Raw genomic sequence first — 576,716 nt, 5'->3', positions numbered from 1 at the left:
CATGGTCCCCATATGATTTAATTGAATTAAAATATGCACACTTTATACTTTGAAGCAATTATCCAAATTTCATTACATATGCTATGTGATAATGTTCTCAAACTATCATATCATAGTAGGTCTTCCCTGTAGGAAAGTTAGGACTCTACAACACATACTTACTACCAAAATAGAGTTCTCCTGGAATTCCAGATGGATTTTGTTGGTAATCCATGGCTAGTTTTGCCTCAGATGGCCTAACTTTCTTCCCCTCAGCCTATCTCGAACTTCAAGTAAAGATTGATCGTTGCTTAATTATCTAAATCTTCTGAAAGGAGTTGGTGACACTAGCCTTTCATTGGCTGCCACCTTGGGATCCAAGGTTCCTAGGCATCTTTGAATTTTCTCACTAGATTAGTTGGGCATGTGGAAGTAGCACAAACATAAAGCAAAATTGTGATACTATGGAATATATTTCAAATTTTATAATATTTGAATTAATAATTCACTTTCAGACATTCAAATTTCAAACAGATATGCTCTATATTAATAACAATACCCTTCTTCCCCTCTATCCAAAGGCTTCAGAAGAAAGCAAAATATAATGCACAGTACACATATATTTGTGATAAATGTGATCATGAACCTTGTTTCTCCTGCTTTTTTGAACTTGCAGATGCCTTGAAAATTAAGTATCTTCAACGAGTCTGTAAAAGTTCCTATTCTAAGTTCTTAGCATTATTCTTCCCTATCCTCTAAAAGGGGCTTCCCAGGTGATGCAGTTGGTAAAGAATCTGCCTGTCAATGAAGGAGATGCAAGAGATGTGGGTTCTATCCCTGGGTTGAGAAGATCCCCTGGATAGGAAATGGCAACCCACTCCAGGATTCTTGCCTGGGAACAGAGAAGCCTGGTAGGGCCTACAGTTCATGGGGTCACAGAGAGTGAGATACGACTGAGCATGCAGTGGCTGGATCCTCTAGAAAGTCCTACTCAAGTAGCTCAGGCAGAATAGAAGAGACACATATTGTTCAAAGGACAAATTTTAATGAAAATTTCAATTGTTAAATGTATTTACAGCTCATTATATTGCAAATAGCATATATTTAAGGAATGATATATATTTCTATTCCAATACGAACAGGAAAAAAAGAAAATTAAACTTTTTTATCATTGAAATTTTGTTTTAATTTTAAAATATCAACTGTGTATTATTTAACAGCTAGGAAGTATACAGTAAACTCAATCTCTGAGTAGACATTATCTAAAATAGAAATATTAACAGTGTCAGACTTTATTTTTTTGGGCTCCAAAATCACTGTGGATGCTGATGGCAGCCATGAGATTAAAAGACGCTTACGCATTGGAAGGACAGTTATGACCAACCTAGATAGTATATTAAAAAGCAGAGACATTACTTTGCCAACAAAGGTCCCTCTAGTCAAGGCTATGGTTTTTCCAGTGGTCATGTATGGATGTGAGAGTTGGACTGTAAAGAAAGCTGATCGCCGAAGAATTGATGCTTTTGAACTGTGGTGCTGGAGAAGACTCTTGAGAGTCCCTTGGACTGCAAGGAAATCCAGCCAGTCCATTCTAAAGGAGATCATTCCTGGGTGTTCATTGGAAGGACTGATGCTAAAGCTGAAATTGCAATACTTTGGCCCCCTCATGAGATGAGTTGACTCACTGGAAAAGACTCTGATGCTGGGAAGGATTGAAGGCGGGAGGAGAAGGGGACGACAGAGAGTGAGATGGCTGGATGGCATCACCAACTCGATGGACATGAGTTTGAGTGAACTCCGGGAGTTGGTGACAGACAGGGAGGCCTGGCGCGCTGTGATTTATGGGGTCGCAAAGAGTTGGACACGACTGAGCAAATGAACTGAACTGAACTGAAACTCATCTCTAAAATAGAGACCAGCAGACAGAGGGAGCCATACTTTTTAGGGACTGTAATGAATTCAGGAATAGTCATTAATTTTATAGCAGCTCTTTCAGTTTCACAGTGAAACATAAAAAGGTCTATCTTATTGGAAAGAATATCAAGTAGCTATCTTGATACTTGATGAGAATAAATTTGTTCTACTGTTTTAAATGCATGGGTGATAAAGCAAGACTTAGAAATATTTTTGCTATATAGTTTCATTCTACTGGTATCTTCTATAACAGAAATGACCGATAATAAAATAATTCAAAACACTCTCTCTTCTGAAGATGATTTCCGCATAAAATTTGAACACAGTTTTAACAGCACATTACTATGATATAAATTTGAATGATTTTTGAAGGAAAAATATTTTCTACTGATGTTAAAGATTCACTGATAGAGTATATTTTGTTAGAGTAGTATGGTCACTGTTCCTGTATGATCATCCTCAAACCATCATAAAATAATTCTATATATTTTAGTCAAATTTGACTTAATAATGAATACTACATTAATCATACTAAGTTAGTAGGACAACCAAGGTTATCTTTGTAGGAGGGTGATATAATGCTGTTAATAACATCTGATTACAATACCCAACATGTCTTATACAAATTCAAAGTGTGCCTTTTGAAAAATATGAAATAATTTTCTTTTCATAGAAAGCCCTTAAATTAATTTAGAGCTATCTTCTAGTATAATTTAAACTGCTCAATAAATGGCCATTTGATAATTGGTTAATTATTTGGAAAATTATTTAAAAACTCAGATTCCTATCAATATCTTATAGGTAACCCAGTTATAACTAAAATCTAAAATAAAACTTAAAAACAGAAGACATAACTGTGAATATTCAAATGATGGCACAATGAAATAGCTTTTTATACAAACCATGAAAGGCAAAAGTAGTGGGAAATATCAATAGATTTGTCTTAATAATTTATGTTGTGTATGTTTCATTGTTATTTAATCACTAAGTTGTGTCCTACTTTTTTGTGACACCAAGGACTGTAGCCCACCAGGCTGCTCTGTACATGGGATTTTCCAGGCAAGAATACTGGAGTGAGTTGCAATTTCCTTGTCCAGGGAATCTTTCTGACCCATGGATGGAACCCACATCTCCTGCATTGGCAAAAGGATTCTTTACCACTGAGCCACCAGGGAAGCTCCTTGACATAATAATTTAAAAAACAAATACAATACCTGGTATGTATTAGTTGCTTTCTTTTCTTTATGATTATTCTGTTTATTTTGCTAACTTCTTAACCTGGCTTATACTTGTATATTCATTGCTTTTCCTTTTTATGTAAAGTGTACTATATTTAAGGCCTCAGTGGATAATGTTTTCCATATCCCATAGGTTTTAAGACTTTGTATTTTTGTTATCTTTCTGTAATGATATTGTTTTTAAATGCCATGTACTCAGTGTGATATAAACACATTGTAAATTTCAGTTTTCTAATAAAAAATTTGAAAAAAAATAATAAAAATAAAAAACAAATACATACATTCAAATGAACCTATCTACAAAATAGAAGTTGAGCCACAGATGTAGAAAACAAACTAGTGAGGAAAAGGGCGGAGGAAGGATAAATTAGGAGAGCGGGATTGACACAAACACACTACTATTTAGAGAGCTGGTGACTAACAAGAACCTCCTGAATTGCACAGAAAACTCTATTCAATACTCTGTAATAACTTAAATGGGAATACACTCTTAAAGAAAAGAGCGGATATATGTATGTGTGAGATACGTGTATCACTCACTCTGTTTTACAGCAAAAACGAATACAATGTTGTAAATCAACTATACTCCAATTAAAAATTTTAATTGACAAAAATGAACTTGACAAAAAAATTACAGGCAACTAAATTTAATAGTTATATCTGTCAATAGTAGGACTGATGACATATATTTTTTTTCTTTTTGTATTTTTCAAGTTTTCTTTATTAGGAAGTATTATTCTGAAATTGGGACTTCCCAGGTGGTGCTAATGGTAAAGAACCCCCCCTGCCAATGCAAGATACATAAGAGATGTAGGTTCAGTCCCTGGGTTGGGAAGATTCCCTGGAGGAGGAAATAGCAACTCATTCCAGTATTCTTGCCCAGAGAATCCATGGACAGGGGAACCTGGTGGGCTACGGTCTATAGGGTCACAAAGAGTTGGACACAACTGAAGTGATTTAGCATTCTGAAATTAGAAAAAAAGTAACATTCAGAGTGATATATAAATGGGTACTGAGAAGTAAAGTGTGTTGTAGTAAAATCAAATATTGGAGTCAGCTCGTAGGCAGCAAGGCACTTATGAATCTGGAAAGATGGTGACCCCTGATATGTGGCATTGAAAGAGTGATAACATTGTAAACTGAGGTAACTTGGGAAGTAGAGCTGTACCTAATGAAGTCCTAGTGTTAGTAAGCATAGGTAAGAATAGAGAATACAGAATATTAGAAGTCCTAGTGTTAGTAAGCATAGGTAAGATAGGTTATAACTGCATTAGGAAGATATTATTAGAAAGAGATGACCTTGGAAATACATGGCCAGGTTACAAGCAGGAATGAGATGGAACATATTCTGCAATGTATCTCCCATTCCGTTTCACTCTGAATAGGGGTGTTTGCAATAGTAATCCTGTACCTGTTTCATATTATACATTGAAGGTGAGGTAGAGAAGGTAGATTTTATCTATAAGTTCTGGATCAAGAGGAGACTCCCATGGAGAGACGCAACATTATGGAACACTCATATTAGTAATATTTTTCTTATAAAATGTATAATCATTAAAAATACTGCAAGGAAGGAAAGACTCTAAAGTGTGTGTTCGATTCAGTTCAGTTCAGTTCAGTCACTCAGTCGTGTCCGACTCTCTGTGACCCCATGAACCACAGCACGCCAGGCCTCCCTGTCCATCACCAACTCCCGGAGTACACTCAAACTCATGTCCACAGAGTCGGTGATGCCATCCAGCCATCTCATTCTCCGTCGTCCCCTTCTCCTCCCGCCCCCAACCTTTCCCAGCATCAGAGTCTTTTCCAGTGAGTCAACTCGTCGCATGAGGTGGCCAAAGTATTGCAGCTTCAGCTTTAGCATCAGTCCCTCCAATGAACATCCAGGATTGATCTCCTTTAGAATGGACTGGTTGGATCTCCTTGCAGTATAAGGGACTCTCAAGAGTCTTCTCCAACACCACAGTTCAAAAGCATCGATTCTTCGGCAATCAGCCTTCTTCACAGTCCAACTCTCACATCCATACATGACCACGGGAAAAACCATTGCCTTGACTAGATGGACCTTGGTTGGCAAAGTAATGTCTCTGCTTTTTAATATACTATCAAGGCTGGTCATAACTTTCCTTCCAAGGAGCAAGCGTCTTTTAATTTCATGACTGCAATCAGCATCTGCAGTGATTTTGGAGCCCAAAAAAACAAAGTCTGACACTGTTTCCACTGTTTTTCCATCTATTTCCCATGAAGTGATGGGACCAGATGCCATGATCTTAGTTTTCTGAATGTTGAGCTTCAAACCAACCTTTTCACTCTCCTCTTTCACTTTCATCAAGAGGCTTTTGAGTTCCTCTTCACTTTCTGCCATAAGGGTAGTGTCATCTGCATATCTGAGGTTATTGATATTTCTCCCGGCAATCTTGATTCCAGGTTGTGCTTCTTCCAGCCCAGCGTTCCTCATGATGTACTCTGCATATAAGTTAAATAAGCAAGGTGACAATATACAACCTTGACGTACACCTTTTCCTATTTGGAACCAGTCTGTTGTTCCATGTCCAGTTCTAACTGTTGCTTCCTGACCTGCATACAGGTTTCTCAAGAGGCAGGTCAGGTGGTCTGGGATTCCCATCTCTTTCAGAATGTTCCACAGTTTATTGTGATCGACACAGTCAAAGGCTTTGGCATAGTCAATGAAGCAGAAAGTGTGTGTTCATGAAAGCCTAATTATGTGCTCATATTTTTGCTGATAAGAAACTACAAAACAGACAAAGACTAGTCCAGTAGATCAATGAGTATCAGCAAAATTATATCATCAAACGTTTCAGTGTGACATAATCAGATAGTCCTGTGGCAGGATAATCCTGGCATTTATATTTACTTTCCCTTTCTAAAAATTAGTGCACACACATTTAGAGAAATAGTATTGATTCCATATCGTTTTAGATTGAAATTGGCTAATAACTCCTCTGTTGATCTCTTTTAATTCTTATCCTCCTAATTATCTGTCTGATAATGACCATTTAAATGAGAAAGTTCTGATTACAGTACATCCTTCAGTTCAGAATGGCAACAGGTAAGACACTTTGGCTGCAGGCAGGTCTTAGGCTGGAGACTCAATTTGACAGACAAATCTCACTTTCATAGTAGCCAGCTTTAAGAATTAAACATAGTTCCATGATTATTTTCCATCTAAACTTTTATGTTAATTTTACTCTAAAATTTAATTGATGCTACTGAATAGTAAAGGAGCTGAAGGCCACTGTTTTGTTTTGAAAAACAAATGAAGAAAGAAAGATATGCAATTTCTATAAATACAATTCTAATAAAATTAGAATAGAGTATATTGTCCTTATTAAAAAATATAATTATTTCTCACTGTGCTTTCATTTCAGATAATTTTCAACAAGTATAGTGATGGAGAATAAACACAATTCCAGAAAAAGTCAGCTTTTTTTTTTAACAGCACTATTTATTTATTTTCTTAAATTGTAGCTACTCAGTGTCAAAGATGTTGAACACCAGAAAACCTACTGTCACTCTGCTCATGTGCTTTGTTTTTTTATTTTTTAACTGTACTAGTCATTCACTAAGAAAGTTCCCTTAGGCAAAATTTTTCAGATAAACTCTCATAGGATAAAAGGGCTTCCCTGGTGGTTCCCTGGAAAAGGTCATTTTTCATTCCAATCCCAAAGAAACGCAATGCCAAAGAATGCTCAAACTACCACACAATAGCACTCAACTCACACTCATAGTAAAGTAATGCTCAAAATTCTCCAAGCAAGGCTTCAACAGTATATGAACCGAGAACTTCCAGATGTTCAAGCTGAATTTAGAAAAGGCAGAGTAACCAGAGATCAAATTGCCAACATCTGTTGGATCATCAAAAAAGCAAGAAAGTTCCAGAAAAACATCCACTTTCTTGCTTTATTAACTATGCCAAAGGTTTTGACAACAAACTGTGGAAATTTTCTTTAAATTCTTAAAGAAATGGGAATACCAGACCACGTGACCTGCCTCCTGAGAAATCTGTATGCTGGTCAGGAAGCAACAGTTAGAACTGGACATGGAACAACAGACTGGTTCCAAATGGGAAAGGAGTCCATCAGAACTGTTTATCATCACCCTGCTTATCTAACTGCTATGAAGAGTACATCATGAGAAATGCTGGGCTGGATGAAGCACAAGCTGGAATCAAGATCGCTGGGAGAAATATCAACAAGCTCAGATATGCAGATGACACCACCCTTAAGCAGAAAGCAAAGAAGAACTAAAGAGCCTCTTGATGAAAGTTAAAGAGGAGAGTGGAAAAACTTGCTTAAAACTCAGCATTCAAAAAATGAAGATCATGGTATCTGATCCCATCACTTAATGGCAAATAGATGGAGAAACAGTTCCTGACTATTTTTTTGGTCTCCAAAATCACTGCAGATGGTGACTGCAGCCATGAATTTAAAAGACACTTACACTTTGGAAGGAAAGTTATGACCAACCTATATAGCATATTAAAAATCAGAGATATTATTTTGTCAACAAAGATCTGTTTAGTCAAAGCTATGGTTTTTCCAGTAGACATGTATGGATGTTAGAGTTGGACTATAAAGAAAGCTGAGCACTATCGTGTTGAAAAAGACACTTGAGAGTCCCTTGGACTGCAAGGAGATCTAACCAGTCCATCCCAAAGAAAATCAGTCCTGAATATTCATTTGGAAGTCTGATGATGAAGCTGAGACTCCAATACTTTGGCCACCTGATGTGAAGAACTGACTCATTTGAAAAGACCCTGATGCTGGGAAAGATTGAAAGTGGGAGGAGAAGGGGACCACAGAGTATGAGATGGTTGGATGGCATCACCGACTCAATGAACATGAGTTTGAGTAAACTCTGTGAGTTGGTGATGGACAGGGAGGCTTGACATGCTGTAGTCCATGGGGTCACAAAGAGTCAGACACAACTGAGCAACTGCACTGAACTGACTGAACTGTTGGTTCACACAGTAAAAGAATCTGCTGCAATGCAAGAGACCTGGATTCAACCCTGGGTTGGGAAGATCCCCTGGAGGAGGGCATGGCAACCTACTCCACTATTCCTCACAGAAGAATCTCCATGGACAGAGGAGCCTGACAGGCTCCAGCCCATCGGGTTGCAAAGAGTCGGACAAAAGTGAGCAATTAAGCACAGCACAGCTTTTGCAGGAGAAGTAAGAGAGGCAGGTTTGATCCCTGGGTCAGGAAGATACTGGAGAAGAGCATGGCAACCCATTCCAGTATTCCTGCCTGAAGAATCCCATGGACAGGAGAGCCTGGCAGACAGCATGCACTCATAGGATTAAAGCAAATGTTATTTGTTGTAGTTTTTTGTCGGTGGATCTATTTTCCCAATTCAGGAAAGGTTAATATTCCTAAGAGCATCCTAATAGCAAAAACAAATTAAAAATTTCAATTTCATTTTTATTTAAATATATAAAAATATGCATGCTCCCTTTTAGGATCATGACCAACACTTTAATTCTATGAGAAGGTTTTTGTATACATATGAAACTATCACATGCTCATATCTGACACTGTCTTTTCCACTGCTCTCCTCTCAAATACTTGCTCAAAACATTTACCTTTAAGGAGTCTGAACCATGTGTCAGGCACTGTCATAAACATGCTACTTGAATTATCTCATCAAAATCTTGTAATACTCATGAGGTACCAGAAGTGAGGAAACTGAAGCAAAGAAACTTTAAGGAAAAATGTCCAGCTTCACAGCAGCTGAATATTGGAGTTCAACTACTGACCTAATACCATTAGCCACTATTTTTACTGTCTTACAAAGGTCTAGAGGGAAATCAATGCATTAGAAGTCATGATCTAAAGAACATGATTTGCCATCCAGTATCCCAATCTGGATGAATACACATAAAGAGAACATGTCTAACAAGGTGACAAAATATTCAGGAAGAAGAACTTGTAATGTACTTTATAAGAGAAAGGAGCTCAATAGAGTTTGGAAATAAGTAAAAAGATTGCCGGGAGAAATATCAATAACCTCAGATATGCAGATGACAACACCCTTATGAGAGTGAAGAGGAACTAAAAAGCCTCTTGCTGAAAGTGAAAGAGGAGAGTGAGAAGGTTGGCTTGAAGCTCAACATTCAGAAAACAAAGATCATGGCATCTGGTCCCATCATTTCATGGGAAATAGATGGGGAAACAGTGGAAACAGTGTCAGACTCTATTTTGGGGGCTCCAAAATCACTGCAGATGCTGATGGCAGCCATGAAATTAAAAGACGCTTACGCATTGGAAGGAAATTTATGAGCAACCTAGATAGTATATTAAAAAGCAGAGACATTACTTTGCCAACAAAGGTCCATCTAGTCAAGGCTATGATTTTTCCAGTGGTCATGTATGGATGTGAGAGTTGGACTGTGAAGAAAGCTGATCACCGAAGAATTGATGCTTTTGAACTGTGGTGTTGGAGAAGACTCTTGAGAGTCCTTTGGACTGCAAGGAGATCCAACCAGTCCATTCTAAAGGAGATCAATCCTGGGTATTCATCGGAGGGACTGATGCTAAAGCTGAAACTCCAATACTTTGGCCACCTCATGCAAAGAGTTGACTCACTGGAAAAGACTCTGATGCTGGGAAAGTTTGGGGGCAGGAGGAGAAGGGGACGACAGAGAGTGAGATGGCTGGATGGCATCACCGACTCGATGGACGTGAGTTTGAGTGAACTCCGGGAGTGGGTGATGGACAGGGAGGCCTGGCGTGCTGTGATTTATGGGGTCGCAAAGAGTTGGATACGACTGAGTGACTGAACTGAACTGAAATATGTGCAAATAATAAAAGCGCAATTATACATTTATTATTTTAACACTGTGCAGGTAAAATTCTCTTTTCACAAAGTTATCCATATCTTACAAAAAAGGTAACAACATACGTTGATATATGAAATTCAATAATCTCTGTAGCTTAAAGGCTAAAATAAAAACTTTTTTGTTTTAGTGAAGAAAAACATCAAGCAGTCACAAAATTAACTTCTAAGACTACAAACTGTACACTTGAAAGTAAGGGAAATGTATAACAAATGTGAAACTACATCAGAATAAAAAAGTCCTCAAAGTATATAAAATTGGTGCTGGCAATAAACAGTCATATACTGCTAGATGTAAAGTCAATGATATCAATCAAATGTCTTAAATTTATGGTTGAGAGAAATTTTTTCAATGTTGTCAAATGCCCTTAAAGTGTAAGAATGAAGAGCATAGTGTCTGGGGCTTTGATTTGAACCCAGATTCCATCTCTTCATACTGAATAACTGAAAACACTTTTTCTTATACCTGGGAAAATAATAATATGTACTTTATGAAGTTATAAGGATTAAATGAGTTTATAAATGAAAAGTACTTAAAGTAATAATGCATAAAATAACCACTACATTATCAATCATTATTTTGGTAATCAGCAATTTTTAGTCTACACATATATTTAATGAAGATAAATGTATCACATGTATTTTTCAAATTTCTAAAATGCTTTTGATGACCTATCACATAGGTTTCCAGAAGAATCATATTTAATATAGAAATCATATATAATATTTATATTACAAATACTGAAATTCCATAATTACTCATCAGTTTAACACTCCTTAGAGTAAGTCTTCTGGAGAAGGAAATGGCAACCCACTCCGGTGTTCTTGCCTGGAGAATCCCAGGGACGGGGGAGCCTGGTGGGCTTCCGTCTATGGTGTCACACAGAGTCGGACACGACTGAAGTGACTCAGCAGCAGCAGCAGAGTAAGTCTTCACCAGCTAACTATTTAGTAAATTTTTGCCCAGAGCAATTAGTCTCCTTTCCTAAGATTGTATTCCTAAGCACACAATCTTTTCCCATTAGAAAGATGAGTAAGGGTATGACTGCTTACTCCTACCCCATTATTGTTAATCAATGTAATCCTACTTTATTATAGGTATACAATTAATAACATAAACTTACTATGCTTTTCACCAAGTTTAATCTGCTAATTTGGGGAACAGAATGTTTACAAGTGGGTCTTAAATTACTTAATACATTCCAAATTATCTGTATATCATGGCTCAGATGAATTTGAAATAGCAATAAAAAATCATTCTCAGAGTTAAACACACACCATATGTATTAGAGAGTGAATAGTGGTAGGGAATTTGAGAACTATGGGTATTCTTGTGTGTTTATGTTGTATGCATCTGCATAGGGTTACAATTTTTATACTTCTGATTACAAAAATATAGAATCAAATTATACTCTCCCATATTTCCTAATGTGGTGAGCAAGAACATAAATGTGTGTATATACAGATATATACATATATATCCTAAAAATTTACCACAATATTTTTAATAAGTCAATAAAATCTTTCTTAGAGAAAACAGTATAACATCTGAAAACTTGGAGTATTATATTTCAGGTTGACAGTAAAGTCAAAGCAAATATATAATTTAGCAATGGTATAGTAACTAATGTGCTTCCCTGCTGGCTCAGGCAGTAAAGAATCTGCCTGCAGTTCAGGAGACAGGAGTTCAATTCCTGGGTTCAGAAGATCCCCTAGAGAAGGAAATGGTAACACATTTCAGTATTCTTGCCTGGAGAATCCCATGGACAGAGGATCCTGGCAGGCTACAATCCATAGGATTGCAAAGAGTTGGACATGACTAAGTGCATACATAGCATTTAATATATTATTTTTTAGTTATTTCGCGGACTTAATACTTATAACAATAAACTGCATATAAAATGATGCAAATAATGATACCAGCTCAATTTAGATGTTCATCTTTGCAACTAAAGACCCTTTAAATAATCTAAAATAATGTTTAACATTTATGAGCCCATTTAAGAGAACATAAAATGTTATGCAGATGCTAGCTTAATACATAATACACTACCTAAAATTTGTTCTGAATAACATAAATTGTGTTAATTATGTCAAATTATTTTTAGACAGTAATTAGATTTATTGATTGATCAAATGATTAAATCATAAAATAGGTGAATATAATTTTTACACTTTAATTACTCTAAACAATTAAATCTTAAGAATGTACAGTATAAATAATGATTTGAATAGCATTTGAATTATGTATTTCAGCAAATCAAATAAAACCTGGGACAATATGTATTTTTAACTTATACCACTTTGATTCTTAAGTATCTTTTTAAAAATGCTCTTACAGAGGTTTTGAAATAAAAATATTAATTAATAACTAATTGATTATTTAATTTCTCTGAAAAATGTGTCCTTGATAGCAATGTCAAAATGACTTCAGATTGAAAAGGGATAAACCTAGTAATTAGAATAAAAAAGTTTGACAAATCCAAGAAAATTCTAACATATATATATATGAATATGCACATATGCATAAATATATATAATTTATTATTTGAAGTATGTAAGAAAAAAAGCAATATGAGAAAATAACTTTGAGAGCCTTTTTTAAAAACATTATTCATAGTTAGCTACCTTAAGTTTCAAATGACAGTTTTATGTTCTTTCTCTTCCTTGTTTTATAGCTGAAAGGAATTCAGCACTAAAAAAGAGGTGGAAATTTAAGTAAGCAATTCACAAATGAAAATTGTAGGAAAGTTACAAAATACCTAATGTCACATACATCATTTCTAATGTTTTATTCATCTTTAAAGCAGAAGCTAGTATTTCTATTTTACCCTATTTTATGCACCTGTAGGATAAAATCTAGAAACAACTCAATGTAAGAGTATTTTTACATAAATTGTAAATTATTTTATTTAAATTATATGGTTGACCAACCATGGTCATTTTGCTGTATAAGTACCCAAGGAGATATAATTCTTAGAAGAAAATTATGTCATAGTTTTAATAATTAAAAAATAAGTAAGAAAGAATCACTTTTCACTTGGAATCAAACTTTTAGTTGTCATCCCATAAAACAAAATCTCAAAGTGTCTGGTGAAAGAACTGCAAGAAATAGGAAGACAAACATCCTCTCTCCATTCCCAGAGACAACATGAACTGGACCTAAGCACTATGATCTCTCCTGCCTCTTGGATTTATTCTCTGCATAATAACTCTGTCTTCCTGTCTGATTCCATTGGCAAACCCTGCCAAAGGAAAACCAAGAAGAGAATCTAACACCATGCTCCACTTTCTGATACGTCTCTGTTCCCCGGATCCCATTTTCTGCTCCCTAGATTTATTAACGATACTGTCATGTTCTCCTTGTACAAATCTTATTTACATATTCAAGCTCCTATTCTTTGTTTGTACCTGAAGTCCTTTGGTACACTCTGGCACTCCAGATATGAGTTATTAAATAGTAGAGACCAGCAGATCTCAAACAGGTTGCAGTCCAGGCCAATCTGCATGCGACTATGGTTTGTAAGACTTTAACTTGCAGAGGGTTTTGTGTGAGGACTTTAAAACTTTCACTGAAATATATGTTAGGATTTGTCTTCCTCTAGTGGTCCATTATTAAAATGCAAAGCAGGCTGTTAAGGAATCCGTTAAATAATTGACTTAGTGTGAATGAAATTTCTCAGGTAGCATGGAGGAATTTAATACCAACACAAATAGTGTTTGTGAGAGAAGAGCCATTCTGATTTTAAGAATATAGAACAGAGACAAGAATGTAATTGATGATAACAATATATTTATCTGGTATTTGTGAAATCACTTTAAGAGATAATATCTAAAGTTATGATGTGATTTGTATCAGAGCACAGAGGAGGAAGAGAGTGGAGAAAAGATGAGTCTTAACTTTTATCTTTTTATGGACAGAACTTGGGACATCATTTTTTTTTTTAATTAGCAATAATGAACATTAGACTTTCAAACAGTTTGAAAAAGACTGTCAGAAAATATATCATTAGAGGAAATTTCAATGCTTCCTTTGTTATAGATGGTAATTAAAGATGGTTCAGGGCTTCCTTGGTGGTTCAGGGCTTCCTTGGTGGTTCAGTGGCAAAAAACCTTCCTGCTAATGCAGGAGACATAGGTTCAATCCCTTGGTTGGAAGATCCCCTGGAGAAGGAAATGGTAACCCACTCCAATTTTTGCCTGGGAAATCCTATGAACAGAGGAACCTGGCAGGCTGTAGTCTATGAGGTCTCAAAGACTTAGCAACTAAACAACAACAAAAGATGGTTCAAGACTTAGTGACTAAACCGCAACAACAAAAGCTGGTTCAGAGGTATAATTATGCAAAATATCATTGATCACAATGGCTCCACCATGTGGGATTCTCTCTTTTTCACCCCATGGGGAGAGAGGCTATATAACAGAAAAAGAAGTACCCAGAACTTCCAAGAAAAAGCTATTTTAATACAAAGAAATGGATTGTATTTTCTATCAGTGATATCATTGCTTTACAAAAACCTAATATGTGGCAGGAATCCTGGACCATGCGGCATCATGTTTCAATCTCTATATGTCAATCATAACATTGTTATTTGGGATTAATATAAAGCAAAACCATTCCTTTCATCTAGGTTAAGATTACCTTGCTAGGATAAAACTAGCTTTGTGATTTCCTTCTCAATTTTCCCACTTCTTAGGGGTGTTATCAACCAAATATCTAAAGAGGTTGTTGGAGATTCAAGGAAAACAAAATAAAAACTCCACCTAAAAATTAGCACATAATTCATATCAATCTGTGTCTTGCCTTACTTGAGAGGCCATATTTTCTTAAAGCATGCATTTTTTAAAATTTCAACAAGCACATATTTTAAGACAGTAGTTATCAATATATATGCAGTTGAATAAAGTGTCTCTTTTTTAAAACAAAATAAGAAATGCAGTATAATCTTCCTGTATATTTGATGCTGTGCTATTTTGTACAAACCTTGTGAACAGTAAAAAGCTGTAAATGTTTACTATTGTGAAAATGTTATGTACAAGCAGCACTGTATAAGAAAATACTATGAAAAAGAAAAAAAAAAGAAAAATCAGAATACTGATAACAGAATGTCAATGAATGCCACACGTTGATGACCTCAACAATGACACCAACAATAACCAGCTTCCTTTCTTGGAAAGAATGGGGGAAATTAAGAATTTCATGAAAATGTCAGCTACAAAGGAAAAGACCCAAAAGAAATGACCAAATTTGCCACTGGTTTCAGGATGTCATCAATCAGTCCCTTTACTTTCATGGTCCACTTGTGAAGTTTTATTAATGAAAACAAAGATAAATAATTGAAAAAATCTGACTATAGGGATTTTTAAGTTTACTTTCTCTTTTTATAATTTCACATAAATTACTTGAATTACTTTGCACTATTAGGAAATCACATAAATATATGAAATAAAAAGGTTAGCATGTTAAACTCTTTTAAAGATTTTAAATCTTTTCAAAATTGTCCTCCATTCAGTGAAGAAGAGATAATCATAATGTTTACTTAGAGTTATTCTTTAATCAAACCATCAGCACATTGACTTTTTAAAATTTATTAATGCACAATAATTGTGAAGCATTTCCATCACCTTAGTTTTAGTGACTCCTGGTTTAGTCTCAAATGGCCACCATCCAGCACTTCAAATACACAAATGATAGAAGCTTGGTATTTGAGAATAGTCATCATCTCACAGGACAGACATGACAATAAAAATGACATTGATAATGGAAAGCAAGGAAGACTGAAAAGATAAGGAATAATTCAGACTAATATGAGTTTACAACACTCTCCCTAACAAAAGAAGATCATTAGCACTAAGCTTATATTTTTCACCAGATAATTTTTGAACTAGGAGAATTGGAATCACCCATGGTGTTAAACATGCAGTTAATTGGATCCTCTTGAACCAATTTCTCCTGTGTTAGGGGTCATAAATCTCAATTGTTATGCATTCTTAGGCAGTAAAATTTCAGAAAAACGGTTTTAGACCCTAGCACTGAAGAGTTTATTTGAAAGTCAATAACTACAAATGAAAGCTGTTTATTTTCACAGGATTCTCAATTCTCTACAAAGCTTTTATCAGGCAAGGAGTCTGACCTTTCAGGTAAACTTATCCATGCAGATCTAAGAGAAGGTTGATTCCTGCTGAGGATAATCCATCCCTCTACACAAACACACACCCTCAGGTTTTAGCATTATTCCTTCTTTTCCACGCAGCTCCAATTTTCTTTAAGTTACTATCCACGTTCCTAGCCACGTTCTCACCACTTCAGTTGTACCCTAGCTTCCCCCAGACACCTTGTCACCCCACTTCTGGATACACTCAGAATCTATCCAACAACTATGTAACAACTACATGTACTTTATTATTGGGATATTGACTTATTTCAATTCAGGGAAACCCCAACTCAAAGCTGCCCTGTGATGATGAATACATGAGTAATAGGGCTTACTGCGGGGAGATTTAGGTCCAAATTGGAAGCTACAAGTGTATAGAGTAAGAGAAGAAGAAGGAAAGGAAGATTCCACTAGTTGCAGCTTATGTGAAGAATACCGAGTAGCAAAGAGATGGCAAGATGTAAGGAGGCCAGATCTCAGACCTTGTCTCTCTCTGCTTTACAGAATATCCTGGGATCTACAGCACACACGTGTAAGGAAGTTAATAAACCCATCCAACGTTACTTTATTTTCACAAGTGAGATTGGAAATAAAATGTAACAGCAGTTTTTCTACAGAGCCAAGTATTTCAAGCTCGGAATACTAACTGGTTCATTTATTTCACTGATTACCATATGTAAATGTGACACATCAGGCACTGATTTTCAATAAACCACCCTTTTAAGTTAACTTGCCTTCTGTTTTCATCAATATATTCATATTCTTGCCACAAATTTTAACTTCAAATTTTTTAAGATTTCCCCCAGTCCAAGAGTCTCATTTGCCAAAAAATCAAGTGCTGTTTCTATCATCTCAAGCAATTTCTGTCATCAATTAACGTGCAACTATAGGGATCAATTACATATGCTTCATGCAAAATCTTTGCATGCTGAATTGCACTGACAATATTAGTCCAGTCTTATTTCAAATTACTTCTCTTAACTAAAAAAGATCTGGTATTTAAATAAAAACCTCAAGCAAGGCTGGGAATAGCAAAGTCTTTCCTCATTCTTGCAGATTTTAAAAGTATTCCATTCTCTCTGCACTCACAATGCTTTGTTATATGGGCAGCGTAGGGGAAAATAGAAAGAAATACAAGATAATGACAATGTCCTTGATATCCTGCACTTTAAAAATAGGAAAGCCCCCTTCCCAGTACACATATAATAAAGCAAACCAAGTCTCCATGCACGGCTTCTGGGCAATAAGAAAACTTGCATGGGGAAAACTTTTGGGAAGGAAATGAAGGTGATGTTTAAGCTGCTATTTCAGTTGTATATGACACTGACATTTATTTCCCATAATTCTTGCCCACAGGAAACACATCCTTTAAGAAACTGAATAAAATCAAGTTGAACCTTTTCACAATCTGCAAGCTATCAACTTCCTGGAAAAGCTTAAACACCCCCAACGCAATCAAATCAATTTAAAGAGCACTGGCATTCAGGCGATGAGGCGGAAGGCAGTCCACCTTGAGAGTGCTCCTTATCTGGTTGTTCTTGAGCCTGAATCCTTAAAGGAGAGAGTGCGATGGGAAATGAGGAGAAGAAAGCCTCCTCTCCCTGAAACCAGACACCCTTTTGGAATCTGGGCTGAGCGCTAGAATCTGGATCCCACCCCCTTGCCTACCTCCAGGCTCCAGTAAGCAGCGGTTGGCTTCCTCCCCTCCGCTCCTTCCGCAGCAGCGGACACACGGATCCCGAGCAGCCTGAAGCTTGGGTCCCGCAGAGCGCTCGTGCCAAGCGCTTCTCTCCACTAGTTACCAAATTAGAAAAGGGACAGAGACGCGCAACCAGGATGGTGGTAAAAATCCATGTTTTAGGCACCAGTGTCCCAGAAGGTTCCGACGCTTCTTCTGTACTCTTACCCAGCTCTTTCGCCTGGCAAACGGTTACCCAGGGACCTGGGAGCCCCTGACAGCAGCTCCTTCTCTTCTGCTCTGCCTGATCCCTCCAATCTCCGCCGCCGCTGCCACACTGCACGCCCCGCTATCCACTCACCGCACAGAGAGGAGGCCTGGCAGAGACAGCGCGGAGGGAGGAGAATGGATTAAAAGGATAGATTTTTTTCGGGTAGGGGAAGAAAAACTTTGATGTTGGAACCGCACACACAGGACTGAGAAGAAACCCTAACAAGTTGCAGGTGCCGGGGCGGGGAGGACGCTTTCGCCAGCTCTGAGATAAATCACCCCCGACCAAAACAGGGAGAGGAAGCTCTGTGCTCCTTGAGCGATCCCCGAGAGCACTTCGTAATATCTGGTCTTCGAGTTTACTGGAAAAGCACAGGGTATGAGAAGCCCTGTTGTTTCTTTCCTGGGATGCAAAACCAAATGCGCCTCCCGCTGGAGAGGCTGGCGAGGGAGTCAGTGAAAAGAGGTCAGACAGAAACGCAGATCCAGGAAGAGCGAGGGGCAACCAGAACTGCCGCCTGCTAGAGCAGAGGCGCGATTCCCTTCGGGCAAAGCGACTGCTACAAACTCCGTTCCCTCCTACTCAGGGACGGGCACATTTAAGGGCTTGAACAGACGTCAGCACCAGCTGAGCTCCAGGGGTGAGCGCCAAGGCTCCCGCCCCGCAGGCTGTAGCGCGCAGAGGGCTTGCGCCGCTGAGTGACCTAGAGTAGAACACAGCGCTGGTGGCTATTTGTCAACCCCCAGAGCCCATCGTGAAGCCCGTCGTAAATGATGTACCGGTGGTATTTTACTGCGGTAGGTGCACTTGCCGAGTTGAAGAGAGCCAGAGCTGCGTGAGTGGGATCTGACCACTCTGCGCGCACCCACCATTAGGTCATCAAGGCGCTCTACACTTCATTTCAAGGGAACTCACCTACCTCTTTCGCGATGGCTTGAGTCATAGCTCTGATTCACTTTGCAAAGTTAGTTGAAATAGACACCTTTTAAAATATAAAGGGAATTAAAATTTTCAATCTTGAAATTCCAATCAAGACAATACTCAAATCTTTGCTTTATCCCCACATGCGTATTTCCTAATTCAGAGTTACAACGGATGAAATTATTCGACGTGTAAAAAAACCAACCAAACAAACAAAAAGCCCTGCACTCTTTTTTTTTTTTTAAGTGATTTTCATGCTTAGATACTCACTAGGAACTTAGGAGCCTTTGCACAAGGACATGGTATTTCTACTTAAAGTGGCATTTTCTAACGGTATTGTGGCCATTTCCAGGTGTGCAGCAAGGAATTAAATTCAAAGTCAGAAGTGTGATGAAAAGGAATTTTGTTTCTTTATTCTTTATAAAACGACCAAGTATGTTTCCAACTGTTTTACATTTTGCCTGAACAATGATGTAACATGTATCTGTTATATTTCTGAAGTAATAGAGTAAGATTAAACAAGGGTGGAAAAATAATTCAGAAAACAGGATTCACAGCCCTTTCCTAAATTTCCTTCAGGAAGAACGCAATTAAAGGAGTAGGTGTCCAGGCTCTGTTCTGGGCACCTTGTGACTTTCAGCGTCCCGCCTAGGGATAATAGAACGGGAAGTCCCAAGATCAAAGGAACCTGCGATTGTAAAGAAAAGATAGCACTTACATTTTCTCCCTTTGTGCATGTCCAACCTAGCCAAGGTAGATTCCCCTTGATCACAATCAGTCCAAGCCTTTTAAACGTTGCAAATACAAACTCAGAGCAGGCTCCATATTTGCGCCATCACGCAGGACTGCCCAATCAATGGTCCTCCCTCTAGTGGCCGTCTACAGGAAACACTCGTGTGTGTGTGTCTACACACGATAGTGTGTGCGTGCTGGTTTGTATGCTGATTGATAACTGAGAGAACCCACCAGTCACCTGCACACTGCAGTTTAAACAGTTTCATTTTCTTCCTCAGACCTTGGCCCTGAGCTGGGTCTAACCAAACTTTATTTTAGAGTGGCATTGCTGTAAATGTGTTGGAAACTGGCAACAGCGACAGTGTTCTTGCTCTTTGTAGTGAATATATCCCAAAAGATAGAAGTTGGGTTTGGGGAGGGGAGCCGAATGTACAAGGACTTTGGAAAAACATCAACAGCATAAACCAACTAGTTTTTCTTCAAATAAATGAAACTTCCTAAGAAGTCGGGGACAGAGTTAATTTGTTTCGTTGTTGCCTATACCTTGCATTCCGTTTGGTTCAAAGTCTCCCAAGTTCAGCACTCCCTCAAAAAGCTTTTGGATTGGGGGAGGGCTTCATCACAGTAAAAAGAACTGAAGGCCTGCGCCTGCCTCCCTCGAACCAAGAGGGTCCCTTCCCACCCCACGGTTTTGTGGCTTTCTGGGAGGCCAGTGACTTCAGGGATCCTCACTTGTGGCCAGCGGAGGCAAGCCTATCTGGAGAATCCCCGGGTTTTCCATGTGACTCAGAGTTAGGGTACCGGGTGAGGGGCAGCCTGGATGGAGGGGGAAACACGTAAGCGTCCATGTCTCAGGTCGGATGGGAGCAAACCCATGAAAGCACTTAGCGGGAACTCCCTTCTGAGCAGGAGCCTCAGGGTGTCCTGGCCTCAGCTGCTGGGCTGATGCTGGTTCATTGGGAGGAAAGAGATACCCCAACCATTTACGGATCAGATCGTCACGCGCCGCAAGACTGGACACCAGCGGTGCCCTCAGCCAAGTAGGTACGAAATCCCAGTCTAGTCCCCGTTTAGGGGATGAGTCGCTTTCCCAGAAGAGGAACGACCCAGCGAAGGCGGCAATGCTCACGGGAGATTTTCTAGCGTGCAATGATGCTCCCTTCACTCACCTCACTCCCACCTCTACCCTCCCCCCCCCATCCCGCCACACACACACACACACGATTAGATGGCTCTGATTCGAAAGGACACAGCAAAGGCCTCATTCTCTTTTGTCCCCTCCAACGCTCGCGCCCAGGAGAATGCCCAGAGCTGCCCGGAAGCCGAGCCCCTGCGCAACAACCTCTGCGCGCTGTGCCAGCGGCGGGCCTGGTCACGGTCTCCAGAACAGACACAAGCACACAGCCTCAGCCAGCCACCTGGGCGATCCCGGCTGTAGTCCAGGCGTCCGGAAGCAAATGCCTGACAGCTTCTCCCACGAACTGGGTGAGCGGGCGCTAGACCTCTTCCCCAAGAGCTTCCGATCTGCGAGCGGGAGGGGCGGCCAACTGCAGGACAAGGGCGCCCCCAGCGCTGCAGGACGCGTCGGGAACTGCAGTCGGCGCGCTCCCGCCCGCTGAGCGCGCTGTCCTCCAGGACTGAGCGGTAGGCGCTGGGGCGGAGCGCCTAGATGAAGGGAGGGCTGCAACTTTGTGTGAGGTCCTTCCTCCTCTGTTTCCCTCTGGGACACTGACTCTTCATCTTAACCAGACCACTCGGTCCTGGTTGTTCCTTTGACTCTGACCGGATTCACCTGCTTCCCTGCCCCAGGTAACAGGCAACCTAAGTGAGGGAGTGAAAGTCCCTCAGTCGTGTCGGACTCTTACATGGTAAGAGGGTGACTGCTTCATTCAGTTCGGTTCAGTTCAGCTCAGTCGCTCAGTCGTGTCCGACTCTTTGCGACCCCATGAATCACAGCACGCCAGGCCTCCCTGTCCATCACCAACTCCCGGAGTTCACTCAAACTCATGTCCATTGAGTCGGTGATGCCATCTAGCCATCTCATTCTCGGTCGTCCCCTTCTCCTCCCGCCCCCAACCTTTCCCAACATCAGAGTTTTTTCCAAGAGACAACAATTCATCTGATGTATTCAGAATATAATGTTTTTGGCAAAGTGTTTTTGTTATATCCATAAGTGAGAACTAAAATATACTGAAAAATAAGTGCTAGGAGTCTTTGGAACTGAGTACAAGTGTTGTGTTACCAAATGAAAGTCACTCAGTCGTGTCCAACTCTTAGTGACCCCATGGACTATACAGTCCATGGAATTCTACAGGACAGAATACTGGAGTGAATAGCCTTTCCCTTCAGGGGATCCTCCCAACCCAGGGATCGAACCCAGCTCTCCTGCATTGCTGTCGGATTCTTTACCAGCTGAGCCAGGTGACAAAACAGAATGTTCACTAACTAGCATGAAGTGAGAATCCGCTCTTTGGATCATAGGATCAAGTTTCCAAAAACTCTAGGAAATAACCTCCTCTTGAATGTGTCTGAAAGAATCAACCTTCTCTGATGCGATTTTAGACCAGTCGGAGCAATGCTTCCTTCTGCTAATCCAAGCATACCCTCCCTGCCTTTTCTTCTTTTCCTCTCCTTTTTTGATAAATCAAAGAAATAGAATCTGTAATATTGGAAAGACTAACAATTGTTTTTACTTCTGTAAGCGAAATGATACATTTTATTTATTTTCTGTCCTAAGTGAAAGTATTTTGCTGCAGTACCTACAGTAGAAGAGCTACACATATCAACAGTAATTAATTAGATTAAATTTGCATCATAATAGACAGTATTGATTTTCTTATATTATGACCTCATTTAGTTATTAAAAAAATCTTATGACAAATCATTTCCTTAGATCTAGAGATAATTCAGACAGAAATACTACCTTTAAAATATTGTTCATTTATGAATACGTTTTATATAATATTAATATTCTTATAGATTAAGTCATGATACTTGGAGATCCTGGTCAAAAATGCTAAAAATGAATCTTAAAAAGATATTGGAGAAATGATGGGACTTTGGAGGAAAATATTTAGGGAAATAGTCTGTAACTGAATATTTGCTTTGTTATATCTTTATTTTGAAACAGTTCATAGTTAAAATATTAACTTTATTTTTATTATTGTTTTAAAGTTTATATTCAATTTATAATTATTATAAAATATTTACTATATTCTGCATGTTGTACAATATATCAAAGTAACTTATACCAAATAGTTTGTACCTCTTAATACCTTACCCCTATGTTGACTCCCCACACTTCCCCCTCCCCAATGGTAACCACTAGTTTGTTCTTTATATACATGAGTCTGCTTCTTCTTTAGTATATTCTCCAGTTTGTTTTATTATTTAGATTTCACATATAAATGATAGCATACAGTATTTGTCTTTCTCTGTCTGACTTATTCATTTATCATAATGCCCTCCAGGTACACCCATGTTCCTGCTAATGGCAAAATTTTCATTCTTTTTTATGGCTGAGTAGTATGCCATTGGGTGTATGTGTGTGTGTGTATGTGTATACAACATCTATTTATCCATTCATCTTTTGATGGACCGTTAGGTTGCTTTCTTTCTTGGCAGTAGTAAATAATGCTGATGCAAACATCAGGTGAATGTATCTTTTAGTATTATTTTTTTGTTTTTTGGTATATACCAAGAAGTAGAATTGCTGGTTCATATAGAAGTTCTATTTTTAATTTTTTTTTTTTTAAGAAACCTCCATACTGTTTTCCAGGTGCACCAATCTACATTCCCTTCAACAGTGTCTGGGGGTTTCATGTTATCCACATTCTCACTGATATCATTATTTGTTTTCTTTTTATTGATAGACATTTTGACAGGTGTGAGGTACTATCTCATTGTGGTTTTAATTTGTATTTCTTTAATAATTAGCAATATTGAGCATCTTTTCATGGACATGTCGGCCATCTGCACTTCCCCTTTGAAGAAATGTCTATTCCATTTTTCTGCTCATTATTTTCAGTGATGAGGTTCTATTTTTTAATTTTTTTAACCTTTATTGAACAATAGTTGTTCTTATAAATTACAGGTGTACAATAGAGTGATTCACAATTTTTAAAGGCTGCTGCTGCTGCTGCTGAGGCACTTCAGTCGTGTCCAACTCTGTGTGACCCCATAGATGGAAGCCCACCAGGCTCCCCCGTCCCTGGGATTCTCCAGGCAAGAACACTGGAGTGGGTTGCCATTTCCTTCTCCAATGTGTGAAAGTGAAAAGTGAAAGTGAAGTCACTCAGTCGTGTCCGACCCTTAATGACCCCATGGACTGGAGCCTACCAGGCTGCTCCATCCATGGGGTTTTCTAGGCAAGAGTACTGGAGTGGCTTGCCATTGCCTTCTCCGTTTTAAAGGCTATAATCCATTTATAGTCATTATAAAATATTGGCTATATTCCCTTAAAAATATTTCCTTGTAGCTTACTTTATTTTTTAAAATTTAATTTAAATATAGCAGTGTATACATGTTAATAAATTGGGTTGCTTATTTCTTTGATGTTGAGTTGTATGAACTGTTTATATACATTGGCTGTTAATTGTTTATGGGTCATATCATTTACAATTAATTTCTCCCATTTCATAGATTGTCTTTTTATTTTGTTGATGACTTCCTTTCCTCTGCAAAGGAGAAGAAGAAAGATGAATGTAATCCAAATTGGAAAGGAAGAAGTTAAACTTTCACTGTTTGCTGATGACATGATATTATACATAGACACCACCAGAAGACTATAGAGCTGATCGGTGAATTTGGTAAAGTTGCAAGATACAGAACGCAGGATACAAAATGCAAAAATGAAGGATACAAAAATCTGTTGCATTTCTATACACTAACAAAAAGCTATCAGAAGAAGAAATTAAGGAAACAATCCCAGTTACAACTTCATCAAAACAGTAGAAACCTAGGAATAAGCCTACCAAAGGAGGTAAAAGACTTGTACTCAGAAAACTGTAAGACACTGATGAAAGAAACTGAAGACCATAGATGGAATGGTATACTGTGTTCATGGACTGGAAGAACTAATATTTTTAAATGACCACATTACCCAAGGCAATCTACAGATCCAATGAAATCTCTAACAAAATTCCAAGGGCACTTTTACAGAACTAGAACAAAACATTTTAAAATGTGTATGGAAACATAAAAGATCCTGAAGAGCCAAAATAATATTGAGAAAGAAGAACAGAACTAGAGGTATCATGTTCTCTGACTTCAGAATATACTGGTATATGGTGGTGCATACATATGTGCTAAGTTGCTTCAGTCATATCTGAGTCTTTGCAACCCTATGGACTGTAGCCTGCCAGGCTCCTCTGTCCATGGGATTCTCCAGGCAAGAACACTGGAGTAGGTTGCCATGTCCTCCTCCAGGGAATCTTCCTGACCTAGGGATTGAACCTGAGTCTCTTTCATCTTCTGCATTGGCAGGCAGATTCTTTACCACTTGAGCCACCTGGGAAGCCAGTATATGGTCAGGCCACCCCAAATGACTGCTCTCTTGCTCTGGGTCCATCCCCTGCTTGATCAGTGATTGCTTCACCTACATCTTACTAATCTGACTGACCTTCCTACCTACTTATCTCACCCCAGCTAGTGACTGTTCTAACTCTTAGAACATCTCCACCATTGATAGCTCATCAAAGGGGTGGTGAGGGGCATGCTCCTCTGCCAGGTAACCAATGAAGTAACCTGACTCAATTCTCCCTGTAACTGGTAAACTTCTCTTCTTCCCAGGAGCAAAGTCTGCCTGCATGTCCTGTCCACCATCTGCCACACATGGCACAGTGTCCCTCCAGGACTGTGCTTCAGACATGTAAGAGCTCACAGCCAATAAACTACTGATGTGTCTGTAACTAACTCTGGGCTCTTTCTTTGGTTTTGAATCTTGGCAATCACAGGCCTTATAGGCCTGCAGGATACATCCCAACAAATTCAAAGCTACAGTAATCAAACTGGTATGGTATTGGCATAAAAACAGACACACAGATCAGTGGAACAGAATAGAAATCCTAGGAATAAATCCACACACTGACAGTCAATTAATCTACAATAAAGGAGGCAAGAAAATACAATGGAGAAAGTTTCTTCAGCAAGTGGTACTCAGAAAACTGGACAGTTACTTGTAATATAATGATATTTCACTAACATCATATACAAACATAAGCTCAATGTGGATAAAAGACCTAAAAGTAAGATCAGATACTGTAAATTTCCTAGAGGAAAACATAGGCAGAACATACGTTGACATAACTTATAAAAATGATTTCTTGGACCTGTCTCTTAAAATATAGGAAATAAAAGCAAATATAAAAAAATGGGACCTAATTGAACATTTTTATTTTAATTGTGGTAAAAAACACATTACATGAAATTTATCATTTTAACCATTTTCAAGCATACGGTTGAGGAGTGTTAAAGAAGAGAAGTGAAAAGCAAAGGAGAAAAGGAAAGATATAAGCATCTGAATGCAGAGTTCCAAAGAATAGCAAGGAGAGATAAGAAAGCCTTCCTCAGCCATCAATGCAAAGAAAGAGAGGAAAAAAATACAATGGAAAGACTAGAGATCTCTTCAAGAAAATTAGAGATATCAAGGGAATATTTCATGCAAAGATGGGCTCAATGAAGGACAGAAATGGTATGGACCTAAGAGAAGCAGAAGATATTAAGAAGAGGTGGCAAGAATACACAGAAGAACTGTACAAAAAAGATCTTCACGACCAAGAAAATCATGATGGTGTGATCACTCACCTGGAGCCAGACATCTTGGAATGTGAAATCAAGTGGGCCTTAGAGAGCATCACTACAAACAGAGCTAGTGGACGTGATAGAATTCCAATTGAGCTATTTCAAATCCTGAACGATGATGCTGTGAAAGTGCTGCACTCAATATGCCAGCAAATTTGGAAAACTCAGCAATGGCCACAGGACTGGAAAAGGTCAGTCTTCATTCCAATCCCAAAGAAAGGGAATGTCAAAGAATGCTCAAACTACCGGACAATTGCACTCATCTCACACGCTAGTAAAGTCATGCTCAAAATTCTCTAAGCCAGGCTTCAGCAATATGTGAACCATGAACTTCCAGATGTTCAAGCAGGTTTTAGAAAAGGCAGAGGCACCAGAGATCAAATTGCCAACATCCGCTGGATCATGGAGAAAGCAAGAGAGTTCCAGAAAACATCTATTTCTGCTTCATTGACTATGCCAAAGCTTTTGACTGTGTAGATCACAATAAACTATGGAACATTCTGAAAGAGATGGGAATCCCAGACCACCTGATCTGCCTCTTGAGAAACCTGTATGCAGGTCAGGAAGCAACAGTTAGAACTGTACGTGGAACAACAGACTGGTTCCAAATAGGAAAAGGAGTGCGTCGAGGTTGTATATTGTAACCTTGCTTATTTAACTATATAAGTTAAATGCAGAGTACATCATGAGGAACGCTGGGCTGGAAGAAGCACAAGCTGGAATCAAGATTGCTGGGAGAAATGTCAATAACCGCAGATATGCAGATTATACCACTCTTATGGCAGAAAGTGAAGAGGAACTCAAAAGCCTCTTGTTGAAAGTGAAAGAGGAGAGTGAAAAGGTTGGATTGAAGCTCAACATTCAGAAAACAAAGATCATGGCATCTGGTCCCATCACTTCATGGGAAATAGATGGAAAAACAGTGGAAAGAGTGTCAGACTTTATTTTTTTGGGATCCAAAATCACTGCGGATGCTGATTGCAGCCATGAAATTAAAAGACGCTTACTCCTTGGAAGGAAAGTTATGACCAGCCTAGATAGTATATTAAAAAGCAGAGATATTACTTTGCCAACAGAGGTCTGTCTAGTCAAGGCAATGGTTTTTCCAGTGGTCATGTATGGATGTGAGAGTTGGACTGTGAAGAAAGCTGATCCCCGAAGAATAGATGCTTTTGAACTGTGGTGCTGGAGAAGACTCTTGAGAGTCCCTTGTACTTCAAGGAGATCCAACCAGTCCATTTTTGAGGAGATCAATCCTGGGTGTTCATTGGAAGGACTGATGCTAAAGCTGAAACTCCAATACTTTGACCACCTCATGCGACGAGCTGACTCACTGGAAAAGACTCTGATTCTGGGAGGGATTGCGGGCGGGAGGAGATGAGGACGACAGAGAGTGAGATGACTGGATGGCATCACCAGCTCGATGGACATGAGTTTGAGTGAACTCCGGGAGTTGGTGATAGACAGGGAGGCCTGGCATGCTGTGATTCATGGGGTCGCAAAGAGTCGGACACAACTGAGCTACTGAAGTAAACTGAACTGAAGTTTAAGTACATTATTGTGCGGCAGAGCTCCAGAACCATTTCATCTTACAAAACTGAAACTCTACACCCTCAAAAAACTTTCCCTCTCCCTAGCCCCTGTCTTTCTTTGCCTCTCTCTCTCTTTTTCTGAATGTAGGTAACCATCTGCAAGCCAGGAAGGGTTCCTACCATAAACCAAATCCTCTGGTATATTGATCTTGAATTTCTCAACTTCCAGATTTGTGAGAAATAGACTTTTGTTATTTAAGGCCACCCAGTCCATGATATTTTGCTATGGCAGCCTGAGCAGACCAATACATGTGTTAATTCTATTTTGATTTCTTGGTGAGTCACCATATTGCTTTCCATAGCAGCTGCACCATTTTACATTCCCCTCTATAAGGTAAAATGTTCTTACTTCTCTACATCCTTGCTCACACTTGTTTTTTTCTGTTTTATTGATAATAATCTTTCTAGAAAGTGGGAAGTTGTTAGGGGATACATTGACTGAAACAACCCACCTGGCCAGGCACCACAGTATTCATTTGCGTGAGTTATTTTATGACAGGAGTTCCTGATAAGGAACATGAAACCAGTAAGCCACCACTAACCAAAAGAGTTTGGGAAAGGTCAATAGGAGATGCCATGTGTCTTACTACCTCTCAGAATCATTCTTGCTGGTATCCATACTGGCTGAACAATATGTGTACCACCAGGAAGGACTCTGAGTCAGAATGATTGGCCAAAGATAGCCTGGAAACTAATCCCATTATTATAAAACCCAAGGCTGTGAGCCAGGTGGCAGAGCAGTCCTCTTGGTTTTCCTTACCCTCCTGCTTTCCACCCAGGCGCCCCTTGCAATAATGTCTCTTGTTTTGTCAGGATGTGTGTCTCCTCAGATAATTAATTTCTGAGTGTTAGATAAGAACTCTCTTTCAGGCCCTGGAAGGGGTTCCCCTTCCTGTGACAAGGTGATATCTCATTGTTTTGATATGAATTTCTCTAGTGATTAATGATATTGTGCATCTTTTCATATGCTTGTTGGTCATTTCTGAAAAAACATTCAAGTCTTTTTCCCATTTTTAAATCTGATTGTTGTTGAGTTGTAGGGGTTCTCTGTATTTTCTGTAATCCACTACCAAAAATTTGATTTGTAAGTATTATCTCTCAGTCTGTAGGTTTCCTTTTCATTCTGTTGATAGTGTCATTTTATGCCCAATAGTTTTTAAGTTTGGAGTGTATTTGTGTGTGAGTGTCTGTATCTTTATGTTAAACTATTATCTTGTCTCAATGATAGCATTCATATTTTGGAAATACACAGAACAATTGAAACTTTCCATAATAAATGAATTTGCTGATAAGTCATGATTTTTCCTACTTCATATTAATATGAAAACTATCCTTCTGATTAACTTGTTCTATATTTTAAAGTATTATTTGCTTGTGGCTTACTTTACTTAATGTTGATGATTAATAGTCTCACGTTTTAGTTTTTGAAATATATTGCATATATTAGGGAAAAGTATTATACTTGTAAAGTGAGCATCTGAAGCTTCTTTTTTAAAGTTATTTTGAAAAAGTATAGTTACTATAAAATATTCTACATATAAACAGAAAATCTTATATGTATTTAACTATAATGTAAACGTTAACCAATCCAACTTTAGGGAAAAAGGAGTGATTCATTTGTTAAAGAAAAACAATTAAAATACATGTGTGTTGAATTATAGGTCTAATTATACTTTCAGTAGGGTTTACTTTTGCATTGTTATTTGTGCTCCATTCATATATGATGTTCCTATCTTGACACAAAGCAGAATTAAGATATTCTTTACAATACAAAATTGCTTTATTTCTAAAGTAATTATTTTAATCTCATATTTTATATTTTGTTTCCAAAATAGAAGATAATATAAATAAGTAAATGAGAAAATAAGACTTTAGGACCCCATATAATTATGCATCTTTTATAATAAAGTTCAGTTGTGTCACATATATGTATACAATTCCAAGAGAGGTAAGAAGAGGAAGACTATATTTATAAAGCATATCATTATTTTTTAAAATTTATTTATTTTAATTGGAGGCTAATTACTTTACATTATTGTATTGGTTTTGCCATACATTGACATGAATATGCCCCGGGTTTACATGTGTTCCCCATCTTGAACCCGCCTCCCATCTCCCTCCCCATCCCATCTCTCTGGTTCATCCCAGTACACCAGCCCCAAGCATCCTGTATCATGTATTGAACCAAGAGATTCAGATAAGTTTTGATTGAGGTGAATGGACAAGAGTTTGAGCAAACTTCAGGAGATAGTGAAGGACAGAGAAGTTTGGCATGCTGCAGTCTGTGGGGTTGCAAGGAGTGGAACACGGCTTAGCAACTGAAAAACATCTATGGGTTTATATGTTTACAATAATAAAGTTTGGATTCTATTTTGCTTGAGAATACCTTTGTATCCCCAATTTTAAAAAGTGCAGAGAGGTTGGCCATGGTGGGGGCCAAGGAGGAAGGTTGGGGAAGATGGTGGAACTTGATAAGAAGTACTGTGTGTACTGCCTGGTGGAGGTAAGTCCACAGCACTTCTGCTGCATAAACTGCCAGGGCATTGAGCTGTGTGCTCTGAGTGCTTCTCAGCTTGTACAGAGATCAGCCACCACTGCCGCTATCATGGCTACTGTTACAATGAAAAGCCAATTCTAATTCCATGTTGGAAGTGTTTCTTTGACATGCCTTTTTGTTGCTTTGGTTATTATAATCATACATAATGGCCTGCATCAGAGAATTCTGCCTCTCTGCCCAACTGTTAAACTAAAGTGCCTTTGTTCATGATCCTGCCCACCTGTGAATGGCAAGAAGGAACAAATTAACACATCTCCTGCTTGAGACTTGTCATTCTAGGAGATATTTGCAAGATTAATGGCTTTTGTACTTTGTTTCCCCTTCTCCTCCCATCTCTGATCCATAAAACAACCTGGTATCCAGGAGAAGATAGTTATTTTGAGACATTAGTCTGCCATCTTCTTGGTCACCCAAATCACCAAATAACACCTTGCCTCAATACCTTGTCTCCAATTCATTGGCCTGTCATGCAGCCAGCAAAACAAGCTTGGATGAGGTAACACTACCAGCTGGTGGCCACAAGGACAGCTGCTGCTGGATGCCACTGAGCAGTTTGTCTTTGGAAACTGGGAGGATATGGCTGCTCACATTGAAGCTTTCCAGCCTCCCCAGGAAGTGTTGACTGAGCAGCAACAGCTGGACTACCTGCCCCTGTGGGACAACTACAAGATAGAGAAGTATGACCAGGACACTGAGATGTTCATCAGCTGGCTCTCAGTTAAGACTACCATGATGTGGAGATAGAACTGAAGCTTGCACATATGCCTGCAGAAGCTCAAGGAGTGGCAGCAGTTCAAGAAAATCACAGGTGATTACAACTTGGTGCCTGCCTGCCTAGGCAAGGACAAAAAGAAGGAGGCTAAGCACAAGGTCACCAGGGAGGAAAAGAAGTTGCAATTGAAGCTGCAGCCACTCACACAGTTTATTTCCTGTGAGAGGTCTGATGATCTGTTCCATAACTTGCACAAAAAGAAGATGCTGTGCACCAAGATTCGGCAGCTGCAGTGGAACCAGCACAAAGGCATCACCAAGATGGAGGAGTTGGCTAAGCATGAGGTGGCCCAGCACGAGTGCAAGAAGAGGAAGAAGAACAAGATTGAGGCAGGCACCAAGTGAGATAAGGAGGATGGCTAGGATGGCAAGGTCACTGCCATCCAGAACCTGCCCAGGTCAAGCTCCTATTGAATGATGAGAAGGTGCTCTCCAGCTCACTGAACTTGATCCCCATGTGCTACGTGACCATGAAGACCATCATCTTCAAGAACCACCTCCATAAGTGGCAGATATCCCCTCTAACAGCCAGCTTCTGGGCTATCTGGACAAAGTCGTCAAGAAAAGGATTTTAAACTTCTTCATGGAAAGTATATCCAGGGATCCTTCCTAAAGCTGTAGTGTGAAAGCTGGAACAATGCTGTAAATCTTGTGAGCCAAAATGGCAAGGGGTGTAGGAGGAAGGGTGGAGAGGAAACACTTTTTTCCCCCGTTATTGCTCATTTTTATTTATTTATTTTTTGTGTCATTTTTCTTTTTCTTTTCTTTCTTTTTTATTTTCTAAATTATGAAAGTAAGATAGCACATTATAGGAGACTTGGAAAATACAGAACAAAGTTACAAATAGTTCCACTATATATTACAATTATATTTAAGTAGATAAATTAACGTTTTTAGTTGGAGTTTCAATATAAAACTCACAAAAATTAATAGAATGAATATACAGAAAAGTAGAAGTATATAGTAGATGTGAAAATCACCATGAACCACTTCATCAAAACCTTTAAACTTATAAAATTGTATACAAGACTTTAAAAAAAGTAGCAAAGCTAATGTTTATTTAGCACATTAACATATTAGAAGGACTGAGAATCAAAGTGTTTCATTTGTTTTTAAAAAATACTTCCCTTCTATTTATATAGTTTATTTTTTATTTAATTTATTTATTTTAATTGGAGGCTAATTACTTTACATTATTGTATTGGTTTTGCCATACATTGACATGAATCTGCCCCGTGTGTACATGTGTTCCCCATCTTGAACTCCCCTCCCACCTCCCTCCCCATCCCATCCCTCTGGTTCATCCTAGTACACCAGCCCGGAGCATCTTGTATCATGCATTGAACTTGGACTGGCGATTCATTTCACATATGATAATATACATGTTTCAATGCCATTCTCCCAAATCATCCCACCCTCGCCCTCTCCCACAGAGTCCAAAAGACTCTTCTATACATCTGTGTCTCTTTTGTTGTCTCGTATACAGTGTTATCGTTACCATCTTTCTAAATTCCATGTATGTGTGTTAATATACTGTATTGGTGTTTTTCTTTCTGACTTACTTCACTCTGTGTAATAAGCTCCAGTTTCAACCACCTCATTAGAACTGATTCAAATGTATTCTTTTTAATTGCTGAGTAGTACTCCATTGTGTAAATGTACCACAGCTTTCTTATCCATTCATCTGCAGATGGACATCTAGGTTGCTTCCATGTCCTGGCTATTATAAACAGTGCTGCGATGAACATTAGAGTACATGTGTCTCTTTCAATTCTGGTTTCCTTGGTGTGTATGCCCAGGAGTGTGATTGGTGGGTCATATGGCAGTTCTATTTCCAGTTTTTGAAGGCATCTCCACACTGTTCTCCATAGTGGCTGTACTAATTTGCTTTCCCACCAACAGTATAAGAGGGTTCCATTTTCCCCACACCCTCTCCAGTATTTATTGCTTGTAGACATTTGGATAGCAGCCATTCTGACTGACATGAAATGGTTCCTTCTTGTGGTTTTGATTTGCATTTCTCTGATTATGAGTGATGTTGAGCATCTTTTCATGTGTTTGTTAGCCATCTGTATGTCTTCTTTGGAGAAATGTCTGTTTAGTTCTTTGACCCATTTTTTTATTGGGTTGTTTATTTTTCTGGAATTGAGCTGCAGGTGTTGAATGTATATTTTTGAGATTAATCCTTTGTCAGTTGCTTCATTTGCTATTATTTTCTCCCATTCTGAAGGCTGTCTTTTCACCTTGATTATAGTTTCTTTTGCTGTGCAGAAGCTTTTAATTTTAATTAGGTCCCATTTGTTTGTTTTTGCTTTTATTTCCAATCTTCTGGGAGGTGGGTCTTGGAGGATCCTGCTGTGATTTATGTCAAAGAGTGTTTTGCCTATGTTCTCCTCTAGGAGTTTTATAGTTTCTGGTCTTACATTTAGATCTTTAATCCATTTTGAGTTTATTTTTATGTATGGTGTTAGGGAGTGTTCTAGTTTCATTCTTTTACAAGTGGTTGACCAGTTTTCCCAGCACCACTTGTTAAAGAGATTGTCTTTTCTCCATTTAATATTCTTGCCTCCCTTGTCAAAGATAAGGTGTCCAAAGGTGCATGGATTTATCTCTGGGCTTTCTATTTTGTTCCATTGATCTATATTTCTGTCTTTATGCCAGTACCATGCTGTTGATGACTGTGGCTTTGTAGTAGAGCCTGAAGACCGGCAGGTTGATTCCCCTAGTTCCATTATTCTTTCTCAAGATTGCTTTGGCTATTCGAGGTTTTGTGTATTTCCATACAAATTGTGAAATTATCTGTTCTAGCTCTGTGAAACCCACTCCAGTACTCTTGCCTGGAGAATCCATGGATGGAGGAGCCTGGTAGGCTGCAGTCCATGGGGTCGCGAAGAGTCAGATGCAACTGAGCGACTTCACTTTCACTTTTACACATTGGAGAAGGAAATGGCAACCCACTCCAGTGTTCTTGCCTGGAGAATCCCAGGGACGGCGGAGCCTGGTGGGTTGCCGTCTATGGGGCCGCACAGAGTCAGACACGATTGAAGCGACTTAGCAACAGCAACAGCAACTCTGTGAAAAACACCATTGGTAGCTTGACAGGGATTGCATTGAACTTATAAATTACTTTGGGTAATATATTCAGGATTCTTTAATATCCGCAAATCAATCAATATAATATACCACATTAACAAATTGAAAAATAAAAAACATATGATTATCTCAATAGATGCAGAGAAAGCCTTTGACAAAATTCAACATCCATTTATGATCAAAAATGGTGAAAAAAATTGAAAGCATTCCCCTAAAGTCAGGAACAAGACAAGGGTGCCCACTATCACCACTACTATTCAACAAAGTTTTGGAAGTTTTAGCCACAGTAATCAGAGCAGAAAAAGATATAAAAGGAATCCAAATTGGAAAAGAAGAAGTAAAACTCTCACTCTTTGCAGATGACATGACCCTCTACACAGAAAACCCTAAAGACTCTACCAGAAAATTACTAGAGCTAATCAATGAATATAGTAAAGTTGCAGGATATAAAATCAACACACAGAAATCCCTTGCATTCCTATACACTAATAATGAGAAAATAGAGAAATTAAGGAAACAATTCCATTCACCGTTGCAAGGAAAAGAATAAAATACTTAGGAATATATCTACCTAAATAAACAAAAGACTTATATTTAGAAAACTATAAAACACTGGTGAAAGAAATCAGAGAGGACACTAATAGATGGAGAAATATACCGTGTTCATGGATTGGAAGAATAAATATTGTGAAAATGAATATATTGCTCATTTTTAAACAAATTGAGTTTATTTGTTTATTTTTTATGATATAGATTCTTTATATGGTTCTCTGAAGAAGTAACAGTAACAATCTTATATCGATCAAGGAGGAGACAAATACATGTGTAATTTAACTTAGTCCTAAACCTAGTACTTTAGGATGACAATTGCCTTTAAGTGTTCAATTTGGAGAATATTATGATTAAATTTGGAAATTTATGCTTATTTGTGACTTTCTTTCCATTGGTTCATGACTGTTGTGCTGTGGGTGGAGGCAAGTCTTTCCCTGCAGGGCTATCAGCTTCACCCTGTGATCTGAGCTCTGCCAGCTGCCCCACAGCCACCACAATGCTTGGCACAGCCTGGCATGTGGCACTTTAGGTGGGGGCTGGGCAGGGTAGGTGAAAGAGAGACCAGGGAAGGACAGGGTGAGCATGCACAGGGATTTGCAAGGAGGAATCTGGTGTTGCACAATTTGGCTAAGCTGAGCTTCCCAGTAACCACTGGCAGTGGCAGAGTTTGAGCTTGTAACTCCCAAACCGACTGCTAGGGAGCTCACCATGGGAGGAGCATCAGCCCTCAGCAGACTCCCCTGGGTCTCTGGGGATGCAGGGACCAACGCAGACTGCCAGAACATTAAGCCTCTTCTACTAGTGGTGCTTTTGCTGCTCTTAGAGCTTGTGTGCATTGTATTTGGAAGAACTCATTTTAGGAAACTCATGGCTGAGAGTTTTGAGTCCTGGTACGGTGTACATCAAGGTTGTATATTGTCACCCTGCTTATTTAACTTATATGCAGAGTACATCATGAGGAACGCTGGGCTTGAAGAAGCACAAGCTGGAATCAAGATTGCTGGGAGAAATATCAATAACCTCAGATATGCAGATGACACTACCCTTATGGCAGAAAGTGAAGAGGAACTCAAGGGCCTCTTGATGAAAGTGAAAGAGGAGAGTGAAAAGGTTGGCTTGAAGCTCAACATTCAGAAAACAAAGATCATGGCATCTGGTCCCATCACTTCATGGGAAATAGATGGGAAAACAGTGGAAACAGTGTCAGACTTTATTTTTTGGGGCTCCAAAATCACTGCAGATGCTGATTGCAGCCATGAAATTAAAAGACGCTTGCTCCTTGGAGGGAAAGTTATGACCAACCTTGATAGTATATTAAAAAGCAGAGACATTACTTTGCCAACCAAGGTCCGTCTAGTCAAGGCAATGGTTTTTCCCGTGGTCATGTATGGATGTGAGAGTTGGACTGTGAAGAAAGCTGATCGCCAAAGAATCGATGCTTTTGAACTGTGGTGTTGGAGAAGACTCTTGAGAGTCCCTTATACTGCAAGGAGATCCAACCAGTCCATTCTAGAGGAGATCAATCCTGGGTGTTCATTGGAGGGACTGATGCTAAAGCTGAAACTGCAATACTTTGGCCACCTCAGGTGGCGAGTTGACTCACTGGAAAAGACTCTGATGCTAGGAAAGGTTGGGGGCAGGAGGAGAAGGGGACGACGGAGAATGAGATGGCTGGATGGCATCACCGACTCGATGGACATGAGTTTGAGTGTACTCCGGGAGTTGGTGATGGACAGGGAGGCCTGGCGTGCTGTGATTCATGAGGTCGCGGAGAGTCGGACACGACTGAGCGACTGAACTGAACTGAACTGAACTGAACTAGCTTCCTCCAGAGTTTTCACTCCAGTAGCAAGTATCTCTTTCACTGAAACTGGCTATGTGTCTTACTTGGGTGGCATCAGGCACTTGGCTAGGCCACGATGGGAGGGGCCCCTAGAGGCCTCTAAGCATGGGCACTGCTTCACTGGGTCACTATCTTGAACCAGACTCATGGTTGGCTCTGCCCAACTCTGCTTAAAGATGGTTTCAGTGGCACTTTTTCGTGGACATGCACTGTACCTTCCTACTGGAACTTGAGGAATCCTTTGTTTCCCAGCATCTTGGGGCTCTTGTGTCCAAGACCCTGCAGTAGAGTCAGTAGAATGCCCAGACCCCAGAATTCTCTCCTCCCTTGTAGCTATCAAGACTGTTTACCTCCCAGAATGTTTGGGCTTGAAGTTACATTACAGTGAAGTTATTTGAAAGAAAAAAAAAAACAACTCATCATTTCTAAAGATGACTTAATAAGGTGCCTTTTTCTATTTCCATTCTTCTGTCCCCTAGGGTAAATTTTCAGCAATGAATAAACACTTCAAATATATTGTATATGGCTTTAGTTGTAAACCTCATCACATGCTGGCAGAGCAGTGCTCCATGTGACCTGAGAACAAGCCCAGAGCTTCTCCCTGACCATGAAGTAGCAGGCAGTGGTGTCCCTCCTGAGCGCCCCCTGCATGCTGTCTCCTGCAGGATAACCATGGCTGACTGTGTAGACACTCTGTGCTGAGCAGAGATAGAGACAGTGCTATATTTTTACAGGTGTTCTGGCCAGTGTTTCTCACTTGGGGTTCCTGGACCAGCAGTACCAGCATACTCTGGGAACCTGTTAGAATTTCAGGGACTCAGGCCCTGTTCAGTCCTCTAGGGGTGGGGCTGTGGAGCTGTATTTCTATGAGCCTTCCAGGTGACTAGTCTAAAATTTGAGAATTACTAGCTTTAGCTACTCTGGTATCATCGATTTTCTACATTGGATTCCTAATTTGGTGAGATTTTAAATTTAGTCTTATTTTTTTATAAAATGATTCCCAGGCTTTCATTAAGCTTGAGAAGCAAAAACTTCTTGTAAATGTTCATGGCCCTGGATGAAAATTTTGTGTTTAAGCAGGTTTTCAGTATGTGTATCTTTTTGACAGTATGAATATATTTAGGCTTGACTGTTTTTAAACACCACAATGAATGTATATAATTTATGTTAAACTATGAATATTCATAGTTTAACATAAATTATATACATTCATTGTTAAACTATGAATACTTGGAGAAGGCAATGGCAAGCCACTCCAGTACTCTTGCCTGGAGAATCCCATGGATGGAGCAGCCTGGTAGGCTGCAGTCCTTGGGGTCGCTAAGGGTCGGACACGACTGAGCGACTTCACTTTCACTTTTCACTTTCATACATTGGAAAAGGAAATGGCAACCCACTCCAGTGTTCTTGCCTGGAGAATCCCAGGGATGGGGGAGCCTGGTGGGTTTCCGTCTATGGGGTCACACAGAGTCGGACACGACTGAAGTGACTTAGCAGCAGCAGAAGCAGTATGAATACTTAGTTACAAAGGAAAAGTGATTTTATGATCAGTTGCTTCTTGTCCCATCAACACTAGCTATTACTGTTACACTAGTTCTTCCCCTGCTGTTAGCTTGGAGCCTTTAAATTTCTGTATTTAATTCTCATGATAAATTAGTCACCATAATCCCATGGAATTAGGTTTTTTCAAACTGAAACTCTCTGGGTCACAGAAGGTAATCAAGCTATTCAGAATAATGCTCTAGATAGCCAACATTCCGAGAATGTATTCAAACCAAAACTCTGCCTACTACTCATATTTCTCTTTTACACATTAAATGAGTTGAGAACCAAAAAAAAAAAAAAAGAGAGAGAGAGAACTTTACTTATATGTTAATCTACATGTTTAGTTTCCTAATTAATGTCCATTTTCTCAGGGACATCCTTGCACTCTGCAGTGTAATCCCACACTTTGGGTAAAAAGTTAAATAGGAAGATTTGTGAGCAACCAGTTTGTTGTAAATGATACTTTTAAAAATTTTCCATAGGAACTTGTATGCTCTCTCTCTTTTTTCTCTGTCTAGAGATCTAACTATTTTCTATTTGGACAGCAATGATAGCTTTACCATGTCCATAAAAGCCCAGAATATCCTTAGACTAAAATGCCCATGCAAACTGATTCTATGTCTATACAAACTGACATACATCTGGATATCATTTCTAGAGCTACACATAATCACAAGGAATCATTATTGTAAATCATATTGACAACAATAACCATTTTAGACAGTGATGATTAAAAGGATATTGAATAAAACACCAGATGCCAAGACTGTTTTCCGTAAGCATAATATACAAATAGAACGTCACAAGAAAGTTATATCCTGACACATCTTGTAGACTTGGGATATCTTGTAGGAACGTACTCTTTCGAATTAAAGGGAGAATAATTTCTTATTTACCAAGAAATGTCATATGACAAACTCTACTATATCCTCTTTATAACCATTGTATAAAATTATGTTTAAATCAACTTTAAAATTCTTGCTGTGCATGTACAGTTATGCTCCTAATTATTAGTGTTATAATACCCCAACATTAAGATTCCTTCCAGCTATGTTTGCATATAGACTATCTGGACTGTGTGAACACTTAAAAATTCCTATTGCTGATTTGCTTCTGCGGTTTAGGACTGATAAAATCGTTTCCAAGACCCCTTGGAAAATTAGACTGTCAGGATTTTCTCAGTCTGCTTGAGAAGCAATCATATTGTTGAGTTTACTTAAATTCCAATGGGATTGGAGCTAAGTTAGCAAGGTTGTTAGAGGTAAAAAAGAAATAGATGAAACTATATTAATCTATATATCTTATGAAACTAAATTTCAAGTACACAATATATAGTAAATCTGGTCAATAATACTAGAATAAGTTTTAAAATGAAAGAACAATTATTTTCTTTCCCTATTCCTTTTGCTTAAAAATATTGCCCTTCACAATTTAGTGACAGCAATTGATTAGAAATCATACACAATATATTTATTCACAGGTAAATTCTGGAAAATATATTTCTTGGTAGCTTACAATTTGTATTTCCTATAAATCTCATCTCTTACAGTATTTTTTAACAGTGCCTTGACAAGCCAAACATGTTCTTGAATATTTGAGCAGCTTGTGTTAAAAATTTAGGTTTCTTTTTTTTTTTTGCCACTTTCAGTGACTGTCATAGGAAACAGCTGCAAATAGCATCTGCTTCCATGGCTGATGCCAGGGCAGTATTGGATCCTTGAAATGTCCAAAGGGTCTGTCTGGACAGTGATGAGCTTTCTGTGGGCCTGTTTATTGCTGTTTAGGTTGCAGTAATAGAAATATTGTTAAACAATCTAATGTTTTTTGATTATCAATTTTGTCTGCAGTGCTAAACTAAATGATGTTAATGACATAGTTTTCTAAATTATATGTAAGCATTCTCCAAGTACCTTTACACTATTTATAGCGAATCAGCAAATTGCAGGAGAAATACATAAAAATATGTATATTTTTAAGGATAGATTCCTTGTGTCTTTATTCTTTAGCTGTACTCATTATCAATGTATAACTAACATTTATTTACTATTTCTTATTTGTTGTACCCTAAACACTTTACATATATCACTGCATTATTTCCTAACAACCAATAAGCACAGCTAGAAACATTATTACTACTTTGCAAATAAGGAAATTGAAGCTTTTAAAGGTATGATACTATGGACAAATTCTAAGAGCTGGAGCCAGAATGTGACTGTGGTCCAGGTCTGGAAGCAGGATGTGACTGAAGGGGAAAATGTATAGTTCTCCACTGAAAGTTGATGCTCCATCCCCCTGCTCTCATTCCTGACTTTAGAAAAGGTTTACATTTACAAAGATTCAGATGCAATTTTCAACTATTCTAAAAACAGCAGGACACACCTGACTTTAATAGTTTTCTTAGCTGAAATTTTAGATGTTTTTCCTTCAGATCAATTTATGAGAAAAGGTTATTTTGATGTATTTTGTGTTCAACTTCCCCTTTAGTGATTCATTTTTGTCTTTTTCTTCCTGTCTGTCTACTAATAAAATGTGAAATTTTAAAAAGAAGGTAGATTGTAGGAGGTAGAATGATTGGCCCTCAAAGATATCTACATCCTAACCCTTGGAATCTATGAACAGGTAAAGATTCATGGCAAAGGAAGTAGAATTAAGGTTGCCAAAAAGCTGACCTTAAAATAAAAAGATTATCCTAGATCATCGGGATGGTCGTGAAAAATGGGAGAGAAGCAGATGAGAGTTTAGAGTGATGTCATGTGAGAAAAACTTAACCTACATTTGCTGACTTTGAAGATGGAGGATGAGAGCATGGGCCAAGAAATGGTATGGTCTCTAAAAGCTGGAAAAGACAAGGGAACAGAGTCTCCCTAAGAACCTCTAGAAACGAACACCAAACTTAATTCAGTCCAATAAGATCTATGTCAGACTGATTTATGAAATATATGATTATATTCTGCAGTTAAGACACTAAATCATTGCTAATTGTTCTCAACAGCAATACAAAAGCAATATATTAATATTGTTTCAGGTCATTCTGAATCAGAACACTCACTCTAACACCTGCACTGTTTGGGGGTGAGAAGAGGGTTATCTTCAATGAACAAATAACTCTTTGGAAATAAAACTAAATAATCCAGGGGAGTTTTTGACACTGATTCTATTTCTTCTACACTAATAAATATACATACCTCTTGCAGAAGATGTAAGCCAGAAGTACATGTATATATGCCCTTTGTGATCAATATGCAAAAAAAAATCATTTTATAAAAAATCAAATGGGTTATTCAATTATTTATTTCATTATTTAGTTAGTTATCTTGTTCTAAAAATGACATAATTATGCATGCAACTTAGGACACAAAAATATATTTCAAAATAAGGGAGAGAACAAGGGAGGATAAGAATTCAAAATTAAGGAGTCTGAAGTGAAATTAGTATTTAGGCATAAATCATTAAAAAGAAAAATCATCACAGATTTAAAAAGAGGGTACTCCTTATGTTTCTTACTAAAATCAAACCTAACAAATAAGAACACTCAAATGTTGATAACAAATTGAATTATACTTCTGGTGAGGAAGTAGAAAGTCTCAAGAGACCAGGGAAAAATCCAAATAGGCTGCAAATTCATAGTATTAGGGACCCTCCAGAAATCTGATGATGCAATAAATCTGGAAAAGCTATATTTCAAAAATAGATGAGCACTTACATAATCTCTATGCTTGGTGATATGAGATAAGGAAAGGTAAATACACCATACAGAAGGATGAGAAGAAACGCCTTAAGTTTCAGCAGATTTTTAATGTGACACATGAGTGAACCTGTTGGATTCAAAACCAGTGTCACCTCACAGATATTATTTGAATCCACTTGCTAATTCCTTCTTATGTGCTAATTACTAAGGGCACAAAAGCCTGGGCAAAGGGAAAAAAGACCTGAGAAAATATACCCACAGGATATTGGGTTATCTTAGTCCTTTAGGGCTGATATAACAAAATGCCTTAAATGACAGACAGTTATTTCTCAGAGTTCTGGAGGCTGGAAGTCCAAGATCAAGGTGCCAGCATGGTTAAAAGAGGGCCTTACTCCAAGTTGTAGAGTTTTCATTGTATCTTAACGTGCCAAAGGGCAAAGGGATGCAAGCAGACAATTGAAAGTGAAAGTCACAGTTGTGTCCAACTCTTTGAAACCAACCCCATGGACTATATAGTCCATGGAATATTCAGGGTAGAATACTGGAATGGGTAGCCTTTCCCTTCTCCAGGAGATCTTCCCAACCCAGGGATAGAACCCAGAATCTGCATTGCAGGCAGATTCTTTACCAACTGAGCTATCAGGGAAGCCCTTACAAGTTTCTTAAAGAGCTTAGTATAGTGGGGTCCTGTTAAGGCAGGACAGTGGGAGAAAGGAGAAAACCAGATAATAATTCAAGGCTTTCAGTAGTGGCAAAGAAATTCCCGAAAAGCTAGGGACCTTCAGCAGATTACAGCCGAAGCATACAAAAGTCTAGGGGTAAATCGTCAAATTGAAGAGAAAATTTTTTCTAGGTACAGAAAGAAGGGAGCTACACTAGAGAAAAAAGGAACTCCTCCCACCTGCCCAAAATTAGAGCTGAAAAGTAGAACTCTGACATCTCACTGAGGATCACATCCCAAACACTGCTGGGACTGGAGGTCTGTATCCTAATCACCTGATTCACAGAAGGGCTGAACTCCTCCCAGGCCCCTTGGCATACAGTGCTGGTGACAGAACCACAGCTGATGGGACTGTAGCTGAGTTCTCAGGTTACAGAACTGTTTCCAGGTCCATAATTGAGACCATGGTCATTGGGTGTCAGCTTGACTTTGAAAATGGCTCTTTGGCCATGGACTGCAGTGCCTCCCATCCAGGCACTTTTGTTCATGGATATTTGTTATTGTTGTGCAGTCCCTAAGTCCCATCCAACTCTGCAACCCTGCAGACTGCAGCATGTCAGGCTTCCCTGTCCTTCACTATCTCCCAGAGTTTGTTCAGATTGATGTCCACAATTGGTCATACTATGTAACCATCTCATCCTCTGTTGCCCCCTTCTCCTTCTGCCCTCAATCTTTCCCAGCATCAGGGTCTTTTCCAATGAGTTGGCCCTTCACATCAAGTGGCCAAATTCTTGGAGCTTCAGTTTCAGCAACAGTCCTTCCAATGAATATTCAGGGAAGATTTCCTTTAGGATTGACTGGTTTCATTTCCTTGCAGTCCAAGGGACTCTCCAGTATCTTCTACAGCACCACAGTTTGAAAGCATCAATTCTTTGGCACTCAGCCTTCTTTATGGTACTATTCTCACATCTGTACTTGACTCCTGGAAAAACCATAGCTTTGATTATGCGAATGTTTATCAGCAAAGTGATGTCTCTGCTTTTAAATGTTGTCTAGGTTTGTCATAGCTTTTCTTCTAAAGAGCAAGCATCTTTGAATTTCACAGTTTCAGTCACTGTCCACAGTGATTTTGGAGCCCAGGGAAATAAATTTTGTCACCATTTCCATTTTTTCTCCTCCTATATACCATGAAGTGATGGGCCCAGATGCCATGAACTTAGCTTTTTGGATGTTGAGTTTTAAGCCAGATTTTCATTCTCATTTTTCACTGTCATCAAGAGGCTCTTTAGTTCCTCTTCACTTTCTGCCATTAGAGGGGTATCATCTGCATATCTGAGGTTGTTGATATTTCTCCTGGCAATATTGATTTCACATTGTGATTCATACAGCCCTGCTTTTTTCATGATGTATTCTGCATATAAGTTAAATAAGCAGGGTGACAATATGTAGTCTTAATGTACTCCTTTCCTAATTTTGAGCCAGTCTGTTGTTCCATATAAGGTTCTAACTGTTGTTTCTTGACCTGCATACAGGTTTCTCAAGAAACTGGTAAGATCGTCTGATATTCCCATATCTCTAAGAATTTCCACAGTTTGTTGTGGTCCACAGTGGATGGATGCCAAATTACTGCAGTTGTGAGGGGGATAGGAGTTAGGGACATCTTGTTCAGCCATCTTGCTGATGTCACTCTTCTCTGTGTTCACTTTAAAGAATGTATCAGCCACTCATAATTTGACAAAAACCCACATCCATGTCTTCCAAGTGGAAGGTCAGTTACTGATATGTGGTAAAGTTATTAAAGTGAATGGCTACCCACTCCAGTATTTTTGCCTGGAGAGTTTCATGGACAGAAGAGTCTGGCGGACTGCAGTCTGTGGGGTCGCAAAGGGTCAGACATGACTGAGTGATTAACACTTTTATAGGTATGTGGTCTTATTTTGGTGACTCTTGTTTATATCATTCTGAATATCAGTGTTCAATGTAACTGACAGCTATGCTCCTTAAACAATACTAATTTATTTATCCAGTCATTGATTTACTCTTTTAAAATGCTTTGATGTCTTCTGTATCTTTTCACTGAAGGGATGCTTAACAACTTGTGGCACAAAGGCTTTGAACAAGAAGAGACAAGGAATGTAAATTTCCTAGTGCAGTGAGTTATTCTGCCATATTTTATTCGATATTTAAAAGTCTGAAACTCAAAATGAGGAAGATAAATTGAAATGCTGTGATTTAACTGCAAATTAAGCTCTCAGGAATGTTAAAATAAAGGTCTTGCACATAATTAATGAAGCAAAGAGAGTGTAAATATTATACAGTAATTGGATTGGTCAATGGTAACACTGAGGTAACTGGTGATTTATTTATCTATGGAAGGAACAAATTTTAAAACAAACATAATAAAGAGCAATTACTGTTCTATGATTATAAATAAAGTCATATATTTAAGAATTGAAGCCTCAACATTCTTAAAAGCTACTTCATACCTTGACTATCTCAGGAGTATGTTAGTTTAAATTACCGGAAAATTTCGGTTTAAGGGTATTTTCCATTTATGCAGGGTTTAAGTTATATAGTACCATGTTTTCAGGAGCAACTGCTTTTTATTTTTGTATAAAATTCAAATATATTTATTATTGACAAATGTAAAGGATAGAATTTTGATAAAACAAGTCATATTATGATCATGTGCCAAGAAAAATATTATATAAATAATTAAGTTTAAAAAATCAATCAAATACCATAATATAAACTACTGTGTATTTTTTTCAGCTCATTGACCTGTTTCTAGTTAAAAGAAATATGAGGAGTCTTATTTCAATTGGAAGCTAGAAATTTTCAAATTTTATTGTTTTTTTAGAAACCTAAAATAAACAAATTTGAACTAACAAACAGACAAACCCTTCATAATGTTTTGTCTGTCAATTCTGTGTCATTTTAAATTTCTTCCACCATGCATTCTGTGCCCCCATCAGACTAAGTCTTTGAGTTCTGAGGTTTTAACTTATTCTCTATCATCTTTGCATTTGACATGTCCTGTACTAAAACAATCCACCTTTCTTCTTCCACTCTATGGTCTGCATTCTCATCTTCTGGGGATCATCTAAGGATTGGCTTTCTTGTGGAAGCTTGCTTTAGTTGCCCTTCCCAGGTGTGCCCTTTTTGCCTTGAATTCTTCTTACAACACTTCTCATATTTACTATATTCTATACTAATATAAAACACTTGGGATGATAACATGTCTAACCTATGTTAGACTAAGATCTGTAAAGGAAGAATTAGGATAAAAAGAGTAAGCACAATAAATAGAATTAGGGTTCGTTTTCGGAGAAGGCAATGGCAAGCCACTCCAGTACTCTTGCCTAGAAAATCCCATGGGTGAAGGAGCCTGGTAGGCTGTAGTCCATGGGGTCGCTAAGGGTTGGACACGACTGAGCGACTTCACTTTTCACTTTCACACATTGGAAAAGGAAATGGCAACCCACTCCAGTGTTCTTGCCTGGAGAATCCCAGGGACAGGGGAGCCTGGTGGGCTTCTGTCTATGGGGTCACACAGAGTCGGACACGACTGAAGTGACTTAGCAGCAGCAGCAGCAGCAGCAGCAGCAGCAGCAGGGTTCGTTTTAGAATACTAAGTATCTCAGTTATCTAGCATGGCACACACACTAGGCACCCTATGTACATTTTTGAACATATGAATAACTAAATCTATAATAATATTCAAAATATGGGCCTTTAGTTTGTATGTTATAAATAATCTCCCCTATATTGTGCTATGGCATAAACTTCTCATAAACTTTGTGAAATACTCCTTGCTCTGATGCCTTAGTTTTCTTAGTCTTTCTTAGAAACTTCATATTTGAGAGAACCTGAAGGGATCCATTAAGGTTATTTTTAGAAGACACATATACCCAATATTTGCATACAGTTTTGCAAAATGCATGAAAACCATAAGGTTTTGACTTTGATCATTATTTGTGGACAACAGCTGAAAGTATTAATACTTGTATTTCCATTCATTCTTCTTGAAAGAGTCACTTGATTACACAAGATAAATATAATTACAAACTTAAAATGAGGAAATTATGGCAAAAAAAAACAGTGAACACTGAAAGACATATATGCATTTGGTGATGTAATTAATGAATAACCTGAATTGAAGTTAAAGTTTTAATATTCAAAAGGTAACCTATTAGTCAGTTACAGAAAAGGTCCTGATTATGTTAGTAACATTGGAGCCATCTGTGATTCAGTTCAGTTCAGTTCAGTCGCTCAGGCGTGTCCGACTCTCTGCGACCCCATGAATCACAACAGGCCAGGCCTCCCTGTCTATCACCAACTCCTGGAGTTCACTTAAACTCATGTCCACAGAGTCGGTGATGCCATCCAGCCATCTCATTCTCTGTCATCTCCTTCTCCTCCCGCCCCTACCCCAACCTTTCCCAGCATCAGAGTCTTTTCCAGTGAGTCAACTCATCGCATGAGGTGGCCAAAGTATTGCAGTTTCAGCTTTAGCATCAGTCCTTCCAATGAACACCCAGGATTGATCTCCTTTAGAATGGACTGGTTGGATCTCCTTGCAGTACAAGGGACTCTCAAGAGTCTTCTCCAGCACCACAGTTCAAAAGCATCAATTCTTTGGCGCTCAGCTTTCTTCACAGTCCAACTCTCAAATCCATACATGACCACGGGAAAAACCATAGCCTTGAATAGACAGACCTTTGTTGGCAAAGTAATGTCTCTGCTTTTTAATATACTATCAAGGTTGGTCATACATCCCTAAATTTTCTGTTAAATATTTGAAATGTTAAATTTATCTCTTTCTCTCTCTCTTTTTTTTTTTTTCCCCACACTGCCCAGCTTATGGTATCTTAGTTCCCTGACCAGGCATCAAGACCATGATCCTTGCAGTGGAATCACAGAGCCTAACTGTCCTGGGCTGGACAGTTTAAGGGTATTTTAAATGGCTGGACAGCCAGGGAATTTCCATGAAATATTAAGTTTTAAAAGCATTTGTATTGGTTGTCTGTTGCTGTACAACATACTACACCCCAAATTTAAAAACAATCACTATAATTAAGTCGTGTTTTCTAAGGATCAGGAATTATTCTCAGGAATCACAGAAGCTGCAGTCAAAAAGTTGGCTGAGTTGCTAGTCATCTCAAAGCTTGACTGAGCAAAGATGTGCTTCCACGCTTACTCAAATTTTATTGGTAGATTCAGATTCTTGGGTGCCATAGTCAAGGCTTTTCTGAATTCCTTATTATGTGGGCTTCTGCAATATAGCAGCTTGTTTCATTAAAATGTATAAGCCAAAAAGGGGATAGAAATAGTTCAGCAAGATGGAAGTCATATTCTTTTGTATCTTAATCACAGAAGTGATATTTCATCAGAGAAGTGACAACTCATATATTTAATTCTGTTCTATTTAATAGAAGCACATCACTAGGTCCACCCACTGTCAGGGGGATTACACAAAGGCTGGAATCTCAGGAGAAGATCATCGGGAGCTATGTTGATCTATCACCAGTATCAGTATCAGTTGAGTTCAGTTCAGTCACTCAGTCGTGTCCAACTCTTTGCGACCCCATGTATGCCAGGCTTCCCTTTCCATCATCAATTCCCAGAGTTTACTTAAATTCATGTCCATCGAGTCGGTGATGCCATCCAATCATCTCATCCTCTGTTGTCCCCTTCTCCTCCTGCCTTCAATCTTTCCCAGCATCAGGGTTTTTTCAAATGAATCAGTTTTTCACATCATGTGGCCAAAGTATTGGAGTTTCAGCTTCAGCATCAGTCATTCCAATGAATATTCAAGACTGATTTCCTTTAAGATGGACTGGTTGGATCTCCCAAGATGGACAGATCATTGTGGAGAGTTCTGACAGAACGTGGTCCACTGGAGAAGGGAATGGCAAACCACTTCCCTATTCTTGCCTTGTGAACCCCATGAACAGTACGAAAAGGCAAAAAGATATGACACTGAAAAATGAACTCCCCAGGTCAGAAGGTGCCCAGTATTTAACTGGAGAAGAGTGGAGAAATAACTCCAGAAAGAATGAAGAGATGGACTCAAAGGTAAAACATGCCCAGTTGTGGATGTAACTGGAGATGGAGGTAAAGTCCAATTCTGTAAATATCAATATTGCATAGGAACCTGGATTTTAAATCCATGAATTGGAAGTGGGTCAAACAGGAGATGGCAAGAGTGAGCATCAACATTTTAGGAATCAGTGAACTAAAATGGACTACAATGAGCGCAATTAATTCAGGTGACCATTATATCTACTACTGTGGGCAAGAATCCCTTAGAAGAAATGGAGTAGCCATCATAGTCAGCAGAGGAGTCCAAAATGCAGTACTTGGATGCAATCTCAAAAACAACAGAATGATCCCTGTTCGTTTCCAAGGCAAATTGAATTTCCAAGGCAAAACCATTCAGTATCACAGCAATCCAAGTCTATCCCCCAAACATTAATGCCAAAGAAGCTGAAGTTGAATGGTTCTATGAAGACCTACAAGACCTTCTAGAACTAACACCAAAAAAAAAAAAAAAAGTCCTTTTCATCACTGGGGACTAGAATGCAAATGCAAGAAGTCAAGAGATATCCGGAGTAACAGGCAAGTTTGACCTTGGAATAAAAAATGAGGCAGGGCAAAGGCTGACAGAGTTTTGTCAAGAGAATGTACTGGTCATAGAAAACACCCTCTTCCAAAAACATAAGAAACTACTCTATACATGTACATCATCAGACGGTCAATAACAAAATGAGATTAATTATATTCTTTGTAGCTGAAGATGGAGAAGCTCTATACAGTCAGCAAAAACAAGACTGAAAGCTGACTTATGGCTCAGATCATGAACCCCTTATTGCAAAATTCAGACTTAAAGAAAGTAGGGAAAACCAATATACCATTCAGGTATGACCTAAATCCAATCACTTATGATTATACAGTGGAAATCAACTATACTTCAGTACAATTTTCAAAAGCATATATAGTTCCCATCACTTTATTATTAAAAGACTCATATAACAATACACATTTAATACACATTTTTTAAATATATAAATGTGTTAAATACTTTTGATCTAATCTAACTTTCAGTTCAGTTCAGTTCAGTCGCTCAGTTGTGTCCGACTCTTTGCGACCCCATGAATCACAGCACGCCAGGCCTCCCGGTCCATCACCAACTCCCGGAGTTCACTCAAGCTCATGTCCATCGAGTCAGTGATGCCATCCAGCCATCTTATTCTCTGTCGTCCCCATCTCCTCCAACTCCCAATCCCTCCTAGCATCAGACTCTTTTCCAGTGAGTCAACTCGTCGCATGAGGTGGCCAAAGTATTGCAGTTTCAGCTTTAGCATCAGTCCCTCCAATGAACACCCAGGATTGATCTCCTTTAGAATGGATTGGTTGGATCTCCTCGCAGTCCAAGGGACTCTCAAGAGTCTTCTACAGCACAACAGTTCAAAAGCATCAATTCTTTGGTGATCAGCTTTCTTCACAGTCCAACTCTCACATCCATACATGACCATTGGAAAAACCATAGCCTTGACTAGACGGACCCTGGTTGGCAAAGTAATGTCTCTGCTTTTTAATATGCTATCTAGGTTGGTCATAACTTTCCCTCCAAGGAGTAAGCATCTTTTAATTTCCTGGCTGCAATCAGCATTTGCAGTGATTTTGGAGCCCCCCAAAATAAAGTCTGACACTGTTTCCACTGTTTCCCCATCTATTTCCCATGAAGTGATGGGACCAGATGCCATGATCTTCGTTTTCTGAATGTTGAGCTTCAAGCCAAACTTTTCATTCTCCTCTTTCACCCTCATCAAGAGGCCTTTGAGTTCCTCTTCACTTTCTGCCATAAGGGTGGTGTCATCTGCGTATCTGAGATTATTGATATTTATCCCGGCAATCTTGATTCCAGCTTGTGCTTCTTCCAGCCCAGCGTTCCTCATGATGTATTCTGCATATAAGTTAAATAAGCAGGGTGACTATATACAACCTTGACGTCCTCCTTTTCCTATTTGGAACCAGTCTGTTCCATGTCCAGTTCCAACTGTTGCTTCCTGATTGCATACAGGTTTCTCAAGAGGCAGGTCAGGTGGTCTGGTATTCCCATCTCTTTCAGAATGTTCCACAGTTTATTGTGATCCACACAGTCTTTAGTTTTGCACAAAAAATAATGATTATGAAAGCTTTATATTCCAAAGGAGTTTATAATTTCATAGATGGGATATTGGGATAAAATCATTTACTTATTGTGTTTGTTAATGTGGTTGGCAAATAAATAGATAAATATTTTTCTCTGATGATTTCCAAAACTCTTGTTAGATGAATAAAATTTTATCAAATAATTTAAAAATTGTATCAGAAATAATTATATTCTATATTTTTATGGGAGTTTGGAAGCAGAAAATCAATGACAAATGTGTTTTCCTTATGAACTATAAATCTTGAGCCTAAAGCAAATTTTTCAATGTTATAAGTATATAGCTATAACCATGTATATCTGTGGTAATCTGCATTTTTACTTTAAGCCAATTATAATAGCTTTTGTGTTTTCATGGTACCTATAGTAACTACAACTGCAATTCATGCTATTATTTACTGTTATTCTTAGTTTAATATATTTTTTCAAGTCTAAAGACTTTATTGAATCTACATCTAATGTTGTAAGGTAAAATGTTCTGCCCTAAGACCTCTAGGAATATATAAAATTCTACATGTAATATAAAAATAAATGTCTAAAATCTCTAAAACTTCTATATAAGCTTATGCACTGCCATGAGGGAAAATACTGTATGATTACTTAAGATATTTACATTTCATAATTCTGTAATGTTTTTTAACATATGTTAATGCAAAACAAATAGGGAAAAAGTAATGATTACAATATATTTCTTATAAAATCACATATAGAATTTTGATTAAAATGAAAATAATCAATGTTGCGAACTTAAAGATCAAACAGTTTTGTTTGTTATTTTTCCCCAAAGATTTTAAACAATTTCTTTTGCCTCTGTGAAACATCAATAAGGTAAGGGATCAAAGAAAGGAAAATTCAATGAAAGTAATATCTGGCTCATGAATTTTAAAGTTCAAGTGCATCTTGCAAGATTAGATAACTGATTCTGATGAAGACTCAAGAAAGACTGTTTTCAAACACAGGAAGACTCATAATCTGCTCGCTGTTATTTATGTGCCACAGATAATTCAAAGCAAACAAACATACAAACAAAACTTGAGGTGAGCAAAACTGGTATCCCTTGATCAAAGGTCATTTATGTATGTAGTTCAGTTCAATTCAGTTCAGTCTCTCAGTCATGTCTGACTCTTTGCAACCCCATGAACCGCAGCACGCCAGGCCTTTCTGTCCAATGAGTCCTTAACTGCTTTCTCAAAGATTCCTGTGAATCAATTAAAAGGAACAAAACAAAACTGAAAATCATTAATTTCAACACCTTTCTTGGTCTGATTTAATGAAACATAAGAAGGTTTGGGCTCTAAAATCACTGTGGATGCTGATTGCAGCCATGAAATTAAAAGATGCTTACTCCTTGGAAGGAAAGTTATGAACAATCTAGATAGCATATTAAAAAGCAAAGACATTAGTTTGCCAACAAAGCTCCATCTAGTCAAGGCTATGATTTTTCCAGTGGTCATGTATGGATGTGAGAGTTGGACTGTGAAGAAAGCTGATCGCCGAAGAATTGATGCCTTTGAACTGTAGTGTTGGAGAAGACTCTTGAGAGTCCCTTGGACTGCAAGGAGATCCAACCAGTCCATTCTAAAGGAGATCAGTCCTGGGTGTTCATTGGAAGGACTGATGCTAAAGCTGAAACTGCAATACTTTGGCCACCTCATGTGAAGAGCTGACTCACTGGAAAAGACTGTGATCCTGGGAGGGATTGGGGGCAGGAGGAGAAGGGGATGACAGAGAATGAGATGGTTGGATGGCATCACCGACTCGATGGACATGAGTTTGAGTGAACTCCGGGAGTTGGTGATGGACAGGGGGGCCTGGTGTGCTGTGATTCATGGGGTCGCAAAGAGTCGGACACTACTGAGCGGCTGACTGAACTGAAGAAGGTTGGAATAAGCTTGAAATTTTTAATGTTGTGTAGAATCATTTTATAGCATTAAGTATAATTTTATGATATTTTGTTACTTTTTTAAACAGAGATATATAAAAATACACACACATGCAAAGTTTTCAAAGCAAATTATTGAATGATTATTAAATGTGTATTTTGTGTAACTTTTATTTAAAAAGAACAAGAAATAAAAGCAAAAAATTGATATATTTACATATTTGCAAATATGCCTAAAATGAAAAAGAAGAAAAATACTAGGATTAAATGATGATGACCACCTGAAATAACCAGAACTCTCATATACTAATGTGAGACTGTTAACTGATTTGGCTATTATTGAAAAAAAATTTTTTTTGGTTGATTGAGCCCAACCAACTATAACTGAATGTACATGTTCTACAAACCAGACATTTCTTTCATCTTTAGATATATACTCAACAAATATGCACATATGTATTCAACAACAACAATAAAAAACTGTAATATTTAAAACAAACTTGTATGTAATATCCTATAATGAGATACTATATAAAGACCCATTAAGAGGATAAACTGTATTATATTCATACCAAAGAATACTATCCTTGAATACAATATACTAGTCATAATTGGATACAAAATATTAAAAAGTCAGGAACATAATATTGGGCAAAATAATTCTTATGACATGAAACTTGTATAAGCTTCAAAAAGAGACATTTATTCAGTGTTTATAGAAGTCATGTTGTTATATGGATGCAGCTAGACTGGAAGGGAAACATGAAGGCAGCACTTTAGGTATATGGCATTATCTGTATTTTATTCTGGATTCACACTTAGTTTTTGAAAAATTCATCAAGCTACACATTGATTGTGCACATTTCTATTCTAATGTATTTTTTCTACAAAAATCTGAACATTAAGAATCAGAATTCTATTATATGTGTTAGAGGAATATCAGATTTAAAATGTGTCATTTCAAATAAAATACTTTTTTAATAATTAAATGTGAGCAGTTATCTAAATCTGTGTGTGTGTGCTCAGTTGCTCGGTTGTGTCTGAATTTTTACCCATGGACTATAGCCCACCATTGTCCTCTGTCCATGGAATTTTCCGTGAAAGATACTGGAGTGGTTGCTATTTCCTTCTCCAGAGGATCTTCCCATCTTGTGTCTTCTAAGTCAGCAGGCAGATTCTCTACTACTGCACAACTTACACTAATTGTAGATGCTATATTCAACTTCCATTTCTGGATCTGATAAATCAGACCTACAGAGATTGCCCTGATATTGTGATATCCGTAATAATACTATGGAATGTTTTCATCACTTTTCTAAAAAGACAAGTCTAGGAAGAGAAACCCAATTATAGTGAGATTTTTCAGTTCAGTTCAGTTCAGTCCAGTTGCTCAGTCGTGTGCGACTCTTTGAGACCCCATGAATCACAGCACGCCAGGCCTCCCTATCACCAGCTCCCAGAGTTCACTCAAACTCATGTCCATCGAGTCGGTGATGCCATCCAGCCATCTCATTCTCTGTCATCCCCATCTCCTCCTGCCCCCAATCCCTCCCAGCATCAGTCTTTTCCAGTGAGTCAACTTGTCGCATGAGGTGGCGAAAGTATTGCAGTTTCAGCTTTAGCATTAGTCTTTCCAATGAACACCCAGGATTGATCTCCTTTAGAATGGACTGGTTGGATCTCCTTGCAGTCCAAGGGACTCTCAAGAGTCTTCTGCAGCACCACTCTAGTGTTAACCTTCACCTCTGGGTTCTGTCAACATACCAATCAAGAACAGATTTGCATAGGAAAAAATGCACAAGGAGAAACCTCACATCACATGCTGGCATTTATATACCAGCTTTTCACGAACAATGCTTCAGCCTTATATTAGTGCTTTTGGTTTCTGAGCAAAAAAAAAAAATGCTGTTTAATAAAAATAATGTTTCATCCTTAATTGGCTATTTCTTGTCTTTAGCTCTTTACACCTATTTGAACAGAAAAACAAATGTAATAGAAATTTATTTTTTAAAACACTGAAAAATATGCAGCTGTGTTTCTTTCATAAATTAAATCTGCTAATTTGTTAAGAATACTGCAGTTTTGTGCTCATTGTTACAACTATTATATATTACATAATTTTTTTATATATGTGTTTAACTTTACTGGACTAGCACCACAGATTTCAGAATAGAAATCAAATAACATTCTTTAGTACAAAATGTAAAACAGCTACAAAAAGAATTCTTTAAGGTATTTGCTTTTGTTGACTAATGAAAATTTTTATTACCAGGAAATAGTTCTACTAGGATTTGTATGTTGAAAGTAATTTTGAGAGCATGCCTCTTAAGCCAACTTGCAGGGTCTTACCATATTGTCAGGGCAATGAAGTGGGACAATGGAAGTATCCTTGCTCTCAGAGTTCCTAAAGAATTTACTCCCTCCAATCTAGTAAAATCTTACCCCCATTGATTTCTTTGCTTTCATAACCATTTTGCTGTCTCACTCCTCCTTTCAAGACATTCAAGACACCTAGAATTAAATGCACCACCAAAAAACTACTAGAGTTTATCAGTGAATCCAGTAAAGTTTCAGAATACAAATTAATACATAGGAATCTGGTGCATTTCTATATATTAACAAAAAACTATCATAAAGAGAAATTAAGGAAACACTCCCATTTACAACCGCATCAAAAAGAATAATATACCTAGGAGTAAACACACCAAAAGAGATAAAAGATCTGTACTCAGAAAACTAGAAGACATTGATGAAATAAACTGTGAATGACACAAAGACATGGAAAGAAATACCATGCTCATAGATTGGAAGATTAATATTGTAAAAATGACTACTACCCAAGGCAATCTACAGGTTCAACAAAATCCCTAACAAAATACCAAGGGCATTTATCACAGAACTAGAAGGAGTAATTTTAAAGTTTATATAGGAAACACAAAAAATCCAAATAGCAAAAAATAGTCTTGAGAAAGAAAAGAGATCAATGTTTTCCACTCTCTGACTTAAGACTATAATACAAGACTACAGAAGTCACTAGTATAGCTACTGGTACGAAAAACAGATACATAGATAGAGGGAACAGGAAAGAAATCCCATAAAAAAAACCTACACATTTATGGTCAATTAACGCGGAGAGTCGGACACGACCGAGTGACTGAACTGAACTGAACTTGTGACAAATAAGGTGAAAATATACAGTTGAGAAAAGACAGTCTCTTCATTAAGTTGTGCTGGGAAAACAGGACACATTTTTGTAAAAGAATGAAATTAGAACATTCTCTATCATCATGGACAAAAACCCAAAATGAATTAAAAACCTAAATGTGAGACCAGAAACTGTAAAGTTCCTAGAAAAGAACATAGGCAGAACACTCTGCCATAAATCATGGCAATATTTTTTATACCTATCTCTTAAAGTAAAGGAAACAAAGAACTCTAAACAAGTGAAGTTTTCTTAAATTCCTCTTGGGGTATTTCATTGTTAGTGTACAGAAATGCCACTGATTTTTTGCATGTTGGCTTTGTATGCTGTAAAATTACTGAATTTGTTAAAATAAAATTAACTATTTAAGAAGTGTGAAAACAACATTATTGTTGTTATGTGGGTTTCATAGTAGAACCAGTTAAAATAATCTGTAAAATAAAAATTGCATTGGAAAAGTAAGTTACAGAAAAAGGAAAGACTCATGACCAAAATACAATAGTCAATAATAAGTATATAATGTATCTGCGGCTGCTGCTGCTAAGTCTCTTCAGTTGTGTCCAACTCTGTGAGACTCCATAGGCGGCAGCCCACTAGGCTCCTCTGTCCCTGGGATTCTCCAGGCAAGAATACTGGAGTGGGTTGCCATTTCCTTCTCCAATGCATGTAAGTGAAAAGTGAAAGTGAAGTCGCTCAGTCGAGTCCAACTCTTCGTGACCCCTGGACTGTAGCCTACCAGGCCCCTCCATCCATGGGATTTTTCCAGGCAAGAGTACTGGAGTGGGTTGCTATGTCCTTCTCCAATAATGTATCTCAGTTTAGTTCAGTCGCTCAGTCGTGTCCGACTCTTTGCGATCCCATGAATCACAGCACGCCAGGCCTCCCTATCACCAACTCCCGGAGTTCACTCAAACTCGTGTCCATCGAGCTGGTGATGCCATCCAGCCATCTCATTCTCTGTCATCCCCATCTCCTCCCACCCCCAATCCCTCCCAGCATCAGACTCTTTTCCAGTGAGTCAACTCTTGGCATGAGGTGGCCAAAGTATTGGAGTTTCAGCTTTAGCATCAGTCCTTCCAATGAACACCCAGGATTGATCTCCTTTAGAATGGACTGGTTTGATCTCCTTGCAGTCCAAGGGACTCTCAAGAGCCTTAATAATGTATCTAGATGAATACAATTTTTTTTTAATGTAGTGGAATGATATTACATTTTCAAATGTAAAGATACTGAGTTAATGATTATCATTGATATAATGTTGTAAATAAATATCTTCTAAAAATGGAGAATGATCTCAAGCATGCTCTTACACAATTGGATTTGACAGTCTTTGTGCATTATGTATGTGTTATGATTTAACTTTGGATCATTTGAGACTGTCAGCTTCAAATATGCATTAACATTGAAGAGTACAGTTCAATTTGTATACATTAACTGAATGTGTTTGTTACATAAATGGCATTTTTGTTAAAAGTGTAAATAATTGCTGGAATATTAATCTCAATGCTACAGGAATACAGAAATTCTCTATTCTAAATCTCAGTTTTAAATTGCCATGCCTGTAATTATAAAAATAACTTGATTAGAAAATCATTTATGTGGCCATTATTAAACTTAATAGAGGGTTATAATTACAGCTTTCTTTAAAAATGGTTTATGATGCAATATTTCACAATGCTAAAGAGTATAGAGAATATTGAATACTCATACTTAACATACATTTCTATTAAATTCTTATATTTTTCTATATTGATTTTGATCATATATGAATAATTTATCTAATACTATATAACAAACTACCTTAGTAATTTTTTATTACATATGAATTGACTAAGGAAAGTGGTGTTCTATATGATGTAGCTGAAGTCACTCACGTGGCTACATTCACTTGAGAGTACAGAGAGATGATTTACAAAAGATTACTTGTCTGGTTGAGTGACTGCTCTAAAACAATTCACTTATCCTTCGTAGATGACCTTTTTATCTAAATGAGAGAGTTTATGAAGCACCATTTTAAATCATCTTGAAATCTTAGCAAAAGGTTCAAAAGTCTCACCCATAATTTGATCTAAGCCCTAAGGCTATATTTTACTAAAAGCATGCTTTTAGTAAGAGCTCCATCAAAACTTGTGCACACCAGGACCCAGAGACCACACAGAGACTGAGACAGAACTGTGTCTTAGTGTCTCCTGTGGCGGTAGAGGTCAGCAGAGGGCTGCTGCAGAGGGAGGGGCTCTGGGTTCAGCAGACTTCGGTATGCAGTAGGCCCTCTTGGAGGAGGTTGCCATTAACCCCACCATAGAGGTGCCAGAATTTACACAGGACTTGTGAAATAGACCCTTGGAGGGCACAAAGAAACCTGTGTGTACTAGGACCTAGGAGAAAGGAGCAGTGACCCCACAAGAGACTGACCCAGACTTGCCCATGAGTATCCAGGAGTCTCTTGCGGAGGCATGGGTCGGCAGTGGCCTGCTTCAGGGTCAGGAATAATGAGTGTAACAGAGCGTGTGTGGGAAAATTTGAAGGAGGTCACCGTTATCTTCATTACCTCCACCATAGTTTGGCCCCAGGTAAATAACAGGGAATAGTAAGGAGAATAGCAAGAAGAGATAAGAAAGCCTGCCTCAGTGATCAGTGCAAAGACATAGAGGAAAACAATAGAATGGAAAAGACTAGAGATCTCTTCAAGAAAATTAGAGATACAAAAGGAACATGTCAAGCGAAGATGGGCTTAATAAAGGTCAGAAATGGTATGGACCTAACAGAAGATATTAAGAAGACGTGGCAAAAGTACACAAAAGAACTATACAAGAAAGATCTTCATGACTCAGATAATCACAATAGTGTGATCACTCACCTAGAGACAGATAACCTGGAATGTGAAGTCAAGTGGGACTTAGGAAGCATCACTACAAACAAAGTTAGCGGAGGTGATGGAATTCCAGTTTAGCCATTTCAAACCCTAAAATATGATACTGTGAAAGTGCTGCACTCAATACACCAGCAAATTTGGAAAATTTATCAGTGGCCACAGAACTGGAAAAGGTCAGTTTTCATTTCAATCCCTAAGAAAGGCAACGCCAAAGAATGCTCAAACTACTGGACAATTGCACTTATCTCACACGCTAGCAAAATAATGCTCAGAATTCTCCAAGCCAGGCTTCAGCAATATGTGAACCATGAAATTCCAGATGTTCAAGCTGCTTTTACTAAAGGCAGAGGAACCAGAGATCAAATTGCCAAATTCTGCTGGATCATTGAAAAAGCAAGAGAGTTCCAGAAAAGCATCTCTTTCTGTGTTTTTGCCTTTGCCAAATCATTTGACTGTGTGGAACACAACAAACTGTGGAAAATTCTGAAAGAGATGGGAATACCAGACCACCTGACTTACCTCTTGAGAAATCTAATTGCAGGTCAGGAAGCAACAGCTCGAAGTGGACTTGGAACAGACTGGTTCCAAATAGGAAAAGGAGTATGTCAAGACTGTATATTGCCACCGTGCTTATTTAACTTATATGCAGAGTACATCATGAGAAATGCTGGGCTAGATGAAACACAAGCTGGAATCAAGATTGCCAGGAGAAATATCAATAACCTCAGAAATGCAGATGACACCACCCTTATGGCAGAAATTAAAGAACTAAAGAGCCTCCTGATGAAAGTGAAAGAGGAGAGTGAAAAAGTTGGTTTAAAGCGCAACATTCAGAAAACAAAGATCATGACATCCAGTTCCCTCACTTCATGGCAAATAGATAGAGTCACAGTGGAAACAGTGGCAGACTTTATTTTTGGGGGCTCCAAAATCACTGAATATGGTGACTGTAGTCATGATATTAAAAGACACTTACTCCTTGGAAGGAAAGTTATGACCAATCTAGATAGCATATTAAAAAGCAGAGGCATTACTTTGCCAACAAAGGTCCATCTATTCAAGGCTGTGATTTTCCCAGTGGTCATGTATGGATGTTAGAGTTGGACTATAAAGAAAGCTGAGCACCAAAGAATTGATGCTTTTGCACTGTGGTGTTGGAGAAAACTCTTGAAAGTCCCTTCGACTGCAAGGAGATCCAACCAATCTATTCTAAAAGAGATCAGTCCTGGGTGTTCATTGGAAGGACTGATGTTGAAGCTGAAACTCCAATACTTTGGCTACCTGATGTGATGAGCTGACTCATTTCAAAAATCCCTGATTCTGGGAAAGGTTGAAGGCAAGAGGATAAGGGGACAACAGAGGATGAGATGGTTGGATGGCATCACCAACACAATAGACATGAGTTTGAATAAACTTCATGAGTTGGTGATGGACAGGGAGGCCTGGCATGCTGCAGTCCATGGGGTCAGAAAGGGTCAAACATGGCTGAGTGACTGAACTGAACTGAAATAACAAGGAGGGAACACAGCCCCAACCATCAACAGAAAATTGGATTAAAGTTTTCTGATCATGGCCTTGCCCATTAGAACAATACCCAGTTTCCTGCTCATTCAGTCTCTCCCATCAGGAAGTTGCCATAAGCCTGTTTTATTCTCCATCAGAGGGCAGACAGACAGAAAACCACAATCACAGAAACTAACCAATCAGATCATATGGACCACAGACTTGTCTAACTCATTGAAACTATGAGCCATGCCTTTAGAGCCACCCAAGCCAGACGGGTCATGGTGGAGAGGTCTGAAAAAATGTGGTGCACTGGAGAAGGGAATGGCAAACCACTTCAGTATTCTTGCCTTGAGAACCCCATGAACAGTATGAAAAGGTGAAAAGATAAGACACTGAAAGATGAACTTCCCGGGTCAGAAGGTGCCTAGTATTTTACAGAAGAGTGGAGAAATAACTCCAGAAAGAATGAAGAGATGGAAAGGAAAAACATGCTCAGTTGTGGATGTGACTGGTGATGGAAGTAAAGTCCAATGCTGTAAAGAACAATACTGCATAGGAACCTGGAATGTTAGGTCCATGAATCAAGGCAAAATCGAAGTGGTCAAACAGGAGATGGCAAGAGTGAACATCAACATTTTAGGAATCAGTGAAGTAAAATGGACTGGAATGGGTGAATTTAACTCAGATGACCACTATATCTACTATTGTGGGCAAGAATCCCTTAGAAGAAATGGAGTAGCCTGATATTCAAGAAAAGAGTCCAAAATATTTGAGTTTGTTTGCAATCTCCCAAACAACAGAATTATCTCTGTTCATTTCTGAGGCAACCCATTCAATATCACGGTAATCCAGGCCTATGCCCCAACCAGTAATGCTGAAGAAGATGAAGTTGAACAGTTCTATGAAAACGTACGAGACCTTCTAGAACCAACACACATTAAAGATGTCCTTTTCATTTTAGGGGACTGGAATGCAAAAGTAGGAAGTCAAGAAACACCTTGAGTAACTGGCAAATTTGGTCTTGGAGTACAGAATGAAGCAGGGCAAAGGCTAATAGAGTTTTGCCAAAAGAACACACTGGTCATAGCAAACACCTTTTTTCAATAACACAAGAGAAGACTCTACACAATGACATCACCAGATGGTCAATACTGAAATCAGACTGATTACATTCTTTGCAGCCAAAGATGGAGAAACTCTATACAATCAGCAAAAACAAGACTGGGAGCTGACTGTGGCTCAGATCATGAACAAGTTATTGACAAATTCAGACTTAAAATGAAGAAAGTAGGGAAAACCACTAGTCCATGCAGGTATGACCTTAATCAAATCCCTCATGATTATACGGTGGAAGTGAGAAATAAATTCAAGGGATTAGAACTGATAGACAGAGTGCCTGAAGAACTATGAACAGAGGTTCATGACATTATACAGGAGATGGGAATCAAGAACATCTCCAAGAAAAGAAATGCAAAAATACAAAATGGCTATCTGAGGAGGCCTTCCAAATAGCTGTGAAAAGAAGAGAAGTAAAAAGCAAAGGAGATAAGGAGAGATATAACCATTTGAAAGCAGAGTTCCAAAGAATAGCAAGGAGGGATAAGAAAGCCTTTTTCAATGTCAGTGCAAAGAAATAGAGGAAAATGGGAAAGACAAGAGATCTCTTCAGGAAAATTAGAGATACCAAGGGAACATTTCATCCAAAGATAGGCTCGATAAAGGACAGAAATGGTATGGACCTAACAGAAGCAGTAGATATTAAGAAGAGGTGGCAAGAATACACAGAACTATACAAAAAATATCTTCATGACCCAGAAAATCACAATGGTATGATCACTCACCTAGAGCCAGACATCCTGGAATGCAAAGTCATGTGGGCCTTAGGAAGCATCATGGTGAACAAAGCTAGTGGAGGTGATGGAACTCCAGTTGAGCTATTTCAAATCCTAAGAAATGATGCTGTGAAAGTGCTGCATTCAAATTTGGAAACTCAACAGTTGCCACAGGACTGGAAAAGGTCAGTTTTCATTCCAATGCCTAAGAAAGGCAAAGCCAAAGAATTTTCCAACTACTGTATAATTGCACCCATCTCACACACTAGTAAAGAAATGCTCAAAATTCTCCAAGCCAGGCTTCAATAGTACATGAACCACGAACTACCAGATGTTCAAATTGGATTTATAAAAGGCAGAGGAACCAGAGATCAAACTGCCAATATCCACTGCATCATTGAAAAATAAAGAGAGTTCCAGAAAAACATCTACTTCTACTTTATTGACTATTTCAAAGCTTTTGACTATGTGGATCACAATAAACTGTGGAAAATTCTGAAAGAGATGGAAATAGCAGACAACCTGACATGCCTCTTGAGAAATCTGTATGCAGGTCAGGAAGCAACAGTTATCACTGAACAAGGAACAATAAAGGAGTATGTCCAGGCTGTATGTTGTCACCCTTTTTATTTACCTTATATGCAGTGTACTTCATGAGAAACTGTGCTGGAAGAAGCACAAGCTAATATCAAGATTGCTGGGAGAAATATCAATAACCTCAGATATGCAGAAGACACCACCCTTAGGGCAGAAAGCAAAGAACTAAAGAGCCTCTTGATGAAAGTGAAAGAGGAGACTGAAAACATTGGCTCAAAACTGAACCTCAGAAAACTAAGATCATGGCATCTGGTTCCATCACTTCATGGCAAATGGATGAGGAAACAGTGGCAACAGTTTGACTTTATTCTAGGGGGCTCCAAAATAACTGCAGATTGTAACTGCAGCCTTGAAATTAAAATATACTTGCTCCTTGGAAGAAAAGCTCTCACAAATCTAGACAGCATATTAAAAGCAGAGACATTACTTTGTCAACAAAGGTCCATCAGTCAAAGCTATGGTTTTTCCAGTGGTCATGTATGAATGTGAGAGTTGGACTAAAAAGAAAGCTGAGCATCAAAGAATTGATGCTTTTGAATTGTGGTGTTGGAGAAGACTCTTGAAAGTCCCTTGGACTGCAAGGAGATCCAACCAGTCCTTCCTAAAGGAAATCAGTCCTCAATATTCATTGGAAGGATGGGTGCTGAGGCTGGAACTCCAATACTTTGGCCATCTGATGTGAAGAACTGACTCAGCTGAAAAGACCTTGATGCTGGGGAAAATGAAAGGTGGGGGGAAAAGCGGACAACAGAGGATGAGATGGTTAGATGGCATCACCGACTCAGCGGACATGTATTTGAGTAAACGCTGGGAGTTGGTGATGTACAGGGAGGCCTGATGTATTGGAGTCTGGCAGAAAGTCAGACATGACTGAGTAACTGAATTGAACTGAACTGAACTGAAAAGCATCCTGGATTTAATCTTTTCCCTGAGGCTATTTCTTGCTCTGAGAATGTGTTGCCATCTGTAGAGACTGACAATAGAAATAGTTTTGTCTTTCAACCCTGAAATTTTAGGGTAGACATATATATACAATTCCTGCTTAAGAAATGCACTCTTGTAATCCCGTCATTCGTGTGCCTCCTTCATGAGGTTTCAGTACAGCTGTGGTGCTGTTATCCCTCTGTTAGGAACTCTAACTCGGTGTAAAGCCCCAAAGTTCTGTTATTTATTTTTATTTTATATTGTACTATATTTTATTTACAGTGTTGTGTTTGTTTCAGGTGTATAGCAAAGTGATGCAGTCATATATATATTAACAAAATCATTTCATCTTTTGATGAGGTGCTCATGGTTTATAACATAAATGGCATCATTTTGAGAGAGGGATAACTTAAGTATGGCATTGGGTTTTTTTTCTTTTTGCAGTTTGAGGCAGTTGCAAAATAACTTAATGTAGCCTTTTACAACTGTGTATTCTAGAGCATTTTTTCATTTGGTGAAATTTTAACTGTTAATGTTTTTGGCATTGTGCTTTGTACCATTTATTAAATAAAAATTAAAAGCAACAACAAAAAAGAAATGAATAATTCTTTAATAAATCACCTTTCTTGAAACAGCATATAAAAAGTAGCAAAAGAAAACCAACTGGCACTATTGACATTCTACAGGAAAATTTCTTTAACCATGTGCTGTGCTGTGCTTAGTCTCTCAGTCCTGTCTGACTTTTAGTGACCCTGTGGGCTCTAGACCACCAGGTTCCTCTGTCCATGGGGATTCTCCAGGCAAGAACGCTGGAGAGGGTTGCTATGCAGTCCTCCAGGGATTGTTCCCAACCCAGGGATTGAACCCAGGTCTCCCGTGCTGTGGGTGGATTCTTTACCATCTGAGCCACAGGGAAGCCCACCACAATTTTATTTCTCCTGGAGAAGAAAATGGCAACCCACTCCAGTATTTTTGCTTGTGAAATCCCATGGTAGAGGAGCCCAGGAGACTACAGTCCGTGGGGTCCCAAAGAGGTGGACACCACTCAGTGACTAAGCAGGCATGCATACAATTTTACTTGGCTCATGTTATATTTTTCAGGTTACCTCTGGACACAGTCTCACTAATGGTTCCATCCAAGTTCTTCTTTCTCCAATTTTTTTCATTGATATTTAAACTTACTTTATTGTACAGAAAAACACTGTTTTCCTTTTCCTCTTCTCTAACACTCAAAATACTTCTAATATCAGATGTGTGATTTTTTTTCTCCACAACAACCAGTTATCCAACACCAGCTGGCTGTCCTTGAGCAGTTCACTTCAGACACTATTGGAGTTAACACAGACTTCAGAGGTTAAGGGTTCAGTCCCACAAGACTGCATCACTCTTCAGATGCCAACCAAAGATCCAGTTTTCTAGTCCAGGCTGTCACTCTGACTAATCAGCTAAAAATCAGCATTTCCATAACCCTGTTCTTGGATTCAAAAATTTGCTAGGGTGACTCACAGAACTTAGGAAAAAAGTTTTCTTACTAATGCTGATTAATTACAAAAGATATTTTAAAGGATACAAATAAACATACAGATAAAGAGATGCATGGGATGGGGTCCTGAAGCGTACTTAGTGCAGGAGCTTCCATTCCCTTGGACTTGGAGTACACCCCAGCAACTGGATGTGTCCCATACCTTAGGAATATTTATGTACTTATGATTGATTATCAACTCATTTACAGCCCCACTACTCTCTTGGTGGGGGCATAGGGCTGAAAATCTTCTAATCATGTCTTGGTCTTTCTAACCCAGCCCACTGAACTACATTTCATTAGAACAAATGGTACTTTATTATCACCCAGGAAATTCCAAGGGAGTTAGGATCTCAGTGTCAAATGCTCCTATCTCTTAGGAAACTACAAGAGTTTTAGGTATTCTGTGTCAAGAAGTTAAGTCAAAGACAAACTATTAACAGGAAATGGGGAGCACAGGTGAAATATTTTTTTTTTATCTTTTCTTAAACTCTTTTTAAAATATATATATTTTTTCTTATTTCACAATCCATCCCCTGGTCTCTATCCACAGACCCCTTACAGCAAATTGATCCCATCTGGTTTTTTTTGTATTCACTAGTCTTGGGTAAATAAAACTCTATCGTAAGATTCAAATGTCCAACTGAGCTTGGGATATGAATCAAAGAATTGCCTGCATATTCCTGGCGGTAGTGGGGGAAGAGAAACAATGAGTTTCTGCCTGCCATGTGAAGTTGTGTAGCAAGACTGGAAAAGACTCTCAGGGTATACTTAATATTTAGTTTTCAAGAATAACTATTTATGGTAACTATTATTAGGCCTATCCTATTCTTTAGGAATAACAGTAAAAGTTACAGTGGATGGTCAGTTACTGACACTAGGAACAGAATTGTGACTCTCTAACAAGAAGACAGATAAAACATGATGGAAATTGACTAAGAATGCAGCAGATGCACTACTAGGGAGAAATAAGATATACCTCTGATGGGGCTTTGGGCACACAGAATGGGTACATGGAACATGAAGGTGTTCTCCAGCAATTTTTAAAGACCTCAGGAATGAAAAATCTGGTTCAAGTTCTGACACTGGGCAATTATACATGAATGGCAACTTTTATTACAGATATTAAAAAAAAGAAAAATCATATTCTAAATATTCAGGTTGATAAAACATAAGCCATGTAGCTTACATTTGATTATTTTCTATGATCGAAATGTCAATTTTTATCTATATATGTTATCTATGTATGTTAGTAAGATAGAGTCATTCATTTAGTTTCTTGATTTCAAAATGTATTAGAATTGAAATCTTTTAAAAATATAAGATATCTAATTTTTTTGAAGCTACAATTCGTAAGGGCAGATATAAAAATTACCCTTACTCAATAATTATTGACTAACTTCTATTTTTTTTCCTTCAATTTCCACTTTCATTCAAATTTTCATTTTTGTTCCAAACACATATTTAGAAGGAAGAAACTGAGATAATCAGATATACCAGTCTTGTATAATTTTAAAAGAAACAACCCCATGAATTAATTTGGGGGGCAATAGTCCTTAGATTTCAAAAGAAATTAAAAGTTATCTATCATAAAAGTTGGTACAGAACAGAAATACAAAGTAACAATATTAACAAGGTAAAGTATTCGAACAATATATTTCATTGCAATGGATTTAATTTATAGGGAAACGATCTTATCTCAGATTTCTGTTATAATTAGATAGTTGAACAAACATCTATACAACATATACTAAACTTGCTAAATTTGTTTTCTCAGTAATAGATTCTACCTGAAAATCTAAAAAAAATGGTCTTCTGAGTGACATGAGTAACTCACTGTGACTTTAAAGGAAAAAATGGCTTCAATATTGCACAATGTCTCTGATTTCCTAAATTCATTCTTTCTTAAATCCTGATGAATTAGTCCTAAATGAATCAGGATACAATTTCTTAAAATGAATTTTACCATAAAGCTCTACAGAGCATGGTTGACACTGTGTGCAGAAAGAAAACTTAATCTTTCTTATAGTTATTATTACCTTGACAAGTAGAGAAATAATAGGGAAGCATATGATTGGAATGGCTTGAAGGGGGTATAGAAGGTAAGAATGAATAAAATATGCTATCCTGCTTAAAAAGTTAAAATTCTAAATTTAAATATAAAAGGAATAGTTCTATATTATGCATATAAACATAATAAAAATATTTTTGTTAATCATGGAATGCAAGCAAGGGGTTTGTTAAATTATGTAAGCCTTAATAAGGAATTGTCACAGATCCTGAATAATATTGTGTGCCACAGCTAACATATACATTATATTTAAGAATCTTATACTCATTTAGTCAAACCATGTATTTTAGCATTTATTGTAATGCAATGTCTATTAATAATGGAGTTGTTGGTAAAAGCCTAGGATATCTTTCCATTTATTACCTCCAAGAATGAATGAAGAATTCATTAATTAAATCAGAACACAATTTTTAAGTATATAGCATGCTTGAGCAAATGTCCACACTGTAGTCAGTAAGATGATAAATAAGACACTGTTGCTTCTATTTAGTAAAAGTGTAGACTGGAAAATAATTACAACAACATGCTAAATACTAAGATAAGCTGTAATCTATATGCAGTTAGAAGGGAAGAGAATCATTTTTAGTTAATGAGAAAAGTATTCAAAGAAACAGTGATTTTTAAACTTGGTCTTGTGATGAAGGCTCAATAGTAGATGGGAAATAAACTGTGAAGGTCTTTTCGATAATTTATCAAATATTGAGGGTCAACTAAATTTTTAAACAATGATTTATGTATGTAGATTTTCATTCCATAATAATTGCTCTGGTCACAGTTATGAGTGATAGATTTACACAGGGAGAAACTGGAAATGAAGACAACATTTATAAGGCTGTTGCATAAGTTCAGACATAGAAGACTGGGTATGAACAAAGTGGTGGAAATTAAAATGCACAAGGAAAAAGATTCAACATAGTAAGTAATGTTAGAGATAATACCTAGATAATTCAGTGTAAAGTAAATTATGAGTGTTTCAGAAAATATATATAAAAATATCAAATTAAATATATATACATATATAAACTACAAAAATCAGTTTTATATGTTACATTTTTTAGGACTCTCATAAATTATCACACATTATTGTTACTTTTGTTCAGTCACTAAGTTGTGTCCAACTCTTTGTGACCCTATGGATTGCAGTAGGCCAGGCTTCCCTGTACATCACTATCTCCCTGAGTTTGCTCAAACTCAAGTCCATTAACTAGGTGATACCACTCAACCATCTCATCTTCTGACACCCTTTTCTCCTCTTGCCCTCAATCTTGTCCAGTTTCAGGGTATTTTCCAGTGAGTTGGCTCTTCACATCAGGCGGCCAAAGTATTGGAGCTTGAACTTCAGCCTCAGTCCTTCCAGTGAATATTCAGGACTACTTTCCTTTACGATTGACTGGTTTGATCTCCTTGCTGTCCTAGGGACTCTCAAGAGTCTTTTCCACCACCACAGTTGGAAAGTATCAATTCTTTGGTGCTCAGCCTTCTTCATGGTCTAACTTTCATATCTGTACACTACTGGAAAACTGGAAAAACCGTAACTTTGACTATAAGGATATTTCTCGGCAAAGTGACGCCTCTGCTTTGTAATATGCTGTCTAGGTTTGTCATAGTTTTTATTTCAAAGAGCAAGTGTCTTTTAATTTTGTGGCCGCAGTCACCATCTGTGGTAATTTTAGAACCTGCCACTGTTTCCATTTCCCCCCCATCTATTTACCATGAAGTGAGTTTGAGTGTACTCTGGGGGTTGGTGATGGACAGGGAGGCCTGGCGTTCTGTGATTCATGGGGTCGCGGAGAGTCGGACACGACTGAGCGACTGAACTGAACTGAACTGATTTGACCAGAGGCCATGATCTTAGTTTTTTGAATGTTTAGTTTTAAGCCAGTTTTTTCACTCTCCTCTTTCCCCTTCATTGATAGGCTTTTTAGTTCCTTTTCTTTTTCTGCCATTAGGGTGGTATCATCTGCATATCTGAGATTGTTGTTTCTCCTGGAAATCTTGATTCCAGTTTGTGAGTCATCCAGCCCAAAATTTCTGCCTGTGGGCTTCCCTGGTGGTTCAGTTGGTAGAGAGTTCACCTGCAATGCAGAAGACCTATGTTCAATCCCTGGGTCAGGAAGATGCCTTGGAACAGGGCATGACCACTCACTCTTGTAATCTTGCCTACAGAATCCAGTGGACAGAGGAGCCTGACAGGCTATAGTCCATGGGTTCACACAGAGTCAGACATGACTGAAGTTACTTAGTGCACACACACACACTCTGCATATAATTTAAATAAGCAGAGTGACAATATACAGCCTTGGAGTATTCCTTTCCCAATTTTGAACCAGTCTGTTATTCCCTGACAGGTTCTAACTGTTTCTTCTTGTCCTGCATACAGGTTTCTCATGAGGCAGGTCAGGTGATCTGGTAGTCCCATTTCTTTAAGAATTTCCCACAGTTTTTTTGTGATCCATACAGTCAAAGGTTTAGTGTAGTCAGTGAAGCAGAAGTAGATTTTTTTTTTTAATTCCTTGTTTTTTTTTTAATGATCCAGGATATGTTGGCAATTTGATCTCTGTTTCCTCTGCCTTTTCTAAAACTAGTTTGTGCATCTGGAAGTTCTTGGTACACGTACTAATGCAACCTAACTTGACGGATTTGGGGCATAACTTTACAGACATGTGAAATGAGTGCAATTCTAAGGTAATTTGAGCATTCTTTGGGATTGCCTTTCTTCGGGATTGGAATGAAAACTGACTTTTTCCAGTCCTGTGACCACTGCTGTGTTTTTCAAATTTGCTGACATATTGAGTACAGCACTTTAACAACATCATCTTTTTGGATTTGAAATAGTTCAGCTAGAATTCCATAATCTCTACTAGCTCTGTTTGTAGGTGACTTACAATACAGTTAATTACTTTTTTCACAGGTTTGGAGATTAGAAGTTCAAGAGTAAGCTTTCAACCAGGACTGGTTTGGTTTCTCCTTTCTTGAAATATGAGTGGCTCCTAGTTGTGCTAAAGCTTAGTCTGTGTCTTGACTGTGCTTTAGAATGTGTGTGTATATGTATGCATATATGATATCTATCAATATTTATATATGATGCTTTGCAAATGGCTGCATTCTTGCTTTATTTCACATGACTTTTGCTCTATGCCTATGTGTCCCTGGTGTCTCTTAACTTACTTTAAAGGCACTAGTAATTTGCCATTATTTTCTCTCATTCTGAAGGTTGTCTTTTCACCTTGTTTATAGTTTCCTTTGCTGTGCAGAAGCTTTTAATTTTAATTAGGTCCAATTTGTTTATTTTTGCTTTTATTTCCAATATTCTTGGAGGTGGGTCATGGAGGATCCTGCTGTGATTTATGTCGGAGAGTATTTTGCCTATATTCTCCTCTAGGAGCTTTATAGTTTCCGGTCTTACATTTAGATCTTTAATCCATTTTGAGTTTGTTTTTGTGTATGGTGTTAGGGAGTGTTCTAGCTTCATTCTTTTACAAGTGGTTGACCAGTTTCCCCAGCACCACTTGAATCAACTGAAAAAGAGTTAATCTCAAAAATACACAAGCAACTCCTGCAGCTCAATTCCAGAAAAATAAATGACCCAATCGAAAAATGGGCCAAAGAACTAAACAGACATTTCTCCAAAGAAGACATACAGATGGCTAGCAAACACATGAAAAGATGCTCAACATCACTCATAATCAGAGTAATGCAAATCAAAACCACAATGAGGTACCATTTCATGCCAGTCAGAATGGTTGCTATCCAAATGTCTACAAGCAATAAATACTGGAGAGGGTGTGGAGAAAAGGGAACCCTCTTACACTGTTGGTGGGAATGCAAACTAGTACAACCACTACGGAGAACAGTGTGGAGACTCATTTAAAAACTGGAAACAGAGCTTCCATATGACTGAGCAATCCCACTCCTGGGCATACACACTGAGGAAACCAGAATCAAAAGAGACACATGTACTCCAATGTTCATCACAGCACTGTTTCTAATGGCCAGGACAGGAAACAACCTAGATGTCCATCTGCAGACGAATGGATAAGAAAGCTTTGGTACATATACACAATGGAGTATTACTCAGCCATTAAAAAGAATACGTTTGAATCCGTTCTAATGAGGTAGATGAAACTGGAGCCTATTCTACAGAGTGAAGTAAGCCAGAAAGAAAATCACCAATACAGTATATTAATGCACATATATGGAACTTAGAAAGATGGTAACGATAACCCTGTATACAAGGCAGCAAAAGAGACACAGATGTATAGAACGGTCTTTTGGACTCTGTGGGAGAGGGCAAGGGTGGGATGACTTGGGTGAATGGCATTGAAACATGTATATTATCATATGTGAAATGAATCGCCAGTCCAGGTTCGATGCATGATACAGGATGCTCTGGGCTGGTGTACTAGGATGACCCAGAGGGATGGGATGGGGAGGGAGGTGGGAGTGGGTGTTCAAGATGGGGAACACATGTACACCTGGGGCAGATTCATGTTGATGTATGGCAAGATCAATAAAATAATGTAAAGTAATTAGACTCCAATTAAAATAAATAATTTTTTTAAAAGATATTTAAAAAAGATAAAGGCACTAGTCATTTTGGATTAAGTTTCCATCCTTATGAACATTTAACCTAAGTTATTCTTTTAAAGACCTGTTTCCAAATACGGTAACATTGGGGGTTAGGGCTTCAATATATGTATTTCGGTGGGGGCCACAATTCAGCCGATAAGAGATGTGTTACATTTGGAGATTTCCATCCACAAGTGTGTGGGGAAATTTTTTTAAATGTACTGGATGTTGAAAGAAGGCCACTGAGCTGATGGGTTAATTTGTTAAAGCATGCAATTTAGTAATGTGTGAAGTAGGAAGAAAATGTTCTTATTAGCCTATTTCAAAGGTATATTAATCAGTCCCTTAGCATAATAAATATTTATTTCTCACTCACCGAAACTTTAATGTAAGTTAATGTGGCCTTCATCTATCTTTTAGCTTCTCTAGTTAAAACATAGGGCCTCAAGTTTATTATTGGAGGTCTGATTCTGAAATTTTTATGGGACCAGTAGTGGAAGTGTTTTATATCATTCATAACCCATGACCCCTTTTCAGAAAATACTGAGCTACATTGTGACTGAAAGTGTGGCTGAGAAATGTGGTGTTCCTGTCAATCCACAAAGAAAAGTGATAATCTAAGTGTATACCATCACCTCTGTCACATCAGACATATTGCTAATAATCTGCTGTATTCAATTCTAGTTACCTTTATTTTACTATGATCTCTATAAAATTACATATAACATGATTTATTTTTCCTGCTTAAACTACTTAAAACTCTTATCAAAGTATTTTTTGTGTATAATCTTAGAGATATACTTCATTATTTTAGTACTTCCCAAGTGGCTTAGCAGTAAAGAATCTGCCTACGAATGCAGCAAATGAAAAGGCCTTGGGTTCTACCTCTGGTTTGGCAAGATCCCTGGAGAAGGATATGGCTACCTACTCCAGTATTCTTGCAGGGAGAACCCCATGGAGAGAGGAATCTGGTGTGATACAGTCCATGCATTTGCAAAGAGTTGAACATGGCTTAGCTACCAAGCTTCAATATTTTAATGGTAGCGTTCACATCAGTTCAGTTCAGTTTCGCTCAGTCATGTCCAACTCTTTGTGACTCCATGGACTGCAGCACGCCAGGCTACCATGTACATCACCAACTTCCGGAACTTACTCAAACTCATGTCCATTGAGTTGGTGATGCCATTCGACTATCTCATCCTCTGTTGTCCCCTTCTCTCCCTCTCCAACCCCCTACACTGGCTTCAATCTTTCCCAGCATCAGGGTCTTTTCAAATGAGTCAGTTCTTCTCATCAGGTGGCCAAAGTATTGGAGTTTCAGCTTTATCATCAGTCCTTCCAATGAACACCCAGGACTGATCTCCTTTAGAATGGACTGGTTGGATCTCCTTGCAGTCCAAGGGACTTTCAAGAGTCTTCTTCAACACCACAGTCAAAAGCATCAATTCTTTGGCACTCAGCTTTCTTTAGAGTCCAACTCTCACATCCACACATGATTATTGGAAAAATCATAGCTTTGACTAGACAGAACTTTTTTGGCAAAGCAATGTCTCTGCTTTTAAAAATGCTGTCTAGGTTGGTCATAGCTTTTCTTCCAAGGAACAAGCATCTTTTAATTTCATGCCTGTAGTCACCATCTGCAGTGATTTTGGAGCCCCAAAAAATAAAGTCTGTCACAGTTTTCCCATCTATTTGCCATGAAGTGATGGGACCAGATGCCATGATCTTTGTTTTCTTTTTTTTTGCATCTGTGTTCCCTTTATTCTCCTTCATATTTGTTTGTTTTCTACCTTTTCCAAGTATCAGATTTTCTTTTATTAATGATATCTACATTTTTCTTTTTTTTTTCTCAAAATTTATTTATTTTTTTTATAATTTTTTTTTCTTTACAGTTAAAAGTATTTTTATTAAAAAAGCACAAATGCAAAGAAATGAACAGAGGAAAATTTATGCGTCGAACCTGGACTGGTCACTTATGATAATATACATGCTACAATTCCATTCTCCCCAATCATTCCACCTTCACCCTCTCCCACAGAGTCCCAAAGACTGTTCTAAATGCCTATGTCTCTTTTGCAGTCTCTTATACAGGGTTCAGGTTACCATTTTTCTAAATTCCATATATATGCGTTAATATACAGTATTGATGTTCTTCTTTCTGGCTTACTTCACTCTGTATAATTGGCTCCAATTTCATCCACCTCATTAAAACTGATTCAAATGCATTCTTTTTGATGGCTGAGAAATACTCCATTGTGTATATGTACCAAAGCTTTCTTATCCATTCATCTGCAGATGGACATCTAGGTTGCTTCCATGTCCTGGCTATTATAAACAGTGCTGCAATGAACATTGGAGTACATGTGTCTCTTTCAATTCTGGTTTCCTCGGTGTGTATGCCCAGGAGTGCGATCGCTGGATCATATGGCAGTTCTATTTCCAGTTTTCTGAGGAATCTCCACACTGTTCTCCATAGTGGCTGTACTAGTTTGCATTCCCACCAACAGTGTAAGAGGGTTCCCTTCTCTCCACACCCTCTCCAGCATTTATTGCATGTAGACTTTTGGATAGCAGTCATTCTGACTGGTGTGAAATGGTATCTCATTGTGGTTTTGATTTGCATTTCTCTGATGATGAGGGATGTTGAGCATTTTTTCATGTGTTTGTTAGCCATCTTTATGTCTTCTTTGGAGAAATGTCTGTTTAGTTCTTTGGCCCATTTTTTGATTGGGACACTTAGTTTTCTGGAATTAAGCTGCAGGAGCTGCTTGTATAATTTGGAGATTAATCCTTTATCAGTTGCTTCATTTGCTATTATTTTCTCCCATTCTGAAGGCTGTCTTTTCACCTTGCTTAGAGTTTCCTTTGCTGTGCAGAAGCTTTTGATTTTAATTAGGTCCCATTTGTTTATTTTTGCTTTTATTTCCAATATTCTGAATGTTGAGTTTTAAGCCAATTTTTTCACTCTCCTCTTTCACCTTCATAAAGAGTCTCTTCAGTTCTTCTTTGTTTTCTGCCATAAGTGTGGTGTCATTTGCATATCTGAGGTTATTGATATTTATGCCAGCAATCTTGTTTCCAGCTTATGCTTTGCCAGTCCATCATTTATCATGATGTACTCTTAATACAAGTTAAATAAGCAGGGTGACTCTATACAGCCTTGACATACTTCTTTCCTGTTTTGGAACCAGTCTGTTGTTCCATATCCAGTTCTAACTGTTGCTTCTTGACCTGCATACAGATTTCTCAAGCGGCAGGTCAGGTGGTCTGGTATTCCCATCTCTTTCAGAAAGTTCCACAGTTTGTTATGACCCACACAGTCAAAAGCTTTGACATGGTCAATAAAGCAGAAGTAGATGGTTTTCTGGGCTCTCTGCTTCTTTGATGATCCAATTGCTGTTGGCAATTTGATTTTTGGTTCCTCTGCCTTTTCTAAATCCAGCTTGAATACCTGAAAGTTCATAATTCACATATTGTTGAAGCCTGGCTTGAAGAATTTTGAACACTACTTTGCTAGTATGTGAGATGAGTGCAACTGTGTGGTAGTCTGAGCATTCTTTGGCATTGCCTTTCTTTGGGATTGGAATGAAAACTGACCTTTACCAGTCCTGTGGCCACTGCTGAGTTTTCCAAATTTGTTGGCATATTGAGTGCAGCAGTTTCATAGCATCATCTTTTAGGATTTGAAATAGCTTAACCAGAATCCCATCACCTCCAGTAGCTTTGTTCATAGTGATGTTTCCTAAGGCCCACTTGACTTTGCATTCCAGGATTCTGGTTCTCATAGCATAGTTTACTTTTTTATGGCAATTACTTTAGTTTTAAGGTTAAAGAGAGGGAAGAATAAATGAAGATTGTAAGATTTTCCTCTTAAGTGAAGAGTTTTGCCATTGTTGAAATGGGGAGAAACAAGGTCTCTACTTTGGACCTGTGAGGCAGATATGCCTATTATCAATAGAGTGGAAATATAAAATGGATGATCAAGGGGGCCAATCTGGAACTCAGTCAGCAATTTTCTATCCAAATTGACTAGTTAACTGTCCACAATTTGAAATTTTGCCTTATCAGATATAATCATCTATATATAGGATTTTTCTTCTATTTTGTTCCATTAAGTGGTTTTTATTTCCAGTCCTGGCCTATTTTCTAATAGTTTTAGTTTTGTTTTAAGATATTCTTTATCATCTATAGAATCTAGTCATTTTTTTTTCTTCTTTACTGTAATGTATTTAACCATTGAATGATTCTCAGAATCATTTGCCTTGTTTCTCTTCCAAATAATATATGCTTTAATCTAAAATTTGTGAGATTGAGGACTAATGAAAATCTTTTTCAAAAAGCTCATAAAAACCTTATATAATCTCTTTTTAATTAATCTAACTGGAGTGGGCTTCTGCTGTTTGAGAAGAAATGTACCCTGTCATTGATTATTTTTTTACTCTATTCATGTAAAAATTATAAGTAAACTTTTTGATAAAAGTTTTACATGAATAAACAAGGAAAATTCTCAATAAAACAAAATCACTAATAAAAGTACAGCTGATAAAAACATTTATAAATTTCCAAATAATATATTGGGTAACATCTTAAATATTTCTGATATTCTTTGCTTACAAATTGTATATGAAATTATAATGCCACATCTCTCCCTGAATCAACATGATCCCTTAAAGAAGTGTCAGATGTGATTTTTAGTGAACATTATTTATTGCCAACTAAGTATCACTTTGCCTTCCTATTTCTTTATAGAAATTTAAATTCATTCAGTTTTGCATTCTCTCACTCAGTTGTGTGTTCTATAGAAGCAGCACTCAACTACTTGTATGTTTCTATTCTCTTTCCCTGTAGCTGTTTTGGCATATATATTTGGTTTTATTCTAGGAAATAAAACATTAGAGGAAGTCTGCTGAGCAATTAAGATGAGTCTATGTGAATATACATCCAGGGCTTCCCTGGGATTTCAGCTGGTAGAGAACCTGCCTGCAATGCAGGAGATCCTGGTTTGATCCCTGTGTGGGGAAGAACCCCTGGAGAAGGAAATGGCTACACTGACTCCTGTATTCTTGCCTGGAGAATGCCATAGACAGAAGAGACTGGTGGGATACTGTCCACAGGGTTGCAAAGAGTCAGACACGACTGAGTGACTAGCACATACACACATACACATAAGAGGGAAAAGTTTCTTTGAAACTTTTTAATACTTTATGCATGCCTTGATGTGTATTAATCTCTTATAACCATGAGAATAACTGCCTTGAGGACAATGCTGTCACATAGAAAAATGGCATTATACAAATTATAAACCCTTGAGACTTTGAGGATGTTTTTGAACTCTGAATTATCTTATTCTGAAAAAGACATACCTCCCAACATCTAGATAGTAAGAGAAAATACATTATCTTATTGCAAAAAAAAAAAAAATCTAGCTTAATTTTTTCTTATTTTCAGCTGAAATATTCCTGATGATAAAGAAGTACTAATCAAAATGCCATATATGATTTAAAATGTTGTCTCAAATTATTAGATTTTCATTTTACCTAGTGAGCAGTGATGAGGTGAAGAAAAATGGTACAGTATACTGTAGTTCAGTTTGTCCCACACACTCTTTCAAATGGTTTGAATTACAATCATAAATTGCTTATAATTTACAACTGCAAGGAAAATCAATATTCATATATTCACAATATAATATTTTTCAGTTCAGTTCAGTTCATTTCAGTCGCTCAGTTGTGTCCGACTCTCTGCGACCCCATGAATCACAGCACACCAGGCCTCCCTGTCCATCACCAACTCCCGGAGTTCACTCAAACTCATGTCCACAGAGTCGGTGATGCCATCCAGCCATCTCATTCTCAGTCGTCCCCGTCTCCTCCCACCCCCAACCTTTCCCAGCATCAGTCTTTTCCAGTGAGTCAACTCGTTGCATGAGGTGGCCAAAGTATTGCAGTTTCAGTTTTAGCATCAGTCCTTCCAATGAATACCCAGGATATTTTTAGTAATCCTCTAATAACAATTTCATATATCTTCAAATATCATTCATTAAGTATTATAAAAATTTCAAATTTACAATTTGTTAATATTTTCTACACCTAATATTGGCTTTCAATTTTTAACAACTGCTTAAAAAACTAAACATAGCAAATACTCATTCATGAGTTCCATATTTGTGAATTTATTACTATGATAAAATTCACCTGTAACACCAAAATCAATATCAAGGAGACTTTGCCATTTTTAATGAACATGTATACAGCAATACAGAAACAAAATGTTTAGTTGTCCAATGCACACCAGATGAGGTTAAAGATGGCGATGCTATATCTTCTTGTTTCATCTCTCAGTTTAACCAAGTATGGACTATTTAATTTAATGTATTCTAAAATTTTTTGCTTCTTGTTGGTGACTTTGCTTTTTTACGGCTTCCCAAGTAGCTCAGTGGTAAAGAATGCATCTGCCAATGTAGGAGACACAGGAGATGCTCATTAGATCCCTGGGTCAGGAAGATCCCCTGGAATAGGAAATGGAAACCCACTCTAGTATTCTTTTTTAATATATTTATTTGTTTAATTGGAGGCTAATTACTTTACAATATTGTAGAGGGTTTTGCCATACATTGACATGAATCAGCCATGGGTGTTCATGCGTTCCCCATTCTTAACCCCCTCCCACCACCCTCCCCATCCCACCCCTCAGGGTCATCCCAGTGCACCAACCCTGAGCACCTTGTCTCATGCATCAAACCTGGACTGGTGATCTGTTTCACATATAACAATATACATATTTCAATGCTATTCTCTCAAATCATCGCACCCTCACCTTTTCCCACAGAGTCCAAAATACTGTTCTACACATCTGTGTCTCTTTTGCTGTCTCTCATATAGGGTCATTGTTACCATCTTTCTAAATATCATATATATGCGTTAGTATACTGTATTGGGGGCTTCCCTGGTGGCTCAGAGGTTAAAGCGTCTGCCTCCAATGCGGGAGACCCGGGTTCGATCCCTGGGTTGGGAAGATCCCCTGGAGAAGGAAACGGTAACCCACTCCAGTATTCTTGCCTGGAGAATCCCATGGACGGAGAAGCCTGGTAGGCTACAGTCCACGGGGTCGCAAAGAGTCGGACACGACTGAGCGACGGAACGGAACGGAACGGATACTGTATTGGTGTTTTTCTTTCTGGCTTACTTCACTCTGTAGAATAGGCTCCAGTTTCATCCACCTCATTAGAATTGATTCAAATGTATTCTTTTTAATGGTTGAGTAATATTCCATTGTGTATATGCACCACAGCTTTCTTATCCATTTGTCTGCCGATGGACATCTAGGTTGCTTCCATGTCCTGGCTATTATAAATGGTGCTGTGATGAACACTGGGGTACACATGTCTTTTTCAATTCTAGTTTCCTTGGTCTGTATGCCAAGCAGTGGGATTTCTGGGTCATATTGCAGTTCTATTTCCAGTTTTTCAAGGAGTCTCTACACTGTTCTCCACAGTGGCTGTATTACTTTGCATTCCCACCAACAGTGTAAGAGGGTTCCTTTTCTCCACGCCATCTCCAGCATTTACTGCTTATAGACATTTGGATAGCAGCTATTCTTAACAGCGTGAGACAGTACTTCATTGTGGTTTTGATTTGCATTTCTCTGATAATGAGTGATGTTGAGCATCTTTTCATGTGTTTGTTAGCCATCTGTATGTCTTCTTTGGAGAAATGTCTAGTTCTTTGGCCCATTTTTTGTTTGGATCATTTATTGCTCTGGAATTGAGCTTCAGGAGTTGATTGTATATTTTGGGGATTAATTATTTGTCAGCTGCTTTGTTTGCTATTGTTTTCTCCCATTCTGAAGGCTGTCTTTTCACCTTGTTTATAGTTTCCTTCATTGTGCAAAAGCTTTTAAGTTTAATTAGGTCCCATTTGTTTATTTTTGCTTTGTTTCCATTACTCTGGGAGGTGAGTCATAGAGGATCCTGCTGTGATTTATGTCGGAGAGTGTTTTGCCTATGTTTTCCTCTAGGAGTTTTGCAGTTTCTGGTCTTAGTTTAGATCTTTAATCCATTTTAAGTTTACTTTTGTGTATGGATTGGGGTTGGGGGGAGACGGGGATGACAGAGAATGAGATGGCTGGATGGCCTCACTGACTCGATGGACATGAGTTTGAGTGAACTCCGGGAGTTGGTGATGGACAGGGAGGCCTGGCGTGCTCTGATTCATAGGGTCACAAAGAGTCGGACATGACTAAGTGACTGAACTGAACTGACTGAACTGAACTGATGATTTTAGAATGTGTTCTAGTTTCATTCTTTTACAAGTGATGGACCAGTTTTCCCAGCACCACTTGTTAAAGAGAGTGCCTTTTCTCCATTGAATATTCTTGCCTCTTTTGTCAAAGATAAGGTGTCCATAGGTGTGTGGATTTATCTCTGGGGTTTCTATTTTGTTCCATTGATCTATATTTCTGTCTTTGTGCCAGTACCATACTCTCTTGATGATGGTAGCTTTGTAGTATTTCCTGAAGTCAGGCAGGTTGATTCCTCCAGGTCCATTCTTCTTTCTCTAGATTGCTTTGGCTCTTAGAGGTTTTTTGTATCTCCATACAAATTGTGAAATTATTTGTTCTAGTTCTGTGAAAAAATACCATTGGTAGCTTAATAGGAATTGCATTGAATCTGTAGATTGTTTTAGGTAGTATATTCATTTTCACTATATTGATTCTTCCAATCCATGAACATGGTATATTTCTCCATCTATTTGTGTCATCTTTGATTTCTTTCACCTGTGTTTTATAGTTTTCTATATGTTGGTCTTTTGTTTCTTTAGGTAGATTTATTCCTAGGTATTTTATTCTTTTCATTGCAATGGTGAATAGGATGGTTTCCTTAATTTCTCTTTATTTTCTCATTGTTAGTGTATACAATGAGGAATGCAAGGAATTTCTGTGTGTTAATTTCATATCCTGCAACTTTACTATATTCATTGATTAGCTCTAGTAATTTTCTGGTGTTATCTTTAGAGTTTTCTATGTAGAGGATCATGTCCTCTACAAACCGTGAGAGTTTTACTTCCCCTTTTCCAATCTGGATTCCTTTTATTTCTTTTTCTTATCCATTGCTGCTAAAACTTCCAAAACTATGTTGAATAGTAGTGGTGAAAGTGGGCACCCTTGTCTTTTTCCTGATTTTAGGGGAAATGCTTTTAATTTTTCACCATTGAGGGTAATGTTTGCTGTGGGTTTGTCATATATAGCTTTTATTATGTTGAGGTATATCCCTTCTATTCCCACTTTCTGGAGGGTTTTTATCATAAATGGATGTTGAATTTTGTCTAAGGCTTTCTCTGCATCTATTGAGATAATCATATGATTTTTATCTTTCAATTTGTTAATGTGGTGTATTACATTGATTGACTTGCGGATATTAAAGAATCCTTGTATTCCTGGGATAAAACCCACTTGGTTATGATGTATGATCTTTTTAATATGTTGCTGGATTCTGTTCGCTAGAATTTTGTTAAGGATTTTTGCATTTATGTCCATCAGTGATATTGACCTGTAGTTCTCTTTTTTTGTGTCATCGTTGTCAGGCTTTGGTATTAGGGTGATGGTGGCCTCTGGAATGAGTTTGGAAATTTACCTTCCTCTGCAAGTTTCTGGAAGAGTTTGAGTAGGCTAAGTGTTAGCTTTCCACTAAATACTTGGTAGAATTCAGCTGTGAAGCCGGCTGGTCCTGAGCTTTTGTTTGCTCGAAGATTTCTGATTACACTTTCTATTTCCATGCTTGTGATGTGTCTCTTAAGATTTTCTATTTCTTCCTGGTTCAGTTTTGGAAAGTCATACTTTTCTAAGAATTTGTCCATTTCTTCCAAGTTGTCCATTTTATTGGCATATAGTTGCTGATTGTAGTCTCTTATTATCCTTTGTATTTCTGTGTTGTCTGTTGTGATTTTTCCATTTTCATTTCTAAATTTGTTGATTTGATTCTTTTCCCTTTGTTTCTTGATGAGTTTGGCTAATGGTTTGTCAATTTTATTTAACTTCACAAACAACCAGCTTTTAGCTCTGTTGGTTTTTGCTATGGTCTCTTTTGTTTCTTTTGCATTTATTTCTGCCCTAATTTTTATAATTTATTTCCTTCTACTAGCTCTGAGGTTCTTCATTTCTCTGGCATCTCTCGCGTCTGCGCCGCCAGGGCCGGCGTCTCGCCCACCAAGGTAAGAGAAACCCAAATAAGATGGTAGGTATTGCGAGGGGGCATCAGAGGGCAGACAAACTGAAATCATAATCACAGGAAACTAGCAGATCTGATCACATGGACCACAGCTGAATGTGGTCCACTGGAGAAGGGAATGGCAAACCACTTCAGTATACTTGCCTTGAGAACCCCATGAACAGTAACAAAGGGCAAAATGATAGGATACTGAATGAGGAATTCCCCAGGTCGGTAGGTGCCCAGTATGCTACTGGAGCTCAGTGGAGAACTAACTCTAGAAGGAATAAAGGGATGGAGCAAAAGCAAAACCAATCCCCAGTTGTGGATGTGACCAGTGATAGAAGCAAGGTCCGGTGCTATAAAGAGCAATATTGCATAGGAACCTGGAATGTTAGGTCCATGAATCAAGGCAAATTGGAAGTGGTCAAACAGGAGATGGCAAGAGTGAACATAGACATTCTAGGAATCAGTGAATTAAAATGTACTGGAATGGGTGAATTTAACTCGGATGACCATTATATCTACTACTTTGGGAAGGAATCCCTTAGAAGAAATGGAGTAGCCATCATGGTCAACAAAAGAGTCCGAAATGCAGTACTTGGATGCAATCTTAAAAACGACAGAATGATTTCTGTTCGTTTCCAAGGCAAACCATTCAATATTACAGTAATCCAGGCCTATGCCCCAACCAGTAATGCTGAAGAAGCCGAAGTTAATCGGTTCTATGAAGACCTACAAGACCTTTTAGAACTAACACCCAAAAAAGATGTCCTTTTCATTATAGGGGACTGGAATGCAAAAGTAGGACGTCAAGAAACACCTGGAGTAACAGGCAAATTTGGCCTTGGAGCACGGAATGAATCAGGGCAAAGGCTAACAGAGTTTTGTCAAGAGAATGCACTGGTCATAGCAAACACCCTCTTCCAACAACACAAGAGAAGACTCTACACATGGACATCACCAGATGGCCAACGCCGAAATCAGATTGATTATATTCTTTGCAACCAGAGATGGAGAAGCTGTATACAGTTAGCGAAAACAAGACCAGGAGCTGACTGTGGCTCAGATCATGAACTCCTTATTGCCAAATTCAGACTTAAATTGAAGAAAGTAGGGAAAACCACTAGACCATTCAGATGTGACCTCAATCAAATCCCTTATGATTATACAGTGGAAGTGAGAAATAGATTTAAGGGACTAGATCTGATTGATAGACTGTCTGATGAACTCTGGACGGAGGTTTGTGACATTGTAGAGGAGACAGGGACCAAGACCATCCCCATGGAAAAGAAATGCAAAAGAGCGAAATGGCTGTCTGAGGAGGCCTTACAAATAGCTGTGAAAAGAAGAGAAGCAAAAAGCAAAGGAGAAAAGGAAAGATATAAGCATCTGAATGCAGAGTTCCAAAGAATAGCAAGGAGAGATAAGAAAGCCTTCCTCAGTGATCAATGCAAAGAAATAGAGGAAAACAACAGAATAGGAAAAACAAGAGAGCTCTTCAAGAAAATTAGAGATACATTTCATGCAAAGATGGGCTCAATAAAGGACAGAAATGGTATGGACCTAACAGAAGCAGAAGATGTTAAGAAGAAGTGGCAGGAATACACAGAAGAACTGTACAAAAAAGATCTTCACGACCAAGATAGTCACGATAACGTGATCACTGACCTAGAGCCAGACATCTTGGAATGTGAAGTAAAGTGGGCCTTAGAAAGCATCACTACAAACAAAGGTAGTGGAGGTGATGGAATTCCAGTTGAGATATTTCAAGCCTTGAAAGATGATGCTGTGAAAGTGCTGCACTCAATATGCCAGCAGATTTGGAAAACTCAGCATTGGCCACAGGACTGGAAGAGGTCAGTCTTCATTCCAATCCCAAAGAAAGGCAATGTCAAAGAATGTTCAAACTACCACACAATTGCACTCATCTCACGCACTAGTAAAGTCATGCTCAAAATTCTCCAAGCCAGGCTTCAGCAGTATGTAAACCATGAACTCCCAGATGTTCAAGAAGGTTTTAGAAAAGGCAGAGGCACAAGAGATCAAATTGCCAACATTCTCTGGATCATGGAGAAAGCAAGAGAGTTCCAGAAAAAAACATCTATTTCTGCGTCATTGACTATGCCAAAGCCTTTGACTGTGTGGATCACAATAAACTGTGGAAAATTCTGAAAGAGATGGGCATATCAGACCACCTGACCTGCCACTTGAGAAACCTGTATGCAGGTCAGGAAGCAACAGTCAGAACTGTACATGGAACAACAGACTGGTTCCAAATAGGAAAATGTGTACGTCAAGGTTGTATATTGTCACCTTGCTTATTTAACATATGCAGAGTACATCATGAGGAACGCTGGGCTGGTAGAAGCACAAGCTGGAATCAAGTTTGCCGGGAGAAATATCAATAACCACAGATATGCAGATGACACTACCCTTATGGCAGAAAGTGAAGAGGAACTCAAAAGCCTCTTGATGAAAGTGAAAGAGGAGAGTGAAAAGGTTGGCTTGAAGCTCAACATTCAGAAAACAAAGATCATGGCATCTGGTCCCATCACTTCATGGGAAGTAGATGGAAAAACAGTGGAAACAGTGTCAGACTTTATTTTTTTGGGCTCCAAAATCACTGCGGATGCTGATTGCAGCCATGAAATTAAAAGACGCTTGCTCCTTGGAAGGAAAATTATGACCAACCTTGATAGTATATTAAAAAGCAGAGACAATACTTTGCCAACCAAGGTCCATCTAGTCAAGGCAATGGTTTTTCCTGTGGTCATGTATGGATGTGAGCGTTGGACTGTGAAGAAAGCTGATCGCCGAAGAATCGATGCTTTTGAACTGTGGTGTTGGAGAAGACTCTTGAGAGTCCATTATACTGCAAGGAGATCCAACCCGTCCATTCTAAAGGAGATCGATCCTGGGTGTTCATTGGAGGGACTGATGCTAAAGCTGAAACTGCAATATTTTGGCCACCTCATGCGACGAGTTGACTCACTGGAAAAGACTCTGATGGTGGGAAAGGTTGGGGGTGGGAGGAGAAGGGGACGACGGAGAATGAGATGGCTGGATGGCATCACCGACTCTGTGGACATGAGTTTGAGTGAACTCCGGGAGTTAGTGATGGACGGGGAGGCCTGGCATGCTGTGATTTATGGGGTCGCGGAGAGTCGGACACGACTGAGCGACTGAACTGAACTGAACTGAGGTGTAAGTTAGGTTATTTATTTGACTTTTTTCTTGTTTCTTGAGGTTAGCCTGTATTGCTATGAACCTTCCCCTTAGCATTGCTTTTACAGTTTCCCATAGGTTTTGGATTGTTGTGTTTTCATTCTCATTCATTTCTATGCATATTTTGATTTCTTCTGTGATTTGTTGGTTACTCAGAAGCGTGTTGTTTAGCCTCCATATGTTGGAATTTTTAATAGTTTTTTTTCCTGTATTTAACATGTAATCTTACTGCATTGTGATCAGAAAAGATGCTCCGAATAATTTCAGTTTTTTTGAATTTATCAAGGCTAGACTTGGAAATGGCAACCCACTCCAGTGTTCTTGCCTGGAGAATCCCAGGGATGGGGGATCCTGGTGGGCTGCCATCTATGGGGTCGCACAGAGTTGGACACAACTGAAGCGACTTAGCAGCAGCAGCAGCAGACTTGTGGCCCGGAATGAGATCTATCCTGGAGAAGGTTCTATGTGTATTTGAGATAAAGGTGAAATTCATTGTTTTGGGGTGAAATGTCCTATAGATATCAATTAGGTCTAACTGGCCCATTGTATCTTTTAAAGTTTGTGTTTCTTGCTAATTTTCTGTTTAGTTGATCTATCTATAGGTGTGAGTGGGGTATTAAAGTCTCCCATTGTTATTGTTTTGTTGTTAATTTCCCCTTTCATACTTGTTAGCATTTGTCTTACATGTTGCGGTGCTCCTATGTTGGGTGCATATATATTTATAATTGCTATATCTTCTTTTTGGATTGATCCTTTGATCATTATGTAGTGTCCTTCTTTGTCTGTTTACACAGACTTTACTTCAAAGTCTATTTTATCTGATATGAGTACTATTACTCCTGCTTTCTTTTGGTCTCCATTTGAGTGAAATATCTTTCCAGCCCTTCAGTTTCAGTCAGTATGTGTTCCTTGTTTTGAGGTGGATCTCTTGTAGACAGCATATATAGGGGTCTTGTTTTTGTATCCATTCAGCCAGTCTTTGTCTTTTGGTTGGGGCATTCAACCCATATACATTTAAGGTAATTATTGATAAGTATGATCCCGTTGCTATTTACTTTGTAGCTTTGGGTTCGAGTTTATAAACCTTTTCTGTGTTTCCTGTCTAGAGAAGATCCTTTAGCATTTGTTGAAGAGCTGGTTTGGTGGTGTTGAATTCTCTCAGCTTTTGCTTGTCGGTAAAGCTTTTGATTTCTCCTTCATATTTGAATGAGATCCTTGCTGGGTACAGTAATCTGGTTTGTACGATTTTTCTCTTTCATCACTTTAAATATGTCCTGCCAATCCCTTCTGGCCTGAAGAGTTTCTAGTGAAAGATCAGCTGTTATCCTTATGGGAATCCCCTTGTGTGTTATCTGTTGTTTTTCCCTTGTTGCTTTTAATATTTGTTCTTTGTGTTTGATCTTCGTTAATTTGATTAATATGTGTCTTGGGGTGTTTCACCTTGGATTTATCCTGTTTGGGACTCTCTGGGTTTCTTGGACTTGGGTGACTATTTCTTTCCCTATTTTAGGGACGTTTTCTACTATTATCTTCTCAAGTATTTTCTCATGGCCTTTCTGTCTTCTTCTTCTGGGACTCCTATGAATCGAATGTTGGCATGTTTAACATTGTCCAAGAAGTCTCTGAAGTTTTGCTCATTTCTTTTAATTCTTTTTTTCTTTTTTCCTTTCTGCTTCACTTATTTCCACCATCCTATTTTCTACCTCACTTATCCTATCTTTTACCTCAGTTTTCCTACTGTTCATTCCCTCCAGAGTGTTGTTGGTCTCATTTATTGCATTATTCATTATTGATTGACTATTTTTTATTTCCTCCAGGTCCTTGTTAAACATTTCCTGCATCTCCCAATCCTTGTCTCCAGGCTACTTATCTGTAACTCCATTGTGTTTTCAAGTTTTTTGATCATTTTTGCTATCATTATTCTGAATTCTTTTTCAGGTAGACTCCCTGTCTCCTCTTTTGTTTGGTTTGGTGGGCATTTATCATATTTATTCTTGCCTGGAGAATCCCCATGACAGAGGAGTCTGGTGTACAACTGTTCATGGGGTCACAAAGAGTCAGACACGATTGAGTAACTGAGCACTATGCACTTGCCGTCTCCCCACTCCCTGGAGAAGTACTGAAGTCCTCTCTACTGTTTCTAAGTGCGAGAAGGTTGTGATGTACCACATGGAGAAAATATGCTTGTTAGATAAGGTCAAAGGTAAGTTACAGTGCTGTTGATTGTGAGTTTAATGGTAATACATCAGCAATATACACTAACACACTAAACAAGGTTATGGAAATGAGACCTAATTAAACTAAAACAATTTTTTGCACAACGAAGTGAAAGAAATTGACAAAATGAGAAGACAACCTAATAAGTATGAAAAAACATACTTTAAAATTATATGACCATTAAGAGGTTAATATCCAAAACATATAAATAGCCCATAAATTAAATTTGAAAAAAAGTTAATTAAAATAATGGGCAGAATGCCTGACTAGACACCTTTCCAAAGTAGAGATACAGATGACCAACAGGTAAACGTGACAAGATGTTTAACATTGCTAATCATCAGGGAAATGCAAATCAAAACCATAATTATATATCACCTCACACCTGTCAGAATGGACAACATCAAAAAGTCTACAAATAACAAACATTAGAGAGGATATGGAGAAAAGTGAAGCCTTGTATATCACTGATGGGAGCATATATTGCTGCAATCACCATAAAAATAGTATGGAGGCTCCTCAGAAATTAAGAACGGAACTACCATATGATCCAACAATTTAATTTCTAGGTGTATGTATATTTATACATGGAAAAAATGAAAACATTAATTTAAAAGATAATGCACCTTAACATTCATGGTGGTGGTGGTGCTCAGCCATGTCAAACTCTTTGTGATCCCATGGACGGCTCTTCTATCCATGGACCTTTCTAGGCAAGAATATTGGGATGGGTTGCCATATTCTACTCCATGAGATCTTGACCCAGGAAATGAAACTGTGTTACTTATGTCTCTCATTTGGCAGGTGGATTCTCTACCACTGCACCATCATAGCAGCATTATTTATAATAGTCAAGATATGGAAGAAACCCAAGTCTTCACCAACAAATGAATCAATAAGGAAGATATGAGATTTAAATATATATATATATATATATATATATATATACACGTACATATTCACATATATACTCAGTGGAATATCACTCATCCTTTAAAAGAATGAAATTCTGCTATTTACAACAAGGATGATGAGCCTGTAATATTACACTTTGTAAAATAAATCAGACAGAGAAAAGCAAATATAGCATGTTTATTACTTATATCTGGAAAGTAAAAAATTAAACGAATGAACATAACAAAACAGAAAAATATCTCAGTGATATAGAGAACAAACTTTTGTTTACTAGTGAGAAGAGGCAAAGGGATAGCAAGGTAGGGGTATAGGATTAAGAGATACAAACTACTATGTTAAAATAGATAAGCAACAGTGAGATATTGTACAACACAGAAAATTATAACCATCATTGAGTAATAACTTTAAATAGAGTATTATGTTTGAAAATATTGACTCACTATTTTGTACACTGGAATCTAACATAATATTGTAAACCAATTTACTTCAATTAAAACCAAGGTTATGTGCTGCTTGGTTGATGAAGTGTGTGACCAGAGTCCTACAGAGTGTGAATTCTATATTTTGCCTAGGAACAGACTTCAGTGTTCCCTATTTAGTACGTACAAATACATACACACACATTGAGGGATGGACCTTCTCATGCTTCTAGGCTACAGGCAGCCAAGTTTGTTTACTTCCCTTCCCCAGGGACACATGCCCACTTCTTGCCTAGGGAGCCCGGGAAACTGTGACCCCTGCAACAGTCTGTGGCATTAGCTTGGCCTTCAGATAGAATTTGGGTGCCTGTTGCTCAGTTCTGCCCATAATGACAGCTTGATCCCTCCTTCTAATTAACTCAGATTTAGCTGTTTCTATTTGTTGTTTTCTTCTAGAAATTAAAGTTTCTGGTGCTTCCCAGCACCTATAAAGTGTTGACCTGGACTGGGCTTAACTATAAAGAGGGATCCCAAGGATTGCTCAGGTCCCAAATCCCTGCTGCTGCTGCTGCTGCGTCACTTCAGTTGTGTCCGACTCTGTGTGACCCCATAGATGGCAGCCCACCAGGCTCCCCTGTCCCTGGGATTCTCCAGGCAAGAACACTTGAGTGGGTTGCCATTTCCTTCTCCAATGTGTGAAAGTGAAAAGTGAAAGTGAAGTCGCTCAGTCATGTCTGACTCGTAGAGACCCCATGGACTGCAGCCTACCAGGCTCCTCCATCCATGGGATTTTCTAGGCAAGAGTACTGGAGTGGCTTGCCATTGCCTTCTCGCCCAAATCCCTAGTAAGCCAGAAATAGTTGAAGTGATATATAGTTTTATGGTTTTCATGAAATGAGTTATATTTTAGATGCTGATGTCATTTAAATGGGCTTCCTAGGTGGCTCGGTGGTAAAGCATTCACCCACCAGTGCAGGAGTTGCAGGAGATGTGAGTTAGATCACTGGGATGGGAAGATCCCTTGGAGTAGGAAAAGGCAACCCACTCCAGTATTCTTGCCTAGAAAATTCCATGGACAGGAGCTTGGGGGCTATAGTATATGGAGTCACAAATAGTTGGACATGAATGAGCAAGCATGCATGTCATTTTAATGCAAAATGTTTCTATCAGTGTATTATGAATGTAGCTTCTTTCTATTTATTTTTCACTTAGAGTTTTAATAAGACTTCTATAATTACACAATGCTTCTTTTAAAGTAAACTTTTGTTGGAAACATACAAAACACCTTTTTAACAAAATTATTTTTCAAAACATGAATAACAAGCAAAAATATAGATCATTACTGTGAAATTTGATTAGTTTATCACAAATTTTAAATAACTCACACAATCAATGCTCAGATGAAGCAAAGAAATACTAGTAGGACAAAAAAGGTCCCCTCTCTTATGGCCCTTCCCAGATACCATCCGAGGTAACTATGACCCTGGTTTCCAGGACCATGGTTTAATACTGCCTGTATTGAAATTTATATAAATAAAATCATAGAGTTTAGATATCTTAATGTTTTTCTTCTTTTTCAGAATTATTGTATATTTCTGAGGTTCATCCATGTATTTACACATAGTATCAGTTCAGTCACTCAGTCATGTCCGACTCTTTGCAACCCCATGAATCACAGCATGCCAGGCCTCCCTGTCTATCACCAACTCCGGAGATCACTCAAACTCATGTCCACAGAGTCGGTGATGCCATCCAGCCATCTCATTCTCTGTCGTTCCCATCTCCTCCCGCCCCCAACCTTTCCCAGCATCAGAGTCTTTTCCAGTGAGTCAACTCTTCGCATGAGGTAGCCAAAGTATTGGAGTTTCAGCTTCAATATCAGTCTTTCCAATGAACACCCAGGACTGATCTCCCTTAGAATGGACTGGTTGGATCTCCTTGCAGTCCAAGAGACTCTCAAGAGTCATCTCCAACACAGCTAGTGTTAAGATATAGAGAATATGTTACTGTTTAATGTTACTGTTCTTGCACAACTGAGTCTATGAGCTAAGATTTACTATCACTGAATTAATTTTTAATGTGACATGGGAGAATGAAAAATAAAAATTGGCCAACTTGCCCTTGTGAGTCTCACACATAAATATGGGAAAGTTGACCAATTTTTATTTTTCATCCTCCCATGTCACATTAAAAATTAATTCAGTGATAGTAAATCTTAGCTCATGGACTCAGTTGTGCAAGAACAGTAACATTAAACTGTAACATATTCTCTATATCTTAACTCTAGTTCTGAATTCAATCTCCTTTCTTCCTTGACCTGTTTTGCTTCATTATCCTAGGATAATTCAGAAAACTCAGTAAGGAGAGCCTACATCTGAGTCTTAGTTATAGCTTAATAATAGTTGTAATTCAAATGTCTATTATCCCTGCACTCACAGTTTCTTGTAGTCTAGAAATAACCTGCTACTTCTGTGCCATGACTGAGTTACAGGAGTCTTCTGTGACATTACCCGTGATTTCCCCATATTCAGCTGTGCTATGCAGGAATTTCTGTCTGATGCTTGCATAAATTCTTCATAGTTATCCTAAGCACTAGGACTTAGTGTCACTTCTGTATTAAAGACCTTTACAGCTCTCCTTATTTTCATCCTCTTACCTAACTAGGGATAATATCCCTCTTAGTTTTATGACTAGTTTTTCCCCTTCAAGATATTATACTCTGATTTCCCTTCATTCATTTTCTCCACCACTTTAAAAAAGTTTTTTTTTTTTTTTTTGAGCTTAGACTTTTTGCTTGGAAAAGCATGCCAGACACAAAGTCAACTTCTGATTTTTGTCTTCCCACTTGCCTCTTCTCGAGTAATGAACTAGAGGCCAGTTTACAAATTTAAGGTGGAAACGATAGGGAATTAAAAATTTCTAATAAATTCACATATTTTTAAATATTGAATTTTTTATATATCATCAGTCCCTTAAGACTTGCATGTTGTCAGCTACAAATAGACAACAATATGATACAGAAATAGACTGAGGATAAAACTATTTGGTGAGGGAAAAAGAATAAAACAGCCTTCTAATTCTTTATATCCACCTGTTCAGATGTGAAGATGCTTTCTAATTCTAGATTTTTATTACTCTACATATTGAAAATCTTTGCATCTTCTGAGTTATTAAAACTCTCCATATCTAAAATATTCTGGTAAACTCAATTATTTTACTCCCTCTTGAGAGTATACATACTGGGTTTATAAAATGTCAACAGCAAAGGATTACTTAAGCTAATCTTCTCATTTTACGGAAGAAAACACTGAGATCTAGAGGAAAGAAATGGCATAAATAATCTTAAGGTATTTGCCTCAATAGTATACCTTTTGATGCACTGCCTCATCTTGAATCAAAGTGTGGTAATTACATTAATTACATGTAACTTTATAAGAATTAATGCTGAATCCTGGATACAGTTTTCAAATCAAATTTTATTTGAAAATTTTATTCTTAAATATTATTATTTAAGAAAAATATTATTCTTAAATACTTTAATCTTACTTCTCAGAGTAGAAGTTGTTTTTCATTAGATTAAGTAATAAAAAGTTTTTTAAAAAGTAGACAATTAAATACTATAAATTACCTGTTTAATATTATATCCCTGAATATTAGTTTTTAAAATTTTAACAAGAGTTTGAAGAAACAAAAGAGTGTCATATATTCATACTTTTATGTCTAAGTTACCAGATATCTTAGGCAACCACATATACATATGTAATTTTATAACTAGCTTTCCTTAAGATACATATGCAAATGCTATGGCTGATAGTCAAATAAGACTTCATCCTTTATTTCTCGCTGTATCATAACTTAAACTAAATCATAATTTTATTTTATATAACAACAAAATTGTCATTCTGGGAAATAGCTTTCATAATATATACTAAGACCATATAAAATGAATTATTATTGTAACTAAGTGTGCACTTTGAAATGGCTTAGTAAAACACTGGCTTGCATGCCATATTCTTGTCTTGCTTAGCAATTGCAATAAAATAGGAATGATAGGACTTTAAAGAACAGCGTACAATTAAAAATAGAAATTACTGTACATTACAAAACCATTTGATATGATGCACTGTAGCTTACCAACAGTAATCTTAATGAGGATTAAGTAGAGATATAAAAAATATATGTTGTCATCTATTAACAATTAAATACTCAAAGGTATTTATCCTGTGTCTACATTTGCTTGCTACTTTTTAAAAGACTCTTACTTAAATTAACAGAACATTGAAATCCAATTTGAAAAGAAATGTGAATGATAAATTAAACCATCAGTAAAATTCAACAAAGACAATATACTGAGTAAATACAGAAAACCTGAATGGCTTTGAAATTTTGATTGTCAAGGACAAATTAAATTCAACAGGGAAAATATGCTATCTGGTACTGACATTCAGAAAACTATGCAAGAGTTTCCCACTGGCTCACCAGGTACCCAACACATCTTTGTGTTCTATTTAAATTCTCAAGCAATAATATAATTAGTGGTCCATATTTTCTGCATTACCATTGAAGAATCCAAATTTGTCTTTAATTATGTAGGATTCTTTAGTCTAAGCTCATCAGGGACCGTGATGTAAGTATACAGGGCTAAGGATAGGGGCCAAGTTTATTGGTTAAATAGATGCAAATCATTGAACAAACTAAAAAAACAAAGAAACAACAACAACAAAAAAAACAGGTAGACCAAGACTATATTAGGATGTTAAACACTGCCTGGGTCACCTTGTACGTTTTTCTTCATTTGTGTTGGTTTTATAATTATTGTTATATATTTCTTACTACATGATGGAAACTTGGCAAATACCAGCTTCAAAGTTTCTGTTTTACATGTTAAACCTTTCTTATTTCAAATTTTATAATCTAAGATAAAGTTTCTATTTATCTCAGTTTGGATTTGGTTCCTACAGATGGCCAGGATTTATCTGAAAAATGGAAAGATGAAAAAAGTTATGTTGTGGACAAAACTTTCTGGAGTAGGGCAAGTTTTATAGAAGGGACTGTTGTTCTCAGTAGACAAAAACAGACCAAATAATTATTGCTTTGCAATCATGTTGTAATTTTATATGTCAGTCAGTTAGTCAGTTCAGTTACTCAGTCATGTCCAAATCGTTGTGACCCCATGGACTGCAGCACCCCAAGCCTCCCTGTACATCACCAACTCCGGGAGCTTAGCTCATGTCCATTGAGTTGGAGATGCCATCCAACCATCTCATCCTCTGCCATCCATCCTCACATCCCTTCTCCTCCCGCCTTCAATCTTTCCAGCATAAGGGTCTTTTCCAATAAATCAGTTATTCTCATCAGGCAGCCAAAGTATTGAAGTTTCAACCTCAGCATCAGTCTTTCCAATGAATATTCAGGACTATCTTTAGGATGGTCTGGTTGGATTTCCTTGCAGTCCAAGGGACTCTCAAGAGTCTTCTCCAACACCACTGTTCAAAAGCATCATTCTTCAGCACTCAGTTTTCTTTATAGTCCAACTGTTACATCCATACATGACTACTGGAAAAAAACATAGTTTTGACTAGACCAAATAAAAGGTCTAAATAATTGGACCTTTGTTGGTAAAGTAATGTCTCTGCTTTTTAATATTCTGTCTAGTTTGGTCAAACTTTTTCTTCCAAGGAGCAAATGTCTTAATTTCATGGCTGCAGTCACCATCTGCAGTGATTTTGGAACCCCCCAAAATAAAGTCTCTTACTGTCTCCATTATTTCCCCATCTATTTGCCATGAAGTGATGGGACCAGATGTCATAATCTTAGTTTTATGAGTGTTAAGTTTTAAGCCAATATCTTCACTCTCCTCTTTCACTTTCATCAAGAGACTCTTTAGTTCTTCTTCATTTTCTACCATAAGGGTGATGTCATCTGCATATCTGAGGTTATTGATATTTCTCTTGCCAAACTTGATTTCAGCTTGTGTTTCATCCAGCGCAATGTTTCTTATAATGTACTCTGCATAAAAGTTAAATAAACAGGGTGACAATATACAGCCTTGACATACTCCTTTCCCAATTTGGAACCAGTCTGCTGTTATATGTCCAATTCTAACTGTAGCTTCTTGACCTGCATACAGATTACTCAAGAGGCAGGTCAGGTGGTCTGGTATGCCTATCTCTTTAAGAATTTTCCACAATTTGTTGTAATCCACTCAGTCAAAGGCTTTGGTGTAGTCAGTAAAGCAAAAGTAGATATTTTTTCTGAAACTCTCTTGCTTTTTTGATGATCCAACACTGTTGGCAATTTGATCCCTGGTTCCTTTGCTTTTTCTAAATCCAGCTTGAACATCAGCAAGTTCACAGTTCACATACTGTTGAAGCCAGGCTTGGAGAATTTTGGGCATTACTCTGTTAACATGTGAGATGAGTGCAATAGTGTGAAAGTTTGAACATTCTTTGATATTGCCTTTCTTCGGGAGGAATGAAAACTGACATTTTCCAGTCCTGTGGCCACTACTGAGTTTTCCAGAGTTGTTGACATATTGAGTTCAGCAGTTTCACAGCATCATCTTTTAGGATTTGAAATAGCTCAGCTGGAATTCCATCACTCCACTAGTTTGGTTTGTAGTGATGCTTACTAATGCCCACTTGACTTTGCATTCCAGGATGTCTGGCTCTGGTGCGTGATCCCACCATCGTGGTTATCTGGGTCATAAAGATCTTTTTTGTATAGTTGTTCTGTGTATCCTTGCCACTTCTTAATATCTTCTACATCTGTTATGACTGTACCATTTCTGTCCTTTATCGTGCCCATCTTTGCATGAAATATGTCCTTGGTATCTCTAATTTTCTTGAAGAGATCTCTAGTCTTTCCCATTCTATTGTTTTCCTCTATTTCTTTGTCTTGATCACTGAGGAAGGCTCTCTTATCTCTTCTTGCTATTCTTTGGAACTCTGCATTCAAAAAAGTATATCTTTCCTTTTTTCCTTTGCCTTTAGCTTCTCTTCTTTTCTCAGCTATTTGTAAGGGCTTGTCAGACAATGATTTTGCCTTTTTGCATTTCTTTTTCTTGAGGATGTTCTTGGTCACTGCCTCCTGGACAATGTCATGAACCTCCATCCATAGTTCTCCAGGCACTATATCAGATCTAATTCCATAAATCTTTTTGTTACTTTCACTGTATAATCATAAAGGATTTGATTTAGGTCATATCTGCATGGTCTAGTGGTTTTTCCTACTTTCTTCAATTTAAGTCTGAATTTGGCAATAAGGGGTTCATGATCTGAGCCACAGTCAGCTGTCAGTCTTATTTTTAGTTTAATTAATTCATCCAAAATTAGTCACTGAGTCTACCTAGTATTTGCCTAGCACATAGCTGTGCTAAGCACCTTAGATTCCACAGTGAAGAAAACTGATAACTTCTCCGCCCTCAGATAATGCACATTTTAATGTCTATATAGCTAGACTACAGGTCACACAGAAATATTAAAAACATACAAGTGATTGAGATGAAGAAAGGTGTAGGGCAGTTATTGTAAATAATATGACCAGTGAAGAACTTTTTGAGAAATTATTTTAGTCAGTGGAAAAAAAAAGGAAAAATACATTTGCAATCTCTGAGTTGCAAAAGACTGTGATGTGTTCAAACAAGCAATGTTTGATAAATAGTGAAATGCAAAGCAGTCTTACTTAAGTTTGTGTAAATATTAAATTATATAGAAACTCAAAAGTCTGGAGTATCAATTCTATTCTAAATGCAATGTGAAGCTTTTGAAGAATTTCAAGCTATGGAAAAATATAATTTTATTTATATTTTTAAATGTTTCACTCTTGCCACTATTTGGAGAATGATTTGGGGTGATGGATAAAAGAACTTATTTGATGATTTATTGGATAGGGAATTGTGAAGGATTAAGAAACTCAGATAAGTTCTTATTTTTAGAATTGAGTAATTAGATGGTACTACCAAGTGATAAAATCGAGAATAATTATGTATGCAATTACAAATAACTGTGGTAGAAAGCAATGGAGATTTCACTGCAGTGCATGACTATGTTGAAATAAGAGATATACAAATGAAAACAAAAATCAGGTAGATGCATGAATCTAAAATTTAAGTGAGGACAGGAACCACTTAGAATGGTGTGTTGTCTCTAATGCAGACTCCATGACTTTGATTCAGATCCCTAAGGGTTTACATTATGACAGTCTTTTCCATTATGGACAGCCATAAGTTCCACACAGATTATTTTCCTATCAATGATATCTTTATAACATTAGAGACTGCTAAGTCACTTCAGTCGTGTCCGACTCTGTGCGACCCCATAGACGGAAGCCCACCAGGCTTCCCCCGTCCCTGGGATTCTCCAGGCAAGAACACTGGAGTGGGTTGCCATTTCCTTCTCCAAACATTAGAGACTAGAGGGTCCAAAAGGCAAAAGTCTGAAGAGCTCCTACAGACCTTTGTTTTTTCTATTCTACAACTATTTAATAACTTAAAACAACTAAATTACTTACTAAATTATCACAGGTCTTTTGTGAGAGAATATTTATCCACAAGGCTTTCCAGATGTGCAACTGGTAAAACACCCACCTGCCATAGTAGGAGATGTAAGAAATGCATGTTTGATCTCTAGATCAGGAACATCCCCTGGAGGAGGGCATGGCAACCTACTCTAGTATTCTTGCCTGGAGAATCCCATGGATAGAAGAGCCTGGCAGGCTACCATCCATATAGTCACAAAGAGTCAGACACAACTGAAGGGACTTAGCACATATACCTACCAAAGATAGTTGCCATGATTTTCCATTACCCTTCAAAAAAGAATGTGAACTCTTTTTTCATGGTCTAAGAAATGCCTCAGGTTTGGTAACTGACCATGAACAGTGACTATCTTAGGGCCACTTCTCTTGTTCTCCTCATTATCACTTGATAATGTGATTTTTTATAAAGGTTAAACAATATTTTTGTTACTTCTCATATTTCTTCCTTCTGGAAACAATTGTAATATATCAGTCATCTCCATAACTCTGAAAAAAAACCCCTTCAATTGCCACTATCATGTTGTTGATCACTGAAAGTACTGTGCCCATGTGGCTTTTGACATTTCAGTGTCACCATGTGACCTCTCAGGAGACCAATTCCTTTATAGCATCAGCGATGGTTGGCCCTGACCTACAGTAAGGAGACACCACTCAAAGATGGTGGTGCACTATTCATCAACATACATTTTTTTAATCACTTTGGTAAATGGAGTATTCTCTAGGCTCATCAGTGGAAATATTGTTGGCCAGTGGAATTTCTAACCTTTTGTTATACACTTACTTTACAATTTGCAATTCTCTAAGGCTATGATTTTCCTTTACTTTCACAAAATTTTGGCCTTTCATTTAACATGAGTCATCACTGAATCCAGGCTTAAAAGAGAAATCCTAATAACATGGTGGCACCATCTACCAGAATTCTTGTCAGGCTGTTAAATTTTGTATCAAAAGAGGGTACTCCCATATCAACAACTTTCCCTTTTATCAATTTTATGTTCTCCCTTCTATATCAAACAGCTTCAAGATATAGTCACATCTCCTGAAAATACTTATTAACCAGATCCTGAAGCTTTTTCTTTTTTATGACCTCTCCTCCCTTTGAAATCTGTTTCAATTCAGTCAGGCTACGTTAGATTTGAGTTCTGTTATTGATCTAGCTGCCCAGAACAGGCATGAAGGTGAATGCTGAACCAGGAAAACTTTGTTTTATAGGATACCCTTATGATTTTCAAACAAGGGAAAAGAGAAACATCTTCTAGTGGAGGTGACCTGCCACTTTCGTGGGCTCAGTTCAGAGGAATCTGTAAGGGGAAAGTTTTTGATTATCCCTAAACTATTATTCTTATATCATAATTCCCCATTTGATCCCTTTTATTTTTGGTCAAGTCATAATCTTTAGTGAAAGAGAAAGACTTGTACACATAATGTGTAAACTGATGTGAAAATATAAAGATGATTAATTAGCTAAATGCATTTCAAAAGAAAAGGAAGGAAAAAAAATTACCCTTCTAAAGAGCACTTTTCTCTGAATGACAATAATATTTTTACCATGAGCAGATTCTTATAACTCAGAGAACAATGACTTGCACATAATATGTTTAAACACTAAAATGAAATCACATACAAAATGATCTTCAGTTCAGTTCAGTTGCTCAGTCATTTCCGACTCTTTGCAATCCCATGAATCACAGCACACTGGCTATATATACTGGAACTAGATATAATAAATGTTTGTCCAATGTAACTTTGCTACTTATGTGAAAATTGCAATAAAAAAGAATACACTGCATAGTGATTTGCTATGAGTACTGGAAATAATAAATATAAGGTGCAGCATATGGTACATAGTAAGAACTTAATAGATATTTGTTGAATAAATTAATTTAAATTATTCATTACAAAATAAGTTACCTTTATATTAGTTATGAACAGTACATGTCCATGTGGAAAAGAATTCTTTGAAAAAATATATTACCTTCGTTCTATTGGGGGAAACAACTACAACAATAAATCAAACCCAAAATTCAACCCTTTTATAAGATCATTTAAATTTCTATTTCTTGCAGGTCTAAAGTTGCCAAGATTTGTAATATATTCTGAGTAAAAATTTGGTGGTTCAGTAGCTTAAGGCATTGAAAATTCACCTGACATTTTGTTGAAGTTCATTATAAGAATAGCTTTAAAAAGAAATATATAGGTTTAAATGTAAGTTTTAAATGTTTTATTGTGTAGGACAAAAAGTCTGTGTTCTCCATCATATCTGGGAAAACCCCAAACAAACTTTGTGGCCACCCCAATACTTATTTAACACATTTATCAAATCCTATGCATATAAATTACTACTTTATTTGCAATAGTCTAGGTGCTGCAGGGGAGAAGGCAATGGCAAGCCACTCCAGTACTCTTGCCTGGAGAATATCATGGATGGAGGAGCCTTGTGGGCTGCAGTCTGTGGGGTCGCTAAGGGTCGGACACGACTGAGCGACTTCACTTTCACTTTTCACTTTCACACATTGGAGAAGGAAATGGCAACCCACTCCAGTGTTCTTGCCTGGAAAACCCAGGAACGGGGGAGCCTGATGGGCTTCCGTCTATGGGGTCACACAGAGTTGGACATGACTGAAGTGACTTAGCAGCAGCAGGTGCTGCATGTTGTATTGATGATGCTTGTATTGTCCTAGAGCATTTTAGAATCTCTGGCTATAACTTGAAAACTAATATATGAGAATACACGATACATAAACACATATACACTTGTTATATCATTTTATAATCAACATTTACATCTTAATAAAGTGACTGTGGCTCAGATCATGAACTCCTTATTGACAAATTCAGACTTAAATTGAAGAAAGTAGGGAAAACCACTAGACCATTCAGATATGACCTAAATCAAATCCCTTATGATTATACAATGGAAGTGAGAAATAGATTTAAGGGACTAGATCTGATAGATAGAGTGCCTGATGAACTCTGGACGGAGGTTCGTGACACCGTACAGGAGACAGGGACCAAGACCATCCCCATGGAAAAGAAATGCAAAAAGCAAAATGTCTGTCTGAAGAGGCCTTACAAATAGCTGTGAAAAGAAGAGAAGCAAAAAGCAAAGGAGAAAAGGGAAGATATAAGCATCTGAATGCAAAGTTCCAAAGAATATCAAGAAGAGATAAGAAAGCCTTCCTCAGTGATCAATGCAAAGAAATAGAGGAAAATAACAGAATAGGAAAAACAAGAGATCTCTTCAAGAAAATTAGAGATACATTTCATGCAAAGATGGGCTCGATAAAGGACAGAAATGGTATGGACCTAAAAGAAGCAGAAGATATTAAGAAGAGGTGGCAAGAATACACAGAAGACTGTACAAAAAAGATCTTCACGACCAAGATAGTCACGATAACGTGATCACTGACCTAGAGCCAGACATCTTGGAATGTGAAGTAAAGTGGGCCTTAGAAAGCATCACTATGAACAAAGATAGTGGAGGTGATGAAATTCCAGTTGAGCTATTTCAAATCTTGAAAGATGATGCTGTGAAAATGCTGCACTCAATATGCCAGCAGATTTGGAAAACTCAGCAGTGGCCACAGGACTGGAAAAGGTCAGCCCTCATTCCAATCCCAAAGAAAGGGAATGCCAAAGAATGCTAAGTACCACACAGTTGCAAAGTACCGCACAGTTGCACTCATCTCACATGCTAGTAAAGCATGCTCAAAATTCTCCAAGCCAGGCTTCAGCAATATATGAACCGTGAACTCCCAGATGTTCAAGCAGGTTTTAGAAAAGGCAGAGGCACCAGAGATCAAATTGCCAACATCCTCTGGATCATGGAGAAAGCAAGAGAGTTCCAGAAAAACATCTATTTCTGCGTCATTGACTATGCCAAAGCCTTTGACTGTGTGGATCACAATAAACTGTGGAAAATTCTGAAAGAGATGGGCATATCAGACCACCTGACCTGCCTCTTGAGAAACCTGTATGCAGATCAGGAAGCAACAGTCAGAACTGTACATGGAACAACAGACTGGTTCCAAATAGGAAAAGGAGTACGTCAAGGCTGTATGTTGTCACCTTGCTTATTTAACTTCTATGCAGAGTACATCATGAGGAATGCTGGGCTGGAAGAAGCACAAGCTGGAATCAAGATTGCCGGGAGAAATATCAGTAACCTCAGACATGCAGATGACACCACCCTTATAGCAGAAAGTGAAGAGGAACTCAAAAGCCTCTTGATGAAAGTGAAAGAGGAAAGTGAAAAGGTTGGCTTGAAGCTCAACATTCAGAAAACAAAGATCATGGCATCTGGTCCCATCACTTCATGGGAAATAGATGGAAAAACAGTGGAAACAGTGTCAGACTTTTTTGGGGGGGGCTCCAAAATCACTGCAGATGCTGATTGCAGCCATGAAATTAAAAGACGCTTACTCCTTGGAAGGAAAGTTATGCCCAACCTAGATAGTATATTAAAAAGCAGAGACAATACTTTGCCAACAAAGGTCCATCTAGTCAAGGCTATGGTTTTTCCCGTGGTCATGTATGGATGTGAGAGTTGGACTGTGAAGAAAGCTGATCACCGAAGAATTGATGCTTTTGAACTGTGGTGCTGGAGAAGACTCTTGAGAGTCCCTTGTGCTCTCAAGGAGATCCAACCAGTCCATTCTAAAGGAGATTAGTCCTGGGTGTTCATTGGAACGACTGATGCTAAAGCTGAAACTGCAATACTTTGGCCACCTCATGAGACAAGTTGACTCACTGGAAAAGACTCTGATGATGGGAAAGTTTGGGGGCGGGAGGAAAAGGGGACGACAGAGAATGAGATGGCTGGATGGCATCACCGACTCTGTGGACATGAGTTTGGGTGAACTCCGGGAGTTGGTGTTGGACATGGGGGCCTGGCGTGCTGTCATTCATGGGGTCGCAGAGAGTCGGAGATGACTGAGCGACTGAACTGAACTGAGGACTTTATTATCCCATTTAGTCATCCTACCCATTATGGTTACAAACACCAGGCACATATTTGATAAAATTAAGAATGCTCAGAAAAATGTGTTATAAAATGTGAAGACCAATGTGTTAGAGAGCTGGAACACTTGCTTTGGCAAAGGCAATGCCACCAGTACAGATGTATGACTAACCAAGGCAGCGCCTTGAAAGATGTAATGACTATTTTAAAACATAAAATCAGTAATTTTAGGTTGATGTATTTAAATATGCTATATCCTCTTCAGATATCTGTGTGTGTTAGTCGCTCAGTCTTGCCGACTTTTTGCAACCCCATAGACTGTAGCCCATCAGGCTCCTCTGTCCATGGAATTCTCCAGGCAAGAAAACTGGAGTGGGCTACCCTTTCCTTCTCCAGGAATCTTCCCTATCAAGAGGTGCAATTCTGGTTTACTGCAGGCAGATTGTTAACCATCTGAGCCACCAGGGAAGCCCTCTTCAAATATCTAATATCTAATTAATGTCTATCTTAGAATAAGGAACCTTTATGATATATAGTATATTAATGTTGTATTTTGGCACTCATTAGTTTATTGATGGATGTTAATATATTTCTGCATACATATGATTTTTATTAACAAATTAAATTAATATGATAGATATGTTTTATTGATCCATAGGACATGCATCCATGCTAAAGAGAAAATCATATGTAATTATTTCAATGTAGAGAAGAGACATTTTCAAGTTAAAAAAAAAACAACTGAGAATATAAAATTGCATTCAGTTCAGTTCAGTTCAGTCGCTCAGTCATGTCCAACTATTTGTGACCCCATGAACCGCAGCATGCCAGTCCTCCCTGTCCATCACCAACTCCCAGAGTTCACTCAAACCCATGTCCATAGAGTCAGTGATGCCATCCAACCATCTTATCCTCTGTCATCCCCTTCTCCTTCTGCCCTCAATCTTTCCCAGCATCAGGGTCTTTTCAAATGAGTCAGCTCTTCGCATCAGGTGGCCAAAGTACTGGAGTTTCAGCTTCAGCATCAGTCCTTCCAATGAATATTCAAGATTGATTGCCTTTAGGATGGACTGGTTGGATCTCCTTGCAGTCCAAGGGAGAGTCCAAGACTCTCAAAAGTCTTCTCCAACACCACAGTTCAAAAGCATCAATTCTTCAGCATTCAGCATTCTTTATAGTCCAACTCTCACATCCATACATGACCACGGGAAAAACCATAACCTTGACTAGATGGGCCTTTGTTGACAAAGTAATGTCTGTGTTTTTTAATATGCTGTCTAGGTTGGTCATAACTTTCCTTCCAAGGAGTAAGCATATTTTAATTTCATGGCTGCAATCACCATCTGCAGTGATTTTGGAACCCCAAAAATAAAATCTGACACTGTTTTCACTGTTTCCCCATCTATTTGCCATGAAGAGATGAGACCGGATGCCATGACCTTAGTTTTCTGAATGTTGAGATTTAAGCCAACTTTTTCACTCTCCTTTTTCACTTTCATCAAGAAGCTCTTTAGTTCTTCTTCTCTTTCTGCCATAAGGGTGGTGTCATCTGCATATCTGAGGTTATTGATATTTCTCCCGTCAATCTTGATTCCAGCTTGTGCTTCCTCCAGCCCAGTGTTTCTCATGATGTACTCTGCATACAAGTTAAATAAGCAGGGTGACAATATACAGCCTTGACGTACTCCTTTTCCTATTTGGAACCAGTCTGTTTTCCATGTCCAGTTCTAACTGTTGCTTCCTGACCTGCTTACAGATTTCTCAAGAGGCAGGTCAGGTGGTATGGTATTTCCATCTCTTTCAGAATTTTCCACAGTTTATTGTGATCCACACAGTCAAAGGCTTTAGCATAGTCAATAAAGCAGATACAGATGTTTTTCTTGAACTCTCTTGCTTTTTTGATGATCCAGCGGATGTTGGCAATTTAATCTCTGGTTCCTCTGCCTTTTCTAAAACCAGTTTGAACATCTTGAAGTACACAGTTCACGTATTGCTGAAGCATGGCTTGGAGAATTTTAAGCATTACTTTACTAGCATGTGAGATGAGTGCAATTGTGCAATAGTTTGAGCATTCTTTGCATTATACACATTCAAATTCACTTGAGGAATTCCAATTCCTCACTATTCATGAGGAAAACATAACATGTAACAAATAAAAATGCTTCCTTCTATCACTTAAGAAAGCAGCTAGGATTTCTTAAAGGATAAGACTGGAGAAGATCAATTGAAGTGATATTGATAAACAACTCAAGAAAACTACAAGCTAATTTTAAGATATTATTTTTAATTTTTCACACATGATTTCTTTAGATATGGAATGCTTAAAGATAAATGCCTATTTATGCACAATCTACCTAAAAGTAGTACATAAAAATGGTTTGATATGCCTAATGCCTCTTCTAATTTTATTGCTATCTCTTCACCTCAGTTCAGTTCAGTCTCTCAGTTGTGTCTGACACATTGCGACCCCATGGACTATAGCATGCAGGCTTCCCTTTACATCCCCAACTCCCGGAGCTTACTCAAACTCATGTCCATTGAGTTGGTGATACCATCGAACACCTCTCCTCTGTCGTCTCCTTCTTTTCTCGCTTTCAATCTTCCCCAGCAACAGGAAGAAACTCGTCTCTTTTCTGACGAGTCAGTTGTTTGCATCAGGTGGCCATAATATTGGAATTTCAGCTTCAGCATCAGTCCTTCCAATGAATATTCAAGATTGATTTCTTTTAGGATGGACTGGTTGGATCTCCTTGCAGTCCAAGGGACTCCCAAGAGTCTTCTCCAATAACACAGTCAAAAGCATCAGTTCTTCAGTGCTCAGCTGTCTTTATAGTCGAACTCCTATATCCATACATGATTTCTGGAAAAACCACAGTTTTGACTAGATGGACATTTGTTGGCAAAGTAATACCTCTGTCTAGGTTGGTCATAAATTTTCTTCCAAGAAGCAAGTGTTTTTTAATTTCATGGCTGCAGTCACCATCTGAAGTGATTTTGGAAACCAAAAAAAAAAGTCTCTCATTGTTTCCATTGTTTCCCCGTGATTTTGCCAAAAAGTGATGGGACCTCAAGAATAATATAAATTTAAAATAATAAAAAGACCTCTTCATCTCAAGAATAATATATATATTTTGTTTATATTTGCTGTGAGTTTTAAAATTAACAGACTTTATTTTTAGAACAGTTTTAGGTTTATAGAATAATTGAGCAGCAAGTGCAGAGCTCCCATATAGCCCCACCAAATTTTCTAGTATTGTCTGGCATTAATGTGACACAGTTGTTGTAATTGATGAACAAGTATTGATAAACTGTTCTCAGCTATCCCCAAGAAAATTATATGCAAAAAAGGCAAAATGGTTGTGGGAGGAAGCCTTACAAATAGCTGAGAAAAGAGACACAAAGACAAAGGAGAAAAGGAAAGATATATACATTGGAATGCAGAGTTCCAAAGAGTAACAAGGAAAGGTAAGAAAACTTTCTTATGGGAAAAATGCAAAGAAAGAGAAAAACAATAGAATGGGAAAGACAAGAGATCTCTTCAAGAAAATTAGAGTACCAAGGGAATATTTCATGCAAAGATGGGCACAATAAAGGACAGAATACCTATGGGCCTAACAGAAGTAGAAGATATTAAGAAGAGATGGCAAGAATACACAGAAGAACTATACAAATAGGTCTGAATGATCCAGATAACCACGATGGTGGGATTGCTCACCTAGAGCTAGACATCCTGGAGTGTGAAGTCAAGTGGACCTTAAGAAGCATCACTATAAACAAAGCTAGTGGAGGTGATGGAATTCCAGCTGAGCTATTTCAAATCCTAAAAGATGATGCTGTGAAAACACTGCACTATTTATGCCAACAAATTTGGAAAACTCAGCAGTTGCCACAGCACTGGAAAATGTCATTTTTCGTTCCAATCCAAAAGAAAGGCAATGCCAAAGATGGTTCCAACTACCACTCGGTTTTGTTCATTTCACATGCTAGCAAGGTCATCTTCAAAATCCTCCAAGCTAGACTTCAACAATACGTGAACCAAGAATGCCCAGATGTTCAAGGTGGATTTAGAAAAGAAAGAGGAACCAGAGATCAAATTGTCCAGCATCCAAGGAATCATAGACAAAGCAAGAAAACTCAAGGGAAAAAAAAAAAAAAACAAAACAAGAAACATCTATTTTTGCTTTGTTGACTATGCTAAAGTCTTTGACTATGTGGATCACAACAAACTGGAAAATTCTTCAGGAGATAGGAATACCAGACCACCTTACCTGCCTCCTGAGAAACCTTTATGGTGGTGAAGAAACAATAGTTAGAACAAAACATGGGACAACAGACTGGTTCAAAATTGAGAAAGGAGTATGTCAAGACTGTATATTGTCACTCTGTTTATTTACCATATATGCAGACCACATTATGCAAAATGCTGGGCTGGATGAAGCACAAGCTGGAATCAAGGTTACTGGGAGAAATATCAATAATCTCAGATATGCAGATGACACCACTCTTATGGCAGAAATTGAAGAGGAACTGAAGAGCCTCTTGATGAAGCTGAAAGAGAGTGAAAAAGCTGGCTTAAATCTCAACATTCATAAAACAAAGATAATGGCACCCAATCCCATCACCTCATGAGATATAGATGGGGAAATAATGGTAACAGTGGCAAGCTTTACTTTCTTGGGCTCCAAAATCCCTGAAGATGGTGATTGCAGCCATGAAATTAAAAGATGTTTGCTCCTTGGAAGTAAAACTGTGACAAACCTAGATAGCATTCAGAGACATCACTTTGCTGATAAAGGTCTGCATAGTCAAAGCTACGGTTTTTCCAGTAGTCGTGAACATATGTGAGAGTTGGGCCATAAAGAAGGCTGAGCACTAAAGAATTTATGCTTTCTAACAGTGGTGTTGGAGAAGACTCTTGAGAATCCCTTGGACAGCACGGAGATCAAACCAGTCATTCTTAAAGGAAATCAACCCTGACTATTCATTGGAAGGACTGATGTTGGAGCTGAAGCTTCATTACTTTGACCACCTGATGTGAAGAGCCAACTCACTGGAAAGTACCCTGACGCTTGGAAAAATAGAATTCAGGAGGAAAAGGGGATGACAGAGGATGAAATATTTGGATGGCATCACCAACTCAATGGACATGGATATAAGCAAGCTCCAGGAGATGGTTATATATAGGGAAGCCTAGAGTGCTGCAGTCCATAGGGTAGCAAAGAATCAAACACTACTCTGCAACTGAACAACAACAACTAATCAAAGTAATAAACCACCTTAATGTTGTTATTTTGTGACTAAGTTGTCTCTGACTCCTTTATGACCCCATGGACTGGAACCCACCAGGCTCCTCTGTCCACGGGATTTCCCAGGCAAGAATACCAGAATGGGTTGCCATTGTCTTCCCCAGGGGATCTTTAAAACCAAGCAATTGGACCAGACAGGCAGATTTTGACCACTGAGTCACATGAGGGAAATCCAAAATATCAGTCACTCATTTATGTCCAACTCTTTGCAACCCCACGAACTGTGGCTCACTCACCGTCTTGGTCCATGGAATTATCCAGGCAAGAATACTGGAGTGGGTAGCCATTGTCTTCTCCAGGGGATCTACCCAACCCAGAGATCAAACCTGGGTCTAGGGTTCTCTCTGTGTGTTGTACAGTTTTATTGGTTTTGACAAATGATTTTGTTGTACACCCAACATTATAATATCATACTGAAGAGTTTCATTGCTCTAAATATCACATCTTCTCTAGGCACTAATTTGGTTCGCAGCTCATGCCCCCAAATGAGTTCCCAACTAAGACTCCTTGGTAACCACTTTTTACTGTCTTCATAGTTTTGTCTTTTCCATTATATCATATACTTTGACTCAAACTGTATGTAAGCTTTTCAGACGAGTTTTCTAGACTTACAATATTCACTGAAAATTCATCCAAATCCTTTGGGTCATGATATTTCATTTCATCATTGAATAAATGTATTCTATTATATACACATACCACAGTTTATTTCCCTACTAAAGGACCTCTTGGTTGAGTGCAATTTTTGACATTTATGGCTAAAACTTCCATAAACATTTGTCTGTAGGTTTTTATATGTACATAAGATTACCCTTATTTGCATAACACACTTGTTGGATGATAATCTGAGTATGCTTACCTGTATGAAAAAATGTAGCTGTCTGCCAAAGAGGCTGTACCATTTTCTTTGTAATCAGCAATTAATGAGCTTCTTTATTCTGTATAATACATACACTTGAACATTTGGTGTCATCAGTGTTTTGAAATTTAGCCATTCTACTAAAGATATTGAGTATCACTTCACATGTTTATTTGCATTTCGTGTATCTTCTAGTGTATGCTTCTAAATTTACAATATATGTTTGCTACCTATTTTGTTCTACTTTTAAACAATAGTGTATTATTACATGGATAGTACAAGTACCTTATAACAATTTATTCACAATTTCTTTCTTCAATCACTTATTATATTTCTGTCATTCATTTTATTTATCTATAAGTTATATTTAGGATGAAGTGTTTTGATGGCATCATCTACTCAGTGGACATGAGTTTGAGCAAACTCCAGGAGATGGTGAAGGGCAGGAAAGCCTGGCATGCTGCAGTTCATGAGGTAGCAAAGAGTCAGACACAACTGAGTGACTGAACAACAACAGCAACAACAAATAAAGAACATCTTCATTTATTCCTCAGCAAATGCTTTTCTTTTTTTATATAGATCTACCTTTCTAATCAAAATTATTTTGCTTCTTTCTAAAGAAATTAAGAGAAAATTCAGAAATTTTTTTAGAGAGAAATTCAAAAACACTTTTTTTTTTTTCAACATATTCCCTTAATTTTTTGTTTGAGAAAGTATTTATCTCTGCATCACTTGTGTAGGATAATTTCACTGGATACAAAATTTGGATTTTTAGACTTTAGAATTTTTTTTTTTTTAGATTTAGATTTTAGACTTTTTAAAGATGGGGCTTTAGAATTTTTCTTTCAATACTTTACATATTTCACTTTATTATTCATTTTCCTTAAATTTCTGACTTCCCACTCTTGCAGTAGGTATTAGCCTTGGGTTGAACAGAGGAAAATGAAAGTCAGCAAGAGAAGATAATATTTTATTGCTTATGTAACAAATCCCTGCTACTCTCAAATCCCATCCTTGAATGGCTGCCATCATTCGTCTTCCTTCAGGATAGGATTCAGGCCATAGCATTTGTGCATTTTCCTGTAGTTCAAGGCACCACAATTAACCCAATACTTCTATGTAAAGCAGCAGTTATTTTTCTTGTTTAGGCTCATCTTGTTGTGTAGAATTTGCTACTACCTACAGTCAGTTTGCACACAATCCTACAAAGGCACATTGAAATATTAAGATGAGAGTTGGCCATTTCCACTATCCTTAGCCTCAACTGTGAAGCACTACAATGTAAAATATTATTATCAAACATAGTCCTTCTTGATTCATTATTGCATGAGAAAATATAGTTGACTTAGAAAAGCTTCTCACAATGTTTTTTCCCACGACATATGAACTCTTAATTTGCTGTTTATATATGCAGGAATTTGAGGAGATAAAAATATTCCTTTTTCTATTCCTGATTTATGATTCAGCATTTAAAGTTTTATTTCTAATAAATATAATTAGAGAATATGTCTTAGGTCTATGGCTAGAGAGACTTCCTAAGTTTTCTTTAATTTAAAGTTATTACAGAATAAAGACAAGTCACCTAACATAGGTAACAGACAGAATTGTGAAATCTGAGGATAGAGTAATTCAAAATATGAGAAAAAGAGACTAATTATACCATATTCTCATACTTTCTCTCTAAAACTTTGTTTAGGAATATCAGTGAATGAAAGGTGGAGAGATCACCAGGCATGCATTTTTCTCTCTAGATATTAGAGAGAAGTTTTGATCTCTCATGGAAATTTGAAATAAATATTATCACTTAACAATACAGTGTCTGATATCTACTAGTATCAGCTCTATGATTACTTTTCCAATTTCCATCTTCACGCATAAGAACAATTTATTAAGTATGTGAGCTCTCTGTGATATGTAATAGTAATGAAACTATAGTCTCCAGTTAAATATGAAGAGCAATTTGTATATTATGAATGTTCCTAATGTATTAGGAGGACTTCTGAAATTCTGCGTAGTTCACTTTTTTCTGCTGATAATTTTTAGGCACCAGTGAAAACATGTCTTCTTGAACATTCCATAAATAATTTATATGCCAGGAAAATAATTTATATACTCTACTGGACTTAGAACCAAATAGTGTTTAACAAAAATTATCTTGTTATTTTAATATAATTGAGACTTTCTAAAATGAAATTTGTTACTCTCAAAGATGTTCTCAATAAAACAGTAAGATTACTTTGAGTAAATTAAAACTATTTACAATGAATGTTCATTGGGTTCTTGGAAAAATCAAATGCAAGAGGTGAAGGGGGTGACAGAGGATGAGATAGTTGGATGGCATCAACGACTCAATGGAAATGAGTTTGAGCAAACTCTGGGAGATAGTGAAGGACAAGGAATCCTTGCATGCTGCAATCCATGGGGTCGCAAAGAGTTGGAAACCACTTAGGGACTGAACAGCAACAACAGAGTGAACGTAAAACAAAAAGAGGAAATTGTCCTTGTATGATGTTAAATTCTAAAAAAAAAAGTTTATTTTTTTCCACATTCAGCCAGGACCCACACATGAAAACACAAAAACACATACACACACACAGACATAAGCTCATTATTTTTTTTAAGGGGTAAGAAGCATATTTATATTTTAATATGATTTTCCTACCTGGTGAAATATGGGTGGATTTTAGTTTTGTGGCATCTCTCTCTAGATTCTCAAATTTTACCCTATGTGTCTGAACTTAACCTAGGGGATACTCTGTATGATTGGTAATGTGTCTCCTAATGACAACACTTTAATTTTACTTTAAGTGTTAAAATTAACTTGCAGGTAAGTAACCATAAAACTTCTCATGGCAATGCAGGGGATGCAGCAGTAGCCATGGGTTTGATCCTTGTGTTAGGAATATAAACTGGAGAAGGAAGTGTCAACCCACTCCACTATTCTTGCCTGGAAAATCCCATACATAGAGGAGCCTGGAGGCTACCCTTCATGGGGTCCCAAGAGTTGGACCCAACTGAGAAACTAAATAACAACAAACTGTTACAAAATTTTGGATTTGACTAGTTATCAAAATGTTATACATTAACATTTTAGGAATGTCTACAAAAGAGAATCTAGGAATAATATTATGCTGCTGCAAATGCCTAATTTTACAAACATTTACATATTTTCAATGCATAATATAAGTGATTTAAATATACAAACATGCATATTTGAATACCAGAGAAGTGAATATATTTCACATAAATTATTTAGAAACATATTAGAAATAAGCAGCATTTTGAGGAATCAGGGATAGGAAAAAAGGCCATGCTTTAAAAACCATAGATGCTGGTAAAAAGCTTTATCTTGATATATTAAGAAATTATTCAAGCTAAATTTACCATCCAGTTGTCATAACAACATGTATTTTGCCTAATGGGAATGTTTGGAGAGAGAAAAAAAATCTAACTTCCAGATAAGGTGTTGCCCTGATATGTAGAAAACATTCACTCTGTTTTAATCAATTTTATGTTATGTATTATTTAAATTACTTGCATCATAGCTGCCTAACTCAAAGGAAAGTAAGATTCATTTCAAATTATCTATAGCATTAAAATATTTTTATATGTGATTTGAAAACTTTTATTTTATGTACTATAAAATTACTAAGTATTTTCAGAAGTTTCTTTAAATACTTCTATTATGTAAAGCTATTCCAAAAATATGTAGATAAAAATAAAGTTTGACATTTATACTTTTAGATTAGAAATAAAATTAAGTGCAGATGAAACATTTTTAAAAAGATACATTTCTTTCACAAAATCTTACTTTTACTAAAAGGAAAGATACAATTTGGGCTAAAATATTTCTGCTAATGTACCATCTCTATAGTTACTAAACCCTCAAAATATTCATGCAAATTTTCTTTTCTGTTTGAGTCACAGTACCACATAACCAATTATTACTTTTGCTTAATTTTATTCTTTTTTTCCTGTGAAAATGAGTGAAATTTATATTTGCCTCATTTTTTTTTTTTCTTTTGAATTGACTACATTGATTGCTAGGTTTATTGTCACAGTTAACTGATGCAGTTTTATGGAAGAAAGACATAGGCTTACCATCATTTAAATGACTCACAGATCATGCCTTGTTACCACCAGGAATGAGATGTGGCTGCTCCATAATGAAGCCTGAAGTCCTTAATCACTGTCATTGTTTTCCTGACCCCAGTGACCTATAGGTCTGCAACCCACCAATGAAGTAATACAGTACAAATGACCGAAGAAGATGAGTAAGAAGGGGGGAAAATCCTGGGTGTTTCAAATACAATCTCAAAGAGTGACTATATATTTCTTATTATACAGTGAGGGAAACTTAAATCTATAAATAATTCAGCTGAATTTCCATTCTGGGAATAGATTCATGCTCACTGACTCATAGTAGAATGGGTTAATATATTAAAAAAGAAATAGCTTACCATTTGCAGTAGAATTATGATAATTTGAAATACTACAATTTATCCATCTAGGATCATATTCAGTCAAATTCGGAGTCTTACTTTAGCATCTAAAATCAGCTTGACCAACAGAGAATTAATTGGAGCTAATATATTAGAAAATTAGAATTTAATCAAAGTGTTTCTCATCCTGAAAACATAAGATAGTCCAATATTCCACATTTTCTCTCTTTAAAAGGAGAGTGAGTCATGTGAGTTATAGTACCTGAATCCTTAGAGAATAGCAGGAAAGCTTGCTAGACTTCTTTCAGGCCATGAAAAGACACCTTCAGACAATGAAAGGACACCTGACCCACTGAAAAGTGCACTCTTGAACCTCCCTCCCACTCCATCCCACCCCTCTAGGTTATCAAAAAAAAAAAAAAAAAAAAACAAACCAGATTTGAACTCCCTACTGTAACACAATTATCTTCTGATTAAAACCTAATTAATCAATTAAAATAATAATTAAAAAAATTAAAAAATAGGTAAGTTAAAAAAAAGAGTACTCAAAGAGAAGTGAAAAACCATATCTGTTACAGAGAATCTGTCCCATAAACAATGCTGGTTAGGACCTTCTTGGTGGTACAGTGGATGAGAATCCATCTGCCAATGCAGGGGACTTGGATTTGATCTCTGGTCCAACAAGATTCCACATGCCATGGAGCAACTAAAGTACGTGCACCACAACTACTGAGCCCCCAAGACACAACTACTAGAGACTATGGACCTGGAGTCTGTGCTCCACAACAGGAGAAATGACCACAGTGAGAAGCCACTGCTACAAATTGTAGCCTCCATTCTCTGCAACTAGAGAAAGCCAGTAGGCAGCAAAAAAAGAGCCAGCACAACCAAAGAAAGAAAATTAATACTGTTAAACAGTGTTACAATTTTATTTTCCAGTATCTCAGAACTATTCTTTAACATCCTTCAAAACTTTGTAAAATGACAATTTACTATTCATATCTTATTCACATTACATTTTCTAAAATTACAATATCTCTTAACATTAGAGATGTCAGACATTTTTGTTTGGGATGGAGCACAGAGGAGGCACACTTATCTCTCATTAGCAACACTTCGATAAACACTCTTCCAGTTTAGACAAAATGTGGTCCACTGGAGAAGGGAATGGCACTTCTGTATTCTTGCCTTGAGAACACATGAGCAGTATGAAAAGGCAAAAAAGATAGGATACTGAAAGATGAACTCAGCAGGTTGGTAGGTGCCCAATATGCTACTGGAGGTCAGTGGAGATATAACTCCAGAAAGAATGAAGGGATGGAGCCAAAGCAAAAACAACCCCCAGTTGTGGATGTGACAGGTGATAGAAACAGGGTCCGATGCTGTAAAGAGCAATATTGCATAAGAACTTGGAATGTTAAGTCCATGAATATAGGCAACTGGAAGTGGTCAAACAAGAAATGGAAAGAGTGAACACCAACATTTTAGGAATCAACCAACTAAATGGACTGGAATGGGTGAATTTAACTCAGATAACCATTATATCTATGACTGAAGGCAAGAATCCCTTAGAAGAAATGGAGTAACCGTCATAGTCATCAAAAGAGCCTGAAATTCAGTACTTGGATGCAATCTCAAAAGAGACAGAATGATCTCTGTTTGTTTCCAAAGCAAACCATTCAATATCACAGTAATCCAAGTCTAAGCCCTGACCAGTAATGCTGAAGAAGATGAAGTTGAATGGTTCTATGAAGACATACAAGACCTTCTAGAACTAATACCCAATAAAGTCCTTTTCATTATAGGGGACTGGAATGCAAAAGTAGGAAGTCAAGAAACACCTGGAGTAACAGGCAAATTTGACCTTGGAGTACAGAATGAAACAGGGCAAAGGCTAATAGAGTTTTGTCAAGAGAACGCACTGGTCATAGCAAACACCCTCCTCCAACAACACAAGACTCTATAATTGGATATCACCAGATGGTCAACACCGAGATCAGATTGATTATATTCTTTGCAGCCAAAAGAGGAGACACTCTATACAGTCAGCAAAAACAAAATCAGCAGCTAACTGTGGCTCAGATCATGAATTCCTTATTGCCAAACATAGAATAAAATTGAAGAAAGTAGGGAAAACCGCTAGACCATTCAGGTATGACCTAAATAATATCCCTGATAATTATACAGTGGAAGTAGCAAATAGATTCAAGGGATTAGATCTGATAGACAGAGTGCCTGAAGAACTATGGATGGAGGTTCAAGATATTGTATAAGAGACGGGGATCAAGACCATCTCCAAGAAAAAAAAAATGCAAAAAGGAAAAATGGCTGGCTGAGGAGGACTTACAAATAGCTGAGAAAAGAGAAGTGAGAAGCAAAAGAGTAAAGGAAAGATATAACCATTTGAATGCAGAGTTCCAAAGAATATCAAGGAGAGAAAAGAAAGCCTTCCTCAGTGATCAATGCAAAGAAATAGAGGAAAGCAATAGAATGGGAAAGACTAGAGAGCTCTTCAAGATAATTAGAGATACCAAGGGAACATTTCATGCAAAGATGGGCTCAATAAAGGACAGTAATGGTATGGCCCTAACAGAAGCAGAAGATATTAAGAAGAGGTGGCAAGAATACAAAGAAGAACTATACAAAAAACCTTCAAGACCCAGATAATCATGATGGAATGATCACTCACCTAGAATCAAACATTCTGGAATGCGAAGTCAAGTGGGCCTCAGGAGGCATCACTAAGAACAAGGGTAGTGGAGGTGATGGAATTCCACTTGAGCTATTTCGAATCATAAAGGATGATGCTGTGAAAGTGCTGCACTCAACATGCCAGCAAACTTGGAAAACTCAGCAGTGGCCACAAGACTGGAAAAGGTCAGTTTTCATTCCAATCCCAATGAAAGGCAATGCCAAAGAATGCTCAAGCTATCACACAATTGCACTCACTCTCAAGCTAGCAAAGTAATACTCAAAATTCTCCACGTCAGGCTTTAGTAACCCATGGACCATGAACCTAGAGATGTTCAAGCTGCTTTTAGAAAAGGCAGAAGAACCAGAGATCAAATTGCCAACAGATATTGAATCATCAAACAAGCAAGAGAGTTCTAGAAAAAACATCTATTTCTGTTTTATTGACTGTGACAAAGCCTCTGACTGTGTGGGTCACAACAAACTGTGGATAATTCTTAAAGAGATGGGAATACTAGACCTCCTGACCTGGCTCTTGAGAAATCTGAATGCATGTTGGGAAGCAACAGTTAGAACTGGACATGGAACAACAGACTGGTTCCAAATTGGGAAAGGAGTATGTCAAGGCTGTATATCATCACTCTGCTTATTTAACTTATATGCAGAGTACATCATGTGAAATGCCAGGCTGGATGTAGCACAAGCTGGAATCAAGTTTCCTGGGATAAATATCAATAACCTTAGTTAGGCAGATGACACCACCCTTATGGCAGAAAGTGAAGAACTAAAGAGCCTCTTGATGAAAGTGAAAGTGGAGAGTGAAAATGTTGGTTTAAAACTCACCTAACATAAAACATAAAACCTTATGGCAGAAAGTGAAGAGGAACTCAAAAGCCTCTTGATGAAAGTGAAAGAGGAGAGTGAAAAGGTTGGCTTGAAGCTCAACATTCAGAAAACAAAGATCATGGCATCTGGTCCCATCACTTCATGGGAAATAGATGGAAAAACAGTGGAAACAGTGTCAGACTTTGTTTTTTTGGGCTCCAAAATCACTGCAGATGCTGATTGCAGCCATGAAATTAAAAGACGCTTGCTCCTGGGAAGGAAAGTTATGACCAACCTTGATAGTATATTAAAAAGCAGAGACATTACTTTGCCGACCAAGGTCCGTCTAGTCAAGGCAATGGTTTTTCCCGTGGTCATGTATGGATGTGAGAGTTGGACTGTGAAGAAAGCTGATCGCCGAAGAATCGATGCTTTTGAACTGTGGTGTTGGAGAAGACTCTTGAGAGTCCCTTATACTGCAAGGAGATCCAACCAGTCCATTCTAAAGGAGATCAATCCTGGATGTTCATTGGAGGGACTGATGCTAAAGCTGAAACTCCAATACTTTGGCCACCTCATGAGACGAGTTGACTCACTGGAAAAGACTCTGATGCTGGGAAAGGTTGGGGGCAGGAGGAGAAGGGGACGACAGAGAATGAGATGGCTGGATGGCATCACCGACTCTGTGGACATGAGTTTGAGTGTACTCCGGGAGTTGGTGATGGACAGGGAGGCCTGGCGTGCTGTGATTCATGGGGTCGCGGAGAGTCGGACACGACTGAGCGACTGAACTGAACTGAACTGAACATAAAACTAATATCATGGCATTTGGTCCCATCACTTAATGGGAAATAGATGGGGAAACAGTGGAAACAGTGACAGATTTTATTTTGGGGGGCTCCAAAATCACTGGAGATGGTGATTGCAGCCATGAAATTAAAAGACACTTGCTCCTTGGAAGAAAAGCTATGACCAAACTAGACAGCATATTAAAAAAGCAGAGACATTACTTTGCCAACAAAGGTCCGTCTACTCAATGCTATGGTTTTTCCAGTAGTCATGTATGGATGTGAGAGTTCAATTATAAAGACAGCTTGAGCGCTAAAGAATTGATGTTTTTGAACTGTGGTGTTGGAGAAGACTCTTGAGAGTCTCTTGGGCTTGCAAGGAGATATAACCGGTCCATCCTAAAGGAAATTAGTCCTGAATATTCATTGGAAGGACTGATGTTGAAGCTGAAATTACTTTGGCCACCTGATGGGAAGAACTGACTCATTTGAAAAGTCCCTGATGCTGGGAAAGATTGAAGGCAGGAGGAGAAGGGGATGACAGAGGATGAGATGGTTGGATGGCATCACTGACATAATGGACATGAGTTTGAGTAAGTTCCTGGAGTTGGTGATGGACATGGAAGCCTGGTGTGCTGCAGTTCATGGGCTCGCAAAGATGTGGACACGACTGAGCTACTGAACTGAACTGAACTTCCAGTTGTCAGATGGCTAATTTCATTCCTAAAACGTGTCCCTGGGGCTTCTAGTTTCAGTATTTCTGGCAGTGCATTCCAAGTAGTGCCTGGGTCACTACCACATATACACACAGTCCGATCTGTTTTCTCTTTACAAGTTTACTCCACATTTCAATGATTATTATCCTGCTTTTATGTCTTAGAAATCAGAGTTAGATTACAAAGTGTGACACAGAGAACTTTACTTAGTTTATTGCCAGAAACTGAAACTTAAATTTTCTAAACCTAATTTCTCTTTTTCTATCCTAACCAGTTATTCTAAATTCCCCTAATTCTTTTAAGAACCTAAACATATCATACGTTAGAATAAATATCCAAATTAATCCAAATCTTTCTATCATCTCTTTTTTTTTAGATTTTTTAAATATTTAGTTTTTTAAATTTATTTATTTTAATTTGAGGCTAATTGCTTTAATTATTGCATTGGTTTTGCCATACATTGACATGAATCTGCCCCGGGTGTACATGTGTTCCCCATCTTGAACCCCCCACCTCCCTCCCCATCCCATCCCTCTGGTTCATCCCAGTGCACCAGCCCTGAGCACCCTGTATCATGCATCGAACCTGTACTAGCAATTCGTTTCACATATGATAATGTATATGTTTCTTTTTTTTTTTTTAAATTATATATACCAGTTTATAACAAATGGTAAAATCTGTAACCCTGTTCAAAGTTTAAAAGATTACTTAAGAATAGTTTCTTGTATTTCTATACCACCTTTATAGTTCTGGTTTCTCATTTCTTAATTAGTAAATTCAGCATGCAGGTTCTATCCCAGGCTAATCTATACACTTCTGGAAGGAATGGCCTCTTAAATCCACAGAGTGTTGAGGTGGGGAGCACCCAACCACGTCAGATTCGTTTCACATATGATAATACACGTTTCAATCCATTCTCCCAAATTATTCCATCCTTGCCCTCTCCCACAGAGTCCAAAAGACTGCTCCACACATCCGAGTCTCTGCTGTTGTCTTGTACACAGGGTTATCATTATCCTCTTGCTATATTCCATATATATGTGTTAATATACTGTATTGATGTTTTACTTTCTGGCTTACGTCACTTTGTATAATAGGCTCCAGTTTCGTCCACCTCACTAGAACTAATTCAAATGTATTCTTTTTAATTGCTGAGTAGTACTCCATTGTGTAAATGTACCACAGCTATCTTATCCATTCGTCTGCAGATGAACATCTAGGTTGCTTCCATGTCCTGGCTAATATAAACAGTGCTGCGATGAACATTGGGGTACATGTGTCTCTTTCAATTCTGGTTTTCTCAGTGTGTATGCCCAGGAGTGGGATTGCTGGGTCGTATGGCAGTTCTATTTCCAGTTTTTTAAGGAATGTCCACACTGTTCTCCATAGTGGCTGTACTAGTTTGCATTCCCACCAACAGTGGGTTGTTGTAAGAGGGTTCCCTTTTCTCCACACCCTCTCCAGCATTTATTGCTTGTAGATGTTTGGATAGCAGCCATTCTGACTGGCATGAAATGGTAACTTATTGTGGTTTTGATTTGCATTTCTCTGATTATGAGTGATGTTGAGCATCTTTTCATGTGTTTGTTAGCCATGTTTATGTCTTCTTTGGAGAAATGTCTGTTTAGTTCTTTAGCCCATTTTTTTATTGGGTTGTTTATTTTTCTGGAATTGAGCTGCAGATGTTGCTTGTATATTTTTGAGATTAATCCTTTATCAGTTGCATCATTTGCTATTATTTTTTCCCATTCTGAAGGCTGTCTTTTCACCTTGCTTATAGTTTCCTTTGCTGTGCAGAAGCTTTTAATTTTAATTAGGTCCCATTTGTTTATTTTTACTTTTTTTTCCAATATTCTGGGAGGTGGGTCATGGAGGATCCTGCTGTGATTTATGTCAGAGAGTGTTTTGCCTATGTTCTCCTCTAGAAGTTTTAAAGTTTCTGGTCTTACGTTTAGATCTTTAATCCATTTTGAGTTAATTTTTGTGTGTGGTGTTAGGGAGTGTTCTAGTTTCATGCTTTTACAAGTGGTTGACCAGTTTTCCCAGCACCACTTGTTAAAGAGATTGTCTTTTCTCCATTGAATATTCTTGCCTCCCTTGTCAAAGATACGGTGTCCATAGGTGCATGGATTTATCTCTGGGCTTTCTATCTTGTTCCATTCATCTATATTTCTGTCTTTATGCGAAACATTATCCTCAACGGTGAAAAATTGAAAGCGTTTCCCCTAAAGTCAGGAACAAGACAAGGGTGCCCACACTCACCACTACTATTCAACATAGTTTTGGAAGTTTTGGCCACAGCAATCAGTGCAGAAAAAGACATAAAAGGAATCCAAATAGGAAAAGAAGAAGTAAAACTCTCACTCTTTGCAGATGACATGATCCTCTACACAGAAAACCCTAAGGACTCTACCAGAAAATTGCTAGAACTAATCAATGAATATAGTAAAGTTGCAGGAAATAAAATCAACACACAGAAATCCCTTGCATTCCTATACACTAATAATGAGAAAATAGAAAGAGAAATTAAGGAAACAATTCCATTCACTGTTGCAACGAAAAGAATAAAATACTTAGGAATATATCTATGTAAAGAAACAAAAGACCTATATATAGAAAACTATAAAACACTGGTGAAAGAAATCAGAGAGGACACTAATAGATGGAGAAATATACCATGTTCATGGATTGTAGGAAAAAATATTGTGAAAATGAATATATTACCCAAAGTAATTTATAGGTTCAATGCAATCCCTATCAAGCTACCAATGGTGTTTTTCACAGAGATAGAACAAATAATTTCACAATTTGTATGGAAATACAAAAAACCTCGCATAGCCTAAGCAATCCTGAAGGAGAAGAATGCAACTGGGGGAATCAACCGGCTGGACTTCAGGCTTTACTATAAAGCCACAGTCAACGTATATGTTTCAATGCCATTCTCCCAAATCATCCCACCCTCGCCCTCTCCCACAGATTCCAAAAGACTGTTCTGTACATCTGTGTATCTTTTGTTGTCTCATATACAGGTTTATCATTATCATCTTTCTAAATTACATATATATGCCTTCAGTTCAGTTCAGTTCTGTCGCTCAGTCACATCCCGCTATTTGCAATACCATGAATCACAGCACACCAGGCCTCTCTGTCTATCACCAACTACTGGGGTTCACTCAAACTCATGTCCATCGAGTCGGTGATGCCATCCAGCCATCTCATTCTCTGTAGTCCCCTTCTCCTCCTGCCCCCAATCCTTCCCAGCATCAGAGTTTTTTCCAGTGAGTCAATTCGTCGCATGGGGTGGCCAAAGTATTGGAGTTTCAGCTTTAGCATCAGTCCTTCCAGTGAACACCCAAGACTGATATCCTTTAGAATGGACTGGTTGGATCTCCTTGCAGTCCAAGGGTCTCTCAAGAGTCTTCTCCAACACCACAGTTCAAAAGCATCAATTCTTCAGTGATCAGTTTTCTTCACAGTCCAACTCTCACATCGATACATGACCATGGGAAAAACCATAGCCTTGACTAGATGGACCTTTGTTGGCAAAGTAATGTCTCTGGTTTTTAATATGCTATCTAGGTTGGTCATAACTTTCCTTCCAAGGAGTAAGCATCTTTTAATTTCTTGGCTGCAATCAGCATCCACAGTGATTTTGTAGCCCAAAAAATAAAGTCTGACACTGTTTCCACTGTTTCCCCATCTATTCCCCATGAAGTGATGGGACCAGATGGCATGATCTTAGTTTTCTGAATGTTGAGCTTCAAGCCAACCTTTTCACTCTCCTCTTTCACTTTCATCAAGAGGTTTTTTAGATCCTCTTTACTTTCTGCCATTAGCGTGGTGTCATGTGCATATCTGAGGTTATTGATATTTCTCCCGGCAATCTTGATTCCAGCTTGTGCTTCTTCCAGCCCAGTGTTCCTCATGATGTACTTTGCATATAAGTTAAATAAGCAGGGTGGCACTATTTATGCAACCTTAACGTACTCCTTTTCCTATTTGGAACCAGTCTGTTGTTCCATGGCCAGTTCTAACTCTTGCTTCCTGACCTGCATACAGGTATTTCAAGAGGCATGTCAGGTGGTCTGGTATTCCCATCTCTTTCAGAATGTTCCACAGTTTATTGTGATCCACACAATCAAAGTATTTGGCACAGTCAATGAAGCCGAAATAGATGTTTTTTTGGAAACTCTTGCTTTTTCCATGATCCAGTGGATGTTGGCAATTTAATCTCTGGTTCCTCTGCCTTACTAAAACCAGCTTTATACTCTATTTGTGCTTTTCTTTCTGGCTTACTTCATCCTGAATAATAGGCTCCAGTTTCATCCACCTCATTAGAACTGATTCAAATGTATTGTTTTTAATTGCTGTGTAATACTCCATTGTGTATATGTACCACAGCTTTCTTATGCATTCATCTGCGGATGGATATCTAGGTTGCTTCCATGTCCTCACTATTATAAACAGTGCTGCTTTAAACATGGAGTACATGTGTCTCTTTCAATTCTGGTTTCCTCTATGTGTATGCCCAGGAGGGGATTGCTGGGTCGTATGGCAGTTTTATTTCCAGGTTTTTAAGGAATCTCCACCCTGTCTCCATAGTGATTGTAATAGTTTGCATTCCCACCAACAGTGTAAGAGGGTTCCCTTTTCTCCACACCCTCTCCAGTACTTATTGCTTGTAGACAGTTGGATAGCAGCCATTCTGACTGGCATGAAATGGTACCTCATTGTTGTTTTGATTTGCATTTCTCTGATTATGAGTGATGTTGAGCATCTTTTCATGTGCTTGTTAGCCATCTGTATGTCTTCTTTGGAGAAATATCTGTTTAGTATTTTAGCCCATTTTTTGATTGGGTCGTTTATTTTTCTGGAATTGAGCTGCAGGAATTGCTTGTATATTTTTGAGATTAACTCTTTGTCAGTTGCTTCATTTGCTATTATTTTCTCCCATTCTGAAGGTTGTCTTTTCACCTTGCTTATAGTTTCCTTTGCTGTGCAGAAGCTTTTAATTTTAATTAGGTCCCATTTGTTTATTTTTGCTTTTATTTCCAATATTCTGGGAGGTGGGTTATGGAGGATCCTGCAGTGATTTATGTTGGAGAGTGTTTTGCCTATGTTCTCCTCTAGGAGTTTTATAGTTTCTAGTCTTAGATCTTTAATCCATTTTGAGTTTATTTTTTGTGTATGGTGTTAGGGAGTGTTCTAGTTTCATTCTTTTACAAGTGGTTGACCAGTTTTCCCAGCACCACTTGTTAAAGAGATTGTCTTTTCTCCATTGAATATTCTTGCCTCTTTTGTCAAAGATAAGTTGTCCATAGGTGCATGGATTTATCTCTGGGTTTTCTATTTTGTTCCATTGATCTATATTTCTGTCTTTGTGCCAGTACCATACTGTCTTGATGACTGTGGCTTTGTAGTAGAGCCTGAAGTCTGGCAGGTTGATTCCCCCGGTTCCATTCTTCTTTCTCAAGATTGCTTTGGCAGTTAAAAGTGTTTTGTATTTCCATACAAATTGTGAAATTATTTGTTCTATCTCTGTGAAAAACACCATTGGTAGCTTGATAGGGATTGCATTGAACCTATAAATTACTTTGGGTAATATATTCATTTTCACAATATTTATTCTTCCAATCCATGAACATGGTATATTTCTCCATCTATTAGTGCCCTCTCTGATTTCTTTCACCAGTGTTTTATAGTTTTCTATATATAGGTCTTTTGTTTCTTTAGGTAGATATATTCCTAAGTATTTTATTCTTTTCCTTGCAATGGTGAATTGAATTGTTTCCTTAATTTCTCTATTTTCTCATTATTAGTGTATAGGAATGCAAGGGATTTCTGTGTGTTGATTTTTTTTCCTGAAACTTTACTATATTCATTGATTAGCTCTAGCAATTTTCTGGTAGAGTTTTAGGGTTTTCTGTGTAGAGGATCAAGTCATCTTCAAAGAGTGAGAGTTTTACTTCTTCTTTTCCAATTTGGATTCCTCTCATGTCTTTTTCTGCTCTGATTGCTGTGGCCTCAACTTCCAAAACTGTGTTGAATAGTAGTGGTGAGTGTGGGCACCCTTGTCTTGTTCCTGACTTTAGGGGAAAAGCTTTCAATTTCACCATTGAGGATAATGTTTGCTGTGGATTTGTCATATATAGCTTTTATTATGTTGAGGAATGTTCCTTCTACTCCCACATTCTGGAGGGTTTGTAAAACTTTCCAAAAATGTATCAAGAAGAAATAGAAAATCTTAACAGACCCATCACAAGCACAGAAATTGAAACTGTAATCAGAAATTTTCCATTAAACAAAAGTCCAGGTCCAGATGACTTCATAGCTGAATTCTACCAAAAATTTAGAGAAGATCTAACACCTATCCTACTCAAACTCTTCCAGAAAATTTCACAGGAAGGAAAACTTCCAAACTCATTCTATGAGGCCACCATCACCCAAATACCAAAATCTGACAAAGATGCCACAAAAAAAAAGAGAACTACAGGCCAATATCACTGATGAACATAGATGCAAAAATCCTTAACAAAATTCTAGCAATCAGAATCCAACAACACATTAAAAAGATCATACATCATGACCAAGTAGGCTTTATCCCAGGGATGCAAGGATTCTTCAGTATTCGCAAATCAATCAATATAATACACCACATTAACAAAATGAAAAACAAAAACCATATGATTATCTCAATAGATGCAGAGAAAGTCTTTGACAAAATTCAACATCCATTTATGATCAAAACCCTCCAGAAAGCAGGAATAGAAGGAACATTCCTCAACATAATAAAAGCTATATATGACAAACCCACAGCAAACATTATCCTCAATGGTGAAAAATTGAAAGCGTTTCCCCTAAAGTCAGGAACAAGACAAGGGTGCCCACTCTCACCACTACTATTCAACACAGTTTTGGAAGTTTTGGCCACAGCAATCAGAACAGAAAAAGACATAAAAGGAATCCAAATTGGAAAAGAAGAAGTAAAACTCTCACTCTTTGAAGATGACATGATCCTCTACACAGAAAACCTTAAAACTCTACCAGAAAATTGCTAGAGCTAATCAATGAATATAGTAAAGTTTCAGGATATAAAATCAACACACAGAAACCCCTTGCATTCCTATACACTAATAATGAGAAAATAGAAATAAAAATTAAGGAAACAATTCCATTCTATCATCTCTTATATTTGACTGGTTTGCTTTTTCATAATCACATCTCTCTTTTGATTATTCTTTTGAATTAATCCCTGATTTCTCATTCACATTCTGCTGCTGCTGTTGCTGCTAAGTCACTTCAGTCGTGTCCGACTCTGTGTGACCCCATAGACGGAGGCCCACCAGGCTCCCCCGTCCCTGGGATTCTCCAGGCAAGAACACTGGAGTGGGTTGCCATTTCCTTCTCCAATGTGTCAAAGTGAAAAGTGAAAGTGAAGTCGCTCAGTCGTGTCCGACCCTTAGCGACCCCACGGACTACAGCCTACCAGGCTCCTCCATCCGTGGGATTTTCTAGGCAAGAGTACTGGAGTGGCTTGCCATTGCCTTCTCCAATTCACATTCTAGAGCACCATTGTACTATTTTGCTGTAGACTTTCCTAGACTAGATTTGCTCTTCAAATCAAACAATGATATCCACAGTAACCATATTAGATAACAGGAGCTCATATACTACTTAATTCTGAACTTTAATATTCTCTTTAACAGTTAAATGACATCTCAAGTCATAATTTTATTAATTTATTCCCTCCATTCTATGGAATACTATTTTTTCCCCTAAACTTACTTGGTATTATTCATTTTCAAGCAGCAATTACATAAATCTAGAATGTTTTCAGTTTTGTTTATCTATTCCAAAGTCACTAGCTTCTGTGACTTTGTTCACACATCACCTCTCTTTTTTAGTTCCCATTTTATCATATTATGAAGAAATTCCATATATCATTAAAGGTCCAGCTAAAATGATACATTTTCTCCTGTTTTTAAAGCAATCGCTCCTTCCTCTGAAATCTCCATGGGTTTTAAATATCTCTGATCCATTTACTATATTATATTAGATTCATTAACATCTTTTTTACTAATTCTACCCACTTCACAATCATTCATTACCTGGGCAGTTTCTGACATTTCTTTCCTTTAGTGCCATATGCCTTATATAAGGACTTGACTATTCAAGGCAAAATTGTTGACTCAATTAAATCATTAAATAAAATGACATTATTCTTTATTCCAACTTTAAAGTATTTTTCTTAGTAAGTCATTTTTTCACATGTATATTTTTCTTATTTCTCTTTCCTTTGTTCTTCTTGGTCTTTCAACTCTCCCATAATTAAACTTAGCATTCTCTGGCTACACATCATCAATGTGAAACATTTGTTTCCTTCTCAAAGGCTTCTAGCAACTTCTAACAACATATTACAAGGCTAGAAGACTCTCATGTTGGTCCTAAGTCTAAAATATAACTTAATAGGATGTTTTTATTGTAGAAATAAGAGACAAAACTTGTTTAGAAAATGTTATATACAAAAAATTACAGGCCAAATATGAATATTTGACAAGTAGTTGAAAGGAAACTTCACTATGATCCAAAGGAAACTTATACCGTCTCAGATGTAATTAACATATTAAAATGTTCCCTTTTTTGAAATCTGCTCATTACTCAACGTATGTCACAAGTTACTTGCCCAATACATATGTATTGCTTATCCAAAAAATGTATGATAAAGGTTGACAGCTTAAAATAGTCTCCCTTCTACTTTTCAAAATACACTTAGTAATATATGCATTATGCTTTCCACATCAATAGCCTCTGAAAACTTAAAATACCAATTGCCCATTTTAATTACAGCTGAGATTAAAAAAAATAAACATGCAATGTAAATTTTGAAGCCACTGTTGGCCAAAATGATGGACTACTATGATGGAATAATTATTTTAAAACTCAGATGACAGATATAATAACATGCACACCAAACAAAAATTTGCAATCCATTCCTTGGAAAAAGTTTAAAGTAAGTTAAACCTTGTGAAAAACTTTTTGAAAATTTTAATCCAAGATTGCTAGAGACAAAGAAGGCGTAAATAATCTAGCATTAAAATTTAGCCTTTAGATGTTAAATGGTGGGAAAAATAGGAGAGTAATATATCATTTGTGATATAACTTTATATTACTCAGAAACTGTATATAGAAGACAAAACTCTAGGATAAAAAGAACTATTTTAAAGTTTATATGATCACTTTTAAACAGAAACCTCAAGTAAGAAACTACTAATATGTCTTGATTTTTCCAATGGAAAAGTGGTTAAGACACCCATATTATACTTTTCATAGTTATAATGTCACTTCCAACTCAAAAAATATGAAGAATGCCCTCTGGCTTTACATAAATATATGATATTAGTTTTTGGTTCTCAAATAACTAATAAATTTATATGAACTGATTGCTGTAAGAGTACAGCAAAAATTTCAAGAATTAAAATATCAAGCACTATAAAGTCAATGAAAATTTTTTATGCTTATATTAAGTAATAGATATGAAATAACTATATATACATTATTGTAATTTACTAATAATTTGTATTCACTGAAAAAAATTTAAAAAGTATTTTTAGTATGGTTATATTCTATTTTTGTTATTTTACTAATTCCTGGTTATGAGAAAGATATTCACAGGTATCAGATCAATTAAATCTACAAGTTCTGTATTTTTGTAAGTAAATAGATTTACCCACATTTCATTTAAAGGGTAGACATTGAATGAATAGTATCTTTATTTTTAAAAAATCAGTTTTATGCTCTGTCCTTTGTTCAGTAATTGATAACAGTAATTGATAACAGGCTAGTCTATTACCTAGTCTGTTATCAATTACTCACTATAAAAAAGAATGAAACTGAACAAACTCTTCTCAGATGTTGGATCAAAAGCATTGTAGGACAGAGATTATAGGTGGGATGAAAAGTCACAAGATAAATTCCTGGATAATTCAGACTTTTTGATTTCAGATTCTTGCTCACTTTATTGTAAGGAAATGAGTCCAAATACAGACAATGATCTTACTAATCTAAAGAATAAGAAATTGGAACTCTCAATTGCTGACACAGCTAAGATTTCTGAACAGTGTACCAGACACAGGAATTTTTTGTAGAATGCACTGCAGAAATCTGCACAGGGTTCTCCTTAAGTCATTGTCCAAATACAGGTTTCTATGCACAAATCAAGACCACATAAACAGGTAGAACACGTTTTTGTTGTGATTTGGACGGTGGGGGAATTGGGCAGGGCATTATTTTCAAGGTGTTGTTAGCAGAACAAAAAATCGGAGATCTGAATATTACATAGAGCTGGGAGACAATGGAATTTATTCATTCATAGTGGAGAAATCTTACTGAATACTCTAAACTATTCATTTGAGATCCCAGAAATACCATTCTCTAGATCCCACTATTCAGGGATACACAAAGGCTAGGTTCATGACTACTCTAGAGGAACTGCTGCTGCTGCTGCTAAGTCACTTCAGTCGTGTCCGACTCTGTGTGACCCCATTGACGACAGGCCACCAGGCTCCCCTGTCCCTGGGATTCTCCAGACAAGAACACTGGAGTGGGTTGCCATTTCCTTCTCCAATGTGTGAAAGTGAAAAGTGAGAGTGAAGTCGCTCAGTCATGTCTGACTCGTAGTGACCCCATGGACTGCAGCTTACCAGGCTCCTCCGTCCATGGGATTTTCCAGGCAAGAGTACTGGAGTAGCTTGCCATTGCCTTCTCCGCTAGAGGAACTAAAGAAGCTTAAAAAACAAGACTTTACAAAATAAAACAGATTCAAATGTAAATGAACTGCACATCATATATGTAACCCTCTTTAAAGAAAGAAAACACATGGCAGATATTCAAAACAATATTAGCCACCATTTCTTATATGCAAAACAAAGCAAAAAAACTTAATATGTGTAGACAAGAAGACATATGACCAACCATCAGGAGAAAAATTATCAATATTGTCAATAAATTGACAGACATGTTTTGAATTAGTGAAAGCAATTCAAAAAGCCATTAAATATTTTCTATGAATAAATATTTAAGATACACATAAATATAATGAGAAATAAAATAGGGTATTATGGTAATAAGAACTAGAAACAAACAACAAAAATAAACAATTGTGCCCCAAATTTCATATATGAATGGAAAAGTTCAATGAGTGACTTTAAGAGCAGATTGAACATATAAACATCAGTGGATTTAAACTATCAAACTGAATCATAGTGGAAAATAATTGACCAGAAAAAAACAGAGACTCATAGTCTTGCGGGTAACTTAATACACAGGTATTTGGAATCTGAGAAGCTGAGTAGATAGCTTAATGTATTGAAGAAATAAAGTGTGAGGAACTTCTGCTCTGGCCTAACAGTATAATTAGTTCTAGACTAGGCTTGATGCTATAAACAAGCACAAAATCAAAACACAATATATGAGGCATGAAGTGATTGTGTTTAAGCATTATATGAAAGACAGGACAAGAATGTTACCCAGAGAAAAGGGAAACATGACATCACTTCATATTCACCTGGGCTTTCTGCTGGAAGAAGAACATGGCAACATTACAGAGATGAAGATGCAGAGATCACATTTCAATGCCCTCAAAATGACTGTTCTGAGGGTACTGGAAAGGAGGATACTCTGGAGAAAGAGAGGGAGGCATAGAAGTTCATGTTATGGTCTCTTTCGAATTTTTGGCTGAGGAATGAGATGAAAATAATCAGAGATCACTTGAAGGATGAGAAGCAAAATAGAGAAACTAGAAGTTAAATACTTATGAAAGATGGTAAAAATCATTCCAAATAAGAGTGGTAATGCAGAAAGTAAAGAATACTAGTAAGTGATTTAGTTTAGAAAACTAACTTTAGGAACAATATCTATACAATGTGTGTGTGTGTGTATACACACATACATATGTATATACTAAGTCACTTCAGTCGTGTATGACTTTTTGCGACCCTATGGACTGTAGCCTGCCAAGTTCCTCTGTCCGTAGGATTCTCTGCCGGGAGCCAGCGAGGGAAATCCTACCCATGGCAAAGGTCAATTGGGGAAGAGGCCTGATGGGCAAAGGCTAATCAGGGCTCGAGGAACCCCCTGGACTTACCTGAGCATCTACCCCAAAGAAAACTGGAGTCTGACTGCTTTACTATCTTACGCCTCTTACCAAGTCCTCTAATACTTACAGGGGCTTCCCCCCAACCACCTTTCTCTGAAAACATTAATTCAGAGCTGTAGTTTAAAAGTTCTCCTCGGCTTAATAGGAGTGTTCCAATCCAAGCCCCTCTGGTAGCTTTCTAACTTGCATGACAAGTTTGTCCGGGCTCTTACAACTATGAGTGTGACTGTTTATAGCCTCCCAGCCATGCAAGGACAGAAAGCCTAATATTCTAAAATACAGGAATCTGTTGAAGAAGTTAAAATCATTAGAATAGTACTAGAAAAGATTTCATTGTTGAATCAATGCTTGCTGCAGTTTCCTCTATCTATTGTATTCTTGGAAATATATTAATCCTTTGATTTAACCACATCAGATCTTAAGCTAATAAATTCCTTTCTTGCAGCTCACTACACCGGTGCCTTATAGGAATGTAACTTTGTTATGTGTCTACCACCTAACTTTAGGAAAGTCACCTTAAAAGAAAAGTCTTTTACTTGCTAACTAACCTATTGTCAGGAGAGAGGGCCATAAAACTGTTAGCAGGCCCCCTGGCCAGAAGATGATGTAAATCACCTAAAACTTTTATCACACAAAAATAAGCCCTGATCCTGATAAGGGTCAAGACTGCTGACCCCACGTGATTTTGGTGTGAATCTATACCTCCCTTTCTCTGTTTCTTATGCGCATAACTTAGGGTATAAAAGCAGCACTGGAAAATAAAGTTTTGGGCCTTGCTCACTGAAGCTTGGTCTCCCCATGTCGTTCTTTCTCTTTTTCCATCCTTTTCTCTATTCTCCTTTTTCTGGTTGAGATCCTTGGAGCACTGGGCCCTCTGAGTTTACTTATCTGCCTGGGCTTCTAAGACCCACTCGAGGGGGTGCCCTGGTGGGGTGCCTCCAGTGATTCGAGAGGGCGCCTGCGGCCTACGTAAACAGAGCAAGCCCCTTGCTGGGGTTTTATTGGTTTCCAGCGTAAACCAAGGAATCATCAGCCCCTGTCTCTCTCTCTTTCTCTCTCTCTCTCTCTGACGCCGACGCCGTTCATCCCGAGGATACCCTGGGTAATATCGAGGCTGGACCCCGATAATTCTCCATGCAAGTATACTGGAGTGGGTTGCCATTCCCTTCTCCAGGGCATCTTCTCAACCCAGGAATCAAACTCACATATCTTAATGTCTCCTGAATTGGCAGGAGGGTTCTTTACCACTAATGTCACATGGGAAGCTCTAAATGTTAGTCACATCCAACTCTTTGGGACCCCCATGGACTGTAGCCCTCCAGGCTCCTCTGTCCATGGGGATTCTCCATGCAAGAATACTGGAGTGGATTGCCATTCTCTTCTCCAGGGGATCTTCCTGACCCAGGGGTCAAAGCCAAGTCTCCCACATTGCAGGCATATTCTTTACTGTCTGAGATGGCAGAGTTGGACATGATGACAGACTGACTACACACATAAACACACACACACACACACACACACACACACAAAGAACAAGTGCAATCTATTGGCAAGGGAAGACCTTTTCAATAAGAACAGCTGCTTAGAAAGGACTTTGTTGGGGGACCAATATTAAGATAGGAACCAAAATTAAATTAAGGTATAGAGTCAAACCAAGAAATATGTCAGAGAAATATTTTAAATTATATTTCAGTTTAGCTGTTAAGAGCACAGTGTTTGAAACTGTGCTACTTATGATGAAATCAGTTTCTGTCACTTATCTGTGAGACTTTATCCCTGTTATATTAAATAATTTATTGGACTAAAATAAAAGAAACAAACATACAAGTTTTAGAGAGATAGAATCACTCAAAAATTATAGCTATTCAAACAAAACATTACCTCTAAAGAATTATATTCCATGCATTTGGTGGTTTGATGATATGTCTATCATTACCTTCTCCATGCCTACTGCCAAGAGATATGTGTCTATTCTTATTGCAAGATTTCTCCCAGTGATTTAGATATTTTTAAGTACTAGTTCATAATAATCCTTGGGCTCCTGCCATACTTTTAATAATTTCCAATTGCTAATACAGGAAGGTTAGAAGTTTCTAAAATAAAATGGTCACACTAATGATGATTAGCTTTCTGTTAGGCCTATAAATAGAATGAATGTCCAAAGAGGTACATGTCATTATTAAGTGCACTCTTCTTGCTAAAATTGGTGCTGTGATGACTCCTAAATTACAGGAACTGAGATAAGAACACAATGAGATCAAGGTATGGTGGAAAAAAAGAGGAAAAATGACTAAAATGGAGTTTTCGTTAAGTCTGTTAATACATGTATGATTTGGAAAAATCCTAGAATATATTTAGATAATTAAATAAGTGGAGAAGATTAACTTTCTCATTAAAAATTTCAGGTCAGATATCTTACCTTAATACACTAAAATTGAGACAGTAATTGAGAAATAAATGGGAATGCAAAGTTATTAAATTCTGTCATTTGCCATATTTTTCTTTTTTATATGACATACTAAAATAGAATATAGTAAATATACATTGTAAAGAAACCTATTAATTCCCATGACTAATGTGGGGTTTTTTTTTTTAATTCCATGAAATGTGTTATTATTAATAAGATCCAATGTCCCGAGTTAGCCAATCATTACTAACCTATTTATATAGCATTTTCCAATATATTCAAGGACTTCTTAATGAGATTCAGACAGGCTCCTTACTTGCAATGGATCTGAATCGGGACACATTCTAAAACATCCTGAACATCCTGAAACGTATATGTAATCAGAATACTGGAAAAAGGAAAAAGAGGGAAAGGAAAAGATGAAATACTTGAAGCAATAATGACTGATAATTTCCTAAGATTAATATTTATATAAGACACCAAGCCACAGATCCAGGAAGCTCAAAGAACATCAAGAGGATACATATTTTAATTTTAATTTTTAAAAATTTTTTCCCTTTTATTTATTTATTTTTTAAATTGGAGGCTAATTACTTTACATTATTGTATTGGTTTTGCCATACATTGACATGAATCTGCCCCGGGTGTACATGTGTTCCCCATATTGAACCCCCCTCCCAACTCCCTCCCCATTCCATCGCTCTGGTTCATCCCAGTACACCAATCCGGAGCACCCTGTATCATGCATTGAACCTGGACTGGTGATTCGTTTCACATATGATAATATACATGTTTCAATGCCATTCTTCCAAATCATCCCACCCTCACCCTCTCCCACAGAGTCCCAAAGACCGTTCTATACATCTGTGTCTCTTTTGCTGTCTCGTATACAGGGTTATCATTTGCATCTTTCTAAATTCCATATACATGCGTTAGTATACTGTATTGGTGCTTTTCTTTCTGGCTTACTTCACTCTGTAGAATAGGCTCCAGTTTCATCCAACTCATTAGAACTGATTCAAATGTATTCTTTTTAATGGCTGAGTAATACTCCATTGTGTATATGTACCAAAGTTTTCTTATCCATTTGTCTGCAGATGGACATCTAGGTTGTTTCCATGTCCTCTCTATTATAAACAGTGCTGCAATGAACATTGGGGTACATGTGTCTCTTTCAATTCTGGTTTCCTCAGTGTGTATGCCCATGAGTGCAATTGCTGGGTTATATGGCCGTTCTATTTCCAGTTTTTTTAAGGGATCTCCACACTGTTCTCCATAGTGGCTGTACTAGTTTGCATTCCCACCAACAGTGTAAGAGGGTTCCCTTTTCTCCACACCTTCTCCAGCATTTATTGCTTGTAGACTTTTGGATAGCAGCCATTCTGACTGGTGTGAAATGGTATCTCATTGTGGTTTTGATTTGCATTTCTCTGATAATGAGTGATGTTGAGCATCTTTTCATGTGTTTGTTAGCCATCTGTATGTCTTCTTTGGAGAAATGTCTGTTTAGTTCTTTAGCCCATTTTTTGATTGGGTCATCAAGAGGATACATATTTTTAAAATCTCTATTGAGTCACATCAAATACAAATTGCAGAAATTTGAAACATATTAGCCTCCAATTAAAATAAGTAAATTAAAAAACAAATAAAAACAGACAAGCAAAATATCTTGAAAAAAAATTCAGAGGTAAAAACACCATCTTACTTACAGAGGATCAAGGATAGAATATACATTGAGTACACTACGGCAACCACAAAAAAATTAGGTTTAGTTTATGTGCAAAAGAAAGAGAGAAAATGAAAAAACAGGATCATACAAAATACTCAAATTGCAACCACAGAAAAGAGAAAAAAAGTCAAAAGAAGAAAAAGAGAACAAGGGCAATATATAAAATCCATCTACAAGTTTGTTAGATAGTAATGCAAATATATCAATAATTACTTTAAAAGTCAAGAGTCTAAAGATACCAAGGGGGGAAAAAACAGAGACTTCAAGAGTGGATCAAGCAACAAGATTCAATTCTATGTTGTTTGTAAGAAACCCCCTTTAACTATAAAGACACATACAGATTAAAAGTAAAGGGATTAATAAAGATATAGAGACCAAAAGGAAGATGTATATGCTTATGATGTTGTAATTTGGGCTTCCCTGGTGGCTCAGAGGTTAAAGCGTCTGCCTCCAATGCGGGAGACCCGGGTTCGATCCCTGGGTTGGGAAGATCCCCTGGAGAAGGAAATGGTAACCCACTCCAGTATTCTTGCCTGGAGAATCCCATGGACGGAGAAGCCTGGTAGGCTACAGTCCACGGGGTCGCAGAGAGTCGGACACGACTGAGCAACAGAATGGAACGGAATTTAGACTGGGATCTAATTAGACTGTGGCACATTTCTTTAAGTGATTACATAGCCTGGTGTTATCCATTCAGCTGCCATCTTTAGGTTGCTAGTTACTATATGACATTCCAAGAATACTTCACCCACATGTTTGGTTAGCCTGGGTCCTTAGCTAGGACCTCCTTCTCTGTGACATATCTTCAGCAAGACAGTCCAAGTTTCTTAGGAGCAATGTTCAGAGGAGCCTAAATATTGCGTGTTTATCAAGTTCTTGTTTTAGGAAATCATGGTCAGAAACATTAGGTAATTTACCCAATGTTACAAAGATAGTAAGAGCTAGAAATTAAACTTGGAAATCTAGTTCTATAGTTTATATATGAGTTTAAGTCTCAATATAATGAGAACACATAGATTGTGAAATTGAAGCCTATGGTAACATTGCTCATTAAAAACCAACCAACAAACAAAAAGAATATTGGGTGAAAGACTGAATAAGTTGTGGAGTAATCACACCACGGAAATCATGAAAAAGAGCTCTATCATGTACTATTGGATTATGTAGTCATTTCCAAGACTGAAATAGGGCTATGTTATATATTAAGTAAAAAAGAATGAAATGAATCTTTATCATATGTTAAAACTTTCAATACTCTATTGTTTGTAGTGATCCAGATACCAATCTCTCTCTCACTCTCTCTCTTTCTCACACACACACAGAATATGAATATGAATAAATACTTGAGTAAATATATGAAGGAAACATACTAGTTCTCTTTAATATTGTAGCACTTAGGTTAAAAAGAGAGAGAGAGACATGGACAAGTAAAAACCAAGCAACAAAAGAAACAAAAATGCATTGTATAAAATGCATTATACATGCACATATACATATACAGTCTACCCTCCAAACCACAGGTTCCACATCACAGATCTGATCCCAGGTTGACTGAAGCTGCGGTAGGAGAGAGAACTGTTAGATACCATTTAATAAGAAAGATTTGAGCAATTGGGGATTTGGTATCTTCAAGGGTCCTGAAAGCAATCTCCTGATAATACCAAGGGACAACTGTATTTACAAAGTGCTGCTGCTGCTTAGTCACTTCATTCATGTTCCACTCCTTTTGACCCCATGGATTGTAGCCCGCTAGGCTCCTATGTCCATGGGATTCTCCAAGAAAGAATACCGGAGTGAGCTGCCATGCCCTCCTCCAGGGATCTTTCTGACCCAGAGATTGAACCTATGTTCCTTATGTCTCCTGTACTGGCAGGTAGATTCTTTACCACTGAGCTTCCTGGGAAGCCCAAAAAATACTTAAATCTATTTTTTTAATTAAGAATACATCTTGATTATAAATGGGCTATCCAAGTAATGAGAATACACTAAATATTAAAGACTACTAATATAATAAAGAAAATCAAAGAGCCAAATAAATGTTAGTACTATGGTAATATTTACCATCAGACATTAGTAGGAGAGATTTTTAAAATTTTAGAGAATTTAGAGAATAATAAAGTGGGAAAAAATTAGAGAGTAAGTGCTGGAGTGCTAGAGGGGATATCTGAGACTCTTAGACTCATTTATCAATTGCTGCTAAGATAATAACTTATCTTCAATTCAAGAAGGGAAGATTTTGTAGCCTCTGGGGACATTATAGGACAGAAAAGATGAGAAACAAATAGGAAGAGAAAATGAGGAATTAGCAAAAGCACTAATTTTGCTGGGAATTATTGTTGGAACACTGTACATGTTGTTATTGGGTTCTTTTTCTGCAGTCCCATATTATTCATTACATTTAGTAAGACAACTGCCCATAAAAATAATCAATTTGAGGTATCTATCCACAGAAACATTTTATATCAAATATTTTAAAGCATGAACCTCATTTTAGCTATACAATTTACTTATAAGCTATATACTCAGGACAGATGATTTAAGTCTGCTTAATGCATAATTATGTACAACAAAATTTTATTTTATAGGAAGTCTGGAAAAATAATTTATATGTTTAAATTTTTCTGGTGGATTCATAAGGAATTAGCATTATAGAGACAAGACTTTCTCTATGAGACTATCCTCATTCTAGAATTTTTGATCATTATCTCAGCTTTGAGAATGCAGGCTATTTTCTTAGCAAAATCATTCTATTAGAAATTATTAAATTTTGCCATGGATGGAGGAGCCTGGTAGGCTGCAGTCCGGGGGTCGCTAAGGGTCAGATACGACTGAGCGACTTCACTTTCACTTTTCACTTTCACACATTGGAGAAGGAAATGGCAACCCATTCCAGTGTTCTTGCCTGGAGAATCCCAGGGACGGGGGAGCCTGGTGGGCTTCCATCTACGGAGTCACACAGAGTCAGACACAACTGAAGTGACTTAGCAGCAGCAGCAGCAGCATATGACACCATTTCAAGTGTCTCTAATACTATTTGCCAATATTCTAACTTGAGACATACAATTAAATATAAAATAAAATTTAGTGGGTGTAAGCTTTATTTTAATTTTTAGTCTTTCTATGAGATCACTAATTAAATATTTTTAGTTATGCTAATGGAAAGTAAAGACGGAAAAAGTTTTTTTGATCTATTCCAGGTAATCTTTCTTCCAAATTTTTATTGCCTACAAATAAATTCAAGGTATTGATAATCCATATTTCTAGGGAACTGAGATATTTCATTGTTATAATGCAAAGAGAAAATATTTCCATTAAATGATTTCAGATCTGGAGTTAACATTTTTTGCCTATAAATTAAGTCTTCTCATAAATAAATGTTCAATTAACCTGTCCTGACTGGAAGAGGTCAGTCTTCATTCCAATCCCAAAGAAAGGCAATGCCAAAGAATGCTCAAACTACCGCACAATTGCACTCATCTCACACGCTAGTAAAGTCATGCTCAAAATTCTCCAAGCCAGGCTTCAGCAGTATGTAAACCGTGAACTCCCAGATGTTCAAGCAGGTTTTAGAAAAGGCAGAGGCACCAGAGATCAAATTGCCAACATCCGCTGGATCATGGAGAAAGCAAGAGAGTTTCAGAAAAACATCTATTTCTGCTTCATTGACTATGCCAAAGCCTTTGACTGTGTGGATCACAATCAACTGTGGAACATTCTGAAAGAGATGGGAATCCCAGACCACCTGACCTGCCTCTTGAGAAACCTGTATGCAGGTCAGGAAGCAACAGTTAGAACCGGTCATGGAACAACAGACTGGTTCCAAATAGGAAAAGGAGTGCGTCAAGGTTGTATATTGTCACCTTGCTTATTTAACTTATATGCAGAGTACATCATGAGGAACGCTGGGCTGGAAGAAGCACAAGCTGGAATCAAGATTGCTGGGAGAAATATCAATAACCTCAGATATGCAGATGACACTACCCTTATGGCAGAAAGTGAAGAGGAACTCAAAAGCCTGTTGATGAAAGTGAAAGAGGAGAGTGAAAAGGTTGGCTTGAAGCTCAACATTCAGAAAACAAAGATCATGGCATCTGGTCCCATCACTTCATGGGAAATAGATGGAAAAACAGTGGAAACAGTGTCAGACTTTGTTTTTTTGGGCTCCAAAATCACTGCAGATGCTGATTGCAGCCATGAAATTAAAAGACGCTTGCTCCTTGGAAGGAAAGTTATGACCAACCTTGATAGTATATTAAAAAGCAGAGACATTACTTTGCCGACCAAGGTCCATCTAGTCAAGGCAATGGTTTTTCCCGTGGTCATGTATGGATGTGAGAGTTGGACTGTGAAGAAAGCTGATCGCCGAAGAATCGATGCTTTTGAACTGTGGTGTTGGAGAAGACTCTTGAGAGTCCCTTATACTGCAAGGAGATCCAACCAGTCCATTCTAAAGGAGATCAATCCTGGATGTTCATTGGAGGGACTGATGCTAAAGCTGAAACTCCAATACTTTGGCCACCTCATGAGACGAGTTGACTCACTGGAAAAGACTCTGATGCTGGGAAAGGTTGGGGGCGGGAGGAGAAGGGGACGACGGAGAATGAGATGGCTGGATGGCATCACCGACTCTGTGGGCATGAGTTTGAGTGTACTCCGGGAGTTGGTGATGGACAGGGAGGCCTGGCGTGCTGTGATTCATGGGGTCGCGGAGAGTCGGACACGACTGAGCGACTGAACTGAACTGAACTGAACTGAACTGATTTCCTTTTAAAGATCATAAATTCAACTGTAATAGCTATCTCTTTATTAAAAAAAAAGTGTTGTAAGCAATCAAAAGGAATATAATAATCAGGGACATAGAATAACACATTTCAAAGATTAGGAGTTTTTCCATGTTGTCAAGATGCATTATCATAAGTAGTTGAAAAAGAATTAAAATATGAATACTTTGAAATGTTCAAGTTTCATCTTTTTTTTTCTTGTTATGGTTATTTTATTTTTTTTTAATTTTTATTGGAGGTTAATTATTTTACAATATTATATTGGTTGGTTTTGCCATACATTGACATGAATCTACCCCGGGTGTACTCCCACCTCCCTCCCTCCTTTATCCTCCCTCTGGGTCATCCCCGCATACCAGGTCCGAGCATCCTGTAACATGCATTGACCCTGAACTGGCGATTCATTTCACATATGATAATATACATGTTTCAATGCCATTCTCCCAAACCATCCCACCCTCACCCTCTCCCACAGAGTCCCAAAGACTGTTTTATACATCTGTGTCTCTTTTGCTGTCTCGTATACAGGGTTATCACTTGCATCTTTCTAAATTCCATATACATGCGTTAGTATATTGTATTGGTGTTTTTCTTTCTGGCTTACTTCACTCTGTATAATAGGCTCTAGTTTCATCCACCTCATTAGAACTGGTTCAAATGCATTCTTTTTAACGGCTGAGTAATACTCCATTGTGTATATGTACCAAAGCTTTCTTATCCATTCGTCTGCAGATGGACATCTAGGTTGCTTCCATGTCCTACCTATTATAAACAATGCTGCAATGAACATTGGAGCTGTGTCTCTTTCAATTCTGGTTTCCTCAGTGTGTATGCCCATGAGTGCGATTGCTGGATCATATGGCACTTCTATTTCCAGTTTTTGAGGAATCTTTCTTTATCAACCCTTAAATTGTCATAAATTCTAAAGGTAATATCTAAGCAATAACCCTAAAGAGTTATTTCTGGTCATACCTTAAGAAATTTGGTGTCAAAATTTCTTTCAAATGACTATTTCTCTTTCTGTTCCAAATAAGGAATCTATTTGCAGTTTATTCCGAGAGAATGGAGAAAAATCTCTTAATGAAAACTTAATCCTCAATCAAATTTTACCAACTTATAATGTCATAAGCATGCATATAAACTACAGTTTTCTATAATGTCTTATTTGATGTGATATCACTTTATCCAGAAAAGAAAATCAATCAGGATTCCTAACGCATTCAGATCTTAACGATCTGCTGCTAAGTCACTTCAGTCGTGTCCGACTCTGCGTGACCCCATAGACGGAAGCCCACCAGGCTCCCCCATCCCTGGGATTCTCCAGGCAAGAACACTGGAGTGGGTTGCCATTTCCTTCTCCAATGTGTGAAAGTGAAAAGTGAAAGTGAAGTCGCTCAGTCGTGTCCGACCCTCAGCGACCCCACGGACTGCAGCCTACCAGGCTTCTCCATCCGTCTAGGTTCTGCTTTTCCAAACGAGTTGACTCACTTGAAAAGACTCTGATGCTGGGAGGGATTGGGGGTGGGAGGAGACGGGGGCAACAGAGAATGAGATGGCTGGATGGCATCACCGACTCGATGGACATGAGTTTGAGTGAACTCCGGGAGCTGGTGATGGACAGAGAGGCCTGGCCTGCTGTGATTCATGGGGTCTCAAAGAGTCAGACACGACTGAGCGACTGAACTGAACTGAACTGAAAACTGCTTATGAACTAAAGTTTCAGATGTAACACTTACTTTAGACATGAACTTCACATGATACAAATCAAAATATTTTAAAATAAATATGTTACTTGTCTTCAACTGTAATTACTACCTAATAGCATCATATGGAAGTCTGATAAAAATACAATAATTTGGCACAAAATCCCCTGATTTAAATCTACTAGAAATTCTCAATAGATTCCATTACTGTATTTTTCTCTAAGTAATTAAGGGAAAGGACATTGTCAAATGTCAAACATATAAAAGCATTCTATGTACATGGTCAAATGGTCACTATCAATTCTATTAAAAAAGTCAAGATTTTACCAGATTAATATTTTATTAAAAGAGAGAGAGTGAATATCTTTTTCAGACAAAAACAAGAAGGTTTCTTTTAACATTTTTATTTTTGCTTGTCACTTAAAGGAAAGGAAACAAAAGATCACAGTACTCTGAAACCACATTTTACCACTCAGCTATCAGAATTTAGTCTTTCATGATTATCACCCAACACGATCCTGACTTTCTATAAACATTGCTCCTAAAGCATTAGGATTCCTCTCTAAGAAGGAATTACAAAACCTAGATCCAGCAATATAGTGATATCTGTTATCAAAATATATATTGAAGAGACGCTTTTATCTACTTTATCTATATATGATTTTCAGAGGGGCCAAGACATGCAAGGAAATTTTAGTTCATGTTCAGTTCAGTTCAGTTGCTCAGTCACATCCTTACTCTTTGAGACCCCATGGACTGCATGTATCTTCATCTAACTTTTAGTTCATATATCTTCATTTAATTTTTAATCTTATTCTTGGCCTCCATGGGAAAAATTTGTATTGTGTTTTCATGTTGTTGTTGTCCTGTCACTAAGCTATGTCTGACTCTTTGTGATCCCATAGACTGTAGCATGCCAGTTTCCTCTGTCCTTCACTATCTCCCAGGGTTTGCTCAAATTGATGTCCATTGTAGCCCCAATCAGTATACAATCCACAGACTTATCATCTAATTCTTCAAAAGGTCACTAAGGTGTCATCTCATTATTTTTGACACTGGTTCAAGATGAAATACATCACTAATTTGAAAAATCTGCTCCATTTGTATTAGGTTTTTAATGAAATTTTGCCTTGCTTATTTTAAATATTATCTATCTTCATGTATTGGAGTTCACATTTGCTGGCTATAAGATAGAGATATAAATGTATTTTTAAGTTTGAAGTACTATGAATCATAAGGGAAAGGAAGTCAAGTATATATATATATATATATATATATATACACACACATATACATATGTACCTGGCTACTTTGTTCAGAAAATTACACTGTTTAGTATGATATTTCATATTGGAAAAATAAAGAATATATATAGTTTCTTCTGGGATGTTCCGATGTCTCTTTTAACATTGTACAAAAAGAAAAAAAAAAAAGGTGTTTTGAACACACACAATATTTTGGAAGGAAAATAGACTGACAGTAGCCAAAGCTCACTTCGTATGTTTACTGTTATTTATTTTTGATAAGAGAATAACTCGATAAAAAGAAAAGCTGGAATGTATGGAGATTTTAAAATTATGATTATTATATTAGAATCCCCATTTCCTTTCCTGAATGGAACTAATGGATATTTTCCTATCTTATTTTAAAATGACAGTTATTTTATGATTTTTATATTTGTGATTTACCAAGTCAATCATTTTCCATTTGTGAAATGAGAAAGGCAGTCCCTAAGAGCTATTAGATGGGGTTGTGCATAGCTTTAAGAGATAATCCATGTTTTTCTCCTGTTGAATAAAAACAATTACAGAGGTCATTGACATCAGATAATGTAATTTCAAATAATGATGTAGACAGTCAAAAACAAAAGCCACTCTTTAATCATCCCTAAGCTGAAACTCCAATACTTTAGTCACCTCATGCAAAGAGTTGACTCACTGGAAAAGACTCTGATGCTGGGAAGGATTGGGGGCGGGAGGAGAAGGGGACGACAGAGAATAAGATGGCTGGATGGCATCACCGACTTGATGGACATGAGTTTGAGTGAACTCCGGGAGTTGGTGATGGACAGGGAGGCCTGGCGTGCTATGATTCATGGGGTCGCAAAGAGTTGGGCACGACTGAGCGACTGAACTGAACTGAACTGAAGCATAGACAAAAATAAGAAATGACCAAACATTTCCTTTTCCATAATAACATGGTTAATGCTACTTCTTTATCAGTTATATGTATCTGCTTTAGATCTGCTCCAAATCTCTCACTATCTAAATTAGACATGTTAAAATTAAGGAGACCCAAGTTTGATCCCTGGGTTAGGAAGGTCCCTTGAAGAAGGGCAAGGCAACCCACTCCAGTATTCTTGCCTGAAGAGTTCCATGGACTAAGGAGCTTAGAGTTGCATACGATTGAAGAATAACACCTTCATTTCTTTCATTTCAATGATGCTTCTTTATCAGTTATATGTTTCTACTTTAGACCTGCTTCAATTTTCACACCATCTAAATAAAACGTGTATATTGTCACCCTGCTTGTTTAACTTGTATTCAGAGTACATCATGTGAAATGCCAGGTTGGATGAAGCAAAAGCCAGAATCAAGATTGCTGGAATAAATTTCAATAACATCAGATATGCAGATGACACCACTTTTATGGCAGAAAAAGAAGAGGAAGTAAAGAACATCTAGAAGAAAGTGAGAGGAGAGTGAAAAAGTTGGTTTAAAACTCAACATTTTATTTTTTTAATTTTTAAAAATTTATTTTATTTATTTATTTTTTAATCTTCATTAATTATTTTTTATTGGAGGCTAATTATTTTGCAATATTGTATTGGTTGGTTTTGCCATATATTGACATGAATTCCCCCTGGGTGTACATGAGCTCCCGAACCCCCCTCCCACCTCCCTCCTCCCTTTATCCTCCCTCTGGGTCATCCCCGCACACCAGGCCTGAGTATCCTATAACATGCATCGACCCTGAACTGCTGATTCGTTTCACATATGACAACATACATGTTTCAATGCCATTCTCTCAAATCATCGCACCCTCAACCTCTCCCACAAAGTCCCAAAGACTGTTCGATACATCTGGTCTCTTTTATTGTCTCGTATACAGGGTTATATTTCCATCTTTCTGAATTCCATATATATGCGTTAGTATACTGTATTGGTGTTTTTCTTTCTGGCTTACTTCACTCTGTAGAATAGGCTCCAGTTTCATCCACCTCATTAGAACTGATTCAAATGCATTCTTTTTAATGGCTGAGTAATACTCCATTGTGTATATGTACCAAAGCTTTCTTATCCATTCGTCTGCAGATGGACATCTAGGTTGCTCCCATGTCCTGGCTATTATAAACAGTGCTGCAATGAACATTGGAGTACATGTGTCTCTTTCAATTCTGGTTTCCTCGGTGTGTATGCCCAGAAGTGTGATTGCTGGATCATATGGCAGTTCTATTTCCAGTTTTTTGAGGAATCTCCACACTGTTCTCCATAGTGGCTGTACTAGTTTGCATTCCCACCAACAGTGTAAGAGGGTTCCTTTCTCTCCACATCCTCTCCAGCATTTATTGCATGTAGACTTTTGGATAGCAGCCATTCTGACTGGTGTGAAATGGTATCTCATTGTGGTTTTGATTTGCATTTCTCTGATGATGAGGGATGTTGAGCATTTTTTCATGTGTTTGTTAGCCATCTTTATGTCTTCTTAGGAGAAATGTCTGTTTAGTTCTTTAGCCCATTTTTTGATTGGGTCACTTATTTTTCTGGTATTGAGCTGCAGGAGCTGCTTGTATATTTTGGAGATTAATCCTTTATCAGTTGCTTCATTTGCTATTATTTTCTCCCATTCTGAAGGCTGTCTTTTCACCTTACTTATAGTTTCCTTTGTTGTGCAGAAGCTTTTGATTTTAATTAGGTCCCATTTGTTTATTTTTGCTTTTATTTCCAATATTCTAGGAGGTGGTTCTTGGAGGATCCTGCTGTGATTTATGTCGGAGAGTGTTTTGCCTACGTTCTCCTCTAGAAGTTTTATAGTTTCTGGTCCTACATTTAGTTCTCTAATCCATTTTGAGTTTATTTTGGTGTATGGTGTTAGGAAATGTTCTAGTTTCATTCTTTTACAAGTGGCTGACCAGTTTTCCCAGCACCACTTGTTAAAGAGACTGTCTTTTCTCCATTTTATATTCTTGCCTCCTTTGTCAAAGATAAGTTGTCCATAGGTGAGTGTATTTATCTCTGGGCTTTCTATTTTGTTCCATTGATCTATATTTCTGTCTTTATGCCAGTACCATACTGTCTTGATGACTGTGGCTTTGTAGTAGAGCCTGAAATCTGGCAGGTTGATTCCCCCGGTTCCATTCTTCTTCCTCAAGATTGCTTTGGCTATTCAAGGTTTTTTTGTATTTCCATACAAATTGTGAGATTATTTGTTCTAGTTCTGTGAAAAATATTGTTGGTAGCTTGATAGGGATTGCATTGAATGTATAAATTACTTTGGGTAGTATACTCATTTTTACAATATTTATTGTTCCAATCAATGAACATGGTATATTTCTCCATCTATTAGTGTCCTCTTTGATTACTTTCACTAGTGTTTTATAGTTTTCTATGTACAAGTCTTTTGTTTCCTTAGGTAGATATATTCCTAAGTATTTAATTCTTTTCGTTGCAACAGTGAATGGAATAGTTTCCTTAATTTCTTTTTCTATTTTCTCATTATTAGTGTATAGGGATGCAAGGGATTTCTGTGTGTTGATTTTATATCCTGCAACTTTACTGTATTCATTGATTAGCTCTAGTAGTATTCTGGTAGAGTCTTTAGGGTTTTCTGTGTAGAGGATCATGTCATCAGCGAACAGTGAAAGTTTTACTTCTTCTTTTCCAATTTGTATTCCTTTTATGTCTTTTTCTGCTCTGATTGCTGTAGCCAAAACTTCCAGAACTATGTTGAATAGTAGTGGTGAGAGTGGGCACCCTTGTCTTGTTCCTGACTTTAGGGGAAATGCTTTCAGTTTTTCACCATTGAGGATAATGTTTGCTTTTGGTTTGTCCTATATAGCTTTTATTATGTTGAGGTATGTCCCTTCTATTCCCACTTTCTGGAGGGTTTTTATCATAAATGGATGTTGAATTTTGTCGAAGGCATTCTCTGCATCTATTGAGATAATCATATGATTTTTATTTTTCAGTTTGTTAATGTGGTGTATTACGTTGATTGATTTGTGGATATTGAAGAATCCTTGCATTCCTGGGATAAAGCCCACTTGGTCATGATGTATGATCTTCTTAATGTGTTGTTGGATTCTGATTGCTAGAATTTTGTTAAGGATTTTTGCATCTATGTTCATCAGTGATATTGGCCTGTAGTTTTCTTTTTTTGTGGGGTCTTTACCAGGTTTTGGGATTAGGGTGATGGTGGCCTCATAGAATGAGTTTGGAAGTTTCCCTTCCTCAGCAATTTTCTGGAAGAGTTTGAGTAGAGTAAGTGTTAGCTCTTCTCTAAATTTTTTGTAGAATTCAGCTGTGAAGCCGTCTGGACCTGGGCTTTTGTTTGCTGGGAGATTTCTGATTACAGTTTCAATTTCCGTGCTTGTGATGGGTTTGTTCAGATTTTCTATTTCTTCCTGGTTCAGTTTTGGAAAGTTGTACTTTTCTAAGAATTTGTCCATTTCTTCCAGGTTATTCATTTTATTGCCATATAATTGCTGATAGTATTCTCTAATAATACTTTGTATTTCTGTGTTGTCGGTTGTGATCTCTCCATTTTCATTTCTAATTTTATTGATTTGGTTCTTCTCCCTTTGTTTCTTGATGAGTCTGGCTAGTGGTTTGTCAATTTTATTTACCTTCTCAAAGAACCAGCTTTTGGCTTTGTTGATTTTTGCTATGCTGTCTTTTGTTTCTTTTGCATTTATCTCTGCCCTAATTTTTACGATTTCTTTCCTTCTACTGACCCTGGGGTTCTTCATTTCTTCCTTTTCTAGTTGCTTTAGATGTAGAGTTAGGTTATTTAGTTGACTTTTTTTCTTGTTTCTTGAGGTGTGCCTGTATTGCTATGAACTTCCCCCTTAGAACTGCTTTTACAGTGTCCCAGAGGTTTTGTGTTGTTGTGTTTTCATTTTCATTCATTTCTATGCATATTTTGATTTCTCTTTTGATTTCTTCTATGATTTGTTCATTATTCAGCAGCGTGTTGTTTAGTCTCCATATGTTGGCATTTTTAATAGTTATTCTCCTGTAATTGAGATCTAATCTTACTGCATTGTGGTCAGAAAAGATGCTTGGAATGATTTCAATTTTTTTGAATTTACCTAGGCTATATTTATGGCCCAGGATGTGATCTATCCTGGAAAAGGTTCCATGTGCGCTTGAGAAAAAGGTGAAATTCATTGTTTTGGGGTGAAATGTCCTATAGAGATCTATTAGGTCTAACTGGTCTATTGTATCATTTAAAGTTTGTGTTTCCTTGTTAATTTTCTGTTTAGTTGATCTATCCATAGATGTAAGTGGGGTGTTAAAATCTCCCACTATTATTGTGTTATTGTTAATTTCCCCTTTCATACTTGTTAGTAATTTCTTTACATATTGCGGTGCTCCTATGTTGGGTGCATAAATATTTATAATTGTTATATCTTCTTCTTGGATTGATCCTTTGATCATTATGTAGTTTTCTTCTTTGTCTCTTTTCACAGCCTTTGTTTTAAAGTCTATTTTATCTGATATGAGTATTGCTACTCCTGCTTTCTTTTGGTCTCTATTTGCATGGAATATCTTTTTCCAGCCCTTCACTTTCAGTCTGTGTGTGTCCCTCGTTTTGAGCTGGGTCTCTTGTAGACAAAATATATGGGGGTCTTGTTTTTGTATCCATTCAGCCAGCCTTTGTCTTTTGGTTGGGACATTCAACCCATTTACGTTTAAGGTAATTATTGATAAGTACGATCCCGTAGCCATTTTCTTTATTGCTTTGGGTTTGAGTTTATGCACTCTTTCTGTGTTTCCTGTCTAGAGAAGATCCTTTAGCATTTGTTGGAGAGCTGGTTTGGTGATGCTGAATTCCCTCAGCTTTTGCTTGTCTGTAAAACTTTTGATTTTTCCTTCATATTTCAATGAGATCTTTGCTGGGTACAGTAATCTGGGCTGTAGGTTATTTTCTTTCATCACTTTAAGTATGTATTGCCATTCCCTCCTGGCCTGAAGAGTTTCTGTTGAAAGATCAGCTGTTATCCTTATGGGAATCCCCTTGTGTATTATTTGCTGCTTTTCCCTTGCTGCTTTTAATATTTGTTCTTTGTGTTTGATCTTTGTTAATTTGATTAATATGTGTCTTGGAGTATTTCGCCTTGGGTTTATCCTGTTAGGGACTCTCTGGGTTTCCTGGACTTGTGTGATTATTTCTTTCCCTATTTTAGGGAAATTTTCAACTATTACCTCCTCAAGTATTCTCTCATGGTCTTTCTTTTTGTCTTCTTCTTCTGGGACTCCTATGATTTGAATGTTGGCACATTTAACATTGTCCCAGAGGTCTCTAATATTGTTCTCATTTCTTTTATTTGTTTATTTATTTTTATTTATTTTTATTAATTTTATTTATTTATTTTTTGGCATTACAATAGTTTAATATGAACAATCAGAACTAATTAACAGTATAACAATATTTTACAACTGAAATAATTAAAATAAACTATAAAATTACTACATAAAACAGGTCTCTGATATAGCTTATTTACTTTCTATAATTTCTTCAGTGCTGCAAAACCATTTATTTCTTTTTTTTTTTCATGTTTTAATAAACACTTCGTCTTTTTGTATTGCTTTTTTTTTTCATCACAATAATAGAAATATAACATCATATATCACTGTAAAACACATTTCCACATAAATGCTGATAAGCACAAAATATTTTTCATCATTTACATTTTAACTGTAATAATATATGGCAGAATTAAAGCTGCATCCATCATGTGTCTAACTCACCTTACTGTAATGAATTTTTAAATGTAATGGTTTCTGTCGCAAAGTAAAATCGTACATAATGCCTAGTGACACAGTACGCTGGTGGATGGGTGGATTTGGAAAATGGAAATGCAACTTCATTTTTAATTAGATTTATAAACTTCACCACCTCCACCTCCAGCCAGCTTCCCAACCCTCCCTCCCACCACCTTTATTTATTTATTTATTTATTTTTTTAAAATGAGGCTTTTAATTAATGTTTGACAGAGCTGATTCAGGTTGAATAGACTACATTTCTTTAAACAAACTGACTTATACTCCAGAGTCCTTTAAAAACTTAATAGCATTTATACATTGAAGGTATTTGATTTTCTTGTAACTAGCACTTCAAATGCAACAAGCATTTGAAGCAACAAGCATTTGACCCAACAAGTAAAACTTTCTACAGTTCATAACTTTTATAAATAAATTAAATGTACAGTGAATAAGTTCTCTGAAATATTTCAATATTTCTGCAGGTTTAGTAACATCGTAAAATACATTTCAACTAAAATTCACAAATCTAAAAATCTGTTAGGCATTTTTAGGCGTTTTAAGTTGGAAATGAAGACCAATGTTACATCATAATATGCCAATTACAAATAGTACTTCAAATAGCAAATACTACAGTTTGTCCCAAACTTTAAAAACTATTCATGAACTCAACACTGAACTATTGATGGCTATGAGAATTGTTTCCTAGCCTTTTTGAAAATTTCAACCTATTTACGTTTAAGGTAATTATTGATAAGTACGATCCCGTAGCCATTTTCTTTATTACTTTGGGTTCAAGTTTATACACTCTTTCTGTGTATCCTGTCTAGAGAAGATCCTTTAGCATTTGTTGGAGAGCTGGTTTGGTGATGCTGAATTCCCTCAGCTTTTGCTTGTCTGTAAAGCTTTTGATTTCTCCTTCATATTTGAATGAGATCCTTGCTGGGTATAGTAATCTGTTCTCATTTCTTTTAATTCATTTTTCTTTTTTCCTTTCTGTTTCATTTATTTCTACAATTCTATCTTCTAGCTCACTTATCCTGCCTTCTGCCTCTGTTATTCTACTCTTTGTTCCCTCCAGAGTGTTTCTGATCTCATCTATTGCATTATTCATTGTATATTGACTCTTTTTTATTTCCTCTAAGTCCTTATTAAACCTTTCTTCCATCTTCTCAATCCTTTTCTCCAGGTTATTTATCTGTAACTCCATTTTGCTTTCAAGATTTTGAATCATTTTCACCATCAAAATTCGAAATTGTTTATCAGGTAGATTTCGTATATCTTCCTCTTTTGTTTGTGTTGGTGGGCATTTATCTTGTTCCTTTACTTGCTGGGTATTTCTCTGCCTCTTCATCTTGCTTATATTGCTTTGCTTGGGGTGGCCTTTCCCTCTTCTTGCAGTTTGTGGAGTTCTCTTTATTATGTAGTTTATTCGCTGTGTGTGGGGTTGGATGGGTGACCTGTCCGTGTTCCCTGGTTAGGGAAGCTTGTGTCGGTGTTCTGGTGGGTGGAGCTGGATTTCTTCTCTCTGGAGTGCATTGTAGTGTCCAGTAATGAGTTATGAGATGTCAGTGGGTTTGGAGTGACTTTGGGCATCCTGTATATTGAAGCTCAGGGCTATTTTCCTGTGTTGCTGGAGAATTTGCATGGTATGTCTTGCTCTGGAACTTGTTGACCCTTGGGTGGTGCTTGGTTTTAGTGTAGGTATGGAGGCGTTTGTTGAGCTCCTATCGATTAATGTTCTCTGGGGTCAGGAGATCTCTGGTGTTCTCAGGATTCGGGCTTAAGCCTCTTGCCTCTGGTTTTTGGTCTTATTCTTGGAGTAGCCTCTAGACTACTCTGTCATTTCCAAGGTGGTTCCCTTTGTTTTAACTTCTGTTTGCTGGTCTCCTCAGTGTCTAATTTGTTCCCTGACACTAGGGTGCAGGTGAACACTTTTTAAAGGCTCAGTTGTTCAGTCCTATTCTGGGAAGTGAGGAATGCTGCAGACAAATATCTCCGGCGTCTGTGGGGAGTGCTCGCAGCGTCTAGGCCACACTGGGTTTGCCCCCACTCACAGCGCATGTGCTGTCCCAGTCTACACTGCACAGGCTCTAGGTTGCTCTGCTGGGAACTGTCAGAGGTTGGTGCTGGGTTGTATGCATTTCCCAGGTCTGAGCGGCTCAAGTTCAGGTTCTTGGGTACTCCACAAAGACGCAAACTTGGTTGTGTCTGCGTTTTGTGCCTTTCCCAGTCTGAGCAGCTCAGGTGACCAGGTGTTTGGCGAGCGCAGTTGCTGCGACTTATCGCCTCCCAAGTCCCTGCGATTCGGTTTTCTGGGTGTATAACCGGCGCACCTTCTCAGGCAGATATCGACTGCCCCGAGCCCAAGAAGTCTTGATTAGCAACAAGCCTGCCAGCAGTTTGTATCGGATGCCTTTCTGGGGCCACGGTTGCCCCCTCCGGCTCTGGCTGACCTCCCTGCCTGTCTCGGCGGGGGATGGGGGATGGGCCGACCGCAGTCGGTTTGCTCTGCTCAGTACTTTGTTCTGTGAACGGAGCTGGGGGAATCTTAGAGCTTTCCGCCTTTTCGTGGGGAAGCTATCCCAGTCTGCTTTGCTATCCCCAGGTCTCTCAGATTGTCCTGGCGGCTTTCAAGCCCAGTCCTCTCTCTAAGCAGTTCAGCCGGCTCCTCCCAGCCCAGCCCCCGCTTGCTAATGGCGTATGCAGGCGTCTGCTCTGCTTCTCCGCTGGGAGTAACCGTTTGGCGGGTAATCTGTGGGTTTTTAAAAAACTTTAAAAAAAAAAAAAAAAAGAGGGTTCTGTGGCCCTCTGAGATTCCAACGCTCACCACAGATTCACCAGTGAGAGTGTTTCCTGGTGTTTGGAAACTTCTCTCTTTTTAAAGCCTCCCTTCCCGGGACGGAGCTCCATCCTTACTTCTTTTGTCTCTCTTTTTATCTTTTATGTTTTTCCTACCTCCTTTCGAAGACAATGGGCTGCTTTTCTGGCTGCCTGATGTCCTCTGCCAGCATTCAGAAGTTGTTTTGTGGACTTTACTCTGCGTTCAAATGTTCTTTTGATGAATTTGTGGGGGAGAGAGTGGTCTCGCCGTCTTATCCCTCGGCCATCTTGTTCCTTCCAAAAACTCAACATTTTAAAAACAAAGATCACGGCATCTGGTCCCATGGTTTCATGCAAATATTTGGGGAAACAACGGAAACAGTGACAGACTTTATTTTCTTGGGCTCCAAAATCACTGTGAATGGTGATTGCAGCCATGAAATTAAAGGTCGCTTCTTCCTTGGAAGAAAAGCAATGACAAACCTAGGGAACATATTAAATATCAGAGATATTACTTTGCCAACAAAGTATATATAGTCAAAGCTATGGTTTTTCCAGCAGTCATGTATGGATGTGGGAGTTGGACAATAACAAAGGCTGAGTGCCAAAGTATTTATGCTTTTGAAAAGTGGTGTTGGAAAAGACTCTTGAGAGTCCCTTGGACAGCAAGGCAATCAATCCAGTCAATCCTAAAGGAAATCAACTAAATATTCATTGGAAGGACTGATGCTGAAGCTGAAGGTCTGATACTCTGGCCACCTGACGCAAGGAGCCAACTCATTGAAATAGACCCTGATACTGGGAAAGATTGAAGACAGGAGAAGTGGACGACAGAGCATGAGATGGTTGGATGGCATCACCAATTCAATGGACATGAGTTTGAGCAAACTCCAGGAAATGGTGAAGGACAGGGAAGCCTGTTCTGCTGCAGTCAATGGGGTTGCAAAGAGTCAGACATGACTGAGAGACTGAACAACAACAATCCTAGAATTACTCCTGCTTTTCAACAGCACTCAATGAAAAGAAAGACACTGCTTCCTGAACCCTCACAAAAATCATCTAACAGAAACTAAAATCTTATAACAACTTCCTACTAATTCCCTGTTGCTGAGATGCTTCCTATTTCCCTAAGGTAGGCTGTCTACATTGTTGCAATGAGCCTATAAACTAAACTTTTGCCCATAAAGGTGTACCTAGGAGATCAATCCTGGGTGTTCACTGGAAGGACTGATGCTAAAGCTGAAATTCCAATACTTTGGCCACCTCATGCAACGAGTTAACTCACTGGAAAAGACTCTGATGCTGGGAGGGATTGGGAGCGGGAGAAGAAGGGGACGACAGAGAATGAGATGCTGGATGGCATCACCAACTCGATGGACATGAGTTTGAGTGAACTCCGGGAGTTGGTGATGGATAGGGAGGCCTGGCGTGTTGTGATTCATGGGGTCGCAAAGAGTCGGACACGACTGAGTGACTGAACTGAACTGAACTGAATGATCTTTAACTATAGTGCAATTTCATGACTTTGCATAGTAGCAATTTTTCACATATATGAAATTATACATAAGTGACACTCTGTAATCATACAATACTTATTCCAGTGTATGGATAACTTTTCTTTCTGAAATTTGTGCTTATGCGAGACTGTCAGAATAGAAACGTAAACTTTCATTTCTCCTTATTGTTTTAATTTAATACATTAAACATGTAAATACATTCAACAAATATATTTTTTGAGTGACCATTATATGCTGGATACTTGTCTTTGCACTTGGCAACATTTGAAAAACTAACTCAATATTCTTACACTTTATTTAAGGATATGTGCCATATCCTAATATCTATTATCTGATTATAAATATCTGATGTTATTCATATTGACAGGGAAAGAGGCATTGCAAAATAAAAGTATTTAAGTAATGGTAAAGTAGCAGGTAAGTGTTAGTATGAGTTCGGTTCAGTTCAGTCGCTCAGTCGTATCCGACTCTTTGCGACCCCGTGAATCACAGCACAACCATCACCAACTCCCGGAGTTCACTCAAACTCATGTCCATCGAGTCAGTGATGTTGAGTGTTAAAACAATTTTCTATTTGTTAACTTTTCTTGCTCTCTATTCTGTCTATATTCGCATTAGTCTTATTCTGAGATCCAGCTCCTTTTTGCTTAAGCTGTCTGTCATTGTCCTTTGTGGAAAGCAAAGAAAATAAAAAACACACAAACATGACTATTCTTTCCTACCACTCTCCTGGACCACCTGCTCCATAGTCATCTGTTCTGCCTTTCAGATTATCATAGATAATAATTAAGTATTTTGCATTTTACAATACGGATTTCTAGTTTTCCAGTATGATATCTCACTGCTAAAAGCCCAATGGCAAAACCAATGCCAAGCATTTTACAGTTTAGTTTTGTTTTAATTACAGTATCCCACTCTAAAGAACTATTTATTTAACTTATATGTAGAGTTCATCATACAAAATGCTGAGTTGGGTGAATCACAAGTTGGAATCAAGATTCCTGGAAGAAATAACAACCTCAGATATGCAGATGATTCACTCGTAGCAGTTGGTAAAGAATCTGCCTGCAGTGCAGGAGACCCCGGTTTGATTCCTTGGTCGGGAAGATCCCCTAGAGGAGGAAATGGCAACCCACTCCAGCACTCTTGCCTGGAAAATCCCATGGACAGAGGAGCCTGGCAGACTATAGTCCATGGAGTTGCAAGGGTTGGACACGACTTAGCAACTAGACCACCACCACCACTCTAATAGTAGAAAGTGAAGAGGAACTAAAGACCCTCTTGATAAGGGTGAAAGAAGAGAGTGAAAAAAAAAATGGCTTAAATTTAACATTTAAAAAACTAGGATGACATTCAGTTCCATCACTCCATGGCAAATAAATAGGGAAAAAGTGGAAACAGTGACAGATTTTATTTTCTTGTGCTCCAAAATCACTGCATAGGGTAACTTCAGCCATGAAATTCAAAGTCATACTCCTTGGATGGAAAGTTATGACAACTCTAGACAGCATATTAAAAAGCAGATACATCACTTTGCTAACAAAGATGTGTATAGTCAAAGCTATGTTTTATTTATTTATTTTTTTCCAGTAGTCATGTATGGATTTGAAAGTTGCACCATAAAAAAGGCTGAATGCCAAAGAACTGAGTCTTTTGAATGTGGTGCTGGAGAAGACTCTTAAGAGTCCCTTAGACTGCAAGGTGATCAAACCAATCAATTCTAAAGGAAATCAATCCTGAGTATTCATTGGAAGGACTGTTGGTGAAGCTGAAACTCAAATACTTTGGCCACCTGATGGGAAGAACAGACTCATTGGAAAAGACCCTGATGCTGGGAAAGATTGAAGGCAAAAGGAGAAAGGGGTGACAGAGAATGAGATGGATGGATGGATGGCATCATCAACTCGATGGACATGAGTTTGAGCAAACTCTGGGGGATGGTGATGGACAGGGAAGCCCTGGCATGCTGCAGTCCATGGGGTCACAAAGAGTTGAACTTTAAGTGAAAGGTACTCAGTCGTGTCTGAGTCTTTGAGACACATGGACTATAATGTCCATTGAATTCTCCAGGCAAGAATACTGGTGTAGGTTGCCATTACCTTCTCCAGGGGTTCTTCCAAAATCAGGGATAAAACCCAGGTCTTCCACATTGCAGGTGGATTTTTTACAAGCTGAACCATCAGGGAAACCCAAGAATACTGGAGTGGGTAGCCTATTCCTTTTCCAGCAGATCTTCCTGACCCAGGAATGAAATTGGTGTCTCCAGCATTGCAGGCAGATTCTTTACCAATTGAGCCACCAGGGAAGCCCCAAAGATTTGGACACCACTTAACAACTGAACAAGAACAACAACACTAAATAACTAATTTCTTTATTAATTTAGCTATCACTCTCTGCTATAGACACATCTTGATTTATCCATGGCTTAATAAAATAAAAGGTTATTATTTATTCATCCTACAGAGCAATGTAGATGCTCTTACCTTATATCTGACTACTCTGACAATTGGATTCCTTTTGTGTGATGTCACTATTCTGTAGATCCTCAGCATCCTAGCCATTCTGGCAGAAGACAAGGAAAAATACTACTGGGAAACAGCATGCTTATGTTGACCACTTAGCCTGAAATATACATAGATCACGATTCTTACTTATTTTTTTTTCCCCAGAACTCAGGAAATTACCTCACTTTTATAAAATATAGCCTAGCAGAGTATGTGATAGGAAAGTGAAATAGGTTCTGATGAACACTTCATAGTCTCTGCCACAGGAACTTCAAGCAATTAAACTTTTTTCCACACTGATATTGTTGTCACTGAAAGTGTTCAAATCCACTGTAGTAAATGAAAAGAACTGGACTTAAGAGAAGTACTATGGCATTTATTTTATGAACTGTCTTTTCTTCTTGCTAAGTTCAATTAAAGAACTGTCATTTGTTATTTAACTCATAAAAACTGGAGAGAACAAATGTTGTGCCTCAACTTTCACACAAGTTCTCATTTAAAATTTTCTTTTAATACCAATTGGCTAGCTCAGCGTGTTTATTCAGAGCATTAACATTTTGCAAGGTTTTGGATAAGACAGTAAAATTGCTAATTTTATGTCTTTCTACCATGTAAGTTATTTCTTCTATGTACTATGTAGTCTTTAAATATATATATATATATACATACATATATATATAATTTCTTTCTAAATTTATCTTGCTGTTCAGTACCATAATATGTATCAGAAAGGGAAGGCATGTTTTAGAACAGGAAGTAATTTTTACAGTTGCATTTGTAAATATGTTTAATTTTAATTGCTTTTAGAGATAAATAATATCTCTGAAATTTCACACAGACAAGACCTCATTGTTATGATCGATTTTATCTTCACTTGTTTTCAGATGTACTCAGGTATCTGTTTTTCTACTCTAGTGGCTCATACTTTCTTAATATGTTTTTCACCACAGGACTTTTTAAAGTAGTGTAAATCAGTTTATATGACAATAAACTCTGGCTACTCTTACAGTTTGTGCACCATTTAATATATTGTTGATTTTCCTAAGTTTCCTTTACCCTCCATTTGCTACAAATTGCTCCTATTTTTCTCAGCTATCTCATTGCATTTTGTCTTTCTTCCTCTGCTTTAGTTCCTTCTATTGTATTTAGCTTGCTGTTTTATGTTATGCATACTCACCTAAAAAAAGTTCTATAAGTTATTTTATGAGGTAAATCACATTCAGAAATATGTTTCTGAAAATTCTCAGACAATTCTAACAACTCTTCTTTCTTTCAAAACTAGTGGTATCAGACCTCTGCCAAGTCATTTTCAAAAGCTGAAGCAATAGTTTGGTACTACAGAATGGCACATTTTCTTTGTTCTGAATGATAATTCATCTTAAAATTCACTCATCTTATTTTTGCAATCTTGTATACATATAGGGTTGTATGCTATTCTAAAACTACAAAGTTGTACAGACATCATTATGATAATATTTTAAAACATTTTGTAACCCCCGAAAGAATACTGTTTCCTATTGTAGTCACCCCTTTCTCCTCTCTGAACTTGCAGACTATTATGAATCTACTTTTTGTAGATATAGATTTATTTTTTAAGAATATTTCATATAAATAGAGGCCAACAATACGTGGTCTTTTGTCTCTGGGTCTTTTCACTCAGCATATCTTGGAATTCATTTATCTTATAGCATACATCAGTATTCCATTCTTTTTTTTTCCTTCCAAATAGTATTCCACTGCATGGACATACCACATTATTTTATCTATTCACCAGCTGATGGGCATTTGGGTTGCTTCTGTTTTTTGCTATTATGAATAATGCTGTTGTGAATATTCATATAGTCACAAAGTCTTTGTGTGGACATGTGTTTTCCCTTTTTCTGTGTATCTTACAATAGTATTGCTGGATAATTAGTAAATTTAACAAATTAGGTTTAAAATTTTAAGAAAATGCTAGACATTTTTCCAAAGTGTCTGCATCAATGTACTATCTAGCCCGCAGTGTTAGAATGTAATTGAAGTTATTTGAAAGAATAAAATCCACAGTGATGTAGTTTAAATCCACTCTGAAAAACAAACATGTTTCTAAACAGTACTCTATATTAAAACCCTCTGAAAATGTTTTTAGCATATTCATGGAAATACTAATATTAAGTATATTTTATGAACATTGTATAAGCATTTTAAGTGTTTATGAAACTATTACATATTAGTATAATTTTTTTCAACATTAATATAGAAAGTGCACCATCCTTCATTTTTGTTGTTATTCAGTTGCTCAGTTGTGTTCGACTCTTTGCAACCCATGGACTGCAACACATCATGCTTCCCTGTCCTTCATTATCTCCCGAAGTTTGCTCAAACTCATGTCCATTGAGTCGGTGATGCCTTCTCATCCTCTGTCATCCCCTTCTTTTCCTGCCCTCTATCTTTCCTGCATCAGGGTCTTTTCCACTGAGTAAGCTTTTCACATCAGGCATTATCCTATGCACTGGACATTTGGCAGTAAACAAAAAAGACACAGCCTCTCTGCATACACTTATCCTGCATCATAAGATATCAACCACATAGTCACATGTATTCCTATTATTTTGGTTATTATTGCTGAATAATACCTTACCTCCAAAATTGGCATGACCATTTTATTTTGTAGATCATGGTCTTAGGAAAATTTGAATGGGCAGTTGTTGCTTGTGGTCTCTCATGAAGTCATAATCAGATGTTGGCTGGACTACAGTCATCTCATGGTTCTTCTGGGCTGAATCTCCCAGATGACTGTTCCCCATGACTGGAAACTGGAAACTTAGATCAACTACTGACTGAAATTTCTACAAGTGGTTTCTGTCCCATGATTTTCTCAGGATAGTCAGACTTCTTATAATGTACTTGACTTTCTCCAGAGAAACGACCAAAGAGTCAGAATCTGCATCACATTAATGGGCTTTTCTGAGATCAAATTTCATCACGTCAGATGCATTCTATTGGTTATAAGTGAATTACTAAGGTTGACTTGGATTCAAGGAGAGGTGAACAGAGATCTCACTTATCAATGGCAGAAATGTCAAAAATTTTTGGCAACACAATGAAAACCACCTCATATATATTAATTTAAAATATGATCAGTACTCTAGAGCAAAAGTAAAAGGTGGGATGAATGAGAACAGCAATGGGGACTAGATTCAAGGTAAGTGTAATCTTCTCAGGGGAGGTGACCTAAAGCAGACCTGAATTATAAACAGGAACTAGAAAAGCAGAGCACTAGAAAAAGAGTTTTCCAGTTATGTGTGTAAAATCTAAAATACCAAAGAACTCCATGTATTGGAGGAAAACCAGTGTGGCAGGAATTAATTGGAGCTGGCAAAACTCCTGTTGATTATTAAAATGATGGTAAAATCTGATGCTGGGAGGGACTGTGGGCAGGAGGAGAAGGAGACGACAGAGAATGAGGTGGCTGGATGGCATCACCAACTCGATGGACATGAGTTTGCGTGAACTCCGGGAGTTGGTGATGGACAAGGAGGCCTGGCGTGCTGTGATTCATGAGGTCACAAAGAGTCTGACAGGACTGAGCGACTGAACTGAACTGAACTGAAAGCCAGATCATGCAGTACTTTTTAAAATACTTCAATGAGTATTATAAATACAATGCTAAATCATTAAATCGTTTCAAATATGGATTTTTTGTTTTTCTGTGAGAAGGTTAGGAGTAGGTATGAAATACAAGTAGTAAAAAACTCAGAAAATCAAAATCTCTCTTTTGTTAATTTCTTTCCTTTCTCTTTTCTTTTACTTAAAACAAACTAATAAAAAAAATGAAAAAAAAATCACTGCTATTATTTATTGATTCATCAGCTACACAGAGTACTGTAAATTGGAGAAAAAAGAATGGTACATATAAATCTACCCTCTCAACTTCACAAGTGAAAATAATAGGCTGAAAAAGATTCAAACTGCTTACTGATTTTCTACTCTCATCTGTGGATGAGATTGAATCAGAGCTTAAGCCTCTTGACTCCTCAGGTCTCAAGACTCATTTTCTTTATATGTCACTGCTCTTCAGTTTATAGAGTGAAGCCAATATGAATTTCTCAGGTCAAGAATCTAACACTGTGAGATTTACATTTGCAGACAAGAAAACATAGAACTCAGGGTTGGTCAGAATAATTATTGGCATTTCCCCTATTTTCTGAGGTATTGATTATTTTTGTCATTGCCCTTTGTATCCAGAATGCTGTGTCACTGTGGTTGTTAAAATTATAGAAGCAATTTACAAACCTTGAAAGTAAAATGTTTCAAGTGTTTCAAGATTTCCCAGAAGCAAAGTAATGAAGAGTAAAAGAAAAACTATGAACAGACAAGGTGGTTTCCTTCAGTCAAACAGGTAAAGGCAGAATGCAATAGACAAGGAACTGCAGATAGAATGCCTATTCTTATTTCAGGTTTATGAGCAACACAGAAATCTCAAAATCTAAAGAGAGACAAGATGACCTAGGGAGACCAAACACACATCTTTGAAATATTTTTTTTTAATGTTAGTTTTACATTTACAGAAAACTGAAAACACAGAAGTAGCACCATATACTCTGTAACTAATATCCCTTATTATTAATGTTTTGCATTAGTCTGGTATGTTAAAATCAGTGAACTGATACTGATAAATTATTCTGAATTAAAGTAGACTTTTTATAAGATTTCCTTAAAATTAATATTTATGTAATATCCTTTTTCTCTACAGGATCCCATCCAGGATATTACAGTTCAATAAGTTACTATGCTTCCTTTTGGCTTTAACAGTTTGTCAGACTTTACTTACTTTGTTTTTTTTTTTTTTCTCTTGAACGGAGGTTTATTTAATTTTTAATTTATTTTTAATTGGGGGATAATTACATTACAATCTTGTGTTGTTTCTGCTATATAGTAATGTGAATCAGCTATGAAAGTGAAAGTGTTAGTGGCTCAGTCATGTCTAACTCTTTGCAACCCCATGGTCTGTAACCCTCCAGGATCCATTGTCCATGGAATTTTCCAGCCAAGAATAATGGAGTGGGTTGCCATTTCCTAATTCAGTGGATCTTCTAAACCCAGGGATTGAACCTGCAACTCCTACATGGCAGGTAGATTCTTTACCATGGTGCCAGCAAGGAAACCCATCTATCTATGTGTGTGTGTGTGTGTGTCTGCACTTGTGTGCTTAGTCACTCAGTTGTCTCCAACTGTTTGTGACCCGGTCCAGTACTCTTGCCTAGAAAATCCCATGGATGGAGGAGCCTGGTAGGCTGCAGTCCATGGGGTCGCTAAGGGTCGGACACGACTGAGCGACTTCACTTTCACTTTTCACTTTCACACATTGGAGAAGGAAATGGCAACCCACTCCAGTGTTCTTGCCTGGAGAATCCCAGGGACAGGGGAGCCTGGTGAGTCTATGGGGTCACACAGAGTCGGACATGACTGAAGTGACTTAGCAGCAGCAGCAGACTGGTAAACTGTAGCCTGCCAGGCTCCTCTGTCCATTGGATTCTCCAGGCAAGAATACTGGAGTGGGCTTCCACTCCCTTTTTATATATATATAATCTTTATGTCATCTTAATTAAGAATTTATTTTATATAATTTTATATACTAGTATTCCAATACATGAATGTCCATAGTGTGTTACTCACAGTCTGTTACCCATTCATCTATGGAAAGGCATTTTTAGTTGTTTCCTCATTTTGGTAATTATGAATAAAACTGCTATACATTCACACATGCTGTTTTTTTTATGAACATAGGTTTCCAGATGAATGAGGACATATAGGAGAGTGGTTGCTGTAGCATATGGTACTTAGCACATTACCAAAGGTTCTTAGTTCAGCACCATAGAACAGCATTCAGTACAGCTATTTCATATATTTGTAAAGTATTTAGACATATTTGTCACTGTATTTAGGTCTGTAGTAATCTACAAGCTATCCCCCAATGTGGCTTTCTCATTTTGTATTACCACTGACAAAGGGGTTTCAGTTGCATCTTAGTATTTGGCTTGTCTTTTCTCTTTTAAGCCTCTCTAAAGATTGTGCAGAGTTGGACACTACTGAGCAACTGAACTGAACTGAAAGATCGTGCAGTATTAGCTCATTTCTGTTTTAATTTTCAATATCCAAATGAAAATTATATTAAGCATCTGCATTTTTATTATGCTTATTTTCCATGTCTTTATCTTCTTTAATTACGTGGTTAGTCAGATCCTTTCAGTTCAGTTCAGTCACTCAGTCATGTCTGACTCTTTGCGACCTCATGGACTGCAGCACTCCACTGTCCATCACCAACTGCTAGAGCTTACTCAAAATCAAGTTGATTGAGTTAGTGATGTCATCCAACCATCTCATCCTCTGTCATCCCCTTCTCCTCCTGTCTTCAATCTTTCCCAGCATCAGAGTTTTTTCAAATGAGTCAGTTCTTCGCATCAGGTGGCCAAAGTATTGGCATTTCAGCTTCAGCATCAGTCCTTCCAACGAATATTCAGGACTGATTTTCTTTAGGTTGGACTGGTTGGATCTCCTTGCAAGTCCATGGGACTCTCAAGAGCCTTCTCCAACACCACAATTCAAAAGCATCAATTCTTTGGTGCTCAGCTTCCTTTATAGTCCAACCCTCACATCCATACACGACTACTGGAAAAACCATAACTTTGACTAGACAGACTTTTGTTGGCAAGGTAATGTTTCTGCTTTTTATTATGCTGTCTAGGTTGGCCATAGCTTTTCTTCCAAGGAGCAAGTGTCTTTTAATATCATGGCTGAAGTCACCATCTGCAGTGATTTTGGAGCCCCCCAAAATAAAGTCTTTCACTGTTTCCATTATTTCCCCATCTATTTACCATGAAGTGATAGGACTTGATGCCATGATCTCGGTTTTCTGAATGTTGAATTTTAAACCAACTTTTTCACCCTCCTCTTTCACTTTCATTAGGAGGCTCTTTAATTCTTCTTCACTTTCTGCCATAAAGGTAGTGTCATCTGCATACAATGAAATTATTGATATTTCTCCCACCCATCTTGAATCCAGCTTGTGCTTCATCCAGCCCAGCATTATACAGGATGTACTCTTCATATAAGTTAAATAAGCAGGGTGACAATATACAGCCTTGACATACTCCTTTCCCAGTTTGGAACCAGTCTTTATTCAGTGCCCAGTTCTAACTGTTGCTTCTTGACCTGCATACAAATTTCTCAGGAGTCAGGTCAGGTGGACTGGTATTCCCATCTCTTTAGGAATTTTCCATAGTTTGTTGTGATTTACACAGTCAAAGGCTTTGGCTTAGTCAATAAAGCAGAAGTTTTCCTGGAACTCTCATGCTTTTTTGACGATCCTATAGATGTTGGCAATTTGATCTGGTTCCTCTGCCTTTTCTAAATCCAACTTGACCACCTGGAAGTTCACGGTTCAGAAGCTCAGATCCTTTGGTCATTTTTAATTGAATTACTTATTTCCCCAATTTTGTTATTTTTCAGTAGCATGAGAGTTCAATTTTGTTTTAATTCCAGGTCTTCTGCCTTTCCATATAAATTTTAGAATATGTTTGTTGATAAGTTCATAATAACTTTTGTGTTTCAATTATGACAATTCTATACATCAAATTGCGTAAAACTGACATTTAAAAAATATTTAGTCTTCCAATCTATGAAAATAGAATATCCTTCCATTTATTTATATCTTTTATTTCTTTCATCAATGTTTATAAATATATATTTATAAATCTTACACATATTGTTAGATTTATATTTAAGAATTCCATTGTTTTCTATGTTAATGTAAATAACATTGGGTTTTTAATTTCAAATTCCAATTGTTCATTGCTTTTTTTATGAAAGCAATTCCCTTTTGTGTCTTAATATTGCATCCTATAACCTTGCTCTAATCATTTATTAGTCCCAGTAGTTTGGGTTAAATTTTTGTTATCTGCAAATATTGTTTATTTCTGTTTTTCTTAATTTATATACTATCTTATTTCTTGTTTTCCTCTTACTGAGATTACTAGGCCTCTTTTCACAGTGATTAATAGGAGTGTTAAGTGGGGACATCCTTTCCTTAAACTTAAGGGGAAAGCACCGAGATCCATCCCACTCATTATGATGCTAGCTGTAGGGTTTTTATAGATATTCCTCAGTGAGGAGTACTACACTCCTCTATTTTTAGTTTACTGAAATTATTAATATATGGATGTTAGATTTTTCTATATTTTAACCTTAATTTATACAATCATATAATCTTTCCTATTTATATTGTCGATATAATGAATTAATCAATTTTCAAGTTTGTATCATCCTTGCATACCTGGAATGAATATCACTTAGTCATTATATATAATTGTTTATCCATTATGGGTTATCAATGTAATAATATTTTGATGAGGATTTTTGCATCTATGATCAAGAGAAATATTTAGTTTTCATTTTCTTCCCCGTGTTGTCTTTATCTGTTTTTGATATTGTGTACTGCTGGTCTCATGCAAAGAGCCATTATTTCCTCTGCTTATATTTTCTGTGAGCATTTGAGGATTATTGGTATCATTTCTTTCTTAAATATTTGGTAGATTTTCACCAGTGAAGTCATCCAGGCACAATATTTCCTTTTAGAAGGTTATTAATTACTGATCAAATTTTTAACATAGATATAATACTATTCAGTTCATCTATTTCTCCTTGTCAGAGTTATAGTAGTTTGTGTCTTTGAAGAAACATTTCCATTCCATTTAAATTATCAAATTTGTGGCTATAGAGTTGTTGGTAATAGTCCTTCATTACTCTTTTTATTGACTATGAGTTGGTAGTAATGACTCTTCTTTCATTTCTGATATTGGAGATGTGTATCTTCTCTGTCTTTCCTCTATGTCTTTTTTATTAAACTGGCTAGATATTCAACAATCTTTACAAATATTGCTATAAGTGCTGCTTTTATTTTACTGAATATTCACCCTCCCAGCCTCAATTTCAGTTTCATTAATTTCTGATCTAATTTTTATTATTTCTCTTCATCTGCTTACTTAGGCTTACTTACTTTTTTTACCCTAATTTCCTAATGTTGAAGCTTAGATTATTAAATTTAGATGTCCCTTTTTTTCTAATATATGCTGCTTTTGCTGCATTCCATAAATTTTTCAAGCTATATTTTTAGTTCAATAATAAAATATTTTAAAATATTTCTATGGATTTCTTTGACCCATGTGTTATTTATTAATGCACTTTTGGATCTTCAGATAAGCGCATATTTCCTAACTACTTTTCCATTGTGTTGTTTTCTGCTTAAATTTCATTATGGCCTAAAATACTTTGTATAATTTATAGTCTTTTACTATATTAAGTTCTGTTTCATTGCCTAGAATGTTGTTTATGTTCCATGTGAGATTGAGAAGTAAATATTTTCTAAAAATATCAATTATATCAAGCTTATTAGTTTGCTATTTAGCTTAGCTACATATTCTCTGCCTTTTTACTCTATCAGTTACATATTTTCTCTATCAGTTACATATTTACTCTATCAGTACATATTTTCTGCCTTTTTACTCTATCAGTTATTGAAGGAAGGATGTGGAAGTTTCCCAATAAAATAATGATCTTCCCATTTCTCCTTGCAGTGGTATAAGTTTTTACCTCATGTACTTTAGCATTCTGTTTTTACTTTAGCACTTTAAGGATTACTATAACCTATTGGGGAATTGACCTTTATGCCACTATCTAACATCCCTCTCTAATCTCATAAATTTCTTTTTGGCAGTGTGCTGCATCTGAATTAACCACTCCAGTTTTCTTTTATTGGTATTAGTATGATATATTTTCCTCATTTTTTTACTTTGAATCTGTTTGCTTCTTAATATTTAAACTGGTTTCTTGTATACAACGTATAGTTTTGTCCTGTTTTTATTCTAACCTACTCTCTGTTTTTTAATTAGAGGTCTTACACCATTCATATTTAGATTAAATGTTGATACTGTTGGATCAACACATATTTGTAATTTTCCTGTTTTTACAATTAATTTTTGACATTTGATATCTTTTTTCTTCCTCCTGTAGTTTGAGTATTTTATAAGATTCTAATTTTTCTCTTCTTTTACATATGAATTATATTTCTTAAAATTGTTTTAATGATTTTTCTATAATTTAAAATATGCATTTATAACTAATCTAGGCTCATTTTTAATAACATTATGTCATTTTATAGGTAATGCAGGCAGTTTATAACAGAATATTCCCAGTTTATTCCTCTTATTCCTTATAACACTGCTGGTATTCATTTCACTCCTCCATAATCTATAATCATCCAAATGATTGTTATTCAGTCACTCAGTTGTGTCCAACTTGTTGCAACCTCACAGACTGCAGCACACCAGGCTTCCCTGTCTCTCACCATCTCCTGGAGTGTTCTCAAACTCATGTCTATTATGTCGGTGATGCCATTCAACCATCTCATTCTCTGTCGTCCCCTTCTCCTCCTGCCTTCAATCTTTCCCAGCATCAGGGTCTTTTCCAATGAGTCAGCTCTTTTCACCAGGTGGTCAAAAGATTGGAGCCGCAAAATGACGTCTGTTTTAAATACACTGTCTAGGTTTGTCATAGCTTCTCTTCCAAGGAGAAAGAATCTTTGAATTTCATGGCTGCAGTCACCATCCACAGTGATTTTGGAGCCCAAGAAAATACAGTCTGACACTGTTTCCAATGTTTCCCTATCTATATGCCATGATGTGATGGAACCGGATGCTATGAAGTTTTTTTGAATGCTGAGTTTTAAGACAGCTTTTTCACTTTCTTTCACTTTCATAAAGAGACTCTTTCATTCTTCTTTGCTTTCTGCCATTAGGGTGGTGTCATCTGCATACTGTTACTGATATTTCTGCCAGACATCTTGATTCCAGCCTGTACTTTCCCAGCATTTCACATGATGTGCTCTGCATATAAGTTAAATAAACAGGGAGACAATACTTTCAGAATTTTCCACAGTTTGTACTGATTCACAAAGTCAAAGACTTTAGCATAGTCAATGAAGCAGACATAGATGTTCTGGAATTCTCTTGGTTTTTCTATGATCCGGTGGATGTTGGCAATTTGATCTCTGGTTCCTCTACCTTTTCTAGATCCAGCTTGAACATCCAGAAGTTCTCGGTTGATGCACTAAGTAAATTAAACTTTTAATTTTATTTTCATTTATTCTAATTTTGAATCTCTTCCTTTTTATGTAGATAAATTTTCTGACCATGTGAATTTTATTCTCCCTAAGGAACTTTGTGTTGGAGAAGACTCTTGAGAGTCCCTTATACTGCAAGGAGATCCAACCAGTCCATTCTAAAGGAGATCAATCCTGGATGTTCATTGGAGGGACTGATGCTAAAGCTGAAACTGCAATACTTTGTCCACCTCATGCGACGAGTTGACTCACTGGAAAAGACTCTGATGCTGGGAAAGGTTGGGGGCGGGAGGAGAAGGGGACGACGGAGAATGAGATGGCTGGATGGACATGAGTTTGAGTGTACTCCGGGATTTGGTGATGGACAGGGAGGCCTGGCGTGCTGTGATTCATGGGGTCGCGGAGAGTCGGACACGACTGAGCGACTGAACTGAACTGAACTGAAGGAATTTTTAGGGGTTCCCTGCTGGCTCAGATTGTAAGCAGTCTGCCTGCAATGTGGAGACCTGGGTTTGATCCCTGGGTTGGGAAGATCCCCTGGGAAAGGAAATGGCAACCCACTCCAGTGTTCTTGCCTGGAAAATCCCATGGGCAGAGAAGCCTGGCAGGTTACAATCCACGGGATCACAAAGAGTCTGAGTGGCTAACAACTGAGAGGCGAACAAAGAACTTTCAGCATTTCTAATTGGACAGTTGTGCTGATTATAAATACTTTTTTTTTTGTTGTTGTTGTTGTTTATTTGCTGTCAGATAGATTATTTCTTCATTTTTTACATAATAATTTCAATGGATATAGAATGATAGGGTTTCTGTTTTCAACATTTTGTATATTCCACTGTCCTCTCATCTTTATTCCAAGTTTTCTGATGAGAAATCATGTAATTCTTTTTTCATTTTTTTATTTCATTATAGTAAGGCTTATTTTTCTTTATATTTGGTTTTCTGAAATTTGAATATAATATGACTATTTTTTTCAGTGTAAATGCTCGTTGGTCTTCTCTAATATTACTGAATCCATGGTTTTGTACATCTTAACAGTTTGGAAAATTCTCATCCTTTTTATTTTGCTCCCCTATCTTCTTCTTTTCTTTTGGGTATTTCTTTATGCATCCTTTACCATTTAAACTTTTCATTCTCACTGTAGTTCATACCTGGCCTCTAGTAATGCCTCAGAAGTACTACTTATTTCTACCAGTTCCATGGTCTATGTTCCAGCTGCAGTTCTATGGCTCCAACAGCTCTTCTTATCAGCTCTGATTCTCTATATATTCAACAAGAGAAGACAGCACTATGAGAGGCCCACAAACCACAATTAGGGAAATGTCCATGAATCAACGAAGGCCCAGCACAGCCAAAAAATAAATAAATAGAAAAAACGCAACATTTATAAATAAATACAACTGGGAACAAAGATAAAATAATTTGCCAAAGGTAATAGTGCTAGTAAAACAGTATTGGAATTTGTATCTAAAAACAATTGAATTAGATTTGATTAAGTAATGATCATCTTAAATTATGGTAGGTTTTAAATATGTCAATATCCCCCTCCATATGTGAAAGCTGTCAGGTAAGGAAATAAGTCTTTCACACATTTGGATCTATACCTCCTCTCTAAGCAAGTGCAATTCAATAGTTTTATTCTCAGATGTGTGGTATAAATGTTTCCACTTTTGTTACATTTTATTTTTCATTTTGAGATATTTATTAAGCCCCTACTATGTGTCAGGGAAATCAACCCTAAATATTCACTGGAAGGACTGATGCTGAAAGCTGAAGCTCCAGTATTTTGGTCACCTGACAGGAACACCCAACTCATTGGAAAAGTCCCTGATGTTGGGAAAGATTGAGAGCAGAAGAAGAGGGCACCAGAGGATGAGATGGCTGGAAGGCATTACTGATGCAATGCACATGAACTTGGGCAAATTTTAAGAGATGGCGAGGAACAGGGAGTCCTGGCATGCTGCCGTCCACGGGGTCACAAAATGTTGGCCATGCCTGGGCTACTGAACAACAACAAAAATGTGTCAGAAATTTATTCAGCACTAAGAATATATCGGTTACTAAAATAAATATGGTCCTTATTCTCATGAAGTCTATAATTATTAAGGATTTGAAAAATCAAATTTTTATTAAAACAACTATAGAAAATACATAAGAAAAAAAAGGAAAAATTACAAAAAGAATTATAATTAAAAATATGGCAATACCACTCTTCAATTTATTGTTATTTCTAGGTTTCAACATATTTCATTTTCATGAATTTAATAAGGTACTATCAGTAGAATGATTTAAACTATAGACAGCTGTGCTGGTGGATCTTTAAGACTGTTCTGATACCAATCAGCAAATGGATTGAAAGTAAAATCCCATGAAACTCAGATAGTCACAGATATTATAACTGAGATAGATACAGAGTCTATATTTGCCTTTTCAAAAGTGAAATTTGAAATGGCTGAGACTTTGCATATTTGCAGTTTTGTAAACCCTGCAATGAGATGGTAGAGACCAGAATGACTGATCACTTAACTAACACAGCCAGAAACTCTTCATCCAGAACTCCAAATGTCCAAGAGTAATTCAGAAAATAAAAGACAAAACAGACAGTCATTTGGGAATTTGTTTTTATATTCTGAAGTAAGGTGATTTCACACAGAAGAGTAATCTGACTTCTCAAATTCATCTTAAAACAGCACATTTGGCCATTTGGCACAAATATGTATGAAACAAAGAAACACTTCTCCCTAAATTATAACAAGAAGTGAGGGCTTAAGCAGATCTTTTCTGGAGTTGTGTATTCTGTATGAGATCGTTATAAAGATTTCAAATGTTTAAAACTTTAACAAGCTCAGTTCAGCAGGAATCTAAGTCCCTGTGAGATTAATAAAGGGCCTAAGAAGAGAAGCAGATGGAGTACCAAGGAAGTAGAGAACTAGTAGTTATAGCTTGAATGATTAACTGGGTTAGTGAATGAATAAGAGGAAATGCACATGTGGCAGCCATTCAAGCACTGAATTTAAGATCTCTACAGTGAATTAAAATTGTGAAGAAACAATAATGTGAATATATATAACTTTTTCATAATTTATTCTATTCATTTATTATATGGCATTTCTGTAATTTTATTACACTCAATAACCATCATGAGTATTTCATGCAGCTATTATTAGTTATTGATAGTTATTATACAATTTCTGGTAGATATTTTCATTTATCCTTCAGGAATGAATCTATACATAAAATTAAGAGAATGCATCCATCTGTTCAGCTATTCTGTTGTTCACAATTCTACTTTAGTTGCTTTAGAAGGATGATGAGAAATTAATATTCTGATCACATAATGATCCCCTGACAATTTCACATCTAATTTTGAAAAATGCTTTAAATACATAAAATTAAGAAAGAATTATTCAACAAATTATTACCTTAGGTCATCTATTAGTTCACTTACTCATTTATTTATTCTTTCATTCAATAATTGTTTATTTATCAACCAAATCCTAGAATTGTACCAGGTATAAGGATATAATTTATTTGACTAATTAAAATAGTTTATATATGTTTCCCAAACATTCCTAATAATATATACTTAGTATTGACTAATCTGAAAAATTATATTAATTTTCAGCTTAAAATTCATCTTAGAATATTGGTATTTGGAGGGTAATTCAGAGAGGAAGTGATTTAAATAATTTGATTCATGGAAAATCATATTTGTGTCAGTAAAACCAGACTAATTATTAATTATTTACCTAATCACATTAAATTCTAACTCAGGATTTTCTGTTTCTGTGAATTGTTTTTTTTCAGTTTACAGAAAATCTCTCCTGTATTATAATTTCAAATAACATATGGTGTAATAGGAGTCATATATTTTCATGAAAAGAAAATGAACTTAGGTTACAATATCAGATCCTGTTCCACAGGAACTTCCCTCTATTACTTCAGCTTTCTAGTTAGTTAAATTAAGGAAAGAAGTCTACAATAGTTGACAGCAAACTTTGCTGTCAACTTATTTTCTTGAAATTTCTGTGGATTCGAAATCTGGAAGCACACTTCATGCACCTCTGGTTCAGGTCTCTCACAAGGCTGTAATATAGGTATCAACAGAGATTGAAGTCATCTCATGCTTGAGTTGTAGAAGCTGTAGTTTCAGGCTCACTCACATGGCTTCTATCAAACTCTTCACTCTTGTTTACTTACAATTTTGATCTCAGTCCTGATACATGGGTCTCTCCATAGGATTATGCACAACATGATACCTTGTTTTCTCCCAAGTGATGATGGGGTGGGGTGAAGGGGGATAGACAAAGAGGGAAAATGAGACAAATATTAATCTTTTTGTTACTTGATTTTGGAAGTGACATACCATGACTTTTACCCTATCCTAGTCATTAGAAGAAAGTAAACTCTGAACAGAGGATGATACAGAATGTGAACACTGGGAAGTAGGGATCTTTGGTAGTCATCTTTGAGACTGCTTAACACATGTAAGATATAAAATAGTCTGGCAAGGACCAGACTATGAGTTCATCCTTCATACCTTGAGTGGAGACAGATCTACATGAAGAACATGGAATAGGTTCTTCACCAAAAAGAGGAGTGCTTTTACCAAAAGAGGGAGGGAATTCCTGGAGAGGCAAGAACAACTAATATTCAGTTTTCAGGACACCGAATTCATGGACTGTCTTGCTGAGGGGAAGTGTTTGAGATACCTGGACAATTGGAGAAAAAAATTATGTTGAATGATATTGATTCTTTACTTTATATCTTAGCTAATCACATTTTATTTGTGTGTGTATATGGCTGCTATGTTTGAAAGAAAACAGTGATGCTACAAAAGCTGTATAATATAAGAACCAATATCATGGTGGAAGTAGAATAAATTTCAATAGGAATCAAGTGAAGGCAACTGAGTTAGGGGATAACTGCAGGAATCTAAGTATGAGAACTTAAATGCCTCTCAAGGCTTACTGACTTTGAAATAAAACTTTAAAGACATACCTAAGAAATTGTGAAGGAAGGCTTGACATAACTTGTTAAAATTTGATGAAAGAGAGTTAAAATGTATTGGAAGAGGGACTCCAAGGAAAATGATCCATCAGAACCAAGTGTTCACTATTGAAGAATAGAAGATTTAATATTTTTCTCATTATTTCTCTCCTGAGTCTGAATATTTCACAATAAAAGAAGGCTCTGTATTTTCATAAAGTTATTTTATTTTAAATTTTACTTTCAGGGTATTATTGCAGGGTATTTCTAATATGTGAGGCTACCATTTTATTTCAGGTTCCATTAATTAAGAGAGCTCTGAAAGAGTACCTGCAGAAAAGACATTCAATTTGACATTCAAAATGACATTACTCTATCTAGGGGTTAGATGGAGAGTTTTGGGTTGGTTCCAGTCAAAATTAACAAATATGCTAAGTAAAGAAAGGAGGGCATCATGTATGAACTGACCCCACAAAAGTCAATATGATCAATGCAAAAACGTAAAATTTCACCTATTTTCCCAGAAAGATGACAAAGTGTCTATTCTGAGGACTCTAGGTTAAATGAAAGGAGAGTTAAAAGCCCAGAAGACTCAAAATTAATGGCATGCACTTAGAGTGAATTTAGGCTTCACTTAAAAAAATAAAAGCATGTGGTTCTGGAATATGCAAACTCAGAAAATAATTTAAAAATTATCTAAACCTATGATTGAATACCGTGAACTCCCAGATGTTCAAGCAGGTTTTAGAAAAGGCAGAGGCACCAGAGATCAAATTGCCAACATCCGCTGGATCATGGAGAAAGCAAGAGAGTTTCAGAAAAACATCTATTTCTGCTTTATTGACTATGCCAAAGCCTTTGACTGTGTCGATCACAATAAACTGTGGAACATTCTGAAAGAGATGGGAATCCCAGACCACCTGACCTGCCTCTTGAGAAACCTGGATGCAGGTCAGGAAGCAACTGTTAGAACTGGACATGGAACAACAGACTGGTTCCAAATAGGAAAAGGTGTACGTCCAGGTTGTATATTGTCACCTTGCTTATTTAACTTATATGCAGAGTACATCATGAGGAACGCTGGGCTGGAAGAAGCACAAGCTGGAATCAAGATTGCCGGGAGAAATATCAATAACCTCAGATATGCAGATGACACTACCCTTATGGCAGAAAGTGAAGAGGAACTCAAAAGCCTCTTGATGAAAATGAAAGAGGAGAGTGAAAAGGTTGGCTTGAAGCTCAACATTCAGAAAACAAAGATCATGGCATCTGGTCCCATCACTTCATGGGAAATAGATGGAAAAACTGTGGAAACAGTGTCAGACTTTGTTTTTTTGGGCTCCAAAATCACTGCAGATGCTGATTGCAGCCATGAAATTAAAAGACGCTTGCTCCTTGGAAGGAAAGTTATGACCAACCTTGATAGTATATTAAAAAGCAGAGACATTACTTTGCCAACCAAGGTCCGTCTAGTCAAGGCAATGGTTTTTCCCGTGGTCATGTATGGATGTGAGAGTTGGACTGTGAAGAAGGCTGATCGCCGAAGAATCGATGCTTTTGAACTGTGGTGTTGGAGAAGACTCTTGAGAGTCCCTTATACTGCAAGGAGATCCAACCAGTCCATTCTAGAGGAGATCAATCCTGGATGTTCATTGGAGGGACTGATGCTAAAGCTGAAACTCCAATACTTTGGCCACCTCATGCGACGAGTTGACTCACTGGAAAATACTCTGATGCTGGGAAAGGTTGGGGGCGGGAGGAGAAGGGGACGACGGAGAATGAGATGGCTGGATGGCATCACCGACTCTGTGGACATGAGTTTGAGTGTACTCCGGGAGTTGGTGATGGACAGGGAGGCCTGGCGTTCTGTGATTCATGGGGTCGCGGAGAGTCGGACACGACTGAGCGACTGAACTGAACTGAACTGAACTGAAACCTATGATATCTCAGTGCACTTGACAAAGCAAAATAAAACTTCACTGATGTGGGGAAAACTTCAATAACAAGGCCCTAAGTTTATGACTACCTGATTCTTATGTTCTAGCAAGGGCAGGGAGCTACTTGACTTATAAACTACTAGCCAACACTGAAAGAATAAAGATTTGAAACCTCAATCATTAAAATGTAATAAATGTCAAGTAGACAGAGACTCTTCATTCAACCCATGATAAATATGCTCAAAAAAGTACTTTATACATTAGCTGCATGTGTAGTATGCATCAGACACTCAGTTGTATTCAACTCTTATGTGATCCCTTGAACCACAGCTTTCCAGGCTCCTCTCTCCATGGGATTTCCCAGGCAGTAATACTGGGTGCTCCTTGGAAGGAAAGTTATGACCAACCTTGATAGTATATTAAAAAGCAGAGACATTACTTTGCCAACCAAGGTCCGTCTAGTCAAGGCTATGGTTTTTCCCGTGGTCATGTATGGATGTGAGAGTTGGACTGTGAAGAAGGCTGATCGCCGAAGAATCGATGCTTTTGAACTGTGGTGTTGGAGAAGACTCTTGAGAGTCCCTTATACTGCAAGGAGATCCAACCAGTCCATTCTAAAGAAGATCAATCCTGCATGTTCATTGGAGGGACTGATGCTAAAGCTGAAACTGCAATACTTTGGCCACCTCATGCGACGAGTTGACTCACTGGAAAAGACTCTGATGCTGGGAAAAGTTGGGGGTGGGAGGAGAAGGGGACGACGGAGAATGAGATGGCTGGATGGTATCCCCGACTCTGTGGACATAAGTTTGAGTGTACTCCAGGAGTTGGTGATGGACAGGGAGGCCTGGCGTGCTGTGATTCATGGGGTCGCGGAGAGTCGGACACGACTGAGCGACTGAACTGAACTGAATACTTGGTGGGTTGCCATTTCCTTCTCTAGGGGATCTTCCCCACCCAGGAACAAACCTATGTCTTCTTCATTAGCAGGCAGATTCTTTACAACAGAGCCACCTGAGAAGTCCCTTATACCTTAGCTATCTTCTCATATATCAGGAATATAATGGATATGACATTTTGACAGTCATCTATTTGGGCTACAGGGGTGCCAAAACTACAAACAATTCTGTACAAAATACTTTTAATTAAGTAATTTTGGGCTGCCCATATTTTAGAAGTTTTATCTATAAGGTATTTGTCAATCCATGAGTGGACTATGGTCAGATTTCCTGCTTCCTTTTACTGTGTAATGATTTGGACAGTAACGGAGAGACAGGTTTGAGGTTTCCACTCCTTTGGCAGTGTAGTGTGCATGATTGCTTTCTTGAGTAGCAATCATAAATTGTTCAAAAAGGGCAATACAAAACTAACTTTACAATTTTAATATCTGAGGTCAGTTTGACATTGGAAGCCAGTGGGCTTGTTGATGGTGCTTCTGCATACCTTTGCATGATTTTAAATGTTAAATACGTTTTCAAGCAAACAAAATAAAGTCCAGCAAAAACAAAATTTTCTGCTTGACTGAAAAAGATGATGAAGGTTTAAACTTTCATTATTCTAGAGATTATTTGAAGTTTGTTTTAATTGAGATGAAATCATAGAGATAAAAACAAAATATTAAAAAATACCTCAGCATTATGAAAGTATAGGAGGCTTGAGGTCATTTCATGTTTCATTTCCATTGAATCTCCTCAGTTCTGGAAACCATCTCTGTATTATTGTATCTTTAAAACTGGGGGCTTTATAAATAAACATTTAAGACCTCTGTCTTTCAATATTCCCCTACTAGCCTCTGTCTCTACCTAGATACCTACTTTCCAATAAATATTTTTCTGATATAACACATACTACACCAATGCGCATGATGTTTCAGTACTAATACTTCTGATAGTTTCAGTCCTTTCCTTTCCTTTGAAGTGTTCAGTGTCTCAATAGATTGGTCAATCACTTGCAAAATGATATTAGTTCTGTTTGATGCCTTGGTCTGCTAGAAATTATCCAAGAAACTGAGTTTAAAATTTTAATTATATAATGTCTCACACTATTATGAAACAACCCCACAATACTTTAATCAGTTTACAATTTAACAAAAAATAATGAAATTAAGAGAACTAAGAAAGTCCTATTTGATCACCATCAGTTACTTCCTGTCATTTCTCTCTTTCTACCCACACTAACCAGAGGAGATGGGATCTTTGCAGAGGAAGAGAGCCAGAAAACGTTTGTCTACCTAAAATCCTGCTGTGTGATTTACCATAAATTTAGTTGTTTTGGTGTGTGTGTGTTTTGCCTTTAATAAGCCAAAGTAGCAGTGCAAAAAGTATGAGCTAAAAATCCTACCTAAACAAGTAAGAAAGAACATTCTCAACATTAGGGAGACAGGGATTTATTCATACAAACATAGTTGACCTGCTCACTTGCATTACAAAGCAGCTGTATTAAATTGCACTTCCCTAATGTTTGCACTGAATTACAACTACAAATATTTGGGTTCCAGTTCTGCCTGTTATAAATTAGTTTGGGTTAAGTCACTTAATCACTTTAGTAACTGACACAATGTACACATTTAACTTGTAAGTAGGAGGTTGTGAATGCATTCTAAAATTTGTCATAGCTAAGGAAAAGAATATTTCAAGATTTAAAAAACAAATAATCTAAAATAACTGATACGCAAACCAATATCTCTCCAGTTTCTAAGTCCTTTTATTTTCAAAAAGTCAGATGGTCACAATCATATAACCTTCATGGATATGCAGTACAGAAATATGATCACGATTGACTCCCAGTTTCTATCCAACTGTTATTGTCAAATATAGGCTTGCTCTGTTAGCTGGTCAGGAGTTGTTCTGTTAGTTAGGGAACAGTCAAATATTACTCCTACATTCCATTATTCTTCTGCCTCCCTTATTCAGAAGTATACAATGGGAATGGATGAAATGAGATATTCTTGGAATCTCTGCTACTGTCTTGGAAGTACTAGCCAGCCACAAGACTTAGAATTATTATTCAGTTCAGTTCAGTTCAGTTCAGTCACTCAGTCGTGTCTGACTCTCCGCGACCCCATGAATCAAAGCACGCCAGGCCTGCCTGTCCATCACCAACTCCCGGAGTTCACCCAAACTCATGTCGATATATAAATAAAATATGCATTAGCTGATAGAGTCAAAAAGAATATACAGAAAATTCCATAGACAAAAAAGATTGGCAGTCAACAATCCATGAAGTGGCAAAAAACCAGACACAACTGAGCACACACACACACACACACACACATATATATATACACATATGTGTGTGTGTGTATAATGCAAACAAACAAAAGTACATATGCAGATAGTGTCAAATACCAGTGTTTCTAGACAGATTTGAATTTGAAGTTGGATCCCCAAACTTTAGGCCAGCTAGTTGTGACTCTGGTTATTTCACTATCTTTGCAGTTAAAGTATCCTGCATTATGAATATCAGTTCCCACTATCACAACATTATAGGGTTTTACTTTATTTTTTGGGAGATATACAAACTTTTTTTTCAAGGGACATAAGTTTGATTTAAATCTTACCAAGGATGCCTTTATTTATTTACCCAAATTAAAAAAAAAAAAATTAAGCCTACTGAAAACATGCAATGCTTTGTAGAATTAGAATGTTTTGTTTCATTAAAGAGTTCTATTTAGGTTTTGTTCTCTGGTTCTCACTTTCCTTTTACTGCCTCTATTCTTGATTCAAGCATAACTGCAGCTCTCCAAGCAACAACAGTTAAAAGCTTTTGGATAAGTATCAGTCATGGCATGGTCTGGTATACCAGACACCTCAAATTTACCTAGGAAACTTCTTGTAATTTTGATTTCCTATAACTGCTGATACAAAAACTATCGGCAGAGGCAAGAGAATGTTTATTCTAAACATGTTACTCACTGTGTCTATTGCAAGTAAAGTTGATAACAACTACTCATTAGGGGAAAAAAATTCTGATTTAATGAAACATTTTTTTCTGTGTTTACATTTTTCATGCTGTGATTTTTACCTACTGAACTTCAGTTTTGAACACTAGAAACATTCCCTACCCTGACCTCTGCATCACATTATAATGCTGAAGAATGTAAGGATTATTCAATATATGCAAATCAATCAATATGATACACCATATTAACAAATTGAAAGATAAAAACATGTGATAATCTCAATAGATGCAGAAAAAGCCTTTGACAAAATTCAGCTCTGATTTATGACTAAAACTCTTCAAAAAATGGTCATAGAAGGAACCTACCTCAACACAGTAAAGGCAGTATGTGATAAGCCTACAGCAAGTATTATTCTCAGTGGTGAAAATCTGAAAGCATCCCTCCTAAGATTCAACCCCAAGACTAGGCTGTCCACTTTCACCACTATTATTCAACATAATTCTGGAAGTCCTAGTTATGAAAATCAGAGAAGAAAAATAAATAAAAAGGAATCCAGACTGGAAAAGAAGTAAAGCTCTCACTGATTGCTGATGACATGATACTGTACATAAAAAACCCTAAGAAGAATACATCAGAAAATTACTAGAGCCAATCAGTAAATTTAGCGGTGTTGTTGGATACAAAATCAATACACAGAAATCACTTGCATTTCTATATACTAACAATGAAAAATCAGAAAGAGAAATTAAGGAATCAATCTCATTCACCATTGCAACAAAAAGAATTAAATATATAGAAATAAACTTATCTTAGGAGACAAAAGAATTGTGCACAGAAAATTATGACACTAATGAAAGAAATCAAAGATGACATAAATAGATGGAAAGATATTCCATGTTCCTTGATAGGAAGAATCAAAATGTGAAAATGACTATAGTACCGAATACAATTTACAGATTTAGTGTGATCCCTATCAAATTACCAATGTCATTTTTCACAGAACTAGAACAAAAAAGTTCACAGTTCATATGGAAACACAAAAGACCCTAAATAGCCAAATCAGTCTTGAGAAAGAAGAATGGAGCTGTAGGGATCAATCTTTCTGACTTCAGATTACACTACAAAGCTACAGTTATCAAGACAGTATGGTAAGGGCACAAAAACAGAAATATAGACCAATGGAACAAGATAGAAAACCCAGAAATAAACCCATTCACCTATTGCTATGGCAATCAGAGAAGAAAAATAAATAAAAAGGAATCCAGACTGGAAAAGAAGTAAAGCTCTCACTGATTGCTGATGACATGATACTGTACATAAAAAAACCCCTAAAGAATGCATCAGAAAATTACACCCATAGCTTATTTTTGACAAAAGAGGCAAGAATATATAATGGGGAAAAGACAGCCCCTTCAATAAATGGTGCTGGAAAACTGGACAGCTACATGTAAAAGAATGAAATTAAAACACTTTCTAACACCAAATACAAGGATAAACTCAAAATGGATTAAATACCTAAATGTAATACCAGAAACTATAAAACTCTTAGATGAAAACATAAGCAGAACACTTGATAACATAAATCAAAGCAAGATCTTATATGACCCACCTCCTAGAGTAATGGAAATAAAAACAAAAGTAAACAGGTGAGATCTGATTAAACTTAAAAGTTTTTGCACAGCAAAGGAAACTATAAGCAAGGTGAAAAGACAACCTTCAGAATGATAGGAAAAAAATTGCAAATGAAACAACTGACAAAGGATTAATTTCCAAAATATACAAGCAGCTCATACAACTCAATATCAGGAAAACAAACAAGCCAATCAAAAAGTGGGGAAAAGACCTAAACAGATATTTCTCCAAAGAAGACATACACATGGCTAACAAACACATGAAAATATACTAAACATCGCTCATTATTAGAGAAATGCAAATTAAAACTACAATGAGATATCACTTCACACCAGTTAGAATGACCCTCATCAAAAAGTCTACAAATAATAAATGCAGGAGAGGGTGTGGCGAAAAGGGAATGCTCTTGCACTGTTGATGGAAATGTAGATTGATATAGTCACTATGGAAGAACGTAGGGAGATTCCTTAAAAAACTAGGAATTAAAGCACCATATGAACCAGGAATCCTAGGCATATACCCTGTAGAAAACCAAAATTGAAAGAGACACATGTATCCCACTGTTCTTTGCAGAACTATTTACAATAGCTAGAACATGGAAGCAACCTAGATGTCCATCAGCAGACAAATGGATAAAGAAATTGTGGTACATATACACATTGGAACATTCAGTTCAGTTCAGTCACTCAGTCATGTCCGACTCTCTGCGACCCCATGATCACAGCAAGCCAGGCCTCCCTGTCCATCACCAACTCCCAGAGTTCATTCAAACTCATGTCCATAGAGTCGGTGATGCCATCCAGCCATCTCATTCTCGGTCGTCCCCTTCTCCTCCCGCTCCCAACCTTTCCCAGCATCAGAGTCTTTTCCAGTGAGTCAACTTGTCGAATGAGGTGGCCAAAGTATTACACAGGCATAAAAAGGAACACATCTGAGTCAGTTCTAATGAGGTGGATGAACCTAAAACCTATTATAGAGAGTGAAGTGAGTCAGAAAGAGAAAGATAAATATCGTATTCTAACACATATATATTGAATCTAGAAAAATGGTACTGAAAAATTTAATTACATGGCAACAATGGAGAAACAATAGACATTTGGACATGGGGAGAGGGGAGGAGAGGGTGAGATGTATGGAAAGAGTAACATGGAAACTTACATTACCATATGTAAAATAAATAGCCAACAGGAATTTTTTGTATTGCTCAGGAAACTCAAACAGGGGCTCTGTATCAACCTAGAGAGGTGGGATGGGGAGGGAAATGGGAGGGAGGTTCAAAAGGGAGGGGATATATGTATACCTTCCCTTGTGGCTTAGCTGGTAAAGAATTCGCCTGCAGTGCGGGAGACCTGAGTTCGATCCTTGGGTTGGGAAGATCCACTGGAGAAGGGAAAGGCTACCCACTCCAGTATTCTGGCCTGGAGAATTCCATGGACTGTACAGTCCATGGCATTACACAGAGTCGGACACGACTGAGCAACTTTCATGGCTGGTTCATGTTGAAGTTTGACAGAAAACAGCAAAATTCTGTAATATCCTTCAATAAAAATAAGTTAATTAAAAAAATAGATGCAGCCTATTGGAAACATGCCATGCTTTGTAGAGTTAGAATGTTTTGTTCCATTAAAGAGCACTGTATAGGATTATTTCTCTGGTTCTCCTTTTACTGTCTCATTCTTGACTCAAGCACACCTGCAGCTCTCCAAGCAACAACAGTTTGGAGCTTTTATGAAAATTACCCATCACTACTCCACTGGGTAGAAGGAAATGGCAACCCACTCCAGTATTCTTGCCTGGAGAATCCCATGGACAGAGGAACCTTTCGGGCTACAGTCCATGGGGTTGCAAGAGTCAGACACGACTGAGTGACTTTCACTTCACTCACTAGCTCCACTGGGTAGTTCATTTTTGTGAGAAGCAGCATCAAAAAGATTTCAGATAAGTATCAGTCAAGGCATGGTCTGGTATACCACATACCTCAAAATTACCTAGGAAACGTCTTATAATTTTGATTTCCTATAACTGCTGATACAAAAACTATGGGCAGAGGCAAGAAAATGTTTATTCTAAACATGTTACACACTATCTCTATTGCAAGTAAAAAAATGAAAAGTGGAATCACTCAGTCATGTCCGACTCTTTGAGACCCCATGGACTGTAGCCTACCAGGCTTATCCGTCCATGGGATTTTCCAGGCAAGGGTACTGGAGTGGGTTGCCATTTCCTTCTCCAGAGGATCTTCCCACCCCAGGAATTGAACCCGGGTCTCCTGCACTGCAGACAGACACTTTACCCTCTGAGCCACCAGGCAAGTAAAGTTGACAACAACTACTCATTAGGGGAAAAAATTTCTGATTTAATGAAACATTTTTCTGTGTTTACATTGTTCATGCTCTGATTTTTACCTACTGGACTTCAGTTTTGAACACTAGAAACATTCCCTATCCTGACCTCTGCACCACGTTATAATGTTCAGTCATTTTCTAGGATATTAGACACTTAAATGTTTCAGTTCAAGGAAACATTTTAAACACCTGGATTATTTTGCCAGAAATTGCATTGAATTAAAAGTTAAGGAATGTTGTTGGGAAAAAATTCCTTCAGTTCAGTTCAGTTCAGTCACTCAGTCATATCTGATTCTTTGCGACCCCATGAATCACAGCATGCCAGGCCTCCCTGTCCATCACCAACTCCCGGAGTTCACTCAAACCCATGTCCACAGAGTCGGTGATGCCATCCAGCCATCTCATTCTCGGTCGTCCCCTTCTCCTCCCGCCCACAACCTTTCCCAGCATCAGAATCTTTTCCAGTGAGTCAACTCATTGCATGAGGTGGCCGAAGTATTGGAGTTTCAGCTTTAGCGTCAGTCCTTCCAATGAACACCCCGGATCGATCTCCCTTAGAATGGACTGGTTGGATCTCCTTGCAGTACCTTGGCAGAAAGAAAAATATACAAGTAAGATCTAAAAGAAAAGAGTACAACTCTATAATGTTAAATGGAATTTGGAAATAGCAATATGTACTTATTGTTAGTTATTTATTTTAAAATGCATATTAAATAAGTTTGGCTGAAAAAAAGATTACTGGGAAGCAATTGCCATTGATGGTCTTTAATCATGTATATACACATATTTTGGAGGAGGAAATGGCAACCCATTCCAGTACACTTGCCTGGAAAATACCATGGATGGAGGAGCCTGGTAGGCTAGAGTACATGGGGTTGCACAGAGTCGGACATGGCTGAAGCGCCTTAGCAGCAGCAGCTACAGAATACACATATTTGTCTTTAAATTTCTTTTCAGATGAAAGGACTAGAGCTCCTTGGAAAAAAAATTGCTGAATTCAGGTCAGAGGCATGAAACATAAGATGGACTTAGAGCATAATTTTTGTGACAGAAAACAAAGAAATAAACAAACAAAAAAATACCAAAGACTAATTATTTTAACAAAAATTCATGAAGCAGGTCTGTAAAGGATCCCATAGGGCAAAGATAAAATTTCAGCAACAAAAACAAAACAGTGTCTGCAACTGATTGAGACATATATATTATATGCAAGTCCATGATTTCATAACTATTTTTCAAAAAGAGAAAGCAAGAAAATAACTTGTCACTACAGAAAATAGCTACTTCACCAAATACCAACTTAGAAAATGGATAAACTAAAGCCATGAAGTCTTTACTTTGATTTGCCTGAAACAACTGTATGTCAGGACAACTAGAAAATCATGATTGAGTAAATAGGTTTTTACTACAATATACTTCTGAATTTTAAAATGTAGGTAAATAATTATAACAGAAAATTGCCTTTTTATACTCCCTAAGGAAATAACAACAATCAACAGATGCTAGAACAATTAACTTGAAAACTTGTTTGGGGACTGTACACGCACATGATATCAAAACATTTCTATGCTAATTATCTGTTCATTATAAGGGGAAAAAGATAAATTTACACTGGAGGGATAAAACTGTCACCATCTGAACCAAATGATCAGTCACTCAAGGTGGAATTTCCAGCATTCTGTGCTTCATAGCCTAATATAAAGTGAAATAGGCTACAGCTACCTATTTTTATGCTCTTGAAAAAAATGCCAAATGATATTTCCTGAAGCCTTTGGATCTAATTTTTAATTCACAGGCTATGCAAGAAGTATAAGAATAAGTTAATGATACCACAAAGAAGCAATCAGATTTCCAGAATTCTGAACATTTTAAAGGAAAACAGATATTCTTTCTCCAACAAGTCAAGGTTTTAAATTTAAAAAGTAATGCATAAATGGTAACTCTCTTAAAAATAAAACTGTATTGATTCAATCAGCTTATGATAAAAATACTATTTTGCTTTAGTTATCAAGGAAATTTGAATTTGAATTGAATACTAGATGAAAATAAGAGAATTTTAAATTCTGCTCTATTAAAAAAACTTTCTTTTAAGAGATGTATGTATATTATCATTTCATGACAGTATAATTGATTCAATTAATTCAAATAGTTCAATACATTAAAAATAAAAGAAGCAAATATATGCAAATATTGAAATTTTTTAAACCTTAATGATAGGTTTTATCAGATTGACTAAATCTCTATTATATATATATATATAGAGAGAGAGTTTATATACATAAAATTATGTATACAAAATACATAAAAATTTGTGCATAAAATTATATACAAATTTCATATGTTTTACATTATATATATTTATATACATTTATATGATTCATATATATGTGAATTTTTCACACAAATATTTTTAAAGATTTAATTTTATGGCATCTTTAGTATTTTCTTACTTACTACACTTTGGATTAACTTTTACTGGAAGGACTGATGCTAAAGCTGAAGCTACAATACTTTGGCCACCTCATGCAAAGAGTTGACTCAGTGGAAAAGACTCTGATGCTGGGAGAAATTGGGGGCAGGAGGAGAAGGAGATGACAGAGAATGAGATGGCTGGATGACATCACCGACTCGATGGACATGAGTTTGAGTGAACTCTAGGAGTTGGTGATAGACAGGGAGGCCTAGCATGCTGTGATTCATGGGGTCGCAAAGAGTCGGACACAACTGAGCGACTGAACTGAACTGAACTGAGCTTGTAAACCCAACATTGTTGGTCTGTGATCCAGATTTCATTCATTTCTCTACACTTTTGTGGGTCTGGCCAATCAATTATCTTAACTCCATACATAGTGTACTCTACTTTCTATAATTCACAATAAATTAGTACTACCTGGCAAAATTATCACAGCAATCTCCCCATTGATACAGACATAGCTATATTGTCTTAGTCTGTTCAGGCTGCTCTAACAAAATACCACCGCCAGGCTAAATTATAAACAACAGACATTCAATGATCACAATTCTGGAGACCAGAAATCCAAGATCAAGACTCCAGCATGGTTGATTTACAGTGAGGGGTCTCTTTCTGTTTCATAGCCAGTGCCTTCTCTCTGTATCCTCAGGGAGCAGAAGAGGCCAGGAAACTCTGTGTGGCCTCCTTTATAAGAGCATTAGTAACCTTCATGATGGCTCATGACCTCAGCAACTCTCCAGGGTCTCACATCCTAATACCATCCACAGGGCATTAGATTTTCAACATATGAATTTTGGGGTATCAGTGAACATATAGACTATAGTGACTGGTAAAACAACAATAAAAAAGAAGAAAGTCTCATAAAAATACAGACTGAAATCTAAGTACTTAATCAAGGAAACACATTAAAACTGGCACGAGTCTCTAGTATTTGAAGTATGAACTGCTTTCTCCCTCTTGCACAACTCCTTGAGCCAAGTAAGATGGAAACTCAGCTCCAGATTGATGCACACAACACACAAACCATTCTCTCACCTCCAAGTTGAAAGTGATGGCATATTCTAACAGGGTGTGTGACAATAATTGTCATCCTCAGTTAACTGTTGCAGAGGCTAAATTCCAAGTGAGGCTGGCCAAGAGGTTGGACGCTCCATTCCTCCCAGCAGACTCCCCATTCAGAGGTGGGGGCTCTACCACAAGTGCAAGACACTGAAAATACTGGTGACAAATTGCCTCTGACCAGCTCATTCTTAGAGAAGATGTTACATTCTTCTCTTTGTAAGGGTGAAAGTAACTTTGTTGTTGTTTAGTCAATAAGTCCTGTCTGACCCTTTTGTGACACTGTGGACTGTAGCCCACCAGGCTCCTCTGCCCATGAGATTTTCCAGGCAAGAGTACAGGAGTGAATTGCCATATCTTTCTCCAGGGTATCTTCCCAACCCAGGGAGCCAACCTGCATCTCCTGCATTGCAGGTGGATTCTTCACTCATTGAGCCATCAGGGAAGCTCAAAAGGAAATTGAACAAACCCTCAAAACAGAGTGTCACACCTACTCAGGGCTTTGCGTCTAAGCGTCACTCAGAAACAAGCCACTGTCCTAGCATCAGCTCCAGAGCAAACCTCAGAAATTTGCTCACGGAATGAGACAGGCCTAACAGAGTCCTCCTCAATTTTAAACAAAATGTAAGGATGAGATAGCTGGATGGCATCACCGACTCGATGGACATGAGTTTGAGTGAACTCCGGGAGTTAGTGATGGACAGGGAGGCCTGGCGTGCTGTGGTTCATGGGGTCGCAAAGAGTCGGACACAACTAAGCGACTGAACTGAACTGAACTGAAAGGAAGTTCAAGCTTTAAGTGTGTCATCCAAAACAGCGGTTTTGGTGCAAAGCAATTAAGAAAAGGCTGGTAGCTTTATGGAGATAGATAATAAATTATAAATAAAATTTTAAAAAAGAATTAAATAAAGAATGAATACTAGATTTAAGCTTTTCAGCTAAAGTTTTCAACAAACTGTAACTAAATTTTTAAGATTCATTTACAAAAAACAGTTCAATGTCATTTTAGTACATTATGTAGATTTACAAAGTAGTTCAGCAAAGTCTACCTGATGGTGTATTCTATGATGTATGTTATTATTTTGACGTGAGAATTAGTAATGAATGTGGTAGTAAAATTAATCTTTTTATATTGAAAACATTTGTAACTTAGTCTGTAACTATGATTTATAAAATATAGCTTAATTAATGACCAATTCCAAGTACATTTGTGTTTAGGAATGTTTTAATTTCCTCTTAACTTTTTAAAACAATATTGTGTTCCAACCAAAACTAAACTTTGTCAGAAAGATATTTTCTCTAAATATCGAACTTTTAAATGAACTAATGACAGCATTAAAAATTATGTTAGATGTTTCATTTTTATGGAATCAATTTCTAAAAGTTTATCTGTTGCCAAGATTTTTATGAAAAAATGGAACTCTTAATTGATGATAACTCATTCAAAACATCTGTTGGAATTGAAATAAGTCAAGAATAATTTAAATATGTAGGTAGCTCTTCTAACAGTGTAATACATTAAAAGCTATCATTGCACTTATATTTGTGCTCTGGAGCTGTCATTTTTTTCTCAGTGAACAGCCAGGCTTCTCAGAGTGTCAGGTAAACTCAGACTTTGCAGCTGAATCTGTTTCCACTGTTTATAAGAGTAGTTCTCTAAATTGACTTTTGTAGTGGCCATTAATACTGCTAAAAAAATGATGCATTCTTATTTTCATGTTTTCTGTGGTGTCACTGTTACTGTTAGCATGATAGCTCCGATGGTGTTATATGTCAATCAATATTTTATGAAATTATACTTTGCCTACATGTGCTTCAGTCATGTCTGATTCTTTACGATTCTGTGGGCTGTAGCCCACCAAACTCCTCTGTCCATGGGATTCTCCAGGCAAGAATACTGGAGTGGGTTGCCATGCCATCCTCTAGGGGATCTTCCTGAACCAGGAATGGAACCTGGGTCTCCTGCACTAGCAAGGAGCTAGCAAGCACCACCAAATTATACTTTAATTGATTCCTTTTTAAGTATTTACAATGCAGTAACTAAAAATTATACTTTCAAATTTTTATTTCAAAAGGGCTTATTGCAGAATAAAAATGCATTCCTAAAAACCAAAATCAACTCCAATAGCAAGAATTCTCATAATAATTTTTATAAGAACGATAGCAATTTGTGAGCATATTTTGTTTACACCCTAAAGTACTGTTTCTCATTTCTCTTCCTGACTCTATATACTAGCAACCTAAAATGGTAGAGCATTTTGAAAGCAACGGGTTAAGCCTGGACATCATTGCCAAACATCCAGCAAACACCCTTCAGGCTCAACAGCATTCAGTATTTCTCTAATTTTCCTTTTGAGTTCACCCTGTATAATGTTTTTGTTTGCTTGTTTTGTTTTGTAAGAAAGGAGTTAGTAATGTTGCATGCAGAACAGTTGAGAGAAAGAGAGTTGGACATTAGCCATCTTTCATATTTAAACGTATTAAATAACAGTCATCTTTACTGAAAATGCTTAGCTAAAAGCAGAAGCAGAAAGTAGAGAGTCCTGTAGAACCCATCAGAGATTATTTTCATATATTTTGACAATAATATGTTCTTCAAAATGGAAATCTAGGAGATACTGATGCTGAACTGAATGGGATGCAAAACTATAGCTATAACTAGGATTCTCAAAGGCAAACATTTTGTATGGCTACACTAACATTGATAGAAAAAATATAAACTCACAGATATTTAACCAAAACAGGCATTTGATTATAAAGGGACAGAATGATCTAATAGAATTGAAGAACACCCAGAAAGTAGAGTTGTGCCTCTTGAGGGTCTGGAGTCTCTGAAGTGCTTCTGTTTGCATATCTGCTCTTTCTGTCTAGCAACTAAAGAAATAGAGGAAAACAACAGAATAGGAAAAACAAGAGAGCTCTTCAAGAAAATTAGAGATTCCAAGGGAACATTTCATGCAAAGATGGGCTCGATAAAGGACAGAAATGGTATGGACCTAACAGAAGCAGAAGATATTAAAAAGAGGTGGCAGGAATACACAGAAGAACTGTACAAGAAAGATCTTCACGACCAAGATAGTCACGATAACGTGATCACTGACCTAGAGCCAGACATCTTGGAATGTGAAGTCAAGTGGGCCTTAGAAAGCATCACTACGAACAAAGCTAGTGGAGGTGATGGAATTCCAGTTGAGCTATTTCAAGTCTTGAAAGATGATGCTGTGAAAGTGCTGCACTCAATATGCCAGCAGATTTGGAAAACTCAGCAGTGGCCACAGGACTGGAAGAGGTCAGTCTTCATTCCAATCCCAAAGAAAGGCAATGCCAAAGAATGCTCAAACTACCGCACAATTGCACTCATCTCACACGCTAGTAAAGTCATGCTCAAAATTCTCCAAGCCAGGCTTCAGCAGTATATAAACCGTGAACTCCCAGATGTTCAAGCAGGTTTTAGAAAAGGCAGAGGCACCAGAGATCAAATTGCCAACATCCGCTGGATCATGGAGAAAGCAAGAGAGTTTCAGAAAAACATCTATTTCTGCTTCATTGACTATGCCAAAGCCTTTGACTGTGTCGATCACAATAAACTGTGGAATATTCTGAAAGAGATGGGAATCCCAGACCACCTGACCTGCCTCTTGAGAAACCTGTATGCAGGTCAGGAAGCAACAGTTAGAACTGGACATGGAACAACAGACTGGTTCCAAATAGGAAAAGGTGTACGTCCAGGTTGTATATTGTCACCTTGCTTATTTAACTTCTATGCAGAGTACATCATGAGGAACGCTGGGCTGGAAGAAGCACAAGCTGGAATCAAGATTGCTGGGAGAAATATCAATAACCTCAGATATGCAGATGACAGTACCCTTATGGCAGAAAGCGAAGAGGAACTCAAAAGCCTCTTGATGAAAGTGAAAGAGGAGAGTGAAAAGGTTGGCTTGAAGCTCAACATTCAGAAAACAAAGATCATGGCATCTGGTCCCATCACTTCATGGGAAATAGATGGAAAAACAGTGGAAACAGTGTCAGACTTTGTTTTTTTGGGCTCCAAGATCACTGCAGATGCTGATTGCAGCCATGAAATTAAAAGACGCTTGCTCCTTGGAAGGAAAGTTATGACCAACCTTGATAGTATATTAAAAAGCAGAGACATTACTTTGCCAACCAAGGTCCGTCTAGTCAAGGCAATGGTTTTTCCCGTGGTCATGTATGGATGTGAGAGTTGGACTGTGAAGAAGGCTGATCGCCGAAGAATTGATGCTTTTGAACTGTGGTGTTGGAGAAGACTCTTGAGAGTCCCTTATACTGCAAGGAGATCCAACCAGTCCATTCTAGAGGAGATCAATCCTGGGTGTTCATTGGAGGGACTGATGCTAAAGCTGAAGCTGCAATACTTTGGCCACCTCATGCGACGAGTTGACTCACTGGAAAATGCTCTGATGCTGGGAAAGGTTGGGGGCGGGAGGAGAAGGGGACGACGGAGAATGAGATGGCTGGATGGCATCACCGACTCTGTGGACATGAGTTTGAGTGTACTACAGGAGTTGGTGATGGACAGGGAGGCCTGGCGTGCTGTGATTCATGGGGTCGCAGAGAGTCGGACACGACTGAGTGACTGAACTGAACTGAACTGAAATTTATTTTCTGTCTAGTAATCTATAAATCTTTAGAACTTATCCTGAAGGCAATGGAGAATTTCAGGAACTTTATGAGAGAAAATATGTTCAGATTTATATTTTAGGATGCTGAGTATGACTGTAGAAAGAAACGCTTTCAAACAATCCCTCTTTTCCTCTTTAAAGTCCCAAGAGAAGAAAACAAAATCTCCTTTTGGAAAGCTTCTCTTGCCTCACGAACAGCAGGCTCCCAGGAAGTGATTTGCTTGCTGATAGTATGTTTCCCAACTGTACAAATTAAGTATTCCTTCCAAACCAATCTTTTCTGCACTAAAAAGAATCCTTTGAATTGTACTTATAGTTTTCATTATGCTCCAGGTGCTCAAATTATTGTGAACTACTTCCTCTGTGAATTGTATTTTGGATACTATACGTCATGGGGAATACACCACAGGGTGATAAATGCAGATGTTCTCTGCTAAGGTAAAATCATATTATAATCTTGAGCAGCTTCTTTCGTTACTTTGAATATACACATTATCAGGATACAGAGGAAACGTTTTAATGTATGTAAATATTAAATTTATAGGTGCGAATGTTAAGTATAAATATTAAGAGTTGATGTCTATACTGTATTTTACTTATATTTCATCTTTTTAAATATTTATTTTAGGATGTATATTTAAATATAATATTTATTTGTTTTTTTTTTACTTCATAGGTCATATACTGCTGTGTTCCAAAGTCTCTGCAGATGAGTAGCGGTCTACTCTCTGAGATTCTTCTTTGGAGCTTACTCAAATACATATTTCTTAATGTCCCTTCTTAAAAACCTGATTCAGTGGGCCTGAGTCCTGTTTATGCAAGTATTATGAAGACTATTGAAGGTATTTTCTACCTTCAAATATTTACAGGTTGAAAATGTTTTATACAAGCTCCTTGTATTCCATTCTCCCTGACTTACCTGAAACTATATATGAACCTTTATTCGTGCTTACACTGTATGAGTCTTCTAGGTGGAAATATTCCTACCTATAGTTCATCCAATCCTATCTAATTCATACATAGTATACTTCAAAGAACTTTGAGTCTACACATTCTTGTCAAGTTTGCCTCCTACCAAATCCAAGTATTCCTTTCCATTTTGATTATCACCAACTTAGTCTGTTATACTCATGTCTGTAATAAACTGGTCTATCCCATCTGTGTTCCCCTCCTTCTAATCTACTTCTCATAATACAGATGCAGTCATTTAAAAGCATCTATCGTGTTATCATATTTCCGCTAGTACCAGTGTCAGCTCAGAACCTGTATATTGTAAGCCTTGCATGAGTCATAGACTTTTTCAACAGTGTACAGTTTTTCTGGCAAATGACCATAGGTTTCTTTGATAGAAGAATGAGTGAATTTTCTATTTTACATGCTTGTTGTGGCATTATTGAGATTTTTTAAAAAGATGATTGAGCTTCCCTTCTGTAGGTTGACTCTAGGGTTGAGAACAAACTCGTCTGAAAACCTGAGAGAAAAAAATTTATTTTCTATTATGATGCATAACTTTATCCTTCTATTTACCAACTAGTAAAGTTTTTAATGTATATAATTCAAGCAACGCCCTTCTTAGCTGCCATCTATCTCACTAAAGTAACTATGTCGCTTTGTCTTGTAAGTACTATTATTAGTCTTAAGCTATTCTGGAATGCTATTATTGCCACTGACAATAGAAGCATCCCCTGAGAGCAACCCTAGCCTATAGAGGAAAGACACCTTTGTCTTTATAAACAGTATTGGTACTCCTGTACTCAGTAAATTCTATATTGCACTGGTGAAGAGTGTGTCCTTTGGACCTTCCCAGACAACTTAATATACTGATGAGTTCTTTGATATTGTAAAATATATCTGTTCCAACATGCTTGCCTCTCTGAGCTTTTTGACAAATTTTCCAACACTCTGGCAAGATAATTTAGCATTTCAACTTATTTATTGGTAACCCATCATTTTATCCAGTACTGGCCTGGAACCATCTCTTTGTGTCCATGTCAGGATATTTAGTCCTAAGACATAGATGACTATCCCTCCAGCACCATGGTCCTTTAGCCTTATACTGTGTGTGAGCATGTGCTCATATGCTTCAGTCATGTCTGACTCTTTGCGACCCTATAAATTGTAGCCCACCAGGTTCTTCCTCTGTCCATGGGATTCTCCAGGAAAGAATACTGGAGGGGGTTGTCATGTCCTCCTCCAAACGATCTTCCCAACCCATGGATAGAACCCATGTCTCCTGTGTTCCTTCATTGCAGGCAGAGTCTCTCCTGCTGAGCCACCAGGGAAGCCAAGACTTATATTACTTAACCCTAATTCCATCATCTTCCAAATAAAATTCCAAGTCCATCTCCTAAGGCCATGTAACTTCTTTGGTAGAAGAGAATGATCTCTTTTCTTCTCAAATTTGTTATAATACTTTCTGACTCATGACATGCTGACATCTGACCATTGTTTTCAGTCTGGGAGCAATGAGGGGAGGTAAGGGCTAACTGCAAGAGATGAATATTCATTTAAAACTGATTTTATCTATCACAATTTACGACAGATTAAAATAGAAGCAATTGTGATGCTATAGTATGGAAAAGGTTATCACGTACTCCACAATTACAAACAATAGGATCATTTTTGTCATTGAGCTGGCTGGTGACCAGTTCCAGAACTGCATCCTGAGTTATCTAATTCTTAGGATCACTTCTGGTACCAAATATTTTCATGTGGATTCTTTTAGAAGGCAAACCTGAGTATTAAAGTTTAGGAAGTTTTTTTGGTTTTTGTAATGGAATCAAGGAAATATTAATAAAGAATGGAGAAATAAAACATGGAAGCCAACACAATTAGGTCAGTGTTGTCATCCAAGTGACATCTAAGGTCATCTAAAGATTAATCCCACTAGAAAACCCCAGGAGCCTGTGCAATACTTACATCTTAGGGTTATTCTATCCAATGTTTGAGAAATTTGTGGTGTTTCTATACCAATTGTTGTTTGTTTTTAGTTGAGGACTGTGTGGTTTATAACAATGAAGAGGAACTAGCTCCCCAGTAATTCCCATCTCACCAGGCTGGAAACATAAGAATCAAGTGAATCAGAGCCATAGAGTCCCAAGCAAGCAAATACCCGTGCAGCCTATTGCGAGTGGGCTTGTGGTACAGTAATGGTGGTGGTGGTTTAGTCACTAAGTCATATATGTCTCTTGCGATCCCTTGGACTGTAGACTGCCAAGCTCCTCTGTCCATGAGATTTCCCAGGCAAGAATACTGGAGTGGTTTACCATTTTCTTCTCCAGGGAATCTTCCCAACCCAGGGATTGAACCCAAGCCTCCTGCAGTGCAGGAGAATTCTTTACTGACTGAGCCACCAGGGAAGCCTGGTAAACTAGTGAAAGGGTATCAAATTAATTGGGTGCTGACAGCATCTGTTGCATAATTTTCTGTCAGATAAGCTCAAGTTTCTAAACTTCATTTCTTTCTGTACCTTACAGAAATAAGAATATGTCTGTAAAACTTATTTCTTAAAACTTTTTGTGGACAGAAAAGAGAGTAAACAAAAATAACATAGAGTATTTACAAAAAGCAAACAAAATGTGTCATAGTCTTCTTTACATGTAAACACTTTAGTATTCTGGATTCATATTTCTTGGCTTCCAATCATTTGCATCAGAGATGGATTTACAAAATCTACTCAGATTTAGCTCTGCAGTAATTTGGTTGGCATGTGGCTATATCTAATTTCTGATTCTCTAAGTTTCCACTTCTAAGATTCTCTTTAATTGTAGCTCCAATTTCTTCTAAACCCTGAGCTATTATTTGATCATTTTAATTATGCTTTCTGTCTTCATGTTAACTCTCAAGGACTGAGCCTAGAAAGGTCAGGACCAGAGCAAGTGGACCTAGGTGGTAACTTGTCTGAGTGTGTTAGTCACTCAGTTGTGCCCGACTCTTTGCAACCCCATGGACTGAAGCCCACCAGACTTCTTTGTCCATGGAATTTTCCAGGCAAGGATACTGGAGTGGGTAACCATTTCCTTCTCCAGGGGATCTTCCCAGCCCAGGGATCAAACTCATGTCTCCTACACTGCAGGCAGATTCTTCACCAACTGAGCTACCAGGAAGACCAACTTGTTTAAAGGAAATCACAATAGAAATAAGGTTGCATTTTCATATTTATTTCTAATACAGTTACAGGCAAATATTTATATTTCAAATATTTAGAAATAATATGCTATACCCCTAGGAATCCCTTCATCTAAACAAAAATCAGACCAGGGATCACTTCCACAGCTGCTCTGCACAAATGGACTCAAGTATTTGTAATAGCTATGACTTTCCTCTATTCCAAGGACTTTTTCTTCAGGTAAATTCATCTTCCTATTAACTTAGTTTGTCTTTAGTGTCTCCTGATACTATTCAAAGTTGAACAATCTTCTAGAATTTTACTACTGAAATTATTCTACCTAGAATTTCCTAGTTAGAAGAAAACCTTCTGTAGGGCTAAAAAAGAATATATTTTCCTACTAAAAATACCACATAGCTATCTACTAAGATTTCTTATAACATAATTAGAATCATAACTTAATTTTGACTGCTGATACGACCTTCTGAGGAACATTTTATTTTTGATTAAAAGATTATATTCCTCTTTGGGCTGTTTATAATCATTGAGTCATCTTATAAGTCATATTTAATGTCTTGACTATTAGGTCAAAATAATAAGGTTTATTAACCTTTGTAAGGCATCAGAAATGTATCCCATTTTGAACATTTGCTTTTGTATCTATGCTACTTAATGAGTCTAGACTGCTCATTTAAAAACTCCAGTCTTCTTTTAGTTATTAAGTAGCAGGAGTCAATGCCCTTCAAAGAGAATTCATAAATAAGTTTGACTGAAATGTTGAAATGTAGCTCAGGAAGAAGAAGCTGTATGTTAAAAGATCAATTAATTTATTTATAGTGAGCTGTGTTTTTCAAGACTGTTTCTCTTCTCAAGTTCTTCAAGATCTCAAATGGTTTCTTACTTTACCTATTTGTTTCCTTTCCACAAGAGTAGCTTCATAAATAGGAGTGGACAAAACAAAGCTATTACAAGGAAATTACATTGAGCATATATACACTGACCACAAGTTAATTCCTAGCTTTCAGAGATCTCTTATTCCATTGATTGCGACCAAAAGCATAACCAACATTTGGACAAAACAGTTTGCATATGCCTGTGCTCTTTGATGTTACTGAGGAATCACTCTGGTCTGTCTCTACATGAGGGTATGTAGCACAGAAAAATACCATGGGTTTGAAATTTCATGGAACTAAATCTGAGTTTGGCTCAGTTACCTGTCGATTGACTTGAATGTTGAAAAACTATGTACATTTTGAGTCTCAAAATTCTACTACATAAGATGAGAATATGACCTAACTTTGATTGTTGTGACAATAAACATATCTAAGTAGACTGGCTCAGAGGTTAACGCGTCTGCCTCCAAGGAGGGAGACCCAGGTTTGATCCCTGGGTCGGGAAGATCCCCTGGAGAAGGAAATGGTAACCCACTCCAGTATTCTTGCCTGGAGAATCCCATGGATGGAGAAGCCTGGTAGGCTACAGTCCACGGGGTTGCAAAAAGTCAGACACGACTGAGTGACAGAACAGAACAGAAGTAGAATGACTGATTTATACTCAGTAACTTACTGGCAGTTGTATCAGTTCTATTGCTTCTCAACAAATTACTGCAAACTTAACATCCTAAACCCACACACAAACACATCTATCTCAGAATTAGTGTGGATCAGGAGTTCAGGTTTGGTTTCAATGAATCCTCTGCTTATGGTCTCATAAGGCTGCAATCAAGTTGTCAGTACTGTTGTGCCCTTACCTGAAGACTTGACTTGGCATGAATATTTACCCTGAGTGTGTGTGAAAGTCATTCAGTTGTGTCTAACTCTTTGTGACCCCATAGACTGTAGCCTACCAGGCTTCTCTGTCCATGGAATTCTCCAGGGAAGAATACTGGAGTTGGTTGCCATTCCCTTATCCATGGGATCTTCCTAACCCAGGGATTGAGCCTGGGTCTCCTATATGGCAGGTGATTCTTTACCAACTGAACCATCAGGGAAGCCTGCTGGCAAGAATATATTTACACTTTATTTTTTAAATTTTCAAACAGCCGTAAAAGTTAAGAAAACAACAATAAAATAACGTACTCAGTATCCACTTTTAAAAATTATCAACATTGAAATGATATTGCCCATTTTATTTCATCTCTACCTACCCTGAGGCACACTTTCTCCAACTAGATTATTTTAAAGAACATGCAGAACATTAAAAAATATTTCATCTGTAAATATCTAACTGTACAAAAAGTCAATGAGACTTATATGAGCCTTAAAGAGAACCACAATGGCATTATAATGCTATAAATAACATATCTTCCATATTTTTTCTATTTAGAATCTTATAGTTGGATTTTTTTTTTTTTCTATTTACAATCTTGTAATGGGCTCCCCTCATAACTCGGTTGTTAAAGAATCTGCCTGCAATTCAGGAGACCCAGGTTCGATTCCTGGGTCAGGAAGATCCCCTGGAGAAGGAAATGGCAACCCACTCCAGTATTCTTGTCTAGAGAATCCCATGGACAGAGGATCCTGGCAAGCTACAGTCTATGGTGTCACAAGAGTCAAAAGTCAGACACGACTTAGAGACTAAAAAGAGAGAGTGTGGGATTAACATTTAATCACTGAGCTTGTCCCTTCACTCTATCCCTATCAATCTCAGTAATAAAATTCTAAGATGGCTTGATAATATCTTTAGCTACTCCCTCATTCATAGACCTTTAGAGTAGTAGAGGATTTTAGAATTCATTTAGTTAAAATTCATCATGTGGTTTACCTCCAGTGTAAAGCTATTATTAATAAAATTGTAAAAAAAAAAAAAAAAGCTTTGTAATGTTTATTTTTTATCCAATCTATCTTTGTCTATATCTAGCTAGATGGTTTGGTCTACATAGAGAGATATACATATATAAGCTCAATTTTTTTCTTGGCCTGATTTCTGGGAGTAGGATTATTGGGTCATAAATAGAGTAAACACATACTTTGTTTAAGTTTATACTATTAACAATAATCCAATGTAGACTGACATATTTACACATGTGTCAGCAACGTAAAACAATTTAAATTGCTAAATATTATTTCCAAGTTTGGCATTATCAGTTTGTTTCTCCAATTTCCATCTTTTTGATGGCTATGTAGTGGTATTTCATTGCAGTCTTTAACTTGTACTTATTTCATAACTAATGGTATCCTATAATTTTTTATATTCATATCATATGGCTTTCATATTTTCCTTCAGGCTATCTTCTTGCTAATATTATATATTAATTTAATGATTTTTCAATTTATTTTCCTTTCTGGTAGATTGTGCTTTTTGTATTATAGTTTTAACTACTATAATGTCATGAAGACATTCTTCTTGCTTTCTTTAAAAAAGTTTCTATTTCTCCTTTTTATTTAGGTCATGAATTATATCATAAGTGATTTTTCTTTATGGTATGTGGTGAGATAGTCATTACAGTGAAACAATGGTGGCATAAGACCCACATATTGCCCAGTGAGCTCAGTAAGTTGATCCCTATGACATACTCTCTGCATACATAAAATCATTAATTTGTGGAACTAGCTTACCCATGTAGGTACAAGAAGGGGTTTCAAGATGGGGAACACATGTACACCTGGGGCAGATTCATGTCAATGTATGGCAAAACCAATACAATAATGTAAAGTAATTAGCCACCAATTAAAATAAATAAATTTTTAAAAAAAGAAAAGAAAATTACCCTGATCAACCTGGAGGAGAAAATGATGATGGAAGCATGACGTCTACTCAAGAAAGACAAAGATTTTCTCCCCACTTTCTACTTTTCCTTTTCCAGTAAGTTCTTCTCACCCCCGCCCCCAACTTTTAAGCCTCACAAGTGTCCTATTCTAATAAATCACTTCTTAACTATCACTTAGCTTTCACTTCTTTCTTTGTGCTGAGACACAAAGGATTATGGTATCAGAGGTCTTCAGAGCCCCCCAAATAATAACCAAACTGTTTCAAGATTATTCACAATAGGAATTAATAAGAAAAGTTTACCAATTCTACATGCTACTAAACTTTATATTTTACTGATATGCAATGTAGACATAAACATTCCCTATCCCATCTCATTCCAATCTGAAAAAATATATAGGAAGAGATCTATATATTTATAGCTGGTATTTTGAATAATCAGAAGGGCTTAAGTGTATTTCCCCTATTTTCTTAACATCTCATAATAAAACATCCTATTTATATTCTCTACTCTATAAAGCAATGATGAAATTAAATGTAGAGATCTACAGTAAGATTGACATTCATCTCAGCATATCATGATAACCAACACAACTTATTGTATTATATTCAATGACTTTATATGGTCCTCAGTTTACTAAATGGTAACTAAGATCACATAATAGATATTCAGAGTGTTTAACTATATATACGTCTAATAGTGAAGTATTTTGAAGCACTATTTATTTATCTTCCTTATACTTAAGTTCTCCCCAATTTTCCCTATGAAAATTGCTGATATTTTGGGAATTCTCTAGCAATCCACTGGTTAGGATTTCACACTTCCACTCCAGGGGACAAAGGTTTGATCCCTGATGGGGGACGGAAGACCCCACATGCTGCATGGTGTGGCCAAAAGTAAAAAAAAGAAAAAATGACTGATATTTTAAAATCATTCATTCTAAATATTCTGTATTGTTACAACCTTAGATAATTTTAGAATTCAATTAAAACTTTGATTTCAAATAAGCTCTTCTGTGTTACAGTGGAATTTTTCAGATATTTTACTTAATTACTTTAAATTAAAATTTACCCCAAATGACTTAAAATTGGATAATCAATGAAAACTAAATATATATCTTCCCTTTCTAAAATCCTTCAGTGGCTCCTCAATGAACTAGAGGTAAAGTCCAAATTATCACCATGATTAGTAATTCTATACTGTTTTCTCTTATATAATTGGGTCTCTGCTTCAATACTCAGCCTTACCTCACTCTGTTCCTAAATTTCCACCTCTATGTTTAGTCTTACTGAAATGCTTTTAATTTTTTAAATACAGGGCTTTCTTTTGCCTGTGGACATTTGAATAATTTAAATGATACTGTAGTCCATAATAGAAATTATACTTTTTAAATACTACAGTTGAGTCTTTTGAAATAATAGGGACAAGTTTTGCTATGCAAGAAAATGAGGCAGAATCTACCATTTTACTGTCATTTTCCTAGCAACATGACATACCATTTTTGAAGAAACATTTTTGCTATTTTTCCAAACCCTTTATACTAGTGTAAAATATATGCAGAATAAAGAGAAACATGCAAATGATATTTTGTTGATCTACTGGCTTAAAACTCAACAATCAAAAAACTAAAATCATGGCATCCATCATAGCACTTCATGGCAAATAGATGGGGAAACAATGGAAACAGTGACAGACTTTATTTTGGGGGATTCCAAAATCACTGCAGATACTGATGGCAGCCTTGATTTTAAAATATGCTTCCTCCCTGGAAGAAAAGCTATGACCAACCTAGACAGCATACTAAAAAGCAGAGACATTACTTTGCTGACAAAGGTCCATCTAGTTAAAATTATGTTTTTTCTAGTAGTCATGTATGGATGTGAGAGTTGGACTCTAAAGAAAGCTGAGCACCGAAGAATTGATGCTTTTGAACTATGGTGTTGGAGAAGACTCTTGAGAGGCCCTTGGACTTCAAGGAGATCCAACCAGTCAATCCTAAAGGAATTCAATCCTGAATATTCATTGGAAGGACTGATGCTTGAGAATGAAACTCCAATACTTTGGCAACCTGATGCGAAGAACTGACTCATTGGAAAAGACCCTGATGCTGGGAAAGATTGAAGGTGGGAGGAGAAGTGGGTGACAGAGGATGAGTTGGCTGGATGGCATCACCAACTTAATGGACATGAGTTTGAACAAGCTCAGGAGACGGTGATGGACAGGGAAGCCTGGCATGCTGCTGTCCATGGGGTCACAAAGAGTCGGACATGACTGAGTGACTGAACTGAACTGATCTTAAGAAATATTTAAATAATTTTAAATATATATAATTTCTAAACATAATTTTGCCTTTTCTTCCTATTCAGTAAGTAAAGAGGCAAAATGAAAAAATAAAGAAGCCATATAGTTCTTTCACGGTCTAGCTGTGTGATTTGTGGTAATTTTTACATTCTTTAAACTTCACATTTTCAATATATAAACTTAATATTGCAGATTAAATATTTTGTGGTTTAAATTTCTAAATAAAGTAATTTATGCTGCCAGTTTCCATGTAGTATGCAAATATCACTACATACTCATGAAAAAGATCGAAGGCAGGGTGAGATAGCTGACAAAGTCATCCTTATGGTGCTTGTCTGGGGAAGCAGACTGTAAGTTTCTATAGGAAAGACACAGTAGCCTACATAAATAATATTCTAAAGAAAGAAAAAGAGACAGCCTTTGGAAGAAGGGCAGCTAAGAACATTGCCTTTGGACAGTGGCATTATATAATGATAAAAGGGTCAATTATGGAAAAACAGTGGAAACAGTGTCAGATTTTGTTTTTTGGGGCTCCAAAATCACTGCAGATGCTGATTGCAGCCATGAAATTAAAAGACGCTTACTCCTTGAAAGGAAAGTTATGATCAACCTTGATAATATATTAAAAAGCAGAGACATTACTTTGCCAACCAAGGTCCGTCTAGTCAAGGCTATGGTTTTTCCTGTGGTCATGTATGGATGTGTGAGTTGGACTGTGAAGAAAGCTGATCGCCGAAGAATTGATGCTTTTGAACTGTGGTGTTGGAGAAGACTCTTGAGAGTCCCTTGCACCGCAAGGAGATCCAACCAGTCCATTCTAAGGGAGATCGATCCTGGGTGTTCATTGGAAGGACTGATGCTAAAGCTGAAACTGCAATACTTTGGCCACCTCATGTGACGAGTTGACTCACTGGAAAAGACTCTGATGCTGGGAAGGGTTGGGGGCGGGAGGAGAAGGGGACGACAGAGAATGAGATGGCTGGATGGCATCACTGACTCTGTGGACATGAGTTTGAGTGAACTCCGGGAGCTGGTGATGGACAGGGAGGCCTGGGCGTGCTGGATTCATGGGGTCGCGGAGAGTTGGACACGACTGAGCGACTGAACTGAACTGAACTGAACTGAACCAAGAAAACACAACGCTAAGAGCCTATACATCTAAGAGTATCTGAAGTAAAACTGATATAATTAGAAGGAGAGATAGACAATTCTGCAAACATAATTAAAGACATTAAGACTTATGTTTCTGTTTTTGTGGAATCAATAGACCAAGTCCATAAGATTCCAGTAAGTATGGAAAAAAAGTAAACACTGTTTACCAACTTGATCTACTTGAAATCTATATAGTGCTCTATACAACTAGAGGAAACTATACATTATTTTTCAGTGTGCCTATGCCACTCACCAAGGTAAACCCTATTCTTCAGTAATTTAAAAAAATGTTCAGCATATTGAAACCACGGAAAAGTATACTTGTTAGAACATGATTAAACATCATTCAATAGAGGAAAGATATAAACTGAGTTACCTGCAAATTTAAAAACATATTTAAGCAATGAACCAAAGAAAAAGTCAGAAGAGATACTTTAAAAATATATACAATTGAATGAAATTCATTAAAAATTTGCATATCAATATTTGTAAGGTGAAAGTAAAGTAACTCTTAGAGAGAAATGTATAAAATTAGGTGCCTATATTAGAATAAAACAGATATCTCAAAAGTGATCTATAATGAAATAGGGGCATATTAGATGCAAGGTTAACAGCAGGACGGAAAAATAAAGATAAGACCAAAATAAAAAAGATTAAAAATAGACAACCAATAGAGAAAATTAATCAATCACAAACACACTTTGAAAGACCAATAAACTTTATAAATCTTTGCTTAGATTAACCATAAAAATAAAGACAAGATACAAATTACCAAAATTGGAAAAGAAAAGAGGTGCACAGAAAAGCTTTCATGCTTCTAGACAGTAAAAGGCTATTGAGAGGATATATATTGCAAATCTCTTTATGCCCTTAAAGTTGACAAACTAAATTTACTTGACAATTGTTTAAGGAAATAAACTGGCAAAGACTTTTCAAAAAACAATACAGTGAATAGTCTTACATCTATTAAAGAAATTTAAATTAATTGAATTTAACTTATAGCTTTCATCATATCAAATCAAAAATTCCACATGTAATGACATCCTCAGGAATGCTATCAAACATTTAATGAATAGATAATACCAATTCTGCACAATCTGTATTCAAACAAGGAATGAGGGATCATTTCTAAAGTTATTCATTTTTATGAGTCAAGTATCAACTAAACACCAAAACTCACAAAGATATTACAACAAAAGCAAACTATAGAGTCAGTATCTCAAAGGAACATAGATACAAGCCTGGTAAATAAAATATTAGTAAATTGAAACAAGGAATTTGTAAAAACAATAATACATCCTCACCCAATAGGTTTACCTGGTCATTTTAAAGACAGACTGAAAGTAAGAAATTCATTCAATATAAATCATCACATCCATGTACTAAAGAAAACATATGATTATCCTAATAGATACAGAAAGTTTTTGGCAAAATCTAGCATTCTTTCTGGAGAAGGAAATGGCAACCCACTCCGGTGTTCTTGCTTGGAGAATCCCAGGGATGGGGGAGCCTGGTGGGCTGCCGTGTATGGGGTCGCACAGAGTCGGACACGACTAAAGTGACTTAGCAGCAGCAGCAGCATTCTTTCATGATGCTAAACTTCATCACAACATGAATAGAAAACAACTTCTTCAGTCTCAAAAAGAGTAAAAAAATAATTTGCATAACTATGTACTCCTTTGATTGAATTTAAATTGACTATTATTGAAATGTATATTTTAGATATTTGCAATGAATGTAATTTCCAAAATACTAATTTGTCATTTAAAAATAAAAATCTTTCAGTTTTCACATACATTCAGTTAAGTTCAGTCGCTCAGTCATGTCCGACTCTTTGCAACCCCTTGAACCACAGCACCCAGGCCTCCCTGTCCACCATGAATCCCGGAGTTTACCCAAAATCATGTCCATTGATTCGGTGATTCCATCCAACCATCTCATCCCCTGTCGTCCCCTTCTCCTCCCTCCCACTATCTTTCCCAGCGAAAGGGTCGTTTCAAATGAGTCAGCTCTTCACATCAGGTGGCCAAAGTACTGGAGTTTCAACTTCAACATCAGTCCTTCCAATGAACACCTAGAAATGATCTCCTTTAGGATGGAGTGGTTGGATCTCCTTGCAGTCCAAGGGACTCGCAAATATCTGCTCCAACACCACAGTTCAAAAGCATCAATTCTTCTGTGCTCAGCTTTCTTTATAGTCCAACTCGCAGATCCATACATGACTACTGGAAAAGCCATAGCATACTAGATGGACCTTCATTGACAAAGTAATGTCTGTGCTTTTTAATATGCTGTCTAGGATGGTCATAATTTTCCTTCCAAAGAGGAAGCGTCTTTTAATTTCATGGCTGCAATCACCATCTGCAGTGATTTTTGAGCCCAGAAAAATAAAGTCAGCCACTGGAAGTGATGGAATTCCAGTTGAACTGTTTCAAATCCTGAAAGATGATGCTGTGAAAGTGCTGCACTCAATACCCCAGCAAATTTGGAAAACTAAGCAGTGGCCACAGGGCTGGAAAAGGTCAGTTCTCATTCCAATCCCAAAGAAAGCCAACACCAAAGAATGCTCAAACTAGCGCACAATTGCACTCATCTCACACGCTAGTAAAGTCATGCTCAAAATTCTCCAAGCCAGGCTTCAGCAATATGTGAACCATGAACTCCCAGATGTTCAAGCAGGTTTTAGAAAAGGCAGAGGCACCAGAGATCAAATCACCAACATCCGCTGGATCATGGAGAAAGCAAGAGAGTTCCAGAAAAATAACATCTATTTCTGCTTCATTGACTATGCCAAAGCCTTTGACTATGTGAATCACAATAAAGTGTGAAAAATTCTGAAAGAGATGGGAGTACCAAACCACTTTACCTGCCTCTTGAGAAACCTGTATGCAGGTCAGGATGCAACAGTTAGAACTGGACATGGAACAACAGACTGATTCCAAATAGGTAAAGGAGTATGTCAACGATGTATATTGTCACACTGCTTATTTAACTTATATGCAGAGTACATCATGAGGAACGCTGGCCTGGAAGAAGCACAAGCTAGAATCAAGATTGCTGGGAGAAATATCTATAACCTCAGATATGCAGATGACACCACCCTTATGACAGAAAGTGAAGAGGAACTCAAAAGCCTCTTGATGAAAGTGAAAGAGGAGAGTGAAAAGTTTGGCTTAAAGCTCAGAATTCAGAAAACTAAGATGATGGCATCTGGTCCCATAACTTCATGGGAAATAGATGGGGAAACAGTGGCACAATTTAATTCTTTGGCCTCCAAAATCACTGCACATGCTAATTGCCGTCATGAAATTAAAAGACGCTTACTCCTTGGAAGGAAAGCTATGACCAACCTGTTGCTTCTGCTGATGCTAAGTCAAGTAAGTCGTGTTTGACTCTGTGCGATCCCAGAGATGGCAGCCCACCAGGCTCCCCTGTCCCTGGGATTCTCCAGGCAAGAACACAAGAGTGGGTTGCCATTTCCTTCTCCAATGCATGAACCTAGATAGCATATTAAACAACAGAGACATTACTTTGCCAACAAAGGTCTGCCTAGTCAAGGCTATGGTTTCTCTAGTGGTCATGTATGGATGTGAGAGTTGGACTGTCAAGAAAGCTGATTGCCGAAGAATTGATACTTTTGAATTGTGGTGTTGGAGAAGACTCTTGAGAGTCCCTTGGACTGCAAGGAGATCCAACCAGTCCATCCTAAAGGAGATGAGTCCTGGGTGTTCATTGGAAGGACTGATGCTAAAGCTGAAACTCCAATACTTTGGCCATCTCATGCGAAGAGTTGACTCATTGGAAAAGTCTCTGATGCTGGGAGGGATTGGGTGCAGGAGGAGAAGGGGATGAAAGAGAATAAGATGGCTAAATGGCATCACCAACTCTATGGACCTGAGTTTGAGTGAACTCCGGGAGTTGGTGATGGACGGGGAGGCCTAGCATACTGTGATTCATGGGGTCTCAAAGAGTCGGACATGACTAAGTGACTGAACTGAACTGAACTGAACTGTATCCTCTGTTTCTGCATATATTTACCATGAAGTGATGGGAACAGATGCCATGATCTTAGTTTTCAGAATGCTGAGCTTTAAGCCAACTTTTTCACTCTCCTATTTCACTTTCATCAAGAGGTCCATTAGTTCTTCTTCACTTTCTTCCATAAGGGTGGTGTCATCTCCATATCTGAGGTTATTGATATTTCTCTCGGCAATCTTGATTCCAGCTCGTGTTTCCTCCATCCCAGTGTTTTTCATGATGTACTCTGCATATAAGTTAAATAAGCAGGGTGACAATATACAGCCTTGATGTACTCATTTTCCTATTTGGAACCAGTCTGTTGTTCCATGTCCAGTTCTAACTGTTGCTTCCTGACTTGGATATAGGTTTCTCAAGAGGCAGGTCAGGTGGTCTGGTATTTGTCACAAAATTATGTAGTGCATTATTTTTTTATATAAAATTTAATAAATGGTACAAAGCATAATGCCATAAACATCAACAGTTAAAATATCACCAAATGAAAAAAATACTATAGAATACACAGTTGTAAAAAGCTACATTAAGTTATTTTACAACTGTCTCAAGCTGCAAAAAGAAAAAAAACAAAACCCAATGCCCTACCTAAGTCATCCCTCTCTCAAAATAATGCCATTTATATCACAAACCACGAACTCCCCATCAAAAGACGGGAACTGCCCTTGTTAATTTATATATATATATAACTCTATCACCCTGCTATACACCCGAAACAAACACAACGCCATAAATAAAACATATCACAATATAAAATAAAAATAAGTAGCAGATATTTGGGGCTTTACACTAAGTTAGAGTTCCTATCAGAGGGATAACAGCACCACAGCCACACTGAATCCTCATAAAGGAGGCACACGAATGACTGGTTTACAAGAGTTATAGATATGGGAGCTGCTCATTTCCCAGAAACTACAGCTCACAGAAAACTAACAAAGGCACGATATACATACCATTCATTTATGAACGTGTAAAACTCAAAAAAGTCCACATCACTCCTACAACATGTCAAAAGTGCCTCAGAATTCACACAATACCAACTTTCTCATGGTTCTGGTTAAAATACATATACCAGTTTATAACCAATGTCAAAATCTGTAACTCTGTTCAAAGTTTTAAAAAATTACTTAAGAATAATTTCTTGTATTTCTATGCCACCTTTATAGTTCTGGTTTCTCATTTCTTAATTAGTAAATTCAGCGTTCAGGTTCTATCCCAGGCTAATTTATACACTTCCGGAAGAAACGGCCTCTTAAATCCACAGAGTGTTGAGGTGGGGAGCCCCCAACTACATCAGATTCGTTTCACATATGATAATATACATGTTTCAATCTATTCTCCCAAATTATCCCACCCTCGCCCTCTTCCACAGAGTCCAAAAGACTGCTCCACACATCCAAGTCTCTGCTGTTGTCTCGTATACAGGGTTATCATTATGTAGTGCATTAAAATGTAACTTTCTATGGAGAATACTAATCCTTAAATATTAAAACACATTTAATTTTTAAATATGAGCTATCATTGATTAATTATAGTTAATTAAGTAAAATTGGTCATAATTAATTATAATCAATACTCAATCCAATAATATGAATAAGTTACAGTGACTGCACCCATGAAATTAAAAGACACCTACTCCTTGGAATAAAAGTAATGAGAAACCTAGACAGCACATTAAAAAGCAAAGACACTGCTTTTCCTTCAAAAGTCCTTATAGTCAAAGCTGTGCTTTTTCCAGTTGTCGTGTATGCCTGTGCAAGCTGGACAATAAAGAAAACTGATTGACTAAGAATCGATGCCTTTGAACTGTGGTGTTGGGGAAGACACTTGAGAGTCCTTTGGACAGCAAGGAGATCAAACCAGTTAATCCTAAAGGAAATCAACCCTGAATGTTCATTGGAAGGAGTGATGCTAAAGCTGAAACTCCAATATTTTGGCCACCTGATGCGAAGAGCTGACTCATTGGAAAAGACCCTGGTGCTGGGAAAGATTGAAGGCAGGAAAAGGGGACAACAGACAATGAGTTGGTTGGATGGCATCACCGACTCAATGGACATTAGTTTGAGGAAACTCTGGGAGAGGTGAAGGACAGGGAAGCCTGGCATGCTGAAGTCCATGGGGATTCAAACAACTGGACATGACTAAGCAACTGAATAACAACAACTATATTATACAGATGATTATATTTATTAGTAAAGTTTATAATGGGAATTTAATCAAAGCTAACTCTTATTAGCTCTTTTCAAATAATTGAATCATTGATTAGGTGAATTTTATTACTGACATTGATTTTATTAGTCTTCTTTTAGTAATGAAAACTATCAAGCAGGTTATGATGATTATCACTGCCAGTGAAATTCTGAAATCCTTATATCATTCAATCCTATTTTAGAGTTAGCTAATATGATCAAATCCTTAAAGATGATGCTGTGAAAGTGCTGCACTCAATACCCCAGCAAATTTGGAAAACTCGGCAGTGGCCACAGGACTGGAAAAGGTCAGTCTTCATTCCAATCCCAAAGAAAGGCAATGCCAAAGAATGCTCAAACTACCGCACAATTGCACTCATCTCACATGCTACTAAAGTCATGTTCAAAATTCTCCAAGCCAGGCTTCAGGAATATGTGAACCATGAACTCCCAGATGTTCAAACAGGTTTTAGAAAAGGCAGAGGCATCAGAGATCAAATCACCAACATCCGCTGGATCATGGAGAAAGCAAGAGAGTTCCAGAAAAATAACATCTATTTCTGCTTCATTGACTATGCCAAAGCCTTTGACTGTGTGAATCACAATAAACTGTGGAAAATTCTGAAGGAGATGGGAATACCAGACCACCTGACCTGCCTCTTGAGAAACCTGTATGCAGGTCAGGAAGTAACAGTTAGAACTGGACATGGAACAAAAGACTAGTTCCAAATAGGAAAATGAGTACGTCAAGGCTGTATGTTGTCACCCTACTTATTTAACTTATATGCAGAGTACATCATGAGGAATGCTCGGCTGGAAGAAGCACAAGCTGGAATCAAGATTGCTGGGAGAATACCAATAACGTCAGATATGCAGATGACACCACCCTTATGGCAGAAAGTGAAGAGAAACTAAAAAGCCTCTTGATGAAAGTGAAAGAGAAGAGTGAAAAGTTGGCTTGAAGTTCAACATTCAGAAAACTAACATCATGGTATCTGGTCCCATCACTTCATGGGAAATAGATGGGGAAACAGTGGAAACAGTGTCAGACTTTATTATTTTGGGCTGCTGATTGCAGCCATGAAATCAAAAGACGTTTACTCCTTGGAAGGAAAGTTATGACCAACCTAGATAGTATACTAAAAAGCAGAGACATTACTTTGCCAACAAAGGTCCATCTAGTCAAGGCTATGGTTTTTCCAGTGGTCATGTAGGGATGTGAGAGTTGGACTGTGAAGAAAGCTGATCACCGAAGAATTGATACTTTTGAACTGTGGTGTTGGAGAAGACTCTTGAGAGTCCCTTGGACTGCAAGGAGATCCAACCAGTTCATTCCAAAGGAGATCAGTCCTGGGTGTTCATTGGAAGGACTGATGCTAAAACTGAAGCTCCAATACTTTGGCCACCTCATGCGACGAGTTGACTCACTGGAAAAGACTCTGATGCTGGGAAGGATTGGGGGCGGGAGGAGAAGGGGACGACATAGAATGAGATGGCTGGATGGTATCACTGACTCGATGGACATGGGTTTGAGTGAACTCCGGGAGTTGGTGATGGACAGGGAGGCCTGGCATGTTGTGATTCATGGGGTCGCAAAGAGTCGGACATGACTGAACGACTGAACTGAACTGAAATGAACTGAACTGAATATGATCTTCTAATATGGTTATCATTAGATAGTTAATTATATAGTGAAGCCTCACTGTTAGAGACAAGTATTTTGGAAAAATATTTTTGATTTCAAAATATCTAAAATGAGTATAATTTTCTTATTGCTTAAAATGTATAAGGCATTGTGATCAGTGCATTTTGTATAATGTTTGTTTTTCTTATTATAACCCTATAAGTCTTTTACCAATACTACATACAAAGGGAAACAGACGTTATGAATATCTGCGACATCAAATGGACTTTCTTACTAAGGTGGAGAACCGGAATTTAAAAATCAGAACCGTCAAAATCCAAATTTCATAACCAATGCTCTAACCTGTCACATGTACAGTGAATCTCAATATTAGCATACTTTACTCATTTTACCTGATGTAATTACACTTATAAGACATTCAATTCACTTTACTTTTGTGCTTCATTGATAAACCTGGTAGCAAGTGTAATTTAACATATACAGTAAACTATTTCTTGTGAATTATTTATCTTCTATGTATAAGTAAAAAAGGACAAGCTTTTTAATATTATATATACTCAGATAATATTAGAAGAATCTCACATACCTAGTTTTAAACTCCAGTGTTACAATTTATCTTTCATGCTCTAATTCTTTGTATTACTAGTTAAAATATAGTTAAACAATTTAACCATAACTTCAGTGATTAAATTCATATAGTGATATTTGACACAAAGTAAAAGAACTCATATGCTTTAGACTCATCATCTTGAAAGTCAAAACTAAGCATCCATATATGAATTTTAATAAAACATATTGGGATGAAGAGTGCTTTAATATCTTTGCCTAAATAATTTCTAAACTAATGTTCCACTGACCACTACTAATGTTCATACAAACTCCATTTGAGTACACTGTTTAGAGAAACTGTTTACTAGGCTTTTGGAATATAGAAAATAATTGCAATTCTTGCCTTTATCATGAGTTCAGAATAGCTTAAGGAAATGACATATATGAATGAGAAAAGTATGTGAGAATATATGCAATATAGAAAAGATCTCAGAGAAAATGACTCAGACAATAGAAATTAAGAGGAGGAGCAGTCATATAAGCGACAGCTGTAGGGAGGTCATAGACATTATAGAAAGAAATCAAGAGAGACATTCTGAAAGTTGAAGTAATATCATTCAAGTTTTCTGGTTGAAAGAGTGTGCCAAAAGCTGAATGATAAACTTAATTTGACAACAATTGTGTAAGGCACATTGGAAAGGAAAACCTGAAGGTGGAGACTCTGAGGGAACTAGCAAAAAATGTCACCCCAGTGTTTGGTGATAAAAGTGTCAGGATATATCTACTTTCTAAAATGTTTTAACAGACTTAATTTATTAATTACCTATATGATCTTAGATTGCCATTCAGTTCAGTTCAGTTCAGCCACTCAGTCGTGTCCGACTCTTTGCGACCCCATGAATCACAGCACGCCAGGACTCCCTGTCCATCACCAACTCCCGGAGTTCACTCAAACTCATGCCATAGAGACGGTGATGCCATCCAGCCATCTCATTCTTTGTCATCCCCTTCTCCTCCTGCCCCCAATCCCTCCTAGCATCAGAGTCTTTTCCAGTGAGTCAACTCGTCACATGAGGTGGCCAAAGTATTGCAGTTTCAGCTTTAGCATCAGTCCTTCCAATGAACACCCAGGATTGATCTCCTTTAGAATGGACTGGTTGGATCTCCTTGCAGTCCAAGGGACTCTCAAGAGTCTTCTCCAACACCACAGTTCAAAAGCAACAATTCTTCAGCAATCAGCTTTCTTGACAGTCCAACTCTCACATCCCTACATGACCACTGGAAAAACCATAGCCTTGACTCGACAGACCTTTGTTGGAAAAGTAGTATCTCTGCTTTTTAATATGGTATCTAGGTTGGTCATAACTTTCTTTCCAAGGAGTAAGCGTCTTTTGATTTCATGGCTACAATCAGCATCCACAGTGATTTTGGAGTCCCCAAAAAATAAAGTCTGACACTGTTTCCACTGTTTCCCCATCTATTTCCCATGACGTGATGGGACCAGATGCCATGATGTTAGTTTTCTGAATGTTTTGCTTCAAGCCAACTTTTTCACTGTCCTCTTTCACTTTCATCAAGAGGCTTTTTAGTTCCTCTTCACTTTCTGCCATAAGGGTGGTGTCATCTGCAAATATCTGAGTTTAAATATTTCACTGATAAGTAGAGTCATCAAGTGAAGTGAAGTGAAGTCGTTCAGTCGTGTCCGACTCTGCAACCCCATGGACTGTAGCCTACCAGGCTCCTCTGTCCATGGGATTTTCCAGGCAAGAGTACTGAAGTGGGTTTCCATAAACAAGTAAGTAAAAATCAGCTTTTATAAATGGGAAACCCTAGTAATTTGGGATTTAAAAAAAATACTCCCCAAACTGTAAGCTAACAATAATAAAGCATTGCTATTTTTTGTTGTTGTTCAGTCCCTCAGTCATGTCTGACTCTTTGTGACCCCATAGACTGCAACATGTCAGGTTTCCCTGTCCTTCACTATCTCCTGTAGTTTGCTCAACTCATGTCCATTGAATCAGTGATGACATCCAACCATCTCATCCTCTGTTGTCTCCTTTCCCGTACAATGTCTGGACTTCATTTGGTTGGAGATCATGCAGTGTTCATCTCTGTATTCCTTTTGCCTAGTACAATGTTTACACTAAATAAAAATAAGGATATTAGCCTTCAGGATAACATAGCAATATGGAGATAAGCAGTTATATACAACAAAGTCCAATTAATCAGACTATGCAAAAGGTACCTTAGAAATCAAACAGAAAGAAATAAATGTAGGAGATTTAGAGACTGCTTCACAGACTAGTTTTTAGTTGAGCCTCAAAAGGTAAGTAAAATGAAGAAAAAGGAGAGAGTAAGGGAAGGGTATTATTCTTGGTGTAGTCATTAGAAAAGATATTCTGTGGGGACATAGACTACAACGTGAATACATAGCAATGTTTTAAATATACAAATATGTATCAAGACTATTTTCTTAATACTGTATTCATATTTCATTTTCAAATTTTTGCCATTTTTCATAACTTGGTTAAGACAATGATGGAAAACAAAGCAATTTGGTATTTATACTTTGCCATGGTGACATGACTATCCCTGTATGTTTTTAAGTGTGAGCTGAAAATAGAAAATATCACTGAAGTCAAAGTTATCGAAAGTTACAAATGAAAAAAAAGCAATCAGCATTCAATTAGTTTACTGGTGAGACATATCTGAAAGTGAAAGTTGCTCAGTTGTGTTCAACTCTTTACGATCCCAAAGACTATACATCGGAGAAGGCAATGGCAAGCCACTCCAGTACTATTGCCTAGAAAATCCCATGGATGGAGGAGCCTGGTAGGCTGCAGTCCGTGGGGTCGCTAAGGGTTGGACACGACTGAGCGACTTCACTTTCACTTTTCACTTTCACACATTGGAGAAGGAAATGGCAGCCCACTCCAGTGTTCTTGCCTGGAGAATCCCAGGGAAGGGGGAGCCTGGTCGGCTTCCATCTATGGGGTCACACAGAGTCGGACACAACTGAAGTGACTTAGCAGCAGCAGCAGACTATACATACAGTCCATGGAATTTTTCAGGCTTGGATATTGGAGTGGGTAGGCTTTCCCTTCTCCAGCTGATCTTCCTGACCCAGGAATTGAACCAGGGTCTCCTGCATTGCAGGCAGATTCTTTTTTTTTTTATAATTTTTATTTGTATTGGAGGCTAATTTTTTTTACAATATTATATTGGTTGGTTCTGTCATACATTGACATGAATCTGCCCTGGGTGTACATGAGTTCCCCCTTCTGAACCCCTCTCCCACCTCTTCCCCCCCCCATCCTCCCTCTGGGTCATCCCCGCACACCACCCCTGAGCATCCTGTAACATGCATCGACCCTGAACTGGCGATTCGTTTCACATATGATAATATACATGCTTCAATGCCATTCTCCCAAACCATCCCACCCTCACCCTCTCCCACAGAGTCCCAAAGACTGTTCTATACATCTGTGTCTCTTTTGCTGTCTGGTATACAGGGTTATCATTTCCATCTTTCTAAATTCAATATATATGCGTTAGTATATTATATTGGTGTTTTTCTTTCTGGCTTACTTCACTCTGTGTAATAGGCTCTAGTTTCCTGTCTTATACATTGGCCAAAGCCCAAGCTTGACCATTTATCTGGGTAGTTTTGATCTTAATCCCAGTTACTAACATTTGGAGTTCAATAATCAGATTGCAGGAGTTTTGAAATAGTCCTTTCATTTCTGGGAAGAAGTTAGGATGATCTTATTTTTGAAGAACATTTACCTTCAGAGGGAGATAATTAGTTCATATATTTAGGGACATAAGAGATGGAGACTAAAGACTTGGGGAAGTGGTGTGCATACATATGTATGTGGCCTGTGTGTCTGTGTGTGTGTAAGGGGGTGGTTTATTTGAGCATTTGAGTACATGGATATAACTGTTCAAACTAGTATTGTCTATGGACTTGGCAGTGATATGAGTCAGTAAAGCAGCTCTTTTAATTTAACTGTTTTAAGCTCTGTTTCTGGTTTTTAATAACTAAAGGGCTCTTCTTAACATAAAAATATGTATTTGGTTATCATCATGGTATATGCTACAAAGAAAAATATAGCTTGTATGGCAGTGTGTTAAGGCTTCCCACGCAGTGCTAGTGGTAAAGAATCTTGCTGCCAATACAGGAGACACAAGAGATGTGGGTTTGATCCCATGGTTGGGAAAATCTCCTGGGTAATCAAATGGCAACCCACTTCAGTCTTCTTGTATGGAAAATTCTACGAACAGAGGAGCCAGGCAGGCCATAGTCCATGGGACTGCAGAGTTGGACATGCCTGAGCATGTGGGTGTGCATGCACATACACACACACGGCAGTATATTAGTAAGAAAGATATATTTGGAAAATGGGAAAGCCATATATAAGTAGGTGAACTTATTCTTAAACACAATTTATGTTAAACAATTATCAACTCTGCATGAAAGAACTAAAACATATTCCAAACAGTCTGTATGAAAATTTACAAATAAAAAATGAACTTGTGAACCTCATTCTATCATTGACCATTCAATCCAAACTGAAGAAATGATTTGATCTTCATAGCTGATTTATATATTTTGCATTTTTCTCTGGTAGAAATAAGGAAGACAATGACTGGGTGAAGAATGTGAAGTGAATAATTGATATATTTAATCACAGCATTTAGGTCAACAGAGCATCAGAGACAATTTTTGATACTGAATGGATTGACTAATCAGATGAAACTACTTAGAAATCCATCTTTCTGATATATTTAGTGTGTAAAGAAACAGCTTAAACTGTGGAACCAAAGAATAAAATTAAAATTTCAGCAAAAAACAAAACTGAAAACTAAAATGTCAATAATTTACCTCAATATTGAAGCAAGAGGAAACTGAGGACATCTTTATTATGATTTAGTATCAAGAAGTACAGCCCTGATATTAGATGTTACCTTTAACCCTACATCCACAATAGTTTCTCCTTCTGTATTCACCTTCGTTTTTTACCTTAGTTTCTCTATGTGGCCATTGTCAACCTTGCCAAAGAGATATGGTATTGATTTTGTTTTCAGACTGAATGGCTTTGGAAATCATTCAAGTGTACAGTTACTAAGTGAAGGGTGAGACAAATTTTGTGTGTTTAATTCACCTAAAGGCAACTTTTGCCTTTCTTTTGTTCTATTTGTACATTTTTTCACCTTGCACATTAGTGTTCTCAGGATGATTTTATGAAATTGAAAGCTTGCTCATAAACAGAACAGTTTACATTTTTGGCAATTCTTAGTTGAAGAACAATTGTTTTTACAGATCAATGTCAGATGAGACTAAGTTCATAAGTGCTATTTCCTAAAGCTTAAAAATCAATAGATATGTCTGTCTAGATTTCTTAGTGCAGCCATTCACAGCTGAGGTGGTATAAAACATATGATAGTAAATTGCAAGTAGGCATTTCCAGCCATCAGGACTTCATTCTAAATAAACTTAATTATAAATAACCAACCAATGAGCCAGTCTCTTATGGGTACTGAAAGTAAAGCAACTAGCACACTAATCAGTGAAACAATTTGTAAAATAAAACTAATATCTTACTTTTTACTATGAAATCTTGTTTGTCTTACATACAAAATAAGAGATTTGTTTTTGTCTGAATATGTCTATCCTGTACCTCAGTCCATAAAATAACTATCAAGATGTCTTTATACTGAGTCCAGAGAGCTAAATTAGAAAACTTAGGTGAATTCTAGTTATATACATATCTTTTATAAGGGCATCTTTTTTCATCAGTAAAACTATGTTCTTAAAAACACTCTGTTCACCAAACAGACAGATGTTCCCAAACACATAGAGATATTCAACAAAAATCAACTGAAGCACATAATTTTGTTTGCTAAAAGAACAGATCACATGGATTTTAACTTTTTATTAGGTTGATACAAAAGTAATTTCAGTTTTGCAAGGTTGAAATATGCCATTTGATATTGGAATACATTCTTAAATGTGTGATTATGCTTTACCTCATTTTAATACACATTTAATGCTTTATTTTTTTCTAATGAATTATTACTTGCTGTTTATCTCATATTCATTTAAGACTATGGAAATGATGTTAGATGAAAAGCAAATGTGAGCAATTTTCTTATACAAGTTTAAAATGTGTCATAGAGCAATGGAGACAACTTACAACAACAACAACAAGGCATTTAGCCCAGGAACTGTTAATGAACTAATGGTGCAGTGGTGGTTCAAGAAGATTTGCAAAGCAGATGAGAGCCATGAAGATGAGATGTGCAGTGGCCAGCCATTGGAAGCTGACAATGACCAACTGAGAGAATCATCAAAGCTGATCCTCTTAAAACTACATGAGAAGTTGTCCAAGAACGCAATGTCAATCATTCTATGGTCCTTTGGCATTTGAAGTAAATTGGAAAGGTGAAAAAGCTTGATAAGTGAATGTTTCATGAGGTGACCACAAATCAAAAAAAAAAAAAAAAATCAACATTTTGAAAGATCATCTTCTCTTATTCTGTGCAACAACAATGAACCGTTTCTCAGTTGGACTGTGACGTGCAATGAAAAGTGGATTTTATACAACAATGGGCCATGACCAACCTGGACCAGGAAGAAACTCAAAAGCACTTCCCAGAGCCAAACGTGCACCAAAAAATGTCATGATCACTGTTTGGTAGTCTGCTACCAGGATGATCCAATACAACTTTCTGAATCCCAGTAAAACCATTAAGTCTGAGAATTATGCTCAGCAAATTGATGAGATGTACCAAAAACTGCAATGCCTGCAGCCAGCATTGGTCAACAGAAAGAACCCAGTTCTTCTCCATGACAATGCATGACCACATTTCACACAACCAATGCTTCAAAAGTTGAACAAATTGGGCCATAAAGTTTTGCCTCATCTGCCATATTCACCTGACCAGTTGCCAACTGACTACCACTTCTTCAAGTATATCAACAACTTTTTACAGGAAAATACTTCAATAACCATCAGGATGCAAAAAAATGTTTTCCAAGAGTTCATCAAATCCTGAAGTATGGATTTTTATGCTACAGGAATAGACACTTATTCCTTGTTGGCAAAAATGTGTTGATTGTAACTGTTCCTATTTTGATTAATAAAGGTGTGTTTGAGCCTAATTATAATGATGTAAAATTCAGGGTCTGAGCTACAAATGCTTTTCCACCAACCTAGTATCTATTGACTTCAAGGATATCAAACCAGTCAATCCTAAAGGAAATCAATCCTGAATATTCTTTGGAAGGACTGACGCTAAAGCTGAAGCACCAATAATTTGGCCAACTCATTAGAAAAGACCCTGATGATGAGAAATGTTGAAGGCAGGAGGAAAAGGGGACAACAGAGGATGAGATGGTTGGGTGGCATCACTGACTCAATGGACATGAGTTTGAGCAAGCTCTGGGAAATGGTGAAGGAAAGAGAAGCCTGGGTGCTGCAGTCTATGGGGTCACAAGGAGGCAGACATGTCTGAACGACTGAACAGAAATACCTATGGATGGCAATTATAGCAGGACGTTACAACAACAACAACAAAAGTGAAAGGAAACATCACATCGTCTGTCATAGAAAGAAACAAAGCATATCCCATTTTTCTTATAGGAAAATTATCTATTGAGTTTCTTACATGAATAAGATTAAAAACTCTCATCTTAATGAAAGAGTGAAAGTGAAAGTCGCTCAGTCATGTCCAACTCTTTTAGACCCCATGGAATAGTCCATGGAATTCTCCAGGCAAGAATACTGGAGTAAGTAGCAGTTCCCTCCTCCAGAGGATCTTCCCAACCCAGGGATCTAACCCACGTTTCCTGCATTGCCGGTGAATTCTTTATCAGCTGAGCCACCAGGGAAGTGCAAGAATACTGGAGTGGGTAGCCTATCCCTTCTCAAGGGGGTCTTCCTGACCTAGAAATCAAACTGGCATTGCAGGTAGATTCTTTATCAGCTGAGCCACCAGGGAAGCCCCTTTTAAATGAAAATCCAGCAATTATATTAAAGGTCATGAGACTTCCTGCTTCTATAAAACATCCTGATTACAAAGGAAGTAGTATACCAGGAAGACAAATTCCATTTCAGTGAGTAAAATCCCCAGTGATGTCAGGAATAGATTCCACAGACATTACGCTGCCCTTGTCTCTGTGCTCTGGTGTTTAATGAAAGTTTTCCCCTAATCCAGTGAATTTTACTTACAGTATTAAAGAAATCTGGAGAAGTAAGAAATGCCATTAATACATCCTCTGTGACAAAGTACAATTCTTTAGTTATAGTTTCCTTGCCTATGGAACCTAAAATATCAACCATAACTTTTAAGTTTTCTTCTCTATGAGCCATTCTACATAATTATGCTACAAATTCTAAGCACATTTCTGTAAAATAATGTGGCTGCCATTGTAGTTTAGTCTATTCATTTGGATACTTTTGTCTCAGTTTTGTTGGAATGTTTGTCTTAATTAGGTATTCATCACTCCTCAGCTTACCTATGCTCTATAGGATACTGCTGTTAGAATAAAGGAATGAAATTCATTCTAACTCGAGTTAGAAGAAACTTATCAAGAATATTGTGAATGCTTTATTTTTGACTTCTGTTTGACCTTGGACCAGATAATACTTGAAAAATAAGAATAATGCTTAATTGTCATTACTCACAGACTATAATAAACAAGGTACCTTAGGTGATGCCAAACTTGTGCTGAGAATAAACCTTGAGCACACTTTTAGTACAATGTCTAGACCTTTGGTTTCATGGTAAACGTTGCATTATAGGCGGTTTCTGTGAGGACAAAAGTTCAATTTGTATTAGTGGCCTATAATAAACAAGAAAATCTCATTATTTTTCTTTTGATTAAATGGAAATGATCATCAAAGGTGATATGAAATGTAGTTCTATTTTTTGAAGAATGATTTAAGGCTTTTTCTTTTTCTGCATGTATGATTAAAAGTAAGATTATATTTCATATGAGTCTTTTTCTAAATATTTCTTATCTTCCTTAAATATTGTTGACTTATTTCAGTGGAGAGCCAATCTTACCTGACAGAGGAGAATAAAAGTAGGTTATCTATTCTTATATATTCATTATTTTCATATAATAAAACAGATAAATTTAGAAGGCTTTGAAAGGCTTAGACCTATGGTGTATTATTATAAAACACAGAATATCACTCAGACTGAATGTGTAAAAGATTCTGGTTCCACTTCCTGGGATTCCTCTGATTTTCAATATGATCATTTATGAAATAGGACAGTAGCAGTGCCATCCCTAAGAGTTTACTTTAATTATTTAATATATTAATGTGGGCAAAAACTTAAAGCAGTAACTGGCAAAAATAATTTTCCTAATAGCTATCACATAATGCAGTAAAATAAAGGTTCATAACATTTAAATACACTTCAGGAAAGTCACACATTTGAGCTTGTTATTAAAAACTTGAAGAAACAATTTAAAATAAGCAAATTTTCAGAAAAACATCTATTTCTGCTTTATTGACTATGCCAAAGCCTTTGACTGTGTCGATCACAATAAACTGTGGAACATTCTGAAAGAGATGGGAATCCCAGACCACCTGACCTGCCTCTTGAGAAACCTGGATGCAGGTCAGGAAGCAACAGTCAGAACTGTACATGGAACAACAGACTGGTTCCAAATAGGAAAAGGTGTACCTCAAGGTTGTATATTGTCACCTTGCTTATTTAACTTATATGCAGAGTACATCATGAGGAACGCTGGGCTGGAAGAAGCACAAGCTGGAATCAAGATTGCTGGGAGAAATATCAATCACCTCAGATATGCAGATGACACTACCCTTATGGCAGAAAGTGAAGAGGAACTCAAAAGCCTCTTGATGAAATTGAAAGAGGAGAGTGAAAAGGTTGGCTTGAAGCTCAACATTCAGAAAACAAAGATCATGGCATCTGGTCCCATCACTTCATGGGAAATAGATGGAAAAACAGTGGAAACAGTGTCAGACTCTATTTTTTTGGGCTCCAAAATCACTGCAGATGCTGATTGCAGCCAGGAAATTAAAAGACGCTTGCTCCTTGGAAGGAAAGTTATGACCAACCTTGATAGTTTATTAAAAAGCAGAGACATTACTTTGCCAACCAAGGCCCGTCTAGTCAAGGCAATGGTTTTTCCCGTGGTCATGTATGGATGTGAGAGTTGGACTGTGAAGAAAGCTGATCGCTGAAGAATCGATGCTTTTGAACTGTGGTGTTGGAGAAGACTCTTGAGAGTCCCTTATACTGCAAGGAGATCCAACCAGTCCATTCTAAAAGAGATCGATCCTGGATGTTCATTGGAGGGACTGATGCTAAAGCTGAAACTGCAATACTTTGGCCACCTCATGCGACGAGTTGACTCACTGTAAAAGACTCTGATGCTGGGAAAGGTTGGGGGTGGGAGGAGAAGGGGACGACGGAGAATGAGATGGCTGGCTGGCATCACCGACACGAGTTTAAGTGTACTCCAGGAGTTGGTGATGGACAGGGAGGCCTGGCGTGCTGTGATTCATGGGGTCGCAGAGAGTCGGACATGACTGAGCGACTGAACTGAACTGAACTGAACTGAACTGAAATGATAATAAATATGTAAATCAGCTTTTTTATGAATTTGTTAATTTTGTACTTTCCTATTGGATCAAATTTCTAGCATCCATTAGATCACAAATAAGCAAGGACATTCCAGAAAAACATCTGCTACTGCTTCATTGACTACAATGAATTCTTTTACTGTATTGATCACAATAAACTGTGGAAAATTCCTAAAGAGATGGGAACAGCAGACCACCTGATCTGCCACCTGATAAGTCTATAAGCTTGTCAAGAAGCAACAGTTAGAAATGCACATGGAATGACAGACTGATTCTACATTGGGAAAGGAGTAGGTCAATGCTGTATATTGTCACCCTGCTTTTTTAACTTACATGCAGAGTGCATCACACAAGATGCTGCGCTGAATGAATCACAAGCTGGAATCAAGATTGCTGGGAGAAATACCAATAACCTCAGAAATGCAGATGACACCACCCTAATGTAGAAAGCAAAGAGGAACTAAGGAGCCTCTTGATGAAGGTGAAACAGGAGAGTGAAAAAACTGGCTTAAAACTCAACATCCAGAAAACTAAGATCATGGCATCCAGTCCCACCACTTCATGGCAAAAAGATGGGGAAACAGTGACAGACTTTATTTTCTCAGGCTCCAAAATCACTGCAGATGGTGACTGCAGCCATGAAATAAAAAGATGCTTGCTCCTTGAAAGAAAAGCTATGACAAACTTAGACAGCATATTAAAAAGCAGAGACATCTGCTTTGTTTGTTAACAAAGGTCTGTGTAGTCAAAGCTATGGTTTTACCAATAGTCATGTGTGGATGTGATAGTTGGACCATAAAGAAGGCTGATAACTGAAGAATTGATGCCTTTGAACTGTGGTGCTGGAGAAGACTTTTTGAGAGTCCCTTGGACAACAAGGAGATCAAACCAGTCCATCCTAAAGGAAATCAACCCTGAGTATTCATTGGAAAAACTGATGCTGAAGTTGGAACTTCAATACTTTGGCCATCTGATGCAAAGGTCTGACTCACTGGAAAAGACCCTGATGCTGGGAAAGATTGAGGGCATGAAGAGAAGGGGGCGACCGACAATGAGATGGTTGGATGGCATCATCGACTCAATGGACGTGAGTTTGAGAAAACTCCGGGAAATAGTGAATGGGGGAAGCCTGGCATGCTGCAGTCCATGGGGTTACAAAGAGTTGGCATGGCTGAGCACCTGAATAACAACAATTGGACGATATGTTGAGAGAGCACAAGTAAACATTGAGAATTGGATTTCTAAAGCTTTTGTGGCAATGGACAGTGTTTTTGTAATTTACACTGAAAGAGGAAGGTTTTTATTGTGTTTTAAAATTTTTTTTCATATTTTTTTAGTTGAAAAACTGATGGCCAAAAGGAAACATCAACTATACTCCATGGGCTGATTCTGATATCTGAAAGAGAAAACTTGGTTTCTTTAAAACTTTATAGGACTCAAACACAAGGAGTATCACTTCAATGTCTAGTGAGAGAGTATGAGATGTAATTTGAGAGAGGGTCATCATGCACAAGCCTGGTGACTTAATTGAGGACTGGGAGTTGTGCAAGCATCGGGAGGCATAAGCACTGCTAGTTAAAAGTGAAGCCCTGTCCACAAGGGCTACTGTAAGACTCTCAAGCAGCTGCGTAGAGATGAGACAAGGATGAGATGAAGCAGGGGAGAATAAAAAAAAAAGCCAACGTGTAGTAAGTAACAGACACACACACACACACACACACACACACACACAATGTTTATGAGTAATATGATATGTCTCTTGGAAGCTTCCCAGATCATTGGAAGCCTTGGAAGAAGAGTACCTAACAGAAGGAAGGGCTGAATTTTCAGACCTAGGACATTTGGCTACATTTTTGCTTAGTAGCTATTTCCTTTTCAAAGCATGTCGCAAATGTGAAAGAAACACTTTACAATGTCTGGTACAGGCAGACAGTAACTTCTTTAGCTGCTGTTATGACTCTTTTTGGTTACTGAATCTTCAGTTATTAATAAAGTATATTTGTTTTATTCATGTCATCTTGCAACCAGCAATCAGCAATATTCCCATAAATGTTAAGTATTTAAAAAATTAAAATTATTCTTTATTAATGTACATTATAAATGCATATTAAATATTTATTTTTCATAAAATGATCTCATACTGTTAATATTTATACACAATTTATTTCCTTTATGGCTTCTCTTGTAGCTCATACAGTAAAGAATCTGCCTGCAATATGGGAGACTCGGGTTTGATCCTTGGGTCTGGAAGATCCCCGGAGAAGGAAATGGCAACCCACTCCAGTATTCTTGCCTGGGAAATTCCATGGTCAGAGGAACCTAGGGTTGCAAAGAGTCAGACACAACTGAGCAACTAACATACAACACAAAAGTATCTCTGGGGAAGTAAATATAAATTAAAATTCTTTTTAACTAGTGCATAAAATTTCATAATGTTGTTATATTTGGAGGTACTAAGCATTTTTCAACTTGTGGATGTTTCGGCTCCTCCCAGTTTTATGTCACAACAAACAGTGATGATATAACTATTCTGGTATATATCTTTGTAAACCAAACCTTCTCCTCTAGTACTTTCTCAGAAAAATAATTGGGGATCAAATGATAGGTACATTTAAAATTTTAATAAATTTCAGATATTTTTGACTGACATATCATTCTTATAAACTTGTATGAATGCTTTGTTTATCATGGCTACTTTATTTCTTGAAATTCTTAGTTATAAGCAAGACAAACCAGCTAAGGTTGAGTTAAGGAAAAAAAAAAAAGAATTTGCTAGAGGATACTAGATATCTCAGCAGGTCATTGGGAGGATAAGCAGTGAGGAAAAAAATGCCCCAAACCATGTCACCAAATTTTAACTGGAAAAAAAAAAAAAACACAAAAAGGTAATTACTGGTCCCTTGTACATTGTGTAGCTAATTTTGCTGTTAAAGTTTGAAAATTAAGTTTGGGTAAATCTACCTGGGTAGTTTGGGTCACATGTCTTTGCCATAGTTGCAAGAAAGATTTGAAAGGCAAGTAGGGAGCATTTTCAGTTTCATCAGCTCCTAAAATAGGAGTACAGTATGTTGACAGGTGGGAAAGAATTTTCTAGGCAGAAGCAACCACCAGTAGAATGACCTGCAGGAAAGAGCATGCCTGGCATCTGTGTTGTACCACGCTGGGAGGCGCAGTGAGGCAAGTAAGCAAAGGATCAGGAATGAAGGCGAGTTCAGGTCAAAGAGGGCTTAACAGTCCATAGTATGTATTTTGCATTTTCTTTAAATCATTTGTAGAGACATGCAGGACTGTGAGTAGATAGGTGACAATACGTTACTCTTCAAAATATTCATTCTTATTCACGTGGAAAATAGACTGAAGGGGAGAAGATAGAAGGTAGTAAAGGAGCAGATGAGTCAGAAGACTGGTGAAGCAACTCAAGTTGAGAGAGGAAGTAGTTTAGACTAGGGTAGTAATGGTGGACCTGAGGGGAAGCAGTGGGAATATGGCTATAACTGGAAGGAAGGTAGAGTCAATATTACTTCCAAATTGACTGACAAAAAGGGGTACAAGAAAAGAAACATGAGTCAATGAAAACTTTAATTTTTTAGACTGATTTAAGGTTTAATGATTATCAAGTGGGATAGATCAAACTACAGTACAGCAGGAAGAGGTTTAGGTCTATATGTGTAGACGGAAGTCAGGACTTCTGGTTTCAGAACTTTTAGTTTGAATTGTATACTGTATATTAAAGTGGAAATTCAAATAAGATTAAGGAATTCAAGAAAGTGGCCTGAGACAGAGATGTGAGTGTGCAAGTTACTGGCCTATAAAGAGTGTTTAAAGCTATGGTAATGAATGAGACTGGGGGACTCAATGGTAAAGAATCTGCTTGCCAATGTGGGAGACTTGGGTTTGATCCCTGGGTTGGGAAGATCCCCTGGAGAAAGAAATGGCAAACCACTCCAGTATTCTTTTCTGGGAAATCCCATGGGCAGAGAATCCTTGTGGGGCTACACACAGTCCATGGGGTTGCAAGAGAGCCAGATACAACTTAGCAACAATGAATGAGATTATCAAAAGCATGGATACAGAAGAGATGTCCAAGTTCTTATACAAGGAATACTCCAACATTTAAGGAAAAAAAAAAAAAAAACACTTGAAGGGAAGCAGAAAAACTACCAAAGGGGACTGAAAAGGAGTGACAAGTAAAGTAGAATTAAAATCAAAAGCATGTAATATCAAGCTCCAAGAAGTACAAGTGTCAATTTTGTGTAAATCATAAAATGCGTTCTTTCCCCATAGCATAATACTGCCATCTGCTGAAAAAAAAATCTATAAAAATTATATCAATGTCCTATGCCCCTAAAGTAAATGTCCCTCAATACTTAACTGTAAGCAGTGAAGAAAGTGGGTCAAGAAGTATAAAGTATGTTAAATATTCACATTATGCTAAGAATTTCAAGTATTGAGAACTTAATAGATATAGCAACCTGCAAGATATGGTAACCTTAATAAACATAGTTTTGGAATCATGGAGATAAAAATCTAATTACTGGGTGTTAAAAGAAAGTGAGAATAAAGAATTGAAGATACTGACAACTGACAATTTTATCAAGGCAGAGAAATAGGTCAGTAGGTGACTAGGAAAATTGTTTCATGGGAATATGTTAGAGAAAAATTGGTAATGAAATAGAGAGCAGGAAAAACTAAGACATCAATATTCTGCAATAGACAAGAGAGTGGAGAGGGAAATATAACTCATTTGTAAGAACAGGTAAAAAGTAGAGTATATGGGTAGAACAAGTAAGAAACAGAGTATATGAGTAGAAATGGTAGGAGGGTAGATATGGTGATTGGAGCCTGTGGACATTTTCTTCTTCCCACAGTATAGTAAAAAGCAAGGTCTGGAGAACAATATTGGGATGAAGAAGGTGACTGGCAAGCTTTCTGAATGATATCCTTCTCAGATGCCTATTGCTTTTACTATTACTACAAGAACTAACAGAATCTCAAAGGTGTACCATACATCTTGAAGAAAACATTTTTCTAGTAGCACTAGAAAATTCAATAGCACTAGCCCAGACAGTAGAACGAACTTGGTGAAATGGATAAAGGAGATGTGGTACATATATACAGTGGAATATTACTCAGGCATGAAAAAACATGAAATGATACCATTTGCAGTAACATGGATAGAACTAGAGAATGTCATACAAAGATTATTTACTGTCAGAAAAAGAAAAACTAATATCACAAGATATTTCTTATATGTAGAGTCTAAAAAGTGGTACAAATGAGCTTATTTATAAAACAGAAATAGAGTCACAGATGTAGAAAACATAATTACAGTTGTCAGGGAATAGGGAGGGGAGGGATGAATTGGGAGATAATAAGGACCTACTGTTGGAGAAGGAAATGGCAACCCACTCCAGTATTCTTGCCTGGAGAATCCCAGGGACAGAGGAGCCTGATGGGCTGTCGTCTATGGGCTGTCGTCTTCAGTTGGACACGACTGAAGCGACTTAGCAACAGCAGCAGCAGCAAGGACCTACTGTATAGCACAAGGAACTCTACTCTATCTGCTTATAGGATGGAAATGGGCTCCCCTGGTAGCTCAGTTGGTAAAGAATATGCCTGCAAAGCAGGAGACAGACTGCAATGCCAGAGACATGACTTTGATTTCTGGGTAGGGAAGATCCCCTGGAAAATGAGAAGAAATGCAACCCACTCCAGTATTCTTGCCTGGGAAATCTCATAGACAGAGGAGGCTGGCAGGCTATAGTCCATGGGGTCGCAAGAACCGGACAGGACTTACTGACTAAATCACCACCATAGGATGAAAGTAGCTATTTCTACAGGTGTACATATTTACAACATTTAAATAATTTAACTATTAAAATGTTAGTTATGAAATATTCATTTGATAACATTTGTATAACTTCAACCGTTCCTATTACTTATATATGTTAGATAGAAACATATAATTTCTTCAGCGCTTGTTTTATTACAGCCTTCCAGAATTTATTCAAAGACTCAAAAATTTCTGCACTTCCCAGTCCCTGGCAATTCCCATTCTACTCTCTTCTGAAAGGGAAAAGACATAACCAACAAGATTAACAGGCAAACTACAGAATGAGTAAAAATATTTCAAACTATCTATCTGAGAAGGGGATTAATAGTCAAAATACATAAAAATTCACAGAAATCAGGAAAAAGCAATCTATTTTAAAATGGACAGAGGAGCTAAATAGACATTTTTCCTAAGAAGAAATAAAAATTACCATAAGTTATATGGAAAGACATTCAGCATGGAAAATCTTCAGGGAAATGTGAATCAAAACTATAATGAGATCACCTCAGTATGCTGAATAGTATCTTTAATACCCACCTCTTTTAACCTCCAAAAGAAAAACTAGGGTTTTACTAAAATTCTAAGTCTTGCAATTTTGTGTAAAAAAAGGAGCTGAACTTTAAGGAAAATGCACCTTGTTTTTGATTTCAGATCTTTCCTGGATTTTTGGTTCAATTAAATTTAAATTTTGAAAATAAGTGGTTTTTACAGTAGTCTTGTTAATGGATGTGAGAATTGGACCATGAAGAAAGCTGAGCACCATAGAATTGATGCTTTTGAACTGTGATGTTGGAGAAGACTCTTGAGCATCCTTTGAACTGCAAGGAGATCAAACCTGTCAATCCTAAAGGAAATCAATCCTAAATATTCATTGGAAGGACTGATGCTGAAGCTGAAACTCCAATACTTTGGCCACCTGATGAGAAGAGCCAACTCATTAGAAAGACCCTGATGCTGGGAAAGATTGAAGGCAGGAGGAGAAGAGGGCAAGAGAGGATAAGATGGTTAGATAACATCACTGACTCAATGGACATGAGTTTGAGCAAGCTCCAGGAGATGGTGATGGACAGGGAAGCCTGGGGTGCTGCAGTCCATGGGAACACAAAGGGTTGGATGTGACTGAGCCACTGAATAACAACAACACCAATTATAAATTAATTGAGTCAAAATATGTAAGTACCTAGTGTCAAGGAAATACGATTTTAGAAGAAATGTTACCAACAATAAATGAAGAAAAAGATTCAATAAAATAAACCCACATATTTTATGATAACCCAATTCACTTAAATGAGCATTATGTGCAAACAGATGTTTTAAAACATTTGGCAAGTAATAACACAACTGAATCCAATTAAATATGCTATTTGAATTTTGTTTCTACTATCTTCCAATCATGCACTGCAATCCAAAACACCTAAAACAGTAATAACTTATAAAACCTTTTTTCTGTTCTATAATGTTTATAATACAGAGATTTAGAGAGCTTACTAAGTTACTTCAAACGGATCATTTAAAAATAATTTTATTTATTTATTTTTGGCTGTGCTGGGTTTTTGTTGCTGCACAAGCTTTTCTCTATTTCTGGTGAGTGGGGGCTGCTCTTTAGTTGCAGTGCATGGGCTTCTCACTGGGATGGCTTTTCTCAATGAGAAATATGGGCTCTAAGGCTTGCTAGCTTCAGTAGCTGTGGTTCCCAGGCTCCTCCAGAACATGGGCTTCATACTTAACGTTGGGATTTGTTGCTCTGAGGCATGTTGGTGATCGAACCCTTGTCTTTTACATTGGTAGACAGATTATTTATCATTGAGCCTCCAGGGAAGCCCCAAACAGGTAAATTATTATATGTGAATTTAGCATTTGAACATATCTACTCTAAATATTTCATGATCAAAATATTTTCAGAAAATGTCAAGGATTATATAATTATCTGATGACTTTTGTTTTCCAAGCATTTAGTTAGTTGAAGGCATATAGAATACACTTAAAAATAATTTTTGGATATTGAAGAAATTTTCCTCTTATAGACTTTGAAAAACATGATAAGAACAAGCCAATGCTCAAACACACAGAAATATATATTTTTTAATTCTTCTTTCCTTGTGTTGTAAAATGATAGGTTAATACAAAGGCAGGAAGAGTGGCAATTAAATATTTTGCCATGGAATAAAAAATGTCAATAATATCCTAATCTCTTATGCTATTAGAAAGTCATCACCACATACATAAGGATTATTTTTCCATGAAGTAACTTACTTTGAATATCAAACTCTTTGCTAGTTCTATGAAAATGTAAGCATCATGTAACATAAAGTAAGTTTTAAATACTTGAAAGCTTTTTTCTTACCCTAGACAGTTGGTGATTAGGTGATCTGGGATTGGTATCTAGGATTGGTATCTGGGATTGGTGATCTGGGGGCTTTAATCCAGATGATTGTTAACAAAATTTAGGTAACTTCTGTATTTTTACACATTCTTAGAACTGTTTCATTATCTGATTGTATAACCCTAAGATTAGAGATAACATATCTATATACAGTGTAATAAAGTGAATAAAACAGAAGAGGTGATATTCATTATATTAAAGAAACTAACAAGAATCAGTCTATATCATTTCTCCTCACATCTAAATACTCGTGATACAGTTGCATAACCAAATGTAAACACAAATTGGGGGACTGTAATATTTATTCTTGGAAATCAAATACCTAAATAAAAATTGTATTAAGGAGAAATAATAAAGGGGATTATCTATTCTTCTGATTGCATATGGATTATACAGTTTGTAAGATTTTGTTAACACTTGTCAATTTTCCTTCAATCCAAATGTAATATCATAGAGGATAATTTGACAATTGCAACTTTTGGCCAAAGATTTCTTAGATATGCCCCAAAAGCACTATCTATGAAAGAAAAAAAAAACTGTCAAAAAGTTAGAAATTCTACACTTCTACTCTACAAGACACATTGGGAGAAAATATATGCAAATAATATGTCTGATAAAAAACATATATCCAGAATATATAAACTCAATAATAATTAAAAAAAAAACAATCTAGTTAAAAATTAAGCAGAAGCAAAGGTTTGAATATGTTTTAACAGAGAAACTAGAGATAGCAAATGAACTATTACAGAATTGCAAAATAGAATAAGAAATCTCTGCAGTATGCCAATGGAGCAGAAGCCACAGGACTGGAAAACATCGGTTTTTATTCCAACCCCAAATAAAGGCAATACCAAAGAATGTTCAAACTACCACACTATTGCACTCAACTCACACACTAGGAAAGTAATGCTTAAAATCCTAAAAGGCAAGCTTCAACACGATGTGAACTGTGAACTTCCAGATGTTCAGGCTGGATTTAGAAAAGGCAGAGGAAAAATAGATCAAATTGTCAAAATCTGTTCAATCATAGAAAAAGCAAGAGAATTGCAGAAAAACATCTACTTCTGATTTCTTGACTATGCCAAAGTCTTTAACTGTGTGGATCACAGCAAACTATGGAAAATTCTTAAAGACATGGGAATACCAGACCACTTTACTTGCTTCCTGAGATATCTGTACGCAGGTCAAGAAGCAACAGTTAGAACTGGACATGGAACAACAGACTGGTTTCAAATTTGGAAAGGAGTAAATCAAGGCTGTATATTGTCACCCTGATTATTAAACTTATATGAAGAGTACATCATGCAAAATTCTGGGCTGGATGAAGCACAAGCTGGAATCAAGATTGCCGGGAGAAATATCAATAACCTCATTCATATATGCAGTATGACACCATCGTTATGGCAGAAAGTGAAGAAGAACTAAAGAGTCTTGATAAAAAGTGAAAGAGGAGAGTAAAAAAACAGGCTTAAAACTCAGCATTCAAAAAACTAAGATCATATCATCTGGTCCCATCAATTCAGTTCAGTTTAGTTGCTCAGTCGTCTCTCACTCTTTGTGACCTCATGGACTGCAAAAGGCCAGGCTTCTCTGTCCATCACCAACTCCCAGAGTTTACTCAAAGTTATGTCCATTGAGTCAGTGATGCCATCCAACTATCTCATCCTCTGTCCTTCCCTTCTCCTCCTGCTTTCATACTTTCCCAGAATCAGGGTCTTTTCCAAAGTGTCAGTTCTTCACATCAGGAGGTCAAAGTTTTGGAGCTTCAGCCTCAGCAAAAGTCCTTCCAATGAATATTCAGGACTGATTTCCTTAGGATTGATTGGTTTGAACTTCTTGCAGTCCAAGGGATTCTCAAGATTCTTCTCCAACACCATAGCTCAAAAGTATCAATATTTCAGAGCTCAGCTTTCTTTATAGTCCAACTCTCACATCCATACATGACTAGGAAAAACCACAGCTTTGACTAGATGGAACTATGTTGGCAAAGTAATGCCTCTGCTTTTTAATTTGCTGTCTAAGTTGGTCATAGCTGTCCTTCAAAGGAGCAAGCATCTTTTAACTTCATGGCTGTTCTCACCATGTGCAGTGATTTTGAAGCCCAAGCAAAGAAAGTCTGTCACTGTTTCCATTGTTTTCCCTTGTTTTTGCCATGAAGTGATGGGACCAGATGCCATGATCTTAGTTGTTTGAATGTTTAGTTTTAAGCCAGCTTTTTCACTCTTTTTCACTTTCATCAAAAGACTCTTTAAGTTCTTTGCATTCTGTCATAAGGGTGGTGTCATCTATGTGTCTGAGTTTACTGATATTTCTCCTGGCCACCTTGAATCCAGCTTGTGCTTCAAGCAACCCAGCATTTCCCATGATGTACTCTGCATATAAGTTAAATAAGCAGGGTGGCAACATACAACCTTGACATACTCCTTTCCCAATTTGGAACCAGTCTTTTGCTCTATGTCCAGTTCTACTTGTTGCTTCTTGACCTGCATACAAATTTCTCAGGAGGCAGGTAATATGGTCTGGTCCCATCACTTTATGCAAATAGATGGTTAAAAAATGATAACAGAGACAAACTTTATTTTTTTGGATTACAAAATCACTGCAGATGGTGACTACAGCCATGAAATTTAAAAACCCCACTGCTTGGGAGAAAAGCTATGACCAACCTAAATGTGCAAGTGTTAGTTGCTCAGTCATGCCCGACTCTTTGTGACTCCATGGACTGCAGCTCTCCAGGGTCCTCTGTCCATGAGATTTCCAGGCAATGATACTGGAGTGGGTTGCCATTTCCTTCTCCAGGGGATCTTCCCAACCCAGGGATCAAACCCAGGTCTCCTGCACTGCAGGTAGATTTTTTACCGAGTGAACTACAAGGGACAACATACTAAAAAAGCACAGCCATTAGTTTGACGTCAAAGGTCTGTCTAATCAAAGTGATGGTTTTTCCAGTAGTCATGTATGGATGTGAGAGTTAGACTTAAAGAAAGGTGAGTGCCAAAGAACTGATGTTTTTGAACTGTGGCTTTGGAGAAGACCCTTAGAGTCCCTTGGACTGCAAGGAGATCAAACCAATCAATCCTAAAGAAAATAAGTCCTCAATATTCATTGGAAGGACTTTTACTGTAGCTGAAACTCCAATTCTTTGGCCATCTGATGTGAAGAACTGACTCATTGGAAAAGACCCTGATGCTGGGTAATATTGAAGGCGGGAGAAGGGGACAACAGAGGGTGAGATGGCATCACTGACTTGATGGATATGAGTTTGAGCAAATTCTGGGAGTCTGTGATGGACAGGGAAACCTTGCCTGTTGCAGTCCATGGGATAGTAAAGAGATAGACACAACTGTGCTACTGAATTGAAATGAATCAATAGACTATTTGTACATATATCATCATGGATGAATCTCACTTTAACTGTGCTAAGTGAAAAAGGCAAACAACAATGATCACATTCTCTGTGACTCCATTTATATAAAATTCTACCTAGTGGAAACTATTCTATAATATTTCAAATACATAAGAAGATGCATGGAAACGGAGCAGTGGAGGAGTATTGAGAAGGATTACAAAGCGCAAAAAAGATACTTTGGGAGTAAAATATACATTTTAATTATCTTAATTTTCGTGGTATTTTCTCAGATGCCAGTATGACAAAACTTTTCAAATTATATATATTGATAATCAGTGTGTACAAATTTTGCTTCAATAAAAATATTTTAACACAATTTATCTCACTTATATTTGTATGGAGAAATTATATGTTTTTTATCTCTCATTATGCTTTTTGACCTGGTATAGAAATATTTAAAGACAATAATTTAATATTCATACATCAAGTATAGCTTACATTGAATTTTCAATATTTTCTTCTGTTTTTATTCTGCTTTCTAACCATTAACATTGAAAACTCCAGACAGATTTAAGTATTTAAAATTGATCACTTAATAGAATAATATAGAATTTCAATACTGTATAATGACACAAAATATAAATTATTTTTCTTTCTATTTTTATTTTTCTTATTAAAAATTTATTATATGAATTATCAATTAAAAGTATTAACCTATATAAGTCTACTTTGTAAAATAAAATCATAAGATGGGACTCATTATAATTGTCATTAAATGTGTAAGTTAAAATATACTGAACCTCTCTCTTTCTACTAACTTATTAAATAACTCATCTCATTTCAAATATCTGATAATAATAAATTCTTAGCATGAATAAACTCTTTTTAATTTTGCCTCAATTCTACGGCATGGTCAATAAATTGTCTTAGTTTTGTATTTTATTACCAAAAAAATTAAACCTGCCATGACAAATAAAAACATCTAATGTGTACAAAAAAAATATATATATATATATACTGAATAATTATAATAGACAATTTTCTAAAAGTAATCCACACATGTTCCATATTAATTAATAATTTACATTCATATTATTTTCTTAACATATCCTTTTGGTTGACACATATATATGACTTAAGTATATATATATATATATACATTCAGATCTTAATATATAAATATATATGTGCTTGGAATGATTGAAGCAGAACAAGGGGACAGCAGAGGGTGAGATGGTTGGATGGTATCACTGACTCAATGGACATGGGCTTGAGCAAGCTCAGGGAGATGGTGAAGGAGAGTGAAGCCTGGCGTGCTGCAGTTTATGGGGTCACAAAGTGTCAAACATGACTGATCGACTGAACAACAATGAAATAGATGCAGATTTGTGCTGGGTTTCACTGAAAATGAATAAGCATATCACATTATGGAATACACATGTTGTACTTGTCCCTGGGTTGTTTTCTCTAATGTTCAAATGTTTCAGCATTTCTTATAACTTAGGGAAATGGAGAGAAATATAGAAATGTTCTTTAGGTTAACTGAGCTTATATTCTTGTCTCAATTCTCTCCAATGATATGAAGACTTTTATGGTCTTCATATTGGCTTTCATTAAAATTCTATGGGATATTATTACCTTTAAAAAAGTCTTACTTTAATTTAAGTATGCCTTACACTTTTTGTTATATAAGAAAGAAATAAAGCTATGGACTAAAGAAATAATACATTTTTTATTTTTCTCTAATAGGAGGTAATTGAGTGAAGAGGAACTCAAAAGCCTCTTGATGAAAGTGAAAGAGGAGAGTGAAAAGGTTGGCTTGAAGCTCAACATTCAGAAAACAAAGATCATGGCATCTGGTCCCATCACTTCATGGGAAATAGATGGAAAAACAGTGGAAACAGTGTCAGACTTTGTTTTTTTGGGCTCCAAAATCACTGCAGATGCTGATTGCAGCCATGAAATTAAAAGACGCTTGCTCCTTGGAAGGAAAGTTATGACCAACCTTGATAGTATATTAAAAAGCAGAGACATTACTTTGCCGACCAAGGTCCGTCTAGTCAAGGCAATGGTTTTTCCCGTGGTCATGTATGGATGTGAGAGTTGGACTGTGAAGAAAGCTGATCGCCGAAGAATTGATGCTTTTGAACTGTGGTGTTGGAGAAGACTCTTGAGAGTCCCTTATACTGCAAGGAGATCCAACCAGTCCATTCTAAAGGAGATCAATCCTGGATGTTCATTGGAGGGACTGATGCTGAAGCTGAAACTCCAATACTTTGGCCACCTCATGAGACGAGTTGACTCACTGGAAAAGACTCTGATGCTGGGAAAGGTTGGGGGCGGGAGGAGAAGGGGACGACGGAGAATGAGATGGCTGGATGGCATCACCAACTCTGTGGACATGAGTTTGAGTGTACTCCGGGAGTTGGTGATGGACAGGGAGGCCTGGCGTGCTGTGATTCATGGGGTCGCGGAGAGTCGGACACGACTGAGCGACTGAACTGAACTGAACTGAACTGAGTACATATAAATCTGTATTCATCTAAAACCATAGTAGAATGTGCTTTATTCACAGTAAAGCTGTCGTGTGTCAGTCATCTATAATAGGAAATGTATTTGTATCCCTGGGCAAGTAAAAGTTGGAGGTATATTGAATTTTGTAAACTTGAGTAATCAAGGCTTTACTTAGAAGTTTCATATTAGAGAGTTCTACTTAATAAATTATGTTAGTTTCCAAATGCATGGAAATCTGTTTGTTTGTTAATCTGTCAAAAGTATTCATATATTTTACTTGGGAGATTCAAACTAAACTACAAGTTTCTAAAAGCCACCAATTTCTTAGCAAGGGAATTTAAACTTGTTTTTCCAAACATAGCTCTTTCATGAAATAGTTGACTCAATATACAAAACAAACAAGATTGAGTTGGAGAAGGGCATGGCAACCAACTCCAGTATTCTTGCCTGGAGAATCCCATGGACAGAGTATCTTGGTGGACTACAGTCTATGGGGTCACAAAGAGTCAAACACAACTGAGGTGACAGCATAGACCAGAGCTCACCTGGTTCACACCACATGATAATCCACGTTGCTGCTGCTGCTGCTAAGTCACTTCAGTCGTGTCCGACTCTGTGCAACCCCATAGACAGCAGCCGACCAGGCTCCGCCGTCCCTGGGATTCTCCAGGCAAGAACACTGGAGTGGGTTGCCATTTCCTTCTCCAATGCATGAAAGTGAAAAGAGAAGGTGAAGTCGCTCAGTCGTGTCCGACCCTGAGCGACCCCACAGACTGCAGCCTACCAGGCTCCTCCGTCCATGGGATTTTCTAGGCAAGAGTACTGGAGTGGCTTGCCATTGCCTTCTCCAGATAATCCACGTTACCCAGTGATTTACCTTCATGAATTCCTTAAGGATCCAAGGAGCTGTTTGTACAACTCTTGTTTAGAGTATCAATCTTTTAAGGTAACCAATCCACTCAAGGGGCTTAGCTGATGGCACAGTTGGTAAAGAATCTGCCTTCAATGAGGAAGACCTGGGTTTGATCACTGGGTTGGGAAGATCCCCTGGAGGAGGGCATGGCAACCCACTGCAGTATTCTTTCCTGAAGAATCCCCACAGACAGAGAGGCCTGGCAGGCTACAGTCCATGAAATAGCAGAGCTGAACATGACTGAGCGACTAAGCACAGCACAGCATCCACTCAAGACCTCTTCTCTGGGATCTATCCTTTCACATTTTCAGAAGTTTGCTTGTACATGTCATTAAAACCCATATAACCTAGTGTATTGCAATATGGATGGACAAATGATTCAAGTGGAAGCTAACAATCTACTGGGTAGAAATCCATAAGATATTTTCACTTGAGAATCTTAATTGGGATAGAGAATATACAAATGAAGCATACTGGACCAGTGAAACCATATAGTGTCAAGGAGTATATCATTACATTTGAGGGTGGAGCTTTGGCTGGAAAATTGACGATCCAAAGAATTAAAGGGGAGAGAAAAAATCGTGCCCAAGAGTGAAATGTTGATTAAAAAAAGAAGCCATTACTTTAGTCTTGGGCAGTTTCCCAGGTGTCTGCTCAGGTTTCTTTTCCTAATCCTGGATTCTACATTATCCATTTTCATTTTTTTTTAATATTATGAAATTTATTCACATTTTTCCAAGTAACTGCAATATTAAATACAAGTTAAAAGCAATACATAGTTCTTAGAAAACACAGTGCCAAATTCCCACTGCCTAAGCTCTGTGATTGTAAGTGCCCAGACTTAGTTTCTTCAGAATGTTAAAGTGAAAGCAGTGCTCGGAGTAAATACATAAAAACAACACAGAGAAATGGTTCTTAATTACAGTTTTGCTAAGTATAAAATAAATTCAAAAAGATTCACATGATATCCAAAATTGTTCCCATAATTAATAAAATTTATTACCAAAGGATATTGACTAGAGAAAAAGCAAAAGTGCTATTGGTGTGTCATTTATAAAATAATTTGGTAGAAAATTAGAATTTGAAATGCTCAAAATATTCTATGATGTTCAAGTTAAATGATTGTTGTTTGATTAGTGTTTGATTTGAAAGTTTGAAGTTTTCATCTTTAGAGAGAAATTGCTTAGTGTTTTACATAAAATTAATCAAGTTTTCCTCTCTTTTCTATGTTCAAGAGCAGTAAGTTTCAACATATGATTTAAAGCATCTTAAGGCTTCCTTACTTCTAGACAATTTTTTAACATTTGCTCTAGGAGTTCAATTTATTCTAACTTCAGAGGATTACTTAAATAGAAAAGGTATTCAGAATAATTGAAACGAAGAGTCATTCTGTAACATTTTCATGTTGGAGTTTGTGATAAATTTGGTGACACTGGCTTTACCCAACTTGGAATTAATTATGAATTTTCTAGATATATAAATAAAAGTGGAATGAAATTCCTTCATAAACTGCTTGGATGTCCTCCTCAGATTTGGAAGCTGAATATTTCCTGCTTAAGAATACTGCCCTGGTCCACATACTGGATAACTTGAAAAGTTGTCAGTTTTGAGAATGGGCTGGTTTACAGTAATCAGTTCAGGGTATAGTATAAACAACCCTGTAAGTTAGAGCATATGACACATCAAATCTTATGATATTTGTGGTATAAGTGATTGAAAAGGACCCTATGTGGTGTTTATGGCAATCCCAACAGATAAATCACAATATAGACCCCTAGAGATATAAAACTAGGACAAGTCATCTTCACTGGGAGATTATGCACATTTTGATAGCTTCTGTCATGTTAATAAGCTATGGAGAGATAGAGCACTTGGACTTAGGACACCAAGTGACATTGAAACACAAAGTCATCTTACAACCAGAACTTCCCATTCGGAACTGGTTTCTCTCTAACTCATCAGCTCATAAATATAGCTCAGCTGGTAAAGAATCTGCCTGCAATGTGGGAGACCTGGGTTTGATCCCTGGGTTGGGAGGATCATCTGGAGAAGGGAAAGGCTACCCACTCTAGTATTCTGGCCTGGAGAATTACATGGACTGTATAGTACATGGGTCACAAAAAGTTCGACACGACTGAGTGATTTTCACTTTTCACTAATGATACATATGTATGAATTTTCTTTAGAATCAATGGTGTCCAAAAGACAATAGAATATCTATAAAGTGCTGAAAGGAAAACACTGTCAAGCTAGAATTCTATACTCAGTGAAAATATAGTTCAAAATGAAGGTGAAATAAAGTAATTTCAGACAGATGAAAGTTGGGAGAATTCATCTCCGGCAGAACCACACTAAAATAACATTAGATGGAAGTATTTCATGCAGAGGGCATCAGTAAGCTAAGTGAGAAGACAGCCCAACCATGCACCATCACTTTTGAAGGTTACTTGATAGCAAAGTGATTATAAGTAACTCTTCTTTTCTGAAGGGATAGCTGTTTATATTAGCAGAAATTGGCACACACTCCAAGTATAGGTTTATATTTCATGTTTTAGGGCCTCATTTAGTACTACTATTAGAGGGATTGCAGGGTGCTTTATCATATGACACATCTCTTATTGTACTATTTTAGACCAAATCACCTATTTTACAGCAAAAGAGTGTGGGAGTATGCACTGGAATGGCCTGTTGAAGTGCCAAATCAAAGGTGATGATTTTCATGAATTTTAAACTAAATATATTTATATGTTGTCCCCAGTAGAAAGAAAATGTCATTATCTCTTTGGGAACCATGAAATGGAAACATGGGTGACACTGCTTATCAGAACTACCAATGATGGATTTTAGGAGCTTATGCTTTCCATCCTCAAATAGCTAGATTCTGTGGGATTAAAGATCAAGGTCTAAAGTTCAGAAATCAAGATTTGCCTTAAAGATACAATTAACATACTAATAAAGAGAGCATTTTTTGTGCTCCTCATACCAAGACACCTTGACCAACAGGAAGAAGTAGAGAGAAACATACATCTGTTACTCAGGCCTGCATTTAAGTGCCTCCTGATTACAATATTGACAATGTTATGATAAATAAGAAAATTAATCTAGTGTAAATGCTTTTTGTGATAGCTTCTACCTCAAAGTAAGCTTCTCAAAGGATCTTACCTATGACTATCTATTATCTATCTATAGCTTGACAAGAAGTAGTTAATACTATACCCATTATTAGACTGAATAGAGAATTTAATCATATACCAGATATAGTATTTGCTTCATAAATAACAAACCTCAGATAAACAGAATGGATATTTGAAGATACCCTGAAAATAAAATATTAAGGAAACATCATTGCAGCAAGACATTTCTGGAGAATACTCAGGAAATGATTCCATTTCAGAAATAAAATGGAAACTAAGTATCAATACATTCTTTAGTAGGATAAACCAGTCTTCATATTTTTCTAAGGACATTTTAAAAATAGTCTATTTTCCTGATTGAATAGCTTCAGAATCACTGAGCTGCCTTACTTATTGGTTTAAATCTCATTTCTTTTCTATTAAAGTCATTGTAGGAAATCAAGTTAAATATAGTGCATACAAACTTCATTTCTTATAGAACTTTGCAGCATTCACTTAGAGTTCTTTTTTATTTTAATTTTCATTATATTACTCAAGAAAAAGTAGGCCAATGGATATGACTAAAGTATATCAACATATTTTCTTCTCTGTTTCAATATAATATCCGGATACTACTTGAATAATTATAGAAAACTGAACCTATAAATTATTTCCTATCATACCATCTAATTTATACTTTCCCCCCTCCAAAAGACAAAACAAACAAACAAAAATTACTCCTCCAGGGCTATGCTTATGTTCTCAGTAAATGACATAACTGTTCTCCCAGTTGATCAATAAAGAACTCAGACATTACAATATTTTTGAGTGATTCTATGAGTGACAAAGTCACACCTCTACTCAAATCTCTGCATTGTCTTTCCAATTCACTTACAGTATAACTCAGACATTTTATCATTTCCTAAGGATGTAAGAGTTGGACTGTGAAGAAAGTTGCTCGCCAAAGAATTGATGCTTTTGAACTGTGGTGCTGGAGAAGACTCTTGAGAGTCCCTTGGACTGCAAGGAGATCCATCCAGTCCATTCTAGAGGAGATCAATCCTGGGTGTTCATTGGAAGGACTGAAGATAAAGCTGAAACTCCAATACTTTGGCCACCTCATGCGACGAGTTGACTCACTGGAAAAGAGAGTCTGATGTTAGGAGGGATTGGGGGCGAGAGGAGACTGGGACGACAGAGAATGAGATGGCTGGATGGCATCACCAACTCTGTGGACATGAGTTTGAGTGAACTCCAGGAGTTGGTGATGGACAGGGAGGCCTGGCGTGCTGTGATTCATGGGGTTGCAAAGAGTCAGACATGACTGAGCGACTGAACTGAACTGAAGTGTCTAAATGACCCAGTTCTTGGCTGCTTCTATCCTCATGTCTTACTTTCCAAGTCATTCACTATCTATTAGTCACAATATCCTTTTTGTTGCTGTTCAAAAACTTCAACCATCTCTCCAACTTAAAATATTTGGATTTGCTTTGCTCTCTGCAGGAACACTCATCTACCAGATTATCTGTCATCATATTTTATATCTGTCTGTGAGTCCATTTATTTCATTACTGTCTATCTTCCTTCAGTAAAGTGAAAGTTCCATAAGGATGGGGACTTAGTTTTCCTCAGAGTGGTATCCCCATTCACTATATACTCATAATAAATACTAGATAAATATTACATGAATGAAGTAAAGCTATCAAAATGATGTTGCTTCTACTTCCTTTTACTTCTGTTTGCAATATTTTTTATTTATCTTCACTGCACAGGCTACTCCCATTGTTCATCCTACTGAAATAATCTTCTATATGATGACTTCATTTCTACCTTGACACCATGTAATCCATACTGTAAAAGGTCAGTTTTCATTCCAATCCCAAAGAAGGGCAATGCAAAAGAATGTTCAAAATAACACACAATTACACCAATTTCACAAGTTTGCAAAGTAATACTCAGTATTCTCCATGCCAGGCTTCAACAGTTCATGAACTGAGAACTTCCAGATATTCAAGCTGAATTTTGAAAAGGCAGAGGAACCAGAGATCAAATTACCAACATCCATTGGATCATAGAAAAAGCAAGAGAATTTGAGAAAAAAGAAATCTTTTACGTTCCCTTTACTATGTTAAAGGCTTTGACTGTATGGATCACAACAAACTGTAGAAAATTCTCAAAAAATGGGAATTTGCAGACCACCTTACCTGTGTCCTGTGAAACCTGTATGCAGGTCAAGAAGCAACAGTTAGAACCAGACATGGAAAAATGGACTGGTTCCAAATTGGGAAAAGAGTATGTCAAAGATGTATATTGTCATCCCGTTTATTTAACTTCCATGCAAAGTACCTCATGCAAAATGTTGGGTGGGATGAAGCACAAGCTGGAATCAAGATTGCTGGGAGAAATATCAATAACTTCAGGTATGCAGATGACACCACCCTTATGGCAGAAAGAGAAGAGGAACTAAAAAGCCTCTTGATGAAGGTATAGGAGGAAAATGAAAAAGCTAGCTTAAAACTCAATATTCAAAAAACTAAGATTATGGCCTCTGGTCCCATCACTTCATGGCAAATAAATGGGGAAACAATGGAAACAGTGACAAAATGTATTTTGTTGGGCTTCAAAATCACTTCAGATGGTGACTGCAGCCATGAAATTATGACGCTTGGTTCTTGGAAGACAAACTATGACAAACTTAGACAGCATATAAAAAGAGACATGACTTTGCCAACAAAGGTCCATCTAGTTAAAGCTATGGCTTTTCCATTAGTCATGTACAGATATGAGAACTGGACAATAAAAAAGGCTGAGTGCTGAAGAATTGATGCCTTCCAACTGTGGTCCTGGAGAAGACTCTTGAGAATCCCTTGGACAGCAAGAAGATCAAATCAGTCAGTCCTAAAGGAAATCAACCCTGAATAGTCATTGGAAGGACTGATGCTGAAGCTGAAGCTCCAATACTTTGGCCACATGATGCAAAGAGCTGACTCATTGGAAAAGACCCTGATTATGGGACAGATTGAAGGCAGAAGGAAGAGGACAACAGAGGATGAGGTGGTTAGATGGCTCAATGGACATGAGTTTGAGCAAATTGTGGGAAATAGTGAAGTACAGGGAAGGCTGGCATGCTGCTGTCCATGGAGTAGCAAAGAGTCGGACATGACCGAGTGACTGAATGACAATCCATGCTTCACAGTAAAGTCATTGCTATAATTTGAAAACACAATTATGGTTGTGCCATGATTCTATTCTTAAAGCTTATCAATTGCATTCTTTTGATAGTAACAGAAATTTCAATAGAAGTTTAGAAACCTTGACTTCCTCATTAGCCTTTTCTCATTTTTCAAATCTCTGTCTACAGACATATTCCTTTGTTTTATGTACCTTTAAATATTTTGCTCCCTGGTTCCCTAGGATCTGTTTTCTGATTCTATCTCCCACAAATCATGCTAGTTTCTTTTGTTATATGTTCCAGATTATTCTGTACATATCTTTCTAATTTGTCAAAGTTATTCATAGCTTCCCTCCTGCATGAGAGCAGTCCTTGCAAACTAACAAGAATATTTGCTCATTCCTCTCCTAGTGGGATCTTGTTCAGGACTGGGTTTACCTGGGTAAGCTGTGCCTCCCTCACAAATTTTGAATCAAGGAGCAGCTTCTTACTTAAGTTCTGCACAAGAAACTGGACAAGGAACAAATGAGTGGCTGCTTTTTCAAAGAGAACCAAAAATCCTCTAATGTCTTATGTGGAATTAACCAGCAAAACAAGCTTTCTAGTTGTTAATAGTGTTACGTAAGTTTGAGCGTGAAATGAGGTACATGTTTAGAAAGCTATTAGAAAATAAAACAAATTATAAGAAAACAAAAAAGGCAATTTTCCATGATATTTTATTAAGGCTACTAGATAAATTTCTCCAAAGAGATTATGGTATGCCTCTAGCCATCAAAGTTCAAGCTCTACAATATGTAGGAACGGAGTGTTTGGGACGCATGGCAAATTTGCTCACTAGATAATGTCCCTTTTCCTCTTCAAGCAGTTATTGCACAAATCATTTTACAGATGTCCTACAGTCAACTTTCCAAGAAAATTTGTTATTCACTTAGTAAACAATCTTCAAATAACCCTTAAAAAAACGACTGTATACGGCTGATGGTGTTCCAAGCACCTAATAAGAACTGGAAAGAGTAACTCCAGATAGTCAATGCTTACCAGGATTAGCAGAAATAAATGATAGTGTTTAAGTATAGAATGCAGGAAGCCTACTCTACCTTTAAATTTCCAGAAAAGTAGTGGTTTACTAAAGATCAATATTGAGATAATGTTGAATTTATCAGGTATAAGTAAACAAGTATAAAATAGCTTCAGAGAAGAGTATGTAGAGACAGAGGAATACTGTTAAATTCAGGCTAATTCATCCTATTATGCAATTATATTATTTTCATATTACAGACAATATTAAGAAAATTTAAGTTCAGGTTTTGGAATCATCCCTCAGATTATTATAACATTATCAAACATTATACATTCAATAGAGAAATGTCTACCTCTCTGAGGAATTTGAAAGAAGCAATCTTCAAAATCAGCTAAGGAAAATATAGTTTTTAATTTGTCAATTGCTATTGTGATAGTTAATGAGACCATCAACAAAACAATAAGGAACAATCTACAAAATGGGAGAAAATATTTCCAAAGAATATATCTGAGAAGAGGTTAATATCCAAAATATATTAAAAACTCATACAACTCAATATCAAGCAAACAACCTGATTAAAACATGGGCAGAAGACCTAAATTGATATTTTCCAAAGAAGATACACAGATGACCAACAGTTACTTGAGAAGATGTCCTACATCCATTAATCCAAGGAATACAAATCAACGCTACAATGACATATCACCATACATCTATCAGAATGGCTATCTTCACTTAGACAACAAATAACAAATGGTGGCAAGGATATTGGTGAAAGAGAACTCTTGTAATTGCATGTGGGAAAGTTAATTGGTGCAGCCACTATGAAAAACAGGATGGGATTCCTCAAAAAATTAAGATTAAAAATACTATATGATCCAGCAATTCCACTCCTGGGTATATAGCTGAAGAAAATGAAATTCTAAATCAAAAAAATCTCACACCACAATGTTCATATCAACATTACTTACAATAGCCAAGATATGGAAGCAATCTAAATAAATGTCTATCAATAGATGAACAGATAAAGAGGATGTGGATGGAATACCACTCAGCCTGAAAAAAATAATTATGCCATTTTCAACAACATAGATGGACCTGGAGGGTATTATGGTTAGTGAAATAAGTCAGACTAAAACAAATGATGTATGCTGTCACTTATATGTGGAATCTAAAAACTAAAACAAATGACTAGATAAAAAAATAGACTCACAGAACAAATTAGTGGTTACCAGCAGGGAGTCCAATTAAAAGATGCTTACTACTTGGAAGGAAAGTTATGTCCAACCTAGATAGTATATTAAAAAGCAGAGACATTACTTTGCAAACAAAGGTCCATCTAGTCAAGGCTATGGTTTTTCCCGTGGTCATGTATGGATGTGAGAGTTCGACTGTGAAGAAAGCCAATCGCTGAAGAATTAATGCTTTTGAACTGTTGTGCTGGAGAAGACTCTTGAGAGTCCCTTGGACTGCAAGGAGATCCAACCAGTCCATTCTAAAGGAGATCAATCCTGGGTGTTCATTGGAAGGACTGATGCTAAAGCTTAAACTGCAATCCTTTGGCCACCTCATGTGACGAGTTGACTCACTGGAAAAACTCTGATTCTGGGAGGCATTAGGGGTGGAAGAAAAAGGGGACAACAGAGAATAAGATGGCTGGATGGCATCACCAACTCGATGGACATGAGTTTGAGTGAACTCCGGGAGTTGTTGATGGACAGGGAGGCCTGGTGTGCTGTGATTCATGGGGTCACAAAGAGTCGGACACTACTGAGCAACTGAAGTGAACTGAAGATAGGGGAAGGGAATTAAGAGGTCCAAACTATTACATATAAAATAAATAAGCTACAAGGATACATTGCCCAGCACAGGGAATATAGCCAATATTTTATACCACTTTAACTGGGGTATAATCTATAAAATTTGAAATCACTATGTTATATAAATGAAACTAATAAAATATTATAAATCAACTACACCTCACTATAAACAAAACAAAATACACAAGGCCAAGACTTTGATGAAGCAGGTAAAGCACTCACTTTGGGCACAAAATTTAAAAGGGTGTAAAAGATCAGTAATCAGGTAAACTTTTAATGCTCCAAAATTAAAAGTAATGCAAAAATTCTATATAAATAAGACATTAGATGACATGATCAGTATTAATCTGCTACAAACTACTCTTCGCTAACATGAATAACTGCAATAACCTTCCACCTTGTTTCTCTGCATGCTTTTTTAAAATCCCCAAAAGATGGATAATGTTCCAAAACCTTAATATTAGAATGTTATTTTCCTCAATAAGCACTTTCAAAAAACGTGTTTTCATTTTCATAGGAAAAACTCTAAATTCTTAGATGGAAATGGAGCCTCTCCTTCCAGCTTTCTGTGGACCATTAACTCATGCCTTCCTTTAGTTCTGAGAATGTACCACGTTCTTTCCTGGGCTTCCTTGGTGGATCAGATGGTAAGGAATCTGCCTTCAATGTGGGAGACCTGCGTTCCATCTCTAAGTCAGGAAGATTCCCTGAAGAAGGAAAAGGGAACCCACTCCAGTATTCTTGCCTGGAAAATTCCATGGACAGAGGAGCCTTGCAGGCTATAGTCCATGGGGTCACAAAGAGTCAGACATGACTGAGCAACCAACACACACACACACACACACACACACACATGCTCTTACCTGGCTCAAACAACCTTGTATACTATGTCCCCTCTGCTAAGAAACACTTTCCCCTCTTAATTACCTAGCTAACTCCCCCTTGAACTTCTGATTGAAACCCAAGTACCAACTCTGTAAGAAGTCTTCCTTAAGAACAGTCTACATAGAATCAGGTAAGCCCTTTTCTCATGTCTCTCTAATGCACCATTACCTTTCTTTCACAGCGCTTAGTCAGAATACATACTCCAGGAAAAAAGAGAGACCCTGACTTTGCTCACCATGATATGTCACCATTGCCTAGCCCAGTGCCTGCACACTGTAGATCTTCAGTGGATATTTGTAGAATGAATTTAAAGCTCTAAGTAAAATAATAGATGTCTTGAAAATTATCAAAGATTCTTTTAAAAATCAGTTAAATATAGTGAAAAAGTAAACAAAAGCCAAATTAATATACATGCTGATGTTACTTTTTTTAAACCTAACAGAATGAATTATAAGATCATTTGAATAATTCAACTGAGGGTTATAAGATTTGAATGAGGAGAAATATATTATAGCAATCTGTGAATGCTTTGTCATAGATAAAATGTTATCTTAGGAATTAGCAGAAATAAAATAATATTGACAAGGTTAGCTTATAGAAAGATAAAAAAGTGATTTTTTTCTAGATAAAAGGGAGATTATTAATAGTTGAAGAGAAATCAAAAAGTAGTTCAGACCTCTTTCATATGAGTATGTCAAATAATATTGACACTAATACAGAAAAGAAAACAAAGGTTTCTACAAATAAATTCCCACCCTTGATGTAACTCTTCCAAGATACTCCATAGTGTAACTAGTTATTAATAAATCAAAGGCATGAAAGATCAAATTCATCATTTTATCCAGCTATTCCCTGCTTCTCCTGAGGCTGCCTGACAAAGTGTGATTTATGATATATAAGCTGTGTTATGGGGCTTGACATGGTGAGTGTGATCTCATTTAATATGTTCTTGCAATCAGCTTAGAACTCTTTGACAAGCATTTCATGCACATGTGTTTTCAGAACATAAAGTAAGTATCTTAATGAAAGCAAACTTAATATCCAAAGATATATTTGCATTCTATGATTATTTGCAATTAATATTTTAGCTATTCAAATACTCCCTAACTTTCATTAAATTGAAACAATACATGACACTTTTTGTTGTTCAGGCTCCATATGAATCACTTCTCTCTGCTCATAGTGAAAGATAAGAATAAAGAATATTTATAACCCAGGTTGGTAAATAATGAAACTGCCTACTAAGTAATCTAGGTAGACAAAGAAGTGAAACTAAAATCTAACTCTTCTTGATCACTTATATATGGAATTTAGATTTTGGTCACCAATTTCAGTGTGTGGTAGAAGGGTTACCACCACATCAATGAATAAGACTCTGACACCAGATATTTGTCCAACAATTTAACTCAATTCTGATGTAATCTACCTAGAGATTGCTTCTGATTCCATAGGCAAAGTTTTCAGTCCTACAAGAGTGCTTCCCATCAATCCCTACTCCAGATTACCTGTGCTTCAAACTGACTGGATACAAATTGTCAGTTCCAACAATCTCCTCAATCTCAGAATGCCAATCACAAGTCCTAGTGGTCACCTGACAGACTGGCTATAATCCAGAGGCTTCCAGGACAACTTCCTTGCTTGAGTCTGACTGATTTGCTAGAGTGGCTCTCAAAACTCAGGGAGATATTTTACTAACTAGATTACTGATTTATTATAAAAGGTTATATGTCAGAAATAGCCAGAGGAAGATATGTAGGGCAAGTTATGGGGAAAGGGTGTGGAGCTTCCATGTATTCACCAAGGAGGTGAACTACTTGGTGAACACATGGAAGCTCCCTGAATCTCACCCTTTAGGGTATTTTTAGAGGCTTCATTACAGAGGCATAGTTGATTAAATCATTTGCCATTCAATGCAATCCCTATCAAGCTACCAACAATATTTTTCACAGAACTGGAACAAATAATCTCATGATTTGTATGGAAATACAAAAAACCTCGAATAGTCAAAGCAATCTTGAGGAAGAAAAGTGGAACTGGGGGAATCAACCTGCCGGACTTCAGGCTCTACTACAAAGCCACAGTCATCAAGACAGTATGGTACTGGCATAAAGACAGAATTACAGATCAATGGAACAAAACAGAAAGCCCAGAGATAAACCCACGCACCTATCTTTGACAAAGGAGGCAAGAATATAAAATGGAGAAAAGACAGTCTCTTTAACAAGTGGTGCTGGGAAAACTGGTCAGCCACTTGTAAAATAATGAAACTAGAACACTCTCTAACACCATACACAAAAATAAACTCAAAATGGAAGAGAGAGCTAAATGTAAAACCAGATTCTATAAAACTCCTAGAGGAGAACATAGGCAAAACACTCTCTGACATAAATCACAGCAGGATCCTCCAAGACCCACCTCCCAGAATATTGGAAATAAAAGCAAAAATAAACAAATGGGACCTAATTAAAATCAAAAGCTTCTGCACAGCAAAGGAAACTATAAGCAAGGTGAAAAGACAGCCTTCAGAATGGGAGAAAATAATAGCAAATGAAGCAACTGATAAAGGATTAATCTCCAAAATATACAAGCAGCTCCTGCAGCTCAATTCCAGAAAAATAAATGACCCAATCAAAAAATGGGCCAAAGAACTAAACAGACATTTCTCCAAAGACATACAGATGGCTAACAAACACACGAAAAAATGCACAACATCCCTCGTAATCAGAGAAATGCAAATCAAAACCACAATGAGATACCATTTCACACCAGTCAGAATGGCTGCTATCCAAAAGTCTACATGCAATAAATGCTGGAGAGGGTGTGGAGAGAAGGGAACCCTCTTACACTGTTGGTGGGAATGCAAACTAGTACAGCCACTATGGAGAACAGTGTGGAGATTCCTTAAAAAACTGGAAATAGAACTGCCATATGATCCAGCAATCGCACTCCTAGGCATACACACCGAGGAAACCAGAATTGAAAGAGACACATGTACTCCAATGTTCATTGCAGCACTGTTTATAATAGCCAGGACATGGAAGCAACCTAGATGTCCATCTTCAGATGAAAGGATAAGAAAGCCTTGGTACATATAAACAATGGAGTATTACTCAGCCATTAAAAAGAATGCATTTGAATCAGTTCTAATGAGGTGGATGAAACTGGAGCCTATTCTACAGAGTGAAGTAAGTCAGAAAGAAAAACACCAATACAGTATACTAACGCATGTATATGGAATTTAAGAAGATGTGAATGATAACCCTGTATACGAGACAGCAAAGAGACACAGATGTATAGAACAGTCTTTGGGACTGTTTGGGAGAGAGTGAGGGTGGGATGATTTGGGAGAATGGCATTGAAACATTTATGTTGTCATATATGAAACGAATCGCCAGTTCAGGGTGGATGCATGTTACAGGATGCTCGGGGCTGGTGTGCGGTGATGACCCAGAGGGAGTATAAAGGGAGGAGGGAGGTGGGAGGGGGGTTCAGGAGGGGGAACTCTTGTACACCGGGGCGGATTCATGTCAATGTATGGCAAAACCAACCAATATAATATTGTAAAATAATTAGCCTCCAATAAAAGATAAATTAAAAAAAAAGAACTGTAGATGAATACCACTCCTGAAAAATAAAATAAATCTTTTGCCACTGACAATTGACTCAATCTCCAGTCTCTCTCCCTTACCCAGGAGTCAGGGTGGGACTGAAAGTTCCAACCCTCTAACCACAGGATTGGTATCCTTAATCACTGCTCCTATCCTTAGGTTAACTTAGATTATCCCTCTTATCACTTATGAAATTCCAAGACTTTAGGAGCTTTGTGGCAGAAAAGGGGACAAAATCAAAATAGATACTTCTTATTATAAATTCCAATAGTACAGGCATGCAGAAGACTTATTATAATTTTACAAAGTTTGATAGGTACAACAGAAAGCCAATATTTTAAATTAAAGCTTAAGAAAAGTACTTGGTATGAGATAATTTCATAGAAAACAGTGCCAATTCATATTATTCCAATTTAGTGTAAACAATATCATGATGTATCTCTTCTATATTTCATTTTTTTCCCAAAATGTTATAAAAAGGTTTAAGTTTCTTCTTCTGATAGCTATTACTTAGTTGACAGCTATTATCTCTCTGGGGCAAGGTTTTCTGAAAAGTGAAAGTCACTCAGTCTTGTCCAGCTTTTTGGGACCCCACAGACTGTATAATCCATGAAATCCTCCAGACCAGAATACTGAAGTGGGTAGACTACCCCTTCTCCAGTGGATCTTCCCAAATCAGGAATCAAACCAGGGTCTCCTGTATTGCAGGAGGATTCTTTACCAACTGAGCTATCAAGGTTTTCTGAGACAGATTAATTTTTTAATTATGAAGAAAATTAAGTATTTGTGACAATTTTAAAAAGATCATCAAATAGTTGTGTATATGTTATAATAATTAATAGGAATGCAAACACGGATCTTTTGATTCTCAGCACATGTTCTTAACAAGTGTTATCTATATGTTGACACATATTACTTAGAATTCTCTGAAGGGCAGCATATTAAGAACAGCAAAATTAATCAAAACCTTAATTTATGCACTATTTGTCCTGAGTATCAGGACAGCTTCTAACAGATTCATTGAACATCTCCATTTGTTTTGCTAAACAAAGGTTTAACACAGACTCATGGCATAGGCTCACTGATTCACATTCTTTGTCTTCCTTTGGCTCATAGGAGGTATTGAGAAAGAGCTTCTGTAAACTAGGCACTGAGTTGTATCTGCCTGTGGAACTCAGTTTCTCTAGTGGAATTAAACTCAAATTAGCATAAATATTTAGTAGGTTTCCTTGCACTTATTAATAAACCAATAATACCAAATGAGCTAATACATTTTTGTATTTAGTGCTTGCTGCCTTATGACTTGAAACCACATATTACTTTGGTTTACACTGATCAAATTTAGACACTTTTAGATAGCAAAATCCTATACTAAACACTAATTATAAATTATATGAAATTGCCTAGGCAGTAAGTAATCATACTTATGCCCTCCTAGCAACAAACCTCCAAGAATACTTAGTTCAAATGCCATTCCATAGGAAAATTTGATGGTAGGGCATGGAAAAAAGAAAGCAAAAAGTCAGACATAAATGTCTTTTCAAAAGCCTAAATCCAACAGTAGCGTAAAGGCCTAAAACTACCAATTTTGAGACAGCCATGTGGCAGAAAAGTGCTATCATCTGTTTTAAGCTGGCTTTATACATTATTTACTTTTTCAGCTTTGACTCTGCAGTTATTCAACTACAAATACCATTGGCTATAATGTACACTCCAACATCTTGAACAGCAGTAGCCCTAATTATAATTTAAATGGATTAATGATTCATAAAAGAAAGATCATTGTGTTTGTTTGTGTTTAGTTGTCTCCTTGGATTACAATATTGTGTGGCAAATAAATGGCAAAAGAAAATAATAAAATTAAAATTAGAATTTCCTATTATGTCTTGAGATAAAATAAACTGTAAAATAAACAGCTAAAACAAACTTTTAAGTATTTGTGTGGACCAAATGAACAGTTTAAACACAGATGATTTGATCCAGTGTTTTGTTCCTTGAAAGTAATGGAATATTTATTCTGCAAAAATGCATGTATTTCTATTTTTATAAAGAAGTTTTTAATTGTCAACTGAACGTATACATAAGGTTTTGTAAATAATAATACCATGTTAAACTTATTCAGGATTTTAGGTTTTTAAAACATGATTTTTTCAGTTCTTCTTAACTCTATTGATATCATTATTTATGACATATATAAACCTTGAAAAAGTGGTGTAGACTGTCCTCTGTAATATTTCATTGCATTTATACTTGCATTTAATTAAGATTGGATATAATTTATCAAAATTGTTAAAATATTTGTAAAGAAAGCACTATTGAGAGTTTATACAAAGAAAAAAGAATAAAGCATATCAAAATTTTTTCTGTTAAAAGGTGGATAATTTTCATTCTAATTTTTCATTAATTGATTTTATTGTTTGGCATTCAACATTAGGGAAAAAACTACTAGACGCATGGCTAAGATCATTGTTAGCTGCATAAAATATTTGATACCAAAGCTTTGAATTAAACTTTGAATTCAAAGACTCCAGGTTTTCTGTGAATTTAGTATACATCTTTTTTTTTAAGTGTGGTAGGATTTATACCCCACACCTATATATCTCTGAATCCCCCTCCTATATTGATGCAAAGATGAACTGATTTAGGGACAAGTTCTTCTCTTATAGGGAAACATAAATATATCCCAAACTGCACTGAACTCTAGGAAGCACCTAGCCTATAGTAATTATTTTGTGCCTTGTTATGGATTGAATAGTATCACCCTAAAGGTATGACCAAGTTGTAGACCAGGGTGCTCTCCATCTCCCCACCAGTGCCTGTGAATGGAGCTTATTTGGAAGCAAGATATTTACAGATATAATCAAGGTAAGAATCTTAGAAAGGAAATGTCTAGAATAAGGGTGGATCCTAAATCTAAGGACCTTATACTAAGAAAAATTAGAGAGATCAAAGACACAAGTAAGAAGGTCACATGATAGCAAAGGCAGAGATGGGATTATACTGATACAAGCCAAGGCTTTCCATGAGCCTCTACTGGCTGATCCAGTCAAGGTAAGTTTCTCCCTGAGTCTTCTAAGGGAGTATGGTCCTACAAACACCTTGATTTTGATTTAATGTTCTAGCCTCTGAAACAGTGAGAGAAAAAAAATATATATTTATATATATTGTGTTAAACCATCGATTTTGTTGTAATTTGCCCAGTAACCCTAAGAAACTTATACATGCCTCAAGCATTTGGTTAAACAAATACTACCATTACACATTTCAAAAGAGTGGTCACCAATGTTGATTATGGTAAACATACAGTTTATGTTCAGGTGATTTTTTTATTTCTACTTAACAATGGATATTATTATATTTAATCAAACATGTTTTATTCTATACAAGTCTTTCTTGGATGTGTCACCACTGAATACCATCTCCAATGACTCCGGACTTTATTTTAATTTATGAAGATTTGCTATGTATTGGATGTTTGCGACTCCTGAAAATTCATATGTTGAAGCCCCTAACTCCCAAAGTGATTTGTATTTAGAGGTATGTGTCCAGGCTTTCCTGGTGGCTCAGTAGTAAAGGAATCCGCCTCCCAATTAAGTAGCTGCAAGAGACTTGGTTTCGATCCCTGGGTCAGGAAGAATTCCTGGAGAAGGAAATGGCAACCTACTCCAGTATTCTTGCCTGGAGAATCCCACAGACAGAGAAATTTGGTGGTCTACAGTCCGTTGGATCTCAAAGAGTCAGACAGTACTTAATGACAGAGCATGCACTTCTGGGAGGTAACGGAGCTTAGATAAACAGGCAGGAGGGGCCTTCATGGTATGATTAGTCTCCTTATAAAAAAAGGAAGAGAGATCAGAGCTAGCATTTTCTCTCTCTGATGTGAAAATACAGAAGGAAGGCATCCATCTTTAAGTCAAAGAAGGGCCTTACCAGGATCAGAGTCTATGGGCATCCTAATGATCAACTTTCCAGCTTCTAGAACTGTGAGAATTTTCTCTATGAGAAATAGATACATTTTATTTAATCCAGTCAGCCTATGGTATTTTGTTACAGTAGCCTGAGCTGGCTAATACAAGCTTGGAAAGACTGTTGCAAAGTCAAATTCTAGGAAACCATTTTAAATTGTAAGAAAGTGAAGCAAAAATTGTTTAAATGTTTCCACATACTTTACTTACACTGCCAAATTAAGGAAATATGTGCTTTAATCAAGTCCTTTAAAATGAACACACTTTTTTTACAAGAGTAATTAATAACCCATGAATGTTAATTATAGTTGCCAGGTTAATTTTCATCCTGTATTACACTGCAAGAAAGGTTTGAAACTGATGAATTATCTTCCATTTGAAATGTTATTTATAGAACTAAGAGTTAACCATATGAATCTTGGAGATATAGTTTTGTCAAGACTGGAATTCAATCTTGTAAAAACATATCTCAGGCTTGAGAATGGAACTGATAATTAGTCAAACACACAGTGAAATGTTATTTAGAGTGAAGCTGTATCCTGCTCAATTTTGTCCAGTCTTTAAATAGAATGACTTTTGTGATCTCTGCTCCACGAACTTTATCAAATTATGTCTGTAACTTCTACTCCCTGAAATTTAAAGATCAAAAATATTTCAGTATATATCAATCTGATTTTGGTATTGACCGACTGGTGATGTCTATGTGTGGCGCTGTTTTGTGTTGCTGGAAAAGGGTGTTTACTATGACCAGTGTATTCTCTTGACAAAAGTCTGTTAGCCTTTTCCCTGTTTCATTTTGTACTTTAAGACCAAACTTGCTTGTTATTTTGGTTATCTCTAGACTTCCTACTTTTGCATTCCAATCCCCTATGATGAAAAGGGCATCTTTTTTTGGTGTTAGACCTAGATGGTCTTGTAGATCTTCATAGAACCTGTCAACTTTAGCTTTTTGTGCATCAGTGGTCAGGGCACAGACTTGGCTTACTGTGATGTTGAATGATTTGCCTTGGAAATGAACTGAGATCATTCTGTCATTTTGAGATTACACCCAATTACTCATTTCAGCCTCTTTTGTTGACAATTAGGGCTACTCCATTTCATCTGAGGGATTCTTGCCCACCGTATTAGATAAAATGGTCATCCAAAATAAGTTCTCCCATTACCATCTATTTTAGTTTGATGGTTCAAAAAATGTTAATGTTCAACCTTGCCGTCTCCTGCTTGACCATTTCCAATTTACCTTGATTCATGGATCTAACATTCCAGGTTCCTATACAATATTGTTGTTTATAGCATAGGACTTTACTTTCACTGCCAGATACATCCACAGCTGAGCATCATTTCTGCTTTAGCCCAGCCGGCTATTCTCACTGGAGCTATTAGCAATTGCCTTCTACTCTTTCTTAGTAGAATATTGGACACCTTCCAACCCCAGGGGCTCATCTTCCGATGTCATATCTTTTTTCCTTCTCATACTGTCCATGCAGTTCTCCAAGAAAAATACTGGAGTGGATTGCCATTTCCTCCTCCAGTGCACCAAATTTTTTCAGAACTTTTCAGTATGACTTGTTCATCTTGAATGGCCCTGCACTGCATGGCACATAGATTCACTGAGTTACACAAGTCCTTTAGTCACGACAAGGCTGTGATCCATGAACAGGAGATCAGAGTACAGAGTTCCAAAATAATAGATTCTTATCATTTTTTCATTTTAATGTCTGTTTTGATGGAGTGACCAACACCCAGAATGTTTTACTTTTACCTCTTAAAATTCCTTTTTAAATAATGACCTAAGTTGTGTGCTGATTGAATAAAATTGATAAGAAACTATTTGACTGACTTCCTAAAATGCATCACATAGATAATGCCCTTTGTGATTACAGCATGATCATATTTGATATACCATTAGCAGCATTCCTTGACATAAGGGTATTGTGTATCATATTAAACAGTATTAAGACTGAAACCAGCATGCTATTAATTGCATTTTGGTTTGATGTGTGAAATATAATATATCTGTGTAGTGATTTAAGAAAACTCGAAGTGCAAAAATCCTCTCATACAGTACAAACTAACAAGTAATTCACATTTCAAAATAGATTATACTATGGCATTTTTAAGATTCCTAATAAATGACAAAGTGCAAAATGTAAGAAAGGAGAACAAAAGAAAAAAAAATAGAGAGAAGTAAAAGAAAAGCTAAATGACGATGCAGATTGCTTTATCTTAATCCTAGAACACTAAGGAAGGTACTTTTCTCAAGTAAGTTTTCAGGTCTCATTATCTTAATACATCAGAACTGACAACAACAAGAACACAATTAATTTTGTTAAGGGCCAGAGTGGGGGGGAAATGTCTCAAGATTGTAAGATGAAATAAAAGATTAAAGTTTTCTTCTTGAATATTGCTACTTTCTGTGAGCATATTTCAAAGGATTAAAGACAGAAAATGGAAAATTAAACATAAAAGATAATGAGACTAACATTCATTCATTCATAATTGATGCCATCCTTGTACCACATACTGTGATAGGTACTGTGGATATCACAGTGAACAAAAATGACAAAAAGCTCTGCCTTCATGTAGTGTACATTATGGTGCAGGTGATACATAACAAAATAAATAATGAAGCCCCACGATCTGTTGGAAGTGATAAGTTCTTTTCAGTTCAGTTGCACAGTCGACTCCGACTCTTAGTGACCCCATGGACTGCAATGTTCCAGGCTTCCCAGTCCATCACCATCTCCGGGAGCTTACTCAAACTCATGTCCATTGAGTTGGTGATGCTATCCAAACATCTCATCCTCTGTCATCCCATTCTCCTCCCATCTTCAATCTTTCCCACCATCATGGTCTTTTCCGATGAGTCAGCTCTTCACATCAGGTGGCCAAAATTTTGGAGTTTTAGCCTCAGCATTAATCTTTCCAATGAATATCCAGAACTGATTTACTTTAGGATGGACTGGTTTTATCTCCATGCAGTCCAAGGAACTCTCAAGAGTCTTCTCCAACACCACAGATAAAAAGCATTAATTCTTTGGCATTCAGCTTTCTTTATATTCCAACACTCACATCCATACATGACCACTGGAAAAACCATAGCTTTGACTAGAGGACCTTTGTTGGTAAACTAGTGTCTCTGCCTTGTAATATGATGTAAATTAGTCATAACTTTTCTTCCAAGGAGAAGACCTTTTTAAATTCCATGGCTGCAGTCACCATCTGCAGAGATTTTGGAGCCCAAACAAAGAAAATCTCTCACTGTTTCCATTGTTTCCCCATCTATTTGCCATGAAGTGATGGGAACGAATTCCATGATCTTAGTTTTCTGATTGTTGACTTTTAAGTCAAATTTTTCACCCTCCTCTTTCAATTTCATCAAGAAGCTCTTTAGTTCTTCTTCGCTTTATGGAATAAGGGTGGTGTCATCTGCATGTCTGAGGTTATTAATATTTCTCCCAGTAATCTTGATTTCAGCTTGAGCTTCATCCAGTCCAGCATTTCTCATGATGTACTCTGCATATAAGCTAAATAAGCAGGGTAACGATAAACAGCCCTGACGTATCCTTTCCCATTTGGAACCAGTCTGTTGCTCCATGTCCAGTTCTAACTGTTGCTTCTCGACCTGCATGCAGGTTTCTCAAGAGGCAGGTCAAGTGGTTTGGTATTCCCATCTCTTTCAGAATTTTCCACAGTTTATTTTGATCCACATGATCTAAGGATTTGGCATAGTCAATAAAGAAGTACATGTTTTTCTGGAACTCTTTTGCTTTTTTGATGATTCAAGGGATGTTGGCAATTTGATCTCTGGTTTTTCTGCCTTTTGTAAATCCAGCTTGAACATATGGAAGTTCATGGTTCACGTACTGTTGAAGCCTGGTTTGGAGATTTTTGAGCATTACTTTGCTACTGTGTGAGATTAGTGCAATTGTGTGGTAGTTTGAGCATTCTTTGGCACTGCCTTTCTTTGGGATTGGAATGAAAACTTGCCTTTTTCAGTCCTGTGGCCACCGCTGAGTTTTCCAAATTTGCTGGCATATTGAGTGCAGCACTTTCACAGCATCATCTTTCAGGATTTGAAATAGCTCAACTGGAATTCCATCACCTCCACTAGCTTTGTTCCTCCTGATGCTTCCTAAGGCCCACTTAACTTCAAATTCCAGGATGTATGGTTCTAGGTAAGTAATCACACCATGGTGATTATCTGTGTCGTGATGATCTTTCTTTTATATTTCTGTGTATTCTTGCCATCTCTTCTTAATATCTTTTGCTTCTGTTAGGCACATACCATATCTGTCCTTTATTGTGCACATCTTTTCATGAAATGTTCCCATGGTATCTCTAATTTTCTTGAAGAGATCTCTATACTTCCCCATTCTACTGTTTTCCTCTATTTCTTTGCATTGATCACTGAGGAGGGTTTTCTTATCTTTCCTTGCTATTCTTTGGAATTCTGCATTCAAATGTATATATCTTTCCTTTTCTCTTTGCCTTTTGCTCCTCTACTTTCACAGTGATTTTTAAGGCTTCCTCAGACAACCATTTTGGCTTTTTGTATTTCTTTTTCTTGGGGATGGTGTTGCTCCCTGCCTCCTGTACGATGTCATGAACCTCCATCCATAGTTCTTCAGGCATTCTAAGACCTAATCCTTTGAATCTATTTGTCACTTCCACTGTATAATCATAAGGGATTTGATTTAGGTCATACCTGAATGGTCTAGTGGTTTTCCCTACTTTCATCAATTTAACTCTGAATTAGGAGCCAAAGTCTGCTCTTGGTCTTGTTTTTGCTGACTGTATAGAGCTTCTCCTTTTTTGGCTGCAAAGAATATAATCAATCTGATTTTGTTATTGACCAGATTGTAATGTCTCTGTGTAGAGTCTTATCCTGTGTTGTTGGAAGAGGGTGTTTCCTATGACCAGTGAATTTTTTTTTGGCAAAATTATTAGCCTTTGCCCTACTTCATCTGTACTCCAAGGCCATGTTTGCCTGTTACTCCAGGTATTTCTTGACTTTCTACTTTTGCATTCCAGTCTCCTATAATAAAAAGGACGTCCTTTTTGGGTGTTAATTCTAGAAGGTCTTGTAGGTCTTCATAGAACTGTTCAACTTCATCTTCTTCAGCATTACTGCTTGGGGCATAGAATTGGATTACTGTAATATTGAATGGTTTGCCTTGGAAACAGAGATCATGTGTCATTTTTGTGATTGCATCCAAGTACTGCATTTCAGACTGTTTTGTTGACTATGATGGGTACTCCATTTCTTCCAAGGGATTCTTGCCCACTGTAGTAGATATAATGGTCATCTGAGTTAAAGTTACCTATTCCAGTCCATTTAGTTCACTGATTCCTAAAATGTCAGTGTTCAGTCTTTCCATCTCCTGTTTGATCACTTCCAATTTGACTTGTTTCATGGGCCTAACATTCCAGGTTCCTATGCAATATTGCTGTTTATAGCATGGGACTTTACTTTCATTAGCAGTCACATCTACAACTGGGTGTTGTTTTGTCTTTGGCTTTGTCTTTTCATTCTTTCTGGAGTTTTTTCTTCACTGATCTACAGTAGCATATTGGGCACCTACCAACCTGGGGAGTTCCTCTTTCAGTGTCCTATATATTTGCCTTTTCATACTGTTCATGGGGTTCTCAAGGCAAGAATACTGAAGTGGTTTGCCATTCCCTTCTCCCGTGGACAGAGTTTTGTCAGAATTCTCCACCATGACCATCCATCTTGGGTGACCCTACATGGCATGGCTCATAGTTTCATTGAGTTAGACAAGGCTGTAATCCATGTGAACAGATTGTATCAATGTTCCCTTGGTATTTCTAATTTTCTTGAAGAGATCTCTAGTTTTTCCCATTCTATTGTTTTCCTCTATTTCTTTGCATTGATCCCTGAGGAAGGTCTTATCTCTCCTTGGTATTCTTTGGAACTCTGCATTCAGATGGGTATATCTTTCCTTTTCTCCTTTGCCTTTAGATCCTCTTCTTTTCTCAGTTATTTGTAAGACCTCCTTAGACAACCATTTCCCCTTTTTGCATTTATTTTTCTTGGGGATGGTCTTGATCACTGCCTGCTGTACAGTGTCATGAACTGTCCATAGTTATTCAGGCACTCTGTCTATCAGATTTAATCCCTTGAATCTATTTGTCACTTCCACTGTGTAATGATAAGGGATTTGATTAAGGTCATACCTGAATAGTCTAGTGGTTTTTCCTGCTTTCTCCACAGATAAGTTCTGTGAAGAAAAGCAAAGCAGGAAAAGTAAACTGGGAGTGTCATTTAATTTTAACAAAGGAAATCAAGGAAGTTGTTGTGGAGAAAGTAGCATTTGAGTGAAAGGTACAAAGAGGTAAAAAAGTAATCATGGTGGATATCTGGAGGTCGGTATTTTCAGAGAAAACACATTTAAAGAATCCAATGTAAGAAAATCCTTGGCATTTTCAAATCACCAGGAGATTAGGGTAGCAATAATGCTGGAACAGGGTGAAGGGGAGAAAAATCGTCAATGTGTTCATAATGGTACAGCAGGCAGAGCATATACATTTTTTTGTAAAGTGTTATATGATTCTACCTTTCACTCAGAGTAAGACCAAAAGTTTCTGAAGGTAATTGAGCAGGTGAGTGATATGACTTCAGTTATTTTATATTCTTGTTTATGTATTGAGGGTACATTACAAGTGATGGCAACTGTGGAAGAAAGATAATGTTTAAAACTTCAGATGAAATATGAGTTGACTTGAACTGGGTGAATAATAATAATAGTGAGAATTGTTTAGATACTTTTGAGGGTAGAGTTGCTGAGAAATGAGTGTTATGCATGATTGAAGCTTGCATATTATATGAGATTGCAGGACCAGAAAGAATCAATAAATTTTTGGAGTTGTAGTAGTAAAGGAGTGAACTGGAAAGATGACAGTTAATATGCAGAGAGTTGGTCACTTAAACTTTAGATTATAACCATTTGTATTATAAGTAATGACATGGAGCTGAGATAATGAAATTGAGTAATTGAGGCAAGAGTAGTGAAAATGAGCACATCACATACCTAAGGATGTGGAATTTCAAGGAACACCAAAATTACGATAGGGGCAGAATTACAAATATTGACAGGAAATCAGGATATAAAATTTTCATAGAATAAGGGAACATGCCTACAAAATTTGAATAGAGAAGTTAACAGATTCTAATGGCATGTGATTCCAAATTGGAGAGGTGGGAGGAAAAGTAAGTGAGAAAGCTCTGAAGTAGAAAAGTGCAGGAGAGGATATTTATTTCACTTCTAGAGACAGTGGATAGCGTTGAGGGTAAGCCATAATCTACCACTTAGAGGGCTGAGCGCTGAGAATTGATGCTTTTGATCTGTGGTGTTGGAGAAGATTCTTTAGAGTCCCTTGGACTGCAAGGAGATCAAACCAGTCCATCCTAAAGGAAATCAGTCCTGAATATTCATTGGAAGGACTGATGTTGAAGCTGAAACTCCAATACTTTGGCCACCTGATGTGAAGAGCTGACTCATTGGAAAAGACCTTGATGCTGGGAAAGATTGAAGGCAGGAGGAGAAGCGGGGACAGAGTATGAGATGGTTGGTTGGCATCACCGACTGGATGGACATGAGTTTGAGCAGGCTCTGGGAGTTGCTGATGGACGGGGAAGCCCGGCATTCTGCAGTCCACAGGGTCACAGTCAGTCATGACTGAGCGACTAAGCTGAACTAAACTAGAGGGCTAACCTGAAAGTAGCAGCATTGAGGAGAGAGGTAATGATAAGAATGAGAAGGTAAATAAAAAATTCAGAGATTTCTGAAAATTGAAAATCCTCCTTTGCAATTTGTGTCCTGAGAGAATCTTCCAAAATGGATTTTTTTAAAAAATTCCATTTAAACAACCAGTAACTTTGAGAATGAGAGATATTATCATCCCCTTTTGCCAAGAGAAAGCTCAGTAGCCATATTCAGATGACTATTAGAAGGTTTAAGTGGGCTTCCCTGGTGGCTCAGAGGTTAAAGCGTCTGCCTCCAATGCTGGAGACCCGGGTTCGATCCCTGGGTCGGGAAGATCCCCTGGAGAAGGAAATGGTAACCCACTCCAGTATTCTTGCCTGGAGAATCCCATGGACGGAGAAGCCTGGTAGGCTACAGTCCACGGGGTCGCAAAGAGTTGGACACGACTTAGTGACAGAACAGAACGAAGTATTAGCACAATGTCAACTGAACTAGTGTTACATATTCAACACAATTTACAAGACGTTAAGAGGGCATGTTAACCAATTAATTAAATAAAACTCTTTCAAATGTTATTTTAAAGTTATCAAGGTGAAGAAGAATGAACATATTACAACTTAGAAGTGGACCTGGATTTGAGTCCCAAATACAGCATTAAATAATTGTGTGGTTTGGGGCAAGCCACGTAAAATCACTGTATTACTATTTGAATTTAAAATGCAGATAATAATACCTAAATTGTAGATTGTGTTAAAGATTTATATGTAATTTATCACTCAGTTATAAATCACTTACTTAATTATAAATGTATGATAAGTATTAAACAAATACTTAATATTAGACCATAAGGTCATTTCTTAGAAAAATATGCAAATATTGATATAAGATAATATATCATCATAGTTTAATATAAAATAATTTACAACCTTAATAAAAAGATTTTGGGTGTGCATTACTGAGAATAAATTTACAATTAGTCAATTGTAAATCTTAAGTGTATACCTTCTTGGGTTTTATGTATTCATGCATTCATATTCACTTAACCCATATCAAGATAAAGAACAGTTCCACAGCATCAGAAAGTTTTCTTTTCCTCCATTGACTCAATAACCACACAAGGCTAAGACTATTCTATTATCAACACAATTTTCTTTAGTCTCCTGCTGAACTTCATTTATTTGCAGTTATATAGTATTTAGACTTTTGTGTCTAGCTTATTTTATTCAACAACGTGGTGTTTGAGATTTGTCCATTATGTTGCACATTCAGTTCAGTTCAGTTGCTCAGTCATGTCCGACTCTTTGTGACCTCATGAACTGCAGCACGCCAGGCTTCCCTGTCCATCACCAACTACCGGAGTTCACCCAAACCCATGTCCATTGAGTCGATGATGCCATCCAACCATCTCATCCTCTGTTGTCCCCTTCTCCTCCTGCCCTCAATCATTCCCAGCATCAGGGTCTTTTCAAATAAGTCAGTTCTTCACATGAAGTGGCCAAAGTATTGGAGTTTCAGCTTCAGCATCAGTCCTTCGAATGAACACCCAGGACTGATATCCTTTAAGATGGACTGGTTGGATCTCCTTGCAGTCCAAGGGACTCTCAAGAGTCTTCTCCAATACCACAGTTCAAAAGCATCAATTCTTTTGTGATCAGCTTTCTTTATAGTCCAAATCTCACATCCATACATGACCACTGGAAAAACCATTGTCTTGACTAGACGGAACTTTTTTTGGCAAGTAATGTCTCTGCTTTTTAATCTGCTGTGTAGGTTGGTCATAACTTTTTGTCCAAGGGGTAAGCATCTTTTAATTTCATGACTGCAGTCACCATCTGCAGTGATTTTGGAGCCCAGAAAAATAAAGTCAGCCACTGTTTCCTCTGTTTCCCCATCTGTTTGCCATGAAGTGATGGGACCGGATGCCATGATCTTAGTTTTCTGAATGTTGAGCTTCAAGGCAACTTTTTCACTCTCTCCTCTTTTACTTTCATCAAGAGGCCCACTAGTTCTTCTTCATTTTCTGCCATAAGGGTGGTATCATCTCCATATCTGAGGTTATTGATATTTCTCCCAGAAATCTTGATTCCAGCTTGTGCTTCCTCCAGCCCAGGGTTCCTCATGATGTATTCCGCACATAAGTTAAATAAGCAGGGTGACATTATACAGCCTTGCCATACTCCTTTTCCTATTTGGAACCAGTCTGTTGTTCCATGTCCAGTTCTAACTGTGTTGCTTGCTTCCTGACCTGCATAAATGTTTCTCAAGAGGCAGGTCAGGTGGTCTGGTATTCCCATCTCTTTTAAGAATTTTCCACAGTTTGTTGTGATGCACACAGTCAAAGGCTTTGGCATAGTCAATAAAGCAGAAATAGATGTTGTTTTTTTTTTTTTTCTGGAACTCTAGTACTTAGTTCTTTATTGGTGTGTATCATTACTATATAAGTAAATATCACAGTTTTTAAGTATTTTCTCCTCTTGATACACTTTTTCCAGCTTTTGCTGATTATTAAAAAAAGATTTTGTGAATGTTTTTCACTTGTCATTTTTGTGTGAAATTAAATTACTTATTTTTTGTTTATATATAGAAATTGAACTGTGTCATTGTGGATGTATGCATATTCTGAAACTTTATTAAAATAATTTAATATAATACCTTTAATGAATTATTTTGGAATTTCTATACAAACTAGATCATCTATGAATAAAGATATTTGTATTTCTTTTCAGTCTGTATACCTTTATTATTGTTATATTTCATTGCAATAATTCAGAACAGTATTGACTATAATTACCAATAAGAATAATTATGAAAATCCTTGGCTTGTTACAAATTTGGGGGAGAAAATGGTCAGTCTTTCATCATGAGATATGTTATTAAGTACTGGATTTATTTTTATGCCCTATTTCAAGTTGAGAAAGTTACAGTCTACTTCTTGCTTATGAGTGGTTTTGTTCTTGTTGTTGTTAAGGGATGCTAGATTTTTTCAAATGCTTTTTCTTTATTTGCTGAGATGAGCATGTTGTATTAGTTCTTTATTGATAACATGGTATATTACTTTGATTGCTTTTTGAATATTAAAACAATCTTGCATTACTGGATTAAATTTTGCTTAGTCATGGTATATAATCATTTTCACACGTTGTTGGATTTAGTCTGCTAATAGTTACTGAGGATTTTTATGTTTATTTTCCTGAGTTATGTTAATCTGTAGTTTTCACAGTTTTTTCTCTTTTTTAAATATTTCATTGTTTGGTTTTTGTATAAGGTAATATGATCCTCGCAATGAGTTGGGAATTATTTCTCTTACTTTCTGAAAAGTTCATGGATTGGTAATATTTTTCAATTTAATATTTGAAATAATTTACCAGTGAAGCCATGTAGTCCTGGAAATTCTTTTATGAAAGACTTTTTATTACTAATTCAATAAATTTATTCTAATTGGTATATTCAGATTTTTCTATTCATTTTTATTTTGATCTTGGTAATTTATGTCTGGCTTCCCCAGTGGTTCAGCGGTAAAGATCTACCTGCAATGCAGAAGATGCAGGTAAAGTGGGTTTGATCCCTGGGTTGGGAAGATAATCTGGAGGAGGAAATGGCAACCTATTCCAATATTCTTGCCTGGAAAATCCCATGGATAGAGGTGCCTGGCAGGCTACAGTTCATGTGGTCACAAAGAGTTGGACACAACTGAGAAACTGAGTATGCAATGCAAATGCAAATACAATCTGTGTCTTACTTAGGAATTTATCCTGTAAATACTTTTTAGAAATTCCAAAGTTGTTAATTTTTTAGGGTTAGTAGTATTTATCTCCATTTATTTTTAAATTTAATGATGTGTGTAATCTTTCTTTTTATTCACTAACTAAATATGTATCAGTTTTGTTGATCTTTCCAAGACTCAATTTTTGGGTCATTAAGTTTCTCTTTTTTGTTTGTTTGATTTCAACTTGAACCTTTATTACATTTTCATTTTTCTTTTTTGAGTTGTCTTATTTTTCTATTTCCTGAAGTTTTGAGATTTAGTTATTGATTAACTATCTTTTTACATTAAATCTTTGTTTTGAAATAATTTCAGGTTTATATGTATTTGTAAGAAATAATACAGAGAAATTTTATGCAACCTTTACTCAATTTCATCTATTAACAACATCTTGCAAAACTAGTAAAACATTATAATCAGGATATAGAGACTGAAATAATCATGGTAAAGAAAATTTCCATCATCTCAAGGATTCCTCCTGCTATTCTTTAGTTCCGTTCCGTTGCTCAGTCGTGTCCGACTCTATGCGACCCGTGGACTGTAGCCTACCAGGCTTCTCCGTCCATGGGATTCTCCAGGCAAGAATACTGGAGTGGGTTACCGTTTCCTTCTCCAGGGGATCTTCCCAACCCAAGGATCGAACCCGGGTCTCCCACATTGGAGGCAGACGCTTTAACCTCTGAGCCACCAGGGAAGCCCATAGTCATACCTAAATCCTCACACAACCCCTTTAATTCCTAACAGTTACCTAATCCATCATCTATTCCTCCTATTTTGTCACTTCACTATTGTTATATAAATGAAATCCTACAGTATATAACCTTTTGTGATTGGATTTATTCACCCAATATATTTCTCTGAAGATTAACTGAAGTTTTTCATGTATCAGTTGAAAAATCAATAAAGGTGATTATGCAAATAAGGCTGTTAATCGGTGGGGAAAATGTAGGACTTCAAATGGATTGCTGATAAAGACAGAAAAAAAAAAAAGATTTTGACTTAAAAAACTTCTTTGGACAGAATGTATTCTATTTCCATTGTAATACTAACTTTTATGTGGTTATAATTAATCACATATTTATGTGATTTTAGTATTCTGAGCCATCAGCACACATAAATAGTCTTTGAAGAATGAATAAATTCCTGAATAGATGAACACATGAAAATCTATTCTTGAATTTTTCCAATATTGTCTGTCATGTTTGCAGCCTCATTCTCAAAACACACAGCTAGTAACCCATAATGGAGAAGGCAATGGCAAGCCACTCCAGTACTCTTGCCTAGAAAATCCCATGGATGGAGGAGCCTGGTAGGCTGCAGTCCATGGGGTCGCCCAGAGTCGGACACGACTGAAGTGACTTAGAAGCAGCAGCAGCAACAGTAACCCATAGAAAGAAACTCTTGGCTTCCTACAGTTCTTGATGGATTTGGTACTAAAATTCTTACCTAGCTCATTATATATCATTTGTGATCTCCTGTTCTTAACTCATTATTGTGCTTAATCTTGTAAATCATCCTCCTAAATTGGGGCTAACCTAGTGCCTTAAAAGCACTAATGTTTCAACTCTGAATCATTTCCTCTTTTCTGAGCCATGGTTTGAACTCTTGCCATTGATTATGCTGTCTTCAAAATTCACACTTGCTTTGGATTGTATTAATAATTCTGAACCATCCTACTTGTCAGAGTTCCTTTCAGCCAAAACTCCTTTCAAAAAATTTGAAACTGCCCATTTAGTTTAGGAAAATGTGAGAAACAAAAAGTGAAGGAAATCCCAAGGACAGGAAATATTCCTACTTTTTTCATAAATGTTCGTAAATTTCATAAACTTTTCATAAATGTTTTGTTTAAAAATTAATAATCAGACATCTCAGTTAAATAGAATCCATAGATCAGAAGGAGAAGCACCTATGCCCTGTGATGACATCTGTGCTCAACAAAAGACTCCTCTTCTTTCCTGGCAAGGATGCATCCAACGGTAAGTTATGGACTTTGTATGACTCATGATGATTTATGTGTTTACAGTCCAGAATTTGAAAATAAAAGTGGAAATAGAAAAAAGACCTATATGAGTCAGTAAGTTCATATACAGAATCCTTCCTAGGCATGATGTCTGTTTTATTTTTTTTTAATTTATAATGGGAATGGAATATATAATCTATAAAAAAATAGCTTTAATTTGTACCATTGGATGAGAAAGCTGATATTCTTGATAATGCACAAGTCCTTGACCACAGGTGGACACTCTATAACTCATATTATGGATATTACAGTCATTTTTGAACCATCTTCAAAGTTTTCCCCACAAAATGTTTGCCAAGCACTGCTTGATTTTATTAAATGCAGACAGTGTCTTGAACACTTCTACTGATTGCCTGCTCCAATTCATCATTTCTTAACAAGTGATAAGAACCAAGACAAAAGCTGTTAGATGATGTTAAATGACTTCTGAATTACTTAGGGCAAGACTCAGCCCCACCTTACATTCTTCTGTTTCTATGGTCCCAAGTTAAATGCTTTCCTAATCAAAGTATACAGAGCCAGAGCCATCTTTTATTTATTGTCATTTGACTACAAATGTCACTGTGTACATCTCTAAGCTCTCTCTCATGATGGAAGAAAAGCTGAACATAAATTATAGGAAAATACCTCCTGCTCAGTACTTAAAACAGAGGAAAAACACAGCTGTACCATTCAAAGCAAAAGAATCTATTTGTTTAAGCTCAGCATGTCACTTATATTACCAACTGTGAAAGGCATTAGTCACTGAGGGTTTGAAATAAAATATTACATGACAAATACCTGTTTTCTCTTTGGGAATTTCCATCTAAAGACTGTCAAGCACAAGAGTGTGACTAATGAGACCACTGTAGGCCTGTCTCTAGTTCAGCACTTGCTGTTTGGAGCATGGTAAGAATCGATGCTTTTGAACTGTGGTGTTGGAGAAGACTCTTGAGAGTCCCTTATACTGCAAGGAGATCCAACCAGTCCATTCTAAAGGAGATCAATCCTGGATGTTCATTGGAGGGACTGATGCTAAAGCTGAAACTCCAATACTTTGGCCACCTCATGAGACGAGTTGACTCACTGGAAAAGACTCTGATGCTGGGAAAGGTTGGGGGCGGGAGGAGAAGGGGACGACGGAGAATGAGATGGCTGGATGGCATCACCGACTCTGTGGACATGAGTTTGAGTGAACTCCGGGAGTTGGTGATGGACAGGGAGGCCTGGCGTGCTGTGATTCATGGGGTCGCGGAGAGTCGGACACGACTGAGCGACTGAACTGAACTGAACTGAATAGCAGTTGTTACCAGTGAAAATAATAACTCATCAACACAGTACAGTGGATGGCTCAAAAAGTGGCCTGTTGAGCACTCAGTTGTAGCTGACAGCTGTCCTGATGTAAAGAATGATGGAAGAGATAACTTTCAGCAGGATTATATTGATGATTTTCATTTATCTCTAAAAGTAAAAGGGAAGACTGCAGTTCACAAGGTTTCATACCTACATTATGGAGCAAATACAAAGGGTCAGAAAAATCACTAGGAAAACAATGTTTTGCTTCCATTCCCTATCATTTAGCATCCTGCCAAGAACATACATGATTTTTCTTGCTTGAAACTCCTTGCTTTTGGTTCATTTGAAACCCATTTCCTGGTTTTTCAGTTGAATAAATAATATTTAATAAGGTCACACAAATATTAAGAACAGCTTTTAGTTAAGTTAGACCTGGGATATATATTTTCATTTTACCTGAATAGATGCTTAGAGAATAAATTATAGGTGTGTGCAGTTTTAATATGCTAAGGAAACAAAATGTCAGATTTTAAAAACCCCTAAACTAGAAACTAAAGGCATAGTTATTTGCTTCCAGATCTACTGGATAGTATTGGAAAAACTTCCTCTCCTATATTTATGGAACTTGGGATATAGGAGTCATGTAAAGGTAAATGTTCTAGGCTCTAGTTATGAGACAGAGGTGGTATACTACAAATCCACAGGCTCCAAGTGTAAGCTAGAAAGCTGACAGTGAAAATAACAATGAAAACAAGGGTCAAAGTGTAGGAAATATCTATTGTATGTCAGACACTGCACTAAGCATCTTCTATACAATATTCTTTAAATCTTCATAGCAGTTCTGTATGGTAGACAGTTTTATTATCACCTCTTTATAAAATAGGAAAGCCAACTTAAGGAGGTTAAATAACTTGTTTAGATTAATATGGACTATGAACCCAATTAGCTGTGCCCTATGAACAGAAGCTATTAGCACTGTACTGAACTATACTATGCTTGACAGCCTGAGAAAGAAATTCTTTAAGAGAAAATGGTATCTATCACACATTATTTCATCTTGCCACCTCAGTAACTTATATCATCCATCTGTTAAATGTTAGAATGGATAATCTAATAGAAAATATGTATCAAAATAGCCTGGGAAGAAATGTGGAAGTTAAGTAACAGGCAACAGGAGCAAATCTGAGATAATTGCAAGTGTATTTATAATGGACAGTAGAAAAAGTTCCTAGAATGCAACATCAGAAATGTGGAGCACCAGTGGCCTCACAGTAGTGTAGGGAGCTAATATAAAAGATACTGTGTTAAGCTAGACAATTGTGGAACAAATTGTTTACTGTGGATGGAGTAGTAGACATAAATAATTGTTGTCACTTTAAAACACGTTTATTCTACTCAGGAGAAGATAGTGGAACTGTGGTTCAGAATGAGTTTCTGAAACAGGAATATGTTATATTCTTGTGTTATATTTACAGTGACTGTGGTATGTATTACTTACAATGGTGTGTATTATTTACAATGACTGTGGTGCATATAATTAACCTTTTACTTAATAATGTTTTCAGAAAATTAAAAAAAAATTAACAGATGCAGAAGTTAATCTGAATAATCAAATATTTTTCAAAACAAAGATTATTTACATACAGTAGTTGTGATACATGGTAAATTAATAGTCCTTCTGTTCCATGCTCTCATGTTCAATTGTGCTCATGTCACATGCTAGCAAGATTATGCTTAAAATTTGCCAAGCTAGGCTTCAGCAGTACGTGAACCGAGAACTTCCAGGTCTATAAGCTAGGTTTCTAAGAGGCAGAGGAAACAGATTAAATTGCCAGTATTCGTTTGATTGTAGAAGGCAAGAGAATTTCAGGAAAAAAAAAATCTGTTTCTTCTTCATTGACTATACTAAAGCCTTTGTGTGGATCACAACAAACTGTGGAAAATTCTTAAAGAGATGAGAGTACCAGACCACTATACCTGTCTCCTGAGAAACCTGTATGCAGGTCAAGAAGCAACATTTAGAACAGTACAGGGAACAATGGATTGTTTCAAAATTGGGAAAGGAATATGACAAGGCTGTATATTGTCACCCTGCTTGTTTAAATTTTATGTAGCTGGCTCAAATGGTAAAGAATCCACCTGCAAACCAGGAGACTTGGGTTTGATCCCTGGATTGGGAAGATCCCCTGGAGAAGGGAAAGGCTACCCACTCCAGTATTCTTGCCTGGATAATTCCATGGACAAAGGAGCCTGGCAGGCTACAGTCCATAAGGTCACAAAGAGTCAGACACGACTGAGCAACTTTCACTTTCATTTTCACGTGTAGAGTACATCATGTGAAATGCCAACTTGGATGAATCACAAGTTGGAATCAAGTTTGCCAGAAGAAATGTCAACAACCTCAGATATGCAGATGGTACCATTCTAATGGCAGAAAGTGAAGAGAAACTAAAGAGCCTCCTAAGGGTGAAAGAGAAGAGTGAAAAAGCTGGCTTGAAACTCAACACTACAAAACTAGTACTATATCCAGTCCCATTACTTTGTGGCAAATAGAAGGGGAAAAAGTGGAAGCAGTAACAGATTTAATTTTCTTGGGCTCCAAAATCACTGCACACAGTAACTGCAGCCATGAAATTCAAAGACACATGTTCCTTGGAAGGAAAGCTGTGACAAAACAAAACAGGGTATTAAACAACAGAGACAGAACTTTGCTAACAAATGTCCATCTAGTGAAAGCTATGACTTTTCTAGTAGTCAAGTACAGATGTTAGTGTTGAACCATAAAGAAGGCTGAACACCAAAGAATTGAGACTTTTGAGTTGTGGTGTTGGAGAAGACTCTTGAGAGTCCCTTGGACTGCAAGGAGATCAAACCAGTCAATCCTAAAGGAAATCAATCCTGAACATTCATTGAAAGTACTGATGCAGAAGATGAAGCACTAATACTTTGACCACCTGATGTGATGAGTCAACTCATTGAAAAGTACCCTGATGCTGGGAAAGATTGAGGGCAGGAGGAGAAGTGGGCAACAGCGGATGAGATGGTTGGATGGCATCATCAACTCAATGGACATGATTTTGAGCAAACTCCAAGAGATAGAGGATGACAGAGGAACCTAGAGTGTTGCAGTCCTTTAGGTTGCAAGGAGTGGGAGACGTCTTAGTGACTGGTCAACAGAACAACTATCCTCTGGCCCCTTTAGTATGAGAATATAAAATGATTTTATTGTGTCAGAGGAGATCTATCTGGATGCTGATGAAAATCCAATTGTAACTATGAAATAAATGGAAAAAAAGACCTGGATATTTTGAGAGGACAGGAATGTGATATTTAATACATTAAAGCAGAAAAAAAATTATCATTTTTCTTCAGTATATCTTTAGGAGATTAAACTATATACATATATATATGTAAGAATGGTAATATCAATTTAAAGGAAAATACACAACATAAGAATTGTGAGTTTAAGTTTTATTCAGAGTCTTACTGAGACCAAAGCCTGAGAGACAGTCTCTCAGTAGCTCTGAGAAAACTTGTCTGAAGATGTAGGTTGGGAAGCTGGTTTGTCTGTGATTTTTTTTTTTTTTTTTTGGTCTAAGGAATATGTGTAGTCAAGCATACATCTTGGTAAAAGATTATTGCTAATCACAAAGAATAAATACCTCAAGTAAACTGTTTTAGTCCTTTTCTATGTATGGGAAGATGCAAGAATCTGGGTTTATTAAGATTATTCCTGAAACATGCACTTAACTCTCTAAGGAAACTGCTTGTCCAAAGCACAGAGTACCTAATCCTGTTACCATCTTAGTTTCCTCTCAGTGCATTATCAGTCAGCAAATGCAGTAGGCTAAGACTTAATTCTTATAGAAATGGGTGGTGAGCAATTTTTTTCTTTGTTTACACTCAAGACAGTACTATTAAAATATATACATTCTTGATATGGAAATTTTACTGAATGTGGAAACATTTGCCAAAGAAAGTAACAATAATTTCATCTATACATTTTTTCAAGCACAAGCAATCACTTCTGTGTAGTGCTATGAAGAAAATTCAAGTATCAAATGGAAACCTGGGTTTTAACAGATGACAAACTGGTTGTTTTTAAGATGATAATATGTTTGTTTGACCTAAAAGCATCACTACATTTTTGGTGGTTCTGTGATAAAGAATCATCCTGTCAATGGGGGAGATCCCTGGGTGGGGAAGATACCTTGGAGGATGAAATGGCAACCCATTCCATTATTCTTGCTAGGGAAATCCCATGGACAGAAAACTTGGTTGGCTACAGCCTATGGATTTGCAGATTTGATTTAGTGACTAAACAACAGCATTTTTTAATAATTAAGCTAGTCACTATAATATAAAAATGGCAATTTTCTACATGAACAATTTAATGTCGATATACTTTGAAAAGTCAGAATATCTACTCTCATTCTTCATAAATAGTCATAAGTCTAATAGCAGCTACCTTGGCTAGGCAGGTATTTTCTTCAAATATCCTCAATGCCCAGCATTCAATAGTATTCTTAATTATGACAATGGTGACATTTATCATTTATTGTCATGTTTCAGCTATTGTTTTTCACACACAGGCTGCTTCCCTCATTTTAATTTCTGTATCTAATGTAGGCATTTCAGTTTCTATTGCTCCGAGGTGGCAATAGATCGCTTATGCCTATGGCTTTTTTCCCTTACTTTTTCACCATAAATTATTTCCTCTGATTTGAGAACAGAACCATGAAGCTGCAAAGAATGCATTTACATTCAATCACATGTACGAAAGCAATGCTAAATTATTTAGGAAGAATGAAGAGAATGAATGAATTGTCCCTAAACTCAGAGCTAATGAGCTAAAAGTAAAATTCTTTGCTCTTAAGTTACAGGCTAGTGCTACTTGGAAGTAGAATCATTCAATCTGATTAATCCATTGTAATAATTGAACCAAATTGCTACACAAATATTATATATGTTAAAGAACAAAATTCATTTTAATATATAATAAAATAATTCCATTTTTCAAATCCAAATAACAAAATGTTTTGATTTAGGGTGCTGAGTCCTCTACAAAAGAAATCCAACTCATAAATTCAAGTAAAACTTTTCAAAGTTTTACTTAATATAAAATATCAATATTATAGTAATTACAAAAAGAGCTATACCAGAGCATATCATTTGCTTTTCTAAAGCAAAAAGGAGTAAAAATTCAGCATAAGTTGTGTCTTTACTATGTATCCATCATCACACTGGGTTTTTTAGATCTATTTTACCCTTCATCTTCATGGACACCCTATGATAGGACTTTGTTCTCCACCATTTATAATCCACCATGAATGGATTAATTTTCTAAAATCAAATATTATTAAGATGTGAGCAGATCATTTCCAAGTTCATGAGTTAATTGCCAGTAGTAACACAACTATTTTTCTCAATTATCTTGACTTGATTTAATGAGTAGAAATATGAGATTACCTTTGATAGACTCATGAGAGTGGCATTTCTGGAATGTTGTGTGTGTGTGTGTGTTTCTCTTTGTGAGTGATAGAGGAAATGGTGCTGAGGTAGGAGCAATCAAGTGAAAACCTGAATAATGAGGAAATATATTACTGATCTTGGTAATTTTAAAGTAAAAGAGGAGCTTGTTATCTATTAACTCCATCAGTGGGTATTTCAGTTTGAGTCATGCTTAGTAACTATAATGCTCATGTGATAACTTCTGGTTAAAACTGAGCTGAGTTCTAGCTTTCATAAATTCACTCTGAAACACTTCTATATTTCCTAATGAAATTTATAAATATATTTGAAAGAGAGTGTATACAGTGTACACTTTCCCCCAAAATTTTTTAGCATAATTGGACAAACCTACCCAACAATTATAAAAACAACTTTAATAGCCAGTGTATATTCTGAGTGAGAAAGAATATCTGTTACAAAGTAACAGATCTTATAACTTTGGTCCACATTACCTACTTTCCTTTTTTTTCTTAAAATAAAAGTGTTAAAGTTGGAAAACAATAAACCATAAAAAAATCAAGCACAGATAAATGAAATACTAATGAGAAATAGTGTTTACAACAGCCATTGTTTTCTGACACTGTATATGTGTGCATAGTTGTGAGTCAATTTAAGTGAACAAATTAACAAACTGAGTAAAAAGACCATCGTGCCTTTGTATGTGTGTATGCCTGTTTGTCTGTTTGTTGAGGATTCATATCTAGTTTTTAAAGAGCATTCAAATAGAAAATGAAATAGTTCTGTCACCTGCATATAACCTTGAGAAACATGTTGGAAATAAATGCAGATAATTGTATTTAGAGTGTGAATGTCCAAGGGCCTCATAGTCCTGAAAAAGCAATTAAGTGAAAAATAAAAACTTCTATAGATTGGAAAGACTGAAAATGTAACCATTAAAATTTTTGTTGAATATTGCTCTATTAACAGACTACATCCTTGAACACTACTATCTTGTGCATCAGAATTGATTTACCTTGTATACAAAGACATACGTCTCCCATATTGGACTTACAACTACTCCCATATTGGACTTACAACTAGTTAGAAATATCTATATAAACAATATTCTTATCTTTTCTAGATATATATCCATTTTAGAGCTGTAAGCCACATGAAGTAGAGATAAATCTTAGGAAGTAAGATTGAATATTTTTATTTTTAGATAACTGTGTTTGTGTGACAGAATTCCAAAAAAAAAAAAAAAAAAAGAATGAAGAGCTTCTTTTCTAAATGCCAAGATTTACTTTTGTTAATTTAATGGATCTTATTTTTATCTCTGTGTTTATCTATCTATCCATCCATCATTTATATATACTAAATTGCCTAGTTGGTTTGATTTGTATTAATGCAGCTTGGTAGAAAGTGAAACTATAGACAAACTATTGTTTGCCTGGACCTCCTGTGGTTAGCAAAGAATTCACTGTGGGCACTAAGTACTGAGGTTTGCAATTATGCAAAAATGTCATTATCTGAAGAGCACAGTTCTAGAACCAGACAGAAGTTTTAATCTTGGACTGTGTCCTAACTAACTGTGATTTTGGTTACTTAAATAACTGTCTTCTGTCTCCTCATTTACAAGTGGAAATAATAAAGGACCTAATTTGAACTGTGGTGCTGGAGAAGACTCTTGAGAGTCCCTTGTATTGCAAGGAGATCCAACCAGTCCATTCTAAAGGAGATCAAACCTGGGTGTTCATTGGAAGGACTGATGCTAAAGCTGAAACTCCAATACTTTGGCCATCTCATGCGATGAGTTGACTCACTGGAAAAGACTCTGATGCTGAGAAGGGTTGGGGGCAGGAGAAGAAGGGGACGACAGAGAATGAGATGGCTGGATGGCATCACCAGCTCGATGGACACGAGTTTGAGTGAACTCCGGGAATTGGTGATAGACAGGGAGGCCTGGAGTGCTGTGATTCATGGGGTCGTGAAGAGTCGGACATGACTGAGTGACTGAACTGAACTGAATTTTATTATATGGTAATTTATATTGACTTTCATGGTGGCTCAGAGGGTAAGAAGTCTGCCTGCAATGCAGGAGACCTGGGTTGGATCCCTGGGTTAGGAAGATCCCCTGGAGAAGGAAATGGCAACCAACTCCAATATTCTTGCCTGGAAAATCCCATAGACAGAGGAACCTGGCAAACTACAGTCCATGGGGTCACAAAGAATCGGACACGACTGAGCGGCTTCATTTCTAATTTATATAAATAATCTCACATACTCAAAGAAGAGAGTCAATTGTCATTGGACTGCATAACTCAAATACAAACTTGATTTCTCAAAAGTAAAATCAATTCAACAATACTTGCTTAACTATTGGGGAACCAGGCTACTTAAAGTATTCATGTGCCCCTTTGACTGTGTGCTTACTCTCTTAGTCATGTCCTACTCTTATCGACCCCATGAACTGTAGCCCATCGGGAAACTTCCGACATATTCTTTGCCAGGTGAACAGTAGATATAATGCCAATCTGTTTAACGTATACATTATTTATATATGGCAGCTCAAACAACGTGATTCTAACTAGTTAAACAGATGATTCTTCAATACATCTGTTCTCCAGTTCCCCAAATAATGAGATGCCTCCAAATGTGAAATGAAATTCATTGATAGTATGAGCTCAGGAATGAGGGCTGACCAGCAACATTTTAGAATTGTATATATTACATTTATCAAGACCACCAGCTGAGGCTTAACCAAGGAAGCCATCAGGTATGCACAGTAGCCAACTTTACTCATACACAGCTAAAATACATTCATTTTTTAAATTTTAAATAAATATTTCATTTTGTAAAATATTATTTCAATGGATATTTTGCCCTCCCAATTATGTTAGTTCATATTATTTATTTTCCTAGTAGTAAAAATGAAAGAGAATACAAATTTCTCTTGTCTTTCCAGTTATTTATTTTAGATATGTGATATTTATTTCTAGAAGTCACAAGAAAATTTTTCTCTTGATAGGTTGTTGTTTAACCACAAAATGACGCTGGGATTCTCAGCCTCCAGAGGAGAAGAATTCAATCCGGGGCCAGACACGAGGCTTGATTGCTCAGAGCTTTGTGTAATAAAGTTTTATTAAAGTATAAAGGAGATAGAGAAAACTTCTGACAGAGGCATCAGAAGGGGGCAGAAAAAGTACCCCTTGTTAGTGTTAGCCATGAAGTTATATACTTTCTAATTAGTTATTACAGTGAATCAAAAGAATGTCTGGAGGTTCACTAGACCTACTTCCATAATTTACATCTTAAGATAACAGGATTAGCCAGAAGGTTTTTTCCAGACACTGTCCTCAAGCAGGATACATTATTGTTATATAATCCTAAGGAATGTAGAGGGACAAAAGAGTTTGTCCTTCCACCTTGAGATTTCCAGACCCCTCCCTCCTTGGGGACCTCTGGACTTCTTATCAATCTGCCTAGGAACTGACTCTCTCATTTTCCCCTTTTCTTTTAGGAGAATTATGTTGCCAAGGGAAAGTGGAGTCATTATTGTTCCATAACTACTTCCTGTTGTTTAGGGGCATGGTCCCTAAATTGTGAAGGCAACATATTTTCCTAACCCTCATATTGAGGGTCTCTGTTCCAGGGGTCCCAAGTAATAGTTGGAGGAGGCTGTGGCACTTGTAGGAGCTTGGACAACCATTTGAGACTTAAAAGCTTTTAGATGGTTAGAAAACCCCATTATACAGTTACAGACGTAAGGCAAAATAGTCATTAAACCAAGTTAAAATCAAAATGAAAAGTCATACTATGTCCATAGTTACATCAGTCCACCTTAAGTTTGCTAGATGTCATCAGTTTAAGAAGAGGCATCACAAGCAATTGTTGTTGAAGGTATTTGTAGATTTGGAGAAAGTCTTTTCTTTGAAGTGGAGATGTTCACCACAGGAAGCCTTCCACTGATGAAGAGGGGAGTGCTCCACAGACCCAGCAGTTAGACCTGAAATGCAGTATAGGAGTGAGCCCAGGACAGGAAGGCATTGTCTTGAGGATCAAACAGCAAACTCAGGATTTTTTGGAGTCAGCAGAAGTAGTTCCACATAGATTATCAGGCCCATCTGAAAAGTACAAAGTCAGAGCATAGAAAGTAAAGACATAAAATGATGCCACTTAGTTTTGGTCAGTGTGCCACCTCTTAACTCGAGTGTGATGTACCCACAAATCAATACGTGGCACTTTGACAGCTGTGAGAGAAGAAAGAATAACCTGGTAAGGGCCTTCCCAGAGGGGCTTAACGGATGGGCTCCCAAACCCCAGTGTTTTTATGAGGACTTCGGTTCCTGGCTCAAATAGAGGCTTGCTTGACTCAGAGACTGGGTCAGGAGTCATCTCCCGGAGTTCTGCTAATGTCTGTTGAAAAGCTGAGAGCTGAGTTACATAACTAGTTAATTTCAAGGCTTCAGGGTCTATAACAATGTCTGTGTGTAAGAAAGGCCTTCCATAAATACATTCAAAGAGGGACAGTCCCTCCTTTTGGGGGGCAGTTCAAGCCTTCATTAAAGCTATGGGTAGGACTTTAATCCAATTGCCCTGCGTCTCTTGAGTTACAGATGTCTTTTGATAATGTCATTAGCTTTTTCAGCCTTTTCTGAGAATTGGGGTCTCCGGGAACAGTGTAAGTGATATTCTATCCTTAGAGCCTCAGACACCCCCCGAGTTACAGCAGCTTTAAAGGCAGAGGCTTTACTCTGAAGGCTTCACTATGAAGTCTCCGTGGCAGTCCAAACCGGGGGATAATTGTATGGATTGATATCTTTATAACCTCCTTAGCCTGTTTACTACGACAGGGAAAAGACTCAGTCTAACCAGTAAAAGTATCTACCCAAACTTGTAAGTAAGAATACCTGTTAGCTTTTGGCATATGAGTAAAATCAATTTCCCAGTCCTCTCCAGGATACTTTTCACTTCGTTGTAATCCAGATTTTGGTAGCTTTTCAGTCTTTGGGTTTTTTTTTTTTACAAACCTCACACCTTTTGGTAATATTTTTTAAAGTTTCCATTACATTTTTACCTTCAAACAAACGAGAAGCCATATGGTAAGTATTTTCTGCACCGAAATGAAAACTCTGGTGTAAACCCTTAAGAATTTTTCATTGAGCATTTTCAGGAATTATTAGTCTTCCATCTTCGGAGTCTAACCACCCTTTATCAGTAATCTTTGTTCCTCTTTTCTCATATTTTTCTAATTTTTCCTGAGTATATTGTGGTTATTCCTGTTCCACAGAACCTATTCAGATCAAAGGTGTCTGTAATGAAGGGATTTCGCAAAGTGCTGCTTTTCTGGCTTGACAGTCAGCCAGCTGATTATCTTCAGTTACTTTACTCCCATCTGTGTTGTGTCCTTTGCAATGCATAACAGCTACTTTTTTAGGACAATATATAGCAGTTAAAAGTCTCTCGATCTCTCTGAAATTTTAATAGGTTCTCCTGTTGTTGTTTTAAACTGTTTTTCTTTCCATATTGTAGCATGAGCATGTAAAGTCAAATAAGCATATTTAGAGTCAGTGTAGATATTTACCTACTGTCCTTTGTTTAACACTAGAGCTCTGGTCTGGAGAAGGCAATGGCAAGCCACTACAGTACTCTTGCCTAGAAAATCCCATGGACGGAGGAGCCTGGTAGGCTGCAGTCTATGGGGTCGCTACAAGTCAGACATGACTGAGCAACTTCACTTTTACTTTTCACTTTCACACACTGGAGAAGGAAATGGCAATCCACTCCAGTGTTCTTGCTTGGAGAATCCCAGAGACGGGGGAGCCTGGTGGGCTGCCGTCTATGGGGTCGCACAGAGTCGGACACGACTGAAGTGACTTAGCAGCAGCAGCAGCAGCAGCAGAGCTCTGGTCAGAGCTACAAGCTCTGCTAACTGAGCACTGGTTCCCTGGGGGAGAGATCTTGCTTCTAAAACCTATTCAGCAGTCACCACAGTGTAACCTGCTTTACACTTTCCATCTCGAACAAAAGAACTGTCATCTGTAAATATTTCCATGTCAGGATTGTCTAATGGGGTATCCATTAGATCTTCTTGAGCTGCATAGTTTAAAGTTAGGTATTGGGAACAATCGTTATCAGGTGTTTCATTTTCCTTCTCAGGAAGGAAAGTAGCAGGATTTAAATTTCTACAAACTTTAAGTTTAGTCACTGGTCTTTCTAACAACAATGACTGATATTTAAGAAGCCTACTGTCTGTCATCCAAATATTAACCTTAGAATTTAAAATTTAACTCACATCATGAGAAGTCAGTACAGTAAGTTTTTGTCCATTAATTATATTTAAAGCTTTAGGTGCTAATAAAGCCACTGCCCCAATTATTCTTAGGCAGTGGAGCTACCCATGTGAAATTACATCTAATTTTCTGGTTAGATAAGCAATAGGTTGCTGGTGAGGCCCTCGGGGTTGTGTCAAAACTCCCAAGGCTACACCTTTTCTTTTAGTGACAAATTAAATTCTGACCCTGTGGGCAAGCTCACAGTGGGAGCTTGCAGGAGAGCAGTCTGAAGAACCTTAAAAGCCTTTTGAGTATCTGGAGACCAAACCAGTTTGTTGGTTTGGGCCTGCTGAGTTTCAACTATAAGTTTATATGAAGGCCGGGCAAGTTCCCCATAACCCCGAATCCAAATGCGACAGTAGCCTGTGATTCCCAAAAATCCTCTCAATCCTATTAAAGTCATAGGTAGGGGATGATTTAGTTTAGGTTTAGTATAGGTTTAACTCTCTCGGGAGCTTCCCTGGTGGCTCAGACGGTTAAGCGTCTCCCTACAATGTGAGAGACCCGGGTTCAATCCCTGAGTCGGGAAGATCTCCTGGAGAAGGAAATGGCAACCCACTCCAGTATTCTTGCCTGGAAAATCCCATGGATGGAGGAACCTGGTAAGCTACAGTCCGTGGGGTCGCAAAGAGTTGGACACATACTGAGTAACTTCACTTCACTTCTAACTCTCTCGGAGAGTCTGGCCCTAGTCCCTTTTGATATGATTAGACCCAGATATCTGACAGATTGTTGACAAAGCTGAGCCTTTTCTCTTGATGCCTTGTAACTGCAGTCTGCCAGAAAGTTTAAGAAGTCTTTTGAGGCTCGTGAACAAGCTTCCTCTGTCTCAGCACAGAGCAAAATACCATCTACATATTGTAACACCACTTCTTCGGAGCTATTAAAGTTTTGTAGATCCCGTGACAAACTTTGTCCAAGTAAGTGAGGACTGTCACGAAATCCCTGGGGCAAAACAGTCCAGGTTAACTGAGAAGTTGACTGCATAGGGTCCTCAAAGGTAAATAGAAGTTGACTTTCCTCTGCCAAAGGCGCTGAATAGAAGGCATCTTTCAAATCAATTATTGAGAAATATTTGTCTTGTTCAGGAATTTCAGACAATAGAGTATAAAGATTAGACACCACGGGGTGTAAAGGAACTACAGCCTCATTTATTATTCATAAATCTTGGACTAGTCTCCATTTAACATTTGATTTATTTATACCCAAGATAGGAGTGTTGCATGGACTGTTACAGGGAATTAATAGTCTCTGCTCCTTTAAATTTTCAATTTCCTACCTTAACCTCAGGTTTCAGTGGATACTGACTCTTATGTGGAAATAAGTGCGGGTCTTTGAGCTTGACAACTACAGGAGTAGCATTTTGTGCTCGACCCACAGATTTTTCATCAGCCCATGCTTTAAGATTTACATTTTGTTCAATTAAAGAGAGAGAAAGGGAAGGCTCCATATTCATGAAAACAGAAGCATGGACCTTGTTCAGTATATCCCTCCCCAAAAGAGATGAAGGAGACTCTGGCACAATCAGAAACTCGTGTGAAAATAGCACCGAATCTCAGTTACAACTGACAGAAACCTTGAAGTAATACGTTTTGGCTCATCCAGACAGTCCCATTATGGAAGCGGATTGGGAAGAAAGTGGGCCACGGGCTTCAGTAAGCACGGAGTAAGTTGTCCCAATATCTAAAAGGAAATTGATGGATTGGCCCCCCACAGTTATTAATACCCGGGGGTCCTCAGGTGTAATTAGGACGGGAGCTTGTGTGGGGACCCCTGGGCACCTTCAGTCCTGATTGTCTTGAGAGTCCGACCCCTGAAACCTATGCTTCTGGGGGCAGTCTCTCTTCCAGTGTGGTCCTTTCTGACCAGACATTGAGCTGGGGACGGCTTAGATGCCTGAGGGTAATTCCGCTTGAGGTGTCCCTCCTTTCCACAGTAATAGCAAGCCCATTTCTTTTCACCTGGGTCCCTCTGGGCATTTTTCTCAGGCTGTTTAAGAACGGTTTTCATAGCCATTGTTAGGGCTTTCACCTGTTCCTTTGTCTTTTTTTTGTCTTTTTTTCTTTTCCTCATCTTCCCTACCATAATAGACTGTCTGAGCCAGTTGTAACAGATTATCTAAAGTCTGATTTGGTCCATGCTGCTGCTGCTGCTAATTTGGTCCATAGGCCCGTATTAATAGCTTTCGTTGGATATCTGGAGCTGACTGAGTGAGAAATCTATCTTTTAAGATCACTTTTCCCTCTTCATTTTCGGGATCAATCTCAGTGAATCTGTGAAGGGCTTCTCTCAGTCTATCTAGGAATTTACTATCTAGGAGGAGCTTCCTTCTCCTCCTGTTCTATGTCTGCCAATTTGCCATAGTTTAAAGGCTTAGCACGCGCCTGCCTGAGTCCTGATTCCATCTTCCTTTAGTTGTGTTGTAGTCCCAGTCTGGTTCTGTAGTTGGGACCGCCTGATTCCCAGTGGGGAGGGGGGTTATCTCGTCCTCCCTCTTCCCTACTGATTCATTACCAAGCCATTCATCTCCATAAGGAACCGCTTTTTCCAAAACTCGAGTCTTTGAGTCGGGAGTCAGTGTTTGTCCCAAGATATACATCACATCCTTCCAAGTAAGGTCATAAAGCAGAGTAACACCTTTAAAAGCTCTAATATATTTTTCTGGGTCCTCTAAATAGTCTCCCAGTTCCTCCTTGATGCAAATGATAACCCTGTATACAAGACAGCAAAAGAGACACAGATGTATAGAACAGTCTTAGGGACTCTATGGGAGAGGGTGAGGGTGGGATGATTTGGGAGAATGACATTGAAACACGTATGTTGTCATATGTGAAACGAATTACTAGTTCAGGGTCAATGCATGTTATAGGATGCTCGGGGCTGGCATGCGGGGATGACCCAGAGGAAGGATAAAGGGAGGAGGGAGGTGGGAGGGGGGTTCAGGAGGGGGAAAAAAGAAAAAAAAAAAGGCTTATTAACTCTCATAGACTGATTATTTCTCTTGTTGGATGCTTTATGAAGAGGCAACAGCTTGTGTGGCTGTTCCTCAGTCTCTCTGGTTGCTCTGTGCATATGATCCCAGGGATAGATTGGAGAAACCTGCTTTTTTGATTTCTTTGTCTCCTGTCCTCCATCTCACCTATCAAAGTAGGAGGACAGGAGGGAGCTGAAGGAGTCACACCCAAATCTATACCATTAGGACATAATCTGGCATATTTAGCAGAGAGGAAAAGGGCAACACATAGGTTCAGTTCAGTTCAGTTCAGTTCAGTCGCTCAGTCGTGTCCGACTCTCCGCGACCCCATGAATCACAGCACGCCAGGCCTCCCTATCCATCACCAACTCCCGGAGTACACTCAAACTCATGTCCATCGAGCCGGTGATGCCATCCAGCCATCTCATTCTCTGTCGTCCCCTTCTCCTCCCGCCCCCAACCTTTCCCAGCATCAGAGTCTTTTCCAGTGAGTCAACTCGTCGCATGAGGTGGCCAAAGTATTGCAGTTTCAGCTTTAGCATCAGTCATTCCAATACTTCTACCCATTTCCTTGTTTTCTAGAGAACCAGTCTAATTGTAAAACAGTACGATACTTAAGAGACCCTCCAACTGGCCACCATTCACCATCCTTCAGTTGGTACCTCGGCCATATAGTATCACATAGGAAGACCAGGTATGTCTTCTTTAAGCCCTGGGGATCAAATCTATCCCAATTTTTCAGGATACAATTCAAAGGAGTGAGCCTGGAATTGTTAGCTCCCATCTATAAGAGAGATAAAAGTGACCAGCACTCTCTTTCTATTGGAGGGATCCCTCCCTGCTGTAGATGGGGATGTAGACGGACTTTACACCAAAGCTTTTCTTTACTGACACAGGCGACATACTTGTCTCTCCCGGTTCTACCACCAAGATGGGGTGGGGACGCACCAGGGCTAGACCTGATGGCATCCTTGACTGATGTCCAGCTCCTCACCATCAAAACCTTGCTTGTCTCTGATGCCACCCAGGGTGCGATCAAAGTGACCTTCCGGAATGCCTCCAGGCTAAGACTGCTGGGGGCACATTTAGTCACCTGAGTGCCTGTGCATGACCCTAAGTATATTCCTGACCACAGTAAGACTGATACGAACATAAAACTGAGATGTTCTTTCCAAGCATCACCACACCAGTATGAGTCTCCTCTGGTCCACTAAGAGCCAGCGTTACCAAAGGGAAAAAATAACCATTGTACTTCCAGTCTAAGTAACCTTTAAACTCAGAGATGCTCTTGGAGCTAGAGCTCCATCGAACTTCCAAACTTTCCATGCCTAGCGAGGTTAGGCACTTCCTGACTACCAACCCAAGCTTGGGATCTAAGTAATAGTGCACAGTTCAGTTCAGTTCAGTCACTAAGTCGTGTCCAACTCTTTGCGACCCCATGAATCACAGCATGCCAGGCCTCCCTGTCTATCACCAACTCCCGGAGTTCACTCAAACTCGTGTCCATTGAGCTGGTGATGCCATCCAGCTATCTCATTCTCTGTCGTCCCTGTCTCCTCCCGCCCCCAATTCCTCCCAGCATCAGACTCTTTTCCAGTGAGTCAACTCGTCACATGAGGTGGCCAAAGTACTGGAGTTTCAGTTTTAGCATCAGTCCTTCCAATGAACACCCAGGATTGATCTCCTCCAGAATGGACTTGTTCGATCTCCTTGCAGTACAAGGGACTCTCAAGAGTCTTCTCCAGCACCATAGTTCAAAAGCATCAATTCTTCGGCGATCAGCTTTCTTCACAGTCCAACTCTCACATCCATACATGACCACGGAAAAAAACCATAGCCTTGACTAGGGGGACCTTGGTTGGCAAAGTAATGTCTCTGCTTTTTAATATACTATCTAGGTTGGTCATAACTTTCCTTCCAAGGAGTAAACATCTTTTAATTTCATGGCTGTAATCAGCATCTGCAGTGATTTTGGAGCCCCCCAAAATAAAATCTGACACTGCTTCCACTGTTTCCCCATCTATTTCCCATGAAGTGATGGGACCAGATGCCATGATCTTTGTTTTCTGAATGTTGAGCTTCAGGCCAAACTTTTTATTCTCCTCTTTCACTTTCATCAGGAGGCTTTTGAGTTCCTCTTCACTTTCTGCCATAAGGGTGGTGTCGTCTGCATATCTGAGGTTTTTGATATTTCTCCCAGCAATCTTGATTCCAGCTTGTGCTTCTTCCAGCCCAGCGTTCCTCATGATGTAATCTGCATGGAAGTTAAATAAGCAGGGTGACAATATACAAACTTGACGCACTCCTTTTCCTGTTGTTCCATGTCCAGTTCTAACTGTTGCTTCCTGACCTGAATACAGGTTTCTCACGAGGCAGGTCAGGGGTCTGGTATTCCCATCTCTTTCAGAATTTTCCACAGTTTATTGTGATCCACACAGTCAAAAGCTTTGGCATAGTCAATGAAGCAGAAATAGATATCTTTCTGGAACTCTCTTGCTTTCTCCATGATCCAGAAGATGTTGGCAATTTGATCCCTGGTGCCTCTGCCTTTTCTAAAACCTGCTTGAACATATGGAAGTTCACGGTTCACATATTGCTGAAGCCTGGCTTGGAGAATTTTGAGCATGACTTTACTAACGTGGGAGATGAGTGCAATTGTGCGGTAGTTTGAGCATTCTTTGGCATTACCTTTCTTTGGGATTGGAATGAAGACTGACCTTTTCCAGGCCTGTGGCCACTGCTGAGTTTTCCAAATTTGCTGGCATATTGAGTGCAGCACTTTCACAGCATCATCTTTCAGGGTTTGAAATAGCTCAATTGGAATTCCATCACCTCCATTAGCTTTGTTTGTAGTGATGCTCTCTAAGGCCCACTTGACTTCACATTCCAAGATGTCTGGCTCCAGTACACAGTAACAGCATAAATCACATCCCTTGAAATTCTATGACCCTACAGATTAGGTTAATACTTCTAATTTCCAAGGAGTTATGAAATGGTCAAAGAGACTGAAAAGTCTGACCGAGAAAGGAGAGTTTGGTCCGCACGCTTTGTCCATCTCTGGTCGGTTCCCAAAGGAGACATTGGGTGTCTCTTGGCATTGGCAGGTCTGTATAACCCCCTGACAGGTTTCTGCCGTAAGCCGTATGAGGTTGCTGAGGAACCTCAGAGCAGGGCTCCTCAATTGCTTCGCGCAGGGCGTTTCATTCATTCACACAAGCACACCGTAGAGTTAGTAAAGTACAGAAGAAAACGTGTTCTCTAGGAGAACAAAGAACTAAAATTCCAAGCATCATTATCTGCCCTGAAGAATCCTGGACGAGTCCCCAAGATGAAAGATTGTTGTTGAACCACAAAAAGACGCCAGGATTCTTGGCCTCCAGAATAGAATTCAATCCGGGGCCAGACATGAGGCTTGATCGCTCAGAGCTTTGTGTAATAAAGTTTTATTAAAGTATAAAGGAGATAGAGAAAACTTCTGACATAGGCATCAGAAGGGGGCAGAAAGAGTACCTCCTTGTTAGTGTTAGCCATGGAGTTATATACTTTCTAATTAGTTATTGCAGTGAATCAAAAGAATGTATGGAGGTTGTAAAGACCTCACTAGACCTACTCCCATAATTTACACCTTAAGATAACAGGATTAGCCAGAAGGTTTTTTCCAGAGATTGTCCTCGAGCAGGATACATTATTGTTATATAATCCTAAGGAATGTAGAGGGACAAAAAAGTTTGTCCTTCCACCTTGAGATTTCCAGACCCCTCTATCCTTGGGGACCCCTGGACTTCTTAACAATCTGCCTAGGAATTGACTCTCTCACTCTCATAGAAATGATTATAAAGCACATTTGATTTATAAAATTTCACATTTAATTTACATACAAATCAGCTCTTTTGTGCAAATGGAAGTATAGTACATATATTTTATTCTAAGTTACCCTCCAGATGTTCAAGCTGGTTTTATTTAAGGCAGAGGAACAAGAGATCAAATTGCCAACATCCGTTGGATCATCAAAAAAGCAAGAGAATTCCACAAAAACATCTATTTCTGCTTTATTGACTATGCCAAAGACTTTGACTGTGTGGATCACAATAAACTGTGGAAAACTCTGAAAGAGATGGGAATAACAGACCACCTGACCTGCCTCTTGAGAAATCTGTATGCAGGTAAGGAAGCAGCAATTAGAACTGGACATGAAACAACAGACTGGTTCCAAATAGGAAAAGGAGTACATCAAGACTGTATATTGTTACTCTGCTTATTTAACTTATATACAGTGTACATCATGAGAAATTCTGGGTGAAGCACAAACTGGGATCAAGATTGCCAGGAGAAATATCAATAACCTCAGATATGGAAATGACACCAATCTTATGACAGAAAGTGAAAAAGAACTAAAGAGACTCCTGATGAAAGTGAAAGAGGTGAGTGAAAAAGTTGGCTTAAAGCTCAACATTCAAAAAACTAAGATCATGACTTCCGGCCCCATCACTTCATGGAAAATAGATGGGGAAACAGTGGAAACAGTGGCTGACTTTATTTTGGGGGGCTCCAAAATCATTGTGGATACTGATTGCAGCCATGAAATTAAAAGACACTTACTCCTTGGAAGGAAAGTTATGACCAACCTAGACAGCATATTAAAAGGCAAAGACATTGCTTTATCAACAAAGGTTCGTCTAGTCAAGGCTATGGTTTTTCTAGTAGTCATGTATGGATGTAAGAGTTGGACTATAAAGAAAGCTGAGTGCTGAAGTATTGATGCTTTTGAACTGTGGTGTTGAGAGTCCCTTGGACTGCAAGAAGATCCAACCAGTCCATCCTTAAGGAGATCAGTCCTAGGTGTTTACTGGAAGGACTGATGTTGAAGCTGAAACTCCAATACTTTGACCACCTGATGCGAAGAGCTGACTCATTTGAAAAGTCCCTGATGCTGGGAAAGATTGAGAGCAGAAAGAGAAGGGGGTGACAGAGGATGAGATGATTGAATGGCATCACCGACTCAATGGACATGGGTTTGGGTGGACTCCAGGAGTTGGTGATGGACAGGGAGGTCAGGCGTGTTGCAGTTCATGGGTTCACAAAGAGTGGAACACGACTGAGCGACTGACCTGAACTGAAGTTACCCTCAGAGTTGTCAGGATTTTAGCACTGATTTTTGTAAAGAATTAAACTTTGAATACGCTGAATATAATACATTTGATATTAAACAATCTTCTGAAAGACTTTTGTACTAAGTAAGTGTTAGATGCTCAGTCATGCCCAACTCTTTGCGACCCCGTGGACTGCAGCCCACTAGGCTTCTCTGTCCATGAGATTTTTCTCTGCCCATTAGTTTATGTACTGAATATGCTAATCCTCTATGCTCACTGATTAAAACAAAACAATGTCACGATGTACTAATTTTGGTTTGTCTCTTTTTAAAAAATTTGTTTACAAATGCTATTTCTGAAAAAGCAACAGCATTTCTCTGTAATCCATCTCTGTGCGTGCAACTGTAAAAAAATAACATTTTAATAACTTTGTCTCTTCTATACAACTTCCAGGGGTTGCACAGCTAAAGGAGCATATTGTGATGGAAGGACTACATTGCAAAAATTGCTTTATTAAGTATCTATCATTCAACCTACCTATATGCATATTTACATACAGAAAATACATTCTTACTTCTACTCAGTAGCACGTTCTATAAATGATAGAGCTAGTATAAATTAGGTGTGAATTTTTTACATTCATTACCTCATAAACATTACAAGCCAGAGAATTTAGAGACTATAAACTACGTAACACAGATGTCAAGGCCAATACATTACTTTTGTACCGTTACTTGTAACTGCCTATCTACTTCAATTTACAAGGTATTATAAGAAGGAAGTAGACCTTAGAAGCAGTGCTACAGCAATCACATTTTGTGATTTAAAAGAAAATAAGTACCCCTAGTTTGTGATTAGAAAAAAAATGTAGAAATTTTTACCCTCTCCTGCTTAGCAGGAAGACCTTGACACTCTCTAAATATAGAAAACTAGGTAGAGGAAGTACCATGATGCAGCCTCAGAAGTAAAAGGGGAAATAATTATAAAGTGTTTGTATACAAATAAGAGTATTTGAGCTGTCTGAGTGAAAGGGAAATACTGCTGTAGAATGTGAAACAGGTCACCACAAGAAAATTAATAGTTAAACACACAGATGCTTTACCTCAGAGACATCTACCTGAACAAAAATGGACACAAAACAAGGGTAAACCACAAAACTGACTAACATTATACTACATCTAATGTAAAAGCATACTTATGTAGGTGTAAATTGAAGCCTTAAATTGAGGTAATCTAGGATTATGATTATATTTGAAAGCATGATTCTCTGCCTTATTAGGTCCATTTGGTTGTATAGTAAGTCTTAAACATATTATGTGATGTAAAGTCATATTTAAATACGTTCAATAACATTTGAAGTCATGGCTGGGAAAAACCATCTCTTACAAATTAATAATAGACTTGATTAGGAGAAATTCCTTTTGACTTCGGTGAGTAAATAGATCACTAAGAATCACTGAAGTGAGAAGTGGTGATGGGAGACAATAATACAAACATTAACATGTGTAAGGGATAACAGCATCAGAAATATAGACACTTGTGTCAAGGAGATCAATAATGCCAGTTAATTTCAAACAAAATCAACAACAACAATAAACACTTTGATTCTTTTTAAAAACTTGCAACCATTAAACTTTGTTAACTGCTATCTCTATACCAATTCGATGGACACGAGTTTGAGCGCATTCCGGGAACTGGTGGACAGGGAGGCTGCGATTCATGGGGTTGCAAAGAGTCGGACACGACTGAGCGACTGAACTGAACTGAACTGATCTATATATCCATCCAGACTTCCCTGGTGGCTCAGACAGTAAAGTGTCTGCCTACAATGTGGAAGACCTGGGTTCAATCCCTGGGTCAGGAAGATCCTCTCGAGAAGGAAATGGCAACACACTCCAGTACTCCTGCCTGGAAAATCCCATGGACAGAGGAGCATGGTAGGCTCCTACTGTCCATGGGGTCATAAAGAGTCGGACACGACTGAGCGACTTCAGTCACTTTTATACCCCTCCACCTACCTATCCACCTTCATTCCTACCTGTCATTTACCTTTGTGTATGTGTGTTTTATAATGATAGAGGTTACATTTTCCTGGACAGATATTTGTAGAGGGCCACTGTGTACCAGATATTTCAAAAAAGACAATTGAGAAATACAGAATTCAAAAATCACTCTACCATAATTTCTAACAAGAGAACTCAGACAAGTGAATAAGCAGTTATAATGTAGGTTTGTGAGTCTGATAACAGAGCTGAGTACATAATGAACTCAAAATGGGGCATATTGGAGTTAGGAAAACACATTTTTAGTAGAGCCTCTTTATCCATTTGAACAATCGCATGAGGTACATCTTGTATATGTTATTACATAATATCTTCAGTCAGTCAATCAGTTCAGTCGCTTAGTCATGTCGGACTCTTTGTGACCCCATGAGCTGAAACAAGCCAGGCTTCTCTGTCCATCACTCTGTCTACGTTGGTCATAACTTTCCTTCCAAGGAGCAAGCGTCTTTTAATTTCAAGGCTGCAGTCACCATCTGCAGTGATTTTGGAGCCCCCCCAAAATAAAGTCAGTCACTGTTTCCACTGTTTCCCCATCTATTTCCCATGAAGTGATGGGACCAGATGCCATGATCTTCATTTTCTGAATGCTGAGCTTTAAGCCAACTTTTTCACTGCTCTCTTTCACTTTCATTAGGAGGCTATTTAGTTCTTTTTCACTGTCTGCCATAAGGGTGTTGTCATCTGCATGTCTGGGGTTATTGATATGTCTCCCAAAAATCTTGATTCCAGCTTGTGCTTCATCCAGACCAGTGTTTCTCATGATGGACTCTGCATATAAGTTAAATAAGCAGGGTGACAATATACAGACTTGACATATTCCTTTTCCTATTTGGAACCAGTCTGTTCCAGGATTACACTTATTATAAATGTAAAGACAACACAAGAAAAGAAACTTATGGACAAACAGGCTTCATAAACATAGATGCAAAAATATTCAGCAAACCAAATCCCTTAAAAGAATTTTGCACCATGACCAGCAGGCAGGCAAAGGTAATTTAACATAAGAAAACCAATCAATGGCATATAGCATGTAAATAGAAGAAAAAGAATAAACAACTTTTTCAAAACAGAAAAGATATTTAGCAAAATACAACACACTTTTATGATAAAAACACTCAGAGAACTAGATATAGAAGGTAACTTTTTCCATGAGACATAAAAAAATTATAAAATATCTACAGTTAACATCATATTCAAAGGTGAAATCCTGAAAGCCCTTCCCTAACACCAGGGAAAGTCAAGGATGTCTGTTTTCATCACTGCCAGTAAAAAATGAACTAATTTTTGATGAACAACTCACAAGGAAAACAAGCTTGAGGCATCCAGACTGGAAAGGGAGAAGTAAATCTCTATCTCTCTGCAGATGATGGGATCCTATATAAAATACTAATAAAATCCATCTGAAGCTGCTAGAGCAATTAAAGAAATTCAACAAAATTGCACATAACAAGGTCAGCACAAAAATTAGTTGCATTTCTATACACCAGCAAAGAACAATTTAAAAATAAAATTAATTTCATTTGCAATAGGTGGGGGGGGGGATATATGTACACATATAGCTGATTCGCATTGCTGTACAATTGAAACTAACACATTTTAAAGCAATTATGCTCCAATAAAAGGATGAAAGACTGAAACACCTAGAAATGAATTTAATGAAGGAGATGAAAACTTGTTTGGTGGAAACAATAAAGCATTGCTGAAAAAAATTGTCTTAAATAAAAAAGACATCCCATGTTTATGAATTAGAAGACTTAACATTGTTAAGATGGCACTACTCAAAGCTATATAAAGATCCAATGCAATTTCTATCAAAATTACAACAGCTATTTACAGGATTGATATGCCAATCCTCAAATTCATGTGGAATTACAAAAAAGGCTTAAAATAGAAAAAATACTCTTGAAAAAGAAGGAAGTTAAAAGACACACACCTCACTATATTTTTTTAAAGCTTACTAAAAATGATAGTAATAAAATAGCATGGTGCTGGCATAATCATATAGAGGTTAGTTGAATAATTAAATCAGGAAATAAAGCTACTTATTTATGATGAATGAATGCAGTTTTCAAGACAGCTGCCAAATCTATTCAATGGGGAGAGTCATGAAAGTGAAAATTGCTCAGTCCATCAGTCTCTTTGCGATCCCATGGACTGTAGCCTGCCAACCTCCTCTGTCCATGGAATTCTCCAGGCAAGGATAATTCAGGGGAAAGAATAGTTTTCAACACATTGTTCTGGGACAACTGAATTTCTATATGCAAATGAATGAATGTGGACCTCTGCTTCACACAAAAAAGACTCACAATAGATCAATGACCCAAATACTTAGGAAGTAAAACTCCAAAAGTCTTAAAAGTAAACACAGGGGTAGATCTTTATGAACTTATGTTGGCAATGGGTTCTTAGGTATGACACCAAAAGATCGAGAAACTAAAGAAAAAAATAGTTAAATGGGACTTCATCCAAATTTAAAGTTTTGTGCATCAAAGGACATTATCAAGATAATGAAAGACAGCATGCTGAATGTGAGAAAATAATTGCAAATCATATGTCTAATAGGCATTTGATATCTAAAATATATAAAGAACTCTTACAACTCAACAGTAAAAAGGCAAATAGCACAATTTAAAGGTAGTCAAATGATTCATATAGACATTTATTCAAAGATGTACAAATGCTCAATAAGTACATTAAAATATGCCTAAACATCTAATATCATCAGTAACTCAATAAACACAGATAAAAAATCCAGTGAGATACCACTTACTACCTCTTAGGATGGCTATGATGGACTTTTTTTTTTTCAAGTGGGATGAAAGACTGTGTTGGTTGAGGTGTAAAGAAAGTGGGACACTCTTACATTACTGATGGGAATGATTAATGGTACAGCCATTCTGGCAGTTTGGCAGTCCCTCAAAAAGCTAAACATAGAATCACTGTATGATCCAGCAATTCTACTCCTTGGTATATAACCAAAAGGAGGGAGAATAGGGACTCAGACAGATATCCACATATCAACTTTCACTGTAGAATTATTCATGAGCGCTAAAGACAGAAACAACCCAATGGTCTTGACAGATGCAAGGATGAACAAAATGTGGAATATAAAAGGAATAATATTCAACCATATAAAGGAATGGAGTTCTGATATATGGTGCAACACAATAACTCTTAAAAACCTTATGCTAGGTACAATAAATGATACACAAAAAGAAAAGTGTATGATTCCACATACATGAAATATCTCAAATAGGCATTTCATAGATATAGAAAATGTATTAGAAATTATCAAGGGTGGATGGGAGTAGTAAAGATATGTCATTGCTTAATGAATATTGAATTTTTGTTGAGAAGGATAGAAACATTTTGGAAATAGATGGTTGTGATATTTTTAATGTAGTTATATCACTGAATTGTATATTTGAAATGCTTAAAATAACACTGTATTCTGTATATATTTTACCACAATAAAATATTAAAACCATATAAACAAATAAGTGGGAGTTAAGTTTCCCTCAGGTGCAGTAATTTGCTGATCCTTTGCCTATAGCACCGGTTCTGATATTTTAATAATTATGGGTTTCATTTGAGGGTTTGTTAAAACACAGGTAGTGATTTCTCCAGAATTTCTGATTCACTATTCTAGGGTAGGGCTCAAGAATATTCATTTCTAATGTATATGCATAAGACATATGGTGTTTCTGCTCTTGGTCTGGGTTTAGCACTTTGAGAATGGTTAGACTATATTGTGTGGAAACTTTCTCTGCCTCATCAGTATAATAGCTATCTATTTTCTACTAGTGTGCAGGTTAAGTTACTGTAATCTAACATTATTCTATTATGTTTGGTCCAGTGAGTCAAGGGTAATCATATATTTAATGTCATTATCTCCTGATAAGAAATAGGGAGAGACAGAATAGTTTAAATATCAGCCCTGATGTCAGATGGCCTGGCTTGGGCTACATTTCTATTCAGTCACCTTTCTCCTGTGTAACCTTAGAATAATTAGGGAAGCTCTTGAAATTCAGTTTCCTCATTGACAAAGCAAAATTAATCATAGAGACCCTTTCAGAGCATTGTGAAAATTAAATGAAACACACTGGTAAAGTTTCTGGAATAGGAACAGTCCTAATAAATATTTGCTAATGTAAAAGGGAAAGGCCAGAAATAACAGTCATGATATATCAATCTGAAAAATACAACTGAGAGAAATTCTAGAATTCTTATAATATTTTCATAAATTTTAAATAAATATACACACCTTCAGATCTGGGCCTTTAAAAAGGGTGACAATTTGTGTATTTGAGGAAAGTGAAAGAGATGGCCTAGGAAACAACGATTTGCAATATTTAGTTTTCAAAGGAGTGTGCTGTTATTAACTGAAATTGTAGCACATTCAAGTTATGAATTATTCACATATTTCTGAATTTGAGTTAAAAAATGTGCTACAAGAGTAAAGGAGCTGTTTATAAATGTGTTTATCTTCTCTTTTATTTATTTTAAGCTAGGGACAGCCCGTATAAATACACAGTGCTGTGTATAGTGAGAGTCTTGGCTAAGCATTAGAAGTGTCTTTATTTTTCCAAGAGAAATCACACACTCATTCTATTACCATCCAATAAAAAATCTCAGAATCTACACAAATGGACTTGCAAAAATTTTCAAGCTGTTCAACAACCTAATAAGCAAATATTTATATAAGTTAGTAATTGTGTAGTTCCTGGTAGTCAATTTCTGCAAAGTATTCAGGTTTAGTAGATAATGTTCTGTGAGGCACTTTACACCTGATGATTTTTGCAGTGTTTTTCTGAGTTTTCTCCAGTGAGCCTAACCAGGGCTGAAAAGAATTTTCTGTCCCTAGTTTCCAGGTTCTCACAGGATGTTTGGTGTTTGAAGATGTTTGTCAATTGGTGTTTCAATTGTCAGGCAATTCAAGGGCCTCCCTGCTCTAGTTTTTTTTTTTTTGGTGTTACCAAGCAACAGGTATCTCTTCTCAAATTTTCACAATCACTGATTCTCCTTTCTAGAAATTCAAGCCTGGTAAATGTATTCTCAACAAACATTTAGTACATAGTAAGAATCTATTCATTCAGTAATCATTTATGGAGCTATTATTATATCCCAGCAGTGTGCAGAAAGGTTAAACAAGATTTTTTTAGTTTTTTTTAAACCATCATTATTAAAGGAAAAATTAAAGATCTCATGTAGGAAAGAGAAAAGGAAGATATATTGGGCAGAACTGCAGGGGTAGAGATTTTCGCAGTGTGGATGTTAGAAATACACAGGGATAAGTAAAGTCATCTAGGAGCTCTGAAAAGTGTGTTGTGGGAGGAAGAGGAGGTATACTACCTGAGAAACAGCCAGGTAAAGCTAACAGAGGGTTCTGTTGAATTGTTAGGTGTGATGGTGATAAAATGAACCTTTACAATAATAGTTTATAAAAAGATTACTCCATATATCTCAGATTCATAAAGTGAAAGAAAGTGAAAGTGAAGTCGCTCAGTCGTGTCTGACTCTTTGCGACCCCGTGGACTGCAGCCCACCAGGCTCATCCGTCCATGGGATTCTCCAGGCAAGAATACTGGAGTGGGTTACCATTTCCTTCTCCATGTGATTTTCCAGACCCAGGGATCGAACCCAGGTCTCCTGAATTGCAGGCAGATGCTTTAACCTCTAAGCCACCAGGGAAGCCAGATTCATAAGTTCAGTTCAAATTCATTTACCAACCCCCAGAAACCACCATTCTTATCATATTACATACTGAAATAACTTTTAAAAGTTGCTAAGTGGGTAAATACAGTGGATTTTTTTGTCTTTATCAAGACTCTCTTCTTTGTACACGTGAAAAAATATTTACTTGTTCCCTTCACTTTTTTTTTTTTTTTGGTTATTGATGGCTTTTTGTGAGGACTTCCCTGGTGGCTCAGAAAGTAAAGCATCTGCCTACAATGTGGACGACCTGGATTCAATCCCTGGGTCAGGAAGATCCTCTGGAGAAGGAAATGGCAACCCACTCCAGTACTCCTGCCTGGAAAATCCCATGGACAGAGGAGTATGGTAGGCTCCTTTGAACAGCCAATAAGTTATTTGTGTTTTTCTTTTTTTATTGGAGGCTAATTATTTTACATTATTATATTGATTGGTTTTGCCATACATTGACATGAATCTGCCCCAGGTGTACATGAGTTCCCCTTCCTGAACCCCCCTTCCACCTCCCTCTTGGCTACATTTTCTCTGGTTTTCTTTCATTTTGGGCTATATCCCCTAGTCTCATTTTTGGATTATTCTTTTGTGTTGACTACACATTTTCTATTTGGAGAATCAGATAACAGCAGAGACTCTCTTGGTCTGTGACAATTAAATAAAATTACAAATAATTTCCTCTTCACAGGTTCTATGGCAAGTCGAATAACATTTTTAAAATGTCTGCAATTTCTTGGGGCTTACTTTTTGTACCACATAAAAAATACTGCTGAAATTCAATTTAATTTCCATATCTTTTAATGGGTCTTTCTTCTTCTTTCTGACCTTATTTAACCTAAACAGGTTAAGTCTCCTTTCATGATATTAAAAAGAAAGAAAGGGAAAAGAAAATGTCTCAAAACCTCTCACAGTAGTGTTATTAAAGTACTGCCAACTTTGCTGAATTAGGGAAGACAAAATGACAAAGGGGATTAATACTACAGCAATGGAATAATATAAAATTGAATTAGCTATCCCTGAAATCAAAAATCTCTTGTTATACAACTGTTCAAAATCGCATAATTGTAGGAGTTTCTCTTTAAGAAATCGTTTCATAGTCTTGAGGCTGTTACCATTGTTCAGTGATTTTCCCCTTGGACTTCCCACTTTTCCATATTTGATCTCTTTCATTTTATGTCTTTTAATAGTTTCTGTGAATTATTATATTAGCAAAACTTAAAGTTACAGAATGTTGCCTGATTAATTCAATTGATGTCTATGTACATATTATAAATATATATATATTTACACAATCTCACAAATATATATTCCCACATATGTAAATATATAAAATATATATTTACCCCTACCTATGCAAGGAGATCCAACCAGTCCATTCTAGAGGAGATCAATCCTGGGTGTTCATTGGAAGGACTGATGCTAAAACTGAAACTTCAATACTTTGGCCACCTCATGCCATGAGTTGACTCACTGGAAAAGACTCTGATGCTGGGAGGGATTGGGGGCGGGAGGAGATGGGGACGACAGAGAATGAGATGGCTGGATGGCATCACCGACTCGATGGACATGAGTTTGAGTGAACTGCGGGAGTTGGTGATGGACAGGGAGGCCTGGAGTGCTGTGATTCATGGGGTCGCGGAGAGTCGGACACGACTGAGCGACTGAACTGAATTGAACTGATGTTTTTTTCCGTATGATTTGAGAGTAAACTGGAGATTTTTGTTGTTATTGTTGTTTAGTCACTGAGTTGTGTCCAACTCTTTTGTAACCCCGTGGACTGTAGCCCACCAGTCTCCTGCATCCTTGGGATTGCCCAGGCAAGAATACTGGAGTAGGTTGCAATTTCATTCTCCAAGGGATCTTGTGACCTAGGGATCAAACAAGCGTCTCCTGCATTGTTAGGAGGATTCTACCACTGTGCCACCAGTGAAGCTCCTAATTGGAGATTATACATCTCTTAAAAACTTCTGAATATATTTCCTAAGGTCACAGATAATCCCTTATCTAACAATAAATTATGGAAATGTGGAAATTGAGCACTAATATATTACTATTATCTATTCTCCAATATTCATTCAAATTTTATCAATTGTTCCAATATGTATTTGTTTTGTTTTTGGAATAAATGATCGGTAGGGCAGAGAACTCGACATGTTTACTGAAAATAAACCTCATTTTACACAGAAAAAATTTACTAAATGAAGCAGCCTTTAAAGTAGCTTTGAACAAAGCCTGAAGCAAGAGGCCAGACAGAAGCCTTTGTAAATAATAATTCTCTTATTTTAGTAGAGATAGTATGTTTGTTTATAGATGCTTCAGAAAAAAAGAAGAAAAAAAAGGACTGTTATCTGCAGTCTGTCATGACTGGATGCTGAATATTTTAATAAAATACAGGAACATTGAGTCCAGAGGGTCAGTTGTCAATATAAATTGATGAAATCTCTGATTTATACACACACACATACACAGAGACAACAAATATCGAAAAATACTTGGACCTTTAAATGGACAATTCCCAGGGAAATGAAGTGGAGAGAGAACCCTGTTCAGGAATTAAGCTATTTTAGGAAGAAATGAACCCTATACACAGCAGGTGTGTATGCTAATAGAATGACTTTGTGTTTTAATTAAGCAGCATTTCCCTACAGAATAATTACATATGTTGTTTACTCACTTATTTTTTTAAGGCCATTAACACTTTTATAATGTATTTTCTTCCCAGGCTACAAGTTAAAAGCTTTAATATTTGCTTTTCTTTTGAAAGAGATACATAATAGGTACTCTACTAATTGCAGATATTTATTACCTACAAAATAGTGCATCCAGGAATTCAAATGAACATCTTCATAGACTTACATTCATAGTTTCCTTTAAGTTTATAAAATTTGTCATATCTTTATCATAAATAATTATTCCTTGGAATTTATAAAAGTGCACAAATTTTTGAGATAGCTTCAAATGAATACTGCTACACCAATGGAAACTTCTGCAGCTGTGATTAGTTCTCATGGTTGTTGCACGGAAGAGAGGGGGAATGGCATAACACGCACTGCTAGAAAATTATGATGTATTATCTTCTGAAGTACATATTTGTCAACTGAATTAAATCCTTCTGCATGAAACACTCAAAATGAAAGAAATTTTGTTCATTTTGAAGAATCTCTTGGGAAATCACTACAGAATTGCCTTATAAGCACAAGAAATCTATACATTTTAAAGGCTTATAAAAGACTTGACAACATGGAGAGTATATTCAGTTCCCTTACTAGGACAATCATAAATCCACAGAATTTTGGGTAAAAGATTCAATAGAGCAGTTGTGCTCATCAGAGGAAATTAGCTAATTGAATTCTTCAAAACACAAGCTCATAAAAAGCCCCATGAAAGCAGCCTGTATTTTATCTTACAACATGTTGAACTTGGCTTCTTAGAATGCTGTGTTTTAGGGCTTGTGATTTTGATTTCTCTCTGCTGGGGTAGTGAAATCACTCAAGGAGGGTCAATACACTCATTGTTAGCACAAGAATCTTAAGTAAAGGAGAGAAAGTGCTTGATCAGACTTAATTAGGGAAATGAAGAAAAGATGTCTCATACTTTTTTTTTTTTTAATCTCTGGTTACTAGTTTTATAAATTTTCTAAAAAAACCTCATACATATTGTTTCACAACAAGCTTTTTTGAAAGAAATAATTCTGGATAAATCATGCCATTCATCTGGCATGATTGTTGAGTGGAAATATCATGGCTGGCTAAATTCCAGTTTCTTTCTCTGAAAAGGTTGGTACATGAGGCTGTTAAGTTTGGATATCCAAAGGACAGGTTCACACAATACAAGCATATTAATTCAAAACACATTCTTATTATATATTAACTGTAACAAATATCATACACTTTTTTCCTCACTATGTTCTAAAGTGAATTAAAAGCATAGCTTAAAGGAAAGACTTCAAACATAGACAATCCAAGAGGACAGGTTTTCCAAGAAAAATTTTTGAATTTTTTCCTCATATAGTTAGCTGTCTGATAGTGTAGAGTCATATTCTCCTTCTTGATAAAGAGTTGATATAATTTTTTTTCTTAGACTTTAAATTTGATTGTCATTTAATGAAGCAACCACGTACAACTGAAGCTTTGGGTGACTTTTAACCATCCTCGCCTTATAATTTGATGAAAGAAATAATAGGAAAATTAGTTCAAATATTTTGCCTGTTAGATATGATTGTTTTTCCTTCTTGTCTCTAATCTACATCTCTTATATTCTTACAAGGACAATGGTCTGGTCAATTGGATTAAGTGCAAATCCAACTTCTATATGACCTCATCTTAACTTAGCTAAGCATGTCTGCAATGACTCTATTTCCCAATAAGGCCACATTGTAAAACACCTGGCTTTATGACTTCAATGCATCTTTTTGAGTGGGTTCCAGCCATGACAACACCATATGTTAATAAAAAATTCAATGTATGTATAGTTAAAAATATTGTGATGAATAGCATTCAGTTCAGTTCAGTTCAGTCGCTCAGTCGTGTCCGACTCTTAGCGACCCCATGAACCACAACACGAAAGGCCTCCCTGTCCATCACCAACTCCCGGAGTTCACTCAAACTCATGTCCATCGAGTTGGTGATGCCATCCAGCCACCTCATTCTCTGTCGTCCCCGTCTCCTCCCACCCCCAATCGCTCCCAGCATCAGAGTCTTTTCCAGTGAGTCAACTCGTCGCATGAGGTGGCCAAAGTATTGGAGTTTCAGCTTTAGCATAAGTCCTTCCAATGAATACCCAGGATTGATCTCCTCCAGAATGGACTGGTTGGATCTCCTTGCCATCCAAGGGACTCTCAAGAGTCTTCTCCAGCACCACAGTTCAAAAGCATCAATTCTTCGGCGATCAGCTTTCTTCACAGTCCAACTCTCACATCCATACATGACCACGGGAAAAACCATAGCCTTGACTAGACAGACCTTGGTTGGCAAAGTAATGTCTATTAGGACTCCATTATTGTTGAAGGAAGTAACAATAATAGAATTTGTTCTCATAGAAAAGATAAACTGAGAATGGAATAATCTAGTAAATAAGTGCTATAGAGAGCCAATTTTGATAGCGAAGTAGACTTTTATTCTGGATATTTGCCTTGACCTTCAAGTTCACTTTAAACTTGCACCTTAAATCATGTTAGTAAACTGTGTCATCCTGCCTGTAATAAACAATGTTAGAATTGCAATGCTTCCTTTTACACACTGGATGTTTAATACAATTTTTATAAAACTGAAATTAGAGCAAATTTAGGTAATATTTCCAGTAATGTGTCTATAACCCACTAGGTAATGTTATTATTGAATCAGGTATATTCCTGCTGTTCTGGATTCTCATTAGAAAAATGATGTAATTTAGGTATGGCTATATAATCAACTTTTTGTGCTTCATTTTGTCATAATATTATTTCAGCTGTAGTTTCTATTACAGTTAGAAGGAACTAACCTGACGTTCCTTTAGTAGGGCAGTTATTTACTTGATTTCATGCTTCCTGGTTAAAATAGAGATCTTTTGCTTCAAAATTTTATCTGAACATTGTCATAAAAGTCAAAGAAAAATATTTGACTATCAAAACACTTGTCACTTAAAACATATGATGAGAAAATACGTGAATATGTGTGATATAAATATCACATTTGTAACCAAATGTTACTGTTCTGTTTTACAATGAGCAGTCTTTTTTAAAATAGAGGTTCAATGGATATTTCAAGCAATTCCTTAAAGAAAATGTAAAGTTGGTGGCTGTCCTTATATTTTTTGGCTTTGTGAGTTTAATATTGCCTTAGTTTTATAGAAACACTGTCAAATACGGTTGCTGCATGTGTCTACTGAACATTTGATATTTGCCTAAGGTGAAGAATTTTTAATTTAAAATATTTAAATTAAATTTTAAGTAAAAACAATCTAAATAAAAACTAAAGCAGAGTAAACATTTTTTTTTGGCTAAACATATTTTTTTAATGTTTACTGCTGCTGCTGCTAAGTCACTTCAGTCATGTCCGACTCTGTGCGACCCCATAGACAGAAGCCCACCAGGCTCCCCCATCCCTGGGATTCTCCAGGCAAGATCACAGGAGTGGGTTGCCATTTCCTTCTCCAATGTGTGAAAGTGAAAAGTGAAAGTGAAGTCATTCAGTCGTGTCCGACCCTTAGCGACCCCACGGACTGCAGCCTACCAGGCTCCTCCATCCATGGGATTTTCTAGGCAATAGTACTGGAGTGGCTTGCCATTGCCTTTTCTGTACTAGGACTACATTTTACCAAACTGTTGAAAACACAGGATTTAATAGAGATGTGTTGTGACTGTACATATCAGATTTGAAAACAGAACAACAACAAAATGATGTTAACTACCTCTTTAATAAAGTTTTAATTAGGCTACATGTTGAAATGATAATATTTAATTATATTTTCCTTTTTATGTGAACATTAAACATTTTAAAGGTATATATGTGTCTTTATCTTCTATTAGAGAGAGCGCTATTTGATTTTAAAAACTAGAGCTACTTATAGTTTCAGAGAATTTATAAACAATTAAGTTTCAGGGTGAAGTAGTATACATATTTACTTGAAAAAGTAAAAAAGAAAGGAACATTTCAAAATTATCTGCAGGTAAGGCATATGTGGGAGAAGGCAATGGCAATCCACTCCAGTACTCTTACCTGGAAAATCCCATTGACAGAGGAGCCTAGTAGGCTGCAGTCCATGGGTCGCACAGAGTCAGACACGACTGAGCGAATTCACTTTCACTTTTCCTTTCATGCATTGGAGAAGGAAATGGCAACCCACTTCAGTGTTCTTGCCTGGAAAATCCCAGGGAATCCCAGACTGGTGGGCTGCCATCTATGGGGTCGCACAGAGTCGTACACGACTGAACTGACTTAGCAGCAGCAGCAAGGCATATGTACTGGTTACATAATATTTCATGGCAAATTACACTGACATGGGTGCCCTAGGACTTAAGTAGTACTATTTCTTCTTTTTCCCATCAGTGTTGGATTTACACAGAAATAAGGCCTCACTATACTCATGAGGTGGAGAAGGCAATGGCAACCCACTCCAGTACTCTTCCCTGGAGAATCCCATGGATGGAGGAGCCTGGTGGTCTGCAGCCCATGGGTCGCTGGGAGTCAGATACGACTGAGCGACTTCACTTTCACTTTTCATTTTCATGCATAGGAGAAGGAAATGGCAACCCACTCCAGTGTTCTTGCCTGGAGAATCCCAGAGACGGGGAGCCTGGTAGGCTTCAGTCTATGGGGTCGCACAGAGTTGGACACGATTGAAGTGATTTAGCAGCAGAAACAGCATACTCATGACGAACTCTAGGCTGGAAGAAGCACAAGCTGGAATCAAGATTGCAGGGAGAAATATCAATAACCTCAGACATGCAGATGACACCACTCTTATGGCAGAAAGTGAAGAGGAACTCAAAAGCCTCCTGATGAAAGTGAAAGAGGAGATTGAAAAGCTTGGCTTGAAGCTCAACATTCAGAAAACAAAGATCATGGCAACTGGTCCCATCACTTCATGGGAAATAGATGGGGAAACAGTGGAAACAGTGTCAGACTTTATTTTTTTGGGCTCCAAAATCACTGCAGATGCTGATTACAGCCATGAAATTAAAAGACAGTTACTCCTTGGAAGGAAAGTTATGCCCAACCTAGATAGTATATTAAAAAGCAGAGACATTACTTTGCCAACCAAGGTCCGTCTAGTCAAGGCTATGGTTTTTCCTGTGGTCATGTATGGATGTGAGAGTTGGACTGTGAAGAAAGCTGATTGCCGAAGGATTGATGCTTTTGCACTGTGGTGCTGGAGAAGACTCTTGAGAGTCCCTTGGTCTGCAAGGAGATCCAACCAGTCCATTCTAAAGGAGATCAATCCTGGGTGGTCTTTGGAAGGACTGATGCTAAAACTGAAACTCCAATACTTTGGCCACCTCATGTGAAGAGTTAACTCACCGGAAAAGACTCTGATGCTGGGAGGGATTGGGGGCGGGAGGAGAAGGGGACGACAGAGAATGAGATGGCTGGATGGCATCACCGACTCGATGGACATGAGTTTGAGTGAACTGTGGGAGTTGGTGATGGACAGGGAGGCCTGGCGTGCTGTGATTCATGGGGTCACAAAGAGTCGGACACGACTGAATGACTGAACTGAACTGAACTGATACTCATACACACACACACACACACAGAGGCTCAGATGCATTTTAAACAGTTTATATCTTCATTTTGGAACTTATATTAAAGTTCATGAAATGTGAAGATTTACCTTCAGTTCAGTTCAGTTCAGTTGCTCAGTCGTGTCCGACTCTTTGCGACCCCATGAATCACAGCACGCCAGGCCTCCCTGTCCATCACCAACTCCCGGAGTTCACTCAAACTCATGTCCATCGAATCGGTGATGCCATCCAGCCATCTCATTCTCTGTCGTCCCCGTCTCCTCCCACCCCCAATCCCTCCTAGCGTCAGACTCTTTTCCAGTGAGTCAACATGTCGCATGAGGTGGCCAAAGTATTGGAGTTTCAGCTTTAGCATAAGTCCTTCCAATGAACACCCAGGATTGATCTCTTAAGAAATACAAATCCCAACGTATTCAAATTGTTTGAGGAAAAATTAAATATTTTTATTCTTTATTTAGTTTACTTACTTAATCTCTCATTTGGTGATTGTTTTGCTATAAGAGAAAAAGGAGGTGAAAGATGAATTATATTCAGAAAATGGAGTAAATGGTAGACTACGGATGTGAGAGTTGGACTGTGAAGAAAGCTGATCGCCGAAGAATCGGTGCTTTTGAACTGTGGTGTTGGAGAAGACTCTTGAGAGTCCCTTATACTGCAAGGAGATCCAACCAGTCCATTCTAAAGGAGATCAATCCTGGATGTTCATTGAAGGGACTGATGCTAAAGCTGAAACTGCAATACTTTGGCCACCTCATGCGACGAGTTGACTCACTGGAAAAGACTCTGATGCTGGGAAAGGTTGGGGGCAGGAGGAGAAGGGGACGACAGAGAATGAGATGGCTGGATGGCATCACCGACTCTCTGGACATGAGTTTGGGTGTACTCCGGGAGTTGGTGATGGACAGGGAGGCCTGGCGTGCTGTGATTCATGGGGTCGCGGAGAGTCAGACACGACTGAGCGACTGAACTGACTGACTGACTGACATAATATGTGTATATCTATCCTATTCATAGCAGTCATTTCACTTAAACCTCATAATATGCTAAATATGTAGTAGTAGTGGAGCATATATTTATTTTACTAACAAGAAAAATATTGATTCTGTATTTCACTTAAAATCACATCTACTTATAGAACCAGATATACTGAATTCTTTTTAGGTCATTATTTACTACAATATGAAACAGAGATAAAAGAGTTTGAAGAACAAGACAATTATTGTTTAAACCAGGGAATGGGACAAGATTTGAATAATTGTCCACCTGCATTTTTTCAGCCATTCTTAATAATGGTACTAATAAAGAAAAGACCTTAAAGACAGTATACTTCATGATATTTAATTCAAATGAAGCAACTTGGGGAAAACCACACAGCAGTGAATCAATTACACTTCAATAATTGACATTACATTATATTAAGTATTGGAATGAAAACTGACGTTTTCCAGTCTTCTGGCCACTGCTCAGTTTTTCAAATTTGCTGGATATTGAATACAGAACTTTAACAGAATCAGGTTTTAGGATTTGAAATAGCTCAACTGAAATTCCATCACCTCTACTAGCTTTGTTCATGGTGATGCTTACTAAAGCCCTCTTGATCTCACATTCCAGATGTCTGGCTCTAGGTGGGTGATAACACCAAAATGGTTATCTATCATGAAGATCTTTTTTGTATAGTACTTCTGTGTATTCTTGCCATCTCTTCTTAATATCTTATGCTTCTGTTGGGTCCATAATATTTCTGTACTTTATTGTGCCCATCACCACGACAAACTATGGAAAATTCTTAAAGAGATGGGGATACCAGACCACCTGACCTGCCACTGGACAAATCTGTATGCAGGTCAAAAAGCAACATTTAGAACTGGACAAGGAACAACAGACTGGTTTCAAATAGGAAAAGGAGTATGTTAAGCCTGTATATTATCACCCTGATTATATAATTTATACGCAGAGTACATCATGAGAAATGCTGAACTGGATGAAGCACAAGCTGAAATCAAGATGATCGGGAGAAATATCAGTACCCTCAGATATGCTGATGACACCACCCTTATGGCAGAAAACAAAGAAGAACTAAACAGCCACTTGATGAAAGTAAAAGAGGAAAGTGAAACAGTTGGCTTTGGGGCTGGAGTACTGGGATGAACCAGAGGGATGGGATGGGGAGGGAGGTGGGAGGGGGTTTCAAATGGGGAACACATGTACACCCGGGGCATATTCATGTCAATGTATCGCAAAACTAATACAATAACGTAAAGTAATTAGCCTCCAATTAAAATAAATAAATTTTAAAGAAAATTAAAAAAAAGAAAATGAAGATCATGGCATCCGGTCCCATCACTTCAAGGCAAATGGATGGGTAAACAGTGGAAACAGTGGCTGACTTTATTTTGGGGGGCTTCAAAATCACTTCAGATGGTGACTGATGCCATGAAATTAAAATACGATTGCTCCTTGGAAGAAAAGTTATGACCAACCTAGTTCAATCTAGATCAGTCGGTCAGTCGTGTCAGACTCTGCAACCCCATAAACCGCAGCATGCCAAGCCTCTCTGCCCATCACCAACTCCCGGAGTTTACCCAAACTCATGTCCATTGAGTCGGTGATGCCATCCAACCACCTCATCCTCTGTCGCCCCCTTCCCATCCTGCACTCAATCTTTCCCAGAATCAGGGACTTCTCAAATAAGTCAACTCTTCGCATCAGGTGGCCAAACTATTGGAGCTTCAGCTTCAATATCAGTCCATTCAATGAACACACAGGACTGATCTTAAGGGTAAAATGATTGAATCTCCTTGCAGTCCAAGAGACTTCTCCAACACCACAGCTCAAAAACAGCAATTCTTCCATGCTCAGCTTTCTTTATATTCCAACTCTCACATCCATATATGACTACTGGAAAAAACATAGCCTTACCAGACGGAACTTTGTTGACAAAGTATTGTTTCTGCATTTTAAGATGCTGTCTAGGTTGGCCAAAATTTTCCTTCCAAGGAGTAACCGTCTTTTAATTTCATGGCTGCAATTAGCATCCACAGTGATTTTGGAGCCCAAAAAATTCAGCCAGTTTCCACTGTTACCCCATCTATTTCCCATGAAATGATGGGACCAGATGCCATAATCTTAGTTTTCTGAATGTTGACCTTTAAGCCAACTTTTTCACTCTTCTCTTTCACTTTCAACATGAAGCTTTTTAGTTTTACTTCACTTTCTGCCATAAGAGTGGTGCCATCTGCATATCTGAGGTTATTGTTATTTCTCCCATCAATCTTGCTTCCAGCTTGTGCTTCTTCCAGCCCAGTGTTTCTCATGACGTACTCTGCATAGGAGTTAAATAAGCACGGTGACAATATACAACCTTGACATACTCCTTTTCTTATTTGGAACTAGCCTGTTGTTCCATGTCCAGTTCTAACATTGCTTCCTGACCCCCATACAGGTTTCTCAAGAGCCTGGTCAGGTGGTCTGGGATTCCCATCTCCTTCAGAATTTTCTACAGTTTATTGTGATGCACACAGTCAAAGGCTTTGGCATAGTCAATAAAGCAGAAATAGATGTTTTCCTGGAAATCTCTTGAGTTTTTGATGACCCAGCAGATGTTGGCAATTTGATCTTTGGTTCCTCTGCCTTTTCTAAAACAAGCTTGAACATCTGGAACATCATGTATTGCTGAAGCCTGGCTTGGAGAATTTTGAGCATTACTTTCCTAGAGTGTGAGATGGGTGCAATTGTGCGGTAGTTTGAGCATTCTTTAACATTGCGTTTCTTTGGGATTGGAATGAAACCTGACCTTTTCCAATCTTGTGGCCACTGCTGAGTTTTCCTTATTTACTGACATATTGAGTGTAGCACTTTCACAGCATCATCTTTCAGGCTTTGAAAAGGCTTAACTGGAATCCCATCACCTCCACTAGCTTTGTTCGTAGTGATGCTTCCTAAGGCCCACTTGACTTCACATTCTAGGATGTCTGGCTCTAGGTGAGGCATCACACCATCGTGATTATCTGGGTCATGAAGATGTTTTTTTGTACGGTGCTTCTGTGTATTTTTGCCACCTCTTCTTAATATCTTCTGCTTCTGTTAGGTCCATACCATTGCTGTCCTTTATTGAGCTCATCTTTGCATGAAATGTTCCCTTGGTATCTCTAATTTTCTTAAAGATATTTCTAGTCTTTCCCATGCTATTATTTTCCTCTCTTTCTTTGCATTGATCACTGAGGAAGGCTTTCTTATCTCTCCTTGCTGTTCTTGGGAACTCTGCATTCAGATGCTTATATCGTTCCTTTTCTCCTTTGCTTTCTGCTTCTCTTATTTTCACAGCTATTTGTAAGCCCTCCTCAGGTAGCCATTTTGCTTTTTTGCACTTCTTTTTCTTGGGGATGGTCTTGATTCCTCTATCCTGTAAAATGTCACGAACCTCCATCCATAGTTCATCAGGCACTCTGTCTATCAGATCTAGTCCTTTAAATCTATTTCTCACTTACACTATATAATCATAAGGGATTTTATTTAGGTCATACCTGAATGGCCTAGTGCTTTTCCCCACTTTATTCAATTTAAGTCTGAATTTGGCAATAAGGATTTCATGATCTGAGCCACACTCAGTTCCCAGTCTTGTTTTTGCTGACTGTATAGGGCTTCTCCATCTTTGGCAGCAAAGAATATAATCAATCTGATTTTGATATTGACCATCTGGAGATGTCCATGTGTAGAGTCTTCTCTTGTGTTGTTGGAAGAGGGTGTTTGCTATGCCCAGTGCGTTCTCTTGGCAAAACTCTATTGGCCTTTGTCCTGCTTCATTCTGTACTCCAATGCCAAATTTGCCTATTACTCCAGGTGTTTCTTGACTTCCTACTTTTGCATTCCAGTTCCCTTTGATGAAAAGGACATCTTCTTTGGGTGTTACTTTTAAAAGATCTGGTAGGTCTTCATAGAACCGTTCAACTTGAGCTTCTTCAGTTTTTCTTTTCAGGGCATAGACTTGGATTACCATGATATTGAATGGTTTGCCTTAGAAACGAACAGAGATCATTCTGTCGTTTTTGAGATTGCATCCAAGTACTGCATTCAGACTCTTTTGTTGACTATGAAGGCTACTCCATTTCTTCCAAGGGATTCCTGCCCACAGTAGTAGATATAATGGTCATCTGAGTTAAATTCACCCATTCCAATCCATCTAGTTCACTGATTCCTAGAATGTCGACATTCACTCCTGCCATCTCCTATTTGACCACTTCCAGTTTTCCTTGATTCATAGACCTAACATTCCAAGTTCCTACGCAAGATTGCTCTTTACAGCATCAGACTTTGCTTCTATCACCAGTCACATCCACAACTGGGTATTGTTCTTGCTTTGGCTCCATCCCTTCATTCTTTCTGGAGTTATATCTCCACTGACCTTCAGTGGAATATTGAGCACCTACCAACCTGGGGAGTTCATCTTTCAGTATCCTATTTTGCCTTTTCATGCTGTTCATGGGGTTCACAAGGAAAGAATACTGAAGTGGTTTGCTATTCCCTTCTCCAGTAGACCACATTCTTCATGACCAACCTAGACAGAATATTATAAAACAGAGACATTATTTTGCCAACAAAGTTAAGGCTATTGTTTTTTCAGTAGTCATGTATGGGTGTAAAAGTTGGACTATAAAGAATGCTGAGCATAGAAGAATTGATACTTTTGAACTGTGGTGTTAGAGAGGACTCCTGAAAGTCCCTTGGACTGAAAGGAGATCCAACCAGTCAATCCGAATGGAAATCAGTCCTCAACATTCATTGGAAGGACTGATGCTGAAGCAGAAACTCCTATAATTTATCCATCTGATGCAAATAACTGACACATTGGAAAAGACCCTGATGCTGGGAAAGATTGAAGGCAGAGGAGAAGGGGATGACGGGATGAAATGGTTGGATGGGATCACTGATGAACATGAGTTTGAGCAAGCTTCTGGATTGGTGATGGACAGGGTAGCCTGTTGTGCTGCAGTCCATGGGGTTGCAAAGAGTCGGACATGACTGAGCAATTAAACTGAACTGATATACAAATATATTAATGTGAAAACATACATGCATTCATCATTATATCCACATGGTTGCAGTGCAGTCACAACGTCATTTCCAATTCTTGCAACCCCATGGAACTTAGCTCACCAGGCTCTCCTCTCCCTCTGTTTGTGGGATTTCCCAGACAACCATACTGAAGTGGGTTGCTATTTCCTACTCCAGGGGATCTTCCCAACCCATGATTGAACCTGAGTCTCCTGCATTCAAGGAGTCTTTACCAACTGAGCCACCAGGAAGCCCCTAATATATATATACATATATACACAAATGTGTCTAAACATATCTTACATAAATTATAATTTTAAATCCTAAAATTAAACTCATCAGCAAATTTTCTTTATTTTGTAAAAGAGAAAGCAAAGTTCAGAAGTGTTAATAACTTCCCTGATGCCATACCACTAACAAGTGGCAGAGCTGAAATTCAAACCTCACCCAACTGACCTCAGAGCCAGAATTTCCTGTACTACACAACATCATCCCCTATAACTTTTCCATCCTGGAGTCATTATTAATTTTCTAACTTACTCAATGGCACGAGAGCTGAATAAGCAAGAAGGAAGAGTTTCTTACTAATTGACATCAGTTAGGAACATTCTGACAGGTGAAAAATTTTTGCTGCTCTGTGCATGTCCCAAATGACCTCAGGAATACTTTAAGTACTGATTTACAACAGAATTTTACCAAGTAGGTGAATCTGCAAATCGGGAATCTCTTTTGTCTCTCCCTCCCTCCTTCCCTGTCTCTTCCTTCCAGATATAGACATATATATATACACACACATATCTATATCTATATAAATACTACAGATGTATAGAATTGGTCCTTATTACTCACACAGTCTTTTTCCTTGTATTTTGAAAGAGTAGGCAGTGGTAACTACTAGCTAATACTCTAGAATCTGTCCTCATGTTTGAAACATATCCAGAGTCACACTAAGAAAAAAAAAAAAAAAGATGCCTAATTAAAGCTAAAATATGTATTAGGGCTTGACCTTTTATCCAAGAATATTAATTTTGTCACTTACTGAATGGCATAGAATATATTGTAGATTCTTTAGTTTTTAATGGATGAAGCTAAAATATTTGTTTAAACCCTCATAGTTAAGTACATGAACAAAACTTTTTAACGGTGAAAAAAAAATTTTTTTAAGAAGGGTTTAAGTCTCCCTGTTTCTCTTCCCTTCATCTATCTAAAAACTTGGGTCAGGTTTAAGGACAAAGTGATTTACAACTAAAAAGGAGGGTTCTTCTGTAAAGTTGATAAATAGACTAGAGGATCCAGATAAGATAAAAATAGTTAAGGATAGGGGATTCAAAGTGTTTGAAATCAGCAAGTGTGGATTTGGTTGTGCCTTTTCATTTGTTGGCAATTTTCTCATATTTTTCTAAGTATTTCCTACAACTGCAGTGGCAGTATAGTAATTCTGGGTGTGTGTGGTTTAAGTAAACAGACTGCTGTCATTCCATTCTGCATGTGTGAAGTCGCTTCAGTAGGGTCCAAGTCTTTGCAATCCCATGGACTGTAGCCCACCAGACTCCTCTGTCCATGGGATTCTCCAGGCAAGAATACAATAATGGGTTCCCATTTCAAGTCTGCAAGATACTCGCAACTCCCCGTCAGTGAAGGATGCAAAATCCCAGAGTCTAGTCTATTCCAGTTCACTAAAATACCCTAATAACGTTTTGGGACAAACCCTCAAATAATTACAGAAGAATAAGTTGTCTAAGTAGTCTTTGATCTGCATATTCATTTTCCTCAGGATCTTCATGTGAAGAAATATTTGATAAGGGACAGAATTCTAGAAATTGCATTGAGCCCTTTTCCATCGAGCCCTTATGCACAATGTTCCTAATCCTATGCATTTTTCACTATAATTCTCCATCTTCTGAGTTACTGGTCGTTTTTAGTATTTTCCAATAGCAGTTAACCTTTATATTCTGAAATATACTTAAGATTTTCATATTTTGTACATATTTTTGAGAAAACATGCTCCAGGGTAAGGGGCTTTTAGCTTAATTCCAAAGGAATTCTCTAGATACGACCTATAAGATCCATAGGTCTAAATACTCACAAAATTTTATAAAATTTGTGATTGTATGTATATTGTCACCTTGCTTATTTAACTTATATGCAGAGTACATCATGAGGAACGCTGGGCTGGAAGAAGCACAAGCTGGAATCAAGATTGCTGGGAGAAATATCAGTAACCTCAGATATGCAGATGACACTACCCTTATGGCAGAAAGTGAAGAGGAACTCAAAAGCCTCTTGATGAAAGTGAAAGAGGAGAGTGAAAAGGTTGGCTTGAAGCTCAACATTCAGAAAACAAAGATCATGGCATCTGGTCCCATCACTGCATGGGAAATAGATGGAAAAACAGTGGAAACAGTGTCAGACTTTATTTTTTTGGGCTCCAAAATCACTGCAGATGCTGATTGCAGCCATGAAATTAAAAGACGCTTGCTCCTTGGAAGGAAAGTTATGACCAACCTTGATAGTATATTAAAAAGCAGAGACATTACTTTGCCAACCAAGGTCCATCTAGTCAAGGCTATGGTTTTTCCCGTGGTCATGTATGGATGTGAGAGTTGGACTGTGAAGAAGGCTGATCGCCGAAGAATCGATGCTTTTGAACTGTGGTGTTGGAGAAGACTCTTGAGAGTCCCTTATACTGCAAGGAGATCCAACCAGTCCATTCTAAAGGAGATCAATCCTGGATGTTCATTGGAGGGACTGATGCTAAAGCTGAAACTGCAATACTTTGGCCACCTCATGCCAAGAGTTGACTCACTGGAAAAGACTCTGATGCTGGGAAAGGTTGGGGGCGGGAGGAGAAGGGGACACGGAGAATGAGATGGCTGGATGGCATCACCGACTCTGTGGACATGAGTTTGAGTGTACTCCGGGAGTTGGTGATGGACAGGGAGGCCTGGCGTACTGTAATTCATGGGGTCGCGGAGAGTCGGACACGACTGAGCGACTGAACTGAACTGATGTGCCTTTTAAACTATTTTGAAATAGATATTATAGATTCATAATATTGTTAGTGATTACCATGCAACCTCCTAGATCTTTTAATGTCAATGTTATACAAAATTACAGCAATAGGGAAAATAACAATAATGAATACATAGTTTAAGAGAAACAATAATAACCTGTACAGCTTATTGAGTGCTTACAATTTTAAGTAGCATGCTCAGGGCTTTATATACTTAGTCTTAAATAATTCTTTCAGTAAATTAGTGAGATTTTTTAAAAGATTAAGAAACTGACTCTCTGAAGGACTAAGCCTCTTCCTTAAAGCCTCATAAAGGTTAAAGGAAGTGACAAGATCATACTAAGTGTGATGATCATACTCCAGTCCTATTTCCTTCAGTTCAGTTCAGTTCAGTTGCTCAGTCATGTCCGACTCTTTGTGACCCCATGAATCACAGCACGCCAGGCCTCCTGTCCATCACCAACTCCCAGAATTCACTCAAACTTACGTCATCGAGCTGGTGATGCCATCCAGCCATCTCATTCTCGGTCGTCCCCGTCTCCTCCCGCCCCCAATCCCTCCTAGCATCAGAGTCTTTTCCAGTGAGTCAACTCGTCGCATGAGGTGGCCAAAGTATTGGAGTTTCAGCTTTAGCATCATTCCTTCCAACGAACACCCAGGATTGATCTCCTTTAGAATGGACTGGTTGGATCTCCTTGCAGTCCAAGGGACTCTCAAGAGTCTTCTCCAGCACCACAGTTCAAAAGCATCAGTTCTTCGGCGATCAGCTTTCTTCACAGTCCAACTCTCATATCCATACATGACCACCAGAAAAACCACAGCCTTGACTAGATGGGCCTTTGCTGGCAAAGTAATGTCTCTGCTCTTTAATATGCTATCTAGGTTAGTCATAACTTTCCTTCCAAGGAGTAAGCGTCTTTTAATTTCATGGCTGCAATCAGCATCCACAGTGATTTTGGAGCCCCCAAAATTAAAGTCTGACACTGTTTCCCCATCTATTTCCCATGAAGTGATGGGACCAGATGCCATGATCTTTGTTTTCTGTATGTTGAGCTTCAAGCCAACCTTTTAACTCTCCTCTTTCACTTTCATCAGGAGGCTTTTTAATTCCTCTTCACTTTCTGCCATAAGGGTGGTGTCATCTACATAGCTTAGGTTATTGATATTTCTCCCAACAATCTTGATTCCAGCTTGTGGTTCTTCCAGACCAGCATTCCTCATGATGTACTCTGCATATAAATTAAATAAGCAGGGTGACAATATACAACCTTGACGTACTCCTTTTCCTATTTGGAACCAGTCTGTTTTTCCATGTCCAATTCTAACTGTTGCTTCCTGGCCTGCATACCGGTTTCTCAAGAGGCAGGTCAGGGGTCTGGTATTCCCATCTCTTTCAGAATTTTCCACAGTTTATTGTGATCATCATCATAATAAACTTATTCAGGCTAGACCAAAGGATATGTGCAATTTAAAATATTTCCTGCTGCAAGACACTTATTAAGTGCAAATTCAGTGTTTACTAAACTAAGGAAAAGAGAGTTTTATTTAGAGCATCAGTGAGTGGGTAGTGTCTGAGCTAAAAGAGAAAGATAGTTTTACCACCCTCGAGTTTGGGGGCGGGAGGAGAAGGGGACGACGGAGAATGAGATGGATGGATGGCATCACCGACTCTGTGGACATGAGTTTGAGTGAACTCCGGGAGTTGGTGATGGACAGGGAGGCCTGGTGTGCTGTGATTCATGGGGTCGCGGAGAGTCGGACACAACTGAGCGACTGAACTGAACTGAACTGATAAGGTGTGTCAGACTAAATGGCACTAGTAAATATGGTCAAATGGTCAAATGTCAACGTGATTCCAGATTAAATTATTATAATTCTTTATGCCTGGAAAAATATATATCATATTTGAAAACTTTTATTAGGAAGTTATATGAATGTACAGCCTGTATTTGAGATTTTAAAACTCTTGCAAAATATTGTCTTAGCCATCTTTTCCATATTGATTACTTAAGGGTGATTGGACTAATCCAGAAGAACCAAAATGTATTTAAGGGTTAATCATTTCTTTCATTTTTTTGAGTATAACACTAAAAAATTTCTTTTCTTTTTTTCAAGTTTATGGATACCTTTTCAACCATAATGAATAAAACTGTTTGATCAGGACATCACTTTTCTCCTCTTCTCTTTCTAATACAGAATGATTTGTCCCAACTTTTACATAATTTTATTGTATTCTTGAAGCTAAATTCTGTTTTTGTCATATTCTCTTTCTCCCTTTCTCTGTGAGTTGTGTGTGTGTGTGTGCATGCATGCATGTGTTTCTCTGTGTGTGTATGACCAAATTAAAACTTAATGCAGCAATGGAACTGCAAAGGCTAGCTTTTTAATCATTTATCAGCTAGATATAAACTTACAATAAATGTATACCATTTTTCTCTTAAATTATCTGTATATGTATGAAAATTAAAATATGTATAGAGAAGGACTTTCCTATTTAGCTTGATAAATGCTCTCCAGAGTTATGCTTGGTACCCTTCATAATTTCTCCACCTAGAATAAGATCTATAACACAGTATACTAATTAAGCAGTTGGGAGTTTTAATTTGATTTCCCAGATAAATTGTGAAGTATGGTATATCAGCAATTTCTTTACATTTGAAAATATAAAAACTAGCAAAATACTCCTGGAAACCCAGTGGGGTAGCAGTGTTCCATATATAATTTTGGTCACTTTATCCAGGCATGTTTCAGGGATAAAGTAGCATGTTATTTTTTATTTTAAGTGCCTACATTTAGAAAAAAGGTTTTAATAACAAAATTAATTTAAAATTGAAAAATTGTTAATATATGTACAATCAATAAATGTTCTCATAATTTTCCTTAAACACAATGTTCCGTTCCATCGCTCAGTCGTGTCCGACTCTTTGCGACCCCGTGGACTGTAGCCTACCAGGCTTCTCAGTCCATGGGATTCTCTAGGCAAGAATACTGGAGTGGGTTACCATTTCCTTCTCCAGGGGATCTTCCCAACCCAGGGATCGAACCCTGGTCTCCCGCATTGGAGGCAGAAGCTTTAACCTCTGAGCCACCAGGGAAGCCCAATGTTGGTTAAGTAACTATTTAGAAGAAAGGAATGAATTTAATGAAAAACTGATAGCTTCTGAAATATACATGTTCTAGGGTATATATACATGCATATGTTTATATGTATATTCATTGCATCTCAACTTTTTCTATCTACTATAAAAATTCATTCAGTCAGATTTATTTATCATATAATTTCGTGCACAGTGTCATGCTAGATAGTGTTGGATATTCCCAAGGTCACATTCTAGGGAAAAGCTAATGATCATTGTATTGATGGTAGAGCTAATGATAATTAATATGATTGAGAAGTAGAAAAGAAAAAGATGATAAAGAAGAGTTGATTAGTTAGTTAAAAAGTAAAACAAACAGTAGCAATAAATTTCCTTCCTAGGGTGCATTTATTGAGGACCTCTTATCAGACCTGCTTAAGCAGAAATCATTGGACTATGGTGATGACAGCTGAAGCACTATTGATCTGCAGCAGTGGCAGCGGTATGTCAATTTCTAAAATGATTCTGGTAAATCCAAAAGCATTTTGTTCTATCTGTCTAAGCTAAGATGTAATTTATTACATCCATTATTTGTAATATTTTGCATCAGCAGTACAAAGAATGAGATTACTCAGTTAGGGCTGTAAATAGTGAAGACAAGACATGAGTGAATCAGAGAATAGAGTTTGTCATTGAAAGTAAGGGTCATGAGAGGATGCAGGCAAGGGCAAACAGATTAAAAAAGGAGGTATGATCATCAAGATAAATGAAGTGTCTTTTACATGAAAATCTAATCTTCTAGAAAGTCCACTGTTAATATATCATTTATATCAAACATTAGGATGAGAAAATTAGCAGGGGGAAATGATATTGTAATATTCATTGGCAAGTTTTCAACTGTCTTCATATTCATTTATTTTGAGAGTTAATATTATGTATAATGTTATTTATAAAATAACAAGGATTACAAAAATATAAAACTTTATCTAAAACAGTTAATATATTATCTGGATTTTATGGAGTTTATATTTAGATCAACTCAACTGAGTGTGAAAGTTATCCTAGGATAATTTATTTCTCTGACATTTGGGTAAATTAACAATCCAAATGATTAATATTTCCTTAAAATAGATATGCCCCTATACATAAGTGTAGGCTGTAAACTCACAGTCTTCATTTAGAAATTTAAGCAGAATACATAACAATGTCATGTGACTTTTTCAAAGACAGATAGTTAAGCTTGATTGTGCTTGTAAGAAAATCTACATCATTCATACAAATAAATAAAAATAGTCTATTTTATAAACTTTTGTATACTTTGGTTTTGTATTTTGTTGTATAAATATATATCTTATGCACATATTTCAGTGTATTTTTAAATGAATGATTGTTCAAATGCTTGACAGGTAACATTTTCCCTAAAGATCTTATTAATTTTTCTTTTTTAATTTTCTAATTTTGCAAAGAGCAGATTGAGTTGTTGCATGGATGTAGATATTCACATGGAATGCTGAAATTAACTTTGGATTCCAAAACTCTGCCTCAAATTCTGGAATGTTTTCTAATCAAAACATCATTAAATAGTTAAAATATACAATATAGCTTTACGCTTTGGATGTTTTTAACATAAACCATCCTATGATTATGTTATGAATAGAGTCCATCTTTTATATTATAAAACAAAATTAAATGTTCACATTATACAGAGGAAAGAGTATAGTAAGCCACCATGGTGCTGTCTAGTTGTTTAGGGTATTGAAGTTGTGAATTTCAATCTGTGTGAGTTTTCAAATGACCATTAATCCTTAGAACTCAGACACCATTCCCCAGGCTCAAAATTCGTTGATAGAGGCTTTAATGGTTTCTAACATTTTCTCATGAATTACAGATATGTGACTTAAAAGTCAACGTACCCTGATAAGTTGAGCAAAAATACTCTGCAGGCAAAAGCTAAAACAACTGTTTCACAATGCTCATACATGGAGCAAGTTGGTATAAACATGAAGGGCCTTTACCTGAGTATTAGAAGAAAATAGTATTAGAAGCATTAGAAGAAAAATAATTCAAATATTTTAAATTTTTCAGTAAAATTCCTTGAGTTCACAAGACAGCAAAACTTGATGAAAATAAAGTCATTTAATTTGTGTTTACACATATGTGTAAGCATGATACTGTGTAGCTCTTAAAACACTGCAGAAAGTGTAGCATACAGTGACTTTTGCATTAAGTGTGAAGGATCTAGATTAACAGTATAAGATCCAAGATCTGAATATATGGACTTAAATCATGACTGAACCAACTCATAAATTGTGTGAATTTGTTAATATATGCACTGTCTCTATGCCTGTGTGCTCAGTTGCTCAGTCTTGGCCACCTCTTTGTGACCCCACAGACTGAATAGGCTCCTCTGTCTATGGAATTTTCTAGGCAAGAATACTGGAGTGGGTTGCCATTTCCTCCTCCAGTCTCTATGCCTGTTCACCTTTAAAAAAATTTTTTTTTGTTAAGGTTTTTACTCTTCATTCTGGCACTCTAGGGGCTTCTCATGTGGCGATAGAGGTAAAGAACTCCCGTCAATGCAGGGAATGCTAGAGATGTGGGTTCAATCCCTCCCTCTAGGAAGGTGTGTCAACCCACTCCAGTATTATTCCCTGGAGAATGCCATGGACAGAAAAGACTGGCTGGCTACAGTCCATAGAGTTGAACAGAGTTGGACACGACTGATGTGACTGAGCACACACACACTGGCACTCTAAGGTGAAGTCAAAAAAAAAAAAAAAAAAACTCACCTAAATCCCATTATTTCTTCTGCAAGATGGCTCATCCTCTATATTTCAGTGTTATAATAAAGATAAATTATTATATGTAAAGCTGCTTTGAATCATGTAAAATATTATGCAACATTTTTCCCCTAGCCAGTAAGAGGGAATTCAGATTACTGACCCCCAAGGGTGACCTTATTTGCTTTGGGTCAAAGAATGTTAATTGACCACATTGAGAATTAAACCATTTTCTGGCTTCTTTAGCACAATTTTCTTGTCAACTGATTTAACCTGTCACAGACCGAAACTTCTACAAATAGAGCTGTTATGTACTTTAGCAATGAATTGACATGTGAAAAACTGCTTCTACAAGTAACAGTTTTAAGGTATTCCCTATTATCTGTCTCTTGAGCTTAAATTTATAGTGATTATTGCCAAGGTCACTTAGTAAACAAAATAGTCTCATACCTTTGACTGCTCAAGCATATAGTGTTAAATAGTTATTGATGATACATTTTTACAAAGCACTTACACATCTATCAAAACAGAAGGCTTGTTATTAAAAGAATTAAAAAGCTCACTGAAAAAATTCAAAGCTGCAAAATAGATGTTTTTCTTAGCTTCTACAAATTCAATGTTGGTTGAACAGAAATTAATGTAATTTTCTGACAATTCACTCCAGCTATGGAACTCTGTTATATGGAATTTTACCCTAAAAGAGGTATTTTACATCCTATAAATATTGTACAAAAGAAAAAAAAATCCAAAATTATCACCAACATGTTCAGTTGATGATTAAAATAGTATGCTCTTTTAAAAAAATGAAAGCAAGTTTTTTCATTAAGATTTAATGTCATCTGACCACCTAGATTTATTTTAAAAAATGGTATTAAGAAAGACAATCTTGCTTTTATTTGTTAAGATAATGATTTTGGATGGAAACAACAGATGAAATGAAAAAAGAAGAGCTGTAACATTATCAGTCTTAAATAGTATATGCTAATTCCCATCATAAAATATACACATAGTCTATTACTAAATCACTTCAAGGTTATTTAAATTTCTTATCTATTGGTTACTTTTTGTTCTGGCAGTATAGCAGATATAGTGATCAGAGAAATTAGTTGGAAAGACCTCTTTGGGAATCACCTAGAAGTAACCCAAAACACTGGATAAAGTTAAGGAAAAAAAAAATACACACACACACACCCCACACACGTGATGACAGTTCTGTTAGTGAAAAGGTAACATAAATGTTAAAATGCTATAAATAAAATGAAACTGAGAATCCAGAGAAAGAAAGTAAGCCTAAGCATTAATAATGTCGGCTCTTGGAACTTCTGCCAAAGGTTCCTAGCCTAGCCCTTAGACTTTAATGGGTTTTGAAGAGAATTAATCTAAGGCCTCCGTTGTTAGAGTGAATCAAAGGCTCCCCAAACAAATCTAAAATTTGGTCTCCTAAAATTCAAAGCCTACAATGCACAAAGTATGAAAAGAAGAGACATTCCATAGACAGAGACAAAATAAGATTTTGCCCTAACCATTCCTAATCACAAACAGTACCACACAGTATTAGAACTGACATTTATAACATTGTGTTCACCTAAAAATACACAGACAAAAGTAAAAATAATGACTGTCCTGGATTTGGAAGCCATGAAAAATCTGTCAGAAACAACTATAAATACTTGCTGGGGGAATGCAGTTAAACTTTCAACAAATTCCCAAAGATAAAGTCCAAGTGTCATGGACTCACCATTCAAGAACTGAAAAATACATGAAGAAGTATTTCACTGTGAATGAGAGTTCTGAGAACCAACAAACTGAAAAATCATACTGCATATATTGGAATTATCAGAACCAGAATACAAAATATATTAGTATATTTTGATATATTTTATGAGATAAAGTATTAAAATATTACATATAAAATAGACTGTTAACATATATATCTAGGAAGATTTGTTTAAAAAAAGTAGTTTGCCAGAAATTTATATACACAGACACTGTATATGATATTAGAAGTTCAATTCAGAATTAAAAGCAGATTATATTCAGCAAAATATAAAACTGACATACTGAAGAATAGCAAAAATCTTAGCATTGAGAGACAAGAAAACAATAAATATGAATGTGTTTTTATTATTGATGGAGTAAGACCTAGCTTTCACTGGTGGCTCAGATGGTAAAAAGAATCTGCCTGCAATGCTGGAGACCCTGGGTTTGATTCCTGGGTTGGGAAGATCCCCTGGAAAGGTAAATGATAACCCACTCCAAGGTTCTTGCCTGGAGAATTCCATGGACAGAGAAACCCAGCAGTGTATAGTCCATGGACTCACAGAGTCAGATATGACTAAGTGACTGATACACAGAAGACCTATCATATTACAAACTGGAATTAGAATAGGATAATAGTAGGAATGAAGAAAGGGAAATATTTTAAAACAATGGTGACTTTCCTCCTCCACATTCTCTTCTTCCAACTCTTCCTTTGCTTAACTGTCCCTTCAAATCATGAATATTCAGTCCTAAAACAAGTAGATGGGGCCCACAGTAGTAGTCATCTAAAAGTGATTGGAACATAAAGGATATCCACATTAGGAATGTGTAGAGGGTACAATACAACATTCTGGAACCTGTATGGTGTGAAGGGAGCATCCAAACAGAGATATGGAAACACAAAAGAGTATTTATTAAATAAATAAATGGAATCACTGGAGTCAATTTCTCATTCTTAGAGAAAGTGAAAGTGAAGTTGCTCAGTCGTGTCTAACTCTTTGCGACCCCATGGACTGTAGCCTACCATGCTCCTCTGTTCATGGGATTTTCCAAGCAAGAGTACTTGGAGTAGGTTGCCATTTCCTTCTCCAAAGGATCTTCTTGACCCAGGGAATGAACCCGGGTCTCCTGCATTGTAGGCAGAGGCTTTACCATCTGAGCCACCCAGGGTTAGAGAGAGTAATTACAAATATGGAAAGGAAGAAAACTGGAATGCACCCAAAAATGTGGAATTGAATTTGTGTATATGTTTGTGCACTCAAGATGCTTGATAATAGATAGATAGACAGATAGATGCACACCAGGAGATGAAAATGTGAAAAAATACAAATTTTCTAATTCTTTGTGAGAGAGCTGGAAGCAACAGCATCCTAATCACAATGTCCATAACAAATATTCAAAGATTGGATTCTAAGTTCCATCTTCCTTTAAAACAGATCAATTCTCCTCAAGAATGATTGATACAGAGTATAGGCATAAAACAGTATACAATGATACTTAAACAACTTCTGCCAGATGACAAGAAACTGCTTAGAGATGCAAGCATGTCAAAAACACATAAAATTAGAAAATATTCCAGTTGATCGAATTTGGAGAAATTTGGCCAACAGTAATTGTAATAATAAAAATCTATTGCTATATCAAATAGAATAGGAAAACATGAATATTCAGTTCAGTTCAGTTCAGTTCAGTGTCTGACTCTTTGCGACCCCGTGAATCACAGCATGCCAGGCCTCCCTGTCCATCACCAACTCCCAGAGTTCACTCAAACTCATGTCCATCAAGTTGGTGATGCCATCCAGCCATCTCATTCTCTGTCGTCCCCTTCTCCTCCTGCCCCCAATCCCTCCTAGCATCAGAGTCTTTTCCAGTGAATCAACTCTTTGCATGAGGTGGCCAAAGTATTGGAGTTTCAGCTTTAGCATCAGCCCTTCCAATTAACACCCAGGACTGATATCCTTTAGGATTGACTGGTTGGATCTCCTTTCAGTCCAAGGGACTCTCAAGAGTCTTCTCCAGCACCACAGTTCAAAAGCATCAATTCTTTGGTGGTCAGCTTTCTTCACAGTCCAACTCTCACATCCATACATGACAGCTGGAAAAACCATATAAGGTGATATAAAAAATAATTTGGAAGTTTCATAAGAAACAAGATATTTACATAGTTTCAAATTAACTCCAAACTAAATATTTGCTATTTAAACAGGAAAAATTTATGACTTTTGACTGATAAAATCTGGTAGATATTACCTCATCAGAATGATCAAAGTGACCACCAAAACTGAAGGACAAATCTAAACCACGTGCCACCTAATAAGAGGCAATAAAAATACAGCATCAATTCTGTAATAATCCTGTTAAAGTGTCATAACCTGTATCATATTATGAAGAAATACTGAATGAATCCAAGTTGAGGGACACTCTTCAAAACAACTGGCCTGTAGTATTCAAACCTGTTAAGTTCATAAAAATTAAGGAATAACTAAAGAATTCTGTGAAATTGGAGGTAACTAAAGAGAAGTGAAAATTAAATGCAAACTGTAATGCTGAGCTGAAATCTTTGGCTATAAAAGGCATTATTGGAAAAACAGCAATGGATTTTGCTTATTCATTTCATTTCACTTCAGTTGCTCAGTTGTGTCTGACTCTTTGCGATCCCATGAACTGCAGGATGCCAGGCCTCCCTATCCATCACAAACTGCCAGAGTCTACCCGAACCCATGTCCATTGAGTTGGTGATGCCTTTCAAAAATTTCATCCTCTGTTTTCCCCTTCTTCTCCTGCCATCAATCATTCCCAGCATCAAGGTCTTCTCAAATGAGTCAGCTCTTTGCATCAGGTGGCCAAAATATTGGAGTTTCAGCTTCAACATCAGTCCTTCCAATGAACACCCAGGACTAATCTCCTTTAGGATGGACAGGTTGGATGTCCTTGCAGTCCAAGGGACTCTCAAGAGTCTTCTCCAACACCACAGTTCAAAAGCATCAGTTCTTCAGGGCTCAGCTTTCTTTTTAGTCCAACTCTCACATTCATATGTGACCACTGGAAAAACAATAGCCTTGACTAGGGGGACCTTTGTTGGCAAAGTAATGTCTCCACTTTTTAATATGCTGTTTAGGTTGGTCATAACTTTCCTTCCAAGGAGTAAGCATCTTTTAATTTCATGGATGCAATCACCATCTGCAGTGATTTTGGAGCCCAGAAAAATAAAGTCAGCCACTGTTTCACCATCTATTTGCCATGAAGTGATGGGACCGGTTGCCATGATCTTACTTTTCTGAATGTTGAGCTTTAAGCTAACGTTTCACTCTCCTCTTTCACTTTCATCAAGAGGCTCTTTAGTTCTTCTTTACTTTCTGCCATTAGGGTGGTGTCATCTCCATATCTGAGGTTACTAATATTTCTCCCAGCAATCTTGATTCCAGCTTTTGTTTCCTCCAGCCCAGCATTTCTCATAATGTACTCTGCATACAAGTTAAATAAGCAGGGTAACAATATATAGCCTTGACGTACTCCTTTTCCTATTTGGAACCAGTCTGTTGTTCCACGTCCAGTTCTAACTGTTGCTTCCTGACCTGCATACAAGTTTATTAACAGGCAGATCAAGTGGTCTGGTATTCCCATCTCCTTCAGAATTTTCCACAGTTTACTCTGATTCACACAGTCAAAGGCTTTGGCATAGTCAATAAAGCAGAAATGTTTTTTCTGGAACTATCGTGCCTTTTCGATGATCCAACAGATGTTGGTAATTTGATCTCTGGTTCCTCTGTCTTTTCTAAAACCAGCTTGAACATCTGGAAGTTCATGGTTCACATATTGCTGAAGCCTGGCTTGGAGAATTTTAAGCATTACTTTACTAGCATGTGAGATGAGTGCAATTGTGCGGTAGTCTGAACATTTGTTATTGCCTTTCTTTGGGATTGGAATGAAAACTGACCTTTTCCAGTCCTGTGGCCACTGCTGAGTTTTCCAAATTTGCTGGCATATTGAGTGCAGCACTTTCACAGCAACATCTTTTAGGATCTGAAATAGTTCAACTGGAATTCCTTCACCTCCACTAGCTTGGTTTGTGGTGATGTGTCCTAAGGCCCACTTAACTTCACATTCCAAGATGTCTGGCTCTAGGTGAGTGTGAGTGATCACACCATCGCAATTATCTGGGTTGTGAAGTACTTTTTTGTACAGTTTTGTGTATCCTTTCCACCTCTTCTTAATATTTTCTGCTTCTGTTAAGGCCGTACAATTTGCTTATTAGTTATTAGCAATATATCAAAGTTTAATGTTAATTTTTATGGTTGTATGAAGGTCAAATAGTAGGATATCCTTCTTGTACAAAATAGGTACTGAAGTATTTTGGTAATAGTATCAGGTCAATATACTCTCAAATGGTTTATAAAAGGAAAGTTTATTCTTGATTATTAATATTTTGTTAAGTTACAGAATATATTAAAACTATTTTATTTTATACCATAGTTTCTAAATTGTCTTGTAACAATAGTTTTTAAACTTTTCCTTTTATAATTATTTTTTTAAACTTCATGGTCATTTACTTGCTTCCTTAAAGTACTGCAAGATGTATGGTGTTGGTTGTTTATTCTCTAAGTCGTGTCCAACTCTTGTGACCCCATGGACTGTAGCCAAGCAGGTTCCTCTATTCATGGGATTTTTCAGGCAAGAATACTGGAGTGGGTTGCCATTTCCTTGTACTTATTACTAAAAGTAAAACTAAACAAAAATTAATGCACAGAGTTTTTTCTAGAAGCTTTAATACCATTGGAAACCTATATTGTATAAACCGTGGTCTTAAATTATTTTTGTAGTAAAATTCGTAATTGAAAAAAGAAACAAAATTGCATTTATAGAAATTACTTTTAGTTACAAAAAACTAATTAGCCTTGGTTATATAAATTCAGCATATAATTTTCATAGAGCCTGAATACACTTTTCTATTAATAAATTACTGTTTAGTGTACCTGGAGGAGGGTGGGGACTTATTTCCAGAGGAAGACTGCAAAGTTCTGTCTTTCTAAAATTAGTTAATCAAATTTGAAGGTCTCTGCATTCATGAGTTTTATGTAGAATCTCAAATACAAAAAGAACTCACTGAGTGGTTAAATTGCACACTGGTTGCAAGATAAGCAATTTAAAAATCATGTTTTAATCCTCCAAGGTATTATATGAAGAAATTACAGCACATTTTTACTGTCCAAATGGCACCCCAGTGACCTGATATATTGAATGTGGGATTTCTTGAAGGAAGAAGCTTATGCACAGAATTTGTCTCAGTAATTAAATACTTAATTTTAAATTTACTAAAAATTTCTATAGTGTAAAGAGTAGCTATGTAAATACATATAACAATGAAACTATTACAGAAAGTAAATGACATTTAATTAGTAAAGACATTTAATGTAGAACTATGGACCAACTACTTTTTAGATGTATAAAATATCATAATTCAGGATTATTTCAAAGAAATGAAAATATTCAAAACAGCCCTCAAAATTCTGAGTTACTCATAGTGGTTAAAATTTTTAATTATTCCCAGTGAAAAATACACAGTGATATATTTACTCGGTGTTAGTGAATAATAAGTAATAGTTAATATGAGCCTGAGAAAAACAACACTTTCTAACAATTCAAGTTTCAGAATATTGAAATTAGCTTTCTTATAAGAAAATCAGTGCCATTTCCCAAAGGCAAAAAAAAAGAATTTCTCCCTTCAGAGAAACTGAAAAGAAAATAATTATACATTAGTGCTGACATTTTGCTGTTCAAGGAAAGGAAGACTGAGTATGGGTTTATTAGTAGCTGTATGTTACTCTCATAGATACTGTAGAGTAATCACACAAAAATATGACACATTTTTAAATAGCCTTTTATTAGTTTGTTTTTTCATGAATGCTTTAATATATTTGGTTGCCACTGAGGAATCTTAAGCTGACTTTTTAAAAACATGTTTGTTTTCAGTGTTTGATAAAGCATCTGAAAGTATTAGTCTGTTAATTATCCCCTAAAGCCATTTTATCATTCTATTTTTAATAAAGAAACCTTTGTTTTTTTTAAAAAAGTAACTGGCTAAACAGTGACAAGTCATCCTTCATAGCTTCCTGGGTACAGTTGTGACCTTCTAACTTAGGTTTGTACAGTGATTGTTAGTGGAAGGGTTGTATAAAACTTCTACATTACATCCTAAAGAGTACCAGTTTGCTATCCACTTTCTCTTTTCCTTTCCCAGAAGGCAACAGCAGAAACTGTGGGTATGAAGTAGCTTCAACAGTGCAGATAAGGAACACTTAGTAATAGCTGATAAAAAGGTAAACTGAATCCTGAGTATTTTGATTCACATACTTTTGAGATCTCTTTATTACAACAGCTTTATTGGCAACCCTAACTCACTCTCTTTCCATGTGTGGCTGCATAAAGACTATTTGAAGATTATAACAGCCTGAATATTAGGGATTTAATTTTTAACATTTTAACTTTCATCTGCACTTTTTGGGCTTCCCTGGTGGCTCAGACAATAAAGAATCTGCCTACAATGTGGGAGACCAGGGTTCATTTCCTGGGTCAGGAAAATCCCCTGAAGAAAGGCAAAAATAGAAATGATTTGCCTAAGAACATACCTGACATCCCCACAGCTCTTCTCCAACTGACAAAATAAAGGTATGTCACAAACCAACCCCAATCTTAGTAAAGTACCACACCAAAGCTATGGAAACCCTCGTGGTACAAAAACAGCCTTTTAAATGTTTGAACAAGAATCCATTTTCCTACAGGGTTTCCTGTATTCCTATCATATCCAAGGTTAAGCAACACAGGTAAACAGAGGAATCTAGATTCAAACCTAAGCAGTTGGTTCCAAAGCCTTCCCTCGTTATCACAATACAGAGATTTCAATAAGGCAGGCCCAAAAGACAAATCCATTGTACACAAAGTTCTCATCGTTGCCACTGTTTATGAACCGTATCAACAAAAGCCATCCACAAGGTTTAAAGCCAGACTTGGATGAGGTAATAAGCACTGTGTGCCCCCCAGTGAAGTGAAGTGAAATTGACTTAGTCATGTCTGGCTCTGTGACACCATGAACTATGAAGCCTGCCAGGCTCCTCTGGTTATGGAATTCCCCTGGCAAGAATACTACAGTGGGTTGCCATTCCCTCCTCCAGGGGTTCTTTCCATCCAAGGGATCAAACCTGGGTCTCCTGCATTGTGAGCAGATTCTTTACTGTATGAACCACAAGGAGTACCCCCACAGAGTCCAATTTTAAAAATAACAAAAACTAAAATTTATGGAACATTTAATAGGTAGGCACCATGCTAAGCCATTCACAAAGGTGTAAAATAATTCTGTGAGAGGTTTATTATTATGTTTATTTTACAGAATAAAACACACAAATATGAAGCATATATTTTAAAGTAGCATAGGAAGTTGGTGCTTAAGTAAGTAGTCAAATCAACTCCCTCTAAATATAGAACTGGGAGTTTTCATTTGTGTTTATCTAGCCCAAGACTCTTGAGAGTCCCTTGGATTGCAAGGAGATCCAACCATTCCATCCTAGAGGAGACCAGTCCTGGGTGTTGTTGAAGCTAAAACTCCAATACTTTGGCCACCAGATGTGAAGAGTTGACTCATTTGAAAAGACTCTGATGCTGGGAAAGATTGAGGCCAGGAGGAGAAGCGGACAACAGAGGATGAGACGGTTGGATGGCATCACCAAATCAATGGACATTAGTTTGGGTAAACTCCAGGAGTTTGTAATGGACAGGGAGGCCTGGTGTGCTGCAGTTCATGGTATCGCAAAGAGTCAGACACAACTGAGTGACTGTACTGAACTTAACTGAGCCCAATATATTAATTATAGATAGCATGTCTGACAAATATCAGTAGAGGTGAACATAAATTACATTTAGGATTCTTTCCAAACTTTACATTCTATGAAAGACCATATATTTTGTTTACCAAGTAATCATTTTTACTTAGGAAATCACAGAAAATCATTTAATAATAATGCAAAATATTGATATTTTATATATTAATAATAATGACTACTTCACCTTTATACCCATGTAATCAATCAAGTAGTCACATTTTATGCCTTGTCTGTCTGAATCCTGGATTTCCATTGAATCCATGTGGCTGTAAATCTTCCTATGTAATTATTAGAGTAGACGTGTTTTCATTTCTCATTTATAAATACGTAGTAGTAAAACCTCTGTGTTGTGTTGATAAGTATATGTATATGTTTATAAATAACTCAAATTTCTTTCTTTTTTTTATGGCTTCTTTGTCTGGTTTTGGTATTAGGGTGATGGTGGCCTCATAGAGTGAGTTTGGGAGTTTACATTCTTCTGCAATTATCTGGAAGACTTTGAGTAGGATAGGTGTTACCTCTTCTCTAAATTTTTGGTAGAATTCACCTGTGAAGCCGTCTGATTCTGGGCTTTTGTTTGTTGGAAGATTTTGTTTTCTTTTGTTTTGTATTTTTTACTTTTTTTTAAAAAAGATTTTTGATTACAGTTTTGATTTCCATGCTTGTGATGAGTCTGTTCATATTTTCTATTCCTTCCTGGTTCAGTTTTGGAAGGTTATACTTTCTAAGAATTTTGTCCATTTCTTCCAACTTGTCCATTTTATTGGCCTATAGTGCATCGTAGTAGTCTCTTATGAACTTTTGTGTTTTCCATTGTGATTTCTCCATTTTCATTTCTAATTTTATTGATTTGATTCTTTTCCTTTTTTCTTGATGAATCTGGCTAATGGTTTGTCTGTTTTATTTATCTTCTCAAAGAACCAGCTTTTAGCTTTGTTGATCTTTGCTATAGTCTTCGTTGTTTATTCCTTTAAAAAAAGTTCATATTCCTGACGTAACTAATCTTTCCCTTCTCCAATGTCACAGAGATTCCCATAGATTTTTACAAAGATGTTTGGAACTAAGAACAATTTCAAGTTAAATTTTTGAATGATAGCAGGGTGTACTCAAGGTTTATTCCCCCACCCCATGAAGACATAAAGGCTGTCAGTTTCATTTGAGAGAAAGACCTCTGTCTCTTCCATTTAATATCCTTGGAGTTTTGGCAAAAATCATTTGGGCATATTTGTGGGATTTACTTTTGAGCTCATTTATTTCCTTTCAATCTATGCATCCATTCTTACTCTAGTGATGCTCTATTTTGATTACTCTATAATAAGTCTTGAAATTAGTCAATGTAAGTCTTCTTTGTTCTTTTACTAGATTCCTTTTGAAATTAAATGTCCCTTGTATTTCCATACAAGTTTTAAGTTGACCATATATCTGTAAAACACCCAGTAGATAATAATTAGAATTTTATTAAGTCTATAAAGCAGCTTGGAATAAGGTGATATCTAACAACATTGAATATAAATATAGAATATGTAACTTGTATATTAGGGCTTCTCTGGTTGCTAGGTGGTAAAAAAAAAAAAAAAATCTTCCTGCCAATGAAGGAGACACAGATTCAATCTCTGGTTGGGAAAATCCCCTGGAGAAGGAAATGGCAACCTACTCCAATATTGTTGCCTGGGAAATCCCATGGAGAGAGGAGCCCTGAAGAGCCGTACATGACTTAGTGATTAACAACAGCATCAATTCAAGTATTACTACAATTTAAAAGAAAAAGTGAAAATGAAACTCCAGGAATAAGAAATAATGACTAGTATGATTTAGTTCTAGAAAGATGCATTATTAATAGAAAAAAATGAACACCTAAGTTATGCACTAATCATAAGTATTATAAAATAAACCGTCCTGTATATTTCAAAGCCTATTTCTATATTTTTGACACTGTAATTATCCAAATATGTCCATGTTAGAAAATATGAATCTATCTCATTCATCTTTGAGCCTACATATCACATTTTCCCATCTTATTAATTTACCATCATTGATTAATTTTAGAGTGTTCAGGATGATTCCATTTCTGCTACATTAAAGAACTCTGTAATAAAAATCTTTGTACAGAAGTCTGGTATAGAATTCTACTTATACAACTATGGTAAATATCTGAAACCTCAACAGTTAGAACTGTATATTTAAATTCTTCATGTGCACGTGTTTAAGTGAAAACCCCCTTTACACTTACTGGTCCAAGTTAGATTTTTATAACAATGAGGGCCCATTTCCATAGACACCTGCAAACACTAAGTATTAGATATTCTTCATCTTTTTATATTGCTTTTCAAATTACTGTGATTATGATCTATTGATAAATTTGTAAAGGACTTATTCAAGTGTCCTAGAGACTATCAGATATATGATATATATGATGACTAAGAGTTTTAATGTTTTGGGTGAGGCTATAAAAGTGTAAATTATGGAAGTAAACTTAAAAAATAATTGCTCATCCCATGACAAGTGGATCACTTAAGTAAGTGTATTTGATAACCTTCTATGTTTTCCAAGCATTGTTCATGTTCATTATTGTTGTTGTTCCCAAGTCATGTCCAATGCTTTGTGACCCCATGGACTGCAGCATGCCAGGCTCCTCTGTCCTCCACTAACTTTTGGAGTTTTCTCACATTCACATCCATTTAATGGATGATGCTATCTAACCATCTTATCCTCTGAACCCTTCTCCTTTTGCTGTAAGTATTTCCTAGCACTGGGGTCTTTTCCAATGAGTTAGCTCTTTGCATCAGGTGGCTGAAGTATTGGCGCTTCAGCTTCAGCATCTGTCCTTTCACTGAATATTCAGGGTTGATTGCCTTTAGGATTAATTGGTTTGGTCTCCTTGCAGTCCAAGGGACACTCAAAAGTCTTCTACAGAACCACAATCTGAAAGCATCAGTTCTTCAGTGTTCAGTCTTCTTTATGGTTCAACACACATCTGTACATGGCTACTGGAAAAAAAAATCATAGCTTTGACTAAAGGCAACTGTTGGCAAAGTGATATTTCTCCTTTTGAGTATGCTACCTAGTTTTGTCATAGCTTTCCTTCCAGTGGAAGCATTGACAGATTTTTATTTTCTTGGGCTCCAAAATCACTGTGAACAGTGACTGCAATCATGAAATTAAAAGATGCTTGCTCCTTGGAAGGAAAGCTATGTACTTTAGATAACTTTCTGAATAAGGCAGACAAAAAGATTATTTTTCATAGATGTTAACTTTAAGAGTGTTGGGCATGTAACAAACTACCAAATAATTGTGAAAAGAAATTTAAAACATTATTCTTTAGCATTCAATAAATTTTATTAAACACTTACATTCCTTGGAATATATCATTGAACAAAATAGGAAAAAAATCCTTCCTTTTGGACCTTATATATTATATAACAAGTAAGTACCTTTTATTTGTATATTAGATGCCTGATAGTACCATTAAAGATGGGGGTAAGGGGAATTAGAGGGAAGTGACAAGTGCTACACAGAGAATTATAGCAGTTATGGCAAAATTATGAGCAATTACTGAGGAAATGATGCATAAGCTAAGATTTGAAGGACAAAAAAGAAACATTCATTTAAAGATTTAAAGTCAGGGAGAATTGATATTGCAAAGACTACAACAGCAATAAAACTGGCACATTTCATTAAAAAAAAAAAAAAGACTGCTATGCTTGGAGCTTAGAGACTGTAGAAGAATCATAAGAGCAGGTGTCTGAGAAGCAGGTATGGACCACAAACTCAAGAAAGGTATACTCATTTAAAAATCATCTAGTCAACTCAGGAAATTAGATGTCTTTATTTCTTCAGAAATCTTCATACAATTATATTTATATGTGTATATCCATGAATGTATGGATGTGTTTCTGGGAACAAAAACAGAGTGACATGAGTAATGGTATTAAGTTCATGTTGTCATTTGATTTCACCGACTTTAATAGGATTGGCTAAATTTTCTGAATTGTTCCAAATGGGATGTCAGAAACATGTCTAGTTGATTTGTCACTTTTAAGGGTGATCAGAAGGGATAGACATATGTATATGCCAGGGAAGTGACAACACTGGATGAGAGAAGCAGGCCACTGGATGTCTGAAAAGAAGGAAATGGTAGAAACAGTGGAAGGGAAATGCCAAAAACAATGCCTTTGAAATAAAACAAGACATAATTTCCTTTGTATTTATTTAACTTCAGTTAATTTCTCCTATGCCTCCATTTCACCTGAAGAAAATAAATTAATTTGTGATTCCTTTCTACTGCTCACCTAAATTGATAGACTGGGAGAGAAAAAAAATTTAAATTTAAAATGTTGCATATAACATAAAATCTGAAAGAGGGTTTTAAATTTATTTAAAAGTCATATCAAGTTTTTAAATTAAAATATTTGTATAAGCTATTTGCTATGAAATATCATTATAAATGGTCTTGATTTAGTGTATTCAATAAACATTGAATATGTGTCATTGATATGTGTCATTCACCAATGAACAAAGCTTCTACCCTATTGGAAAAAGCTGATATGATTTTTGTATGATATGACAAAAAGTAGAACAGGTCATAATACAGACAAATTTAGAGTATCTTTATATGAGAGGCACCTAATTCACTTTGAGGTGGGAAAAGGAGGATTTGAAAAGTTTCTAACTGGTTGTTGTAGTTCAGTCATTCAGTCATATCTGACTCTTTGTGACCCCATGGACTGCAGTAGGCCAGTCTTTCCTGCCTTTCACTCTTGAGCAGAGTTTGCTCAAACTCATGTCCATTGAGTCAGTGATGCCATCCAACCATCTCATTCTCTGCTATCCACTTCTCCTCTTGCCTTGAATCTATCCTAGCATCAAGGTCATTTCCAGTGAGTCGACTCTTCACATCAGGTAGGCTGAGAATTGGAGCTTCAGCAAAAGTCCTTTCAATTAATATTCAGGACTGATTTCCTTAAGGATCGACAAGTTTGATCTCCTTGCAGTTCAAGGGACTCTCAAGAGTCTTCTCCAGCACTACAATTCAAAAGCATCATTTCTTTGGTGTTCAGCCTCTTTTTTGGTCCAACTCTCTCATTGATACATGACTACTGGAAAAACCATAGCTTTGACTAGATGGACCTTTGTTAACAAAGTGATGTCTATACTTTTTAATATGCTGTCAAATATTAATATACTTTTTAATATGTCAAATATGTCAAATATTTGTCATAATATTTTTTTCAAGGAGCAAGCATCTTTTAATTTCATGGCTGCAGTCACCATCTGCAGTAATTTTTGGAGCCCAAGAAAATAAAATCTGTCACTGTTTCCACTTTTTCCCCATTTGCCATGAAGTGATGGAACAAGATGTTATGATCTTAGTTTTTTGAATGTTGAGTTTTAAGCTAGCTTTTTCACCCTTTTTTCACCTTCATCAAGAGGCTCTTTAGTTCCTCTTCACTTTCTGCCATTAGGGTGGTAACATCTGCATACCTAAGGTTGTTGATATTTCTCCTGACTGTATTGATTCCAGCTTGTGTTTCATCCAGACCAGTATTTTTCATGATGTACTCTGCATAGGAATTAAATAAATAGAGTAACAATAGACAGCCTTACATGTGCCTTTCCCAATTTTACTTGCATACAGGTTCCCAAGGAGGCAGGTAAGGAAGTCTGATATTTCCATTTTTTAAAGAATTTTTCACCATTTATTGTGATCCACACAGCCAAAGGTTTAGTATAGTCAGTGAAGCAGAAGTACATCTTTTACAGAAATCCCTTTGTTTTCTAAATGATCCAATGAAAAACAAAGTGAAAGTCACTCAGTTGTGTCTGACTCTTTGTGACCCCATGTACTATACAGTCCATGGAATTCTCCAGGACATAATAATGGACTGGGAAGACTATCCTTTCTCCTAAGAGATCTTCCCAACCCATGGATTGAACCCAGGTCTCCTGCACTGGAGGCAGATTCTTTACCAGCTGAGCCACAAGGGAAGCCGAAGAATAATGGAGTGGGTAGCCATTCCCTCTCCAGGGGATCTTCTTGACCCAGGAATTGAGCCCAGGTTTCCTACATTGCAGGCAGATTCTTTACTGTTGGAGCCACCGAGGAAGTTCTAAATAAAATCGCTCAGTCGTGACTCTGTGATCCCATGGACTATACAGTCCTTGGAATTTTCCAGGCCAGAATATTGGAGTGGGTAGCCTTTCCCTTCTTCAGGGGGTCTTCCCAACACAGGGATCTAATCCTTGTCTCCAGCATTGCAGGTGGATTTTTTACAAGCTGAGCCACAGGGAAGCACAAGAATACTGGAATGGGTAGCCTATCCCTTCTCCAGAAGATCTTCCCATCAAGGAAGATCCAATGGATGTTGGCAATTTGATCTCTAGTTCCTCTGCCTTTTCTAAATCCAGCTTGCACATCTGGAATTTCTCAGTTCATGTACATTTGAAGCCTATCAAGAATGAATTAGATCATTACCTTGCTAGTATGTGAAATGAGCCTAATTGTAAGGTAATTTGAATATTCTTTGGCATTGACCTTCTTTGGATTTGACAGGAAAACTGATCTTCTTCAGTCTTGTGGCCACTGTTGAGTTTTCCAAATTTGCTGGCATATTTAGTACACTTTAACAGCATCATCTTTTAGGATTTGAAATAACTCTGCTGGAATTCCACCACCTCCACTAGCTTTGTTCACAGTAATGCTTCCTAAGGCCCACTTTATTTCACACTCCAGGCTGTCTGGCAGTAAGTAAGTGACCACACCATTGTGGTTATCTGGGTCATTAACACCTTTTTTGTACAGTTCTGTGTATTCTTGCCACCTCTTCTTAGTCTCTACTGCTTCTCTTATGTCTTTGCTGTCCTTATGTCCTTTATAGAACCCATCTTTGTATGAAATGTTCCCTTGGTATCTCTAATTTTCTTGAAGAGATATCTAGTCTTTCCCATTACTCTATTTCTTTGCGTTGCTCACTGAGGAATGCTTTCTTATCTCTCCTCTCTATTCTCTGAAGGATATAGCAATTTGAAGGAACTTTGCCTTCAAATTGGTATATCTTTCCCTTTCTCTTTGCCTTTTACTTCTTTTCTCAGATATTTGTAAGGCCTCCTCAGACAACCATTTTGCCTTTTTCCACTTCTTTTTATTGGGGATGGTTTTGGTCACTGCTTCCTGTACAATGTTATGAACCTCCATCCATAGTTCCTCAGGCACTCTATCAGATCTAACCTTGAGTCTATTTGTTGCTTCCACTGTATAATCATAAGGGATTTGATTTAGATCATAGCTGAATGGTCTAGTGGTTTTCCCTACTTTCTTAATTCAAATCTTAATTTTGCAATAAGGAGTTCTTGTTCTGAGCCACAGTCACTTCCCAGTCTTGTTTTTATTAACTGTATAGAGCTTCTCCATCTTTGGCTGCAAAGAATATAATCAATCTGATTTCGGTACTGACCATCTGGTGATACCCATGTGTAGAGTCATCTCTTGTGTTTTTGGTAGAAGGTGCTTGCTATGACTAATGTGTTCTCTTGGTAAAACTCTGTTAGCCTTTGCCCTGCTTATTTCAATGCATATTTATGAGTATCTACTAAGCATTAGAGAAGGTGTTATCTACTATCAGTTAGTCTCCTGGGTCTAGAGATTGGTGATAGAAGTCACCCTGTAAGACACAGAGAAACAACTGAGCAATTAATATGACAAATGTTTTACAAGGGAAAACACAGTTCATTCAGAGGTTGCATGGGATGTTGGTGTGATGGAAAGACTCAGATTTGGAGGAGAGGTCACAAAGAGTATAGAGAAAATAAAATTTTAACTGAAATTTGAAATATAAATAGGAGGAGTTAGCAAATAGGAATCAAGTTATCTGAGGAATAATATTTCAGGAAGAAGGAACAAGTAAGTATTCGGCTGTTACATCAGCAAGAGACACTTGTTCTAGGAAATAAAAATCAAGAGGACAGCACAGTCCTAACAGAACTGAGTGGGTATGAATGGAGAGGAATGCTGTTGCCTGTTGAAATTTGCTAAAGAATCTTCTAACTGCAATATGAAAAAAAAAAAAAACCTGTGTATTGTCTAGACAAATTGAAACATTTTTGTAGTAATGCCTGCTGAAGACATCAGCCTAAAGTACAGTAGCAGAAGTGATATGGAAATCAGTGAACTGTTAAGAATAAAACAATTTAATAAGTAGATGCTAATAGTCTCATGAGTTAAATGTATGAGATTGAGGGATCACTGCAAGACAAGTTTCATTAGACAGATGGGGGAGAGAGTAGAACATAATAGGTTGAAATGAACATACAATTGGTAATTAAAAATAGAATATATAAATCTACCAGAAACTTCGGCTGGAAAGAGAAGAGAAATATAATGATTTGTCATGGGATGGTGGGGATGGGTGGAAAGTGAAAATTTTGAATATGGTTCCACGTTTATAGCAGAAAGCCAGTACAGAGAGAAAGTTGAAAAGTATGACAGAAAAGAAAGATTGAATTTCTATTCTTAATGAGGCTAGTGTGGTTGGATTCAGAGCAAAGGTAGAAGCATTAGCTTTATACAGAAATATAAACTTCCACAAAAAGTAAGAGGAAATCAGTTGCTTTTGAAGGATTTTTGGTAGGAGTCTAAGAGACAGTTAACCACTAAGGCTGGCAGCTAAATTTATCAGGAATTTATGAAGGACAAGGGGTTCAGGGAACTAGGCATATTTATAAGAGAGCAGTTAAGGCTATGGACCATTAATTTCAACCTAGAACAAAAATAAGGGAAAAAATTAAGTGGAATGGTGCACAGAAAACAGAGTAACTTCAAACTCCTTGAGTTTGAATAACAAAAGAAGTGGTGCAAATGAAACCAAGAAAGAATCATTTATGGAGCATTTCTATTGCTGGCTTCATCAGTAGGCCCATCCCACCCTGAGAAAAACAAGGTCAAGGATTTTGCCACAGAAAGAAATGGCTAAAGTGGGTTGAAAGAGAAAGTCACAGAGAATTAAAAGGTCAGAGACACAAAGGCCAAAGTTCTTTTTTGAAGGGCTATCTGAATGTTGAAATCATGCCAGAAAAAAGGGGAAGAAAGGTAAGGAGAATATCCAGGTGGCAAAGAATTTGATGAGAGAGGGAAATAAAAGATAACTCTGTAAGTGACTGCCACAAGAAGTATATACGTCCAAATGGCCTCTCCCTCAAAATAGCATGTTGCTTTTGTTGTTCAGTTGCTTAGTCATGTCTGACTCTTTGCAACCCCAAGGACTGCAGCACGCCAGGTTTCCCTGTCCTTCACCATCTCCTAGAGATTGTTTAAACTCACGTTCATTGAATCAGTGATGCCATCCAGCCATCTTATCCTCTGTCATCCTGTTTTCCTCCCGCCTTCGATCTTTCCAATCATGAGGATGGTCAAAAGATGAAGGACTATTCATTTGAATTTGGTTTGATGTAACAAAGAAAACTAGTTCTTTCACTTAAGCGTCCTCAGCCCCAGGTAATGGAAGGGTAGAAACCAGGCTGCACAGCACGAAGTTAGAGGCAGACAGATGAGTGACCAAATCTTTATCTGTATGTATAACCACTTGTTAATCCTTATATCCCCTGGACAACAGAAAAATTGTCTTCCACAAAACTGGTCCCTGGTGACAAAAATGTGAAATAATCAGCTACCTCAAAATCAAGTAGCCATTTAACCTAAGACACCAAATATCTCCCCTCAAAAATAAGATTCTTTTTCTTAGGGAAAAAATATTCATCTTAAGTATGGTATTCATTATTTCCATATTTACTCTTATTTGGTGTTGGTAGTATCCTATATCAGTTAAAGTATTATCAGAACATCAGCAACTTAATCTTGTTTAAATATTAATAACTTAGTATTTTACCTAGCATTTTGCTATATTCTAAGGGAGTTGCTAATTAACTAAAAGTTTAAGCTGGCAAATTTACTATTACTTGATACAAAATATATTTTTGTTAGAAATCTTTCAGCCTGGAACTAAATACACGTACACACACATTTCTGGAACAAAACTGCTTCAAGCTAAGCTGACTTAATCACGGAGCTAATGCCTGCTAGAATTAGTTTACTGTTTCTCACTATATATGCTATTGAAAAGACCTATGCTGAGGCTGATTAAGAAAGATTATTTTCAAATTGACTTTTAGATGTTAGAGAATATCTTTAAAATTTTCCCATGATTATAAAATTTAATTTCTTCCAATTTTAATGTAACAAATCTTGTGGAATAATTTTAAATTCCAACCAAATCTTTAGTTAAACAAGGAAACAGGCTGGTTATAAAGCACAGTTAAGGAAGCTCTGCCATAAAATTCCATTATAAGATATTTCATTTGACTCAATTCTGATTATATGACCATTAACAATGAGATTATATTCTTAAGCTTGTAACTAAAACAGATTAAGATGATAAATTTCCTCCTGCTCCAGAGAATAGTGCTTTGCTGTGCTGTGATTAGCCATCATGGTCAACAAAAGAGTCTGAAATGCAGTACTTGGATGCAATCTTAAAAACAACAGAATAATTTCTGTTCGTTTCCAAGGCAAAGCATTCAATATTACAGTAATCCAGGCCTATGCCCCAACCAGTAACACTGAAGAAGCCGAAGTTGAACTGTTCTATGAAGACCTACAAGACCTTTTAGAACTAACACCCAAAAAAGATGTCCTTTTCATTATAGGGGACGGGAATGCAAAAGTAGGAAGTCAAGAAACACCTGGAGTAACAGGCAAATTTGGTATTGGAGCACAGAATGAAGCAGGGCAAGGCTAATAGAGTTTTGTCAAGAGTATGCACTGGTCATAGCAAACACTCTCTTCCAACAACACAAGAGAAGACTCTACACATGGACATCACCAGATGATCAACACCGAAATCAAATTGATTATATTCTTTGCAGCCAAAGATGGAGAAGCTCTATACAGTTAGCAAAAACAAGACCAGGAGCTGACTGTGGCTCAGATCATGAACTCCTTATTGCCAAATTCAGACTTAAATTGAAGAAAGTAGGGAAAACCACTAGACCATTCAGGTATGACCTAAATCAAATCCCTTATGAGTATACAGTGGAAGTGAGAAATAGATTTAAGGGACTAGATCTGATAGATAGAGTGCCTGATGAACTCTGGATGGAGGTTCATGACACTGTACAGGAGACAGGGACCAAGACCATCCCCATGGAAAAGAAATCCAAAAACACAAAATGGCTGTCTGAGGAGGCCTTACAAATAGCTGTGAAAAGAAGAGAAGTGAAAAGCAAAGAAAAAAGGGAAATATATAAGCATCTGAATGCAGAGTTCCAAAGAATAGCAAGGAGAGATAAGAAAGCCTTCCTCAGCGATCAAGGCAAAGAAATAGAGGAAAACAACAGAATAGGAAAAACAAGAGATCTCTTCAAGAAGATTAGATATTCCAAGGGAACATTTCATGCAAAGATGGGCTCGATAAAGGACAGAAATGGTATGGACCTAACAGAAGCAGAAGATATTAAGAAGAGGTGGCAAGAATACACAGAAGAACTGTACAAAAAAGATCTTCACGACCAGGATAGTCACGATAACGTGATCACTGACCTAGAGTCAGACATCTTGCAATGTGAAGTCAAGTGGGCCTTAGAAAGCATCACTACAAACAAAGCTAGTGGAGGTGATGGAATTCCAGCTGAGCTATTTCAAATCCTGAAACATGACGCTGTGAAAGTGCTGCACTCAATATGCCAGCAGATTTGGAAAACTCAGCAGTGGCCACAGGCCTGGAAAAGGTCAGTCTTCATTCCAATCCCAAAGAAAGGGAATGCCAAACAATGCTCAAACTACCGCACAATTGCACTCATCTCACACGCTAGTAAAGTCATGCTCAAAATTCTCCAAGCCAGGCTTCAGCAATATGTGAACCGTGAACTCCCAGATGTTCAAGCAGGTTTTAGAAAAGGCAGAGGCACCAGAGATCAAATTGCCAACATCTGCTGGATCATGGAGAAAGCAAGAGAGTTCCAGAAAAATACCTATTTCTGCTTCATTGACTATGCCAAGGCCTTTGACTGTGTGGATCACAATAAACTGTGGAAAATTCTGAAAGTGATGGGAATACCAGACCACCTGACCTGCCTCTTGAGAAACCTGTATGCAGGTCAGGAAGCAACAGTCAGAACTGTACATGGAACAATAGACTGGTTCCAAATAGGAAAAGGAGGACGTCAAGGCTGTATATTGTCACCTTGCTTATTTAACTTCTATGCAGAGTACATCATGAGGAACGCTGGGCTGGAAGAAGCACAAGCTGGAATCAAGATTGCTGGGAGAAATATCAGTAAACTCAGATATGCAGATGACACTACCCTTATGGCAGAAAGTGGAGAGGAACTCAAAAGCCTCTTGATGAAAGTGAAGAGAAGAGTGAAAAGGTTGGCTTGAAGCTCAACATTCAGAAAACAAAGATCATGGCATCTGGTCCCATCACTTCATGGGAAATAGATGGAAAAACAGTGGAAACAGTGTCAGACTTTATTTTTTTGGGCTCCAAAATCACTGCGGATGCTGATTGCAGCCATGAAATTAAAAAACGCTTACTCCTTGGAAGGAAAGTTATGACCAACCTAGATAGTATATTAAAAAGCAGAGACATTACTTTGCCAACCAAGGTCCATCTAGTCAAGGCTATGGTTTTTCCCGTGGTCATGTATGGATGTGAGAGTTGGACTGTGAAGAAAGCTGATAGCCGAAGAATTGATGCTTTTGAACTGTGGTGTTGGAGAATACTCTTGAGAGTCCCTTGGACTGCAAGGAGATCCAACCAGTTCATTTTAAAGGAGATCAATCCTGGGTGTTCCTTGGAAGGACTGATGCTAAAGCTGAAACTCCAATACTTTGGCCACCTCATGCAACGAGTTGACTCACTGGAAAAGACTCTGATGCTGGGAAAGGTTTGGGGCGGGAGGAGAAAGGGACGACAGAGAATGATATGGTTGGATGGCATCACCAACTCTGTGGACGTGAGTTTGAGTGACCTCCGGGAGTTGGTGATGGACAGGGAGGCCTGGCTTGCTGTGATTCACGGGGTCGCAGATAGTCAGACATGACTTAGCGACTGAACTGGACTGAACTGTGCTGTGATTAGTTGCTCAGTTGTGTCCAACTCTTTGCCACCCCTTGCTATTTAGCCCCCCAGGCTCCTCTGTCAATGGGAATTTTCCAGGCAAGAATATTGGAGTGAGTTGCCTTGCCCGACTCCCAGGAGATCTTCCCAACCCAGGGATCAGATTCTGGTCACCCTCATTGCAGGCTGATTCTTTACCATCTGAGCAACCAGAGAAAAGTAGAGAACTAGGTTTATATTGTGTTTTCTTTTTTCTTTTTGTTACAGACCTTGTCACAAGAATTATATTTTAGAATTTTACAGCTTCATATGTTCCATGAAAGATAATACTAAGTTGTAGAGCTTTGACCTTTACCATGTTCTGTAATTCCCTTGTGTGGTCATTCTGATTTTTCCTTTTTGTGCTCAGAAGTCAATGACAAGAGAGAAGCAGACTCAGAAAATACTGTTTATAAGTGATAATTAGCCAAAGGCAGGCAATCCAGGCCTGTATTTCTCAATATAGTCTGTGTTTTCTGACTCCGGTTCATCCACCTAGAATCCAATATAAGATTCAGAGTGAAAATAAAATGTCATGAACCAATTAATAGAAAATAGTATTTTCTTTCAGTGGTTTGACTATACCACTTTGTGTACAAGACAGATTGTCACTGAGATATTACTGCTTTACTGTACGATGGACAGGAGAAATTCCTTCCCAGCTCCTACACATCTTAGAAATTACCAAGAGCATTTTTTAATGAACAGGATGATTTTGTAACCTCTGAAAAATATTACTGAATGCTTCTTATATGCCAATTCTAAAAGGACAAAGAATTAAAAGATAGTCTCTGCAGTTATAACCTACTCTGGCAATTATGTGATCTGGATATAGCTTGGTATGAATGTAATTACTACTATGTATTTAGCTTTAGAATCCCGATAACAATGAACAAACTGCAAATTACTCAAATGCTTAGAAACAGAAGCTGACTTATTATACACAGCCTCTTGCTTTAGTTTGTCACCACCTCAGTGTCATGACTTTATTCCACATGATGGCCTTGGGCTATTTCAATTTTCTGATACTGTGTCTCAGTGATGCATCACTAACTCTGAGCACTACTCTCTCCCTTTAGGTATGTTCTACAGCTGTAAGGTGAAGATAATTCAGATCACTCACTGACCTTCCTTATAAATATTAGTAGGAGGAGAGCTTACACTACACTGTTTTCATTTTTAGTCAGGCAGGGAAAGGGCAAATATTACATAATATTACTTTTATGTGAAATCATAAAAAAGAAAAAAAAACTAATGCAAATAAAACATATTTAACAAACATAAACAGACTCACAGACATAGAAAACAAACTTACCTGAAGGAAAAGGGGAGGAGGAGGGACAGATTAAGATATACATGGATACACACTACTATCTATAAAATCCTGGAGAAGGAAATGGCAACCCACTCCAGTATTCTTGACTGGAGAATCCCATGGACAGAGGAGTCTGGCAGGCTACAGTCCATGGGATTGCAAAAGATGTGACTGAAACAACTAAGCATGCATATATAAAATAGATAAACAACAGGGATTTACTGTATGGCACATGGAACTATATTCAATATCTTGTGATAACCTATAATGGAAATGCATTTGAAGCTGTGCACCTGAAACTAACACACTATTGTAAATCAGCTATAGTTTAATAAAAATTAAATTAAAAGTTTACCCAAGAAAATTGATTCAAAAATTAAAAAATAAAAACAGATCATTCCACTGCTAAATATTTGACACCCTCAACATCATTCATAGCACCTGATAAAACTTATCTAAAATATGTGATTCCAAGAGGAAAATTATATACTTTGAAAATCCCTCTGCTTAGAGTGTGCATTGAGTGGCCAAATAAATGGTGGAACACTGCACATAAATGTCTACAGTCATTTTAGGGAGTACTATAATGGAATGTTTAATTAAATCAATTTTATCTTTTCTAATAGATTGAACTGATTATCATTATAAAGTACTGCTTTTAATCTCCAATTTTTATTTTAAATTCTGAGTTTTTATTGTAGAATATATATACAACATAACATTTCTATTTTAACTATTTTAAGTGTGTAGTTCAGCAGCATTAGTTATATTCACAATGTTGTATAGTCATCTACTTCTTTAGATTTCCAAAACTTTTTCAAAAATTTAAACAGGAACTTGGTAGTCATTAAGTAGTAACTCCCCATTTTCCTCTTCCCCCAGCTCCTGGTAAACTTTAAGGAGTTTATAATTGACTATTGTAGATATTTCATATAAGTTGAATTATACAATATTTGCCCTTTTGTCTCTGGCTTCCCAGTAGTTTTTATGTTTCATTCATGTGGTAGCATGTGTTAAGACTTGTTTCCTATTTAGGCTGAATAACAGTTTATTGTGTATATAAAAAATCTTTATTTATCTACACATTTATTGGTGAACTGTTGGATTGCTTCCATCTTAGGGCTATTGTTAACAATGATGCAGTGAACACTGGCACACAAATATCTGTTTGTGTCCTTGTTTTCAATGATTTCAGTTTACCTAGGAGTGGACTCTCAGTGATAGGGTACTTCTATGTTTAGCTTTAAAGAAATTTCCAAACTGTTTTCCACATGGCTACACAATGTAACTTCTCCACCAGCAATCTAAGAAGGTTTCAATGTCTTAACATTTTTGCTTAGACTTGTTATTTTCCGATTTTGCTTGTTTGTTTTTTAATATAGCCATTCTATCCGGAATATTCATTGGAAGAACTGATGCTGAAGCTCCAATACTTTGGCCACCTGATGCAAAAAGCCAATTCATTGGAAAAGACCCTGATGCTGGGAAAGGTTGAAGGCAGGAGGAGAAGGGACAACAGCAGATGAGATGGTTGGATGGCATCCGGTGATGGTGTTCTATGGACAACTGAACTGAACTGAACTGATGCCTGAAGGAAGGCATGGCAACCTACTCTAGTATTCTGGGGAATCCCATGGACAGAAGAGTCTGGCGGGCTACAGTCCATAGGGTCACACAGAAGCAGACACGACAGAAACAACTCAGCACATCTCAGTGGTTTTGATTTTCTTTTCTCTAATGACTAGTGGTGTTGTATAGCTTTTATGTGCTTATTATCCATTTATAATCTTCTTTGGAGAAATATTTACTAAAGTTTTTTGCCTGTTTTGAATGGGGCTCTTTGTTTACCTTCTTGAAAATATTTTTTAATCCACAGAAGTTTCAAATGTCGATGAAGTACAATATACCTGTTTTTTTTTGTTGTTGTTGTTACTCATATTTTAGATGTCATATCTACAAAACCACTACCAAGTTCAAAGTTGTAAAGATTTACCCTACGGTTGTCTGAAGAGTTTTACATTGCTAATCTCCTTCTGAGGAGAACTACATTCAGCATCTCAAGACTCCACAGCTTTGAATTGCGTCTATAAGCATCTGCCCAGTATCTTGATTTATTTTGGTCATCTGTTAGCAAGATGTGTCCCTAGGCAATTGTTTTTTGCTTTATGGCATCTTGACTTAGAGAAGATTTCACAGGAACAACCTACTTTCCAATAGCAGAAGAAACCTGTGCTACAGCTCAGTCAGCATGTGCCTCTTGCTTAATGGTCAGAATATGAGTTTGCCTTCAACAAAGCTCCGTCTAGTCAAGGCTATGGTTTTTCCAGTGGTCATGTGTGGATGTGAGAGTTGGACTGTGAAGAAAGCTGAGCGCCAAAGAATTGATGCTTTTGAACTGTGGTGCTGGAGAAGACTCTTGAGAGTCCCTTGGACTGCAAGGAGGTCCAACCAGTCCATTCTAAAGGAGAGCAGTACTGAATATTCATTGGAAGGATTGATGCTGAAGCTGAAACTCCAACACTTTGGCCACCTCATGCAAAGAGTTGACTCCTGGAAAAGACTCTGATGCTGGGAGGGATTGGGGACGGGAGGAGAAGGAGACGACAGAGAATGAGATGGCTGGATGGCATCATCGACTCGATGGACATCAGTTTGAGTGAACTCTGGGAGTTGGTGATGGACAGGGAGGCCTGGCATGCTGTGATTCATGGGGTTGCAAAGAGTCGAACACGACTGAGCAACTGAACTGAACTGAACTGAATGTTTTTGATGTGTCTCCACTTGACATTTTAATATGAAAGTTTGCAAATGTCTACAACTCACTCTTTTTCAGGCTGCCTATTCTGTATATCAAATGTTGTTATTTGTCATAACACAATTCTGTGTCATTAATTCTGTGCTCTTTAAGAAATTATTTAAATGTAAAAAAAACAAAAACAAAACACCTGAAGAAAGAATGGTTTAATCATTTAGGTCTTTTTTACTTGCTGTTTTGTTTGTTTGTTTGTTTTGGAGTTTTGTTATTGTTGTTATGACCTAATATGAAGTCAAGAATTGGTTGTGAAAGGTTTATAGTGATTCCATTTCTCCATTTTTATATCAAGTACCCTGAATGCTACTTTCTCTATCCATCATTCTTAATGCACAGCTTTTTAACTGTTCCATCATGTTTTTAATTTATCTATAGGATCAGCTTCATAGAAATGAAAACTGTATGGTAACACAAGGCCCTGCTCTCAGAAGGGATTCAGTTCTTGGTTTAAAATCCCTTGATATTGTTAATATTTTTTCTTTGAACATGTATCTTGTAGTCTTTAGAGAAAATAAACCATGTGCATGAGCGGATGAGATATGTGGGGTGGCAACATGTGCAAACATCAGTTCAGGCTTACAGGCAACAAGGGCTAAGGACAACTTGTGCGCATAGCAGTTCCACTGGCCACCTGGTGGTCCCAAGTTACAGCAAGTGTCAGAGGAACTAGTAAGATGCCATTATATAAATTTTAAATTAAATTAAGACTTTCAAAAAAGATGATTTGGTTGAAGTGTTAAATAATTTTTGGAAAAAATTTCAACAAATCTTATTAACTCTAGATATACTAAAACATCCAGGGCAGATTCATGTCAATGTATGGCAAAACCAACACAATAATGTAAAGTAATTAGCCTCCAATTAAAATAAATAAATTAGACTTGGACTTAAGCCTCTTGCCTCTGGTTTTCACTCTTATTCCTGCAGTAGCCTGTAGATTTCTCTATCTGTCACTTCCAAGGTGGTTCCCTCTATTTTAGCTTCTGTTTGCTGGTCTCTTCAGTATCTAATTTCTGCCCTGACACTAGGGGGTGGTGGCAGACACTTTTTAAGGCTCATTTGTACAGTTGTGCAGTGGGGAGGGAGGAACGCTGCAGACAAATATCACTGGCATCTGTGGGGAGTGCTTGGAGTGTCTTGGCCACACTGGGTTTGATCCTGCTCATGGCATGTGTGCTGTCCCAGTCTACACTGCACAGGCTCTAGGTTGCTCTGCCAGGAACTGTCTGAGGCCAGTGCTGGGTTGCATGCACATCTCAGGTCTAAGCCACTCAGGTTCAGGTATTCGGGTACTCCACAAAGGCACAGACTTGGTTGAGCCTGCGTTTTGTGCCCTTCCCCAGTCTGAGCAGCTCAGGTGACCAGGTGTTTGGCGAGCACAGTTGCTGTGTCTTATCACCTCCCCAGTCCCTGCCACTGGGTTTTCTGGGTGTACAACCAGCGCACCTTCTCAGTCGGATGTCGACCGGCCAGAAACCGAAGAAGTCTTGGTTAGCAACGAAGCCTGTATGCAGTTTGCTATTGGATGCCTCACTGGGGCCGAGATTGCCACCTTCCGGCTCTGGCTGCCCTCCCCTGCCTGTCTCAGTGGGGGATCCGCTGTTCGCAGCCAGATAGCTCTGCTCAGTCCTTTGTTCTCTGAACGGGACTCACGGGGTCTTAGGTTAGGGCTTTTCGCCTTTTCCAAGGCTAGCTATCCCACAGTCTGCTTTGCTATCTCCAGTTAGCTCTCTCAGATTGAACTTTGGGCATTCAGGCCCAGTCCTCTCTCTAAACAATGCAGCCCGGGCCTTCCTGCCCAGCCCCGGCTTGCTAATGGTGGATGTGGGCGTCTGCGCTGCTTCTCCACTGGGAGTTACCATTGGGCATGTAATCTGTGGGTTTTAATTTTTTTTTCCTCCCGGTTATGTGGCCCTCTGAGGTGGAAAAACAGTGGAAACAGTGTCAGACTTTATTTTGGGGGGCTCCAAAATCAATGCAGATGCTGACTGCAGCCATGAAATTAAAAGACGCTTACTCCTTGGAAGGAAAATTATGACCAACCTTGATAGTATATTCAAAAGCAGAGACATTACTTTTTCAACAAAGGTTCGTCTAGTCAAGGCTATGGTTTTTCCCGTGGTCATGTATGGATGTGAGAGTTGGACTGTGAAGAAAGCTGATCGCCGAAGAATGGATGCTTTTGAACTGTGGTGCTGGAGAAGACTCTTGAGAGTCCCTTGGTCTTCAAGGAGACCCAACCAGTCCATTCTAAAGGAGATCAATCCTGGGTGTTCATTGGAAGGACTGATGCTAAAGCTGAAACTGCAATACTTTGGCCACCTCATGCCAAGAGTTAATTCACTGGAAAAGACTCTGATGCTGGGAAAGGTTTGGGGCGGGAGGAGAAGGGGACGACAGAGAATAAGATGGCTGGATGGCATCACCAACTCTGTGGACATGAGTTTGAGTGAGCTCCGGGAGTTGGTGATGGACAGGGAGGCCTAGCGTGCTGTGATTCATAGGGTCGTGGAGAGTCGGACACGACTGTGCTACTGAAATGAACTGAACTGAACTGGAGGTTCCAAGGCTCGCCACAGACTCGCCAGTGAGAGTGTTTCCTGGTGTTTAGAAACTTCTCTCTTTTTTAAGCCTCCATTCCCAGGAGGGAGCTCCATCCCTACCTCTTTTGTTTTTCTATTTATCTTTTATGTTTTTTCCTACATCCTCTCGAAGACAATGGGCTTCTTTTCTGGGTGCCTGATGTCCTCTGCGGGCATTCAGAAGTTGTTTTGTGAAATTTACTCAGCATTCAAATGATCTTTTGATGAATTTTGGGGGAGAAAGTGGTCTCTCCATCCTATTCCTTTGCCATCTTGTCCCCTATCCAAAAGTCTACAAGCAATAAATGATGGAGAGGGTGTGGAGAAAAGGGAATCCTCTTAGACTGTTGGTGGGAATGCAAACTAGTACAACCACTATGGAGAACAGTGTGGAGATTACTTAAAAAACTGGAAATAGAACTGCCATATGGTCCAGCAATCGCACTCCTGGGCATACACACCGAGGAAAACAGAATTGAAAGAGACACATCTATTCCAATGTTCATCACAACACAGTTTATAATACCAGGATATGAAAGCAACCTAGATATCCATCTGCAGATGAATGGATAAGAAAGCTGTGGTACAAATACACAATGGAGTACTACTCAGCAGTTAAAAAGAATACATTCGAATCAGTGCTAATGAGGTGGATGAAACTGGAGCCTATTCTACAGAGTGAAGTGAGCCAGAAAGAAAAACACCAATACAGTATACTAACGCGCATATATGGAATTAAGAAAGATGATAACGATAACCCTGTACACGAGACAGCAAAAGAGACACAGATATATAGAACAGTCTTTTGGACTCTGTGGGAGAGGGTGAGGGTGGGATGATTTGGGAGAATGGCATTGAAACATGTGTATTATCATATGTGAAATGAATCGCCAGTCCAGGTTCAACGCATGATACAGGATGCTCCGGGCTGGTGTATCGGGATGAACCAGAGGGATGGGATGGGGAGGGAGGTGGGAGGGGGGTTCAAGATGGGGAATACATGTACACCTGGGGCAGATTCATGTCAATGTATGGCAAAACCAATACAATAATTAGCCTCCAATTAAAATAAATAAATTAAAAATAATAATAAAGAAAAAAAATAATAAAATAAATAAATAAAATTTATATTTTGAAATAATTTATAAAACTGTATGCCAAAGTTTCCACATATTATAAAGTACAATTAACAGCAGCAGTAAAAATGACATCAGCAGAAAGATTCATCTCAAAATTATAAATTATTTCTTGCATTTGCCAAGAGACACTGGTGTCACTCTTAATTTTACTGTTTAAAAATGAAGTTATTAAAAGTATTTTGATGACATACTGGATAGAGATGGAGAAAAATTAGCCAGAAAATTCTTAGGAACCATTACATATCACATTAATTTATTGTTAAAAAAAATAATGGATGAAAATATTCTATACCATTTGCAATATTTTTCTGCCATTATTTTGTTACTCAAATATTATTATTATCCTTTTTAAATTTTAAAATAGTGAAATAATTCAAAGAAAATTTTGTATAATTATCCATGTATTTCACCCCTGCTTCTTGAATGTCAATCCTGCATTTCATTTACACAAAGCATCATATATTATTTTGCAAGATATGTGCTATAACTTTGGTCATTACATCTATGCTATAGCCAGGACAAATAGTAAAAATTAAAGAGTTTTAAAAAAAGTTAAAGGAGTATGTGAACATATCTGCTTTTCTTAAAATTATTTTTCCCCAAGTAAACTCATTGATCCTCATATTTTATTGACCATATTTGTATTATTTACTCTCCTAATGCCAAGGAAATTTTAAAATCATAGAATCACTAACCAAATGCATTTCCACCCTGAAAAGAATCCTTTGCAGGTTTGTCAAGGTAAGGGGAAAAGGGTGAATGAATATTCAGCTATCAAAATGGTGTTTTTCATTTTTCCAATGTTAAGAACACACTTGTGGTTCTTTATCATGTTCAATACCATCTTTTTCTAAGAAATACTATATGACAACTCTTATTTTTCTGAAACAAAATTATGAATTTTGTTATGTTACACATAAAACACAAAAATAAATCAATATGAGGTCCAAAATACTTAGAAGAAATAAAAGAGAAAATAAATAATATGAATAATATATTTACACACAATTGTGGATGTGACTGGTGATGGAAGTAAAATCCGATGCTGTAAAGAGAAATATTGGACAAGAACCTGGAATGTTAAGTCCATGAATCAAGGCAAATTGGAAGTGGTCAAACAAGAAATGGCAAGAGTGAATACAGACATTTTAGGAATCAGTGAACTATTGAACATCTATTTCTGCTTTATTGACTATGCTAAAGCATTTGACTCTGTAGATGACAATAAACTCTGGAAAATTCCGAAAGAGATGGAAATATCAGGTACCAGACCTGTCTCTTGAGAAATCTATATGAAGATCAGGAAGCAACAGTTAGAACTGGACATATAGCAACAGACTGGTTCCAAATAGGAAAAGGAGTACATCAACGTTGTATATTGTCACCCTGCTTGTCTAATTTATATGTGGAGTACATCATGAGAAACACTGGGCTGGGTGAAGCACAAGCTGGAAACAAGATTGCCAGGAGAAATATCAATAACCTCAGATATGCAGATGACACCACGTCTAGGGCAGAAAGTGAAGAAGAACTAGAGCCTCTTGATGAAATTGAAAAAGGAGAGTGAAAAAGTTGGCTGAAAGCTCAACATTCAGAAAACTAAGATCATGGCATCTGGTCTCATTCCTTCATGGCAAATAGATGGGGAAACAGTGGAAAGAGTGGTTGACTTTATTTTGGGGGGCACCAAAATCATTGCAGATGATGACTGCAGCCATGAAATAAAAAGATTACTGCTTGGAAGAAAAGCTATGACCAATTTAGACAGCATATTAAAAAGCAGAGACATTACTTGGCCAACAAAGATCCATCTAGTCAAGGTTATGGTTATTCAAGGCTACGGTTATTCCAGTAGTCATGTATGGATGTGAGAGTTGAACTATAAAGAAAGCTGATCGCCGAAGAATTGATGCTTTTGAACTGTGGTGTTGGATAAGACTCTTGAAAGCCCATAGGACAGCAAGGAGATCCAATCAGTCCATCCAAAAGGAAAGCAGTCCTGAATATTCACCAAAAGGACTGATGTTGAAGCTGAAACTACAATACTTTGGCCACCTAATGCGAAGAGCTGACTCATTTGAAAAGACTCTGATGCTGGGAAAGATGGAGGACAGGAGGAGAAGGGGACAACAGAATATAAGATGGTTGGATGGCATCACCAACTTAATGGACATGAGTTTGAGTAAATTCCAGGTGTTGGTGATGGACAGGGAGGCATGGTGTGTTGCAGTCCATGGGGTTGCAAAGCGTCGGACATGACTGAGCAACTGAACTGAACTAAAATGGACTGGAATGGGTGAATTTAACTCAGATGACCATTATATCTACTACTGTGGGCAATAATCCCTTAGAAGAAATGGAGTAGCCATCATAGTCAATGAAAGAGTTTGAAATGCAGTACTTGGATTCAATCTCAAAAACGACAGAATGATCTCTGTTCATTTCCAAGGCAAATCATTCAATATCACAGTAACCCAAGTCTATGCCCAGACTAGTAAGGCTGAAGAATGTGAAGTTGAATGGTTCTATGAAAACCTACAAGACCTTCTAGAACTAACACACATAAAGATGTCATTTTCCTTATAGGGAACTGGAATTCAAAACTAGGAAGTCAAGAGATACCTGGAGTAACAGGCAAATTTGGCCTTGGAGTACAAAACGAAGCAGGCAAAGACTAATGGAACTTTGCCAAGAGAATGCACTGGTCATAGCAAATACCCTCTTCCAACAACACAAGAGACGATTCTACACATGGCCATGACCAGATGGTCAAAATGAAAAACAGGTTGATTGTATTCTTTGGACCCCAAAAGGGAGAAGCTCCATACAGGCAGAAAAACAAGACTGGGAGCTGACTGTGGCTCAGATCATGACTTTCTTATGGCAAAATTCATATTTAAATAGAAGAAAGTAGGGGAAAACCACTAGATCATGCAGGTATGACCTAAATCAAATCTCTAAAGATTATACAGTGGAAATGCAAATAGATTCAAGGAATTAGATCTGATAGAGTGCCTGAAGGACTACAGACAGAGGTTCGTGACATTGTACAGGAAGTGGTGATCAAGACCATCCCCATGAAAAAGAAATGCAAAAAGGAAAAATGGTTGTCTGAGGAGGCCTTATAAATACCTAAGAAAAGAAGAGAGGCTAAAGGCTAAGGTGAAATGGAAAAATATACCCATTTGAATGCAGACTTCCAAAGAATAGCAAGGAGAGATAAGAAAGCCTTCCTCAGTGATCAGTGCAAAGAAATAGAGGAACACAATAGAATGGGAAAGACTAGAGATCTCTTCAAGAAAATAGAGATACCAAGGAAATATTTCACACAAAGATGGGCACAATAAAGGACAGAAATCATATGGATCTAACAGATATTAAGAAGATGTGGAAAGAATACACAGAACTATACAAAAAAGATCTTCATGTCCCAGATAATCACAATGGTGTGATCACTCACCTAGAGTCAGGCATCCTGAAATGCAAAGTCAAGTGGGCCTTAAGAAACATCACTACGAATAAAGCTAATGGAGGTGATGGAATTCCAATTGAGCAATTTCAAATTCTAAAAGATGGTGCTGTACTCAATATGCCAGCAAATTTGGAAAACTCAGCAGTGGCCATAGGACTGGAAAAGATCAGTTTTCATTTCAATCCCTAAGAAAGGCAATGGAAAAGAATGTTCAAACCACTGCACAATTGCGCTCATCTCACACGTTAGCAAAGTAATGATCAAAATTTTCCAAGCCAGGCTTCTAAGGTACATGAACCATGAACTTTCAGATGTTTAAGGTGGATTTTAAAAAGGCAGAGGAACCAGAGATCAAGTTGTCAACATCCACTAGATCATCAAAAAGAGTTCCAGAAAAGCATCTAAATCTGCTTTGTTGTCTACGCCAAAGATTTTGACTGTGTGGATCACAGCAAACAGTGGAAAATTCTGAAAGAGATGGGAATACCAGACCACCTGACCTGTCTCCTGAGAAATCTGATGGCAGGTGAAGAAGCAATAGTTAGAACTGGACATGGGCATGGACATTTAACTTATATGCAGAGTACATCATGAGGAACGCTGGGCTGGAAGAAGCACAAGCTGGAATCAAGATTGCTGGGAGAAATATCAATAACCTCAGATATGCAGATGACACCACCCTTATGGCAGAAAGTGAAGAGGAACTCAAAAGCCTCGTGATGAAAGTGAAAGAGGAGAGTGAAAAGGTTGGCTTGAAGCTCAACATTCAGAAAACAAAGATCATGGCATCTGGTCCCATCACTTCATGGGAAATAGATGGGGAAACAATGGAAACAGTGTCAGGCTTTATTTTTGGGGGCTCCAAAATCACTGCAGATGCTGATTGCAGCCAGGAAATTAAAAGACGCTTGCTCCTTGGAAGGAAAGTTATGACCAACCTTGATAGCATATTAAAAAGCAGAGACATTACTTTGTCAACAAAGGTCCGTCTAGTCAAGGCTATGGTTTTTCCCGTGGTCATGTATGGATGTGACAGTTGGACTGTGAAGAAAGCTGATCGCCAAACAATTGATGCTTTTGAACTGTTGTGCTGGAGAAGACTCTTGAGAGTCCCTTGGACTGCAAGGAGATCCAACCAGTCCATTCTAAAGGAGATCAGTCCTGGGTGTTCATTGAAAGGACTGATGCTAAAGCTGAAACTGCAATACTTTGGCCACCTCATGCGACGAGTTGACTCACTGGAAAAGACTCTTATGCTGGGAAAGGTTGGGGGCGGTAGGAGAAGGGGACCACAGAGAATGAGATGGCTGGATGGCATCACCAACTCTGTGGACATGAGTTTGAGTGACCTCCGGGAGTTGATGATGGACAGGGAGGCCTGGCGTGCTGTGATTCATGGGGTCGCAAAGAGTCAGACACAACTGAGTGACTGAACTGACTGACTGACTGATTGAGAGTCCCCTGGACTGTAAGGAGAGCCAACCAGTCCATCCTAAAGGAAATCAGTCCTGAATGAGCTATGGTTTTACAGAGACCATGTATGGATGTGAGAGTTAGCCTATAAAGAAAGCTGAGTGAGTGCTGAAGAACTGATGCTTTTGAACTGTGGTATTGGACAAGACTCTTGAGAGTCCGTTGGATGGCAAGGAGAACCAACCAGTCCATCCTAAAGAAAATCAGTCCTGAATATCCATTGGAAGGACTGATACTAAAACTGAAACTCCAACACTTTTACCACCTGAAGCTAAGAACTGACTCATTGGAAAAGACCCTGATGCTGGGAAAGATTGAAGGGGCAAGAGAAGGTGATGGCCATGTATAAGACAGTTGGGTGGAATCACTAATTTGATGGACATGAGTTTGATTAAACTCCAGGGGTTGGTGATGGACAGGGAAGCTTGGCATGCTGCAGTCCATGGGGTCACAAAGATTTGGATGTGGCTGAGTGACTGAACTGAACTGAATAGGCTTACATTAACTGCCACAATAAATTAGCTACAGTTATCTTATACATGCAGTCGTATTCAAAGCAAAAGTGAAACATGCCAATTTCAGAAATTCAGTTGCACTCCACAGGAAAGCAGAAAACATATGATATGACAACACTGTCATCAGTGATCTGATGTTCAGAAATTAGTTGTTTTTTTTTTTTTTTAATACCTTAGTAAAGATTTCAACAAAATTAACCATAATATTTAATTTATTTACAGGAACATCATATTCCTAAAATAATATACATTAAAGCCATGTAATTCAAAGGGATGAATTCTACACTAAAATAAATAAACAAATATTTTTGTGACATGAATACCATAGGAGAATATTGAAATTTATTCAGTCTTTTGGGTATTGTCTTCTTTGTGTAGGAATATTGGACAGTTTGTAACACATCACAATCCAGGCCCCTATGCTCTAAATATTAACAATGTTTCACAATTTTTGCTGTAGACATAACATTTCAAGAAATGCCTCTTAGAGAAGTTAAACCTTTCTGCCTTTAGAGTTTTTCTTCTTATATTATTTAAAGCACATCTTTTGTTTTTGTTGCTATTGTAGTGGTTTGTCTTTTGTTCTCTTTAGTTTAAGTACTTTTACATGCTCTTGATATGCCTCATAGGGCCCACGGATATAATGCTGTAACCCTGAGGTTCTTAGTTTTGAGTTCCGAAATTGATTTTATCTGTTTTATGCAGGAATTCATTTATTGACATTGAACATTGGATAATTCACAGAATCACCCAGATATTTGGGAGACATCTCTTAAAAGTGACAGGAAAACACAGAGGTTATGCTACAAGAGTCAGAGTCAAATCATGTGACAGAACGATTGTGATTAGGCTGCTGCCTCCTCTACTGTTGAACACTAACTTAAGTTCACATCATTGATATTTCTGTCCCTGGCATTTGATGTACTTGCCTGCACCACTGCCAGAGCTGCCCTTTATCCACAGCAAGTGACTAACAGATGGAATGGTTCTTCTGATATGGAAAAGAACCATAGAGCTGGAACAAGTTCTAGTTCCCCATCTGTTGTAACTATCTTTGATATTATGAGTAAGCTATTTAACTCTTCTGGGTTGACCTCTTCATATTTTTAAAGTCAAGATTACTTCTTCCATAAGTGTGGTGTCATCTGCATATCTGAGGTTATTGACATTTCTCCTGGCTATCTAACTTACGTTACCTCAGAATTCCAAATGTTTGCTTCAAATACTCATCATTGTATCACACTAGGACGATGCTCACTTCAACCTGAATCATGAAAATCATTCTCAGATATGAAATTCTAATGAACCTTCACCCCATTCTTCATCACTTAATATTTCTAGTTTTCTTTTTTTTTTTTTTTAGCAAAACATTTGCACGTTTATATTGAATGTGGAACTGGACTTCCACCATGTGAGACGTATATGTGAACATTTATCTCAGAGCTTAAATTTTGAGTTTTGAACTTATGCATGCACATACATACACATTCTTCGTATTATACTTAAAGGTCACTAAGCTAACATTTTCTGTTGAGTGATCTTCTTATTTTAGTTTATGTAAGTGGTACACTATTTAGAAAGTATGATAATATGCTCTTAAATATTTTTATCTACGTTTTTAAAAATACATATTTATTTAAAAGTAATGTAGAAATGAATTTTATTCAAAAACTCAATTTATCTCATTTTCACCTACAATTGAGAATATATTTTAATATTTCTATTCTAAATTAAGAATGCAGACTTTTTGATATGCAATACCTCAAATTATGTCTTCACTGTTTTTTTTTTTTTCAAATAGCAAAATAATTATGTTGATGATAAAATATCCTAATATACATACAAAGAATCAGTAATTGGCAGAAGTTAGAATAAAAAACCTCAAAGAATGAAGTAAGGGATATAAAAAGCAGATGATCTTTTAATCACCTCATATCAAATATTTATAAGAAAGATTAATTGCAAACCTGTTTTGTAAAATTTTGCTCTCTTTGCTGCAATATATGGCCAATCTGTGCCTAGTAGTGTCTGACTCTTTGTGACCCTATGGACTAGAGCCCTCCAGCTCTTCTGTCCATGGGATTATCCCAGCAAGAATACTGTAGTGAGTTGCCATTTCCTACTCCTGGATATCTTTGCAACCCAGTGATCAAACCTATGTCTCTTGTGTCTCCTGCATTGGCAGGTGGATTCTTTACCACTGAGACACTGATTTATGGCCAAATCATCATTAAATATTTTGCTAAAATTCCCTAGCCTACCACACATGTTATTTTTCTTATGATATTTCCTAGTTTGAAGGACATTTACACCAACCAATACGTGCTGAGACAGAGGCTATGCACATTACCACAGCTCTATGACCAAATTGTCAAGTAATTTGTTTGCCAACTCTTAAGTCACATAAGAAAATAAAAATCCTACATCTTTACTCAGTAGGCCAAAGTAATTAGGAGAGAAGAAGTTTTTCAAATCTCTAATGTGTAGGCATTAAAAATAAATGTTCTTAGGTATGTGCTTTATACAAATATGTCTAATAGTACTTCTCAGACAAAGTCTTTGATGACAGAAGAACACTGTAGGCATTAAATCATTGAGAAACATAAGTGGCTGTTAGATCTAGAGCTATACTAAATAAGTTAACAAAATGACAGATGGGAAAACCATCTTAAATATTTAATATATGCCAATAAAAACTAATCTTTAAGTGTGTTTTCATTTAGTTTTACAGTTAACATTTCCCATCAGCAATTTAACTATCCAAACAACATTCATAATGTTACCTTTAAATTCTCTATCAAACTTAATATTACATGCTGCTTGAGAATATGTTCAAATCTAACATTAAATTATTCTATTAAATCTACTTCAAAGGACATATACTTACATCATTGGAAAGTTTAGTTAGAAAGTCTATAGATGTAATATCTAAGGGCAAACACATTGAAATATATTTTACATTGAAAAATATAAATTAAAATAATTTTTTCTTAATCTTTTGTTCCAGTAATCATGTGTATGAATGTGAGAGTTCGACCATAAGAAAGACTGAGCACTGAAGAATTGATGCCTTTAAATTGTGGTGCTGGAGAAGACTCTTGAGAGTCCCTTCAACAACAAGGAGATCAAACCAGTCAATCCTAAAGGAAATCAACTCTGAATATTCATTAGAAGGACTGATGCTGAAACTGGAGCTCCAATACTTTGGCCACCTGATGTGAAGAGCTGACTCATTGAAAATGACCCTGATGTTGGGAAAGACTGACAACAGGGGGAAAAGGAGATGACAAAGGACGCGATGGTTGGAAGGCATTACTGATTCAATGGACATGAGTTTGAGTAAGCTCCTAGAGATGGTGAAGGACAGGGAAGCCTGGCATGCTGCAGCCCATGGGGTCACAAAGAGTTGGACACGGCTGAGCGACTCAACAGCAACAATATGTATTTAAGAATAATCCTGCTGTTATATATTTTTCAGAGAAAATGTAAATATGATTAGGCCTCTAAATAGTTCAGTTCAGTTGGCCTGTAAATAACCTGCCACTTTTTGATTACTATATTTTTCATTGACAAGGGACAAAATGCTTTCTACATTTCATCAGTGTTACGTTTGGATCAGAAAAGCTGAAACTGCAGAAGGAGTCAAACAGGAAGAAAGTTAATACAACTTTAAGAAGTGCTTACAGTTTTATAGACACTAATATGACCCAATGATTTGATGCCTCCTAAATCTGTCTTTGTTTCATCCCCTCCCCTGATTTTGGGCAAAACTCATTTTTTACTTCACGTCAACAGAACACAGCAAAGGTGATGAAATGTCCTACTCATCATGTTATATTATATAGCCCTCCATCTTGGCTGACTGAATCTTCTTGTGGGATTACTAATAAGAAGCCATGTTGGAGAAGGCCACATATCAAGAGACTTCAGGTGGCCTCTAAGAACTGTGAGGGTAGTTGAGGAACTGAGAATGACCACCAGTTAAGAGAATAGTGAATAAAGTCACTCAGTTGTGTCCGACTCTTTGCGACCCCATGGACTGTAAGCTACCAAGCTCCTCCATCCATGGGATTTTCCAGGCAAGAGTACTCGAATGAGTTGCCATTTCCTTCTCCAGAGGATTTTCCCAAACCAGGGATCGAACCCAGGTCTCCTGCATTGTAGGCAGATGCTTTACCATATGAGTCATCAGGGAAGTCAGAGCCACAAAAGTTGAGGCCATCAGTCAGAAAGTCTCAAGGAAATAAATAATGAAAATCAAGCTGATAACCCTGGAATTCTTCCCCATTAAGAACACCTGGCTAAGTGGTGTACAGATCCTGGCCCCACAAATCTATGAGATAATATATGTTGTTTGAAGCTGTTAAATGTGTGGTAAATTGTTACACAACAGAAAACTGATACTCTCTTGGAAGCACTGAAGGAACAAGTTCAGAAAAAAAATCACTGTTAGCTCTCTCCAATTTTTCTGGAGATCTTCCTGGATAGAAAAAATCAGAAGTGCCTGTAGTCCCAAGAAGAATTATTTTCACCAAACATCTGATGTCAAAGCAATTTTACATTAACGATGTTCCACCAACTATCCACTGATTCGTGGGAGGGGAAAAAAAAAGAGCTTCTACTTTCTTATACCTCTAAAATTTCTCAAGTGTACCTCCATTAGCTTAATGAAGACTAGAACACTGCTGGCAAGGGACTCAATGAAATACGGTTTCCTTGAATTTCTATTATATATTTGGCATGTAGCAACAATTGAAAGATGAGAGCATAGTGATTAAACATACTGGCTCTGTCTGTGAGTCTACTAAATCCTAGGTATAAAACTTATGGAAACTCACTTAACCTTCTTAATCTAATTTTTTTTTTTTTTGTAAAATATGAAAATTTTATCTACCATATCAGGTTATGTGTGCATGCGAGCTCAGTCATCTCAGTCATGTCCAACTCTTTACAATCCTATGGACTCCTTTGTCCATGGGATTCTCAATGCAACCCACCTGGCTCCTCTGTCCACAGGATTCTCCAGGCAAGAATGCTGGAGTGGGTTATTTATATATGTAGCACGTATAAATACCTCTAAAATTATTTGCAATTATTTTTATGATCATGACTAATATTGCTGTTCCCATTATTATTACCATTAAATTTCTCTACATCTACACATCTTCTTCCTTTTTCTAAAAAGAAAATGTGTTCCTCCTGTTTCAAAATTAGACCTTTCCAGCATGTTCTCATATCCCATTGATTATTTCTTCTTATTCTTCTGCCCCTTGGATAACATCTTATACATGCTCTTGCCAACCTTCCTAAACTTCTCTACACTGTCAAAAAAATTCAAGTTAGTTTTTCAATATCCATGCCCTTTTAAAATTCCAATCCCAAAGAGGGGCAAGGCCAAAGAATGTGCAAACTTCCTTACAATTGCACTTATTTCACATGCTAACAAGGTTATGCTCAAAATCCTTCAAGCTAGGCTTCAGCAGTATGTGAACAGAGAAATTCCAGATGTACAAGCTGGGTTTAAAAAAGGCAGAAGAACCAGAGGTCAAATTGCCAACATCCAATTGATAATAGAGAAGTCAAGAGATTTCCAGAAAAATATCTACTTCTGTTTCATTGGCTACACTAAAGCCTTTGACTGTGTGGATCACAACAAACTGTGGAAAATTCTTAAAGAGATGGGAGTAGCAGACCACCTTACCTGTCTCCTGAGAAACCTGTATATAGATCAAGATGCAACAGTCAGAATCAGACATGAAACAATGGACTGGTTCAAAATTGGGAAAGGAGTAAAACAAAGTTGTAATTTGTCACCCTACTTATTTAACTTCTGTGCAGAGTACATCATGTGAAATGCTGGGCTTGATAAATCATAAGCTAGAATCAAGATTGTCAGGAGAAATATCAACAACCTCAGATATGCTGATGATATCACTCTAATGTCAGAAAGAGAAGAAAAAGAGAGCTCTTGATGAGGGTGAAGGAAAAGAATGTAAAAGATGACTTGAAATTCAACATTCAGTTCAGTTCAGTCACTCAGTCATGTCTGACTTTGCGACCACATGAATCACTGCATGCCAGGCCTCCCTGTCTATCACCAACTCCCGGAGTTCATTCAAACTCATGTCCATCTACTCAGTGATGCCATCCAGCCATCTCATTTTCTGTTGTCCCCTTCTCCTCCCGCCCCCAATCACTCCCAGCATCAGAGTCTTTTCCAGTGAGTCAACTCGTTGCATAAGGTGGCCAAAGTATTGGAGTTTCAGCTTCAGCATCAGTCCTTCCAATGAACACCCAGGACTGATCTCCTTTAGAATGGACTGGTTGGGTCTCCTTGAAGACCAAGGGACTCTCAAGAGTCTTCTCCAGCACCACAGTTCAAAAGCATCGATTCTACGGTGATCAGCTTTCTTCACAGTCCAACTCTCACATCCATACATGACCACTGGAAAAACCATAGCCTTGACTAAATGGACCTTTGTTGGCAAAGTAATGTCTCTGCTTTTTAATATACTATCTAAAGCTAAAATCACGTCATCCAGTCCCATCACTTCATGGCAAATATAAGGGGAAAAGTAGATAAATGAAAGATTTTCTTTTTGTGGTCTCCAAAATCACTGCTGAGAGTGATTGCACCTATGAAATTAGAAGACGTTTGCTCCTTGGAATAAAAGCTGTGACAAACCTAGACTGTGTATTAAAAATCAGAAATGTTACTTTACTGACAAAGGTCTCTAGAGTCAAAGCTCTGGATTTTGCAGTAGTCATATATAGATGTGAGAGTTAAACCATGAAGAAGGCTGAGCAGTGAAGAATTATACTTTCAAACTGTCAAGGTGGAGAAGACTCTTGAGCAAGAAGATCAAACTAGTCAATCCTAAAGGAAAACAACGCAGTGAATATTCATTGGAAAGGCTGATGCTGAAGCTGAATCTCCAACACTGGTCACCTAGGCAAAGAGCCAACTCTTTGGAAAATACCATGATGTTGGGAAAGACTGAATGCAAAAGGAGAAGGGTTGAGCATGGATGAGATGGTTGGAGAGTATGAATGAGATATTTAGAGAGCATCTCTGACTCAATGGACAAGAATGTGAGCAAACTCTGGATGAGGAGCCCAGAGTACTGTAATCCATGGGGTCACAAAGAATCGGACATGAATTACTTAATGAACAATACCAACAACCTTATAACATATCTTTGGTGACTACTATTCTATTAAAACTCTCCTCTTCAAAGCAGAGACATTACTTTGCCAACAAAGGTCCATCTAGTCAAACTATGGCTTTTCCAGTGGTCATGTATGGATGTGAGAGTTGGACTGTGAAGAAAGTTGATTGCCGAAGAACTGATGCTTTTGAACTGTGGTATTGGAGAAGACTCTTGAGAGTCCTTTGGACTGCAAGGAGATCCAACCAGTCCATTCTGAAGGAGATCAGTCCTGGGTGTTCATTGGAAGAACGGATGCTAAAGCTGAAACTCCAATACTTTGGCCACCTCATGCAACGAGTTGACTCACTGGAAAAGACTCTGATGCTGGGAGGGATTGGGGGCGGGAGGAGAAGGGGACGACAGAGAATGAGATGGCTGGATGGCATCACCAACTCGATGGACATGAGTGTGAGTGAACTCTAGGAGTTGGTGATGGACAGGGAGGCCTGGCATGCTGTGATTCATGCAGTCGCAAAGAGTCGGACACGACTAAGCAACTGAACTGAGCTGAACTGACTGAAAACTCTCCTCTTCAAGTCACAAATTAACATTTCCCTGACAGTTTAATTTTTTAATTATTCCTCTTTCTTCCTGCCCTCTTTATAAAAAGATAAAGTCAATGGAATATTTGTTGCTCCTCATAATTTTTAAAAGTAATATTGATGGGAAATGAACTACTTTCCAGGTACAAATTTGTGGAGATATAGTCCTAGTTGGGCTTCTGTGTATCTTTTTTCTTCCCATATACCCTGTATTGGGAGCTTCCCAGGTAGCACACTGGTAGAAAATCCACCTGCAATACAGGAGACAGGTTCCATCACAGGTGGCAAGAATCTCTTGAGAAGGAAATGGCAACCTACTCTAGTATTCTTTTTTTTTTTTTTTTCAAAAACAATTTTAGGAATCTTTACTTAAAAATAACCTTATCTTAAAATGGAGTAACTTTGGTTTTACGAGCAGCAAGCAAAGTACAGAAGCAAAAATGCATTACAGGAGCATTAAGTTCTACATTAGGTCACAGCCTCTAATCTGAAATCACACCCATAATGTAATTTTTCAGGATATCTGGGAAATAGTCATTTACCAGGATGTCGGAACCATAGCTACTCTATTTTGACTTTTAATTGTAAAAAAAAAGGAAATATTTTAATAGCCAAAGCATTTCACCATTAAAGATGTCAGTGTTTTTCTAGTATGAGAAGAAGAATTGGAACTCATAAAACATTTTTCTGAAAAGATCTAACTATCTGAAGGCCTGTTCTGCCAGTTTTTTTTTTTTTTTTCCAGAGCACAGAGTGCCTCATTCCTGATTTTCACCCTGAACTTCTTTTGGGGGTGTTGAAAGTCAGCAGCTTGCAATGGTCATGATGTAATCTTTGTAGAGGCAGCTGGCAAGTACCAACTTCCAGTCAGCAGGGTCCCTTCATAGCCACGTATCTGACCACGTGACACCATTTTATGGCCATTGTGTCCCACGGTGCTGGGAAAGCTCATTCCCAGGTCTAGGGAATGACTTCCTACTTTTGCATTCCAGTCGCCTATAATGAAAAGGAGATATTTTGGGGGGGTCAGTTCTAAAAATTCTTGTAGGTCTTCATAGAACTGTTCAACTTCAGCTTCTTCAGTGTTACTGGTTGGGGCATAGGCTTGGATTACTGTAATATTGAGTGATTTGCCTTGGAAACGAACAGAAATCATTCTGTCATTTTTAAGATTGCATCCAAGTATTGCATTTCGGACTCTTTTGTTGACCATGATGGCTACTCCATTCTTCTAAGGGATTCCTGCCCACAGTAGTAGATATAGTGGTCAACTGAGTTAAATTTACCCATTCCAGTCCATTTTAGTTCACTGATTCCTAGAATGTCTACGTTCACTCTTATCATCTCCTGTTTGACCACTTTCAATTTGTCTTAATTCATGGACCTAACATTCCAGGTTCCTATGCAATATTGCTCTTTACAGCAACGTACCTTGCTTCTATCACAGGTCACATCCACAACTGGGTATTGGTTTTGCTTTGGCTCCATCCCTTCATTCTTTCTGGAGTTATTTCTCCACTGATCTCCAGTAGCATACTGGACACCTAGCGACCTGGGGAATTCCTCATTCAGTATCCTATCATTTTGCCTTTTGATACTGTTCATGTGGAAAATTCTGAAATAGATGGGAATACCAGACCACCTGATGAGAAACCTGTATGCAGGTCAGGAAGCAACAGTTAGAACTGGACATGGAACAACAGACTGGTTCCAAATAGGAAAAGGAGTATGTCAAGGTTGTATATTGTCACCCTGCTTATTTAACTTCTATTCAGAGTACATCATGAAGAATGCTGGGCTGTAAGAAGCACAAGCTGGAATCAAGATTGCCGGGAGAAATATCAATAAACTCAGATATGCAGATGACACCACCCTTATGGCAGAATGTGAAGAGGAACTCAAAAGCCTCGTGATGAAAGTGAAAGAGGAGAGTGAAAAGGTTGGCTTGAAGCTCAACATTCAGAAAACAAAGATCATGGCATCTGGTCCCATCACTTCATGGGAAATAGATGGGGAAACAGTGGAAACAGTGTCAGACTTTTTATGGGGCTTCAAAATCACTGCAGATGCTGATTGCAGCCATGAAATTAAAAGACGCTTGCTCCTTAGAAGGAAAGTTATGACCAGCCTAGATAGTATATTAAAGAGCAGAGACATTACTTTGCCAACAAAGGTCTGTCTAGTCAAGGCTATGGTTTTTCCTGTGGTCATGTATGGATGTGAGAGTTGGACTGTGAAGAAAGCTGATCGCCGAAGAATTGATGCTTTTGAACTGTGGTGCTGGAGAAGACTCTTGAGCATCCCTTGGTCTGCAAGGAGATCCAGCCAGTCCATTCTGAAGGAGATTCATCTTGGGTGTTCATTGGAAGGACAGATGCTAAAGCTGAAACTCCAATACTTTGGCCACCTCATGCGACAAGTTGACTCACTGGAAAAGACTCTGATGCTGGGAAAGGTTGGGGGAGGGAGGAGAAGGGGATGACAGAGAATGAGATGGCTGGATGGCATCACCGACTCTGTGGACATAAGTTTGAGTGAACTCCGGTAGTTGGTGATGGACAGGGAGGCCTGGCGTACTGTGATTCATGGGGTTGCAAAGAGTCGGTCATGACTGTGATACTGAACTGAACTGAAGAGGGGTGTATACAAAACAGCAGTGATCCACATTTTACCCTCTATCTTTCTTTTACTTTCCACAGAATTGTGACTATCTGACTCTCTATCATTCTCCGTCTCTGTCTCTATCACAGGATTTATGAATTCTATTGATGAGAGCCAAATCTAAATGATATTTAGACTACAAATCTAAACATGCACCCTTCAATCTTATTGGACCATTTTTTTTTTTTTTTTTACAATTTCACTGAAGAGATTAGTGAAGGGAAAAATGAAATATGGAAAGACTGACTGCTTGCTTGAATTACATTTTTTTGTTTACATATATGCTAAATGAAAATCAAATTACCATAGGTCTTTCAAACTGTTGTGTTTCACCTGAGATAATAAATACACTGAGTGTAAGATTTTTTTTTTCTTTTTCCTACCTCTACACTTTCCCAGTCAATACTGAGCACAATTTTTGAAATGAATTCCAAACTAATAATGTGAGTTTTTTATATCAATGCAAAGTAGGATGCCTAAAGGTATTTGAAATTTATCATTCATATTAAGAAATCTCTAAGCACATAGGCCAATTGATGTATATGAAAAGAATCTTTACAGGTTAAACACTACTTCAGCATATAAACATATCAGAATAAGATGGTTTCTGATCATTTTTAGTTCTAGGGAAAACTGCTTTTTATTACATTATAGAAAGTATTTTCATTTCCATAGTCAGTAGAAAGTCAATCCACAACAATTCTTAACATCCATCAGAAAAATAAATTATGTCAGTTTTTAAAATGTCAAGGGTTTAGAATTCCCACTTTTCCTGTATTATTACAAGAAAAATAAATAAATACAGGAAATTTAAAGAAGTAATAGGAGATTCTCCAGAATACCTTTTCATTCTTTACTCACTATTCCTTTTTTTTTTAGTTATATACTTTCTAGTGTCTTTCCAATTTTACTGCAAATATACTAAATTTTGTAAAAAATAAAATAACTCAGAAGACACATATATTGTATATGTCTTTATGCAGCAGAGAGTTTGTAGACTTGTCATCAAAATTCATTACAATCCTTATTGCCTCACATAAAGAGGGATTTAGCCTAAAAAAGCATAAGGACTTGGGAATCTGCTGCTTAAAATGAGATGAGAGTGTGAATTGTGCTAATGCAGATAAAGCAGTCTTGACAGGACTCTCTTTAGGTTGAATGTAACAATCACTGGTATTTTCTGGAAAATAAATGACTGCATTTTAATTATCAACTCAAAACGATGCCATTTCTGATAAGTTACCAATTTTATAGGTCAATGTAGAACTTAAGTTTAACATATAGATGAACTCAAGGCAATGTAAAGAAAAAATTTGCCAATGAAATTAGAAATTTTATGGTTAATTTTAATGTAGTCAGCATAAATCAATAAGAGGAATAATTAAATGCAGTAGAAGTCATATAGCTTTTCACTTCTATTCCATTTAAAGGCACTCTGCAAATGTGTTAAATTTTTTCTATTTTTAAAAGTTCTGGGATATTTATCACTTGGGAGATGGTGGTACAGCTGCGGGTCATTCCTTGATAAACTGAGTTCCAGTGCTCAAAACATCATGTACATGGTTTGTACAATCATTTTAAAAGTTCAGTTTACTTGGCCCTATCTCAATCATACTCAACCAAAATTATCTATATATGTCATTGGAATTTAAAATTCTTCCAATCTGCTTTGGTTATTTTAATATATACAGACACTTGAGAAACATGACTCAGAAGGATAGCAATTCCTATATTCAAATATAGGAATTGTCTTTTATCACCATCAAACATATTTGCAAACTAGAAAGATTCACATCATCAGTTCAGTTCAGTCCAGTCACTCAGTCGTGTCCGACTCTCCGCGACCCCATGAATCACAGCACGCCAGGCCTCCCTGTCCATCACCAACTCCCGGAGTACACTCAAACTCATGTCCACAGAGTCGGTGATGCCATCCAGCCATCTCATTCTCCGTCGTCCCCTTCTCCTCCCGCCCCCAACCTTTCCCAGCATCAGAGTCTTTTCCAGTGAGTCAACTCGTCACATGAGGTGGCCAAAGTATTGCAGTTTCAGCTTTAGCATCAGTCCCTCCAATGAACATCCAGGATTGATCTCCTTTAGAATGGACTGGTTGGATCTCCTTGCAGTATAAGGGACTCTCAAGAGTCTTCTCCAACACCACAGTTCAAAAGCATCGATTCTTCGGCGATCAGCCTGCTTCACAGCCCAACTCTCACATCCATACATGACCACGGGAAAAACAATTGCCTTGACTAGACGGACCTTGGTTGGCAAAGTAATGTCTCTGCTTTCTAATATACTATCTAGGTTGGTCATAACTTTCTTTCCAAGGAGCAAGCGTCTTTTAATTTCATGGCTGCAATCAGCATCTGCAGTGATTTTGGAGCCCAAAAGAACAAAGTCTGACACTGTTTCCACTGTTTTTCCACCTATTTCCCATGAAGTGATGGGACCAGATGCCATGATCATTGTTTTCTGAATGTTGAGCTTCAAGCCAACCTTTTCACTCTTCTCTTCACTTTCATCAAGAGGCTTTTGAGTTCCTCTTCACTTTCTGCCATAAGGGTAGTGTCATCTGCATATCTGAGGTTATTGATATTTCTCCCAGCAATCTTGATTCCAGCTTGTGCTTCTTCCAGCCCAGCGTTCCTCATGATGTACTCTGCATAGAAGTTAAATAAGCAGTGTGACAATATACAACCTTGACGTACACCTTTTCCTATTTGGAACCAGTCTGTTGTTCCATGTCCAGTTCTAACTGTTGCTTCCTGACCTGCATACAGGTTTCTCAAGAGGCAGGTCAGGTGGTCTGGGATTCCCATCTCTTTCAGAATGTTCCACAGTTTATTGTGATCCACACAGTCAAAGGCCTTGGCATAGTCAATGAAGCAGAAATAGATGTTTTTCTGAAACTCTCTTGCTTTCTCCATGATCCAGCGGATGTTGGCAATTTGATCACTGGTGCCTCTGCCTTTTCTAAAACCTGCTTGAACATCTGGGAGTTCACGGTTCACATATTGCTGAAGCCTGGCTTGGAGAATTTTGAGCATGACTTTGCTAGCGTGTGAGATGAGGGCAATTGTCCGGTAGTTTGAGCATTCTTTGGCATTGCCTTTCTTTGGGATTGGAATGAAGACTGACCTCTTCCAGTCCTGTGGCCAATGCTCAGTTTTCCAAATCTTCTGGCATATTGAGTGCAGCACTTTCACAGCATCATCTTTCAAGACTTGAAATAGCTCAACTGGAATTCCATCACCTCCACTAGCTTTGTTGGTAGTGATGCTTTCTAAGGCCCACTTGACTTCACATTCCAAGATGTCTGGCTCTAGGGCAGTGATCACGTTATCGTGACTATCTTGGTCGTGAAGATCTTTTTTGTACAGTTCTTCTGTGTATTCTTGCCACCTCTTCTTAATATCTTCTGCTTCTGTTAGGTCCATACCATTTCTGTCCTTTATCGAGCCCATCTTTGCATGAAATGTTCCCTTGGAATCTCTAATTTTCTTGAAGAGGTCTCTTGTTTTTCCTATTCTGTTGTTTTCCTCTATTTCTTTGCATTGATCACTGAGGAAGTCTTTCTTATCTCTCCTTGCTATTCTTTGGAACTCTGCATTCAGATGCTTATATCTTTCCTTTTCTCCTTTGCTTTTCGCCTCTCTTCTTTTCACAGCTATTTGTAAGGCCTCCTCAGACAGCCATTTTGCTTTTTTGCATTTCTTTTCCATGGAGATGGTCTTGGTCCCTGTCTCCTGTACAATGTCACGAACCTCCGTCCAGAGTTCATCAGGCACTCTATCTATCAGATCTAGTCCCTTAAATCTATTTCTCACTTCCACTGCATAATCATAAGGGATTTGATTGAGGTCATATCTGAATGGTCTAGTGGTTTTCCCTACTTTCTTCAATTTAAGTCTGAACTTCGCAATAAGGAGTTCATGATCTGAGCCACAGTCAGCTCCTGGTCTTGTTTTCGCTAACTGTATACAGCTTCTCCATCTTTGGTTGCAAAGAATATAATCAATCTGATTTCGGTGTTGACCATCTGGTGATGTCCATGTGTAGAGTCTTCTCTTGTGTTGTTGGAAGAGGGTGTTTGCTATGACCAGTGCATTCTCTTGACAAAACTCTATTAGCCTTTGCCCTGCTTCATTCCGTGCTCCAAGGCCGAATTTGCCAGTTACTCCAGGTGTTTCTTGACTTCCTACTTTTGCATTCCAGTCCCCTATAATGAAAAGGACATCTTTTTTGGGTGTTAGTTCTAAAAGGTCTTGTAGGTCTTCATAGAACCGATTAACTTCGGCTTCTTCAGCATTACTGGTTGAGGCATAGGCCTGGATTACTGTAATATTGAATTGTTTGCCTTGGAAACGAACAGAAATCATCCTGTCATTTTTAAGATTGCATCCAAGTACTGCATTTCGGACTCTTTTGTTTACCATGATGGCTACTCCATTTCTTCTAAGGGATTCCTGCCCACAGTAGTAGATATAATGGTCATCCGAGTTAAATTCACCCATTCCAGTCCATTTTAATTCACTGATTCCTAGAATGTCGACGTTCACTCTTGCCATCTCCTGTTTGACCACTTCCAATTTGCCTTGATTCATGGACCTAACATTCCAGGTTCCTATGCAATATTGCTCTTTACAGCACCGGACCTTGCTTCTATCACTGGTCACATCCACAACTGGGTATTGGTTTTGCTTTTGCTCCATCCCTTTATTCCTTCTATAGTTATTTCTCCACTGAGCTCCAGGAGCATACTGGGCACCTAGCGACCTGGGTAATTCCTCATTCAGTATCTTATCATTTTGCCCTTTGTTACTGTTCATGGGGTTCTCAAGGCAAGTATACTGAAGTGGTTTGCCGTTCCCTTCTCCAGTGGACCACATTCGGCTGTGGTCCATGTGATCAGATCGGCTAGTTTCCTGTGATTATGATTTCAGTGTGTCTACCCTCTGGTGCCCCCTAGCAATATCTACCGTCTTATTTGGGTTTCTCTTACCTTGGTCATGGAAAATCTCTTCACAGCCGCTCCAGCAAAGTGCAGCCGCTGTACCTTACCTTGGACGAGGGGTATCTCCTCAAGGCCGCCCCTCCTGACCTTGAACGTGGAGTAGCTCCTTTCTGCCCTCCTGCGCCCGCGCAGCCACCGCCTGTTGGATGTGGGGTAGCTCCTCTCGGCCACCGGCCCTGGCCTCAGGCGTGGGGTAGCTCCTCACAGCCGCGCCTCTTTGCGTGGTTCGTTGCGCCGGAGCCGGCGTCTCTCGCGTCGCGTCTGCGCCGCCGGGGCCGGCGTCTCTCGCCTGGCGTCTGTGAGGAAGAAAATAATGCTCACAAAATTCATATTCATATGAGTGTCAAAATGTACTTATGATAAAAGGAGATGAGAAGTAAAGCTTTTAGAATATGCATTCCCTTATAAACTATATTCAATACCCTAAAATCTGGGGATATAGGGATAAAAATAAAAATTTTTTAAAAGTCTGTTCTGAAAGCAGCATCAACAATCCTTCCACTACAATCTTGCAGGACAAAGCAGAAAATAATGCGGTAAATATAATATTTAGTATGTGGGAAATAATATATGACATCTTTCATTTTTCAAGGCTATATTATGGAATTTTGTTCTGCATATATTTTTCTCAGCAATTTAAACATCTTGTTCTCTTATCTTTTGACTTCCATTGTCTTTATGAAAGTCATATGTGGTCTTCAATACTGCCCATAAGAGTCTTCCTTCTAGATACTTTCATAAGTTTTTCTTGGTCTTTGGGGTTTTAAGAGTTATACTATGATGTTTAGGTATGTGGAGTGTGTGTCTGTGTGTCAACAATATAAGAGTTTAGAAATGTCTTTGTTCTTTTTTTTGTCAGTTTTGAATTTTTTTCAGGTAATATTTTTTAAAATACATTTATTTCTAATATTTTCTACACTTACATCCTCTGAGTCATAAATTATATGTATCCTAGAATTTTAAATTATTTTTTATGTTACTTCTAAAGTTCTCTTGTATATTTCCTAATCCTTTTTTATCTATGTTTTAAATGAATATTTCTACTCTTTATTTTCCAGTTCTTCAATCTTTTTTGTTATTATCTCAGCTGTTTTTAGACATATACATTTGGTATCGTATTTTTAATAAGTTCAAGTTCTCAGATGCAATTGTCTATATTATTTATTTCCTGTAAAATAGTCTTCACAGTTAATCTTAAATGTATGGATGTGAGAGTTGGACTGTGAAGAAAACTGATTGCCAAAGAATTGATGCTTTTGAACTGTGGCGCTGAGAAGACTCTTGAGAGTCCCTTGGACTGCAAGGAGATTCAACCAGTCCATTCTAAGGGAGATCAATCTTGGGTGTTCACTGGAAGGACTGATGTTAAAGCTGAAACTGCAATACTTTGGCCACCTCATGAGACGAGTTGACTCACTGGAAAAGACTCTGATGCTAGGAGGGATTGAGGGTGGGAAGAGACGGGGACAACAGAGAATGAGATGGCTGGATGGCATCACCGACTCGATGGACATGCGTCTGAGTGAACTCCGGGAGTTGGTGATGGACAGGGAGGCCTGGCGTGCTGTGATTCATGGGGTAGCAAAGAGTCGGGCATGACTGAGAGACTGAACTGAACTGAACTGAATACTATGTAGATCACTGTAAAAGTCTATTTTTTGTTTCTTCCGGTGTGTATACATGTGTGTTTGTGTGTCTAAATGTGAGTGTGTGTGTGTATAATATTGTACCAGGGAATAATTAGTGTTATTTAATTAGGAAATAATATATGTATTAAACCTCTTAATCTAGTTGAATCTGACCTATTTGTAGATTCTTAACTGAAAGTCTGGATAATGTTCTAAGTCTCTCCTTGGTAGGCTCAGAATTTCAATTTTTCTCTACTTTTTCCAAAACCACAAGAGTCAAATTTTTGGTCTCTTAACAGTGACTTTCTGCTTAATTTTTCTGATTCTGACTCCAGCATACAAGGCATATGTATTGACAGATGCTTTCTTAGTTTCCTATCAAAGTGTGATAAATGATTACACTTTCAGGCTGTAACAACACTCTTACTATCTCACAATTTGCCCGTGTCAGGATTCTGAGGATGCTTAGTTGGTTCCTCCCCTCAGAGTCACACGAGAATGAAAACTGTTGGCCAAACTTTGTTCTCAGCTAAAGACTTGACTGGGGAGGAATTTACATCCAAGTTTGTTAAGGTTGTTGGAAGAATTCATTTTGTTGTGTCTGTATGATGAAGGAATTTTGCTGGCTGTCAAAAATGAGATTGCTCTCTTGCCCTAAAATATGCTAGACATTTCTAGAGTCTTAGTAGTTTTTTTTTCATGTGCGCTTCTCCAGCTTGGCTACTGCTTTCTTCAAGTCAACAAGAGTTTTTCACTTCAAAGAGAAACTTGATATAACTTGATATTAAGCTATAACAGCTGACTAAGTGAGATCCACTCAGAACAATCCCATTTGGACAACCTAAAAATCAACTGATTGAAAACTTATTACATCTGCAAAATTCTTTCACCTTTGCCATATTCTATTGGCTAGAGGAATATCACATACGACGCCTACCCTCAAGGGGAAGGTATTAGATACACCATGAATAGTAGAAGGTAGAAGTCATGGGGACCATCCTAGGGTCTATCCACCACAGATGCATGGTAGCCAAACATTCTTAGTATATCAGGTATACTTTCCTTCATTACCTTTTATTTAAATTATTTGTCCTTCAATTTATGACTCCATGAAAGTCTTGAATTAAAATTCTTACCTCCCTCCATTTTAGTGAGATTTATTTTCAGGTCATAACTGCTGCTTTTTCTTCAAGTTGTGGTCTATTAAGTGGATTGACAAATATCCCATGAGGGAAAAATTCTTTCTCTCTATTCTCAAATCTTGTTACCTTTCTTGTTCCCTGTACCTTCAATGGTCTCTTTCCTATTTTGTTGGTATGGTTGTTTGTGGTTTTTAATTCAGTTTTTATAGTTGGTCCTAGGGAAAACATTCCTTATGATACCAGCTATTTCATCAGAGCTCAAAGCAGAGTTTAATGATACACCTTTTTTTGCAAAGCACAATCCTTTCTTCTTTGAAATTGGATTTCTTTGGTCATATAATAAATTGCATAAGACATATCTTGGAGGAGTTGGATGAGACATGAAAAATGAAGGCACACAAGCTGAAATAAACAAGTGAGACTACTTCAAGTTAAGAAAATGATTACAGTAAAGAAAACAGTAAACTGAAAACTGTGTATGGAAAAGAGTATGGTATTTCCTCAAAAAGTTAAAAATTGAACTACCATATGATCCAGCAATCCCATTCTTGGGTGCATATCTATAGGAATTAAAATTAATACCTTGAAGAGATATCTGCTCACCCATGTTCACTACAGAAGTGTTCAGAATAACCAAGATACGGAAATAGCATAAATGTCCCTCAATAAATCAATGTGTAAAGAAATAATATATATATACATAAATATTATATATAAACATACATATAATATATATACTTATATAATAGAGCAATATTCCACAATAAAAAGAAGGCTATCTTGACAACATGGGTCAAATTGGAGTGCATTATGCTAAGTTAAATAAGCCAAGCGGCAAAAGACAAATACTGCATGGTATCACTTATATTTGGAATCTTAAAAAAAAAAAGCGCTAATTTCATAGATAGAGAGACTAGAATGGTGACTACCAGAAGCTGAGATGGGGGCAGAGAAGTGGGATGATGTAGGTCAAGGGGTACAAATTTTCAGTTATAAGAAGATTTAGTCCTAAGGATCAAATCTATAGCATGGTGATCATAGTTAATACGGTATTGTACATATTTGGAATTTGCTAAGAATAAATCTTAAACACTCTTACTACATTAAAAAAAAGAGTTAGTTATATGATGAATGTGTTAATTATCCTGATCTTGATAATCACTCCATAATGTACATGCTTATTAAATCATCAGACTGTATACTTTAAATACATGCAATTATATTTGTCAATTATTTCTCAATAAACTTTAAACAAACCAAGCAAACAAAAATAAATAGGCTTTCAAATTGTTTAGGGAAAAGGATATTCTTTAGAGAAAAAATTTATATCTGTCAAAATATAGTTTAAATGATACAAATAAGAAACTGGCTTCTTAAAATGAGTAGTAGACAAACACTTGACTTATGCTGTCTTCCCTTTGATACCATCTCCAGTAGTTAAGTTAATGACCTCAAGATATATGTTTACTAATAACTGTAAGAGATACTTTAAAAATACATACCTAAATATACATAATGTTCCATGTAAGGTCAGTTGAAAGAACAACCCACCACCAATATTAAAGACACACATCACTTTCTGTTTTTGTGTAATCCCTCCTTCAGAGTTCTTATATCATTGCTGATCATCTATTAAAATGTTCATGTAATTCTACTGTATTAGTTCAATAAAAAATAAGAGTCAGGTGTTTTTTTTTTCCAAATTAACAAAAGTCTGCAAACCAGCATTCAGCATTTTGTTTCTTCCTGTTAGTATCCCTCAATTGCATCAATAAAAATGCTTTCAAAATTCAAATTACCAATTGCTATCACACACTGCCAAGCTTCCAAGGTAAAGAATTTTTAAATACCGTCAGGTGTAGTAAAAGTTATTAAGTAAGTAAGTAAGTGAAAGTCGTTCACTTGTATCCGACTCTTTGCAACCCCATGGACTATACAGTCCATGCAGTTTTCTAGGCCAGAATAGTGGAGTGGATAGCCATTTTCTTCTCCAGGGGATTGTCCCAACCCAGGGATTGAACCCAGGTTGTTCTTTACCAGCTGAGCCACAAGGGAAGCCCAGAAGTTATTATCAGAAACTAAACCTTTCAAGTTAAGAATAGTATTCTTTACATATTATAAAATCTCTTGCTCTTTTTCTTGCTGGATTGAAATATCAGAAATTTAAATCTATTTTTAGATATATTTTTACAAAGAGTCTCTGTTAACATATTTAGCAACTATAAACACTGAATCAATATTTTTCAGGTTTTCTGACTTAAATATCTACTGCAAGAACTTCAGTTGTATTATTTAGAGAAAAGTTAAGCCCACTTCACAATATCAGGGTTATTAAGGATGATTCATTAGCACAGTAAGATAAAGATCTAGGCAAGTTTTGAGTAAATAGCATCTGCACAGAAATTGACAAACTAACACTTCTGAAAGTGGGGACACTATATTAAAGCAGGTGTAAAAAGAAAAGAAAATGATGACATCTGAAAGACTTATATAGAAATTCAGAACTTCTATACAGGAGCAGCCTATTTAATGTAGAGTATCTAGTTGGAAATGAGAGTGGATAAATAACTTGTCTTTAAAACTGTTTTGACATAACAAGCACACCATTTTTTTTTTTTACTCCATAGATTATATTTTGCCTTGAGGAAGAAGGAAGGATTGATAACACATGAATGTATTCACATAGGAAGCAATATATTTACATATTCATACAGGAATAATTCTGGGTCCTGAATAAAAAGGGATTCTCTCTCTCATTTCTTATTTTCAACATGAATTTTATGAATATGTATATGTGTGTATATAAATATATATGTACATACATGAACAGAAGGAAATTTCTGTTGGTTATTTGTTACATATATTCCCTATTAATGGAAACTATTTCAATAAGTAATTAATATGGATTTCTTGCATGACAGGTTATAGAAAAGAAATAATTTTCCATCTAATACTAGAAATATTGAATCAGTTTATGGAACAGTTTTCATTAAATTCAATATTTTTTTTCATAAATGTTTGGAAGAGTGTATATATTTTTCTATTATAACTCAAAATCAAGAGTCAAATATTTACTGTGTCTTTAGAAACCAAAAAAAAAAGTATTTCTAATGAGTGCTTAGCAAAGATGCTTGCATGTACTATATTAAAAGCCTAATAAATAAATACAGAGTATATTAATTGATACATAATATTCTTCAGCAACTAAATTCAACAATTCTCTACTTTTTGTTACCAATTTGTCATCATTTTTTGTTCAGTTCAGTTCAGTTCAGTTCAGTCGCTCAGTCGTGTCCGACTCCATGAACCACAGCATGCCAGGCCTCCGTGTCCATCACCAGCTCCCAGAGGTCACTCAAACTCATGTCCACAGAGTTGGTGATACCATCCAGCCATCTCATTCTCTGTCGTCCCTTTCTCCTCCCGCCCCAAACCTTTCCCAGCATCAGAGTCTTTTCCAGTGAGTCAACTCGTCACATGAGGTGGCCAAAGTATTGCAGTTTCAGCTTTAGCATCAGTCCTTCCAAGGAACACCCAGGATTGATCTCCTTTAAAATGAACTGGTTGGATCTCCTTGCAGTCCAAGGGACTCTCAAGAGTATTCTCCAACACCACAGTTCAAAAGCATCAATTCTTCAGCTATCAGCTTTCTTCACAGAAGTCCAACTCTCACATCCATACATGACCATGGGAAAAACCATAGCCTTGACTAGACGGACCTTTGTTGAAAAATTAATGTCTCTGCTTTTTAATATACTATCTAGGTTGGTCATAACTTTCCTTCCAAGGAGTAAGCGTTTTTTAATTTCATGGCTGCAATCAGCATCCGCAGTGATTTTGGAGCCCAAAAAAATAAAGTCTGACACTGTTTCCACTGTTTTTCCATCTATTTCCCATGAAGTGATGGGACCAGATGCCATGATCTTTGTTTTCTGAATGTTGAGCTTCAAGCCAACCTTTTCACTCTTCTCTTCACTTTCATCAAGAGGCTTTTGAGTTCCTCTTCACTTTCTGCCATAAGGGTAGTGTCATCTGCATATCTGAGGTTATTGATATTTCTCCCAGCAATCTTGATTCCAGCTTGTGATTCTTCCAGCCCAGCATTCCTCATGATGTACTCTGCATATAAGTTAAATTAGCAAGGTGACAATATACAGCCTTGACGTCCTCCTTTTCCTATTTGGAACCAGTCTGTTTTTCCATGTACAGTTCTGACTGTTGCTTCCTGACCTGCATACAGGTTTCTCAAGAGGCAGGTCAGGTGGTCTGGTATTCCCATCTCTTTCAGAATGTTCCACTGTTTATTGTGATCCACACAGTCAAAGGCTTTGGCATAGTCAATGAAGCAGAAATAGATATTTTTCTGAAACTCTCTTGCTTTCTCCATGATCCAGCGGATGTTGGCAATTTGATCTCTGGTGCCTCTGCCTTTTCTAAAACCTGCTTGAACATCTGGGAGTTCATGGTTCACATATTGCTGAAGCCTGGCTTGGAGAATTTTGAGCATGACTTTACTAGCGTGTGAGATGAGTGCAATTGTGAGGTAGTTTGAGCATTGTTTGGCATTCCCTTTCTTTGGGATTGGAATGAAGACTGACCTTTTCCAGGCCTGTGGCCACTGCTGAGTTTTCCAAATTTTCTGGCATATTGAGTGCAGCACTTTCACAGCATCATCTTTCAAGATTTGAAATAACCCAATTGGAATTCCATCACCTCCACTAGCTTTGTTCGTAGTGATACTTTCTAAGGCCCACTTGACTTTATATTCCAAGATGTCTGGCTCTATGTCAGTGATCACATTATCGTGACTATCCTGGTCGTGAAGATCTTTTTTGTACAGTTCTTCTGTGTTTTCTTGCCACCTCTTCTTAATATCTTCTGCTTCTGTTAGGTCCATACCATTTCTGTCCTTTATCGAGCCCATCTTTGCATGAAATGTTCCATTGGAATCTCTAATTTTCTTGAAGAGATCTCTTGTTTTTCCTATTCTGTTGTTTTCCTCTATTTCTCTGCATTGATCACTGAGGAAGGCTTTCTTATCTCTCCTTGCTATTCTTTGGAACTCTGCATTCAGATGCTTATATCTTTCCTTTTCTCCTTTGCTTTTTGCTTCTCTTCTTTTCACAGCTATTTGTAAGGCCTCAGGGATACCAAATTAGAACCAACCAGATATTTAACTCATAGAACCTTGAGATATGTCATTAAATTGTTGCTTTATTAAGTCACTAATATTTGGAGTGTATTACTATAATATGAACATGATGCAAACAACTGATTTGGTTTCATATGCAGGTGGCACAGGCAAGCTAGTATACCATATTTTATCTGTGGTCTAAAATAATCACCTGCAGTAACAAAGTTAATAAAAATACTAATTCTCTACTTGCTCATGATAATTTGTACTTCAAAAAAAATCTGCTTTTTTTGTTTGTTTTTTGTTGTGTGTGTGAGTGCGTGTTGTGTGTGTTTTGCCACTCCAGCAGCATGCCACCAGGCACCATGCCACTCCGGGCAGCAAGCTTAGTTCCCCAACCAGGGACTGAACCTGTGTTCCCTGCATTGGGAACACAGAGTCTTAACAACTGGACTGCCAGGTAAGTTCTATACTTCACAATTGTTAATTAAATTTTTTCCAGAGATAAATATTATAAATACTCTCAGAAGAAAATTATTTGTCAAATATGACACAATACACCAATTGAAAGGAAAGTAGACTTATTTTAACCCGTTAGCCTCCATCTGTGTCTCATGAATATTTATCCATATTTGATACATAATATCCACACTGATGGAGAAGGAAATGGAAACCCACTCCAGTATTCTTGCCTGGAGAATTCCATGAACAGAGGAGCCTGGTTGGGCTACAGTCCATGTGGTCGCAAAGAGGTGGACATGACTGAAGTGACTGAGTATCTCCACTGAGGTGCTTCCCAGGTGGTTCAGTGGCAAAGAATTTGCCTGCCAATGCAGGAGATGCAGGTACGATCCCTGGTCAGGAAGATCCCTCAGAAAAAGAAATGCAACACATTCCACCATTCTTCCCTGGAAAACCCCATGGATAGAGAACAATGGAGGGTTATAGTCCTTGGGGTCATAAAAGAGTTGGACAGGACTTAGAGACAGAAGACAGTAAAATAAACCAAAATCTATAACACCATTTTTCCTTTTATTTAATGTGAAACTCAACTCTTCAGTTGGTTTTTCTAATGAAGATTTGTTTTTTTTTTTTATTTTCTAGAATAAAGGAAACATTTTAAATACATGCTCTAAAAAAATTCAAAATTGATTCAACTTATAGTGAAATTTAAATTGTGACTTTCTAGTTAGCTTTCCTTAATCTTTGGAAACAAAAGATTATATTTATATATGATGTCTTAGAAAGATAACTGATATTCTGCAATATATGGACTGTCAAAAGGCACTAGTCTAGAATTTATGAAATCAGTATCTTAGATCATTTCTCTAATTAGAATATCAATTTTGGTTAAATTTTCAAGAAACAGTGACTAGTTGGCATGCTTTCCTTTACTGTCTGCCAATATAATAGAAATGACACAGATCATGATTAGCCAATAGGCCAAAGTAGAGAGACCAATAATTTCAGCCTCTAGTAAATTTATGAATCCATGTAGCATTAGTGAGAAATAAACATTTGTTCTAAAAAGCACTAAGAATTAAAGCCAGAACAGAATGTAACTTACTCTAATGATAAAAATAATTGACTGTGGAAGTGAAGCATTGCCATTTTCCTCTCTCTCTCTGTCTCTCTCACTCTCTGTGTGTCTCTGTCTCTCTCTCACACACACACACACCCCACAGACCATAAATTCTTCACTTTGAGTGAAAGTGAAGTCGCTCAGTCGTGTCCGACTCTTAGTGACCCCATGGACTGCAGCCTACCAGGCTCCTCCACCCATGGGATTTCCCAGGCAAGAGTACTGGAGTGGGTGCCATTGCCTTCTCCGGCAGAGAGGATGAAATCAAGGGTATGTCCATCAGACCATTCATTAACCCCCCTGAATATGACTTAAAGTGGTGACATAAATTCTTTCAATTGTAAGGGGCTCAAAAAAATAAAGACTAAAAGTTGTAGGCTTTTGTAGGTTTTCTGATAAAAGAGCAAAGATATACAGCAAATCTTAGGAGAATATCTATAAAAGCAAAAACTGAGAATACTGTATTTGATATAAGTAACTAGATTCAAATATATAACAAATCATTTAATTTTAGACTGACTACTAAAGCAACTTCTACTCTGGGCTTTAATAAAAATAGCTTTAGCCAGTTTGAAATTTAACATGACCCTTCACTCTACAGACAAAATTCCTCAATGACATTTTCAAATATGACTAAGGAGGGTCAAAGAAAATATTAAAGTTTCCTATGGACAATACAAAAGGCCACACAGGACAAGGTAGAAAGAATCCTTTCCCAGTGAAATATTTCTAATCACCAATAGAGATGATGCTTTCAAAGAATTTCTAGTGAAATGTCTGAGATGCTACAAGCCAGTGACTAATGTATACCCCACATGTTTTCTCATTATCAAAAGAGAATGCAATTTTATTCATCCTGTCTCCATTCTACAATTTATATTTGGCATATAAGGACAAATGTTTTTTGTTAAGTTAATAAATCCACATATGGAGAGAAGCAACTCAGTGGAGTGAATTAGAGACAGATTATAATTTGGTATAGAAAATGATAGCTTTGATAAAGGGAACAGAGTACATTTTTGCAAATCTGAGTTTATATCTTCTCTTAGCAAAGCTTACACAGAGCCTGCAATTTACTCTTTTATGGGCAATTGTTGGAATAATGCATTAAACTTGGAACAGTAATTTGTTTAGACTAAGACTGCATTGATCCACTCTAATTTTGAGTGTTTTAATGTATACCAAACTCATTCAGGATTCTTAACAATGCTTTATTTTATTTATTGAAGATCTGATGGACTGAAACCTCTTTTTGCTTTGAATGTTCCCAAATATGAAGCATCTTCCTTTTTCCAAAGAAAAGTTTTCTAAGTTATGTTTAATTTTGAATCTCAGTCATTAATGAAGGTAAAAGTTTGTACAAAATCACCCTGAGAGTTTTAAAGTTGAAGGAATTGTGAATGCCAGTCTCTACATTTCTATATATTTTTGAAATACTTAGACATAGAAAAGTCATTTTGACCAATCTGCCATCTGTTTCGAATTTTTAAATATATTTAAGTGTGAGCCTCCGACATATGTTGAAGTTTATGCCTTAAGTTCAGTTCAGTTCAGTCGCTCAGTCGTGTCTGACTCTGCGCGACCCCATGAATCACAGCATGCCAGGCCTCCCTGTCCATCACCAACTCCCGGAGTTCACTCAAACTCACGTCCACAGAGTCGGTGATGCCATCCAGACATCTCATTCTCTGTCTTCCCCTTCTCCTCCCGCCCCCAACCTTTCCCAGCATCAGTCTTTTCCAGTGAGTCAACTCATCGCATGAGGTGGCCAAAGTATTGTACTTGAGTTTTATTTTCAAATACAGAAAATCTCTTTGTTTTCCTGATTCTTATTTCTCATAACCAACATCTATTTGTATTACCTAAATTTGACAGAACTTAACAATTATAAAAGTTATCTCTCCTTAAAAGCCATAGTAAGAACATACAGACTTTGATTTTAAGGGTTTCAAGGCAGGAAAAATAATCTTCAAACCTGAAGGCTAATTACATGAAAAGATGGATTAGATATTCTCTCTTGCTGGATTCTTTCTTATCTAAGAAAGTAGGTTTAAATTCAACATGAAGTATTTATTATAGAAAATTACACATTAGAAAGGAGTCAAGCAGTCAAATTCATAGCTATTACCCAGAAATAACTAAAATGAATGTAAACATAAGATAAAGAGAGTAGCCAATGATTTCCTGAAAAATTTGTTTTAAAGGAATTCTCAAGGATGACATTAACAAAAGAAAGAAGACTGAGGGGGCTTCTGGCAGATTGTTATGTTGAATTTAATATAAAATTCAAGACCCATTCTCCTTATTAACTTTTGATGTCAGGCAAATATTTCTGTTATCTAGAAGAAAAAGAGTCATAATCCATGAGCTCATATAAGACAACAATCTAAATAAATCAGCAACCCCCAAAAAAATATGGTTGTAGAACGTTAAACAGGCAATTAACTAAATTGGAGAATAGATAATAGACATAAAAATTGTGTTCAGTTCAGTTCAGTCGCTCAGTCGTGTCCGACTCTGCGTCCCCATGAATCACAGCATGCCAGGCCTCCCTGTCCATCACCAACTCCTGGGGTTCACTCAAACTCATGTCCATCGAGTCGGTACTCACTGTTAATAAAGGAATTGCAAATAAAGTTATAACCTTTAAAATATCAGATTAAGAAAGTTTAAATATTTTAAAATAAGTAGTACTGGTGAGAATTCATGAAAATAGATATTTTGTTTTCACATTATAATATTTTGTAAACTCCTATGATATAATTTGGTAATGATTTTACCTTGTATTTAACTTGGAGTTCCAATTCTACCTAAATATAGACTCTATCTTATATATTCATTAAAACAGATTGCAGAACTATATTTTCTGTAGTAGTATTTATAAAAGAATGCATATGAAAGTAATTTAAAAGCTATAAATTCTAGACATCATAAAAGATGAGAAACTCTAGATATTATAAAATTAAACAGCAACAAAAGTCCATTTTTCACTCACATAAAGTGTACATGGTGATTCCTAATCAGTAATAGAAACACTCTGCTATAGTCAGTCATCTGGAGAAACAGACTGCTTCAAGTTCTAACACTTTAACAGGTGGCTGAGTTTCAAGTCACCTTCACCCAGCTTACTGTGAAGCTGTGTGGGAGAAAAGTTAGAAAAGGTTTCTACTATATTACTCAGGTTTAGAAATGGTATATACCATATCTTTCCCAATTTCATTAACCAGAAGCCAGTCACGTTGCCAGGGAAATGTAGTCTAACTATTGTCCCAGGGGAAAAAAAGTTTTAATGAACACATATCAGCATCTGGCATATCAATTTATAAGAAATTATTCAAGTAATTAAGATATGTGAGTGTATATAATCATATGTAGTCAAAAATAACTGAATGAATATAAATTAAACTATTAACAAGGACTATCACTTTAGGAATGAAATTATGGGTTGTATATGGTAAATTTCACAAGCAATTTTTTATGCTATAATTGTATTTCAATAAGTGCATTCTTTTATTTTACTTTATATTTTGGAAAACAAGGGAAATTATTTTCTAGTTATATCAACAATTATCTTAATTTTGAAATTATGAATTGGTCTATATTATATCAATTATATAGGTTTTTATATTATATCCTGGTTATATAGGATTTTAGATTTTAGAGATAATTTCAAACTTTTTTTTTTCTGTGATAAGGTTAGATTATAGTCATCTGGCATATAGCAATATTCCCTATTTCATAATATCTCTGGAAATATGATATAGAAAAGAAATCTAGTTAAAGGAAAGAAATTGTGGATTTTGATGATAAGTTCTACATTTGATTTTAGGAAATCAGTGAAAATTTCCAAACATGAAGTAATTCTGATCTTCTATAAATATATATTTAATATCTCACAGAGCAAAGCTCATATAAAGAAAAGTCCTACAAAATAGTGGACTCACCATTAATTTAAAAGCAAATTTAGTCAAGTACCTCTATATTGGTGGTAGAGGCACTAGAGATTTTCCATATGTAAAAATGAGTTTTCAAAGCTAAATTAAAATCTTATTACTCTTTCCAAGTGTCATAGTAGAAAACAAAATAAGTCAAACCATTTTTGAAATTTTCTTGCTATTATATGGCAGCTGCAACTAATATCAATGTGTTTCCTTATAGTATCACATTCTTAAAATTCTGAGTATTTTACTTATGGATATTCCTATCTGCTCACCTTTCTAATGAAAATATTTTAAAATGTGCATATACACATGGTAACTGCATTTTTCTTCATCCTGAAATATAAGATTTACTAATTTTGCAGAACATAATAGAGAGTGATTTCTGCCTTTTGAAGGGATTTTAAAATGTATATTTATTGCTTTGAAATGGCTTTCAATGTGTCAGGTTTCAATTAGATTGGCAGCTTTTCCTGAAGAAGTCTATGTGAAAATGTGTGTCAACAAGTAGAATCATAGAAAATGAGGATCACAGGGTCCTTAGAAAACAACAACCTCAAAATTCTATATACCAATGAGAAATCTGAAGAATTATATTATTTACCAAATTTCACATATTTAAGAAATACCAGATCACAACTAGAGCCCAATGTCCGGGCCATCAATTTCTCCACTCTACTACATAGCCTGTCTAGTATTTATTATGGTGCTTAATACTATACTGGTGCAAACTGTTTCTTTTTTTTTTTTTTTTAAAGAACATGACAGTAGTAGAAAACTGAAACTGTCCTAACCTACAGAGTACTTGCAAAAAATTCAAACTTTTAATGAGTCAGTCAGACCTATATTGCAAGCATTTTGACTTAATGTATGGAATGGTTCTATCATGGAATATGACAGGCATAAGTATTAGTTTATGTAATTAAAACTAATTTTACTATAACTCTGATAGAATATTACATTGAACTGACAGTTTTTGAAAGCAGTTACACATAAATCCTGAAAGAAGGAATTTAAGGCATAACAAACCCATGAGAAATTCCGATTAAACTGCTCAATTCTCTATACATTTTATGAGTAAATCTGATGTAATCCTAATGAGTTTGGTTATAATTTTTGTGATGTAGCATCATATCTAAAATATAGAGCAAAAGAAAAAAATCAACAAGATAAAAAGGCAACCTACTGCATTAGAGAAAATATTTGTAAATCATTTGGCTAAGGGATTAATATCTAAAATGCATAAAGAACCTATACAAATCAATAGGAAAACACATACATACAATATGATTTAAAAATGGGCATGTCAACTACAAATTCGCACTTAACAAGAGCATTGCCAACAACTGAACAACAAAGGCATTTGTCATCTGGCTCAATGGAGGGAGAGATCGAACACCTATGTCTCCTTCATTGGCAGGTAGATTCTTTACCAATGAGCCACCAGGGAAGTCCAAGGATTTTGATAAGAATAAAAAATTTGGCAACACAATTTCAAACATATAACAACTAGCTGAAGCTGAGCTGCTACCACTGTAGACAAGTTATGGTCTCCTAAACCCTGTACTTCTCCACACTGAGGCTGTTTCTTATTGTTCATCCTTACTGCCTTGATTTCATGACCTTAGTCTAGAGAGGACAATTGGGAGTGTGTATCATATTAATATATTAGTTCTTCCACTTCTCCCAGCTGAAGCAGTAGGTGATAATATTTGATACTTTTAAGAGAGTTCACATTTTACAATTGAGATAACTTTAAACTAATCTAAATAAAGTATATTTAAATTAAATTTCTAATAATGTTTAACAAAAAGGAAAAAATCTACTCTGTTTAACTAAGTCAATGAGAATACCCAAGTAACCTGAATTTTTACTGCATGAACATTAGAGTTAGTGAAAACTTTACTTTCTTAGGAATAAATGATGCATCAAACATACAAATCACTTCAGAAAGGAATGAAAAATTCTTGTAGGAAGAAATTCTATTTTTTAATTTAATATTCAAATCCAGTAAATAGTTCATACTTATAAGTTAATCTCAAAATTAAAAGTGTAAGTCAAACACACATATATTTAGTTATTTAAAAATTAATAAAATTATATCATAAATATTTTATGCATTTATACACTACAAAACTGTTTATATTCTGAATATTCAGACAGTTTAAAGGTACAAAATTGTCTACATATCTGCTTTATTAAAACTGTTAGCTTTGATTTTGCAATTGATTTCAATATAAATCATAATAAGGAATTTTCATTATTAGGTTGTGCTATGATAACATTAAGACCATATATCCTAATGATGCTAATTAATTTCTTATTTGAATGGCCCTCAACTATTGTGACTTGAAGATGATTAGGTTTACTTTATACGGTATTCTCCTTCAGTTCTACATTTAACTGTTACTTCTCAGTATTTTAAATGTGGTCCTGATAGTATAGTCACTTCTCATCTGTCATAAAATGGGTATCTTCTTTTACCACTGAAAACTGTAAATTTTATACAATTAGTGTATTTCAGTACTGATATTGTGACATACCTCTTGTTACATAAAGTCTTTTTGACAATCTATTACTCTGGTTTTTTACAGATGAGTTTGCAAAACAATCCAATGTCAGATAAATGATGTGTTGCAGTACCAATGCTGTCGTTAAATTGTGGTTTTCTGGAAAAGAAATCAGCAGAAATATTTTAGACTTTTAAATTTGCAATTATAAATCCTAGGGCTATTCACTTTAAGCTGACACAGTCTGGGGGAGAATGGAGGGAACATACCTAGAATGTCAAATTAGAAACAAGACAGTGCTTTGAAAAATAAAGACAAAAATACTGGATGTTTTGAGCTTATCAGTTCAGTTCAGTTCAGTCACTCAGTCGTGTCCGACTCTTTGCAACCCCATGAATCACAGCACGCCAGGGCTCCCTGTCCATCACCAACTCCCGGAGTTCACTCAAACTCATGTCCATTGGGTCGATGATGCCATTCAGCCATCTCATTCTTTGTCGTTCCCTTCTCCTCCCGCCCCCAACCCCTCCCAGCATCAGAGTCTTTTCCAGTGAGTCAACTCGTCGCGTGAGGTGACCAAAGTACTGGAGTTTCAGCTTTAGCATCAGTCCTTCCAATGAACACCCAGGATCGATCTCCTTTAGAACGGACTGGTTGGATCTCCTTGCAGTCCAAGGGACTCTCAAGAGTCTTCTCCAACACCACAGTTCAAAAGCATCAATTCTTCGGCGATCAGCTTTCTTCACAGTCCAAATCTCACATCCATACATGACCACTGGAAAAACCATAGCCTTGACTAGATGGACCTTGGTTGGCAAAGTAATGTCTCTGCTTTTTAATATACTATCTAGGTTGGTCATAACTTTCCTTCCAAGGAGTAAGCATCCTTTAATTTCATGGCTGCAATCAGCATCCACAGTGATTTTGGAGCCCAAAAAAATAAAAAGTCTGACACTGTTTCCACTGTTTGTCCATCTATTTCCCATGAAGTGATAGGCTCGATAAAGGACAGAAGTGGTTGGACCTAACAGAAGCAGAAGATATTAAGAAGAGGTGGAAAGAATACACAAAAGATCTATACAAAAAAAGATCTTCATGATCAAAGTAATCACGATAATGTGATCACTGACCTAGAGCCAGACATCTTGGAATGTGAAGTCAAGTGGGCCTTAGAAAACATCACTACGAACAAAGCTAGTGGAGGTGATGGAATTCCAGTTGAGCTATTTCAAATCTTGAAAGATGATGCTGTGAAAGTGCTGCACTCAATATGCCAGCAAATTTGGAAAACTCAGCAGTGGCCACAGGCCTGGAAAAGGTCAGTCTTCATTCCAATCCCAAAGAAAGGGAATGCCAAACAATGCTCAAACTACCGCACAATTGCACTCATCTCACATGCTAGTAAAGTCATGCTCAAAATTCTCCAAGCCAGGCTTCAGCAATATGTGAACCGTGAACTCCCAGATGTTCAAGCAGGTTTTAGAAAAGGCAGAAGCATCAGAGATCAAATTGCCAAATCCGCTGGATCATGGAGAAAGCAAGAGGGTTCCAGAAAACCATCTATTTCTGCTTCACTGACTATGCCAAAGCTTTTGACTGTGTGGATCACAATAAACTGCAGAAAATTCTGAAAGAGATGGGAATACCAGACCACCTGACCTGCCTCTTGAGAAACCTGTATGCAGGTCAGAAAGCAACAGTCAGAACTTTTCATGGAACAACAGACTGGTTCCAAATAGGAAAAGGAGTGCGTCAAGGTTGTATATTGTCACCCTGCTTATTTAACTTCTATGCAGAGTACATCATGAGGAACGGTGGGCTGGAAGAAGCACAAGATGGAATCAAGATTGCTGGCAGAAATATCAATAACCTCAGATATGCAGATGACACCAACCTTATGGCAGAAAGTGAAGAGGAACTCAAAAGCCTCTTGATGAAAGTGAAAAAGGAGAGTGAAAAGGTTAAAAGGATTAGTACTTGTAAAACATTAAAAAATCCCTTCATTCTGAATAAAAATCATTGTACAAGTATTTTTCCCAAGACACAATAAAGGATATGCATGGCCTCTTTGGTATTAAGTAAATGTTCTGGATATTCTAGATTTAATTATAACAGCTGACTGGTTGATATAAATTATATTTATTAAATGTTTCTTGATAGAGATTTCTATACCACAATATGAATAAAATAAGTATAATAAAACCAGGTTACAAGTGACAAGGCTCAATGCAGTTATTTACACAGTAATCTTAAAAAATGTTTTCTTCATATGTAATCCTGGATGTTCTTTGGAGAGACTGATGCTAAAGCTGAAACTGCAATACTTTGGCCACCTCATGCGACGGGTTGACTCACTGGAAAAGACTCTGATGCTGGGAAGGGTTGGGGGCGGGAGGAGAAGGGGACGACGGAGAATGAGATGGCTGGATGGCATCATCGACTCTGTGGACATGGGTTTGAGTATACTCCGGGAGTTGGTGATGGACAGGGAGGCCTGGCGTGCTGTGATTCATGGGGTCGCGGAGAGTCGGACACGACTGAGCGACTGAACTGAACTGAACTGAATACTACAGGTATCTCTTTTTCCTGACCTGAATCTTTAGAACTAAAATTATAGTATACAATAACTTTAACTAGTTTGGGGACTTCGATAACTACCAAGGCATCCAGGAATGCCCAGGTGGTACAGTGGTAAAGAATGTATATGCCAATGCAGGAGATGCAAGAGAAGTGGGTTTGATCCCTGGGTCAGAAAGATCCCCTGAAGAGGGAAATGGCAACCCTCTCCAGTATTTTTGCCCAGAAAATCCATGGAGAGGGGAGCCTGATGGGTCCACGGAGTTGCAAAAAGTCAGACATGACTGAGCACCTTCCACACACTAGCACATCCATAAGTTTGATGACTGTGTAATACCCCTTTGTTATTCGTAGAAATCGTTGACTCCTTATAGTTAAAATATGAGTCTTTTAAACACAGATCATAATGATGAAAATGATAAAGACATGAAACTAAAAGAAACTCCATTATAAAAAGTCAGAATGTGAGAAGGAACTACATAATTCTACAGATTGATTGTTGGAACCAAGCAAAGAATCCCTAAGCTCCCTGAAGGAATAATAAGGAAATAAAATTATCAAGCTTATTCAGATATATACATTTCATTTTAGATTTTAAAAAGGAAAACAAAAAACCGTGTACCTTAATGAGCTAGAAAGAATTAAACTGAACATCATGAAAGCAGAAGAAAAATGGCTTCATTTCTCAAACCTGAAGAGCTATCTCGATGTCTTTTGAGTGCATCATTGATGATTTCAAATGTACACGGAGAGAAGATCCATTAATCATTACTTGATTATGAATATAATTTCAAAGATAATCAGATTATAAAGCACACATCCTCACACAAAACTAAGGTGCTATTAGAAGAATAATATTCAAAATTTATGGATAGTGATCTGAAAGAAAAGATATTAAAATGAAAATTAAGATAACTCGGTTCTAATTTCATACTTTCCAGCACCTTAGTGATCTTGGAAAATCACTTTATGTTCCCCGACTCAGTCTTTTCATATGCATGTCAGGGATGATACTAGTTATATCGTCTAAATTTCTAGATTGGTATGATAATATAGTGATATAATGAGAAACCAAGTACTTAAAAATTAAGAGTACAATTGTATTTGATCTAACCATGACCATCCTTTATTGCCTATACTGAGTGACACATCTCCAACTATGCTTGACAGTTTGTGATTGAAAAAGAGGCTGTTACTAACCACAGTTGTCCATACTTTACATTTGATTGCATCTGGGTTGGACAACTGACATAAAGGTAACAAAGGTACTGACTAGACATGAACCTACATGAAATGAAAATATCCCTAACCAACGTATATGTACTTCTATATTTTAAATGGATAACCAACAAAAACCTACTGTATAGCACATAGAACTCTGTTCAATGTTATATGGCAGCATGATGGGAAGGGGATTTACAGGAGAATGGATACAAGTATACATATGGCTAGTCCCTTCCCTGTTCATGAAAACTATCACAATGTTGATAGGCTATATTCTAATATAAAATTAAGTGTAAAAATTAAAACAAAATGTTACTGAGTCTCAGGCTTGAAAAGCAAAAACAAGCACAAATATCCCTAACCAGTGATTCAGAGAAAATGAAAGATAGGGGGAATATAGTTATGTGGCTGAACTAGCAAATATTTTTCCCAGAGCATTGGTAACAATACAGAAAATAATAAAGGTAATATGTAAATTTTAAAAATTAAATTAAAATAGCACTTAATATTATAATCAATTTTTAAATATTTGTATATTTATAAATAGATATATACACATATATATTAATAGTCACATAAGCATATGTGTAGGTTTGTATATATACATATATGAACATATGAACATGCATATACATATAAATTTGAGTGTGTGTGTATCTGTGGTTATACAAATATTTGACCATAGGCAATTGTGTGAACTGGTTATACAGTTTCTAGATTTGGTACCTTCAGGACTGATGTTCAGGCATCAGGAAATTCACAGGGCAGAAAACAAGGAAGAGGGGATGGACATAAATTGAGGGAAGAAAAGGACAAGCTGGAATCCATAAACCTCAGCTGAAGCACACACGGATGAACAGAAACCTGTTTCAAATATATTTACCTCAGTACTTATTATGCAGAGGTACTACAGAAGCCGGTACATTACTAATTGGACTTTATTAACTGGACTAAATTTATAACCACCCTTCCAGAAGTCAGAAAAACTAAAGGATCAAGTAGAAGATGGAGCATTTGCAGAACACTGCCTTACCCTAAAGAAGTGAATCAATGAATAAATAGAGTATATAAACTCCAAAATAGCTGAGATTTTACTTCCACTCTCCAAATCTGCCACATTAATTTCAGCTGTAGCCAAATGGAACAGAGACATAAGAGAGAGAATTCTGATAAGTGGTTTTCATACTAACCAAGTTGATACATTACAAAGCCATCACTTAATACAGAAAGTTTACACCATTATATGTCCACTCCCTTGATTATGTCTTTTATGCTGCTGTCATGAATTTTACCCCAGATGTGATTTAAAATCACTGTCTGAAGCCACAATTGTTTGCACCCAACCTAATAAAACAAATAGAAAAGTAACATATAACAAACTAGGGCATGACAGGTGGCTCAGTGGAAAAGAATCCACCTGCCAGTGGTGGAGACATGATCCCTGCATTGGGATCCCTGGGTTGGGAAGATCCCCTGGAGGAGGAAATGGCAACACACTCCAGTTGTTTGTTGCTGTTGTTGTTGTTGTTGTTGTTTTTCCTGGAGAATCCCATAGACAGAGGAGCCTAGCAGGATACAGTCCATAGCATCACAGAAGAGTTGGGCACTGCTGAGTGACTAAGCACAGCACAGCATAAATCAAACCAACCATGTTGGTCAATATATCAAATGTAAATGGTCTAAAATCTCCAGTTAAAAGCAGGGATGGTCAACTTGGAAGAAAAAATACCAACGCCCACTGTATGCTATTATCAAAACCCACTACTTAAATTGTGTTAGCTGCAATTTGGGGCTGGTGAAGACTATGGATTATTCCTGAAAAACATGTAAAGAATTCAGTTGAAGTAGTCAATGGGGTAGAAGAAAGACTATAATTAAGAAACTTACTCCAGGACTTCCCTGGTGACTCAGTGGTGGAGAGTCTGCCTGCCAATGCAGGAGACACAGGTTTGATCCTTGGTCCAGGACAGTCCCACTTGCCTCAGACAGAGAAACATGCCCATACACCACAACTATTGAGCCTGTGCTTAAAGCCTGGGAGCCACAACTGCTGAGTGCCTATGTTGCAGCTACTGAAGGCTGTGTGCCCTAGAGCCTGTACTCAACAAAAAGAAATGCCACCACAATGAGAAGCCCAAATGTTGCAACTAGAGAGTAGCCCCCACTCACCACAACTAGAGAAAAAGCCTGCCCCAGCTACAAAGACCCAGCACAGCCATAAATAAATATATAAAATTATAAAAAACAGCAAAATAAAATTACCATGTTTCCAAGTCTATGGGAGAAAGAATGCTTATGTGTTTCCTGCTGACTAGCTGTGGGTCTCATCTCCAAAAGAGACTTAGTTTGAGACTATTCTAGACCCAATCAAAGAGAATCACCAGAGCAGACATTTCTCCAAAGAAAATATACAGATGGCCAATAAACACATGAAAAGATGCTCAACATCGCTCGTTATTAGAGAAATACAAATCAAAACTACAGTGAGGTATCATCTCACAACAAACACAATGGCTATCATCAAAAAAATCTACAAGTAAAAAATGCTGGAGAGGATGTGGAGAAAAAGGAAATCCTCCTGCACTGTTGGTGGGGATGTAAATTGATACAGACATAGAGAACAGTATGGACATCCCTTAAAAACCTAAGAATAAAACTATCATATGATCCAGCAATCCCCTATTGTGCATGCACCCTGAGAAAATCACAGTTCAAAAAGACACATGTACCCCAATGTTCATTGCAGTACTATTTGTAATAGCTAGGACATGGAAGCAACTTAGCTTCCATCAACAGATGACTGGATAAAGAAGATGTGGTACATATGTAAAATGGAATATTAATCAGCAATAAAACGGAATGAATTTGAGTCAGTTTTGGTGTGTGAAGTAGATGAATCTAGAACCTGTTATAGAGTGAAGTAAGTCAGAAAGGGAAACACAAATATAAAACATATATACTAAAGTGTATATATGGAATCTAGATGAAAATAGTACTGATGAACCTATCTGCAGGGAAGGAATGGAGATGCAGATAGAGAATGGACTTGTGGACACAGCTAGGGAAGGAGAGGGTAGGACTAGTTGAGAAAATGGCACTGACATATATACACTATCACATGTAAAATAGATAGCTATATAACACAGGGAGCCTAGCCTGGCCCTCTGTGAAGACCTAGAGGGGTGGAATGGAGTGGTGGATGGAGTTCAAGATGTAGGGTGTATATATGCATATATATATATATATATATATATATAAATTATGGCTAATTCACATTGTTTTACAGCAGAAATGAATACAACATTGTAAAGCAATTATCCTCCAATAAAAATAAACAAATAAGAGGATCACTTGGAGGGGGAATTGGACCTCAGCAAATCAAATCTGGAAATGTATTAAAGGAGGCATTTGAGAAGAACATGCAGTTTAAATGTTGAGATAAATTCATCTACTGAGAGAGATATTCTGGTGAGATATTTGCAGCAACAGAGATGTGTGTGATTCAGACTGACCCACATAGGCTACTGAGAAAATGTCAGTTTTGAACACTTACTGATGCCAGTTCTCATCAGTGTCCATCAAATAAGAACCTTCCTATCCTTTTTCCTCTTTCCCCTCTTCAGTTTCTAGTTCCCAAGAGGTCAGGGACCATAGCTAAAGAAACTATAAGCGGATGTATAGATGTGCAGTTGGTAAAAGAAAGAAGAACTTGACTGTACCCACTCTCTGACTGAAGCCTTCTCAACTTACAGCAGATCAGGCTAGACAGGTGGTTGGGAAGCTTCAACATTAGCTGAAGTGTAAAACTTTGAAAACTATAAAGGATTGGATATTTTAATTATTGGCTGGATGATTTTTTATACCCTAAGTGAGAGACTGAACTGAACTGAACTGAAGTCTAAAATTCAAAAGCTGCTATGTTTCATCTATAGTATAAAGACTAAGTAGCCATACTTAATTAATTTAAGAGGTTTCAGTGATAGAGGATAACATTTTTTTATCTGTTTATGATTATATCTTGCAAGTTACATTTGATGATGAAAAGATGGTATCCTGTGAATGGAGAATCATGATTCATACTGGTGTAAAATATTTGAAAGAATTGACTCTAAACTCTTCTTTTTAAATGCTAAATTAAAATAAAACAATACTTCTATAGCTTTCTTTAAGTACTTCAGCATTTTTCATGTAACTTATTTCATTTAATTTTAACAGCAATTCCCTATGGATGGAAAACAAAACAATTCTGTAATTTATCAAAAGTCAAGTGATTATTAAATGCAGAATTAAGACTACAATCCTAATTTTTTGTTCCAAATACCTATATTTATAACCCTTATTTTTTAATTAACTTTAATGGGTATAAAATTGGAGTTGCTTTACAACACTGTGTCAGTTTCAGCTGTACAGCAAAGCGAATCAGCTATATTTATACATATATCCTGTCTTTATTGGATTGCCTTCCCATTTGTTGGCTAGATGATTTTTATAACTTAAGTCTGAAATTCAAAGACTTCCATGCTTCAACTATAGCCAAAGACTAGGAGCTTTACTTAATAACTTTAAAGGGTTAGTGGTAGAGGATAAAAATTGGATTCCCTTCCCATTCCCAATGCTCTACTCAGAACATTGAGTAGAGTTCCCTGTGCTATGCCGTATGTTCCCATTAGTTACTTATTTTATTCATAGTAATGTGTATATATATCAATACCAAACTCTCATTTCACCCCATCTCTTTCCCCTTGGTATCCATGCATCAAACATTTATATTTAAGTATTACTTTTCCAATATTTTAATTATCTTAGGAAATAAGCTATAACACATGCCCATTTGACACTATAGTGAGTGTTTGAAAATTTTCAATAAGTAAGTTTTATTTTTTTATTGGTATATTCAAAAGGATAATGAGAAATGAAATGCATCACTAGTTATCTATCTCTTTCTAGCATTATAATTAACTAAATACTTTATGCTCAACATCTTATCCTACCCAAGAGACATGTCCATAATAAAGCACTGTTCCAGACAGGACTGCTAGTAATTTAGAAGAACCCCTTCAAAGGTACCAGCTTAGAATGACCTTTGGAGGAAGTGTTGCTTTGTTTTGATTGAGGTTAAATCTGAATTCACTACACACACCAGGCTCATGTCCTCCTATACTTCAATCAAAGCCAGCAAATTAGTTTTTGATTCAGAAATGGTAAATATCTCTACTATCACCACAATTTGTCATTTTTCTTTCTGTGGAAGTAGCAGGTTTTATTTTGAATGTAAGTTTTCCCTTCAGTAACAGTTGTTTTTCCTACTTGCTGCAATCTATAAAAAGAGATACATAGAAGGAAAATTTTTTTTCTTGTATTTCAGTGCCATTGTATTCCATTCTTTTCTCAGATAATGCAAAAGAATCCAAAATATTACCAGAAAAAATAATTACTATGAGGTATTAAGACTTAAAGGAGACCTGGGTGTATTCACTCTGTGTTTGCTTAGTATCCCTGGGCAGTTTAAACACTGAATAACAGGAAGTATTCAACCATCAAGAACACAGTATTTTAATTCATTTGCAATACAAAATTTAATTCCAACAGTACATCAGAAACAAAGACACTTTTCTTTGGTTCATGCTTTTTGTTGAACACCACTGAATCAGGCCCTGTTGTGTTACTGTGCTGAAAGTGGCACATATCATGAAACATCACTTGGTTATAGACAACCATGGCAAAATCAGCCAGAGCACAATAACCTCCCATTCTGTATAGGTCTAACATTAACTTTTACTTAAGGTTTATAATGAAGAATCCCAAAACACGGATATATGCTACATTTATAACTGCAAAACAAATGAATACCAATAATTATGAGTCAGAAAAAAACCTTTGCAAAAATACATTTTTATACAAAAATGGAAAGAGTGGACTGGAAATGGATTGCAATTTCTAAGATAGATTCATCAAATAGACTAATGGAAAAATTTATTTGACCTTATTTCCCATGTATACAAAACTCTTTTTCACTTGTTCCAGACAACATGTAACAAAGAATCTCCCTGTCTGTTATTCAGGCAAATTCAGGTAAAACTATGAAGTAGAAGTGTCACTGTATGCTTCTATTTTTCCTACCTGTATCCTGAAGTTGTCTATGTCATGATCAAGAAAGTTTTTTCACTTAACTTATGTGAAACCCAAACATTGAAATGATTAACATAACTAAGCTGGTGCCAATGATTTTCAATGTTTGATTCAGATATTTTGAGTATGTTGGCTATGTCTCACATAGTATAATAATGATTATTTTCAATTAATGGCTTGATTTGATAGCCATCAACTTCACCTGATCAATCCAACCTTGGATTTTCTAGCAAAAAATCTCCAGCACAAAACTTTGCAAATGACTTTTGACACATTTGCTCAGTCATAGCACCTTCTCCATATACTGTAAAAATATTTTTGTGTGTGTTTCAGAGGCATTTTTACCTTTCTTGAAATAATATAGCATAATATGTCAAAAATATTGCATTTTTCTTCCACCTTCAATATTTATATGGCTACACAAAAATTCTCCAATTTTGATGCCTTCTTTTAATTCAGGCTGATGACAATTGTCACAATATAATCTAACAAAATTGTTTCAAATGAAGTTAAGGACAGCTAAGCCCTACTAGAGTCACCTTACTGAAAAAAAACAAACAAAAATTTTTCCTCAGTCAAATAAATATACATTCATTCTCTGTCTTTTCATGGGCTCTGTTTAATCATCTCATTTTCTCTTAGACATATTTATTTCCTTAACGAATACAGAGATATAACATGATATATGCATTCCTTTCAAGATACTCCATAAAGGTATTAGTTCCATAAAGGTACTGAAGGATTTCATTGGAGAAAAATGCAATAGGAACTATGTTTAGAAGAATTACAAATGCAGCTATCTCCAGCATGCATGCAGATCATAAATGAAGTAGGCTTGTAGCAGTCTGTTTTCACATTAAAACACAGAAATAACAACTTGAAACAAGATAATATGTTCTCAACCAATTTCCTTGAAACATAAAATTTGCATTTTGTTTTCTTACTTTAGACAGAATTTTCCTACTCTAAGAATAGTAAAACATAAAAATGACAAATTCAACTTATACTGGAAGACAATGTTGAGGAATATTGAAATAAAGTAACATTGGATCATATGGCAGTTCTATTTCCAGTTTTTTGAGGAATCTCCACACTGTTCTCCATAGTGGCTGTACTAGTTTGCATTCCCACCAACAGTGTACTGCCATATGATCCAGCAATCACACTCCTGGGCATACACACTGAGGAAACCAGAATTGAAAGAGACACATGTACTCCAATGTTCATCGCAGCACTGTTTATAATAGTCGGGACATGGAAGCAACCTAGATGTCCATCTGCAGACGAATGGATAAGAAAGCTTTGGTACATATGCACAATGGAGTATTACTCAGCCATTAAAAAGAATGCATTTGAACCAGTTCTAATGAGGTGGATGAAACTAGAACCTATTATACAGAGTGAAGTAAGCCAGAAAGAAAAACGCCAATACAATATACTAACGCATATATATGGAATTTAGAAAGATGCAAATGATAACCCTGTATACTAGACAGCAAAAGAGACACAGATGTATAGAACAGTCTTTGGGACTCTGTGGGAGAGGGTGAGGGTGGGATGGTTTGGGAGAATGGCATTGAAACATGTATATTATCATATGTGAAACGAGTCGCCAGTTCAGGGTCGATGCATGTTACAGGATGCTCGGGGCTGGTATGTGGGGATGACCCAGAGGGAGGATAAGGGGAGGAGAAAGGTGGGAGGGGGGTTCGGAAGGGGGAACTCATGTACACCCAGGGCGGATTCATGTCAATATATGGCAAAACCAACCAATATAATATTGTAAAATAATTAGCCTCCATTAAAAAAAATAAGAATAAAAAATAATAATAATAATCTCAAAAAAATAAAAATAATAAAAGTAACATTGGACAGTATTTTGAAAAGGAATTCACTGGTCACTTTCCTACATGGCAGGATTACTTTTATCTAACATCTCTTTGTCATGTGAAAATATAGGTCTAATAATAAACAGTGCTGTGATGAACATTGGGGTACATGTGTCTCTTTCAATTCTGGTTTCCTAAATGTGTATGCCCAGCAGTGAGATTGCTGGGTCGTATGGCAGTTCTATATCCAGTTTTTTAAGGAATCTCCACACTGTTCTCCATAGTGGCTGTACTAGTTTTCATTCCCACCAACACTGTAAGAGGCTTCCCTTTTCTCCACACCCTCTCCAGCATTTATTGCTTGGAGACTTTTGGATAACAACCATTCTGACTGGCATGAAATGGTACTTCACTGTGGTTTTGATTTGCATTTCTCTGATAATGAGTGATGTTGAGCATCTTTTCATGTATTTGTTAGCCATCTGTATGTCTTCTTTGGAGAAATGTCTGTTTAGTTCTTTGGCCCATTTTTGATTGGGTCATTTTTTTTTTCTGGAATTGAGCTGCAGGAGTTACTTGTATACGTTTGAGATAATTCTTTGTCAGTTGCATTGTTTGCTATTATTTTCTCCCATTCTAAAGGCTGTCTTTTCACCTGCTTATAGTTTCCTTTGTTGTGCAGAAGCTTTTAATTTTAATTACATCCCATTTGTTTATTTTTGCTTTTATTTCCAATATTCTGGGAGGTGGGTCATAGAGGAGCCTGCTGTGATTTATGTTGGAGAGTGTTTTGCCTATTTTCTCCTCTAGGAGTTTTATAGCACTGTTTATAATAGCCAGGACATGGAAGCAACCTACAGCAGAAAAATGGATAAGAAAGCTGTGGTACATATACACAATGGAGTATTACTCAACCATTAAAAAGAATACATTTGAATCAATTCTAATGAGGAGGATGAAACTGGAACCTATTATACAGAGTGAAGTAAGCCAGGAAAAAAAAAAACACCAATACAGTATAATAACGCATATATATGGAAATTAGAATGATGGTAACGATAACCCTGTATGTGAGAAAGCAAAAGAGACACAGATTTATAGAACAGTCTTTTGGACTCTTTGGGAGAGGGCGAGGGTGGGATGATTTGGGAGAATGGCATTGAAACACGTATATTATCATATGTGAAACAAATCGCCAGTCCAGGTTTGATGCATGATACAGGGTGCTCCGGGCTGGTGCACTGGGATGACCCAGAGGGAGGGGATGGGGAGGGAGGTGGGAGGGGGGTTCAGGATGGGGAACACATGTACACCAGGGGCAGATTCATGTCAATGTATGGCAAAACCAATACAAAGTTGTAAAGTAATTAGTCTCCAATTAAAATAAATTTATATCTTAAAAAAAAGAGAATAGTAAAGGGGGGAAGCCAACTTGGAGGAAATAAGAGTAGCTACAATGTGTAAATCTGAAAAAGACTAGCTGAGACACATGAGCTAGGTAACCTTCAGCAGTGATAAGGTTTGTGGGTTGTGTGTACTCCTGATATGACGTGATGAAAATGGTACTTTACCTTTGTGATCTTCCTGCCTAAAACCTTTAACCCCAGTCTAATCATGAGGAAAACATGAGACAAGTTCAAATTTAGGGACATTCTTCAAAATATCTGACCAGCATTCATTGGAAGGACTGATGCTGAAGCTGAAACTCCAATACTTTGGCCACCTGATGTGAAGAAATCGACTCATTTGAAAAGACCCTGATGCTGGGAAAGATTAAAGGTGGGCAGAGAAGGGGAAGACAGAGGATAAGATGGTTGGATGCCTTCACTGAGTCGATGGACATGAGTTTGAGTAAGCTCCTGAAGTTGGTGATGGAAAGAGAAGCCTGGTATACTGCAGTCAATGCGGTCGCAAAGAATCAGACACGACTGAGCAACTGAACTGAACTGAACTGGACTGATGTGATTCATTGTCTCATTCTTCTTGTGAAGATGAAACTGAGCAGGACACTGTGGGGCCCTGCCAGGTACAAATTCTCTCTGTGTCTTCTGTTTCTTGTTTGTAGAAAATAGACTTTGGTCTCCTAGACCATCCCTGATTTCCAAAGAGCAGATTCAGTCACTAATTAGGGAGGAGAGGTAATTCAAAAACAAAGGAGGAGCAGTCAAAAAACATTAGTGTAGAGATGGGCAACCTTTTTCCTCCTAATGGAATATACATAACAATAACTTGGAGCTCCTCCACAGGAACTCCACTCTGGTGGTATATAATAACTTCAAGTTAAGCACCACTCTGTAGCATCATCCTATTACCTCACCACCGATCAATCAGAAGACAGTCACACAACATGCAGCCCACATCCAAAATTTTACCTAGAAAACTTTCTTCCTCATCCCTGAAAACCATCTGAGTGTGCACATTGTTTGACCAGGTCCCGTCTGTTCTCCCTGCTTGGCCCTGTAATAAACCTTTCTCTGATCCAAACTCTTGGCCTTACTATGTGTCTGGAACGGGAACCTATGGTGAATAACAAAGATTTTGATACCAAGAACATAAATTTTATAATTGCAGACACTGCTAGCTTTCCTGTTGGTAGATATATTCTAGTATATTTTAACTTTTGAGTGATATATGACATTTAGACAAAAAAGTGAATAAATCATAATTGTATAGCACCCAAATCAGGTATAATATATTTCTTAGCATTATAGTGGCCACTGTTATGGCCCCTACTAGTTTACTTCCCTAAAAGGATAACCAATATCCTGAGTTTTCACCATGGATTAGTCATGATCATCTGAATTTCATAGTTATAGTAAAAGAATACAGAATTCTGTGTCTGACTTCTGTCACTCAATACTATGTGAGATCATCCATACTGTAGAATGGAGTTATAGTTAATTTATTTTTATTGCTATATGATAGTTCATTCCATGAATACATCAGCATTTTTTTACAAGTTTTCTCTTAATAGGTCTTCCATAACTCTCAAGTTTTGACTGTTATGAATAGTGTCGCTATTAACACATGTAAGTATTTTGAATAAAAACTATATGCACTTCTTTAGGTAAAGGAATGAAATTCTTGTCCTGTTTAAAGAGAAAACTCAAATAAACTCAATTAACATGACAATACTTGTGCATGTTTCTTTCCTTCCTAATTAGATATCAAAAGAAAGCATGGTGATCATTCTAAAGCTATCTCTTTATGCCATTTTGTACATATATATAAAATGGCATATATATATATATATATATATATGAGTTGAAAAGACTGAGTTCTGACTCAGGCTTAATTTTCTTAAGTTTTGATACAATATATATTCTAGAGTCACAAATAATTTATTTAAATCCTGAGCGATAGAGTGAATGTAAGTTTAAAGATGCAAAGGATTAAGCTCACATTGATTTTCTGTGAGCAAATCATTTTGAAGTTTGTGATGATGAATTATGCCCCAATTCAGACAAAAAATTTCCTTTGATTTTTTTTTTTGGATTATTTGAGAATTCTCTATGTTACCACATGCCTGCAACTTTTACCAGACATATTTCAATGAAATGCAACCTATATCTAGCTGTAAACTTCATATTGAGAAAGGAAACACCTTTAGTTAGAATAAAATACCCACGAGACAAATTAAAGCAGATTTTTCTTTGACACACCCAACAGCAAGTTTAGGTATAGATTTTCTGGGTGATTAAAAGTAATCAGTCTTACCATAGCAACCAATTCCTTTGGCAGCTATGTTTTAAATAGAAGATATTAAAAGGAAACAACAATAAAAATAGTCTTTTCTGAATGATTCAGACTCATTATGTAAGGTGACTAAATTATTAAAAATACTGTTTATATCAATGTTGATTTTATGAGTAAAAACAACCTTTATTAATCAATAGCAGCAAGACAAACAGAATATATTAAGAAACATTCATAATCTGCCACAGATGACAAGGAATGATTCAGGGGATGCTATTAGTGAACATTTCCAAGGCAAGCTATTTTTAAATACTGCCTGTATTTTAAAATTCTGATAAAAGAATTACCATCCAGTGGGAAAAAAAGAAAAAAAACTGCACACTATCACAAAACATATTAAAGAAATAAATTTCTTACTCTCTAATGTAAATAATCTAAAATATTTAAAAATAACCTTATTGTGACCTAATTAGATAAATGTTCAGCTGTTACCATCAATAAGATTTTATCAAAATAAAAATCATGTGGCTTTAATATCCTGATGCGTCCAAGAAAAACACTGTGCAATTCATTCTCTCTCAGTTCCTCTCTTCCCTTTCTCCCTCATTTTACATACATACCAAACTTTTAAGAGGTAGGTAAAATTTATTTTTCCACTTACTTCGTACAGTGTGGAGATTCCTCAAAAAACTGGAAATAGAACTGCCATATGATCCAGCAATCGCACTCCTGGGCATACACACCGAGGAAACCAGAATTGAAAGAGACACATGTACTCCAATGTTCATTGCAGCACTGTTTATAATAGCCAGGATATGGAAGCAACCTAGATGTCCATCTGCAGATGAATGGATAAGAAAGCTTTGGTACATATACACAATGGAGTATTTTTCAGCCATCAAAAAGAATGCATTTGAATCAGTTTTAATGAGGTGGATGAAATTGGAGCCAATTATACAGAGTGAAGTAAGCCAGAAAGAAAAACACCAATACAGCATACTAACGCATATATATGGAATTTAGAAAGATGGTAACCTTAACCCTGTATACGAGACTGCAAAAGGGACATAGGTATATAGAACAGTCTTTGGGACTCTGTGGGAGAGGGTGAAGGTGGGATGATTGAGGAGAATGGCATTGTAGCATGTTTATTATCATATGTGAAATGAATCACCAGTCCAGATTCGATGCATGATACAGGATGCTTGGGGCTGGTGCATGGGGATGACCTGGAGGGAGGATATGGGGAAGAGGGAGGTGGGAGGGAGGTTCAAGTAAGGGAACACATGTACACCCGGGGCGGATTCTTGTCAATGTATGGCAAAATCAACCAATATATTAATGTAAGGTAATTTGCCTCCAATAAAATAAATTAAAAAAAAACAGTTTAACCATAAGGATGAATTCATTATGATGTACTTAATTTATTTTATTTTTTGCTCTTACAATTTGATTTACTCTGCTTATATTTTAAATCACTCTTTTAAAAATGCTTTAAATTAAAACACATGTTTTATAAAACCTGGCATATATATTTATTTCTGTCTCCAGCAAATGATGATAAATGGCAATAAAAGAATAAAAGATTGTTTCTGCTTGTGAACGCATAGCTTAGTCCTCAGTCAAAAGAATTCAGTGAACTCCTCTTCCAATCTCTGGAGTTCTATTTTTTAGTTTCACCATTTGATTATGAGCCCTGCCCATTGTAGCTAGTTTGGCTTCAAATACCAATTTGTGTCTCTTTACATTAGTGAGACAACTGAATCAAGGTTGAGTTTCCATTCCTGGTGACCAAGCCTGGAAACTGACCCCATGAAGTAAGCTGGTACAATCACAGTTGCTTTCAGTGATCACAATCCATTGCCTTCTGTCCAATGTCAGAAAAGTACTGTTTCATAACTCCCTTGTTAGTACAGTGGTTAAGAGTCTGCCTGCCAATGCAGGGGGACACAGGTTTGATCCCTGGGAAGACTCCGCATGCCATGGAACAACTGAGCCCATTAGCCACAACTACTGAGCCTGCGCACTGCAACTACTGAAGCCTGAGCCTAGAGACTATAGTCTGCAACAAGAGAAGCCACTGCAATATGCACAGCATAAAAAGATTAGCCCTGACTTGAGACCCACCAGAGGAAGTTCAATGGTAGCAATGAAGACTCAGCACAAACATAAATAAATAATTTATTTTTGAAGAAAAGTACTATTTCATATAGTTTATACCAGGTGGTGCTAGTGGTAAAGAACCTACTTGCCAAGGCAGGAGACGAAAGAGAGCTGGGTTCAGTCACTCCAGGAAGATCCACTGGAGGAGGGCATAGCAAGCCACTCTAGTATTCTTACCTGGAGAGTCCCATGGACAGAGGAGCATGGTGGGCTATGGTCCACCAGATCACAAAGAGGTGGACGTGACTGAAATGACTTAGCACATGTGCATCCTATTTTTCAGTTGTTTAATATAGAAAATAATCCAGTCTCTTTTCATTCTGGTCTGCAAATAAATTTTGGAAAGCTAAATTTTCCTTGCATTCCTGGGTGAAACTGTACTTGGTTTATATCCGTTATCTTTTCATACATTCCTAGATTTATAACCGAATTTTCGGTAGAAAGAAATCTTAAAAGCAGCCAGTGGTAAAGCACATTATTCACAGAGAAATAAAGAACGGAAATAGACTTGTCATTGGTAACTACACACGCCAGAGGATTTTTGCATCATATGTTCATGAGAGATATTTGTTGGTTTATTCATTTATTTTATTTCATATCTTTGACTAGTTCTGATATCAGAATAATACAGAATTTCTAAAATCAGCTGGGAAGAGGTCCTTCTTTCCATATTATTCAACAGCAGTGCATATGATTGATATTATTTGTTTCTTAAATCTCTGATAGAATTCATCAGTGAAAACTTCTGGGCTTGAGGTTTTCATTGTGAGGAGATTTTTAATTAAAAGTAAATTAATTTAATAATCCATAGATCTACTTAGACTTTATTTTTCTGCCAATTTTATTTACTAAAAACTTTTGTCTTTTAAGAATTTTACCAATGTATTAATTTATAGGATATACTGATATAAAATTTTCACACTACTTCCATTTATCTATCTATATTCTCATTGTTATAATTAGTTTTCTCTTAAAATATTTTCATGGAATGAAAAAGAGACAGGTTACAAATTATTTGTCTCTGTTTCTAAATGGTACATTTAGTTGAGGTGATATATAATTATATGAACTTAGATATATGAATCATATATAATTCAAAATTAAGATGAGAAAACTTTCAGATACAGAATTTTAACATCTTTCAAAGGCAGAATTTTTCTCCAAAGAAGACACACAGATGGCCAATTAAATACATGAAAAAATAGCCGAAGCTGCTCATTATTAGAGAAATGCAAATCAAAATGACGATGAGGTATCATCTCACACCAAACACAATGGCCATCATCAAAAAATCCACAAAACAATGAAGGCTGGAGAGGATGTAGAGAAAAGAGAACCTTCCTGCAATGTTGATGGGAATGTAAATTGATACAGCCATTATGGAGAATAGTATGGAGAGTTCCTAAGAAAAATGGGAATAAAATTACCGTGTGACATAGTAATCCTTCTACTGGGCATATACCCTGAGAAAACCCCAATTCAAAAAGACACATGCACCCCAATGTTCATTACAGTACTATTTACAATAGCCAGGACATGAAAGCAACTTAGATGACCATTGACAGATGATGTGGTAGGTATATACAACGGAATAGCATTCAGCCATAAAACAGAATGGATTTGAGTCAGTTGTAGTGAGGTGGATTAACCAGAAGCCCTAGAACCTAGAATTATACAGAGTGAAATAGGTCAGAAAGTGAAAAACAAATACTGTATATTAACACATATATATTTGGAATCTAGAAAAATAGTACTGATAAACCTATATTCGGAGAAGGAATGGAGATGCAGACATAGAGAACAGACTTGTGGACACAGTAGGGAAGGAGAAGATAGAAAGAATTGAGAAATTAACAGTAACACATATACAGTATCATGAGTAAAATAGAAAGTTAGTGGGAACTTTCTATATAACACAGCGAGACATCCTGGAGCTCTGTGAAGGCCTAGAGGGGTGGGATGGAGGGAAAAGGGAGGCTCATAAGGGGCTATATATCTAATATATATTTAGTAACATATACATATATAATTAGAGCTGATTTGCATTGCGTATGGCAGAAACCAACACACATTGTAAAGCAATTATCCTCCAATTAAAGAAAGATTTAAAGAATTTTTAAAAAGCAGGACTTTAAGTTCCGTTTATCTCACTTTTACACTTTGTTTAGGGCTTTATCCTCTTCTCTTAACTCTGAAGCCCAAATATTCTTAGATGTTGGAGTAACACTACTAGGATGATTAATACTTATTTTCAGTAGAAAATGTTATCTCATATACATTAGCTTTTTTATAGAAATCAACACAAAATTTCACTGGTATTCAAAAATAATTATTTATTTAATTCACATGTCTCTGTATCATCTATAGTCAGCCAAGCTAGGGTCAGTCCACTGAGATAACTTTGTTCAGAAAGTTTGGCTCATCATGTATTTCAAGCTCTACTTGGAACCATCAGGTTAGTATAAATATGTTCTTCCCATGATGAAAGCAATAGCACAAGTGCAAGCCTAAATGTCAGTCTTACATGAAGACTTCACTGGTGTCATATCTGCTAGTATCCCTAAGGGACTTTTAGCTGTGCGCCTTTCAGGAATTTAATTCAAAGCTTGCTTCATTGGTGAATTCTTTGTTATTTTAGATTAAATTCCGTTTGTCTTAATATTTTGTTTTTGGCCTGCATATTTATTCTCATGCTAGTCTTACATGAGTCATTTCACATTTTATTATGTTCAATGTTTCTATTATTTCATTATGTATTAAACATGATTCTTTAGAAGAATCTTTCTGTCTAGAAACTAAACAATTTCCATTTGAATTACTGCAACTTATTTTGGAATATGCTGCTGCTGCTGCTGATAAATGGCTTCAGCCACGTCTGACTCCGTGTGACCCCATAGACAGCAGCCCACCAGGTTCTGCTGTCGCTGGGATTCTCCAGGCAAGAATACTGGAGTGAGTTGCCATTTCCTTCTCCAATGCATGAAAGTGAAAAGTGAAAGTGAAATTGTTCAGTCGTGTCGCACTCTTCCGAGACCCCATGGACTGCAGCCTACCAGGCTCCTACGTCCATGGGATTTTCCAGGCAAGAGTACTGAAGTGGGTTGCCATTGCCTTCTCCGTTTGGAATATGAATGCTTAGTTAAAGAAAGGAACACATCTAATCCACCATAAGCAAACATGACTTTGGGATTTTAGAAGGTATTACAAGAAAAATGAATCTTCAGATTGTTCAGTAGTAGTCCATTTGACTGCTCATTAACTGAAATGAAGGGATCTAATTTTATGTGAAATTTAAACTATTCATGTTATAATACTAAAATAATAATATTTAACAATTATTGAGCAATAGTAAGTGTTCCAGATGTTATGCTAAGAAATCTGAATACAGCATCTCAATAATTTCTCATAAAACACATGTACTGTTGCTATTATTATCCTCAGAGATATGAAATTATCTTCCAAATTTACAAAACTAAGTATCAGAATAAGGCCTTAAACCAAGGCAGCACACCCTCACAAGAATTTATGCTGTAAACAATATGCCTAGATCAAGTTCCACAATCTTGGAGAAATACATTGCTTCATACTGGTAACTGAGTTAAACTTATAATTAAAAAAATAAAAAACTAAACATTACAAACGCATTTAAAGTAAAAGTGGGAATGTCTTTCATCTTTCCCTAGTTATTATCTATATGGAGATATAACCATTTTTCAAAATAAAAGCCTAGAAATTCAGTACAAAGAACTATGATTGCCAGGGATTCAAGGGGGTTAAGAGATGGAACAAAAGGAGTTTTTTGGATGCTGTATTTCATTTTGAATTATATGGAAATACTGTAAAAATGGCATTATGGATTTGTCAAAACCCATAGAACTGTACAACATAAAAACTATAAATTGTAAACTTTAGTTAAAAATAATGTATCAACATTGGTATATCCACTGCAACAAATGTATCATACTAATGCATTATATTATTAACAAAGAAATTGTGTGTGAGGGAGAGAGAGGGTATATATGGGTATATATTCCCATAGTAAAGTCATGCTAAAGATTCTCCAAGCCAGGCTTCAGCAATATGTGAACCGTGAATTTCCAGATGTTCAAGTTGGTTTTGAAAAGGCAGAGGGACCAGAGATCAAATTGCCAACATCCTCTGGATCATGGAAAAAGCAAGAGAGTTCCAGAAAATCATCTATTTCTGCTTCATTGAGTATGCCAAAGCCTTTGACTGTGTGGATCACAATAAACTGTGGAAAATACTGAAAGATATGGGAATCCCAGACCACGTGACCTGCCTCTTGAGAAACCTGTATGCAGGCCAGGAAGCAACAGTTAGAACTGGACATGGGACAACAGACTGGTTCCAAATAGGAAAAGGAGTACGTCAAGGCCGTATATTGTCACCCTGCTTATTTAACTTCTATGCAGAGTACATCATGAGGCACGCTGGGCTGGAAGAAGCAAAAGCTGGAATCAAGATTGCCGGGAGAAATATCAGTAACCTCAGATATGCAGAGACACCACCCTTATGACAGAAAGTGAAGAGGAACTAAAAAGCCTCTTGATGAAAGTGAAAGAGGAGAGTGAAAATGTTGGCTTGAAGGTCAACATTCAGAAAACAAAGATCATGGCATCTGGTCCCATCACTTCGTGGGAAATAGATGGGGAAACAGTGGAAACAGTGTCAGACTTTATCTTTTTGGGCTCCAAAATTACTGCAGATGCTGATTGCAACCATGAAATTAAAAGATGCTTACTCCTTGGAAGGAAAGTTATGACCAACCTAGATAGCACATTAAAAAGCAGAAACACTGCTTTGCAAACAGAGGTCCATCTAGTCAAGGCTATGGTTTTTCCAGTGGTCATGTATGGATGTGAGAGTTGGACTGTGAAGAAAGCTGAGCACTGAAGAATTGATGCTTTTGAACTGTGGTGTTGGAGAAGACTCTTGAGAGCCCCTTGGACTGCAAGGAGATCCAACCAGTCCATTCTAAAGGAGATCAGTCCTGGGTGTTCATTGGAAGGACTGATGCTAAAGCTGAAGCTCCAATACTTTGGCCACCTCATGAGAAGAGTTGACTCACTGGAAAAGAATCTGATGCTGGGAGGGATTGGGAGTGGGAGGAGAAGGGGACAACAGAGAATGAGATGGCTGGATGACATCACCGACTCGATGGACATGAGTTTGAGTGAACTGCGGGAGTTGGTGTTGGACAGGGAGGCCTGGCGTGCTGTGATTCATGGGGTCACAAAGAGTCAGACACGACTGACCGACTGAACTGAACTGAACTGATTCCCATGTATATATGGGAAGTCTCCATATTTTCTCTAATTTTTTTTTGTAAACCTAAAACTACTCTAAAAAATATTTTGTTAATTTTAAGAGTGCAAAACTTTAATTTTCCATCCTCTCTTCAAATTTGGTTGTCATTCAGTCACTCATTTGTGTACAATTCCAGGAACTGAACTGTTCCAGGTTTCCTTGTCCTTCACAGTCTCCAAGAGTTTGCATAAACTCATGTCCATGAGACAATGATGCCATCCAACCATTTCATCTTCTGTTGTCCCCTTATCATCCTGCTCTCAACCTTTCCCAGCATCAGGGTCTTTTCCAATGAGTTGGCATTTTGCATCAGGTAGCCAAAGTATTGGAGATTCAGCTTCAGGATTAGTCCTTCCAATGAGTATCCATGGTTGATTTCCTTTAGGATTGACTGGTTTGATCTCCTTGTTGTCCAAGGGACTCTCAAGAGTCTTCTCCAGCACTACAATTCAAAAGCATCAATTCTTCTTCACTCAGCCTTCTCTATGGTCCAACTCTCACATCCATACATGACTACTGGAAAAAAACATAGTTTTGACTATATGAACCTTTGTCAGCAAAGTGAAGTCTCTGTTTTTTAAAATGCAGTCTAGGTTTGTCATAGCTTTTCTTCCAAGGAACAAGTTTCTTGATTTCATGGCTGCAATCATTGTCTGCCATGATTTTGGAGCTCAAGAAAATAGAGTCTGTTATTGTTTCCATTTTCCCCCATCTACTTGCCATGATGTAATGGGACCAGATGCCTTGACCTTAATTTTTTGGATGCTTAGTTTTAAGCCATTTTTTTCACTCTCCTCTTTCAACTTCATCAAGAGGCTCTTTAGTGCCTTTCGCTTTTTGCCATTAGGGTGGTATCATCTGTATATTTGAGGTTGTTGATATTTCTCCTGACAATCTTGATTCCAGCTTGTGTTTCATTCAGCCCAGCATTTCTCATTATATATTCTACATATAGGTTAAATAAGCAGGGTGACAATATAGAGCCTTGATGTACTCCGTTCCCAATTTGGAACCAGTCTGCTGTTCCATGTTCAGTTCTAACTGTTGCTTCCTGACCTGCCTATAGGTTTATCAGGAGGCAGGTAAGCTGGTCTGATCTTCCTATCTCTTTTAAGAATTTTCCACAGTTTGTTATGACACACATATTCAAAGGCTTCAGTGTAGTCAATAAAGCAGATGCTTTTCTGGAACTTTTTAGTTATTTCTATGATCAGGTGGATGTTGGCAATTTGATCTCTGATTCCTCTGCCTTTTCTAAATCTAGGTTGTACATATGGAATTTCTCAGTTCATGTACTGTTGAGGCCTAGGTTGAAGAATGAGCATTACCTTGGTATCCTGTGAAATGAGTGCAACTGTTTGGTAGTTCCAACATTCTTTGGCATTGCTCTTCTTTGGGATTGAAATGAAAACTGACCTTTTCCTGTCCAGTGGTCACTGCTGAGTTTCCAAATTTGCTGGCATGTTGAATGCAGCACTTTAACAGCATCATCTTTTTTAAATAGCTCAGGTGGAATTCCATCACCTCCACTAACTTTGTTCTTTGTAGTGTTTCCTAAGGCCTACTTGACTTCACATTCCAGGATGTCTGATTCCAGGTCAGTGACCACACCATTGTGGTTAATCTGGTCATTGAGACCATTTTGTACAATTCTTCTGTATATTTTTGCCACCTCTTCTTAATCTCTCCTGCTTCTATTAGGTCCTTACTCTCTCTGTCCTTTATTGTGCAAAATCTAAATAATAACAAATGTCTAAATAATAACCAATGAGATGTAGGTAACAGTGTGGTTTCAAGTAGAGCTCTTCAAAGTAGATGAAAAGAAGAAAGTAATGCAAGGCAACGGATGTCCAATGATGTTTAAGAAAAAAATTAGAAACTAGATTTCTAAGGATACAGTGGGAAAGTCTGTTTTCAGATATTTTCCTTGTGTGAGAAAAATTCAATCTACTATACTGAAGTCTTTACAATAAATAGCATTATGGATTTCTCAAACGTCAAAAAGGCTAGGATATTTTAAAATTGAGAAACATTGCATAATTACCTCCAAAATAAAAAAAACACTTTATCAATATAGAACTCAAAACCATTAAGAAATACTTGTTTTTCACAGATTTCAGTATCAAACATTATGTTTTTTTCATTGTTTTTATAATGAGAGGAAAAAGTGTTTTTTCTTTACAATGTTATTTTAAATTATACGTCCCCTTATAATAACTGAACAGGAAAAGATTCTTAAGATTAGATTGGCCATTGATAGTCTCATTTTATTAATTTTCTGCTTGGATAGTTTCTTATATTAAATTGTTTATCTTTTCCTTATCAATCTAAAATATAGATATATCTATTTGTCTAGCAATAAAGTCATTCTCTTTTTTTTATCATAGCACACTTATTTATCTTCCTCCTCTATCCCTTAATCACTTTTCTAGTTGTAATCATTTTATATAGTTTCTAGATATGTGTGTGTCACTATACTATGGAAGAATATATACCATTGATTATCTTTTTTAAGTTAAGTATTATTGTGTAATAAAAATACTTTTCATGTAATTTAATACTAAATTAATGAAATCTATTAATGGTGCCCAAAGTGAATTTCTTTACCTGGAATTCTTACTGAATTCCTCTATTAAATTTAATCTATCTACCTATCTATCCACTTATCAACATATTTACTAATTAGGAATTATTTGTAATTAATTTTGGAATTTTAAGGAATTATTTACAAACAATAAAATGCTAGGTCTTAGAAATACAACTTGACAGGTTAGGCAGGTTTTGTCGACTGTAAACACACCTGTAACTAAGCCTACAGAAATATCCCCAGCCATTATCTTGCAAAGTGTCCCTTTTCCCCTCTCTAGTCAATCATCTCCACACAATGGCATCTATTTTCCGATCTACCACCACACAACGATTTTGCATAATCTTGGATTTCATATAAATGTGATCATAGAGAAATAATCTATATCTGAATTTATCTCAGTGAGATGCACTTCAGCTTCTTCTACATTCTTGTGTATATTAGTACTTCATTATTTCCTTATTGCATGCTAGTATGTCCTATTGATAGATATTTGTAAAGTTTACCATTTATGACAAGAATAAGACTAGAATAAACATTTTTGAGCACTGTTTTCCCAACCAGCATTACTTTTTCCATAGTAAATGCTTAAGAGAAAGACTGCTGCATCAAAGGAGGATATATATACAACCTTATTTACCACTCTTCTTAAATGTAGTACTGGAAGTCCTACCTAGAGAAATTAGGCAAGATAAAGAATAAAAGGCTACCAAATTGGGGGGGGGGAAGTAAAATTGTAATGATTTTCATATTATGACACAGATAATCCTAAAGACTCAAGCAAGAAACTTGTAAATTATCAACAAATTCAATAAAGTTGCAGGATATAAAAGCAACATACAGAAACCAGTTACATTTTTCCACATTAACAATGATATATCTGAAGAAGAAATGACAATATCCTATTCACAATTGCATTAAAAACAGTAAAATACTTGAGAATAAATGGATTCAAAGACGTGAATTATCTGTACAGTGAAAACTATAGGACTTTGATGAAAGAAATTGAAGACACAAATGGAAAGATATCCTCTATTCATAAATTGGAAGAGCTAACATTAATAAAATGTCCATACTGCCCAAAGCCATCCATCCGTTCCGTTCCGTCACTCAGTCGTGTCCGACTCTTTGCGACCCCGTGGACTGTAGCCTACCAGGCTTCTCCGTCCATGGGATTCTCCAGGCAAGAATACTGGAGTGGGTTACCGTTTCCTTCTCCAGGGGATCTTCCCGACCCAGGGATCGAACCCGGGTCTCCCGCATTAGAGGCAGACGTTCTAACCTCTGAGCCACCAGGGAAGCCATCCATAGATCTAATGCAATCCCTATTAAACTATCAAAGGCATTTTTCATGGAAATAGAAAAAAAAAATTCTACAATTTGTACAAAAGATTCACTACAGTCAAAGTAAACCTAACATGTATATGGTCACCTTTTTTGGGCTCCAATATCACTGCAGATGGTGACTGCAGCAATGAAATTAAGACACTTGCTCCTTGGAAGAAAAGCTATAACCAATCTAGACAGCATATTAAAAAACAGAGACATAACTTGCCAACAAAGGTCCATCTAGTCAAAGCTACAGTTTTTCCAGTCATGCATGAATGTGAGAGTTGGGACTATAAAGAAAGCTGAGCAATGAAGAATTGATGCGTTTGAACTGTGGTGTTGGAGAAGACTCTTGAGAGTCCCTTGGACTTGCAAGGAGATCCAACCACTTCATCCTAAAGGAAATCAGTACTGAATATTCATAGGAAGGACTGAGGCTGAAGCTGAAACTCCAACATTTTGGCCACCTGATGCGAAGAGGTGACTTATTTGAAAAGACCCTGACGCTGGGAAAGATTGAAGGCAGAAGGAGAAGGGGTGACAGAGGATGAGATAGTTGGATGGCATCACCAATTCAATGGACATGAATCTGAGCAAGCTCCAGGAGTTGGTGATAGAGAGGGAAGCCTGGGTGCTACAGTCCATAGAGTCGCAAAGAGTCGGACACTACTAAGCAATTGAATTAAAAACTAACATGGTCAACTAGAGTTTCCTAGGTGGCGCTCAGTTCAGTTCAGTTCAGTTGCTCAGTCATGTCCGACTCTGCCACTCCATGAATCACAGCATGCCAGGCCTCCCTGTCCATCACCAACTCCCGGAGTTCACTCAAACTCACCTCCATCGAGTCGGTGATGCCATCCAGCCATCTCATTCTCTGTTGTCCCCTTCTCCTCCTGCCCCCAATCCCTCCCAGCATCAGAGTCTTTTCCAGTGAGTCAACTCTTCGCATGAGGTGGCCAAAGAATTGGAGTTTCAGCTTTAGCATCAGTCCTTCCAATGAACACCCAGGACTGATCTCATCTAGAATGGACTGGTTGGAACACCTTGCAGTCCAAAGGACTCCCAAAGAGTCTTCTCCAACACCACAGTTCAAAAGCATCAATTATTCGGCGATCAGCTTTCTTCACAGTCCAACTCTCCCATCCATAATGACCATGGGAAAAACCATAGCCTTGACTAGACGGACCTCTGTTGGCAAAGTAGTGTTTCTGCTTTTTAATATGCTATCTAGGTTGGTCATAACTTTCCTTCCAAGGAGCAAGCGTCTTTTAATTTCATGGCTGCAATCAGCATCTGCAGTGATTTTGGAGCTCAAAAAAATAAAATCTGACACTGTTTCCACTGTTTCCCCATCTATTTCCCATGAAGTGATGGGACCAGATGCTATGATCTTTGTTTTGAGCTTCAAGCCAACCTTTTCACTCTCCTCTTTCACTTTCATCAAGAGTCTTTTGAGTTCCTCTTCACTTTCTGCCATAAGGGTGGTGTCATCTGCATATCTGAGGTTGTTGATATTTCTCCTGGCAATCTTGATTCCAGCTTGTGCTTCTTCCAGCCCAGCGTTCCTCATGATGTACTCTGCATAGAAGTTAAATAAGCGGGGTGACAATATACAACCTTGACGTACTCCTTTTTCTATTTGGAACCAGTCTGTTGTTCCATGTCCAGTTCTGACTGTTGCTTCCTGATGCATACAGGTTTCTCAAGAGGCAGGTCAGGTGGTCTGGGATTCCTATCTCTTTCAGAATTTTCCACAGTTTATTGTGATGCACACAGTCAAAGTCTTTGGCATACTCAATGAAGCAGAAATAGATGATTTTCTGGAACTCTCTTGCTTTTTCCATGATCCAGAGGATGTTGGCAATTTGATCTCTGGTTCCTCTGCTTTTTTTAGAACCAGCTTAAATATCTGGAAGTTTGCGGTTCACGAATTGCTGAAGCCTGGCTTGGAGAATTTTGAGCATGACTTTACTAGCGTGTGAGATGAGTGCAATTGTGCGGTAGTTTGAGCATTCTTTGGCATTGCCTTTCTTTGGGATTGGAATGAAGACTGAACTTTTCCAGTCCTGTGGCCACTGCTGAGTTTTCCAAATTACTGGCATATTGAGTGCAGCACTTTCACAGCACCATCTTTCAGGATTTGAAATAGCTCAATTGGAATTCCATCACCTCCACTAGCTTTGTTCGTCGTGATGCTCTCTAAGGCCCACTTGACTTTATATTCCAAGATGTCTGGCTCTATGTCAGTGATCACATTATCGTGACTATCCTGGTCATGAAGATCTTTTTTGTACAGTTCCTCTGTGTATTCTTGCCAGCTCTTAATATCTTCTGCTTCTGTTAGGTCCGTACCATTTCTGTCCTTTATCGAGCCCATCTTTGCATGAAATGTTCCCTTGATAGTTAGATGGTTAAATAAAATCTACTATAGCAAACAAAAAATCCACACACATATAGATTTTTATATCTAAGTTGTATGTAAATATAAACATTATTATTGATATTCTAGCTAAGATTCACTTGAACAGTATAAAATATTTTATGTTTGTTCCTATTATAATTGTTTCAAGTAAAGGATTTACTATGAATTATAATTTTCTTTGTTTACATTCAGCACCCTTAGTATTTATAGTGCTATAGTTGGTTGTATAATAGCTGTTTTTAAACTCTCTGATTTAATGTTGTTCACTATAAAACAAAGTAATATAAATTATTTTATATTTGGTCCATCCTAAAGGAGATCAGTCCTGGGTGTTCATTGGAAGGACTGATGCTAAAGCTGAAGCTCCAATACTTTGGCCACTTCATGCGAAGATTTGACTCCTTGGAAAAAACTCATATGCTGGGAGTGATTGGGGGTGGGAGGAGAAGGGGACGACAGAGAATGAGATGGCTGGATGGCATTACCGACTCGATGGAGGTGATTTTGAGTGAACTCCGGGAGTTGGTGATGGACAGGGAGGCCTGGCATGCTAAGATTCATCGGGTCGCAAGGAGTCAGACACGACTGAGCGACTGAACTGAACTGAACTGAACTATGTGTTTTACACATTACTCCAATTTGAACACGACATGACTGAGCGACTGCACTGAACTGAACTGAACTGAACCTAGTTTTTCTTCTTCTTACTATGTTATCTTGTCATAGAGTTAAAATATTAGAAGTCCATTATTAAATATACTCCTTGATAATTGTCTTTCCATCAATAAGAACCCTCCATTAATATAAAGTTTCACAACTCTCAAGTACTAGTTTAAATTATTTTCTTCATAATAACACTGAGGTCCTTCAAGACCTTGTGTTCTTTAACACTCAAGACAAGGTAATACATTTACAATGCATTTTAATGTGTATTATTATTTTTGCTTTTGCATTTGATATTTGAACCTTAATAATTATTAACTAGTCAATGTATATAACTTCATGGTCAAGACAAGTACCAAAATGTTGGTATGTTTTTGGTTATTGATCACACATTTGAACATATGTTGAAAATTAAGAATTAGTATATGTTTAGATACTCTGATTTTTGCCACTCAATTTTATCATCGCACTATGAAGAAGTATGTAGCCAATGAAACATAGCCAAATTAATACTTCTCATAACCTACTCTCAATTCAACAGACACACATACACACACAATGCAAGGAGTAGAGATTTATTTATGGGACTCATTTTACTTGCTCTCTCATTTCAATACAATTTTTAAGAAGTAAAGATTACATTTCAACAATACATCACAGTATTTAAAGATTTGTCAAAATAATCAAATGCTAATCATGTTTTGAAGAATGTCAAAGAAAGCCATGGAAAAAATACATACTGCTATATCCCAATACATGCACTCTAAACTGCTTCTGCAGAGAGCTCCCAATTGGCTTTTACAAGTTTTCAAATCTAATATTCTAACATATTGATGAATATTTATATATATTTATTTAACCTTGATATACAAATAGAGGAATGTGAAAAGGATGTGAGCAAGGAGTCAGAGGCCTGTTGCCAAAAAGTAGACACTGAATCAATGTACTTAAAACTTGTAGTTTCATTTAATATATATATATATATATATATATATATATATATATATATAAAGAAGGGGTAGCAGGTAAAAAACATGAGAGTACAACGCTTCTACTCTATGTCCTATCCAATCATACAAAATATGTCAATCCTATTCATGTTTCCTCCTCTTGGAAGAAACATGAGATTTAAGAGAGTAAATCAGCAGAGATATATTCAGGAGTACTGAAGTTTCCTTGTCCACAGACCCAAAATTAGTATGTTGGATTGACTCGTGTATTATTGGATAACACCTCAAATATTCCTCTTAAGTTTTATTTTGAATTCATATTTATTCACTTGGGCTTCCCAGGTGGCACTAGAGGTAAAGAACCTGCCTGCTAATGAAAGGAATGTAAGAGATGCAGGTTCGATCCCTGGGTTGGGAAGATCCCTGGAGGCAGGCAGGGCAACCCACTCCAGTAATCTTGCCTGGAGAATCCCATGGACTGAGATGCCTGGTGGGCTACAGTCCCTGGGGTCACAAAGAGTCAGATATGAATGAAGCAACTGAGCATGCATGTTTATTTGCTGGAAAGATAATCAAAATTTACATCAAATGGAATATCAAATATTGTGCATTTAATTGGGTCAACCAACAAATTTAAGGTCAATTAATTTATTTCAATGCTGCATATCTGGAGAGATTTTTAAGGCTCAAATCTACCATATTTTACATGCTACTTATGTTACTTAAAAAGGATAAGTGACATGTTTAGGATCACTATAGCACAGGTTTTCAGTTTTTCAACCCAATAATATTTCTTATAGAATGAATGCTTAATTTCCTAACTGGTTTATTTCATACAACAATTCAACAGTGTCATCTGAGAAAACACTCATATTTGTCAACTTTTATTATCAGTAAAGCAAAGAATATATTTACTGGTATCTCATTACTTAAGAATAAAACAACAATTTTCACTTATTTTAAGTTTTACAATTTATTATTATGGGATACACGCAGGGATCCTCTTCTATGCCAAACTGTAAATGATTAGTTTTCCCAGCATCTTAGAAGTTAATTGCCAGTAAATTCCATTTGTTGCCTCCCTATAACCTCACTGACTACTTTGCTATCAAAAGAATTCAACACAGTTGGCAGACTATCACTGTAGTTTTAGAAGCATACAAACATTTATATCTGGCCATTTTATGATTGCCAAAATTTAGTATTTCAATCAATAGGTACTCAGCATCCATTAATAAAACAAATACTGTTTTAGGCTATTTGGGAGATATAGTAAATTCTAGGAGCATTCATTTTAGAAGATAACATCAAGTCATATTCTTGAATTGGCACAAGGAAAGACAATTGCAGTTGTATGCTATCTGCCAGAAAACAAAAATTATTTTAGAAATCCAGAAAAGGTTTTCGTAAGGAATCTTTGCTACTTCAAAGGAATGCTGCTACTGTTGTTGCTCAGTCATTTCAGCCATGTCCAACTCTGTGCAACCCCATAGACAGCAGCCCACCAGGCTCCTCTGTCCCTGGGATTCTCCAGGCAAGACTACTGGAGTAGGTTGCCACTTCCTTCTCCAATGCATGCGTGCATGTTAAGTCGCTTCAATCGTGACCAACTCTGTGCGACCCCATGAACAGCAGCCCACCAGGCTCCTCTGCCCAAGGGATTCTCCAGGCAAGAATACCGGAGTGGGCTGCCATTTCCTTCTCCTTCAAAGGAATAAAAGAGGTGATAAAAAAAATGAATATAGAAGTTAGTTTTCAAACATATGTATGATTTTATTGAATAGGGATGAATAGGGAAGGCATTACAGAACTTTAGGTGGATGACTGGTATGTACAATATCAGGAAAGGAAAGGGTATGGTAGGGCTAAGGAAGAACACAAGTCAGAACAGGGAGAAATGAACAGGGAGAAATAAAATACAGGTTGGTTTCTTTGGTAGCACAAGGGAATGCACATCTAATTATTCTGATAGGGAAATGTTATTGTCACTGATGCTCTGCACTCATAGCAAAATGACAGACACACTGTGAGAGTAAAATTGATCATTATTTTGAAGAAAAGATTTCACATTTAGCTCAGTATTTGTCCTGTGATGAGTTGTGATTGAAATTCAGATATAAAGTCACTATGAGAATATTTTTTAGTTGTGAAATTGAGATATACAAATGGTTAAAATAAAAAAACCTGTGAGTCTATACCAACAGACTAGATTTTCTTATTTGTACACTCAGATATTGATAATGAGGTCTTCCTCTGTACACATACATGGTTATTAACTTTCAAAAGTATAGATTTTTTAAAATTATTTTGAGTTTATGAACTATAATACAACTTTCTTTTTTTTTATTTGTAATAATTTAAATTATCTATCAGATGTATGTATTCTCTTTCAATATATACTATTTTACAAAATAATAAAGAAAAATTTAAAGATGGATTATTGGCTTTTCTTACATTTTTTAACTTGTCAAAAAATTATTAGTCAAACATTAGTCACACTCCATACTTATAATCTGGAAACATCAGTTATTCCAGAATGACACCCAAGGTTAGTTACAAATTAAAAACATTGCTATCAAACAAAAAACTGTGATCCAATACCCTCTGTATTTCATTTAGGAAATATATGTGGGGACTAAAAAATATGTTCAATATAATCTCCCACTCAATGCTTACAAGTAGGTTGGGGTTAAAAAGAAATTTCTTTCTGCAAATAAACATTAGGATGTCTTTAGTAACGCCAAAGTAAGAAATAATCTAAGTAACAAAAGGGCCCAGAGATTTAAATTGCTTATGAGTTTTAGACACTAGAAAACTTAGTTTATATTTATTGGGATGATAACAGGCTTGTGACAAAAAGAGTCAAAAAAAAAAAAAAGAATGGTTTCCAGATGAAGAGGCTTTTTCCTATAGTTTGAATTTACATTATTCCAAGCAGATCTCTTTATGCTTCATAGAAGTTTTAATTTGCTTACAGTGATATCAAAAGGAGTATTAATAAGGATTAATTAATCCTGATGAATTAATCAGGATTCCTATTACTTAGGAGAAGAGAGATAAATCAGTAAATAAATGAGGAGAAGATATAACATACTAATTTGCCATATTTTTTTATATGCTTTTGAACTGTGGTGCTGGAGAAGACTCTTGAGAGTCCCTTGGACTGCAAGGAGATCCAACCAGTCCATTCTAAAGGAGATCAATCCTGGATGTTCATTGGAAGGACTGATGCTAAAGCTGAAAGTCCAATACTTTGGCCACCTCATGCCAAGAGTTGATTCACTGGAAAAGACTCTGATGCTAGGAGGGATTGGGGGTGGGAGGAGAAGGGGACGACAGAGAATGAGATGGCTGGATGGCATCACCGACTCAATGGACATGAGTTTGAGTGAACTCCGGGAGTTGGTGATGGACAGAGAGGCCTGGCATGCTGTGATTCATGGGTCGCAAAGAGTCGGACACAACTGAGCGACTGAACTGAACTGAAATGAGACCCCATTTGATTCCATTAATAATTTATTAGTAATGTATGTTATTAATTCATTTTCATAAGGCAATATTCTATAGTTTCATTTTAGAAAATTTGGAAAACATAAATAAACAAAAAATAAGATAATCTAGTCTTAACATTTAGATATATTGACTATTGAAAACTGGCTTCCCAGGTGGTGCTGGTGGTAAAGGAACCTGCCTGCCAGCGCAGGAGACTTAAGAGATGCGGGTTTGATCCCTGGGGCAGAATAACTAGAACATAGCATGCACTATTGAAAATTAGTTTATATATTTACAACTTGTATGTTTTTAAAATAATTCCACAATCACAGGAGTATAAAGTAAAATCCTAGGTTTCTTTGCTTTATCCCCCCACCTTTGGTGTTTTCCTAGTTTTCTTGGTAGTAAGCAGCAGAATACGAAGTTCGATGGCATAATAGGATTAAGAATTGGTAATTTCAGTTGTCATCTGAAGGAAGATATAGAAAGGGATAGAAGCCCTTGTTGAAATTTTGATGTTGATATTATTGAAAATTAAAAGCATAACTTTAAATTCTTAAGATCAGGGTTATATTAGCATGATTTGAACAGAATCAAGGGGCAGAGTGTCCTAGAATCTGAGGTGACCCTGAGGATACGTGCCTTCTGACAATAACTGAAATCTTAAAAGGGTACTCTGAAATTGCACATATCCGTGATGACTTCCAAATCTAATTTAGATCTCTAGAGGCAGAAAGATACATAAAAATTCTTTAGGTACATTGACCAATCATGTATTCCCAGCCTACTTGCCAACATTAAAAATATTATAAAATTTTATTTATTATGTTTTAACCTCAATAATTGCAGAAAATCATTCCTCTGTACAATCACACTCATATGCAATAACACATATTCTCCAGTTCAGCTCAGGTATTTTCCAGAACAAGTCCACTGTAGTCTGTTTATTGCCTGAATATTTGCTCCTCTGTCATTAATCCCAGAACCTCTCTAATACCTACTTCTGGACACAGCTGGTCTCTAATTGTTAACAAAAATTATTAAAAGCTTAATATTAAGAAAAAGAAAACACAAAGTAATTAAAATCTGCATTCATAATTAGTGGTTTTTAAACATAACAGGCCTTCAGAATATTTCTGGAGTATTAGAGCCTGTAACTAGGAGAAGGCAATGGCACCCCACTCCAGTACTCTTGCCTGGAAAAATCCCATGGACAGAGGAGCCTGGTAGGCTGCAGTCTATGGGGTTTCATAGAGTCGGACATGACTGAAGCGACTTAGCAGCAGTAGCAGTAGCAGAGCCTGTAACTGGGGCAAGTCACTACTTTAGATGGCTATCTCAGCTTCCTAAAATTGAATTTTTTTTAGCAGCATAATACCTCAGAGTCTAGGCCAATCATTATGTCCTGGAAATATATCTGTACACTTACTTGTCCCAGAGTATTAACTAATGTAAGTATTTATCCTGCTTAGAGAAACTCCCAAGGGCATGATTTTATCCCTCAGATCAGATCAGATCAGTCTCTCAGTCGTGTCCGACTCTCCTCGACCCCATGAATCACAGCACGCCAGGCCTCCCTGTCCATCACCAACTCCCGGAGTACACTCAAACTCATGTCCACAGAGTCGGTGATGCCATCCAGCATCTCATTCTCCGTCGTCCCCTTCTCCTCCCGCCCCCAACCTTTCCCAGCATCAGAGTCTTTTCCAGTGAGTCAACTTGTCGCATGAGGTGGCCAAAGTATTGCAGTTTCAGCTTTAGCATCAGTCCCTCCAATGAACATGCAGGATTGATCTCCTTTAGAATGGACTGGTTGGATCTCCTTGCAGTATAACGAACTCTCAAGAGCCTTCTCCAACACCACAGTTCAAAAGCATGGATTCTTCCGCGATCAGCCTTCTTCACAGTCCAACTCTCACATCCATACATGATCACGGGAAAAACCATTGCCTTGACTAGACGGACCTTGGTTGGCAAAGTAATGTCTCTGCTTTTTAATATACTATCAAGGTTGGTCATAACTTTCCTGTATCATAATTGTTAATTGCAAGCATACTTTTCCCAAATACTTATATACACAGTATTAAATAGCCTGATATACAAGACAAAGTCAACTTAATCCAGACAACACTAGAAGTATCAATCTAGTTTTTCATAATATTTTCTCCAATATGGCAGTCAGAAAAATACCAAGCCAATATTTCCCTCCTATTACAACAGCTTCAGCTTTAGCACTCCTACAATGAGGGAGACCCGGGTTCGATCCCTGGGTCGGGAAGATCCCCTGGAGAAGGAAACGGTAACCCACTCCAGTATTCTTGCCTGGAGAATCCCATGGACGGAGAAGCCTGGTAGGCTACTGTCCACGGGGTCGCATAGAGTCGGACACGACTGAGCGACGGAACAGAACGAAAGAAACACTTTAAAAATACATAACACAAATAACACAATATCACACACACACACACACAAATTAACTCTGAATACTCATTGGAAAGAGTTATGCTGAAGCTGAGGTTCAAATACTTTGGCCACTTGATGCAAAGAATCAACTTTTTGGAAAAGACCTTGATTCTGGGAAAGATTGTGGGCAAGAGGAGAAGGGGATGACAGAGGATGAGATGGTTGGACGGCTTCACTGACTGAATGCACATGAGTTAGAAAAACTCTGGGAGATAGTGAAGGATAGGGAAACCTGGCATAGTTTAGTTCTTGGGGGTATCAAGGAATTTGACATGGCTTAGTGACTGAACAACAGCAACAACACACACACACACACACACACACACACACACTTCTAACAATAAAAATTAATTTCCAGGCAAGCCTTTGAAAGAAAAACAGGGAATGTGGGATAGAACTCTAAATTTGAAAGGTCACAGCTCTGCTAATATATACATATTTATTAAAGAGAAGACACAGATTTGATACGTTTGTGTTCTTTACACAATTAAGGGATTCACACAGAAGAGTGAGGAAAAATTTGCCTTATACATCCATGATCAAAAAGGTTTATTTCAAGAGAAGTGGTTTCCAGACACAGAAAAAAGTGATGCAACTTTATACACATTATTTAAATTCAATTAACTTTTTTTTCTTTTTACTACAAGAGAAACCAAAATGCATGGCTTTTATTAGTGTTAAATACTCTATCTTCAAAAATATTTTTATTTTAATAGAATATTTAATGAATGCACTATATACATGCATTCTTATTTAGCATTTTCATTGCCTCTCCTGTGTATTTTATACCTCAGTAATGCAAAAATATATTATGTGTTATGTTACTAGCTTTATTTATTTATTTGGTCAGATGATCAAGAAGGAATTAAGTGTTTTGGTTCAAATTATTTTCCTGATAGTGGAGTTTTGTACATTTCAGTAGGAGCTTTACAATGTCTGAGACCACTTTTTTCCTGAATTGATAACTTCCTTTATAGGGTAAGTCAACAAGGAAGATAAATGATTATAGGTGAGCTGAATATAAATGATGCCATGCAGGTATAGATCACTTACTCAAATCTAAGCAGTCATAGACATAGGAGTCAGAAATTGATTCTTGATATTCACACTGAAATAATATGCAGATATAAATAGTGCTCTTAATTTTCATCAGAGAGCACACAGTCTGAAAACCACAATCACAGAAAACTAACCAATCTAATCACAATAGCCACAGCCTTGTCTAACTCAATGAAACTATGAGCCATGCCATGAGGGCCACCCAAGACAAATGGGTCATGGTGGAGAGTTCTGACAAAATGTGGCCCACTGGAGAAGGGAATGGCAAACCATTTCAGTATTCTTACCTTGATAACCCCATGAATAGTAAGAAAAGGTAAAAAGACAGGACACTGAAAGATGAACTCCCCAAGTCAGTAGGTGCCCAATATGCTATTGGACACCAGTGGAGAAACAAATCCAGAACTAATGAAGAGATGGAGCCAAAGCAAAAACAGCACCCAGTTGTGGATATGACTGGTGATGGAAGCCAGGTCAGATGCTATAAAAAGCAATATTGCATAGGAACCTGGGATGTCAGGTCCATGAATCAAGGCAAATTGGAAGTGGTCAAACAGGAGGTGGAAAGAGTGAACATCAACATTTTGGGAATCAGAGAACTAAAATGGACTGGAATGGGTGACTTTAACTCAGATGACCATTTACATATACTAGAATAGATGTAGAATCCCTAAGAAGAAATGAAATAGCCATCATAGTCAACAAAAGAGTCCAAAATTCAGTACTTGGATTCATTCTCAAAAATGACAGAATGATCTCTATCCATTTCCAAGGCAAACCTTTCAATGTCATGGTAATCCAAGTCTATGCCCCAACCAGCAATGATGAAGAAGCTGAAGTTGAATGGTTCTATGAAGATCTTCAAGACCTTCTAGAACGAATACCCCCCAAAAGATGTCCTTTTCATTATAGGGGACTGGAATGCAAAAGTAGAATGTCAAGAAACACCTGGAGTAATGGGAAAATTTAGCATTGCAGTACAGAATGAAGCAGGACAAAGGCTAATAGAATTTTGCTAAGAGAACGCACTGGTCATAGCAAACACCCTCTTCCAACAACACAAGAGAAGACTCTACACATGTACATCACCAAATGGTCAACACCGAAATCAGATTGATAACATTCTTTGCAGCCAAAGATGGAGAAGCTCTATACAATCAGTAAAAACAAGACCAGGAGCTGACTGTGGCTCAGATCATGAACTCCTTATTGCCAAATTCAGACTTAAATTGAAGAAAGTAGGGAAAACCACTAGACCATTCAGATATGACCTAAATCAAATCCCTAAAGATTATACAGTGGAAATAAGAAATAGATTTAAGGGACTAGATCTGATAGACAGAGTGCTTGATGAACTATGGATGGAGGTTTATAACATTGTACAGGAGACAGGGGTGAAATATCAATAACCTCAGATATGCAGATGACACCACCCTAATGGCAGAAAGTGAAGAGGAATTAAAAAGTCTCTTAATGAAAGGGAAAGCAGAGAGTGAAAAAGTTGGCTTGAAGCTCAACATTCAGAAAACTAAGATCATGGCATCTGGTCCCATCACTTCATCGGAAATAAATGGGGAAACAGTGGAAACAGTGTCAGACTTTAATTTTTGGGCTCCATAATCACAGCAGATGATGATTGCAGCCATGAAATTAAGAGACACGTACTCCTTGGAAGGAAAGTTATTACCAACCTAGATAGCATAGTAAAAAGCAGAGATATTACTTTGCCAACCAAGGTCCGTCTAGTCAAGACTATGGTTTTCCAGTGGTCATGTATGGATGTGAGAGTTGGGCTTTGAAGAAAGCTGAGCACCAAAGAATTGATGCCTTTGAACTGTGGTGTTGGAGAAGACTCTTGAGAGTCCCTTGGACTGCAAGGAGATCCAACCAGTCCATCCTAAAGGAGATCAGTCCTGGGTGTTCATGGAAGAACTGATGCTAAGGCTGAGACTCCAATACTTTGGCCACCTCATGGGAAGAGCTGACTCATTGGAAAAGACCCTGATGCTGGGAGGGATTGGGGGCAGGAGGAGAAGGGGACGACAGAGAATGAGATGGCTGGATGGCATCACTGACTCGATGGACATGAGTTTGAGTGAACTCCGGGAGTTGATGGACAGGGAGGCCTGGCGTGCTGTGATTCATGGGGTCGCAAAGAGTCAGACACGACTGAGCGACTGAACTGAACTGAATTGATGACAGTACTAGTTTTATGTTTTGAGAAACTGGCATGTTGTTTTCCATAGCATTTACACCATTTTACAGTTTAAGTGATTCATACTTCCATTGATGGTTATTCTCTTGGTTAAATTCTTTGGAATGAAATAATGGGTCATATTGTTGGTATGTTTCTTTCTTTGAGGAACTGTCATAACTGAACCATATTACAAAATCAGTGACTGTAAACTTTTCATTCCTCTGTATTTTAGTTAATACTTGATATGGTCAATATTTTTAATTTTGGTCATTCCTATATTTGTGTGGTACTATCCCATTGTGGATTAATTTGCTCTTTCCAAATAAATAAGGATGCTGAGGATATTTATTTCCACTCATATATCTTCTTTAATGAAGTATCTATTCAAATATCCATTATTTATCCAATGGTTTGTTTTCTTCTTTCTGAGTTTACAAAGTTCTTTACATTATCAGGACAAAACAACTTTATCAGAAATAAAATTTGCAAATATCTTACTCCAATCTATGGCTTATGTTTTGATTTAATTAAGAGTTTTTAAGATCAGAAGTTTTAAATTTCAATGTAATCCAATGTATAAATTTGTCCTACTATTGGTCATGGCTTTGGTTTTCTATTTAAGCAAACTTTACCTGCACTATGGACAAGCAGATATTGTTCTGATATATTCTAGAAGTTTTATAGCTTTAGATTTAGTATTTGGGCCCACAAGCATTTATTAGTTTTATACTTAGTCAATTTTCATAAGTGTATAATTGGATCAAATTTTATGTTTTTATTTTTTTCAATATGGGTATGCAATGGTTTGTTGAAAAGGTTTAATTTTTCTATGTGTATTTCATGTCTGTAACAAATACAGACCAATATAGAAGATCTTAAGAAATATTTTATTAAGCATACCCTGATGAAAGTTCATTGTGTCTCCCAAATTCCACTATATTATAAATGAAATTTACTTTTAAACAAGGTAGGTTGATAGGAAGGCAGGTAATAAGGCAGGTAAGTAAGCAGATGGATTTTAAAAAAGATAGTAAATGTGGAATATGGTTAACAACTGGTTAATCTGGGTGAAAGATCTAGATGCTTACTGTGTGATTCTATTCCTTTTTCATATAGTCAACATTCAGTTTAGTTCAGTTCAGTCGCTCAGTCGTATCCGACTCTCCGCAACCCCATGAATCACAGCACTCCAGGCCTCCCTGTCCATCACCAACTCCCGGAGTTCACTCAAACTCATGTCCATCGAGTCAGTGATGCCATCCAGCCATCTCATTCTCTGTCGTCCCCTTCTCCTCCCGCCCCCAAACCTTCCCAGCATCAGATTCTTTTCCAGTGAGTCAACTCTTTGCATAAGGTGGCCAAAGTATTGGAGTTTCAGCTTTAGCATCAGTCTATTTACAAAAAGAAAGAATTAAAACAAATTTGATAAGCTATACTAAAATGTTTTATAAACTATTATATCATTTTTAGATGTTTGGAAACAGCATGGGAAGAGGATACTTTTTTAAAAATTATATTGACCATATAATCAAATAACTATTTACCATTGTTGACTAAATATATATAAGTTTCATGTCATAACTATTAATCACATAGACTTTAGTGTTGACACATAGAACTTTTAAATGATATATTAAGAATGCTTTTATCCTAATAAACAGGGACAATATTGTGTATCTTTTTTTTAACTAAATTTTTATAATATGTGCATTTGTACATGATAAATATACGTTCTATTTTTGTTAAAACTAGCATCAACAGTGTAAATAGGTTATTGTTATAAATATTAAACACATTCAAAGAGCACAAAGGTCACTCTAAAGATAATTTCACAAAAATATATGGATTTTCTTTTCTTACAACAAAGTCATAGTTCATACTAAAGTTAGAAATAAATTATTTTCTAGTATACTATAAATTTTCAAAGAGTTTAAGTAATGACATGAATTCTAATGATCTTTAAATTTGAAATATCTATGAATACAAAGAACAAATTTTATTTTTATTTTTGATCCCAAGTCTTTCTGTCTATATAACAGCAACATCCATATTGTGTGTTGTTATTATAATTTGAGAATGAATAATAATCATCCTTTTGTGGCATTAGAGAAAAATATTTCTAGTACAGTTCAGGTCAGTTCAGTCGCTCAGTCGTATCCGACTCTCCGCGACCCCATGTATCACAGCAATCCAGGACTCCCTGTCCGTCACCAACTCCCGGAGCTCACTCAAACCCATGTCCACAGAGTCGGTGATGCCATCCAGCCATCTCATTCTCCGTCGTCACCTTCTTCTCCCGCCCCCAACCTTTCCCAGCATCAGAGTCTTTTCCAGTGAGTCAACTCTTCTCATGAGGTGGCCAAAGTATTGCAGTTTCAGCTTCAGCATCAGTCCCTCCAATGAGCACCCAGGATCGATCTCCCTTAGAATGGACTGGTTGAATCTCCTTGCGGTACAAGGGACTCTCAAGAGTCTTCTCCAACACCACAGTTCAACAGCATCAATTTTTCGGTGATCAGCCTTCTTCATAGTCCAATTCTCATATCCATACATGACCACGGGAAAAACCATAGCTTTGACTAGACGGACCTTGGTTGGCAAAGTAATGTCTCTGCTTTTTAATATACTATCTAGGTTGGTCATAACTTTCCTTTCAGGAGTAAGCGTCTTTAATTTCATGGCTGCAATCAGCATCCGCAGTGATTTTGGAACCCAAAAAAATAAAGTCTGACACTGTTTCCACTGTTTTTCCATCTATTTCCCATGAAGTGATGGGACCAGATGCCATGATCTTCGTTTTCTGAATGTTGAGCTTCAAGCCAAGCTTTTCACTCTCCTCTTTCACTTTCATCAAGAGGCTTTTGAGTTCCTCTTCACTTTCTGCCATAAGGGTAGTGTCATCTGCATATCTGAGATTATTGATATTTCTCCCAGCAATCTTGATTCCAGCTTGTCCTTCTTCCAGCCCAGCGTTCCTCATGATGTACTCTGCATATAAGTTAAATAAGCAAAGTGACAATATACAGCCTTGACGCACTCCTTTTCCTATTTGGAACCAGTCTATTGTTCCATGTACAGTTCTGACTGTTGCTTCCTGACCTGCATACAGGTTTCTCAAAAGGCAGGTCAGGTGGTCTGGGATTCCCATCTCTTTCAGAATGTTCCACAGTTTATTGTGATCCACACAGTCAAAGGCTCTGGCATAGTCAATGAAGCAGAAATAGATGCTCTTCTGGAACTCTCTTGCTTTCTCCATGATCCAGCGGATGTTGGCAATTTGATCTCTTGTGCCTCTGCCTTTTCTAAAACCTGCTTGAACATCTGGGAGTTCACGGTTCACATATTGCTGAAGCCTGGCTTGCAGAATTTTGAGCATGACTTTACTAGCGTGTGAGATGAGTGCAATTGTGCGGTAGTTTGAGCATTCTTTGGCATTCCCTTTCTTTGGGATTGGAATGAAGACTGACCTTTTCCAGTCCTGTGGCCATTGCTGAGTTTTCCAAATTTGCTGGCATATTGAGTGCAGCACTTTCACGGCATCATCTTTCAAGATTTGAAATAGCTCAACTTGAATTCCATCATCTCCACTAGCTTTGTTCCTAGTGATGCTTTCTAAGGCCCACTTGACTTCACATTCCAAGATGTCTGGCTCTAGGTGAGTGATCATGTTATTGTGATTATCTTGGTCATGAAGATCTTTTTTGTACAGTTCTTCTGTGTATTCTTGCCACCTCTTCTTAATATCTTCTGCTTCTGTTATGTCCATACCATTTCTGTCCTTTATCCAGCCCATCTTTGCATGACATGTTCCCTTGGAATCTCTAATTTTCTTGAAGAGATCTCTTGTTTTTCCCATTCTGTTGTTTTCCTCTATTTCTTTGCATTGATCACTGAGGAAGGCTTTCTTATCTCTCCTTGCTATTCTTTGGAACTCTACATTCAGATGCTTATATCTTTCCTTTTCTCCTTTGCTTTTCGCTTCTCCTCTTTTTACAGCTATTTGTAAGGCCTCCTCAGACAGCCATTTTGCTTTTTTGCATTTCTTTTCCATGGGCATGGTCTTGGTCCCTGTCTCCTTTACAATGCTACGAACCTCAGATCATGAACTCCTTATTGCCAAATTCAGAATTAAATTGAAGAAAGTAGGGAAAACCACTAGACCATTCAGATATGACCTAAATGAAATCCCTTATGATTATACAGTGGAAGTGAGGAATAGATTTAAGGGACTAGATCTGATAGATAGAGTGCCTGATGAACTCTGGACGGAGGTTCGTGACATTTCTATTACACATGTATATAAATATATATCTAGTACACACACATATATAATTACAGATAAAATATATATCTAGTACACATGTATGTAAATCTTTCTACCAAATTTATCAGAAATCTAATTTTTTTCAAGTTGTCATAACTATGTGCTAAAGATAAACAGGAAGCTTTAGGAGATTTCTAAAATTAAGGTTTGCAAAAAAAATACTAAGAAGATATTAAATAAAATAGCAAGCTGATTTATTTTGACATTTTCAAAATTATTGATTAGGCTTTATCCAACAATCTGAAAATCCATAGCTAAACACTAGATTTCATAGAGAAATATTCAAAGTGATATGGTCATTGACACATCCTGTTGATTTTTTATACAATTTCTTGGCCAATTTAACCTCTTTTGTTAGCTTAATAGCATGGTAGTGATGAGCGAACAATAAATGGTTATTCTGCTTAAGAATCATATCAAAAAAACCAAAATGAAATTATTAAAGAACTAAATGAGGAGAACAATTTAGAGGATATTGTTTTTATGTAGTCAATGTTCTATATCTGTATTTAAAATGAACATTAAAAATACAGCTTGGTCCAGTGGCAAACTAACATTTTCAAGAATATAATCACACAGATTTGGCAAGCATAATTATAGTCTATTTAAGAAAGGAAAGAAAAAGAATTGTAACTAAAATGATAAGTACAGTCACAGTAATTATAGCTGGTAAACACTCTGTACTGATGTAGACAAGTCTAGACATTCTTATACTTTACAGACTACATTTTAACTTCTAATGATTAAATGCAAGAAGAATAGAATAAATTGGCAGTTAAGATTTTCAGTAATATATCAGTTACAGAATAAACAAATTTATAAAATGTTACTTGAATGTGTTTCTGAAAATTTTTTGTACAATGATATAATTAAGATCACAAAAGTAGTCCCATAAGGCTTATTAAAAGTTTTAAATAACGGAGTAGAAATATTCTGACCTTGGATTAGACAAAAATGTCCCTTATGGTAGAAAGCAAAGAAGAACTAAAGAGCTTTTTGATGAAATTGAAAGAGGAGACTGAAAAAGTTGGCTTAAAACTCAATATTCAGAAAAGATCATGGCGCCAGTCCCATCATTTCATGGCAAACATATGGAAAAACAATGGAAAAAGTGACAGACTTTATTTTTGGGGCTCCAAAAGCACTGCAGATGGTGATTGCAGCCATCAAATTAAAAGACACTTGCTCCTTGCAAGAAAAGCTATGAACAACCTAGACAGCATATTAAAAAGCAGAGACATTACTTTGCCAACAAAGGTCCATCTAGTCAAGGCTATGATTTTTCCAGTGGTCATGTATGGATGTGAGAGTTGGACTGTAAAAAAAGCTGAGTGCCAAAGAATTGATGCTTTTGAACTGTGGTGTTGGAGAAGACCCTTGAGAGTCCTTTGGAGTGCAAGGAGGTCCAACCAGTCCATACTAAATGAGATCAGTCCTGAACATTCATTGGAAGGACTGATACTGAAGCTGAAATTCCAATATTTTTTCACATGATGCAAAGAACTGACTCATTGTAAAAGACCCTGATGTTGGGAAAGATTGAACGGGGAAGGAAAAGGGGACGACAGGATGAGATGGTTGGATGGCATCACCAACACGATGGACATGAGTTTGAGTAGGCTCTGAGAGGTATATAATAATATATGTACAAAATTTTTGTATGGATATAAGTTTTCAACTTTTGTGGGAAAATACCAAACAGCATAGTTGCTAGATTGTATAATAAGAGAATGTTTAGTCTTGTAAGAAACTTCCAAATCATCTTTCAAAGTGGCTGTGCCATTTTGTACTCCCACTGGCAAAGAATGAGAGTTCATTTTGTTTCACATATTCATCAGCATTTGGTATTAACATTGATTTGGAATTTTGTCATTCTAATATGTATGTACTCCTATTTCCTTTTACAATAAATTATATACACTTTATAGAACTGAAGGAAAAAAACTGAATATCTTTGATGATTAGAGTTATTTGTGCCCATAATATAGTATAGAAACTCTTTAGCAAACATGCCCTTTAATTTTCTATATACTTTATATATAATCTAAAACGCAGTTTTGGAGAAGGAAATGGCAACCTACTCCAGTGTTCTTGCCTGGAGAATCCCAGGGATGGCGGAGCCTCGTGGGCTTCCATCTATGGGGTCGCACAGAGTCGGACACAACTGAAGCGACTTAGCAGCAGCAGCAGCAAGATGCAGTTTATTTTTATTCTCCTTACTTCTATCCCTCCTTCCTTCTTCCTTTCCTTTCCATTTCCGTTTCTAAATGCTCAAAATTTTTGTTTGAAATAAGATCACCATTCTCTAATCCCACAAGAATTATTTTGGTAGTATCGAATCTTGACTTTTAAACAATCATCCCTAATGACGTAGGAAATGTGACCTGTAAGTTTCATGTACCTACACCATTCTCTGGAAGAGTCCCAGAAAGCTTGAAAGGACTACACTAAAAAGAACTCAGAGATATAAAGCATAGAAGGGACACCGTTGAAGACACACTTGAAGATTGGTGAGAGAGGTAGACATTTTACACTTCCAGACAGAGAGGAGATTTTAGAATTAGATTTGTATACTTATTAACACTTTCTACTTCAGGCATCTGGCTTTGAAAAGGAAAAAAAAAAAATCTGATTTCCCAATTTCTCTCTAAGATGTACAATCACAAGTCAATAGATTGTATTTCGGACGAAACTCAAAGTTAATCTTCTCTAGTAGTAATTATTGTAGAATTGTCTTCACTTTCTCTTTTTAACCTAAAACAGTGGTTATTTTTATTGGAGGGGAAATCGATCCATGTTTTAAAATATAAAACAACATAAGAAATACATTTATGTTTTTGCTTTTCTGAGCTGATTGGTTTAGCTTCCCATTTTCATTATTTTCAAAATTCCTCTTTGGATTACAAAAAATATATATTCTTATTGTTTATGCCATCTCTTTGAATTTATGAAGCGTATGTCTTCTGACCATTGAGAATTTATAGAAATGAATGCATACATTTTGGAAAGCTTGGGTTTAACTTGTAGCATTACCATTTATCAGTTCTTGGATACTGGACAATCAAATTTTGTGAGTAACAATTCTTTCATATGGAAACATAGAGGATGTAGTTTCTGCCTTGCTATCCTCGTCATTTAGCTATTTACACTAACTAAGATAAAGGCATATTGTGAAATTTTAAGTACTATCTACACATTATATAATAAAGAGGGATGGTAATGCAAACTTAAGGAGTAGTCACTTCTTCAAGTAAATACTGAAAAAGCAGTCACAGGAATAATAACTTTTAATTGAATTTATAGCCAAAGTGTTCAGGTCGTTTTATTTCTGAAGTGCCATCTACCAAATTAACCATAAAATTAACCAGATAAACCATATTTAAGAATTTTTACACAGCCAGTTTGTTAAAGTTAAAATGTAGGTTAGCAGTTTGTATTTTGCTACTATTTTTTGCTAAATAGTCTCAAGATAATATCACAGATTTTGGATTCTTCCAATATCTGAATACTGGCAATGGGTTTCTTGAGGCAAGAATGCTGAATTGGTTTGCCATTCCCTTCTTCAATGGATCATATTTTATCAGATCTCTCCACCACGACCTATCTGGCCCTGCATGGAATGGTTCATAGTTTCACTAAGTTACAAAAGGCTGTGATCTATGTGATCAGTTTTGGTTATTTTTCTGTGATTGTGATTTTCATTCTAACTGTGCTGTGATGGATGAGGCTAAGAGGCTTGCAAAAACTTTCTAATGGGAGGGACTGGCTGAGAAGGAACCTGGGTTTTGCTCTGATGAGCAGGGTCATGCTCAGTATAATCCAAGTTTCTGATAACGGGTGGGGCTCTTCTCCCTCACTGTAGCTTGGCATGAGGTAGTCCAGTCCTGAGTCTGCAGTCCCTATGGTAGGGCTAATAGTGACCTCCTTCAACAGGACGTATGCCAACATACCAAGAGTCATTTCCTAGGTAGGTTGATAAGAAGTCTAGGGGTCTCCAAGGAGAGAGGGGTCTGGAATTCTAAAGGAGGAAGAAAGGACAATATTTTTTTCCTCTATATTCCTTCAGTTCAGCTCAGCTCAGTTCAGTCACTCAGTCGTGTCCGACTCTTTGCCACCCCATGAATCACAGCACGCCAGGCCTCTCTGTCCATCACCAACTCCCGGAGTTCACTCAAACTCACCTCCATCGAGTCGGTGATGCCATCCAGCCATCTCATTCCCTGTCGTCCCCGTCTCCTCCCACCCCCAATCCTTCCTAGCATCAGACTCTTTTCCAGTGAGTCAACTCATCACATGAGGTGGCCAAAGTATTCCAGTTACAGCTTTAGCATCAGTCCTTCCAATGAACACCCAGGATTGATCTCCTTTAGAATGGACTAGTTGGATCTCCTTGCAGTCCAAGGGACTCTCAAGAGTCTTCTCCAGCACCACAGTTCAAAAGCATCAATTCTTTGGAGATCAGCTTTTTTCACAGTCCAACTCTCACATCCATACATGACCACGAGAAAAACTATAGCCTTGACTAGACGGACCTTTGTTGGCAAAGTAATGTTTCTGCTTTTTAATACGCTATCTAGGTTGGTCAGAACTTTCCTTCCAAGGAGTAACCGTCTTTTAATTTCATGGCGGCAGTCAGCATCTGCTGTGATTTTGGAGCCAAAAAAATAAATCTGACACTGTTTCCACAGTTTCCCCATCTATTTCCCATGAAGTGATGGGACCAGATGCCATGATCTTCGGTTTCTGAATGTTGAGCTTCAACCAAACTTTTCACTCTCCTCTTTCACTTTCATCAAGAGTCTTTTGAGTTCCTCTTCACTTTCTGCCATAAGGGTGGTGTCATCTGCATATCTGAGGTTATTGATATTTCTCCCAGCAATCTTGATTCCAGCTTATATTCTTCCAGCCCAGCGTTCCTCATGATGTACTCTGCATATAAGTTAAATAAGCAGGGTGACAATATACAACCTTGACGTGCTCCTTTTCCTATTTGGAACCAGTCTGTTGTTCCATGTACAGTTCTAACTGTTGCTTCCTGACCTGCATACAGGTTTCTCAAGAGGCAGGTCAGGTGGTCTGATATTCCCATCTCTTTCAGAATGTTCCACAGTTTATTGTGATCCACACAGTCACTATGCCAAAGGCATTGGCATAGTCAATGAAGCAGAAATAGATGTTTTTCTGGAACTCTCTTGCTTTCTCCATGATCCAGCGGATGTTGGCAATTTGATCTCTGGTTCCTCTTCCTTTTCTAAAACCTGCTTGAACATCTGGAAGTTCATGGTTCACATACTGCTGAAGCCTGGCTTGGAGAATTTTAAGTATGACTTTACTAGCGTGTGGGATGAGTGCAATTGTGTGGTAGTTTGAGCATTCTTTGGCATTGCCTTTCTTTGGGATTGGAATGAAGACGGAGCTTTTCCAGTCCTGTGGCCACTGCTGTGTTTTCCAAATTTGCTGGCATATTGAGTGCAGCACTTTCACAGCATCATCTTTCAGGATTTGAAATAGCTCAATTGGAATTCCATCACCTCCACTAGTTTTGTTCGTAGTGATGCTCTCTAAGGCCCACTTGACTTCATATTCCAAGATGTCTGGCTCCAGGTGAGTGATCACACCATCGTGATTATCTTCGTAGTAAAGATCTTTTTTTTATATATTCCTTGGGATTATATAGCAATAATGTATCCTGCCTGAGGACAGTCTCTGTATTAAACCTTCTGGCTAATCCTGTTATCTTAAAATGTAAATTATGGGAGTAGGTCTGGTGAGGTCTTTACAACCTCCAGACATTCTTTGGATACACTGGAGAGTATATAACTCCATTGCTAACACTAGTAAAGGGGTATTCTTTCTGCCCCCTTCTGATGCCTATGTCAGAGGCTTTCTCTATCTCTTTTATACTTTAATAAAACGTTATTACACCAAACCTTTAGTGATCAAGCCTCATCTCTGACCCCGAATTGAGTTATTCTCCTCCAGAGGCCAAAAAATTCCAGCATCTTTGCATAGTTCAGCAACAACCTTTCAATATTGAGCCTTCCAAGACTGCTGCTGCCAGTGCCCCTGACCCTGCAGCAGGCAAGTGTTGACCCATGCCTCTGCTGGAGACTCCCAAACTCTCACAGGAATGTCTGGCTCAGATTTTTGTGGGGTCTTTGTCCTTTTTCGCTGGGCCCTGGTGAACACAAGGTTTTGTCTGCTTCATTGACCTTAGTAAAGCCTTTAACTGTGTGGATCACAACAAATCTTGGTAAATTCTTAAAAAGATTGGAATACCAGACCACCTTACCTGTCTCCTGAGAGACATGTATGAAAGGCAAGATACATTTGCAATCAGACATGGAAGAATAAACTGGTTCAAAATTGGGAAAGGAGTACATTGAGGTACATTGTCATTCTGCTTAACTAATATGCAGAGTTCAGTTCAGTTCAGTCCTCAGTCGTGTCCGACTCTTTGCGACCCAATGAATCACAGCACGCCAGGCCTCCCTGTCCATCACCAACTCCCGGAGTTCACTCAAACTCATGTCCATCAAGTCGGTGATGCAATCCAGCCATCACATTCTCTGTCGTCCCCTTCTCCTCCTGCCCTCAATCTTTCCCAGCATCAGGGGCTTTTCAAATGAGTCAGTTCTTTGCATCAGGTGGCCAAAGTATTGGAGTTCCAGCTTTAGCATCAGTCCTACCAATGAACACCCAGGACTGATCTCCTTGAGGATGGACTGGTTGGATCTCCTTGCAGTCCAAGGGACTCTCAAGAGTCTTCTCCAACACCACAGTTCAAAAGCATCAATTCTTCAGCACTCAGTTTTCTTTAGAAAGAAGGCTCACATGCATACACGACTACTGGAATAAAAACATAGCCTTGATTAGGGGGACCTTTGTTGATAAACCTTCCTTGGTGGCTCTGAGGTTAAAGCATCTGCCTGCAATGTGGGAGACCTGGGTTCGATCCCTGGGTTGGGGAGATCCCCTGGAGAAGGAAATGGCAACCCACTCCAGTATTCTTGCCTGGAGAATCCCATGGATGAAGGAACCTTGTGGGCTACAGTCCACAGGGTCGCAAAGAGTCGGACACGACTGTGTGACTTCACTTTCATTTTGTTGATAAAGTAATGTCTCTGTTTTTTAATATGTTATCAAGGTTGGTCATAACTTTCCTTCCAAGAGTAAGTGTCTCTTAATTTCGTGGCTTCAATCACCATCTGCAGTGATTTTGGAGCCCCCCAAAAATAAAATCTGACACTGTTTCCACGGATTCCCCATCTATTTTCCATGAAGTGATGGGACTGGATGCTATGATCTTAGTTTTCTGAATGCTGAGATTTAAGCCAACATTTCACTCTCTTTCATTTTTATCAAGAGGCTTTTTATTTCTTCACTTTCTGCCATAAGGGTGGTGTCATCTGCATATCTGAGGTTATTGATATTTCTCCCAGAAGTCTTGATTCCAGCCTGTGCTTCTTCCAGTCCAGCGTTTCTCATGATGTACTCTGCATAGAAGTTAAATAGCAGTGTGACAATAAACAGATTTGACCTACTCCTTTTCCTATTTGGAACCAGTCTATTGTTAAATGTCCAGTTCTAACTATTGCTTCCTGACCTGCATACAGGATTCTCAAGAGGCAGGCCAGATTGGTATTCCCATCTCTTTCAGAATTTTCCACAGTTTATTGTGATCCACACAGTCAAAGTCTTTGGCATAGTCAATAATGCAGAAATAGATGTTTTTCTGGAACTCTCTTGCTTTTTTGATTACCCAGCAGATGTTGACAATTTGATTTCTGGTTCCTCTGCCTTTTCTAAAACCAGCTTGAACATCTGGAAGTTCACGGTTCATGTATTGCTGAAGCCTGGCTTGGAGAAATCTGAGCATTACTTTACTAGTGTGTGAGATGAGTGCAATTATGTGGTAGTTTGAGCCTTCTTTGGCATTGCTTTTCTTTGGGATTGGAATGAAAACTGACCTCTTCCAGTCCTGTGGCCACTGCTGAATTTTCCAAATTTGCTGATATATTGAGTGCAGTACTTTCACAGCATCATCTTTTAGGATTTGAAATAGCTCAACTGGAATTTGCTTTGTTCACAGTGATGCTTCCTAAGGCTCACTTGACTTCACATTCCAGGATATGTGGCTATAGGTGAGTGATCACACCATTGTGATTATCTGGGTCTTGAAGATCTTTTTTGTACAATTCCTCTGTGTATTCTTGCCACCTCTTCTTAATATCTTCTTCTTCTGTTAGGTCCAATAAAGGACTGTTTCTGTCCTTTATTGAGCCCATCTTTGCATGAAATGTTCCCTTGATATCTCTAATTTTCTTGAAGCAATCTCTAGTCTTTCCCATTGTATTGTTTTCCTCTCTTTCTTTGCATTGATCCCTGAGGAAGACTTTCTTACCTCTCCTTTCAATACTTTGGGGCTTTGCATTCAGATGCTTATATTGTTCCTTTGCTCCCTTGCCTTTTGTTTCTATTCTTTTCACAGTTTTTGTAAGGCTTCCTCAGACAGCCATTTTGCTTTTTTGCATTTCTTTTTCTTGGGGATGGTCTTGATCCCTGTCTCCTGTACAATGTCATGAACCTCCATCCATAATTCATCAGGCACTCTCTATCAGATCTACTCCCTTAAATCTATTTCTCACTCCCACTGTATAGTCATAAGGGATTTGACTTTAGGTCATACCTGAATGGTTTAGTGGTTTTCTCCACTTTAATTTAAGTCTGAATTTGGCAATAAGGAATTCATGATCTGAGCCACAGTCAGCTCCTTTTGCTGACTGTGTAGAACTTCTCCATCTTTGGCTGTGAAGCATATAATCAATCTGATTTATATGCAGAGTGCATCATGTGAAGTGTTTGACTGGATGAATCACAAGGTAGAATCAAGATTTCCAGGAGAAATGTCAATAACCTCAGATATGCAAGTGATGTAAATAGCAGAAAGTAAAGAGAAACTAAAGAACCATTGGTGAAAGTGAAAGAGGATATTAAAAAAGTTGCCTTAAATCTCAACATTCAAAAAACAAAGATCATGTTATCCAGTCCCATCACTTCATGGCAAATTGATGGGGAAACAATGGAGACAGTGACAGATTTTGTTTTCTTGGGCTCAAAGTCACTGAGGACAGTTACTGGGACCATTAAATTAAAAGATGTTTGCTTCTTGGAAGTAAAGCACTGACAAACCTACAACCTGAGATGTCGCTTTGCTAACAGAGGTCTGTCTAGTCAAACCTATTGTGTTTCCAATAATCATGTACAGATGTAAGAATTGGACCATAAAATGGTTGCGGACTGAAGAATTGATGCTTTTGAATCGTAGTGCTGGAAAAGGCCCTTTGATAGTCCCATGGACAGCAGTGAGACCAAACCAATCAATTCTAAAGGAAATCAACCTTGAATATTCATTATAAGGACTGATGCTGAAGCTGAAGCTCCAATACTTTGGCCACCTGATGTGAAGAGCTGAATCATTGGAAATGACCCTGATGCTGGGAAAGACTGAGGGCAGGAGGGGAAGAGGGCAACAGAGGATAAGATGGTTGATTGTCATCATCGACTCAATTGGCATGAGTTTGCACAAACTCTGGGAGATACTGAAGGACAAGGAAGCCTGCGTTGCTGCAATCCATGGGGTTGCAAAGAGTTAGAAACAACCTAGTGACTCAACAACAACAATAGCAGAATGATCATTAGTTACATTAAAAGCATGATTATTTCTTGAACCATTTTCATTGGCTCAGAAGGGATCAGCTTATATTTATGTGAGCAAGTGGTATTTATGTGTCTTCTGAAATTAATTTGAATGGCTATGGGTAATGAAAACATTTACATAGATATTGAATTTGCTAACATTATAATGAAAATTGAAAGTGTTAGTCACTCAGTCGTGTCTGACTCTTTGTGACCCCATGGACTGTAGCCTGCCATGTTCCTCCATCCATGGAATTCTCCAGGCAACAATACTGGAGTGGGTAGCCATTCCCTTCTCCAGGGAATCTTCTCAACCCAGAGTCTGAACCAGCATCTCCTGTGTCTCCTGCATTACAGGTGAATTCTTTACCCACTGAGCCATAAGGGAAGCCAGAATAGAATAAAATATACTTTTCTCTGAGTTACTTAGAGAAAAAATATTTCTTATTACAAATTTGTTTTATATTAAGATTACTCTCATAAATTAGTTTGTTCGTTCCTGGTTATTTTTCAACCCCTACTGTATCATCACAAAACCTTTAAGTATATCTTTAAGAGAAATCTAAAACATCTAAATATACTTTTCAGTTAAATATACCCTCTTGTACAGATTACATTAATGTACATTAATTAATAAAAGTATTTAAAAATATAAATATTTGACAAAATTGTGATTAATGCATTCCTTGGCTCAGGCTACTCTAACAACCTGGATTTCTTTCCTACAAGTACATTCAGTGAACAATGCCTACAAACAGAGTTTGCTATGTCTACCTTGAATTTTTGCTAACACTATAGCAGTTTTATCCAAAGTGGTTTTACATCACCATTGTAAATGTCAACAGAGTAAAAAGGAGACAAATATCTTCCCATTTTTATATTGAATAAAAATAATTTTTATCTTTAGGATACCATGAGAGTCGAGGACCCTCAAAGTTTCAGACCCCTCTTGGAAAACTGTTGCATAGAGAAGTGAAGAGATAATATTGTTCTCAAATGAGAACTTCTGCTATCTTTCTAGTGTTAAAAAACTGTTTGCTGTTCTCTGCTATGGAGACAGAGAAAAAAATCATTGGCCAAAACTATAACTGCAAAGTGTTGATTAGGTCCCATAAGGAAAACTGTCTGCTATATGTTATAACTACAGTCATTCTCTGAATCTCATCCAACTTCTACCTAGATCAACGAGTTAAAATGGAATACATTAACACTCTAATTTACCTTTTACAAGCCTTTGAAAGTAGAACCAATGTAGAGGATTTCCACAGAGATGTGGTATATATTTTGGGTTTCAGTTTTAATGCTTAGGAGTAAGTTTTAGGCATTTACTTTGACTTTTCTTTCAATTTTAGTCCTCAGTGCACAGATTCTATTACCAATGGAGCAGTTACATTTGAAGTATGCATTAAAGAATAGGATAAATAATTTCAGATTAAGAACACTTTTCTGTTAATTAAACAAGGCATTAAGATGTTTTTCCACCTACTTCAATCCTAGAGGTTGGTTAATTAGATATGCCTATCATTGGAAGGACTGATGCTAAAGCTGAAACTCCAATACTTTGGCCACCTCATGCGATGAGTTGACTCACTGGAAAAGAGTCTGATGCTGGGAGGGATTGGGGGTGGGAGGAGACGGGGACGACAGAGAATGAGATGGCTGGATGGCATCACCGACTCGATGGACATGAGTTTGAGTGATCTCTGGGTGTTGGTGATGGACAGGGAGGCCTGGCGTGCTGTGATTCATGGGGTCGCTAAGAGTCGGACCCGACTGAGCGACTGAACTGAACTGAACTGAACTGAAAGATGCTTGTAAGCATTATCAGAAGATTATCTCTAATACTGTTACTCCCTATGATGACTGTTATCACCTTGTCTCTTTTGGCTAAATGTCATTGCCACTCCAGAGTCTAATTATTTCCATTGAACTGAGAGGCCTGTTTCATAGTAGCATTGTCTGTCTTTGTCCCTAGTGACAATGAATGTCCTAGACATAGGGCAGTCATTATCACACATCTCCATAATGTCTGCATTCTCTTTAACACTGTCTTCCCCAGTACCTCAATGAAAGAAGGACAATTTCCAAAGTCCAGATAGGGTATCCAAGGAATGTATTTCATGGCAAGGGCAAAGAATGTTCATAATTCCTGCTCACGTGCATTTTATAAATTTGGGGGTGTACTGCTCTGTGTTTTCCATTCTTTCTTCTTCAGTAACAGCTGTAAATGTGCATATGTTTAGCTGAAGTTAACTTACATGTATTCCACCCTTGTAGGTTGATGGGAGTGATGAGATAAAAAGTATGCACAAATTTGAGTGATCAAATCTGGACCAAGAGCTCTTGCACTTTGAATGAGATGCTGCAACTGGATGGGTCCTTGGGTTACTTCCTTTGGAGAGAGGTGTGTGTGTGTGTGTGTGTGTGTGTGTATTCATCACTTTGGCTAACACAATAAAATATCATGGACTGGATGGTTTACTGACATAATTTCTCATAGTCCTGAAAGCTAGAAGTCCAAGATAAAAATTCTAGTAGACTCTGTTTCCAGTCAAGTTCCTATTCTTGGTTTGCAGATAGCCACCTACTCATTATGTTCTCATGTGGCCATTCCTCAGTGTGTACATGAAAAGAGGGAGAGACAGAAAAAGAGAGAGAGCTCTCTGTTGTCTTTTCTTATGAGGACACTAATCCAGTTGGATGAGGGCCACACTCTTATGACTCATTTATTCTTAACTTTTCCTTAGAGAACCCATCTCCAAATATAACTAAACTGGTCAGTAAGATTTTAATCTATGAATCTGGGAAAGGACACAGACAATCAATCATAATAGCATGTATGTATATGTGTGTGTCTGTTTTATGGGAAGAAAGTAAAAGTAGATATTTGGGGAGTCAGACTGTGGATATTTCTCTTTTAAAATAGAGTAACAACTGGACAGATAACCAACCAATTAAAACTATTCTTTTCAGTCTTTAAAACTAATTGCTCAATAAATAAAATATGAACAGAATTAATTGCACAGTTTCCACACTATTCCCTTGAGAAAAAAATCACTTACTTTTCCTCTTTTCTCCAGTTTGGAATGTGGGTACAGTGGTGACCCAGCTTCATCTATACATATGAAGACAAGGCTCTCAAGGAAAGTGGATTAGAGAGGAAATGAGTCTCTGAATGACCTAATACAGAGCTGTCAGGAGACCACTGTCTTCATTTCCATGTTATTACATTACAGAGAAAGAAACTAGTTGGTGTAAGCTTTTGCATTTGGATTTTTTTTTTTTTTTTTGGTTCATAGCACTTTAGATGCATCCTTAGTAATACAATGGGAGAATACTGATGTTGTGGATTAGTATTACTAATAACTCCTCAACCTCAATTAATATTCATACTTTCTATAATTCAAGTATATACACATATATACTCTCACATACCATATGCTTAGGATTTTGAAGGTTGTTAATTATACTTCTCAGAGAATCAAGAAGTCCTGCTCTGTTGGTTCTGGCTATTCATTGTACTTTGTGATGACCAATATCCTAGCCATCCCACTGCTCTAAGTAATTGATATAAATTGTTGTACAATTGATTTTCCCTTAACTACAATTAATCACTAAGAAAGCTCAAATGATCTGCCTAGTTGTTCTACAATATGGTTTGGGGGTTGCATGAAGATAATGGCCTCAGACTTTATACGATTCAAGAATATGGATTGAAATTGGCACTTTGAGAAATAATGTCATGATACGATTTGTTCTACATCCTCTCCTTAAGTTCTGAAATACATATTATGTGATGTTACACATAACTAAAGTTTATGGTTAATGATTTGTTAACATTATTGTTAAATTGAAAGTACCTATGTACTACATACATATTTTCTTTTAATTTTCATAATTTTGCTCCCATTAAAAATTCATATATTTACTTGAAAAATATCTATTGGATGACTGCAGTCTACCAGCCATATTGTTAGGGTTCTATAAGAGAAACACTAAAAATGGACTTCCCAGGTGGTGCTAGTGGTAAGGAACCTGTCTGCCAATGCAGGAGACATAAGAGACACGGGTTTGGTCCCTGGGTCAGGAAGATCCCCTGGAGAACGGAATGGCAACCCACTCCAGTGTTCTTGTCAGAAAAAGTCCATGGACAGAGGGGCCTGGCAAGCTACTGCCCATGGGATTGCAAAGAGTTGGACACAACTGTAGTGACTTAGCATGCATGTAAAAATGCTTTCAAACCTGTGTTCTTAGCTAAAACTCCCTTAAAGGTGCCAGTGGTAGGAATTGGTTAAACATTGTTGAGTGAAGACATTAGTTCTTTGTGACATGGAACTCTCTAGAGAGCAGGTCAAAATTTGGCCATGGACTTCTTAGAATGAGCACGCCAGAGAGTAAAAGAGAACAGTCAAGACAAAAGCTATACTCTTTCAATATCCTAATCTCGAAGGGGTTTCATATCACCTTTACCACAGTATATTAAATAGAAAAAAGGCACTAAATGCAGTCACTATTCAAGGAACATCTATTATAAAAGTGTATATAAGGGACCACTTCAAGAAAGTGTACTATACAGAAGGTTGAGATGGGGAGGGAAGTGGGAGGGGGGTTCAAGATGGGGAACACATGTACACCCAAGGAAGATTCATGTCAATGTATGGCAAAATCAGTACAATACTATAAAGTAAAAAACTATAAAGAAAGAAAGTGTACTATAAAGTCTTTTATCTCTATTACCTTTGGGTTTCGTTTTTCTTTTCTGTCTTTTGTCTCGATTTTTTATCGCTTTTTTTTTTTTCATTGAATGGCTGATTCTTCATTATACTATGCACTGTATACTATAGATGTAGAAGTTTAGAAACAATTTTTGGTTTAAGATGTTGCTTTTCCTCTTAAGATATGATGTTCACTTATTTCTGTTACATTCCTAGGAGCATAATTAATCCTATGTGAATGGGAGCTCAGTCAGTCATATCTGACTCTTTGTGACCAGGTTCCTCTATCCATGGGATTTCCCTGGCAAGAATACTGGAGTGGCTGACCATTTTCTACTCCAGGGGATCTTTCTGACCCAGGGATCAAACCCATGTCTCCTGCATGCACAGATGGATTCTTTACCACTGCTCTACCTGGAAAGCTCAGTCCTGTGTGATCTTCAACCAATTAGAAATCCCAACATTAATGTTTGCTTTACTTATAGTGAGGGCTGAACTACTTTCAATACATTTAGTCATTGTATATGATGTTCAGAGTTCCTTCCCAAATCCTGTGACTATAATTAGGTCTCATTTCATTGAAATGACAAAAACTCCTGTGCCTATGAGTTTTAGAAAGCTTCTGATCAGCTTAATAGTCTTTGAACTTTCTCTTTTATAATGATTAGAAATCTAAGGCAAAAGGCAATTCTAAAATCCAGCTTCCCTCTTTAATTTTTGTCTTATGTTGAAATCTCAGACCTTTATGACTTCAGTTCTTTGGTTACTAACTTAAGACACATGTATGTTTAATATGTGTAAATATTTTTCATAATTTTCATCAGAACATTGAGTTTTAATCTACCAATATTGAAAAAGAAACAATATTGTTGCATGATATTTTATTTCACTTAATTCAAACAACTATCCTTTTAATGCAGCATCAGAAAGGCAAGGAAAATTTTCATAAGAAATAAGATTCTAACTTATTTATATTTAAATTGAAATGTTTGCTTTCGAATACATGTTACAACATTACATTTGAGTAAATGTGTGTGTGTGTGTGTGTTTATATGTCCCTCAATATATTGGTACTATCCAGACACATCCCACTCTAATGGCAGAAAGTGAAGAGGAACTAAAGAACTTCTTGATGAGGGTGAAAGAGGAGAATGAAAATGTTGCCTTAAAACTAAATATTAAAAAAACTAATATCATGGCTTCTGGCCCCATTACTTCATAAAAAAAATAGAAGGGAATGTGGAAGCAGTGACAAATTTCTTCTTTTAAGGCTTTAAAATCACTGTAGATGGTGACTGCTGCCATGAAATCAGAAGATAATTGCTTCTTGGCAGGAAAGCTATGGCAAACCTAGACAGTGTGTTGAAAAGCAGAGACATAACTCTGACAATAAGGGTCCATATAGTCAAGGCTATGGTCTTCCCAGTGGTCATGTATAGTTGTGAGAGCTGGACTAAAAAGAAGGCAAAGCACCAAAGAATTGATGTCTTTGAACTGTGGTGCTGGAAAAGACTTCTGAGAGTTGCTTGGACAACTGCTGCTGCTGAGTCATTTCAGTCGTGTCCGACTCTGTGTGACCCCACAGACAGAAGCCCACCAGGCTCCTCCTTCCCTGGGATTCTCCAGGCAAGAACACTGGAATGGGTTGCCATTTACAACAGGGAGATCAAACCAGTCAATCTTAAAGGAAATAAACCCTGAATACTCATTGGAAGGGCTGGTGCTGAAGCTGAAGCTCCAGTATTTTGGTCACCTGATGCAAACAGCCAACTCACTGGAAAAATCCCTGATGCTGGGAAGCTTGAGGGCAGAAGGAGAAGAGGGCATCAGAGGATGAGATGGCTAGGTGGCATCACCAATGGAATGAATATAAACTTGGGCAAACTCCAGGAGATGGTGAACAGGGAGACCTGCTATGCTGCAGTCCACGGGGTTGAAAAGAGTCGGACACAACTGGGCAACTGAGCAACAACAACCACATATAGTTTCTAGGACCTTGCAAAGGGACTGTGCCTTTCTACATTAGATTAGATAAGGCATGTGCACTATTTATAAGGTACTTTTCCCTATTCTGGGTAGCATTCTGAGGTGGTTCAGTGACAAAGAATCCACCTGCCAACGCAGGAAATGCAGGATACTTGCATTAGATCCCTCAGTTAGAAAGATCCCTTGGAATAGGGCATGGCAACCCGCTCCAGTATTCTTTCTTGGAGAATCCCATGGGCAGGGAAGCCAGGTGGGCTACAGTCCATGGGGTTACAAAGAGTTAGACACAGCTGAAATGACTTAACATGCATGCACTTCCTGTTTCTCAATGTTTTATCACAAAACAAACTATTTAAAAATATGGCATATTGTTAAAAGAGCACATCAGAAGTCCATTGACATATTCAAAGTTGCATGAATTCCAATCAGAATATGTACAGGAAGGAGACACAGATGATAATATATATCTCATCAGTCTACTGACTGTTATTTTTTCTGCTCTGTTCCTTAATATTCTCTTCTGTTTATGACTTGCTCATGACTTCAGTGTCTTGGAATAGTTGTAGCAGAAGAACAACATAGGGAAATTTACACATTTCACATATAAAGTGTAAAATGCTCAGAGAAGACATTGCTATAAAGTAAACTGAATGACATTAAAATTTTATAGAATATTTTTGAGCAGACGCTGATTTAAATCAACCTGCGCCAAACCAAATGTGGTTAGGAATGAACCACTAAGAGCTATGCAGGAGGTTTTTTATGAAGAAGAAGCAAAGCAAGGGAATTACTTGACTGACTATAATTTAAGCAGTTGCCTTGTTTGGGAAAGACTAGTTGGCTTCTAGTATGAGCTGCTTGCATATTGTGGAAATAATTCTCTGTCAGTTGTTTTCTTTGATTTTATTTTCTCCCATTCTGAAGGTTGTCTTTCAACCTTGTTTGTAGATTCCTTTGCTGTGCAAAAGCTTTTAAGTTTAATTAGGTCCCACTTGTTTATTTCTGTTTTTATTTCCATTACTCTAGGAGGTGGTTCATATAGGAACTTGTTTTGATTTGTGTCATCGAGTGTTTTCTCTGTTTTCCTCTAAGAGTATTATAATTTCTGGTCTTATAGCTAGATCTTTAATCCATTCTGAGTTTGTCTTTGTGCATGATGTTAGGAAGTGTTCTAATTTCATTCTTTTTAATGTAGCTGTCCAGTTTTCTCAGCATCACTTATTGAAGAGGCTATCATTGCCCCATTATATATTCTTGCGTTCTTTGTCAAACATAAGGCAATTTTTAGGAAAAAATTCAATATTTTAGTAAATAAATTAAAAGGTAAAATATTTGCAAACTTTGATAAATTATTCTGTGTAACAAATTTTTTATGACACATTTCAGAACTAATGTGGACATTCTAATGTCTTAAAATACTGAAATTGAGAGTCCCTGAACCATACAGTACAGCTTATTATAATTTTGTTCTTTTCTTCATTTTATTTGAAGTTTATATTTTAATAATTTTTCACACTCAGAAATGTAAGTATATATCATTTTTATTTAAAACTCTACTGTATTGATTTAACTGAGACTTTATTAACTATGCTCTTTTCTATGACAGAAGCCCCTGTTGACTGCAGGTGAATAAGAGAGATGCACAGTCAAACCAAGGAGATAAAATGTGTTTTTTACAACCTACTTAATTAGCAAGAGGTCAGATAAATCCATTGTCTGGTAAATATTTTAAAAATCCATTTATAATTATCTAAAACTTAAATGCTTGGCTTGGAGAATTTTGAGACTGACTTTACTAGTGTGTGAGATGAGTGCAATTGTGCGATAGTTTGAGCACTCTTTGGATTTGCATTTCTTTGGGATTGGAATGAAAACTGAACTTTTCCAGTCCTGTGGCCACTACTGAGTTTTCCAAATTTGCTGCCATATTGAGTGCAGCACTTTCACAGCATCATCTTTCAGGATTTGGAATAGCTCGACTGGAATTCCATCACCTCCACTAGCTTTGTTCATAGTGATGCTTTATAAGGTCCACTTGACTTCACATTTCAATATGTCTGGCTCTAGGTGAGTGATCACACCACTGTGATTATCTTGGTCATGAAGATCTTTTTTGTACAGTTCTTCTGTGTATTCTTGTCACCTCTTCTTAATATCTTCTGCTTCTGTTAGGTCCATACCATTTCTGTCCTTTATCGAGCCCATCTTTGCATGAAATGTCCCCTTGGTATCTCTAATTTTCTTGAAGAGATCTCTTGTCTTTCCTATTCTGTTGTTTTCCTCTATTTCTTTGCATTTATGGCTGAAGAAGGGTTTCTTATCTCTCCTTGCTATTCTTTAGAACTCTGCATTCAGATGCTTATATCTTTCCTTTTCTTCTTTGCTTTTTGCTTCTCTTCTTTCCACAGCTATTTGTAAGGCCTCCCCAGACAGCCATTTTGCTTTTTTGCATTTCTTTTCCATGGGAATGATCTTGATCCCTATCTCCTGTATAATGTCACGAACTTCCGTCCATAGTTCATCAGGCACTCTATCAGATATAGTTCCTTAAATCTATTTCTCACTTCCACTGTATAATCATAAAAGATTTGATTTAAGTCATATCTGAATGGTCTAGTGGTTTTCTGTATTTCCTCAATTTAAGTCTGAATTTAGCAATAAGGAGTTAATGATGTGAGCCACAGTCAGCTCCTGGTCTTGTTTTTGCTAACTGTATAGAGCTTCTCCATCTTTGGCTACAAACAATATAATCAATCTGATTTCGGTGTTGACCATCTGGTGATACCCATGTGTAGAGTCTTCTCTTGTGTTGTTGGAAGAGGGTGTTTGCTATAACCAGTAAGTTCTCTTGGCAGAACTCTATTAGCCTTTGCCCTGCTTCATTCCATACTCCAAGGCTGAATTTGCCTGTTACTCCAGGTGTTTCTTGACTTCCTACTTTTGCATTCCAGTCCCCTATAATGAAAAAGACATCTTTTTTGGGTGTTAGTTCTAAAAGGTCTTGTAGGTCTTCACAGAACTGTTCAACTTCGGCTTCTTCAGCATTATTGGTTGGGGCCTAGGCTTGGATTACTGTATTATTGAATGGTTTGCCTTGGAAAATAACAGAGATCATTCTGTCATTTTTGAGACTGCATCCAAGTACTGCATTTTGGACTCTTTTGTTGACCATGATAGCTACTCCATTTCTTCTAAGGGATTCCTGCCCACAGTAGTAGATATAATGGTCATCTGAGTTAAATTCACCCATTCCAGTCCATTTTAGTTCACTATTTCCTAGAATGTCTACGTTCACTCTTGTCATCTCCTGTTTGACCGTTTCCAATTTGCCTTGATTCATGGACCTAACATTCCAGGTTTCTATGCAATATTGCTCTTTATAGCATTGGATATTGCTTCTATCACCAGTCACATCCACAACTGGGTATTGTTTTTGTTTTGGCTCCATCCCTTCATTCTTTCTGGATTTATTTCTCCACTGATCTCCAATAGCATATTGGGCAACTACCAACCTGGGGAGTTCCTCATTCAGTATCCTATCACTTTGCCTTTTCATACTGTTCATGGGGTTTTCAAGCTGGTTTTTGAAAAGGCAGAAGCACCAGAGATCAAATTTTCAACATCCGCTGGATCATGGAAAAAGCAAGAGAGTTCCAGAAAAATATTTATTTCTGCTTTATTGACTATGCCAAAGCCTTTGACTGTGTGGATAAAAATAAGCTGTGAAAAATTCTGAAAGAGATGGGAATACCAGACCACCTGTCTCTTGAGAAACGTGTATGCAGATTAGGAAGCAACAGTTAGAACTAGACATGGAACAATAGACTGGTTCCAAATAGGAAATGGAGTACATCAAGGCTGTATATTGTCACCCTGCTTATTTAACTTATATGCAGAGTGCATCATGAGAAATGCTGGGCTGGAAGAAGCACAAGCTGATATCAAGATTGCCAGGAGAAATATCAATAACCTCAGATATGCAGAGACACCACCCTTATGGCAGAAAGTGAAAAGGAACTAATAAACCTCTTTATGAAAGTGAAAGAGGAGGATGAAAAAGTTGGCTTAAAGCTCAACATTCAGAAAAGTAAGATCATGGCATCTTGTCCCATCACTTCATGGGAAATAGATTGAGAAACAGTGGAAACAGTTTCAGACTTTATTTTTTTGGGCTCCAAAATCACTGCGGATGCTGATTGCAGCCATGAAATTAAAAGATGCTTACTCCTTGGAAGGAAAGTTATGACCAATCTAGATAGCATATTAAAAACAGAGATGTTACTTTGCCAACAAATGTCCGTCTAGTTGAGGCTATGGTTTTTCCTGTGGTCATGTATGGATGTGAGAGTTGGACTGTGAAGAAAGCTGAGTGCCAAAGAATTGATGCTTTTGAACTGTGGTGTTGGAGAAGACTCTTGAGAGTCCCTTGGACTGCAAGGAGATCCAACCAGTCCATTCTAAAGGAGATCAATCCTGGATGTTAATTGGTAGGACTGATGCTAAAGTTGAAGCTCCAATTTTTGGCCACCTTATGCAAAGAGTTGACTCACTGGAAAAGACTCTGAGGCTGGGAGGGATTGATGGCAGGAGGAGAAGGGGACGACAGAGAATCAGATGGCTGAATGGTATCACCAACTGGTGGACGTGAGTTTTAGTGAACTCCGGGAGCTGGTGATGTACAGGGAGGCCTGGCGTGCTGTAATTCATGGATTCGCAAAGAGTGGGACATGACTGAGTGACTGAGTGAACGGAACTAAACTGAAAGCTTAAATGTATAATTTATAGTTATTATGGTGGTGATAATTAGAAGTTCTTGTAGATTGAATCCCTCAAAGATTCTGTAATTCTTCTCAGTAAACATTTTATTGGACATAATTAGTATTTTGCTTTGTTATGATAATTAGAAATCCTTGTAGATTGAATCCCTGAAAGATTCTCTAATTCTTATCAGTAAACATTTTATTGAACATAATTAGTATTTTGCTTAGACTAGAGAGAATCTGTTGATTTTTTTTAAGCTAGGTAGCGTTTACCAATGCACAGCTATATTTTAGATGAACTCAAGTCAATATTTTAAATCATTTTACCTAAGTATAGTGTGAATACTATGAACCAGCAGCTTATTACTTCTGACCATCTTTTTCAGCAAATAAATATTTGTTGAGTTCCTACTATGTGCAAATGTGTTTTAGACGGCAGAGCTTGTCGACTAAAGAGCTTACAATCAAGAGTAATTCGGACTAAAAATTATCAGTGTGGTTACACAAATCGATGTGTTATACTAGAAGCTTACACTAACTGTTGAAGATACAGTATATGTTTTTACTGTGAGAGTCAGGGTAACCTATACAAATGGGATTTTAACATGAGATTTAAAAGGATAGATGGTATTTATTCACAGAGAAAGATAAAATGCAAGTTTTCTGGTGGGAAAAACAGCTCTTGGAGTTGAGGAAATAAATGGTTAGTATGTTATATAAACAGAATCATGTGGCTGTGCCATAAGATGTAGGATAAGAAAGAACATATTAAGAATGCCAGGTGGTTATAACAAAATTTAAAAAGACTGTGAATGTCAGGCTAAGAGATACAAATTTTGTTTGAGGAGCTTTTGAAGGTTTTCAAACAAGAGGATGGCATGATCCTAATTGAATTGTAGGAAGCTCACTATAATGGTTACATGCATTAGTCATAGCAGTGGTAAGACCCTGAAGACAATCTGAGTTCATGTGAAAGATATCAAGGAAACAAACTAAAAGAATAGCTGCAGAACTAAATAGAATTTGTGTTTTGAGAAATGAAATCACAAAATGATCTGTAGTCTGCAACACAATAAAAACAAAACCTTTTTTTCCACCTGTAAATTAGAGTTACAATAAAGAGAAATTCCTTCTCTTCTCTTTTCATACTCTGTCAGTGGAAAATACATTATTTACCCTTTTTTTTCAAGCACATATACTGAAAGCATTATCAGACCTAAATGATAGCTATAGAACAATACTTTGTTTCTGTTCATTGATCCAGTAACCTGATTTCCATCAGGCCTCTCAGTACCAAGGAAGAAGGCAATATGTGTCACCTTTACCCTGATAGTGACTGATCTTAATTCTGGGCCACTGGGAATGTCACAAAATAGTAAGCACTGTGAGATCTGTCTATACAAAGTCCAACTGACTATATATTTCCCATCACCATGTGGATTACTGCTGTATATATAGCTGCTGGTCTTCCTGGAGGCTCAGATGGTAAAAAAAAAAAAAAAAAAATCTGCCTGTAAAGCAGAAAACCCAGGTTAGATTCCAGGGTAGGGAAGATCTCCTAGAGAAGGGCATGGCCACCCACTCCAGGACTCTTACCTGGAGAATCCCTTGGACAGAGGAGCCTGGTGGTCTACAGTCCATGGGGTCGAAGAGTTGGACACTACCAAGCGACTAAAACACCTGCACATGCACGTGCATGCACAAGCACACACACACACAACATACACAGAGCTGCTAAGGTCTGAATGTTTGTGTCCCCTCAAAATTCACATGCTGAAATTCTAAACTTCCAAAAGAGAGAAGTCGCTCAGTCGTGTCCGACTCTTTGTGACCCCATGGACTGTAGCTGACCAGGCTCCTCCGTCCATGGGATTTTCCAAACAAGAATACTGGAGTGGGTTGCCATTTCCTTCTCCAGGGGATCTTCCCAATCCAGAGATTGAACCCAGGTCTCCCACATTGCAGGCAGACTCTTTACCATTTGAGCCTCCAGGGAAGCCCAAAGGTGAATGTATTTGAAGGCAAGATCTTTGGGAGTTATTTCACAAGAAGGAGTCCCCCATGAATGAGATTGCTGTTATAAACAAATCCCACAGAGTTTTCTCAGTCTCTCCACCATGCGATGATACACAAAGTTTGTCACCTGGAAGGGGGACTCACTTGACCATGCCTGAAATCTAATCTCGGACTTCTAACCTCCAGAACTTTAAGGAATAAATTTCTACTGTTTATAGTGAAGTTTTACTACTGTTTAATTCTGGAGAACAATGTTATCTTTAGAAATCTTTTTAGTAGTTTGATTGAAAATGAGTCACTCAGTGGTGTCTTGTTATCCCAAGGATTATACAATCCACTGAATTCTCCAGGCTAGAATACTGGAGTGGGTAGCCATTCCCTTCTCCAGGGAATCTTCTCAGCCCAGGGATCAAACCTAGGTCTCCCACATTGCAGGCAGGTTCTTTATCAGCTGAGCCACAAGGGAAGCCCAAGAATACTGGAGTGGGTAGCCTATTCCTTCTCCAGCGGATCTTCCCGACCCAGCAATTGAACTGGGATCTCCTGCATTGCAGGCGGATTCTTTGCCAACTGAGGTATTAGGGAAGCCCTGGTGTGATTTCCTTATTTAAGCAATGCAAAAAAAAAAACCACAAACAAACAAAGAAAAGGTAGTAACAATAAATAATTTAAAAGTAATTTTGCACTAGGTAGTGAATTTAATGCTTTTCAGGAATGATCTTTTTTTAAAACTCAAAACTATTTAATGAGCTATGAACTAATTACATCCATTTTTTAGATAAATAAATTGTAATATACAGAAACATAAATATTGCTACAAATCACAATGCAGGTTAAGTAGAAAAGTGACTCAGAAACCCAGACATTTCTGATGCTGAATTCCAGTCTCATAGGTGTCAGGGGATGTTCAACTTTAAGGAATCCAATATGTTGCACTTCTCTTCCTTCGTGTGCCATTTCTCAAGGATTCTGTTCCTTATCAGTTCCTATTATGGGAACGAGAAGAGATGCATGCAGTTCTCAGGAATGAGATCATGGGAAAGGGTACCTGCTCAGATTCCTTTCATCAACTCCCTTCAGTGACTTTTTCAGTGTCAGCAACCTTGTATGTATTTCGTTCCGTTCCGTTCGGTCGCTCAGTCGTGTCCGACTCTTTGCGACCCCGTGGACTGTAGCCTACCAGGCTTCTCCGTCCATGGGATTCTCCAGGCAAGAATACTGGAATGGGTTACCATTTCCTTCTCCAGGGGATCTTCCCGACCCAGGGATCGAACCCGGGTCTCCCTCATTGGAGGCAGACGCTTTAACCTCTGAGCCACCAGGGAAGCCCCTTGTATGTATTAGACTATCCATTTTGTTGCAACTGATGGAGTTTCATCCTTTGTAATGGCTGAGTAATCATTTTACTAAAGATATATAAGCCTGAATTTCTGCTAATAAAATACCCTTGTTCCACTAGAGACTTCGGTCCCTGTGTCGTTCTTTCTTTCTCTTTCTCTCTCTCCCTCTGGCTAATCCTCTGGAGCGTAGAAATCTGCCAAGCTCAATTTCCTGCCAGGGCTTTCAAGACTTCTTCAAGAGGAAGCCCAGTGCCTCTGTGAGCTGTACAAGCCCTGTCCTAGGGCTTTATTGGTTCTCTGTGTAACCCAGGGAATACTAGCTTCTTTCTCTCTTTTGCTTTCTTATTGTTGACTCTGGATCACCAGATTCCAGTCCATTGAAGGACTCCTTGATGGTAAATTTTCTAATATTTTAATATTTCTACACAAAGACCTAAACACCATTATGCTATTGACTGCAATATTCACACTGGTCTTACTATTTGATCTTCTGTGAAGATTATGTTAAATATTACCTCTACCTTAATTTGTGATATCTTATTGTCAAAGGAATTCTGAAATGTTAGCATTCCTTCTGTGTAAAGATATACATTATTTTAGTGATAAAGACACTGATGATAACGAAAGTAAAAGTTAACATTTATTGATCAATTAATGCATGCTAGGGTCTGCCCTCTATAGGTCCCAATCCAGTTCAGAACAATTAAAAAATACAGAAACAGGAAGAAAAAGGTTATATAAGTCTATGAAAGTTTTCCTCTTCATGGAACATATTCCCTTACCAAATTTGCCTTTATAATTTCAATTCATTTTTCAAGTTTCATCTGGTAAGTCACTGCCCCAAGTAGGTTTTTAGGTCCCTCAGGGCAATGCCTACCAATGGGTTACAGTGTACACCACCTGTATACACTCTTATCAATTCAGTTCAATTCAGTTGTTCAGTGTCCAACTCTTTGCAACCCCATGGACTGCAGCATGCCAGGCCTCCCTGTCCATCACCAACACCTGGAGTTTACGAAAACTCCTGTCCACTGAGTCGGTGATGCCATCCAACCATCTCATCCTCTGTTGACCCCTTCTCCTGCTCTCAATCTTTCCCAGCATCAGGGTCTTTTCCAATGAGTCAGTTCTTCACATCAGGTGGCCAAATTACTGGAGTTTCAGCTTCAGCATCAGTCCTTCCAATGAATATTCATGACTGATTTCCTTTAGGATGGACTGGTTGGATCTCCTTGCAGTCCAAAGGACTCTCAAGAGTATTCTCCAACACCACAGTTCAAAAGTAGTGTATACACTCTTATACACTGTATCTTAACAACAGGCTGGTTGTGTTTTCTTTGCCTGCAGACTCTGAACTCTTGGAGAGCAGGAATTGGTTTATCACTGTATCTTGTGTTGGTCCTTTAATGGACTGGAACCTGGTGGTCCAGAGTCGACTGATGAGAAAGTAAAGGAGAGAAAGAGGCTGATATTCCTTGGTTTATGCAGAAAGCCTATAAAGCCCCTGGCACGGGGCTTGCTCTGTTCATGAAGGTCTCAGGTGCCCTCTCCATGGGGTGAAGGCACAGAGCGCCTTCTCGAGAGGGTCTTAGAAGCTGGGGCAGGAAAGTGAACACAGAGAGTCTCTATGCTCCAGGAATTAGCCTGAAAAATAGAGAGAGAGAGAGAAAGCAAGCAAGACCCGGGGACCAAAGCTCTGATGAAGCAAAGGCATTTTATTCAACATTGTGTAGGTATTTATATTGTCTTACAAGATAGCTACTTTCAGCAGAGATAAAATCAAAACTTACAAGTTATCAAGAAAACATGAGGCCATCCATTTGAAAGAGAGAGAGTTGTAAATAGCCACTTTAACCATATAATTCACAAAAAAGAAATGGCAACCCACTCCATTATTCTTGCCTGGAAAATCCCATGGACGGAGGAGCCTGGTTGGCTACTGTCCTTGGGGCAGCAAAGAGTCGGACGCGACTGAGCGACTTCACTTCACTTCACAAAAAGGAAAAGGGTACTTATCACCGTATAGAAAAACTAATGAAGGAAATGCCTGGATTCCTCAGCCCCCCAGGAGAAGCTTGCCTCTCCTCTTAATTCCTGAATATTCCTGTCAGATGTTTCCTGACCTCTTGCTCCTAGCAACAGGGCCAAAAATCCAATGAATACCTGAACTAATTATTGGGACTAAATTTCTCTTACCTCCACATCCACTGCCATTTAAATATTAATAAATAGAATGTTTAATTTAATGCCCATCTGTTAGATGCTTATGGTGCCTATAATTACATTCTTTCATGTCTGTGATTTCAGGCCAGTGATGGTAGACAGAAGTGAAGAAGTGGTGTCCCTCAATCGTGTCCGACTCTTTGGACCCTATGGACTATAGCCTGCCAGGCTCCTCCGTCCATGGGATTTTCCAGGCCAGATTACTGGATTGGGTTGCCATTTCCTTCTCCAGTGGATCTTCCCAACCCAGGGATCAAACCCAGGTCTTCCGCATTCTAGGCAGATGCTTTTACCATCTGAGCCACCAGGGAAGTCCTGATGGTAGACAGAAGGCAGTTCTTACTTCTGCTAACAATAACTCACCTTATTCTGGTGTGTAGTTTGTATTTCCACTTTTTTGATTCAGAGCTTCCTCTAAAGCCTTGGAAATAATCAGCTTATGTGAAAAACACTGCCTAATCATTAGGAAGAATTAACACCCCTGAGGAGTAATTCTCAATTAATAGGAAAAAGAGTTCTTAATACTTAATCTCTCAAATTTCCCACAGGTAATTTTAACAGGCATTCTGTAAAATCATCCAATAATTTTGCTGAGTTCTTAAACAGTACCCTTAGTAAAATACCTGAATATTGGCTTTCTCTTCATTTTGTCTCACTTTCCAAGTTTCCTTATTCCTACTTTTTCGAATCAACTTTGAAATAAATTAACTGCACTCAAGTCCTCATTTCAAACTGAGACATGCAAAAAAATATATACATCTATATCCATATCCATATGTATATAACTCTATAGATATGATATTCCTCTAGGTTTTCCCTCCAATGATTACTTCTGCTCACTGTTCTCTCAACTTAAACTTTTACCTTGCTTCCAATGTTGTTTGAGATGATAACATCTAATATGATGGAATGTAACATAGATGAATTTCATTTTTGGGTCTACTTATTTCACCCTTTTATACAATTATTTTACTGACTTAAAATTTGCCTGATGACTACATCCTCATACCCAATCTCTTTATACCACTTTAGCCCTCAATTTACTCATTAAACTACAACTTTTAATATAGATACTGTGATGGCATACCAAGGAAAGTTTGGGTTTATTAATAAATATTTATTTAAATTTCAATGGAATTTTAGTTCAGAAACACGTTATTTCTGTTTAAAGACATCTCTTACCAGTTAACTTATCTGTATGCTTTTTTTCTTCTAATGTATATATATCCACCACTTTGCACACTATTTCCAATTATTATATTCCTATTATTTAAAGTAATGCATTCCTTTATCTCAAGATACTGCATTTTTGCTTTTAAAACAGAGGACTCTGGGAAAAGACTCATTTCTTTATTGGGACAGTGAGAAGATAAAGTCCATTCAAAAAAAAAAAAAAAAATGAAGTGGAAGTGGACAAAAAGCAGGAAAATTCATCTTTAAAATTAGAGAAACAACCAAACAAAAAAAAACTATCCATCCAAGATCATCTCTTTAGGAGCTTCCAATACTAGGAACTACTGATTCCATCAGCTTCTCATACTCCAGGATGTTGAATGTTATCTAGTATTTTGCAGCACTTGTAGAAAATAAATCATGTTTCTCCCTTCCTTTTTATGTTGATATATTGAATTACAATCAATATTTTAAGTGCTAAATCAGTACTGCAAAACTAGTTAGGAAGTGCTAGTTTTCTTCAGTGTGGAAGATTTTCTTCAGTGTGGAAGATTTAGAGTAAAATTGGTGCTATTTCAATTTAAAAGTTGGAAAAGTTAATCAGGAAAGATTAAGATATTTATGTCAAGTTAATATACTGACATAAACATGGTCATGGTATTTCTTTTCATATTAATTTCTTAAAGTCTGTAGGATGTGTAGTGATGTTTCTTTTTCCATCTCTAGAATTATATTTTATGTATTCTCTCTTATTGATCATGTCTACCAGAGTTCAGTCGTTTATCAGTCTTTTAAAGCAACCAACTTTGGACTTCATTGATTTTTCAATTCTACATTTAAATTTTTGCTTTCTTTCCCTATCTTCATTATTTCTTTCATTTCAAAAGCTTGATTTGTAGGGTTTTCTCCCTTCTTGAAATGAGTGAAGGGAACATTTATTTTCATCCATTTTGGCTTCCAGTATATGATTTTAAAGCAATATTGATTTAGCTGTAGTCCTCACATTTTGGTATGTCACATCCTCATTATTTTAATTGAAAATTAAATAGACTGTTTTCTAGTTTTCATAGACTTTTCCTAGTTTTCACAGACTTTTCTTCATTGGTCTATATATTGTTTAGAATTGTATTGCTTAATTTTCAAATACTGAAAATACTCCTTCTGTTTGTTTGCTTTTGGCCATTTTTTTTTTCTATCTAAATTCTACTGTGGTCAGCAATATATTTAAAACTTCTTAAAGCTTCTGTAATTTGTAGAGGTTTCCTTTAACTTTTAAAACATGGATAACTTTAGTAAATATTCCACATACACTAAGCAGATATTTGTTAAGCACAACAAAGCAAATGTTTGTTGTGTGTTGTCAACATTTGAATATAGATTTATACACGATAGGCAGGTCATGTTTGCCAACTTTTTAAATTACATTATTCATGTCTTAAAAAGTACTAGAAAGCTGAGTTGTGATCCTCTAGTATACTAAATTGTGGTTCACATTGAAACAGTTCAGGTCTGAATTGATTTAAGTTTTGTTGAGTGTCATTACCTGTTCCCATCCTCCATTATTGTCTTAATGGACTTTTTGAATGATGGTCTACAATGTATGTGGTGTTTTCTTTCAATAAGCTTCAAGACCACTTCTCCCTCAGTGAACTTATTTGAATTATGGTTCTTAATATTTTTTTCCTTTTTTAAAAAATTTTTCTTCTTTTTTACTGTTTTCTTTATATCTTCATCTTCCATTTAAAATCCTTTTTGTTGAATTTTCAAAACATCCTTTCTTCATTTTGTTTTCCTCAAATTTTATCTTCTTCCTTTTCATGTTATATTGCTCTTAAAATAGTATCTTTGGTGTTTAATTTCTCTTGTTACTTTCAATTTAGTCTTGATTTTGAAAAGGCACTTTTTATTTTCTTTTTTTTCACTCCATTTTGTCAGTTCTCTTTTCAATGCATCCTTTTTTATTCAATTATCTTGTTGCAAAGATTTTAAATCTGATTTAAATATTGCCACCACAGATTCTACTGTTTTCTTAAATTCTTTTCTCACTTCTGACATATCTGATATATTACTGCTATCAGTTCAGTTCAGTTCAGTCACTCAGTCGTGTCCGACTCTTTGCAACCCCATGAATCACAGCACACCAGGCCTCCCTGTCCATCACCAACTCCCGGAGTACACTCAAACTCATGTCCACAGAGTCTGTGATGCCATCCAGCCATCTCATTCTCCGTCGTCCCCTTCTCCTCCCGCCCCCAATTTTTCCCAGCATCAGAGTCTTTTCCAGTGAGTCAACTCGTCGCATGAGGTGGCCAAAGTATGGGAGTTTTAGCTTTAGCATCAGTCCTTCCAATCTTCCCTTTATGCATGTCTTTCTCAAAAGTCTTCAACAGCTAATAAAAATATTTTTCTGTTCTTTAGTCCTATTGTCTTTATAATAACACTGTGTAAGTACAACCAAAAAAGTGATTTTTTTAAATATAATTGACTGTTGAACAACGTGGGTTTGAACTGCAAAGATCCATTTATACATACTTTTTTTCAGTAGTAAAATGCTATAATACTACACAATCCATGGTTAGTTGAATTCACAGATGCAAAACGGTGGATATGGAGAGCCAACCATAAATTACACAACGATTTTCAATTACATGGGTGGCCAGCACCCTTAACCCCTGTGTTGTTCAAGGAGTTCAACTGTATAGGAATGATTCTTAATTGTATGAGAAGCTACAGAGTAGTATGTTTACAAATAATATATGTATACATACAAAATAATCTGTAATCCCAGCATATATTTGTTCATTGTATCCTCTATTAAAATCTAGTGTGTCATTTATAGACAAATGCTGTTCTTACCATTTCACTTATTCCTAAGCTTTCTATCATCTTACTCCAATTTGAACTTAGAAATCTCTATTTCAAACAAGAGGCATTCTTGAATATTTTCTCTATTTACCTAGAACAAACCAATCCACAAATCAACTCTCAATATATCTACTTTAGACAGTGCATCGATATTATCTGTCCACAATTTATCACAATAAACCTAAAGAAGTGTGCTTATTTGAGGGTAATCATAAACTACCTTCACCGTCATCTAAAAAAAATCTACCCATTTTTACATTAATCGGTCACAAAATTCAAGGAGAAATCCTTTTGAAAGTGATATTTCAGAGTAAGAATCAGTTTGTTGTTAAACAATACTAGAAAGTTTAAAAGATGTTCAAATTATCAGGTCAGCAATTACAAAAGTTATATATATTTTTTGTTTGTTTGTTTCATTTTTTTTTAACTTGTAAGAGTAAAGTATATAATGGCATTTGAGTGTTCAGTTACACTGCATATTTTTGCTTTTATAACTGAGATGTCAGCATTTAAAATGAAGAAATTGTTGACATGAATCTCTTTGCAAAATGAAAAATTGATCTAAAAAGAAATTCTCAATGCTAATTTTGGTAATATGCAAAAATAGACTTTTAACCCATGGATCTACAAATGAAAATGCACTGTAGTAAAAACAAGCACTTGGGGATATTTGAAGTCTCAATCACAAAATTTAAAAAAAAATGATTTCTTGGAAATATACTCAATATAATTAGTTAGGCAGAAAACTCATTTCTTATGTAAAGTTAATACTGTAAATTAGAATTCCAAAACTTCAGACAATTCCTTTTAGAGATGGAGAAATCACTACCATGAGCAAAAATCAGAGAAGAGCTATCTTTAAGAACTGGGCCTTTTGTTTTATTTATTTATTTATTTTCCAAGAGTCAGGATCAGTTTAATGATATGTAAATTGAGTAAATCCGCTTTAACTGCTTTTCTTCATTATAAGTCTCCCTTACACATATCCTATCTGTTATGTGAAAAAATCAGTACTACATCAAGAAAGGCATGGGGGCAAATATAAAATAAAATAACCAGTCTATGGCTATTTTTTCTATAAAAAAAAGAGGCTATTTTTTCCTTTTGTATTTTTCTTTTTCATTTACAGTGTCTCCCATTCAATAACTTATGGTATGTGTAAGCAGAACCCATATATGGGTCAAGTGTGCTTGTTGAATGCAGTGATTTTAATTTGGCTGGCAAAATAAACATGCAAAGATATGGAAATATATTACCATGAGGGAATGAATTAATATGATTTTCATATTACCATGAGAGAATGAATTATCATGAGTGAACGTGGGTGAATTGTTCTGGCTTAAACTCATAACAATTTTAGTGACAACACACACAGCAAATGTAAAATCTCTTAGAAGTTGATTCTGAGAGACTGATAAGGTGATACAGGTAGTATTTTCTCAACTGTAAGATGTTAAAAAAGTAAATATTCTTATTTTAGTACTTATCTTAAAATATTTTCAAATTTGAATTACAGGAGTTATTTTTATATAAAAATAATTCTGTATCTCCATTTTAATTTAATGTTATTTTATTTCTGCAGATGTTGTTCTTTTTTAGTTGCTAAGTCATGTCTGATTCTTTGGGACTTCATGGACTGTAGCCCTCCAGGCTCCTCTGTCCATGGGATTTCCCAAGCAAGAATACTGGAGTGGGTTGCCACTTCCTTCTCCAGGGCATCTTCCTGACCCAGGGATGAAACCCAAGTCTCCTGTGTCTCCTACATTAGCAGACTTTTTATTTTTTTAAACCACTGAGCCATCTGAGTTATTTTATTTGTGCAAATACAGAACTATATTTAAACTCCTTTTGCCTATGTGACTATATATCTGAGACAAATTTACATGTTAATCACAAACGAAATGACTAATTAGCCAACAAAATTGAGTATGATGGATAACTGGGTTAAAAACAAATCACTTATTCTGTTTTAAATCAAAAACAGGGTGTGCAAGTTCTTGTTCTATATATAATTTGTTTTTTTCTCTTCTTGTTCAATAATATTAACGTAGAAATCACTGATTACAAACTATGTTGTAAAATACATAGAAAGTATTAAGGCTTTGTTTTCTTATTATACAAAATCAGACTTCATATTTATCCAACACTCTACTAATGAGCATTTGCCACTTTAAAGATATGTCATTTGATTACTATAATGCTACCACATTACCTTAAATATAAGATTAACACTGCAGTTTAATGAACTCTGAATTGAATGAGCATGTAATCCAATCATTGTTAGAAAAGAAAAATACTTCTGGCATATTTATTACTACTTCATAAGAGAGTATTGCAGGTTGGTATATTTGAACAGGTAATTCAAATACAAGAGTGTATCTGTTCAAAATGTGAATATAATGCTAACTCTAGTTTGAATTCTGCTGCCTACACCACAGTGTGCTGATTTTTTGCTCTATTTATACTACTGAAAAACTTTTCTTACAAAAAGCACTAGATCATCAGACTTTTCACTTCTCAACAATATGACTGTAAATGCAGAAATACTGGGCATGAGATGTTAGCAACCTTCAGTAGTACATTGGTTAACATGTCAAACATATTTTTACTATTTTTTAAAGAAAATTACAGTAAAAAGAAACAAAATTATGGGTGGGGTCAATATTCCTTTTCTTTTATCAGCAACATAATTATGATATCATTTCTAAAATAATTTTGAAAGGTGTTACAGTTGACCATTGAACAACATGGGTTTGCATGGGTCCACTTACATGGGTTTTTTCTTTTTTTTCAATAAACATAATGCTTATTTTTCCATTTTAAAGATAACTGTGGAAAATTCTGAAAGAGATGGGAATACCAGACCACCTGACCTACCTCTTGAGAAACCTGTATGCAAGTCAGGAAGCAACAGTTAGAACTGGACATGGAACAACAGACTGGTTCCAAATAGGAAAAGGAGTACATCAAGGTTGTATATTGTCACCCTGCTTATTTAACATCTATGCAGAGTACATGATGAGGAATGCTGAGCTGGAAGAAGCACAAGTTGGAATCAAGATTGCCGGGAGAAATATCAATAACCTCAGATATGTAAATGACACCACCCTTATGGCAGAAAGTGAAGAGGAACTCAAAAGCCCCTTGATGAAAGTGAAAGAGGAGAGTGAAAAGGTTGGCTTGAAGCTCAAGATTCAGAAAACAAAGATCATGGCAACTGGTCCCATCACTTCATGGGAAATAGATGGAGAAACAGTGGAAACAGTGTCAGACTTTATTTTTGGGGGCTCCAAAATCACTGTGGCTGCTAATTGCAGCCAGGAAATTAAAAGATGCTTACTCCTTGGAAGGAAAGTTATGACCAACCTAGATAGCATATTAAAAAGCAGAGACATTACTTTGCCAACCAAGGTCCGTCTAGTCAAGGCTATGGTTTTTCCCGTGGTCATGTATGGATATGAGAGTTGGACTGTGAAGAAAGCTGATCACCGAAGGATTGATGCTTTTGAACTGTGGTGTTGGAGAAGACTCTTGAGAGTCCCTTGGACTGCAAGGAGATCCAACCAGTCCATTCTAAAGGAGATCAATCCTGGGTGTTCATTGGAAGGATTGATGCTAAAGCTGAAACTCCAATCCTTTGGCCACCTCATGCGAAGAGTCGACTCACTGGAAAAGACTCTGATGCTGGGAAGGATTGGGGGCAGGAGGAGAAGGGGACAACGGAGGATGAGATGGCTGGATGGCATCACTGACTCGATGGACATGAGTTTGAGTGAACTCTGGGAGTTGGTGATGGACAGGGAGGCCTGGCGTGCTGTGATTCATGGGGTGGCAAAGGGTTGGACACGACTGAGCGACTGAACTGAACTGAAGTGTGGGGAAATTTTTGTGTTTAATTGGAAATCAGAAATTGTGGAATCAAAAGAACTAGGTTATGAGTTCTAGTTATGTCCAAGTTGTTTCAGCTTCCTTTCCCTGTGTGAGTAATTTATCAGTTCCTTTGTTTCTGAAGCAGAGATAGCAGTATCAGAATTTTTTCACTGTGATGTGGAGGGGGGCAGACAGTCATATCCCTAACCCCTTTCTTGCTTAAAGTTCAACTGTAATTTAGTTTCTGGGTGTGCACGTTTTTCATGAGAGCTCTAGTTTCACAATAATGAATTTTCTTCTCCTTAGAGATTTGATTTTCCCTGCTTGAATGAATGAATTTATTCTTTATTTATTAAGGAATGTATTCAATCTTCAGAATTGTTTTATTATAATTAAGATAATCATACTCATCTATGAAGGTGACACCCAAATAATACAAAGTGTCTTCAGAACATAATATAAAAATGCAGTAGTTTCTCCTTTCTGTCACAAAATAGACACTGACAGAATCACACAATTTAAGGAACTGGTATTTGAAACACAGTTTTGGATTAAATATATATATGTATTAATAGACAAAGCTTGTCATACAAATATCTTAATTTGATGGATATAGTCTTCTAGAAAAAATATTTTACTGCCTGGTCATTATTTTTTATATCTAATAGAGAAGACCTGTTTGCTAATTTTTTAGAGAAAGAGAGAAGTAAGAGGGTCTAACTGAATATGGACATGAAGTTAATTCAGACATATTGGGGAAACTTTTATAAAGTTTAAAAACATTGATCTTAAAGAAACAATTGATCAAATATATGTAAGTATGCTGTGCTTCTAAAATAACTAGTATAAAAATGGAACTCATGTACACCCGGGGCGGATTCATGTCAATGTATGGCAAAACCAACCAATATAATATTGTAAAATAATTAACCTCCAATAAAAATTTTTAAAAAATGAACATATTAATTAAAATTATGATATATATTACTAAGGCAGAAAAGCATTAAGAAATAAAATGATTAGAAATACCTGCGTTAATAAACTGAGATTTTATGCTTTTTAGAACCATTGTGACATAATGAATATTCATAAATTGGGAGCAATTTAGAGATTAGTTTTGTCTCTTTTATAGATAAGTCAAAGACATCTAACCCTCATAGGTAGAGATGACAAAGGATAAAATTTTAGTTCCCCTGCTATAGTTCAGCTGTTTCTTCAATTCAGTCTAACAAAATTTTCTATCAGTAGCTAGAGAAACTATTTTCTTTTTCTTAAGCACTTCATCTATATTAGCCATTTGGCTGTCTGACTGTAACTATATTCCTACTATATATTATTGCTAAATTTCTTAATCTTAAAATGGGAATACAAATCAATCTCAAGTGTTGTAAAAATTAAAAGAGATAACATCCATAAAATATTTATCTGAGAACTTGGCTTAAGTTTTAAACATGAAAAGTGATAACAATAGAGGACAAGCCCACTAGTGAATCTGATGCTCAATGATTATGTGGCTTTTATTTATGTGTTTAGAAACTCATATACAACTTTGTTATATTAATTGACTTATAAAACACTATCATTTATTTATGCAAATATTTTGCCTGATCTTTTTTATTTCTGCTATAGAGATTGTTTCATTCAGATAATTTGGGAACTAGAAACTAACCTAAAAACTGTGTTTGTTAGGCAAAATGGAAATGAGCAGATGGATTGTGATGGAGAAAACAAAAGGAGGAGCCGAAAAAATGATTGAAAAAGATAGATTCAAATACAGATAATGGGAGAAGACTGTAATCAGCATGGAGAACACCTGCTCAGTGCAGTGTTTTCTCACCTTAAACTTAAAAAGTCTTTCTTCTAAAGTCTTTAGGTTTGGGGCTTTCACAACTCTGAAGGAACTGGCATGTTTGGCCTCTGGCCTTCTGATGAGTGATTTTACAAGATGAACATCATGTTTTCCAGAATTAGATGAGAAAGTCTTGTTGTTGCTCAGTTGCTAAGTCATGTCTGAATCTTTGTGACCCCATGGACTACAGCACACCAGGCTTCCCTATCCTTCACTGTCTCCTAGAGTTTGCTCAAACTCATGTGCATTGAGTCTGTGATGTAATCTAACCATCACATCTTCTCTTATTCCCTTCTCCTCCTGCTTTCAATCTTTCAAAGCATCAGGGTTTTTTTTTGTTTTGTTTTTTGCAATAAGTCAGCTCTTTCCATCAGGTGGCCAAAATATTGGAGCTTCAGCTTCAGAATCAGTCATCCCAATGAATATTCAGGATTGATTTCCTTTAGGATTGACTGGTTTGATCCCTTGCTGTCCAAGGGACTCACTCTTCTCCAGCACCACATTTCAAAGCATCAGTTCTTCAGTGCTCAGTCTTCTTTATGGTCCAACTCTCTCATCCATACATGACTACAGGAAAAAAAAAACATAATTTTGACTATATGGACATTTGTTGGTAAAGTGGTGTTTCTGCTTTTTAATACACCGCCTAGGTTTGTCATAGCGTTTCTTCTAAAAAGCAAGTATCTGTTCATTTCATGGCTGCAGTCACCATCTGCAGTGATTTTGGAGCCCAAGGAAATAAAATCTGTCACTGTTTCCACTTTTCCCCCATGTTTTTGCCGTTAAGTGATGGGACTGAATGCTGTAATCTTAGTTTTTTGAATGTTGAGTTTTAAGCCAGCTTTTTCACTCTTCTCTTTCACCTTCATCAAGAGGCTCTTTAATTCCTCTTAGTTTTCTGGCATTAGAGTGGCATATCTAAGGGTTTTGCTATTTTTCCCTGAAATCTTGATTCCAGCTTGTGAGTCATCCAGCCCAGCATTTCGTATGATGTACTCTGCATATAAATGAAGCAAGCAAGGTGACAATATATAACCTTGTAGGATTCCTTTCTCAATTTTTAACCAGTCATTTGTTCGATGTCTGATTCAGTCATTTGTTCCATGTCCAATTCTAACTGTTGCTTCTTGACCTGCATAAAGGTTTCTCAGGAGACAGGGAAGGTGGTTTGATATTCCCATCTCTTTAAGAATGTTCCACAGTTTGATGTGATCCACACAGTCAAAGGCTTTAGCATAGTCAGTGAAGCAGATATTTTTCTGGAATTCTGCTGCCTTTTATACGATCCAAGTCTACTGAAGGTGAATTTCAGGTCTTGATAACCTTACTTTAAAAAACACTGTCCACAATGGACTCAACCTAGGTGCCCAATTCCTGGCTTGAACTCTCACTTGATACCTTCCTGATCTGATTCTTGACAAGGTTGTGTTTCTCAGAAATTTGGAGACCACCCAGGAGATTTGAACCTGAATCTATACATTTGAGTAATTTTTAAACCATCTCCTAAAATTCATGTGAACGTTGGAGAATAGACTGAATTACATGAGTTTGATCAAGCAAACATTTTTTTATTCTTATAACTGTGTTCAAATATATTTTCAAAAATATCTCTCCTATTTGCCAATGGATAACTTGAGAAAAAAATTTCCTGTAACATTTTTTTAGTACTTACAAATATTAAAAATTTTATTTTGAAATATTAAAAAGTCCAAACTAATTATATAGCTATAGTTATAACAAATATGAGTGTTATTATAATATTATATTATTTATAAATATAAAATATTATATTTTTATAACTGTGTTACAACAAATCCCCACAAAGATAATAGTTTAAGCAAAATGAATTTATTATCTCAATTATCTTGGTCAGAATTCCAGATTAATTCTGCTGATTTCTCTGCACTGGATTTCACAAAGCTAAATCAATCTGCTTCCAAGTTTACTCACATTGTTGGCAGAATTGAGTTCCTTGCAATTACAAGACTGAGCTGCCTTTTTCTGCTGATTAGCAGCTTGAGGCCACTCTTAGGTTTTAGAGCTTTGATCCTTGCATATGAAGCCTAACTCAGAGTCTAAGTAAGCACACGAAATGCTTCTCATCCTTGGAATCTCTATGAATTTTCTTTCTGCTGCATCTATTTCCTGCCATCAACTAAAGAAAGTTCTCTCCTTTAAAAGATTTATATGATTACTTTGGGCTTTCCCAGGTAATCCAGGAAAATTTTTTCTTAATTTAATCTACATAATATCTCATATTCACAGGTTTCAGAATTAGACTATGACAACTTGACCCACTCCAGCATTCTTGCCTGGAGAATTCCATGGAAGAGGAGCCAAGTAGGCTACAGTTCACGAGATTGCAAAAAATAGGACACGATTGAGCAACTAACACTAAGTAACAAACTAATGACAACTTCAGTTTCGTTCTATCGCTCAGTCATGTCTGACTCTTTGCTACCCCATGAATCACAGCACGCCAGGCCTCCCTGTCCATCATCAACTCCCGGAGTTAACTCAAACTCATATACATCGAGTCAGTGATGCCATCCAGCCATCTCATTCTCTGTCATCCCCTTCTCCTCCTACCCCCAATCCTTCCCAGCATCAGAGTCTTTCCCAATGAGTCAACTCTTTGCATGAGGTGGACAAAGTATTGGAGTTTCAGCTTTAGCATCAGTCCCTCTAATGAACACCCAGGACTGATCTCCTTTAGAATGGACTGGTTGGATCTCCTTGCAGTCCAAGGGACTCTCAAGAGTCTTCTCCAACACCACAGTTCAAAAGCATCAATTCTTCGGCACTCAGCTTTCTTCACAGTCCAACTCTCACATCCATACGTGACCACGGGAAAAACCATAGCCTTGACTAGACGGACCTTGGTTGGCAAAGTAATGTCTCTGCTTTTTAATATGCTATCTAGGTTGGTCATAACTTTCCTTCCAAGGAGTAAGCGTCTTTTAATTTCATGGCTGCAATCAGCATCCGCAGTGATTTTGGAGCCCAAAAAAATAAAGTCTGACACTGTTTCCACTGTTTCCCCTTCTATTTGTCATGAAGTGATGGGACCAGATGCCATGATCTTAGTTTTCTGAATGTTTAGCTTTAAGTCAAATTTTTCACTCTCCTCTTTCACTTTCATCAGGAGGCTTTTTAGTTCCTCTTCACTTTCTGGAAGACTATTATTCTACCTATAATACCAATTTGAATCAAAATTTCAGTTTCTTCTCTGGTCCAAAACTTTTCTTATATTATACCATGTGTCATACCATAATTCTGTATTCTAAGTGCAAAAAGTGCTTTAGTTTATTTTGCTCTCCTCCACGCATCTTATCCCTACTCTTTCTGAAATTTCTGAATTTTCCAGGTTTGACGATATGGGAAGAAAAGATTTTGGAATAAGTCACAGGTTATTAGAGCTGGTATAAACTGGTATGACAGTCCCTTTATGACTCATGCCAATGTGTTCTATTAATATCTCTCTCACATGGATTGCTACCATGGATTCTTTGGAAATGTCCCTCCATTGTTCATTACTTTAATACAAGCTCCTGGAAAAAACTCAACTATGACAGTGGAAACAGTGTCAGACTTTGTTTATTGGGGCTCCAAAATCATTGCGGATGCTGATTGCAGCCATGAAATGAAAAGGCGCTTACTCCTTGGAAGGAAAGTTATGACCAACCTGCTGCTGCTGCTGCTGCTAAGTCACTTCAGTCGTGTCCGACTCTGTGTGACCCCATAGATGGAAGCCGACCAGGCTCCCCTGTCCCTGGGATTCTCCAGGCAAGAACACTGGAGTGGGTTGCCATTTCCTTCTCCAATGTGTGAAAGTGAAAAGGGAAAGTGAAGTCACTCAGTCGTGTCCAATCCCCACCGACCCCACAGACTGCAGCCTACCAGGCTCCTCCATCCATGGGATTTTCTAGGCAAGAGTACTGGAGTGGCTTGCCATTGCCTTCTCCTAGATAGTATATTAAAAAGCAGAGACATTACTTTGCCAACCAAGGTCCGTCTAGTCAAGGCTATGGTTTTTCCAGTGGTCATGTATGGATGTGAGAGTTGGACTGTGAAGAAAGCTGATCGCCGAAGAATCGATGCTTTTGAACTGTGGTACTGGAGAAGACTCTTGAGAGTCCCTTGGACTGCAAGGAGATCCAACCAGTCCATTCTAAAGGAGATCAATCCTGGGTGTTCATTGGAAGGACTGATGTTAAAGCTGAAATGCCAATACTTTGGCCAACTCATACGAATAGTTGACTCACTGGAAAAGACTCTGATGCTGGGAAGGATTAGGGGTGGGAGGAGAAGGGTATGAAAGAGAATGAGATGGCTGGATTGCATCACTGGCTGGATGGCATCACCGACTCGATGGACATGAGTTTGAGTGAACTCCAGGAGTTGGTGATAGACAGGGAGTCCTGGCATGCTGTGATCCATGGGGTTGCAAAGAGTTGGTCACGACTGAGTGACTGAACTGAACTGAACTGATGGAATACACATGATAGCTAATATTCATTTTGGCCCTATTCCTTCACTGTAATTGGAATATGACAACAAAAAATAAAATTTAAAATCTAGCAATGCTGAATATATTTGCTTTATATTCTGTAGTCAGTAATAAAAATCTTCATTTATGTACATGGATTCCAGCACAAGCTGGAATCAAGATTGCTAGGAGAAATATCAGTAACCTCAGATATGAAGAGGACATCACCCTTATGGCAGAAAACAAAAAAGAACTAAAGAGCCACTTCATGAAAGTGAATGAGAAGAGTGACAAAGTTGGCTTAAAACTCAACATTCAGAAAACTAAGATCATGGCATCTGGTCCCATGACACAATGGAAACAGTGAGAGACTTTCTTTTCTTTGGCTCCAAAATCACTGCAGATAGTGATTGCAGCCATGAAATTAAAAGATGCTTGCTCCTTGGCAGGAAAGCTATGACAAACCTAGACAGTATATTAAAAAGTAAGACATTACCTTGCCAACAAAGGTCTGTCTAGTCAAAGCTATGGTTTTTCCAGTAGTCATATATGGATGTGAGAGTTGAACTATAAAGAAAGCTGACCTCTGAAGAATCTATGTTTTTGAACTGTAGTGTTTGAGAAGACTCTTGAGAGTCCCTTGGACTGCAAGGAGATCCAACCAGTCCATCCTACAGGAAATCAGTCCTGAGTATTCATTGGAAGGACTGATGCTGAAGCTGAAACTCCAATACTTTGGCCAACTGATGTGAAGAACTGACTCGTTGGAAAGACCCTAATGCTGGGAAAGATTGAAGTTAGGAAGAGAAGGAGATAACAGAGGATGAAAAGGTTGGATGGCATCATTGACTCAATGGACATGAAGTTGAGTAAGCTCTGGGAGTTGGTGATGGACAAGGAAAAGTGGCATGCTGCAGTCCATGGGGTCGCAAAGGGTCGGACACGACTGAGTGACTTAAATACACTGGACTGATGTACATGGATTATAAATCAGAGTTGTGTGAGTCCAAGTCCTGACACTGGCTATGTGACTTTGGAAAAGTTTCACAACATTTTTCTGCCTCAGACTTCTCAGGTCAAATATAAAAGCAATAATAGTGCCTAGTCCACATTGTTGTAGCCAGACAAATTTCTTTATAAATGCAAAGCATGTAGGACAGACCTTGACACTTATAAAGCTCTTAATAAGCAATAATTATTACTATTATTATTATTTTCTTATGAATTTCCCTGTCTTTAATAATCTCCTATCTTGCTGTCAATGATCACCTCAATTCTCATATACCCACTATCTACCATTTTCCAACCATTCTAGTGTTAGTTCCTTGTATCTCCTTGACCAATAACTGCTTCAATTGCCCTTCCCCCTACTTTCTCTCTCCCCCAAGAATCTCTTTCATACACACACCCCACAAAGTTTATTTATAAATTCTTTGTGCTCACAGAGCATCTATTATCTATTTCACCCCTGATTATACTTCCTTTGTCAATACCATCTGGCCAAGGATCGCTAGGAACACAATTGTAGCTGAACAAGGTGGGTTCTTTTTTTGTTGTAAGCAATGGAGAACACACTCCATGGGGCATCATGGAGTGTCTTAACAAGAACGTTTTAGAAAAAGACATTTTCATAGGGCTACTCTGTTAGGTAACTTGGAGTATGTTTAAGGAAATGAAACTTTCTTCTGGATTGAGTGTTGTCAGAAAGTGGAGTATTTTTATGATTGGTGCCTTACCCTGTTTGGGCTGCTACAACAAACTATCACAGAGTGATTGGCTTATAAATAGTGATTTACTGATCACAGTTCTAGAGGCTGGAAGTTCAAATTCAGGGAGCCAGCATGGTTGAGTGAAGGTCCTCTTCTGGGTGAAAGACTTCTAATATCACAGAGAACAGAAAGGAGCAAGAGAGTTCTGTGGGATCCCTTTTGTAAGAGCACTAATCTCATTCATGAGGGGTCCATCCTCATAACTTGATCAACTCAAAGACCATCACTTGTGGAGGTTAAGATTTCAACATATGAACTTAGTGTTGAGAGGGGATACAAACATTCAGACCAAAACAATTGAGATGGGTATCTTAATAAATATTACCTATAGAAGGCAGTATAGAGCAAAGCTAAAATTATAAATAGTAAAGAGGCAGCATTCACAATTTTAGCCAGAAAAGTGGGGGATTTGTTATTTTACATGAGTTAGAGTGAACTCAGGGAGTTGGTGATGGACAGGCAGGCCTGGCGTGCTGTGATTCATGGGGTCGCAAAGAGTCGGACACGACTGAGCGACTGAACTGAACTGAACTGAACTGATGTTGGATAATGTTCATTTTTATCTATTCTCACCCATGACTGCAAGGTAGTCTTGTTTTCTCTTGATTCCATCATGATCAGAGTAACTTTGTCTCATATTGATGTTTCATGCAATTATTCATGTTCAACAGAATAACAACAGAGCCTGACAAAAAGTACCAGGCTCAGTTATAGTATTACCAAGACCTGCTTATCTTTTCCTCAACTTACATTAGTTTATGACTTTTTCTAAGATACTATACACCTCTTAGATTAAAGATTTTTCATTATTATTCCTAAAGAACTTGTCATCACACTAGACATGTAATAGGGACCCATGAATATTTGTTAAATTAATACCTTACATTTTAAAAATGTAGATAGTTTTTAAAAATACATATTTAAAGGGAAATTTCATCCATTTATTAAATTCATCCATTTATTAAATTCATCCATTTATTGCATAATCATCTCACCTATCATCATTGACTGGTTTAGAGATACAGCCAGTCAAATACTGCAATCCTTAACAAAAATAACTATGGATCCAAAATAATGTTTGCTAAAATAATCATGGTTTAAAATAAAATTTTAATTTTATTTAAATAATACAAATTATAATCTGTGATTAAAGTTTCTAGGTAGCAGCTTTATAAAAGGAAATTTAAATTATCAATACAATCTGCATTTTGATAACTGACATCTTTGGCCATGTTTGCATCCACATTGCAGTGTTAACACTTTTTCCTTGACAAATCTTGCAATGATCAGTTTTTTTGTTTGTTTTTTTTCCACTGTGGATTCAAGAATACTGTTTATGAAAATAGAAGTACAGAATCTCATATCTGGGGTCATACACTTGAGCACCAGTTGATGACACTGTGATGACACATTGCACTAATAAATAACTAAACTGACTTCTGTCCTCTCCCCAGTGCTCCAGTGACAGATGAGACTAGGCAGTATATTTTCAAAGCACCATTGTACTAGTGATGCATTGGAACAGAACACCACCAGAGAGACTTACCCCAAGTGAAATATTGTTCTGTCACAGGGTCTTAGAGATTTAAGCATCCATTTCCAAATTCAGTCCATAGATCTATTTGAAAAATAAAATCAAAGTTTTTTTAATTTATTTTTTAATCTTAATATATCAAAAAATTCAATGCATGTGTATGATAGCTGAGAGCCCATGCAATTCAAACTCATAAATAATGTATTTTTTGTGTATTGTATACATGTGAAAAAACTAGCTTACCTTCTAGGGGGAAAAACTTAAGGTAAAGAATATACATAATAAACAACGGACCTTGGGATGTACAAAAACAGTTTATATGAGGTTTAAGAAAAATAAACTCAGAACTACTGTGTAGTAAATGGGATACAGTGAAAACTTTTTAAAGAAAATTTCTAAAACCTTTCTCCCAAAGCTCAAAGCTTGTGTTGTCAATCGTACATATTAAAGGATTCTGACCAGAGCAGAACAGAGAAGGACATGAAGAGTCATTGTGCAGGTTCAACATCAGGATGGAAATACAAAGCTTGAAAAATTCATTCTGGCTCCTCCATAGCTTCCCTGGTGGCTCAGAGGTTAAAGCATCTGCCGGCAATGCAGGAGACATGGGTTCGATCCCTGGGTCAGGACAATTCCCTGGAAAAGGAAATGGCAACCCACTCCAGTATTCTTGCCTGGAGAATCCCATGGACGGAGGAGCATGGTGGGCTACAGTCCGTGGGGTCGCAAAGAGTTAGACACAACTGAGTGACTTCACTTTCTTTCACTTTCACTCCATAGCTACTTGGATGTATACTTCTCAGAAAAGTTAGATTAAGATAAATTTAGATAACATTCCAACTTAATCAAATGAGCCCAAGAGTCTTAAAAGCTATGTAAGCATATATGTATGTATGTAAGTTGCTCAGTTGTGTCCAACTCTTTGCAATCCTATGGACTGTAGTGCCACCAGGCTCCTCTGTCCACAGGATTTCCCAAGCAAGAATATTGGAGTGGGTTTCAATTTCCTTCTTTACAGGGGATCTTTCTTACCCAGGGATCAAACTTCGGTCTCCTGCATTGCAGGAAGACTCTCTACCTTCTGAGTCACTAGGGAATCCATGGGGGAAATAAAATAGGGCTGCCCTGTCCAACGGCAACCCACTGCAGTATTCTTGCCTTGAGAATCCCAGGGACAGGGGAGCCTAGTGGGCTGCCATCTATGGGGTCGCACAGAGTCGGACACGACTGAAGCGACTTAGCAGCAGCAGCAGCCCTGTCCAAATGTACAGATTGTACCTTGCTGAATGTAGTAGGCAAAGGGACACAGGTGGGACTTCAAATCCATTTCATACCCTACTCACAAAGTCAGCAGCCTTAATTTGGAGGAATCAACTCATACCATTGAGGACTCTTTCTTAACTGTCTCCAAAATGAGTAATGTTTTTTGAAGTTTTTATAGGGACACCTTTTTATAATTTGTACAAGGGCCAAAGTATGCTTCCAGAGTACATGGAAAAGAAGTAAATGGTCAGATGCTATTATATTAGTCATTTGATAGGTAAAAATAATTTCAATCTATTTCAGAAGGCACAACAGGTCCACTGTAGATGCCAGGTGCTCTGCAATTAGTAATACCTCAGAAGTCAGATTCCTTTACCACCTGCAAAAGGATTGATTGGACACAGGCCATAATCTCTCTCAGAAACTTGTACACACACTACTATATTTAAAATAGACAATCAAGGACCTATTGTGTAGGGAACTTTGCTCAATATTCTGTAATAACCTAAATTGGAAAAGTATTTGAAAAAGAATAGATACATGAATATTTGAATCACTTTTGCTGTACACCTGCAACAAACACAACATTGTTAATCAACTATACTCCAATATAAAATAAAAACAAAACTAAAACCCTGCATCTCTGACTCTTAAACCCTGGCTCATTTTCTTGACATTAGCTTCATTAAACACTTGACTTTTATTTGGTGCAATTATGGAATCCCTGCTGAGTTGGTTAATGCTCGCAAATCATAGACCCATATTTTCTCCTGCATTATTAATCCCTGCACTGATAAAACCATGGACAACATTCATCACATTTAAGAATGGTAGAGCATGTCCTATCAAAATAACACAGACCTTATAGCTGAAGCCAGGTCTTAGAGTCCCTCAGCTTTGCCAGAAATTATTGGTATTTTTATCCGCATGCTAGATATTTTAGAGTTCCTAGGGGAAATGGCAAGCCACTCTAGTACTCTTGCCTAGAAAATCGCATGGACAGAGGAGCCTGGTGGGCTGCAGTCCATGGGGTCGCTACTAGTCAGACACAACTGAGCAACTTCACTTTCATTTTTCACTTTCACACATTGGAGAAGGAAATGGCAACCCACTCCAGTGTTCTTGCCTGGAGAATCCCAGGGATGGCGGAGCCTGGTCGGCTGTCGTCTATGGGGTCGCACGGAGTCGGACACGACTGAAGCGACTTAGCAGCAGCAGCAGTAGCAGCAGGGGAAATGGAATGTTTTGGATAGCAAAAGGACAACTGGAAAATTATGCATATGACTACATACCAGTCAGTATGGATACATAGGTATTTTTTAAATAATTTTGCAGGTAGTACAGCCTTTTTGGTATGTATGGACTGAATATCAATCATGGGTAGAACTGACCTTGTGCTTCTACCCCAAATCCTCCTATTTGCAATTTACAGTCAAGTCTTGTTGCCATTCTATTAACGTCCATGTATGCTTCCCAGGCAGATCAAGCCTTGCATCTTCTAAAGTGAATAAATCCCTATTACTTCCATTATTTAAAAATCAGTTTTTTGGCTTAGTGTAACTTATTTTCAAATATCTTACCTTGCAACTGAAAGGATACTAACATAACTTCTTATGTTCTCAATGCCTCATTTCTTCAGATATACACTATATCATTTATGTCTTTAATCTCTACATATTAATTGATTGCTTACCAAAAAGTCAAATTTTCCCATCATCCTAAAAATCCCTATCTTCTAACCTGCTTCCCTTGATCTTTTACTCCTTAACATCAAAATTCTAGGTCATAGTCTTTATTTTGCTGTTGTTGTTATGTGTTAGTCACTCAGTTGTGTCTGACTCTTTGCAACCCTATGAACAGCAGCCTGCCAGGCTTCTTTGTCCATGGAATTTTCCAGGAATGGCAAGCAAGTTCTTGACCACTAGCACCACCTGGGAAGCACACTCTTTACTTTAGCTCCTCATATTTCATTTACAAATCCACTATAATATGAATTTCAACCTACTTCTGCAAGGTTTTGATTTAATGGCTTATTTTCTTAACAAGTTACCTTCTACCTGCCATAGAATATTGATTCTAAGACAACATTTTTCCCCATGCCTGCTTTGTGTATTTTGGTATTATTTTATATTTGCTTTTGATATTTTCTCTTCTAATTTTATATTCTTTTGGGGGGGGCATCCCATTCACAGTATTCACTACCTATAGTCTTACGGCTCTTAAATATTTATTTCTAACTCTGATTCAGTTGTGTTTTTGTTGTTGCTGTTGTTAAACTAAAAATCTACTGTTTGGGTTCCTTACTACAGATCCTTCCCAGATGCCAATATTTACTCAAAATGAAATACCTCTCAAACTTATATTCACTATCATTACTACTCAAAATAAACTTGATTCTATTTTTATTCTTCCAAACAGGTTTCATATGACTCATATCTGCTTGGAATCACTTGCCCTCCATCTGTGTGGCATTCAAAGCTTGCAAAACAGTCTCTTTTCATGAATCCTGAAGTTCAACACATTATTCTCACCATTCACACTCACCTTGTATGGTGTACTTTTTTATTTTTTGATCATCTTAAGACTTTCTACTCTAGAATTTACCTTTAACTGATTTAACATCGCTTTTACAATGCAGTTTGGACCACATTAATTCTCTTTTGAAATATTTCTTCATATCTTGTTCACATGTGATCTTCTTAAAGATCTTTTCATATCACCTTAGAAATAATTCCTAACTTATAAGTGTTCTATATCTACTATGTTCTATGCCCTACTCCCATTTCTTTAAACACATAAAGCTTTTATATACTATAGTCTCATCATCTAATCTAGCTTTTTGAGGAGTAGAGCTCATGTAACCAACTGAAAAGGATCAAGTGCCGGTATTTCTCTACTACCCTTGCAGAAGATTTAGAATGCTTCCTCAGGCACTTTATTTACTCCTGTAACTTCAATATATTTTTCCATTTGAATTTTAACTTTTATATTATGTTACCTTTCTTACTGTCTTTGAAATATAAAACAAAAAGAAAATTAGGAAAAGGGGAAAAATCATACATAACTAAAATTGTTAGAAAGTATTTTGATAAGCTATTTTCAACACACAGTAATAAAATAATGGAAGATGTATGCTTGCCATTTCAGAAAAGACATATTAAAGGGAAAAGAAAAAATGAGATATATCTAATATCAGACTCAAAGGTACTTTTTAAATCATTGTGCAGAAGTAAATAGACCCAGAGTAAGCAGAATTCAACTTAACTTTTTGCCAATGAAATTGTATTGCACTATTTCACAGGAAAATGAGCTGCTAGAAATTCAAAACATAATTTATTAACCTCACTTCTGCTTATATCTTCTATCTTATAGTACATACCATCTATTTCTAAGAAAGTTAGGCTACCAGGTAGTTAAGATTTTTACATTCCTTAAGGAAGGGAAGCAGACATGTGGTGTTATTCAACTTAGTTTATGTATTAAAAGGTAGATATGGAAACTGAATAAAGTACCCATAGGACACCAATCACATATGAAAATTGATATATGTACTCAAACAATGTATTTCCTGAATTACTTCAAATTGATCACATATGAAATAATTCTGAAGACTGAAATTTTTAGTTCTTATACAGATGTATTACACTGACATTGGAAATATGCTTCCTTATCCATTCATCTGCAGATGGACATCTAGGTTGCTTCCATGTCCTGGCTATTATAAACATTGCTGCGATAAACATTGGAGTACATGTGTCTCTTTCAATTCTGGTATCCTCAGTGTGTGTGCCCAGGAGTGCATAATTAGCCTCCAATTAAAATAAATAAATTTTTAAAAAAAGAAATATGTTTCCATGCCTCAGACTAGTGAGACTTGTAGGTACAATTAAAGAACTAATCAAGAAAGTATACAAAATGATTCAGAGGCTTCTACCTACTGTGCTAAACCTGCTTTAACTTGCCTAATATACTCTTATTTTATTTCTGCATGAAACTCCATTTCTATATTAGTATCATCTATGATGTCAACATTCATCAGAGGGCAGATAGAATGAAAACCACAATCAAGAAAACTAACCAAACTGAACAATGGAACACAGTCTTTCTAACACAATGAAACTATGAGCCATATTGTGTAAGGTCACCCAAGATGGACAGGTCATTGTGGAGAGTTCTGACAAACTGTGGTCCACTGGAGAAGGGAATGACAAATCACTTCAGTATTTTTGCCTTAAGAACACGGTGAATAGTATGAAAAGACAAAAAGATAGGACACTGAAAGATGAGCTCCCCAGGTCGGTATGTACCAATATGCTACTGAGATAGGTGGAGGAATAACTCCAGAAAGACTGAAGAAATGGAGTCAAAGTGAAAACAACACCCAAGTGTGGAAGTGGCTGGTGACGGAAGTAAAGTTTGATGTTGTAAGAATAATATTCCATAGGAACCTGGAATGCTATGTCCATGAATCAAGGCAAATTGGAAGTGCTCAAACAGAAGATGGAAAGAGTGAACATTGACATTTTAGGAATCAGTGAACTAAAATGGACTGGAATGTGGCTGCTGCTGCTGCTAAGTCGCTGCAGTCATGTCCGACTCTGTGCGACCACATAGATGGCAGCCTACCAGGCCCCTCCTTTCCTGGGATTCTTCAGGTAATAATACTAGAGTGGGTTGCCATTTCTTTCTCCAATGAATGAAGGTAAAAAGTGAAAGTGAGGTCACTCAGTAGTGTCTGACTCTTAGCGACCCCATGGACTATAGCCCACCAGGCTTCTCAGTCCATGGGATTTTCCAGGCAAGAGTACTGGAGTGGGTTGCCATTTCCTCCTCCAGTGGACTGGAATGGGTGAATTTAATTCAGATAACTGTTATATCTACTACTGTTGGCAAGAATCCCTTAGAAGAAATGGAGTAACCCTCAGAGTCAACAAAAGAGTCTGAAACGCAGTACATGGGTTCAGTGTCAAAAATGACAGAATGATCTCTGTTCATTTCCAAGACAAACCATTCAATATCACAGTAATTCAAGTCTGTGCCCCAACCATTAATGCCAAAGAAGCTGAAGTTGAACCAACATGAAGACCTCCTAGAACCAACATGAAAAAAGGACATCCTTTTCATCATAGAAGGTTAGAATCCAAATATAGGAAGTTAAGAGATACCTGGAGAAACAGGCAAGTTTGGCCTTGGAGTACAAAATGAAGAAGGGCAAAGGCTAAAGGAGCTTTGCCAAGAGAATGCACTGGTCACAGAAAACACCCTCTTCCAATACAAGAGACAATTCTACACATGGACATCACCAGATGGTCAATACCAAAATCTGATTACATTCTTTGCAGCCAAAGATGGAGAAGCTCTATACAGTCAGCAAAAACAAGACCAGGAGCTGACTGTGACTAAGATCATGAACTCCTTATTGCAAAATTCCGACCTAAATTGATAAAAGTAGGGAAAACCACTAGACCATTCAGGTATGACCTAAATCAAATTCCTTACAATTATACAGTGTAAGTTACAAAGAGATTCAAGGGATTAGATCTGATAGACAGAGTGCATGAAGAATTATGGGCAGAGGTTAGTGACATTGTACAAAAGGCATTGCTCAAGACGACAAAAATGCAAAATGGTTGTCTGAGGAGGTCTTAAAAATAGCTGAGAAAAGAAGAGAAGTGAAAAGCAAAGGAGAAAAAGAAAGATATACCCATCTGAATGTAAAGTTCCAAAGAATAGCAAGGAGAGACAAGAAAGCCTTCCTCAGTGATCAGTGCAAATAATTAGAGGAAAACAAAAGGAAAGACTAGAGATCCCATCAAGAAAATTAGAGATACTAAGGGAAAATTTCATGCAAATATGGGCACAATAAAGGACAGAAGTGGTATGTACCTAACAGAAGCAGAAGATATTAAGAAGAGATAACAGGAATACACAGAAAAACCATACAAAAAAAGATTTTAATGACCCAGATACCCACGATGGTATGATCACTCACCTAGAGCCAGACATACTGGAGTCCAAAGTCAGGTGGGCCTTTGGAAGTATCAATATGAACAAAACTAGTGGGGGTGATGGAATTCCAGTTGAGCAATTTCTAGCCCTGAAAGACGATGCTGTTAAAGGGTTCCACTCAATATGCCAGCAAATTTGGAAAACTCAGCAGTGGCCACAGAACTGGAAAAGGTCAGTTTTCATTCCAATCCCAAAGAAAGGCAATGCCAAAGAATGCTCAAACTACAGCACAATTGCACTCATCTCATATGTTAGCAAAGTAATACTCAAAATTCTCCAAGTGAGGCTTCTTCAGTACATGAACTGAGACTTTTCAGATGTACAAACTGGATTTAGAAAAGGCAGAGAAAACAGAAATCAAATTGCCAACATCCACTGGATCATAGAAAAGACAAAAGAATTCCTGAAAAACATTTATTTCTGCTTTATTGACTATGCCAAAGCCTTTGACCGTGTGGATCACAACAAACTGTGGAAAATTCTTAAAAAGACTGGAATACCAGACAACCTTACCTGCCTCCTGTGAAATCTATATGCAGGTCAGGAAACAACAGTTAGAACCAGACATGGAAAAACAAACGTTCCAAACTGGAAAAGGAGTAGATCAAGGCTGTATATTGTCAGCCAACTTATTTAACTTATATGCAGAGTAGAGTATATCATGCAAAATGCCGGGATGGATCAAGCACCGGAAGGAATCAAGATTGCTGGGAGAAATATCAATAGCCTCAGATATGCAGATGACACCACCCTTATGGCAGAAAGTGAAGAGGAACTGAAAAGCATCTTGATGAAAGTGAAAGAGGAGAGAGAAAAAGCTGGTATAAAACTCAACATTCACAAAACTAAGACCATGGCATTCGGTCCCATCATTTCTTGGCAAATATATGGGGGAAAAGAAGAAACAGTGACAGGTTTTATTTTGGGGGGCTCCAAAATCACTGCTGATGGTGAGTGCAGCCATGAAATTAAAAGATGATGACTCCGTGGAAGGAAAGCTATGACCAACCTAAACAGCATATTAAAAAGCAGAGACATTACTTTTCTGACAAAGGGCAGTCTAGTCAAAGCTATGGTTTGTCCAGTAGCCATGTATGGATGTGAGAGTTGGATCATAAAGAAAGCTGAGTGTCAAAGAATTGATGCTTTTGGATTGCAGTTCTGGAGAAGACTTTTGAGAGTCCCTTGGACTGCAAGGAGATCCAACCAGTCCATTCTAAAGGAGATCAGTCCTGGGTATTCATTAGAAGGACTGATGTTGAAGCTGAAACTCCAATAGTTTGGCCACCTGGTACAAAGAACTGAGTCATTAGAAAAGAGCCTGATTCTGGGAATGATTGAAGGCAGTAGAAGGGGATGATAGAGGCTGCGATAGTTTGATGGGATCAGTGATTTAATGGACATGAGTTTGAATCTGTACAAAAGCACCACTAGGGCAGACGCGAGAGACGCCCGGCTCCGGCGGCGCGGACGCGGGAGGCGCCCGGCTCCAGTGGTGCGGACGCGGGAGGCGCCCGGCTCCGGCGCCGCGGACCCAGGAGACGCCAGGCTCTGGCGGAACCGACCACGTGCAGAGTCATGGCTGGGAGGAGCTGCCCAGCGCCCAGGGTTAGGGCGGTGGCCGAGAGGAGCTGTACCACGTCCAGGAGGCGGTGGCTGCTTGGGCACTGGAGGGCCGAGAGGAGCTGATCCACATTCAAGGCAGGAGGGGCGGCCTTGAGGGGATGCCCCTCATCCAGGGTGGGGTGCGGCGGCTGCGCCTTGCTGGAGCAGCTGGGAGGGGATACTCCACGGCCAAGTGGAATGTAGGAATCCAGCGTTCTGGGGAGGAAGGAACAAGGTGGCGGAGGGATAAGACGGCGAGACCACTCTCTCCCCCACAAATTCATCAAAAGAACATTTGAACGCTTCTGAATACTGGCAGAGGACATCAGGCTCCCAGAAAAGCAGCCCATTGTCTTCTAAAGGAGAGAGAAGAAATCCAGCTCCACCCACCAGAACACTGACACATGCTATCCTAACCAGGGAACCCGGACAAGTCACCCGTCCAACCCCACACACAGCAAAGAAACTACATAATAAAGAGATCTCCACAAACTGCAAGAAGAGGGAAAGGCCACCCCAAGCAAAGTAATATAAGCAAGATGAAGAGGCAGAGAAATACCCAGCAAGTAAAGGAACAAGATAATTGCCCACCAACACAAACAAAAGAAGAAGATATAGGGAATTTACCTGATGGAGAATTTCAGGTTTTGATGGTGAGGATGATTCAGGATCTTGAGAGCGGGATGGAGTTGCAGATAGATAACCTGGAGAAAAGGATTGAGAAGATGGAAGAAAGATTTAATAAGGACTTAGAAGAAATAAAAAAGAGTCAATATACAATGAATAATGCAATAGATGAGATCAGAAACACTCTGGAGGGAACAAACAGTAGAATAACAGAGGCAGAAGACAGGATAAGCGAACTAGAAGATAGAATTGTAGAAATAAATGAAACAGAGAGGAAAAAAGAAAAACGAATTAAAAGAAATGAGGACAATATTAGAGACCTCTGGGACAATGTTAAATGCTCCAACATTCGAATCATAGGAGTCCCAGAAGAAGAAGACAAAAAGAAAGACCATGAGAGAATACTTGAGGAGATAATAGTTGAAAACTTCCCTAAAATGGGGAAAGAAATAATCACCCAAGTCCAGGAAGCCCAGAGAGTCCCCGGTGGGATGGGCCCAGGGCGAAATACTCCAAGACACATATTAATCAAGTTGGCAAAGATCAAACACAAAGAACAAATATTAAAAGCAGCAAGGGAAAAGCAGCAAATAATACATAAGGGGATTCCCATAAGGATAACAGCTGATCTTTCAACAGAAACTCTTCAGGCCAGAAGGGAGTGGCAAGACATACTTAAAGTGATGAAAGAAAATACCCTACAGCCCAGATTACTATACCCAGCAAGGATCTCATTCAAATATGAAGGAGAAATCAAAAGCTTTACAGACAAGCAAAAGCTGAGGGAATTCAGCATCACCAAACCAGCTCTCCAACAAATGCTAAAGGATCTTCTATAGACAGGAAACACAGAAAGAGTGTATAAACTTGAACCCAAAGCAATAAAGAAAATGGCTACGGGATCGTACTTATCAATAATTACCTTAAACGTAAATGGGTTGAAATTTTCAAAAAGGCTAGGAAACAATTCTCATAGCCATCAATAGTTCAGTGTTGAGTTCATGAATAGTTTTTAAAGTTTGGGACAAACTGTAGTATTTGCTATTTGAAGTACTATTTGTAATTGGCATATTACGATGTAACATTGGTCTTCATTTCCATCTTAAAACGCCTAAAAATGCCTAACAGGTTTTTAGATTTGTGAATTTTAGTTGAAATGTATTTTACGATGTTACTAAACTTGCAGAAATATTGAAATATTTCAGAGAACTTATTCACTGTACATTTAATTTATTTTATTTATAAAAGTTATGAACTGTAGAAAGTTTTACTTGTTGGGTCAAATGTTTGTTGCTTCAAATGCTTGTTGCATTTGAAGTGCTAGTTATAAGAAAATCAAATACCTTCAATGTATAAATGCTATTAAGTTTTTAAAGGACTCTGGAGTATAAGTAAGTTTGTTTAAAGAAATTTAGTCTGTTCAACTTGAATCAGCTCTGTCAAACATTAATTAAAAGCCTCATTTAAAATAAATAAATAAATAAATAAAGGTGGTGGGAGGGAGGGTTGGAAAGCTGGCTGGAGGTGGAGGTGGTGAAGTTTATAAATCTAATTAAAAATGAAGTTGCATTTCCATTTTCCAAAACCACCCATCCACCAGCGTACTGTGTCACTAGACATTATGTATGATTTTACTTTGCGACAGAAACCATTATATTTAAAAATTCATTACAGCAAGGTTAGTTAGACACATGATGGATGCAGCTTTAATCCTGCCATATATTATTACAATTAAAATGTAAATGATGAAAAATATTTTGTGCTTATCAGCATTTATGTGGAAATGTGTTTTACAGTGATATATGGTGTTATATTTCTATTATTGTGATGAAAAAGAAAGCAATACAAAAAGACGAAGTGTTTATTAAAACATGAAAAAAAAAGAAATAAATGGCTTTGCAGCACTGAAGAGATTATAGAAAGTAAATAAGCTAGATCAGACCTGTTTTATGTAGTTATTTTATAGTTTATTTTAATTGTTTTAGTTGTAAAATATTGTTATACTGTTAATTAGTTCTGATTGTTCATATTAAACTATTGAAATGCAAAAATAAATAAATAAATAAAAAATAAAATAAAATAATGGACATGAGTTTGAGTAGGCTTCGGAAGTTGGTGATGGACAGGGAAAAGTGGCATGCTGCATTCCATGGGGTTGCAAAGAATCAGACACACTGAGTGACTGAACTGAAATGAGATAATTGTATAAAAAGAAAAGAAAAACATAAAAGATTATCAGTGTATGAATTTCCCCTTTTTACTACCAGATATTAATACACAGTTTGAAATAGCTGCCCAATATAGCTTCCATTGTTTTTAATTATATATAGTCGGACTGTGAGGAAAGCTGAGTGCCAAAGAATTGATGCTTTTGAACTGTGGTGTTGGGGAAGACTCTTGAGAGTCCCTTGGACTGCAAGAAGATCCAACTAGTCCATCCTAAAGAAGATCAGTCTTGTGTGTTCATTGGAAGGACTGATGCTGAAGCTGAAACTCCAATACTTTGGCCACCTCATGCGAAGAGTTGACTCACTGGAAAAGACTCTGATGCTGGGAAGGATTGGGGGCGGGAGGAGAAGGGGACAACAGAGGATGAGATGTCTGGATGGCATCACCAACTCGATGGACATGGGTTTGGGTGGACTCTGGGAGTTGATGATGGACAGGGAGGCCTGGCGTGCTGTGATTCATGGGGTCACAAAGAGTCTGACACGACTAAGTGACTGAACTGTACTGAATACATAGTTTAATTGTATAACATTTCCCACTGCAACTAATTCATTTCAATAAGTATAGTACTTTAGGTAGTGCAAGACTATATGTGCTTTTCTATCATTATAACTATATAGAGACCCTGGCCATCTATATTAATGAGGTAGTTGAAATACAGCATTGGTAATTCTAATTGACATAACCATACTGCCACGTATTCAAATTTGAGGCTGCTGGTTTTATGGTCAAGTAGGTATGTCAGTTTTTCCTATTTGGAACCAGTCTGTTATTCCATGTCCAGTTCCAACTGTTGCTTCCTGACCTGCATACAGGTTTCTCAAGAGGCAGGTCAGGTGGTCTGGGATTCCCATCTCTTTCAGAATGTTCCACAGTTTATTGTGATCCACACAGTCAAAGGCTTTGGCATAGTCAATGAAGCAGAAATAGATGTTTTTCTGAAAATCTCTTGCTTTCTCCATGATCCAGCGGATGTTGGCAATTTGATCTCTGGTGCCTCTGCCTTTTCTAAAACCTGCTTGAACATCTGGGAGTTCACGGTTTACATATTGCTGAAGCCTGGCTTGGAGAATTTTGAGCATGACTTTACTAGCGTGTGAGATGAGGGCAATTGTCCGGTAGTTTGAGCATTCTTTGGCATTGCCTTTCTTTGGGATTGGAATGAAGACTGACCTAATAGGAAAAGGTGTACGTCAAGGTTGTATATTGTCACCTTGCTTATTTAATTTATATGCAGAGTACATCATGAGGAACGCTGGGCTGGAAGAAGCACAAGCTGGAATCAAGATTGCTGGGAGAAATATCAATAACCTCAGATATGCAGATGACACTACCCTTATGGCAGAAAGTGAAGAGGAACTCAAAAGCCTCTTGATGAAAGTGAAAGAGGAGAGTGAAAAGGTTGGTTTGAAGCTCAACATTCAGAAAACAAAGATCATGGCATCTGGTCCCATCACTTCATGGGAAATAGATGGAAAAACAGTGGAAACAGTGTCAGACTTTGTTTTTTTGGGCTCCAAAATCACTGCAGATGCTGATTGCAGCCATGAAATTAAAAGACGCTTGCTCCTTGGAAGGAAAGTTATGACCAACCTTGATAGTATATTAAAAAGCAGAGACATTACTTTGCCAACCAAGGTCCGTCTAGTCAAGGCAATGGTTTTTCCCGTGGTCATGTATGGATGTGAGAGTTGGACTGTGAAGAAGGCTGATCGCCGAAGAATCGATGCTTTTGAACTGTGGTGTTGGAGAAGACTCTTGAGAGTCCCTTATACTGCAAGGAGATCCAACCAGTCCATTCTAAAGGAGATCAATCCTGGATGTTCATTGGAGGGCCTGATGCTAAAGCTGAAACTGCAATACTTTGGCCACCTCATGCGATGAGTTGACTCACTGGAAAAGACTCTGATGCTGGGAAAGGTTGGGGGCGGGAGGAGAAGGGGACGACGGAGAATGAGATGGCTGGATGGCATCACCGACTCTGTGGACATGAGTTTGAGTGTACTCCGGGAGTGGGTGATGGACAGGGAGGCCTGGCGTGCTGTGATTCATGGGGTCGCGGAGAGTCGGACACGACTGAGCGACTGAACTGAACTGAACTGAACTGAACTGAGGTATGTCAGTTGCAAAGATGTGTTTTATTCGTGGATTTGATGAACATGACGTTTTTTCATAGGCTAACATAAATAATACCAAAAATGATTTTGCAATGAAATTGCTATTTTTGTCATTCCACTACTTTCATTTTCTCACACTTTCAATTGTTTCATTCATTATAGATTAGAAAGGGAAGTAACCTGTTTCCCTGGCGTCAGTAAGTATGTCCCTGATTTCTCTAAATATACTTTTCCACATAATGTAAAATGTTCAATTTCAACAGAGATGGGATTTGATATACTATGAAAGCTAACCTTTTTCATGACCAAGAATAATATGTAGCTGAACAGCCATGGCCTCACATTAAACACTTAACTTATCTTAGTTTCCTCTGTTTGCAAGTTGGGGCTAACATACCAAATATATTAAATTTTCTTGCAATCCCCAAATCTGTAATTATATAAAGTCCTTAGTGTTAAACATTTTAAAATGTGACTTTTTATTAGTCTCATTTTCTGGCTAAATACATTAAAAAATATTATAGTCATTTATGATTTATAAGCATGTAAGAGCAACTGAACTGAACTGAATGAACATTTATGGATCATCCTAATGGGACAGTTTCTAAGCTATATACTTTACAGATATTGCTACCTTATTCAGATAAATTAATCTATACAATTAGCACTATTAATATAGAAAAAATATATATGTGTTAAGGTCTATGAAGATATCATGGAATTTGCTCTTTTGTAAATTAAACCAAGTTAATCAAATTTTTGAAAATATTTTTAAATAATATGCCACATGCTGCCTACTTATTCTATGCTAATTAAATCAGCATATATTTTATCTGTATATGATTGTCATCTGTTTTTACAGTGTACATAATAGAGGTGCATTATAAATATTTAAAACAGTTCAAGGACGTCCCTGGTGGCTCAGACAGTAAAGAGTCTACCTACAATGCGGGAGATCTGGGTTTGATTCCTGGATTGGGAAGATCCTCTGGAGAAGGAAATGGCAACCCACTCCAGTACTCTAGACTAGAAAATCCCATGGACAGAAGAGCATGGTAGGCTACAGTCCATGGGGTGGCAAAGAGTCAGACACGACTGAATGACTTCTCTTTACTTTTCATAACAGCTCATAATATATGAAAATGACAATAATATGCCACTATGTATATTGAATAACTTTTTTTGCACAAAAGTGATAGCATTACAGGAACTGTTCACACCCCTTCAGCTGCCCTCCCCCCCCCCCCCCCGCCTTATATTAGCAACGTTTGACTCTGACACATTAACATCTGTCTGGTGACTCAATGGCAAACAATCTGCCTGCCAATGCAAGAAATGTAGATTCGATCCCTGGGTCAGGAAGATCTCCTGGAGAAGGAAATGTTCACCCACTCCAGTATTCTTGCTGGGAAATCCCATGGACAGAGAAGCCTGATGAGCTACAGTCCATGGATCACAGAGATTTACATGACTTAGTGAGGGAACAACAACAAATCATAGTCCCATGTTTTCAAATTTATCTAAGAAGATATGGTAAAATATAAGTGTATAACAAAGCCTAAAGAGACATCAAAAGGTATAAAATATTTGAAAGGATTCTGAAAGGAGGAATGAAAATTGAATTTTAGATCTAACTTAATTTTTGATATTTTCAGGCCATTTAATATTCAAGAGTTCTTTTCTCTTTGATTCCTGATGTCAGTATCTCTCTTCATCTACCATCTGCCTTTTTCTACCTTTCTTGTTGTACTCTTAATACCAAGGCTTATCTTCACCTTGAAAAAGGAATTATGCCCATATCGAAGGGCTTCCATGCTAGAGATAACTGTCTTTTCTTCCTTCTCTCCTTAGTCTAATATAATAAAATATCTATCCATTTATTACTACAGCAAACTTCTTTGATACCAAGGTAGTGGTTGTTTCTGCTTTTAAAGTGGACTGAAATCTCAGCACCCAATAAAAGCATAGTAAGGTCTCCTACATTTATATTACATCTAATTTCATGTTTAAGAATCTTTCTTTTGTAGTATAATTTAAAAGTGTGATGTAGACATGAAAATCAATGCTAGAAAAAGACAAGTGGAGAAACAATTCATAGGATATTTGGTGAAATAAAATTTCTAAGTTTGCATGTTTGTTTTTTAATATATAAGACACAACTGGAAAAGTAATTTTACTGGGTATATCCCAAATTAATTACACCTGATATGACATTGAAAATTATACACCTTCATAGTCATTTAAAAACTATCCTTTTTAATAACTACAAGAAATCTCATTTTAGCCATACTTTCATCTGTGACATTTTAGTTTTAAAAATCTACAGAAAGTTGCTACCTATCATCATCATCATGCTTCCAGAAGCTGTGCTGTGGTAATTGTGGAATGAGAACTTATCAAATTTCACAGTCAGTTCAATTCAACAAACATCTATGGAGCATCTGTTACATAACAGGAATTTTTCTAAAAGTGCATTGAAACACAAAAACAGTAACACATAGCCTATGCCTGAAAGGAGTTCCCTATACAATATATGTGTGTTTGTCGCTCAGCCATGTCTATCTGTGACTCCATGGACTGTAGCCCACAATGTTCCCCTGTTCATGGAATTCTCCAGGCAAGAATACTGGAATGGGTTGCCATTTCCTTCTCCAGAGAATCTCTGCGACTGAGGGACTGAACCCAGGTCTCCTTCATTGTAGGCAGATTCACTTTATAATATGGTAGATATTAGACAGTTACAAGGTGGGGGCATTAAAATATCCTGGTTTCTCTTTACCAAGTGTTCCTAAAGTTGGGCATAACTACAAAATTACTGACATTAAATGATTATTATATATAGACTTCCCAAGTCTATGCCCCAACCACTAATGCCAAAGAAGCTAAAGTCAAATGGTTCTATGAAGACCTAAAGAACTTCTAGAACTAATGCCAAAAAAAAGAAAAAGAAAGAAAGGCCTTTCATCTAGGGGATTGGAACTTTATTTTTAAAAAGTGTTAAAAAAATAATAACCTATTTAATGTATTTTTGTTCCATATGTTGTTGTTCAGACACTCGGTAACATCTAACTCTTAACCCCATGGACTGCGGCACACCAGGCTTCCCTGTCTTTCACCATCTCCCAGAGCTTGCCAAAATTAATGTCCACTCATTCGGTGATGTCATCCAACCATCTTCTCCTCTGTCATCCCCCTTCCTCCTGCCTTCAATCTTTCCCAACTTCAGGTAAAGATGAGATACACACAAAAAAATAAGACTCACTTAAAAAAATAATAAACCACAGATTACTTTTTGCCACTCAAAACTTTTAAAGTTATACAGAATTTACATAAAATACACAGTCATGTCTTTTTTATCAATTTTTATTGAATATATCAATGATCATTGTATTATTTCCAGCACTAATTGTGTTTTTTTAGCATTATTTAGTCTGTTTAAAAATTAGACAAGTAACAAATTATAGATTATCCTCATTGTAAATCATTCAGGCAATACACAAGGGTCTCCAATGATAGTCAACATTGGTCGGGAATTTCTAGGTAGAAAAATAAGGTAGGACAAAGGTGAACAACATCCAGTTCAGGTAGGAAGAAATAAATGACTTCTGTTCACAAATCACATGATCCTAATGAATCACAAAGATCATTAAATCCCAAAGAATTTTCTATGTACAAGTCTTTTGTTTCCTTAGGTAGATATATTCCTAAATATTTAATTCTTTTCGTTGCAACAGTGAATGGAATAGTTTCCTTAATTTCTCTATTTTCTCATTATTAGTGTATAGGAATGCAAGGGATTTCTGTGTGTTGATTTTATATCCTGCAACTTTACTGTATTCATTGATTAGCTCTAGTAGTTTTCTGGTAGAGTCTTTAGGGTTTTCTGTGTAGAGGATCATGTCATCAGCGAACAGTGAAAGTTTTCTTCTTCTCTTCCAATTTGTATTCATTTTATGTCTTTTTCTGCTCTGATTGCTGTAGCCAAAATTTCCAGAACTATGTTGAATAGTAGTGGTGAGAGTGGGCACCCTTGTCTTGTTCCTGACTTTAGGGGAAATGCTTTCAGTTTTTCACCATTGAGGATAATGTTTGCTGTGGGTTTGTCATATATAGCTTTTATTATTTTGAGGTATGTCCCTTCTATTCCCACTTTCTGGAGGGTTTTTATCATAAATGGATGTTGAATTTTGTCGAAGGCTTTCTCTGCATCTATTGAGATAATCATATGATTTTTATTTTTCAGTTTGTTAATGTGGTGTATTACGTGATTGATTTGTGGATATTGAAGAATCCTTGCATTCCTGGGATAAAGCCCACGTGGTCATGATGTATGATCTTCTTAATATGTTGTTGGATTCTGATTGCTAGAATTTTGTTAAGGATTTTTGCATCTATGTTCATCAGTGATATTGGCCTGTAGTTGTCTCTTTTGGGGGGATCTTTACCAGGTTTTGCGATTAGGGTGACGGTAGCCTCATAGAATGAGTTTGGAAGTTTCCCTTCCTCAGCAATTTTCTGGAAGAGTTTGAGTAGAATAGGTGTTAGCTCTTCCCTAAATTTTTGGTAGAATTCAGCTGTGAAGCCGTCTGGACCTGGGCTTTTGTTTGCTGGAAGATTTCTGATTACAGCCTCTAGTTCCGTGCTTGTGATGGGTCTATTCAGATTTTCTATTTCTTCCTGGTTCTGTTTTGGAAAGTTGTACTTTTCTAAGAATTTGTCCGTTTCTTCCAGGTTATTTATTTTATTGCCATACAATTGCTGATAGTATTCTCTAATAATCCATTGTATTTCTGTGTTGTCGGTTGTGATCTCTCCATTTTCATTTCTAATTTTATTGATTTGGTTCTTCTCCCTTTGTTTCTTGATGAGTATGGCTAGTGGTTTGTCAATTTTATTTACCTTCTCAAAGAACCAGCTTTTGACTTTTTTGATTTTTGCTATGGTCTCTTTTGTTTCTTTTGCATTTATCTCTGCCCTAATTTTTACGATTTCTTTCCTTCTACTGACCCTGGGGTTCTTCATTTCTTCCTTTTCTAGTTGCTTTAGATGTAGAGTTAGGTTATTTCGTTGACTTTTTTCTTGTTTCTTGAAGTGTGCCTGTATTGCTATGAACTTCCCCCTTAGCACTGCTTTTACAGTGTCCCAGACGTTTGGGGTTGTTGTGTTTTAATTTTCATTCATTTCTATGCATATTTTTATTTCTCTTTTGATTTCTTCTATGATTTGTTCATTATTCAGCAGCGTGTTGTTCAGTCTCCATATGTTGGCATTTTTAATAGTTTTTCTCCCAGAATTGAGATCTAATCTTACTACATTGTGGTCAGAAAAGACGCTTGGAATGATTTCAATTTTTTTGAATTTACCAAGGCTAGATTTATGGCCCAGGATGTGATCTATCCTGGAAAAGTTTCCGTGTGCGCTTGAGAAAAAGGTGAAATTCATTGTTTGGGGGTGAAATGTACTATGGAGATCTATTAGGTCTAACTGGTCTATTGTATCATTTAAAGTTTGTGTTTCCTTGTTAATTTTCTGTTAGTTGATCTATCCATAGATGTAAGTGGGGTATCAAAATCTCTTACTATTATTGCATTGTTGTTAATTTCCCCTTTCATACTTGTTAATAATTGTCTTACATATTGCGGTGCTCCTATGTTGGGTGCATAAATATTTATAATTGTTATATCTTCATCTTGGATTGATCCTTTGATCATTATGTAGTTCCTTCTTTGTCTCTTTTCACAGCCTTTGTTTTAAAGTCTATTTTATCTGATATGAGTATTGCTACTCCTACTTTCTTTTGGTGTCTATTTGCATGGAATATCTTTTTCCAGCCCTTCACTTTCAGTCTGTATGTGTCCCTCATTTTGAGTTGGGTCTCTTGCATTTCTCCAAAGAAGAAATAAAGATGGCTAACAAATACATGAAAAAATGCTCAACCTCCCTCATAATCAGAGAAATGCAAATCAAAACCACAATGAAATACCATTTCACACCAGTCAGAATGGCTGCTATCCAAAAGTCTACATGCAATAAATGCTGGAGAGCGTGTGGAAAGAAGGGAACCCTCTTACACTGTTGGTGGGAATGCAAACTAGTACAGCCACTATGGAGAACAGTGTGGAGATTCCTCAAAAAACTGGAAATAGAACTGCCATATGATCCAGCATTCGCACTCCTGGGTATACACACCAAGGAAACCAGAATTGAAAGAGACACATGTACTCCAATGTTCATTGCAGCACTGTTTATAATAGCCAGGACATGGAAGTAACCTAGATGTCCATCTGCAGACGAATGGATAAGAAAGCTGTGGTACATATACACAATGGAGTATTCAGTTCAGTTCAGTTCAGTTGCTCAGTCATGTCTGACTCTCTGTGACCCCATGAATCACAGCACGCCAGGCCTCCCTGTCCATCACCAACTCCTGGAGTTCACTCAAACCCATGTCCACAGAGTCGGTGATGCCATTCAGCCATCTCATTCTCGGTCGTCCCCTTCTCCTCCTGCCCCTAACCTTTCCCAGCATCAGAGTCTTTTCCAGTGAGTCAACTCATCGCATGAGGTGGCCAAAGTATCACAGTTTCAGCTTTAGCATCAGTTCTTCCAATGAACACCCAGGATTGATCTCCTTTAGAATGGACTGGTTGGATCTCCTTGCAGTCCAAGGGACTCTCAAGAGTCTTCTCCAACACCACAGCTCAAAAGCATCAATTCTTCAGTGATCAGCTTTCTTCACAGTCCAACTCTCACATCCACACATGACCACGGGAAAAACCATAGCCTTACTAGAAGGACCTTTTTTGGCAAAGTAATGTCTCTGCTTTTTAATATACTATCAAGGTTGGTCAGAACTTTCCTTCCAAGGAGTAAGCGTCTTTTAATATCATGGCTGCAATCAGCATCTGCATACTCAGCTATTAAAAAGAATGCATTTGAATCAGTTCTATTGAGGTGGATGAAACTGGAGCCTATTATACAGAGTGAAGTAAGCCAGAAAGAAAAACACCAATACAGTATACTAACGCATATATATGGAATTTAGAAAGATGCAAATGATAACCCTGTATACGAAACAGCAAAAGAGACACAGATGTATTGTACAGTCTTGGGATTCTGTGGGAGAGGGTGAGGGTGGGATGGTTTGGGAGAATGGCATTGAAACATGTATGTTGTCATATGTGAAACGAATCACCAGTTCAGGGTCGATTCATGTTACAGGATGCTCGGGGCTGGTGTGCGGGAATGACCCAGAGGGAGGATAAAGGGAGGAGGGAGGTGGGAGGGGGATTCAGGAAGGGGAACTCATGTACACCCAGGCGGACTCATGTCAATGTATGGCAAAACCAACCAATATAATATTGTCAAATAATCAGCTTCCAATAAAAAAAATAAAAAAAATTCCCAAAGAATTCTCAAGATACTACTACATCTAAATAAACAAATTCAGTAAAATTATAAAGTAGTTACAGGGTAAATCAACATGAAAAAATTAGTTGTATTTCTATACAAAAGCAATAAATGATACAAAACTAAGACTAAAAGTCCATTTATAATAGCATATACCAAAAGAAAATATCTCGGAATAAATTTATCCAAGACAGTAAGAGATTTGTACATAAAAAATTACAAATCATTGTAGTAATTTTTCTGTATTTTTAAAGTACATTTCATATAGGTATAAAATTCTAAGATGACTACTATCTTCTGGCAGTTTTTTGAAGATGACTTTCCATTTCCTTTTTTATTGTATTCTTTCCTTTAGAGCATAAGCTGTCGTCCCAGCTGTTGCTCTTTTTAAAGTATTTTTTCTTCCATTTCTGTCATTTGGCTACTTTAAAAAGTTTCTCTTTACATTTCATATTCAAAATTGTATCATAATGAGTCCAAGTGTGATATCCTTTGTACTTATTTATTGACTTATTCTTCTTGGGGTTTACATAAAAGCCTTTCATTTTCTTTAACTTTTATCAGTTCTTAAAATGTCACGGACACCATAATTTCAAGTACTGCTTCTCTCGTTCTGAAAATTCAAACGTATGAGTGTCTATGTGTGTGTGTGTGCACGTGTGGTGTGTGAACAAGCATGGGCTTGTGTGTGCATATGATGGGACAAATGTACTTCTTAAAAGTTTCTGTATGCCTATTTTCATCAAAGAGGATTAAACTTTGCATGCATAGGCAGATATTATTGGGCATAGCCTCATTAACTTCATCACAGAACAAATGCAAAAGTGAACTTCCACCTAAGAATAAGTTAAGATACTTACTAAACTTAAAGATATAGCTACATTCTGATATGAGGGCTCACCTTGCTTTATATGAATTAACAAAGAAATGAGTTACTCTATTGGAAGGAGAAATTTACACTGATCATTAGGAGGAGTGTTTCATAATAAGTGTAGGGAGAAATATTATTATCATATAGTTATCAGTTGAGTATCTCTTGGTGTTTCACAATAAATTTCAGGTCAAAACTTAAGGGATTAAGATATGCATCATCCCTGCCAGAGTATAACCCACACAGATCTGAGTAAATGCTAATTCACATGAGAAGACTTTAGATGGGAGAGTAGAAAAATAAATTATGAATATTAACCACAGCCTCAGAATCAACTGCAGTTGCAGGAGCTGTAGTTATGCCATTTTACTAAATCTTTGGTGGGTTTCCCCCTAAATTGCAGCTAACAACAGTACCATGGATTCTGAGACTGAATGGAAGATACTCAATTCGAGAAGCATTGGGTTTGGGCAATGCAGGGGGTTGGTTATTGTAAAATATGTTAGTATTCTAGCCAGATCCCCTTCAAATTCCTTTTATTGATTATTCAAGTTCATTCCCAGCTCTTGCTAGTGTCTTTCCTAATAGTTCAAATCATCAAAACTTCTTCGAAAGGAAACTTGGACAAGTGGAACCATTTTGAACAAATGCCTAAGAGGCAGAGTGACTGCTCACAGTCAATCACTGACTGATATAAAAATATGAAAATTGTAGCTTGACATCACCGACTCTATGGACATGTGTTTGAGTAAGTTCCAGGAGTTGGTGATGGACAGTAAGCCTGGTTTGCTGCAGTCCATGGGGTCACAAAAAGTAGGACCTGATTGAGCAACTGAGCTGAACTGACTGACTACTTCAAGCTAGAACAAACTGTGTAATCAAACTGACACCCTAGAATATCTTCAAAATCAGGTCAAGACTGGAACATTACATGAAATAGCTCCTTTGTTTTCCTTCTTCCTCTTCACTATTTTGCTTCTCAGATTCCTTTACCATTTTCTCCTGGAAACACATTTTGAACTAATTACTCTCAGATACAATGTCATCTCAGTGTTAGCCTGATCCAGGACAACCAATAATATCACTTTGAGTTGAAGCATTTAATGAAGTTTAGGGGGATTATAGATATGCAAATGACACCACCGTTATGGCAGAAAGTGAAGAGGAACTCAAAGGCCTCTTGATGAAAGTGAAAGAGGAGAGTGAAAACGTTGACTTGAAGCTCAACATTCAGAAAACAAAGATCATGGCATCTAGTCCCATCACTTCATGGGAAATAGATGGGGAAACAGTGGAAACAGTGTCAGACTTTATTTTGAGGGGCTTCAAATTCACTGCGGATGCTGATTGCAGCCATGAAATTTAAAGACGCTTACTCCTTGGAAGGAAAGTTATGACCAACCTAGATAGCATATTAAAAAGCAGAGACATAACTTCGCCAACAAAGGTTTGTCTAGTCAAGGCTATGGTTTTTCCCGTGGTCATGTATGGATGTGAGTGTTGGACTGTGAAGAAAGCTGATCGCCGAAGAATTGATGCTTTTGAACTGTGGTGCTGGAGAAGACTCTTGAGAGTCCCTTGGACTGCAAGGAGATCCAACCTAAAGGAGATCAGTCCTGAGTGTTCATTGGAAGGACTGATTCTAAAGCTGAAACTCCAATACTTTGGCCACTTCATGAGGCGAGTTGACTCACTGGAAAAGACTCTGATGCTGGGAGGTATTGGGGGCGGGAGGAGAAGGGGACGACAGAGAATAGGATGGCTGGGTGGCATCACTGACTCGATGGACATGAGTTTCAGTGAACTCCGGGATTTGGTGATGGACAGGGAGGCCTGGCGTGCTGTGATTCATGGGGTCGCAAAGAGTTGGACATGACTGAGCAACTGAACTGAACTGCACTGAACTGAGAAGGATTATATTAATTTGTAAAGGAAAGATGGAAACAGAAACAAAACAGCTTGGCTATAATTGAATTTTGGAAAATTACTGAAATATAAATCTATATGTGGAATGCAATAAAATATCACAAATTTGCTGTCTATTTAAACTTAAACTGAGACATAGCCATCACACACATGAATGATTGCTTAGTAATAATCCCCTTCAGACTACAGGAAGTGAAAGGTAGGAGCATTTCGATCTAAACATGAAGAATTTAACCTCTGAAGCAGATTAAGAGGAAGATTGATTTATAGAAACTTGAATATCTGAGATTCATCCACAGAGAATTTTACATTAATTTAAACTTAAGGATCATTTGCACAAAGGAAGTAGTTACAGAGTTGGTACATACAAAAGGAAGTTTCCATAATAGCCATAACCCTAACCTTGAAGAAGGGGATAAATTAGAGACATAAATTCATATAACCCAAATAAAGTTCACTGAAGTTCATAGAACACAAATGCAATGTGATCAGTGCACCTGATACATTAAGAACATTGTTCCTGTATGGGAGACCAAGGCATCTGACAGAAATTTAAACTTAAGTCTGTATTACGTAGCTGATATTTTCCATAATTTTCTAAAATTGATGCAAATGAAGGATCTTAACTAGTCTTTAGAGTGTTATTTCAGAAGTACTATATAAATGTGATTATCTTCCACTTATTTAACAAAAGTTTATTTGGTTACTACTACATTTCAAGCACTCTGTTAGGTAATAGACAAGATAATTAAACAAAAACATTTCTCAGTATCATTGAGGAAGGTTAACTGGATCTTTCATAGAGATAAAATAATCAACAATGAAAATTATGATATAATTTTCCAATGTAGTTCTCAAATAATTTTGATATTTCTTCTAGTTAAGATCTTCAGATTCAGATTAATCAAACCGCTACTGATGTACCACTAGAAATTGCAGCGGTAGTAACTGTGGTGCTGCTGCTTCTAAGTCGCTTCAGTCGTGTCTGACTCTGTGCTACCCCATAGACGGCAGCCCACCAGACTCCCCCGTCCCTGGGATTCTACAGGCAAGAACATTGGAGTGGGTTGCTATTTCCTTCTCCAATGCATGAAAGTGAAAAGTGAAAGGGAAGTCTCTCAGTCCTGTCCGACTCTTCGCGACCCCATGGACTGCTGCCTATCAGGCTTCTCCACCCATGGGATTTTTCCAGGCAAGAGTACTGGAGTGGAACTGTGGTGCTATTACTGGTTAATAATGACTAAAAGAATAAGTTTCCACCAGTGTCTTCCAAACTTAAGTGCCTTTAGTTGCCTGTCATTCATGTGAACACCTTCCAATCTATGCTGAGCAAAGCTCTTGATTTATTTAGAAAACATTTTTTTTTTTAAATACAAAACAAACTATCCTCTGTTTTCAAGGGAATGAAGAATAATACAAACAAGCAAAACTAAAATACTTCACCCAGCTAAGTTAGATATTATGGTTACTGTAATTTAAGAATAAAAAAACAGTTTTAAATTAGCTAAGCAAACAGGAGACCTAAAATTACTTCAGGCTAATTATGTCATGATTGGTTTTTCAGCATTATTATATAATATCTGAGAACATAAAGCTATCAATTCATATATGATAATTATGTTTTAATTGTAATGGTGTGTGAACTGCTAAAAAATATGTAAGTTCAATATTAAAAATATGGAATTTGGAATATCCATAAACCAGTATAGCAGTTTTTTTCATTATGTGAGTGATAAAAGAATATATGCTGATTTTATTCTTTTTTGTTTTGTTTAATATATATATTTTATTGAAGTATAGTTGACTTGCAAAGTTTCAAGGTGATTCAGTTATACATAAACACATATATTACTTTTGAAATTATTTTCCATTTTATTTATTATAAAATATTGACTATAACTCCCTGTGCTATACAGTAAACCTTTGTTGCTTGCTGCATATTTATTTTTTTAATTAGAAATCTAGCATTCTACTCATACTAAGTCAAACAAGTGTAATCAAAATGTCATAATTTTTTTAGTTAGGCAAAAATTCCTGTTTCCTAACACACATATATAATACATATTATTTATAAATATATATACAGAAACTGTTCTACTATGCTTGATAAAGCCTTGAGAAAGAACATCAAATAAAATAAGAAGATGGAGAACATAAACTAAATGAAATGATAGTGCTAAATATGAAATAGTAAAAGTGATACAAACTATATTAAAAAAAAAAAATCATTGTATAGTCCAGTTGTTTTTAAACATGACTGCTCATTAGAAACAAATCTGGAGCTCTGGAGAAAAAAAAGTCAAACCTGAGCATTTGTATTTTTCCAAAAATTTCAGGATAATTCTGATATGCATCTGGATTTTAAGAAGTGATTACAGGTTTTTCTACTAAATCATAGTTCTGATGACTTAGAATTCTATTATTTTTCTGTTGACCAATCATGATATAATGGTATTAATTGAGTAATAGTTACATAATCACAATAGTGAAAGATGCTTATCAGTTTTCACAATCAATAGCCAGACAAAATATAAAAGATAACCACAGTTGCAAGCCATAATGGGAACATGATTAATTTAACAATGTAAAATAATTACATAGAGTTTGGTGGAGTCAAACAGAGTGATATGGTTAAGTGGAAGTGCATACATGCACATGTCTTCATCTGCCCAACCAGTCTATGTCTTTTGGTTGGTACATTTAATCCATTTACACTTAAGGTAATTATTGATATGCATGATCCTATTACCATTTTTTAATTGTTTTGGGTTTATTTTCTGTCTTTTCCTTCTCTTATGTCTCCTGCCTAGAGAAGTTCCTCTGGCATTTGTTGTAATGTTGGTTTAGTGGTGCTGAATTCTCTTAACTTTTGCTTGTCTGGAATGCTTCTGATTTCGCCATCAAATCTGAATGAAAGTTTTCTGGGTAGAGTATTATTGGCCATAGGTTATTCCCTTTCATCACTTTAAATATATAGTGTTATCCCCTTCTGGCTTGAGAGTTTCTGTTAAGAAATCAGCTGATACAGCCTGAATAGTGTTTCCTTGTGTGTTATTTGTCATTTTTCCCTTGTTGCTTTTAATATTTTATCTTTGTCTCCAATTTTTGTCAGTTTGATACTATGTGTCATGGTGTATCCCTCTTTGGATTTATCCTGCCTTGGACTATCTATGCTTCCTGGACTTGGTTGACTATTTCTTTTCCCATTTTAGAGAAGTTTTCAGCTATTATCTCTTCAAATATTTTCTCAGGTCCTTTCTTTCTCTCTTCTCTTTCTGGGACTCCAATAATGCGAATGTTGGTGTGTTTAATATTGTCCCAGAGGTCTCCTAGGCTGTCTTCACTTCTTTTCATTATTTTTTCTATAGTCTATTCTGCAGCAGTGTTTTCCACCATTCTGTCCACCAGGTCATTTATCCATTCCTCTGCCTCAGTTATTCTGCTATGGATTCCTTCTAGTGTATTATTCATCTCTGTTTGCTTGTTCTTTAGTTCTTGTAGGTCTTTGGCAAACATTTCTTGGATCTTCTCAATCTTTGCCTCCATTCTTTTCCTGAGCTCCTGGATTATTTTCACTATCATTGTGAATTCTTTCTCTGGAAGGTTGCAAATCTCCACTTTCTTTAGTTGTTTTTCTGGGGTTTTATCTTGTCCCTTTATCCAGGACATAACTTTCTGCTTTTTCCTTGTGATTAATATTCTTTAAAATGGTTTTTGTCTTAGCCACTGTGGAACTGTGATTCTTCTTGCTTCTTCTGTCTGCACTCTGATGGATGAGGCTAGAAGACTTTCCATCTTTCAAACACAAGATATATAGCATAAATTACATGTTAAAAATTATGAATCACTCTGGTTAATTATCCTACAAATCAATCAACTACAACATCATGGTAAGAGGACTAAAACTACATCTTTTTCTTCTACAAGGTTGTGGCATTAAAATATCCTGGTTTCTATTTATCAAGTTTTCTAAAAGTTGGGCATAACTACAAAATTACTGACATTAAATGATTATTATATATGGGCTTCCCAAGTCTATGCCTCAACCACTAATGCCAAAGAGTAAAGCTAAATGGTTCTATGGGGAACTAAAGACTTTCTAGAACTAACAACAGCAACAAAAATGTCCTTTTCATCAGAGGCAATTGGAATGCAAATGTAAGAAGTCAAGAGATACCTGGAGTGACAAGAAAGTTTGGCCTTGGAATACAAAATGAAGCAGAGCAAAGGTTAACAGAGTTTTGCCAAGAGAACACACAGGTCATAGCAAACACCTTCTTCCAACAACACAGGAACTTCTGTACATATGGACATAACCAGATGGTCAATACAGAAGTCAGACTGATCATATTTGCAGCCAAAGATGGAGAAGCCATATACAGTCAGCAAAAACAAGACCTGGAGCTTACTGTGGCTCAGATCATGAGCTCCTAATTGCAAAATTCAGACTCAAATTGAAGAAAATAAGGAAAACCACAATACCATTCAGATATGACCTAAATCAAATTCCTTATGATTATACAGTGGAAGTGACAGATTCAAGGGACTAGACCTGGAAGACAGAGTACCTGAAGAGCTATGTACAGAAGTTTGTAACACTGTACAGGATACGGTGACCAAAATCATACCAAACAAAAAGAAAGGCAAAGGTAAGACTACACAGAATAACCATACAGAAAAGGTCTTAAAGACCTGGATAACCATGATGATGTGGTCACTCACCTGGAATCAGACATCCTGGAGTGTGAAGTCAAGTGAGCCTTATGAAATGTTACTATGAACAAAGTTAGTTGAGGTAATGGAATTTCAACAAAGTTATACCAAATTCTAAAAGATGATGTGAAAGTGATTGCTCAATATGCCGCAAATTTGGAAAACTCAGCAATGGCCACAGGACTAGAAAAAGTCAGTTTTCACTCCAATCCCAAAGAAGGAAAATGCTGAAGAATGTTAAAACTACTATACAACTGTGCTCATTTCATATTCTAGCAAGGCTGTGTTCAAAATCCTTCAAACCAAGCTTCAACAGTATGTGAACTGAGTACTTTCAGATGTACAGCTGGATTTAGAAAAGGCAGAGGAACCAAAAATCAAATTGCCAATATCCTCTATATTATAGAAAAAGCAACCGAATTCCAGAAAAACATCTGTTTAACTGACTACTCTAAAGCCTTTGACTGTGTGGATCACAACAAACTTGAAATTTCTTAAAGAGATGGGAATACCAGACCACTTTACCTGCCTCCTGAGAAACCTGTATTCAGGTCAAGAACAACAGTAAAAACCAGATACGGAACAGCAGACTGATTCCAAACTGAGAAAGGTGATTATCAAGGCTGCATATCATCACCCGTTTACTTCTATGCAGAGTATATCATGCATAATTTTGGGCTAGATGAATCATAAGCTGGAATCAAGATTACAGGTAGAAATATCAACAACCTCAGATATGCAGATGATACAACTCTAATGGCAGAAAGTGAAGAGGAGCTAAAGAGCCTCTTAATGAGGGTGAAAGAAGAGAGTGAAAAGCTGGCTTAAAATTCAACATTAAAAGAACTGAGATTATGGCATCTGGTCCCATCACTTCTTGTCAAATAGATGGGGTAAAAGTGAAAACAGTAATTGATTTCATTTAGGGGGGCTTCAAAATCACTGAGGTCGGTGACTTCAGCTATGAAATTAAAAGACACTTGCTCTTTGGGGGTGGGGGGGAACTATGGCACACCTAGACAGAATATTTAACAGCAAAGACATCACTTTGCCAACAAAGGTCCATATAGTCAAAGCTGTGATTTTTCCAACCATCATGTACAATATGAGTTGTACCATAGAGACAGCTGAGCATCAAAGAATTGATGCTTTTGAATTGTTGCACGGATAACACTCTTGATAGCCCCTTGAACAGCAAGGAAATCAAACCAGTCAATCCTAAAAAAAATCAACCTGAATATTCATTGGAAGGACTGATACTAAAGCTCAAGTTCCAATACTTTGGCCACCTAATGCAAAGAGCCAACTCATTGGAAAAGACCCTGATGCTAGGAAAGACTAAAGGCAGGAGGGGAAGGTGATGACAAAGGATGAGATGGTAGGATGGGATCACTGACTTGATGGACATGATTTTCAGTAAGCTCTGGGAGTTGGTGATGGACAGGGAGGCCTGGTGTGCTGCAGTCCATAGGGTCACAAAGATTCAGACACGACTGAGAGAATGAACTGAATAACATATCTACATACCTTATATAAAAAACAATGATCAGTTTTCTCATGGCATACTCCAAAGAAAATGCACTGTAATGGCATCTCACAAAAAGGAGGAAAAGAAGAAAGAACAGGTCATCAGCTTCAGACCTTAGGTAGCTAAATGAGAGAATGTATTTGGTGTCTGCCACATTTTTCAACCTTTAATGTAACTTTTATCCACATGACTAGTCTCTCCAGCCAGGAAATCATCTGTCAGGTCAGTGGTGGAATAACAGTTAAGTTAGACAAGAATGAATCCTTTCCACATGTCAACATGTTGGCCACCTAGGGTGTGGTTCAGAGTTGCAAGGAGCTGGGCAACACTGTCTTAAACATCAAACTCTGGATCATAATAGGAAATGGAAAAAAAAAAAACAAACCCTTAACCTGTGACACACTTAACCCTCAGAGCCCTTGATCATTCAGGAATGAAGATGGATCAGACAGGTTGAGAATGTCATCTTAGCCCCTTCTGACAGTATCTGCAAAAAGAGAGGTCACCATCTACGATCACGTCTCCTCAAATTATTGCTTTCTGTTAACAAACTGTTTGCCACCTCATGAGACGAGTTAACTGACTGGAAAAGATTCTGATGCTGGGAAAGGTTGGGGGCGGGAGGAGAAGGGCACGACAGAGAATAAGATGGCTGGATGGCATCACCGACTCTGTGGACATGAGTTTGAGTGAACTCCGGGAGTTGGTGATGGACAGGGAGGCCTGGCTGTGCTGTGATTCATGGGATCGTGGAGAGTCGGACACGACTGAGCGACTGAACTGATACAATAATTATTTCATTAATTATGTTAACAAGTTAAGAAAACTGAAGTCTTGCTGACTATCTCTTGATATATGCCTTAATACTGGATGCTGTACCTTCATGGGTACAATTTAACTGTTAATAATATTCTCACTAGAAATAAGCAGAATTTGACAGCTAGACTATATGATTATCTCTAACTGATAATAGTTCAATGTTATGTTTGCAATGTTCTCAGAAATATAGACACATCAAAATCTTTATATTAAGGATGAAGGCTAACAAAACAATGTAAAGCAATTGATTAATCTGAGTGCTGAGATTAGTTAATATATAAATATATCTTAGAATCAGTTGGTATATACTAAAATGTGTCTATTACATTGATACTTAATTATGATATATAGGATTTATAATTTTCATACTCCTAAAAATTTTTATATACAACAAAAGAAGTTTGCAGAATTACAGATAATCGGGAAAATATGAAAATTACATATAACTGAGGGATCTTTTTTGTAAAATGCTTTTGGATAATTGTTTCTCTTCCACTTCATCATGTAAATCCTTGTCGAACTATCTAATGTTAAAAAATAATTTCTAATAGAGAACAAAGATAAATCAAAAAAATTTTTAGTTTTTAAAACTGTTAAGAAATAATAACTTATTTATTGTTTACTTTTTGGAAACAAAATTATTGGTCTTTACTGCAAATGGAATCACAGAAAATTTAACATTTTCCAAAATTTATTTAAGAAAGCGAAATGCATCCTTTGTAAGAAAACACACAAGTATTAATGCAAAGCTGAATTTTTGTATTAACTCATTAATTGTTAAATTAGTGCTTGAAGTAAAGATGCAAAGAAGAATGAGTCTTTTGTTTTTGAAGAAAAAGTGAAGCATATTACTCAAAAAGACACATGCACCCCAATATTCATTGCAGCACTATTTACAGTAGCCAGGACATGGAAGCAGATTAGATGTCCATTGACAGACGAATGGATAAAGTTGTGGTACATATACACAATGGGATATTACTTAGCCATAAAAAGGGACAAATGTGAGTCAGTTCTAGTGAGATGGATGAACCTGCAGCCTATTGTGAACCTGCAGTGTGAAGTAAGCCAGAAAAAGAAAATCAAATGTCATTTATTAATGCACATATATGGTATCTAGAAAAATGGTACTGGTGAACTATTTTCAGAGTAGGAATAGAGATGCAGACATAAAGAACAGATTCATTGACACAGTCGGGGAAGGAGAAGGTGGGACAAATTCAGAAATTGGCACTGAGACATATACATTGCCATATGTAAAACAGCTAGTAGGAAGTCGCTCAACCAGGTGCTCTGACAACCTAGAAGGGTGGGATGGAGCAGGGGGTGCAAGGGAGGGATCAAGAGAGAGGAATATATGTATACTTAAACTTGTATAGCAGAAACCAACACAACACTGTAAAGCAATTACCTTCCAATTAAAAAAAGAGAAGCACAAGCTCTCCTCAATAGTTTTATATGAAGATATATTTTAAATTTATTTATTTTACTTTTTCCCCTTTAATTTAGCAGTTTTACTTACCTTTTTAGAATCTATACTAAATCTAGCTTTAATTTTTCACTCTGAATATGAACAGCATTATTTCTAGGGTCACAAATGTTATATTCTAGTTCAGAGTCCAAGTATCACATGATTTTCTATAAATGAAATTCCCAAGCCCTAACACAGATCTAGAAAATCAGAAACATGACATTAGGGCAAGCTATGCTATATAAGTGATGTTGCTTTTTGCAAAAGTGTGAAAAACAGAGACTCAATATTTATTGGGCTCAAATTCCTAATGCAGTCCATCCTTTGTTTTCTTTTATACTGAAAACATACATATTACTATTGTATCTACTATCTATCAGAAGTCAGAGGTTAAGATTATATAACCTGTCCATGATAGTATGAACCATAAGAAGACATATACATACTTCAAAATTATGTTTGCATGGCTGTAGAAATTATTTACTCACATGTACAGTGACGAGAATTTTTATCTTCAAATGAGCATACATTTGATATAATCAACATACTGGCTTTGCTCTGACTAAACTGATTATACATTCTCAATGCAGATTTTGCAATCTTCAAAGGAACATGATTTTTTTTTTTAATGGTTGGACACCTGGTGAATTTTTTTAATAGGAAATCATACTTAATATGGGACTTCCGGGGTGATGCTATTGGTAAAGAAACCTGCACAAATGCAGGAGACATAAGAGACGTCAGTTTGATCCCTGGGTTGGAAGATCCCCTGGAAGAGGGCATGGCAACTCACTAGAGTAACCTTGCCTGGAGAATTCCATGGACAGAGGAGCCTGGCCAGGTTAAAGTCCATAGGGCCACAAAGAGTCAGACAGAACTGAAGCGACTTGCTTCATGCACATGCTTATGAATATAACTGCCAGACAAATGAGAACAACAAACAATGGAGTAAAGCTTAAATACTAGAAACAAGTGTACTTTCAAACTCTTTGAGACATATGTGATACATTCAGATAGCCACTATGAGGTATCTTTCCAGTAGCTTGCAAAATACAAACTGAATAAAGTATCTCTCTGGAGTTTTCAGGACACAGTATCAAGTTTCTTCAGTGATTTCTGCAAATGTTGTACGCAAAAATAGTGAAACATTAAGATAAATGTGACAAGTCAAAGACTGTCTATATATGTTTGTTACTGTGCTTATTTACTACTACTTTGGGTTACATAACAAGATAAGGAAATTGCTTCATTGAACAAGATAAAAATCACAAATGCATTCACACTCATTGAAGTGTCCCCTAGTAATATTGGGGATGTTTTATTGCAAGCATATTAATGAAGACAGTTTTAGAACTTAGGTATCAGAAAATGAATTTTAGTCCATTAATCATATTTGAATAAAATTAATCATACTGAAGATTACAATGTATGTAATAAAAATACTGACCCTATAAATTTATGAACATTTTAATATATTACTGCTAAGCATACAAAAACATACATCTCATAAATGAGATTGAATCGAGTTTTACACAATAGACTCTTTCAGTTTTCTTACATTTTTCTAATTTAATATAAAAATATTTTTCCCAATCTTTTCCGTCTTTACAAATGATAGATTTTTATTCTGGGGTCTTTTCATCTATTCACATTAAATATTACATCCACTGACAACTAAACACCTATGCTACGTAACTTCATGCTGATTCAATGTGAAAATTTCAGATTGGCCACAAACACTCATTAAAGCTAATGAGTTCATAATGAGAGCTTCATGGTTAATTCCCTATGTAACAGGATGCATATTACTCCCTAGCACCAAATAGTCCTTAAATATTTCTGACATCTTACCTGTTTTGCCAACTGTTAATAACTGGATTATGTCATCTGCTTCCTGCACATATTTAAAGAGGAATGAAAAAAAAAGGAATGAAAAAAAAAATCTCTTATACTAAGGGATTCAACCACAGTACGTGCTAGGTATACACAAGATTATTTTAACATTCTTATCTAGTGTTACTTTTTACAGTCATTATTATTAACAAGATAATTCTTAGAGAAATGTTATTTCTTCTAAAGAAATCTTTAAGACATTAACATTCCTGTGTCTGAAGTTTTCTCTGGGTAAAAGATGAAATGTTTGTGAGAGATGAGGCATGATTTAACTAACAAAATTACTAAATAAACTCCTACAAAAAGGAGGAAAGTATTTTCCAGTTCAGAATATTGATTTTTATTTTCATGAAGCATTTTCTGTGTGGTTGACTTGGTTACATCTTTGTTTTTAACCATAGAAAAGATTCAGGAAGATCATGATATCATCTCTTAGAATAATACTGTATTCCCATTACTTGACACAGGGTCAAGTACACAGCAGGCATTTAATTTTTTTTCAACTTCCAATCAGATCAAGAAAAGATCTTTTACATTAAATATATACTGCGAAAAAATGATACTTCTAAATAACACTTGGTAGGATTGTATAGTACTTAGGAGACTAAAGTTCCCCTTTAAACAGCAAATAATACACTTGAAGGCATCCGAGGATTTTAGAGGGGACAATGTTTAGGAGGAGAAAAATTTCAAAAAGGCAAGACGCTTGTAGAGGTGCATTAAGAATTACAGCTGACCTTACAGTGAGTAATCCATCCTGTGTATTTGGTTAGAGGCTTAGAATTGTTTGGCTCAACCAGGTCATTTCACGAACTGGGAAAGCTGAACTGAACTAGACTGAAAGAGTTAAGGCAAAGCATCTGAAAAACAAAGTGGCATGCTTGAAAGCCTTAAGGTGTAGTTTAGGAAGCCTTAGTAGAAATTGGGCTTGAGAATCCAAGTTAGATTTAAAATCCTAGAGGGAGAAATAAATTGGAACAGGATTTCAAACCATTTTTCTGTCTGGTAACTCACAAATCTGAACAGAGCGAGTATGAAACGCAATTGCACTGCAGTTTAATTTCCAATTGTATAATGGAAATGATGATCAGAATTTTTTCAATTGCTTATTGTCCATTTGTACATAATGCTATTTTTAATAAAGTGTCTATGCAAGTTTTTGCCTGATGTTAATTTAATGAAAATTTTTGCTATAATTGTTGATTTAAGGGGCAGAGATATATCCAGCAAAACAAAACAGTACATGACAAAGATTATAAAAGTCATAAATTATAGAATAATAAAATTCGATCCTTTATGAAGTATAAAAAATTGATTCCATTGACATAAATAAAGCAATGAATTATGACCAAGTGGAACTTATTGTATGAGTTGTTAAACATTAGAAAATTAATCTTTGGGACTCAACGTATTATTAAAAAAGAGAAAACTTAACCATCTAGGTAGATTCCATAAATGTGTTTAATACAATTATAAATTGAATACCTAAGAATAACAACATATCATTAATACAATAAAATTATAAACATCTATAAAATAATCATACTAGCTTGTGAAATAATTGAAGAAATTTCTTCTAAAAATTGGAGAATGACTATCATCAGGATTAAAACATAAATTAATTAATAAACATTTAAAGAGATACTATGTATTATAGCACTGAAATGATCAAACATTCAGAAATAAATCTAATGAAGATGCTCTTAATTTCTATAGACAGATTGTAAAAATTATTACTTAAATTTTTGAAAGAACAAAATAAGAGGCAGACTCTATGATCATAGATTCAAAGCCTCACTATAGTAGCAATATTATTCCTAACCTTCAAAAATCCAAAAATTTTGCCATATGTGGCCATTTATGTATATGAACATACAATTTGTTTCTAAAACGTATGCAAAAAACACAAAAGAGTCTATAATGTAAGAAAGAAGAACCAAACAGAAAAAAAAACACAAAAACTACCACCTATAAAGCTGAGTTTTACAACTATCTAAACATGGATTAAACTGTATATATAAGGGTAGAAAAATTAGATCAATGAAACTGCATAAGCAATTCATAATTGGACCACATATATTTTGTCATTTGATTTAGGACAAATATGACACTTCAGTGCAATGGAAATTATGTTTTAGAAATAAATGGTGTTGGATTAACTACATATAAATATGAATAAATAGATAACTTCTAATCTTCAGTAAGCATTAGGAAAATGCAAAATAAAAGTTGCAAAACATATGACTACATGCAAAAGAGATTGGCTGAATTAATCAAATAATACCAAGTTTTGACAATAAATGTGAGGCACACCAGGAACATCTTTTCTACAGACAAAAAAATTGATAGAAACACTTTGGAAAACTGCCAGTAATTGCAAAAGTGAACCTATGTTAACAGCCTACGATGAAACAATATCACTTCTATGTATATGTTCCACTGCAATGTTTATGTATGTTTAAAATGTATGTGCATCCATATTATGATGCTTATATGATTATTATTCATAACTGTTCAAACCATAAACTTCATAAATACCTATTAACAGAAGAATGAATAAATGTGTTTGATTTACTTGTAAAGTGAATTATTATACAGAAATGAAAATAGTAACTTCCAGCAACAATATGGATGCATGTCACAAGCCAAATATAAAGTGAAATTAATCAGACACAAAGGACTACATATTGTAAGATACTAATCATATGAAGTTTTAGAACAGACAAAAAAAAAATGAATGCTGTTAGATATCTGGAAAATATTGTGTAGATAATGACTGACTGGAAGGTGACAAAAGGGGCCCTTCTATGATTTTCATATAGTATGGCATTATACAGTTATCCTATCAACATTTAATTAAGGATTACATAGTTGGATTTAGGTCTACCATTTTATTATGTTTTTTTCTGTTTCTACCTCCCGATTTTGATTCTGTTTTTAATTCTTGTTTGTCTTCTTTTGTATGATATGAATATATTTAGAATTTTAATTTGTTATTTACTTTTTTAACTCAGAATATTGTATTATTTTCCATAATGATAGGCAAATATAATTGCATGTTTGTTTAAACCCGAAGAATGTTCAAAACCAACAGTGAGCCCTAACATATATTATGCATTTTGGACAATAATGATAAGTCAATGTAGGCTCATCAATTGTAACAGACATAACACTCCACTGGGGGATATTAACAATAGGGGAGGCTATGCATGTATGGAGTCAGGAGAAATCTGAGAAGTCTCTATCATTCCCTCTTAATTTTGATGTGAACTTAAAACTGCTGTAAAAATAAAACTTTGCATAAAAAAATATTTGCTAGACAACCATTAGCTTGGGTTGTAACTAGAATTCCCTATCCAACTAACTTCTGAGATACTTAAATAATTATCATTTGCATTTTATATATCTAGAAAACACTAACAACAGTAAAACAGAAGCCCACTCAGACAGTTGACTGATTCCTCAACTTGGTGCAGTTAGTAAACTATAAAAACTAAAGTGAGCATTTGACAATACATTTTCTTACCCAACTAATTGATTAAACTACTTAAAATAATTCTATTTATAAATCAGGTAAATAATTCTATTTATAAGTCATTCATAAATTCCTTTCTTGGCCATAAAAGTATCATTTCAGTCATCTTTTATGGCTGATTTTTTGAGGGATTCTATTAACATGCCTTCAAAACTCATCTATTTTAAAAAGTTGGTCACAACATTATTATATATTATGTAATTTAAAGGGCAGTCACACAAAACAATTTTTATTTTTCTTAGTTAAATATAGTCTGACAATCAACGGTATGAGGATCCCTTGTTTTATTTTTTTTTTTAATTTATTTATTTTAATTGGAGGGTAATTACTTTACATTATTGTATTGTTTTTGCCATACATTGACATGAATCTGCCCCTGGTGTACATGTGTTCCCCATCTTGAACCCCCCTCCCACCTCCCTCCCCATCTCATCCCTCTGGTTCATCCCAGTACACCAGCCCCGAGCATCCTGTATCATGCATCGAACATGGACTGGCGAGGCTACCAACAGTATTTTTCACAGAACTAGAACAAATAATTTCACAATTTGTATGGATATACAAAAAACCTCGAATAGCCAAAGCAATCTTGAGAAAGAAGAATGGAACTGGGGGGATCAACCTGCTGGACTTCAGGCTCTACTACAAAGCCACAGTCATCAAGACAGTATGGTACTGGCATAAAGACAGAAATATAGATCAATGGAACAAAATAGAAAGCCCAGAGATAAATTCATGCACCTATGGACACCTTATCTTTGACAAAGGAGGCAAGAATACTCAATGGAGAAAAGACAATCTCTTTAACAAGCGGTGCTGGGAAAACTGGTCAACCACTTGTGAAAGAATGAAGCTAGAACACTGCTTTGTTTTAAATATGAAAGATAAATGCTGAATTAAAATATTTTCATTTAATGTTAAATATTTCAATTAATAAAACTTTTTTGACCAGACGGTCAATTTACAAGATGACAAGATATTTTTGTACTTAAAATATTTCATATTGTAATCAAATAGTAATGCATCTTTTAAAGATTTACATGCCTGCACTGCCTAAATTTTCTACACTGAAAACATTAATAAAATATGAGCTCTGATACAGTAATATTTAAGCACATTAAATAGGACATAAATTTTAAGGTGTGGCTAACATTACTTAAGTGACTCATCAATGATCATAAATTCAATAAGAAATGAGAAAAATATATGCACAATTTAAATCAGCATTTGAATGTTAATATTAAATCATACTACAATCTCCTTTTTACAAAAATTAGTATAACCTTGCCTTTTTAAAGGTATCTTTATTAGAATTTTAAATACCATTTGCAATTAAGCTTCTCTCCATAGTTTATATTTTTATATTATTATAGTTTTAAGTTTCAACAATGGTGATATAAATATATGAAGTGACTCTTTTTTATTTGCAGTTAATGTGTAGATGCTAATTCAGAAAAACATTGTTTGAAAATCAATATTTCAGTTTCTTCAGAATTACCAGGCTAATTTTAAAGTAGTTTCAGCATTGACATGATTGTTTTAAAATGAACTCTTCATTCACAAGGTACTAGAAAAACCTAGCAGAAAATCATAATGCTGAACCTAAGGCTGCTGTAGCATTATATATTGTGATGTCACAATCTGTTTACCAAATTTAACTACATTGAAAAAGACCCTCTGGGCTTTTACATATAAAATATTTATTGTGTCACCTATTAAGTTTGTTGTATTGAGCTCCAGAGAGGAAACTGAAACCCATCAAAGTAGCTTCATGTTGGTGATGCTAGGTAGGGTTCAACACTTTCTTACATACAGATGAGGTCTCATTCAGCTTACTGATGCCTCCTACTGGTCTGAAAGCCAAATAGATAATTTCCTGTTGAACAAATTGTGCTTAAGATGCAGAAAGAAAACAAAGTTAACATTATTGAATACTAGCTTTGAGAATGAAAGCTTCTTTTGAGCTAAAGCAATTTTTTATTTTTTTCTTCAGATTGGGAAGCAATTGTTGAAGAGTAGTTTGGATTTGATAAGACCCCAGACAGAAACAAGACATAAAACATTGAAAAAAAGTAATGTTATGTCCATGATTTTTCAATATACTGGTTTTACCAGTTTTCTTAAACATTCAGTTTTTTTTTTAATTAACTACCCTAAGAATCCATTAAAATAATACATTGGTGCATCATGCCAAATGTCAGTATTCAATTGAGCATTTTAACTCTATACTAGAATTAAAGTATTAGAAAGATACTTTCAGAACAAACTACTACTTTTTTAATGATAAAGAAATAGAATTTTTTTGAGAAAGACACAAATATTTTTCCACATGTTTTTGCACATAAAGATTGTCCCTTGACTGAGAGTAACTATTTGCTTAAGCAGGAAATGTGATAAAACTAAGATCTAGAGCAATACTGTGTGCTGAACTTATGGAGTTAAAATGACAATTTCAACAAAAGCAGAAAGAGGAAATATTCCAGAGCTATATTACACCACAATTTATAGTTACTGTAATTACTGATGAAAGGAAATTTGAAATCCAGGTAACAGCAACAGGACAATGACAGCCATGGTACACACATGCCATCCAGAAGTAGCTGAGAAAAATAAAAGCTAATTATGAATAGGGTCTTCATGGAAACCAAATTATGGGAGTAGGAGATACTCAGAATTAAATATATTCAATTTACTGTGTTATTTCTTTTTCTCACAATTAACTTTTTAAATAAAATTCTGAATATACAGAAAATATACAGTAGCTAAAATTTATTGAATAACAAAAATATGCCATGCACATTTCAGAAATCTTTATATTTGATGTTATAACAGCCCCATAAAGTTGATACTATAGATATCAACTGTAGTATCAAAGATATAAAAGATTAAAAACGGGTTACATGTTTGCCTAATGATCTAGGGCTGATGCTAAAGCTGAAGCTCCAATAATTTGGTCACCTGATGCAAAGAGCCGACTCTGGAAAAGACCTTGATGCTGGGAAAGATTTAGGGCAGGAGGAGAAGGGGGCAACAGAGAATGAGATGGTTGGATGGCATCACCAAGTCAATTTGAGCAAACCCCAGGAGACAGTGTAGGACAGGGAAGCCTGGCATGATGCAGTCCATGGCGTTGCAAAGAGTCGGACAGGTCTTAGCAACTGAACAACAATGGACTGCTGCTGCTGCTGCTAATTCACTTCAGTCGTGTCTGACTCTGTGCAACCCCATAGACAGCAGCCCACCAGGCTCCCCCATCCCTGGGATTCTCCAGGCAAGAACACTGGAGTTGATTTTTCGTATAACAGAACCAGAATTTGTATCCATGATCATTTAGTTCAGAGATAAAACTTATAAAAAATAGGCTATAAAGCACTTCCAGGAAGATAAAATAGGCATACTTGTCCCTATTACTCCCACTAACTATAATATAAAATGCTGGACATTAATCATAGTAATCTATACATCTACACACACTCTCTCTGAAAGGTATAGAGAAGCAGCTAGACTCTCTGAAGACCTCAAACTCAAGGAAAGGCACATTAGTAATTTTGCTGGTATTTTTGACTCAGATAAAGTTATGACTGAAGAAACCAATCTTGAAGTTACAACAATAGGCACAATCCTTCTACCAAAGGACTAGAGAGAAAACATTTCTCTGCACAATGAGAAATGTTATATAAGAAATATGAGACTGTTTCTCATAATGTTGTATAAGAAATGTCTTCAGCTTTAGCATCTGCCCTAGATCATTAGACAAACATTTAATCCTTTTTCTTCTCTTTGATATCTTTGATACTACAGTTGATATCTGTAGTATCAACTTTAAAGGGCTGTTATAACATCAAACATAAATATTTATAAAATGTGCATGGCATATATATATTTAGAGGCCTAGAAAACATTTAGACAATAATTGTTCTTATCACAGAAAAATAGAGGTTATACACTGACCCACACCAAAGAAGGCCAAATGGGGAGCCTACTATTCTACTCTCACCAAGATGTAACAGGGTGCCTACCATGCAAGCTAGGGTGAAGTCAGAGATAGACAGGTAGGGATTGGGATATTCATCCCCAAAGGGGGACAAAAAGCCCAAGACCCTGAAGAATAAAGTTGATTCTACCACCTACACAAAACTAATGAGGATTCATCCAACTCTATGCAAGCTGAACAGAGAAAACACACTTCCTCACCTTCTAGGTAAAGAGGTGAGGCCCCCTACTTCCTGCAACAGAGAAGTATCAGAGAAAGGCAGCTAGAACAGAGGACTTATATAAGGTCCAGAGGTTCATAACATAATATTCAAAATATGAAATTTTCTATTGAAAATCACACATCACAGCAAAAATCAGAATGATTTCAAACAGAGTTTTAAAGGACAATTCAGTGATGCAAATGCTGAGGTGACAGAGAATTTAGTTACCAGACAAAGATTTCAAAGTAGCCATAACAAAATTAGTAAAAAAAAGAACAATTACATACAAAATTGAAACACATGAAATACTACAACATTTCACCAAATAAATGACAATTAAAAAGAAGAATCAAATGCAAATAAAGTAACTGAAATAAAAACTCAGTGAATGGACTTTAAAGCAGAATGTAGAGGAATGAATCATTGAAATGGAATCTGCTGCTGCTAAGTCACTTCAGTCGTGTCCGACTCTGTGTGACCCCATAGACGGAAGCCCACCAGGCTCCCCCGCCCCTGGGATTCCCCAGGCAAGAACACTGGAGTGGGTTGCCATTTCCTTCTCCAATGTGTGAAAGTGAAAAGTGAAAGTGAAGTCGCTCAGTCGTGTCCGACCCTTAGCGACCACACGGACTGCAGCCTACCAGGCTCCTCCATCCATGGGATTTTTCTAGGCAAGAGTACTGGAGTGGCTTGCCATTGCCTTATCTGGAAGTGGAATCTAGAACAACATAAATTACTAAAACAATAGAGATAAAACAGTGGGAAAAAATGAATAAACTATAATAAAATATCAAGCATTAGAGTCCTAGGAGTAGAGGAAAGTGAGGAGAAACTGAAACATACTTGCAGAATTAACGGATAAAATTTTCCAAATTTGGCAAAAGATATTATCCTGCAGATTTAAGGAGATGAATGAATCCAAAATAGGATATAGTCAAAGAAATCTACATGACATGATAGTTGAAATCCTGAAAACCAAAGTTAAAATATTAAAAGCAGCAAGACAAAATCACAACTTACCAATTGGGAAAACAATTTATTTATTTATTTATTTTTTGGGGAAGAGCATTTTATTTTATTTTTTATTTTTATTTTTATTGGAGACTAATTATTTTATAATATTATATTGGATGTTTTTGCCATACATTGACATGAAACCGCCCCGGGTGTACCTGAGTTCCCCCTCCCAAACCCCACTCCCACCTCTCTCCTCCCCTTATCCTCCCTCTGGGTCATCCCCGCATACCAGCCCCGAGCATCCTATAACATGCATCGACCCTAAACTGGCGATTCGTTTCACATATGATAATATACATGTTTCAATGCCATTCTCCCAAACCATCCCACCCTCACCCTCTCCCACAGAGTCCCAAAGACTGTTCTATACATCTGTGTCTCTTTTGCTGTCTCGTATACAGGGTTATCATTTGCATCTTTCTAAATACCATATATATGCATTAGTATATTATATTGGTGTTTTTCTTTCTGGCTTACTTCACTCTGTATAAAAGGCTCTAGTTTCATCCACCTCATTAGAACTGATTCAAATGCATTCTTTTTAATGGCTGAGCAATACTCCTAGAGGAGAACATAGGCAAAACACTCTCTGACATAAATCACAGCAGGATCCTCCAAGACCCACCTCCCAGAATATTGGAAATAAAAGCAAAAATAAACAAATGGGACCTAATTAAAATCAAAAGCTTCTGCACAAAAAAGGAAACTATAAGCAAGGTGAAAAGACAGCATTCAGAATGGGAGAAAATAATAGCAAATGAAGCAATTGATAAAGGATTAATCTCCAAAATATACAAGCAGCTCCTGCAGCTCAATTCCAGAAAAATAAATGACCCAATAAAAAAATGGGCCAAAGAACTAAACAGATATTTCTCCTAAGAAGACATAAACATGGCTAACAAACACATGAAAAAATGCTCAACCTCCCTCATAATCAGAGAAATGCAAATCAAAACCACAATGAGATACCATTTCACACCAGTCAGAATGGCCGCTATCCAAAAGTCTACATGCAATAAATGCTGGAAAAGATGTGGAGAGAAGGGAACCCTCTTACACTGTTGGTGGGAATGCAAACTAGTACAGCCACTATGGAGAACAGTGTGGAGATTCCTCAAAAAACTGGAAATAGAATTGCCATATGATCCAGCAATCGCACTCCTGGGCATACACACCGAGGAAACCAGAATTGAAAGACACACATGTACTCCAATGTTCATCGCAGCACTGTTTATAATAGCCAGGACATGGAAGCAACCTAGATGTCCATCTGCAGACGAATGGATAAGAAAGCTTTGGTACATATACACAAGGGAAAACAATTTAAATGACAGGAATTTCTCTCCAACTAAGAGACCATGGAGGGAAGAGGAGATTGAACAATATTTTCAATGTGCTCAAAATATTGTCAACCCAGAATCCTATATGCAACGTAAATAAACTTCAGTAATGAATGAGAAATCAAGACATTACCAGATGAAGGAAAGGTGATATAACTTATCATCATCGTGCATGCATGCTCAGCCAGTCATGTCTGACTCTTTGAGACCTCATACACTGTAATCCACTAGGTTTTTGGGCCCATGGGATTCTCTAGGCAATACTGCAGTGAATTGCCATTTACTGCTCCAGGGAATCTCCCCAACCCTGGAATTGAACCTGTATCTCCTGTGTCTCCTGCTTAGGCAGGCAGATTCTTATCATCATCAGACCTATCAAAAATGAATGGCTACAAAAGTCATCTAAACAGAAAAGAAACAGTAAGTTAAGGTATCATTCAGTTCAGTTCAGTTCAGTCGCTCAGTCATGTCTGACTCTTTGTGACCCCATAGGCATCACCTAAAAACAGAAGCATACATTGAGCAAACAAAATGGATTGTGTTTTCTTCTTGAATTTTTAAATTATGTTTAACAACTGAAATAAAATTATAAAACTCTCTGATATGGTTTTTAATGAATGTTGAGAAAATGTTTAACATAATTATAAATAGAAAGAAGCTGTAAAGGGATGTAGAAGGAGGTAAAATTTATATACTTCATTCTTTATTGGGAAATGACCCCACCAAAATACTATGATATCTACATCAGTATTTGTATCTATAGCTTATCTTTCTCTCTGTTTATATGTATATAACACTTAGAGCTATTATTCAAAAGCTACACAAAGAGATGCACTCAAAAATACTGTATATAAAACAAAATAGATTTGTAAAAGCTGTTTGAGTAACACACAAAAAGTTAGGAAAAAGAAAGCAGAAATGGAAACCAAAAGAACAAACATAAAACAAAAAATGAGCTGGGAGACTTAGCCAAAATATATGATTATATCTTAAATGTAACGATTCTTCAAAAAACACAAAATTACAAAACTTACCAACTATGAAGTGCATAATTTGAAGAGTCATATCAGTAGTAAAAAAGCTGAAATTGTACTTAAGACTCTTTCTCTAAAGAAATTCCCAGATCCAGAGGGTTTCCTTGAAGAATTCTACCAAATAAATAAAGAAGTCTTGGAGCCAATTCTAGAAAATCAAGAGAAGGACAAATTTCCCAATTAATTTGTGTAGCTGAGATTACCTTAACACAAAAGACAGTTAAAAAAAGAAAGAAAGAAAATCGTGGACCAGCATCCTTCATATATTTAGACTCAAAACACAAACTATTAGCAAATAGAATTCATGAATATATAAAAATAATTATTCTCCATGCCCTGGTGGTATTTATTCCAGAGAGGTAAGTTTAATGATGGTTTTTAAAGGCTCAGACAGTAAAGAGTCTGCCTGCAATGAGGGAGACACACTTTTGATCCCTAGGTCAGGAAGATCCTGTGGAGAGGGAAAGGGCAACTGACTCCAGCATTCTTGCCTGGAAAATACCATGGATAGACAAGCCTGGTGGGCTACTGACCTTTGCCATTCCTGTGGCCACTGGTGAGTTTTCCAAATGTGCTGACATATTGAGTGAAGCACTTTCACAGCATCATCTTTTAGGATTTGAAATAGCTCAATTTGAATTTCATCACCTCCACTAGTTTTTTCATATTGATGCTTCCTAAGGCCCACTTGACTTTGCATTCCAGGATATCTGTCTCTAGGTGAGTGATCACACCATTGTGGTTATCTGGGTCATGACGATCTCTTCTATATAGTTCTTCTGTGTACTTGCCACCTCTTCAGCATTATTGTTCACTTAGCTAACTAAGATGGCAAAGTAGAAGGACATGTACTCATCACCTTTTCCTGTGAGAACTCCAAAATTACAACTTGCTACTGAACAAGCATCAACAGAATGTTGGATCCCACCAAAAAAATACACCCCACATCTAAGAGCAAAGGAGAAGCCCAAGCAAGACAGTAGAAGGGATGAAATTGAATTTAGAATCAAACCCCATACCTGCCAGAGATGCTCAGAGGGCTCAAACAAAACCTCATGTGCACCAGGAGACTCCACAGAGACTGAGCCAGACCTGATTTTGAGTGTTTAAGTGTCTCCTGTGGAGGTACAGGTCTGCAATGGCCTGTCAGAACTTACACAGGACTGGGAAACAGACTCTTGGAGGGCACAAACAAAACTTTGTGCACACCAGGACCCAGAGATCCCACAGAGACTGAGCCTGAACTGTGTCTGAGTGTCTTATGCAGAGGTATGGGTCAATAATGGCCTGCCACAAGGGCAGGGGCTCTGGGTGCAGTATGCTTAGGTATGGCATAAGTGTTATTGGAGGAGGTCTCCATTAACCCTACCATAGAGCCGCCAGAACTTACATAGGACTGGGGAAACAGATTCTTGGAGGGCACAGACAAAACCTTGTGTATGCCAGGACCCAGAAGAAAGGATCAGTGGCTCCACAAGAGACTGACCCAGACTTGCCCATGAGTATCCAGGAGTCTCCAGCTCAGGCGTGGATCAGTGGTAGCCTGGTGCAGGGTTGGGGGCACTGACTGTGGCAGTGGTGCACAGAACCTTTTGAAGGAGGTCCAATATATTCATTACCTCTACCATAGTTTGGCCTCAGGTCAAACAACAGGGAGAGAACACTGATCAACAGAAAATCAGATTAAAGATTTACTGAGCATGGCCCATCAGAACAAGACCCATTCCCTTCTCCAGTGGACCACACTCTGTCATACCTCTCCATCATGACCCATCCATCTTGGGTGGCCCCACACAGCAAGGCTTAGTTTCATTGAGTTAGACAAGGCTGTGGTCCGTGTGATCAGATTGACTAGTTTTCTGTGATTATGATTTCAGCGTGTCTGCCCTCTGATGCCCTCTCGCAACACCTACAGTCTCACTTGGGGTTCTCTTACCTTGGACATGGGGTATCTCTTCATGTCTGTTCCAGCAAAGCACAGCTGCAGCTCCTTACCATGGACGAGCTCTCCCCTCCTGACCTTGAATATGGAATATCTCCCCCTCAATCAGTCTCTCCCATTAGGAAACTTCCATAAGCCTCTTATCCTTATCCATCAGAGGGCAGACAGCCTGAAACCACAATCATAGAAAACTAATCAAACTGACCAGATGGACCACAGACTTGTCTAATTCAATGAAAGCATGGCCACCCAAGACGGATGGAAATCACGGTGGAGAGTTCTCACAAAACGTGGTCCAATGGAGAATGGAATGGCAAACCACTTCAGTATTCTTGACTTCAGAACCCCATGAACAGTATGAAAAGGCAAAAAGATAGGACACTGAAAGATGAACTCCCCAGGTTGGTAGGTGCCCAATATGCTACTGGAGAACAGTGAAGAAATACCTCCAGAAAGAATGAAGTGATGGAGCCAAAGCAAAAACAACACTCAGCTGTGGATGTCACTGGTGATGGAAGTAAAGTTCTATGGTGTAAAGAACAACATTGCATCAGTGCAGATCAGTCGTTAAGTCATGTTCGACTCTTTGCAACCCCATAGACTGCAGAACGCCGGGCCTCCCTGTCAATCACCAACTACTGGAGTTTACTGAAACTCATGTCCATTGAGTCGGTGATGCCATCCAAATAACTAATCCTCTGTCATCCCCTTCTCCTCATGCCTTCAATCTTTCCCAGCATCAGGGTCTTTTTAAATGAGTCAGTTCTTTGCATCAGGTGGCCAAAGTATTGGAGTTTCAGCTTCAGCATTAGTCCTCCCAATGAATATTCAGGACTGATTTCCTTTACCATGGACTGGTTGGATCTCATTGCCGTCCAAGGGACTCTCAAGAGTCTTCTCTAAAACCACAGTTCAAAAGCATCAATTCTTCGGTGCTCAGTTTTCTTTCCAGCCCAACACTCACATCCATATATGACTACTGGAAAAACCATAGCTTTGACTAGATAAACCTTTGTTGACAAAGTAATGTCTCTGTTTTTAGTATGCTGTCTAGGTTTGTCATAACTTTTCTTTTTTTTTTTTTTTTTTGAACAGAGGAAAATTTATGCGTCGAACCTGGACTGGTCACTTATGATAATATACATGCTACAATTCCATTCTCTCTAATCATTCCACCTTCACCCTCTCCCACAGAGTCCCAAAGACTGTTCTAAATGCCTATGTCTCTTTTGCAGTCTCTTATACAGGGTTCAGGTTACCATTTTTCTAAATTCCATATATATGCGTTAATATACGGTATTGATGTTCTTCTTTCTGGCTTACTTCACTCTGTATAATTGGCTCCAATTTCATCCACCTCATTAAAACTGATTCAAATGCATTCTTTTTGATGGCTGAGAAATACTCCATTGTGTATATGTACCAAAGCTTTCTTATCCATTCATCTGCAGATAGACATCTAGGTTGCTTCCATGTCCTGGCTATTATAAACAGTGCTGCAATGAACATTGGAGTACATGTGTCTCTTTCAGTTCTGGTTTCCTCGGTGTGTATGCCCAGGAGTGCGATCGCTGGATCATATGGCAGTTCTATTTCCAGTTTTCTGAGGAATCTCCACACTGTTCTCCATAGTGGCTGTACTAGTTTGCATTCCCACCATAACTTTTCTTTCATGGAGCAAGTGTCTTTTAATTTCAAGACTGCAGTCAAAATCTGAAATGATTTAGGAGCCCCCCAAAATAAAGTCAGTCACTGTTTCCATTGTTTCCCCACCTATTTGCCATTAAGTGATGGGATCAGATGCCATGATCTTAGTTTTCTGAATGTTGAGCTTTAAGCCAACATTTTTACACTCCTCTTTCACTTTTATCAAGAGACTCTTTAGTTCTTCATTTTCTTCCATAAGGGTGGTGTCACCTACATATCTGAGGTTATTGGTATTTCTCCTGGCAGTCTTGATTTTAGCTTGTGCTTCATCCAGCCCAGCATTTCTCATGATATACTCTATATATGTTAAATAAGCAGGGTGACAATATACAGCCCTGACATACTCCTTTCCCAATTTGGAACAGGTCTGTTGTTCCATGCCCAGTTATAACTGTTGCTTCTTGACCTGCATACAGATTTCTCAGGAGACAGGTCAGGTGGTCTGGTATTCCCATCTTTTTCAGAATTTTCCACAGTTTGTGGTAATCCACACAGTCATAGTCAATAGTGTTGTCATAGTCAATACAGCAGAAGTAGATGTTTTTCTGGAACTCTCCTGCTTTTCAATAATCCAAAGATGTTGGCTATTTGATCTCTGGTTCCTCTGCCTTTTCTAAATCCAGCTTGAACATCTGGAAGCTCATGGTTCACATATTGCTAAAGCTTGGCTTGGAGAAATTTGAGCATTACTAAGCTAGCATGCAGAGAAGGCAATGGCAAGCCATTCCAGTACTCTTGCCTAGAAAATCCTATGGATGGAGGAGTCTGGTAGGCTGCAGTCCGTGGGGTTGCTAAGAGTCAGACACGACTGAGCAACTTCACTTTCACTTTTCACTTTCACACATTGGAGAAGGAAACGGCAACCCACTCCAGTGTTCTTGCCTGGAGAGTCCCAGGGACGGGGGAGCCTGGTGGGCTTCCGTCTATGGGGTCACACAGAGTCAGACACGACTGAAGTGATGCAGCAGCAGCAGCAGCAAGCTAGCATGGGACCAGATGCCATGATCTTAGTTTTCTGAATGTTGAGCTTCAAGCCAACTTTTTCACTCTCCTCTTTCACTTTCATCAAGAGGCTTTTTAGTTCCTCTTCACTTTCTGCCATAAGGGTCGTGTCATCTGCATATCTGAGGTTATTGATATTTCTCCCAGCAATCTTGATTCCACCTTGTGCTTCTTCTGAACTGAACTGAACTGAAGCTAGCATGTGAGACGAGTGCAACTGTGCAGTAGTTTGAGCATTCTTTGGTGTTGCCTTTCTTTGGGACTGGAATGAAAACCGATCTTTTCCAGTCCTGTGACCACTGCTGAGTTTTCCAAATTCTCTGGAATATTATGTGCACCATTTTCACAGCATCATCTTTTAGAATTTGAAATAGCTCAACTGGAATTCCATCACTTCCACCTCCATCACTCCAAGTGTAGTGATGTTTCCTAATACCCACTTGACTTCGCATTCTAGGATCCCTGACCTAACAGAAGCAGAAGATATTAAGAAGAGGTGGCAAGAATACACAGAAAGACTATACAGAAAAGATCTTCACAATATAGCATAGGAATCTGGAATGTTCAGCTCAGTTCAGTTCAGTCACTCAGTCGTGTCCAACTCTAGGTCCATGAATGAAGGTAAATTGAAACTGCTCAAACAGGAGATGTAAAGAGTGGAAGCATCAACATTTTAGGAATCAGTGAACTAAAATGGACTGGAATGGGTGAATGTAACTCAGCTGACCATTATATCCACTACTGTGGGCAGCAATTCCTTAGAAAAAATGGAGTAGCCATCATAGTCAACAAAAGAGTCTGAAATGCAGTACTTGGATGCAATCTCAAAAATGACAGAATGATCTCTTTTTGTTTCCAAAGCAAACCATTCAATATCACAGTAATCCAAGGCTATACCCTGACCAGTAATGCTTAAGAAGCTATTAAGGTTCTATGAAGACCTACAACACCTTCTAGAACTAACACCCAATAAAGGATGTCCTCTTCATTATAGGGGACTGGAATGCAAAAGTAGGAAGCCAAGTGATACCTGGAGTAACAGGCAAATTTGGCCTTGGAGTACAGAATAAAGAAGGTGAATCAAGTTTTGTCAAGAGAATGCATTGGTCATAGCAAACACCCTCTTCTAACAACACAAGAGAAGACTCTACACATGGACATCACCAGATGGTCAATACCAAAATCAAACTGATTATATTCTTTCCAGCCAATGATGGATAAGCTCTATATAGTCAGCAGATACAAGACTGGGAGCTGACTGTGGCTCAGATCATGAACTCCTTATTGCCAAATTCAGACTTAAATTGAAGAAAGTAGGGACAACCACTAGATCATTCACGTATGGCCTAAATCAAATTCCTTATGATTATACAGTGGAAGTGACAAACAATAACATTATGAAAATTAATATTAAAAATTAGTAACTTATTTCTATAACATCATACTATGTTTTAGATAGAATTTAAACTCAGGTATGGCTACAAGATTTTACAAATAAAAGCATGCACATATACAAATATAATGTTGATATCGATGTAGACATAGATATAGACATATATACAGATATATGTTGGAAATGTAAAATATACAACTACTTTGAGAAGAAGTGAGGCAGTTTCTTATATTGTAGAAGAGGTAAACATATTCTTAGCACCCATTCCAGTCATTCTACTCTGAAGTGTTTATTCATGAAAAATCAAATCATAAACCATTACAATATGCCAGCAAATTTAGAAAACTCAGAAATGGCCACAGGACTGGAAAAGATCAGTTTTCATTTCAATCCCAAAAAAGGGCAATGACAAAGAATGTTCAAACTACTACATGATTGCACTCATTTTACATGCTAGCAAAGTAATGTTCAAAATGCCCCAAGTTAGACTTCTAAAGTACACGAATTGAGAACTCCCAGATATTCAAGCTGGATTCAGAAAAGGCACAACAGTCAGAGATCAAATTGCCAACATCCATTGGATCATAGATAAAGGAAGAGAATTCGAGAAAAACATCTACCTCTTCTTCATTGACTATGCTAAAGTCTTTGACTGTGTGCATCACAACAAACTGTGGAAAATTCTTAAAGAGATGGGAATATCAAATCACCTTACCTGCCTTCTGCGAAACCTGTATGCAAGTCAAGAAGCAACAGTTAGAACCGGACATGGAACAATGGACTCGTTCAAAATTGGGAAAGGAGTACATCAAGGCTGTATACTGTCACCTTGCTTATTTAACTCATATACAGAGTACATCATGCAAAATGCCGGGCTGGATGAAGCACAAGTTGGGATCAAGATTGTCAGGAAAAATATCAATAACCTCAGATATACAGATGACACCACCCTTACTGCAGAAAATGAAAAGGAATTAAAGAGCCTCTTGATGAAGGTGGAAGACAAGACTTAAATGCTGACTTAAAACTCAACATTCAAAAAACGAAGATCATAGCATCCTGTCCCATCACTTTATGGCAGAAAGACAGGAAAACAATGGAAACAGTTACAGACTTTATTTTCTTGGTCTGCAAAATCACTGCAGATGGTGACCACAGCTATGAAATTAAAAGACTCTACTTCCTTGGAAGAAAAACTACGACCAATCTAGACAGGATACTAAAAAGCAGAAACAATATTTTGCCAACAAAGCTTTATGGTGAAATCTATGGTTTTTCCAGTAGTCATTGTATGGATGTGAGAGTTGGATCTAAAGAAGACTGAATGACAAAGAAAAACTGATGCTTTTGAACTGTGGTGTTGGATAAGACTCTTGAGAGTCCCTTGGATCGCAAGGAGATCAAACCTGTCAATCCTAAAGGAAATCAATCCTGAATATTCACTGGAAGGACTGATGCTTAAGCTGAAGCTCCAAATACTTTGACCACCTGATGTGAAGAGCCAACTTATTAGAAAAAAACCCTTATTCTGGGAAAGATTGAAGGCAGGGGGAGATGGGTACAACAGAGGACAAGATGGTTGGATGGCATCACCGACTCAATGGACATGAGTTTGAGCAAGCTCCAGGAGGTGGTGAAGGACAGGGAAGCCTAGTGTGCTGTAGTCCATGGGGTATTCAAGAGTCAGACACAACTGAGCAACTGAACAACATGTCCATACAGACTTGTACACAGACATTTATAGCAGATTTATCTTTGCTAGCCAAAACCTGAAAACAAGTCAGATGCCCATGTAAAGGTGAATAGATAAACAAATTGTAATATATTCATATAATTAAAAGCTTTTCAGCAATAATAAGAAATGGACTTATTGATATATAAGCTTCTCTGGTGGCTTGGATAGTAAAGAATCAGCCTGCAATGTGAGATACCCAGGTTTGATCCCTAGGTTGGGAAGATCTCCTGGAGAAAGGAATGGCAACCCATTCCAGTATTCTTGCCTATAAAACTCCACAGACAGAGGAGTCTGGGAGTCTACAGTCCAAACAGTTGCAAACAGTTGGACATGACTGAATGACTAACATTCTTTCTTTCTTATTAATATACACAGCAAAGTAGATGAAACCCAAACTAATTTTAATGAATGAGAGAAGGCACAAATGAATAAAATCAATAATCTTATTTACACAGAGTTCTACAAACGCTAAGCTAGGTTATACTGAAAGAAAATAGATTGATAAGAAAAAAAAATGTGTCCTAGAATTAGAAATATCAATTTCTTCTTTTTTTACTCTGTGTTTTTAACAGGACATCAGGTTCAGTTAAATAACATTTATATATCTACCAGATCATCTTCATTAAATCAAGAATAATTAGCTTTCCTCTGCATTTTTGGGGGGAATAATACTGACTATATTTTAACTTTAATTATTGTTACCACTCAGTATAGCATAAAAATTGCTACAGAAAAATTATTTGAAAACATTTGCCTATCATAAAATTGTTGTTTCTGATTAACAGTAATAACCATTTAAAATTTATAAGCAGTTTTTAAAACAGGAGAGGAAAAAAATAGAGGTGGGCCTTTAAATTCTGTTACTTATCCAAAACTGTACTTAAACAAAATTTTAATGTGCTACAAATTATTTAAATGATGTAATTATCTCCAGAGTAAATAATTTATTTTACTATCCATGCTATAAATGAGGAACAAATTACATATTTTAGATACATTTGAAATAACATCTTAAGTTATGTATTGTTTTCTATTTTTATATTAACAGACAAGAATATATCTATTAATGCATAATAACTACATATTAAGCAAAAATTTAGCATTTTAATAAGCAAACACATCTCAAAGTTTCTGTGGGTCTGGAATCTGGATACAGCTTAGCTAGATGCCTGTGTCTCACAAAGTTCCAATCAAAGTGTTAACTAGGGATGTAGTTTCATGTGAAGTCTCCACTGGAGAAGATCCACTTCTAAGAAAACTCACTTAATTGTTGACAGGATTCAGTTTCTGGTGTTTTGTTGGATTAAGGCCTGGGTTACTCAGAATTTATGGAACAAAGGTCTCTTTCAGTTGCTTGCCACATGGACTTCTCAGTGGAGAATCTCAAAAGGTGTGAAACAACCATCAGAGCAAGAAAGCAAGAAGGCAAGGGAGAATACTAGCAAAATTTAGAGAGAATTTTAGTAAGAGGACTATTTACTCTTTTGTAACCTAAACATGAAAATAATGTGCCTTTGCCTGTAATTTATTCTTTTTCGTAGAAGCAATGGTTAGGTACAGATCACACACAAATTGAGGAGGATTACATAAAGTTGTGAATACCAAGAGACAGGAGGGGATTTTGAAGTTTACCTACCATATTTATCACAAGGAAAACTTCAATTGTCTTTGTTTTCTTGTGATTTTACTATCTCCTTTTACTTTGTAGGATACAGAACACCCAGAACTAATTTGAAAATATACCCATAAGATTTTATTCCTCATTAATCACTCACTCTGTACTGAATCTGTTACTTTTTTTCTTAGAAAAACAGAAGCAATAGTATACAGCTTTAGATATAGATGGACTTCCCTGGTGGCTCAGACTTAAAGAATCCTCCTACAATGGGGGAGAGACTTGGGTTCAATCCCTGGATTGGGAAGATCCCCTGGAGGAGGGCATGGCAACCCACTCCGGTATTCTTGCCTAAAGAATCCCTATGGACAGAGGAGCCTGTTGGGCTACAGTCCATGGGGTGACAACGAGTTGGACATAACTGAACGAATAAGCACATAGACACAGATATAAATATAGATACAAATACAGATAGATTCATTTTAAACAAATTGGCTCACACAATTATGGAGGCTGGTAAGTGCAATATGCAAATTCTGCAGGACTGGCCAAAAAGCTGGATCCTTAGGACAACTGATACTCCAATGCAAGTCTGAAACCCATCTGCTATAGAAACAGTAAGCAAATGTCACAGGTGAAGCCTGAAGGCAATTTGTTGAAGAATATTTTATTGCCCTAGGGATGCTGGGCTTTTTTGTTTTGTTCAGACTTTTAACATATTGGATGAGGCCCACATTATAGAAGTCTATCTGCTTTACTCAAAATCTACTAAAGCTTAACTACTAAATGTCAGTATTATCTAAAGACACCCTCACAGAAACACCCAGATTAATGTTTGACAAAATACCTGGGCCTCATGGTCCAGCCAATCTGACAAAACAAGAAAAGCAAACAAAGAAAACCCAACATTACAAATACCTACAGCAGACAAAAAAAAAAAAAAACATAAAACCTAGAGCTAATGTGTAAATTACACTGTTAACCTGGAATGAACCCAAGAATAAATTGACTTATAAATTATATTACTTTCAAAGACAAGTAAAACTTTCACTGATATGTAATCAGGTGCTTTCATTATAACTTTTTCAAAGATAGACATAGATTAGATTAAATGAGAAGAATTCAAGTTTTAAAGTGTAGGTTTTAAAACTCAAACTCTGAAGTTGAAAGAAGCCTGTTGAAACTTTGAAGACAAAAGAACAAAACCAAAGTTCAGACAAAATATATTACACATGTTACTAAGATCAACCAAAGAACTTTATATTCAGATTTTTACATTTTAATGAGCTTAGAATTTTACTATTGGAAAAAGTCCTGGTATATGAAGAAACTTTGGTTTCTTTGGTATTTTGGTAGCAAAATTTGGTATATCAATCTATTTTCATCTATCCATCTCTGTGTCTTTAATAGATTCACACAGACTAATTTAGATGATTAATTTACAGGCATGACTGCTTTACTGTAATTTTCTCAAGGGTCAACATCTTTACTAATTTACCTCCAGCATTCTGGATGGGGGCCCATTATATTTATATAATCATCCAATCAATATTGACAAATAAACTTGAAAATTTTGGCTAAGTTTGCCATAAAAAAATTTGAAATGATTTTATCTTAGTTAGAAGATCTAGTAGATAAGATGTTATTATTCAAATCAATTATTATTAGAAATGTGTAGTTTTCTTCTCTAGAAGCTAAAAATGTTCCTTTTACAAAGGAGAATCATTACAGACCAGAGATAGAAACCCTTCATTTGACAAAAGAGGCTACTGAAGTTCCGAAGGAGCAGTTTTGACTTAAATTACAGCTTGTATAGTTAAAGTCTTATCATAACACTTTGTGAACTTAATGCAAGATATTTTTACTCATGAGTTTTAGAATATTTATCAGATTACCAAAATTATCTTGCTCACATTTTACAAGGATAGAATCATGCTTTTAACTTTTAATTAAATATTTTTAATCTTATATGATAATATAACAGATTTTAGAGTTAAAAAGTAGTGTTATTTTTTATTTTCAAAATTATGAAACATATTATTGAGTGAAGTCACTGTCAATTGTTATTATGCCAAATTACCTAAATATAATGTAGTACAATCTTGTTTTTATTTTAAAGCTCAATCAATTATTAACTTTGTAATAGCAACCCTTAATATTCACTTATGAAGATTCTAAATATAAAAGTCTTTTGCTTTACTAACAAACTATCTACTTTTTCTTAGAAACTGAAACACCAAAGCATGACCTTAAACAAATTCCACACTGTGATCAGATCTCACCGTAACCTGCTTCCCTGGTATGTTTATGGAACTATGGTCAGTAATCTTGTATGCCAACAATTAGTGATCATGTGATGCTGGTATTTGAATGTTATGTCCAGGGGAGATGTTCAACAGCAACCCGTATTTTGACACTCCACCCAGTTTCTGTGACAACTGACCAGTCAGGGTGCCACTTACCTACATAGTCTTCTAAATATTAAATATATTACCTGCTTCTATTCACCTCTGTTTCTATATTTTAGTATTTCCTTAGAGTTTATTACTGAAAATGCCAGACTTCTCATTACATTAAGGGATTTTGTGAACTTTTTCAATATCAAAATGACATGCTAATAAATATAGCATTGTTCTCATAATATACAGATATACAAAATACATATTAATATAAGTATCTCATTACTTTGATTATTAACTTTCTTTGCTTTGTGGTTCATATTTCATTATTCTGACACCAGCAACTATCTTGCCAGTGGTGTTTCAGAATATAATTTTCACTAGTGTGAATCTGAAAGAGAAGTTGTAGAACAAAAGTTTGGTTTATTTGTAAATAAAAGTGGAAATTTGAAGTTCAGTTCTTTTAAAAACTTTATAAAGGACAGCCTTTTCCCAGGATTAGCTTTAAAGCATTTTACTTAGGTTGGAGATAAAGTCAACTGTCTGCTTTTTATATTTTCCAGATGAGTGAGGTCTCTACCATTTCTTTAGTAATTTTTGTGCCCTCATATTCCTTTACACACATATCCTGTCTCTCCCTCTCTCTACCACTCTCTCTCCCTTCCTCCAACCTCTGCCAATATTATTGTTTACAAACCAGATGTTCCCCAATGAAAGTCTAAGAGATTTTCATATGCTGATAATAAAATGAGGCAAGTAAATATAATTTCAATGTATCTTCTTGTCATTAAAGAATACCAACTACTTTCTAGAGACAAATTGTATAGTACTTTAAGATTATGTCCTTTAAGTTTCTTGGAGTTAAAATTTGCTTAATGAAAATATAGTGATTTTGATTATATCTATTTTTTCATTTGCTTTTGTTTGGCAAAATAAAAAGGCATGTCATTCTTTCTACCTTATTTTTAACAACTTCTAAAATTTAATAGTCGTAAAACTACTATATTTTCTTCTATAGCTCTTCCTGGCTTTAAAATATTACTTAGAAGTTTAAATTTGTATTTTAATCAGGAACGCTGAGCTGGAAGAAGCACAAGCTGGAATCAAGATTGCTGGGAGAAATATCAATAACCTCAGATATGCAGATGACACCACCCTTATGACAGAAAGTGAAGAGGAACTAAAAAGCCTCTTGATGAAAGTGAAAGAGGAGAGTGAAAAGGTTGGCTTGAAGCTCAGCATTCAGAAAACTAAGATCATGGCATCTGGTCCCATCACTTCATGGAAAATAGATAGGGAAACAGTGGAAACAGTGGCTGACTTTATTTTTCTGGACTCCAAAATCACTGTGGATGCTGATTGCAGCCATGAAATTAAAAGATGCTTGCTCCTTGGAAGGAAAGTTATGACCAACCTAGACAGCATATTAAAAAGCAGAGACTTTACTTTGCCAACAATGGTCCATCTAGTCAAAGATGTGGTTTTTCCAATAGTCATGTAAGGATGTGAGAGTTGAACTAGAAAGAAATCTGAGCACTGAAGAACTGATGCTTTTGAACTGTGGTGTTGGAGAAGACTCTTGAGAGTCCCTTGGACAGGAAGAAGATCCAACCAGTCCATCCTAAAGGAAATCAGTCATGAATATTCATTGGAATTACTGATGCTGCAGCTGAAACTCCAATATTTTGGTCACCTGATGCAAAGAACTGACTCATTGGAAAAGACCCTGATGCTGGGAAAGATTGAGGCAGGAGGAGAAGGGGACGAGAGAGGATGAGATGGTTGGATGGCGTCGCCGATTCAATGGACATGAGTTTGAGTAATCTCTGGGAGTTGGTGATGGACAGGGAGGCCTGGCGTGCTGCAGTCCTTGGGGTCACAAGGAGTCAGACACGACTGAGCAACTGAACTGAACTGAGGCATGTCTATAATTTAGTCATATTTTTTATTTGACCATTATTTATATCTTATAAAAATTAAGCCAATTGAAATATTTCACTTATGCGTTTCTAGTTTTTCTTAAAAAACTGGAATTTCTGGCAGCATACAGCTCACAAAGAAGCGTAGCTACATCAGAACACAGAGGAAATTTTCATGTCTTAAAATACAGGTACACACATGCACACTCAAGTTTCCTTCGATATTCATCATACTTCACACGTGCACTGTTATTATCTTCCTGGTCTGCATAGAGCTTGCATCTAATAGTTTTTATATTTTGCATCTTAAAGGTTCACAATGAATAAGGATATAAAAGTGAAGGGAGATTTACAAAAGGGAATGTATAATGGTTCCAAATAAAAACTTAACCTTCTTTACACTTTTCTAAGTATTACTCTTCATTTGTCCAGAAGCATCAGGCATGGACTTGACATTTGCAGAGAGCTGACAGTCTCTCTCAAATGGGCTTAAAAAAAGTTCTGTCAATAGGAGTTAGACTACAACTTGTACCTTTTTTTTTATTCTTTTTTTCTTTTGTCTGATCAAAAATTGACATTTCCTCTGGGCCCTGACCTTTCAATTCATCAAACAGGCAAGCACAAGGTCAACTGCAGGGTCTTAAGGAGAGTATTTCTGTTAAAAATGGTCATTCTTAATACAAAACACTAAAGTAGTTGGCAAAAATGCTATGAAATTCCTCAATTATATTTTTAATAACACACATTGCCATCATATGATAGTCAATAATTCACTGAAATGAAAGCCATAAAAATATATATATGTGACAATTCCTTAACTACAAAGGAGAGTTCACAAAATCTACACTCTGTAAAGCACAGACATGTCAAGAGATTTGGAGAGACAGATGACACACTTTAATTTTATAGTTAAGGAAAGACTGCCACTTGACAAGGCTTGGGGCTTGTGATATATCTGTGTGGAGTGGAGGAGTTTGCTTTACAAACTTCACTGATTGGAATTCAAGAGAAAATTTCATTACAAGGAAATAGCTAATTTATAACATCAAAACTAACAAAATAATATTTTCCTACAAAATGAATATTTATATTTATGAAGCAACACAATATATCTGTACTTTTGGTTTACACACAGTTTTTCACTTATAATATTCCATTTCATGCAATTCTTAAAAACACTGAAGGCAAAACTATACAGAAATGTCTATATTTTGGAAATATACTTTCCACAAATACTATCACAAAATAATTCAAAATGCAGAAAGAAGGTAAGTAAATTCCTGGGTGTTGTTTCAGTGAGGTGCTGAGATTGACTATATACTATCTGGTCTATACTACATTTCTTTCAGGATCAAAGTTTATTATATAGATTTTGATTTAGTAAAGATTCGGATAATTTCTGTCCAATGGAACAGATAATGCCAGTGTAAACAGTTTATTGGTTTTGGGGGAGATACTAACCAGTTTTGTATACAACAATCAATCATAGCATTGCCTATAAACACCCAGTTCATTAAATTCTCTGAATATTTGAAACATCTTAGGGATTCTCTCATTACTAAGCTTCATAAAATCTGATGTGTTCATTTCATGTGTACATGATTTTACCTTTCACAAAATTATTTGTTAAACTTTCATATTTGCAAAGGATGAGCATTCTGTCAACTTCTCATGATAAAATTTTGAGGACACTAAAGATCCCTGGAGACCCTTTCAGACTTTGACAAAGGCATTCACTTCTAAGGGCTTTTTCTCTCTAAACTGAAATGAGAAGACTGATGGATATTATTTACATGCCTTCCCCTACTCTAGTATGTTAAGATATTATGATTCTAAGGACTCACTTTTATTAAATTATCCTTATTAAGACATGATAAAACAAGTAAAAGCCCCAATAATCTTTCTGAATTGAGAAAGCAAACCTTAAGAAATTTAGCATAATACTGCTCTTAGAAATTCCCACATATACTCCTTGGAACTAGAATTTACATTGAGAAAAATTAATAGCTGCACATGGTAAGATGAATATGTAAAGTGGCTGAATCTTCATATCCCCATTGTGGGTAAATCACAGAACTTATTTCCCTTTTATATTGGTTTTCATTCAATGTTTTCAGTTCTTTGAGATTCTCAGGTAGGTTAAGCAGGACTCCAATTCACATTATGTCATAATCCCGTATATTTGTTTCATTTGCTACATTTTTTTTCACTTTGCTGGTAGATAATGAAGAAGCAGTTATTGGCTTAAATTCTCCATATTAATTTTCTATGATGTTCAACAAATTTGGTTGATAACAAGTTTATTTAACAGTTTTCTTGATCCTGAGAGCAGCATATAACTCTATTAGGGAGATATTCTGTCTCCTTTTCCTGAATGAGAAATCTCTGAGAGGTGAAGCAGTTTAACAAAATCATATTACTAATGACTGGAAGATCCAGATTAAATAACGTTCTAGATTTGGACTACATGAATTTGAATTTTGGACCTGAATGACAATTGCAGACAGCCTCTAAAAAGACCAACCCCCTGGGATTATTACTTCCTGGCATTCATTCCTTGTGTAGTTTTCTCTATCTCTGAATAAGGCTTACCTGTGTAGCCAATCAGTTCAGTTCAGTTCAGTCACTCAGTCATGTCCGACTCTTTGCGACCCCATGAATCACAGCACGCCAGGCCTCCCTGTCCATCACCAAGCCCCGGAGTTCTCTCAAACTCATGTCCATCGAGTCGGTGATGCCATCCAGCCATCTCATTCTCTGTCGTCCCCGTCTCCTCCCACCCCCAATCCCTCCTAGCATCAGACTCTTTTCCAGTGAGTCAACTCGTCGCATGAGGTGGCCAAAGTATTGGACTTTCAGCTTTAGCATCAGTCCTTCCAATGAACACCCAGGATTGATCTCCTTTAGAATGGACTGGTTGGATAGGATACTGTAAAAATGGCAGGTCTGACTTCTGAGGCCAGGTCATAAAAGTCATTGTGGCTTATGCCTTGCTCTCTGGGGACACTTGCTTTAGAGATCAGCTGCATGTCATGAGGACACTCAAAAAGTACTATGAAAAGGCCTATAGGGCAAGGAACTGAAGCTTCATGTTAACAGCAAGACTAATTTGTCAGGCATTTTGAATAAATTACCTTGGAAAATGACCTTCCATTGCCAGTTAAACCTTCAAATAATTTCGGCTCCAGCCAGTGTCTTCACTGCAAACTCTAAGAGACCCTAAGACATAATTATCCAGCTGAGAAGCTATTAAATTATTAATCAACAAATAATATGAGAGAAAATAGATGCTTATATTGTTAAAGGATTTAAGCTTATTTTTTTCCTTCCTCTTATCAAGACTTTGAGAGTCTCAAAATTAAAATATACCAATGTTGTGATATTTCAGTATATTACCATTTCAATTTATATAAATTTGTATAATACAGCTTGTTGCATTTTTTAAAATTTATTTATTTTAATTGGAGCCTAATTACTTCAAAAGATTAAAAAATAAGACATTTATTAAGTGACTAAATATATAGCATATCTATTGAGTGATATTACTGTGTAGATTGTATCTTTAGTGATTTTTTAGATGATAAAGCCAATCAAATTTATAATAGTGGTTGAAAACCTTACCACAGAAGTGAGTCAATATTTCAGTTTAAAAATACTGTACAATTCTAAAGAGTCATCTGAGCTCCCACCTCTTGGTGGAGGCCTTTTAGGTAACTGTATGGTGGTTCCATCTGTCCAACCAGAGACATTAAGGAAGGTCCTGTCTGCAAATCTCCATCCCAGAGACCTTTACCAGGCACCAACTTGAGACACTCTCACTCTGTGGAGGCTGACAGTGAACACAAATCAAGTTTTGAGGGGCAGAGGGACTAAAGAAAAGGAACAGAAATCTCCTTCATGCAGCTGTACAAGGCGTGGATTAAATCCCTGTGATTGGCTTGGTATCCATCTCAACACCAAGACCTGGCTCCACCCAACTGCCAGTAGGCTCCAGTGCTGAACACCACGTATAAATCAACCAGCAAGATGGGAACACAGTCCCAACCATTAGCAGATATGTTGCTTCAAGTTGTACTAAGTTCACAAACAGCCCAAAACACACCACCTGACGTGGCCCCGTTGTCAGAGGGAAAAGATGCAGCTCCATCCATAAAGCACAGGCACCAGTCCCTCATATCAGGAAGCCTACACTAGTCCCTGAACCAATCTCACCCATCAGGGGGAAAAACAATAGAAGAAAGACGAGCCACACAGTTGAACTGGGGGCCAGTGACAGCGTGGTCACAACAAATACAGGCTAAACATAACAGGAAAGTACACAGACCCTTTCAGAATTGAAAGAGATAATGAGTTTCCTGAACAAGAAAAAGCTAAAGAAGTTCATCAGTATTAAACCAGCCTCTTCAATAAATGATTTGAGAAAACTGGACAGCAACTTCTGAAGTAATTAAACTGAATCACCACCTTATCCAACATTAAACTAAAAATGTACTAAAGACTAAAAGGTAAGACTTCAAAGGATAAACCTCCTAGGGAAAAAAAAACCTAGGTGGCATACTATTTGACATCTATCTAAGAAATAATTTTTGGATCTGACTACACAATCAAGGACAACTAGTGCAAAAAAATGAAAAACAAACAGGACTATATCAATCTAAAAAGCTTTTCTACAGCAAAGGAAACTATTAACAAAAGAAAAGAAAACCTACTAAATGGGAAAAATATTTGCATATACTGTATTCTATAAGGTGTTAATATTCAAAGTTTACAAAGAACTCATACAGATTAATGTAAAAATTGTAATTAAAACATAAGCAGAGTTTCATTCTTTTACAAGTGGCTGACCAGTTTTCCCAGCACCACTTGTTGAAGAGACTGTCTTTTCTCCATTTTATATTCTTCTCTCCTTTGTCAAAGATAAGGTGTCCATAGGTGCATGGATTTATCTCTGGGCTTTCTATTTTGTTCCATTGATCTATATTTCTGTCTTTATGCCAGTACCATACTGTCTTGATGACTGTGGCTTTGTAGTAGAGTCTGAAGTCCGGCAGGTTAATTCCTCCAGTTCCATTCTTCTTCCTCGGCTATTCGAGGTTTTTTGTATTTCCATACAAATTGTGAGATTATTTGTTCTAGTTCTGTGAAAAACCTTGTTGGTAGCTTGATAGGGATTGAATTGAATGTATGAATTACTTTGGGTAGTATACACATTTTCACAATATTTATTCTTCCAATCCACGAACACGGTATATTTCTCCATCTATTAGTGTCCTCTTTGGTTACTTTCACCAGTGTTTTATAGTTTTCTATGTACAAGTCTTTTGTTTCTTTCCGTTCCGTTCCGTTCCATCGCTCAGTCGTGTCCGACTCTTTGTGACCCCGTGGACTGTAGCCTACCAGGCTTCTCCATCCATGGGATTCTCCAGGCAAGAATACTGGAGTGGGTTACCGTTTCCTTCTCCAGGGGATCTTCCCGACCCAGGGAACGAACCCGGGTCTCCCACATTGGAGGCAGACGCTTTAACCTCTGAGCCACCAGGGAAGCCCATACATATATATATTCCTAAGTATTTAATTATTTTCGTTGCAAAGGTGAATGAAATAGCTTCCTTAATTTCTCTTTCTATTTTCTCGTTATTAGTGTATAGGAATGCAAGGGATTTCTGTGTGTTGATTTTATATCCTGCAACTTTACTGTATTCATTGATTAACTCTAGTAGTTTTCTGGTAGAGTCTTTAGGGTTTTCTGTGTAGAGGATCATGTCATCAGCGAACAGTGAAAGTTTTACTTTTTCTTTTCCAATTTGTATTCCTTTTAAGTCTTTTTGTGCTCTGATTGCTGTAGCCAAAACTTCCAGAACTATGTTGAAGAGTAGTGGTGAGAGTGGGCACCCTTGTCTTGTTCCTGTCTTAAGGGGAAACATTTTCAATTTTTCACCATTGAGGATAATGTTTGCTGTGGGTTTGTCATATATAGCTTTTATTATGTTGAGGTATGTCCTTCTATTCCCACTTTCTGGAGGGTTTTTATCATAAATGGATGTTGAATTTTGTCAAAGGCTTTCTCTGCATCTATTGAGATAATCATATGATTTTTATTTTTCACTTTGTTAATGTAGTGTATTACGTCGATTGATTTGCGGATATTGAAGAATCCTTGCATTCCTGGGATAAAGCCCACTTGGTCATGATGTATGATCTTCTTAATGTGTTGTTGGATTCTGATTGCTAGAATTTTGTTAAGGATTTTTGCATCTATGTTCATCAGTGATATTGGTCTATAGTTTTCTTTTTTTGTGGGATCTTTACAAGGTTTTGGGATTAGGGTGATGGTGGCCTCATAGAATGAGTTTGGAAGTTTCCCTTCCTCAGCAATTTTCTGGAAGAGTTTGAGTAAAATAGGTGTTAGCTCTTCTCTAAATTTTTGGTAGAATTCAGCTGTGGAGCCGTCTGGACCTGGGCTTTTGTTTGCTGGAAGATTTCTGATTACAGTCTCTAGTTCCATACTTGTGATGGGTCTGTTGTGATTTTCTATTTCTTCCTGGTTCTGTTTTGGAAAGTTGTACCAGGAATTTGTACATTTCTCCAAGTTATTCATTTTATTGCTATAATATGCTGATAGTATTCTCTAATAATCCTTTGTATTTCTGTGTTGTTAGTTGTGATCTCTCCATTTTCATCTCTAATTTTATAATTTGGTTCTTCAACCCTTTGTTTCTTGATGAGTCTGGCTAGTGGTTTGTCAATTTTATTTACCTTCTCAAAGAACCAGCTTTTGGCTTTGTTGATTTTTGCTATGGTCTCTTTTGTTTCTTTTGCATTCATCTCTGCCCTAATTTTTACGATTTCTTTCCTTCTACTAACCCTGGGGTTCTTCATTTCTTCCTTTTGTAATTTCTTTAGATGTAGGGTTAGGTTATTTAGTTGACTTTTTTCTTGTTTCTTGAGGTGTTCCTGTATTGCTATGAACTTCCCCCTTAGCACTGCTTTTACAGTGTCCCAGAGGTTTTGGGTTGCTGTGATTTAATTTTCATTCATTTCTATGCATATTTTGATTTCTCTTTTGATTTCTTCTATGATTTATTCATTATTTAGCAGCGTGTTGTTCAGCCTCCATATTTTGGCATTTTTAAATTTTTTCTCCCGTAATTGCGATCTAATCTTACTGCATTGTGGTCAGAAAAGACGCTTGTAATGATTTCAATTTTTTTGAATTTACCAAGGCTAGATTTATGGCCCAGGATGTGATCTATCCTGGAAAAGGTTCTGTGTGTGCTTGAGAAAAAGGTGAAATTCATTGTTTTGGGGTGAAATGTCCAATAGATATCTATTAGGTTTAACTGGTATATTGTATCATTTAAAGTTTGTGTTTCCTTGTTAATTTTCTGTCTAGTTGATCTATCCATAGATGTAAGTGGGGTATTAAAATCTCCCACTATTATTGCATTGTTGTTAACTTCCCCTTTCATACTTGTTAGTAATTGTCTTACATATTGCAGTACTCCTATGTTGGGTGCATAAATATTTATAATTGTTATATCTTCTTCTTGGATTGATCCTTTGATCATTATGTAGTTTCCTTCTTTGTCTCTTTTCACAGCCTTTGTTTTAAAGTCTATTTTATCTGATATGATTATTGCTACCCCTGCTTTCTTTTGATCTCTATTTGCATGGAATATCTTTTTCCCGCCCTTCACTTTCAGTATGTGTCCCTCGTTTTGAGCTGGATCTCTTGTAGACAACATATATGAGGTTCTTGTTTTTGTATCCATTCAGCCAACCTTTGACTTTTAGTTGGGGCATTCAACCCATTTACGTTTAAGGTGATTATTGATAAGTATGACCCTGTTGCCATTTTCTTTATTGTTTTGGGTTCGAGTTTATACACCCTTTCTGTGTTTCCTGTCTAGAGAAGATCCTTTAGTATTTGTTGGAGAGCTGGTTTGGTGATGCTGAATTCTCTCAGGTTTTGCTTGTCTGTAAAGATTTTGATTTCTCCTTAATATTTGAATGAGATCCTTGCTGGGTACAGTAATCTGGGCTGTAGGTTATTTTCTTTCATCAATTTAAGTATGTCTTGCCATTCCCTCCTGGTCTGAAGAGTTTCTGTTGAAAGATCAGCTGTTATCTTTATGGGAATCCCCTTGTGTGTTATTTGCTGCTTTTCCCTTGCTGCTTTTAATATTTGTTCTTTGTGTTTGAACTTTGTTAATTTGATTAATATGTGCCTTGGAGTATTTCGCCATGGGTTTATCTTGTTGGGGACTCTGTGGATTTCTTGGACTTGGGTGATTATTTCCTTCCCCATTTTAGGGAAGTTTTCAACTATTATCTCCTCAAGTATTCTCTCATGGTCTTTAGGATTTGAATAGACATATTTCCAAAGAAAATATTCATATGGCCAACAGGCACAAGAAAAGATGCTCACCATCGCTAATCATCAGGAAAATGCCTATCAAAACCACAATGAAATATCACTTCAAACATGTCAGAATGGCTAACAAAAAGGCATTTAACAAGTATCAGTTAGGATGTGGAAAAGGGAACTCTCATGTAACCTTGGTGGGAATGCAAACTAGTGCAGTCACTATAGAAAACACTATGGAATTTCCTCAAAAAATTAAAAAAATAAAAAATTAAACCATACAATCCATAATTTCTACTACTGAGTATCAAAAAACACAAAAATCTGAATTTAAAAAAAATACATGCACTCCTATGTTTAGTGAACCCATACTTTCAATAGCAAAGACATGGAAGAGCAACCTAAGTGTCCATCAGCTGATGAATGGATAAGGAAGGAAGATATATATATATATATATATATATATATATAATATTCCTTTGTATATATGTGTGTATATATATTATATACATATACACACATATATACAAAGGAATATTATTCAGTCATAGGAAGAATGAAATCTTGTCATTTGCAACAACATGAGTGGACCTAGAGATTGTTATTCTAAAAGTTCAGTTCAGTTCAGTTCAGTTGCTCAGTCGTGTCCGACTCTCCACAACCCCATGAATCACAGCACGCCAGGCCTCCCTGTCCATCACCAACTCCCGGAGCTCACTCAAACCCATGTCCACAGAGTCGGTGATGCCATCCAGCTGATTCTCGGTCGTCCCCTTCTCCTCCCGCCCCCAACCTTTCCCAGCATCAGAGTCTTTTCCAGTGAGTCAACTCGTCGCATGAGGTGGCCAAAGTTTCAGCTTCAGCATCAGTCCTTCCAATGAACACCCAGGATCGATCTCCCTTAGAATGAACTGGTTGGATCTCCTTGCGGTACAAGGGACTTTCAAGAGTCTTCTCCAACACCACAGTTCAAAAGCATCAATTTTTCGGCAATCAGCCTTCTTCACAGTCCAACTCTCACATCCATTCATGACCACGGGAAAAACCATAGCCTTGACTAGATGGACCTTTGTTGGCAAAGTAATGTCTCTGCTTTTTAATATATTATCAAGGTTGGTCATAACTTTCCTTCCAATGAGTAAGCGTCTTTTAATTTCATGGCTGCAATCAGCATCCACAGTGATTTTGGAGCCCAAAAAAGCAAAGTCTGACACTGTTTCCACTGTTTTTCCATCTATTTCCCATGAAGTGATGGGACCAGATGCCATGATCTTTGTTTTCTGAATGTTGAGCTTCAAGTTTAGAAGCTTGAAATTGAACTTCAGAAGTTGAGTTCTAAAAGTAACTCATACAAAAAGACAGAGAATGATTTCTCTTTTACGTGGAATCTAAAAAACAAAACAAATGAACAAACAAAATAAAGCCAAAAGACTCACAGATACAGAGATCAAACTGATGGTTGACAAAGCAATGGGGAGTTGGGTGAAACATAAAGAGAATTAAGTACAAACTTGCAGTTATAAAATAAGTGGAACTTCCCTGGTTGTCCAGTGATTAAAAGTCTATGCTTCCAATGCAGGGGATGTGGGTTCAATCCTTGGTTGGGGAACCAAGATGCCACATGCTGTCTGGCATGGCCAAAAATTAAAATAAACGAACACTAATTTGAAAAGACACATGCAGCTCAATGTTTATTGCAGCATTATTTACAAAAGCCAAGATATGGAAGCAGCCTAAGTGTTCATCAAGAGATGAAAGGATAAAGGTGTGGGGTACTCATAATCACAATATTATTCAACCATAAAAAGGAATGAAATTTTGCCATTTTCAACAACATGGATATATCGGAAAGGTATTACACTTAGTGATGTAGGGCACACAAAGAAAAAAATTACTGTATGTTTTCACTTATATGTGGAATCTAAAAGATAAAACAAATAAATGAATATAACAAAACAGAAACAAACTCACAGATACAGAGAACAAGCAAGCGGTTACCAGCAGGCAGAGGAGTACATAGATGGAGCAAGATAGAGGAAGGTGATTAAGAAGTACAAACTACTATGTATAAAATAAATAAGCTACAAGGATATGTTGTACAGCACAGGGACTACAGTCAATATTTTATAATAACTATCAATGGAGGATAATCTATTAAAATTTTGAATCACTATGTTTTAAACTGAAACTAATACACAATTATGTTGTAAATTAACTGTACTTCAATAAAAAATAAAATATAAGTCAGAAGAATGCAAAATACAATGAAAATATAGTTCATAATATTATAGTAACTTATATGGTGATTGATAATTTGTAGACTTAATATGGTGATCAAAATCACTATGTTGTATGTATAGCTGGAACTAATATATATTTGACTCTTTAACAACAGGGGTTTAAACTTCCTGGCACCACTCATGTATTTTTTTAAATAATAATTATCGTATTACAGGATCCAAAGTTGGTTGAATTTGCAAATGTGGAATCATGTATAAAGAGGAACAGAGTACACTGAAGGCCAATGACAAGATGTAGCTGCATGAATTGTTGGCACCCTAACCCACATGTCGCTCAAGGGTCAACTGTAATATTATAAGTTAACTATACTTCAGTTAAATAAAACAGTAACTTAAGAAATTAAGTTTACCTTCAAAAACCTCTTCAGAAACACTTCCCCAATATAAAAAACCATAAATGTAAACCAGCCAGTAGTTTGTACTATCTTTGAGGGCCTGCTCTATTTAAGGTGAATTATGTGACAAACTCAAGGATTTCCTGAAGTATACTCCACATATTTATACAAAAAGACAAATGATATGATAAACATCTTTGCTGAACTCTGATATATTCTCATACATTATAGGAAATTAAATGACTTGATTCTATAACTTTTGAACTTTGCAAATTTATATGGCAAGCATAAATGTCCATTTTAGACAGATACATTATTTTTGCTAATAAGTGACAAAATAAGTAAAACTTTTAACATTTCCCTTTCGGCAATATATGAACAGGAGTGTCTGACTGGATAAAAATATTATGAGAAAAACATAATATCCTATTTGCCCAATAAGAAGAGAAATAGATGACATATTCATCAATTCAAGTTACCTTTGTTTTCATAAATGCTCCTATTGTTATAGTTTAAAACACATACGAGCTATTTCAAATCTTGAAAGATGATGCTGTGAAAGTGCTGCACTCAATATGCCAGCAAATTTGGAAAACTCAGCAGTGGCCACAGGACTGGAAAAGGTCAGTCTTCATTCCAATCCCAAAGAAAGGCAATGCCAAAGAATGCTCAAACTACCTCACAATTACACTCATCTCACACGCTAGTAAAGTCATGCTCAAAATTCTGCAAGCCAGGCTTCAGCAATATGTGAACCGTGAACTCCCAGATGTTCAAGCAGGTTTTAGAAAAGGCAGAGGCACCAGAGACCAAATTGCCAACATCTGCTGGATCATGGAGAAAGGAAGAGAGTTCCAGAAAAACATCTATTTCTGCTTCATTGACTATGCCAAAGCCTTTGACTGTGTGGATCACAATAAACTGTGGAACATTCTGAAAGAGATGGGAATACCAGATCACCTGACCTGCCTCTTGAGAAACCTGTCTGCAGGTCAGGAAGCAACAGTCAGAACTGTACATGGAACAATAGACTGGTTCCAAATAGGAAAAGGAATACGTCAAGGCTGTATATTGTCACCCTGCTTATTTAACTTATATGCAGAGTACATCATGAGGAACGCTGGGCTGGAAGAAGCACAAGCTGGAATCAAGATTGCCGGGAGAAATATCAATAACCTCAGATATGCAGATGACACCACCCTTATGGCAGAAAGTGAAGAGGAACTCAAAAGCCTCTTGATGAAAGTGAAAGAGGAGAGTGAAAAGGTTGGCTTGAAGCTCAACATTCAGAAAACGAAGATCATGGCATCTGGTCCCATCACTTCATGGGAAATAGATGGAAAAACAGTGGAAACAGTGTCAGACTTTATTTTTTGGGGCTCCAAAACCACTGCAGATGCTGATTGCAGCCATGACATTAAAAGACGCTTACTCCTTGGAAGGAAAGTTGTGACCAACCTTGATAGTATATTGAAAAGCAGAGACATTACTTTGCCAACAAAGGTCCATCTAGTCAAGGCTATGGTTTTTCCCGTGGTCATGTATGGATGTGAGAGTTGGACTGTGAAGAAGGCTGATTGCCGAAAAATTGATGCTTTTGAACTGTGGTGTTGGAGAAGACTCTTGAAAGTCCCTTGTACCACAAGGAGATCCAACCAGTCCATTCTAAGGGAGATCGATCCTGGGTGTTCATTGGAGGGACTGATGCTGAAGCTGAAACTGCAATACTTTGGCCACCTCATGCGACGAGTTGACTCACTGGAAAAGACTCTGATGCTGGGAAAGGTTGGGGGGGGGGGGGAGAAGGGGACTACAGAGAATGAGATGGCTGGATGGTATCACCAACTCTGTGGACATGAGTTTGAGTGAACTCCGGGAGTTGGTGATAGACAGGGAGTCCTGGCGTGCTGTGATTCATGGGGTCACGGAGAGTCGGACAGAACTGAGCTACTGAACTTAACTGAAATGAAAACACATACAGAATGTCAAAGTATTCATTTTAACAAAAATTATTAATTTCAAACACAGTAAATACTCAGATGGCTTATCTGCATGTCTTTGTCTTCTAGTACAATTTTTAACAAGAAATCAAACTATAATCAGTGTTTGGATAATGAACATGAATGTAGAATCAGGAAAGTTGATTTATCATTCTAAATGAATAATTTCTAAAAATTATGGTACTCTGCAAGACAAAAAAGATATTCCTTTTTATAGTGCTTGGAAGTTGTTTTTTTTTTTTTTTTTTCACAGAGAATGTTAAAGACTCACATTCTTCCATGAATGTTTTATACCCCTTACCATTTAATGTCAGCCCTTAACCTCTGGTGTCATTTCCTTTTCTTTAAATATTTGCACAGTTCTGACATTTGAGTGAAAGTTACTTTCACAGCTTACATCCATCTCTTTATCAAAGACAACAAGCTTGTTTGACATGAAGTGTTAGTAAAGCAATCCCTAAATTTCACAGGAAACTGAAAAAGAAGTTCCGTGCTCAGGGATAAACTAAGTAGTTCAATTAGGTGACCATCATGTGTCTGATCTTGTGAGTTCTAAAAGTAAACATAAGAATATAAACACAAGACATAACTACTATCTTTTTATTTTCATTTTTCTTTTAATTTCTCTGTTTCTCTTAAAGTTCCTATAAATGAAAGTCTTATTGCATGGTACATTTTTATTTACTTTTATAAGATGTTTAACAATGTAATTTGAAAATATTACTTTTAATTGAGAAATTTGACTGTGGGGAAAAGGCATTTGGGGAACTGAATTTTTTTTTAAAGTCTAACTTAAAAAACTTAAATTTCACTTTGAAAATATCGAAGCTGCATTTTTATATGTGTTTCAAGACATATAGTGAATACTTCATACTGAAACTTACTACAAGAAGGTAGAGTGCCCATATCATTAACATTTTATTCTGTTGTCTAAGTACATTCACAATGTTCTGCAAAAAAGAAAAAGTAGATATTACATGCTACAAAAATAAGTGTGTATTATATGCTGTGATATGTTTAAAGAGTAATAGACTACTACTGACATTGAACTTTTAAATTTTATATTAAATGCTATAAACATCAAAGGGAATCAAGATTATCTGTGTCTATTTCTACTTTAACATATACTTTTATTTTTGTATGTATTTCTTATATACAATGATGAGAGAGATTTGAAAGCCATTGATTTACCTCCCATTAAAAACTGATGATATTGTCAGAGCAGTTTAAATACATTCCATGTTGGAGATGATTTTGAAATATACTAGACTGATTTATTGACTTCCCTTGTGGTTCAGCAGGAAAAGAATCTGCTTGCAATGTGGAAGACCTCGGTTCAATCCCCGGATTAGGAAGATCCCCTGTAGTAGGGAAAGGCTACCCACTCCAGTATCCTGGCCTGGAGAATTCCATGGACTTTTATAGTCCATGGGGTCACAAGGAATCGGACACAACTAAGCAACTTTCACATACACAGACTGACTTATTACTATATTAATGCAATATTTTATTCTAATTATGTTTTTAAATAAATGTTGGAGAGGGTGTGGAGAAAATGGAACCCTCTTACACTGTTGGTGGGAATGCAAACTAGTACAGCCCCTATGGAGAACAGTGTGGAGATTCCTTAAAACACTGGAAATGAAACTGCCATATGATCCAGCAATAGCACTCCTGGGCATACACACCGAGGAAACCAGAATTGAAAGAGACACATGTACTCCAATGTTCATTGCAGCACTGTTTACAATAGCGAGGACATGGAAGCAACCTAGATGTCCATCTGCAGACGAATGGATAAGAAAGCTTTGGTACATTTACACAATGGAGTATTACTCAGCCATTAAAAAGAATACATTTGAATCAGTTTTAATGAGGTGGATGAAACTGGAGCCTATTATACAGAGTGAAGTAAGCCAGAAAGAAAAACACGGGAAAGATGGCAATGATAACCCTGTATATGAGACAGCAAAAGTGACACAGGTGTACAGAACAGTCTTTGGGACTCTGTGGGAGAGGGTGAAGGTGGGATGATTTGGGAGAATGGCATTGAAATATGTATATTTTCATATGTGAAATGAATCACCAGTCCAGGTTTGAAGCATGATACAGGATGCTCAGGACTGGTGCATGGGGATGACCCAGAGGGAGGATAAGGTGAGGAGGAAGGTGGGAGGGGGGTTCAAGAAGGGGAACACTGTACACCCGGGGCGGATTCATGTCAATGTATGACAAAACCAACCAATATAATATTGTGAAGTAATCAGCCTTCAATTAAAAAAAATTTTTTTAAAAGACAATATATATATATATATATATACTTTTGTATGCTGTTCATTAAGATTTGTTTTTCAAATGAAGAAAAGAATGCTATTGTGTAAGAAATTCATACCAATTCTAAAATAAGAAGTTGGCAAAGTGACTTATTGTGACAACCATTAAAACATTATACAGGTTATGATGTCAAATTATTTTTCTAAATTTAATATAATGAACTTTTAAAAGGAGTCCTGCTCTCAAATGAGATATTCAGCTGTATCCTCCATTCCATTTATGCAGATTATAATGGCAAAAAAAAAATATAAAGGGAGAAAACTAATACTGCTGAGATTTAGAGGGAAAATAAATTGTCTTAGAACTCTGTAATTTCTTAGAGTGACCTTTCTTGGTTATTTCAAATTCCAGTGAGATCCTTGAATAAACACTTACCCTGTCATTTGAACAATGAAAACTGAACTTTAATTAACATTTTTACCTAACTTGAAGATGCTATCAAGAGTGAAATAAAAGCACAGAAAAACCCAAGCTGAGTCTAAGTCATGTAGCAAAATTGTGTCCAAGGGTGAACACATCATCTTTGCTCTCAGTTTTCTCTTTCAAGAGATATTCATATTCCTAGGCCGACATGAACTGCCATCCTCTCTGGATAATGAAGTGTTAGTCTGGACAGTGTTTATCAGACAATCTGAGATGTAAAGTATTGCTAGTTAGTTATTACAAATAGCAAGAAGTAGCAGACTTGGAGAAAATTAAGAATTTAAATTGAATAAGGTAGTAAAATTAACACTAGTGATTATAACTAAAATGAATTGTGTCTTCAGAGAATCAGAGATGCAAATACTGGCATTAATTGGCATTGTGAATACTAACCAACTAAGTAAGGAGTTGCCAAAACTTTTGCTGTGAAGGACTAGCTATTAAATATTTAAGGATTTGCAGGCCATACGATCTGTGTTGCAATTAACTAACTAATCTCCTGTAACACAAAAATAGCCAAAGGAAATACCCACAGGGATGAGAATGGCTGTGTTCCACTAAAAGTTTATTTACAAAAATTAAAAAAAAAAAAAAAAACTTCTCATGTAGTAAGTTGATCCCTGATACAAGCAAATTTTGATCATAAATTGTAATCTTGTGCTTGTCATTTGTAGATCTATCCTTTATTCATTTTAATTATGATCTTCCTACAATTTAGCAAACATGATGTGTACACATGCACACATATATACACACAAATACATTATTATTTATTATGATAGTGAAAGTGTTAGTCGCTCAGTTGTGCCTGACTCTGTGAAACCCCATGAACTGTAGCTCCCCAGGCTCCTCTTTCATGGGATTCTCCAGGTAAGAATACTAGAGTGGGTTGCCATTCCCTTCTTCAGGGGATCTTCCCGACCCAGGGATCAAATCTGGGCCTCCTACGATTCAAACAGATTCTTTATTGTCTGATCCATCAGCATTATCATACATATGTGTATATTAAATATAACATGTGCACACATATATTATAAATAAATATATATTATATATATAATATATATATACTATGTCTTTTTTCAATGTGACTAAAAGTCACAACTATCATTTTTCTCCAAAATATGGGAAAACTTTGATTTCAATTAATTAATCAGTGGTCTATTCATATCTTTTGCCCATTTTCTAATTGAACAATTTATTTTTTACCATTGGATATTGGTAGTTCTTGGTACGTTCTAGATACTGTCTTTAAAGGATTTGTAGCTTGCATGGGTTTTCTCCCAGTATGTAGCGTGTCCTTTCATGCATTCATGTAAACTTGCAAAGAAGAAAAATTTTAATTTTTATGGGAACCAGAACATGGGCAGCCTGAGGAAGGCATACGTACATATAGGAGGAGGGAGATATATGTAGGCTAAGGAGGTCCAGCCCACAGAGGACAGGATTAGCATGGTGTCTCAGAGAAGGATGAGTAACACATCCACATGGAGGAGCAGCCGAGGCCTTGAATATGGAGGCAGAGGGAAATCAATGGCAATCCCAGGATCTGCCCACATATATGATAACAGACTGACATTCTTTGTATAATACAGGAAACCATGAGTTCATGTGATATAAATTAATAAAGATTAAATTGACCATTTGATAGGAATAAAATACTCATATCATCTCAAAGTATCTCCTCAAAAAATTAATTATAAAGTAAAAGGGAATACATTTTACATCAGAGAAACCCTGCAGACACCACCTATTGGAAATGATGAAAGTAAACAGCATCATTAACGAGACAAGTCAAAATCTGGGAAGCAATGAAAGAAATGCAGAATTTCTCTGACATTCTTGCCAAAGATACACACCTTTAAACTAATGATGAAGAAACAAGACAAAAACCCTAATTAAAGGGAGATCTGTACAAATGTCCCAGAATTTTCTCAGGTGTCAAAGTGATAAATGTTAAAAAAAAAAATTCCAAATTTGATCCATTAGCTATCATTTCAGTTCAGTTCAGTTGCTCAGTCATGTCTGACTCTTTGCGACCCCATGAACCACAGCCCGCCAGGCCTCCCTTTCCATCATCAACTCCCGGAGTTCACCGAAACCCATGTCCATCGAGTCAGTGATGCCATCCAACCATCTCATCCTCTGTCATCCCCTTCTCCTCCTGCCCTCAATCTTTCCCAGCATCAGGGTCTTTTCCAATGAGTCAGCTCGTCGCATGAGGTGGCCAAAATATTGGAGTTTCAGCTTCAACATCAGTCCTTCCAATGAACACCCAGGACTGATCTCCTTTAGGATGGACTGGTTGGATCTCCTTACAGTCCAAGGGACTCTCAAGAGTCTTCTCCATCACCACAGTTCAAAAGCATGGAAGACATTATACTGACACTGGACAAAACTCCAGTGGTGTATGAAGGGTAAGAAGTCATAAAAGGATGATGACTAAACTTTTCCTGCAGTCTTCCACACTGCAATCACCAGAGTTGAGTGAAATAGATTAAGAGAATTACTTCAAATAGAAGTGTGAATTTAAAAAAAAATGGTTTTTAATTTCTTGAACTTCCAAAGAATGGATGTACTCCATATAATCATTTTTAAGGTTAAAAAGATGATTGCTTTTATAACTAAAACTATTTCCTGATTCTAAGATATCCTAAGATTCTTTGTTATTTATTATAGGAAATACCTTTGAATGCTGATTTTTCTGGAAAATCCAAAGAAATAACCATCCAAAACCTACAGGTCTAGAGTTCACGGAGTTACAAACAGCTGGACATGATTTAGTCACTAAACAACAACAACAACCATTTAATAAAATAATATTAATGAATTAATAATTTAAATGTTTCAATGCTAATCTAATTTTAATGATATATGCAGTGTTGAAAATGCACCTGTTATTCTAGCTACTTTTCTGTTTCTTTTGGATAATTCCAGGATGTTTTAGGATAAAAGAAACAAAGAAAATCAACTAGAATCAAAACTGTGTTTAATTTTTATCTCTTCACATTTAATTGACAATTACTTCAAATATAAATCTCTTGACATATGATTGCTTACATATGATGTAGATTTAAAATATCAAGATTTTGAAGGTAAAATTAATTTAGCTCTTATTATAATTTCCAATTTGAATTCTTTTTATGTTTTACTTATATTTGACTTTCCATGTCTATAACAAAAGTTGTCAAAAAAAGTTAGTCTAGTTGTTTGAAAAAAGTATTGTAGCTCTAGGTGCAGAGGAAAATAGTACAGAAGGGTTGAAAATGGAAGGCTTTGTAAACATTTTTCCTTAAAATAATTTCATGTCTAAGAAGCAATCATGGCAGAAATTCTAACCTTTCTTCTCTGTATTCCATTCTTATTTTTATCTCATTTCATAAAATTTATTCACATAAACATATTAGATATCTGCAAAATTTTACGTTCCTTTATACATCATTCCATTACAATATATCATCCTATTACAGTGTGAAACTTCTTTGAGGAACCAGCCATCTCATCCTCTGTCGTCTCCTTCTCCTCCTGCCTTCAATCTTTCCTAGCATTAGTGTCTTTTCCAATGAGTTGGTTCTTCACATCAGGTAACCAAGGTACTAGAGTTTCAGCTGCATCATCAGTGATTCCAATGAATATTCAAGATTGATTTCCTTTAGGATGGACTAGTTGGATCTCCTTGCAGTCCAAGGGACTCTCGAGAGTCTTCTCCAAAACCACAGTTCAAAAGTTGGGCACTCAATTGTTGGGCACTCAACTTTCTTTATAGTCCAACTCTTACATCCATCCTTACATGACTGCTGGAAAAACCATAGCCTTGACTAGACGAACCTTTGTTGGCAAAGTAGTGAGTCTGCTTTTTAATATGCTGTCTGCCACTGCTGCTAAGTCGTTTCAGTCGTGTCCAACTCTGTGCCACTCCACAGATGGCAGCCCACCAGGCTCCACCGTCCCTGGGATTCTCAAGGCAAGAACACTTGAGTGTGTTGCCATTTCTTTCTCCAATGCATGAAAGTGAAAAGTGAAAGTGAAGTCACTTAGTCGTGTCTGACTCTTCACCACCCCATGGACTACAACCTACCAGGCTCCTCCATCCATGGGATTTTCCAGGCAAGAGTACTGGAGTGGGTTGCCATTGCCTTCTCCGAATATGCTGTCTAGATTGGTCATAGTTTTTCTTCCAAGGAACAAGCATCTTTTAATTTCATGTCTGCAGTCACTATCTGCAGTGATTTGGAGCTCAAAAAAATAAAGTCAGCCACTGTTTCCATTGTTTCCCCTGTCTATTTGTCATGAAGTGATGGGACCAGATGCCATGATCTTAGTTTACTGAATGTTGAGTTTTAAGCCAACTTTTACACTCTCCCTTTTCACTTTCATCAAGAGGGGCTTTAGTTCTTCCTTTTCTGCCATAAGGGTGGTGTCTTCTGCATATCGGAGGTTATTAATATTTTTTCCAGCAATCTTGATTCCAACTTGTACTTCATCAGCCCAGCGTTTCTCATGATGTACTCTGCATATAAGTTAAATAAGCAGGGTGACAGTATACAGCCTTGACGTATTCCTTTCCTGATTTGGAACCAGTCTGTTGTTCCAAGTCCAGTTCTAACTGTTGCTTCTTTTCCTGCACACAGATTTCTCAGGAGGCAGGTCAGGTGGTCTGGTATTCCCATCTCTTGAAGAATTTTCCACAGTTTATTGTGATCCACGTAGTCAAAGGCCTTTGCGTAGTCAATAAAACAGAAGTCAATGTTTTTCTGGAACTCTCTTGCTTTTTCAATAATCCAATGGTTGTTGGCAATTTGATCTCTGGTTCCTCTGTCTTTTCTAAATCCAGCTTGAACATCTGGAACTTCATTGTTCACGTACTGTTGAAGCCTGGCTTGGAGAATTTTAAGCATGACTTTGCTAGTGTGTGATGAGTGCAATTGTGTGGTAGTTTGAACATTCTTTGGCATTGCCTTTCTTTGGAATTGGATGAAAATTGACCTTTTCCAGTCCTGTAGCCACTGCTGAGTTTTCCAGATTTGCTGGCATATTGAGTGCACCACTTTCACAGCATCATCTTTGAGGATTTGAAATAGTTCAAATGGAATTTTATCACCTCTACTAGCTTTGTTCATAGTGATGCTTCTTAAGGTCCACTTGACTTCACACTCCTGGATGTTTGGCTCTAGGTGAGTGATCATACCATCATGGTTATCTGGGTCATGAAGATCTTTTTTATATAGTTTTCTGTGTATTCTTGCCACCTCTTCTTAATATCTTCAGCTTCAGTTAGGTCCGTACCATTACCTTAGGAGATACTCAAATCAGTTTTTCTTAGTATTTTCCTACTACCTTTCTGGGTATGGAAAAGGGCCTTTCTAGGAATGAATGGCCTTCTTTCATAGTTCTAAATCTTCCAGACAGTTCTCTATCTCCGTAATACTATCAGGAACAAGTTAATCCTATACAGCAAAATAGCGACTCTAACATTAAAGAAGCAGACTCACAAACAGAACAAACTAATGTTTATCAGTGGCGGGGTGGTTTTGGGAAATATAAGGATTTGGGAGTAGGAAGTACAAACTATTAAGTGTTAAGAGGGCTTCCTGGGTAGGCCAGCTGGTAAAGAGTCCTCCTGCAATGCAAGAGACCCTGGTTCGATTCACGGATTGCAAAGTGTCCCCAGTAGGCTACCAACTCCAGTATTCCTGGGCTTTTCTGGTGGTTCACATGGCAAATAACCCACTTGCAATGCAGGAGACTTGGGTTGAGAAGATCCCCTGGAGGTGGGCATGGCAACCCACTCCAGTATTCTTGTCTGGAGAATCACCATGATCAGAGGAGCCTGGTTGGCTATTGTCCATGGGGTCGCAAAGAGTCAGACTTGACTGAGTGACTAAGCACATCACAGCACAGGATCAATGATGTACTGTACAACACAAGATATTTAGCCAATATTTTCTAGTAAATTTAAATGGAAAATAACCTTAAATGATATATCCTGTCTCATCAATAAACTTCAAATACATATGAAACATACTTGATACATGATCATTCATGTTATACTTACATGTGAATATCTGTGAAATTATTCATTTTAGTTAAAGACAATATAATTCAAACATATAATATATAAGAAACAGTGTTACACTGTTAGTAAGTGTTTAAGTCAAAATTTGAATTTAAGCCTCCCTACTACAGTTCCCTCCTGTCAGAGAACAGTCATGTTTCTTCTTGCCCAGACCCCTACAGTCCAGATCTCCCTCTCTAGCTGGGGTATTTCCTAACAGGTCCCTTGCCAGAGAATCCACATAGATTCTTTATTTTCACTTCTCATTCCATGGTACTTTAGGAAACTCTGTTGTTGCCTTCCTCTCCATCAAGACTATTGGCCCCTTGAGTAAAGATACCCTTCATCTCCTTCTCTTAATCATACTGCATTGAAATCATTTTTTATTCTGTGCATATGAGCTACTCCAGCAAGCCTGTTAATTTCCAAAAATGTAGATATACATCCATGCTAAGTCAGAAAGAATGGGGGGGGGGAGCTTACAAGCAAAACATCCTCTTGACTTTTTAATTTCTACTTGTGTTTCTTTTATAACTGCAGCACAGGGAAATTCCAAGTTGCAAAGGTCCCAGGGAATTTATTAGTTTTGTTGTTTTTTTTCTCTGTTTTTGGTTTTGTATCATTTTTCCAGTGATTCATTCCTCCTTCATTCACCCAAAATAAGGTTTTGCTTTTAGAAAATTAGGTGAAGTTATTCATTAAGTATTTCCTTCATTGATCACCCTCAAAATGACAGAATGATCTTTGTTCATTTTTAAGGCAAACCACTCAACATTACAGTAATCCAAGTCTGTGCCTCAACCACTAATAGTGAAGAAGCTGAACTTCACCTGTTTTATGAAGACCTAAAACATCCTCTACAATTAACACACAAAAAAAATGACTATATATTAGGAAGTTCTAGCCTGGTCTGAATTCTAGTCATCCTACCTCTAGGTAGGTTAAGGGAAAGCAATGAGAGCAGCAGTCAGAGCTAGCCCAGAATAAAAAGAGATGGGGAATGGAGAAAAAAGTAACTTAACATTTCCTGAGCCACTACAAGGTGCCAAATAATATACTCAGTATATTATTTGCTGAAGAAACTGAGGCACTAAGAGGTTGCTCAATCTTTACCAATAAACTAAAGAAGTGACACAGCTGGAATTTCAAGCCATATTTGCTTTATTTCAAAGTGCATGCTATATCTTTAAACTGGTTCCTCTTTACTAGCTCTTCTGATATTTGAAAACCTGGTTAGACAGACAAAAAAAAGATCAAGGGAATGAAGGGCAACACAGAAACAATCAGTGGAGCCAAATGGGATCAGGATATCACTTAGCTTAAGGGCACAGTATTTCTTTTCCTTTAAGATCTTTCATACCTTTCCTGTGTGAACCAATTTACTTTGTGTGTTTGGTTTCTTTTTGGCAAGAAAATAAACCAGTGTCAATCATTACTGTAAAGTAATATATTAGCAATTTTAAAACATAGGCTATACAAAAGGCTCTTCTCAACTCAATGAGTGAACCCACATCTCCTGCCTTACAGGTGGATTCAGTACCACTCAGTCACCAGGGACGTCCTGAAATATTTGTATACATATGCAAAATTAATGATACAGTCTTCTTAATATGTGGGATACATGGGCATATTATGATATGCAAACATATGTCAATTTTAAAAATCAAATATAAAAATAAAAGTTAACAATATATATTTCTACTTTTCATTTTTTAAATAATTATAACTAGTTCTAGGTAGCTAGTCAAATCCTGCTCATTTGCTATTCTTATGTGGTTGTTACATTTAAAGTTCAACTTGTGGTCTTTGAATGCATCCAACAGCATATCCTTCTATGTTTTAGAATCCCTGACACTAATTCCATAATGCTTTATAGTCTCCCTAGTTACATGCATCTCATTCCACATGTCCTACATGTTATTCATTGCTGGGTTTTATAATGCTCTTTATGCCGTCTACATTGTTTTCTCTAATTTGTCCTGGTACTTCCCCAAGGACAAAAAGGAAGTTTCTGAAATTAATAAATATAATAACTTTAAAGATAATGTTTCACCTCTTTATTGGAATGTATCTCCTCAATTTATAATAATATAAATGCATCTTATACCAAGCTGTCTCTTCCAAAGCAACTGAACAGTATTTTCAAACATTTTGTCCCCCTTTCTAGAATATGACAGCCAAATTAATTGTTTCCTTTCAAAACGTTAATAGCTTGTGAAATTGGATTCAGCGAGATAGTCTGAACAAGCCATATAAACGACTTTCCCCAAACCATGTATTCCTCTATTTAAGTGCATTGTGGCTTGTATTTCAGAACCATAGAGCTCTGCAGAGACTGATGGAGATAAAAAAGAAAAAAAAAGGAAAACAAACACAAACAAGAAGGACTTGTATTCAAATAAGGATGACTATAGTTAGAATAAGAAATTGCAGGATAGCCATGAAGAATGCACAATCTACATAATTTTGAAAACAATAAAACTGAGTTTTACCTACTTAAATGTTCTCCATATGTAACAGAAAGGACTTTCACATAGCTCTTTTTTCATGAATTCAGTATCAGTATGAATTAGAAAATGACATGTTAAAGCGTTTCCATTTTACAGGAATAAAAACAAAGTATAAGTAAATGTATTGGAAGAAAAATATGACTCTTATCAGCCAGTGCCTCCACATCAGTACACTCACTTGGATTGAGGAATTTTTGCCCCCAAATCTGCAGAACATCATGCAAATCAAATGAATATGGAGCAGAATGGTCAAGATTTGTATTTGTCCATATTAATAACTGCAAGAGTGAGAAGCTGAGATAAAATTTTAGCTAAATGAGTACTTCACATAAAAACCAAACTGTATTTCAAAAAATATCTCATCAACTACCAGCCAAGGAAGACCTTTAATAACTGGTCAATATCTCTAAACTCTATAAAATTGATTCTATTTATAAATATTATAATTGGATAACTCTGTTCCTTAAGAATGAAAAAACTGACCAAATAAAACTCTTCCAAGAAGCATTCACACAATCTGCCCAAGTGTACAGAGCAATGCAGACTGCTTGTAGGCTTTTTTTTTTTTTAAGCATACCTGTTCTAACGTGATACATGTGAAAAAACAGGAAACACAATAATTGTCTGTTATCTTAATTGCTTTTGGTATTATGTGGACTCCATCTCCCACTGAGCTCTTTCAGTGTAGACAGAAAAAATGCCATCAGTTGACAAACTGCCCAGTGGTATCACTTGAACACTGACACCTTCCTCTTGCATTCTGTCCAACTCTGCACACTCAACAGGAGACAAAGGATTCTGAATGGAAATGCTGGCACAATCTGACGACTGCTGTCAGAGCTCACCAGTGTGAAGTCCATCGTTACTAATGATCATGCCATGAGCTGCTGGCAGGAAATTATTAACGATACTGTCTGAGATTTGCAAACCTCTGGCGTATCAATTAGCAGAAGTATACACTGTCAATTTTAACCTCCAGATTAAACATCCAGAGTAAAAGAGAATTTTAAATGAGGTGCATAGTGATTTTCTGGTTGTTGTGAACATTTGGTATTGATGTCTTGTTTGTTTCAGACTCATAATTACCGTGAAATGACCCAATTTAGACTGCATCCTCAAATACATTTTTGATGTTTTACTGACGTTAAGAATACCAACAGGGTGATGTTAGAAGGTTGGGAGGGGCCTAGGGTATGACAATGAAAGATGCTTATGATAATTTAAGAGATTCTCTCTCCCTTTTAGGAATATAACTACAAATAATGACACTTAGATTCCATGATAACTTTGTTCAAATTGCTTCGTGATCTTTCTGTTACCTACCACAACCATTTGTGCCTAGACTGAATACATACCTGCAGTTTCTCACTCTGTAAACTTTCACTAAGTGCCTTCTCTATTTCATACACAGTCCTAAATTTTGAGAGGAAATAGGTATATAAAGCAAAATTATACACTGAGAATTTTACAGTTGGGTTGTTGCTCTTTTCCCCCCACAAATTAATTAATTGAAACAACCAGCAATAAACAATCTCAATGGCCCCTCCTTCTTACTCTGGACTTATTTTTGTAAACTAAATTAAAATTTTCAAACCATAAATCCCTCCATTCTACAGCATGCTATGCTTTTGAATTGATTACTGAGAGTTTACATCCCAAAGATAATTTTTTGCTATTACAAGAAAAATAATTTAACATTATTTAAATTTACTTAACATTATAATTATGTGCAAAGTAATACACTAAGTCATTTGTACTCATAATTCATTCATTCTGCAATCATTTTTTAATATCTATAATATGCAAGATACAAAGGTAAATACAAAAGACAAGCTTGCTTCTTTCAGCTGCCTATATTCAGGTTGAGAAAGATATATTTATTCTAAAATAGTGACAAATAAGGTAGAGACAAGAGCTGTAAAAAAAAAAAAAAAATAGAACCTCAATATGGGTCAGGAGTGTTTACAATGTTAGATGAAAATCTTCCATGTTTCCATTCCAAATTAGCAGAAATACCATGTATTTCCCTCACACTGTTGTAGGCACGTGTTGGGGGAAACAAACACTCAGAAGGACAATGCAGATAGTGAAGTGCAGTTTATTACACTGGCGGGCCCAAGGAAGAGTCTCCTCTTAGCCAAGGACCCCGACCAGCAATTGTGAAAATCTTTTATACCCCATGTGTACTTGTCTGAACCCACCACTCCAAATTCTTTGAGACTTACATAAACAAAGGAAGGGTAAATACAATCCAAATAACCCCTGCTTGTGCTCAAGCAGTTAAACAATTGGCCAATAATCAATAAGCCCGAGGTTACACTCCAATAGGTACAGAAAAATTTATGGCCTGTCTGGAAGGGGTCTTATCCTTCTGTGGTCATTTCCATAGGCACTAAACACAGAAATCAGAGTCCATTTGGACAGGTGGCCGAGCATGATCAGCATGAACAGGCCTAAGATGGAGTCCAGGCCCTATGAATTCCCTCTTCAATACAATTTCCTCTCCCCTTATATTACCAAAAGAAAAGAAAAGACTTTATTTGGTTAAGAGGTAATAAAGTCCATCTACTACAACTAAGTGTTTTTTGCTGGAAGCTGGTTAAATCTACTGCTACCTACTCTAGCTTTCTGACTCAATGGAATCATAAAGAGAATGGAAAAAGATAATCTTCAACAAGTCCTTTCAAGCATGCTCTTACTGTTTTATTTTACTTTATGAAATTCTAAATATTGAAGCTGAAATCTACAGAAGTTTAGTCTTCATTATGTGACATTTGTCTAGTTTCTTTTGTCTCATTTTGTGGGGGAAAGGGAAGTTACAGCATCAAAATGTAATTAGAATGATTAAGATTCCCAGATTATGATTTCAATTTGACCCCTCAAGAGTTTTAGAATATTTTGATTGTCAGTCTTCAATCTCAGTGATGCCATATGACTGCTTTGGAGGAAAGAGCCATTTCCTTCTCCAGGGGATCTTCCCAAACCAGGAATGAAACCCAGGTCTCTTACATTACAGGCAGATTCTTTACTGATTGAGTATGAGGGGTGCCCTTCTTGGTACATAGAAGGCAGAAGTATATTGTTATTTTTATATATTGTTAGAAACTGAATTATGAATTACTGACCTGAAGTCCTACTTTCTCTTGCAAAAAAAAAAAAAAGAAAGCACACAAACACACACAAGCACATTTGTTTCCTGAGAAGGATAAGAGAAGAAACACAGTATTTTAGTACTTAATAACTTTGGATATTTAATCAGAAAACCCTTAGTTCAAATCCTAGCTGTTTGCTATCTTCATTTAACATCCATATTCCTCATTTTTTCCTGCATTATAATATGAAAATAAAATACAACTCTCAACTTTTAGGTTTTGACTTTTTATTTTTTAGGTTGACATTTGTGAAGAAGAGAAATCTTCATTGAACAAGGCATGGCAAAATCACCCAAATTGTTAAGGAACTTTGAACTTAATCTTTGATTCTAAACTATCATGAACCACCATGATAGATTAGAATTCCAAGGAACTTCACTAATAAAATGTGCTTGCATCCTCCTGCCAACTTTAACAGCTGAGAGATAACCTTGTGAGGTTGCACAAGCTTTTCACAGGCATACTACTCCATTAAAGGCAGAAGCAAGGTAAAAAAAAAGCTGAGTATAATTCATCAGAGGCCCTACCAACTTGAAATAACTATAACTGAGAATCCTTCATAGTACAGTTTACTATACTGGAGAAGCCTTCAATATAGTACATATTTTTTCAAGAATACATGACCAAAGCCTTTGAAATACTGAGAGGAACATAGAACTGAAGGAGATTTCTTAGAAGAAGAAAAAGAAGGAAGAAGAGAGTAAAAGTAACTTCCAGTGACCAAAAATCTGGTAACTGGGCTCTAAAGCAAGGAACCTCCTTCAGTTCTGAAAGTGAGCATCTCAGCTATGAAGAATAACCAGATCTCCAGTATTTTGCTCTTGCTAATGCTTAGTTACTCAGTCGTGTCCTATTCTTTGGACAGTAGCCCACCAGGCTCCTCTGTCCATGAGATTTTTTCAGGCAAGAATACTGGGGTGGACTGCCATTTCCTCCTCCAGGGGTTCTTCCTATCAAACCCATATCTCTTGTATCTCCTGCACTGAAGGCAGATTCTTTACTACTGAGCTGCTATGAAAGCCCCTCCAGTATCTTAGTCAGTTCAGTTCAGTCACTCAGTCGTGTCCGACTCTCCGCAACCCCATGAATCACAGCACGCCAGGCCTCCCTGTCCATCACCAACTCCCGGAGTTCACTCAAACTCATGTCCACAGAGTCGGTGATGCCATCCAGCCATCTCATTCTCTGTCATCCCCTTCTCCTCCCGCCCCTAACCTTTCCTAGCATCAGAGTCTTTTCCAGTGAGTCAACTCTTCGCATGAGGTGGCCAAAGTACTGCAGTTTCAGCTTTAGCATCAGTCCTTCCAATGAACACCCAGGATTGATCTCCTTTAGAATGGACTGGTTGGATCTCCTTGTAGTCCAAGGGACTCTCAAGAGTCTTCTCCAACACCACAGTTCAAAAGCATCAATTCTTCGGCCATCAGCTTTCTTCACAGTCTAACTCTCACATCCATACATGACCACAGGGAAATGACTAGATGGACTTTTGTTGGCAAAGTAATGTCTCTGCTTTTTAATATACTATCAAGGTTAGTCATAACTTTCTTTCCAAGGAGTAAGCGTCTTTTAATTTCATGGCTGCAATCAGCATCTGCAGTGATTTGGGAGCCCCCAAAAATAAAGTCTGACACTGTTTCCACTGTTTCTCCATCTATTTCCCATGAAGTGATGGGACCAGATGCCATGATCTTTGTTTTCTGAATGTTGAGCTTCAAGCCAACCTTTTCACTCTCCTCTTTCACTTTCATCAAGAGGCTTTTGAGTTCCTCTTCACTTTCTGTCATAAGGGTGGTGTCATTTGCATATCTGAGGTTATTGATATTTCTCCCAGCAATCTTGATTCCAGTTTGTGCTTCTTCCAGCCCAGCGTTCCTCATGATGTACTCTGCATAGAAGTTAAATAAGCAAGGTGACAATATACAGCCTTGACGTACTCCTTTTCCTATTTGGAACCAATCTGTTGTTCCATGTACAGTTCTGACTGTTGCTTCCTGACCTGCAGACAGGTTTCTCAAGAGGCAGGTCAGGTGGTCTGGGATTCCCATCTCTTTCAGAATGTTCCACAGGTTATTGTGATCCACACAGTCAAAGGCTTTGGCATAGTCAATGAAGCAGAAATAGATGTTTTTCTGGAACTCTCTTGCTTTCTCCATGATCCAGTGGATGTTGGCAATTTTTTCTCTGGTGCCTCTGCCTTTTCTAAAACCTGCTTGTACATCTGGGAGTTCACGGTTCACATATTGCTGAAGCCTGGCTTGGAGAATTTTGAGCATGACTTTACTAGAGTGTGAGATGAGTGCATGCTGTTGCCTGGCTCTGTATCTGCCACATAGTACCGTTCGTTCCGTCGCTCAGTCGTGTCCGACTCTTTGCGACCCCGTGGACTGTAGCCTACCAGGCTTCTCCGTCCATGGGATTCTCCAGGCAAGAATACTGGAGTGGGTTACCGTTTCCTTCTCCAGGGGATCTACCCGACCCAGGGATCGAACCTGGGTCTCCCGCATTGGAGGCAGACGCTTTAACCTCTGAGCCACCAGGGAAACCGACCATTATATCTACTACTGTGGGCAGGAATCCCTTAGAAGAAATAGAGTAGCCATCATGGTCAACAAAAGAGTCCAAAATGCAGTACTTGGATGCAATCTTAAAAATGACAGGATGATTTCTGTTCGTTTCCAAGGCAAACCATTCAATATTACAGTAATCCAGGCCTATGCCCAAACCAGTAATGCTGAAGAAGCCGAAGTTAATCGGTTCTATGAAGACCTACAAGACCTTTTAGAACTAACACCCAAAAAAGATGTCCTTTTCATTATAGGGGACTGGAATGCAAAAGTAGGAAGTCAAGAAACACCTGGAGTAACTGGCAAATTCGGCCTTGGAGCACGGAATGAAGCAGGGCAAAGGCTAATAGAGTTTTGTCAAGAGAATGCACTGGTCATAGCAAACACCCTCTTCCAACAACACAAGAGAAGACTCTACACATGGACATCACCAGATGGTCAACACCGAAATCAGATTGATTATATTCTTTGCAATCAAAGATGGAGAAGCTGTATACAGTTAGTGAAAACAAGACCAGGAGCTGACTGTGGCTCAGATCATGAACTTCTTATTGCGAAGTTCAGACTCAAATTGAAGAAAGTAGGGAAAACCACTAGACCATTCAGATATGACCTCAATAAAATCCCTTATGATCATACAGTGGAAGTGAGAAATAGATTTAAGGGACTAGATCTGATTGATAGAGTGCCTGATGAACTCTGGACGGAGGTTCGTGACATTGTACAGGAGACAGGGACCAAGACCATCCCCATGGAAAAGAAATGCAAAAGAGCGAAATGGCTGTCTGAGGAGGCCTTACAAATAGCTGTGAAAAGAAGAGAGGTGAAAAGCAAAGGAGAAAAGGAAAGATATAAGCATCTGAATGCAGAGTTCCAAAGAATAGCAAGGAGAGATAAGAAAGCCTTCCTCAGTGATCAATGCAAAGAAATAGAGGAAAACAACAGAATAGGAAAAACAAGAGAGCTCTTCAAGAAAATTAGAGATTCCAAGGGAACATTTCATGCAAAGATGGGCTCGATAAAGGACAGAAATGGTATGGACCTAACAGAAGCAGAAGATATTAAGAAGAGGTGGCAGGAATACACAGAAGAACTGTACAAAAAAGATCTTCACGACCAAGATAGTCACGATAACGTGATCACTGACCTAGAGCCAGACATCTTGGAATGTGAAGTCAAGTGGGCCTTAGAAAGCATCACTACGAACAAAGCTAGTGGAGGTGATGGAATTCCAGTTGAGCTATTTCAAGTCTTGAAAGATGATGCTGTGAAAGTGCTGCACTCAATATGCCAGCAGATTTGGAAAACTCAGCAGTGGCCACAGGACTGGAAGAGGTCAGTCTTCATTCCAATCCCAAAGAAAGGCAATGCCAAAGAATGCTCAAACTACCGCACAATTGCACTCATCTCGCACGCTAGTAAAGTCATGCTCAAAATTCTCCAAGCCAGGCTTCAGCAGTATATAAACCGTGAAATCCCAGATGTTCAAGCAGGTTTTAGAAAAGGCAGAGGCACCAGAGATCAAATTGCCAACATCCGCTGGATCATGGAGAAAGCAAGAGAGTTTCAGAAAAACATCTATTTCTGCTTTATTGACTATGCCAAAGCCTTTGACTGTGTCGATCACAATAACCTGTGGAACATTCTGAAAGAGATGGGAATCCCAGACCACCTGACCTGCCTCTTGAGAAACCTGTATGTAGGTCAGGAAACAACTGTTAGAACTGGACATGGAACAACAGACTGGTTCCAAATAGGAAAAGGTGTACGTCAAGGTTGTATATTGTCACCTTGCTTATTTAACTTCTGTGCAGAGTACATCATGAGGAACGCTGGGCTGGAAGAAGCACAAACTGGAATCAAGATTGCCGGGAGAAATATCAATAACCTCAGATATGCAGATGACACTACCCTTATGGCAGAAAGTGAAGAGGAACTCAAAACCTCTTGATGAAAGTGAAAGAGGAGAGTGAAAAGGTTGGCTTGAAGCTCAACATTCAGAAAACAAAGATCATGGCATCTGGTCCCATCACTTCATGGGAAATAGATGGAAAAACAGTGGAAACAGTGTCAGACTTTGTTTTTTTGGGCTCCAAAATCACTGCAAATGCTGATTGCAGCCATGAAATTAAAAGACGCTTGCTCCTTGGAAGGAAAGTTATGACCAACCTTGATAGTATATTAAAAAGCAGAGACATTACTTTGCCAACCAAGGTCCGTCTAGTCAAGGCAATGGTTTTTCCCGTGGTCATGTATGGATGTGAGAGTTGGACTGTGAAGAAGGCTGACCGCCAAAGAATCGATGCTTTTGAACTGTGGTGTTGGAGAAGACTCTTGAGAGTCCCTTATACTGCAAGGAGATCCAACCAGTCCATTCTAGAGGAGATCAATCCTGGATGTTCATTGGAGGGACTGATGCTAAAGCTGAAACTGCAATAATTTGGCCACCTCATGCGACGAGTTGACTCACTGGAAAAGACTCTGATGCTGGGAAAGGTTGGGGGCAGGAGGAGAAGGGGACGACGGAGAATGAGATGGCTGGATGGCATCACCGACTCTGTGGACATGAGTTTGAGTGAACTCCGGGAGTTGGTGATGGACAGGGAGGCCTGGCGTGCTGTGATTCATGGGGTCGCAGAGAGTCGGACATGACTGAGCGACTGAACTGAACTGAGATGAGTGCAATTGTGAGGTAGTTTGAGCATTCTTTGGCATTGCCTCTCTTTGGGATTGGAATGAAAACTGACATTTTCCAGTCCTGTGGCCACTGCTGAGTTTTCCAAATTTGCTGGCATATTGAGTGCAGCACTTTGACAGCATCATCTTTCAAGATTTGCAATAGCTCAACTGGAATTCCATCACCTCCACTAGCTTACTATTGCTTAATTTTTGATCTAATCAAAGGGACAGACCTGATTCTTCCTTCAAACATTTGAAGAGAATTGCACCAAACTAAAACTGCAACAAAGCCTAGATCCTCATCAACTACCTATTAGACTAACTCAGATCTCATTCTAGCTACCTGGCAGAAAACTGTGCCTTTTATATATACAATGTGGCATAAATGAAGATTATAATACATATGAAAAAATGTAGCAATTGTTTAGGAGACTAAAAATCAACAGAATCAGGATAAGAAAATATTCAGATATTGGAATGGTAAGAGAAAGTATAAAGTAGTTGTAATAAAGACATAGTGAGAAAACTTGTCCAAAAATACTAAATTTCAGCCAAATACAAAAACTATAAAACAAATAGAAGTATCAGGAGTAAAAATATCACATGAAACATGAGGAATGAAAAATCTGTCAAGCAAAAATTCTATATCCAATGAATTATCTTTAAAATTAGGAAAGCAAAATAATGATATCTTCAAACAGACAATGACATAATATGTTTTCACACTTACTCCTCAGGAAATGCACACAGAAGTTCTTCACAATGAAGAGAAATGATGGTTGATGGAATTTTGGATCTTTAGGAAAGAATGTAGAACATTATATATATATATCTAGGCAAACATGAACAAGAACATTGGCTGTTAAATACAAAAACATACATATGTTTTGTGGCATATATATATGTAAAACTTTAGACAACTGAAACATGGGGGTAAGGAATAAATAGCATTATATAGGTAAATGTCTTTACATGGATCATAAAGTAGTATACCTAATGGCAGAATATGACAGTTTAAAGATTCATATTGTATTTTCTACCACACTGATGAAACAGGAATACACTGGGGTATAGCTGCTTATGTGTATGTGCACTTTATATAGAGAAAAAAAGACAGAGGAGATAGAGATATTTAAGATTATATATTATGCAATTCATAACAAAATTGGCAGGAAATAAGGAATAGAAGAATAAAAAACAAGTAGTAAAATTAAAACCAATAGCCCAGAAGACATTTTGATTAAGCATATTATTGTTTATATTAAATATTAATGTACACCATAGTCTAATGAAAACATTCACAGTAGCATCCAGGATATTTTTTTAAAGCAAACACCTATAAAAAGTAAGATCTATATGCAACTTAAAAGAAATACACCATAATTAAAAAGACAGATAGGATCAAAGGAAATGAGTAAAAGAATATACCACAGAAGCATAAGGATAAAGAAAACTGGTATTGTTACATTAACATCAGAAAAATATTCTTCCAGTTAAAGAATACTACTGAAGATACAGAGGGACATTCCATAATAGTAATAGAGGGAGTCAACTCTGCACGAGGTGGTCAAAGTATTGGAGTTTCAGCTTTAGCATCAGTTTTTAACTTACTGGTTAAAACTTATGGCATCACTGACTCATTGGACATGAGTTTGAGTAAGCTCCAGGAGTAAGTGATGGACAGGGAAGCCTGGCATGCTGCAGTCCATTGGGTCTCAAAAAGTCGGACACGACTGAGTGACGGAACTGAACTGAACTTATTGGTAAAGCTTCCCTGGTGGCTCAAATGGTAAAGAATCCACCTGCAATGTGGGAGACCTAAATTCAGTCCCTGGGTTAGGAAGATTCCCCTAGAGAAGGGAATAGCTACCCACTCCAGTATTCTTGCCTGGAGAATTCCATGGACAGAAGAGCCTGGCAGGCCACAGTCCATTGGGTCCCATGCTGGTTGCAGTCAGACATGACTGAGTGACTTTCACAAAGATTATCACAGTTCATTAACTGAGCATTTTGGAGGTGGGCACGAAGAGTCGGACACTACTAAGTGACTAACACTACACTACACTACACTACACTACTACAATATATATTTAGGGCTTCACTAATGGCTCAGTGGTAAAGAATTTACCTGCAATGAAGGAGAGGCAAGTTCAATCCCTAGGTTAGGGAGATCCCCTGAAGAAGGAAATGGCAACCCATTCCAGCTTTCCAGCCTGGAAAATCCCATGGACAGCAGAGCCTAGTGGACTACAGTCTATGGGGTTGTAAAAGAGTCAGACACAACTTTGCGACTAAACAACAACAAAGAACATATATTTGCATCATTGTTTAGCAATTTTGGTTTTGGCTATTATAAACAAAAAATAAATGGGACTGATGAAATTCACACAAAAGTTTAAGCATAGGTAGTAAATAATATAGTATCCTGTGAATATCTAGGATATACTAAATATAGATAATGAATAATAACACAGTTCATATGTTATAGGAAGAATTAATTCATACTAAGTGTAAAAACAGGAGAAGGCGATGGCACCCCACTCCAGTACTCTCGCCTGGAAAATCCCATGGATGGAGGAGCCTGGTAGGCTGCAGTCCATGGGGTCGCTAACAGTCAGACACGACTGAGAGACTTCACTTTCACTTTTCCTTTCATGCATTGGAGAAGGAAATAGCAACCTACTCCAATGTTCTTGCCTGGAGAATCCCAGAGACGGGGGAGCCTGGTGGGCTGCCGTCTATGGGGTCGCACAGAGTCGAACACAACAGAAGTGACTTAGCAGCAGTAGCAGCAGCAAGTGTAAATACAGATAGAAAGTAAAGAGATAACATACGACTTTTTGTTGCAAGAAAGAGATAGAAATATGATGTTATAAAGTATGAGTCATGTCGTCATGCTATCAGGTAAAGTGAAAAAGTGAACGTGAAAGTCGCTTAGTTGTGACCGACTCTTTGTAACCCCATGGACTATACAGCCCATGGAATTCTCCATGCCAGAATACTGGAATGGGTTGCCTTTCCCTTCTCCAGGGGATCTTCCCAACCCAGGGATCAAACCCAGGTCTCCCGCATTGCAAGCAGATTCTTTACTAGCTGAGCCACAAGTTAAATTGGCCAATCATCATCAATGGGCAGTATAGTCCCATTCTGTCTGCTACTGCTGCTGCTGCTAAGTCACTTCAGTCGTGTCCGACTCTGTGTGACCCCATAGACGGCAGCCCACCAGGCTCCCCCGTCCCTGGGCTTCTCCAGGCAAGAACACTGGAGTGGGTTGCCACCTCCTTCTCGAATGTGTGAAAGTGAAGTCGCTTAGTCGTGTCCGACCCTTAGCGACCCCATGAACTACAGACTACCAGGCTCCTCCATCCATGGGATTTTCTAGGCAATAGTACTGGAGTGGCTTGCCATTGCCTTCTCCGCCCCATTCTGTCTAGAGTGACAATATTTTCTTTAAAAGATTTCTAGTTTGTTCTGTCCTTTCCAATAATTACTACAGTTGAACTTATGCTCCAAGGGGTTATTACTGGATTTTCAGAAGAAAATATCTTTACTTCTACATATGTAAATGCTATCTCATTATTTTTGAATATCTATTTAAATATTTAACAATATGCATAATATCCAACAACAACTAAATACACATTAAATATTATAGTAAATATCTGTGACATTTATTTTTTCTGATCAGGATGACTATAAAATGTAGAAATTAGTAAGTCTGAACAAATTTTCTTTCTCTGAAGAAAGTAACTCTATAAACTCTTACAATGCAAATTGTACCAGGAAAAAAAAATAATTTCAAAACATAACTTTTTCCAAGGTGCTGTGGCCAACACAGCAGGTAGGGATCGAAAGTAGTCAACATACAGTTTGTGAAAAAGAAACTAGAGACAGAATTAAAGTTTTAAAGATGGGGCCTCTTGGGTCAAGAGCCCTGTTCCTCAGAACCACATCAGTTTTATTTAGTGTCCTGGCAAGCAGAAAGTATCTGTTGTGTTATGATGAAGTCAGCCTCCTGTGTCCCCGGTCACATTTCCCACTTTATTGATTACTTTAAACTATCTTTGTTATTTTCTTGGACAAGGGCTATCACCTAGCTGGAGGTCATAGACCTGCATATGCCTTGGGAAAACATGTTAGTGTTTATACAAGCAGTGTTCTGAACTTGCACTGACCTGGTGTTCCAAGGTCCACACTATGTTTTTCCTTAGCTTAGCAGGGCATGACAACCCCAACTGATCAACCCAATGTACTTTTATTTGGGTTATCCTGCATTGCTATATTTTGCTTTTATATTTTTCCCATGGTGATTTTCTCATGGCTTAGCCAGAGCAACAGGCAGCTGACTATTAACCCCTGTACCAAGGTACATGTACTATTGTCTTGCTTGTCTATTTAAAATTGGTATGATTTCTACTCTAAGTGACTTTTCATACAGATTAATGTGAATAGAGTAGAATATATAGATACATAACATCTAACAGAATTTTTTCACATTGTTTTCAAGATATAAAACCTTCCGCTATACTCAAAAACTCTTGAGAGGTATGAGACCACTGTACTGCCATCTCAGCAAATTTCATTGCTTCCTGGCAGTTTCTAGAGGGATGAAATCCAGTTATTTCAGCTGAAGTTATCACTTGCATCCCAAACCTTTTTTCAGTTACCCTTTGGTCAATAAAGTCTAACACATTAAAGTAGCCAAAAAATCATTTCCATCTCATAAGACTCATTTACTCCCTTAACAAATGAGAATTCATTTACTTCCAAAAGCAGTCTGATCTTTAAAAATAAAAAAAAAGTTGATTTTATACCAAGAACCATTACCGCTAGAAGTTATATTCATTTGAGGGTAGCCAGATATCACCCCATCAGAAACATATAAAATTATTTTAAAAAATCAGTGATTTGGAAAATACCAGTTTTACGATAAGCTCCAGTTTTCTGCTTATAATTCTGATCCTTCATTCTTAATAGTCATTATCCTATAAATATACAACTGCTTATGAAGTTGTAATCTGGTTGGATTCTAAGTTAATGTTTTCCAAACCTATCTACACTATCTGAGAAGCCTTAGAACAGTATGATTTCACAGGGTCTGCCCCCAGAAACTAGGATTTAACAGATTTATAGTAAGAGCACAAGGAACCAAATTTTCAATAGTTTATAAATTACATTTGATTGCTAGAAAATGTTCTCCTAAAGCTAGATTAATTATAAAACAATTGATAATAACTATTTTGGCTTACTTGGTTTTTTGTTTCTAAGCTAAAGTATTTTTATTCATTCTGGATTAATGGAAGAAAAATGTGAATATATTCTAGTGAATAGCTGAGTAGAGGTCACCTACATTGAGAATACATCTCAGAATGCCTGGTATATCAATAAAGGATTGGCACTGATATTCTCTTTCCTATGTAAAAACTGAAACTAAAGAGAGCAATATTCAAGGTAAGCATATGTTGTTGAAATATTAAAGAAAATGAATGTTCTTTCATTATTATACTATCAGTCCCAACACCCTGCTCTCCTGGATATGAAACCATCTTTTGGTTCATTTATGAGAAGCCAGAGATTTTAGGGTGGAGAGAAGGGAAAAGATATGAAAGTATCTGCTTCTGTAACAAGGTTCAGATGATTCAAAAGCTATAACAGGGCTTTCTACAGAGTTGGACTGAGTCTAAATTTAAGCAATACACCACTACAATAAACAAGAGATATCTCAAAGCAAAACTTTAAATTTTATTTCATTGTTAAAACTGGAGACAGATAACTCACTGGCAAGAATACAAAGATGGTTGCTATGTATATGAAAAGTGGTTCAAGATCATTAATTAACAAGTAAACCATGCAACATCACAGTAATCCAAGTCTATAGCCCAACCACTGATGCCAAAGAAGCTGAAGTTGAGCAGTTCTATGAAAAGGATGACACCTTCTAGAGTTAATTTTAAAAAGTCCTTTTTTATCATAGGGGACAGGAATGCAAAGCTAGGAAGTCAAGAGATACCTAGAATAACAGGCAAGAATAGTCTTGGGATACAAAATGAAGAAGGGCAAAGGCTAACAGAGTTTTGCCAAGAGAACACAATGGTCATAGCAAACACCGCTTCCAACAACTCAAGAGACAGCTCTACACTTGAACATCAACAGATGGTCAATTCTGAAATCAGATTGATTACATTCTTTCCTGTAGAAGATGGAGAAGCTCTACACAGTCAGCAAAAATAAGAACTGGGGATGACTGTGGCTCAGATCATGAGCTCCTTATTAGAAAATTCAGGTTTAAATTGAAGACAGTAGGGAAAGCAACTAGGTCATCCAGGTATGACCTAAATCAAATCTGTTATGATTATACACTGGAGGTAGCAAATAGATTCAAGGCATTAGATTTGGTAGAGAGAGGGCCAAAAGAACTGTGGACAGAAGTTTATAACATTTTTCAGGAGACAGTGACCAAAACCATCCTAAAGAAAAAGAAAAGCAAAAAGGCAAAGTGGTTATCTGAAGAGGCTTTGCAAAAAACTGAGGAAAGAAGAGAAGCAAAAGGCAAGGAAGAAAGGGAAAGATATATTCAACTGAATGAAAAGTTACAGAGAACAGCCAAGAAAGATAAGAAGGACTTCTTAAAGGAACATGAAAAAAAAAAAAGGTAATCAGTAGAATGAAAAAGGCTAGAGATCTCTTCAAGAAATCTGGAGGTATCAAGGGAATATTTCATGAGCGGTTGGACATGATAAAAGAAAGAAATGGTAAGGAATTAGCAGAAGCAGAAGAGGTTAAGAAGAGATAGCAAGAATACACAGAAAACTATACAAAAAAAGGTCTTAATGACTGAGATAACCACAATGGTTATTCACCCCAAGTGGTCATTCACTTGGAGTTGGATATCCTAGAGTGTGAGCCTTAGGAAGCATTGTTACAAAAAAAGCTAGTGGAGGTGACGGAATTCTAGCTGAGCCATTTCAAACCCTAAAAGATGATGCTGTTAAAGTACTATGCTCAATATGTCATCAAATTTGGAAAATTCAGCAGTGGACACAGGACTGTAAAAGGTTAGTTTTCATCCCAATCCCAAGGAAGGCCAATGCTAAAGAATGTTCAGACTACCATACAATTGTATTCATCTCACATGCTAGCAAGGTTATGCTCAAAATCATCCAAGTTAGGCTTCAGCAATATATGAACCAAGAACTTCTAGATGTAAAAGCTGGATTTTAAAGAAGCAGAGGATCAGAAATCAAACTGCCAACATTTGTTGAATCATGGAGGAAGTAACCAAGTTCCAGAAAAACTACTTTCAGCATCTACTTCTGCTGCATTGACAGTGCTTCTGCTTCATAGACAATGCAAAAGCCTTTGATACTGTGTGGATCACAGCAAACTGTGGAAAATTCTTCAAGAGATAAGAATACCAGATCACCTTACCTGTCTCCTGAAAAACATGTATGTGCATCAAGAAGCAACAGTTGGAAATGGACAAGGAACAACTGACTGGTTCAAAATTGGGAAAGAAGTACAGCAAGGCTGTATATTGTTACCGTTCTTATTTAACTCATATGCAGAGTGCAAGTGCATGAAAATTTGATTCAGTCCTATCCAACTCTTTGTGACTCTATGGACTGCAGTCCACCATGCTCCTCTGTCCATGGGATTCTCCAGGCAAGAATACTGGAGTGAGTTGCCATGCCCTCCTCCAAGGGTTCTTCCCAACCCAGAGATCAAACCTGCATCTTCTGTGGCTCACGCATTGCAGGAAGATTCTTGACAGCTGAGCCACTAGGGAAGCTTCCATATGCACAGTACATCATGTGAAATGCTGGTCTAGATGAATCACAAACTGCAATAAAGATTGTTGGAAGAAATACCAAGAACCTTAGATATGCAAATGATATCATCCTAATGGTAGAAAGTGAAGAGGAGCTAAAAAGCTTCTTGATGAGGGTCAAAAAGGAGAGAGAAAAAGCTGGTTTAAATCTTAACGTTCAAAAAATTAAGATGAAGACCTCCAGTCCCATCACTTCATGACAAATAGGAGGGGGAAAAAAGTGGAAGCAGTGGAAGATTATAATTTCCTGGGCCCTGAAATCATTCTAGATGGTAACTGCAGCCATGACATTCAAAGATGCTTGCTTCTTGGACAAATCTAAGCAACATATTTTTTAAAAGAGACAAAAAGCTCTATATAGTCAAAGCTTTGGTTTTCCAGTGTTCATTTACATTCAGGAGAGTTGGGCCATAAAAGAAGGGTCAACACTCAAGAATTGATGCTTTCAAACTATGATGCTTGAGAAGACTCTCAAGAGTCTTTTGTACTGCAAGAAGATCAAACTAGTCAATCCTAAAGGAAACCAACTCTGAATATTCATTGAAATGACTGATGCTAAAGCTACAGCTCCAATACTTTCAACTTTATGGGAACAGCCAACTCATTAGAAAAGATCTTGATGCTGGGAAAGACTGAAAGCAAAAGCAAAAGAAGCCAGAATGGATGAGACGTTAGATAGCATCACCAACTCAATGAACATAATCTTGATCAAAATCTAGGACATAATGGAGGACACTGAAGCCTGGTTTGCTGTATTCCATGGGGTCACAAATAATTGGATATAACTTTACAACTGAACAACAATAACAAAATATTAATGACCACAATGAAATCTCATTGTACACCTATCAGAATGACTAAAACTAAAAAGTATGGGAATACCAAATGCTGGTGAGGAATTGGTGATTGAATCACTTCTACATTACTAGTTGGAATATAAAGTACTACAGTTGCTGTGGCAGTTTGGCAGTTGCCTAATAATGCAATTACCATATTACCCAGCAAATGCATTTTGGGGCATTCATCCCAGATAAACGGAAATTTATGCTCACACAAACATTTCTGCACGAACGTTCAGAGTAGCTTTGTTTTTAATAACCAAAAACAGGAAACAAATCACAAATCCCTCAGCAGGTGAATTTTTATTCAAGCAGCAGAGCATCCATACCATAGAGTGCTGCTGTTGCTGCTGCTAAGTCACCTCAGTCGTGTCCGACTCTGTGTGACCCCATAGACGGAAGCCCACCAGGCTCCCCCATCCCTGGGATTCTCCAGGAAAGAACACTGGAGTGGGTTGCCATTTCCTTCTCCAATGTGTGAAAGTGAAAAGTGAAAGTGAAGTCGCTCAGTCGTGTCCGACCCTTAGCGACCCCACGGACTGCAGCCTACCAGGCTCCTCCATCCATGGGATTTTCTAGGCAAGAGTACTGGAGTGGCTTGCCATTGCCTTCTCCGATAGAGTTCTACTCAGCAATAATAAAGAACAAACTACTGATATGTGCAAGAATTTGGATGAATCTCTAGGGAATTATACGAAGTGAAAAAATGTCAACGTCAAAAGCTTACCTACTGTTTGATTCCACTTATAAATGATTAATGACACCATTTGTAAAGAGCACATTTTTCTTTTTTGTTAGAAGTTGGAGATGAAAGAGATGTAGGAGAGAAGTTGATGACTTCATAAAAGGAAAACTCAAGAAACACTTGTGGCGATGGAACTGTTAATATCTTGATGGTAATGACAAATATATTGTATAGAATTGTATAGAACTACATACACACATTTTGTATACAAGTAAAACTTAGAAAATCTGAATAAAATTATTTGATTATATTAATTTAAAAAATTGGGAAAGGAGTGCATCAAGACTGTATATTGTGACCCTGTTTATTTAACTTATATTCAGAGTACATCAAGAGAAATGCCGGGCTGGATGAAACATAAGCTGGGATCAAGATTGCTGGGAGAAGTATCAATAACCTCAGATATGCAGATTACACCACCCTTACGGAATAAAGCAAATAGGAACTAAAGAGCCCCTTGATGAAAGTGAAAAAGAAGAGTGAAAAAGCTGACTTAAAACTCAACATTCAAAAACTAAGATCATGGCATCTGGTTCCACCAGTTCATGGCAAATAGAAGGGGAAACATGGAAACAGTGATGGGCTTTATTTTCTGTGGCTCCAAAATCACTGCAGATGGTGACTGCAGAAATGAAATTAAAAAATGTTTGCTCCTTGGAAGAAAGTTGTGACAAACCTAAATAGCATATAAAAAAGCAGAGATGTTACTTTGCAACAAAGGTCTGTCTAGTCAAAGCTATGGTTT

General features: G+C 37.2%; 1 pseudogene; it reads left to right on the top strand.

Moving 5' to 3' along the window:
• The first annotated feature begins 30,600 nt into the window (after positions 1–30,600).
• LOC129555165 (transcriptional adapter 2-beta pseudogene) lies at positions 30,601–32,083 on the top strand (annotated as a pseudogene).
• The last annotated feature ends 544,633 nt before the right edge of the window (positions 32,084–576,716 follow it).

This window comes from Moschus berezovskii, chromosome 12, assembly GCF_049115385.1.
Source record: "Moschus berezovskii isolate FMDL1 chromosome 12, NW_MosBer_1.0, whole genome shotgun sequence".
In the NCBI taxonomy this organism is placed as follows: Eukaryota; Metazoa; Chordata; class Mammalia; order Artiodactyla; family Moschidae; genus Moschus; species Moschus berezovskii.
Note: the sequence above shows the minus strand (reverse complement) of the source record. Positions and strands in the feature narration are given on the sequence as shown.